Here is a 506735-nt window from a genome sequence, read left to right on the forward strand (position 1 = left end):
TCCGAGGCTGTCAGCTGGTTCTGTCTGGGTTTACATACAACACGGATCAGTTAGACTGCTTGTGAGATTCTGACTAAAGAAAAACAAATGTGCAACTCGCTCCTTTTTATGGTGTTACAACATTTCCCTACATCCCTCCTAATGAATCCTCCGGGACACACTTAATTCATAGGACTTCTAGCCAAAGCTATTTATTTTACAGGCGACCTCTGATCTTTAGGACTAAAACCTGTAGAAGCAAGGAAATGAGTTTTTGTGTGCATGTTCTTGTTCAATATATCTGCCATAGTACAGTAGAATTATAAAGTAGCTCAAAGGAGAACACTTGAGAAAAGTCCTAACATTTTCTCATGCATATTTGATTAAGAACCTTGTTGACATGGATTCCAGCAGCTCGCAGGCACAACAATCCATTAACACGGATGTTAAAGTCCAGTGTGAAAAGAAAAACATGTTGGCGAATCATCTGCGTCACTCAGCTGATGATAAACGATAACAGAGACAAGCCAGCGGCACTTTAACCTTCAGCATCAGACAAACAGTCCACATCTGTCGGGATATACAGGTGAGAGGTTGAGGGGGGGGGGGGGGGGGGGTGATACCACTCTGAGAGAAATCTCAGAGTGGTATCAGTGATGTGCTAGGAACACTGTTGTATTCCTCCTCAGAAGAAGCTACAGTTTCACAGTCAGATGATGTTGTTTTTATTGTTTGTTGCTAGGAAAAGTTAATAGGATGTCCCTTCTTGCCTTATTTAAACCTGAGCACAAAGAATGAGGAAGCATGTCGTCCTTTATAAACCATGCAGAAGCCTGCCAACCAATCAAGAAGCTTAAACACAAACAACACAAAGAACATATATTATAGATCACTTAATAAAAAAATGTGTTGTTACCTGGACGAAGTATTGGATTATAATACTATTGTTGCAAACACCATGATGTGTCCACACTAGTATCAACACAATAACAAACAACAACAATATGTATTTGATCAAACGTTTTATTCAGACAAAGTTTGAAAGTTTGCCAGAATACTGTTGATATTTTTAGGAAACATCATACCAGTACTAGTCTAAAAATCCATCCATAGTTGTGACAGCTGTGAAATCACAGAAAAATACAATATAATAATCATAAAAGCTTACCAAGAAATTAGCTAAATAAACTCATATGTGCACTTTTCCTTCCTTGTGTGTTGCTTATATTGTTCCAGGTAATACAATTCCTCTGTACTTTTTTACTTTTTATAAAGTTAAAATTGAAAATAAATAAGCAAATAAACGCAAATTAAATATATACAAATATATAAAATGTAGCCTAATACTACTACTACTACTACTATTACTGATATCATAAAAAGTGTATTAGTTGGTAACTGGACACTGATGTATGAACAATTGTGTATGTGATAAATAAATGTCTGAATCCTGTAACGCAACATACGGTATCCCACCTTTCCTTCAGTACTCTGCTTCCCTCTGCTGGCTTAAAAGGGTATTTTGGTCCTTAATTTCCTTTTAAAATGACAGAATTAGTAAATAAGTAAATAAGTAATATTGAACATAAAGTGCAAATAACAGACAGGACGTGTCTGAGATGCTTCAATTTAACTGTATTTAAAGGCAGCATTAACAACTGATGGCACATCGACTGATTGATCGAACAACTAATTGAAATCTAACCAGTTAAGTCAGCAACAATCAGCTCGATTGTTTCGTTATTTCTGGAATAAAAGAACAACCGTTGTAAATAATGATCAACATTACCACATGTGTATGAAAGTCTTAATTTTTAGATTTTAAATTTTATTGTAAAATAATAGCTGCAAAAAGAAGCTATATGTCTTTAAATATCTTTTTTTTTTTTTGTCCTGGGAAGTTAACTATGAGAAAGTCGCCACACGGTGGCGATGTTTCCCCACTGAGGCTGCAGTATGACTGGCAGTGAATGAGGGCTCCAAAGACCTGAGTCAAGTTAACGAGGGTGAGCAAGTGAACAATGACTGATATATGTAAGTCATGTATTTGACAAATTAAAGCCACGTATTAACACTATTTGTAACTATACTTGCTAGTGCTACATATGTTTATTGTTACTCCACACAGTTTAAATACATTAGTTCTTTTACTTTAAATTCCACAGTTTTAGTCGTTGTAATTCACAGAAAAGAAACAACATTTGCCAGTATTATTTCCAACTATGTTTACTGCTTGATTCGTTTATTTTTTTTAAAAATGTCTTTATTCTGAAAGATGCCAACCGGAAGTTAGGTGACGTGCTCTCACCTAGCTTGATGTTACTGGCGCAAAGTTCCTCCTCTCGTCTCCGAAAGAAGCAAATGAGAAACGTCTTTTTTCCGTCATTGTATGTTGTTGCACCGTCGCCGAAGTACCCGAAATGTCTCCCGGTAAGTCCTCTGTCACTTTTAAAGCACAAACGTTAACATTTACTCGATGGTAATACACGCTAATAACGGAAATACTCGGATTTGTTTTCAGATTTCTGCGCTGAATCACTCCTGAAGAAGCGGAGCTCGCATGACTAGAAACAGTAGTTAGCGGGGACATTTCATTTAGCTTTACCGTAATACCTTTGTCCGCTTTGGACGTGTTTTATGCGAGTGAAGACACCACAACAATGGCGTTCTTTGTGAAAAAGAAGAAGTTTAAGTTCCAGACCCATTTGACGCTGGAGGAGTTGACCGCTGTGCCTTTTGTCAACGGAGTTTTGTTCTGCAAGATGCGGCTGCTGGATGGAGATTTCGCTGCTACCTCTTCCAGGTAAAAGAGCACAAATCCACACGAAAACACCGTTAAACATCACCTCATTCATGCAAAACTTTGTTTGGTTACTTTAATACTCTCACGCGAGCTTTTCGTGCATTTATGGAGCTATATAGTGAATTAATTGATCATTTTATACTTAATTTTGTTCATCTAAATGCATGTTATTCATAATCGTGTTTGTTCTGTTATTATTCTGTCAGATATGGTGATTTTACTCCTAAAAGACTAGGAACAACCCCCCAATCAAATCATTGTTATGACTTTGTTGCACTAAAGGATTTCAGGTTAACATTACAACCAGTTCTTTTTGCAGCTCAGCTCAGGCTGGTTGATGAGAGACTGTTTTTTTTTACCGAGTCACATTTAAACGCAGGGTGTTGCCATGTTAAGTGGCCTCTCTGTGTATCTGCACTGCCACCTCCACTGGAGTAGAGACTAAACACGACTAGACCCCTCAAAACCAGTTCACACTGGTCAGATTATCTCGCCTACTCACTCCAAACGTTCCTCAAATATCATGTAGTGCCTTAAAGCCCGCAGCTTATTTATCCGGAGGTTTCTAGATAACAACTCTAGACCGTGAAGATGACTTTGATTTGGTTTTCTGGGCTTTTCATGTCTTGGCATTGCTCAATTCTTTGATAACACAACATCAACAACCCTTCCATGTCTTTGATTCACTAGATGAGATTACATGGCCTTGAATGTCTCCTCAGATGTCTCTTCCAGGTTTTTTTTCCTACGCTTGTTTAAGGGTAAAGATGGGACACAGTGAGTGTCTGGTGTCCGGAGACAGTTTGACCTTTCGTGACCCTGTTATGCCCAAAGAAAAAATCTGCTTAAAGCGTTGCCAGGTTGAGGCGCAACTTGAAAACCAGTGGAAGAATTTCCCAAATGTTTGTGCTACAAGTTAATGAGTCATGTTTAAAACATTTTTTTTTTTTTAGCAGAATTTTCTATTTGTGAGTCACAGAAAATGTATCATGGTTTCTTCTTAAATCCTGTTTATGCTCCTTCTTTACAAAGATGAAGTCTTTTGATGTTTTAAAGTACATCTGTGCAGCTATATAGTGAATTTATTGCTTTCTTTTGTACTTCACAGAGTTTATAATATTGCAGTTTGTGGTGTGCTTAAACTATACAGAATCTCTCATGTTTTAAGTGGGTGGTTTCTCAAAGACATGCTGCTATGTTTACAGAGTCTGATCGACTAAACTAACCTCAGCTCGTCAAAAATGGGGCATTATATGTTGACACCCAGCTAAGTGTTTTATTGGCAGACGATCTCTGAGCTGCTGCTCACCCATTTTTCTAGATGCATGGAGCTGATTTTCCAGGTCTGGCTTGTGATCTGTTGAGTAAAGGATGACCCACATTTAGGACTTAAAGTTGTCTCTGGGTGTAAAACACGGAAAACATGGTTTTTCTCTCCTTTTTATCAAGACTCTTCTTCTCTCTATTCGACACATTTCACCTGTGAAATACAAAGTGGCATCACATATTAGAAGACATCAGCGTGTGTGGTCATTTTGCTTTGTTGTTGTTGGTGAGAGAGATGTTACGACTGTTGCATGGATCGCTATGAAATGAGTTACAGATGTTCACAAGGGACGAATCCTCCCAACTTTAGCCGTCTAATCTTTGGTTCACGTTGACATTTCTTAACCATAAAGATGTTAACGTTATTCCACGCACGCACGGACACACACACGCACACACACACACACACACGCACACACACGCACACACACACACACACACACGCACACACACACACACACACACACACACACACACTCTAAGTAATGTTGGTATGAAACATGCAAAATCACATGTTTAGTCACAGTTCCGTTTAACTGCATGCTACTGACGTCTGATTAGCTTACTTTAAAATAATAATGCAGAATGTGTTCATTCTGGGGAATGAGTTGCTAACTGTAGTTTAGCATTGTTTCATTGCTTTTTAAAACTTTCCTCTTTGCACGCTTGTTGCGTGACGATACAAAAACATTGTGTTTTTTTGCCTCTGAGGTTCAGCTTGTGATCCTGTGGGATTATTATTTTTTTCCAGCTTCAGAAACGTGTTGGTTGGCCAAACTCAAACTGCAATTTGTTGAGAAACAACAATCTGAAAGCTCCCCTCCTCAGCCTGCGATGTTCGAGGCCTCTGAGGTCATGATTTACTCCGGAGGTTATATAACGGCGCAGATTCCCTCCCTCCCATCTCAGTTATCATCTCTGTGACTGAAAACAAGGCTCTCTCAGAGGACGAGGCGACGGTGCAGGGAGGCTCCCTCAGAGATTAGCGTTATGTCACAGATCTGACAAACCCGGTCTTTGTACGGGGGCCTGGCCTTGTCGTCGGTCAGGAACAGTGAGGGGAATTAATCTGGCAGACCGAGCTGCACCACATGAACACCGTAGAGTCCCTGTTGCCTCTCTGTCTGACTGGAAGCACACGTGCTGCAATATCTGACCGATATGTTGATTTTTGTTTGGCCCGTCATCCACCTGCGACATGACTGAGGCTCAGCAGCTGCACAAAAACACATTCATGTGGTTCCTCTTCAGTTTCTGATGGAGTCTTAAGCCTGTTACTTCAGAGCGGTTGTGGTGCGTAAGAGCTAACCACGATATGCAATCATGCCCAGTGCAGACATGATACAAGGATGTGAAGAAAGAGACCGCAACAAGACAGCAGAGATACTCCTATCAAATATTATTTATTTCATGGCTGCTTCTTTTTCTGGTGTGATATCAACATTTAACAAAGTAACATATTTGAGTGTTGCTGTAAGGTCCGCAATATTGGCAACTAATATCCCGTCTGAAAAAAAGACTGCTTCAGATGATGTAATGATGTAATAATGATGTCATGTAATCAACAGACAGAAGGCATTTTGTGTTTATCTTGTGGTTTTACACTTTTAGTGATATAACATAAACAGGGCAGTGCATTTATGACGATTGGACACAAAGAGGAGCCGAAGGAAAAACGACGAGTTATGTAAAACCCATGGTGTGTGTTTTCTTCTCAGAATTTTAAAGACTTTAAGGAACTCTGTGACACATAAACACATACATCACTGAATAAGATGACTGTGTTGTTTCTGAGAGCATTTGAGAGGAAACTTAACTTTCTGTAATAATAGTCACTTTATTTGATCTTATGGTGTTTTTTAAAGTACAAAATACTTTTCATAAAAAGAAACAAAAACAACTCTTCTACTTAAGACTTACCTCTGAATGAGAAATTATAAACATGAAAGTATTTTAAGTGCAAACCTTTCTTCCTGCCTTCCTGTTATGAAACATTTATATGGGAAGGTCCCAAACATTGATGTGCTCTCAGTCTTCAGAATCCAGTCCACTTCTAAAACGCTTTCAAATAAGTTCGTACTGAAAAACGTGCAAAATCTCACTTATTTGTATTGGTCATGACTTTTTGGAGGTACAACGGTGTGTTTGTTATAGTTCTATTAGCCATTTGCGTTCAGCTGTGTTATCCGTTCGGATTTTGTCAGAAAAAAGTATTTCAGTTGTTTTTTAATGGTCTCGCTATTGGTTTGACATTTCAAGTTAAAGTTGAGACACTCAGCCTGACATTACCAGAGCGCCACAACAACCTCATTCTTATGGCGTGGAGACATTTCTTTGCCAGCAGTGGAAATAAGATATGAAGGGAAGAAGACGGAGGGGTTTTTTGTACGGTTTTTGTAAGGTAAAGAATCAATGAGATGGAGGCTAGAGCCACCTGAGAGAAGGGTGTGATGGAGTCTGAATAGTGTTGAGGTGAAGGGAGAGAAGAAGGGTGAAACTTGGAGCTTCGGGAGGCTGCAGCGAGTGTTTCTGATGTGGCAACGTGGACAGATTGTGTTAATTTCCTGTTTGGATGCAGATTCAACCTCAGCAGCGAGGAACACACATGCCATGTTCAGTAAGAGGTCTGAACCAGGCGCTCTCACACACGGACAGATACAAAGCATCACAGGGTCAAATGAGGTGTGCATTTAAACGTACACAGCACAGTGAAGTGCAACGTTAGCATTCACTGCCAAAGTCTGTTTTGGTTTATGACATTTTTTAAAACCCTACGATGATTCTTAACGACAAACACATTTCTAACTGATCCAAACTTTAGCTCTAAGGGGCAGCGTTGGTGCTTTTCAACCTTTTTACGATGTTTTTGTGTCAAACGGGGACAGCATTTTTTTTAAATTGGTCCATTATTGAGGGATAACGTTGCAGACGGCCACTTAACGAGCTGCAGTGTCAATGTACGTAAAGGTGCTCATTTTCACCGCTGACGGGCTCAGATTGTTATTTTAAGTGGAGAGGATATTTCAAGTGGAGAGCCAGAAGACAACGTGAGTGAGAGTTGGAGAGCGTGTCGGTGTTGTCAGAGTTTGCTGTGTTGGAGGACTGGCTGAATATTTAGATGACGTGACTTCAGATCGAGACTTCTCTGAGCGAGACACACAATAACAAATAGACCGAAACGAGTGAATCATTTCAGCCTGTTTAGCAGCTGCCATCTGCATTGTTCTCCCTCAGTACTGGACCTTTTTTTTTTAAATGCAGTAACTTAGATATAAAAACATGAGAAAGTAGGGTCCAGGTTGAACGATACCACAGTTACCCTTTTAAGGTCGGGCTGAAAGGATAAATGCCCTTTTAAACCATTTTAGATCACACTCCTCTTCATATTGTTAACCTATTTAACAATATACGCTACTTTATACTGCCTGTCCTGTTTCACTCAGAAATACGTCACCAGGCAGAAGATAGATCCTTCGGAAATTAGGTTTCAGCCCGGCTTTAAGGTCTTTTTTTAGAGCGTTTGCTATTAATTTTAACTTTATCGTAGTCAACTGGACTTGCTTTCTTTAATCTGTTAAACTGGTCCAATCGCCCCGTCTGTCTTTGGTATCTAATGGACATTGATGTCTCTAGTGCATTGTCTACCTTTTACTTTGAGTTCCTAAAATGAAGTTGAGGATAAAAATGTAATGACTGACATGACTAAGAGTAAAAACTACAAGATTACTTATCTAACACTGTGCTTGCCCGGGATCACACCAGGTTTGTTAGGATGTTAGGACCCTCAAAAGCACCAGGAACATTTGGGTGGAGCTGGCAGAACTTCCTGTCTGTCTGTCATCAGGCGCCATCCAGCACTTGACTGGTTTGAGTAGTTGTAAATTATTTAATTGAGTTTTAAAATAATTCGTCCTCCTCTTGTTCTCATTGAATTGTTTGTTTTTTTGTGTGAAATATGTTTTTTTTTTATGAAGAGCTACACAATGTTTTAGGCTGAAAAGGATGTAATGTGAAGAAATACTACAAATGTGGTCGCGACTGATGCCACTGACTGCCATTTCTAAAATGGTTGCGAAAAAACAACAACAAGGATCTTCTAGCAACACAGTATTTGAAATATTTGAGCAACGTGTCCGGTGTAACGGCCACATGAGTGAAGCACCCTGGGAGTTCAGCGGAAACACAACCATCCCTGTTACCACCTTTGTTCAAAGTACCGTTTTTGAGTGTTACTGCGAGAGAAAGTGCCTTTGTCACCTGGTCGGACATTTGTCTTGTGAGCGGGGAAGAGATGAGTGCAAAGGAAGGAAGAAGTTTGCGTGGAGAGTTGGAAATCGACTGGGACGAGCAGCTTCTCGACAGCTGTTTCCTGTTTTCATCTCACTTTTCCAGCCGTTAGCGTTTTGGTGTGTGCGTGTGTGTGTGTGTGTGTGTTTTGCAGGGGCGTTTTCACATTATTCCTCTGGTTTCTGGCCAGGTAGTCAAAATGTCTCTTCCTCCATTCAGGGGAATTCCGGTGAAATTGATTGTCTCTCGCTGTCTCTCTCTCTCTCTCTGTCTCTGTCTGTCTCTCTCTGTCTGTCTCTCTCTCCCTCTCTCTCTCTCTCTCTCTCTCTCTCTGTCTCTCTCTCCCTCCCTCTCAAATCAACTTGTTTTAGTGATGGGGATTGTCAGGGAGAGAGGGGAGGACATGCAGGGCCGTGGGTCAGATTTAGACTTGGGCTGCCGTGGTCAGATTGCAGCCTTGGTAAAAGTGGCGCCCACTCTACCAGGTGAACTACCAGGTCACCCCAGATCAAGTTTTGCATTGAAAAGGGCCAATTAGAATCCATTTTACCTCATTTAAATATTCATAAATTCCACAGGAGTGACATTACTTTCTTGGCTTTTCATGTTTAGCAGCTGCAAAAGCTGCCTCTAATTAAGTGAATTTGCCCCTGAGGGAACTGATAGGGGGCAGGGTGGTTGAAATTTGATAAAAATTGTTTGTCGAATATTCGTTTAAAAAAAACACATTGGATCAGACTATTCGAAAGTCTATTTCTTTGTGTTGTGTCCATGACAATGTGCCTTAACTGGCTGCAGCTCTGAATCGGTTTCTTCTTACTCCTGTTGGTCGTTTAGAAAGCGCACAGTGGACGAGCAAACAGGAAGTTACCTACAGTGCTGGCCAAAAGTATTGGCACCCCTGCAATTCTGTGAGATAATGCTCAATTTCTCCCAGAAAATGATTGCAATTACAAATGCTTTGGTATTAATATCTTCATTTATTTTGCTTGCAATGAAAAAACACAAAAGAGAATGGAAAAAAAAGTCAAATCAATTATCATTTTACACAAAACTCCAAAAATGGGCCGGACAAAAGTATTGGCACCCTCAGCCTAATACTTGGTAGCACAACCTTGAGACAAAATAACTGCGAACAACCGCTTCCGGTAACCATCAGTGAGTTTCTTACAATGCTCTGCTGGAATTTTAGACCATTCTTCTTTGGCAAACTGCTCCAGGTCCCTGAGATTTGAAGGGTGCCTTCTCCAAACTGCCATTTTGAGATCTCTCCACAGGTGTTCTATGGGATTCAGGTCTGGACTCATTGCTGGCCACTTTAGAAGTCTCCAGTGCTTTCTCTCAAACCATTTTCTAGTGCTTTTTGAAGTGTGTTTTGGGTCATTGTCCTGCTGGAAGACCCATGACCTCTGAGGGAGACCCAGCTTTCTCACACTGGGCCCTACATTATGCTGCAAAATTTGTTGGTAGTCTTCAGACTTCATAATGCCATGCACACGGTCAAGCAGTCCAGTGCCAGAGGCAGCAAAGCAACCCCAAAACATCAGGGAACCTCCGCCATGTTTGACTGTGGGGACCGTGTTCTTTTCTTTGAAGGCCTCGTTTTTTTTCCTGTAAACTCTATGTTGATGCCTTTTCCCAAAAAGCTCTACTTTTGTCTCATCTGACCAGAGAGCATTCTTCCAAAACGTTTGTGGCTTTCTCAGGTAAGTTTTGGCAAACTCCAGCCTGGCTTTTTTATGTCTCTGGGTCAGAAGTGGGGTCTTCCTGGGTATCCTACCATAGAGTCCCTTTTCATTCAGACGCCGACGGATAGTACGGGTTGACACTGTTGTACCCTCGGACTGCAGGACAGCTTCAACTTGTTTGGATGTTAGTCGAGGTTCTTTACCCACCATCCTTACAATCTTTCGTTGAAATCTCTCGTCAATTTTTCTTTTCCGTCCACATCTAGGGAGGTTAGCCACAGTGCCATGGGCTTTAAACTTATTGATGACACTGCGCACGGTAGACACAGGAACATTCAGGTCTTTGGAGATGGACTTGTAGCCTTGAGATTGCCCATGCTTCCTCACAATTTTGCTTCTCAAGTCCTCAGACAGTTCTTTGGTCTTCTTTCTTTTCTCCATGCTCAATGTGGTACACACAAGGACACAGGACAGAGGGTGAGTCAACTTTAATCCATTTTAACTGGCTGCAAGTGTGATTTAGTTATTGCCACCACATGTTATGTGCCACAGGTAAGTAACAGGTGCTGTTAATTACACAAATTGGAGAAGCATCACATGATTTTTCAAAGGGTGCCAATACTTTTGTCCACCCCCTTTTTTATGTTTTGTGTGGAATTATATCCAATTTGGATTTTTGACAATTCTTTTTGTGGTTTTCCATTGAAGACAAAAGAAATGAACATTTTAATATCAAAGCATTTGTAATTGCAATCATTTTCTGGGAGAAATTGAGCATTATCTGACAGAATTGCAGGGGTGCCAATACTGTTGGCCAGCACTGTATAAGATGCCTCCTCATTTCACAACAAAAGTGAAATAATGTGGCAGCTGGCTGGATGGAGAGAGAGAAGTTTCCTACTTGTTAAAGTCCAATATGTAGTTGACGACGTCACGATAACATCACGTTGTTGTGCATGGTTCGGGAACATCCTCGCTGACTCCTCACCCCTCCGTCCTTACGTCAGCGTCCTCTCTGCAAGATCTGTCTGCTTCCTCAGCACTCTGCTGTCTGCGCTGTTTATCTGAGCCCTGGATGCGACCCCGGCCCGGCTGATGTTTGTGTTTTCTGCCAGGGCCCCCAGGAGCCACGCAGCCAGGATGGGAGATAAGGATCCCATACTGCTGCATTGCAGACATGTTGAGTCATCACATGCTGGGGTCCTGTGGGGGGCAGCTCAAATCAGGGACTTCATGTTTACATTTAAGGCTTTCTGATGTGCTGTGGGTAATCCAGGGAAACAGAGTATTTGAGCAGAGTACAGTTACAAGAGGGATTTAAATCATGTCCTTCACATCTGATTGGAGCACTAACGGGGTTGAGTTAGAAAGTTACACTTCTCACACATCGTACTTGTCGCTAAAAATTAAACACGTGGATGTCATGATATTATTGGTTGGAATTGGTTGGCACTAGCTGATAAAAGCACACTTCATATTTTGTTCTCCAGGAAGAAAACGTATTGGATCTTGATCTTTTACAAATGTACAAAGACATTAATTTCCTTTTTATTTTGAATATGTGCATACTATGACCGGGGATTTTTCATTGAATCTTGGCTTTAAGCAAAGCAAAGTCTTTACATTTGTAGTGTTTGCCTCATTTAGGTTGAATTATGCAAGATTGACGAGAATCGGCAGAAGTTTAAAAACAAATCCAAAAATTGAATACCTAAAACCAATTAAATTACAAACTCAAATATCTAGTTTTAGGCTGTGAATCAGATTTAAAAACATTTCACTTTGACAAAGAAACTGATCTTAAATGGAAAAAATAAACAATGATATACCATTAACCATAGGCAGCCAGAGGAGAAAGGAGAGGGTTCTTGATGCAGAAGCAGGTTTTTTTAATTTGTTCAGCTCCTGGGTGTCCTTGTGGCTCGCGGTTAAGTCTCATAAAACCTCTTTCTCATCCCATGTTTCCTGTAAATTATCTTTAAAAGTACTTCACATCTTCTCTTTTATACCCAATTAAAACTTTGTCTCCCATTGCTCCAGTGTTTGCAGTAATAAATCCTCTTATTTGCTTTCCTACCACTTCCCCAATCTACTCGTGGTGGTAAATGCTGTAGTCACAGTTCCATCTCTCACCTTGACTCTTTAGCTTGTGTGTAATTGTTGGCGATGTAGGAATTTGAGTCTGTTCTACATTAGATTACACTTCTCTTCAAGCTTAGGGGGGTCGTTTTACGACCTCTGTTTTTGGTTTGAGGTTCTGAGACAGAGCCCACTTTTTTGCACGCCGTCTCTCCTCGTTAACCCATGAGAATTAATTCAGTGTCGATGGTTGCATCAACATTGTTGAAGTCCTACTTTTCCTCCATCTTCAGGATGACGTGTGTGGGGGGAAAAATCAGGTTATGCTCTATTTTCAGCTGTCGGAAATCATGGAAATCAACGCACTATCGTGGTTCAACAGCGTCGCACAATGGCGGCCTCTGTGTCTGTTTTTCTTTGCAGGCGTTATCGCGATGGCCCTCTGTTTATGTGAGCTCCGTTCAGCTGCAGTGAGAGCAGCTCCAGTGTCTGTCTACTGTCACTGTGCTCTGCTTTTTACTGACAGTCAGCGCTACACATGCCCAGTCGCTCCAACGTCTTTGTCAGGCCTTTAAACATTGTTTAAATCCCCGAAAGATGTCCAAAACATCAAAACGAGAAAAGGGTTCCTCCCATGAAGGCTGCTTGTGGTTTTAGCAGCAGGTTTTTTGCACACCGTACATTCTTACTAACAGGTGCACAGGATCAAACACATCTGAAGGAACTGAAGTAATGAACTTGAATGCAATCATTCATCATTCTTATATATACAAGTTTTTTTCTCTGCAACATGCTGCTTTGATTAATGCTAAATGCATCATTAAATACATGTAGTCAGTGTGGACTCCTGAGCAGAATCTGACTTGGCTTAAGATCAAGTGAGTTTCTAGCTCACAAAACGAGTCCACCGCTTGTTAAATTTGTTCTTTTTACAGTGTAAAATAACACCCTTTCTTTTTTATTAAGGTCAGTGTTTTGTTTTATAAAAGTGCTCGTTATTTTTCTGCGGTGGTGGGTGTATGCAGACAAATTCTGATTTCAGTGCTTCATGCCTTTTGGATCTGGTTCAGATCAGAATTAAAACTCTATGAGTCCGTGCAGGTTTTTTGTTTTTAACACTGATTACAAAACAGCTTAGATGTGAGGCAAAAGTCAAAGAATTTGGATAACTAGCCAGGAACCGCTCTGTTAATACATGCACACATAATAAAACATCAGCATGAACCGGGGAGACACAAAGGTTGCAGGTGAGATCAGAAACAAACGTCGGAGGGTTTCTAAAAATGTCTTGAGAGCGAAAGAGAGAACGTCTCCTCCTCCTCTGAGCTGCTGGCAGAGCGTTGGTGGATTTGAGGAGTGTGAAGTTTCCATGGCGTCTGAACAAAGCCATCTGGACTGAGGAATGTGATTTGGGAACGCTCCCTGTTACACACTGGAGGACCAATAGCACGGGGGTCCCGATAAGAGCTGCAAGGGAGCGAGTGTCTGTGTGTGATTTTGTGTTTCTACTCTTAACCTCATTTGTTTCCACGGATAAATTCATGAAGGACAATCTGAATTTTCCATCTCTCTTCATTCCTTCAAAGATTTAGTTTAAGATTAGAACTTTTAATAAGATTTACAACATCTCTTTGTTGTGGATCCACACTTGCAGGTGCCATGATTTTGTGTTAAGCAGCCCCGGAGCTTTAATTCTGTATCCAAAATCATAACAGATGATTATATATTTACTTCACTGGGCCGAAAGTCCCTTTTTCAATGATAATTTGTTTAATCATCCCATTTAGTCTGTACTGACTGCACTGTAAACCCATCAGCATGAACACACTTCAGAGCTAGTGGCGCAGTATGACGATTACTTTCACCCAGGAGACCGACGTCCACGTGCTGTTTGACACCAAATGTCTTGTTGACCTATTTAAAGTTACATAAGTGGTGATCGGGATGGTTTCCGTGCTTGTGTTACATTAACGTACGTACTTTATGTAGTTTAGTCCTTGTTGTACTAGAACTGCAATTAAGGGATTTAATGAACACTATAATAAATATAAGATGAAGAACTTTTCAATAGAAGGTTACAAAGTGCTTTTCATGGATATAAAGCAAGCTATAATGTTGACTGAGTTTTCATTGTACCATCAAACCAAAGCAACTCTGCCTAATATTTCTCATTCGAGGTGTTTGATCAGTATACTGTGAAACATGATGAAAGAGGGAGAAAGAAAGATATTTGGTAGAAATCACACAGAACGTTGTGGAGAGATGGTGTATGGAGTGCGAGGAGCAGCTGCTGTGTGTGGGTGTGCGTGTGCGTGTGCGTGTGTGTGTGTGTGTGTGTGTGTGTGTGTGTGTGTGTGTGGTCATCAATGTGTCATTAGCACCTTCTGTCTCACAATAGCTCAAACTGCCTCATGGACACCAAAATTCATCAAACTAAGTGATATTAACTTAATAAAATAAAACTTAAAAAAAATACAACAGAGCAGTCTTTAATTATATAGTCCAACTGCTGCAGTATTTCATGTCTGAGAATCTCATCGTTACCCACATGGTGTTTTGCCTCTTTATACATATTTCATGAGCATTGTTGTCGGGAGCCTGAGATCTAAGATGTTCTGCTTCTCTGTAGTCGTGCATATCTAAATAAATAACTTGATTATAAAACACATGCAAAGCTCAGTGAAACCCAGAATGTTACGTTTTCTCCCCCTTGTGTTCAGATGATTATATGCTTATATAAAAAACACACTTAACAATATTCCATTGCTGCCAATAGATCCACCTAAACACTACACACCCGTGCTTTCAATGACTCCGAAATGTCGGTATGTAGCATTTTAGAGCACGACTTCAAACATTCTTGTTTTAGCACATTCAGAATTAGCTACAAATTACACGGTAGAATCTGCTCTGTGACGTGGCTCTGTGGATGGCATCGCCCACCACTTAGGACCAGACTGAAATATCTCAAGAGATATTCACTCAGGTTAACATTCAATTTGGTACAAACATCCATTAAAATAATTTCAAATGTCTCTGGCCCTCTCTTCTGACCTTTGACATTAGAGTGAATTACATTGACTAAAGACGTTCAAGTCAGCCTCAGACTAAGATGATCAACACACCACAGTAAACATTATAGCTGCTTAATGATATTGTAGGCACATTAACACTGATGTTAGCCTTAAGCTGAAAGCTGCTAGCATGGCCGTTGAATCTTCAGCTGGATTTCGAGTCGTCATTATTCAGTTAACTCATCTCATAAAACTTGAATTCATCAGTTATCAAAATAGTTTGCGGGTATTTTGAGCCAGCTTGTTTTTATTTTTACAGATGACATGTTGAGCTGCAGAAAATCAGGTTTAAATGGGAATCTTTGTCACAAGTGATGTATTAAACAACGTGTCTACATTCTTCCCCCTCTTGTTGCATACTTGGGTGTCTCTATGACATTTCTCTTCACCGGTCACATCAGCCTTTGTTTTCAGAAACAAACATGACCCGGTCGGTTTGAACACCTTCTGCCGTGTTCCCACCCGTCAGCCAGGATGTATGGACACTTAAAGGTTTTCCACCGGCATTTTCCGACCAGACAAACTGTGTTTTCACAGAAGTCTTTAGACTATTGTACGCCATTTCCTTGAGAGGTTTTCTTGTCAGTTAAGCAGGAGGGAAAACCCAGAGAAACAAACTAGATTAAGGTAATGTTGTTTAAACAGGAATGTTTTGTTGATTAAATGTCACCAGTTCACTATCCTCAAACATAATCTACTTCAGCCCCTTAAATACACAGGTTGTGTCTTTTGGGGCTGGACTTTTTTAAATTCCTGAGTGAAGCCTACAACATAGTAGTTGAAGCAGAGCCTTTTCAGTGTGAAACCAGGGGATGCTACCTTTTCTATCTTATTTCACTACAGTAACAGAATTTTTAAGTTTGTGAAATGTCCTTGATTATGATTGTTGTTGAAAGAGATGTTTAAAAAAAATGCTGCATCACCCTCCAAAATGAAGCTAAGCTGAAAGGGTAGTCGGTGCCAGAAGCCCTGGGAATCCGCTTGGAAAAACAAGCGAGTGCAACATGTTTTCTCAGTGTTGCTCTGATACATCTGATCCTCAGTGGGCACACACTGGTCACAAGGCTGTGATGCTGGGATGACATAACTGGAAAAAATGTACAAATTAATAGAAATGTTGCCAAGTGTGGAGAACATTTGGTTTTGACTAAAATTATAAGGAAATAGTCCCGGTCTCGGAATAAATACACACTTTATGTTGCTGCCATTTCACATAACGGGTCATTGTCTGTTTTATTGCCTCGGCAACAAGAAAAGAATATTTATACTGTCATTACACAAAGTCTGCAGCTCAAGTAAGGACTTAGCAGAAATATAAAGGCATTTGAAAATGAATAATTCATTGGAAGCACATGAATACCAAGCAGATCATCACTGAGATTTATGTGTTCCTGCTGTGTTTTTGTTCTCCTTACAGACAGGAGGTTCGAGAGAACTGTGTTCGCTGGAGGAAGAGGTTCACCTTTGTGTCCAAAATGAGCGCCAACCCCCACACTGGGGTTCTGGATCCTTCTGTCTGCAGGGTGTCAGTCAGGAAGGTAGGACTGTTTATCAAAGATGTCTGTGTCTTTGCTAAATTTGGCACAAAAGTGATACATTTCTGGACGTCTAGATTAAATATAACCATTGTTTAAGTGGTTATAATTATCCCTCTCAACCACAAGATGTTTGTTATTCTCCAGTCACATTTTCTTCACTGTGGCCTCGTTTTCACTGCAATATATATGCCTCTTGTCTCTATGGAAACAGCACAATTATAGCTATAAGTAGAGAACTTAAAAATAAATAATAAAAAAAGGTGAAAGCGCAAGTTCAATTTATTTGGCAAACAACGTGATCTATATATCCCCAAAATTTTAAGTGCCCACAACTGTTACCAATATTGTAAAACATAATAGAGGCTTCACATGCTATACATATTGAACTATTTACATTTTTACAACCTCTCTGCTCGGTGTAAACAGCCTGCAGAACAGTTGCCAAGTGTGCTGAAGATCGCAGAATTTACATGTTTTATACAGGATGTTTTTTTATTTTTATGAAATATCAGTTTTGTGGTTCAGAGAGTTAACCTTGTATGTAAGACGTGTTTTGCTTTGCTTTGTGTTATAGTCTCTGAAATTCCATTAAAACAAAAGTTGCATGCATTATATCCCAGACATCTTAAAAACCTTCATCCACACCTGGATGTTTTGATGTCTTTTCACCTGCAAATCACTAAGTCGGTGCTCATTTGGAAAGGATTTGGTAGAAACGACAAGATCTCCGTCCAAGTTAGGTGTTAAAACCAGTTTAATTTTGGTATTAAATGCATCGATACCCAGTCCCACAGAGCTGAGTACACAGACAAACATGTACTGACTGTTTAAAGAAGGTTCGAGACTTTCTCAAAAAATATCTCCAGGGTATTTCAGTGCCGACATGTCACTGAAATCCTCCATGTGAACACCACTTTGGTGAATGAGTGTGGTCTCGGCCTGTAATTTCGACTCTCTCTTTGAGGAGCCCTGTAATTGGAGGCCTCTGTAATATAACGTTGGATCATTTGGATCACCGGGTTCATTATTGTCTTCCTGTTTTCCCTGCAGGAACTCAAAGGAGGAAAAGCATATACGAAGGTAAGAACTTGTGTCTCCTTCCCAGTGGACCTCACCTCTCACGCTCACATACAAACAGCTACAGATGAGCTCTCTCTAAACCTTATGCCATATAGAGTAAATATTAACATTTCTCACAGCACTTTGGCAAGAATGCCACGAGCAGGGCCTGACGATAAATCGTCTGTCATCCTTACCTTCACGTTTGCTGGGGATCTGCAAAACATCCTGCCAACACTTCGCTAACTGTAACAAATGAGTCACACGTCTCATGAATGAAATTACAAGGTCAAACCCCTCACAAAGACACATTTATTGTTGATCCCTGGACGTTGTTGTATGACAGGAACTGTTTCCTCTGTTTTCGCCCATTCTCCATTTAGCTTTCCTATTTGCTAAATATACCCCCGTTTCCCTCCTTAGAAGTTGGCTTCCTTTAAATACACACCTATGAAAACAGGAGCTCCCAAAGAAAAGGGAAACCTGGAGAATGAAGAATGGGAACCTTTAGCTTGAGAGGAGCTGATTTTAAAATAACATCACGAATGCACTTCAGACAAAGGGCGGTTTCCACATGGCGAGAAGCTGTGAGGTTTGTTAGGTAAAGGTCAGGTAGACCGAGTCCTTGGCTGTGTCTGAACCCTATAGTGAGTATTAGACCCTATATGGTCGACTCAAAGTATCCCACAAGTCATCTGGAGAAGTAGTGCACACCTGATGGTCACTAACCGAGCATTTTAGACCATCATGCATTGCTGTGAAGGGAAAATGACGTGCAAGAATAGAGAGATCAGCGTGATTGAGTCAAATCCCTGAAGAAAAAAATGTTTTGCAGGGAGACGTGACATTGATTAATTGAGGTCACAGAGACTGAAACAAGTTAAATCACCACGTGCTCACTCAGCGTAGCTCTGGAGAATATTATCACCCAACCCGTTTGAAACGTCAAATGTTTTTGCTTTCATCCAATCCACTTTATAAAATATAGGCTTCGCTCTTTGATGTCCGTTGAGATTGACGTGTGGTTTTTGCAACCTGTCATGTATTAAAAACTATGTGAAATTGCCCGGTGTGCTAAATGTTGGGTGTTGCAGAGATCTCATCGTGTCCAAAAATAAAAGTGCCAGTGAACCCCTCATCAGTGAATCTAGAATTAACTTAACTTCTTCTTCTTCGTCTTCGTCTTCGTCCTCAGCTGGGCTTCACAGACCTCAACATGGCGGAGTTTGCGGGTTCTGGCTCCACGGTGCGCTGCTGTCTGCTGGAGGGATACGACACCAAGAACACACGGCAGGACAACTCCATACTGAAGGCAAGGACTAAAAATACACAGTCTTCATTCGTTTATCTAACAGAGTGATGTTTAAAACACACATGAGAATAAGGGGAGATCCATTTGGGACTGTTTTATTTGACAAGTGTGAGCTCTCGTGGTATTAACCAGTCGTACATTTTTCATGCCTGAAGCGAGCTTTATCATCACTGTGAGACTTTGACCTGTTCATTGACCGCTTCCACAAGGTAGAGGATCAGTGGACCCTTTGTCATGTAAAACTGGTCACTTGGTTTTTCTGTAAGTGGAAATATATTTTGGTGATTAAGTTCCATCTAGAGCTGAAAACAGTTATGATTAATCAGTTAGTTTGAATTATTATTTTTGTAACCATTCTTATCTACCAGTTTCTTAACTTTTTAGGATTTACTGCTTTCTTCGTCTTAATCGAAACGATTAATCAAAGTTGATAATGATCATCAGCTCCCAGCAGGGTTTGGGTTTCCTTTAATCTTTCTACCTTTTAATTTAAGATGTGTAGACTGTTGGCATGATGAGAAAATGCCATTTCATAGACCAAAGGAATAATCTCCAAATGAATTTAAAATTAAAATAATTGTTAGTTGACTTCATTAATGAGTGCCGAACACGAAGCTGTTGACTTCACATGGAGGTGGAGCTGTTCTAATGTCTCTGAGGGTGAAGGAGGTTCTGGTTTCTTGGCTCTGCAGCACCACCCGGAGTTCATCCACAAAAACGGCTCAGTAACGATCGAAGGGTCGAAGCAGTCACGAGTACTTGTGTCATCTCACTTCTCTGGAAGACTTCATGTTGAGTGCATAACTCATACGTCACCGAGTTTACTGGGAATCTACTCCAGACTCCTCCAGTTTGTTTGTATTATTGCTCAAGCAGCCTTCAGACTATCTGGAAGATGTTGATTGTTTTTTCTCAATAACAGAAAATGTGCGGCTAAGTCCCGTCCCTTCTGGCTTATTTCAGAAATAAATATTTGTCTCTCGTAGACAGCGGCAGGAGACAAATGTATTTTTGATCTTGAATTGTACAATGTTATACACATATGATTGTCAATTTACAAGATCATTTTTAAACGTTTGTTACAGGTGATCATCGGGATGACCCTCCTGTCTGGAGATCCGTGTTTTAAAACGTGAGTGTTTTAAATTTGTGACATTTAGGATGTTTTTTCTTCACGTCACACAGTGATTTCTCAGTGCATCAGTTTTATGTTTAACTACACATTATTCATCACAGAGCCTCCGTGATGAATAAACCAAACCAGACATATCCAACTCGATAACCTGCAGATATCTGTAAAAATCATATTGAATACAGAGCGAATAGAGAACAAATGACAAAAAGGCAAAGCATTTTATCCCTCTGTTATGGCTCTGAACTCATCAGGTTTCAAAATGATGTTGTTGGGGTTCGGCATAATGTGTCTGCTGATGTTTATTAGTCTCTTGGTATTAAATATGGATTTTTAACTGAGTCACTGCTCATGTAGCAGCAGTGACTCACTTTCCCTGCAGTCAATAAAGTGAATGTTATCTGGACATGTCAAGCTAAGCAGCTCTGTGCTCATTTATCTGTTCCACACTGAAATGTTTTTTCCCTTCAGGCCTCCCAGCACAGCAAAGTCCATCTCCATCTCAGGACGAGAACACACCCTGCAGCTGGACTGCAAGGGGGAGGGAACGGCCGAGCCTGGGTCAGCAGGAGGGGTTTCTCTGGGACGAGCCGCCAAGCCTCGACCCTCCATCATCAGCTCAGGTACAACTCACGTCTGGTCAGAACGATTTGGATGTGATTTGGATTTTTTTTTTTTTTTTTTTTGTCCTGGTTTTTCTCCAAGAGAAGGTTCCATGTTGGATCTCGGGCTGGTAGAAAATAATTAATATTAAAGTTGTAAGATTTGAGATACGTTGCTTCTAGCGGCCTCTTTGGTGGTAGATGTAACTGCAGGCGAGCCTCTGGGACCTCATGAGTTCCTTTGGAAACCGAACAGTGTCGACTGTATGACGTCAGGTGTGACCCTCATTTTCCCTCGTTTGCGGTCACTTTGCTTCTTGATGACTTTCCCTCTTCACTTCCATTATTTTTTTGTTTCTTTTTCTTGGGACTGGAAGTTGAATGGTCTTCTTTCTCTGCCTGTTGATCCTCCATTGTGAGTCAGCAGTAATGTACCTGGCTGCGCCAGTCAAACACTTTAGACTAGAGGGAGCCTGACTCAGAAGTTGGAAGTTACCGATTTCCAATTACAATGAAAGGCAACATACGCTTCCGTGAGTTGCTCCACCTGGGCAGACCAACCGCTGCTGACTGAAGGAAAAAGCATCACTAATTTTGAATTTTGCACGGGAATGTCGCCCTGAAATGGTAATATATGTAATGCAAAGATTAGGTAGTATCCATCCATCCATTGTCTACCGTTTATCCTGTATTCAGGGTCGCGGGGGGGCTGGAGCCGATCCCAGCTGTCATTGGTTGAAGGCAGGGTTCACCTGGACAGGACGCCAGTCTATCACAGGGCTGACATGTAGAGACAAACAACCATTCACGCTCACATTCACACCTACGGGCAATTTAGAGTCATCAATGAACCGATTAGGTAGTAAATTATTGTTATTATTATTATTATTATTATTATTATTATTATCCAGATTAATTGTTCCACACAGATAAAGAGCATCCAACAAACTAAAATATAAAACTTTACCTGTATTATAAGAAAAACATTGAGGTCATAAACCCATGTGATTAAAACGAGTATAAAACATCAAAGTAGTAATGAGTCTGGACTCCAGGCTAGATCTTGGCCCAACCTCTCAGCCAGATGTGTTTCACTCCAAGCCAAAACGTTAAACTAGCTGGAAATATTTAGGATTCTTTCACTTTGAATTAAAATTTGTTTAAAAAACACCTTTTTCAGCAAGAAAAACAACCTTTTGACTCAGAACAAATACACATGAGGTGGTAACAGATTTCTTCTTTTGATGCATTCAGGTCTGCTGGAAGAATCAGAAGTGAACCCGTCCACTCCAGCAGATATCTTCCAGTCTGGTCACTCTCGTAACTCCAGCTACGCCAGCCAGCACAGCAAAATCTCAGGTACAAAATGCACCAACCGTTGGGAGCAGACTTCCTCATGTCTTACATGTCTTTATATTCCACAAAAATGCCTTTCCAAAAAAAGGGGAATTAAACACTTTATTTTATGTGATTTCTTAATACTTTTGTATTTTTCAGCTGTTAATGTAATATGAAAATAACAAAATCACATAAACTCAAATATTGGGGACACCAGTACATTCAATATATGCATTTTTTAAAGTAATTTTACATCTATTATTCCATTACTTTTCCTGAAGTTTTGGATTCTTGCCGTGGTATAGTTTCAGTATCTGTATTGAGATATTTAGTCACAGTTTTGGTATTGTGACAACACTGTTTACCTCTGATGCCTTCTCGTGTTCCTGAAGGCTACAGCACTGAGCACTCCTGCTCCTCCAGCCTGTCAGACCTCACGCATCGCAGGAACACCTCATCAGGAAGCAGCGCCTCCGGGGGCTTGGGCTTCACTGCTGACACACCGACAGAGGGCGACAAGGACGCCGGACGTCCAGAAAGACCCCCTCGACCCCCACGACCCATCTTACCCCCTAACAGGCCCCTCAGGTACAGACAGGAGCCCTCTGGTCATTGTCATGTGAGGATGGGTGTTCTGTTCTAACTACACTTTTCTTTTTCTCTTCTTCTCATCCCTGCAGGAGGAAGCAGGACTCAGTGGAGAGTCATCCTTCTTGGGTAAACGACACTCGCATGGATGCCGACGACATTGTTGAGAAAATCGTCCAAAGCCAAAACTTTGCAGATATCAACAACACTGAAGGTATAGTAGAGAATGATAAGATTACGTGGTGATCGATAGTGCAGCTCAGTGTAGTTTCTATCAGCGGCTGCTAACTCGGTTTGTGTGTGTCTGGCTTTCAGACAGCAACCTTCGTCTGTTCGTCAGCAGAGATGGAACGACTGCGCTCAGCGGCATCAGGCTTGGAAACAGGTGAGAAAGCTCGGCTCTTCCTATTTCTCTGTCATTTCCTTCCCTCCTTTCTCCAGTAATTGCTAGTGTCTGTCTGTCTCTCTCTCTCTCTTTGCAAAGTTTTAGTCCTACAAACACTTTTGCTATGAATACAGAAATAATTCTGATTTGTGGCACTAAAACGGTTTTCTGCTTAAGGTTTTTTTAGGTCATATTTCTAGTTTGGTTTGCTCATTCGTTTGTCCCTGTGTGTTTGGCTCTTACAGAGTTTCTGCCGGCGGGTATGAACCCGTGGTGATAGAAAGCCATTGAATCGAGCAGCAGGAGAAGAAGACTCGTCGACCTGTGGATGGGGGAATTGTCTCGTCTTCTGGTTTTCCTGGAGCTTCAGCCGGTCTGGCGCTATGATGGGAAAAACCTTGTCAGTTTGCACTTTATGTGAAGTTTGTGGCGGCACTCCGTTCAGCTGTTTTATCTGTGATGAACTCAGAGTGAAATGCACAGAAGCGTTGCTCTGATTCTGCCCTGTGGTGTGTTCACCCAACTAGATTTAAAGGAGTTATGTTATTGGAATTTACTTTGACCTGTTAAAGGGATATTTGGATGTTTTGTAGTGTGGTTGTACGAGGTACTTCTTCATAGGCAGTCATAGTTACCTCCTCTGGAGAAACATATTTTAGCATCTCATATAACCACACTTCAAAATATCACAACTTTCTCTTTAAGTGTTAAAGACCCCTAAATCATCCAATTGTCCCCAGTTTATTTTTTACACTAACATCACTGGAGGTAAAATTATTGTTTTTGTCGATGTAGTCTTGTGGCATTGAAGAGAGTCTAGATATCAGCTTCAGTTCCTTTCAGAAAGCTGTTTGACAGCTAGGTAAAGTATTCCTAATATAGTGTTTACTTAAACCGATATTGATTTATATTTTAGGTAGGTCTTTTTTTAGGTGGCAAACTAGAGCTTAATCAGACACATTTTTGTTGCTGCAAACTGTCTGAAAAGTAGGGAAATAGATTCTTACTGGGAGTTCAGTCAAGTAGGGAAAAGCTTCAAAACTTCCAATGAGCCCCAAAAGCACAACAGGATAACATAAGCTACTGTTTCATGCATTGCATAACAAAAAGCCCTACGTGTACATTTGTACTGAGTTCCACTGGCAGGCAGCACATATACCACTGAATGCGATCGAGAGTTTAGAAAACCACTGAGTTGCCTTGAAGATGTTTGAAGTTGTTGCTGTTCCCTGTTGATCGGGGGGAAAGCAGACAAATTACTCTGTGCCTGTAAACGTTCTCTTAAATGACCCTAAAGCACCAAGGAAACTATTCTAACAGCACTGGTGATGGTGAGGAGAGAAGTATTGTTTTTTTTTGCTTTTTTTGTTACTTTAAAAAAAACTCTTTTTTATCATGTTGTTACCTGCAGTTGTAGGTTGCACTTCATGTTGCTCCATGAAAGAGGACGTATCAGATTTAGTTCTCCTCTCTCCTCAGCCATCAGAAGGTAAAACTAAATGTGAGGTCGGCTAAAACAAGGAAACACTACTTCTGTGGTACAAACTGGTTTTATTTTAGAGAAAGTGTTGATTCCATTTCTGCAGACGGTAAAGGTCTTTGTTGCCCCCTGGTGGAGCAACGGCCTGCTGTCAGGTTTGTTTACTTCCACTTTGTTTATGGCTGTCTTCACATGAACAAACGCCAAAGACGCTGGAAAAAAGGACGGAGGAAGGAGGTTTTTGAAGCAACACAGAGGAGAAGTGTTGATGTTGGCAACCAGCCGGCTGGTTGATGCTTTTTTTTGTGGTTAGTATTAGAAGCAAGTTTGTTTGGAGTTTAAACTCTACAAACCACCTCGAGATGGAGCAAGAAGGATTTATCTTGTACAGAGTCTTAAAATCTTATTTTTCTTTTTGTAAAAAAGGTGAAAAACTCCCTTTTCAAATGCAGCTCACACATCTCTTGTGTTTAGTTAAACGACATGGATATTATGTGCCAAGATTGGGCTGCAACTAAGGATTTTCCTCATCGATTTAATCTGGCAATCATTTCTTAAATAATCGGTCAGAAAATGAAAAATAGTCAAAGATTTCCCAGAGTTTAATCTGTGATCTTCAAATTGTATTATTTTTTCACAATCTTATATATGAAGAAAAGAAGCAAATTCTCACACTTGACAATCTGGAAGCAGAACATTTTTGACATTTAACAAATAACAATTAATTGAGGATTCATTTTCTAGCAACCAATCGACTCATCTCTTCAGCTTTAGTGCATCACAAACAAAATAATCCCTTTTGGCAAACATATTTTCACTTGTTGACAATTAAAAAAAAGAAAAAATCAGCTTTTAAGATTCTGTTCTTCACCAACTTGTTTGTATTCACGTTAAGTTGCCGTTTTTTCCGGCTTGTTGTCTCACAGCTTCTTCATACTACGCTGGTTGAATCCAGCTCATTATATACAAGTTGAATCACTTGTCTTTACACTACTCTGTATTTTTGCATCTGTATGTTTATTAATCACATGGATGAACCACTAACCGTATAGTCTGAATTTGGGTTTACATCACCACAGCCTTTAGTATTCTTTTAAAGCATTTATTTATACATTTTTGTTCCTTATTCCTTTGTGTCTGGAGGTTGGTTATAAGCTACGCACACATGTCACCTCCCTGAGCTTTTTCTTGTAGTAATTCTAACAAATTATTGTATTGTAACAAAGCTAGTATAACCTAAATTTATAGACAAAACGTTTTCTATTTGTTGGTTTTTCAGCAGAAATGACTTCTAAACAATAAAAAGCTAATTTGAGTTCAGCGTCGTGTCACTTGTGTGTACTGTTGCTACCATTGAAAACCACAAATGTAATATCCTCACTAATATGTCTGAGAATATAATATGTATGAGAATATATAATATAATAAGGGTTTAATGACATGAAGTGAAGTTTACATTCTGCAACTATACAGTTTAAAAGAGTAAATATGAAGATTTTTTAGACCAAGATTACTTTGATGGGGATTCTTGCTTTCTTGTTAGAAATAATGAACAGAACTGTATTTTAAATTCTGGTTAAGATTTCAGTCTCCAAAGACAACAAATCAGAGAAGGTGAACTTTCAGGATAATGTGAGTAAAATGCATCCTACATCATCAAACTTTACATATCTGTGATTCTTTTCCTCTAGCAGAAGAGGGCGCTGTGCACAACATTATTATCTCTGCAGAGATGCAGTAGATGGCAGCAAAGCTGATCTCGATGCAGTAGTTAAATCATGAAACCAGAGGTTTAGCTGCAGCCACACGTCATTCATTTATGCTTTTATTTTTGATAGAAACAGCAGAGATAAGAAGGATACCAGGCAAAAAAAGACCCCTTGACTTTTTGATAACATTTGCAGCACTTTCAACTATTTTCCCAGGTTGAGTGATGTTTGTTAACTGATATTGATGAGTAAAATGGATAAGTGATTTATTGATGTCATACTTTTATTATATAAATAAAAATATATTAAGTGTATGCACATAAACTAAAGATGGTGCTGTTCTTTTACTTCTGAATTTCCAAAACCATCTCAAGTGTTCTGCACTCAGAGGCAAATAAAGTACAAGTACCTCAAAATTGTACACAAGTATAGTACTTATAACGAGTAAAATGGAGGATATTTTTCAATGACCTATGCTCCCTAAAGGTGCAAAGGGCTTAAATAAGTCATAGTGCTTATAAGCCTATTTAGTTACTTGTCATTGCACCATCATATTTCAACTCTGTAATAATAATAATAAAGCATCTTTATAGTTACAAAAAATATATATCATTTATTTCAATGACACATTTCTTTATTTTTCTACTTTTTACATCTTCCGGATCAGAAAGTTGGGCCCATTTTTCAACGTATTCACTCCATTCAAACACAGAATATTTCTAATTGATATCATTCATAATTTCAGAGATATTTGACGTTTTTCGGCCATTTCAATTCAAGCAAATAACAGAATCTTCAAAAAATCCTCAATAATCACACTTTTTCAAGCATTTTCAAAGCTCATCTCATTCACACGTCCAGATAGAAACTCCTTTCAAACTGTGAAACTTTCACAAAGATTAGGACTTTCACACATGAGTTAAACTTTGTCACAGCATTCATACTTTTTGCACAGTTCAAATATTGGTCACTTTTCAGCCACTTTGAGAGTTTTGCATTGGTGTGTATGGAGTGGAGAGGAGTTCAGAAAACCTTGTCTTCAACTCACCTTCCCTTACACAATTTTCACTCCAGCAGAAAAATAATGACTCACCTTGTAGGTACACTCGTGCTCGTGTTACAGTGGTTCTCTGGAAGCAATTAGATAAAAAATGTTGGCTCGGTGGGCATTTAACTGACAGGAACACTGACCAACTGCCGCATTAAGTCCCATTTAACTGAGAGGGAAGAGGGGCAGGCAAACACATCCACTTTTCTAAACCACAAGACACATTTTTGACCACACACACATAATAAATTCACAAAGTCCTTACAAGACTCTCAGTCTACCATATCATTATTTGAGTGATAGCGGTTACTGTTTTGGAAGGAGAAGCATGATAATGTGAGGGGAGCCTCAGCTAAAATCACTATTAAATCCATTCTGACAGTCCGTTACCAGGACCAACCTGGTTACTGGTGCACTCACATGCATATGCACACAAACACCTGTCTGTGTGGTCTTGTCATTTACATTTATGATTTCTGGTATAGAGACGAAAGTGTCTGCATTGCAGTTTGGCTCAAAGCTTATACTCTATTTTTAATGCTTCATTATCACCCAACTATTACAAAGAGCAGATTAAAGATTAATTCTTCAGACGAGACTTCAAATAAATTAAAGCCACCAATTAATTTTGGCCTTGGCTTTTCAACAAACCTGGACATTTTTCAGCTTGTCAACAGGGAGCTCTCTTGCCTTCTCTAGTTGATCAATTGAGAGGCAGCTGGCAGAGCAGGAGTCAGTAAAAATTCAGTGAGTTTTTGTTTTTATTTATGGTTAATAGCATCTAGGTATTGTTTTGGACTTGTAATGTTGATAACTGGATGTTACTTCATGTTAATTATGCTAATGAAGGCTAACTCTGGTTAAACGCTGTGTTAGCATTAATCTAGCTCATGGGGGCTATGCTAATGTAGCTGCTAACATTAACATTTGGTAGTATTTTAGCCAGCTAGCTAGCTAGCCAGCTAGTAAAAATAGTAGTAGTAAAAAAACTATACTCAGTAGTGGAAAATATCAAAGTACATTTTAAATAGTCCACTTCATCAATTAACACCTACATTACTTTTTTTTTTACATAAAACAGCCATTTTAGTGTTGGCTGGCTTAACGGCAGTCTGTATGATATGATGCAGTAGTACTACTCTGCCCAGTAGTAAGTATTGTTCACAGTCATGAATTACAACATTGAAATGCTGCTACAGTTCAGAGAAATATTATACTTTTTACTCCACTACATTTATTTGATTGCTTTAGTTACTAGTTTCTTTCCCGGTTTAGCTTTGAATGCAAACATTTATATGGACATATTTATATACAGCTGCAACTTTGATGTACACATCAATGCAACAGTAATTAAAATCCAAAAATATATATATTTCTGAATTGGGCAATTCTGCTTAATGAATACTTTTACTTTTTGTAAAAATTAGATTTGTTTATGCTAATACTTTAGTACCTTTACCCAAGTAAAATGTTGAATGCATGACTTTTACTTGTGTACTTGAGTATTTTCTACACTGAAGTATTGTTCTGAAATCTCAGTACTTCTCCCACCACTGATTTTGAGGTACTGACATGTAAGTATTTAAATGTTATGCTACTTTATGTAGTTACTTTTAGTTCATGAACAGACCTCTGCACGCTGAACAACAGTTGAACAAGAATAGAAGAAAACTGGAAGCTTAGATTTAAAGTTTCTGTTTCAGCGTCAAGTGTTTCACAATAATGCAGCGGAGGTTTAGTCCACGTTTGCACTGTTGGAACAAAAGCTGAACATACTATCGCAGTTTAATCCTCTTCAATCAGAGGACTAACTCAAAATTTAGAGGCCAGTTGAACCATCGTGGTTCAATTATGATCGAGGATCACTGCTGCTTTCCAACAGTATTCTCCCCGTCATTCAACACTGTGGGGACGTCAACTAAACAGAAGTTTGAATCATGTAAACAATACATCTGATGTCTGAATTATACTGTTTTTATAAGATATAAGATGTTTTTAAGATAGTTATAATTGAATCACAGAAGAGACATTTTTTACCCACAGTGCATGTGATTATTTTGTCTGTCCATTAAAGAGGCCATCATATCGAGAACAGGACGCTGAGCGACACGCCGGGGTGAACGGAGATACTCAACGGTGCTATCTGGACCATGTAGAATGGATGAGCGACAGGCAGCAGGTAAGAGAGCCGCAGCCACGTCCTGAAGCATCCCCTGCTTTAAACCTCACGTTTATCATTCAGCAGATACCGACAACAGTAGTGTCCATTTTGAGGACGGTGAGGTTTAGACATTAAAACCTTTTTTTTTTTTTTTTTTTTTTTTAATATTTATTTATACCACTTTGGTTCAGAGAATACACTTTACAAATCAACAGTACATAAGTGGGGTTTTTTTTTTTTTTTCCCTCCCATCCCACCCGATGTCTCCTCCACAAACGAAACTACCAAACAAATTTACAAAACAAACAAAGACATAAAAAAAGAAAAGTAAATAAACAATAATAAATAAAATAATAATAATAGCAATCATAATAGTAACAATGTATATGTATAATAATAAAAAAAATAAAAATAAAAAAAAAATAAAAAAATGAAAAAAATAATATTAAATCTTTTATCCAAAATCACATTATCAGCATGAGCACATATATAAAGCAGTTAGAAAAATATATATCTTAGTCTAATGATGTACAATTCATATTCTCAAAATGCAATATAAGAGGTTGCCAGTGTTCATAGAATTTGTCGGTGGATCCCCGAAGTGTAAATTTGACTTTCTCTAGCTTCAAAAATGTCATCAGGTCTTTAAGCCAGGAATCTTTTGAAGGTGGTAAAGGGTCTTTCCACTGTAAAAGAATTCGACGGCGAGCTATCAAAGATGAAAAAGAGATTACATTTTTCTGTATTGAATTCAATTTAATCCTAATTCCTGGAGTGCCAAAAATGGCTATCTCTGGTGATGGTTCAATGTTCAACTCCAGTGCTTCTGTTAGAAATGTAAAAAAAAATCTCCAATATTCTTTTAACATAGGACAAGACCAAAACATATGGGTTGAGTGAGCAGGTGCCTGAAAACATCTGTCACAAGAATCCGATACACTTGGGTACATTTTTGATAATCTTTCTTTAGTATAATGAGTCCTGTGGAGCACCTTGAATTGAATAAGGGTAAGTGATGCACAGGATGAAGATGAATTTATAGTATTAAGAGCTTTATTCCACCATTCATCTGAAAATGAAGTGCCCCATTCCGATTCCCATTTTGTTTTAATCTTACAAAGGGCAGAGGGAGTCGCTGTTAATAATATATTGTAAATAGATGACAACTGTCCTTTTAGTAGCCGAGAAGTCATATTAAAAAAATCAATGCCAGAGGCTACTGGAATATGAGGGAAAGCTGGGGTGTTATGCTTAGCAAAGTTACGGATTTGGAAGTAACCATACATATCCGAACTCTGGAGGTTAAATAAGGAGGAAAGTTGAGTGAAACTAGCAAATATACCGTCCACATAAAGGTCACACAGGGAAGACAATCCTAACTTACACCATTTAGAGAATCTTGGATCCGTTCTGGCAGGTTGAAACAGATGATTATTACAGAGAGGTGTGGCCAAGGGAAGACCTCTCCAGCCAAACTGTTGTCTAATTTGCTGCCAGATGTTTAAAGTGGCAATGACTATTGGATTAGAAGTAAACTGTCTAGGTTTAGAAGGGAGGCTACTACACACAAGGGCTTTCAAAGAGGAAGCATGGCATGAGTTAGTTTCTAGATGGATCCAACTATTGTCTGCACCCATTAAAACCTTTTAAGGTTGATGTTAACATCACTGACTAATGAGTCACGATTGTCATTACTCACCCCTGACGTGACACAATGTCAATGTTTACTTTTAGTTTGACACGGGACACTAACAGCAGTCTGCTGGACTAAAGTCCTGTGTTTGACCCGTCCACCTCCTCTCCCTCCCTTCCTGTGTGGACAATCTTTCTCTTTATATAATACAACTCTGTTGCTCTACCCATAATGCAGCGGGTGGGTGCGTCACACTCACAGGCTAAATGTGTAAGTGTCAGAGGCCAAGGAGCACTGACCAAGCTGGATTACTGTGACATCAAGACAGTACTTAGAAAAGTACAATTTTGACATACTTGAGTGTTTCTGTTTTATGTTACATTACACCATACTTCACTACGTTTGATAGATAAATATTGTACTTTGTACTTCTCTAGAGTATAGTAGTACATAGTAGACTAATATAATGTACTGCCTACAGCCCTACTGCATTGTCCTTGTATTGCCAATATCTCTGTACTTTTACTCAAGTGGAATTTTTAAATTTTTAAATATATTACATTAAAATCAAAGTTTTTACAACATGTGTGCCTGGTATAGCAGTCAGCAGAAAATAAATAAAAGTTTTGCTTTAGTTTACTTTCACTCCAAACTAAATGAAAATCGAGGTTTCACACTTTTTTCATGCATTTGCAGATGCTGAGCAAAAGTGTGAAAAGGCATTCAGGATATCAAGTGCCTATCTTGACACTTCTGGTCTGTCTGGCATTAAAGTATAGGAGCTTTCCTGTCATGAGTCAAGAGTACCAGTTATTGGATAACACCAGTAGGCGAATGTACCTGACAGTTACAGTGAAATGAGAAGTGTGAATACTGTGATACAGTGGTTGAAACTTTCCCCAATGGCACTCTGTTAACCCAAATATACAGAAACGATGAAGTGCATTAAAAGAGCAATCAAAAGAGTGGTTAGTGGAATTAAGTGGGGACATGACATGACAAACAATTTCCAATCAGTGCATCTTTCGTTATACACCGGGAAAAATGTGTGCTGAGCAACTGAATGCTCTGCAATATATTTGTTATTCATATTCATATATCAAGTCAAGTCATTTAATGTAGAACTTTTAAAACAACAGGAGTATACCCAAAGAAATGTCCAGAAGATGTGGCTGGGTTATGATCTGTCTCACTACAGGTATACACAATTAAAGACATAAAAGGTTCACAAAGAGCATCCAATAATGTACTTGGACCCCCAGTTTACAAGGTCCATAATATATCAACTGCTAATGAATTATGTACTGCACTACAAGTAATACAATTTAACAGATTGAATATACACTCACCGGCCACTTTATTAGGTACACCTGTCCAACTGCTCGTTAACGCAAATTTCTAATCAGCCAATCACATGGCAACAACTCAATGCATTTAGGCATGTAGACATGGTCAAGACGATCTGCTGCAGTTCAAACCGAGCATCAGAATGGGGAAGAAATGTGATTTAAGTGACTTTGAACGTGGCATGGTTGTTGGTGCGGGCTGGTCTGATATAGCACTCTGATCGTAGCACTGTTGCTCTTGAACTACTAGTTTACTCAGATGAGGACCTAACACTTGTTCTATTTTTAGCTCTTACTTTATCGGCAATGATACGTTGTGGTTTCTTTGTTTCCTTCTTTTGACAAATGTACTTATTGTAAGTCGCTTTGGACAAAAGCGTCTGCTAAATGACCTAAATGTAAATGTAAATGTCTGAATATTTCAGAAACTGCTGATCTACTGGGATTTTCACGCACAACCATCTCTAGGGTTTACAGAGAATGGTCCGAAAAAGAGAAAATATCCAGTGAGCGGCAGTTCTGTGGGCGCAAATGCCTTGTTGATGCCAGAGGTCAGAGGAGAATGGCCAGACTGGTTCGAGCTGATAGAAAGGCAACAGTAACTCAAATAACCACTCGTTACAACCGAGGTATGCAGAAGAGCATCTCTGAACACACAACACGTGGAACCTTGAGGTGGATGGGCTACAGCAGCAGAAGACCACACCGGGTGTCACTCTTGTCAGCTAAGAACAGGAAACTGAGGCTACGATTCGCACAGGCTCACCAAAATTGGACAATAGAAGATTGGAAAAACGTTGCCTGGTCTGATGAGTCTGGATTTCTGCTGCGACATTCGGATGGTAGGGTCAGAATTTGGCGTCAACAACATGAAAGCATGGATCCATCCTGCCTTGTATCAACGGTTCAGGCTGATGGTGGTGGTGTAATGGTGTGGGGGATATTTTCTTGGCACACTTTGGGCCCATTAGTACCGATTGAGCATCGTGTCAACGCCACAGCCTACCTGAGTATTGATGCTGACCATGTCCATCCCTTTATGACCACAGTGTACCCATCTTCTGATGGCTACTTCCAGCAGGATAACGCGCCATGTCATAAAGCGCGAATCATCTCTGGTTTCTTGAACATGACAATGAGTTCACTGTACTCAAATGGCCTCCACAGTCACCAGATCTCAATCCAACAGAGCACCTTTGGGATGTGGTGGAACGGGAGATTCGCATCATGGATGTGCAGCCGACAAATCTGCAGCAACTGCGTGATGCTATCATGTCAATATGGACCAAACTCTCTGAGGAATGTTTCCAGTACCTTGTTGAATCTATGCCACGAAGGATTAAGGCAGTTCTTAAGGCAAAAGGGGGTCCCACCCGGTACTAGCAAGGTGTACCTAATAAAGTGGCCGGTGAGTGTAAGTAGCTTCAGATAAAATACAATAACAAGACTGATGAAATGTTGCTGAGCTAAGCAGATGGATTTTTCAGTTTGCTCTTTACTCAGCAGACTGCTCTTTCTATTCTGATGTAGAAAGCTGGGAAATTGAAATTCAGTGGTTTCTATTGTTGGCAGACAGAATGGTAGTGTCAGATGGGTGCAACGAGGAAGCAGTTGTGATTGATCTGTTTCATTTTGTCTGCTTTAGTTTTGCTTCTGCAGCAGCATAAAGTCCCTATAAATCCTTTAAGTTCCCTCTTATCTTGAAAATGAGGAGAAGTGAAGCAAAGTGAGTGTTTCTTGTTTTATTTTAAACTTTTTTACAAGATGTTGGTCAAAAGATAATAAATCCTGTGACCAGTTTTAAAGATATAAGATATTTTAGACTGATACAGTCTTGATTCAGCAGCCAGATCGGATGCAAAAATAAAGACATTTATTTAAAATAAAAATAAATAATAAAAAATAAATAATAAAAATAAAGAAAAGTTTGTGGCTAACTTGCAGCCATGTGTGTGTGGTAGCAATCAATGACACCAGCTGACCAGTAGCACCAAATAACAAAAAAAAAGACAGAAACATGGCTCATAATTTGTGGCTTTTTACTAATGTGGAAGTTTCTGTGTTGCAGAGATGGTGTTTGTTGTACTCATTGATGGTCTGAAGTCTGGATGATGCTTAAGTTGTATTTAATTTTTTTGTTTTGTTTTTTGTTTGTTCATGTTTTCACTGCACTCTGGTCCTGACTTGCCCATCTGAGCTGTGCATTGTTATATGCATAAAATAATAATAATAAAAAAATGTATTCAATCCAGTCAGACCTTTGATCTGAAACCTCTTCTCGACACTTCGTCTTCTGCATTAATTTCCTCTATCTTGCTCTGTTATCGTAAATGTGTTTTTAACAGTACATCTTTTTCACACTTTAATAGGATGTCAGTGTTGCTGATTCATGCAGTATCGATTCCAGTATCAACAGTATAAAAGCTTTATCAGATTTCTCACATTATACTTTGATCTCAACAGTTTCCTGTTTAGAATGGAGTGGGTGTGAAGTATCATATCTCTGCAGATGTATGTGTGTGATTGACTCAGCAAATAATTATTGTAGTGGCATTCCCCTCTTTCTTTCTTGTCTGTCCAGCTCCTGTGAGCTCACTCTGGTCTCTGACTTTGGCCACATTGGCCTGTTAATCGGTCATCTAGAAAAATGTTGAATCTTGATCTACTCTTGTGATGATAGTGTTTCAGTCAGAAGATAATTGCACAAAATCTAAAATCGAAACATAAAATCAGAAGAAAGTAGAAGTCAAGATTATGCATCCTCACGTTCTAATTTTAATCTTTAATTTAGCGTTTTCGCTGTCCCATCAGTCCTCTGAATAAGCTGTCAAAGCCAGAATTAGTCTAACACTGTTTACCAAACTAAATCAATGTAATGTAGGCAATGTTATGTAAGCAACGTGTCAAATGCTGAATTTGATGTCGGTATGTAATGTTCCTCTTCCGTTAATACACCCATTTAGCTGTTGCACATCCTTCTTCTCCGTTCCCATATTTCTTAATGGCATCTAACAACTGAAACTTGACGGGCACTCGGAGAGCACGGACTTCTGCCAAGTCCAATCAACTTCAAAAAATGTAATGGGTTCTTCGTTGGCCAATGCTACACTCTCCCACCAAGTCTCATGAAAATCGAGCCAGTCGTTTTTGAAGTAATCCTGCTGACAAACAGACCAAACCGAAAACCAAACCTAAAACCAAACCGGGCATCATAATGCATCCTTAAAATGTTTACATTTAGAACATGAACCTCCTGAACACCGTTTGAAGCCTGAGTAACTTTATTAACTCAAAATATAATTATTTAACAAAATATGCATTTACAATTCAACCTGAAACTTTTAGTGTCCTCTTTTGGCCCACCTTCCTCATGAGTTTTCAGTATTGACTGTACATCAGCTGATCTAAATTTATTCTCCAAATATACATCTTATTTTCATGAACGGGAACTTCATTCTAATTTGGGGGGGAGAGTGAGAGTCCCCTCAAGTCGAGTCCCCTGATTACTTACAAGAAAAGGATGTGGGTTTTCAGTTGGGGACCACCAAGGCAAATAGAGAAGTACAGCTAGAGTCTGGTTTAGTTCTTGATAAACTTCAGTGATCCTGACAGTCTCTGTTCCTGATTCTGGTTCAGCTCAAACTGGTGCACTTATATCCTGGACCAAACTTGCACCAATCTGCTTTGGACCTACTTCGAATATTAACAGGTTTTAGAGCTCTCATCATGTTCCGATGCTGACAAAATTAAAACTTTTTGTTTTAATGTAACCTGGCTGCTTGTAAGTGAACAGCTTCAGGTATAATACAGCAGCAGTTCAGTTCATTTCATGTCTTGAACCAATCCTCAGACTCAATAAGAGAGATTACGCTTGTAGAGTAGCATACTTGGAACATTCTTGAAGTCACTCAGACCCTTAAAACCTATTTCAGTAAATTAAATAAAATTCAAATATAAAGCCACCTGCAGATGCCATACATCCTCTTGTAGCTACAGTGCTTTGCATTGTGGCCTGTTTGTAGTCTTCTAGCCAAACAGGACAGGATCTGGCATCTTTGTGTGCAAATTCTTCTCTCTTACTCTACTTTCTTTTCCAGTTTTATACTGGAACCGCCTGTCAAGTGCCGATTGATCTGGGATGAGTCCAATCAATCATTTGTGATTGAAGTCTTCCTTTAATCACTTTTGTGGCAGTTGCTTGAATCTGAATCTCTGTAGCTGTTCCTGCAATCATTTCATATATAACAATAATTATTGCATCAACATCCAAGTTGTTTAATCTTATTTTGAAATGTTCAGACGTATGACATTTAATAATATAGAAAAGTCTGAAAAGCAAACAAACACGAATGTCTTTTAATCAAGTACTATCAATCAAGGCTAAAAAATACATATTTTTTCAGACCACACTTATTACCACCACTGTCTTTTCATATTATGATATGTCAATGCTAGACAATTATTCACTCAGTCATGTCGCTGGCATTAATCTTTGCAACTGTCTCCATCCCACACCAAAAATAGTGCAGAAAAAAAAAATGTCATCAGTTTTTTTCTCTCAAGAGAGGGAAAGTGCTTGGTGCTTCCTCCATACACTTCCGTCTTTGCCTCTTTATAAAGCCAGACTCTGTTCTATTCACTCTCAAACATCCTCACATCCTCACCGGGGCTGAAAGATCAAAACAATCAAGATGACGACTAAGCCTATGCTCCTCCTGGCTGCTCTGACTCTCTTCTGCTGCATCGCCTCTCTGCAAGGTAAGATAGTTTTCATTCATTCCTATTTATCTTCAGAACAGTTAATGACATGATTAGGTTTTTGTAGTTTGTGCAACCAAATTTCAAGAATTAATAATGCTTTGTGTGCATATAATGGTATTTTACTAATCTTCAATTTAGTGCCAACATATTATTTGTGTTGCTCTCATTTATGTTTACATTAACACCAGATAAACTTAAGCTAATAAAATGGTACCATCTGCCTATAATATTTTTCTTATTTTCAAGCTGGACACGGTTAAGTGCCTCAATATTTTCATGCACTTAATTATTTTCTTACACCATTTTTTATATATTCTTTTTGATATATAACAAAAATTTCTATTCAAATTTGATCCCAATTTGATACTTTTCATTATTTTGTAATAACATCACATCAAACTGCTTTACTTTTTATTAAAAACTGCTGCTTCATGTATATTAATAAGTCTGCATACTGCATGTATATTAATAAGTCAAGAATGTTGTTAGGAGGTTAACGACCACACACTGATATTGTAATTAACCTTAATATTTTAAATTTTCACAGCTTTTCAGGGGCAAGGGTGTAAATGCATCCAGACAATCTCTACTCCCATCCCTGTTCGGGTCATTAAGAAAATGGAGGTGATTCCCATTTCAGGACACTGCCGTCGGACTGAAATCATGTGAGTGTTCATGGTTGATTCAGAGACTGCAGGATAATGTTTTGTTACTTATTCATTATTTATGATGTACAGTAGCTCTGACTTACTGGTGTATCCTGATGTGAATATAGTAGAAAGAGGATCCTTCAAAAGTAACAATATGTTAAAAAAAAAAAAAAAAAAAAAAACTCCACTATTAGCTGAGCATGTTGAAAATACACTACAGTAAGCCACTGTACTGGCACCACGTCAGCAAATGGAATTTAAATTCCACTTCTGTTACACTGAAACGTCTCTGAATGACAGCAGCATCTGAACAGGTTATAATTATATCACTATAACATTATAATAAAACAATGTAACCCGTCTCATTCTCCACAGAGTCACCAGGAAAAACAACTCCAAAGTTTGTGTCGACCCAGATGCGGAGTGGATAAAGACTCTAATCAGCAACTTGCGGAAGTAATGACTTTATTTGACTTTTTTTTTCTATTAGTGCTTGTACTCAACATAATTGTGTACAATCATATAGAACCAAAACAATTTTAGTTTACATGATCTGTAAAAAAAAAAAAAAATCTCAAATGTGAGGATTTTATAAAATTGTAAACTGATTTTTTTTTTCTTTTTACATTTTAAAGACAAAATGATGAATAATTGAAAAATAATTGTTGCAGCCCTAAAACCAAAGAGATGGTGTACAGTGTGTGGTGGTCATGGAGATGGTTCATTTAGTGTTTTTGTGTTTCTGCCTTTGGTTTTCACACAAGCTACTGTCGTTTATTGTTGAATTACTGTAACTCACTCAGGTCTTTATTCCACTTGTCTCCTTTTAATTATAGTACAGATGAAAAAGGTGAAAACGTAACCTCTCCTTCCCAAACTAAATTCTGAACACATTTTGTGGCAATGTTTTGATGTAACAATGGCTTCATTTAAATGTATCAAGCTTTGAATGAACTGAAGGATGGCAAGGCTGCAGTTAAACACTTTGTAATTCAATATTTCTCCTATTCAACACCTTCAGTTTTCTTCAATCGATTGGCCTTTCTGGTGTTACCCTTTTTTGGAAAATTGCTTATTATACAACACTGTGTAAGTGCTTCCTCGTATGCCTGAAGTACTGACACAACTAGCAATACTAGAGAATATCCCTGCAGTAGGACTAATAAAGGATTATCTTACCTTACTCTTTAATGGTGATTTAAGTATTAAATGCGTTATTGGAGAATTCAATATTGCTGTATGGATTCTCAGACAGAATAAAGAGCATATTGTTAAAGCATGTTATTGTCAAAAGCCAAAAGTATGTACAACCTGAAAGTAAGTACTTACTAGTAAGTACTGTAAATTTTACGATATAATGTGACTCAACTGCATTGACATAGATTTATTTTTCAATGGTGCTGTAACCTCTTGACATGTTTGTGTTGTATCAAAGACTTGTCTCCTCATAACAAATAAAAATCACAGACAAAAAGACCAAAAAAAGTGACATGTTTATTGCCTACAGGAGGAGAGAGTCGGTCGGGGCTTTATGTGGAGAGATGATACAAGTGCTGTTGAGCATGTTTGTTTCAACTGAGGTGTAGCAGCTGACATAAACACATCTGGATCCTTTGTAGAAGCCCATTAATTCATGGAAATATCATTGGTTCAACATGGCACGAAACTCTTGCTATTTGTACGAGAGCGTTGAGATAAAATTAGCCAGCAATCACTGATGTTAACAAAATAATTGAACCAAATGTCAGCTTTTTGGGGAACTAATTAATTAATTATATTTTTTTAACAAACTTCAGAAAGCTGTATAACCTGTTTTGGATGAGGAGTAAACTGAAGAAAATTGTGACTAAAATAACGTTTATTATTATAAAAAAAAAAAAATTCCACAGCAATTTAACCCACAAAACTTTGTCTACAATGTGCAGCTGTGACTTAAAAAAGGACCTCTACAAAGGATATATCTGCTTTTTTTTGACAGAGGATAACCACAAAGTCAGCACTGCCAACCAGTAGACAAACTTCCACTCATCATTGCAGGAGAACTGCTGCAGTTTTGCACCTATTTGACATTTAATGATCAGACATGATGCAGCCTTTTCGCTTTCACAATACCAAACCTACTTCGTCTATGTTTAGCACCTCTCCACCACAAAGCTGCACGTTTTCATTCCACCCAACCGTTCAAGGACTGTTTCCTCTCGTCTGCGGCAGACGCTGCTTGGTTGGATTGAAAACCAATGTGGTGACGAGCTGCTTGTCTAGAATCTGATAAAAGAAACTTAAACCTGTTTTATGTATGTAACGGTGTTTAGTGCAGTTTCTTGAGCAATAATGTAGCACCATTGTTGGTGACTGCTGGTGGCTGAGGATTCTCAGTTTCACTTCACATGAATACATCTGCTGAAAGTTGCTTAAATGCAGCAGTTTACAGAAAAAAACAGCCTTGCTTTTCCTTCCTGGTCTCTCTTGAAATTGACAGGCGCCAATTGCAAAGACAGAAAGTGTTTCTTTTTTTTTTTTTAAACCACCAAATCAACTTACAGGTAAGGACTTCTGAAAGTGTTTTGACAATAAAGTTGCTGCTTTTTCCGCTTTGGAGTCCAAATATTTCATTTTATAAAGACCTCATTCCAGCAAATTAACCAGTGCATTAACCTGTGGTTGGTATTGTAAAATTAAATATAAATGAAGGTCCACAGACTGTGGCTTTATTCACCAGCATCCACCAGTGATGCTTTGAGCTAATGCTGTTCTTCAGACTAGGTATGACTTAGTTTATGACTAACTGATGACCTTAATGGAGCCACAGTGTGCGGACCTTTTAGATTTTCATTGCTGTTGTTTTTGGTCCAGCAAATGTCTACAACCTTTTGTGTGGTTGTGCGCGACCACTTTACATTGCTTGGTAGTATTTTAAACTGAAGATTTACTGAAATTATTCCTGATAGAACATGCATTTTTAAGGTTGCAGTGAGTGAATTCAAATGTTTTTTTGTTTTTTTTAAATCAAACTTATTTGCCATTTGTTGCATGATAATTCCTTTTCCGCATCATTGCTTACAGGTTAATACACTGGGGACAAAACTTTTACGCAGCATCTTTTCAGTTCAGCAATCTTGCCTAGTTGGAGGGCATCAAATTCAACACGAAAAAGCAGATTAAAGTCAACAAACTCATCAAATGCTAAATGCTTCATCAGGTAATCCTCATGCGTCATATTTGCCACCAAAGGCCCAGGCCCGATATTGAAGAACAGGATTTTTTACATTCAGAAATTGCATGTGATGGTTGTGATAATCCTGTGAGAGATCCAGCGACCTCTTTGCAGAGAAAAACTGCAACAAACAAAGGGATTTGTCCTTGACGTCATGGATACAAAAAAGCTGTTTGATAAAAAAATAATAATAAAAAAACAGTCATAGGTGAGCAATGAGGACCTCAGTTGTAATATCTCATGATCTCATCCCCAAGAGTCGTTTCAGGAAGGATTGGAGGGATGAAAGGAAGGATGGACGGATGGATGGATGGATGGATGGAAGGATGGATGATGTTGCTGGGTTAAACTTCGAGCATCTTGGTCTCATGGGCAGTGCTGCTGTTGGAGAAGTTGTACAAACTAGGCACGTTGTTTGTAGAAAAAGTATGTGAGGTGCGCTCTACAGAGACAAAATGAACAGGGAAAATTCTTATAGATATAATGATGTCTGGATGTTGTTGTGGGAAAGAAATATGTAAGAGAAGTGGCATAAGTGATATTGTTGTGTGCAGAGAGATGCGAAGGAGGTGACACATCAAGTATGAAGAGGAAGAAACCAAATTAATTTTGATTAAGTACATCTCAGAGCATGAAAAACTTTGAGTGGTCACTTGTGATGCAGACTGGAGAAAAAAATAAAAGCCATCAAGACAAACTGCTTTTTAAACCTAGAACATTTATCGTTTTTTTTTCTCAAAAACGTGGTAACATTGAATTGTACAAAGTACCAACTGAAAGACTGCATGTGTGTTAGTGACAGAAAATGCCCGTAGTTCAAAAACAATCTTGGACAGAGACCAGTTTTGTCACTACAAGAGTATCTAAGACAGGGAGTTGGTATTCACAAATGAGATCTTAGTGCCCCGGGCAAAGAACAACACCAGGTACATCTTTGATTTATGAGAAAAAAAACACACCCCTTAATGGTACATTCCCGTCACACGTGTGAAAGACGGCCCGTCATCAAAGGCGATTTAAATTATGTACAGCTGTTGTACAAAATCAGAAAACCCTGCAAGGTGAATTCAGGAGTGAAGTATAGGCCTCAAAATGCTCACAAAGGTAGACTTCATCAGCTCGCACAAAACTGGAGGTGTATCCATTTGCATTAGCGTCAAATCATGTGCAAAATGAAGCAAAGCAATACTGCTCGTAAAACTGATCTGACTGCGGTTTAAAGCTGAGTTTACAGGGTGTCGTGTTGTTTGCTGAGAGCACTTCAAAACTTCAGGGTTTATTGACACTACAGTGGGACTTGTGCCACATGTGATCTTCTTTTCTATCAATTGAAAAGCGTCAAAGCATCAAGACCAGAATCTTTTCATGTTATTTTTCTTAATCAAATAGTTTCCAATTTAAATCAAAAGACGGCGTTTTATTTTACGTAAAGTCGTGGTTTGGCCGGTTGTGTTTAGACCAGTGGTTCCCAACCATTTCTGCTTGTGACCCCTTAATAAAAGGCCATTTCTCTTTGCTGCCGCTTCCTGGGGGTCGTATGTCTCAATTAAATAGTGATATTCTCTTTTAAGAATTGATCTTGAATTGATTGAAATTAAAGATTGGAGAAAAGTCCAAATTATAAAAAAGGTAAACATTTTAAGATTTCCCTCGTTTGCTGCCCTGTTAATTAAGTATTGACACCAGCTTTGGAACCACTGGTTTAGACGACAAACATTTAAGATGTACGGCACTGCCTCAAAATAATGACGTAATGTTTGTATTGGTACTGAAACTCAGGTATCAGCATTGACACCAGTCCTACCCCTGCATCAGATCCCACATCGACACCTGAGCCTCTCTTAAAAGCCTTTCAACTAAACCAAATGACCACGTTTAAAAAAAATAATTTGTCTGAACGCTTTTTGCACTTTCTGACAAAAATGTACGTTTTCCCAAGTTCTTCTTGGAGCACAAGTGCAGCAGCAGTTTTATCAAAAATGCACCAAGATATAGGACTTCAACAATAACAACAACAACATACATGTATGTAAGAACATACATTACCTGTGCTTTGTAAAGGATTTTCAAACCATTAGCTACCTGGTTGGTTTTGCTAAAACGACGCAAGTCTGAGTCTTCAGTTTGAGAGGTACTGCTGGATGCATAGCATAGCCCTGAGTTACATAACTTACATAAAGGGCTATTAGTTCCAATCATCAGACACAAATATACAAAGTCTGCAGGAATCTGACATTATGAGGCTCCAACAGCCAATTTCATAGTGAGCCTTTGGTAAATACATTCAGCTCCTGGTCATGAATCATTGGCAGATTCTTCTCAGGATGTTGCTTTCCTCTGGCACCAATAAATAAATGTTATCTTATAGCGACAGATAATTCACTCATAGTGCGGAGATTCTTTGGCCAGTCGGGTGGGGGGAAAATGGGATGATAATCTTTTCAGAACCCAGGTGTTTGAAAGCACGACTTGAAAAGCTAAAAGTATGTCATTGATTGTGTTTCAAATATATGACAATTGATTTTCAAAGCTTGTAAAGGGTTACGGGGCTAATTTGGTTTCAATACTTATAAATAACATTTGGCCTGAACTGATTGTTTTATTACTTTGTTGTGCTGCATCATAGAGAGGTTCAAGACCCATATTATGGAAGGAAAAAAATCATAGTGAATGCAGCAGCTCAGTAACATTCATGCAGCACCTTGAGGAGGCTTTCGGGTTGAGATTTGCTCGAGTCAGGTGTCAACCGGGCAACATCATCCCACATTATGTGATCCACAAGGTTTGATTTACACTATCCGTTATTTTGCCCAAAGCAAAGGTCAATCTGAAAGCCAATAAGTCAAAACAATAAGTGATTTATATTAGCAATGCGGTAATGTGATTCAATTAAGTGTCACAATGTCGTTACATTACTTTTAAAACGCCCAAGCAGTACTTTTTAACCTTAAAAAATACACTTCTTTTCTTCACATGTAATAGAGTTAAGTATTTTGGTGTTTCAGAATTGAAAGTATGGACCCGTGTTTACAAAAATGAGCAACGTGAACAAACCTTTCACATCCTCGTAAACATTCCTAACTTTCAGTTGTTTGCAGTGTTTCTCCTTTAATTTAAAATCCCTGTCAGTTAATTTGGGAGTGAGAGCAGGTTCTATTTCTATAGACTCTGACTTTAACACAACATACATGATGTTGTGGAACGGCATTAATATTATGTTGTGTTTTTACTCTAAAATTTCACAGCTGTGTGAAATGTAAAAAAACAAAAATACCCCCAAATGAACTTCAGTTAGTCTGCTGATATTTGTGTAGTTTATCTTTAAAAAGTATAATTGATTAAGGTTTCTTGTTGTAGCAGCAGATTCTACAAGCGTTTATAATCTAAGGCAAAAAAACAAACAAACAATTGACATTGGGGGTTACCATAGCAGCTTCATCCCAAGCCCAACATTTGGTATCAAGCCTTTTCAAGGGGAGGAGGGAAACAAAGGAATAAAACAAACATTTACAGTGTGCCAAACCACAAAAAGGAGCACAAAAAACGGGCGAATACTTCACTCCTTTTAGTAGGTAGGTGTGTCTCGGGGGTTGGATGGTGTCTGAGATTTAACATGATTGGTAAACTGTACAGGGTCCTGTATAAAGCCGGAGTAGGGGGCAGTGTTTTGAAGGTGAGGCAGGAAGGGCTCTCTCAGGCTGCACTACCTGTGGACGGCCAGATGCAGCCCATTGAGGGGGGTGAGCGGGTGGGGCGGGGAAGGGTGCAGCTCCAGCTGGGCCAGCAGGGAGAAGTGGTCCGAGGGGATGTGGGGGTGGGGGCAGCCGGTGATATTGTTGTCGATGAGCCACTGGCTGTCCAGCGGCCCCATCAGGCCCAGGACACTCATGTGGTTCTTGGAGAAGAAGATGTAGTCGATGACGCCCTGCAGACACAAAGACGTCATGTGATATCAATTTTGTGGTGTATCATGAATTGTTTGCTTTTTTTGTAAGTGACAGTACCTATACATTTTGCCTTAAAGAAAAGGTTTAACATTTTTGGAAAAATTTGCATATTGCCTTCATGCTACAAATAAGATAAGATAAAACTTAATTCTGTAGGAAATAATTTGAGCTAAAAATCGACCAGATATTACAACAGAAGTAACAATACAAAGTATATAAAAAGTAAAACTAACACCAGCATCTAATAGAATAACTTTAAAAGTAAAATACATTCAGTAATATAAGCGAACTCAAATAGAAAGTAACATTTGCAATGAAAACCGAAAGTAAAAAAAAGAGAATTGCATCAGAAAAATCCACCATAGGACATAAAAGGACACTGAATGAGAACAAAATGTAAATAAAAAGACCAGAAAAAAGAATATATATATATATCTATATATATATATATAGATATATATCTATATATATATATATATATATACACATACATACAGTGGGGCAAAGAAGTATTTAGTCAGCCACCGATTGTGCAAGTTCTCCCACTTAAAATGATGACAGATGTCTGTAATTTTCATCATAGGTACTTCAACTGCGAGAGACAGAATATGGGGAAAAAATCCTGGAAATCACATTGTAGGATTTTTAAAGAATTTATTTGTAAATTATGGTGGAAAATAAGTATTTGGTCAATAACAAAAGTTCAACTCAACTCAACTCTGTTGGCAATGACAGAGGTCAAACGTTTAATGTAGGTCTTCACCAGGTTTGCACACACTGTAGCTGGTATTTTGGCCCATTCCTCCATGCAGATCTCCTCTAGAGCAGTGATGTTTTGAGGCTGTCGCCGACTTCAAACTCCCTCCACAGATTTTCTATGGGGTTGAGGTCTGGAGACTGGCTAGGCCACTCCAGGACTTTGAAATGCTTCTTACGCAGCCACTCCTTCGTTGCCCGGGCGGTTTGTTTGGGATCATTGTCATGCTGGAAGACCCAGCCACGTTTCATCTTCATGCTCTCACTGATGGAAGGAGGTTTTGGCTCAAAATCTCACGATACATGGCCCCATTAATTCTTTCCTTGACACGGATCAGTCATCCTGTCCCCTTTGCAGAAAAACAGCCCCAAAGCATGATGTTTCCACCCCCATGCTTCCCAGTAGGTATCGTGTTCTTGGGATGCAACTCAGCATTCTTCTTCCTCCAAACACGATGAGTTGAGTTTGTACCAAAAAGTTCTATTTTGGTTTCATCTGACCACATGACATTCTCCCAACTCTCTTCTGGATCATCCATATGCTCTCTGGCAAACTTCAGACGGGCCTGGACATGTACTGGCTTAAGCAGGGGGACACGTCTGGCACTGCAGGAGTTGATTTCCTGTCAGCGTAGTGTGTACTGACGGTAACCTTTGTTACTTTGGTCCCAGCTCTCTGCAGGTTGTTCACCAGGTCCCCCCGTGTAGTTCTGGGATTTTTGCTCACCGTTCTCATGATCATTTTGACCCCACGGGATGAGATCTTGCGTGGAGCCCCAGATCGAGGGAGATTATCAATGGTCTTGTATGTTTCTTTTATACAGATAACAAGTGGAGGACATAAGAGCTTCTTAAAGAAGAAGTTACAGGTCTGTGAGAGCCAGAGATCTTGCTTGTTTGTAGGTGACCAAATACTTATTTCCCACCATCATTTACAAATAAATTCTTTAAAAATCCTACAATGTGATTTCCAGGATTTTTTTCCACATTCTGTCTCTCACATTTGAAGTGTACCTATGATGAAAATTACAGACCTCTGTCATCATTTTAAGTGGGAGAACTTGCACAATCAGTGGCTGACCAAATACTTTTTTGCCCCACTGTATATATATAAATAAAATATGTCTGATCACACATTCTAGTTTGTAAGCCCCAGAAGGGATCAGTTATTTAAGATTCTGATCTGGAAAACTTTCACAGAGAAAACACTGAGCCTAGCAGAGGGACTTTTTTTCTGGTAAATAAAAAAATCTATGATGAATCATTCTCCAACTGCATATTTATCATGGAAATTGACTGTTTTGGAAAACATTTTGTTGTATGGGAAAAGGAAAATACTGCTCGACCCTAAAGGCACATCCATTTGCCTGCATGTAGCTTTAATCTTCCCCGACTCTTTCCAGACCAAAAACTTTCTAGTCTGTAAAAACAACTTTGGATGGCGGATGTTTGCACGCTGTGCTTGACTCATTTCATTCTGCCTCTCTTACCATTCATGAGTCATCTGATTTGTTTATATTATTGCAAACAGAAACTGAGTGATAAGTCATCTAATGGCTTCAGTATAAAGATACTGCAATGAAAAATGTATTTGTACAAAAAAACAGGGATTTTCTTAAAAGTCCTAAATGAGCCAACAACTACTTAGCAGTTAAAGATTACCAATAACTATGAAACAAATTATTTTGATTATTGTTGGCCACTGTGCTGTATTTTTTAATCCATTGGTTTCCATTAATTTTTTGTACAATCTGAAAATCAATGAGCAGTAAACACTAGCTCACTCATTTGCTACCTTGCAGAAATGAATGGAGATCAATGGCAACCTGTAACAGAAGGAAATACACCCAAAAGTCTAAACTTTTGACACATGGAGGAGGCTTCTACCTTAAAGTCATATGTGTAGTTGGTGTAAGGCATCAGATTGTTGTCGTAGGCGCTCTTCAGGTGGAAGCTGTGTGTGATGCTGCCGTCCGAGTTGCCGTTCTTGCCATTGCAGTTGAAGTTGGTCAGACATTCACTGTAGCGTAGCTCCTTGAAGTCCTTGTGGTTCTCGGCCACTCCTCCGTTGCTCAGGTATTCCACCACACCTGGATCACACACAAGGGGAAACTTTTATTGTAAAGGTGCAGAGAGGACTAAAACTCATTGATTACATTGAAGTGTCCAAAATCTAGTGGCTGAAATCAATGAGTGCACTGAAGAGGCTAATACGCTATATATATTTTAACAAGGGTAGACAATCCAACCAGAGTCGGGCAGCGAGTTGAGGTCAGCACACAGGACGATGGGGATGGAGGACGGGTCAGAGGCCGGCGAACCGGTCACCATGGAGCTCGAGGCCCTCTCAGCGATGCTCTTCAGCTCTGACAGGAACATCATGGTTTGGATCAACTTAACGTCCGAGTACTCGGGGTCCCAGTGCATGTGGGCGTTGGCCACCAGGATCAGCTGCCTCTCCTGTGGTGGCTTCATGCCTGGAGACGGACATAAAAAAATAAATAAAAAAATATTTTATAGTCGATGAAAAGGCCCAGATGTTGAAATTCAAAAAGCACCGACACAGTAAAATGAAACCACTAAAGGGAAGAGAAGGAATTAGGGAACACAAGTGAAAAAGAAATAACATGTTCGGTCACTCTGGAAAACATGGAGCAAAGCTGTCCTTCTGAGTGATTATTTTAGACGTTCAAACCACAACAGAGCAGATTTATTTAACCAACAGAAATATTATGAATACTTATAACTTACTAACCTCTTCAAAAAAATCAGTAGTGCCACCTTGTGGCCAAAAGACATTACTGCAGATAAACCTTTCCTGAGTTTCTTTTACACGCAATGTTGGATGGCTCGTTTCGAGCTCACATCAATATTATTCATTTATTTTTGGCTACAGTACCTTGCTGCAGTGCAACTATGGATTCATGTACATAATATCAAGGAATAATAACACTATGTGTGGTATTTTTAACCGTTGAGCTTTAAGCTACAAATGTGTGCGTATACAGTAAATAATGCCCAGATTGAGGATGTACATGTAATTAAAATGTGAGAATGTGCTGCTTTTTCTGTGTTATATTATTGTAAATTGAATATCTTTTGGTGGTGGACTGCTGATCAGACAAAAAAAACAATGAAGATGACACCTTTTCTGACATGTTACATACCATCGGAGAACATGTCCTTGTTGACCTCGAGCAGAACAGCCACCCCGATATTGTCTTTGGTCATCACCCTGTTCAGCATGACCTCTGAGCCCTCAGAGTTGGCCATGGCCACCTGGTTGAACTCCACAGTGTGTTTTTGGACCAAAGCAAACCTGCACGAACACCCGAAAAACAAGCTAAATATCCACAGTGGAATTTAAAATTTCAGATGTAAAAGAAAATTCCTGCTACCGTTCAAAACTTCAGAATCAGCAGTTATATTAACAATCCTCATCTTTTCTTCAATAATAACCAGTTTAACAGAAATAAAAACAGCCTAATTCAGACACCAAATGAATTGTTAACAATTGAAACAGTTTGGGCCCCAAAAGAAGCATTAAGGGGCTATTCGTTATTTATTTTAAGACCTCTGATCACTTTATGCATAACACCCGAACAGTCCCATAAATGATTAAAACTTCCATCCCCGCCTCCCCTCCCAAAAAAACATTGTTTTCCAGCATCAGTGAACCTTGATATTCCACAACAGTGTAACTAACAAAGTTTGAACAATACAAAAATCTCCAAAAACACAACAGTATAATACAAAGTGAAAAAAACCCTCACTTCTCAGTCTTGAAGAACACAGCACAGCCGTCCACATGTTTCCTCTCCTGTTCAGAAACCAGTTTGGCACGAGACTTTGGGCAGAAGTAGCCTTCGTAGCCGCGTTCTTTTAGCGTTTCCAGAAACATGGTATAGTACATCTCCGTCTCCACCTCCTGCAGACACACAGGGCAAGAAATGTCACCTAAAAAAGTCAAATGTCCTTGTTTGTTTTTACCATATTTAGTCCACCTGATCCAGTTTCTTTTAGTCAAGTTTTAGTTGACTTTATTCACCAGCCCCGATGACGAGGATGTGACACAAGCTCCTCAAATGGACCAGAGGATGTTGGTAATGTTACCTTGGTTGGAATATGAACGGCTGCATATAAAGGGGACCGCTAGAGGAATATTCATTTTCATCATAGTAAGAATATCGTCTTGTATGGAATGAGAAAAAAAAACTGAAATATTTGATGCAAGTAAATGTAGTCTATGAGTCTGTTGCGTTGAAGGGTAATGCTTGGTGAAGTCCAGTCTGATAATAACTGCACTGAACGGCTCAATAAATCAGCTAAAACGGTTCTTTAAAAGGTCACAGATGACTGTAAACTGCTACAATCATGTAAAATCACAGCCAGAGAAAAGCTGTGCAGAGTACGCTTACCCATTTCCTGTAATAGAAAGAAGTTAGTAAACAAGTTTGGATCCTGTGTTAAATGACACTTTAATCTGTAGCCATGCTAACGGTACATATGGTGGGTTGGTTCACTGGCCCAGACTGAAATATCTGAACCATTATTAGATAATTTGATGCAATTGTCATCACTGGAGGACTGAAGGCGTCGTCTGCTTCGTGTGAGAATCCCCTTATTTACCTGCAGGCTGATGATGTCAGCGTCACAGCCGGTGATTTCCTCCATGATGCCTTTCTTCCGGTACTCCCAGTTGAGGGCCCAGGATGGACAGTAGCCGTACAGCTGTCGCGTGGCGTACTTGTCGCACAGCACGTTGTAGCACATGACTGTGAACGCGGCTGCAGAAAAATACAAAATGATTAGTGAAGATCCATTTGCTGAAAGATCTTCGGTTGACCCCCACAACTAAAACGTATACAAGGACCATTTTGTTTATATTTTCGACCTGCAAACAGCTTCCTTGGACAACTAGTGTTGCATATACAGAGTTCAAACCACGTTTTAATGGTAAAAAAAAAAAAAAAAATTCAAGCACTTTTCAGGCACCCTAAAGCAAACGTTTCCAGACTCTCAAAGCTTTCGTCATCTAAATTGCTATACATTTGTACCCATTGTACACATTGGCACTTTATTTACTTTACCAGCTGTTCAACTGAAACATTCTCTCAGATTAAGTTATTTCAAATTACTTTTTGAGAGGCATGAATAGAGAAAGTTATTCAGTCCTAAAGAAGTAAAAGCAATATAACACATTTTGTGAAACAGAACTGTTTCATATTTAAGGAAGGTGTAACGTGCTTTGAGCCTGTTCATACCTGTGGGACTCATTTCGTCTCGCTCTTTCAGAGTGATCCAAGGTCTTTGGGGGAGCTGCTCTGGGTGCACTGTAGAGGGGAATTGTGGATAAAAACACAATGGTACACCTGCTATTATACTCATGCTAAGATACGTTTCATAAATTGCCTGTTAAATATGCATGAGTTCCAATAAGCGGTTGTGTGGTAAGGTCAAAACGGGCAAGCCGTTTACCTGCTAGATTGTCGAGCATGTAGTTCAAAAGCTTTCTGGTTCCGTCAGGCTCCTGGTACAGATTGAGGATGTCTTGAGACAAAGGGTTTCCTGCAAAGCAGTTATATAATATATGAAAGGGCAATATATATATATATATATATATATATATATATATATATATATATATATATATATATATATATATATATATATACACACAACACACACAACACACATTAAAGAAAAGCCTCACCTTTCAGCCCCAAGGTTTGTAACTGGAAAAGCCTCCCAAGTTCATAAGGCAGAACTCGTAAAAGATTGTTGTTTAAAAGCAGTTCCCTGCAAGAAAATAGGACATAATTATCAGTTGCGTCTCAGTCTTTCACAAACGTGATGATGTATCACGATGTGATGGATTTGGTGATGGATTTCAAAACATCTACCATGTTGTCCTTTGGTGTCACTTCAATTTAGTCTTCCAGTCATAATGTGGCTTTTCTTATCATCCTAATTTTGTTTGTCAGTTTCGAGCGGGGTTTTTCTTTTTTGGAGCGCCGCATGATAATTACTCCCACCTGCACATTACATAATCTTCCTCTTTCTTCTGAGTGTTTGATCGCTGTTAATCATCGTGTCTTTGATCACTTTTCGTCTACGCTTTGAAAATGTTTGGCACGTAATCCCTTGAATGAATCCAAATAATAATTTGTTTTGGAGACAAAATAGACTTTGTTAAGTGACGTGAAAGCTTTGTACAAATTAAGTCATTAGAAAGAATTAATCCTTTGTGTGAATCTCGAACCAGTAAACAAATGTGAGCGGATATGCTGAGGAACGGAGGAATTATCCAAACACGGCTGACTTCCCAAACACAGATGCACATTCATTAAGTTATTATTTATTTAATTTCATGACACAAACATTGCATCTGAAATGTTTATTGGGTCTGAAAATGTCAAAGCTGTAGTTAGTATTGCTGTCGAAGTTTCAAAAATTAACTGCAGACTAAGCTTTACATGAAGGGATTTCCTAGTTTAAATTATGACCATATCCATAAACATGTGAGGCCACTGTCATAGACCATCATCGAGCTCGTAACCAAATTGAAGATAGCATAACGATAAGTTCCTATTTCCTTGCCATTGAGTATCGAGGATATATTTTCTGTTGATGTCCCTGAAATCCCCAAAAGCATCTCTGCTGGACAGGACCAGCCTACCTGAGAGAGACCATGTTGCCGAGCTCGGCGGGCAGGCTGCGGAGCTTATTGGACGACAGGTTCAGGTAGACCAGGTTGGGCAGCTTGGCGATGTCCGGTGGGATGCGGCTCAGGTTGTTGTCATTGATGTGCAGCGCCGTCAGGTGCGTGAGCGTCCATAACGAGCTGCTCAGGCTCCTCACCCGTCCTGCGCAAGACAAACTTTATTTAAAAAAGGACATCACGTCCAGACACAGATTTTATATGGCTATTTTATAGGTTCAGAAAACAGATGATATTACTGGTTTTATTTTCTGGGAAATATTTGTTTCCTTTCAATCCTTTTAACTTTAGACCTTTACCATACCAAAACAAGAACTTCATTTAGTTTCTCAGCCCAAATCTAATTGTTTACAGGGTGGAAAACCACATGAAACAGTATCTAGGCCATCATGTGACACTTAGACCAGACTCCAGCAGAGCATTGTTGGAGAACTCTGGGGTCCATCATTCTGAGTATTAATTCACATGTTCATGTGGTACATGTGGAAGTGAGTTTGTAGCTTTTATACTATCAAGTCTGCGTCCTCGCTGGAGGTTCGATCGGCGGCCCCCTCTCTCTCCCCCTTTCACTCTTAAGATAGTTTTAAATAAATGTCTGTCAATTAATCTGCAACACCAGAAATTAATAACTACCTCTCAGCTTCAGTTTGCACAAACAACAACAAACTGAAAAGACCTTGAATACAGTGCAAGTGAGATAATAAAAATGTCAAGAAGCTTCTCACCCACTTTGATATGTTGCTTCATCTCTGTGATTAAAATTAACAGTAGTACATTTTCCAGTTTCTAAAAACTGGACTTACCATGTAGAAGAGTAGTATGATGCCACCTTATTGTTCATGTTCTAAAAGAAATGTATGGCGGTGATTTTCTCTCGTGGTCTGTTATGGTAGAGATTAATAGCTGAGCTTCAAGGCCTCAGTTTGGATGTTTTCAGTAAAAGCAGATCCAGAGGGAGGAGTTAGGGAGTTAGTTAGACTGACCAGAAATCTCGAGCTCGGCCCAGTAAGACTTCTTCCCACTGGCCACCTCGTCCGCTGGCATGATGGTGTAACATCTGCGGGGATCTGGAGGATCATATTTTTCCTTTGGCATACCTGTTAATCTGAAAAACAAAACAAGAACACTGATATTATAGTCTAAATTGAGAGACCAACAAACACTGGCATTGAGGTGGCAACTATTCTTCCTGCCATGAGCAAGTCCAAAAGTAATAACAGTACAACTTAAAAAAATAATAAATAAAAAGCACTCCTTGGGGCACCTTTTATGCAAAGTGAAAATCATAATATATAATAGCATTTTTAAATACCAAGTAAATAAATAAGATTAATTCATGTTAATTTAAAACAATTCAATAATGCATATAATCATTGTCCACATAATTGTATTAATCAAAATGAATGCATTTTGGCAATAAAACATATTTTCTAGTTCTGTATAAATATTTGTCCTTTATCAAAGTTTTTGTGTGTTTACTAAATTTAAAAGTGCCAGCCATGCTGAAACTAATTATATATGTTTTATTATTGATTGATGCGCCAATGTTTGTTGTGTGGAGACACACATTTCTTCTCAGGTGGATCAGAATAAACAAACAGCAACGATCAGTCGTGACAAAGACGTCACAGTCTCAGTGAATGGCAAGCCCCCAAAAATTCTCCAGCCACCTGCAAAATATTTCCCCAGCCATTTAAATATACAAAGAAAAAGGTAGCGTGCGGGGTCAGCAACCTCTGCCTGCGTTTACGGCACACGGCTGCATGGGAACCACAAATCCTCGATCAAACCGGAGCCAAGCCACAGAGGAAGCACCTGGAGGACAGGTGTGACCACTGCAATGAAACCTGTCCTCTATATGAAGAGATGACACACTGATGTCAGTTTGTTTCATTATCTGCAATCCAGACAGAGAGCCGCTACTCAGAAAAAGCAACTACGAGCCACAGCAAACTAAAAAGTTATGCTAACACATGCCAACATCAGCTCAGCGTTACGATCAACAGTCAACACATTTTTGTATTACTCTTCTTCGATCTCACCCCTAAACTGGCTCATACCAGAAATATTTTGAAATAATTCCATTAAATTCCTAAAGCAGTGATCATAGGACAAAAAAAGGAAAGCATGTCTAATCGCTGACATGGGTCGACTCTCGTCTGAATCCGGACTTAAGTCTCAAACTTCTTTCTTGATTTTATTAATGCATGTTTGATTTGTTGTGGTTTTACAAAATTCTGTTGTCTAAACTAATAATTTCCAGCAGATAGATTGTTTATTCATCCCAAAGGTAATCCAAGTGTTATTGCAGAATGATATAGCACTTATAAGTTTAGGAGTTTGGGCTCATGCAATGTGTTCACACTTCATTGCTTGAAACTTGATTATTTTACATTTGCTTAACTTGTGATGTATATCAACACTCGAGAAATGTTCTTATTGAAATTGCAACCAGACACAAAAACCATGCAAAGAATTCCAACCTGTAGGTCAGCCTTGTTTAACTTTTTGAATGGTGCAGTACAGAAATAAATCAGACCAGCTGAAGTGAACTTGCGTTGTTTTAATTTTGACCTCGATTTCAATGAAATTGGAGCTGGTCTTGAGTCTAATTTGGACTCTCTATGTACTGCCATGTGCTAGAAAAAAAATGGAAACTCCATATTTCACTACCATGTAGCATATTTAACAACATTATAATGAGACATGCATTGCTGTTAGTAACACACAAAAACGTTTCCAAAGCCAGGAAACATAATGGATGTGTTCAACACGAAAAAGGTTTAAAGTTACGCTGCAGTTTAAGTGACAAGGTGTTCTGAACTAAATGTTCTTGCTGATTAAAATGACCGTATTGTTTATCATAGCAACTCAACAAGCTTTTTCTCAGACACCACAAGTATGGTTTGAAAGTACTATTCTTAACAAGTAAAAAAAAAGTCTACGACACAGGAATCCATTACATCTGCTTTAGTAGCAGCCATGCATTCTGCAGGTCCAGCATGCAGCATGAGCTTGCACGTTATTTAAACTTCCCTGCGGTCAGTCTGCTGCCTGCATGGCTCGGGGTCACGTATAATATCGCATGACTTATTATCCACTGACTTCTGAGCACCTCGGAGCAGAAGAAGCGGTGTGATACGCGTAGAGCTTCCATGGGGTTGAACAAGTTGGGAGAAGACTTGCATAACTTGTTTACACACTAATGTGTCACAAGTGAGCGGCTGCCGGCAGCCAGGCATATATATGGCCTGCTGGCAACCGTTCATGTCTGCAGCCACACAGAGACGGTGGCAATGGCGACTTTCATCACGTCTGGGATCATGATCAACATTGTTTTTTGAGGGGGGGCTCGGAGGGGAAATCCCCCTGAGTCTGTTGCTTTAGGAGCTTATTTTCACAAGGCGGGAGTTTTTTTTGTAAATGGAAAATATGTACCGATGGCAATTACCCCCCAACAGCTGAGTATCCAAAGATAGCTGTAATGTCAAAAGTGACAACTGACAAGCACGTAACGTAACATGGACGGGGCCCCGTTCACAAGACGTCCGGCCCGTCGCTCACCAGCTGTCACACCTGTGAAACACGCCCTCCGCTCGTGTCTCGTTTTTAACATGTCCAAATAATTTAAATTGTTTGAATATTGTTTAAAACAGAGCACGAACAGGGTCGACCGACATGGAGAGCTAAAAAGCACGGCGCTGGATTTGTTTGGCTAGCGGCAGCTGGGCGCATGCCGCCCGGGCTCATCGAGGCGGACCGCGGGGGCAGACTCGTTGGTTTACAAACGGATGCGGATTTAATAGTGAAATCGGACCCGGGACAGTCTGGACACAATGTCCGCAGCCTGAGAACAAAGTCGGAATTAACCTTACCTTCATTCGGGAGCGGTAGCAGACGATATATAGGGGGAAATGGCAGAAACATGCAGACACGGCTGTTGAACCCGTTTAGACCCTGAACGTCTCGGAAACCGAAGGAAGAACAACAAACGCGACTTCCGCTCGTACTCGTCCGCACGCGGCTTGCACCCCTGGATCTTGCCGAGTTATGGAAAAGTGTGTCGAAACTATTTTTTTTTTTTTTTAATAAATAATAAAACAAGACGTTGCTAGAAAGACAGCGTTTACTGCCCCTGCTTTTCATATATATATATTTATTTATAAAAATATAATTCATATTATATAGAGATACATATATCGCAGATGATGTTTTAAAACATGTAGAAGCCACTGAAAATTCGGCAAGCATTTAATCCGGTAATAAAATGTTCTTGTTCAATAAAATGTAATTTTATGAATGCCTCTGTATAATGAAAATGGCTAAATTTATCAATCATTCATTAAAATAAGAAAATAGTGGTATATCAAATGCATGCCGAATGAAAGTGGACCCTAAATATTTAATGGATGTCGAGTTTGAGTACTTCTTAAAAAGGCTGGTAATCATAGATAGGCAGTTTTTAAATAGAATTGTCGTTTCACTTCCAAGGTGGAACTGTTCAGCGCATATCTCTGTTTCCACACGGAGCGGCGGAATTCCCAGACATGGCAGTCTGCACGCGCACTGTGTGGAAAGGTCAGTTGTTTTGTGTATTTTAGTTTAGTCCAAGTGACAGTAAAAATCCACGTCAAGTATTTACCAAGAGCAGTACAAGCTAATTATTTCACTCGTGTCTTTTGTTTCCGCGTTTCTGTTAAAGGGAAACGGTATTTGTAGCCTGCTAGCTTGCGTTTCGCTCACTAGCCATCCTTCATAACGAGTTTAAAAATCACATTCATACCTTGCGCAGTGAAGAATCCCACACATGGGGCAACATTACTTTATCATATCTTGATCATTGAAGTTATCCTTCCAATTCGGCATTAATGTTATATAATTACCGCTTTTAAGTAAAGTAGTTTAATCGTCTTGTTAAGAGTGTCCTTTAACCAAAACACGTCGTGGTGGACTGTGACGAGTCGTGCTAACGAGTAAATAAAAAGGCCAATAGTTGGTGAAGTTAAAGCGTTGCTATATCATCATGTCTTTGCCGACTTAAAGAGCTAACATAATTGGTTCACAGAAAACTGTAATATCATATTGGACTCAAACGTTACACATGTGGCATATATAATTTCCCTCTGCCTAATGTTCAACCATTTCCACTCATTCACTGCAAGCATTTCAGTGTCGCTTCAGCTTCTCAGCATCCCGCATTCACACAGCAATCTATGAAGAGATCGTCCTTCTCTTTGAATTTGCTTTCATCCTGTTTTTCCTTAGATTATCACTTTTAATCTACATAAATATATACATTTAGCAGCATTATTCCAATTTCATGCAAATAGCAAAACCATTACAATATGTATGCAGACTCTAATGCATAGGAGATAAACTTGTAAAATGTTACAAGATTTAAATTGTTTATAAATATTTCCTCTTTGTGGATTTAATTTTATGAAGCCTACATATCCTGCTTGCCATCAGCTTGTACAGCATCCTCTGATGGAATAAACAGATTCTTCCTGGCGTGCTTAGTTTATGCAGAATTATAGTGTTTTATGATATCATAGAAAACAGTGCTTGAATGCAGCATCATGTGTCCACGGAAAGCAAGCACCTGTTTGGGTTTAATGGAGGTCATCCTAACTACCACATGTGTGTTTAATTTCTTAGCATCTTTTTTCTCTTTTCCAGTTTTCACAAGATGTCAGAGGCAGCTGCTGGGTGCCGGAGGCGCCACCTACACGGGCGTTTCACAGACTGCACCGAGGCTTCTGCCTGTCAGGTCTTTAGCAGCTGTCAAGTGAGTTAACAAACCTTTAGTTTAGTAAAACCACCCAGAAAGGATTTTCACTTTGTTGTTGCACATATAAAATGTTGCAGTGTGAACGATGAAATGAAGAGCAGACAGATTTTGGCTTAGTGACTCAGACGTTTCCCATCTTCCTCATTGTTTGCCAGGGTGCAAAAGAAAGACAAGAAAGAGGGCACAGAGAAGGAGGTGAAGAAAGAAAAGAGGGTCATCGATGACAAAGACAGACATAAGCCCTACGGCAAGACGGCATGGGCGCCTGTGGACGATGTGTACGTTATGAGGTACTACCCTCGTACGGTCTACGCCGCAGCAGTCGCCATCGACATGCTGAAAACCTTCCAGATGCTGGACTTTACTCCCCACAAGCAGCCTGTTTACGTTGATCTGAGGCTGGACATGAAGTTGGAGAAAAAGGTAATGACAACACTGCGAATGTGGAATGAATGGAAGTCTTTTCTTGCAAGTGTTTTTTAGGGCAATTTTGTTCTCTTATTAGATAAGAAAAGAAATGGGGGATGACGCAACAAAAAGCAGACTCAAACAGGTGAAATTGTCGGAAGGAGCTCCCTCACTTTTGACTTTGGAAAGCTGTGGGAGTTTCTGAAGTTATTCAACCATCCGACAGGTAGCTCTGATGAAGCATACAGGTCACTTAAGGCCTGAATCCTGTAAATGAGTTAGCATTTGTACATGCACTCTGTTTCCTAAGTCATTGGTTCACACAAGCTTCAGAGATTTTAATGTTTAGGTCTTATAATATAAAGTATGCCAATGAATACAACTCCATTTTGAAGCTTCAAAAAAGGCAGGTGTCTCGTGCTCATGTGACTGTAGTGAAGTTTCCTTGGATATTTAGCGATTGAGTAAGTAACAATTTTGATGTTGCGACAACATCGCGACTACATTAATATAGTAGATAGTAAGTAGTAGTAAATAGTCTGCATCCAAAGTTGACACTCCGCATGAAGAAGCTTCATTTAATCGTGCATTTCAGCAGCCCTCAGCTCCTCTGACTTAAAGGGTATGGATGCATTAAATCCAAGAATCTGTCAGGAAGTTTGTTTTTAGTCACTATTCAGAAATAGCTGCTTCATTTTTAACCATCTATCTGGATCCTCAGAATAGAGCAGAACGGCAGCGATAACAGTTGATCACCTGCCAATGTATCTTCTAGGGACTAATTTTAGGAGTGGGACTTGGCGGGCATGTTTGGCTTCCACAATTCTTGAGTCATATTTACTGCATCAGTCTTAAGTAGTTCTGGTTAATCAGCAAAAACAGTGAGACACGGAGGAATAAAAACCGCATGAGTCTGTTTCCACATCACAGCACTGCAGAGCCGCTGTGTTGACCAGACAGTCCACATGAGAAAGATTTATTTACAGCCTCGCTCTCATCCGTCTGTTTCTGCAGAACCATGCAGAACCAATGTTCCTCTGCATAATAAATACAGAAAACTCCAGAGAAATGAAAAATTAAAGTGGTGTCGGAATAGTTTTAATACTTGATAAGCAGAGCTTGCTGTATGACTGGCATCCCTCCTTTTTTTAACTTTTAACGCTGTTACTGAAATCATTTTTCTTTTCTCTTCACAGAAAAAGGTCGACGCCTTCGTCAGCACGGTTCATTTACCACACCCCTTCAAGACGGAGATGAACAGAGTTTTAGTTTTCACCGAGGTAAAATACTTTCTTGTTCTTACTGAATCTTAACTTCATTGATTGCATGCTGTTGATCATTTTTTTTATATTGTCTGACCATGACTCAGATGTGTTGCAGCACCTTTTTATTTGTCGCCTGGATTTGATTAATATTCCTGTCGAGCAGCACAGGTTGTGGGTTGTAACTCAGATGCTGCATGTTAACGACCGTAATGAGCAACACTGGTGGGGTCTGCCAGACTTTGACACTCAAATCAGAGTTAAATTGGTAACGTGGCCCCCGTTTGTCTCTGCAGGATGCTAATCAAGCAAAGGTTGCACAGGAGAACGGAGCTGTGTTTGCTGGAGGAACAGAGCTCATAGAGCCGGTGGGTTGCTTCATATTTATATATATATATATATTGTCATTGTGAGCTGGCTGCAGTCTTTAATCTAATCAGATTTCATTAATTTCCAGATCTTAGATGACGAGGTTTCAGCAGACTTCTACCTAGCGGTGCCAGATATACTGGCGAAGCTCGTACCGCTTAAAAATAAACTTCGTAAGAAGTTTCCAAAGAGCAAGAGGGGTAAGTTGGTAGTCGGAACAATATGTCACCCAGATATAAAAGCTGCTTTCCAGTCATCTAAATGTTGTGAACATAAAAGTGTAAATGTATCCATTGTCCTTCTGTCGATGCTTAGGCTCAGTCGGCAAGGACATTCCCAAGATGTTGGAGCTGTTTAAAACGGGTCATGAGTACATGGTGGAGAGCGACTGCTACATCAGGACGCAGATAGCCACGGTACGTCTACGGAGATCTTTCAGTCAACAACACCAACACCAAGAGGAGGCTTTCAGTGTCCAGGCAGATTTACGCTCTACTATTTTAATTCATCAAAGCTTAGAAAAACATGATTGTATAAGCATAAGTTTATACTCAAGTGTGCTCCACGAGAAGACTGTGGGAAATGTTGTGTGTAAACCGGCTTCCTTTGTCCCTTTTGTATACATTTCTGTGCTTCTTCATTTGTGCTTCCAACATTTTGAATTGCCAAAACGTTAAATTGCAAAAATCAGCAAGGGGCGGTTGTCCTGTATGCCGTTTTAACGCAGGAAACACAAAATCATTCACCCTCCTTTAAAAAGAAACACGGCAAGATCCATTTCCCCCCCAGGACTAACACCAGTTGAACACTCTGCATGTATTATACTTAAAAAAAAAAATACAACCTCACAAATTCAATTTGAAGGCAGCACATTGTGACTGTAGTTGTATTTATTCAGTAGTTAAACCTTCAGAAAGACAAGAAAAGGCTAAATGTTGTTCTATAAAACCCTTGTTTAGCTGCAGCAGTGATTTTATTTCCTCTCCTCTGCACAGCTCGACATGCCCAAAGAACAAATCTATGCCAACCTGCAAACAGTCCTGGTGGATGTCTGCTCCCACCGACCAGCTCACATGGGTACGTTCAGCAAAACCAATGAACCACAAACAGACAACTGATTGATTTTGGTTGATTTTTATTTTTATTGTCAAGTCTGCGTTGTATTCTTGTTATTCAAATTAACATTATTGTCATGAGGTTTCAAATCAATCTGCGTTTAGACTGTAATACCACACAACACTAATGTTCACTGTGATGAATACTTGATTTCCATAATGTATAGAAATGTATGGAGACTCATTTCTGCTTGGCCAAAGAGGATTGTCAGCTAAAGTATAAATGATTTATAGTCGAGGGAAAATCTGAAGCTAAAAAACATTGTTCTGGTCCTTCAATGACCGGATGATGCAGCTCTTCTCTGCTGATACAAACTGACAGCATCTTCACGTTGTTGGAGTTAATCGATTGTGATCTTCTTGACATTTTCATCACTTTCCGTCCGATAATAAGATTCAGATTGTCATCATCGGCTAATGGGCCGTCATTAGAGGGAGACGCTCAAATGAACTGCAATATAATGGATTGTGAGCCTGCTAAATAAAATGTCATTAACAGGGAAGTGAACTGCAAAGCTTTCAGAAACACCGTGAGAGAAAGTGGTGACATGTTGTGACCTGATATCTGTCATAACAAGAACTCTTTACCTCCAGTTATCTTGGAGCTCTGTCTTGAGGACCGTATTGCCAACGTGGGTTTCTTGAATTTCCTTCCTGTAGTGGAACAGATTGTGTTCTGCAGTTTGCATGAATTAAACCGTCTGACGTCATGCTTTGTCAGGTCTGTCTGCAAGACAACAAGAAAAGGAGGTAGAGCGGGTTGGCTGGCAACCGCAAGATTGCCGGTTCAGTCCCCGGCTCCTCCTAGCTGAGTGCCTGGTGTCCCTGAGCAAGACACCTCAGCCTAATTGCTTCTGACGAGCTGGCTGTCGCCCTGTGTGGTTGACTCTGCCGTCGGTGTGTGAATGTGTGAGTGAATGGGTGAATGTCAGTCATTACTGTAAAGCGCTTTGGAGAAAAGCACTATATAAATGAGGCCATTTACCATTTTAAAACATCTTCTGAGCTTGTTTTCTGAATGTCTGGATTGATGGGTGCTAGGCTATGCTAACATTGTAGCTGCTCCATCAACTCAAAGTAACGTCATCTAGACATAAATACTGCAGCGAGTGTGTCGAGCCGGGCCACCTGGCCTTTTCTCAACCATCAGCTGAGAGTCCTCTTTGAGTTTTTGACAGCGAACATTATGCAGCAGTTGAAATGTCTGACAAGAGGTGCACAAGGACGTTGGGCAGGATTTAATTTCCTCTGCACCCAGTCGTCAAGGATCAGAAGATGTGAATACTTAGTGTTAACTTGAATAGCTGAGGTTCTTTCTTTATGCATTAATGTCTTTTAAAGAGTCATTTGGACAGAATTTAATAGCTGCAGCGGGGGCCGAAACAAGAGGACCCCAAGGGGCTTATGGGAGTTATACACGACAACAAGCACAACCATGTGCTGATGGTGCAAAAATAACTATTCATGTATTAAAGTAAATACGTGGGAGAAATGAAAGCCTGCAGGGGATTTGTGCCTGTTTTAAATAAGAGAGACAGAGGATGAGTGGGTGAGAGACACTCAAGGCAGCTGGTGAACATAATCTCATGCAAACTGATGCTCAGCTTGATATGGATCCAACATCTTCAAGATCCTCATTCTGTATTTTCAGTGTTGCTATCCAGGGACAAGACATGACATGTTCCCCTCTTTCCAAAATATGCAATTATTGTTTTGTAATGAATTAACTGCAGGACAAATAACATTTCTTCACAGTAAAACATCTGGAGGCTTCAAGTTTGACACGTCTTCCTCTCCTCCTCCTTTCTCCCTCAGGACCTTTCATCGAGCGGGCGATCATCGCCAGTCACACCAGTGAAGCTCTGTGGGTCGACAGCACAGACGTTTTACCGAAACCAGCAGAGGACAAGGACCAATGACCTGCCCTCACATTGTAAATATTCACTGTATTGAATAAAGTATTTGTTCTTGGAAGTTCTTGTATCTATTTTTTGTATTTAATATCCCAGGAGAGCAAAAGGAGGACAGAACGTACAAGGTGACTTTTATTAATAATCACCCACAGGAAACTACAGCTCCATAAATCAGCTGATATTGTTGTTTCACAGGACGTTGGAGGTCCATAGAAGCTCTAAACAGGTTTGAGTGTTATCTGATTTAATGCTTCTAAAGCATTTAAAATAAAGCTCTTTATTCTCACCCAGAGGAAGTTTGATATCACACTGTGTATTTGTATTAATTACACAGAGAATTGTTAACATTTATAATTAAATTATCCCGAGGTTCGTTTTACTGGTTTGTTTTTATCGTCTTTAAAATCAGTTTGAAATCTATTAAAAAGTGTTATGTGTTACATTTCACTTGCTAAATCCTGCAGAGAAAGACTTTTAGTAAAATATGAATATCTGTTCACTATGATTGAATATGATTCTCCATACAGTCCTTTAGTGATGGATGAGATCTAAAGAAAAAGAAGTGATTTCTTGGTGTGAAATTATTTAATTCATGCTCAAATAACGTAAGAGGAAAGAAGTATTTATTTGAGAACCTGAATCTCAAATATTAAAGCTACATCATACTTTACAATACTTTAGACTGAACCCCAAATCAAATCTACTAGTTCTGTCTAAAACAGATACACACAGCGTGGGACATTACTGTTGGTATTGTGGCTGAATGAGGGAGATCCCTGCAGCCAGTTTATCAAGTTGAACCATCTAGTGAGGTCCGATTTAATTAATTAACTGTAGTGCTGCCATCTAAACACCAGGGGGCAATATTGACAAGGCACTCCTGACCTATGTAGAAATTAATTGAGGGTCTTTCTGCAACCTGTTGGAATTGAAATCATCTGAAACATGAAACATGTTGCCAAAGGATGAGTTTGTTTTTCTCTTCTATGAATATTTTACTCAATTATTCACCAGCAAATTATTATTTCATCTGTACACTTATGTGAGAATAATCCGGATGCCTCATACATGTATACAAGTTAACAAATTAGTGTGAAAATACTGATTATGTGCTTTTGATTTTTCTTATTAATATTATAATTTATTCATTTTACTTTATTACCTGTAATACTAATTATTAGTGTTGGTAATATTGCTAACATTCATAATAATTAGTATTGATAATAACAATAATAATAGACACAATCATCATCATTGTTATTATTATTCAATGTAGACCCATTGATTTTTTTGGCGTGGGTGGAGGATGATGGGAAGCATTTGCAAAATGCAACTGTAGAAAAAATAAATCAATAAAACTATTGGAAAAGAAAAAAAAAAAACATCATACTGTAGTAATGTGGTTATTGATTTATGTTATCGAGGTGCAGTTTTTCATAATTTATAAACTATCTTGAGACCTTCATTACAATATACAGTGAGTGTGTGTTGGCGGGGGGTCTTAACTCCCAGAAATGCAAAGTGCGTGTGTCGTCTGATGCTGCAGGTTGATATTCAGATATTCAGATATTCAGTGTATGATGGAGATAAGTCGGGGCTGTTATTGTTCCCTGTGGGGAGATCAGGCTGTTGCAGCAGCTAATGTAAGAGGATTTGCCAGGAAAAATAGAGGCAAAGGAAACGGTGGGAATAGTAAAAATGATGACGCTGACAAGCAGCAGCTTTACATTTAGTTGTTAGTTGTTTGACTGTATTGTTTGCAATATATCTATCATGGGATTTTCTCTCGTGTAGTTTAATTATTGTTATTTCTGTCCGTCCTTCCAAAGTTTCCCTCCTTTAGTTTGAGAGTTTTCCTTGATCTGAATAGACGGTTGAAAGATGGAGGCTGGACGTATTGTGAAGCCGTCTGAGGCATATTTGTGACTTGACTTGTGTTTCCAAACTGGCAGCCTGGGACCTCTGAGGGGCCTCTGCATTTCAAGAATAAAGAATCCGTTAATTTTAGACACCTGCAACGTGACAATAGTATTTATAATATAATAAAACTAAACAGGGTTCATTAGGAGACAGGGCTCATTTTGTTGAAATGCTCCTGAGATGCTTGACCTTTGACCTCTTTGAAGAAGAAAATATCCATCCATCCATTGTCTACCGCTTATCCTGTATTCAGGGTCACGGGGGGGCTGGAGCCGATCCCAGCTGTCATTGGGCGAAGGCAGGGTACACCTAGTCTATCACAGGGCTGACATGTAGAGACAAACAACCATTCACGCTCACATTCACACCTACGGGCAATTTAGAGTCATCAATGAACCTATCCCCATCCTGCATGTCTTTGGACTGTGGGAGGAAGCCGGAGAACCCGGAGAGAACCCACGCTTACACGGGGAGAACATGCAAACTCCACACAGAAGGACCCCGGGCCAACCCGGGAATCAAACCAGGGACCCTCTTGCTGTGAGGCGACCGTGCTACCCACTACACCACCGTGCAGCCCCGAAGAAAATATCAATAAGTCTTATTATAATTATGAAAAAAGAATGTCCCTGTCCTGAATTTAGGGTGGCTGTGGCTCAGTGGGTCGAGCGGGTCGTCCTTTAATTAGAAGGTCGTTGGTTTGATCTCCAGAGGCTCACAGCAGCTCACTGCTCCTCGGTGATCAGTGTGGGTTAAATGCAGAGGTCAGTTTTCATGTCTGGGATGATTAAAATAAAGTAATAGACGTTCTGTGACTTGGTTTTACTGGATGGTTTCTGTATTGATGGGCAGTAGATAAAAACAGTGATTGCTTTCATCATTGATTCATCGTTAGAATCATTTTCCAGTGTGACTGTTTGCTGCTTTGGAAAATTGAAAGATGTCATCGTCTCTAGGAAAGCGTGATGGGCATTTTGACATTAGAGACAAAACTAAATTGATAATGAAGCTAATTATTAGTTGCAGCCGTAATTAAATTTGCCCCATAAATACATAATAATAATAATAATAATTTAATTCTCCACATAGATTAATGACAAATACTATTACTACTGATAATGAATAAATAATAATAATGATAAACACTTACAGGTGTTAGCATATGTGCAGATTTACAAAAGTCAACAAACTAAAGTGTTACTATAGGACTTTGGTGCTACGATCACTAGGTTATATTAAAGTAAACTTTTGTGTTTTCCCTTTTTACCTCCAAATCAACTCATTTGATGTCATTATTACTGTTGAAATGAGATAAATGAGGGTCGTTTTAACCCCCTGTTAAGTTTGAGCTCGGTGTGTGAGGTCTGTTATTAGCAGATGCCGACATGAGAGAAACGTTCATAATCCTGATTGACTTCTGGTCACGTCGACTCGCCAGGATCCCACACTGAAGGTCAAGGTGTACCCACATCTGGGTCCTGGACCTGAATGGTTTGAGGGCTGCAGACAGCAGCAGGAACATTGAAGCAGCAGGACGAAAGAAAACTTGTTCAAAGGCAAAACCAACTGTGATCCCTGTTTTTGGCACAGGACAAAAGGACTGAGTGGAGATCAGGTTACTGCCATGTGACACTGAGGAATGTCAGCCCTGCACTGCTCTGATTAAACATGAGACATCCCATAAACCTCTGTAGTAATTAAACACCCTGCAGCTACTATGCATGAAAGATAAGTCCATCAGAAAGCCTATTGTAATACTTTATGCTATTAATATTCACTGGAAATGTCACTATGAGATCTTAAATAAATGAATATAAATGCACACCAATGAGTTCTTACACTCACAGCTAAATGCAGAATTATGTTTCATTAAACACATGTTAATAATGTAAACCACTAAATCCGGGTAATTAATATAAAGGAACCATAAACTGCCACTACAAATTATGTGATCAGGTAGCAGCTTACGGTTGTGAAAAGTGAAGCCAAATCTGAAATGCCTTAAACTTGCATTCTCTTTATTGGCCATCAGGGGGCGACTCCTGGTTGTAAAAAAAGGGTCTGATTACTTGGAAGTCTGAGTAAATACTCACTTGTAAAGTGCTACTGAGCCATGCAACGTTAACTCCTTAATAAAAGTAATTTTATTTGAATATTAATTGTTAATATCTACGACAGGAATGTGAGGAAGGTTTCGCCAAATCCTGCCGAGGTTTTTCCCACAATGCAATGTGTACATAAAAATATGGGTTAAACACCTGGGAAAAAATCAATACAGGAAACTTCTCCCAAACTTCCTCACTTTCTACAGTTTTTAAACCATCACACGTCTACAGATACGATCTATAGAAGTAAGTTTTGTGGTGACCTAAAACTCCCATACATACCATACAATGTTTGTTAGTTGCCAATGCCTCAGAGCTGGGAGGAGATCATTATTACTTTAATTTGAATCACTTTTAGAGGCCTGGAGAAAGAAACCTGTCTAGTATTATATGAAGGGAAACAACTTTTTTTTTTTTTTAAAGTTTAAAACATGAGCAAAATTTAGTTTCCCAACTATTCATAGTTATCTTCAGGGTCACAACCTCTGATTGGAAGCCACTGCCTTATAGTTAGACTACTCTTAATAATATATGACGCTATATCATCTAAACTCACTCAGAATTTAAATATACATGTAGAAGGAGGATAAGAATACAATGAGGCTCATTATAGAGGATACAAGTCCATTCGATGAGATAAGTTTCTTCTAAAACTGAGTATTGGTAGCACCGGTTCACTAGAGGACTCTAAATCTAATAATAAAGACAATATGACGTGAGAGTAAAGTGAGTAAAAAAACTCCACGGAGACAAATTCCCCCATTTCATATTTTTTAAACCTCAGATTTGCGGCTGTAAATGGGATTAAAATGATGATTTTTTTTTTACATTCATTCCCTTAATTCTCTCCGTCGTGTTTTAATCCCCCTGTGAGGTATCTTGAGAGGAGGAGGAGGAGGTGGAGGTGGAGGGGAGGTGCAGCAGAGGAGAGGTGGGACCTCCTCCTGGAGAGAGGAGGGAGAAGACGAACAAGAAAAGAAGAAGAAGAAGAAGAAGAAGGAGTGGGAGTGGGGGGTTCTGGAAGGACAAGAAGACCGCTGGGCCGCAAGAAGTGACTTTCAAACGCCGCGCGAACCCCCTCGCTGCACGAGCGCTCCAAGTCCAAACGCCTCGCGCTCCAAGTCCGAACGCCTCGCGCCGTCATGACACTCGGCTTTTGAAAGCGTCCCGCCGCCGCTGCGGAGAAGCACCTTGCATCTGGAGAATATTTGGCAGAGTTTTGCGCCAGAGAGCGGCGAGCGGGCGGAGAGCGAAGACAGGAGGCGCGTACTTCTCCAGGGTTTCGGGACTGAGCCGCATTCCAGTCCGGAGCGCAGCGCTCAGGAGTCGGACCCGGTGCGCTCCGTCTCCCCGGTTCCTGGATCTTTCCTGCTTGTTTTTCTTGCACGTCAGTGATGCACGCCGGCAGCCGCTTTGATACGAGCTAGAGAGATAAACACAAACACATCGCCCCCCCCCGACTGGATTTGGATTTAAAGCCTTTTTTGGCAGCGACCATGGGTGCATGGTGGATGTTTGTTGGCGCCCTGGTCGGGATCCTCACCGGCTCCCCTGGGATCCATGGTGAGTATTTCTGCTCGTTTTCACTAAGCCAGTGGTTCGGGTTGTGATGTGGGTCAGGGGTTATCAGGGACCACCGTGCACGCTCAGAGACCACATTTGATCACGTTTACTTCCATATTGGCCACTTTATCCGCGTTGAGTCATACATCCGTCCAGATTGCTCAGAGGAGAGTTTTTGATCTTTTTCTATTTGGAAGTTTCCATTGATCCAGCCGCCAGTGAATGTACTAAATTCCTCAAGTTGCCCAGGACAGCCTGGGAAGTCCCTTCAAGGACCCTTGGAGGGGGCCGGGACCCTGCTTTGGGTCCCTCTGAAGCAGGTTTTTTGTTTCCCAGGGATTTACATTTGTGCCATCCTTGCCAAGGGAATTGCAGAAAGTAGTGCATTTAAAACTTTAATTTCACACAAACATGAATGTGAAGTGTTGATAATCTAGTGGAGATTTACCTGCTTAAGAAAGCTGCACTCAGATGTGATTTGCATGTTCAGACTGTGCTGGATGTGATCACAAAAGTAAATGTTTTTATGGTGACGTTCATTGAATTTTAGTGACTATATTTCAACATGTAATATAACTGTTGTTCCTGCATCAGAAACCTTATTAACCCCTAAATTTGACAAGATGTGTTCACATCTCTGTCATATCTTTGTCAGAAATCCCCAAACTTTAAATGCCACACAGTCGGGACTCTCACTTACCACAAAAACATCCATTTAACAGGATCATTAAGTGGAGGATTAACTGTTGTACTCAAAATTTCTCCCTGTTGAAAAGCGAAAGTGTTTTAAACAGTTTATCGGTGTGAACTTGTAGGTGAAATGTGCTTTACTTTGAAATGTGGTGCAGTTTTATGTTTCCCAGACCTTTTTTTAAAACTTCTTATTTAGCCAAGTCAATGCTTGATGGGGTAGAAGTTCAGTCACACCAGTTTAAAGAGGACCCAGGCTGGATTCAATCCAGTATGCAGGCTCATAACCCAAACCCTCTGATTGAGCCTCTAACCTGGTTTGATTTGTGGATAATAATAATCGTCTGCAGAAGCTGAGTCGACCTGTTGTGCATTTCCACCGTTTTCTTAAACATCCAAACACGTTCTTTGAAAGTGATCCGTGGCCTGTGTGCCATTTTAAATATTCATAACCGTGCATCGAGTCTAAAAGGTCTTCCTCCGGTTTTCCCATTAGAGTCAGACTGTCAGGAGCTGAATCTAAAGCACCGATCCAGAACCAAAGTTTCACCTCGGGTCTCACATCAGACTCCGGCTCGTTATATCACGTCCGGGCTCTGTTTAAATCTGGCAGGTGAATGTTTCTTTGCTCGCGTGCAACAACAGCAGTATAACTTCTGTTTAAAATCAAATTCTCTCATCCATCTCGGCATACATCCACTTTGCCTGGCAGCACTTGATTCGATAAAATTCAAACTTTTATGAAGATGCTCCTTCGCCTCGCCTTCGCATGTTGGCGTGGCAACCGGAGCGCAGTAGTTGAGTGCTGCTCGAAGGCTTGGATGATGGACGTTTACCTTACGTGTTGCTTTTCTCTTCACATTCCTACGGGCTGCTGGATGTGTCTCTCTGCAGATTATCATCCACGAAACAAACCAGATTAGAGACTCACTCAGAGGAGATGATGACTAATGAGTTGATAATGAGCCTGAATACTGAACTTATTCCAGGGTGGGTCCTCTTTAAACTGGTGCACTTCCACCCCACCAAGCATTGATTTGGTGATTTGCAGGAGCAGAGATGAAGCATTTTGGCTGAAAAAGATGCTTTAATGTCTGAGGAAACATTAAACTGTTGCATTTAATGACTATATTTCAAGATAAAGCATGTGAAGTTGAAATATAATCACCAATAAACTGTTTAAATGATCCTACACGCTTTGTTTTCTCCACAAAATGTAGTTTCAACACAGACTCTTGGATGTCTTTCCACCTGTAAATTTGATTTGTGAGTACAAGGTGGTGCCTCGCCGGCCTCATAAACGGTCAAATCTCCACCTGATGTAGTTTTACTCGACGGTAGCTGTAAGCTGCCATGAATGCTTCATTATCTTATTCCTCTAAATAAAATAAAAAAATGTGGTAAAATATGTGCAGGCGTCTATGTGATGTTCTTTGATGCCGAGTTCTTTCAAGGTCGGGAGGAACCACTCCATGATGAAACTCACTTAGATGCCTCATCGCAGCTGATGAAGCACTTAAGTACTCGATCACAAGCGGACGATCAAAAGAGCTTGATATCTCCAGATTGCGTTAACTAAAGAATCACCCTCTGCAAACGGGCTGCAAAAAAATAACGAGCAACCTGTTCTTATTATCTCAGGTTTCTTTAATCCTACGCCATCTTCTGCTGCGAACCCAACCTTCGTTTATAAGTCATGTATTTTTTTTTTTTTTTCCCCTCCCGTCAAATATGTCACAGCAAAAACACGAAGGCGTATTTGTCGTATTTGACGGTTTTAAAGTCAAACCAAAAGCTTTGCAGCAACTTCACACTGCTGTTTATTTAAAGTATGCATGTTGAGTCTTTTATAGACATAAAAACAACCTCTATTATTTGCCCAACATATTTTGGCAAACAAAATCATTTATTTATACTTTCTTTTCCTTTGCACCTTGGACGTAGACGATCATGCTCCAAATCTCGACTTCCAATAAAGTTTAAAATCTGCAAACTGGATTACACTGACTTCATGCTCACTCTGATAAAATGACACACTCGTAGAGTTACAAATTGATTCCAATCTGAGCTGCTAATTGGTTTTTGGGAAACAGTTTTCACAGCTTTCACTGCCGTATATCAGCCCACAGCCGATCAAACAGACAGATTATATTTTGCAGTGCACTTCAGCGATAAAGAGACTGCAGCGTGAAGCAGCAGCGTAAACACGCTCGCTCTCTGGTCGGACTGCACTCTGGGCTGGACCCGGACTGGTAAATGTTCACCTCTTGCTTGTACTTTTCCACCTGAGGCGTCACAGATTCCTCCAGTCTGTTTTTATGAGGCTCTCAGGCACGTGTCCGTCCATCCGTCTGTGTTTTCTTAACATTTAACCTTCAAACTGAGCAGATAATCATTTTCCATTACAGTCACATATTCAGTTTTTTCCCTCTAGATGCCACCATGATAGTTGTTCATGATCTATAGCTTTCATCTACAGGAACATGAATTCTTAGCACGAAGCATTTTCAATGGAAAGTTAATTAGGATCCTTTTTGGTGGTGGACACAGAAATTAAACATCCCCGTGACTATTTGCAACATTAGCAAAATGCTAGTTTTTGTTAGTTTCTACGTGAGCAGCAGTCGTGTCCTGGCTGCCTCGTTGCTTCATCCAGCTTCATGACATGAAACTGTTTATCAAGCAGCTGATCCAATGAGCACGCAGAGGGACGAACGATAAGCATCACCACACATTATCACACATAACACATTCTCACAGCGGTTTGTCACAAAATGTCATTTATTGGTTTCATGCAGAGTGAATTGTTCACTTTGTTTCCGTGCTGCTCGGCATGACTTCTTGTTCTGTCAGTCGGGACGACCGAGTCATCACTGTTGAGCTGAGAGTGACAATCGGAGTGAGAGAAGTCCCTAAAATTAGCCACATATATTACTGGGCTTATTATATCTCATGGGTGGGTTGGATATTTTAAAGGTGTGAAAATATTATTATTAGCGTCCATGCATGTGCCCCGTGTTAACTAGTTTGGTTCCCTACAGAGGGAAGAGTTGCCGTCCCGGCATTTCCCCTAAAATGTTCTGAGGTCTCGAGGAGAGAAACTCACTATCAATCTCTGCTCCTATAACAACTTATATAATATAACAACTTATAACGTGGCAATGAAATACGTTACTCAAACTGAATCCCACTTCAATAAATCATTGAACATTTATGATCACGTGTCACCTTTTGTCATGGCTTTCACTTCAAGTCGTGCAGATTTGTTCTTGGATTAATTCTCCTGAATCTGTTCAGCAGTTTTCTCTGTATTGACCGCTTTGACAGAAAACACACATGACACTAAGCGCTTACAGCAGCAGATTTACATAATCCCTGTTTCCTGCCATACCTGAGTTGTGATCATGACTGGACTCTAATGCCATCTCCCTCTCTTTCCTTCCTCCTAGGAGCTTGTATCTACAAGGGATCGCTGTATGCGGTAGGTGAACCCGCCCGTCTGTTCAGATTTTACCCCTCCGCCATCACTAGTTAAGATTTCTTTCCCGTCCGCTCACAGAATTAGGATCTTGGGTCCGTCTGTGAAGTCTAATGGGTATTTGCTCATGTATTATTCACAGGGGACATGGGCAGGTTAGCATGACTGACAGTTGAAGCCGTGTGTGTGTGTGTGTGTGTGTGTGTGTGTGTGCTATCAGCAGGGATTGCGGCGTATCCTCTGTTGTCTGAGATGTAGCAGAGAAGATGCGTCTCATCTATAATGCATGCCTCGTACTGACTTTGTGGATGATAATGGCGATGAGAGAGAGCATGATGCAGCGCGGTGGCGGTGGCGGGGCCTGGCTGCTAAAACGAGGAGCCGCCGCCGACTCCCGCTGCTGCGCCGACGGAAGGTTAGGCTCTTTTTCAAAGAAAGTTACAAAGAAGTTTGTGATGAGCTTTATTCGCGTGGTTCTGCCAGGGGATCGGCTTTTGTCTGAGATCTGCTTTTGTCTTATATTCTTTAAATCGGGATCATCACATCCTGGCTCCTGCGACTCATTTTAAGGTTTAAAGTTTGTCGTGTTTGGCTCGAGGCCTCGACAGACGGGAAGTTGCCTTGTTCCCGCTGCGCAGGCCACCGAGGCTTTGCCCCTGTCACACTTTGAAGCGTTTGCGTTTAATATAAGTTTGAACTGTGAAACGTGGCGTTTGAGACACGGATGACAGTCAATATATGCTAAAACACAGTTTTTTTTTTAAAACTGGGAACATGTGCAGAATCAAAGATGAACATTTACAACTACAGCGCTTCTCTTTTAATATTTTATTTATTTAGTTGTCCAGATCAATAAATAATTTCCCCACCAAAGAGGAGATTTGATGTTGGGTCACTTTGACTGACAGAACTAATCCTCAAAGAAATCTGTGAACCAGATTTGATGGTATTGATGTATCCGGTGATGTTCTGAAGATTGTTTCTGAAGATTTTCCACCTTCATAGACGTTCAGTGAACTTCTGAGGTGATCTGTTAGATCTCTCCATCTTCTTTTATCGGTCCATCCCGAGTTAAAAAGGAATAAAACTTGCCGCTGCGCACTTTGGGAAAACACCACTGGTGTCTTGCAACAACTGGTAATGTCTCTTAAAGCCTCAACGTTTTGGTTCCCATGCAGAATAATGATGAGCTCCTGCTTGGTTTCCTGCTGTGTTATCAGGATAATTACAGTAACGCTTAAACGGCTGTGCAGCAACATACCTGCGACTACCTCCAGTCCTGTAAGTGCAGGAGAACACATCCTGCCTGCTGTGTTGCTTTGAGGGGGAGGGGGGGGGGGGGGGGGGGGTGGTAAATACAGAAATCAGTCAGTGTTTAAGGAGGGAAGAGGAGGAGGAGGAGGAGGAGGTTTGTCGGAAGAAAAGGAGTGGGACGTCCCAGCATGTTTGAACAAAGTCGGGAAAAAGGCCCTTCTGGAGTTCAAAGTGAGGAACCCCCTCAACACCTGGAGTGGTGGGCAGATAGGAACAAATGGAAAATAAAGAAACACACAGATTTAAAGCCCCTCAGGCAGAAAATATTCAAAACAGCCCTCTGAGTGTCCTCTTTCTTCTTTTTTTATTTGATTAGCTTTGGTGTTCGGTTTGATTTATGCTCATTAATAACTGTCAATCTGTGGACAAAGGTCATTCTGATCATTCTCCACAGCCAAATTAAAAAAGGAGCAATTATATATGTGATTGACAGGCGTTTAAAAGTTCAGCATATTCACATAATATATCAGTTTTCACATACTTTCCTAAGGTTTCTACACGATTTTGAGATGTTTCCAGAGTAGACCCTTCTTTCATGCTTAAATCTGACATGATGTTTACTCTCAGAATAAGGTTTATTGCCAAGTCACTGACAAGGAATTTGCTTTTAATTAAAAACAGATACAGGCTGCAAAAGGTCAATAACTATGAAATGAAATATAGCATGCCAATATGACTGTTTATTAGAATGAGAGAGCTTCATGGTTTTGTGCAACATGTCAGCTGAGCTACATGGAGACGCTCATCGGGTTTTGGATTTTATTAAAACAAAACTGTTGGTTTGGTCTTTAAAACCTCGTATTGATCAAAGTGATGTTTTTTTTTGTTTTTTTTTACAATGTGTGAGATGGATTTAAAGGGCTCACATTTTCCAACAGAGAAGAGTCGAGTTCCCGCGGCTGCATTGATTTTCAGTTCAGTTTGGACTGACGAGGTGGAAGAGGCCAGAGGAGACGGTGTTGGGCTGATGTTTCACATCCAAATCATTCTATGGACAGAACCAGCGCCTCCTGTATGTCTGCCTGTCTCATAATCCACCAACGGCTGCCAGTGGATCAAGAACCTCTGCCTCTTTGGGAACTCGTCCCAAATGGTAACAAAAATGTAGAAAACACCACAAGCTCAAAAATGTGCTGATGTGCTGTCCTCGAGTGCAACTGTATTCTCCTCTCCCAGTCTGTGAGTGACGGATTGAAATGACGCCAGACGTACTGCTGCAGTGCAGCGTGCCACCGGGCCTGACACGCTGCTGAAATACGGCACGTAGCCCGCGGTGCTCGGCAACATGCAGCGCCATGTCCAAATATATCACCTGCCCCTCAAGGCTCGAATTCCTGGCATTGTAGGTCGCCGTTTCTGTAGGAATCAAAATGTAGGGCATCTCGAGAACAGCACCAACGGGACGGCGGTCCGGGCAGCAACGCCGGGGTTTCCATGGAGGGCGGAGCCTCGTGAATCTAAACACCTGATCACAGTTACGAGAGACCTGACTGGTCCCAGCTCACTTCTTCTTGTCTCGTCCCAATCCTGAACTTTTACTCCTGTTTCATTACCGAGTCGTTGTTGTCCCATGTTGACCTTTTGAGAATTTGAATTTGTGTTTATGTTGAACCATAAAATGTAGTGAGTTTTGCTGCTGCGCAATTAGAGAAGAACCTTATGTTTCTTCAAAGATTCATCCATTTGCTGAAATGGCCGAGCAGTTTAATATCCGGATCTTAAGAGTGATGGACGAGAGGTTGCTACATTGTGAACAACAAATCCATGTTAAAATCTACAGGAGGAGAGCTGGTTGGCGTTAGCTCTTAGCCGGCGTGCAAAGCATAATAAGGTGGAAGTACATGAGATTTATTTTTTGTTTTAGTTTTTTTTTTACCGTGGTATTTAACTTGGTATGGAGAATCATGGAATTTCAATGTTGTATTGTTATAAATGTCTATAAATACTTTGAATTCTTGACGTTGTTCTGACCTCTGCGCCTTGTAAACGTGTTTGCAGTCAGTTTAACGCATGATGAGTTTCATTAGTGAGAGTTAACTATTAATGTTGCTATGGCGACCAGCATTAAAACATGAGGAGCACTAACGTAGAACGGCGGTAAAATATTTAACCGTTAGAGATTTGAACAGAAACCTACCAGCCAGTCAGTCAAGTCTGTAAATGACCATATATACATAGTAAAAAAAACATAAAAGATGTTAATAAAATGAACTGACTTTTTAGATGATCTTTGATAATAATATTCTTCTCCATCTTTACGTTAACCTCCATATTTAATTTGCAGGAGCTGAACGGCTTCAGTGCACTGAGGTGAAAGTATTCATTTCCAGGCACCGTCAGAAAAACAATCTCAGCAGTACGTCTGATTGCTGTCACGCTTCACAACTGGAGTCCGACGACAGCGACCGACGGAAGAAAAAAAAAATAGAGTCTCCAACTCAATTTAAAAGTACAGTGAAGGCAATATACAGTAAGCTATTTTAAAAGAGCCTATCAGTGACTTCCTCTGTGCCGAGGGGTGAAATCCTCAGCAGGAGTATTCATATCATCCACACTCTGCCTGTTGGGGTTCGCCAGTGAAGTATGGCATTAAAAGCACTAATAGGATCTGACTGCTGTTGGACAGAATATGTATATTAGCAGAAACAGCCTTTTTTTTCATGCAGGGCCCCTCGGTGGATTAACGCTCAAGCTGTTGTGATAACTCCCCTGTGACGACCGGGTCGCCGCTAACTGGTGTTCACGCTGCCGTTTCTCCCCCCGGGGCTCCAAAACGAACCATGTGATCAGAGGAAACGCCAAATTGGGCCTCATGCCCCCCCCAACCGCCCCCTTGGAGGGATGAGACATCCACCGCAGGAACACTTGAAGGCTGCAGGAGGGAGCCGAGAGGACGGATGCTGGAGCTAGAACAAAGTGTGGAGGGTAAAAACAGCAGAGGAAGGATGACGGGCAATACGGTCACAAAGTTCAATCGCTTTCATGCTGAGCTACACAAATTGTTTTTCGGGTTGCTTGTCGAAACTTTGGGAATGACGTTACGCTACAAAACAAATGTCGGGTTTAGAAGATAAAACCAACTTTAGGTTTAAAGTATGCATCCCTTCACAGCCGGACACTTTGAGACCTGCGGTGTCCAACGCCGGTCTCCGAGTTGATCCTGTGTTGTTGAACCAAAGGATTTAAAGATCCTCCACGATGGCGGAGGGAGTCGGAAGTATCGCAACTTCAACAGCTGCCACTGTTCAAAGTCCAGTCAAGGACACGGGCTCATCTCTCCCTCCAAACCCAGAACATCCTGTTCCTCGCTGTCCATCTCCCTTTCAGATGCGCCCTCGCCGCTGTGAAGTTCCCGACATAACGGAGCAAGTGCTGCCCGGCCGCTGATGTCGGGAGAATAGCAATTTTTCAGAAGCACGGTGGCCCAGGAACAGAAATAGATCATTTGAAGACTTGCCATTCATGGCTCTACTACATCTGAATTATTAAGTGGCCAGCGGCTGTGAAGTGTCTCCACTGGCTGCTCTCTCTTCAAGACGCTTTTAAAGCTAAGCTTCTTCTTGCATCTCCGATCCCTTCGTACTTTGAGCCAGAGCAGCAGTTCTTATTTGTTTTGCTCTGGGGAGAAGCGGTATGAATTTGCCATGTAGAAACCATGTGGAAACCGTGTGGAAACCATGTAGAAACCATGTAGAAACCGTGTGGAAACCGCGTGGAAACCATGTAGAAACCGTGTGGGAAATTGTGTGGAAACCATGTAGAAACCGTGTGGAAACCATGTAGAAACCGTGTGGAAACCATGTAGAAACCGTGTGGAAACCATGTAGAAACCGTGTGGAAACCTTGTAGAAACCATGTAGAAACCGCGTGGAAACCGTGTGGAAACCATGTAGAAACCGTGTGGAAACCATGTAGAAACCATGTGGAAACCGTGTGGAAACCATGTAGAAACCATGTGGAAACCGTGTGGAAACCGTGTGGAAACCGTGTGGAAACCGCGTGGAAACCGTGTGGAAACCATGTAGAAACCGTGTGGAAACCATGTAGAAACCATGTGGAAACCGTGTGGAAACCATGTAGAAACCATGTAGAAACCGTGTGGAAACCATGTAGAAACCATGTGGAAACCGTGTGGAAACCATGTAGAAACCGCGTGGAAACCGTGTGGAAACCATGTAGAAACCGCGTGGAAACCATGTGGAAACTGTGTGAAATCCGTGTGGAAACCATGTGGAAAGTCCGTCACCTCGTTGGTTTAGGTTTCATGGAAGCATTAAAGTTTCAATCCACAAGCACACTAACTATCCTTTTATAAATTTATCGAGGAGGTTTTATTTCAAGCATGTTTGCTCCTGCATGGATTTTATTGCTGGATTATGTTGAATTGCATTTGTCTGCTGGACGACGCAGCGTTTTTTGCTCTCCGTGTCGGGACCCCCGCTGTGCCGGCCCACTAGTCCCACAGAAATAGTGTGGTGGCTCCTTTACGAGGGCGCTGCTGATGTTGGACTGTAGGCGATGGACGGCGGAGACAAACGCGTTTATGAGGCACAGCTTCTTTTTGATTAAAGGCTTTAATCAGAGTATTGGAAATAACGTTTTCCATCTTTAACATAACGGCCCATAAGAGGGGCCCTGCTGCTCCGGGTTCAGACCCTCCATTTGACACTGTCCCACGCCTCAGCAGTGCTGCCAGGGCTAAATGAGAGCTCGCCATGCTCCCTGGACTGGAACTAAGCCTCCTTTCTTCCCCCCCTCCCTCCACCAGCTCTCTGCAGACATGCAGCGCATGTGGAGGACCGGAGCGAAGTGGAGGAACCTTTTGGCAAACGCCCAGCTGCCGGGGCTAATGGGCAAACAAACAAGCTAGCTGCTCTCCCTTTCTCATCAACACCCCCTCCTCATCCGACCCCCCCGACCCCGCAGGCCATCCGGTGCTGGCTTTGACAGTTTCATCGCAGAAGATCTGGGAGGTCGTCGTCCCCTTTTGTCCCACACTTCATTCACGCCGTTTGATTCCCCCGGCTTCGCCATTCAAGCCCGTTTCCTCTTATCTGTAAATAGCAGCGAGCAGCCGCCGAGCACCGGCTCGTCTTCCTTGCTCTTCTTCCCCTCCTGTCTGTGCCTGCAGGCTCGCGGAGCTACAAGTGTTTAGACAGAGAGGCGTTAAACTGAGCCGTCTTCGTCGCCGTCGGCTCGCTCGGCTCGCTCGGCCATGTTCACGCACGCCGAGGATCACCAACCTCTCAACCGGAGGGCTCCTGTTTTCCAGCTTCACGCTGTCCTGAATGCACCACGAGGGAGGGGAGTATCTTCCGGGACGACGGCTCCAGAAACGAATTATTTTGTCTGTGAGAAAAAGGCTGGAGGAATTCAAATAGCTCTGAAGAATGAGAGCACACGAGGGAGCTTTTAGTGTTTTCACTGATTCTCTTGAGTTATGGAATCACTTCATTCTGCGAGGCCATAAAAATGATTTTCCCGAGTGTTAAGAAGCACCGTGAGAATTTAAAGTTTTTATTCCATGAATGAAAGTTTATAGCGGTTTTCTTTGTCATCTGCGAGACAAGACGTTCAAATCGGCTCTTCTGCAAAATGAGAGGTAAAATAAAACGTGAATGGAGCTTCATGCACGGCTGACACGCACCACCGGGACTTTGAAGTTCTCACAGTGTACTTAAAGTCTTTGTACTGTGTTATCTGGCTTCACATTCTGGGGTTTCACACATTTTCAGTAGAAAAGTGTGAATTTTGAAGTCCTTGTTTTTACATTTCTGGTGGGAATTTTTGGTCAGAAAAGTTCTATTGCAAGGATGTTCACTTGTTTCCCCTTTTTGCTTTTCACGATCAGAACCGTAAATGATATGGTTGCACACTTTCTGAGCGTTTGTAAAATGCAGGTGATAGAAAAAGTGAAGTGTGGTGTTTGCTTCTTCAACAGCTGTTGCTTGAGTCCAGATTCTTCAGTGAAGCAGCTCTGAACGACAGAGAGTCATCAGCTGACTTTCTCTCGGTTATTTAAGACCAAAAAATAAATCACTCGAATGCCTGAGGCCTCTTTTCCGAACTTCACAATCATCGTACAGCGTTGTTGTGAATATGGCACAAGGAGGCCGGCTATAATCATGTTCATCCCAAAAATAAGCAATGATAACCAAATGTTAGAGAGAAAGATATGAGCCGACTAATCAAATAGTCTGATTGTCTGGTTTTCGGCCTCTCAAACACGTCCAGTTTGTCTGTTTTATATCAGAATAAGTGGAATATATTTGGATTTTTGACAAAACCAAACGTTGGACTTGACTTGATCGATAATGAAAATAATCTTTATTAGATGTTCTTCCTGTTCCTCTGGTTATTGGCAGTGATTCCCTCTCGCTCCCGCTGGAGGATTGTTCTTCCCAACCAGGAAGTCAATCTCAGGTCGTCCATGTTTTCCTTTGTGTCCGCGTGGATTATTGATGAAGCAGGTGAAGCGAACACAAACAGACTGCAGAGTGAGCCGTGAAACAGCTTTCAGGGAGAATAACACCGGTTTCGGTTCAGGGCTGCAACTATTCTCACAAGTGGTGATTTAAGATCTCTGTCAATGATTAATTGTCTACAGAATGTCAGGTAAAAATTCTATATATTTTCTCATTCTTGTTGTTGGCTTCTTCATATTACTTATTCTATCAGAGCAGCGGTCCAGAACCCGAAGAATTGGATTATAAATAGATTGTTCAAAATGTTTCACTGTAGATGTAGAAAACGGCACTTCACCTCCCGTCCCCCGACATGAAAAGATAATCAGCCCCCCGATTCTGACACTCTTTTATTGTACGACTGTCATGAGTCTGCAAATGGCCGACAGGAAGCCGCTTCAGAAAGGAATGAAAGCTAAGCGGTATAGTTGTGCCTCGGTCTGTCAGAGAGCGTCTCATGATGGTCTTTGAGTCGGCGCTCATTACCGGCACTGTAAGAGGAGGAAGCTGGAACGGCGGTCTGTTAGATGATGATGACAGGTATAGAGATGGATGTTTGCCTCGGGGGGGGCGATGACTTCATTTCCCCTCCTTTACCTGAGCGCAGCAGAAAACAAAGCCGCCCCAAATGCATGCTGGGATTTCTCTCCACTTGACCTGACTGATAAGAACAGCTCTTTCACTTCCTGGCTCTTGTTTGAATCTGTAGATTTGTTAATGTAGCGTCTCTCCTGGCCCTCTGCTGGCGTTTAGTCTACATCCTCGGGCGGAGAGTGACACAGAGTATTTAGTTGAGTCACAGTGGCTGGATATTTGCATTTCCCACCTTGTCCTCCTGCTTGAGGCTCGGAAATCACTCATTCACTAGACGAGTGGCTTACTCTCCAATGGTGTAAGAAGTATTCACATCCTTTACTGAAGTAAAAGTACTAACACCACAGTGGAAATACTCCTCTACAAGTAAAGGTCAAACCTCCCTGCAGTACGATCTCTAAATGTAGACATTATATGTGATGTTTCTGGATTAATATTGCTGCTGCTGTGTTATGTATGTTGCATGTTTTTAACTAATCTGCAGCGATACATCATATTCTGTAAAATCATCATATGATGATGAGATTGTTTTTTTGTGTCTAAAACTTTGTTTAGTAGCATAACGTCGTCCTGACTGAATAAGCATTTTATCTGAGCAACACGTAAAAAAACATTTTTGCTCAGCACAAAACCAATAGTTTTTCGATTTCATGACTCACAAACTGCACTGAGACGGTGTTGGTGATATGATATGAAAATGTTATGCCCTGATTATCCTGGCCAAAATAAATGCCATTATATCAGAATATGCTTAAAACTTTTGGCACTGGTTGTGAGGGTTATCATCCATCCTGCAAATCCGTCAGTTTTTACGTTAAATCATCTCTCCATGAAGTTGCCCAACGATTCATATCGCCCTTTCAGAAATGCCATTTTGCAGGACTTTTTCTAACGAGACCTTTTTCTTCTCAAACCAGCGCTGTCAGATTGTCTAAAGTCTTCAAAATGGTCACCTTTCTCAGTAACGGCCTCTAATCAGTTGACCTTTTCTTACGGAGACACTCCATGCATCTGAAGCCAGTCCATCCGAATCTGTTTGAATGATCTTTGCCCTCTAGTTAGAGAGGGAACACGCCGCGACTCGTTTTTATTACAGGCCAGTTTGAGGTGAGGACTAAAAGCTTCTGTCCTTTTTGTTTTCGCCTGTGAAAGGAACAAAGTTGAGAGAATTTAACATAATGTGAGGCCTCAAGTCTTTTTGTACGTTTTTTTCCCCCTGAGAGCTACTTGTGAGTCCTGCAAACGCACCAGAATGTGTTCAATAATCCAGAGCTGCTTTTTTTCTGAGAGAAGAAGAGCCGACACTGTGTTTGACCTCCGGCCACCCGGGTTATTGTCCCGACCCGGTGTGAAAGAGGAGCTGAATGAGGACATTAAACGTTTATTTTAACAGTCGCCTCATTGTCCCGACGGTGTGTCTCGTTTGTCTCGCTCGTTACTTCGGGCTGTTTGTTTGATGGCGGGAAGAAAAAGGAGAGAAAAAGGACACTTTTAAACCCCCCCCCCCCACGAGGTGGCGTAAAGAGGAAGTGAGACGTTGTCTGGCGGCGTTCGGGGAGCTCGCTGTGTAAACATCTAGTTCAGCCACTCTACAATGTGTAAAACAACAGGAATGTCAGTCTCACAGGTGTCTACGTTTAAATATGACAGCCAGTTCCGACGCGGGGAGAACAGCGTAACGTGGGGGGGGGATTTGTTTGCTTTGATATCCAGACGCAACATCAAATCATTTCATTTCATTAAACCGTGGCATGAAGCTGCACCGCTCTTTTCACAGTGTTTATGTAATAGGGGGGAAATAACTTTTACACGTCCCCATTTCCTGCTTGGTGTCACTGTGGCCCCGTCGGCTGAGTCCTGCTGGGAGATGACCCTCGGGGGTCCGACGGCTCTGTCTCCGCTGGGCTGTCGGGGTGTTGTTGAGGGTGGACTCTGTGGGGTGTCTGGGGTGGTTTACTGCAGAGAGACAAAGAGTAGATACCATGAAACCGCAGGAAGACCGCAGAGCAGCCTGGTCTCCTAAAGATTACGTCCCCACACAACTACAGAGCAGGCATGAACGATACTTCCAGTTGAACTACATTATTTTTAAGCGACACAGGAAAATGGTCGATTGCATTTTCATCTCGTCTTTCTCAAACTCCCGGGTCAACAGTTAACTCTTCCACTCTAACTCGCCTGCACCGTAAAAATATTTCTTGTTTCTTGTAAACGTCCCTGCCTCTCCCTCCGTACCATCATAAAGTAAAGAGACCGTTTGACTCCCATCGGTTGATGCTCCGCTGATGAGCGCCGCTGCGTGGAAAAGCTGCAGCGAGCTGGAAGGTTGGATGCTGAAGGCTGAGGGAGGCACTACTCTCTCCTCTGGAAGGTTAAAATGCCACCAATAAGCCTGGAGGGGACAATAATAGCAGGCAATTACCGCTACCCAGCACCGCGTGCCTCCCACGTCCGAGCACAGCAGCTTGGGCATCTTTTATCTCGTACGCTGGAAATAGCAGCGAGCCCGCCGTGACTCCTGCAAGCCGCTGCGGCCTTCAGCAGACCCTGGAGCCTCCGCTGGCGACGCTTGTAGAAAGGTAAACACAGTCTGGCGGAGTCTCGCCGCCTCCTACCTCCTTCCCTCCTCGACTCAGAGGCCCAGCAATCATTAATCTAGAGTATAAACTGTGCCACAGTATCGACCGGCAGGTTTGGTGCCTCCTTCAACCTGCTCCTTTTTCCTCTCTCCTCCTCCACCCGTCATTCCCTTCTTCCCCCGAGGAAGATAAAACATTTAGGAGGTATTCTTAGGCCATTTATTAAAGCACTGTGGACAATTAAGGTTTAGCAGCATTAAACGCATGAGAAAGACTACTTATGGTGGATGGATGGATAACTAAGAGGTTTTGTTACCTAAACATAACTGTACGTAGTTATTTTAAGCCCAATCATGATGTTTATCCTAAACCTGACTGTTTATAGATTTGTTGCCTAAAGGTGGTCGTTAACATGTCCTAATGTATGTACACGGTTCACGGTTTTGTTTCATTTCCATCGATTCTTTGTAAGCTTTATTCCCTTGTCTTATAAGTTACATAATCCTTGTGCTAAAGAATGAATCCAAGCTCAGAATACATTTGGAATACCATGTTATTTGGGAAAGTAAGGTGATGTTTATATGAGCCCCATCAATTTGAGAATATTGTCATAACGTAATAATTATTGTGCATGTGAAGGCGCTGAGTGTCGTCCGTCTTTGTGTGTGTAAGTGGGTCTTAGTGGTCTGGTGAAGTACTCCCCTCACTCCGGCTAATTCCATGTTGTGCCAGTGTTTCTGAAAACGCAGCTTAAATACTTGGAGCAGGTGTAGCGCTGAATGAGATCCTGCAATAACAGAAACCCCTTGGGGCCCCTGAGCAGCGCAGCAGACACATACGAGTTAAAGACGCACCTACAGATCCCTCACAGCGGGAGGAGAGCTGCTCCAATAACGGCCACTTTAGCTCTCAATGCTGCAATTAGTGTTCGGAGTGCTGATGCGTTGTGCAACATCTGGACCTGTGCAGGGCTGAAGTCCACTCCACTGTAATTTGTCAGGGAACGGCAGTAAAAGCTGGAACTGCCTGGGAAAAAAACGACAAGAGGCCTTGTTACCTGTCATTAGTCGGCTGAGCCATTCATCTCTCTGGCATGTGTGGGTGAAAAACACAGGTCGGCACTTTCCGTGAGAGCCCAGTGATTGTCTGTCTGTCTGTCTGTCTGTCTGGTTGATGAGAGGAGGTGGGAGGAAGAGCAGAGCGGTAGTCCAAGGGCGAGTAGGCCACAGGGACTCGAGATGCCGGGTTTGCTGCTCGACATCCGCTGCTCAGATGTAGCGCAGAGGAACGGCTGCGATCAATGCCTGAGAGGTATCGATCCTGCCGACGATGGTCTGCATGAGAGGCTTTTACAGGCTGCTGCGGGTCTTCATGTAGAGACGGCCCAGTCCACTTTAGTTTCCAGCTAGGAATAAGAGAAACCTTGGACGGAGAGACACGGCTGAGTTTCTGAGACTCATTCTGAGCCTTACACATATATTTTTCACACCCTACAAAATATAATGCTGCCCTCAGACAGTGATCCAGACCTCCTCCCTACGTGGACTTCCTCTGGACTCGTTAGTAAATAATGTGTGATACGATGAGCAAGCGTAGTCCACGACACAAAACGGTTCCCTCAAAATTTAATTCACTTTGCAGTGTAGTTATGTGGGTAATATTTAAGAGAATGGGATGTCTTGAGAGAAGACAAGAGCAGCAATAAGGTCTCCACAAGATGAGGTGGGTTTGCTTCCTGCAACCCGGCCGTCTCCAAGGTTACGTTTCCATGCAACTAAACTGCACTCTCAATTATACATTTACAGGAAAACACATTTTTTCATCAGGGCGTGTTTGCTTTTAAATATACATAAAAAACGTACATTGTGAATTATGTTTCAGGGCAAACAATTAATTTTAAGCCAAAACCATGATGTGTTTTTGATTAAATTATGTTGTTTTGTTTTCTGTTTCAAACTGCGACTGTTTCGTCCGTTTCCCTGGAAACGTAATTGAGATTGCAGTTTGGTCGAGATTTCGACGGCGATAGGATCGTGGGAGATTTGCAAATTGGTAGCATATTCATAAAAGGTCCCACATCCTGTCTACCCTACAGAAGAATTGGTTGACAAGTGTCACAATGGTACTTTGAATATGTCTGTGCAGAACGTGGCAAAGTTTTAAATAGGCCCGTCTGGCTCCTCGGAAGAAGTTTTGTTCAATATCAGTGAGAGGTTTTTTTTTACACATTCTCTCAAACACTTCAAACCCTGACAAACAAGCCCTCGGATTGCTCGCTTCTCTCTCCTGACACGCACTCGCTCCTTTAAAAGTCTCAAATGGGTCGTTAGGAGGAACATCTCAACGGAAAGCTATCAGCCGTCGGGGAGTGTGTTCATTTACAGAGGAGACATCGGCACGCTGAACGCAGACAAATGCAGATGTGTAATCTCGCGTCTTTCATTCCTCCCGTGGGAGTCGAGGGGAGGAATTCAGATGCTGTGATCCTAAATTAAAGAAAAAGAGATAAAGAAAAGGTAACGTGAGGCAGCGGATCCTTCAATCTTTTAAATCACCACCTTCAAAACTCATCTGCACAGATTCAAAGTGTTTTAATCCGTCACTTTAACATCCCTGTAAGATAAACGATAACAACAACCCATTCCTGACTTTTATTTTATTGCTTATGCTCCTCGTTTTGACTCGTGTTTGTTTTATTGTCTGCACTTCTCTGGAAATTGAGGTGTTTTCCTTATTAGTATTAGGGAGCTCACACGTGGCATTAAGGAACACAGATACTCTGATTTGCTCAGGATTAGTTTGTAAGTGCAGCGTAAGCAGAAAAACGACAGGAGGCAAACACCATTCCTTTAATTTATATGTGAGATCTGCTCTGTTCGGATGCTTATCTCGACAGATTCCTCAGTCTGATGGAGTTTAACTCCGATCTGGGTTCTCGAGGCTTTACCGCGACCCCCTCACCAGTTAGAAGACTTGACCTCTTTGACCTCCGGGAAACAGTTCGCCTCACACGACAAGACCAGTTGAATGGAACAGGTGGAAAATGGGGGCGGCTTTGGGTTTTATTGAGTACAACCATTTACACAGAGAGACGGGGGAGGTGCGGGGGTAGCTTGGGGCCACTTGTTGTTTTCTTTTCACGGGGGGCCGGGGTCTTGTTAGAGGGCAGTAATGCTTTAAGTGTCAGATTAAGATACCCAACCTGTGGCCCAAAGCCTCTTAAGGGGGGAAAGCGTGGCAGTTTGTCATGTGCTGGGGCCATGCTGATGGTAATTTGGGACGATTAGTGAGACAGTTGGGGGGAGGAAGTCGATACATGATGGCGTCTTTATCTCAACAACGTAGTTTTGTTTTATTTTTCATCACGTGTTTCAAACTGTTTAAAGAAAAAGTCTTGCGTCCCCAAATCTGTTCCCTCTGCTGTGTGTGTTCACTTCCACCAGCCTGATACGTTATTGATGAGGTATTGATTGAGCATGCCAGGACGACATATCAAAGCCGTCATGAAGAATCACTGTTATTCCACCACATATTGATCGTTGAGCTCCTCCCGTGGTGATTGCAGATAATGCTATTAGTATGATTTATCAACAGAGATAAACCTGTTCAGTTTGTATTATTCAGTGTCTCAATTTATTTATTTATTTCAAGATCCTGTCCTAGATAAGAATATTTCTGTTTGGAAATTAATTCAAACTTGATCAATAGTTTGTTAAAGGATATCAGAAGTGGAACTTCTGTTTAAGGCTGTCTTTTATGACTTACAGGAGGAAACGAGCATGGCTTGTTTTTGCAGGAACAAAGGTTGCTGTGAGACGCCACTTCAGGGAGTTAGTGTGTATGATGGGAACGAAAGGTGATTTTCTTCCCCCTGCTGCACATAAAGGATGTTTCATGTGGGTTCTTGATCTCAAACTCGATTTCACGCCGTTTTCGATACGTCCGCTCTCGCATGTCTGTTTGCGTTAAGACCACATTAATCATTGATGCATGTGAGGAGCATTCTCATTTGATGTGTCAAGTCAGCTCTAAAAGCAGATTGTAGAAAAACATGTTTACGCTCAAGTCGAGCTCCTTTCTCACTCACTTCATTTCAGCCTGAACACGAGTTTCTATAAGAGAAACACGTCAAACCTAAACATGAACGATTCAACAAGCGAAGGCGTTGTCTTTGTAGCTCCGAGTGCGATGATGAATTTTTCATGTTTCTCTTCAAACTGAGAAGTGTATCAGGGATTTCGTTCCCCTTCTCTTTAGTCATATTATACGGCTTTGATTCTGATCCGACTGGTCTTTAATTTCAGCTGCATAAAGCTTTAAAACCTGCCGTCTCTTCATAATCTTCCTGTGAAGATCAATCGATCCTCTTGAAGATGAGCGAGTGACTGTTAGATGAGTTTTCACATGTTCGGCCGCGTACGTCACCACGACGACTGATCATCTCCGCCTTTTTTCTCCCCGACTCTTTAATTACACGGCACCCCGTTCCAAAGCATCCGCTCTGATGGGAATCAAAGCACCGGAGTGGAGGACGGTTTTTAAAGCAGAAAGTGTAGAGCTGGCTCTGATGAGTCAGTCGTGACCCCGAGGCTGTTGCTCCTCCGGTAAATGAGCCTGAAGAGACCCGAGCAGCCGGAGCCTCCCTGCCCTGCAGCACCTCACCGCGATGGGGTGTTGATGAGGGCCGGCGTGCCCGAGGGCTCGGGCTCCAACACAAGGCACCGCGGTAACAGAAACGTCTGCAGCACTGACCTGGAGTCAGCATTGGAGCAGCAGGTTGTTATCTTGGTTAACTCCAGCTGAAACATGGGACACCGAGAAGAAGAACATCCATCCATTCATCCATAATTTGAAATATTATTACCTCAACATTTTAGAATAATACATCTCAATGTCTTGTGCAATATTACTTTCAATATATCATGTGCAATATATCAATATATCTTTCTTTTTTTCAATATAGCCAATATTACTTTTCTATTTTTAGCTTATTTATCTTTATCTTTATATTTACTTACTTTTATTAAAAACAAAATGGCGATACCACTCACATCTATATGCTAAATATGAAGTTACAGCCACCAGGGGAGCCGTCCAGATTCTTTGGTTTCACTTTTTTGGGGGGGAGCCGTCATGCTGCTGCAGTCCAGAGGAGACAAGTAATACATAATGTATACTGTGTGTTACTCGTTTCAACAGAGCAGACGGAACGGAGATCAGGTGAAGAACAACCATACATAACATAACATTGTTATTGTGGCACAACGGGAGGAGAAGCTCTGATAACAACACACACAGAGGGACGATTACTTGCTCTGGGAGACATTACTACACTATAACTTTACATGGACAATATTTGTTGATGATATGTTAATGTCACTACGAGCTGAAAGTCACCGGTTAACACGGTCACTGGTTAAACTGGAACACCTGAGACGGTCGTGATCTTGTCTGAATTCGGTAAAACTCAACCGAACACGGAACAAGCGGACATTTAGACGCTGGTAAGAGTTTTAATTCAACGTTTAAACGTTGACAACACGAGGTCGAATATTTATGATGACTTCGACTGTAAAAGTGTCTGTAGTTTGACAGTCAGCCCCGTGAACACGGTGTTTTTGTTCATCGTCTTTGGAGTCCTCGTGGTGGAAAACGCAGCACTTTGGTCTCTTCGATGCCGCCTCCTCCCTCGCGTCCTGATGGTCGTCTGACAAGGACTCGCTGCTCAAACTGTCAGAGCTCTTGAATAACTCGACGCTGACCTTCGGCGAGCCGCGTCGGGCTGAAACAGTGGAGCTCCATTAGTGCTGTACATCAACAGGATGTCAGAGAGGAGCCGGATTGTGGAGCTGCTGACTGTGAAAGTCACCGGGTGGAAATATATGATGTGTGTGTGTTTTCTGTTTGGAGGTCCAGATGGATTCAGTGCATCGTGGAGGACGGAGGAGGCCGGCTGAAACACGCTCCAAGATAACTCTGAGTGACAACTTAAAACGAAGTTCATTCAAAGTTAAACTGGAGGCGGATATGAACTTAAAATATTATTAGGAGTCAAAGTCACTGAAGCTTTAAATCTCAATCTGTGGCGTTGGCACTTTGCAGAGTCAAATTTTATGTTCGGCATGCGATAAGATCCTCTTTTTATGACTTCCTGGGCTTCTCTATCCTTTTAACTTTTTGTGATTTCCTTTACTTTTCATTCTTCTTACATTCGGTTCTACTTGGCTTATTTATTTTCCTGTCTCTTCTTTTCCTTCATATTTTTATATACTGTGTATATGTGTGTATATATATATATATATATATATATATATATATATATATATATAATACGTTCTGCTCTCTCTTCCTTTTTGTTCATATCTTTTGATTTATTTCCTTCATTTTTTGTTTTTCTTTATTTTTCACTCTCACCTTCAGTTTCCTTTCTGTTTTTCTTCTTTTTTTTCCAATTGTTGTTTCGTTCTGTCTTTTCTTTCCTCTGTTGCTCAGTTTTTGGACACTTCATTGCTAATTTTTTCTCCAGGAAACATATTAAATATACATTTTAAGTGGTTTTACTTCCTCCCTCGCTGTGTTACTGTATTTAAAGATGGCTGGTTGACAGTTGCTCTCATCAGGGAAATAAACAACAATATCCAAGGCTTCATCAACACTCATCCTCCTCAAGATGACAGCAACTCGGATTCGGCTGGGATCCGGCCAAGAGGACGCGACCGAAGAAAACGCTCTCTTCGTCTCGGCTCATATGCGTCGCACACTTCGGGTGGACAAAAGGATGTCCTCAGATGAGCCCCAACCGAAAAAACCCAACCTTGTCTGTGGTGGAGCGGGAACCATGAATGAGGCCTTTGTGCTGCCGAGTCTTTCCCAAGCGACCGAGCGGCCTCCAGAAACACGTCTTTGTCCGGCTCATTTGTTCCCCTTGTTGGCTTCGGAGTGACTCTGCTCTCCCTGTCAGACGTTGACAGCGTGGAGCTGCTCCTGAGGAGTCACTACCTACACACACACACACACACACACACACACACACACACACACACACACAGCTGCATAATGAAATTCAAGGGTGGCTGATCCGCAGGACTCTGGCTTTGTGCGGAGGCTTTGAACTTGCACTGATCGACAGAAGGAATTCACTTTGTTGTTTACAAACACAACACCCCGCGTCTTTGGAGTCCGTTCACCCTCCGCTGCCGCCGCCGCCGCCTCCTCCTCCTCCTCCTCTGCCGCCATCCTTCTCTCATCCAGCGTGATGAGAGGGCAGGATTGAAGGCGAGCGAGGAAGCAGCGGGGGGATTTGTGCAAACACGGTCCTGTCTGAGCCCATATCAGCGACCCGGCTTCCACTTCTTTTATGTTCTTTAAAAAGAAACCCGGCGATGCAATTCCTGCTGACGCTCTACGCCGCGGAGCCCGCCGCAGATTGACTATGTCAGAATGTCTAATTGGACGTTGCACCCAGGCAGTAATCACATCATTGAGTAGTTATGTAATTATTGGCAGAATTGCAGTCGTTTCCGGTGGTGTTTGGGTGGAAAGTGTGAAGGGTTTTAATCTGATATTGGAAAGGTGCTGCTATACATGATGTATTCTTTACAGCTTCAAAAACACATTTCCATGCAATCTTTTACTAATCAATATTGTATTGAAACAGTGACTAATACTAATGTATCATCCATATTTACTGGAAAATACACACACACACATCTTGGACCAACAATCAAAAAGTCAAAAGTCAAAAGTAAAAAACGACAACTAAACTACTTAATGCTAAAAGGACACCAAAATCCATTTCTCTCTGAGTGTCATCGCTTTGGACACAAGGTTGTTCTGTACGAACCGTCTGGCTGGTCAGGTTAAGAATTTATTTGTTGTTGTGTTCAAATACATTACACAAGAGCTCCAGTCAGTGGCCTTCATTTTTCAGTTTGCCTTTTTGTTTCACCTTCTTCTTCCTGACACTAATCATGCGGAGCATCAGTCAGCCTCGCTGTGATCCAACCCACCATCTGTGGCACATCCTGCTTGTTTTTGTGCTCCACTGTGGGTCGATGTGTTTGGCCTTTTCACACAATCAAGGCCACGTGCAAATGCTGCTGCCTCTCTCACTCCACACCTTCAACTCCCGCTGAAGTTTTGCCCTTCCCTGATATGGATGAGATGACTGCGTCTGGCAACCTTTGTTTTTCTCAGCTATACAGACGATCGTACCTGGTTTCTCCCTCAAGGGAGGCCAGAGTGCAGCAATGTGGATAAGAATAGATTAAAGAAGCCCGGAGCTGTTAGGTTTGTTAGACCGGTGTGCTCCATGGTTCTGATTGGCTGGCAGACAATATATGATTTGACCACGACCATGGCAACAAGAGAAACGCTTAACGCTGCCTGGTCAGGTAACAAGGGGATCAGGTCAAAGCTAGAGTTAAACTTACATCATAATTCAAGGTCCAACACCTCTCTTGGTCTTCATCAGCCGATGGAGTTCCCTTAGTTTTCAGGCACGTGACACCAGATGGTTGTAAGTCAGTCGATAATCAATATATAGTCAATAATAATCATAATAATATACTTTATAATACGTTTTATAATCAATAACATTGACGGTCTTGTAGTCAACGATTAATGGAGCTTTTTTCCAGGTGTGAAATCTGACTCCATCTCGATGATTTGGGATCTTTCTTGAAGGATCTTTTATTTTGGTTCGGTAACTCAGATTCTCCCAGGTGGTACTTGAACTCGCCACCCTCCAGTCCTCCTGTCACGTTTACCCGCTGCACCGCCTCGCCACCCGTTTATCTCCCCAAGCAAACCGCCAGGGCTCAGGAATGTGCCGCAGTCACCTGTCACGTAGCCGGTGGCGTGAGGATGATTTGTGGCGCGACGCGCTCGACTGCCTTCGCTCTCTCCTCCCACGGAGAGGTCACCGTCGCTGCCAGTCCAGCCACCTTTCCTGTCGGCGTGGAAATATGCGAGGCGAACAACATGTGGATATCTGCCACATCAGCCCCTCTGTCCAACAACAGAAAGGTGTGCAGTTATTTCCACCTTCTTGTCCCTCTGTGTCTGATTGTGTCCTCAACTGTCACATATTTAACCGGTAGAGCTGTTAGAAGAAGAACTTCTTAGAGTTTCATGAATAAATCTTTTTATATTAAGAATGGATCAAATGACTGTGTGTAATGTTAAAGAACACACTTCCACAGGATGACTCAGCAGTTTCCCTCGGCTCTACAGAGTCTTTTGGCATCAACCAGCAAAAGCTGCAGAGATTTTAAGGAGGTGGTGGAGACGAACTGCATTTCTATATCGCTATTCTAGTTTTTTGACCACTCAAGGCGCTTTAAATTCACACACATTCACACACTGATGGCAGAGCAGCTGCCTGCCCATCAGGATCTAATCGATCAAATCTGATCAAACAGACTTCGGGGGCAATTTGGGCCCCCGAAGGCCCCCCCCCTCCCCTGACAATGCAAGTCTTCAAGTCTTCCTCTTCCTCCTGCTCCTCTTCCTCAGCCCTCCCCCCTGCTGTGGTGAGAGAATGTTGGGGTCAGGAGTTCCCTGCAGCTCCAGCTGAAACACTGAGATTGGGATTAATAATAGTATTATTTACATTGTTACATTTGGGATGTGAGTGTGATTACAGTAAACAGATGAGACACAAGTGAGCAGACTCATCTCTGTATGAACTAACTTTGTGTCGTATTGCTGACGTCTCTATATCTGGTCTCTCCTGAGAATAAGATCTTTCAATGAGCTCAGATCTAAATCGAAGTTAAATAATAATTGATAAAAACTGTGAATATAATGGTCTTCATATGGGCATAAACTGGAAAAACATTCATAGACTTCACATTATAGAGAATGCAGCAAAGAACTAACAAAACCCACAAGAGAGACCGCATCAGTCCTGTTAATGTCTTTTTTAAAGATGCATGGCCTCAGACTTTGCCTTTGAATAACCGCGTCCTTATCAACCTGCAGGCAGCAGGGGGTCCTCAGGCTGAGCTCTGCCGCCGTCAGTCTGCTCGCCTGAAATCACCTCTGAACACACACGCCACACAAAGGCTTTACACTGGTTCTGTATATTTATTTTTAGTGTAAGCGTTTTTTTCACAAGCTTATTCATTTAGTGTAAATGTGTCTTTTCATTTTGTCAGTCTAAAGAAGTTTGTAATGATCAAAGTGAAAATATGCAGGCACAATAATTTATTTTGTTATTACAGTACAGCGTCTCTGTGTACAGAGTCTGCGTGGGTTTTCTCCGGTGCTCCGGTTTCCTCCCAATACAAAAAAAACACACAAAAGCAAACATGGTGACAAATAAGAGAACATGGCCATTACACACACACATACACACACACACACATACATTTGGACAATTGGAAGGCATTGTAATATGAAAACAATATTCAATAAAGGACACGTACATCTATTGTATGTATAACTTTAAAAACTATTGAGGTTGTGTTCAAATATCGTACGATGACAGTCCTTCATAGTCTTTAAGATACGCCTTTATTTTGATAATCTCTATCACCGTTTCCTAGTGATACAACATTTAATTTCCACCTGTCGTTCCTACTTAACAACAGAGAGAATAAGGTACCTTCCTTCTTCCTCCCCAAGCTTCACCACATCCTGCCTGATGAGAACATTTCCACTCGCCTCTTTGATTCTTTTTTCTGTCTCATCTTCTGAATTGAAGTTTTCTCCGTTCACCCAAAAGCGCAATTTACTCCTCAGCATAAGTTGAAGGAATGCTTTCCCTCCTTAGAGCTTTTTTTCTCTCTCCTCCAATATGAGAGTGCATTTTCTCTGAGGAGGAGGTTTTCATGAAAGAAAGACAAATCTCCAGTCGTCAGCTCGATTATGCCGACGCCCGCCTGGAGCCGGATCTGGTTCACCTCTGACGCACCGAGCTGTGAGGCTGCAAGAATGAGAAAATGGTTCAGCAGAGGGTTTAGATGATGAATCTGGCTTTGTCAGAGATGTTTAAGTTCCGTTCATGTTGTCTGGTAGGATAAATGTGAGGTCAGAGGTCAACTTCTGTTCAGGAGTCGGTCCAGCCCCACTCTTGCTTTTTCTCCCACAAGGCACAGAACACATCGTCATGTACTCCAGGTCCCCAAGAAAAATGAGCGGTCATCAGACTGCTGCTGGCATGTGCCACAGAGTGAGTGATGACTTTTTTCTAAAACTCAGGTGTTGGACTCTAAAGATCAATTTCATTTTGAGCCACCAGGCCGGACAGGAACACTCACACAAAAAAAGAAAAACTGGTCAGGGAGTTGGAGAGCCGTGACTGGAATCCGTTCAGGTCTGAGGGATTGGAAAGAAACATTTTGAGTTCCGGGTGCAGCAGCTCTCATGCGTGTGAAAGGTTATGTTGTTGTTATTTCTGACAGTTTGATTGGACTGTGAGTGAACTGGTAACGTGTGACATGTCTGGATGCTGAAAAACATTTTAACAAGCTGTAAAAACAGCAGTGGAGGAGCCTCACGCTTTTGCTCTTAAACACTCGCGGTTTCATTGCACGCTTCATTGCATAATTTTATTATATGCATATTTAAAAAGAGCAGTTGGTTCATTAGGCTTATAGCCTGAGCAGCATAATGACCGCACTGAATAGAAATGTACACAAATGAAACTACATCACCAGAAAATAGTGACTCAATATTCCTGTTGACTGAAAAACTTCAGCTGAATACAATATTTGTATGCACCTCAACTCAATTTGTTCCCCCGAAAAAATATTATCATGTTCCCTTTCAACAAACCGCATTGTGAGTTACATTTTGAGAAAACACATTTTCCAAAGATTACATTTTGTCTGTTGGAGGCGGATGGTTGGGTCAAACACAGGACTCTCACCCAATATAAACTTTCTGAAAACATGATGTCTTTATATGAACAATCAGTTTTGTTGTCAAAACCTAAAAATGATTGAGAATATATGTTCAAATGTTGATTTGTATTTTAGGTTTGGAAAAGTTGAGATTCAACATATTGTATATTTTCTTGCAGAAACATACAATGTCAACATTTCACTCTAGCATCAGGGATGCTATTATATACTCCTTATATTGTATCATATATCATTATATAATATTTACTCTTTATTAAATTAAAATATCTTGAGCAATGTTATATGAAGGAAGATATCATTTTTAGAAACATTCTATGATATTAACAGTCATCATTATTTGAGGAAAGAGTAAAACATAAAATAAATATTATATATGTAATATAAATATATATAAAAAATATGTTATAGTATTTTTTTGAAGAATGAAGCCATAGTTTTCAGAAATATGAAACATATTTTTGGTTAAAAAACATCACAATTCAAAAATGTAGGAAACTGTTTTGCTGACCTGCATCGACTTGCTGCTAAGACGCTCTGCAGCAGTGCAGCATGAGTTCAAGCTGTCTTTGTAAGCCCTGAGGGGAAATCTGAGTGCAGCGCAAACCCACCAATCAATGGACAATATCATACAAACAACATCAACTATAAATAGTGCATCCCGTCATGTTAAGCTGCCATGTTAGCATCTTCATGTTAGTAGTTCATACAGTGTCGTGCTATTTTCACCTTCGTTTCAGACGGATTATTATCACAAGTAGAAGAAGAAGAAGCGGTCAGTCACTCAGACTTTCTCTTTGTTGGTGAGGAGAGTGAAGCAGTAACATGTTTGAGTATACAAAGTGAAGAATGGCTGCTAAAACCAAACCAAAACTTTTTCAAGCACTGAAATCACACTGATTATTTCTGAGTATCTGCAGCCGGGCTGACCTGAGATCAGCTGCTTGTTGTTCACTTAATGAGGAGTTTTTACTGATGAATGTATCCGGTCAGCTGCCTGGAAATTGTTTGTGGTAACAGCACTGAACTTTTGACCATCTCAATTCTTTTCTCTTTCACTCTCCCCTATTAGTTTTTAGTGTGTAGGAATTTAAATCCATGAAGCTCCATGTGGGAGTTTCTGCATACAGAGCGGTTCAGGGTATTTGCGGCGGAGATGACGGCCTCGTATTGATTTTCTCTCAGAGTGTGAAGGAGGGTTTTTTAGCCCCGGTTGTCGGCTGCAAAGAAGCAGAGACCGACACGACTGTGCGAACTCCGCCTGCCAATTGTTTACATATTTCACATATTTATCTGTTGTGCATCCAGGCACCTGCCACGCCACTCAAAACGCCTCGCCAGGGGCCAAACATCCAATAGCCGCGCTGTCGCACATCATCGCCTCCACTGCGCAGGAAACCTCGACTATCCGCCCGCCTGCCTCCCTGAGTGAGACCTCCGTGTGTCCACAGGCTGCGGCCGCCGCTGTGCTGCTGCTGCATGGCAGCTCGACCTCGCCTCACCTCATTCTGAAGCTCCTTTGAACTTCCACAGATTTGTTGATAAATGTGCAGTTCACATTCAACACTTTGAAAATACATTTTTACCAATCAATGACATTTAACATCTTACGCGCCTTTTAACCATCTTTATTTTCAACGTTTTTTGCGGTAATTTATATCCTGATATCTAAATGAATTTTAGCCACGGCTAAATAAACAAAAGATTTAACAGATTTTTGGTGGCCCTCAACAAGTTTTTGTTTATGGCCCCAAAACACTCCCTCCACAGCCACCAGATCACACATAGAGATTCAACTGTCTTACATTATTCAAAAACAAAGTTTATTGAGTTGTGGAAGTTTTGAAACAACTATTAATTGCAACATGCTCATGATAATAATGAATAAAGTCAACATATTTCTCTGGTGCTCTGGTTTCCTCCCAATACAAAAAAACACACAAAAGCAAACATTGTGACAAATAAGAGAACATGGCCATTTCATATATGTATATATGTATATATATATATATATATATATATATATATACATATATACATATATACATATATGAAATGTTATATATCATGTTCCAGCTAGTGTCTTGACATACTCTCTGCGTACAGCGAGTTTGACATGGTGTGTTTGATTAAATATTAAAATGAGAAGAGGAGGCTGAGAAAGCTGAGTTCTTCAATCAATCATGTCCAAAGAGAAAACTGACGGCTGTACGAGTGGAGATTCATCATCACACGGGGGGCTACTTCCTATAAACTATTAAAAAAAAACACATCATGTGGACGTCGCTGCGTTATTGTAATTTAAACCCGGGGCGAACCACTTGACTCGCTGCGGAGAGAAAATATTGCCCAGCTTGACGCTGGATTGCAAATTCAAGCCGACCTCCGATGCTCAAGTTGGTCTCTCGTATGTTGGCGTTACATGAAGTGGAATAAAACGCAGCTGCTGCTAAAAATATCTCAGAACTCATTGACATTTACATTCATAGTAAAAGATTCATGGAGCGGCTTGTTGCGAAGCCCGTCTGCTCTCTTGTTTAGGATTCTCTTTATTGCTGAGGAGTTGCATGTTTAGGTGGAACTTGCAGTGCGAGTGTTGCGTGTTTCACCTGACTGAAGCTGATGGAGGAACTGGTTCTTCAGATGCAGGGGCAGATCCAGGCCCTGCAGAAGAACTCCTGGAACAGTTGGTGGACCAGAAAGCCAAACCGGACTCAAGCAACCAGGAGCTGGTCGTTAAGCTGCAGGCTGCGCAGGAGGTCTGTCAGGGCCTCCGAACTGAACTCACCCAGCTCAGAGAACACCTCCAGGACGAGACCAGGGAGTAGGAGGAGAAGGAGGAGACTCTCCAGAAAGAAGTCGATGAAGGAAATAAAACCATCATCCCTAAAGGAGTGGGACAGCTCTCTGGGGGACCACATGAAAGACGTGGCCATCCAGACCACCAACTCGGATCTCAAAGACCTGGAGGACCTGGAAACAAAACAGGCCTCAATCAACCAGGAGCTCGTCACTGAGCTGCTGGCTGAGAAGGAGGTCTGTCAGGGCCTCCCATCTGACCTTGCCCAGGAAGACTCCCTCCAAGTCAGGCAAAAGAAAACCTCTGCACGGAAGAGGTTCAAACACCTCATCGGTTTCCATAAGAAGTAATGGAAACATTTGGGTGTCGCATCACATACATTATACAAAAGCAAACATTGTGACAAATATTATATATATATTATATATATGACTGAGACTGTTTCATAAACGGTTAAAACCTCCTTGTAGTGACAAGTCCCTTTGTGGAATACGTGTCTTCACTGGAGTCTTCACCAGTCAAGACTCGGTATGAGGAACATGTAAAGCCGGTGTTTTGGTTTTCACATTGAACGTCACCTTTAAAAATGAAAACACTTGTCTGTTAATGTTTTTATTTTTTAGATATGACCTCTGACCTTTTATCTCATTGAGAGGTGGAGAAAATGGCATTGGGGTATGCGGATGTCATCCAGTGGTTCGAGGGTTTTTACCATTCCTGAGTTGACTCTATAGCAGTGCATCGTATGTTTTATTTCAAATAAATGTAGTGGAGAAGAAAATGTACCTTCCATCTCTGCTGAGGAACTCCACATGGCAGATATTCAGTCTAGAACGGCTTTTAAACCATTTCCCTCCCTCCTGCCTTCATGGCTCAACATGCAAGCCAAGATGGATAAATACAGTACGGCACATTGGCTGTTTTCTTCATGAGGCCACAAATAGTTGATTTGCAGTGTCGTGTTCGCTGCTACGAGGTCGGCCATGCTGGAATGCCTCTCGTCTGATTCGTAGCGGCTGCCAGCCAGCCTGCCGCTGCCGCTGTCATCAGGAATGTGTTACTCAACTTACGTTTGTTGTCAATCCGGCTTTTTCTGTGACTGTTTCAACTACTCTGACCAAATAACTCCATCCTTGGTATCCTTATCCACCTCCCTCCCTCCCTCCTTGGATATTCGGTTACAAAGTTAAAATAGCTGCCACGTTTTCTTCATGGCGCCCGGCTGCAGCTGTTTTTTCTGCTGGTGCCTGGAAAGTCTCTGCCACCAAAATAATCTGTGTTGGAGGCAGAGGGACAGTCTATGGAGTCATCACAGAGCTTTACTAAATATGGATGTGGCCGTCATACACTCACAGCAGCAGCTGCTAACAGCATTAGCACAAAGTGTAGAGAAAAGATACACAAGAAAAGATCTGGGGGGGAAAAAAACAACAACCAGACAAACTCCCATTGTAAAGTTTTAAGAGAAAGCCCTCCGGGTCAGAAACTTCACAAAACTGCATTGAAGGATAAAGTCATTTCAGGACAGGGGAGGAGCTTCCTGCCTCTGCCTGCAACCAGAAATCTCATCTCTTGAACAATTACCTCACGTCGCTTCTGTCCCACCTGAGTCACGCACCCCGTCTCCCATGTTGTCCTCTGCTGCTTCTCATATCCATAATTTGTTCCTGCCTTTAGGTAAAAATATCCCTGCCACCTTTTTCTCCCCTCCAACTTTTCTGCTGTGCACAGTATTCTCCAAGGTCACAGGAGTGTTTTGTTTCACCTGATGTCAGGACACGACGGCGGTCAAACCCCTCCTTACTATCGATCGGATGTAAAGTGAGTGATATGCATATATCTTAGTGTAACAGTACACTTTTGTATCATGGATATCCATTCAAAATTGAGCTTCTGGGCAATTTTAGTTGCTTCAATGGAAATCAACTGTTTTGTCTTGGCTACTAGTGTGTAGAAGAACTTCACAACAGGCTGAAGGACACACCCCTCTGACATACTATCGCTTTTTAAAGCTGACTTTATCAGTCATTTGGATTCGTTGTTTGTCCAACTGAAATCCATTATTCACTGATATCTGGCTTTTAGGCTGCTAGATGTGCCACTTTATGTGCCAGCTAGTGTCTTGACGTCCTCTCTGCGTACAGCGGGTTTGACATGGTGTGTTTGATTAAATATTAAAATGAGAAGAGGAGGCTGAGAAAGCTGAGTTCTTCAATCAATCATGTCCAAAGAGAAAACTGACGGCTGTACGAGTGGAGATTCATCACACGGGGGGCTACTTCCTATAAACTATTTAAAAAAAAACCATCATGTGGACGTCGCTGCGTTATTGTAATTTAAACCCGGGGCGAACCACTTGACTCTCGCTGCGGAGAGAAAATATTGCCCAGCTTGACGCCGGATTGCTAATTCGAGCCGACCTCCGATGCTCAAGTTGGTCTCTCGTATGTTGGCGTTACATGAAGTGGAATAAAACGCAGCTGCTGCTAAAAATATCTCATAACTCATTGACATTTACATTCATAGTAAAAGATTCATGGAGCGGCTTGTTGCGAAGCCCGTCTGCTCTCTTGTTTAGGATTCTCTTTATTGCTGAGGAGTTGCATGTTTAGGTGGAACTTGCAGTGCGAGTGTTGCGTGTTTCACCTGACTGAAGCTGATGGAGGAACAGTTGTACTACTGACAATAACTATGACATACTGACATATAACTAATTCATTATATTTTCTAAGATGTCCTTCAATACATGAGAACAATGAGTTGGATTTTTAAATACACAGTTTACTTCTATTGTTTGAGCAGCCTCCTCCGAATGTGCAAATTGATAGAAATTTGCAGCATTTAATTCAAAGATTAGAGGAGCCGGAGTTTATATTACTATATATTTATACTACATAAAGTGTTTGTATATAATATATGATGGCTATGGCATGTTTAAAGTGTTTATGGCATAATGAAGTCTTTGTATTTAACTTAAAAACTATTATTTTAATCTATTCTACTAATTAATATAAAGATGTGAAGTCCTTCTCCTTCGGGTGTTCATCAGGACACCTTTATTAAGAAATAAATATAAACACATATGTACTGTACTGTAAAAGCAAGATATTTTTTATCCTGTTTGAATTGACTGACATGATGTTGTTCAATTTAAAAAGATAATCTCTTCAGAAATGCGTGCAGAAGGGTTCAGTTGCGAATCAAGATGGCAAACTTAATTATTACCCCTTTCAACCTTGATAAAAGGCCACCCAGACCAGATCTAAATCATTTTTGGCAATCTTTCACAATAAAAGCCTATGACATTCGTGCCGTTTATAGGTCACATCCATGAGGCCTTAAATCATAGAAATCATAAGAGCAAACTGACAGCTGTGGCTTGTTTGACGAACTGTGTGTTAGATTTGCTGAGCAGTTCTTTCAGGAACGTTGCTGTTTTTTCTGGAGGTCTTCAGCCTGAAGGAGCCTGAAAGGTTCCTGGAAGCTCAGCTGCTTTCCTATCTTAAAGTAATGTCATCTTCGCTGGCGGATTCACCCTGAGGTCTGGATGCTGTGTTCGCCTGACAGGTGATGACTGCAAATCGCGGTCTGAGGGGTATTGATTGGAGGCAATGACCTCCTAGAGTTAACTTCTCAGAGGTGATTGGACCGATGCAGACAGTTTCCTCTATGAGGCTTTTGGGGCCGGAACACAGGAAGTCTACATGTCAGTCAAACCTAACGGGGATGTAAAGACTTATCTGCTTTACCCAATTTTGTGACTATTTTGCAAACCGCTGTGAGACGAACTGCTGTGTTGCACACTCAGATAAGACATTTCCTTTTTTTTTTTTTATATTTCCTTCAGTTTGCATTCTTTCAATACTCACATCTCCTTTTAGCGTCTGTGAAGTTCCATCACCCCCCCTTGTGATCACACATCAGGACCAATCCACTGGCTTCAAACTCGCCCTCACCCCCCCCCCCCCCCCCACCACCCCCCGCCCCCCCCCCCCCCCCCCCCCCCACCACACCCCACCCGCCACACATCCATAGCGGCCTAACGGCCTGTAACGCCGGCTGGCGCAGCAGTCATAATTGCAGCTGTCAGATCTGCTTCATGATGTCTTCTGCCAAATAATTACCCGGACGCTGAGCTCGCCGTGGGTCGAGACAGTACATAGCAGACTCATTCAACACAACATCGTTTGTTGGCTGCCTTCCCTCCGTAAAGACTTTGCAGAGCCAGGTCTTGTGACTTAAAAGCCTGGCAGCACAATGTCTGGGGGCAAAGCTGCACAGGACCTACTTTTTGGTGTTTCATACAGAGCGGCTTTTCCTCAGCCTGCAGGGGGAGTAAAACAAGCGCTCCCTGTCTTTTATGTAATCAAATAAATCCATAGATCCCTCATACATTTATTCTGAGCTCGGATTTCAGCTTCATATCTGTGCAGATGACAATATATCAAATTAACTGCAAAATCAAGGGAGTGGACGTAGAATCATTAAAACGGTGTGTATTGGCGCCCTGTGTTTTATTGCCTGCATGCTTTTACTGTGATAAATTATTTTGAATATCAAGTGAAGACATGACAGAACGAGTTTCAGAATTAGACGTTGCTAAGTCATAAAAGTAATCAATCATACTACTCATAAAATTATACAATTTAGATAGATATCTGCAGCTCTAACTTGAGGTGCAGGAGACAACGTGGGCGATCTCTAGTGTCTTTTCTAAAAGAATCTACAGATTTAGGTCTTTGGTTAATCTGCACATGCAAATAGAAAAGATGTAGCCTATCAAAAATCAAAATATCACAGAAACAGACGGATAAAAAAGATTCAAAAAGAAAATGAGAAATAGGTTTTGGAGAAACTGATGCAGGAAAAGTTTGAACGTTTTGTCTCATCACCTAGCTTTTAAGAAAAGTTGTGACGTTGAGTTGAATGAATGTATTTTATATTTTAAGGAGCAGCCATCAAAACAGAAAAACAAGGAGGAAAAAAGGAGCTTTCTCTGGATTGCAAATGAAGGTGTCTTCCCCCGAGGAAACATCTTGACAGCGCATCTAAAAACATAAGGTGGTTTCTTACCTCCAATCAGAGGTATTACTTTTTTCTCCCCCAGAGAGGCGTCGGATGATTCTGTAGCTTTTGTTGTTTTCTCTCTGCAGATGAAATGAGACGAGATGAGATAAGACGAGAGGAGACGGGAAGATGAGATCAGATCAGATGAACTTTTATTGATCCCCGAGGGGAAACCGAGTCATTAAAACAGCAGCAGAAACGGAGAGCACATGTCAACACATGATTGGAAATTACAATAAAAAAAGACGTTAATGATGATATTAGTTTGGTTTTCAACATCAACAGCATTTTCAACAATTAAGACATCATATTGAGTCTGCACAATATAACTGTAACATTAAGAGTTTTATTCACCAATTTAACTTTCCTCAAGTTTTTCCATTTAGTACTTCACAACATCTCAGATGCAAATATTGTACTTTTTATTGTTTTCATTCATTTTAAAGCTATTTCTTTTATCATATCTACATCTCTATGACGACCTAGCGAACTCGATCTGATGGTGAAGAGCATGTAAGTAAGTGGACCATGAGCTGAAATTAAGGAAGTTTTAAAGAAAATCCCAAAACATATGCAGGTTCCCGTTTCTGTGACGGGAGGAAAAAAGTCACTCGGCAAAAAGAATCATCACGACCAACTGCTTTGTAACGTGCACTGCACTGTGATGTTGTTCCCCTCTTCTGCCGAATGTATTGCCTTAATCCCAAGGTGTAGGTGGGACTCCTAACCTCGGACAACAAGCTGGTGGCCACAAGTTTGATCATGAGATTTTAGGGTTGAGGTTCGAGCTGGTTCAACTCATCGTTTTGCAGTGAAATCCCTGCCATGTCATCAAGTAACGAAAAAATGTGCACACACATATACTAAAATTGACCCCAGGTAACATCACTACACAGTTTTGTGCTTAATGTCTTGTCAAAGTATCTTGTCAGTGGGGTGGAGGCTGTCTCTGGAGACCGTGTGTGTGTGTGTGTGTGTGGGTGTGTGTGTGTGTTACAACTACAACTTTGGAAATAAAAAATGAAGATCCAGCCTCGGTCTGAGCTGCTGAGCACAAAACCCAATTATGGAGCAGAGAGAAGGGAGATTGGATTATACATTAACACACACACAGACACACACACACACACACACACACACACACACACACACACACACACACACACACACACACACACACACACATCAAGACATGCACACTTTGGCCCATTTAGCTTCTTTAACAGTAGCCATGCTCCACTTATCCTAATCAAGACACTAATAACCAGAAAGAGGGAACACCAGGGTGCATGATGTGTGTTTTATTTGTTTGGTGAAATTGACTATAATCAGTTAAGCCCTCTCTCTCTCTCTCTCTCTCTCTCTCTCTCTCTCTCTCTCTCTCACACACCCACACACTAAAGAAGTTGTTCAATGGTTGGAATAGTGAAATGTATGGTAATATGCTATTGGAGCATGTGTAGTTAATCCTCTTAGTGGTTTCCTGAGGACTCTTGCCCTCTCTGTTGTATTTCTGCTCCCCATCTTGCCCTCTTTTAGTGAGGGGATTGGATTTATTTTAGAAGAGAATACAGCAGGTTGTGAAATAGTCATGAAAACGATGCCAATGGAAAGTTCATTAGGATCCATTTTGCTGGCAGGCACACAAATGAATTAACCTAGTGTTAGTGGGAGTAACGTTACATCCTGGTACTGAGGATGCTACTTTGGGTCTGTCGTGTTTATAATTCCGTCTTTTCTTATACTTTAAAAGTGACTCCACAAAATTAGACTTTGTTGACATGTAAAATGATCTTGTAAATTGACATCAAACATCAAATGTGTAATTCATGGCAACTCAAATGGGGTCAAATATTATTTAAATTTTTCCCCCTGAAATAAGGTCCCGTGGTGGTCCACCAGAAGGGGGCGGGACTTAAGTTTGGTTTGTTCAAATTCAAGCAAGTGTACTTTCATCTCTGTGCGAGTTCACTGACCTGCGAGGTATGTGTGTGTGTGTGTGTGTGTGTGTGTTGTTGCACAGCGTGTGCATTTGCAGAGTGTGTGCTTGCAGTTTGCCACCCTCAGCTTAACTGTGCTCTAATTGCCTTCTCCTTCTCCGCACGCTCGCACACACTAATACCAAACGGCATATGTTATTTCTGTTGTGTAGCTCCGAGGGGTAGAGGGCCTGGTGCTGCTAAACTGGATGATGGCACTGACACACACACGCACACACACACACACACACACACACACAGCTGCTGCTCTTCTCATTCAGACAGAAAGCACGCCTTGTTTCCTGTGTCGGATTCCCTTTGGCCACTGAAGCTGTCCCCTCTGGTAATGCATACATCCTCATCTCTGTCTGTGTGTGTGTGTGTGTGTGTGTGTGTGTGTGTGTGTGCATGTGTGTATGTGCGTGAGTGTGAGTGATGGGCGGCTGCTGCTGAAAAGAAAGTTTTGCTCTTTTTACAACCTGCCAGGAAGTCGAATGGAGCGTACACATCAGTATTTTGTCCAATCAGAGCATTTTGAAGGCGCAATTTATGCCACTACACCACATGGAGGGATGGGTCATACTGATGTTCATTTTCTGATGTCAAAGTATATCTAGGATATTGATGGCCAAAACTAAAAATATTTTTGACCGGCCACCGAGCCTCATTAACCGGTTGAAACCGGTTAACCGATCAGATTAAAATGCGCTATTAAATGCACTATTAAAATGCCCCCCCTTGATTTTGATCCGCGCCTGCTGCTTATCTCTCTTCTGCCTCCGACTCACTCACACACTCACGCACACACACACACACACACACACACACACTCACACACACACACACACACACACACTCTGCCCCGGCGACGCCCTTCCACTCACGTCACTTTTTTAAATCCCCTCCAGCGCGAAACATCGAGTCCCGCGGCTCATTTAGGAAAATGACAGCTCTGAGACGCTGCTTGTTTAGTTTGAGGAGATGGTAGTGCTAAAAATAATAATAAAGCAAGATGATTATTATCATGATAATAATCGCTGTGTCCGTCGCTGTGGGAGACGCTGTGTCCGTCCAACTTCCAATAAGTCACCTCATCCGATCATATTTTTTATTAACCGGCTACCGTCAAGTTTAATCTGTTAACGTTGATACGGTCAACCACCGGTCCAACGGTCACCGGTTAACATCCCTAAATCTAGGAGGGTCTCTGACATCATCAATTAGGGCGGGGCCAAAGTAGGAAGTGGATTGACACTTTTTGACATGTTTTGCTCAGTTTTTGGAGGCATATGATAGTGTTACAGCATTTCATATGTCACAGGATAATATACACCGGTATATTAATATCTAAAAGGTTTATGAGATCTGGAGTGTGCTCTTTTTTTTTTCATTTTATTTTTTATTTAAAGAGAGCTCCCATAGGGAGACAATATCTCTTCGTCAAAATGGGCACCTTTTAATGTGATATATGGTTGCAAATATGCTATCAAATAAATCACAATAACTAACTCAACAATATCAGATTGCTGCATACCATGTACATTTTTAAATGTTTAATTAATAGGAAGACACACTTTAAGTTCCATGTTCTGTCATTTATTATTCCATTACTTTTCCTGATAACATTTTTGTCTCTGTGTAGTTTCAGTATCGGTATTGAGGTATAAAAGCCTGGTATCGTATCATCGTGACAGCACGGGCCTCTGGTTGGCGGCCCGTATGCATGTCAGCTTGAGCGTCGGACAGTCATCCTGTCAACAGCACATCCTCTGACCTTTCCCCTTTCCTTCTGTCTGATGGGTCTGAAGTTACAGGAGCCGCTTCATGAAACATTATCCAGCCGGTATTTCTCGGCGTGGGGTTGCTGTCGTGTTGCACTGCGTCGCTCCGGCTCTGCTCACAGCTGCTCCAAATTAAAATGTTTTACAGATTCATGAGCTCCTCGCAAGAAGGCGTCAAAATGGGTCAGAAATGACTCGTTAATTTTTTAAACCGTAGTTGCATTTTCCTGCATTCCCACGAGGTGGAAAACAGTGATTTTAGCCTCGGCGTAGCTCGGCCTCAAATCCCTTGTCCCGCTGTAGCTGCGGAGGCGGAGGGCCGCCGTCTCCATCGCCTAACTTGACTTTCACCGCGGCTGAGTGGGGGAGCCGATGCATTATTGAAAACCACGCTTGTGTGCACGCGAATGCGAGTGCTGAGTCAGAGCTGCAGGTGAATCCCATCTTGGGCGCGTCTTTTTTCCCCCGCGTTCAGGAATAAACGGCGGATAAGACAATAGAGCGACTTCAAAGGCTCGCAAAGATATCTCCGTGTGAATTATTTAGCCTGAAAGCAGTCGTTCTTTCCTCAGAGCTGCAGACGGCTGGTTGCCAAGACGATTGGTGTTGTGAGGGGGAAGTCTGTGAGCTGGAGGGATGCGGAGATGCGTCTGCAGCTGGCCCGGACACTGTGGGCTGGCGGGAGCAACAAAACGGAAACAAAGCCTCCGTATGAAATCTTTTTGATTGAACGCAAATGAGTTTTGTCAGATGTGAGGAAACCTAGAAACTGGATAAAGAATGAGTCAGCTCCTCCAAAAAGCATAAAACCAAGGCAGAGAAGCTACTCTGTCATTATTTGTTACCGGTGAGGTGAAAAAACAGTGTGCGATTTACCTTCTGTTACCTTCTGATTTACCTGCTTTCTTTGGCCCCCAGAAGTTTCTTGAATTTTTTTTCTTTATCTTTCCAGTGTTGAAATTTCTGAATCGAAATCCAAAGTGTAGCACAAAGTGTCTAGAGCAGTGTGAAAGTGTTCAGCTGGGCTTGTGACATGGATTTTTCATTAGAACTAACGGCCGTTGAGACAGAGGAGGTGAGCTATCGAGCAAAATGCTTCTTTTTGTGTGCGTTGCCTCCTTGTTTCATCCCACCTGGCCTTGTCACAAACCCTCCTCTGTCAACCGTTACTCCGTCTATCTCTGATTTATCCTAAATTACGGTGGTCGACTTCTTTACATTCTTTCCTGGCTTTGGTGTCTTCAAAGTTCAGAAATATTAACTGGCGAGCAGTGAGTGAGCATTCCTATTCCTGACCCTCCTAAATGGGTCAGCGACTGTTGCTGCAGTCTGGAATTATCCGAGCAGAACGGCAGAAGTTATTTCCATTTGGTTCCATCTGCAGCGCCGTCATCCAAAAAAAAAACGGTTTGGTATGACGCAGCTCTCTCCTATCAGACAGGTGTTTCTATTTCATCTAAGAATCTCTGCAGATACGCCGCTGACGCATTCCTAAAATTAACTCATGTAACGAACCCACAACACAACATCTCCTTCGCCCTCGCAGTGCTAATCTCTGTTTGTGGAGGAACCGGACTCTTTAGGGCCATCTGCTTGATGAACCAGAGCCCATTACGTCCTCGGTGCCGATATTTGCCTGCAGGAGAGATTTATGGGCTCCGGGAGGCCAATGATCAGCCAGTCATTTGTCATGTCTTACCAGCAGGTCCTCTAATTGGGCCGGAGGCAAAGGAGAGGGAGGGGGAGGGGGGAGGAAGTTGAATCAATGAACTAAGTTGCAACTTTTAAACTGTCTTTCCCCCAGACGAATGCTGTGTGGCTATTAGCATAACAATGCTAACCCTGTGGCGGAGCACGCAGACTCCTGCTTTACATGCAGATTACTCAGCTGCCGAACAGCTTGTATTGGTGGTCAGATGATGGATAACACACAGGCGGCAACCTGAGTGGTTGTAATTCCTGATTACACTGTTGAAGAGTGAGACTTTTGGGCCGCTTCTGAAGACGTGCCAAAGCAATTAAATCAGGTTTTTCTTGGCAGAGACGGTTGTAGGTGTCCTTCAGCAGGACTCCGTAACTTTACAGTCTCACGGCAGTTTGTGAAACTGTCACTAAATGTTTCATCTTTTTAGTTTTATTAATAGTGAGACATAACACACTGCTGGCCTGACAGTGCAGTTCACTCTTCCACATTATCACCGACTGTTCTCTCTCCTCATCATTCTGCATCTTCAGCAACAGCTGCGTTGCTTCTGTTTTTCTGCCTTTTAATTGATTTACTCCACAACCTCCTTCAGTGCTGGGCCCGGTGATTACAGGCTAATTTCCTGCGAGGCAAACTGTGAAACAGTCCGGTCTCACGGCAGGTTTTCAGTTTTGTGGAAATGGACACAAATTCCCTATTTTTGTTTTCGTACTGCACATAAAAACAATGCCAGTTGCATTCTGGGTGATAGTGTTTCCCGCTAAGGGACCGTTAGGTTTTTATGGAATGGACCACAGGAGGAAAATTGTGAGGGGTGGGTCATCCAACAATTTTTAGTCTGATGTCATGAAAACATCAACATTTCAAATATACTGGTGGTATAAAAATACATCTCAGCAACAGATTAATTTTTTAAAGTTACAGTATGTTTTGGCCTTTTATTGGGGGAGGACAGCGTGAGAGTGAAAGGGGCGAGAGAGAGGGACGACATGCTTTAAAAGACGACCGCAGGGCGGATTGAAACCCGGGATCGCTGCAGGGAGCCTCGGTACATGGGGCAGTAACTCTACCACTGAGCTATCAGCACACTTATCACATTAATTTAATCAATCAGATGTGGTAGTGCTCTTATGATGGGGCAGTCATATTATACGACTATTAACTTGGGCATTCACACAGTCAGAGAGTTTTTGCGACTGGAGCAGATGTTCATTTAGAAAATTCATTTAGAAATTGATCTGTAAGATGACTCGTCTCTGTTAGGCTGTTCTTCATTTGAGTTGCAAACACTGAATGTGGTTTTCCAAAACAATACCCACTCAATGTCTACTTACTGTCTCTTTTTTTTTAGCTTTAAGCTACCAGTATTACCAGTATTTATCAGGCGATCGGTTGCTATGGGGACGGATGTTGTTAATCACAATAGTTGTTGAGATTTAATCTATAGGAATTTCAGGACATGCACATATGGTCGTGACAAAGTGCGACTAGACTGCAATAACTTCAGTTTTCTACGTTCGTCGTTCATGTGTTTCCGGCGGGAAGAAATTATGTCGTCAACGATTGGCTGTGTTGGCTGCTATTAGCATGTATTGCTCAGTTATAGGTTGTGCACACAGATTACGGGCCTCCGGTGTGATCAGGTGGATCAGCTGTAAATGTAAAGCTGTGTTGACAGAAGCAGGTTTCCCTCAGGGAGAAAGCTCAAGTGAATTGCCGTCGCAGAGCTCTTTGGCCGCTGTAAGCCACCGCGTCCCCATATTGAATTTGCCTCAGTAATAGCTTTAGCTTCTATCCAATTTTAGCCCAATTACATTTTGCTAGCCTGGCAGGCCGCCTTTCTTCGCCCTTCCCCGTTGCTGGAATGAGAGAGAGCGACTAGTGTACCTGACGGCGCCACAGAACTGAGCCCTGTTAATGTCTGACTCTGCCTTTTGTCCTTGATTGGATTTTAATTGAATCTGCTACTTAAACCAGTGTAGGGGGCAACCGAGTCCTCCCTCCCTTATTCGTCCAGGGAGAAACGACTCGAGGACGCGGGTTGTTTTTCCAGCTTCGCACTACTTGATTTGCATTCAGTAAGACACTTTTCACCGCTCCTTCTCGAGTTAGCACCCCGTTTGATGAGAGACACAAACAACATCCCACAACAGAAGTCGGTTGTTTTTGTCCTGTCTGTCAGCAAACTAAAAGATCTTTGGAACACAAAACTTCAACTTGAGCTTTGGAACAGAAGCAGCAGAATGGAATGGGCACAGTTTTCACAATTTTATAGACAAAATGATCGATAAATCTAGTGCATCTCATCTCTCACCCTATATAACAGCCTCCACTGGAATGTACTCTGTGTGAAAGTTATGGATCTATTTTTTTCTTTTACGAAATTGGAGACGTGCAGCCATGTTGGCTCAGCTGGCTCTGTCTTAAATCAAATCTGAGGCAGATATCTTTCCCCAGGGGGGAATGAAATAAGCCCTCAACTCCTTCGACGTTTAATCAACGAATCCCAGGTACGGCTCCCTGTAGAGGACAATTTCATCGGAAGGAGGAGGGAGGAATACCACTCACACTGCTGTCTGCTGGACCGCTCCCCTGGCTATTACTCACAGAAGCAGGATGCTGGGGGGGTCAGGTACTAGTGAGTACAGGTTTAGTCCCCGACCACTTTAGGAGGGTCCCTGTTTACAGTGAACCTGGGGTCAATCCCATTCCACTCCTGGTCTATTCAGGAGGCAAACAGGATGTGCATTTGGAATTGAGAGCCACCACCTCGATCCCCCCTGAGGCCTTGTTGGCTGAAATGGATCCAATCAGAGCTAAAGTCACCTACACTGTTAGCTTCTGTGCTAATTTTACACGGCTCTATTAAGACTTGGCGGCATGAATTGCAGCCACAGAGCCATAACAGGAAACGTATTTATGTCGGCATACCTGCATGCACACGGACTTATTATTAACCCCCAATGACCTCTTTATCCAATTCAAGTCAAAGCAATCCAAATCTCACACATGACGATACAAACACACACACACACACACACACACACACACACACACACACACACACACATTTATTAGTTATTAATATGATATTTTCGCAGCAGAAAGGTGAGCGAGGTGAAGCGGTTCTTTCTATCAGTCTTGGATTATGGAAATGTGCTGCTGCTTCTTCTGCTCTTAAACCCTTAAGCTGTGAGCACACTGTACGATTTTAAGAAATGTTTAATTCCAGCTGGTACTGTACGAGTAAATCATCCGTGTTGTGAAGCCAGATCTCACGACTGCACCGTCAGATCAGGCCCCAATCGGAGCGCTCACACTGTGTTAGAGCCAATATTCATTTATTGTTCTGTTTTGTTATGTATTATACATCATTGGTTTATATCATGTTATACAATGACAATTGGTACCGGTTGTGAAATTTCTGTTTTGAACACAATGGTTTCGCTGAGAGGAGGGAGATTATTTAGTCATCATTATCAATCGTGTAACCTACCTGGGTTTCTGAGCTTGCTGTTCGAAATAGTGCTGAGCCATGTCCACCAGCTGATGTGAAGCGGAGTCTGTCCAGTGTGGAGAGTGACCTGAATCCACCTGAAATTCAAAAGGTCATTATTGAGCACATTGTAAGGAGAGATGAATTAAACACACATTCACACTTTCCCATCAAGCTTCGGTCATTCTCAGGTAAGATCCCCAGACCCAACAGTGAGACAGATTACGACACATGGCGTTCACATGTTGAACTTCTCAGGAAAGACCCCACCATGTCTAATCTTCACAAGTCACGGAAAATCTTTGAAAGTCTGCTCTCCCCTGCAGCAGATATTGTCAAAAGACTGAGCCCTGAAGCTACTCCTGAAACCTACCTTCAACTGCTGGACGCAGCCTTTGGAACCGTGGAGGACGGCGAAGAGCTTTTCGCCCAGTTCATGAATACTCTTCAGGATCCTGGTGAAAAGGCCTCTACTTACCTCTGTCGTCTTCAAGCTGCCCTGAACCTTGCTGTTAGAAGAGGAGGAGCTGCTGCTGGAGAAGCAGACAGGCACATTCTCAAGCAGTTTTGTCGCGGGTGTTGGGACAACACTTTACTCTCTGACCTCAACCTGGAAGAAAAGAAAAGTCGCCCCCCAGCATTTTCAGAGCTCTTGTTGGTAATCCGGACTGAAGAGGATAGACAAGCAGCTAAAGCCACACGTATGAAGAAGCACCTTGGCTCACACCGGCAGTGGGCTATGGCAAGTTCTCAGAGTGCATGCGCCTGCAGTCATCATGCAGTGTTCCAGTCCAACCCATTGACAGAGCTTAAACAGCAGGTGGCGTCGCTGCAGAGCCAACTCACCACGCTGATGTCCAAGAAGTCCCTGAAACCCAAGGTGAGTTCTGAGCATCAGCCAAGCGGACTAGCAGCATCTAAACTTGACCCTAGAGCACCAAGCTGGAAACCTACCAACTCAAAGACCAGCACCCACCCAAGACCTTGGTATACACCCACATCTCCTCAGCTTGCAGTAACAGTCCAAACCCCACTCTCGTCAATGAAAAGAGGGATCAGTTGAGGGAAAAGCAGCGCCTCTGGGAAGCTAAAGAACACTCACCAGAACATAAGGATTTTGAGATGTAGTCTCGGTTGCAGGGCAAACTGAGGCTGGAGCAGTTCACCAACGCCCTGCTAAAAATAAAAGTGATGCCAAGCCCAGGTTCAGTGCTGCCTTGAACCAATCCAATGTCAGGAAACACCCCTTCAGAGTCCCACAAGAGCTGATTGGCATGAAAAGCACAGGTCAAGTCACCGTTCACGGCAAACAGTTCAACTGTCTCCTTGACACCGGTTCGCAAGTAACCACCGTCACCAAGTCCTTTTATGACCAATACTTACCTGACCAACAGATCGAACCACTCTACAACCTTCTGGAAGTTGAAGGGGCAAATGGTCAACCTGTGCCCTACATCGGTTATGTTGAAGTCGCAATCACTTTCCCAAAACAGTTCCTCGGAGCTGAATATGAAGTCCCAACGTTGGCCCTGGCAGTTCCAGACAGCGGCACCTCAGGGTACCAGGTGCTGATTGGTACAAACACACTCGATGTAGTGTATGGTATGTGCAGAGAGAAAAGCCCAGCAAGCTGCCATCCTGTCCTGAACGGCTACAAGACGGTGCTGAAAGTGTTTCAACTGCGACAGGAACAAAGCCATGACAGTAACATCGGACTGGTAAGGATGCAAGGCAGAGACAGAAAAGTAATTCCAGCTGGAGGAACGGTTGTCCTGGAAGGAATGGTGTCAGTCAAAGAGTTCCACACTGAGGTCTGTCATCATGGAGTACCCTTCATCATCTTCTCTCACATGTGCATTAAACATGTCGTCTCCCAGATCGAGCGTGGCGAGAAACCACCGCCCACTGTGAGGACTGAGCTCCCAGACCTACCTCTGCTGTTGAGAGAATTGAACAGGCTTGAACTGCGGAACGGCATCCTCTACAGAACACGCCAAGAAGAAGGCAACACACAGTACCAGCTAGCCTTACCTGAAGAACTTCGTGTGACGGTCTTAACGAGCCTGCATGACAACATGGGTCATATGGGAAGAGACCGCATGCTGGACTTGGTCAGAGCCAGATTCTACTTGCCGAGGATGGCCTCTGACATTGAGAAGAGAGTCAAGACATGTCACAGGTGTGTGCGCAGGAAAACCTTACCTGAGAGGGCCGCACCTTTAGTAAATATCATGACAACATGACCACTTGAACTGGTCTGCATGGACTTCTTGTGCATTGAACCAGACAGAAGTAACACAAAGGACATTCTCGTGATCACAGATCACTTCACAAAATACGCAGTGGCTATCCCAACACCAAACCAAAAGGCTTGAACGGTTTCAAAGTGCTTATGGGACAATTTCATCTTCCACTATGGTATTCCAGAGAAACTGCACAGCGACCAAGGTCCTGATTTTGAGACTCTGTTAGACATGCTCTGGAAAACCAGGATAAGTCACACTGGAAGGACTTTGTGAAGCCTTTGGTCCACGCGTACAATTGTACCAGAAGTGAAGTGACTGGGTTCACACCATATGAGCTAATGTTCGGACGCCAGCCACGCCTGCCGGTCGACCTTGCATTTGGCTTACCTGTCAAGGAAGAGCAACAGAAGTCACACTCCCAGTACGTCAAGCACCTCAAATCCCACCTCGATGAGAGCTACAAAATTGCTACAAAGAGTGCTGCCAAGGTAGCTGAAAAGAACAAGACAAGGTTCGACAAGCGTGTGACTCCTTCTGCTCTGGACATTGGAGACAGAGTACTTGTCAGGAACGTACGCATTCGTGGAAAGCACAAGCTCGCTGATAAATGGGAGTCCACTGTCCATGTGGTAGTGAGGAAAGCTGGAGACCTCCCCGTCTATACAGTCAAACCAGAGACCGGAGAAGGCCCCTGGCGCACACTGCATCGAGACCTCTTGCTCCCACGTGGGTTCCTCCCTGTAACAACAGAAGAGTGTGCACAACCCAAACCACTCGAGTGCCGCCAGACACGCCAGAACACTCGCAGTGACACAAAAGAAGTTGATCAGTCCTCAGATGAGGAGTATACCTTTCCTGTTACCTGGTCCCAAAAAGAATCAGTTCCAGAGGTAACCAGATATATTGTCTCGCGAGATGTTCCAAGACACCTTAGTCCAAGCCATTCTAAAGAGAATCTGACTACAAACCTCAACAAGGTGACTGATGATGTTCCAGCTAACGCAAATAGCCTACCTGATGTTACTCCAGTTAACCAAGTGACACTGAACCTGAACCTACCTGAGAATGAACCTGTGGAAGAGAAAGACCTACCTGAAGATGAACCTGTGGGAATAAAAGACCTACCTGAAGGTGAACCTGTGGGAATAAAAGACCTACCTGAAGGTGAACCTGTGGAAGAGAAAGACCTACCTGAAAACGAACCTGTGGAAAGAGAGACAAACTTACCTGACAACGACGGCTTTGTGAAAGACTTGTCGGATTAGGACTGCCCTGAACAACTTCCAGTCCTCTCCGACATACCAGAATGTGACGAGACAAATGTCCTTGAAAATGAAGGAGAAGAGGAGATTAAGGAGACGGAGAAACAAGCAGACACTGACAACGTGATGAGGAGGCCGGAGAGGAATCGTCAGCCACCTAGGCGGCTTGACTATGCCGAACTGGGAAACCCCTTAGTCACAGTGGTGAAGTCACTCTTCCAAGGGTTGACTACTGTCTGGAATGACTTCATAAGTGAGAGTGAAGCGCCAGCTCATCCCCCCGCTCTGTCCCCTCGCGCCCCCCAAGTGATAACCATCTGAACATTGCCATGCACAGGGACGTGCATGAGTTTGGAGGGGAGAGTGTAACCCACCTGGGTTTCTGAGCTTGCTGTTCGAAATAGTGCAGTTCCCTGGCCAACCAGAGGGTGACGCGTCCGCTATGAGTAAAAGTCTCAGCCGGTATTCACTCTCTTTTCGGCAGAAGATATTGCCTAAGAGCACCCAGCTCACCAACTGAGAACTCCCGGTAGGGAATATACAATCTTCAAACCAGAAATTCACCATAATTCCTCTGGTACAGACTGTTAACATGTTGTTCGTTCGTCAGGGTGAAACATTGTGTGAAGATTCAGGTGGAACGGAACGCCTCTGTTAGCGGGCTTTAGCTCCGGTAAGAAATGCTAATGCAGGCGCCATGTTGGCTGTGTTGACTGACTCCTTGAAGTGATCGTATTGCTCTTTATCCATGAATAAAAACCAATCGGAGCTGTAATACTGTCACCAAGAGTACGTGAGACTACACAGATACAGATACAGATCATTTTAAGTTTTGATGAATGAGTGTAAAAAGATCGCTAATTACGTTAGTATCGAGCTAATCGCGCTAGTCGCGAGCTAATAGCGCTAGCCGCGAGCTAATTTTGCATTGTCATGCTAATGTTTATTTACACTATGCAGCTACTTTGGTTAAGCTAGCTGCAGTTCTAGCACTGTAAGCAGAGCTGTAACAGTGTTTTACACCATTAAAGGTGCCTTGTACTTAGTTGTTTGAGGTAAAAGTTATTTTATTGAGTCTTTTGACTGATTATATGTAAGATGTGATTGATTTGTCATTTAATGGTTAAAATATGTTTGAAATTAATACATAGGGACTGTGTAGTTCATCTTAACAATTAAAAAAGGTGAATATATTAAAGGGCATATGTTTAATTAAAAATATGTTATATTTACAGTGCAGTTAAAAAAGCATAAATAGATTTAATATGTTAAAAATATAAATAGTGAGTTTTAAATACATTCTATGATTCCATTTATATGTTTAAGTGAATGTTGTGATTTAGAGTACATGATTTATAGCTCATTGGCACTAAAATATCATGTGATGTGATTCTATTCATTGTATAATGATTAGACTGTTGTATATCTTTCATAATTGATATACTTAAATAGAATGTTTGAATGATAGTAATGATTTAAGGAGATCGATAGAGAGAAAAAAGATTGTGACTTATGCATTCTTCGCTGTGTGCATAGATTGTTTTTTTTACCCAGACCGAGTCGATCGGGACCTGAACTAGGTGTTCAGTGGCGAGCCAGTTAAAGTGAAGGTTTGACTGTGGAGGAACTAGCAACGCGGTGTGGTCAGCCGCAGGATTCCTCTGCAGAACACAGCATCATCGATTCCCCCTTCATTCACAGACAGATAAGATTGACACTTAAAAAAAATCTACCCGGGTAGTTCGAACACAGATATTACAAGAACACACACTCATACACAAGAGACCTTTGCTTCTTTCCGTAAAGGAGCAGTGCACATTGAACTTTACTCCTTATTTTCTTTGAGGAAACCTCCAAAGAGGACACTTTATTTAAAGTTTATTTATTTTATTTCATTTATTTTGGGCCCATTTATTGTGCATATGTGCACACTAGGAAGCCGGCTTAGGTAGGCAGGGTCTGTAATTTCATGTTTATTATTTTGTGTACAATACATTTGAATTCAAACCATCCAGTTGCGTGTGTGTGTGGTATCTCTGCTGACACAGGCTTTCAGGCTCTGCAGTCGTTCCTGGATCTTACTGATACTGGTCTAATAGTAAAATATCATCAACATACTTACCTGTGGTAACCGTTACAATCAGTTTTTCTAGATCTCTAAAAATATAGGATTGTCTCTGTTGTTTTTATCAGAACGTGTACCTTTCCTGTTCTTTTGATAGTTTTTTCATTTGCTTGTGCTTTCAAACTTTCTGACCTCAATTTTCCTGCTTTCACTTCAATAGACTTATGATAAAGTTTCATACTCAACCACTTTTTCTAAGGAAAAAATAACTGAAGTTCTTCTCTTCAGGTGCAATCACAATGATTTTCTATTTATATGTGTGCTTTGATATTGTTCTGCCTCGTCAATCTGTTAGAAAGCCATCTGATAACTGGAAGATTGTCACTACTTTGGAGAGCATCGCCTACTTGTAGGGGGATTTGTTGGTTTGGTGGCTCCAAGCTGAAGTGTTTATAGTCAGGATGTCACGCTGGCTCTTTCAACCATAGATTTGTTTTTTCAGCAAAGGCCAGGGGCAAGTATCTCTGGTAATTTTTTAAATGGAAACCGAGACTGAGGGGACTTGATCTACTCGGAGTGACAAACTGATCTCACTCTTTCCTAGGAATTGCTCTTTGCAGTGAGAACACATTACCTGAGAGACAGATACCCTTCCTGTAATAGTGCACATGCACAGAGGGGGTTCAACTCTGAGTGCCTGTCACAGTGAATCTGTTTTTTTTTTGTTATCTGGATTGCTTTCCCTCATATCGGAGGATCTGTTTGTACCTTTTATCATCTGCCAAACAGAAAGGTGAAGTGAAGAACTCTAATGTGTTAAATGTTTGCAGACGATGCATGAATGTGTGGTCAGATACAGTGCAAAGTGAATATCACATGCACTGTACTGTTTTTCTGCAATCTGTCTTCATTGGTCGTCCCCACTATCATGAGTGAGACCAGCCTGGTCTCAAAAAAGTGTACGTTCCCATGTTACAAAACTGCACCGTCACTTTCGTTTCGGGGGAATGTGTTTTCCTCCAGGCTAGTTGAAAAACGTCAGAAAACTATATGATAAATATTTAAAGATAACTTTTAAGGGAATGTGAAAAACAATGTTCATTTTACCTGTTGAAGCATCAGCTAGTCTTTTTATTTGCTTGACAGAACCCATCCATGTCATTATTGTACATCTCAGATCGTGTGTGCCTGCTTTGAAGAGTTTCTGCCTCGGAGACGAAAAATTCAGTACTACTACTTCTCTAGGTTGCTCCTCCTCCTCCTCCTCCTCTTCCTCCTCCTCCCCTCTGAGCTGCAACATTAATGTTGTGAGCAGAGATTGCCCATGACACATTTGCCCTTACATAAAACTCATTACACATCTGGCCACAGCTGTGCAGAGATGCACTAACAAACAAACACACACACACATACACACAGACACACACACACACACACACATAAATAGCTCAAACCACGTTACAGGGAACGTATCAACTCACATGTCTTTCCCCCTCAGATGGCTGCTTCCCTAATTAAATGTTCATGCTGTGGCGTTTCTCCTCTCTGTCTGTGTCTTTCAACATGACCTATAGCTACTCCCACATTTAACCGCATGCTTATTTACGGCTGCTTTATCAAAAGCAGTTGTTTTAAGAATTGACTTTAGCTCTCATTCTTCCCCCCAGCAATTGAAATTGAAAAAGCATGAATCGGCTGATTGGTTGCGGGCTTTAAGTGCTGTCTGTTTTATAAAACATCTAAAAACCCATGTTGGCTTTTCTATCTTTTTATGCAATAAATGGGACTATTATATATACTGGTTTTTACCTGAAGTTTCTTGTCCATTAAGATGCCTGCTTGAGTTACTTAAGTAACCGTCTCACACGGAGCAAAGTCTCATCATCATCAAATCTCACCCGCCGCCCCAAAGTGTCCCACCACTAGCACAGCTGCCCATGGATATGCCCGTCACAAATGGGTTATTAATCATCTGGCAAAATTGGATTTATGGACTGTAAAATGAAATATCTGAGCATATTCAGGCGGGATTATTGATTTGGTTTTGGCTTTAAGCTAGCCATAAGATGTTGTCAGCTCCGCGTTATGAGCACTTGACAAATAGCCGGCATGCTAAAGGGTGCAGTCAGCCAACATGGCAGAAGTGATCTCCAGCCTTTCTGTCCTTTTTTTTGCCCAATCTCATTGTGCAGTTGGCCGTGGTGCTCAAGGCTTTTAATCATCACTGAAGCAATTTCACTCCACCTGCATCAGACACCCTTCAGTGTTTTACAGCCTCGGTTATAGAGGATGACAAGAGTTCAAAGTGCAAAATAATTTTCTTCTGCTGGAACTCGCACAAACTGGTGGATGCAAAAAAAACTACTCAGCTAACACAGACATCACATAGCCTGCAATATAAACTGCTGCAATGCAAGGAAGCAGTTCCGATTCCACTGATTAATATGAATCCATTGTTTTTGATGTGTCTGTTCTATAAATACCATCAATGGGAGAGAAAATGACTATAGGCAAGTTAGACAGCAGAGGATGTAAATCAACAATTCTCATGCTTTATAAAGGCCTCCTACAAGTGAGTGGAAAACATTATCAATCACATTAATATGCACAATGGGGTCGATATGTTTACTGCCATTTGCTCCTAGCTGTCAACATTAACATGAAATGTGTGTGTGCTAGGATATGATGAAGCAGGATGAGTTAGTGTTTTCTTCTTTTTTTCAGCGATAAATCAAGTCGGCCCTTTTGTAGTGTTTCATGTCTGTTTTTCTCATTTTGTCTCAAAAGAACAACACATCGTGGAGACCGCAGTCATGTCAGGAGTGTACCTGTTACAGCGACGTGGCCATCTGCAGGGCCACCCGATGCCCCAACCCGCAGTGTGACCTCCAGAAGGTAACGCACCTTTTCACATTTTTACACGTTTGAGTGCTTTTTCGCTCTGGATTGAAAACTAGGGGTGGGATTCACAGAGTAACTCATGATGATAATATCACAATATTTTACAAATACATGCTTCATGACTGTGTTTATACACTGCATTGTGGTTACGTGCATTTAGGACACGTAAAAGCTATGAAAGGGGTATGTACTGACATATTTTATATCTGATCCAATCATTACTAGCCAAAAACGAATTAAAACAAATAAAAAATATACATTTACTAATTATTTGTTATTATTAATAATTAATTGTTAATAATAATAATACTAATTACTAAATAATACTTTAACAAAGATAGATTAAGATAAGATTAACAGCATTTTCTATCACAAAAAGTGTGGAAATTCAGCTCAAATGAATGCGTTCACTTGACTCAACCCAACGTATGATGCTGTAGTGAAGCACATGGGAAACATAAGCTAAAGTCTAAAAAGAGTGGGATCATGGTTCATGCTACACAATGTACCATTCTCCACATTATTCACTTGACGGCAAGCAGAATTAGCAGGGCACCGGACTCAAACATTGAGCAAATTAAGTGAATAGCCTTAAACATGATTTTTTTGTGATTTTAATCTGACTCATTACATGTTTTCCCCCTTGAAGCACAGATCTGCTTTCAAGGGCTTGTTTATCACTCGTCTTTGTGAGTTGGCCTTACAACGAGAATCAAATGAAATGACAGACTATTGTACAGTGAAGTCTGCCGATTGCAACATTTAGTATGCCACAACGACAACATTTCAGACTGTAAGTTCCAGCCTTGTTTTTTTTTTTTGGCTCATTTGAATTCACAGGGACACATTTTTAAAGCTTCTTTTCAGTCTATCTATCAGGCTGTTCCTCCCTGTGCTTCTTCTTAAATGTGATTTAAACGTCAAAGCCTGCGGTGACGGCTTCAAATCCAATCCCTACCCTGTGCTAAGGCAACAATCAATGTCTAATGAATTCCACTCTGCTGGCTAGCAATCTAATGTTAATTAAAAATTAGTCATCATGCCCACCAAGCCGTGTGCTCCCCACATTTAAAAAGCTCTTAAAATGTCACTCTCTTACCTACACTGTGATAAAAAAAGGATTAAGTTTTTATCATCCATCTCTGATTACAGAGCTGTCCTTTGAAATCCAGGACCATAACCTAAAGGTCCTTTATCCTCACCGTATTGGCTTTTATGAAATCCATCTCTAAACGTTACTCGTTTTCATATTTCTGTAATGTTCTACAGGTTAAACATCTACCACAGGTGTTTGTGTCTTTGTTTATCATTTTTTAAGTGACACATGCTGAGTCCAGGGATTAATCTTAGGTTTCTCCACAAATATTTTAAATTCAGATGTTTACCGGTGATTATCTCAATTATGCGCAAAGTCTCCATCCATCCATTGTCTACCGCTTATCCTGTATTCAGGGTCGCGGGGGGGCTGGAGCCGATCCCAGCTATCATTGGGTGAAGGCAGGGTACACCTGGACAGGACGCCAGTCTATCACAGGGCCGACATGTAGAGACAAACAACCATTCACACTCACATTCACACCTATACGGGCAATTTAGAGTCACCAATGAACCTATCCCCATCCTGCATGTCTTTGGACTGTGGGAGGAAGCCGGAGAACCCGGAGAGAACCCACGCTTACACGGGGAGAACATGCACACTCAGAGGAAGGAACCCGGGCCGAACCGGGAATTGAACCCGGGACCCTCTTGCTGTGAGGCGACAGTACTACCACCTACACCACCATCAGCCCGTGTAAAGTCTATGAAATATTAAAAAAGTAGCCTAGTGAATAACTTCCATCACAACTCTCCAGAGCCCAACACTTTAGCAACAGTCACAAGTCATATCTGAAAAAAACAAGCAGCAAAACCTCATATTTGATTCTAATTTATTGATTCAGAATTTCTTTTTACCTTTCGCAAATAAATAATAATGCGAACGGAGGAAAAACTGCCTGTGCATGTTTTCTATTCATTGATGCACTCATCAATCAAGTACTTAATTATACTGCTGTTTGCTCTTTTTCTCTGTTTGAATTTCACAGTTTAATTTTTAATTGTATAACAAATAAGGGCACATGTATGGCTTGAGAACAACCTAAATAATATCATAGATGATAATTGTATTGGTTAATCAAAACTGGAAATGACACCAGCAATAATATAGTCAGAAAGTCAAATAGTGGTTTAGTGGTTTGCATTGTCACCACAGCCTGAGTCCGGAAAAAAACCAAACTAATCTTGCAAAGGTTATTAGTTTGATATGATGGATACCAATAACTTACACAGATATATCACCCCCACTAAGTTGTTGGGTACGTTTACATTATTTTATAATGAGACAGGAAAGTGGCCAGTGATGAATACAACAACAACAACAACAACAACAACAACAGTGCAAGAAGGATTGAATCGAGAATCCAGAGGGACCGAAAGATGAAGAGTTCAGGATAAGAGGAATGAGGGCTAATATACATTATATGAAGTGGTTCGTACTGTAGCTGGTTTAATTTATTAATATAAAATGGCTGGTGTGATGAATTTTCCAGAAGCTGTCAAAATTCAGCCAGTGGTCTTCTTTTTATCTTCAGATTTTGCTTGTAGGTGATCGATGGAGCTGAAAGTACAATATAAACCTTCGGTCTGAGGGACTGCTACCTGCTGCAAAGCTCGCTCTCCATCTGTTTTATTTCCTACACTTGTTATTTCTACATTTAGTTGCCATTTGTCAGTCTGTTCCCATGCAATTTATCTCCTGCTGCATATTCGCCAAACCTCTTTGTTTTTTTTCTCTTTTTCAATTGACACAATATGTTTTCTGAAGCTACTTGTTTTTTGTTCTCTCACTTTATAAAAGTTCTGCTCCTCTCCTCCTTTTTATTTCTATATCATTCATTCTCACAAATGAATGATGCCTAATCCATTCAGCGGCTCTGCATCTGACCTTCGCTACTTTCTCGTATACTTGTCTCCGCACAGTCAGCCTCAATCAGAATGTGTAGGAAGCGTGGATAAAGGACTGCGTGTTGAATATGTATTTTGATGTTTTGTAACACCTCCCCTGCAGTCTGCAGGCTGAGCACGTCTGATATGAGTTTTCATATTTTCATTATTGCCTGTCCTGTTGTACTAATTGTGTTGCATGTAGGTAATATCGATAGAACTGGATAAACCGTAGGCGACTTATTCATGCTGGTTAAACGGAGCCATATTCATTTTCTCTTTCCATCTCCGGGGATCAGTGTTTATTGTGCCCGTGCTTGGTGTATCTTTGTGTATTCACATGTCTGTCTTTTCTAAAGGGCGAGCGTTTGAGGATCCCTGCCAACAAGTGCTGTCCGGAGTGCATCTCCTCGTCCCAGGGCTCCTGCCAGTACGAAGGAGTGGTTTATGGAGTAAGTCGAAGTTATCATAAAATCATTGTAGATTGATTTCTAAGTACATCAGAACGGTCTGTGTTTTGGCCTGGTGACGATTTTTCATGGTTTCCAACCTGGAGGCAAAGTCTGTTCAGAGAACTGAAGCCAATGTGGAAGATTTGTAAACTTCAGCATTCTTCCCGAGTCTGATTGTATAGAAAATCTATGAGGAAAATGACCCTACTTCTCACCAAGATTAATGCCTTTGCATTTTGAGTTCAATCATCATGTTTTTGTGGTGTTTTTCCCTCGTTTTGGTGGGAACCGCTAAATTATAAATGTTATTATACCTATACATCACAAGGCATCCACTTGTTAAGTGTACTCACTGCTGACAGAATGGTTTTGGATTCCCACCCCCTTCCCGCCTCCCTTTCACTGAAGAAAACAATCACTGTCTTGTTCATCCTCCAATTTAGTTGCCTCCGGCTTAACGAGCTGGACTTTTTGGCAGCCATTTTGGACAGTTACACGTCCTCGAGGGGGAAAAAAAACAAAGGCGGGTTTAGAGATTCCACTGGCGTTTCTGGTGAAGTGGTACTTTACACGGGTCTGGATGACCATGGAGGAGGACTGGAGAGGTGTCACAGCCTTTTGAAGGCTTTATTGCATCTTCACAGTAACTGCTGCTGTTGGAAATTGTCCCTACTGCAGCTCCTTTTGCAGGAAAAATATCAAGCTTTTCTATTTTTGCAGACATCACCGGAGGACTTGATGATGTCTTGATTGATTTTAGTATTTGAAAGTTCAGAGATAACTGTTAATCAGGGTAGCTCCAGGGTAGGAATATGTTTCCTTTTTTATATTTCATATGGCTGTGAGCCAAAAGCGTTGTTTTCCTCAGACATCTCAAGTCAAGTTGTTTTAATGTCATTCCATCTATATATGTGTCACACACACACACACACACACACATATATATATATATATATATATATATATATATATATATATATATATATATACAGTATATGTATGACATTCCATGATGATGTCATTTTGGAACTACTTCCAGGTCGCCATGGAGACCTGGTTCCTCATAGTAACTCTCTTTGAATAGAATAGAATTGCTTTATTAATCCTAGACTGGGAAATGATTTAACTTCTTATATATATATATATATATATATATATATATATATATACAGTATATATATACTATTAGTCGTCTGGTTGTTACCTGAAGTTTCTTGTCCATTAAGATGCCTGCTTGAGTTACTTAAGTTACCGTCTCACACGGAGCAAAGTCTCATTATTAAAAAGTCGCCCGCTGCCCCAAAGGTTTCCCACCACGAGCACAGCTGCCCATGGATATGACCGTCACAAACCCATTAAATTAATAATTAAATTTATGGACTGTAAAATGAAATATCTGAGCATATGCAGGTGGGATTATTGATTTGGTTTTGCCTATCCTGTACAACAAGAGCTATTCTACCTAACACAAAGACATTGACACAACAAGCAGCAGACAACGATGTGCAAGAAGTGAGAGCGTTCTGCTAAATTCTTTGAAAACGCATACTCATGATTGATTTCACGCTGGCTAAAGAGGCTTTTATTACACAGCCTGACACCCCAGAAAATGAGTAAAGTCAGATCCTCACCTCTATCAGTTTGACTTCAGGCAAACATCGACGTGCTGATATCTCATTAAGAGTGAAAGAACAAAACCGACCTCTACTCTAAATAGTCCTCTAATTAATACCACAGAGATGGTTGTGCAAGTGTCGATTCAATCAATCCATACGTCAATCACAGAATAGAAACATCCTTCGTGTTTTTATACCCAAAACATGGCCCGAGGCTTTGTTTCTCAACACTAGTATACACGTGTGTGAATAAACCTCAAGCTGAACCACCAGTGGGGAACGAGTCTTTAAGTGGGCACACTGCGCTGCTGAGGCCACGTATCACACAGAACCAAATGACACATCTGCATGTCAGTTTTCAAATATAAAGGTAATGTCCTTTCACTGTCTGCCTCCTTATCCCCATTCACATATACCCTCTTGTTTGTTTTTTTTATTCCTTATCTCTTCCAATGGTGTTTGAGACCCCGCCTCCCCTCCTCTGTTCTCTCATCTGTCACTCAGGCTTAGGCTTACAAAGTCATCTTGTCCACAGAGAGCAAAACAGCTTTTCTCATCCCACTGTCTCTTCGCTTCTTCCTCTGCTTGTGTTTCTGTGTGTAACTGTCTGCTTCTCTGGTTTCTCACAGCATGACAGCCAGTGGAGTCCCTCGCCCTGTTCCATTTGTGTTTGCTCCAGAGGGAGTGTATCCTGCAGCGCTCAGCCCTGCCCCCCTCTCAGCTGTCCGGGGGACCAGAGCCCGTTCATCCCGGCTGGGGAGTGTTGCCCCAAGTGTGGCCGCAACGGAGGTGAGGCCCATTTGCACGTACAGATTTCAGATAAGATTTCCTTTTTGATTCAATTTTCTGTGTGTCCCAACAATTTGGACCAGTTAAGAATGAGTTGTGGATTTGCTAATGTACGTTTTACTTTGCCCAGTGGATTATCAGCGGAATCTTAACATTTGCAGTTTTCAGACAGACTGCCTCTGAGCTCAGCAATGGTCCTGAAAGATACACACATTTTCTCTCAGGTTATTTCTGTAATCTCTATTGAACATATATAAAAGCTTTTATAATTAATATATTTGCACTCAGCAGCTCAGGTTGCCACAGTGTTGAAGGGTGACATCCATGGTGGGACGAGGTCAATCCAGCCTTGCAAAGTGAAGCATTGTGGTTCCTTCAGAAAATGATTACTCTTTTTCTTGTTTTTCTCGGAAATGGGACTTTTATCTCAGAGAATATCCTTTTTGTGGACAAATATAATGTCATCGTTTGATGCAGAATTGCCATCTTATGGTAGTACCGAAATGGTTGAATACCCTTCTCTGGATAAAAGCATTTGCTAAATAAATGTTGTGGAATGTAAATGTTCCCTATTATTATAGTTTCAAGTCTCTGCCCAGAAGTGAGTAAACCAGATGGACTCTTAATTGATCAATCATTTTATTGAGAATGCTCGATACTGGGACGTTTTCTCCACTCATAGAAAGTGGCACATAATAGCCTAGTTTTTTGTTACGAAGCCATGTTTCACTATCGTATGAATATGATACACATTTTTCATGGGAGAGATGGGAGCATCGCTTCACTTATATTCCAATTCCTTTCTTAAGGCAAGCTCTGTTGTAGGTAGAATTCCCACATGTTACTTGGTAACTGATGGCTAAAAAAAGCCATGCAAGTGAAATAAAAGTGTTTTATTCTCTCCTTTTTATAGAAGGATTTTTCACATGGCATGGGACTTAATAATTGTTTTTGTTTGTGTTCTGATATATTATTTTCTAAAATAGAATACATAGTTCATCACTTTTCTTCCTACAATAGTTCCATTATACAACCATGTTCAGAATATAACCTCTGTGATTAAATTATTATATTATTAAGAATTTGAGGTAGGTGCATCCAACCACACAAAACTGCAATAAAAATGTAAATGCAAATGTTGCAAATACTTGAACCACAACATGGCCATTCAGTGACTCACCCCCCCTCAAAGAAGTCTGGATGAACTGAAGTAAATGGAGACCACATTGAATGACTCATGGAGTGAAATCCGAATAATTTAACTGTTGTAAACAGTAAAGTTTGAGTGAAGATGCATGTGTTTGGAAAGTAGTGAGCATATGAGAGGGTACATGAAAAACTTTATGCTACATGGGTTTTCTTCAAGAATGTATGATGTATAATGGTCATTTAGTGGGTGAAGTATTCCTTCCATAAAGGAGAAACATGCTTTTAGTATTTTAAGTAGTAAAATAGCTAGTAGTAGCTTTAAGGATCAATGCTTTCAGGGTTACAGTGATGAGTAATATGGTGCATTATTTCTTTGTGTACGGGTGTAATATTGCTAGAAATCATAGCTGGGAACTTCTCATCACACTAAATGTTAAACATATTTTAGCAGAAGATCCTGTGTTCAATTCAAAATGTTTTTTTCTTGAGACAAACCCAGTGAGGCATGTTGTTCTGTACCTTGAAACTCTAATGATCCTTTATTGTTTTTATTAACTTCTCTGCGCTACTATCATAAATAAGACTATTTAGTAGAATTACACTGGTTAGAGGCCAATCAGATGCTCGGATAGGCTTTCACAACCAAGCGTCACATGAATTCCTTACACAAGTCAACTGGCATTATTTAGCAAATTCATGACGCAAATTTTGCACTGGGTCATTCATGTCCATTGGCACCTTTGCACTGATTTTGTATGCAGTCGCGCCATTCGATACATTTGCTTGTTTGGTGTGAACACAGCATTCGTCTTCTATCAAACAGATAGTTGTTGTGTCAAACCCAGAGGTCTTGGAGTGCACAGATCAGTTGGAGGCGAGCGGTTTCTGACTCTAACGATGTCTTGGAGCTGCTATGATGCATCCCAACGGTTAGAAGCTAATTAGCGACTTCCCTCCCCCTCACTGTCAATCAGTGAGTTTGAGGGCGAACAACGCTCCAACAGTCAGCTCATTACCTCAGTCATTTTCACTGTTTACTCATTCTGTGTTTATCTATCTGTGTGTGTGTGTGTGTGTCAGGGTCTTGCTCCTGGCAGGCGACTGTGTACAGAGATGGTGAGGAGTGGGAGCCCAGCCTCTGTTCCAGATGTGTGTGCAGCAACGGGGGAGTAGGGTGTTCAGTTGCAGAGTGTCAGCAAGTGGCCTGCAAACCGGTGAGTTTGTGGAATTATGACACACGGGCACTTACAATGTCTTTGTGTTTTCCCTGTTCCCTCTTCAGAGTACAGTTCCACTATACAAAATCATGACAAACAGTAGTTAAAGTCCCAGTCGGCAAATTTTTTTTGATCATATTCACTGAAGCCGACACTATGCTCCGATAGAACAACATAAATCATCCGGTTTTAGAAAAAAAAGCCCGCCTCTACGTGCCTCTACGTGCACGTAGAGCCTGTTTGTTTTGCAAAAAATCAACAGACCCCGGATCATCCTGTCCAATCAGCACGAAGGGCTGTGTTCGTGCACACAGAGCCCCTCCCCCCTCGGGTCGTACCACTATCACAGGGGGGAGGCGGAGGGAAGTAGCAACAAGCTTCCAATTCCTCGGTTAAAAACCGAAACGAGGAGGTCCAAAACAACCAAGGAAAAGAAAACGCCGGTGGAAAAGAAGGAAAAAAAGAAAGATTGCGACGGTGCCCGTGATCAAACCAGAGTCAACATCGGACCCGCGTTTCAAAGGTGGCGTGATCTAAGGGATTTCAAAGGGCACGAAGTCGAGGGGAAGGAGCTCGGTGGTCGTGGGGGAGGAGCCCAAGAGTTGTAAACATTGAAAATCTGACCTCGATCCGCCAGACCTCGATCCGCCGGACTTGCCGACTGGGACTTTAATAAACAAAGAATAAACTATTCTCCGGGCAGATATCATCGCTGACATCATGGTTGTCTCCACTGAAGTGTATATTGTCATATGCTCCATTCAGTGCTCCAGTAATAAAGATGTTTGCTAGAATGGCAGGCTATCTAACGGTTGAGTCACTTATATTATACTTATATTTACAGTGCTTTATTGAAGCCCATTTGTCTGTCTGTCTGTCTGCCTGCCACACACACACACACACACACACACACCTGGTCTGATCTGGTCTTTTTTCCCTCTTCCTTCAGCATGAGAACTTGGTCATCCAGCGAGGACACTGCTGTCCTCAGTGTGTGTCCAACCCCTGTCTGTCTGCTGGTCAACAGTACCAGGTAGGTACCCTCACCTCACACACACACACACACACACACACACACACACACACACACACACACACACACACACACACTGATTGATTACGTCAATACTGCCAGAGAGAGATCAGTATTATCAGTTTACAGGAAACCTCCTGACCTGATGTTATTGTTCTTTTTTTTGACACTAACATCTATAGTTTTATTAGAAACCTTCCTTTGCGTCACTTTAAAAGTACTGGAAATACCTGGCAAGCCCCATTTACTGAGTAGTGAGGGAATACTAAAATATAAATATTAGGGCCGGGACTCGATTAAAAAAATGAATCTAATTAATTAGAGGCTTTGTAATGAATTAATCGAAATTAATCGCATTTTAATCGCATATAAATATTTGACCTGAGAACAGTGAGAAGTAATTTTTTCACATGGATTTTTAGTATACCATTGAATAATGACTGAATACATAAGCTTAAGCAACTAAATATTGTTTGTTTTTGTTCAACCAAGTCCAACAGACCAGTGCAATTTTTGCCATTAAGTGTAGCCAGTGGCGGTCCTAGGTTTCATGACGCCCTGGGCGAACCTCACCTCCAGCACATTGTCTTAATGTCTGGTGTGAACTATACTATCGCTTAACAAGGGCGCCGAAAGGAAGCGGGCTCCGCTACGCGCCTATTTGCGGCGCTTTCGCGGCCGGTGTGACCAGGCATTATCGGTCCGCCTGAAACTCATCCAGTGAGAAACGTTCCACGCTGCAAAAATAAGTGTGATTAAAATGGACTGGCGGGGAATTACGGGTTCAAAACACAATTAATTGCAATTAATTTATTTTAATCGAGTAATTTCTTATCGACAATTAATCGATAATTGATTAATTGTTTGCATCCCTAAGATGTTAATTGAAAGTCAACTACCCAAATGTCTATGGAACTACGCTGTCCAAACTGCAGCCGTGGTACAAACAGATGCTTTAATAAGCGAACAGGGAAGACCCCTTACCAAATGCTGACAGACAAAAAGCCAAATCTATCCAAAATGCAGAAGTATGGATTCTGTATGTTACGCATACAAACAGGACAAGGGAAAGCTCGATTCCAGGTGTGAGCAGGGACTGGTGTGTAAACTGGAACAATCTTTGTATCAAACAATCTGGCCGTAATTGGAATAGGATTTTGCATGACTGTCTAACTGAAATGACTTCACACAAAACCCAGCAGGTCACTGTGTCTACTCCAGAGAGATAAAACATGGAAAGGTGGTTATGATCATCTGGGTTGATGACTTGATAATTGCAGCCAGCAATGAACAACTAATGAAGGATGTAAAAGAGATGCTTTGAGCAAAATTTAAGATGAAAGATTTGGGCACACTGAAGCATTTTCTCGGTATTGATTTCACTCAGTCTGATGGATGTGTAAAGATGTCACAAGGAGCATATGTCAACAGGATTTTGGAGAGGTTTAATATGCAGAACTGTAAACCCAGGGAAACTGTGCTACACAGAAGATGCTGTTAAGATATCTGATGTTAAGTTGTACAGAGAGGTGGTAGGCAGCCTTATATATTTAACAACATGTACACGCCCAGACTTAAGCTTTGTGGTAAGCAATATTTCTGTGAACCAACAGAGGAGCAATGGTTAACTGTGAAGCATGTATTAAGGTACCTCAGAGGCACTACAAACAAGGAGTTGTGTTTCAGGAGAAACGACAGTGAGGAGTTAGGCTTAGTGACCTATAGTGACGCTGACTGGGCAGGTGATACTACTGACAGGCGTAGCACCACAGGCTGCTGTGTGAGCCCAAAGCCCAAGTTATGCTTCCGTGTTGACACAACAAGCAAGGGGGCTTACAGACCCATTACGTCCTTGAATGCTTCATACACGTTAGTGATGTCCAAAGAGCTCTTTGATAAATTGCTATAATACATGTTATATAAGTGAAAGATGTCTTCTTTCTGGGGAAATCATTCATTAATTTGCATCTTCCGTGGTTCAGTCAGTAGGTAATCGAGCAGTTTAAACTTGAGAGGAAGGAAGTTAGGATTTCATCTGACAGCTACAGGAAGTCAAAACAGATTATATATTTAAGGCATTAAACATAGCAGGCTTGGCGCTGCTGTGGGACGACTCCACTTAATCTCAGTGCCCTGGCTAGAGTGCACCGAGGAATACTTTTAGATGAAGACACTCTGCATGGCTATTTAAATACCATCACCAGTTAACAGTGATCTGGCGTGTAAAACTTTGTTGAAACATGAAGAGTTGTTGAGACCTCTAGACTACTGAAGTATAGCCATTTAAATATTTCAGCAGTTTATACGTTTAAAAAAAAACCCATTGTTTTCAGCCAAATTAAGGCCGTTTTAACCGAAACATTAAGGGCCACTGTGTGTGATGTGGCGTGCCAAGCTTGTGGGAAGAACTATGCTTTTCGTCAGAATTGGTTGCTGGCTCAAACACACATGCCTGAATGACTCCTTGTTGCCACTTGCCATTGACAAGCATACAGTAGCTATCAAACAGAAAACATTAGAGTGGCGTTAAAGGTGAGCTGATGTGTGGAGTATTGAATGTGGGCTAATATGCATAATTAATAGGCAAATATGTCAAATTAGTTCTCAGCCAGGGAATGGATTGGAAAAATGTCTAAATATGTAATTTGATGAACAGATATGAGTTTTTAGCAGTTAAATCAATTCCAATTCAAGGAGAGGAACTTCAACTGTCTTTCCACAGAGCTTATTAACTCACGGACTAATTGATCGGCACTTCAGCCATAAAATGTATAATGATATGAATATGAATACATCCATGCAGTTTGTCCGTTCACTGCTGCCCCTTTTTTATAGTTTTATGGTTTGGTTCTCTTCTGAAAAGTTTTGAACTCACAGAGAATGAGGTTGACTTGATCGCCGGCATTTGCTCCTGACAGCAAAGTGTGTGTTTGTATGCCGTTCACAGTGCCGAGCTGGCCTGTAGCTTCTCTGTATCCCCGCGCAGGAGAGAAGTTTCCCACAAACGGCCTGTTATTCACTGAGAGTTTGTGTGCTGCCTGTCCTCACTACCGAGGTGTCAAATAAAGCAGCTTGGTCGGCACTCCCTGCATGGCGTCTGCCACCGACGCTCATTTAGTGTGTGAGCTGCATTCTGGGTAAAGTAACAGACGTAGTACAAAGAGAGAGATGGTTCTCACAGGGAGGGAGGGGAGGTGGACGGGTCAAATATACAGAGGACTTTAGTCCAGCAGGCTGTTAGGGTCCCGTGTCAAACATTTTGTCACGTCAGTTAGTAACGTGAACCCAAACTAAACTTCCTGTGAAGCCAGAGGTTTATTTTGGCAAGACACTATACATGTAACGAGCCGACACAGTCTCACGGCATTTTGTGAAACAGTCACACAATTTAAATCTACTGATTCATTTACAAATGTTCCTTTCTTTCAAGTCACTCTTTCAGAATAATGTCTTTCAGTTACACGTGACACAGCTTTTTAGTTTGAAACTTTGGAACTTCGATCAAGCTGCATTATTTGACATATTGAAGTGAGAACGTGTGTGTGTGTGTGTGTGTGTGTGTGTGCGTGTGTGTGTGTGTGTGTGTGTGTGTGTGTGTGTGTGTTTGTTATGGTGTTAGACGTCTAAGTGTGATCATATCCTTGCGTATCTTTGCAGCATGGCGAGCAGTGGCAGAAGAACGCCTGCACCACTTGTGTGTGTGACCGGGGTCAGTCGAAATGCCACACACACACCTGTCGGCCCGTCACCTGTGACAAGGTGGGTTGTCTTACACGCACACACACACCTTAAACTCATTGACATTTGGTTTTGTATCAAATTCAGCTGTCAGTGTCCAAATTTGGTGCTCTGCTGAATATTTGTGGCAGCAGTGATGAGTCAAATTAAACTTCAAACAGACATTTCCCATGAATATTTATAGTTTCTATATATCTATATAGAGATTTTGTTTACCACAAGAGCAATTTTTTTTTAGGAAATGGCATGAAAACAGAGAAAAAAGCAGAATACAACAATAGAAGTCGCTAAAGTGATAAAACCCGAAATACAATAAAGAGTTACTGTGGTTAAAGAAGGTTATGGTCTATTTGAAAGAGTGCGTTTATTGTACTTTAAATAAAGACAGTGTTTACCCAACCTGTGTACAGGAAGAGGACATCAAGTTTTGTTTTGTCAAAAGCATCCTTTTGTTCTAAATAATCAAAAGTCAGACGTTTTAAAAGCTGGAAAGAGTGAACGCCTGCTTGGGAGAACCACTTATCTCCCTTCCTGCTGTTCCGGCCCTTTTGAAGCACTTTGCTCTTTCTCACACAAGTTATATTTATTATTAAAAAAAACTTTACCTCAAACTTAAAGCTATTCTCAGTTCTCAGTCCATTCCCTCCACTCATGATAAGAGTTAAAACTGAATCACGCTCTGCGAAGGGTCCCAGTGCCCTCAAAGCCTCAAACCCACCATTCTGAAATAAGCAGATACAAGGAGAGAAAAAAGAGCTGAGCTCATTACTAACCACTCTGTTAATGAATGGATAGACTTTGAACACGCTGCCTCAACTCAGAGAGCAACACGTACTGTCTTCATGGAATACAGAGGATTTAAAATCGTCAGTCTCATCTGCAGAGTCAGTAAATCTACACCTCTCAGCACTTTCAAGTAAAGTCGTAAAGGTGTCTCATCAGTCTTAACCGCTTGGTGTGTTTTCCCACAATCATGCATCACACACTCGCTGCTTAGACAACACAAACACAAACCAGCTCTTTTATAAGCTCCTTGGATTTTCTTTGTCCCACAGCTCAGTTTTTATTCCTTCATTCTTGACATCTGCACTGTACCTGAACCTAATCTTCCACCATGGACTACTACTGTTAATACTTCTACTGCTACTACCAACACAAGGAGCCCGCTCAAGATTTCTGTTACGCTGTTACGCTTGCTCCTGGGTGATGTTGGGAATTAATTGACTTTGAAAATCATGAGTGTGTTCTCGTCCTGCTCGATGTGTGAAATGTCCTGATATAACTTGTTGTGATGTGACACTCTGAATGAAATGAAATTGAATTGAAACTGCTTCCTCACAGGGTCAGACCAAAGTGAGGCGTGCCGGTCAGTGCTGTGATGAATGCGCCGCTGCCAAGGGAAGCTGCCCGTACCCGGATGGCGTGCGTTACCATGGAGACACGTGGAACGGCACAGGCTGCGAGTTTTGTACCTGCAGCCAAGGTCAGGTCCTCTGCCAGAGGGCTGAATGCGGTCGTGTTGAATGCCCGCAGGTGAGCCAGAGAGAAAGAAAGTCTTCATTGTCAACCAAGGAGCAAATCTGGCCTCGTCTTCAGAAAGCTGCACTCATCGGGTTTTATGTCAACAACTTTACCTTGTAGGTATAACTGCCCTCAAAGAGTGGAAAAGACCGTTTGATTAGTTTTTATTTAGCCGAACCAGAGAGCTCAAAAGGTGACACTCAACTAAGCTTTTGGCACGATGTCATTCAGCAACACGTTATTATCCAGTCAAACACATGCAAGCACATATTCCTGGTAACCTTAGAACATGAATGGCATCGGTCTGCTGTTAACTCTGCAATTACTAAGGAGGAGATCAAGATGATTTGTGTTGTAACAACTTGCCAGAGTTGTATAGTGTTGTGTTGTTGCGTATAAATTTGCTGCAGTTGTAATCTATAAACAGATATATGCATATGGCTGCAGAATCTGTAGGCAACGGGGCAAGATTTAGGTATGAAAAGCATTTCTTGTTTCCGTTTGTAGTCAATTGTGACCTTTGGTCTGTAACAAATACATTTCCCTGGAAACGTAGTTGAGAATGTAGCGTTTTTGTATGGGATCATCATTTTGTAGGAGACGAGAGTTGTAATGCCAGTCCAAGTAAAGTAAAAGACACAATAAACCAGAAGTAGAAGTAGTAATTAACCTTCAGTGTGATTCTGACTGGAGGCGATCAGCAGACTAAACATCTGAGGGCCCAACTGAGTTTATATTCCTTTAGCATATCAAAAATGTATTTTAGCCTGAAGCCACAAAGTAATTTATAAACTAGCTGCAGCACTTTAAAATCAGTCCTTTTAGCAAATTTGTAAGAAGTGAAAAATGCACTAAAATATGCAAAAATGTAGACCGGCTCAAGACCTTGGTGTAGTCATGCAGGTTGGGGGCTGAGATTTAACTTCCTGAGTCTCCTTTCAACTTACCGCACTGAATACAAATAGCAGTTACTATAGCTACATCAGAGACCAAACTATGAGTTTTGTTGCGTTTTCTGCTTTCTCTTTCTTTGTTAAACTGTTTAAACCTGCAAACAAATCTGTTACTCTGGAAACCTTAATTGAGAGTTTAGTTGTATGGGAAAGTGATTTTGGAAGAGAGAGGGCTGGTTTAAGCAGGCTTTTGTTGCTGTTACCCATGTGGGAGTACAGAGATCATGTGTGTAGCCTACAAGACTTCATACTTGCACCGTCTGTGGATCTTTCCCTGCAGACTCTACCTGCTCTAACCTTTTCCACTCAAGGTCTCTTACCCCCCAAAATGCAACACGTCAGCACCCAGAAATCCCATTTCCCAGCCTTCAAATGGGCCACTAAACTGTTAATGGAAGATGTCACATGCACTTTGTTCACAGTCTCCCACAGTCTGTTTAATTTGCTGCAGTGAAATGCACTAGTTCACAAGGTACTGGTGTAACTATCTTCCTTGGTCTTTAGGAGGTTGGGTGGAAAGGGACAAAGGCTGAACATTTCAGGTTGCCTGCTGCTTCCATCACAGATAATTCACTCTGTTAAGGTGAAGTCAATTGAAAGGCAAGTTGAGAGCGTAATGATCTGTGGGGAAGCTGATGGGTAGCAGATAAACATAATGGGGGTTAAGTAAACTTGTACTACATTTGCAGCACTAGAAACGTGGCCCAAACTTGGCACTTGGTTTTTAAGATTATTACCCAGTGTTCCCATAGTTACCTTCAAACTCTAAAATGACCCGCTATGGGTTTCGGCACGGCATCAACACATCTTCCAATTTTTTCTTACATCAAGCAGATTTAATAATATGACATTAATGTCCCCTGCCACGACTAAATAAGCCCCATTAATCACGCTGTATAGTCATAATTGAAGCTGGTGAGTGTCATTAGCAATAAGTAGACTTATTGGCTGTTGTCCAGCTCTGAATTGAGCAAGGTCACTCCGCTCAGGAGATCACTGTGTGTGTGTGTGTGTGTGTGTGTGTGTGTGTGTGTGTGTGTGTGTGTGTGTGTGTGTGTGTGTGTGTGTGTGGTAGGAGGTTAAGGGTTTTTATAGTAGAGTGGGGGTTTCTTCCTTATGGTCCTACCTCTGCTGAAAGTGAACTGGAACAATCCTATAAGATGATCTTAATTGCATTAGGTGACATATTGCCATTGTATTGTGCAGAGTTTAAAACCCCAGTTAAGTTTATGTTTACATTTTATTTAAGGATTATAAGGTCTGTGACCTGAGCAGGTTGTATAAAAAAGCTTTTGAAATCCACCAAAATCAATTACTACATTGTGGACATTTTGGAATGTGAAAGTCATTTTTCATTTAATGTAACCTGAAGGCCTCGGGGAAGGGACGAGCACCACTGCACTGCTTTTGAACCATTCTGCTCTTTCAAAACTGGACGGGGAAATATCTCAACTTCAAATGATGCCTCGGGAATCGAATCAGAGCAGATTTTCACAGTCGTCACGGAGATACAAGGTTGAGATTGCTTGTGATGCTATGCAAACACATGTAGCTGAATCAGGATGATCAATAATGATCTTTTTAGTCTGTACTGACTTTGACTCCCTCTGTCTGGCATCCTGTTGTGTTTTGTTATTTTAAAAACTATAAACACTTGTTTATCTTGAGGGCCCGAGCACGGTTGGGCTTATCGTTTTGTTGTTGCTTATTCTTCCAAAGGATTGCACGACTATGTCTCACTGAATCATTTGAAATGAACAATGAATGCACATTGTTTGCTCAGATTTTCAACCAAATGACCGGAAGTGAAACTGAGGAAGAAAACTGGAATAACTGTAGAAAACTGAAGAAAGAAGAAGAAAACCAAAGTCAAGTGTAATTAACAGAAGCAGAAAACCAGTATGACATGGTAACATGCTGACAAAAACACAGCATTCTTAGTTTCACAGGATTGATCACTAATGACACATCGTTATGGATGTTATATTTCTGCTCCTTTTAATATGCAAATAAAAATCCTTCAAATCCATAAAAACTACAACTTTTAGAGTAGTGCATGGTGTACTTCCATTATGTGGTCTCTTGTATGTTATTCCTGTCGGTTCAAATTTAAATATATATATTTCTTTATTTCCTTTTAGGGATCAGAGCTGATTCACCTACCGGGAAGGTGCTGCCCGGAGTGTTCCTCTGTGAAACCTTCCTGCTTGTACGACGGGAAATCCTACAAGGTACTCTCTTATTTTACTTTGAGTGTGTTTGCACAAAAACAAACATTTTTGAGCATTTCAAAATCAGGCAAGAAATCCACATTGTGTGGGCGAGACAAAAACACCCCATGACTCCTGTAAACTCAGAAGTGAATAGAAAGTGTCATGAAGTGCCACTGCAGAGGAGGCTGCTGCACAGAAAACCAAATACATTAATATTTAGCTGGTTATAAATACATAAACACAAAAACACTGAGAGTGAACGTTGGAGTGACGCACATGAAATGTGCGTTTTAGGACAGAGATATCAAATTACTTTGGGCTGTTTAGCCTGTAAAAAGAAATCCATAACAATTTTTCAGAACTATTTTGACATCAGCTTTATTATTCATAATATAGTCCTGGATACCCAGAATGCAATGGCATACTCTGCGTTTAAAGGAGTCATCACCTGGTTTTATACGTATCCAGCCCCCCTTGGATCGCTTTGGATCAATTCGTAAAACTTATTAGAAAAAAAAAAAAAAATTTTAATCAAACATTGAGCTTGTTCTGACCCTTTTTCGTACCGCGATTTTATCACGCGAGATTACGCGCGAGGTTTTGACTGGTCCGGATGTGCATTGTATAATATGTAATGAGGCGCGCGTTGATTCGCCGCAGGAAGGACAGAGCCGGGGGGGCTTGCCTGCATGCAGACTCCAAAACAATGGCGGCGCTTCGGCGATTTCAGGTAGCGGACGGGGCGGGGTTGGGTGGTGAAAGAGGGGTGGGCTTATGCAAGTAGCCGCCACGGTGACGTCACCGAAGGCGCAGAATCAAAATCTCGTGCTTTAGGAATGCACACCCTTGTGTGCTATTCCTGTTCGGAAAAAGAGCAGAAGCGAAAAAACGGCGCCACTTTCAAACTCCAGCCTTTCAGGCAAGTTTCAACTGAGGTCAAACACAGATATGCATGTTTTAACAAGAGAAATTGCGATTTCCAGGTGATGACTCCTTTAAGGAATGCTCATTAAATGCTGCAGGATGGTCAGCCAAGGCGGAGGCTTGGAGCGAGAGCTTTTCCTCCCTGAGGAATTCATCTTACCAGTAAACAAAGATGCTGCACCTACACACATCAATACATTCAGTTCTCCTCTCCAGTTTGTTTTAGAGGCCAGCCTGAAAGGTTAAATTAGCCTGCTCGTGAATAGATTACCTTCCCAAGTGACAAGAAAATCATAGGAGGAAAGTAAATGAGCAAGAATGATAATATATGGTCCTTGTGGATTTACAGTAGAAGCTCATAAAACTGCTGAAAAGTGAATTATACAGAATCGTACGTCTATTTCAAGACCCGAATGACCCGAATGGGAAATCTCTAGTTTTAGGTTTAAAATCATTCAAGTCGATTCATGAAGTTTGCAGAGCTGTTAAAACATACTATTATTTACAGTAAATAATTATTTTATTATTTTTAATATTCTGGTCATTGTGATACCTTCTTTAACAGTTTGCTAATGTTCAGATTAGCTGATTCATGTAATGGTCTAAGAACATGTCATGAAAGTGAGGGAGCAGTTAAGCTGTACAGGTGGACTCCCAGATGAGATACAGACATCGAAGGCTGCAGGTTGTGTGTTCTCCTCAGATAAAATCCTTGGATGTAAGTGGTTTGTGAATGAATGGGCGATTTAAAAAAGAATCTCCTGGCGCTTTTAGTTTTCGGTCATAAATGTTTTGAATTCTGTGATCTAAAAACGTTCATCCTTGTCCTCCGGATTGTTTGGATTAAAAGTCTTCATGATTTATATAACCATCTTAACCGAAATCTGACTGCCTGTCTGTCCTCGGGGTCCTCTGTTGGTCAAATTCTGCTTTGAAAATGTATATAAAAGTTGTGAATTTCAGGTTTGTTTGTTTTTTATAACTGACATGCAGATTGTTAGCTTTGCCTCTGGTCAGCATGGCTTCCTTTTTTCTGTTGTGATTCAGCTTCTTCATGGATATAATCTTCTGTTGTTTGGTGTTTTATACATTCAGTCCGTAACCTCTGAATATATTCGCCACAGTCGCACCTTTCACATATACGAGCCTCAACCTCCACCTCCTATTTCCTCTCCTCTGTCTTGTTTCAGGACCTGGCTCGATGGACTGATGGTGTTTGCCGGCAGTGTGAATGCCGTCATGCCCAGGTGATTTGTTATCAGCGCTCCTGCCCCTCCTGCCCGCCAGGCACCCTGGTCGTCACCCAGGAGGGCCAGTGCTGCCCCGACTGTCACCAAGGTAAGATGCAGCGAAGGATGCTGGGGTTTGTGTTCATAAAAATCACCTGGATGAACAGCTTTAAGATGATAAGGACTAAGAGGATGGAATTGTTGAAGCAAATTAGCGATTCTCATGTACCACAAATGAAAGGCTGAAAATCTCCTCCACAGTCAACGTTGTTACAACCATAAAAATACCCCCAACTAACAAAGAAAGTATGTGAACGTCACCGTGTGAATGTTTCTTCTTGCTGCCAACACCGTGCTCAGACGCATTTCAGTGTGTTTGCAACCATTGGGTGTTCAAGTCTCTGCTCTCTCTTTGAATTGATTTCTCCCTGTATGATTGTTTGTTGTTGGTACAAAACGGGGAAGAATGAAGTCCTCTGACTTTGGCTCTGGATTTGACACAAAAACATCACTGTTCTGATGGAAATCACTGGATACATTAACCCTCACAACCCCACCGATGTATTTACCATACAAAGACTACCTAGTGCAAATGAATTACAATAAGACTGAGCACATGAGGAAAACTGTCTCTCTCCTTCATACTGACTGACAGAAGGTGCTGCAGCCACTAAGGCGTCAGCTTGGCCAGTGCTCCGTGCTGTCTGACACTCACATAGTACACTGTGTACAGGAGGTACTTACTTGCAAAGTGTGTGTGAATTTTTACAGGGTAGTCTTGTCTCAAATGGAACAGGCTGTTGTCCACCTACAACCTACTCTCATAGCAGGTCCAGAAATAATGATGAAATTTAATCTAGTGATCCATGTACAGGGACATGAATGCTCCAATTATTCATGTCTCGCGTGTGAAAACAACGCAATGGAAAGTTAACGAGGATCCTTTTTTATGGTGGACACAGAAATGAAACACATCCACGTGACTATGCATGTTGTCCTGGGGGGAGGTGGGCAGTATGATGATGTACTTGGAATTCCTGGGTCCGTTTTGTGGCACATTTTCTTTGTATTCCAAAAACAACAGGCATCATTTGAAGTTGAGATCTTTCCTGTGCAGTTTTGAAAAGCAGAATGCTACAATAGTTAAAAAACTTTCTGAACACAGTGCTGCTCCTCGCCTCCCCAGGGGCCTTGAAATAACATGAAATAAAAAATAACTCGATTTGTCGGCCAATTTTCCATGGCAGAATATAAGCACATATTTAGCAATAGATGGCTGCCACTACCTGCAAGGGTGACCTCAGTCCCAGGTATTTGCACCTCCAAATACCTCTTTTTAAATCATCTTCATCCCGAAACAACACAAACGATGAAATGAAAACGCTCTAAAATACCTTAAATTATCATTGTAAGCTGTTTTTTTATGGTAAACCAGTTTCATCTCCTTACTTTAAAAAGGCCGATCATACCATCTTATTGACTGACAATTGCTACAAGGAATGTCAGCAATTAGAACAAGAAAAACATGTTAATTTCTCATATAGTTAAATACCCCAACAGGCGATTAAACCGTGGAACATTGTTGTTTTATTACAGTTTGGAACATTTGTTGTTGCGCAACACAAATGGACGACAATAGTTTTATTAGGTCGGATTGGATGCAGTTGTTCACATTGACTTCTGCGTCCCTCGACGGTCTACCCGCTTTCTCAAGTTTTACTGTTTAAAGGAATTCTCAGCAGCAGCACATTAAAATGTCTAAAAAGTAGGAACACTGTTTATTCTCAGGCAAATACACAGTCTAATTAGTTCAGGTAAACAACAGGGGAAACCAGTAAAATGTAATATCCTGAAGAAGCCTGTTGTTTTTGCCTCTGATGGCCTTTTGTGTGTTTGGTAGGAAACCCAAAGCCTTCTGAAAGTGATGTTTAATTCAAAAGATTAACAAAACACTACATTGGTTATTAATGACATCCAGCAGTGGCTGTGCTGCTGCATTAATTTCTTTTCCATCTCATTTAACGGCTTGGTCACTAATGAATTTAGGTCCATATGCAGGTATTTTGTACTGATGGTGGTTTTATGGCAGTGTTTCAGCTCCAAAGCAACATTTAGGAAGATGCAGCCAGAGTTAATGTCAGAAGAGAGATCAAAAACTACAAAACAGCCAAGTGTGGTCAGCTTAAGTGTTACTCAAGCGCTCGCCGATGTGGTTATGTCTTTAAATAGCAGTGAGAAAAGGACAGGGATTGTGGGAACGGATGAAGTGGTGAAACAAAATGTATGATTTGTTGACGCTTCAACACATTCAACACAGCTTGGTCAATGCTCTGGATCTCTGTCGTACAGTATATATCAGTCATATGTCGGTACGCTTGTTACATGCATAGTGTCTTTTCAAAATAAACTTCCTTCTCTGCAGGTTGAGCCAACAAAATGACTTTGTAAGATATAGGAGCAGACACGGTCCGTGTCATCATTTATCAGATGAACAAAGGGATCCATCCATAGTTTGGCTTTTGGCATTTAGTATTTCCAGATTTCGAACGACGTTCCCCCAAAATACCAAAACACCAGGACACTCAACATGCATAAAAGAGCCGGCGGTTCCCTGAGGGCAGAATGAACAATAAGATCCTGAGATACTGAGGATTTGGGTTTTTTGAGGCCTTAAAACATTACTCCAAGTTACATTCCAATTTAGTTCATCTCCTAATTAGCAAAAGTCAAGTTAAAACTTACTTTAAACTTTTACTCTCTCCCACTTAGAGGGAAATATTGCAACGCTGCACTTATTTAACAGCTAGAGTTGGTATTAATCTCTAACAATAGGTTTAATGTAAAGTCTTAAATCTTAAAAGTAATGAGCAAGCAAAACTTTAATTCCAAGAGGTGGCTTAATGTGCTGCACAATACATGAGCTGCCACGGAAGTCACAGCCACAAGCCTGAACATTATTAAACACAATTAATACAGACGCATAAATAATACATGTGTGAAAAACCATTAAGGAGTAGGAATTAAAAAACGTAAATAATTAAGATCAGCAAGCGACCAGTAGGATTTAATAACACATGTGAATTAAAGCCATTCTAGTTTGAATGAAATTAATTAAATCAAATACTAATTAAGAATGAATTTCAGCTGCTTTGCTGCTTTCCTCTGTAGAAGACTCGAGGAGGACGGACAGTCGATGGCTCCACAACTATAGAATATAAAAACAGCTTTAACAAAACAAAAAACAAGAATGTTTTTAATAATCATATTATTATTAAATGAGTAGCTACAGATGAACAAATATGAAGGTAGTTCATAGTTGTGTCCCCTTCTAAAGGGCCACAAGGTGAATCTAAGAGGAGGGCACAGTTATTTACATAAAGCCATCTATAGGTGTAAATGTTACCACCTCATCGACAGGTTTTTGGTCAAAGAAACGAGTTGGAAGTCAAAAACATCACAATTAAATATCAGAATCTCCGGTTTCCCCTGAGTTGGTGATGACAGCAGTGATGCTGTTGAACACACAGCCTCTTGTCAGACACACGATTGCATTGTGAGTGCTCCATTTCTTTTGCGAATGCATTTACGTGCTTGCCGCTTATAAAACTGAGTGAGGGATCTGATTAATAAGAAGAGAAGGAGGAAGATAACGGAGAAGACTTGTAGGAGAGAAGACTATGGGGGGGTGAAGAGACCATGAGCAGACAAAGACTGCCAGTAAGCCAGAACATACTGTTCACATATAAGTGCATGAGTGTGGGAAGAGGATGTGGAGTGATATAAGTGGCCAAGAGACATACTTATCTTACTTTTAAGATGGTAATACAAATGTGAGACGAATGTTTGTGTCTCCATCCAGCTGTGGCCGATGCTTCAGCTTGCAATAATGTACCGATCTCTGGTGTATATTCTGGGATCTGCTCTCATCTTCCCTGAGCTCTTTCTGCAAAAATTCAATAAATCATGATTATTCCCAGAATGATAAACAGTGGAACCAAATGAGTAAATCTGAAAACAAAACTCCATCTGAATAGCACCGAGATAATTTCTTGTGTGCTTTGACAGCTGAGGAGTGAATTGTTTTTTTCCCCTCATGAGGACGAAGTCACATCCACCACTTAAGTTCAGCAATCACATGCTTTGCTACAAGCTGTTGTTGTTTTTTTTTCAAAAGGCTGCCTTGACGTTCTCGCACACTGTACTTTAATTTCCTCTGAGCATAGCGAATCAGAATCCCCGAAGCACAAAATTGAAAATTACAGCTGTGATTAACAAAGTTGTGTGAAAACAACTCATCCGGAGGTGAGGATTCAAGCGCAGCTAACTGCGCGGCTCCACCTGATCATGACAAACTTTTCACCCTATGAAACTGCAGATTTGTTTGCCAGATATTACGTAATTTTGTCACCCGGTGTCATGAGAAAAACATCACCTGCCGTTTTGACTGTTAGCACAAGCTTGACCTCCAACTGCAACTGGCTAGCAGCCACGGGAGCTCGGAGAAAAACAGCTAACAATTTACCAAGCACTGCCAACATTTACCAACAGTCTGGCTGGCGATTTAAAGGTAATTTCACAGCCTGATTCCTGCTAAAAAGGCACTGCACCATTCAGTAATTCACCCATGTAGTCCACTGCCAAATGTTTTATCATCAGACTCTTAATTTGAAACAATAAAGTCTCAAAAAGGATTAAACCCGTTTCAATCCTCCAAACTTTGTTGATTCAAATTGATGAAATAATGGTGACAGGATTAAAGACTGTATTGTGTGTAGACTAAAAACAGTGTGTGTGTGTGTGTGTGTGTGTGTGTGCGTGTGCGCGTGTGTGTGTGTGTGTGTGTGTGTGTGTGTGTGTGTGTGTGTGTTGGTTACAGATCCACACATTTTAGGATCTGTGGGCTCGTATTCATTAACCATTCCCTCCTGGAAATCTCCCTGAAAGGGGAACTTTCAACCTCAGAGAAGGGAGGACTTGAGAGGTATTTATGAAGCTACTGGTAGGAGACAGTGACGTTGCTGAGTCATGGGAAGAAATGATAATGATGCTTCAGTAGTGGGAAAAGTTTTCAACTGAGTTTTTAAATACAGAGCATTAGCAGCAAACCATGAGCTATGTAAAGATATTGAATAGTCATGACTCCTTGAGCAGATAATGAGGTCACTTTCCCTCTGTGTGTGTTATGAGAGCTTCTCCTTCCATTGTGGACATAGCTGGTCTGGCTATGTCCTTTTAGTGCGTTTTAGTGCATGTGAGTCTCTCTGTCTTTTCCCCACTGGCTAGCTTATAACGTCTTACTCCTAATAATACTACAGTACCCTTATAATACTGCTAGCTTGTGAGCTTCAGTCAAGTCTTGTTGTTTTGAAGTACATTGTTTGAGTAAATGTATTTTCATTCCACCACCGTGTTATTTATTGGATAGTTTTGGTTTGAAGAAAGGGAAAACATTTGGCATGCAGAAAGTAGCACGACTTTCTTGAAGTGCAGCCAAGAAAGTAATGTGATTCCACGACTAATCAACAGCCTCAATCTCACAATTAGAACAATCGCCTAGAGGAGCAGACTGAAATCACTGGCTCCAAAATCAAGTTATATACAAATGAAAAGAGTGGGAAATATGAATATGTCTGCATGAAGTCAGCTATTCCAATCACATAATAATAATAATAATAATAATAACAATAATAATAGCAATAATAATAATAATAATAACAATAATAATAGCAATAATAATAATAGTTATAATAGAGCTCGGTCCAATTTGTATTGATCGTATTCACACATTATTGTAGTATTGGGTAAATAAATGTGTTTTCACATTATCTAAGGCACCGCGAGAGTCAAGTCGTGATTTATTGTTGTTGCCTGAACTGTTGAGTGAGACACAATATCACTGTCACAAAGCTGCATTTTCCCTGTTGCCACGAGACGTTAGATTGTGGCATCTCTGGGAAGGAATAACTGCATTCTTGTTGGAACACACACTGTCATCAAGAGTTCCTCTTAACATCTCTCCTTCACCATAATCTCAATTTAGGACACCTCTTTTCTCAGTTTAAGGACATTTATTCAACACTTTTAAATATTTGATTAGACAAATGCCGTGATCTACTGATGTATTACTTGGTGGTGGTACTGGTACTTGGTATACAGTATATGTGTGTGTGTGTGTGTGTCTGTGAAGGCGTGCGCGTGTACACAATGATAATACCTGTAAGTGAAAAGACTGATCTGGGTCAAACTCTGGCAGAGATGAAGAGATGAACCATGTGTGCAGCACAAGTCCTAGTTCGGGCCCGCGGGTGTGAATTCCCCAATGAGAGGAGAGACTGCTGACCTCTAGGCCCACAGATAGCAATAATTAATAGTCTTAAAGGGAGATTTACGGTTCGAGTTGGAAAAGAGAGGAATGGAAGGAAAGAATACCCCCCCCCCTCCCCCCCCCTTTTTTTCTATTTAAGTCAACAGTCGGAAATTCCAGTTCACAGCCCAGCCGACAAAGTAATGCTGGGTAAAACGAGTGAAAATACGTTAACTGCATCAGTGCATTAATATAAAAAGAACTGGGTAAATCATGTTTAAATCGCTTTGTTAAGGCATGCGTTTATGCATTATGGTGCATTACTGCACACACACACACACACACACACACACACACACGCACATTAATGCAAACAAGCTGCAAGGTGATGACAGGTGCAAGTGCAGTATAATATGAACGCAAACACATTTAAATTATTCAGTCAGGCAACCATGATAATCCCTTTGTATGCATGCACATCACGCATGACCCACTCAGACCGTTATATATATGTAGACATGAGTCACAATCTCCCCAGTACCTTTTGTATGGAAACGCACCTTTAACCCCTCTATAATGCTCACTTATTCACAACATCACATGTACAGAATGTACAGGATTTAAAGAGAGAGAGGGTAAATGGCACCTTCTATTTCCTTGTTTTCCTCTCTCATTTCTAGCTTTATTACTGTATATAGAGAGCATGTGGTTCATGAGGAAACAGAGGGAGAGAAGTGGCTAATAAAAATGATGAAGAGGCAGGAAAAAAGTAAAGAGAGAAAGAAAAGTGAGAAGGCATAGAGAAAGTTCTTAAATGTGTTTAAACTGACGGCAGAAAATAAAAAATAGATTACTTCCCCACTGATGTATGTCAACAGTATAGCTATTGTGTGTTAAGTGTGTTTAAGCGGTAGCCTTGCTGTAACAGTACGCTTTCATTAGCAAGTACATTTTTTCTCTCGTTACATTGTCAGGAGACTTTTCAAAACCCCAGGGTGTGATTTATTTGTGCTTAGTGACAATCACAGCGGCGTGGGCCGGATTAGAAGGGAGAAACGTCGTCGTCTTCCTTTGCCTGAACCAGAAAAAAATGAAGCAAAGACGGCATCCCACACGTCTGTTGTAAGTGGACTTATGGATAAATTATGGTTGAAATAACCATAAGTGAAATAATGGTTACAGTCAACCAGCTGGCGACCAGAGGCAGCATTAAATTGCTTTATTGAGGCATGAATCAAAGGTAATGAAAAAACTGTTTACACACTAGGTTTCTCACTGAATAATGACTTTTAAGCGCCGTTGGTCGACACATTAAAGAAGCAAGCTTGTGCTCATAAGCTGTTGGTAAAATGTTGGACCAACTGGGAACCAGTGTGGGCAGGGAAAGCACTTTAATACCTCATTGCTAAATGCACTGGTGCAGCTGTTGGCAGGCAGCAGAAGGCTGCTGATGGACTTAAAATCCTCCTGCTAGCACAGTCTGACTGTAGAACCACATGATCTGGATGGACTTGTTCAAAAATAAGTGTGTGTGTGTGTGTGTGTGTGTGTGTGTGTGTGTGTGTGGTTTTGCAAAGTAAAATCTGTCTGCCTCCGCTAACTGAGTTTCAGTACTGAGGCAAATCTGAAAGATGGAATTTGCATACATTTAAATGTCAAATTGTGTCATTGACACTGTCTGTCCAGATGTATAGAATGAAATTAGCATGAAATTGAATGTGTGTACATGCATATGTCTGTGTGTGTGTGTGTGTGTGTTTGTGTGCTTGTCTTTTTTATCCTCAATCCAATATCTATATATTTACTGTCGATGCAAAAATATTGGATTTAATTCTACAAATGACTAAATGAAATGTGTGATTTCAGTGCCGTGCCATGCAGACTGCCTGTCATGTTCCGGGACAGCAGACCGCTGTGAAAGCTGCAGGGACCCAAAGGCCTTCCTCCATCTTGGCCGCTGTCTGTCTGTCTGTCCAGCTGGCTTCTACGCTGAAGGACGAATATGTGCAGGTATGTCTGTCTTTGGTATCAATAAAATGTTTTTGAAGGAGCAAAATGAACCTTTTGAAGCTGCACGTTGCTTAAACCTTTTTCAAACCTTCTTCTTTGAACCAAACAGACAGTGAAAGCTTAAGAAAATGTTTAAAATCTCTGTAGGATCCTCTGCATAATGTTATCAGACACTTATAATGACATTTAGAGCCCGCCAGTGCCTTTTAGTGGCCGTACGTTGATGGTGTGGAGCGATTATAGCAGCTTTTTTAGTGGCTGCTATAACACACTCACACCAGGGCCATTCCATCCGTACCGTGCCTCGGCACGATTGCCCCCCACAGGGGGTCCCCGCCGGTTACTCACACCGCCCCAGCCCAAACGGCCTAGGCCAGATTCCCTCTTGCACATACGTCATCACGTCATAATACGACACACGTATGGCTTGATGTTGAATGCACCAAGTCATCACAATAGAGAACTACACAGAGAACATGACTGAAACTTCGCGTCTGCACATATTTTCCGGTAAACACTCGGCCTGCATCAGAGCATGTGAGCGCGAGCGGGCGGCGCGAGCGGGTGGCGTGAGCAGCGATGGAGACACACAGCGGCATTTTTATTCTAAAAGTACCGGTCCGGTTCTGCTCCAGTACCGCTCATACCACGAGTCTGAAGCCCCAAGCCTGACCCAGAACCCCCCTGTGTCCTTCACAGTCATCAACAGTGTTTTCAGTCAAAAATCGTCTTGATAGCGGGGGGAGATCCGAGTAGAACACTGAGAGATAATGAGAGGGCCTATCGATTAAAGCCTATGTCATACCAACACTGCGTACCTGTCTATGTGCACCTCTTCCAAGCGTGCCGGAGAAGAGGAAGCGTACCGTTCTTAAGTACGGTACCTAACACACAAATATGGTCCAGGTTGAAAAATACCAAAGTTACCACTTCAAGAGGAAATTTATGTCAAAGTGCAGCAGTTTGCATTAAAATTTCAGACTGCATCAATGACTGCATGTAGGTGTGTGAGTGCCTCTATCTGTTTTGTGTTCACGAGTATGCTCTCCTCCTCATCCTTAATTCATGTATGTGGGTTTAAGCTTGTTGAGGTCACGTCTACCCGACTCAAAAACCAGCCGCGGCACCTTGACCGAGCATTGACCCGTGACAGCTGTAATCCTCTTATCATTCGACTGCATTGAATTCCTACCGTTCCATTGACCCGTTCTCCTGTGTGAGCCAGGCGTTTACTGCCCACAGCTATTCAGCATGCTGGAAACACCAAACGCCCCATCGCCGTAAAGCTATCAGGCACAGATAAAGGTATTAACTTTGAAACCTAGCTGTTAATGCTAACGGCTGCATCGTTTAACAGCGTTTCCACTGTTGTGCTTCTGAGAGATAGAGACACACTTAGCTCCTGGATCGTGTATCTTTCTTATAATGGATTTATTCAACCACAAAAGTGCCTCACTGAGATTAGAACATGTCTTTGAACAGGCCAAGATGGCATCAGCACAACATAACACAGAAATCACCAAACACATCACGGATCAGATCAAAAATGACCTAACTAGAATTGACACCTCGCGACTGCAGTTTATATCCATGTCTGTCCAAGATGTCATCATTAGTCCTATAACGCAACTTTTTTGTAGATTTCAGTATTATTATTTTTTAATTATTATTGTTATTATAATTATTATTATAACAACTTTAATCAACACTTTGGACATTCCATTTCCTACCAATATGGCCTCCAGTTGCTCTGTCAGTCCCACGCAGCTTCATTTCATCCCTTCTCTTACTCTGTGCGTGCGGGTGACAGAAACAAAAGCTGCGAGCCTGAACTTGAATTGTTGATAAGATCGTCTCACTCGTTGTCTCCTTCCCTTCTCCTTTTACCCCAGACTTCTTTTCATCTCCCTTGACACGTCTCTATCCTTTCGCCTCAAGTCTATCGGTCCCACAATCTCTCTTTTTCTAATCTGTTCTTGTCCTTCTCTCCATCGTCGCCATCATATCCGTCCCGATCGCGATCTTTCTTTCCTCTGTCGTCGCCTCTCCTCTTCCTCTCCTCTCCTGCTGCTGTCTCTGTGTGAGCCGACGTTCGGGTGGTTTTAAGGAGATTTATTTGCTTATTTCTTCTTTAATCTGAGATTTCTCATTAAAGAACATTTGATCCTCTCCCCCGTTCTATATGCATGGGTTTCATTATAATATTTATGGAGATGTCTGTAGGTAGATTACATTGCAACATAGAGTGACTAACTGCCAAAGTGAAAGATCTTAAAGAGTTTCCAGGAGGGTGTGTTTAATCAGAATATTTGGATGTTACAATATTCCTCATGTCTCTGTGTAATATAGTTCATCTCATCTGGTTTATTACTTTTTCTTTTTAATCTGTACAACTTTCTTTACTGTTTTATTTAAATGTTCACTGCAGTCCACATTTATCTTCAGCCTTTTTCATAAATGTTACAGCTTTCAGGTTTAAATCAATAGAAATATGGTTAACTCTTATGTTTTGTTGCTGAGAGCACTTTGGGCCACCGGGTGCAGAAAAACCAGATGTAATCCAATTTGCAAAATAGCAAAACAGTTAAACGTGCAAAATTTAGAGCTCTAGTTTTATTCCAAGCAGTAAAGATGCTTTACATTTCGCTGCATCTGTATTTTGCTTCCATTAAACATAACCTGTCTTCACTAACTGTGGCATAGTTCCAAAGAAGTACGATTAAACCATCTTTATTGTTCCAGTAGGGAAATTTGTTCCTCTTTTCGTCTTTATCTAGTTTCAACACGTTTTCACTCTACTGCATCAGATAACCCAGCTCAGTAAGAGCGCCAAAGCTTCAAGCTATGATAGGTTCTAGGGGTGTAACGGTACATGTATTTGTATTGAACCGTTTCGGTACGGGGTGCTCGGTTCGGAACGGAGGCGTACCGAACGAGTTTCCATACGGACATATTAAGTAGAGGACCGCATGTGTGGAGGATGCTGCAGCCGCACATGCAGCTACTTTATGCTAATCAGACGCACCGGGCTCGACTCGCTGCCTCGGGAACGCTCGCAAAAATCTGTTGTTTGAAGGAGAGCGCCTGTCAATCATCATCTAGTGGCAGCCCACCAAGCGTGCAATACTGGGAAGCGGCGCGTCCACTCGCGTTTAAAATCGCCCCTGTGGACACGTACCTTAATGCCGCTAGCGTTGGCAACAAGCCAGAGTTGGAGGACCCTCCCGCGACATTAAGGTCTCCTGTGTGGGAACACTTCGGCTTCCCGGTGAGATACAAACAGGGACAAAGAGAGGTTGATAAAACCAAAGCGGTTTGCCGACATTGTTCATGTGAGGTCGGGTATATTTCTGGCAACACGTCAAACCTGTTGACGCATTTGAAACGGCACCACCCCCACGTGAACATCGCTACAACGAGGAGAAAGACGAGCTTTTAACGTTAGTGCAAACATAGCTCCCCACCGCGTTTAAACCGCCTCTCCCTCCCCTGTTCAATTTTGCACCATCAGATGGAGAAAATATTTGTTTTTAAAGAAACAGTCTGTTATTTTTATTTATTTTTAGTCTGAGCCTTATTCATGTTATTGAATCTGAGCAACAACTTGAAACTGTTTAGTGTTGCAACTGTTCAATTTTGCACATCAGATGGAGAAAATATATTTTTTAAAGAAACAGTCTGTTATTTTTATTTATTTTTATTTTTTAAATAAATATTTTAAATACTTGTATTTATATTTTTGAGCAGCATTCTAGCTCCAGTGCATGTTCCTACTGTTAAAAGCACAAAAGTAATAAACAACTAGCACATTTATATTTTGCATTTTGTTTTCTTACTGTACCGAAAATGAACCGAACCGTGACCTCAAAACCGAGGTACGTACCGAACCGAGATTTTTGTGTACCGTTACACCCCTAATAGGTTCATTGATGACTCTAAATGTCCCGTAGGTGTGAATGTGAGTGTGAATGGTTGTTTGTCTCTACATGTTGGCCCTGTGATAGACTGGCGTCCTGTCCAGGGTGTTCCCCCAATATCAGCTGGGATCGGCTCCAGCCCCCTGCAACTCTGAATACAGGATAAGCGGTAGACAATGGATGGATGGATTCTCCATCTCATCCGGCACAATTTGAGACTTAAAACCACCCTCAGGTTTGAAATGTTAAATTACGGGATTTACCTTTGATGACCTGAACATCCGGTTTCTTCCACCACCAGCAGGCTGAGCTACGACGGGTTGTCCTGCAACCATGAAAGAAGCTCCGATAGGAAAACCCATGTTTTGAAGCAGCTCACAGTCGAGCATCTTGTCTCTTCCTTCCTCTGCAGCCTGCCAGTCCTCCTGTGCCGCGTGCTCCAGCAGGTGGGACTGCCGGTCCTGTGGCTCCCAGCTGCCCCTGCTGAGCTTCGATAGCAGCAAGTGTCTCGCCTCCTGTCCACCGGGCTCCTACCAGCACGACAACACACACTGTCGCCGTGAGTACTGCCCAACGTCTGGTCACTCAATGTGTCGTCTGGATGATGTTTTGGCTCATATTCAACAACGAACAGGGTTTACAAACTCGGAAGGCAACGCTGGTGGAGATGACTCCAGCTGTAGTTTTAGTACCGAGGAAGATAAGCTAGGAGTTGGATGTTTTCATGTCGCTGTAAGATTTGCTACGTTTGTGTTGAGGTGAGTGAGATGAGGTCACTTCGATTTCATTCGTCACTTAAGTTGGAGACTAAATTTAATGCTATACTCTGGCACAAGGTTGACATATGTTCCATCAGTAGTCTTTCTCAATATTTTATACTACGTCTCTGGACGTTACACAGTCACATGGATACCGTACGTTTAATTTGTGTGTCCACAATGAAAACAGTCAAAATTAACTTGTGCACTGTTTTAGTGCTGAGAGACACAAAAGAAATTGGTAATTTATGTCCCTCTACCCTGTAATCTCTGAGTTTTCAATGATTGTCTGTTTTGCAAGCTATATATATATACAGTATATACATATATATATATATATATATATATATATATATATATATATATATAATATTTCCATTGAACCTACAATATTTTATATACACATCAATATATGCTTGATATCCCTCTTTCAAAATGAAATTGGCCAAATGAACTCTTCATGGCACTAAATCGAGTCCAACTGGCTGATGTACTCGAAGCCAGATGGATAAGTTTATTACTTTCCATCTTTTATCTTTTTCTTATCTGCTGTCCTTTCCTCATCAATTTGACTTTGTGTCTCCAACTGTTTTTATGCACTGTACTTCTGTTCTCTGATCCCATACTTTACAAAAATATTAAATTTGAGCCCTCAGATGTTTGGCAGCAGGGCAGTTGGTACATTGCAGGTTTTTGGGTTCCTCATAGAAACACTGTGTGACTTCTTGTTTACGGTGGATTGGTTCAGGTTGACTTTGAGTGGATGTTCTGACTGAATATTTGATGATGTGACGGAGGAGATGATCTTAGTGCGTTAGTTGTCTTGTGGTCCAGGAAGTGCTTTTTATTGCACGCTCGCTGAACTGTTGCAGCACTTTGGTTCCATCTCCCCAAAATACTTTTTCTTTTACAGCAGATACGGAAGTTGCTTCTGATTTGTGTCAAGAATATGTCTGTTTACATTCCTTACTACTGTTTTCACTTTTGGTGTTGGCAGTCTTTCAAAAGAATGAATGAATGAACTTTATATATGGAGCACATTTCATGCCCCAAAAAATTATAAACACACACAAGGACAAAGGAGAAAGAAAATGAGTTTTCATATTATCTGGAAATGAATAAAAATCATAAAAAAGACAGTCACTAGTTATATTCATCCATCCAGCCATTATCAATGACCGGACACATGAAGACATACAACCATTCACACTCACATTCACACCTACTGTGTACCTAATTTAGTCATCAATTAACCTATCCCCATCGCTAGTTATATGCTATATTAAAAAGATACGTTTTGAGTTGTCGATTAAAATGTCCACTGAGTGGGAAGGCCAATATTTGAAGGCTGAGCGGTCCATTGTTTTTGGGGCGTAGTGGCTAAAAGGAGCATCCCTAAAGATATTTGCAGTGATCTTGGGAAGAGTTAGAAGAGCAACTGCGGAGGATCTTCTGGTTCATGGAGGATCATAAAACAATAGGAAGACTGATAAATAAAAGGAAGGGAGGCCATCGGGTGCCTTCACAAGAAGAGAAAGACTTCAAAAAGATACAGAGAGCCCATGAAGGTTACATCAAACACAAGCTCCATGATCTCTCACGGTTTTTGTTCAAACCCTGGCCGCAGCATTCTGAATGGTCTGCAATGGTGGCTCCGGGCCGGCCGGTATGAAGAGCAGTACGTTAGTCAAGATGACTGGAAACCCCAGAACCAACAGGCTTTCCTGCTTTTTCTGGCTCTTGAGTTTTCACCTTCGCTATATTTATAAAAAGGTAGTTTTGGACAACAAATTAAAATGAATTGGAATTGCAAATGTTGTCGACTTGTAAATCCCAGAGTCTTCACATGGCTTTGAACTCAGGTTTTCTGTTGTTGGTTCAGTCAACTGAAGCCGTCTGTGTTTTATTACGTCACACTGCCTGTCTCCTGTCAATCACGTCTCTGCCTGGAAAATAAAATAAAAAATAGATAAAAAATAAGAACAGAGGCTGTATTGTCAAATCCACTTCTTATCTATTGAGGTTGCCTTGGAGCCTTGTCACAACTTGCATATTTTAAAAAACAAGTGATGGTTGTTTGAGAAACCCGGGTTCTGCTTTCAGGAGCAAAACCTCTGATGTAGAATCAGTGCATCCGTCTTCTGTGCACCGTGTTTTCCTGGTTGTTGTTCATCTCTGCCTACGCACATTAATGCAAAACTTCTTATTGAAAAATTATTTTGACTCGTCCACCTCCTCACTATGTATTTGTGTTGCGTCAAAAAACGTAATCTACGAGGAAATCCATTTCCCTTGAAATGTAACTCACACAGTTGTAGTTTAGTTGTGTGGGAATGTAATTTCAAAGGAAACAGGCTGCCTGAGGCGAGCGATCGACCGGCTCTGAGCAGGCACTGCACTAGTGAACTAAAAGTATACAACAAAAAAATAGAACTTTTTACACTCACATTTGTTGTTGTGTAACATATTCAAGACCAAACCGCAGGAGAAATAAACTAGTCTACACACAAGAGCTTAGAAAAGACATTCCTCTTGTTCTTTAACCGACCACGAGTTTCTGCATTCTTAATGCCGGACTAAAGCGAGTCCAACGTACACAGCGCTAATACAGGATAAATGCAAATCAGTGGTCGTCTACATTGACTGTTACCCAACCAATGTTCCTCAGAGGTCTCCCAGTGCTCTAAAGCCTGGACCAACAAATACAAGTTAAGCTCAGTGCGCTCCAGCCCCGTGGGCATGCTAATACACTCCGAACAGTTCAGCCAAGCGCCTCCATCGAGTGGGAAAGACCTGCTGTGATGATGGGAAGGGATAGGAAGAGAGAGACGGGCGGGTGGGTGAGACAGTGGAGCGTTACTACGATGTGATTACAGTCCAGTTGTGCGGCTCAATTTCACACCTTAAATGAGTATTGTCAGGAGGATTGGAATTCCAGACCTCCCAGTGCACAAGCTCCTTGGACGGCCTTAAATAGGATCCAGCAGCAGCCAAGCCAGCTTTGTTTTATCTCGCCTCCATCCATACAGCTCTACAGTGATAGCAATACAAACCTTGTTCCCGAGCAAATCCCACTTCATACATTTATGCTGCCTCTGCCATAAACGCTGGCGGCATCCATTGTAGGATTCCCCCCCTCATGCATTAATCCACCATCTACCCTGCATTAATACTGCAGATATTTCATTCTCAAATGTCACACAGTAAAAGCAAACTGAGGCAGCAAGCAGTTGTCCTGCATCTATCCAGGTTTACACATCCAGGCAATACTTCACAAGCATGAGTCACCTGAGCTTCTTTTAACCTCCAACTGGCTGAAAATCTGCATTCTTTTAAAAAATGTGTGAACGAAACCAATACATTGCATTTTGTTCCAATGCTTGTTTACGGGGGGAAAGAAGGAAGGACTAAGGGAAGCGGTAGAGGGGATGACAGCTGTTATTAGTGTGCTCGGTGTTTGGAAGGTGCTATTACGGCGGATGTAGCATTTCTTGGCAGGGGACCAGGACCACCCAGTTACCAGTGCGTCCCCGGAGGCCTCCGTAAAGGTTTTTTCTTAAAAGCCTCGGGCTTATCAGTGAAGGCTTTACTGCGCCTGCGTTTTGCATCATGATTTCAAAAGGCAGCCTGTTAATTACGGGAGGTGTAGTGCTTAAGCTCCCTTTTTCTGTCCTCTTTTACCCATTTCTCTTTCCTCTGTTCTCATCTCTAATGGCTCAGGGAGTTAGAAACAGTTAGCTTGGTGCAAAGCCTCCTTACTGAATGTGTCAGTTAAGAGACAGAAACTAGTGCCTGATTAGAGCATAGAATGATCCTGATAAACTTTCCATTGGCCTTGTTTTAATGCTGTGAGACACGAAGAAAGAAAATTGACAATTCATGCCCTCGTACATGAAACCGATAGCATTTTGTGACTATTTTACGACCTGCCACTGTGTTGCTCATTCACACCTCACCTGAGAAGAAGAAAGGCTTTTGAGCGAGCCATATTCTTTTTATTCTCTCAACTAGAAAAATTATTGGCATTGAACGCTGCTTTTGTGAGTTATGATTTCCACAGCTCTTTGCTTTGTGAAATCTCAAGAAAGCCGTGACAGATTAAATCGATACAAGCTTGATTGTATCGCCCCAATTTTCCTCTCCCCTGTTACCTGAATTTTGCATTTTAGTCTGGGGCAGGGAGCTGAGGCAGCCATGTGAAAAGTGCAATTTCACTGGCTGACTGCCCCCTTTTTTCCTGTCATGGTGGCATGATGTTTGTCCCTCAGAGTGGACCGACTCATAGAGATGGTGGACGTCTGGTTTACCAGCTGCATGGTCGCTGAGAAAAAGCTGCAGATCAGCTTCAAAACGAGAGGAACAGTTTGAGAAATCAAATGTGTGTAATATTGGTCGTATTGTAGTCACAGCCATGTTCTCTAATATATGTTGACATAGGTTGCGACCAGGTATCAGAATAAACCTGATTCCATTTCTCATTCCGTTCCAAAAATGGGTATTTTCCGTAAAAAGCTGCCGTTTTATTTTATTTCTTTACTTCACTCTTTTCTTTTCGCAAAGCTGCTTTCTCCCTGCTCACTTTAATTGCTGAATCTCTCATCCCATCTCGCTTTATCACTCAAGTTCGGGGGGCTGCGAACCGCGGCAGCACAGTAATCGGGTGACCGTCCCCCCCTCCCCCCGCCAGCGGTCCCAGAAGGGCAGACAGAGAGCGAAGATTATCCTCCGCACCGTGTGACTGTGCATTCATCTCAACCTCCCCTGGTTTATGCAGAGTGGGTGTTTAGAGGAGGTTTTTTGGCAACTGGCCTGCTGGGATTACATCCGCTGATAACTTTGCGCTTCTGGCTGCACAGAAAAATAAATTGCTTTCCTGCGAGGGGCAAGGTAAAGGACGTGTAATCCCCTTGTTGGACATAACCATTTTTGGAGGGGGAGTGTGTGGAGTAACCCACTCATGCAAATGTACTTACAGAACGCCTGTAGATGCATAAGGTGTCTTTTTTGCTTCATCTGCAATAAGAATAGTTAGAATTGTTTGGCTGCGTGCAATTAAATACAGACTTAATGCATGATAGACGCCGGATAAATTACTGTACCAACTTTAGTGAGTGTGTATTCAGCAGACCAGCGTATCTCATTTTAGAGAGAAGGTATCGTGGACCCCCTCTGGATCTTTAGCACACTGAGCAGAAGAAGAGGTCAGCTAGAGAGAGACGCATTAAAATGGAACAGATGAAAAAAAGGCTTGAGAGAACCGAGACACTCACACAGAGGGAAAGAGAGATGACAAGAATCTCGAGAAAGGCCAGAGGGCTGAGGCAAGGAAAAGTCTGGGATAGAGAAAAGAGGGCATCATGGGGAAAGAGAGGGAGGGAGGGAGAGAGAGAGAGGGGGAGAGAAGAGAGAGAGAGAGAGACAGAGAGAGAGAGAGAGGGACGGGGAAATGATGGCAATCGGAAGAAGCTGAGGAGCACAGAAATTGAAAAGTGGGCCAGGAAACTATTTCACCTGTCATCCTGGCTGTCGCACTGGAGGACAGCATCCAACCTTCACTGACGACGTTACTCTCTTTCACATAGAACCAAACAAGAAACTTCACTTAGCTGTAAGCGTTTGATATCATTCATTTAATAAATCCTAAAGTTAGTTTTGGCATGTTCTAACTACAAATCATGTATACTTGCATGCCCTCTGAGTCTCAGAGCATAATATTTAAATGTTCGATTGACTCCCTCCCTCCCGGGCAGACATTAGTTAGAAATGTCATCCGTTGGAAACATGGGACATGAAAACAATGCAAATGGAGAGTTACTTACCATGTGACTTCCAGAGCGAGGAGGGTAGAGAAAGACCACTTACAGTGGGGGGGTGGATGGGTCCGACAACACAGGACTTTAAAACACGAGACCGGTTTTGGTCTCAAAGTGTTGCTGTGATGGTTTTCCTAAACGTAGAAAAGAAATTTTGTTGCCTCAATCTAATTTTCATTTAGTAGCGTCATGTCGCTATGAGTTGTGTTGATCGATCATCTGCCATCAGAGATTTAAATCCCATGCTGATAGAAAAGAGTGATTCATCCAACCACAGGTGGAACTTTGAAAACTCCATTTGGCTGGTGGTTGGTGGTCATTTAAGAGAAGGGATGTTGAGAGAGAATGAAAGACCAACAAAGAAAAAAAACATTTGTTGAAAAGTCCAGCGTGAAAAGCACTCTTTCTATGGAGAGAGAGTTTGCATTTGCACGCACTAAATAATGTGACTCAAAACGGACAATGATGAATACTAAGCAAGCACAATGCACCGCATGCAGCACCGATACCAGGGTTACAATCCATTTTATAATACAAATCTCCATTTTTTTTCAGGTAGTCTTTTAGTCACGTTATGTGAAGCCATTTAGAGAAGCTGTGTACGTGCAGGGCTAAAAAATACAGAAGGACTAGAAGGAGAAAATGCTGCAAAATAAGAGAAAAGAAACACAGTCTGTGTGGGTGAGATAAATAAAACTTAAACTGTTTCACTAAGAATGTGACAGAGCACACATCTCTTCCTTGGCTGCACAATTCTCTAAATGTTGTCTAATAATAAATTTGTTTAAAGCATATCTCGATATGCATTAAAATACACGGTCTGATTATGCAGCACAGTCTCAGTGCAAATCCCGGAATTCGTTTTTGTGCTGAGGGACACGATTTGTCCAACAACTTATTTTTCTGTCCGTTGGGACGCCTTCACGCTACAAAAACAGATTCAGGCAACAAAACCTCTCGAACGCGACACTTTACCAAAATATTTTGTTGTTCCTGCACGTCAGAGTAAATTTTCATGAAGTTGAACCTCTCAGTTTCTCCAGGTTGCATCACTGGGACACTAGTGAGTCTTGAATTACAGGGGGGCGGCCTCACAGCGCTATTTTGAGAATCCTTTGAATGATCATCCTGGATCTACTGTTTGTGTCCCTATGTAGCAGTAAATAGTGTTCCTATTCAATATGATAGAACGATAATGAGCTACAACAATGGACGTGGCAATCAATCAGAGCCAAGTATGTAAATCGCCCCTACTGTAGTCTTGTTGGAGGTGCTATTTTGAGTCTGTATGTGTGAACATCCAGTCAGGCTAGTGAGTTCTGGCCCTTTAAGCTCATCATCCTGTCATAGCCGCACATGAAATAGCATTGTAGAGGTAGATGGGTGACAGGGGATTCACAAATTTACCTTTAATATCTGTACACCATACAACATCCTCTGTACCAGGACCCTCGCATAAGATAGTAGGAGGTAGTAGAAGAAAATGCTGCATAAAAAAAACCTTTAAGGGGGAAAAAATAAGAAACCTCTGGAAAGTGTAATAGATGTCATATAGACAGAGTAAATAACAAAATAATGTCGTCCCAACTGAAATAAATTATGTATTTCACAAGCAGCTGGGGGACTCTTTTGCGATGCGAGGTCGTGACAGAACAGCAAGAAAGTCATTGTCATCATCATCATCCAGGCCAACAGCAGTGCAGACTGTGCTGTCTGAAAAGGTTCCTTAATGTCATTTTTTGGAACCAAACAGCAGCAGCTTGTGAATGTGCATCAGGAACCGGGTGTGAGTGCTGAAGTAAACAGAGTTTCCGTTGCCAAAGTCGGCTGTATCAGAGCCAGCATTGTCACGGCACTCCTGTGTTTTCCTTCTAGTTTATTTTTGTGTCTTTTTCTGCGGCGTCGAGCTTCAATCTGTGGGCCGCTGAGAAATCATGTTGTTGTCATACCAGTTGGTGTTGAAATGGGATTTTGGAGCTTCTCTTTGCTCCCGTACACACACACACACACAGACACACAGACACAGACACACACAGGCGGATGAGTGTGCAGGCGTATGCAAAGATGCATTGAAATAATAAACTTCACCCACATTTAATCAAAAATTAATTCAGTGGAATTATGAGGTTGTGTGTGTGAGTTGTTCCTGGTTTATTTGATTCTCTCTTTGACTCTCTCTCACACACACACACACACACACACACCACATATGTACATAAACACACCGCAGACACACCGGTACATTTTGACATGGACTCCCCACATAGCTGATCTCACTGCAGCCTCCTGCTCACACAGTTGTCAGTGTTGTTCAGGCTGGTTTTACTGGGGCTCATAAAACACCACCGCTAGAGTTGTAATTGCAGATGAAAACCTTTCATGTATTGCACATCATGTACAGCATCATCATTTCTATACACGAGGGAAATTAAAGGGAAACGACTTCGAAGGTTGAAATCATTTTTTAAATCCCACACACATTGATAATCTTTGGCTTTAATATACAGTTTGTTTGATATTAAGCACAGTAAGTGAGCTCGGACATGAATGCTAGCGTGATTAGTTCAGGTGAATAGATGAAATAATGACTAAACTTGATTACTTAAGACAGTTTGTCTTAACGACAGTTTGTATTCTTGAAATGAGGTATTAACTTAAACATGTGTTTATTTGCATACATGTCCAGAACAGAAGTGTTTTTTTTTTTTTTTTCATTTTGTTGACATATTAGAGTCAAACGTTTTTACAGGGAGAATTTTGGATATTTCTTTGAAATTGCCCCATAAATCGGAAAATACTGTAAAAAAATGTCTCCAAGTACTAGTCTCCAAGCAGTCCATGTGCTCCATGTACCATGTGGTAAAATGTTATAAACCTGGCTATCAATGATATATGAATTTACCCCTCTGTGAAAACCTTCAGAATGTAGACAGGAATTACACTGTAAAGTTTGGTGTATGTTACTGATGCAGTGGAGAAAAAAGTCATGTAGAGAAAACTGCCTTTAAAGATATCAGTTATAAAATGGAAGAAGGTAAAACAATTAACTATAAAATATCACCATGAAAAAATTGGCTGACATTCTGACAATCATTGTTATTTTTACATTCAGTTTTCTGGGAGCAAATGAGGCATTATCTGCTCGTTACCTTGGTGAGTTCAGGAGAAATCTACAGATTTAACAAAGTAGCAAAGTAAATGTTTTCTTTCCACTCGTCGATAACTGATCAAAATTGCAAAGCTGCAGTGGGCCTCGTCAACGAGTCCTGTGACCCCCACCCGTCTCTCTGCATCACATTTCCTCTTGATGTGTTTTGCATAAAAAGCTACTTTGGCAATAACCCGGATTGATTCCAATCATCAGATCCTGACATGTTTCTGTTTTTTCCGCCAGGCTGTCATGAGTCCTGCTCAGAGTGCCGTGGGCCTTCCCCCCAGGAGTGCGTGTCGTGTTCGGACCCGGCTGCCTTGCTCAAAGACGGGGAATGTGTTCCAGATTGTGGTGCCGACTTCTACAGTCAGGAAAGCGTCTGCTACGGTAAAGTGGGACACATTTCCATATGGCCCCGTAGGAAAACAGCAGGTGTGACTTTATTGCTGTAATGGATGCAGCAGGTTTTTTCTTTTTGGTATTTGGAATTTAGGAATACGAGGACTCCTCCTGCAGTAAAACACTGACTCCATAACTTGAGATTAGTTGAACTGAGACCCAACGCACACTCACGTTAACCTTTTTTTATTGTTTTGGCTCTTTTGTTGAGCCCCTTTACCTGAAACCTGGATTACTAGTTTTCAGCGTTTCCAAGGACAGACCAGGAAACAGGCTCATTACATCCAACTCTACAGAAAACAAACTCTGTATTGTATCTGTACTGCATTGCAAACTATTTTCTGCTGCTATAATTGTAATTATCGGACTGCTTTTATAATAGACAGTAGGGCTGCACAAAAAATTTGTTACAAAATTGCGATCTCGATTCACACATACACGTGATCTCATTTCTACACACGGATTCTGAAGCATTTTATATCTCGAGCTGCATCACAAATGCTCCTATTTCCTCCCGGATTTTTTGAAGAGCCCCCAAACACAGCGCTGCCTCCTCCCTCAACCTATGGTAATGCATCTTTACAACACATGATTCAGTGGAGGAAGGCTGCCTGCAGTTGTGTGTTTGGAAGGAGTGAGTGAGAGTTAAAGTGGAAGAAAGTCAGCGCCGGTAAGGAAGGTTGGATGGATGGCGACAAAAACCCAGGTGGTAGATACGACAGTCATCCATCCACCCGAACATTGCATTCGTTCATTCATTTGTAAAGTGTGTTTTGCCCTCGTTGCAGCACGGCACGGCAACACCACAAATCTCTACAATCACCTTAAACGTCACCACAAGGTACAGCATGATGAAGCCGTACCAGGCAAGAAACAAACACAGACGTCAATAACCGGAACCTCGTACAATGCAAATGATGATAAGGGGAAGTTGTTATCAGCCGCGTGTCTCAAATTTTTTTTTATTTTCAAAAAATAATTTCTCTTCCAATGATGAATCGTGCAAGAGAATCGTGATCTCAATTCTAAGCAAAAAAATTGTGATTCACATTTTCTCCAGAATCGTGCAGCCCTACTCCCAAAACAAAAAAAACACACAAAAGCAAACATTGTGAGTTTGATTAAATATTAAAATAAGAAGAGGAGGCTGAGAAAGTTCTTCAATCAATCATGTCCAAAGAGAAAACTGACGGCTGTACGAGTTGAGAGTCATCATCACACAGGGGGCTTCTTCCTTTCAAACTATTAAAAAAAACAAAAAAACGTTATGTGGACATAGCTGCGTTATTGTAATTTAAACCCGGGGCGAACCACTTGACTCGCTACAGAGTAGCTACTACGGAATTGCTAATTCAAGCTGACCTTGGATGCTGAAGTTGGTCTCTCGTATGTTGGCGTTTCATGAAGTGGAATAAAACACAGCTGCTGCTAAAAATATCTCAGAACGCAGGTATGAGTGTTCAAAAAAACTGATTTGCTTTTGTTTACCTGAGCATCTTGAAAGGAATAGCTATGGAAAGTTAGTTTTCCCTGACAGAAAATATCTCAATTTGACTGCAACAAATAGGAACAACAGAGTTAGATTCTAAAACCTTAAAAAATATACACGTCAGACTAGATTTTTTGATAGAATGGAGAAAAGAAAGCACAAATAATGTTGCGTTAATAAGGTTTAAGCAGATACATCATGTGTGATACTAATTTTGAGAGGAAAAAGCAACACAGCTCCGCTACATGAGGACTGAAAGCTGATACTTAAACAGACAATTTAGGTATTACGGTATATGCTGGTTCAGTTTGAGACAGTAAGAGGTTTATTGTTCGCGGTCAACTGGAGGTGAAGGTTTTTTTGTGTGTTTTTTTTTTTAGAAGCCTCCCTGTGGAGCTTCTCACCAGCATTAACTCTATGTGGTGCCAAAGTGATGAAGTCAGCAGTAAAACAAACATTAGAAAAAAACACAATAATTAGCAGTTCTCATTGCACTAATGAGGACTCAGAAGCTCGTTGAATAAAGGAGATCCTGTATGAATATGGATGGTTTCTATTTTTGAGTGGTGAGATGAATAAGTGTAAGAATAGGTCTCCTTCGGGGCGATGGCGAAGCACAGAGCTAAGCTCTTTTCTTTGGTTCAAACCACCTGGAGGGATTAATATGAGGAACTCTTCGACTCTTCTGGCTTATGTGGGAGACTTGAAGCACTCAGCGAGGAGCCCATCTTTTAGAAAATGTCAAAAACCTGGGGAACTTTCTGGAAGAAGGTCAAATCCATTAAAACTTGCCTGTTTGTTCTTTGAGGTCTGATTTAAAATGTCAACATCCGGAGAGAGAGAGCTGAAGGGGTTTTAACCTCTGAGTTTTTCTCCTCAGGGCTTCCTGGTTTTGATTTAATAGCTTTCCTTTTTTGTCCCCTCCAGCATGCCGTAGAAAAACCTTTCACTGATGTCAGTCTCTGTTTAGATGGAGGCAACGATCTGTTTGAGCATGTGTGCATGTCAAAGGGTTATGTCAGTGTGGAATTGTACACACACAGACACACACACACACAAAACATCAATGCTCCTTAAATTGGGAATTCAGTTCCAGTTTTCTTCTTATATTGACTTGTATCTAACTGAGCCTTATCACTTTTAAAACTACAACAAATCTGATCTCCAACAAATAAAACTAAAACTTCCGTGATGATCCTCAATTATACCCCCTTTTCTACACACATGGAGCAGCTTCTGTTCTAGTTTATTTACTCAATTCTCAAGCGTTCAGAGCATTTGGACCAAAAATAAAGTCGACCAAACTTTGCAGGTTAAGTTAAATGATTAATGAGAGCTTAAACTTACAAGTTAGAGAATAGAAAAAGGCAGGCACAGTAGCCAGGTTGTAAGAACAAAGAAAGTCTACCATTAGGTAAAATACAGGACTATTAATACACCAGAAAACTGATGATTCAACTAGACACAGGTGGGCAGACATGAGGGCAGGCTGGAAACTGGTGGAAACAAAGGGAACAGATCTTGCTACTACTTACTTTGTGCATTGTGCAACAACGACACATCCTTGATTATAATGGTGTTGCTCAAAATGGTTGGAACGCGGACCGGTCCACAACAAATAGACAGAAGGACCGGAGCTACTCTCATCTTGGTGCATCTCACATTCTAGTTGAGGGACTTTGCTTGAGCATAAATCATTTCATCATTGCGACCAGAAGCCATTAACCTTAACACACTCCGCTCCACAGCCTGTGATTCGTCCTGCGCCTCCTGTTTCCCTGACAACCCCAAGTGCATGAGCTGCCTGCCGGGGACCGCCTTGCATCATGGCAGGTGTATCTCCGAGTGTCCGGCTCAGCATTACCTGGACAGCCACAGCAGATGCAGAGGTAGGGCCCCTCTTCAACACGGTGGCTGTAATTCTGGTGATACTCAAGTAAAAATGTGGTGAAAGTTGAGCGTTATAGTTCAGCTCTGCCCTTTTCCTTTCCCCCCCAGCATGCCACAGCTCCTGCGCTTCCTGTTGGGGTCCCTCTGTATCCCAGTGTACCTTGTGTCCAGATGGGCGCCTCCTCCACCAGGGCCAGTGTGTGGAGGCCTGCGGAGAGGGACTGTACTCCCAGGACAACACCTGCCACAGTAAACCGAAGCTTTCTTTAAGATGTTACAAAGAGATACCATTCCACCACTGTTGCACTGCAGCTTTGCCCTTTGGTCTCCCCTGCTTTTAGACTGTCATCCCTCCTGTCGCTCGTGTGTGGGACCCTTGGCCTCAGACTGCCTCCGCTGTCTGAAACCAGAGGAAGTCCTCCTGCCCCAGTCCACTCACCTCCAGCACGGCGTCTGCACAGCCGGCTGTCCTGCACACAGCTTCCTGGATTACATGCAGACATGCAGAGGTGAGGGTTTCATGGTTACCCTTTATTTGAGGAGAGGGTTGCTAGTGTGTCTCTATGCAGTTCTTGGTCATGGCTACCATAGTTACCAAGCTCATCAGCAAGCCAATCATCAGTCACTTCGCGCTGACGCAATTCCATCCATCAGTCGATTGTCAGCACAGCAAAAAAAGGGTTTGAGCTGTGCTGTATAATGCCAGAGAAAACCCTGCCGTGATATAGAGAGGCCAGAAAAGGGTATCAGCAGCTTGTGAGAAGAGTCATTGTGCAAGAAAAATTCACGGTGCACCAAAACTGAGACGTGTAAGTGCACTGACTCCAAGCCAATACTAGACATACAGTGTGCTACCGTACAAAGACTTGTTGTCTTGTGTTATAGCAACGTGCAGTTTGTACAAATATTTCCTCTGATGGTTATTTGGAGACACGACTAAGATTTGGACAGATGTTTGTTCTTGATTCAGTGCTTGGAAGGTGTGTAACATAGTCAGTGTGTGTGTGTGTTTCTGTTTGGAGAATAAATAGAGTTTGTGTGTGTGGAGACACCTGATTAGGCTGTTTGTGAGTGTGAAATTGTGCGTGTAATGGGCTAATTTTAAGGTGGGTTTTAGGTTTCAGGGGATAGTCTGTCAAGTGAGAATAATTATCACCTACCTACACACACACACACACCTCGCTGCCAGAATGCCACAGGCTGTTTTGTTTTTTTGAATAATGAAGTGGGACGACAATGAAGAGGAGAAGAAAATGAAAAGACTGAGATCGGTTGTCTTTACCTCTTTCCTCTGACTGTGTGCTGTGAGATTCTATCCATTTACCACAATAACTGCTCTGCGGTCTCCTTACCTCCCTGTCCATACTGCGCTCACTATCTGGCAGAGAGAAGGGTGTTTGTTCCACCTGCTGTCTCTTCCATGAGCGCCGCCAAGTCATTCGCTGGAGTTTTGTTCGGCTCTGCTTTTTGTGTGCCGAGGTGCTTTTAGCTGCAGTGAGATAAAGCTCACGCTGCCAAGCGGTTTGCATTCTGGTTGACGTGTTGGTGTTTGCTTGGAGGGGAGGGGAGGGGGGGGGGGGGGTTGCACTTATTTGTCTTGGTCTTCACATTTTAATATTTTCATTTATTTTAAAGTAACTGAAGGTCTATTTTCAGTGATGCTATTATGTTACGTCTGCCAAGGATGTTTGCTAGTTTGGTAACTTTCCCTTCTGCTCGCACAAACGAGCAGCTGCTGTTCGATTGATTTAAATTATATCAGTTGTCTGAAAAAACAAGGAAAGGTTTTGTTTTGCTTCTGGAGGAAAAAAATCAGAGTCATTGGTAGCGAGTCTTTCTTGGGTTTTTTTTAGGTCAAATGTCACTGGATTTGTGAAGTCTGACTCAGCATCAAGTGATTTGAGGTCACACCTCGAACTCCAATCATCTTCGGTGTTTGAAATAAGCCAACGTAGAAAGATGAAGAAGTAAGATCCAGGAAGTGTGGGTCTGAAGGTCCATGACACCCACTGAACTCTCTTCACTATTGAATTGAAGTATTCTTTTTCATCCTGAAAACTTTAAATTGGACCGGACGGGTTTGCTGCCCGTTTAACTTCTTTGACTTCAGTGTGACATGGGAGATATGAAGAGTGTGAAGACAAGGCAGGTTGCCTTCTGGGTGGGTTTATTGGGCATTCAGGGTCAGTCCGAGCTGTCTGTTTACAGCTTTGTTACAAGGTGTGAGTATTTGTCAGTTACAGGGTCCTCTGAGGAATGTCTTTATAGGTTCCTGTTAGCTGCTGGCTTCCTGAAACTTGGAGACATTGTAATTTGTGGCTTGTGTTGTTGGTACTTTTCCCTTCAGCTCTTGTGTTGTGAGGAAGGACTGAAAACCTTAGTCACATTAGTCAGTCACATAATTATTCTACTTGACACCAATTAGTAATCATGTGTAATTGCGTATTACCTTTTGAATAATGGATATTTACAACCTCTCAGCTCCTTTTTGTTGTTGTGAAAGAATACATCAAGTCAAACAGCCTGAGTACAGGAAGTAAAATCCTTCATTTTGTATCACACTTAAGCAGTCTTAAATGTATGTGTCATGTGTCTGCATCTCTTAGATTTAGGGATCTTGAGTCTGAAGTCATTTAAGTCGGAGCAGGATTTCTCTCCTGGCACAACAGTTAACTTTTTTAAGTTCAGAGCAGGCCAAGCACCGGGGAAAATTGTGTTTACTTTATCTGGATTGAATAGCCATTTGCCGTATTGGATTCCCTTAATCGTACTGCAGGAGACAATTACAAATCGATGCGTGATAGTTGGATTGGAGCGTCCTTGAGCGGCCATTCCTCTGTGTGAGCTCACCGGACCGACGCCAAGCCAATACACGGGGTTGAAGTTCAAATTAAAGGCAACACTAACAAGAGAAACTAAATCAAAGGAGAAAAATAAAAATAAGCACCTTTATTGGAAAGCTAACGTTGATTGAGTGCAAGTTGAAAGTTTTCAAAGTTTTTCGTCTGTCTGGTCCGTTCTTGTGAACACGATACAGGGTTTTTCCTGGCTCAAATTGAGGCAGAGGTGGTACCATCCTGACCATAGATCCAGTCGGCAACCTGGGAACGCCCCCGGGAACGCCCAATTCACGTGATACCCGAGGGGGAAAACAGCAAGAAAGCACACGATTTTGCCATTCACTCGTGAATTGGGCGTTCCCGGGGCGTTCCCAGGCTTGCCGACTGGATCTATGCGCGTGCATGTATTCTGTGCATTCAACTGACTCACTTTTTTACAGGCAACATTTTTTAGTTAAGAGTTCTAATAAGAATGACAATTGTAATTTTAAAGCATTCTTTTATTAAAACAATAAACATAGAAAAATAAGGTGCCAACTTTAAATTGAAAGTACATAAGTGGGGATTTATCCACAGATCTCGCAACCAGACAGAGAACATTTCAGCCTCCTGTTTTTCATTTGATAAAACCTCCTCATGCACTCCTTGTAGTCCAAGGCCTCCTGGTCTGGTCCATCGATGGCCACCTTGCAACAGACATCCAAGTGCCTCTCTTTCAATCTGTTGCGCAGAGGTGTTTTCACCTTAAACAAAATAATTCATGCATTAAGTATTTTTGTATTTATTCTGATACAGACATGAAGAGTGTGTTTTCAATCATATATTACAATTTTGAGTGCAGAGAAGAGCCTCTCCACATCCGCAGTCTGGACAGGGGCTGTGAGGGCGATAGCAGCTGCAAGGCTTAGGGTGGGATACAGCTCAGTAGATTCTGCAGATACAAGCCACAGAAGCACCTCCTCCAGGGATTTGGTCTGAATAAAAGCAGAGTGAAACAAAGATTAAATTATTCAGTAAAACCAGACTGTTGTGGTGGTGATACAGTTAATGTAAATTAATATATAGTACCTTCAGATCAGGACTCCCCACTCTCAGTCTGTAGGAGCTCCACTCAAACAACAGGTCAGACTCCCTTAGTCTTGGAAACTGCTCAGCCAGTGTCCTCATCTCAGCATCCCCATACTCTGTACTAGAGTTTGCCAAAATTTGTCTGGGAGAGAACACACTGAAGACAGACAAACTGCCGGTGTTTGGGAATCTGTTTTCGATGTTCTCAGTCAGTGCAGTCAGAAATGGCTCCATCACCTGTAGAAGATTAAAAAAAAAAAAAAAAAAAAAGGTAAAAACAGTCCTTCTGTCCACATTACTCAAATACATTCCTAATACATACAGTGTTCTTGAAGCTCACCCACACATCATCTTGGAAATATGCAGGGACCTCTTCCTGCAGAGGCTTCAGACCAGCATCAGACTGGAGCCATGCCTGCCAGCAGTCTTTGACCTTGTTGCTCTCTTTCAGCTGTGCCAGTGATGATTTCAGCACTGTGACCTGAGATAAAACACAACAGCTCAGCTAGTAACAGCATTTCAATTAACAGGAAACCCAAGGACTATGGTATTGATCTCGTACCTCCTGCTCCACCTGAGAAAAAAAAAGGTTTCTCTTTTGAAAAACCAAAAACTGCCGGTAGATCTTATGATGCACAAGTTGCATTAGGCACAGGGCAGGGGGGAAGAACTTGTCCTTTACAAAGGAATACAGTCCTTTTGCGGTTGGCTCATTCCGGGCTTGGAGTGAGAGGTCCGCGATGAGAGCAGGTAGAATTCGGCGCATCACATCTGTTGCTTCCTTATTAGATTCCCATCTGGTAGTGTTTCCTCCCTACAAAAAAAATAATTAGTAAATGACAAAAAAAGCAAAAATGGATCTGAATAATCTAGCACTGAGTATTGCTAACCTGCAGTTTGATTTGGGGGAGTTCAAAAAGCCTCTCCATGTCCTTGAGACTGCTGGTCCTATTACTGGAAGCCTGGTAGAACCAGAAGATAGTTCCAACAGTCCTGGCATATTTGGTGAGATATTGAACTGCCCTCTGCCCCTTAATGCAGTCTGACACTGCCAGATTGAGTCGATGTGCCACACAGTGTACGGTTATCAGGCCAGGGAATAAGTCTTGGAGTCTCTTCCCAACTCCAGTTTTTCTCCCTAAAATAATAAAAAACTCAATCTTATTAAATCTTATTAAATGTTAACGAAAAGGTAAATGCAAAAAAAAAAGAAAACTCACCTATCATGACTGCAGCTCCGTCACTTGCAAAGGAGGCTAGCTTGTTGGTTGGCAGCATTTTGTCATCTCTGATGACTCGCAGGATGGTGTCATACAGAGTTGCAGCATCCCCAGCAGACACTGCACCCAAATGCAGCACCCTGGTTTGGACTACAGTGCTTCCCACATGGTTGGGTCCTAAAATGCTAAACATAAAAAAAATATATATATATCTCTAGTTGAAGTAATTTTTAATACACAATTTGATTTAATTGTACAAAGTAATGTTACCTCACAACTAGACCCAGTTGCTTTGTGACAGAGATGTCAGTGGTCTCGTCAACCATTAATCCCCACACTGGGGATTTTGACAACTCTGCCACCAACTGGTCGTCCAAAATCTGGCCAATGACCTCCACCATCTCATCAATTATATGGCTGCTGGTGTATTTGGTATTGGCACTGACCTGGGGGGAAAACAAATAGTAATTAGGTTGGCCTACTTCATTTTAAAACAATTATGTGAAAAACATTCAATATACAATTATGTAATTAAATAACTTAAGAATTTACATTCAAACCATTGAAATAAGCACAGCCCAAGCGCTTGCATAAGAGAATGATGGGCTCATAGCTTGTGTGGTGGGGCCACTTTTGCTTGAGACACTCATAAATGATTTTGAAGCAGCCTTCAAGTGCTCTGTGGTCCATGTCCACCTGTGCTGCAATAGCACGCTGCAGTGTCCTCCCTAAAAAACACAACCAATTATTTCTTTAAAAAACTATATTATTTTAGTTTTTTGTAACTTTCATAGTTAAGTGTTTTTAGGTACTACCTTCTTTCATACACTTCTCCTTCTCTTCTGCTGCTTTATGATTAGCTGCCACCTCGTGTCTTTTTAATGTGTCCAGCCTGTAGTTGGTAGATGGCTGTCTCACAAGGGCGGCAGCAATTGCCTGCTGCGTTGGGGTACAGTGCTTTTGGCATAAATAACAATACATGCCTTCCTCAGTATGCCTGAGCCAGGTAAATTGATTAAGCCACTGCTTGTCAAACCCACTGGCTCTGTGTTTTTGAGAAGATCTGGAAAGATGAATAAAAAATTATGTTTAAATCACGTACACGTTGGCTTTGCGTTGTTATGCTCCTAATGACTTGGAAACGGACCAACGTACCCTTGCCTCGCCAACTCGTCCTGTCGTGCATTCTGACCCTCGCTATCGCCAGTCCCTGTCTGTGAACTACTTTCAGATATTTCCACATATTGTCACCACCATGAATTATTACCTTTTAACTGACTGTTACGTTCATTTGTCTTTCACCTGTACTCCTGACTCTCCTCCTCGCGAGGTCGCTTTTTAAAGAAAAAGCTGATTTTCCCTGCCATCTGCAACGCTAAAAACCAGTAACGTTACTCAGGAAACTTTTTTTTAAATAAACACGACATGCTTGGATGAAAAAAGCAATATTTACCTGTTTGAACGAAGCCCCCGGGAAGTGCGCCAAACTTTGAAGGAAAAATCCATAGACAGTAAAAGAAAAATCAGAATGCCGATACCGCCAAAACCGTGAAAAAACTGCTTCTTTTTTGGTAGTTGTTTCAAGCCTTCCGCTGCACTGCTGTTGATACAGCGCCCCCATAGTGGCGCAATGCAGCAACTGCAGTTAAAATGACATCCATAGCTGGGGGCAGAGCGATATGGCGGCACAAAATTAAGTAAAAAGCTGGGGGCGGCACGAAATTAGCTGGAGGCGGCCGCCTCGCAATTTTGAACGCAGGAAAAACCCTGCGATATCTCAGGACACCGTGACCTCACATTTGCTGCCACAGCTCAATTCATGTACTAACTGTGTCAATTTCACAGGATAAAATAATGTCCAAGTGATCACATTTTGAAATCGATAAAATGTCTTTTTACAGTTCACACTTGAAATGATGAAAGCACGTGTAAATGACAAAATATTACAAAATGTAAACCTTTGTTTGTTTTTTTATTGTTACCCCAATGTTTTCTTTTATCTAGATACCAAATACTTGAAATGAGAAAAGAAATGAACCATAAGACAGACAATGAGGAAGATATTGGGTAGATACAAATGAGCATAAATATAATTTAAACCAAGCCTCTAAACGAAGAAGAAATCTGTTTCCCCCAAAATACATCATTTACATTGAACGGATTAAATGTGTCATGCTCTGCATTTCTCTAGTTAGTTCATCTTCTACGCCCAACTTGTATTCAGGTATGACCTAAAACAACGCAGGTACAGCGAGGGCAATAAAAACACCTGAATAGCTACTGAACTGCATTTTTCAATTATGTGATTTAATTGTGTTTCAGCGACCTCTGAAGAATTAAATATTGGATTTCTACTTTTGTCCTGCTCACAGATTGGGAAGCAAATCTTTGTGTTTGTTATAGATAATTGGATTTGAACTGCTTGTCTCAGCTTAGAGTCACATTGTACATCAGCTTTTGTGTCTCCGGCTTTTCTTTCACTCTATGCTGCCTAAATTTGGCTTGACATCAGTGAGCTGAGGATCAAGTCGATAAATGACGCGTCATTAAAAGCTCTATAGTCACAGTAACTTGTAGAGCAGCTGTTCCATTCTGCCCCTATTCTTAGTAGCAAAGGAGAGTCAGTGGGTTCAGGTGTACAGCTGGGAACAATGAGACTATTATACAACCGTGTGTGTGTGTGTGTGTGTGTGTGTGTGTGTGTGTGTGTGTGTGTGTGTGTGTGTGTGTGTGTGTGTGTGTGTGTGTGTGTGTGTGTGCAGCTCAGTCTCATGGCAGATCGTGTGCTATATAGTCAAAAAAAGCATCTTTTGGTTTCATGAACAGGGACACAAATTGTCAATTAATTTAGTGTTTAATGCCAATGGAAAGTGAATTTGGATGCTTTTTGGTGGTAAACACACAAATGCAACACATCCATGTGACTATGCAACATCCAGAGCTAGAGACGTAGTAAATATTGAGGAAGGGATTTCACCAAGCTGTGTTCACTGAACATATCAAGACACATATGGGCTTGTTTACCACAGCTGGATGAACCCAAAATAAACATATTTTTCTGTGATTTAATTGCAATTAATTGATAAGAAGTATGGCTGCACGGTGGTGTAGTGGGTAGCCTCACAGCGAGAGGGTCGCGGGTTTGATTCCCGGGTCGGGTTCGGGTTCCTTCTGTGTGGAGTGTGCATGTTCTGTCTCTACATGTCAGCCCTGTGACAGACTGGCGTCCTGTCCAGGGTGTACCCTGCCTTCGCCCAATGACAGCTGGGATCGGCTCCAGCCCCCCCGTGACCCTGAATACAGGATAAGCGGTAGACGATGGATGGATGGATAAGAAGTATGGGGAAATAACTTAATAATGATGGTGATTTGTAAAATGTCTGAAGTCATGATATGTCAGCTCTGTCTGTAGGACGACAAGCTTTTAAAATGGTCAGCTCATGGACAATTCTCGTCTGTCAGCATGAAACCAGTTTTTTACATTTTGGGACTGTTTCATAAACTGCTGTGAGACTGTGTGCGTGCGTGTGTGTTTGTGTGTGTGTGTGTGTGTGTGTGTGTGTGTGTGTGTGTGTGTTCCTCTAACACATCTGACAGACCTCCTCAGGAGCTGGTCCTGAAGCGGGGGAGGACGGCATGTAAACATGCACTTGAGACTCTCAGACTCCAGGCACACACACACGCACACACACACACACACACACACACAGTGAGGTACACATTAAGTGTAGCTGAGCTGATGAGCTGTCAGGTGTCTGAGAGTGAATTCCAGGCTGAGAAGCTCCGTCCTCACCAGTCTGCAGCCCTCCTGCAGACACAGATAGTTGGTGTGTGGGAGGTTTAGTGTTGCTGCACAGAAAGGTCGCGCTGCAGCACAGCGTCACATTCAGTAACGGTTACCACATCTGAACTGTGATGGATAATATCAGAGACATTATGTGTCTCTAAGCCTTTTACTGTACAGCTATTGTTGGATTGTTTGATTGATAATTTAAGCATTCAAAATTTACATCTAAATCATGCAGGAAGTAGTGCAGAAGTTTTAAACTTGGGACTGGTTTATGCCGGGCCCAGATGATGTAATATCACCCTGGCAGCCATCACATTGGGAACAAGAACCGTCGGTTTAATACCATGTAGTGTGTCATCACAGACGACAACTAACACCGCATCTGGGACGCCTCATGACGTCCCGAGAGAAAGCCTTGCATGGTTTTTTTTTCGTTCCATCACAGCCGTCATCGGATTTGTAAACAACTGTAAACAATGGCGAAGCCAAAGAGGAACAATGTTGTTGGCATGAAATGGAGGAAACAGCCCTGCTTCTTTTAATGCTTCCTCAAGGGATGATCACGACAAAGTAAAGAAAGAAAAAAGCTGTACAGAAATAGCTTCATAACTCCAGCAACCCAGTGAGTAGTGATGACATCACACCCGTGGTGAAAGACGAACAGCCATGATTAGTCGGGGGCCAACGACAAGACTTTATGACTCTATAATCGACAGTAATATCCTGGAGTCTGAACCAGGCGTTCAGACTGTTATGAGATACCGATGGTGAGGTGATACAACAGTAAGAAGAATCCGCTCTCAAGATAATTAATTAATCCAACTCTTCTTGGGGATTTTATATCCAGAATTTAATTGTAATTCTGATGTTTTTTTATTCAATGTAGGGTTTATAAATAGTGGTCACATGGTGGGCGCACAAATTCAGCACATCCATGTGACTATGCAACGGCCAATGATGTAGATTGAAATATAGCAAAAGTCTACTTATGTTCATGACGGTTATCCTAAAGATAACTTAAGACGTTTTGTTACCAAAATCTAGGTAGTTTTGTAGTGTTTATATTAGGGCTGTTAAAAGATTTATTTTTTTAATCGCGATTAATCGCATTTTTGTCCATAGTTAACTCGCGATTAATCGCAAATTAATCGCATTTTTTTTAGCACATTTTTTTTTCTTCTAAATGTACTTTAATGAATTTTGTTCATATTCTTAATACTTTTAACAACATAAGGGCAAATATACTTGATTTATGAAAATGTTTATTTAACACTTCAAATATCCCCTTACCAAAACATGGGATCAAAACAGGGTTATAAGAATATATCACAAACAATTAAAGTGAACATGTCACAGGAGATAGTGTAACAGGACATAAGTACAGTTAGGATATAAGTGCATTGGCTTGCAAGTGATATCTCAGACTGGACGTACTTCTATGGTAGCTCATTTCATACCCACAGTACGCGCAGATGACTTTGGTCTTATCGACTGAACCATCTGGCAGTCTTTTGAAGGTGAATTTGCCGTTCACAAATCGATTTTAAACGCGTGTGGACGCGCCGCTTCCCAGTATTGCACGCTTGGTGGGCTGCCACTAGAGGATGATTGACAGGCGCTCTCCTTCAAACAACCTATTTTTGCGAGCGTTCGCGAGGCGGCGAGTCGAGCCCGGCGCCTCTGATTAGGATAAAGTAGATTCGACTTATACTTGAGGAGCGGCCAACTCGCGCGCCGTCTCTCGACATTCGCCGCAACGCTACCAGAATACAATGAATGGGACGCGGGGAAACACCGCTGCCTGTGGACGCGCACCTTCCCTCTGGATCAAGACTACAGGTGCCACCGACGGCCATAAATCATACAATGCGCGTTTTTTTTTTTTTTTTAATACCGAGCGTTAATCGCGCGTTAAAAAAATTAACGCCGTTAAGAGGATGTTGCGTTAACGCGTTATTAACGCGTTAACTTTGACAGCCCTAGTTTATATGTATATTTTTTCATTAACCACATGTTTCAAACCATTTCAAACTGTGACTGTTTCAGCCAACAAAGGTTGGTTGAATGGGAATGTGATTTAGGAGGAGACGGGCCTGGTTTAAGCAGGCTTTGGTTACATGCAGGTAAACAGCTGTGTGGGGAACAAAAGATTACAATTTATATTTTTATTAACTTTTTAATGTATCTTGCTTCATATGCAAATATCTCTTTGAGATCAGCCATAGACGTCTCTCAACTCCAAATCCAACTCAGAGAGACAGACATTCTCCTGTCTGGAGTTGCGAATCAGACTGTAATAAATGATTGGTACATGGAAGAGGAAGTCTTGGCCCAGATATCCGCTGGCTGCACTCAAACCGCTGAAATATTTCCCCCCCATGGCTAAATCTATGAATCGTTCCGATATTGCCAGCTGGTGTCTAATGATCCCTCAAACTTATGAATATATTCCTCAAACTGGTCTTCCAGGATAAAATGACTGATTTCATCTCCTCGACTGTAACAGTCGCAACAATCTTCCATGAGGGATTCTGGTTTTTTTCTCTGCGATTTGAAGGTAATTTTGTCGGAGACAGGTTTGGATGTCATAACCCGCTGACGAGAGTAGATGCTTGGGCTAATTTACTGGCATTTCAGCAGATTGAATAGAATGGATGTGAGCTCCCCATTTCCAATAGGGGATGAGTCACATTTATGTCTGATGTTTCTGTGACTCTGCTGCCACTGTCTCAGAAGCAGCAAGACTTCTAGCATACCATAATGAATGTGACGACACTTCAGAGGAAATAAATATTATCCTCCACTTGTGTTTCTGCTGTGTGGTTCCAGAATGCAGTGCTGCACCAATACAATGATTGGCCCTCTACTGTACCAGGAGGGCCGCCTCAAATTATGATCAGCACAAAACAAAGTAATGAGTCCCATTCTCTGAGTGCGTGCACCAGATAATATGATGATGTGATGACAATGCATGCACACAGGAATTCTGGTATCACGGTAATCAATACCCCCCCCCCCCCCCCCAACCTCCATTACAAATGAAATATCCAGGATGAGAGACTGAGTAGCAGTTGTATTCTTTCCTCTTATTAGTGTGTTTGTTTTCTGATATGAAGGTTTATGTGAGCCATGTTTATGTCACACACATGTGACCAGTCTTGTCATGTTCATGCCGTGTAAAGAGACATGTTGTCAGGTAACATATCATCTCAGCTAACCAATCAAGTTGCTGAAAGGGGATTATGGGAAGGCACAGCAGGGATGAAGGTGGGCGATGATGGCACACCAAAATGACGGCTCGGCTGGTGCTCCTGTGACTTTTAGAGGTTGTTGCTCTGACGCTGAGGTTTTCGAGGTTGAAACACACACACACACACACACTGCCTTTTGGCTCAGCTAGAGCACCAGTGTGTTCCTGCCAGTGGCTGTCATGCACAGTGTACACAGGACCTGGATACAGCTGACAGCCCTCTGAAAGAATCCGGAGAGGAGTAATTATAAACGTGCATACTTGAGTGCGTGTCTTTGTGGACTAAAAAAAAGTCATGCGGAGCACGCACACACACACACACACACACACACACACGTGGTGCTCCTGGCCGGTTGGTTGCAGGCCTTTTGTCTTCCCGGCCCGCCGCCGCCAGCAGCAGTCAGTCAGCCGGTTCATGGCTGATGGGGCTGCTCAGGTATTTGTGTTCACGCTGCCAAAGCAGACATCAAAGGCTGCACAAAGGGCCTGTTGCAGGGCAGCAGTGGTGTGAGGTGAAGTCTGGGAGGGAAGGGCAAGTAATCCAGGGACACAGAAAATAGGTCACACATCACAAATAATAAATAACTCAACGTCAAAGCCTTTGAGAGGTCACAATGTTCCCAATCTCGTGTTAAGCACCTTTAAAGCTGCATTTGGTGACAGCAGAGACCTGTAGATAAGCATATTCATCTAATTACAAGATAATATAGTTCTTCATGTTGTATTTCTTCCTGTGAGACAAAATATGGCGTGTGCTTGCTCAAACTAGAAATAAAGAAATTCAAACCATTAATCATAACCTCCATAAATCACTTTGAAACGTTTAATGATGAGGGAGGTGTGTGGGCCCACACATCCTCCTCTGTAGCTCCATATCACGCAACAGTTTTTGCAAAGGTTTTTCACAGAAGATGAAGATGCTCTTTTCACTGGGACTTCAATGTTCTCCTTCTGGTTCTTCTCGCTGTGATGCGTCATAGATACAATGAGTAGGTTAACGTTGGCATAATGCGTTTAGTTTGCTGATGACAAGTTTCGTGATTCAATGATGAAGTTTGGTGCCATTCATACTTGCTATTACTTGGAGCCAAGTTACCTGCTGCAGCTTTAACCCACCTATCTGCACGTTCCAGATATGAATGATGCTGAGTTTTATGTTTCATAATCCAAACTAAGCAGCAGAGCATATATCTGATAAAGTCTTGGCTGGCTTGTGGCCCTCTTGGATCGGGCTCCCTAAGTTGGCACCGACTCCGGTGTTAATGTGTAACTTAGAGTTCCAGAGTGTAACATTACTTCTAACTGGCAGAGCTGGCTTTAAGCCCTCGAGACTCCAGATTCCACAAATGGCAAGAGGGAAGGAAGACGATACAGCAGAATGGCCGCAGGAAAACAAAAATAGTGGCGGAAATTGGCTGTGATTCAGGTCCAGATACACTGGCTGCAACTATTTTAAAGTGGATACCTCTCAACACAATCTCACTGCGGTGATTGTGAAGTAGTCACAAAATAAAAATGTGCTGATTAATTTACTAGAAATTTCAATTTTTTCTACAAAACAACTCTAAAAACAAGGTTTAAACCATAAAATATCCTGGTTGGGCTTAAAATATCGACAGCTAGGTTTAGGAGACAAAATAATTTAGGATTAGAAAAGACTCAATGAAACAGTCACAAATGTGTCACTTCACAACAACATGTGGTTGAAAAGGAAAAAGGAGCCTAATTAACTTCCCATTATTTTCATGCTAAGTGACACAAAGAAAATGAGCGTTCCTGTAGACGAAACCAACAGATTGCATTTCATGAGTATCGCCCTCGGTTGACTTCTCACTGTACTGTAACATTGCTCTCCTGTTTGCTTCTGAGCTCTTGATAAAAATGACTGCGTCTCTTATTCTAGTAAAGTGGTGAGGAGGCACATTTGGGGAACGAGCGGCCATTGTCTTTGGCCACAGCTTTTTATGTGTTTTTTTGTGTCATGAATATAAAAACTGCTTTCTGTGTCCTTTACAGAATGTCATCCCTCCTGCGGGCTGTGCACCGGGCCATCTGCAGACAACTGTACATCCTGTCCCTCCCCGTCCAGCCTGTATGAGAGCCGCTGTGTCCCCACCAACCCACAAGGCTTCTTCATCCAGGACAGCCAGTCCCAAGGTGAGAGCGTGCACACACACACACACAGATGCCCGTACACAAACACACACACACACACACACACACAGACGCCCGTACACAAACACACACACACGCCTTTGTTCCCTTTACCCTCAAACCCCCCAAAAAACTGGATAAATTGACCCTAACTATAAGATGTGTCGCTGGTAAAGCATGCCCCTTATATGCTGTTGCTGTGTAGCTTAATCTCTAATAATATATCATGCTTTATTTGTTGATCATATTTTGTTTTGATTATCTATATTTTTAAAGATAAGTTTATAAAATAAATTTAGCGGAGCTGAGATGAAGTGGAGCTCTGCTTTAATCACGAAGAAGCGACAGAGGCTGTAAAACACTGAAATGACTGTCTCACCTCTCTGATCCATATAAAGTTGTGTAAGCAAGAAAACATGTCCAAGAACGTTCTCCTCCCTCTCAGACAAGAGCACAACACCACAAAGACACTTTTGCTGGATGGGTAGAAATACCTCCTGTGAATTTCTAGAACGTCAAATGCAACCAAAATAAATTATTGGCAAAAATTGTGATTAACAGGGAGCATATTCATATGAAGGCGGGATTAAGAGGACTACAGTATAATCAGCCACAACAAATTTAGCATTTTTCTTCCGTCTTATATGAAGGGAAATTTAAGGGAAATAAACCATGTTTAAATTTAGAATACGCGTTACTGTAAATTAGCCTAATTGTAAGAGAGGAGCGTCTTCAGAAGCTGTTTGAAGTAATGGTCCGTTAGGAGGCTGCTGTTTTTCTGCCTCCTGGTGTTCTCGGGTCCAGACTGTAGCTTTTAGTTTTGTCAGTGTAATGAAAAGCATGGGTGTTAAACAACATTAATTTGGCCCGGAGCCCCAGAGATGGTTGTTAAAAATTCAGTTTGTGTTGAACGATGTATTTTGTGAGAAGGTCAACAGTGAAGGCTTTTCACAGCTTGCTGCTAAAGTGGGATCAGAGAAGGTATACACTTCATTTAGCACCTTTTGACTATTACTCCAAGTAGAAGTAGTAGATCTTACCATCTCCATAGCACAACAGGTAGGTTGCCATGGTAGAGAGAGGTGCTCATCTTCTTCAACTTTTACTTAAAGGTATAGTACGTAGCATTAAGGAGGATTGTCTGGCACAAGTTAATTTCCTTTCATTTTCTCAATCTACTAATTTCCCAGCATCCCCAGATTCAGAGTCGGAACCAGTCTGACAAAATATGTTGCCATATGCAAAACATGCAGGATGAAAAATACAGACAGAGATGCAAATGGCATTACACTTGATGAAGAGTGCATTATGACTTGTTTAGGACTCAAAACTCAAAGTTTAGGACTTGGGAATTACTTGGGACTTGCCTTGTCTTGATTTGGGAATTCTAATTCACGACGTGGGCTTAGTTTACCGTGCCTGACCTCATATTGTGGTTTACATAACGGGATGAGAGTTTTATTTCTCCCTCCAAACGTTGGCGCTGCCACTGAGATGATGCGGGTACGGAGACAGTGAGGAAGACTGATGTGCTCAGGTGACGTTCTCCTCGGGGTTATCACAATAAATGGAGTCTGTTTGCCTAGTTGGCCTTGGCCCCCTCTACTGTTGATTGGCTCATTAGAAGCCACCACGATACCCTGAAGAGGTATTGTATTCCTGTCTTAAAGAGAATAAACTTTTACTGCAAAGTTTAGATGCTGCGGATTTATTACACTTTGCAATAAGACACGGCGTTTGGTAAAGCCCTATTAATCGATACTTTTATATAATGGCAATGGCTCAAATGACAATGAGTAATGTGAAAGGGGTTTGTTCGTAATGACAAAGCCACAAAGAATTATCATCAACTCAACTTTAGCCTCTTTTATTTCATTGTTCCTTTTTTTGTTTTGTTTTATGGTACATTTATGTCTGTGAGGTTCAGTCTCAGCAGCTGTTTTTTACAGGCTCTGATGAACCCACTATACAGAACCTCTTAAAGACTATAGGGTGAAGAAAGCACAGTATCTCCTATAAAATCATCATGACTCAATAATTCACATGGCAATTATAGCAAAATGTTGACATTTGATGACGTGTGAACTGCAACTTGACTGGTTGTCAAAGGCATAAATCTAGTTTTCAGATGTAAATGTGTTTAACCACTTCTTCCTCCCCTCCTCTCCTTCTTGGCCTCCTTACATGCATCCTTTCCTCTGTCCTCCTCCTCCCAGCTTGCCACCCGTCCTGCCAGACCTGCTCCGGTCCGTCTCAGGCCGACTGCACCTCCTGCCCCCCGCTGGCCTCCTTGCAGACCGGCTACTGCAGGACGGACTGCCAAGAGGGGCTTTTCCTCAACGCCGCCACTGGAGAATGCCTCAGTAAGTCAGCATGTGTTTCCGTTTGTGTTTCCGTGTGACATTTGTGCGAAGCATTCGTCAAACTCACCGTCATGGGTCCTGTAATTTTAACTTGAGTGGAAATGGAACCAGCAACTCTGGCAGAGCTGGTATCTTGCTTTACCCGCTGAGCTTTTCATTCTCACGCAAAACAAGCAATGACCTGCATTATTCATGAGAAATGAAGCCAACCATGTATGCAAAATAGATATTCTTAGATGTGTATGTTTTTAATGTGTGTTTGCTGAAATATGTTTAGATTAATTATTACAGCAAGATTTGTTAACATGTTTAATAAGATCCATCTTTATTTCTGATAGAGCAGCCTTTCATTATAAAATTATAAAAATAAAAAGGAATATTGTTTTTTTGAATTTGAATTATAGCAGTTGTCCAATCAGCCGTCAAGTGAAATAGAAGAATAGACAAATAAAAAATCCTATTTTTCTTTCCTCATAGACTGAGGTGACTGAGTTGGAGTCTGCAGCTCTACAGTTGAGATCAAACTTAAGTACTAACGTCACATAAAGCTACTGAAGTGTTAATTTCCCGGTGAATCGTGTGTTTTTCTTTTAATTGCATTAGAAGAGAAGTTCAAAATGTGAAAGTGTTGGAAAAAATACTTCTTTAACTACAACTCGTCTACAACAAACTGGAGGAGAAGAAAAAGTTTCTTTCCGTCTCCAGCTCTTGGTGTAATTAAAATAAAACAACTTTTAATGAGTTTCTCGCTAACAGTTATGCTTTTTAGAGAAACTCTACATGTAATATCCACCGGGATGAAGACAAGCTTTCTTTAGATCTTTGCCAGTAAACAGCAGCTGAACATACTTCACACCTCCCTGCCCCACTTCTCTTCTCATTGTGCACAATGAATGCTATTTGTCTTTGACAGGCTAAATAGGATAAACCACCACTACTAGTGTTTGTGTGCAGCAGCTCCTGCTGTCCTCCTCCCCTCGGCCGGCTAATGAAATGAGTTTCTACCTATCTGGCTGTAGATTAAAAACAGGCGTGTTTACAGGAGGCCAAGCCGGCGTGGAGGAGATAGCCGGGGAGTAAACAGAAACTGGAGGGGAAATAGACACATTGACTTTTAATTACAGATTTTGATGAAACACTGTTTGGAGATGTGAAGCAGCAACCAGATTTTAACTCCCAGACACACATGTACAGCATGTGGGCACACACACACACACACAAGCAGAAAAACTGGTTAAACACACATTTTTGTTTGCAAAATCACACGCAACTTAATCTCAGATGGGTCAAGCTCAGCTGAACTCTGGTTAATAAAATATGCCTTCAGGCACTGCAGGGCCACAGAAATACTGGGGTCATCATTTCTGCAGGGCTGGGACACACACACATACAGTGTGTGTGTATATATATATATACACACACACATACAGTGTGTGTGTATATATATATATACACACACTCTCTTACTCACAGATTTACCTCATGGCAGACTGTGAGACAAAATAAAAGTAAAAAAAATGTAATCTATTGCTTTCAGTGTGAAACAAATTGTCAATTATTTCCCTGTGTTGCTCGGCAACCCAAACTTAGGTTTAGGCAACAAAACTTCTTAGGTTTAGGACTCACAACTTCACAACAACACTATGGGGAATGCGGTGTCCAACACTGGTCTCATGGTCGAAGTCCTGTGTTGTGTTACAGACTTTCCCATTTGCATTTTTTTTTTCATGCTGAGTGACATGAAAAAAAATTGGCAATTTTGGTAGATTGCATTTCGTGACTATTTCAGGACTTGCCATGAGCCTGGACAGTGACACACACTGAATGTTATTCCTCCTATTTATTTTTTTGTCACACACTTTCTCTGCTACACACACACACACACACACACACACACACACACACACACGGCCATGGATTACCTCTGTCCACCCAGCGGTACCTTCACTGTTATATAACCTGTTAAGGCGATGAAGCTTTCGCTCTCAATCACAAGCTCACATACAAGAGCAGCCATCAGAGGCAGATGTCTCACTGTTGGCTGTCTCCTCCCCCATCTGTCTGTCTTTCTGTCTCTTCCTCACATCTGATTCGTATTTGGCAGCAACAGCGCTCTCGTCACTCAAACGTATTACAGTCAGCCAGCTGATCTGACAAATTCCACAAGCGCTTGTCCTTAAAATACTCTCATCCAAAACCTTAAACTGTTCACAGAAATCACAGTCTGTCCACAACTGCGGCTCATTTGTGAGTCATGCTTTTGAAGAAACATCCACATCTATTGGCGACTGAGCCCTGTAACATGTTATACCTATGAAAAGAGATAGCGATGATGAAAAAGACATTCATTGTTTGGCCAGAAACCATTTGTTTGCTTCTTTTCCATACAAACACCAGTTAGTTGGCTCTGCTTGCTTTCTTTCCATTTTCAGGTCTCGTTATTCTCGGTGTTGACGAAGCCAACAATGACTCAGCCAGGGTGCCAATATTATGCTGAGTGACTGTTGTTGTGTATTGATGTTTGTCCGAGACAGATGGCAAACTCCGGTTCTGAAAAGTGAAGCCAATTGCTGTAGTGCTTTAAACTTGCCATCAGGGGGCAAATTCTTCTTCAAAACAGCATGATATTCATGTAGTTTCATGCTTTAAGAGAGTTGTCATGGGTAACCATAAGCCTCAAAAGTACTCATACCCACCAATCATCGACAGTGGACCTGATTGGTTGATCCATGACCTGCTTTCTCAATTTTGTGCCGACATATATATATATATATATATATATATATGATTACTAAAATAGTTCCACCTTCCAAAGTGCCTGCTGGTGCCTTTTCCCTGATTGGTGGTTCCTAACCGCGAGATGGAGGTTTGCTGCAGAGAACTGCCCAGTGGATGCAGGTTCCTCCTTCCCTCCAGGCTGAATGCATGGCTCATTGCACACCTGTCCTGATGTTAAACTCCATACCTACAATGTAAACAAAGCCCAAATTAGAAAGCAAAAACAGTCATTTTTACCGCAAACTGAAAGCCTGAGATGTGAATAATATCAGCAGCAGCAAGAGACGGTTTATCTCTCTTGCCAGCCTGGTGCCTCTCACTCTCACCCTCCCTCCATCTCTCTTCCCTTTTCTGAAATCCTTCTTATCTGATGTAAAGAGAACCAGCTTCTGAGCCAGTCTCATGGAAACTTTGAGCTTAGAAAGTCCAAATTACAGAGAGATTTTTTGAAACACTTTTCTTCAAAGCAGCAACGCACATTTATTTCTGCGTCACAATAGTGTCAGAGTCATTATTTAACAAAATATGAAGCTTAAAATAGACCTGCTTGTTGGATAACTGGAATGGATCACCATGAAAACATCACACACATCAAAACCATGGGATCACTAGAGAATAAAAACACTCTTTTCATATATTTACAGTGTAGTTGTGCTGGAGACCAACATGAATGTGTGAACATGCTAACTGCATTTAGCTGAACACAGACTAATGTGAGTTATCTGCTTTATGAGCTCGGTTATAGATCAACAGAATGTATTTTTTCGATACACAGGCAGTAACAACTCAGTCTGACCGCAAGCCAAGGCATTTGAACTCACAGAGGCCTTCTTCAATATTTGAAGTGCTAATGCATTGATCTTTCATCTGCCCTGCAGAAACCCCTTAGAAGAATAAAACTAACACGATATAAAATAAAAAGATGGATATGGAACTTTACTTTTAACCTGGCTGTAAACAGAACAAAATGTCTAAATACATAATTATACTAATTCTTCTAAAACAAGAGCAGCACCTTTTCTGTTCTTTGGGGGGGAGGGAAGAGAAAGACTGAGGACTTGTTTAAAAGCTCCATGTGTAAATCCCTCCTTTGTTGGGGAAACATGTCTAGACAGGTTGAAGTCAGCGTCAGAGGACCACACAGCGCTCCATCTCTTCTTACGCCTGTGACTTCAAATAATGACGATGTCCCAGTTCTGTTCCCCTCTCCTTCTGAACTTCAGGCTCGACTCAGACAGGCTGATTTTTATTTTGACAAGGAAACAACTAATTGAGAGACATTACGCTCTTTATTTTCCTGTGAAACTCTCGTTAAAGAAGTTTCTGCTCTCTATATTTCAAGAGTTGCAAGGGGGGGAGGGAAGCGTGAAATGGGATAATGTCTGGTGTAAATCTGGCCCACGGGAGAACACCATCATCCAGACTGCGTGTCATGCATTTATAACTCCAGAATACCTTTTTATGTGCTTCGAAAAATGGTAACTATGCCATAAAGAGGGACTCCGAGGACCCAAATCAATACCATTTTAGTTTTATATTCAGTTTTAGTCTGCGCAGTCAATAATCCCCGATGCCTGAGTTATCTTATCTCCACCGCTGAGCCATTTGTTTCGCGCCAGGAGCCGGATTGCCTGCAGAGCGTTGGCAGGAGGAATGCTGATACGTGTTTTGTTGTAAAGTGATGTGATATGAAAGGTGCAGATGGAACACGACAAGAGAGGAAGCTCTTCTTCTTCTTCTTCTTCTTCGACTACTACTACTCTGTTGATATTGGAGAGCGTGACTCACCTGGGCAGACATTCATGAGAGCTTGGAGCTCCGAGGAACAGCTGCTCTGGAGGCAAACATCATCGCCATCTCAGTTAAATGTCAGACACTTGGAAATATACACGAGCCGACAAAAAAAAATAAAAGATGTCAGCTGGATGAAGACGGATCAAAACTTTTTCACCATTTAAATAAAGTGGTTTACAATTTAGGTATAATGTATATCAGTGACCCTGATCGAGGTCTTGAAAGAAATGTCTGCTTATTAGATTTACATGAAATGTGGACGACGTGGACTTTACCTCACCTTCAAGAACTACTTAAACAACAAAATCACCATCTGTATGTGAATGCCCCCCTGTTTATTTCCATGGAAACAGGCGGTTAAATATAACATTCCTGTGTTTGCAGGGCGAAGCCGTTGAAAACAACACATCCTTCTTAGTTGATGTCAGATAAGAAGAGATTAAGTGGCAGTTTCTCTGCTGTCTTTTGGTTTTTATTCTTCCCATGAACATTTGCTTTCAGATTCAGGTTGCTTTCATTGTTTTAATTTGTTTCTTTTATTTTTCATGACTTTTTGTCCAATTTATTTGACTTTAAAAAAGCACATCTGAATTCACTTCCTTGTCTTCCACTTATTTTCAAGGGTAAATCCACTAAAATAGTAGTTTTGCCTGCTTGCATCACTTATAGACCATTTTAAACTGAACAAAATCCTTGAGAGAACATCACCCGGCTCAGTTTTGATGATGTTGTCACTTGGTTTGATATTCTTCTGCTTTCACCTTGTAATCACTTTTTCATTTCCATCAATCCGTCACCAAGAAAGAGAAGTGTACGCTCCCCCGTACGTGACCAGCCTGTTTATCTCGTCCACCTGTCTGACACACCTGCAGAGCCCTGGCATTCTGCTGTTTTCACTCTAGATAGTTATCTCCGCATGGGCGGATAACTTTAAGGTCCCAGCACTCCGCCAGCCAGACACAATCCAGACAGCATCAGATAAAACACCACCATGTGGACGTGTTCGTCATTCTTCTCCTTATCATTGCTGCGCCCGGGTGGCTCCGGTGTCATCGTTCCGCAGGTTTATACGGGTCCGTGTGAGGTGAGGGGAGGCGTGTGAAAGCGTTTATCTGAAAGAAAGACAGACATCAAAGTTTATAGAGACCGAAGTGAGAAGACTCGGGCAGAATTTTACACCTCATTACTGCAAATTAACACCCAGTTCCAGCATTTCTGAACGAGACATCCTCATTAAAATCTAACTTTTATGACTATTTCTTTTGTGTGTGTTGGTCTTTAGTCATTGCTTGTGTCTTCCTTTGTTGCTTTTTTGTCGTACATCATTGAACAATGACCCCGGCATTTGAATCCCCTTTTAAAAGATTCAAGAAGAAGTAAATTTAGATCGAGTTTTTCTGGTGTCTTATTCAGCGCACGCATACAGATTCATCAGCTCTCTGGTCGTCTCATCAAATGTTGATGAAGCTTTTTCCTACTGAAGAAACATCCGTGTTTAGTTGAAAATGATTGGACTATAAGACTTCTGTCCTGGTTAACGCTGTTCACCTCTAACATTTTTGCAAATTGAGATTCACACACTGAAATGCATGCAGTGTTTTTCCTTTATTTTAGGCTTCAGTCTAACAGATCTGCATCAGAGGAGGACGGCAGCTGTAGATTATTTTAGTAATCAAGTATTATATGGATAAAACCAGAGTAATGGGATGAAAAACACACATTTGCTTTATAAAGGAGAAAATAAAAACAAACTACCTGGTTTCCTTTTAAGGAAATCTATACTTTTGTTTCTTCCATTGGACACAATAATATATCTGTCAAACTAGCAATGTTCCGCGCATTTAAGTGTGATATAACATTCAGCTCCGGTCTAACCTTTTTCACCACCTTCCCGAAACCATCCAACAAAATAATTTCACCTGGTTAGTGATTAGGAAAAGATATTGCAACCAATTCTTATCATAAATAATATATTTTATATATTCACTCTGCTCTGTCCTTTTTTCTATTTTATAATTTTCTATTTTGTGTGCCTTACTGTAAACCAACCAGTTCTAAAAACTGCAATTCCCAAGAGGTGGAGCTTCTAGCTTCTTGGGAAAGTATGACCGTTTCTGTGTGCAGTGTGCTGATTCTGTGTCCTTCCTGCAGAGTGCAGCTCGGACTGTCAGCGCTGCACGGCCGACCTCCAGACGGGCATCGGCAGTGTCTGTCTGTGGTGTAGAGCACCGAGGACCTGGCTGCTAGGCGACCACTGCGTCTCCCACTGTCCCCGGGGCCACTACGGCTGGCACGGAGCCTGCATCAGTAAGGACCTTCACTCCCCTGATCTATATACTGTACATTACAAGGTCAGAGGTCAGGCAGGAGCTGTTAAACCTGCTAGAAAAACACCAACGGCGATATGTTTTATTCATCGGTCAAAGATCTTTAAAATTGGGGTCATTTTGTTGACCTGGTAGGAGTTTTATTTTCCTGAAAAGACGAAATACTGAATTCAAAACCAGTGTTTAAAGAAACTGCTTTATAAGTCAGTGAGAGGTTTATTCTTTTTTTTATTTTTCAGTGGAATCAAATTCAGTGCACATCTCCTCAGGCTATAGGAGACCCAGCTATATCTCTCCCATACAAATAAACATCTCAATTATGTTTCAGTTTGAAACACGTGATCGTATGAAACTCATTTGTGACACATGAAGAGCAAACGTAACCCAGGAAACAATACAGGTATCCAGTTTCCCTTGAAATGTAGAAGTTTTGTTGTGTGGGAGTCATTTTTAGGGGACCGGACCCGTCCCCGCAGCTTAGATATGGATCCTTCATAGCTCACCTTATCCCAACAATCATTACACTTCAGGGACCATTGGGTTTAGGAGCGGATCGGCAGCGGGAGATGCAGCAGAATAGACTCTCAGCCTGAAATATATCATGAAGCATATCCTCCATCCTCTTCTATGCTCTTTCTTGCCAACCGCAGCCGGTTGAAAGCGAAGGGTGGGGACGGGAACAGCTGGTGACACAAAGTCGTCTGTAGACGTTTCCTCCAGAGGATGCAACCACTGAATTGGGACACCACTTACGTCATGGTGTTTCACGTTGTGTACGTCTGTTGCCGAACCGCGCCATCTACTAACTGTAAAAGTGTCTTGTAGTTATCTGACCGACAGTCATCATCACCGTCCTCTGTCGTGTCCTGCTCGTCTTCTGCATGGTCATCATATAATCACTTTTGATAACCTCATCCCCCTCTTCATCCTTCTCATCCTCATCTTCATCATCAGGCTGCGGTACAGCGGCTCGGTGCGGAGGCTAAATCTAGCGCACACATTTAAATGCAGCTTCAGGCTGTGGAAGTAAAACCTCTGGAGTCTCATTTAGCTGAGGCTGAGACACACACACACACACACACACACACACACACACACACAGATATATTAAGACATAAAGCAAGGGAGCTCAACGTAGCGCTTGTAGATAAAGGTAACGTCTCACACTGCTGATTTGGACCAGATGATGAATTTTGCCACATCAGAGTGAAATTAGAGTTTTCCATCTTTATGGTATGGATGATTATCATGCAAAGCTGGATATGAGGTGTGTGTGTTGGGGAGCGAACAGCAGAGCAATCTGAGAATGATGAGACCTTTGATAGTGATTATTATTATCTCAGCAGTAAGTCCAAGTGTTGGTATTGTTAGTTGCATTTGCTGCATTATTCTGTTTTATCTCACACTTTTCTTTGTTGTATTGCTTTAACTATATTCTGTTTCCTTGACCCAGTTTCTCCTCATGGATTCTTTCAAGCGGGACAATATCATGAAAAACCCACTTTCTCACAGCTCGTGCACAGATTAGTGACAGAATTGAAATCTAGTGATATGGACAAAAAGTTGGAAGCATTGTTCGTTCCGGCTCCGCATTTTTTTTTTCGGTTCGTTTTATGTTCTTTAACTTAATTATTTGTTTTAATCTAACAGGATGCCACCCATCGTGTGATGGCTGCAGTAAGGAGGGGCCTCTCTCCTGCACTTCCTGCCACGTTGGCAGCGTGCTGTTGCCCTCGGGTCTCTGCGCTCCTACATGTCCCCACGGTTACTATGACAAAGGCCACAGCACCTGTCACGGTAAGTGGCCGCTGCATCTCACCGACACGTAGGACATCTAAAGAACCAGAGTTACTATTATACATGCAGTAACCTACATCTGTAAACACCAGCTCATCTCTGTAGTCTTGCTTTATCTCCTTCTGCAGTTTGTTACTTTATTAATGTCCACTTGCTGCATTATATGCGTTTTGCCGTATTCGTGACTGACATACCCACAATGGAAGCAGAAACTGTTTGTATTCCTGTAAGTTGCCTTGAAAACATTGAATACAGTGTACTGAAGGGCATTCATTCAAGCTGACACATACTGCTATGCGGTATTCAGAATAATTTCACTCAACAGCTCGAGTAACTTAAAAGCACTCAGGCAGTGCATACCTCAGCCAAGGCTGCTTACGCATAAAGAAAAACATCATTAAAAAAAAATCATGGGATAAATGTGCCAGAGTTGTTTACATTCAAGTATTCAATACGTCCTTTGCACACAACATGAACCATTTTTAATATCTACTAAATTATTTTTTTATTTTTAGTATTTTAGTATTAGTATTTTTTTAGATATCCAGGATAATAATAATAATATTAATAATAATAATAATCGTCATCATCATTATATAACTGCAGCCTGAAAAAAAGGGTAGAATCATTTGCAAACTCCAAGTCAGAAATGAAAGGATAAAAGCTTGTTGGCAAAGGGTTCCTCAGGTTAATTAGACTTTGCCGAGTCCAACAAAGACACATTCAGCAGGTTATTTGATTGACAGCAGATGTGAATAGATCCTCTCACCTGACCGTGTTCTAACTAGACCTCCGTGTCCACCTTTCTGTCTCCGGCAGCATGTGACAGCCAGTGCCTAACGTGTGACATGACCGGGGTTTGTACGTCCTGCCGCGACCCGGCCAAGGTGCTGCTGTTCGGGGAATGCCAATACGACAACTGTGCCCATCAGTACTACCTCAACACGACGACGCGGGTCTGCAGAGGTACGCCGCCGCCACCAACACACACACACTGCCGCTGTACGGGGGGGATGCAGGATTAATAATGAGGATATGTAGTACGCCCTTTATGGTGTTCATAAATTACTCTCCATCCATATTGCATGTAGTGCCATGTGCTACATTGACTTTATGGGGTCCATTGATCAAGTAATAAACTGTGGGACCAGATATGCAAATCCTAAACAATGTGTGTGCGTTTGGACTCGGTATTCAATCTTCCAGTGTGCAGGGAAGGAGACGAATGAGCCTCTGAGGATCCACATGGGGACTGAATAACTCCTTCTTTCTTCACTCTGCACGCAATAGCTCTGTTTAATTACCCACGTACCAGTGCAGACCAAACCCTGTCAGCCTAAATGTCCCTCCGTTTTAGTGCCGACTCACAAATACGATGTGTGAGAATGTGTTCCGCTTCTGCTCTCCTTTGTGCTCATCTGGGAGAGTGATGACTGGATGGGTTCAGAATGAGAGCTGTGTTGTCCTGAGGGACGGGACAAGAGAGGGTTTTTTTTTATCACAGATCACAATAAAGAAGAAAATAAGTTGATCGTGGGGAATTTTCCATCATCTGGATAAGCGGAAATATCTTCACATGTTTACATTTGTAAAAGCTGTCTAGCCTGCTATGGTGGTAGATAAGGGGGGATTTTTTTTTTTATGCTCGGAAACTTTATATGATTTATGATCATCTTGTTTTAGATTATTTGATTGTTTCTCATTTTAATAAGGATGTTCAATTAAAAAAAAGTATGAGTGTCTTATTTGTGACGCATTTTAAGAGTTTTATGCATAATTTGTACCGGGATAATATCTTGAATAGCAATTATTTTGTCCAGAATAATAAAGACATTATAGTGTCACTGAGATAGAAATGGCCTTTTAACCGTTTTAAATCACCTGTTTTAACTATATATGCACATCCTCCCAACGTTGTGTATATGTCACCCTACAGAGGATAGATCCTCTGGAAATGCCGTTTCAGCTTGACGTTAACACAGACATGGGGGGACATTAGGCGCTTTCGGTTCAAAGCCACGGGGAAAGTTCCAACAACCTACATTTGTTTCTTTTATTACTGATCGTTTTCTTGGGAGGAACCCCTATATTACCCCTTGGCTCCCTTTGGATCCTCAGAAAAACTCAGTGGAAGCCTCCATTTAGGAGGACGTGGAAGAGATTAACTGTGAGATGCTATGATGCTACATGTGAGACAATATTAGTGAAAATATATTGAAAATACGTAATAAAAAAAAACTTTGAAATGATATAGCGTGCTTACCAGCAGGAGAGTGATCAAAAAGTAGCCCAAGAAAAGTTAAAACATACCCCTTAAGATCATATCCCCAGTCATGTTGGGCACCTATTTTACAATATATGCAAATAATAATAATATTTTATGTATGTATGTATGTATTATGTATTTTATTTATATAACATCACGACATCCAGCATTATTGTCCCACAAAGCCACCAGCCTGGCTGTAAACTCTTTGACGGCTCAGTGTTATAATTGCATGTTTTTCACTGCAGGTGTATATTCTGTTTAATATAATGCCCTCCCTGTTTTTCTCCATTACCGCACTGAATGGCATGATCTCTACTTAGTAAAAATCCACCATACTTTTACAAACACACACACAAACAGAGAGGGTTTAATTTGTCCTAATTGTGTTTAATTTCCCTGTCAATATTAATTGAATGCAGCACAAACACAACGATGATGTGCAGGTGATCAGACAGAACAAAAACAAAAACACAAATGGTTTTGAATAAATCCCCCGCTGAAATTAATTCTGCTTTTCTCTCTTTCTTCTGTTCTGCGCTCACCTTTTGCTCTTGCCTTCAAAATCCTCTCACTTGTAATCACAATGTCCCTACACACGCACACACACACACAAACACACACACACACACACACACACACACACACACCCTCCCACCCACACACACACCCTCCCACCCTGTTTCCAGAGTGCGACTGGAGCTGCAACGCCTGCAGAGGCCCTCTGCGGACGGACTGCCTGCTGTGCATGGAGGGATACGTGTTGCAGCATGGATTGTGCACCCAGGGGTGTTCCCCTAGCTCCTATCAGGATGGAGACAAATGCCTTGGTCAGTCCACCAACAAGCAGATAAGCTCCGCCACAAAACACAAAAAAAGAAGCATAAATAGGTGCAGACACAATCGCACCATCTGCACGTATTTATGCGTTTATTGCACAGTTTTTCTTTTATTTTTGTGCATCAGCGACCACTTTAAGTTCCTTTTTTTATGATGTACTTCTTATTAAAACAGTTAATCAACAGCGGGGGACTCCTGAACCCTGTGGTTCTCTTTTAGGGGCCACCTAGGTCATTGTGCAACACCGGGATGCACGACGGAATGCAGATGTAGCCCATTAATGCTACACAAGAAAAACATGACACGACAAAACAAAGAAAGAAAAATTCATCCCTGTAGTTTATTTTATTCATTTGCATCTGAAGGAATGCAAACAGCAGCAGTGAAAACATTTCTCTGGGCACGTAACATGGCATCATGACATGAAACATTCAGCATCGGGGAAACATTGTCAATTGTCATTGTGAAGAGAAGTGGACAAAAAATCTCTTAAAGTGGCAGTCCATAAGATTTGAGATGCATTGCTAGCGGCCTCTTTGGTGGTAGATGGAACTGCAGGCGAGCCTCTGGGACCTCATCTCCCATCGAATAGAGTCAACTGTCTCTCATCTTCATGATGCCTTCAAATGCTCCACACTGAAAGGAGGTCCGTCGTTTCCCTCGTTCTTGGATTCTTTTTTTGTTTCTTTTTCTTGGGACTGGAAGTTGAGTGGTCTTCTTTCAGCAGAAATGAAATGTACCTGGCTGCACCGGTCAAACACTTTAGGCTAGAGGGAGCCTGACTCAGAAGTTGGAAGTTACCTTCTGTGAGTAGCTCCACCTGGCCAGACCAACCACTGCTCACTGACAGAAAAAGCGTCACTAATTTTGAATTTTGCGCGGGAATGTCACCACAGATCCTATTTCTGGGCAAAGCAGCAAGTACAAACACTTTCGTTAGTGGGTCATGTGATCAATCACCATTGTTTTAACTCTTTGATAGATAGTAACTTAAAAGACAATTAAATGGATGCAAATGTTACGGACTGCCACTTTAAACGTCAAATCTTCATCACTTAATATTTCAAGATAACCAACAGAAAACTAGGAATGTATCATATGAGTGTATTGAGTTTGAAAATGTTTCAATGAGCTTATATCTGATGACTAAGTCATCGCCTTTGAAGCCACAACTGGGATGTCACTTTGGTTTGTGTTTAATGCTCTCTGTGTGTGCCAGGCTGTGATGATCACTGTGTGGAGTGTCAGGGTCCCGGACAGTGCCAGCAGTGCCAACCTCCCTACGCCACCCTGCAGGGTCAGTGTGTGCTCGAATGTGGCAGGAAGTACTTCCTGGATGCCTCCTCACAAATCTGCAAAGGTAAGACAACCTTTTTATTAAATGTCTCACATTTTTAACTGTTAAAGGACTCCAAGACGTGACTTCAAAGTAGGATTTCTGTATTGTCAGTATATCAGCTTTATATTGAGGAATAAAAGATGTTCTAGGAGCGTCGTGTCCAGCACCTTAAGAATTGTAGAAATGTGAGAATGCACTCTTGACAAGTCTACATCCTCTTCAGCATGCTCATCCGACTGCGTGCTGTGTGACGGCGTCGGACGCTGCACTGCTTGTCGTGACCAGACCTTCCTGATGGAAGGATACTGTACGCCCGACTGTGGACGTGGATTCTACGCAGACGGGAAGACCAGGACCTGCTATGGTAACAACACGACATCCGTTTAAAAACGCCGTAGCACAAAACGACCACAATCACCAACAGAGAGTCGACCGAGTTTAAAATCACGTTCCCTCTTTAGAGCCTTCGGTAATGTGTGAGAACAGACTGCCAGCGTTATCCGCCCGGCACTAGCTTCAGCTACTTCCTGTTAGTAACATACTAATTGGTTCTCCTGAAGAACACTGGAAAGAGCATTGTCTGCAGAGTCGGGTCATTAGAGGAATTTTGTAAGTTTTGTCTTTTATGTTCAAACAGGGCTTGTTAACCTGCAGGCGGAGACGCCAACGCCTTCAGGTTCACACTGTGCTCCTGAGATGATTTATGAGATTTGACAGCACATAATTGTAATAGAGAAGTATATTATCATGTGCCCTTTGTGATATGCTTTCTTCTAGTGAAATAATGAACACTGTTTAGCCTCTAGGCTTCACCTAATCCACTAGTTAATCAAGTGAAAAGCCAGGAGCCAAATTACTTTTTAGGGGGTTTTGTTGTGTTTGTTTGTTTTTTTCATTTTTGCCAGCCCGGGAAAAAAAGTTGGGAAACGATAGTGCTTGAAATGATAAACTTATTTTCTTGGTGAATTTAATTACATGGCCAAAAGTTTGAGGATTCAGAGTGCCTATTGGCATCATTAGAGGAGATATAATGAGTTTACAACGCGGCCTCTCAAAAGAGCTGATCTTTAAAAACTTCCCCAACAAAGTCAGTTCCAATTAAAGCCAACTTCTAAAATGCCATGCGTCAAGACCGAGATGCCTACCTCGTATTTCACCAGACGTTTCTACCACACACACACACACACACACACACTGTATTCATTTAATAACCCCGTCTCATCCCGACACCCACTCTCAGTCTGAATCAGCTGCAATTTTAATAAGGTAAATTTAAGGATTGAAAATGCATTAATGAGAGTAATTGGAGGATTTTTTTCACAGTTTTTCTTTTTGACTTTTCAATAAATTATTATTACAAATTCAATTAGTTATATCATCTTTAAAGTTTGTTTTTGTTCATTGTATGAGACAAATGTACAGCTTTTTTATTGTCTCAATCCATCTGAATGTTTTTGTTTGAACCACATCTGTTGTAATTATTTCACAAAACTATTATTTTTATTAGTGTTCCTCTGGAAATATGCTGCTTATGACCTTGAACCTGTTTTCTCGTACTTCCTAATTTCCTCAATAATTGATAAATTGCCCGTTGTGAAGAAACTCCATGAGCCACATTTGCTTTAATCTTGTTTATGTCTTTGAGTTACCACAGAGATTAAAAACGTTTTCACCACAGGTTTTCAAGTTTGGCTTTGATGATGTCACTGATAATTAATTTCTGTTTTTTCTTTCCCTTCCGGTCCTTCCTCCTCCTCCTCCTCCTCCTCCTCCCCAGTGAATAGCCACCCCCCTTCCCTCCAGGTCAACGGTTCTTTGTTGGTCCCCCTTGGCGGTTTTGCCCCGCTGACCCTCACCCTGCTGCAGGCGAAGGACCCTGACAGTCCATCCAAGCGGCTGGTCTTTCAGCTTGTCCAGGGCCCGAACAACGGGCGGCTGGTCCTGTTCGGAGGGGAGGACGAAGGAGAAGGGAGAGGGAGCCGAGGGAAAGCAGGCCGAGACCTCACCAGGGACGACACCTTCACCTGGGCCGAGCTGAGAGCTGGCCGGGTCCGGTTCATGCACCAAAAAGACAAACCCAGGTCAGTGGATCTGATGAGTCGGAGGATTTAGGGAGGTGGAGAATGTTTCATATAACTGGACAGCATCAGTTACAGGGAAGTTTAAACAGCTATCTAAGACATCAGTGGTAAATGTCAGTCATTGGTATCCGTTCCTCGGAATCAAAGGGGGGGATTCCTCCCAAGGTTGGCATTTTACACTGACATTCAACAGTAACATCCATAATGCAACAGTCCAGCACCGGCTGTTACACCCACAAGAGCAGGAAATAAACCAGAGAGCATCGTAGCTACAAATGAAAGATAAACCGTAGCGTCTCTTATACTCTAACAGGTGTAGCACAAAATGATGCCCCTGATTTAGAGGTTAGACCTCAACTTTATGCAAAGGATGAGCGGCCAACAACGGTCCCGAGAGGGGCATTTAGAAGACAAAAGCTTAAATTGATCCATGCTACTGTGTGAACTGTTTTCAATGCATCCATCATCAACATGTTGATTAACGCAGCAGCAGAAACTGGAATAATGAATCATGCCAGCTCCTTTGATGTGCATATAGGCACGGAGGGGTTTTTTCCAGTTATTTTGCAGTCTGATGTTTGTTGCGTAAAGGATAACCTTGGGATCTGCCTTGCGTAATTGTGGCTCACCAGGGCATAACATCACTCCAATTATAAACTGGAGATGAAATAGATACCTGGTGCCTTCAGGTGACTGGAAAGAGATTCACCAGAGTGAAAGGCTGTGAGTTTAACTGTTGTGTATTACCGAGCTGGCAAGAATCACACGTACATCTTTATTTTGCCTCCCTAACATGGATGCTTTAATTGGTATAAAACATATTTTCATTAATCGTGTCAGCTGGTTGTAAAGAGACATGAAGCAGAGACATTATGTGGCAATTTTGTATCATTCTTGTCTTTAACTGATTTAAATTATTTAAATAAATTATTACTACACTTACTCTGTTTCTTTACATATTTATTCATGTTTGTGTAAAGCAATACAAGGCTGGATTTTCTACCAATTTACACCTAAAATATGTCTGTTTGAGTATATAACTCTTTTAAAGTAGTCATACAGCACCTTGCCTCCCTCCTCTCCATCCACAAGTGTATCCTAACATTTTATTTTTGCTGCTCTTGTTATTGACGCTGCTGTCTGTTTGATTTATGCAGCTTCCCGGTTGGAAGGTTCATTTCTATTAGCCTACACACGGACCGGAGAGGCATTACATTTTCACCTCTCGGTGAATGTGGCCAAACGCGCATTTGTTCTGCATTTTTGTTGCAGTATCTGACAGCGAGATAAGCCAGTGTGAGTGCCAGGGATCAAAGAGGCTGCTTATATGTATAGAAGGAATTCATGCCGCCTCTTTAGAGCTCAGCCACAGAGCCAGTTTTCATCACTACAGATGTTCTCTTTCTGTATCAAGGCTGTGGTATTTTGCATTTGGGTGCAATCGGAATTCACATGTCTAACATAGTAATTAAATCCCGATTCAGCTGGTCTGGCCTAAAATGGAGGTTTGCCAGTGAATTAGCAAAATATGGTCTTCTGCCCAGTGTCCCAGCCATTAGAATAATGGAGACAATAAAACGTAACGCCACAAATAGGATTTAACCTGCATATTATAACCGTATTTGTCAAATAATGTGGAGTGGGGGATAATGGCCACAGACACAGAGCCACAAACAAATGCTCTTAGGTTTGATTCCCTTAAGAGTCCAACAGAGAAAAACATGCTGTGTCCAAATGTCCTATTCACACACTACAACAGTGTAATGGCCAGGCATGAGGGGGGAAATGACAAGAAGTCTAAATGACAAGAATACGGTCAATATGTCATGAATGCATAATCTAAAAATTGAAAGAGAAATGTTGAGGCTAAAGTGGAAATGCTGAGAATTAGTTTGAACATTTGATATTAGTTCCAGTGTAAAAAATACAAATAATTTTTGTGGGGGGTTTTTTTTGGGGGGGGGGGGGGGGGGGGGGGGGGATTTGAGAAGGAAGTCAAAATGTTGAGAATAAAGTTGAAAAGTCATGAATAAACATACTTTTGAGAGTAAATCAAACTACTCGCGTGACATCATGTGCTGACATTTCGGCTTTATTCTTAGAAAAATCTTCCTCCTCATATAATTTTCCTCTCTCTTTCTCGACTCCTCTGCAAGTCACTGTGGATAAAAGAGCCGGTAGAGAGACGTGGTGGTCTTAAAGATGTCCTAAATTTGTTTCACTTTTCAAAAAATGGTATTTTCATTCATTACTGCCTCATGTCAAGTGTCAAGACAAACCGTTGTACGTCTCAAGTGGCTTCGGATTGAGTATTTATATACAAGAACACAGATAAAAGCTGCTCCACTTTTGCCTCAAAGCTGCATGAAAAAACAATATCCATCTTTCATCTATAATGAATCCAACAAACAAACCAGTCGGATTTATAACCTGTGCATAAAACAAGTGGTGTATCAGAAATGTATTCCTTGTGTTACTTTAAAAAACTGTCCAGTATTATTGGACTATAATTATTTTCACCATAATAATTGCTCTAAAGCTCTGAACAATCTCACTTCTGTTGCAATAAATTTGAACTCAAAAAGAGTTGTTCATTGTTAAAAGGTGCCGTGAGAATGTGTTACGTTAAGGATGAGTTTCAAAGAGGATTGTTTCACAGTAAACAAACTGACCACAGCTGAAAACACATGGTGGAATTAAACTTATTACATCCACTCAAGTACTTTACTGTACTATTACTATACTGTAGTTACTTACTGCTCCATTTTAAAATACTTTGTACTCCACTCAATATTGTACTTTTTACTCCATCCATAAGATCTTTTCTTTGACACAGTGGCAAGAAAAGATGGTAAAATAAAGGGATTTACTTTATAAATGCTTGAAGCCAAAATTCCCTCTCAGTCGCCACTAAACTAACTAACTGCTCAGTCATTTGGTGGTTGGCGGCGCTTGGCTGTGTCCCAGCCTCAGCCCCAGGGATTTGTGGGTAATAAGCCTTGCCTGTGATGGTGCTGAGGCAGCGTGGTGAGAGGAGACATTGTTGATTGGGAGTGTGTGTGAGCAGGTGGGCTGCTGGGGGACGTTACTGTCCTCCACTCCACAGCACTCAGGTGATTAGGTCTAATGGCTTCACTCTGGGGCAGCCTCACTGGACCCATTTTCCCAGAAACCTCCAGGGCTAACTAAAGTCTATTTGTAGGTCATGTTCATTGAAATGAAAGGGAGAGAGAATGAACTTTGACTTCTTTAATTCACTTTAGATTATCTGCTTTCAAGTGATTTAATAATGTCCTCTTTTCTCCCTTCCTTCTATCTTTCTCTCCTCCTTTATTTCTTCCCTTTCTCTCATTCTTTCTTGCTTTCTTTCCTTCTATCTTGCCTCCCTTCGTTCTGTAGGACTGGTGAGTTCTCCTTGCGTGTCGGTGACCCCCAGCTGTTTTCTCAACCAGCAACCATTCGAGTTCAAGCCGTGTCCCTGCAGGTCGGTACCGTCTGATTACACAGATACTCTCCTCCTCTCTGTCTTTATTAGAAGAGAAAAAAACGGCCTTAAACATGCACTCATGGACTGTCAGTCATTGCATCATAAGTGTACTCTCCCTGCAGAACAAACAAATACAGATGTCCTTCTCTGCCACGCAGGTCAATTTAGTAACATTACTGATAATAGAGAAGAGTAGTCTGCCGAGGCACATTTGTTTCCACATTTAGTTTACTGTGAACCAACAGACCAGGTAGGAAGTAAATATCAGCTTTCCTCCAGTTAGAGATGCAGCACACGTCAACAGTTAAGACATGTAATGTTTAATATCCCGTTTCTAACCACCTTTAATTTACTAAAACAAAAAAAGGAGTTATTTTTTGTTTGTTTGTCAATCGCGTGTTTAAAACTATAAAACTGAAACTTAAAGTTAAAAGGAGAACAACACAGAAACACAGTGAGCTGAGAACCTCCTAAATACTGTAAATGTAGCCAGTAAACAACATAAAATACAGTAAATAAAGTAGCTTCACAGCCAACAGTTCATCTGGTAAATCTGATTGTTGCTGCATCATCCCAGCTGATCTGCATTCCTCTTTGTTTTTTTTGGTTCCATCCACACTGACCGACCCCAGGGCTGTAATTGGCCGATGTGGAGCATGACAAGGCAGGCTGTGATTGGTGCCAAGCTGACCTCTGATTTTGGCACAAATATGGGAAATAATGAGGAACAAGGGATGAAAGGCTCTCATAAGTGTTGATGGGTTTGTGTGTGTACGTGTGTGTGTGTGTGTGTGTGTGTGTGTGTGTGTGTGTGTGTGTGTGTGTGTGTGTGTGTGTGTGCCATAGAGTACATAGAGGACAAAGGACAGACGGTTGACAAAGAATAGCAGAACTGAAAACATGTGGAACAGATTGGGTAATGATGTAATAAACTGAGTAGAAAATGTTTATTCCGAAAAACAAAATCCATATTTGTCACGAAGCACAGACTTCCAGGCAAAATGGCGTATTTTAAAATGATAGCTTTGGTGCAGTTAAGTGTGTGAGTATTAGAAAATAAATATAAATGATAAAAACAAAACAAAAAAAAAGAATATGTGCAGGTGAGGAAACGTTTCTGGACTCTTCAGGGGTTTTTAAATCTCCATCAGTGTTGAGTCAACATTGCAAACAGTTGTACTTTCCGAGCTCTCTGAAGTGACAAACGGCCCCTTTACTGGCTACGTGACCGCCTTCTTAAATACGAGTCGGCCTCCAGTAAATTATTGTTGCAGGGCTCCGAGTGCTGCTCGCCTGCAGATGGTGATTGTGTGGAGCTCCAGCTTTCGGATTTGTTACAATAACAGCGTCACTTGATTAGCTCGACTTTCTCAGACAATATTAGCAGAAGCAGCTGAAGAGGAAGGAGCAGTCATTTAAGCTACGGTGCTTGTGTCTGCAAAAAAAACAGTCAGTAAAGAACTTTATTGATCCAGCAAGAACAGAACACCACCAAGTGCTACACAAAATTAAATTGTTTGGGTAGATTAAACACCACTAGATATAAATAAAATAAGAGTGCAAGTCAAGACTTGAGCTTGTTTTAAATACGGACCTGCACAATGTTTGCACGAGAGCAGCTGCAAAGCTTGGCATCGCATGGCCAGAAACCCCCGCCAAGGCCACCATGTCTCGTTATGAGGGAAGAAGGCTGCCCATGGTCAAATCCTCTACCAGACAGATCCTGCCGGTCTTCCCTGACTGCATGGAGGAGGCAACCCGGTCATGAAGCAATCCCCTAGCCTCCCGAGGGAGGCTCGGCGCTGGACTGGGCCCACATGGAAGAGAGAGGTTTCTTCCATCTCCCTCCAGTCGACCCTCTGCTCGCGTCCCTGAGTGCTTTCAGTCTTCCCTGACTGAAAAGGGCTACAAAGCGGAGGCCATGTCGGTGAGGGCCCTGAACGCATCATCGCTACTACAGGCCTAGCAGGCTGAACTGCAGGATGACTTCCAGGCCATGACATGACATGCCTGTCAGTCCATGGGTGTTTGTGAAATGCACCGAAGCTGCCATTTCCCCCTAAGGGATATGTCTCAGACCGCTAGGGCTAATGGCATCGGCCTTGAGGGTCATTACGCTCCAGGCTGTGTTGCTGGCGCTGACATTTTCTGCCCTTTTTGAGAGGGCAGCATGTTCTAGTCAGGACGGACAATACCTCGGTAGTGGCATATATCAACAGACAGGGAGGGCTGCCCGCTAGCAGGGGAAACACTGGCTAGCAGAGCTATTTCAGTTTCTGCGCAGACAGCCATGGCCTCTGCCTCTCTGCACGGATGGCATGGCTCTATGGGCCTGGCCCGTGAAAGGTTGAATCTGGCCACTACTGGGCTCCCACAGAGTGTCATTGCCACTAGTCAGAGTGCCAGAGCCTCCTCAACGCACTGTGCTTATGACAGCAAGCGGCGCGCATTTGAGGATTGGTGCGTCAAAACAGAGGTGATAGCTTTCTCCTCGCAGGAGCACGAATGCCTGAAAGCGCTTTGCCTGGTTCGCGCATTACGCGCAAATGTTGACAAGACGGCTGGATTCAGGAAATCAGAGCAGCTGTTTGTGTCGTGTGTTACGTCACACTTGGGGAAGCCCCTTACGAAACAGCGTTTGTCACACTGGATCGTGGAGACTCTTGCCTTGGCCTATTACAGCAAGGGGTTGCAACCCCCTGCAGGGCTGCATGCTCATTCCACTTGTGGTGGGCGCTGTTTCTGGGCGTTTCTATTGAAGAGATATGTGCGGCTGCCAGTTGGGCTACGCCTCATACTTTCTCTGGATTCTATAAATTGGACGTTACTGCGTCCACACTGTCTCACACAGTGTTGCGCGTGGGATCAGCAGTGAATATGCCTGTCTGATTGGCCGTGTATTTATGACTGGTCTTCGAGATTGTCGGGCAATAAGGGAGTCTCTACATCCCATAGGGAGATACCGAACAAATGTTGAAAGAGAACTTTAGGTTAAGAAATTAACCCCCGTTCTCTGAAACATGAGTGAGGTATCTCACCAGATCACCCTCTTTGCCTGGAGCGATGAAGAGGTGTGTTTGATCTGACTGAATAGATGATGTTACGCCTGGCTTTTATGAGGAGGAGGAAGTCCCTCCTCCAGGAAGCGAACGTCACGTCTGTCTGCCAGTCAAGGCGTAATGCGTAGGCGTAGTAAAAAATAGCTTCTGGGGACAAGTGCAGGGGGCGTGTCCCTTCGTGGGTTACCTCACTCATGTTTCCGAGAACGGGGGTTCATTTCTTAACCTAAAGTTCTTCAGTCTAGTTTAAAATCTCCCCTCCCCCAATCCCACACCTTTAGATATCACATCGGCAATTTACTTTTCTGACAACAAACGCAAACCATCTCTCTATGCTGCTTTTTCAGTCTTTGAACTCCTTCGCTCCGAGGAAATGCAGCCAGGAACGTGTCACAAAGAGAAACACGCTGCGTTTCACTCCACATCAAAGAGCATCACAAACACTGATGTAACTCACACTGTTGCTTTTGTCTTCGAAAATATAGATCCTGTCAGTATTTGTTTATTTGTATGACAGAAAATGTGACGGTTTGTCGACTTGCTTTGAAAGAAACTGCAACGTGGTCAAAGCTGATATGACACAAACAAACTACATCTGGGCGATGTGTCCTATCTGTTCAGTAAAATCAGTTCATAAATGGTTTAAAGTAACCATACTTCCTCATGTTTGACTAGTGTCTTCTTTTATTTGGAATTACCACACAAATAATAACAACTGCCTCACTTGAGACATTAGTAATTATAGAATTTACAAAAAGAAAAGACATTCTCTTTAACCACAGGATTAATTCATATTTAATTTTAAAAAGCTGACAAATTAATTAGCAGCATTTATTCCATCATCTTGTATTTTAACGGTTCTATCTGATCATTAGGGAGCCTGAATCCAATATGAAAGGCATTCATTCTGTTGGTTTAACTGATGGGAGAAAACAATCTGTAAACTCCACCTAAATGCATTTATAAAGTATTTAACTATATCACTATCTCTGGATGTTGCATAGTGATATGGATGCGTTTGACTTCAGTACTACATCAGTGTTGTTTTCATGCTGAGCGACACAGAAAAAATGTACAATTTGCGTTCCTGTACACGAAACCAACACATTGCATTTTGTGACACAAACTGCCGTGAGACTGGGTTGTTGAAAAGGAAGCAGCATGGCATCGGGGAAAAAGACCGTTTGTGCTTATACAGCCCAATAGCTGATTGAAATCCCCATTAGACCTCCAGCCGGTGTTCACCTCAGAATGTAATAGCTTCAGGAATGAGAGATCTGAGCTGCAGATAGCCTTTCCCCTTTTTTGACAGGAGTGGCTGCTTCTTTTGCAAAAAAGTCTCTGCTAATGGCATTTCCATATAGGTGGTCTCACACATCACTTTTTGGCGCATACATTTTCATCTAAAATTGGCGACTGTCAAGTTTCTGGGGCTGTTTGCTCGGCTCTGGTGACGTCGTTGTTGCCCCTCGCTGCCAATCAGTATTCTTGGAATTATTTTGCGTTGTGTGCCAAAAACGTGAGGAAAACTGCCGATAAAAAGGCAGTTTTACACACTCAGAGTCTCGCAGACAGACAAGTTGATGGCATCGGCTTGGGAAAAACTTCCCCTCTGCCCATCCAGCACTGTCGTAAATACAGTGTGAAAGACAAAAAGAAGCAGCACAAAAAAAGCTTCCCTCTCCATCTTCTGGAAGCACAGCAGAGCCCCATGGGTGATGACAGCTTTCTCCCAAACATGAACCTCACCCCTCGCTCACCTGTGAGGTGATGATAAAAGGTTAGCCCTCCTACCTGAGCGTGCTTGTGTTTGTTTTTGCCTGCCTCGGGGGAGAGATTTCGCTGGTTGCCTTCAGTGAGCGGGCATGTCTTCGCAAGATTTCAAACCGGCACACACTCCCACACCCCGACAGCACATCCAAAAACCTTTTGTTTTTCTCCTACGGATCGCAGAAGTGACGACACAGGATTTAGGTGGGCGCCCGAGGGCCCCGTCGCCTGTCTCATGGAGATAATTCCTCCGACGTCTAAAAATGTGTCACTTACCATAGCACAGAGGGCAATGGGCTGCAGATAACAACATGCTCCCCCTGTGTCTGCAAGCTGCGTCTCAGCTCTGTGTGTTTCAGCCAGAGGTCACTTCGGTTCGAGTGTGTGTCTGACTTCACACTAGAAATGTTTCTCTCTGGCGCCAGCTTGTTACATACGTCTCCCTTTGCTAAAGCTGCCACTGTATTGCCAAAGAGCTGGAGCTCAGCCAGCAAACGTCTAGTGAATTGGACTCGACGGCTGGTTTGATTTAACGGCAGAGGGGCTTCTATGCAGCCCACGCCTCTCTACCTGCACCGCCATCGCTGCCAAGCTGCCCTGCTAACAATTTCAGGCAGTCATGATAAAATGTATTTTTTATTTATTATAAAGATTTGGTCTAAACTCAAACAATCCAACACAATATCATCCAGAAACCTTAATAGTTCGTGTCCAAATTTTAAAAACATGTCGCTCAGCACGACTTTCAAATAAAAGTAATTCAGCTGGAAGTATTGTTCGTGCCTGCACCATGTTTTTGTTTCATGTCCTTACAAAAAATTACAAAAGAAACGTTAAATTTAGGGAACCATCCATCCCCCCCGTGTGTCGTTCATTAAAAAAAGGATCTTAATTAACTTTCCACTGATATTGTTTCAGTGCTTACAGACACTCAAAAAATGGTGAATTGTCCCCTCTACAGGAAACCAACAGATTGCATTTCATGACTGTTTCCCGGCCTGCTGTGAGGCTGATTTTTACACAAACAGTGGTACAAACCCAGACAGAGGCAGACACACAGTGAGGTCTGGATAAAGTCATACCCTTGCTCACAATAGGAGGCCTCCTTCTCTCAGCAGCGCCTCTGAAATGATTTTGTTAGCGAGTTTTCCTCCTGCCGTGCTGAGGCTTCAGGTATTGCAGCTTAATGAGGCCGCCCTGCTTAACCTCACCTTCTTCTTCTTCATCACATTCAGCAGCGGGACATCACGGACCCCCACGCCCTTACCCTCTAGGAAAAAGTTCATCATCTCAAAATTTTGGAGGAATTGCTGTGTTCTCAGGCAGCCAAGTTTTATAGTGACACCTAAACTTTGCCTTCTATCGTAAAAACAAGGTGTTGTCTGTCTGTCTGAATCAAATCTGTCTTCGTCTGTCATATCCATCAGATTATAATGTTCTTACTCCCTACCTCTCTCTTTTAATCATGTTCAGCCTCCGAGGGTCACGAGTCTCGCTCCTTTAACCGTGGAGGGCCGCGGCGCCCTGGCAACCATCACCAAGTCGGTCTTGCAGGTCGACGACCCCGACAACCCCGCCGATGTCCTGGTCATGGTCCTTGAACCGCCCGGTCACGGCCGGCTGACCCGTCTCCATGGCGACCGGACTCTTAGCCGATTCAAGCTGGAGGAGCTGTCACGAGAACAGATCCAGTACCTCCACGACGGCTCGGAGGCGACAGAGGACAGCATGGTGCTGCAGGTCAACGACGGCCACAGCTACAGGAACGTCCTCCTCCAAGTCCACATCAATCAGAGGGTAGGAAGGATGGCGGGGGAGCATGCGTGATATGGGGTCAGTTCAGTCTCATTAAGAATGAATGCACAGAGAAGGATTCACAAATGTATTTCGTGATTTATATATAAATGACTCTCTTCTCACAAATACATTTCAACACAAACACAAATGGATATTAAAAATGTAAAATAAATCCATAAACAAAAATAAGTTTCACAAACACATTTCTGATCCACACACGTGTCTCGTTTAAATAAATGTAATATAAATCCATCAATATATGAATTAAAAAATATTTGCAATTTTCATCCAGAATGTATTTGGATGTTGTTACTTTTATATACAAACTGTTAAACTCTTGTAAGAGAGGTTGAAAACGTTCCTCATTTTGCGTCATAAACTGCGGTCACTTTTCTGCATTTCTATTGTGACCAGTGCTCTCCATTTTTGTGTAATTTTCCAGATTTTCAAAACTAATGCCGTCAGTGAGTATGATTTCTATGCGTATCGGATACAAAAAAACAAAACACATACAGAAAATACAGACCGTGCTAGGGCCTTCACACTCAGCACACAAACAACAACAAATATGCATTACATTTTTTAAGGCTCTAAAATTTCGAGTCGTCCTCCCCCCCCCCTCCCCCAGCTCAGTTCAAACATCTCTGTAGAGACAAAAGGCCTGCATCGATCATATTTAAATTCTGGAAGAAGTTCTTTCCTGGATGTGACACAACTGAGCCAGATTAGTGTGTTGCAGCTCCAAACTTTCCGGACTGTATACTCAGACAGGAAAGAACACATCATCTTGGGGGATTCAGCCAAAGTGATAAACTATTTATTTTCTACTGTGAAAGAAACAAATGCTAAATCCCTTCTACAGGTTTTACCTTGAATGGCGAAAACAGTTTAGTGACAGAATAATCACTTCCACGAGCGGTCAAGGAAACTGCATTCATTTCTCAGGCGATTTAAAAGTGTTATTCATGTGTAGAAGTTGTAAGAAGTTAACAATATTAGATCTCAAAACTATTCCTGTTGGTTTTCCTTTGCTACACAGTTCACCTTCTTAATTTAACACATTTAATTGCCTCAACTTTGAGCATTCATCACACTGGTTGTTCTGCTGGAGGTATAGGGGCTGAACGCTGTATAGTTAAGAGCGGGTCAGGCTTTTTAAATGGCAGCATTTATAAAGAAGGGTGTTTTTGGCATGAGACAGATTTGGCAGTTCACTCAATATAGTTCAGAAATCAGAGACATGAATGTGTCTTTGTGGGGACTAGTTTTAGACCTTGACAGTAAGGACACTTTGGAAAGTGAAGATGTTTGTTTCAAATTCAAGTCATTTTAAGCCAAACCAAGATGATTATTACTAAAATGAACCAAGTAGTTTTCTTGCATTAACTTAACTGTTATGTCCTTTTGTAGCAGTTTGGTTCTGTTTTATTTAACCACGTGTTTCAAACTGTGACCCTTCGGTCTAGGAGCAAATTTGATCATTATCACTATCAACTGATAGTTCAATTTAGTTGAATGGGAAGGTGAGTTTGTAGGAGACAGGTTTGCAGAGAGGGAGAGGTACGATGAGATGCATTGTGTTCCCCGACGTCTTGACCAATGCAGAATTACCTCTGTGGGTGTGTGAGTAGGCATCAATCTTTGTTTGGGTTCTCTCACCGCTGCATCCCACTGTGGAAGAATTGTCAGAATGTCTACACACACACACACACACACACGGATATACTAAGAAAAACTTTTCCAAGTTTTGTTTTTTAAATGAATGCAGCAAGTATAGAGTGAATTTATTTCTGTGTTTTGTTTCTGAGTTTATGGTCTCAGTCGCTAGTTTCAAGTCTACGGATGGAAAGTAGCTAGTAAGCTAAATCCGGTACAAGGCATCTCGTCTCCTCTCGAGACTAATGTTATTTTGTACATTGTCCCTGATACAAAGTCTTCTTCAATACAGCATGATGTTCTAAATGATGGTCCATTTAGAGTCACATAGAGAGGGCGTGTGATTGGCAGGTCGCTGCTGCGGCTTCGCTATCGGCCCTACCACTATGACTATTACACAAACCGCCGTGTCAGTGTGTTGATACACACACGGACTTGGAGATATTACACCGAAGACGTAATAACCTGCTCTCCGTCTCAGCAGTCCAAGGTGGTAACTGCACTCAGCCTTGGTTCTGATTCATATCATTGAACTAGAAATCTTATCATGATAGGAAACAGCGCCCGGCCTCATCGTTAGCCTTTCTGTCCTGGTTGCAGAGACATTTTTCAGTGATGTATTTTTTGCTCACACAGTCGCTCCTGTTTGCTTCTGGAGGGCAACTCTGTTTGTCTGGCTGCATACAGATGGTGAGCTCCAGGCTCAACTCCTCTGCTTTTCCCTCTTCTGCAAATCAATAACATCCCACTCACACACACACACACACACACATTCCAGTATCCATTTACTGTAAAATGTCCTGATGCTGCATGCTGTCGTGCATCAGACAGAGGAGGATGGACAGCTTGATGGAAAGCTGAGTGAACACCATTGTTTTTTTTTTGTTTTTGGACGCGTCCCAGCAGTGTACTCACTGTCTCTTTGTTGGGTACATCACCGTAGAATAGAGATCAGTGAGGACAATTTGGGAGGAAAGTACCAGCCACTGCGGTGATATTGTCTTCTCACAGGACGAGGAAGAAGAAGCAGAAGAGATCATCCTTACACTGGTGTGATGCTGTGCAGATAAAAGAGCAACATTTAAATAACTTCCGTGTGAAAATACGCCAATATTCTCAGCATAAAATACAAAAAAAGTGGTTTCCATTTCAAGGAGAATACATTCTGCTATGATGACAAATTAAATCCAAGAAGTGCCATCCCAACAGCAGCATGAGAGCCCTCCGCCCGCTGCAGAGGAAGCTGTTTTACTCGCATCCCTGTTCTCCCGCGTTGTTGTTCCCGTTCTGCATCATGCAGCAGCTGCGCGTGGCGTTCGCTGACGTCACCTTGCAGGTTTTTCAAGTTCAAATTGGAAGTTTGAACCTCCCGCTGCTACGTGGAGCCGCCAGCGTGCCAAGTCGTCTAAAGTAGCTGTGACTCTGTAGGCAAGGAAGCAACTTCTGAATTACAGCAGGACGAGCTGCAAACTCACACATCACAACACTGAGAGAAGCTGTGTGGAGAATAGACAGAAGGAAAGTGAGATCAAGGCTGTAAAACCCTCCAAAAATCTACTTAAAGCTCAATGAAGACTCCATGAGAACTGGCTTCCACAAAGCTAAAAAAGAAAACTTCTGAGTGATTATTGGCTCCGCCCGGACTTTGACAAACCCGAGCCAATGAATCTTTAGTTTTCAGAGCGTGGCCCCCTCTTTGGCCCTCTTTGTACTGTCGGTGCCAGGCTGTGCCGGGGACAATAGGCTTCCTGAAAGTTGGATTACTGAGCTCTAAAGCAGCAGACTAATCATGCTCTTAATGACCCTCTGATGGATGGACTTTCTCTCGACCGAGCCTGAGCCCTGAGCTGAGCCGGAGCTCGGCTGAGTAGGAACCAGGACCCTTGGCTTTCAATTACTGTCTCGGGGAGAACACTTTGAGCCTCTGAAAAACCCCTCCGGCTCCTCTGTTCCTCTGCAGAAATGAAAAGGAATTAGATATGGGTTTTTTTTCTGATCAGCCATATAGCTTTGGAAGGCTAATAGCTCAGCTTTGTTGTCACACTGAGTGCTGTGGTCCCCCCACTGAGCCCTCGCCTTCATCAGCGTTGGAGATGACTGGTTTTGAGTCTGTGATTACACGTCTGATTGCTGTGATTTGTTTCTGTGTAAAGCTGGAGGCTTTACTTTTTACTCCGTGCTCTCATTTTAAACACAGCGGCGTCTCGTTGACATTAAATTAAAATTCACTGCAGATAAGGATTCAATCTCCATGTCGTGACTTTTGCTTCCTGTTTGACATGTCCATCAGCTCGTCCTGTCCGGCCCTTCCCCTGCTGGAATTATGGGAAAGTGAGAGATGACAATGTCATTGTCATTACAACAGCCTGGCTATCCCTGCCGGGAGCGAGCCGATGTTTTATGGATGATGCCGACTCCATCTCGGCAAAGTCATTTATTTCTTGTTTTTGTGGACTGCAGCCAAAAGCTGTCCGTCCAGCTCCGACTCTATTTACAGTCCATCTCAGACCTGCTGGCTCGGAGCCCTTAAAGGTCTCTGATTCTTCCCTTTCCATGCATCTGTTGGCAAAAGTACTGCAGCTAAGGAAAATACATTTGAAATTAGCATGTGGTCATTTTTATGCAGCATTGGCTAACAGTTGTCCATATTTATCCCAACACTGTAGGGGGGGTTAGCTCAGGAGGTAGAGTGGGTTGGCTGGCAACCGCAAGATCGCCAGACCGTTCGATCCCCGGCTCCTCCTAGCTGAGTGCCTGGTGTCCCTGAGCAAGACACCTCACCCCAGTTGCTCACCGTGCGTGGTTGACTCCACCGTCGGTGTGTGAATGTGTGTGTGAATGGGTGAATGTCAGTCATTCCTGTAAAAGCGCTTTGGATTTTTTTTTTACCACTGTAGTAGATACAGTGCTAAGTTAATGCTTAAGTTGACTAAAAAGAGGAATACAAATCATCTTTTGTGAATTGATCTTAATGCCTTAATTAAACAAATGAGGAAAAATCCTACCTTTTAGGACACCAATTTTCTTTGTGAATGAATAATGTATCGTAAAGAAATAAATGTTCTTCATTCAAATACAGGGTGCATAAGTATGGGCACCCCTATGTTAAACTCCCATAGAGGCAGGCAGATTTTTATTTTTAAAGGCCAGTTATTACATGGATCCAGGATACTATGCATTCTGATAAAGTCAGCTAGGCCTTTGGAGTTAAAATAAAATCCAAATCCTCACATACCCTTCACAAACCTAGAGGAAATCATGGTGCTTTTCAGTTAGCCTATTAGCTGGTTTGATTTGCATTGAGAAATCATTAGGCTAACTAGCATTCTATAGGCTATCCGAAAAGCACCATGCCAGTCTCTAGGTATGTTCTTTTCCTTTTCAAGTCTTTAAGGTATCAATTCTCAAATAAACAAAGCAGTCCAAGTCAGCCATCAATTTTATGTGTACTTGACCTTTAATTTAATATCCCAAAAAGAGAACTTTGTGTGCTTTTCTTTTCTTTTCTTTCTTTTTTTACCAAAGATAGCAAATGTTATTGTCACTATTCGAAGGAAAGGGCACTTTCTGTGAACCAGTCCCATTATTGTTGATGGAGTTCGGGACAAATATCCTGAGGGAAGTGACTTTGAATCAGCACTATATCAAAAGATTTTCACCAGCACTAAGAAAGAGGCCTTAAATCAACCGCTGACAGACCATCAGAAACTGTGACCATGAGTCATTGTGACCCCCTTTTCTGCTCTCTCATATTAGCGTAATTCACCTCAGGTTTCATCCACTCGACAATCTGTTTATCCATCTTCCCCCCACTTCTATCAGCTCGATTTTAAATGAAATCAAGCAAATTCAGTTCATTCCTCTCCCAGAGGTCAAAAAGCAGATACATTTACACAAGCATTTCATTTTGAAGGAGATGCGACTGCCTCATCTTTATAATGCAGCAGCGCACGTCTCTGGCGGGCGGAAAAAAGAAACTCATTAAATCTGTGAGTTATTCAAAAAAAGAAAATGAGAAAAATTACCAAGAGGGGGACAAAAAGTCAGAGTTCTGGGGAAATCAGGGCAAATCCTCTCTAATATCTTTTATTTTGTAGCCTGTGCTGTTTCTAGGTCCAAGTGTCCTTGACAGACCTTGGAGTTCGTCAGGAGAGGCTGATAATCTCCCGGATGACATGGTCCTCTTGAGTTAAAAGGCCGCAATACTGACTAATGTGTTTTCTCCCAGGCTCGTCTGCAATTCCCTGCCCGCTGCTGCGACACTGAAATAGTGTGATTTGGATCAGCCGAGCGGCGGGCAGCCGGTCGCCAGCTTGTTATCTGCAAACACAGACGGCCCCACATGCACACACACACTTGTTCTCACACACCTGTGCACACTCTTCTAATCTATTATCACCCACTGCCGTTGCACTGATCACCTGCAGGAACTGGCCAACTTTCTCTGTGTGTGTGTGTGTGTGTGTGTGTTTGTTTGTGTGTGTTTTGTAAGTACTTTTGAATGCAACACCCTTTATAAAGGCTTTGTAATGACTAAGAAGTCATGTTGCGTTATAACTCAGTTAGAGGTCATTAACTAGTTTGAGTTGCCTGTTTTTCTGCTTCATTATGAAACAGTTTATTGTTTGGTCGTCCATCAATAAACACTTTTGGGGTTCCTGATAAGCCATAAAATCTGCATTAATGAACGTTATTGTTGATAAACTGTATTTCCTCCGTGTACGTTTGAACAAATTACATTACAATGAAATGGAATCATCAATTACGTATTGAGGGAAACTGATTTTGTTCCGGATTACGGTCACGGCCACTGAGGAGGGATCAGAAGTGCAATAAATGTCATGTGTACAGAATAAACAACAATATAATTACAACATAGTCAATCCATGTGACAGAAGTCTGCATGTGGAGGAGGTTGATGTGGATGAGAGGCTGAAACTAACACAGGACCGGGAATGGGATGATGGAGGATTGATAAACACCAGCAAAGGGGGGCAGAAGATTTCATAGATGTGTGACTGATGTACAGATCTGTACTGTATCTTTGTAGAAAGTGGTATTAAAGTTTGGTGCGTATCAAGAATGTTGGTAAAATACAAATACCTCCAACATTTTGCTTCATTTCTTCATCATGAAGCTGCATTGGAACATGTGCTATTACTCATTCATACCTTCAATACTTTCAGAAAATAGTCAACATTTTCCAAGAAATTCTTCCCGTTCAAATAACTGGACAGATGTTCAAATAAAATCAACTATTTTCCCTCTTACTTCACCTTCTTCATACAGATTACAGATATTGATACAATGTAGATTTAAAAAATATACTTTAAAATCACTCCACATCTTTTATACATTACTGGTTTTCATCAACTTTTCAAGGACATCCAATTGAAACCTTCACCACCTATTCAAATATTCCCACAGCATCACCTTATTTCTACACATTACAGTGTAGCTCCATGCGTTTCAACAACAAAAATCCCCATTTTCATACACTATTAGAATTATTACATTTTTCAGTGACATACATATTAAATCTATTCCCACTTTTCAACTATTTATACTGTATCTTTTTCTAATGCATTTATACCAGCAATTCAGCATTGCAGCAGCATCCAGCAGTTTCTTTAGCTGGCTGGTTTTTCATTGATGTTCTGACTTTCAAGAGTTGCCCAGGCGATATCTGTTTTTATATAAACAATTTTTGGCAGCTAGATGACTTTTAGCTCCTTTAACTTCGTCCAGATATAAAAACTGGAGCTTCTGCTTACAGTATAAATAGAAGGCTGGTTTTATAGAAGTATGTCATATGTGTTTTTATTTGGGCTGCAGGGTGGCGTTGAGTTAAAGGTCTGGTTTCAAACCCTCCTAGACAGCAGGTGTCGTGTCTGCTCAAGTGTCCTCGAGCAACACTGAATCATCCTCTTTGCTTCAGAGACCGAAACTATGGGTTACTGTCTCTGATCAATACAGCATATAAATAATAAGTCTGATTCCAGACCGACACATCATTTCTGATTGTTGGAGCTGACTTGGGGCTCAGCGCTGAGGTGACACCGCTTTAACGACGGACTCCCGGGACTCACAATCCTGAGGTTACAACAGATGTTGTATAAAACAAGTCACGAAACTATGACAAAACAGAGAGATAATAAAGAGTGTGAATCTCTTTACACCACAGGAATCCCTCACAGGGGTTCTCAGTTCCAGTAAAACTCAACATATTGCTCAATTTACCACATTTGGGGGTGAACTGGGATTATGCTACTGCACCTGTGGCTAATTCAATCTTACATCCAGGTTACGAATACTTTTATGTTTGACTTTTAATACATTGCATCTGTTACGCTCTTGCTAGGAAAAAGACACTGTAAAACTGTAGATGACACACCAGACGTCCAGATAAAGTCTTTTTTATGAATGAAGTGTACGCCAACAAAAACCAACAACAACGTCATGATTTGTGTGTTTCAGGCCGCCGACTCTCCTCATGTGCTGTCCGTGCCGATGACCTGGGTGAAGGAAGGAGGCATGGTGCGACTGGATAGAAAATACCTGCAGGCCCAATACAAGGGAGCCAGCACCGATGACCTCATCTACACGATCCTCGCCTCGGAGGGACAACCTAAATATGGTACGGACTCACCATTCAAGAGATTCATTTACAAACCGGCACTTTTATGAAGTAGAAGGTTGTGTATGTCGTAACTCTTTTTTATTACATCTCATCTAAACAGTTTTATGAAGCTTTCTAAATGTCTCCTCCTCAGTTTATCCTGCCTGTGCCAAATCTGTTAAGCCAGTTCAGCAAGAGTACAAGTACATCAACTCCACATCATTTCTGTCTTTCTGACACATATTCTTACAGATTATTGGCACCATAACTTTTTACCCTAAACCCCAAATTCTGCGGGGATGTCATTCCCTTCATCTTTCTACTTATATCTTGTGTAACAACACAGTCTCATGGCAGTGAGAAATAGTCACGATATTTAAATCTACTGATTGGAGTTGCTTAGACTCGTACTGTTCTTGCCTGTGGTCCTCTCAGTCCGGACAACATTACGCCACGAAACCAAAACATGGGTTGGGCTTAAAATAACTACAGTTAGGTTTATACAATCTAGCTACTTTGTTTGGTCGGGGTTGGGTTTTAACACCATGAGTGTAATCTTCCGTGTCTCAGGTGAGGTGGTGCTGGTGTCCATGCCGGCCGACGGCCCCGTGGGAGGCTGGCGCCCCTCGCTAACCGACGACCAGGGCTTCACGTCCACAACCTCCTTCACGCAGCAGGATGTCAACGACGGCACCGTCTGGTACCGCCACTACGGCAGCGGCACCGACAGCGACTACTTCCAGTTCCAGGTCAGCACTGATATCACGACAGTTTGAGCACGTATGGAAAAAAACGTTTATTTTTATAAAAGTTACCAACCGCAGCTTTAATGAGTAATGTGATACAAAACATATTTTCATGTTTCACATTTTTGATGGCCTTTTCAGTGTCTAACTACAATAAGTGTGTATTTAATCAAATACAAATATGGAAAACTTGAGTACTACTTTCCTGTGACTTCGAAGTGCTTAGCAGTCATCTCACAGAGAAGAAACACTTCAGCCATGATCATGAAGAAGTTAATCATGATTTATAGACGGAGACCTGAGAGGGATTAAATCTACTCATTGAATCACATTATCCCAGTTGTTGAAATACCACTCGAGCTTTAGTAAGTCAAAAGTAGGCAAATTAATTACAAGATGACTCCATAGACAATTATATGAGATAGTTTTAAGAGGGACATGCTGTCAAGATAACAACCTATAAAATCAAGTTCCCGTACAGCTAAACTGTACTCTCAGTTACGTTACTAGGGAAAACAATCGGGACCGAACGGTCGACGTTTGAAACTGTTTGAAACATGCAAAACAAAAAGAACTCCTTGGTTAGGTTTGGTAAAAAAACAAAGAAAAACATCCTGGTTTGGCTTCAAAGGACTAAGAAATAAAAACAAACCAAAAAATGCATCAAAAGTACTTGTTTCAGACGGGACTCTAACATCAGTCTCCTGGTGAAAGCCCTGCGTTATTTGATCAGTCCACCACCCAGACCTCTTCCCATCGAGGACTCCCACTTTTGAAAATCACTTGTGAAACTTCAAGAGCAAACATAATCCACGACAAAATTCAAGTTGCAGTTTTGTCATTGTACATTTTGGAGACACGGCTGGGGATAAAGACATGACAAGGTTGTTCCTTTTCCTTCCTGCTGAGCATTCAGTAGTACTACTGTAGTTATAAATAATTTCAGACAGCTGATAAAAGAAATCTAAACGCGCTGTGAGCCGAGGAAGTCTCAGGGGGGCGATAAGAGCGTCTCACCCTGAAAGTAAAGGAGGAGGAGATGGTAACAGAGACGCATGTCATCGTCCTTGTTGTGTTTTCCCTCTCTGGAGAGTTCTTTGAAGTTCACACACTCGCACACGTCGTCATGTGTTTACCTCTTCCCTCCCTCTCCAACTTGTCTCCCTCCGGCTTGATTTATTTCTCCCCCCCCTCCTCCTTTCATCTCTATCTGTTTCTCCTGTGCTTTGTCTTACAACCATGAAATTGTATCAATAAAACTGTGTGATTTGTAGGAATGTTTAAAAGAAACATCCTTTCAGTTTTTTTTTTGTAATTACAGTTAACATTCATTTAATAGTTCATTTAAATACTGTGTTTTCATTTTTGTTCCCCCTCCCAACTCCCGAAGTGTTTGAGCTGTAGGTTTTCAGACCTCGGCACCAAACTTCCCGTGCGACCAAAGTGACTTATCCTGATTGCCGTTAATGACCCCAAATGACTCTGAAATTGACCCCAAATCTGAGACAATCGCAGTAAAACCGACATCGCATTCATCAGAGCGTTTTCCTGCCAGTCTCTGCTCCACCTCGACTACATTAGAGAAAATGAAAAAAGCAGCCGAGAGCTTGTAGCTACATCTAATCATCTCCCTCCCTCCCTACGTCCATTTTGGCTCCATCCATCAGGGCAAAATGTGTTTCGATTACACAGTGCTGGATCCAAATTAAATCCTCAAGTGTCTCATCATTTTGACGGGAAGTGGGAAAGCAGAGGAGGCGAGGCAAAAGCGAGAAACCCGTCACAAACTGAACTGCTGGAAGCGTTTGTGCTGTTGGGCAATTAAACTTGACGGTTTTGTCAGGGTGGTGTTATTGTCCTCCGATGCTTTTTCATCAGAGTTTCCGGCGCCTTGTTAGAACTGATTGATTTCAACTTCATTCTGCGTCTGCAACCTGGAGCTCTACATCTTAGCAGAAGTAGAGCAGCACATATATGGTCTTCTAGTGCACCCAGAAAATCACCGTCTCAGAGAGACGACTGAAAATATGTCCTTTTAATTGCTTTTCTCACATTCGCCTTGTTTCCATCTTGTGGCTCATCTCCCCCCTCCAAAGATACGTTGCCACACAGCGAAACAGCACTTTTCGGATGCAGTTTGAAACAAACATAAAAAACCCTACAAAACTACACACTAAGTTTTAGGCAACAGTGAATACAAAATTGAAACAAAAACAAAAAAAGCTTTTGGACCGCTCCACCACCCAGACCTCCGGCTGCCCAAGGAATGCCATCCTGAACACACTTGCAGAAGCAAATGAATTGCACCCGTTTCACCTGATGTCACTAAACTTCACACTAGACCGGTAGACCGGCTTCACGGTACCTTATAGACGTGAGGACGTGCCTCCTGTATATGGCATCCGAGCCTGATTTTAGATATTCTAATCTTTTTTCTGGACTTCTTGTGTTTTGCAGTTTGAATGAAAGATTCATTTCATTTCAAATGAACACGTGTCATTCATGTTGAATGGACTCAACTGAATGATCAATAATCTACTGCTGCTGCTGCAACACCACCTTCTATAAATCCAGCCGACTCAGCGCTGGCTCCCGTGGTAACACCATTACTTGTGATTGGCGGCGCTGACTCCAGGCTTCATACTGGTGTTACATTAATCCTGACTGACGGAGCCAACTACAACTTCTAGAACTTTCTCCCCCCTCAAATGCCACCAGAATGCCACCGAAGTGACAAACCTAATGGCTTTTATAAGGAACGACCGAGACGGCTGCTGTTGGGATACATGTTGTGGAGAGCAATATGGAAGCAGTGACACCAATACAGCAGTTCACGGCACATTCATTTTCAGTGACTCACAGTCAATTTAATCTGCTGGTTTCATACTGAGGGACACAAATGAGCATTTGGTTTGCGTTGCTCGGCTCAACGTCTTTTTCTGTCAGTCGGGACAACATTACGTTCTAGACAACAGAACCTCTTTGTAAGATTTAGGAAACCAACATGTCACAACAGCACCAGAAGTAGACTTTCTCAACATGCTGCATCACTGGCTCTGGATGTTGAATAGTCACATGGATGTGTCCACCATGAAAAAGCATCCAGATGAACTTTACACTGACATTGTTTTTGACACAATACGTGTCCCTGTACACAAAACCAATAGATTGCATTTCATGACTTTTTCACAGAGTGTCTTGAGACCGGGTTGTGAGGTCTGGGTTAATTTTTTATTTTTATCATAGCAGACTTCCAGAGGCAAGGTATTTAGGCAGAAGAGTGAGTGGAGAATTGCTGAGCATTCCAGAGCATAATAAGGCACCCCGAGGCTCCGGCTGTGCCCTTTTTACTCACTTTACATTTGGAAACACATTTATATGGATTTTATAAGTCATTTAAAAGTAATCAGGGGTGTAATCATTTCAGTAATAGAAATAACCGCCCTCACACTGGACGCAGATTAGCACTTAAACATGGTCAGCTGGGCAAAGGGATCATTACGCACTGCTTTTTCCTCATATTGGCATCTCTTTCATTATAATTCTTGTGGTTTAAGCAGTGATTTATGGGGGAAAAACAGATTTGGCTTCTGTGGTTTCATCCCTGCAGCGCCTCCTAATGTCACGTTCACTTTCTGTTGTGACAGTGAGACCCTCATCACATCTGTTGTATCTCACTTCTGGTGGTTCTCCAAAGCCCGTCATTCAGAAATAATAATAATAATAATTATTATTATTATTATTATTATTATTATTATTATTATACAGGAGCCAGTTTGAATGTGCTGCAAATAAAGACTTTAATATAAGTTTAGTGTGAGTACAGGGGGAAATGCGTTTTTCTTGAAAGTTTTTAATCGGTAAAATAAATGTGTTCAATATGTGTTTATGTGTGTGCAGGTTTCCACAGAAGCAGCCTCAGTCTTACAGAGTGATGCCCAGACCTTCACCATAGGAGTCCTGCCTCAGATCCCAGGATTCCCTCAGCTGGCCCCAGACTGCGACCTCCAGGTCACGGTGAGGGATCAAAAACATGGCAGACTGAATGTACTTCTGTAGTTATACTTTTACAGCCCACAGCATCAACATCAAGCATACTCATGTTTGCAACGTTAGTGGCATTTCCCCCAAACACCCAGAAAAGTTAGAAGCTTTTAAAAATGTATTAAAACTGTTGTCAGCATCTAGATGTCTGGTTGTTGTTGTTCAGATGATCCACATTCCTCTCTGGAAAAAGATGCTGCTTGTGTGGTTTGTTTTCTATTTGTATGGGCATGTGGATCCCTCTCTTTTAGCTTTTGTATGTGTGTGTGTTTGTGTGTGTGTTTGCGTGTGTGTGTTTGCGTGTGTGTGTGTGTGTGTCCAGGCTCTGGAGGATCGGGTGACGGAGATAACGCCTTCTGCTCTGTCCTTCGTCGACTCTGAGACTCCAAGCGAGAAGCTCATCTACAACATCACCAAACCTCTACCGCAGGGACAAGGTCAGACACGTACACACACACACACACACACACACACACACACTGAGCACATATTAATATCTCATATCTGTTCAGTTGTAAGTCATGTGAGACATCACAAGCATTATCAAAACAGATATCATATCATAAAACACGTTTGGGACGAGTAAATGAGAACCGCTTCCATTCAATCAATTCAACATTATAATCATGCTGTTTTCAACAATTTGTTGATTGAACAGCAAGTGTTATTGTGTGAATAATGTTTGTTATCCGAACAAGGCTAAGATTACGTCCCATGATGATTATGAAAAAGCCCACGGATTCAAGTGTTGGTCTTGGGGAGCTGCGATCTGAAAGTTTTGTGTACATTAACTTTACTGTTCATTTCGCCTCCGTTCTGATTGCCATCATCTGTCTGCGACACAGAAAAAATGGAAAATGCATCTCCATGTACATAAAAATCTGTAGATTACATTTTTTCACAAAGTGCTGTAAGACAGGACAATCAGGACATGGTCATTAAATATGAGACTACTTCACAAGAAGGCTGCTGTATTCCTGCCAAACGCCTTCTATTCTGAAAGTGGAGGAAACAAATCAATCAAACTACTATAAAGTACTGCTCAACTGTGAATCAGGTTATTTGGCTTGCAGATGAGATGGCACATTTCCAAACTCTCTTGCACTCTACAACTGTATCTACTCTACATACTTAAAGTGATGGTTCGGAGTAAAATGCACCCGAGGTAATTTCCACCATGACATCCAGCCAAACACCCCCTCGGAAGTATTTTTAGCGATGGTCAGCATCGGTCAAGATAGCCGCTGATAGCTTCTATCCTCGGCTGCTAACGCTACCGCAGCGTAGACGCCACAAGTGTTGACCTGATAATACAAGCATTTATAAACATTTAGTGAAACTTTTTCATACTCTCGCGTGAAACTCGCGTCACGGCATCAGCTGGGTAAACACGGAAGTGGCGTCTACGCTGCGGTAGCGTTAGTTAGCGTTAGCAGCCGAGGATAGAAGCTATCGGGCAAGTGTTCATTTAAATAAACTCCTGGTGTACTTACAAACTTTCAAATGCCTCGTTTTGTGAGTACAGACCCTATGTGTACAACTGCAGAAGTTTGGTTACATTCCATGCATTATTACTGGGGTAATTTACGAGATATACCCTCTGTACCATAGCGCTAGTACTAAGCCATTCGGCTGATAGCCCTATCTTGACCAATGCTGACCATCGCTAAAAATGCTTCCGAGGGGGTATTTGGCTGGATGTCATGGTGGAAATGACCTCGGGTGCATTTCACTCCGAACCATCACTTTAAGGGTACATCACACATCTCTTATTTGATATTTCTCGCTTGAACCGGAAGCAGTTCTGATCTCTGAGGAGGCATGAACGAGGACACGCCCCCTCGCTGGATATCATTACTGATTGGATAAGTCGCTACCAGAGTGAAGACAGATAAGAGATTAAACTCAATTGTATCCCTGCCAAGTATTATATTTCATTTGTTTTCTGATTCACCGTCTAGTTAAACATCTGTGTTAATTATAGATCTGAACCATAAAAAGGACCACAAATAAATGTAATGTCAACCTTGTTATAGATTTAATTAAAGTCGGAGAGAGTCTGTCTTGTCAGCGAGAAAAACATGTTTTACATAATTTAGCGTCATTAGCGTCAGTTACATAATTAATATTTCCCCCCCAAAACATTTAGCCTAATAAATAATTTCATGTGTAAAAAAACACTATAATCATATTCTGGATTAATAAATGATTAATTAAACAATTAGAATGTCAATAAACACAGACTCAAACCATGAATAAGTAATATAGAAATACAGGAAGCTGTTATTCATGTGCAGATATTTATCAACCAGGTAACAGGCTGCGGAGACAAACTGATAATGTGTGCCTTCATTAGTATTAGTACACACACACACACACACACACACACACACACACACGTACATGAAACTCCAAAAGGTCTCGCCTGAGGTCATTAAAGCCAACTGACAGCTGATCAGAACCAGACGGTGCTTCATGTGATGCTTCAGTGGAACAGACGTGTTGTTCCTCCAAAGACATATTTCCTCATTTCCTCTCTCCTCGCATGATTGGAAATGTGATGCAGCATCGGACCCAGCGGCCATGAGCAAGGCACTGGGAGCCATGGTTTCCTGTACTGGAGCTGCTCATGTATTTCTAAGCAGCCGCCTGCTATGAAAGTGTGAAACGTGTGAGAGAAAGAAGATTTCAAATTCTTTTATAACTAATGGAGAAGTCTGCCTTGCTTAAGGGTTTAGCTTTTCCCAGCTGACAATAAGAGCCAAGAGTTATATCATTACATCTGGACCTTTACAGGAATGAGCGTCTATATCCTTCATTCTGAATGTAACGGCGTTCAGAAACCGGAGCCGTTAACTTAACGGCGTCGGACTGTCTGACGGGCGTTTTCAGCGCTCCGTCTAATGAAAGTGAGAAAACGATTTGCAACACATTCATCATCTAATGGACTGATAAATCTGTGCAGAAATCCTCCTGAAGAGAGTCAATGAGGAGGAGGACAGAGTCAGATTAAACAGCATTTTGTCGTGAACGTTTCATTTACTGAAACAAGATTTGAGATATTTGCTCTTAAAGTTAAATGGTCTTTAGTGTTGCATCCAAAAAACCCTTTGATGAAGCGATTGAGAATCTTTGAGCCCCTCTGAACAACTTTTCCTCTGAGACAAAAGTGTGAATCTGACAATAATACTCTATTCCTCCCCCCTGCTGTTTGAATGTGTGGTGTTCAGGTGCCATCGAGCATCGGGACCAACCGCACGCACCCGTCAAACATTTCACTCAGGCCGACGTCAACAATGGAAAGCTTATCTACAGACCGCCACCGGCCCCGTCTCACCTCCAGGAGCTCTACCAGTACTCCTTCATTGGTGAGACACACACACACACACACACACACACACACACACACCGAAAAACACAAACCAAGTCCTAACTGAGTATAAATGTACACATGACTCAATATAACTCCATATATAGGTATGTAAATACATTGATAAATAAATATGGATGTGAAATAAATCCCGAGTAAATAAACGAGGCATTGCATTTCAGGATAGTCCGATTTTTTATTTATTATTTACAAGTAGGGATGCTCCGATCGATCGGCCGCCGATCGTTATCGGCCGATATGGCCTCAAACAGGTTGATCGGCGATCGGTCAAAGTGCCGATCAGAAAAGCCGATCGCATATTTATATATTTTTATTACCCGAGACTGTTTTTCTGCGCCTGACGCAGGGTGGGAATTTCGTGGCCGGTGGCCTGTCCAAGTTCCAGTGTAAACAACGCTAGTGACGTGTGGTGGGCTTTTATCAGCCACCCTCGTGCACACAGTCGGCTCGTCCCGTGTCTGTTGATCAGACCGCTGTTCGCTGGGATTGTTCCAAAATACAACGTGCGCAACTTCGCGAGCCGCGCAGGTGAAGTATCAACATCACATGCGAGAACGTCAGCCGTTCGTCAGCTTAATTACAGCCACCCGAGTGGAGCTGAGCGAGCTGGCAGTGGAAGCACAGCGGCATTTTTATTATTAAAGTACGCTCCGGTTCCCGTCCCGTTCCGCTCCGGTGTGCGCACATGTTTGTAGTCAAAACGAGCGTAGCTGAACGAGCAAGTGGCCACGAGCGGGCAGCGGATTTTGCAGAGAGCGGAGCGAAGTACCGGTCCGGTTCCGCTCCGGTCCGCTCACACCGCGAGTCTGAAGCCCAAGCCCGACCCAGAATCCTGCTGTGTCCTACACAGTCATCGACAGTATGTTCAGTCATAAAACGGCTCTATTATTATTATTATTCTCCCATCCATTCTGTGATTGGTGATCGGTATCGGCCCCCAAAAATGCAGATTTTTTTTCTTAATGCATTGCCAAAATGTATATGATCAGGAAAAATTATCGGGAATGATCGGAATTGTCGGATCGGGAAATATCGGGATCGGCAGATACTCAAACTCAAACGATCGGGATCGGATCGGAGCAAAAAAACGTGATCGGGACAACCCTATTTACAAGCATATTTAAAACAAGCATGCATACTCACATACATTGACCCAATATTCACCAATGGGTGAACTATCCAGCTCTCTAATTGATTGATTTTGACTGAAAGTTGGCAACTTCTGTGTAAGGATTGAAAATTAAAATGCTGCACCCAACAACAGTTTGTCAAAACTTAAGTATTAACTTAGAGGCAATATCAAAAGTTTAAAAGTAGTTTTATTAAATCGCCTCTGATAATGAATACTATTTAAGCAACGCCAGCTTCATATCACAGGATCAGTTTTCAACATCCACCACATTAAACTTACTTTCAGCTCATTTACTGAACCTGCCGCCTGCCGTCACTCAATTTGGGGATTTGTTTAAAAGGCCCATCCTTTTGAATTCACATGTCAGAGTCAATCTAGTCACAGAGAGCACTGCTCAGTCAGCGGAAATAGATGTGCAATGTCCTCTATATCAGGATACATCAAATCTGAGAAAATGACTCAAGTGATTACTCGAGTGCTGCTTGAATCTTGGCTCTATATCCGGAGAAGTATTCATCACTTGAAACCCTGCTGAAAGGTGTTTACCAGCTAGATGCTCTCTGCTGTGTGTTTCAGTTGTCGTTTGTTTCATTGCCTCTCAAGTCATACCATATATAAACTATATATAACTATATATCATACATGTATATGTCGGGCTGAATGGGTGAGCCATTTTGGTTTTTAAGCGACACACGTTCCAAAGATAACCCATAATCCGAGATCAAAGATGACTCTAGTTTCTCTTAATCTGGGTAGGTGGAAAGCTTTGCATCGCCTCCTGACTTTTATGCATTATAGCATCATCCGTTCAGTTTTTATGCTCACTGCAATGGCCTGTCAGCTCTGCCTGAAGCCACGGTCTTTCTCTTTTATTACCTCCCAGCTCTAAAAGTTCTTGTTTTTTTTTAATTCCCAACAGGTCTGCCGGAGTCTCTGAGCATCTATTTCACAGGTAAATACTTCAGCGTCGTCAGTTTAGGGAGGCGGAGGAGGCAAATAGCATCCTCTCTCCTCTTACCCACATCCTACACCTCCTCACACCTTTATCACGCTAAATCCTCGGCATCCTCCAGACTACTCCCCTCCACCTCAGATATCTCTGACTATAATCTTTGTCTCACCTCAATCTCCTCTCCCTTGTACTTTTATGTCTGTTGTTTTTTTCATCTCCCCTCCTCTCTACTCGCTCCTCTTCTCTCCTTTCCCATCTTCTACACTTCTGAAACTTTTGATTTCATCTTTGTCTCATTTGGTGTCCTCCCCTGATCTCTCCTTCCATCCTTTTCATTTTAATCCTGTTACAATAATGTCCTTTCTCTTTCCTCCCACTTGGGTTTCTTTTTTCACTCTCGCTTTTCTCCTCTCATTTCTTGGGAAATGAGTGTTTACGGGCTTTAGAAGACAACACCAAAGTGCTTTTCACTTTATAGTAGGCCTTGAGCTACACACACACACACACACACACCATCCTGATTCTCTACTTTTAAAGGGAAACTAAATAAAAGATCACTTTTATTGGCAGCTTTTGTTGAAATCTGTTGTTGTAGAAAGTGCAACAAAAGTTTCAAGAGTCAATTACATACAAATCAATTAAGATAACATTGAAGATAAACGTGTTTCACCCAAGTCCTTTTGAGCCACTGAGATCTTGTACTGAGATCTTTTGTCAATTGATTAGTTAATCAAGCAACATTTCAAGTCATTTCTCAAGCAGAAATTGCCAAACATTCTCCAATTCAGTTTCATTAATGCAATTCTTTGCTGCTTCCCTGTTTTCAAATTGAGATTGAATATGTTTTTGTTTTAGACTTTTTTTTTGTGTGATTGTGATTCAAAAGTTACTTATGTTTTGTGGAACGATTTAACTGATTCTTTGAAATGATAATTGACGGATCAAATCAAAAACTAATGTTGAAACTAAGGTTGCAAAATTCCTGAAATATTCAAGGTGGAAACCTTGAATGGGAAGACACTTCTTTGCTGTGTCATTCCTAATCAATCACATTGTGTTTTGTGATGATTGGCTTGTTGTACACTCTTGGTCTACCTTCAGCTGAAGAAGTGAAAAATGGAGCCAATACAGATGAAAACATTTATAAGAGTGTAATGAGTTTCCAACTACAACCCTGAGACATTGTTTCAGTGGTTTGCTTAATTGATTCTCTGAGATTTTAATTAACAGCTCCAGTGTTTTTGTTCCTTTTCTTTCTCTTATTAATAATCTTGAGTTTAGTGATTCGTCACGAGGAGGCTGACTAGTTATTTCCCCCTGATTTCATCCTCGCAAATTATTCCTCAATAAAGAAGAGATAATAATCATCAGAGGTGTGTGTGTGTGTGTGTGTCTTTGTTTGCCTTAGAAATGCTTTTGCTTTCTAATTATTTACCTCTTTTTTTATTGTGTGTGTGTGTATCTTTCTCATTGTGTGTGTTTTCTGTGCGTCACAGTGTCGGACGGTGAATACACCACTCCGGAGTTGGACTTTGCCGTCCTGCTGCTGTCGAACCATCAGCAGCCGCCGGTGTTTCAGGTTCTGGACCCGCTGCTGGAGGTCACCCTGGGAGGACAGGCCTCCATAGGTTAGAGAAGAACACACACACACACACACACACACACAAAGAAGAGGCCTGTGGTGAGGAGGTCCAGTAAGTGATGAAGTGGTCTGTTTGAGATAATGAGCTCCGAAGTACGACACGGTTGAGCAACACTAGCTGTGTGTGTGTGAGTGTGTGTGTGTGTGTTTGTTTACAGCTCTTTTACAGACAGTTAATTTTCTCCTTCCCCTGCTTCATCCCTCTTACCGCTGCTTCCTGTATGTTTGCGTACGTGTGCAGGCGGTCAGCAGCTGGCGGTCAGCGACGCCGACACAGCTCCAGATGAGCTGGAGTTTGAGCTGGTGGAGGCTCCCGTCCACGGAGAGCTGGTCAAAACCGACGGCAACGCACACACCAGCATGACCAGCGGTGAGATGACAGAAATATGTCACAACTGCTGACTAAGCACAGAACCCTGTGGTTGCATTGAAACACACAAAAAACAAACACACACCCCTCCGTTCACACTTTTTTCCGTCCCGTCAGGCGACGTCTTCACGTTCAGCGACATCACCCGCAACGTGCTGCTCTACCGACACACCGGCCTCTCCACCCAGGAAGACGCCATCACCTTCTCCGTGAGCGACGGCATCTCCATGGCGACCATAGTGGTGCAGGTGGTGGTGCTAGACGCCGAGGGCAATGGGCCCCAACGGGACCCGGCTGCCACGCTGTCGCTGGAAGTCGGCGAGAAAAGCAGCACCGTGATCGGGCGCTCGCATCTGGCTTACACTGTGAGTCAGACGGAGTTTCTTCTCATTATGATGATTTCATTCTTGAAATCAAGTGAAACTAAGATCACACATGTACTTTACATTGTGTAAATATCTAGATCTAAAATAAAATATGCCAAAAAATATATTTTTTACAGTTATTTTATTGCACATCTTCATCTCCTCAATGCAAGCTGAGCAAACATGTAAACATTGAAGGATATGATGACGTTAGTTGTGACCGTGTTTCGTCTCTCACAGGACGACGCGTCCCCAGACGACCAGATTCAGATGCAGCTGGTGTCGGTGCCGATGTACGGCATCCTGACCAAGAGCGAGTCCCAGCAGGAGCACCAGGAGCTGAGGGAGTACTCCTCCTTCACCATGGAGGACATCAGCAAGCACAGGATCAGGTAGGACGACAGGCTGTCAGCCGGTCTCACGGCAGGGTTGTGGTGAACACAGGAATTAGACACATCCACGTGACTTTCTGATCGTTTAAAATCAATAGATTTCAATCTCATGACCATTTCACAGCTGAGAGACTGTGCTGGTTGTAACATGTGGAGGTTTAAGACACTGTAGATAATTAAGAAAGTTCATGCAAACCGGGAAGTGCTTCAAATCAAAACCAAATATGAAGTCACACATTTTTGATGATTTCTTTTATGGTATATATTTATGATTTCCATCAGGGTTAGACGGATGTGTCAGACTTTTCTTTGTAGCTTACAATCACAACTGGGCGTGTATTTCTTCTCCTTTTCATCGCTGTTACCAGAGAGATCATATGATTCAGAAGTATTTCACTTATCGTCAAAGGCAAGAGGCTCTAAACCTTGTGACGAAGAAGCGCCTGGAAGAAAATCCTTGGTTTCAGCGCAGTGTTTTAGTTTCCCATGATGGTTTAAATTCTACTTCAGAGGCTTATAAAGACAGAATATCAGCATAAAACCTGCAGCTATTAACCACAAATAACTTTCAAAAACCCAGAAGCAGTCGTTGTATAAGCGATAATGGTTCGTGAGAGAGAAGAGAGTGAATTAGCACCTTTTTTAGTTCTTCAATTAAAAGCAACTGCTCAAAGAGTTTTGTTAACAGCTTCCTCACGATGGAAACCTTGTAGAGACTATGAATACGGATCAGAGGACTTTGTCTCCACCTTGACCTGCAGTCATGTACAGTTTATCCAGTGTGTTTTATGAGATTCAAAAATCCTTCAGAAAGAAGGAAAACACGAAACCCACTTAGATTCATGTTTGAATGATTTGCTTTTGGTTCACTTAGTACTGATGGGATTTTTAGCCTTTAATAAAGAGGCTGTTTTAAAAGAAATGTCTGCTGTTGATTCCACTCCGAAAAGGAACGTACTCTGAGGGTTCGTAGCCGTGATTTCTCCGGTTGCAGTCGAGTCGGTGCATCACAGCGGAGAAGGAAGCACTCATCGCTTCCTGAGACATTTTTGTTTTCCTCCAATCTAATGTTTCTCCTCATGAGACGAGCGCTGTGCAAACATTACCGCTAACAAACCACAGTAACAAAACAAATGAATTAGCAGCAAATAATTTAGTATCCTTTGCGCCATTACGCGCAGTGACTCAGCCCGTCGGCATAAGCAACGTCAATTAGCATCGCTCCGATATTACCTGCACGAGGTGCTGAGGCTCCACATGAGAGGCACTGAGATGAAATATAAATATTCACATTCTAACTGCTTCATTTCCATAATGCAGGCCCTGATTAGCTTTAGCGCCGGATGATCCTCCGGGGGCAATCTGCAAATCGCCAGTATTAGTTTTGTCTCTGCAGTGGCGGCTCATACAACCAGGAGCCGGGAATTGTTTTATGAGAATTAAATGGGATTAGAGAAGAGTACACCGGTATGGGTTTGAATTTTATTAGTGCTTCGCAGAGATTAACCGCAGCATCGTTGCGGGTGGGCGAATGTGAAGTCCTCTTATCAGTCCAGGATTACACACATAAACAGATGTTTATGTATTCATTAAAAGATAATTATTGCATCAAAGAAATTAGTTATTAAACAACACGCAATCAGTGAAGCAATTCAGATCCAACCAGCATCTCCATCGGCAGGTACATCACCTCCTTAGAGACGGGCAGCCAGCCGGTCACCGACATCTTCCACTTTGTTGTTTACGACGGAGACAACAATCGTCTTGACAACCAGATGTGCACCATCACCATCACCTCCACGCCCAGACAGCCGCCGGTGGTCACGGTCCGCAGCGGCATCAAGGTAGTCACACACACACACACACACATGTGCACACAAAACAGAGAGAAACCCTCACAATTAAATGATCATAATATGTAAAAGATTATAATTTGTCTGGTACAAACACACAAACACTGTTCCTTCCCCTCCGTTAGCCTGCCTTCTCATATCAAGTCATCAATGAGACAAACGAAGCAAACACTGTCACATGTTGTCTCTCAGCCTGGAACCAAATCTGTTGGTGGTAATGTAGCCACTTCCTGCTACTACACCACTACATTTATCTGCCTTTATTAGTTTACAAATAAAGATAATTGCCCACAAAACATATGAAGAGCTTAAAAGATAATTAAATCAATTAAACTGCCCAACAGTTTAAAGAACAGCTGAAACGATTAGCTGATTACAGAAAATGAATTGGCTACTATTGAGATACGTGGCTTCTTTTTAATATACAAACATTTCCTGGTTCCAGTTTTACAAATGTGAGGATTTTCCTTTTATTTACTTAATATTTAGAATATATTTGAAATAATGTTGAGGTTCTGACTGTGACATTGGGCTCTGGGTCGTTGTGATGGCATTTCCAACTATATTCACAAACCACACAATCATGGGAAGAAGTAGACGACAACAGCACAGGACTTGTAGCACCACATGTCCCAGGTGTTATTGTGAAATGATGCATTGGTGACAGTTGTCCTTAAACTAACCTTGGTTTTGTTGGCTTAACGTAAAACGTGAAAGTTATTTTAAGTGTGACACCATGTTTTTCCTAAACTTAACCAAGAAAACGTAATTTTCATTTCGTAATGTACACAAATCAATAGATTACAATTTTGTGACTATTTCACAAACTGTTGTGAGACTGTGTTGTTTGTTGTTCAGGTCCAGGAAGGCGGCCGAGTGCGGCTTTCCACCGAACACATCATCGTGTCGGACCTGGACACGCCCAGGAAGGACCTGCTGGTTTGGCTCGTCAGTCCTCCAAAGTTCGGCTTCATCGAAAACACCAACAGAGGTGAGACCTTCCCGGTGGATGTGTGTGTGTGTGTGTGTGTGTGTGTGTGTGTGTGTGTGTGTGTGTGTGTGTGTGTGTGTGTGTGTGTTTTAGTAGCACTGGGAGACGGACACGGCCTCGTCCTGTCTCTGTGAGGCTCAGGTGAAGTTACAAATCCAAACATGAATGGACAGATCGTATCTATATCGTATGAGCATGGATGACGGCGTGCTCCTCCTGGCTGCGTTTACACAGTCGCACCTGCATCACCTCCAATCATTGCTGTTGATGCACACTCATACGCACTGTATGAGGACCGGTTGGATTTCCCGTGGCGCTGCTGCCATCTGTCACAGTTTGATCACGGTGTGGATTAGCTCCGCCAGATAGCCGGCTACAGATGGAGCTGTTGTTCTAGTCCCCAGTTTGACTATGTAGATCCCCAACCTCCCCCGCTCTTTCTTCTTCCGTTCCTCAGAAGAACTGAGAAGGTGAGAGGAGTTGAGAAAGAAACTAAACCAACCTCCTGGGAAATTGTCTCATCGTGAGAGCAGAAAGGAAGACAAATAAATCACTTGGAGCACAGAAAAGACAAAAGAACCGACAATTCTTGTAGTAAAGTAATACAGTTGAGCATAATAACATTTGCATACGTAGCTCACTCACTACCGCTTTTGTCCACAGGGGCCAAGATCAATACATTTAAAGTCGAGCAGACGAGATGATGACCATAGTGAGTTGATATGTGGAGCAGCACTTTTTATTTTATTTTTTTAATAACAGATGTGAAGCAATAAGTTCTACAAATTAGGCCACGTGCAAGAAATGGGGTTTGTGCAGATGTAATGACGGATGAAGTCACAGAGTGGGATATTTATAAAGTCTGCTGCAGTAGACGAGCAGCTGGCTGCAGTCTTCCCTCTCCGTGTCCTTGACGGTTGCGGGAGCAGAGGGACGCTCGTTGGTATTCTGCAGAGACGGCCGGCGGTGTGAGGTGACTGGATCTCTGCTGTCATCGGGACACAGGGGAGCCCAGCTGGTGTCAAAGCATCGCCTGTTTGCCTCAACAACAAAAAATCGACCACACACAGGTTGTGTGTTGACTAGCAGATGCACAAAAACACAAAAAGCGTTCACCCACATGTTGATGTTCTGCATGTGCATGCGTGCATAATTTACACGACAAAGTGCAGAATGGAGCACACATCTCATTGTGTGTTCTGTATTTATATGCAGATTCTAGGAAAACATTAGCAATATTTGCATGGTTAGCACAGCAACATGCACACATACCGGTAAGCATTCTCTGATATTATGCATTTTCATTATAATGGATGGTGCGGAAGCATTTAAGCAGGCATCTACATAATGCATATTTACATAATATAATAATAGACTGAGATTGCTGATGTTAGTTTGTCCAGCATTATGCCACTTACATCCGTCCAGAGTTTCACATTTTCTGTTGACATTCAAGTGAAAGTAAATGTATTTATATTTATCTCAGGGTGCTTTACAAGCTGTACGACATACATCACCCTCCGTCCCTACAGACACTTTCCTGGATGAGGAAAAACGGCACACACATAAACTTTTTATGAGTAAAAAACCCCTGACCTTTCCTCTGGCTGCACTGCAAGAAATACGATTTAATGGTCGCCATGAGGTTTGGTGAGCATGTTAGCGCATATTACGCAGGATGAACCTTTTCCATTTTGAACACTTTGTTACACTTTCTCAGCCAAAAAATCGAATTTACCATGGCCATATTTACACCCATCTCATCATTGATTGGCAGATTGTCATGCAATTTGCCAATTTGAATTGATGCTTGCCAAAGGATTAATCTCTGTAATGAACCTCTGGCCTTTCCTCAGCAACATTTCTCAGTATATTGTTTGTTCCATATACAACTTCAGAATAGTGAAGTAAGAGAATAGCCTCAGGAGCAGCTGGTGGAGCTTGAAAGTTTTTAATAAATCACTAATTTATTTATTCATTTATCTAGTTCAGCATAATAATTAAATAAGTTTGCATAAGTAGTCACGTAGCTGGTACATTTATTCACAGAGACATGATCGTGTTTATGTTTTATTTACTTTTTCTAGTCTGCTGACAGCCAAAATTAAAAAATAGGATTTTTACAATATCCAGAGGTCTTCAATATATTCAATATAAAAGTTTTCAGTAAGTTATTCCTTTTAATCAGCCGTTAATTAAAGAGTAACTAAAGCACCAAACCTTTTTTTTTGTGCTGGAAACCAACATATCTGGGTGTTAAGTAGTGTTGTTGATTGATTTAGGTCCAAATCTTGACATTTGATTACAAAATATTTTAAATCTACATATCGTGTATAATGTATATATGTAATGTATATTTATATACTGGTTGAAACCCGGCTATTGCAATTTAGTTTTGCTGTTGGACTGATCTGGATCCAGCTAACTAGGCATCCCCTTAATGAATAAAACTGAAGAATTTAATGTTTCATCCACACACTCACGGCGTAGGAAAGCACAGATATCACCAGATAATAAGTCAATAACACTGATTCACCAGCTTTAGTGATGCTAACGGCTTTATTTCAAGTCCACAGAGAAAGAAAATCTCTGTACTGTGGTTGTAATGATACTCTGGAGCTAGCGATAGAAGCGGTCAGATAAGCGACTCCCTTCCCCCGACCTTATAACAGCAACAGATGATGGAGATGTGATTTACTGTTGCACCTGAAACACACACAAATATACACACATCAGCTGTTTCCCGCGGCGCCTGGACTCAGGAGTCATCCATCCTGTGTGAAGGAAGACGCCCGCACTTTGTCTGAAACTTCAGAGATCTCAAGGTTGATTTTCCACGTTCACTGCGACTCTCCTTCGGTGACACGAAGTGCCAGAACTGAAGGGAACTGTTAAAGTGTCCCAGTGCATCAATCCTGCATCCAAACTGCCTGACAATTTTGACTAAGGGGAAATAAAACGGCAGTTTAGGGAAAACGCGACACAGTTGGCCGTCATTCCAGCTGTCAGGTGATATAAGTGATGGCCCAGTAACCGGTGGGTTTGGTGGTACAGTACGGTAAATGCTGCTACTGTAATGTGAAGCCACAGCTGGAGATGCACATAAAAAAGACGCTGTGACACATAGTGAGTGGCTTTTCAAAGGGGAAAAAAGCCAGATATTTAATGGACTAAATAACTGTCTCTGTAATGTCTCGTCTACCAGGAGGCTCAGCTGGGGACTCGTTGGTCGTCACCCCCGACGTGCCGTTCTCCGTGGAGGACCTGACCTCCAACCACATCTTCTACGTCCAGAGCAGCCAGCAACAAGTCCAGGACAAACAGGACATCTTCAGTTTCTACATCAGCGACGGACAAAGCCAGACTGAGGCCTTCAATGTCGAAATTGACATCCAGGTAACTGAAGAAGAAAAAACTGATATAAATAATTTTCTTTCGCCTTGGTTTATGACTTAAGAACAGGAGAAAAAAGATTCTGGAAATGTTTTTTTGTTGTTTTTGTCTGTTTGTCTGATTTTGTACTCGCTATTGTAATACTCATTTCCACCTTGTGTTTGGAGTGCATGGAGAAAATAAGAAAAATGTTTTCACCTGCCAAAGATAAGTCATAAACAGAGGACAGAAAAAAATTGAGACTTGAGGAAGAAGATCCGTAGGTTTCTGTGCACCATAACTTTTTGAATATTGAAGCAAGTACGCTTTTATAGCCCCATTTTGTTATATAGTAAATATCCAAATAGTTGTTTTGTTATATTTAAAATTATCATCACAAGGCCAAACATTTAATTGTATGTCCGCCGCGCCTCTAAAGTCATTTTCTGTCCACCTTCATGCTTCTAACAAGAGGAATGACATTTCCTTCAGCACCTCCATCAGTCCCAATTATCACACTATTATTCTCCTGTATTCAATGAATCATTCCTTCACCGATACTCTGGAATCCTATTATCACGTTTTCACTGTTAAAGTATTAGATGGAGGTCTGCACTCTGGAGTAAAAAGGCAAGTTAGAAGAGAAATCTTTCTGCAAAAGAAAAATCTTTAGTTGTGACTTCACAGCTTCACGCATCAGTCATTTAAAAATGGACCAAACCTGCTGTCTATGAATCTGCACGTGATTTGATCTCAGAAAAAATATAAACAACTCTGTCCTCAGGCTGCACCTTACAAATCAATCACTTACACCTGTATTGAGTTGAATTGATGAGGCTGTCAGTGTGTGTGTGTGTGTGTGTGTGTGTGTGTGTGTGTGTGTGTGTGTGTGTGTGTGAGAAAACAAGTGCATTTTTGTGTGTTCAGTCAAAAATCAATAAGATTTTTTTTATACAGAAACTTAAAACCAGGTTAAGATATAGGGCTGCAACAAAAAGTTATAATTTTTACATTGTTTAGGGCTACACGGTGGTGTAGTGGGTAGCACTGTCGCCTCACAGCGAGAGGGTCCCTGGTTTGTTTCCCAGGTGGGGTTCGGGTTCCTTCTGTGTGGAGTGTGCATGTTCTCCCCGTGTAAGCGTGGGTTCTCTCCGGGTTCTCCGGCTTCCTCCCACAGTCCAAAGACATGCAAGATGGGGATAGGTTAATTGGTGACTCTAAATTGCCCGTAGGTGTGAATGTGAGAGTGAATGGTTGTTTGTCTCTACATGTCGGCCCTGTGATAGACTGGCGTCCTGTCCAGGGTGAACCCTGCCTTCGCCCAATGACAGCTGGGATCGGCTCCAGCCCCGACCCTGAATATAGGATAGGCAGTAGACCATGGATGGATGGATGGATAATAATGTTTAATTAATATGCAGATAATTTTCTAATTGTTTGGTCCATAATATGCCAGACAATAGTGAATATATTCAGTTAAATATGATAAAAACATGAGAAAATTGGTTACTGTGTTATCAAAATAGTTTTCAATAAGACAGCAATGCAGCGCTTTCAACTAATTGATTAGTGGACTAATCTTTGCAGCTCTACCGTCAACAGAAGAGTGGATCTCTTTTGCTGGATCTGCTGAAGTCTATATTATATGATTGTTATAATCTCATAAAGGGTTTTTTTTGTTTGTTTTTCTCTCCCAGCAGAGTGTCGAGGACAGACGCCCTGTGGTGGCGGTCAGCAGCATCCACGTGGAGGAAAACTCCGGAGTCGTCATCACCAACTCGTCTCTCAGCGTCCGCGACCACGACACGCCGGAGAACGAGATCCTCTTCACCATCGTTGTGAAGCCCTCCTACGGTGAGCGCCGGCCCGGGCTACGTTATTAGATCTGGCTAAAACTAATGCAGTCCAACAAAACAACCCTACAATAAATCCTACCTTCTTTAAGAGCGATTTATTCCAGGACACTGAACAGACAATGTCTCCAAGGGTTGAACTGTTTAAATCTGTGACTGTTTAGAAAAAAACATGTTTCCCTGAAAGCATAATTGAGAGTGCAGTATAGTTGTATGGGAAGACAGAGTTGAAAACAGATGGTTCTACCACCTAAGGTTGTACGTCTTTGACAGGTAGAAGAATTAACTTTGGAAATGATATGAATCTTTGTTGGAGTCAAATAGAATGAATGCATTAACTTCAAATTAGCTTCCTTGATATTGTTAAATGTGAAAGGAAAATGCTGTATTTGTATCTAAAACCATCCCCAAAGAGCACCTTTAGATAGAATATGATAATATCATCAGCATAATATCGTTCACTAATGTTAAAATGTACCGGTTTTGGTCTCTTTTAAGGCCAAAATAACAACATAAAACACTGTAGCTGTGGTGCAAGTCTCCGTTCACACCATATTCACACAAACACAAATGTTGTCTTTTATTTCATCTTTCATTTTCATCACTTTAAGATCAAGGTCTCAGCCCCTAAGAAAAACATTCACAAAACAACATTGTCAACAGCAGCACACAGATGAATGCATAAAAGATTTCCTTAAGTGTTTCAGTACAGTATTAACAGTGTGTGTGTTTTATTTTCAACCAAGAAGCAGTAATTATGATGCAGTAATTGCTGCTTTTAAAAGATAACGTAGATGTCACCTACTGAGGTGCTTCAGAAGCAGAAACGCATGTTTATTTACATACATACAGAAACAGCACAGTAAACATTATGCTAACAGATGTGCAGTCCATATATTAGCATATATATATATATATATATATACACACACACATTCACACAGCCCAGCAGAGACTAATCCTTAGGGATATCCAACATTTTGAAAGTACATTTTTCTGAACGTGATAGAGATGAAAGCACACACACACGCTTGTAAACACATTACTCCCACTTCCAACATCCAAACAGCTTAAAAGAAGACAAACACGTGCGGCACGCTGACTGCAGCCATTCCTCACACACAACGGCACAACGACACATACTCAAATCAGCATCGTTTCCCTGACATCTCCTCACGTTCCCAAACATTAAAGATATATTTCTTACAGCGCAATATATCACCTCGCCCAATTTTAGGAACAGAATCAGGGAAGTGGGTGAAAAATTCAATCAAAAAAGCGAAAACCAATAAAAAAGCGATCTGTCGGGTAGGAATAATGCTAGAGCAGGGCAAGAGATGCTGTTCTGCTCAATGTGCATGAAAGTTACTGGAGGAGGAACTTTTAGCTGCTTCTCAAACAGTGGTCGTTTAATACTGAAGCCTCTATAGGGAGGCGAAGTCTGCCTTCCCACTGTCAGTTTAGTTCTGAAATCTTTTTTTAATTGATAGTACAGTGTAGTTATTTTAATTTAACTTATCTGCATGTTGAGGAAGACAACCAGCTCATAAAACATATCCAAATGTCAACGTTATTACATTCTTAATAACAAAGATATTACATTAATTCATTAATATTAAAAGATTTAATTAGATTTATGGATTGTTCGACTCCAAAAATGTCCATGTGGTTTTACTGTTTTTTTCAAGCTTCAACACCCCCGCCCCACCTCCCCCCCCAGACACCTGCTTTGGCAACATCCCTCATAACAGCCATCCCCAGTAAAAGCACCATAAAGCAGCCGGTGAAACCGAGTGTACCGCCGCCATAAAACCAGGAGTGTGTACGGCTGATGGGACAGAGAGCAGGAGAGGAGTGATTTGGTACGGGGCGACGAGTCCCAGACAGCTCGTCTTTTTAACAGGCTGCCTCTGCACCGTCCTCACACACACACACACACACAATCCAAAGAGAGACCATTTCTAATAAAGACGTCAGGATGCTGCTGACACACAGATATAAAAGTTACCTACCGAACTTGTGTCGCGTCAGCGCAAACAAATGAATCACTGGTGCGATATTTAAGTCCAGGAGTTCACTTTGAATTTGTTATTGAACTGTTCAGTGGGAGGGAGCAGTCAGAGAAGATGCAGCGCTAAATACAAAGTAACTACCGCAAGAATGGCAAGTCGTGTCTCTGTAGACAGAAGTAATAGATTGTATTTTGTGCCTATTTCGCCACCTGAGACCGGTCTGAAATAATATATATGACAATATGAAAGCACTGGATACGCTTAAAAAAAAATGGTAAAAAGAAAGATGTTTTGCTCATATGACATCCAATCACAGAAAATAGAATAAATACTAAAGATATGTTTGACAGGTCCTGAAAGAAACATTTTCTTTCATATTCTGTCTGTATTCTCCTTTGAACATAAATAAATACTAACATAAGAAATATATTTTGCACTCAGGTTACCTCAATGTTCACGGTGGAAACTGAGGTGTGATGAGTTTGATCCAACCTTGCAAAATCAAGCCATGTGTTTCCTTCACTTTTTTTCTCGTAAATCTATGATCTTATAAAACAGAATATACAAGTTTTTTCTTGTAAATTTGTGAGGGTTTTTTCAGTAAATGTATCACTTTATTTTCAGGTAATAATGTTTTTCTGAATATGTGAATTCTTCTTGTAAATGTCCAACTTTAAATTCTATAACTTTTCACGTAATATAACCCCCCTTCCTCTGGCTCTGTTACTTATTTATGTTTACTTCCATGGCTCTAATACCCTGTTATATGATTCAATACCTCATAAATATAGAAGAAAAACCTACTTACTTAAAATAGTAAGAAATACATTTAGGAAATGTCTGTAAAAGGTGTGTGTGTGTGTGTGTGTGTGTGTGTGTGTGTGTGTGTGTGTGTGTGTGTGTGTGTGTGTGTGTGTGTGTGTGTGTGTGTGTGTGTGTGTGTGTGTGCGTGTCCTCTCATTATGCTCCAGGATTTAGGCTCAAATCCCATTTAAACCTGGGCTTTGATTTCAGAAGCGGTGTAATTTAGTGTAATCTAAAAGTCTCATTAGTTTCTACAGTCTTTCATGTCTTGCATGAAAAAGTCAACGTCCTCCATTTGACCGAGATAATCACAGTAACCAGATGCTGCTTTATTCTGCTCCTGCGCACCTAAACACCCTCTTCAAAATCTGAGCTTCATTAATCTCTTCTTCCCTCAGGCAAACTACGCAGACGGCAGTTTTACTCTCAGCCGCTGGAGAATGGCCGAGTCCTCACGCAGGGCTCCACCTTCACCTACCAGGACGTCCTGGACCAGTTGCTGGTCTACACACCCGAAACCGTCAGCGGGGGCACCGACGAAATGGGTTTCACCCTCACCGACGGCACCCACACGGAAAAGGGCCGCCTGGAGTTCACCATGGACGTCCGGAGGAGTGAAGGACCCCGAATGACCGTCAACAGAGGCCTGCAGCTCCCGGCAGGTGGGACAGCAGGGGAGGAAGTGGTTCTTTGTGTTGACACAAGGTCTCACAAGAGGGAGAAAAGTCCTCGGTACACATTCAGAGACATAAAGTCAGCGACTACGTTTACATGCAGAAAGTAGTCTGCAGTAGTTTAATTCCTCCACACATTTATTCAGGTTTAGTCTTTGATTTGTCTCTCGTTATTATCTAACCCACCGAGTGAAGGTGATGGCTCCCAAAAAGTTGCTCATGATCCCTCATTACATAGAAATTCTGTGTGCACGAGCAACGAGGATAACTACTAGTCTTTAATAATGCTAAAAAGCTTTGAAGCATGCATTTCTACTGCAGCTTTGCAAACTGTTCAACGCACAGAGCTGTAAACGGGAACGAGGCCGAGTTTCACAAAGTGACATAAAAACACCATTTGAGACCTGAATAATCAACATATCACGTCTTAATCTGAAAATGCTCCGTTCATAATGAGGCTCATTCAGAATAACAGAATGCGATGTTTACACGACACACACCACATCAGGAATATTGTCATGTATTTTGGAATATGAGTGTGCATGTAAGCGTGGTCACTGGTTTCACTGATTTTTTTTCAGGAGCTTCGTCTAAGATCACAGAGCAAAATCTGAAGGGTTCCGACGTGGACTCGGACAGTCTGAAGCTCAGGTACATCCTGACCAAAGACCCTCCGGTCGGGAAGGTCCAGCTCAGCGAGAGTGGACAGGTGGAGAAGATTTCTGTCAAGGGACCCGTTCACAGCTTCACTCAGGAGGATGTCAACAAAGGTCTTTCTCTTTTTCTTGATTTCTGTCTTTGTCATGCTTTTACTCAATGAAACTTATTTACTTATTGATGACTAAATGCTTTAATTTTCCCCAGCAGTTAATGACATTCAGACAATAAATGCTTGTCTCTGTCCTGCAGGCCTGCTGCAGTACAGCCACGAGAAAGGGGAGAAGGGAGGCAGCCTGTCTTTCAAGTTTAACCTGGTTGATCCAGAAGGCAACAAGCTGATCGATCAGTCCTTCTTCATCAGCGTGCTCGGTAGGTTTCCCTCCATCCTCTGTTACCTGCAGCGCTCAGACCGGCCGACGGGTTTCTTCACTCGTCGGAAGAGAAGGAGGCAATTTTCCTTGGTGTCCTGCACCGTGGACACATCCTGCATATTAATAGCGTGGAGACACTGTTGCCGCTGAAATTGTTTCATTTCAGTGATGATTTGCATAAATGAATAAATAAATACACACAGGAAAGAAAAGCTTCATACAATGGTAGTCCTCCGTCGCCTGTGATGCCTACAAACACACCAAAAACTTTTATTTTCCCTTCCTTCTGGGCACTCGGCCAAACTGTTGCAGCGGTCCAGCAGTCAAAAATCCAGGCTTTTAATGCAGCCGCTGGAGACTGAAGGATCGTCTGTCCCGCACGGTTGAACGGTGTCCTGATCATCTCATATCTTTCCCAGCTCACGTTTCATCTTGTTCGCCATTATTCCCTCGCCCTTTCCCTCTTGTGCTCTCTCGGATGCGACAAACAGTGGAGCTCTCTGTTCATATCTCTTCCCAACACGCCGCCTCCTCATCACTTCCCTGCCCTTCTCTCAATCTCTGCTAATCCGGTTGTCCACATCTCCCAAACCATTCTTTCACACTTCCTGATTTGCTGTCACCCGACTTTATCTTTTTTTACTTGTTGTTGTGTGATTCCTCCACTTCCTAATATGTTCCTCTTATCTTGTCTCCTCTCTAAATCAGTCTCAAACTTCTTTCTTCTCCACTGCTTCGGTCCATGGTTGTCAGTTTTTACCAAGATGAGAAATCAACTCTGTTTTTATTTGCTTTTGGGTGAATCGTTTTCATCGACTCGGGAAAAGGCCGACATGCTTCCACTAATAAATCATTGCTTCTTTCCCTTCGTGATTTTCCTCCTCTCCTCTTCTTCTCTCCTCCAGAAGACCGACTCCCTCCATCCGTGGTGGTGAACAAAGGTCTGGTGCTTGATGAGAACTCTGTGAAGAAGTTGACCACGCTGCAGCTGTCAGCCAGCGACCAGGACAGCGAACCGGGCGAGCTCATCTACCGCATCACCAAGCAGACGAGCCTGGGTCACCTGGAGCACGCCACCAGCCCAGGTACTACACCCGGTTTGGGTTTACAACACCTGGTCTGGGTTTACCAACACCCGGTCTGGGTTTACCAACACCCGGTCTGGGTTTACCAACACCTGGTCTGGGTTTACCATCACCCGGTCTGGGTTTACCAACACCTGGTCTGGGTTTACCAACGACCGGTCTGGGTTTACCATCACCCGGTCTGGGTTTACCAACACCTGTGCACAACAGTCAGGATGACATTATGATACATAATCAGAGTTGGGTTTATGTAACAAAATGTTTCAGAAAAGCATCACGAACATGTCTCTTAACAGCAACACTTTGGGAAACACGGTTTCCAACGCTGGTCTGGAGAAAAACCACCTCCCCACCATAAGTATTTTTTCCTCAATATTTTATACGACATCACTCACTCTGGACGTCGCGTTGTCACATGGATGTATTTCATTTGGGTGTCCACCATGAAAAATGATCCTAATTAACATATATTTGTTGGTTTATTTGGATCCATACAGTGAGGATTGGCTCAGGAAACTCACAAAATTGATAATTGTTAGCTTATTATTGTGTTCTGTTGGAAAAACAGTAAAATAATCAGAGAAGGCGTCCAGATGATCCATATTCCTTTGTGATTTTGGCACTCACATGTGACAGCGCTGCTACAGAACTGTCACTTTCTGACACCAGTTTGGCTCCGCCCACAAAATACATCATCAATGTTTTCAAACATATATACATATAGGGCCCTAGTTTCGTAGACCAGGCGCAGTCAGCTCTCAGCGCACCTGCGCCGCGCCGACGGGGTGTGTCCGCCTGGACTTTGCAAGTTTCGTGCACCGCGCAGGCTCGCGCAGGCACACCTCCCGTCTCGCCCACCAGCGCAAGTGGGAAAGAGGGAGGAGAAGAAGGCGTGAGTGGGAGACGAGGAGGAGACGAGGCGTGGACTGGGATTAATACAGCCGATTCAGATCTTCACCAATCAAATGAACTCCTCTCCTCACCTTTAATGCGTTAGGGGAGGTTCAGTGCAAGTTCCGTCACTTAACAACCCGATGACAGAAGCAGCGCCGCCGCTCCCGCCACGCGCATCACGCGCTCTGCGCGCGTATCATAATAATAACAATGCCCATATTATAAAAAACAGGAGAGAGAGAGGGAGATGTTTTGGTCCGAGAGGCTGAGTTTCCGTTACGCGTGCCATCCGCCTTTGATCTGACGTCAGATGTGACGGGACAATCTATATAGATATAAATTCACGTGTTGATTCAATTAGTTGCATTAAATAGTGTTTGTTGTGATTATTTATTGCATTTAAATGTGCCTGGAACTGTGGAAACCTGCCTGTGAGGTCTCGGTGACGTGTGCGCACTGCGCGCCGTCAGCCAAACTTCCGATCCGCCAGCTGTGATTCGCCTTGAATGAATGGACTTTATTTGTGCCTTGCGCCTTACGCCAAGAGTAGACTAGGTTGGAGCTGGCGAGCTTTCAGCGCAGTCTCGGCGAGGCTTTTTGCCACGAAACTTCCGCTACGCCAAGCTGAATCTGTGACGCCTCCCCCTGCTGCGCCGCCACACCCATCTTGGCGCAGGCGATCCACCAAACTGCCAAACTGACGGTGCGCAAGGCTGCGCGGGTCGAAACTTGCATTACGCCGGCTCCGCCACCCTGCGCCGCCCTGCGCTGCGCCACGAAACTAGGGCCCATAGGGTCATTCTATCTTTGATAATTAACCCTACACACACACACACACACACACACAGATCACTGTTTCTCATGTCACGTTAAATTGTTTTTATGCAAAAAAACAAAAGAATCCCACAAAGTGGTGAATATTGGCTTCCATGCCATTAAATCATCCTGCCCTGGTTGAATGCATTCCTCCACATGGCTGAACGCTCCTGCAGCATTGCTAATTATCTGCGTGTTAATGCCGCTCTACGATCATCGAGCATCAGTTCACCTCAGAGCCACTCAGCCAGCCTGTCACTCCGTGCTAACACGCACAGCTAGCTGCTTCCTGCTCCGTTGGGGGTTGATGAGAGATGAAGGCCCGAAGTCTTCAAGAGGCGTTTTAACTGCTGAGGCTGAAACCCCTCTCAGGTGGAGCACAAGTCAAAAAGGCACACAAGTCAAAGAAGACTGTAACTCACTGCCTCACCTCAAATTGGTTTTATGTCCACTGCAGCTTCACTAAAAATGTGTGGCTTCACCAAAGTACAAACTATTCCAGGGCTCAGAAGCACGTGCCAAGAGGAAGATGAGCTGCAGCCTTTCATGAATTTTCTGTCAAGACTTCAGTGGTCCTGGAGCTGTGCAGCGCTGGTGTTTTCCTGCCACGTCTCTCCTTAGAGCCAGTTGTCAGCTCCACAAATCAGATGTTAGGCGACGTCACTTCCACTGCTTTCAGAAGGAAGAAGTGTCGATATTAAGTCGGAGGCTGGATCCAAATTAGCGGTAACGAAATAACAAAAAAATATCTCATATTTTCTATTCTGCCTGGAGTTGTCTACATTTTTTTGTAGCAGTGAGGTCTGCCTCTGCTTCCTCTGTCTGGCCAGCAGTAAACCATCAGCATCATGGACAACAGGTTTCTGTGAGCACACACTACATACCACACTAAAACTTCCTTAGAGTTAAAGTGTATTGGGACACACAACTATTGGAAGCACATCAGAAGTGGCAAGGCTGCTGTGTGACTGTTGAAACATTATATCATTAAGAAAGCAATGATGCACAGCCGAGCAGTGAATGCAGCTACAAATGATAATGTCTGGTCAGATCCAGGTACGCTGAGGCTGTGGAGCGTTACAGGTCAAAAGTAGACTCTTGCACCTGAGACGCCACATCAAATTCAGACTGTGTTTAAATGTCTGGAGAGAGAAATCGTGATGCAGATGCAAATGGAAAAATTCATTTTTATTGAATACGATAGGGCAAATGAGCAGGTATTTCATCTCTGACTGAGAATATTGCCTCTGTCTCCCTGTGTGCCTGTCCTGATTATGATGATGTATGAACCTCCAGCCGGGGAATAGACGACACAAGCAGAGGGGAACCGCAGACCTCGGTGTGTTTCACTGCACTGAAAAGCCTCCATTTCCGTTTCCTCGATGGTCCTCAAAGACCGACTTCTCAGTCTGATGTGTCAAATACCGGAGTTTGGTCAGTTAGCAATTATGACGCTCTACGTTTCTCTCACATGAATCACTATATATTTTAATTTGACTGACCTTTAACAAACCTTAACTGGTGGATTTACATATAATATAACATCAGTTAAATGTAAAAGCTTTGAATTACAGGAATCACTTGCTCTCATTTCCAGGCATGAAAAACCTGCGCACACCCATCTGGTGTTAATATAGCAATTTATATGATAACATTTTTAATTTGCTGTCTGCTGTGAAAATAAAATGTTAGAAGCCATAAATATGTTTAATCCAAAGAGCTCCATTGTCTCTCTTCTGAAAGCTTTTAAAAGTGTCATAAAGGATCCGGTCCAACAAACCAGCAGAAATTAAACTCCCGCAATGCAGAATATTTTTGGGTTCTTTTTTTAGACGATTGTCTTTAGTTTCACGCAGAGTAATGTTTGATCGCTGCAATCAAACTTGATTACATTTCCCACTGAGTTTTAAAACAGAGAAAAAGGAGCTGGAGCCTCGTTAAAAAGAAGGTTTGAATTCAGCTTTGGTTCACCGCTCATTAAAATGACAAAAGACAACAAAGAAGAGAGGAAAGGAACACAGCGAGTCTGAGACGAAATGGCAAGGGAGGCTTATAAAAAACCGTCTGATGCAAAATAGAAAAGATACATGACAACAAAGAGGCACAGAAGAATCAGTCAGAAGACAATTGACAATTAAAGTCAGTCTGGAAAAGGAAACCATAAAATGCATCGATAACGAGTCGTTCCGAGGGGATCCGTGGAAGATTTCATGATGTTTGTCTTCTCATAAGTGTGTTAGGATGCATCACTGAGTGGGCGGGTGTTCAAAAAAACATGAAGTAAATCATTTTTACTGATTGTTCCAAATCGACTAACAACTCTTCTTCTTCTGTCTCTCTCTCTCTCTCTCTCCAGGCACCAGGATCAGCACATTCACGCAGGCCGATCTGGCTTCACGCAGCATCCAGTACGTCCACACCAGTGAAGAAGAGAAGCACGCCGACCAGTTCTCCTTCACCGTGTCTGACGGGACCAACGAGGTGAACGACAGCGGTCAAAACCCTAAAGAGACTTTGACCTTTGGGCACACACACACACACACATACACACACACAAACACACACACACACACACACACACACACACACACACACACCGATGAACACTGTTCCCGGCTCTGACATAACAAGAGTTTCTCAACCTGTTTCAGGGTGCACGTTAATGTCCATGTGGCATGTTAGAGTCCGAAATCTACCAAAGTCAACTTTTTACTTTGCCCTTTACAAATTGTTTTATTTTATTAGTGGTTATCAAATACACTGCGCAAATCCATAGTCTGAATTTCATCAATTTACTTGATTCCCTCAAATCCCACTGAGCTACATTCCCAGCCCCAGGAAGGATAATTGAACTATCACTATTTTGATATAAAAAATGTTCTGCATATATTGTGGTGAACTATGTGACCAGGCATGTAATCTAAAATGGTTAGAAATGCACTTTTCAGGAAGTTCTCAGATATATTTCTAGAGACCCAAAGAAACGTTCAGTAAGTCACAAGAAAGTATTATTTATTTGATTATTTCACCAATACTTTGTTAACAATAACAAACTCCTCTTGGCACGTCTGCGTCCCTCAGTCCTCATGATAATGAAATACAGACAGTCAGTGTTCGTCTTCCACACAAAAGGTGGATGGCTTTATGTTTGGACACTTAGCAGCTTAGCATGAAAAAATTACCTGGATGGGTAAAAGATTATGACCCCCGAGCACATTCATTACATTGCATGAATAAATATATAAATGTGTGTATATATATATATATATATATATATATCAAAATGGCTTTTAGAGTGGCGAGGAAGTGGCACGCCAGCCCTTCCAGACCCCCCCCCGTTTGGTTGGCCTCATGCATAAATCTGCCTTGCTAATCCAGAGTAATGAGAACCACAAGGACTTGAGTAAACATGTGAAAAAGGTCATTTGGCCTTCACGCTCGGCTGGCTGCAGTGTGTGGAGGCTTTTGTTGCCACTGTAGTGGTTTGTGTTTGTGAAGTGGTCTGGTTCTTTTACTTTGGTTCACGCTCCTCTTTCCTGCTGGGAGGTTGTTCAGTTTTCACTGCATATTAATAACCAAGTGCTCTGCATTAAAAGTTGAGTGTAACTAAGTGTAACTAAAGCAGCATAGTTTGACTTGTGTGTGTGGTGAGATGGAATTGCTCAAGGGCACACGTGGTTTCTGTCATCACTGCAGTCGCTGCTGTTATGTTACGTCATCAGGGGGTTTTTCTTTCCTTATTCTGAACATATTGTGCATGTTGTCTCCAGGTTGCCCAGACATTCTACATCACCATCAAGCCAGTGGACGACTCGCTGCCTCTGCTACAGGTTCCTGGCATGAGGGTCCAGGAAGGCGTGAGGAAGACCATCACAGAGTTTGAGCTGAAAGCCACCGATGCAGACACTGAGGTAGGACGCACAAATATCCAGCAATACATGTGTGTGTGTGTGTTTATAGAAAGCCGATCTTCTGCTTTATTTTCTCTGGCGATGACACAAAAAGGCAGATTCCTCCTCCGGCCTCAGATACTCTTCCACTGTTCATCTCATCAATCTGCCATCTTAAGATCATTCCGGGAGGATCTCTTTCTGAACAACCTTGCCTTCATCTCCCGCAATTAGAGGCTTCCTTTTTTTTACAGGCAGCCTTTCAAAAGCCACTCAGGAGCTGAAGTGTTCATCCGTGTTCATACGTTAAGATTTCCCACAGTAGTTATTGAAGAATTCATAAAGTCATAATACACCATATTTCCAGAGCAGTGAATGGTGGCTTTTGAAAGAAACCCTCACAGTTTTCTTCCTTTGTCCAGGCGGAGTCCATCGTCTTCACCGTCGTCCAGGCTCCTCGTCACGGCACCGTCGAGCGCACGAGCAACGGCCAGCACTACCGGCAGACCAGCAGCTTCACCATGGACGACATCTACCAGAACCGCATCAGCTACAACCACGACGGCTCCAACTCACTCAAGGACCGCTTCGCCTTCAGCGTGGCCGACGGCACCAACCTGCTCTTCATGGTGGAGGAGGGCGGCAAGGAGGTGCGTGTGTGTGCGTCTGTGTGTGTGTGTGTGTCTGTGTGTGTGTGGTTATTGCTCTGACCTTTTGATGACAGGAGGGGTGATTCAGCGCTTTGTTGTGCTCTTGTGTTTCTACATCTGCGAGGACCGAGGTGAAGTATCAACACAGAGAGTGACATCTCGCCGTCCTTGCAGCTGCATTCACACTAAATCATGCGCCGAGGCGATAAGCACAGGATTGTGGGAGTGTCACACACAAACAACCTTCTTATTTTGCGCCATAGACAGTGGAATACTACAATGATACACAGCAAACATGGTTCTTCTTGATGCGGACATCGCTACGTGATTGGCCACCGCTGCATGACGTTGGGTGACGTCAACCCAAAAAATGTATTCCATGGTGTATTCCGTAGTGGCCAGGCGACTATGTTTTTTTTGTGATGGGGGTTTCTTCATCTATTTCTTCACCATCACCGCAGCCAAAATGCACTTCCCACGTTCAAGTGAAAGGGAGGATCTGGTGTCAATCCAGCCTAATATTTATCTTGCCATCCCTCCAGTGGTTTGTTTTCTGGGCTGCACCAAATAACACTTAGTCTAGAATGCATTTAAACAAGGGTCCTCGCAAGTATAGAAGCATTAACATCTTAATGTGTGTGTGCTGTTAATGTCGGCTTTATGGCGATGGTTATGAGCAAGCCTGAGGGTGAATTGACTCCTACGTTTGTCAATTAAATCGTCACCTTCCACCATCTGTCACTACAAATAGTCTATATGATTAAACTGAATGACAGCAGGCAGGTATTGATATCCACAATCACACACACACACTTCTCAGGCTTGTGTTCATTATCTGTCAAACGCCTGGGGACATTTGGCTCAATGGTCACGCTGCGTTCTGCAGCTCAGAAGAGGGTTTGTGGCTTTAACTGCTGCTGTATGAGGTGAATTTGTCCCAGCTGATCAAAGAGACATAAAGCAATCACAGAGACATAAAACCACCTAAAAGAGACATAAAACCAACGTAACCTCAAACACCAGCCGTGTTAATGCCACAAACACTCTCCTGAGCTGCAGAACAGGAGCTGCCCTGTGATTAAATAATGTATGAGCTCTTGTAGCACCTTTTGGATAAACGTATCCCTCAAATGGCATTTGTCAAAGTTCACCGGAGCCATGGCTGTGTGATGGTGGCAGGCTGCTCTTTCTGTAACTAGTAACACTCATTTATCAAACAGAATCCATCAAATAATAACCTGCTGGGATTTTTTTGCCACTCTGACATTCAACCTGTATCTTTTTCCTTGTGAACTCTATACATTATCCGTGTATCTAGGACAACCACATGTTGCTGCTGGATTGTTTAAATGTCATCTCTGGAGCTCCTTTGTGTTGGGGTTGTGGCAGTAATCTGCTTGACAGAGATGTCAAAACCTGGGCCAGGAAAACCATTTGCATTTCATTTTGATGTTTGGATGAACAGGGAATGCTGGGGATCCATTTTTTGTCCCAGTCTATTTATTTGTTTTAAATAAAACATCCTTTTTGGGGTCTCTCCAGATCGTGACAGCAGCTCCACAGAAGTTTAAGATCGATATTCTGCCAGTCGACGATGGAACGCCACGTATCGTCACCAACCTGGGACTACAGTGGCTGGAGTACATGGACAACAAGGTACCAGTCTTCCCTCCTCACAAACGTCTGCAGACAGGCTCGAGGGTCTCTGCTCTGTTTTATGATGATTCATTTAATGAGCCTAGTGATGAAGAACAACTTTCTAATTAGTCTGTCAAATTGTCTTAAGTTGCATTGCTTTGCAAATTGAAATGTTCCATTTCCACTCGAAGACTCTGGTTTCACTGGACACTTTACACACAGAAAGATGTGAATGTAGAAGGCTAGATGATTGCTGAATGGGCCCAGTGGGCACAGGTCCAGGTGTCCAAGGGATCTGGGCGCCCTACAAACTAAACTACTGATGTAAATCCAACACAAAACAGCCACAAAGAAACATGTAAAGACTAAGAAAGGATGCAAAACAACCACAGGAGTCGTAAAGCCACCATAACAGGCCACAGATTGACTACGAAGAGACACGAAACAACCACAAAGGCACATAAAACCACAACAAAGTGACAGATTGACTACAAAGAGACAGAAAACAAGTACAAATGAATGAAGGGCACACAAAACAACCTCAAAGACAGAATAAAAAACAAGAGAGATGCAAAACGACTAGAACCAACGCCGTTGTCATTGTGTCTCTCTTCCATTCAGTCTTGCTCCTACATAGAAGGGTTAGGGGCCATTTAGATATCTCGTGATCCATCAATGAGCAGGAGGCATATTACCTTGCCTTTGTGACTGACAGAAGTGCTCCATCACTGTTGGCTCTCAATGTGTGATTGGCTTGCTCCCCCTGCTGGTTCAAACACAATGCAACCATTAGCATCTGCAGTGATTGTAAGTGTCCCTGTTTGCTTTCATCCCTGTGCTGTTTGCTCTGCTGGTAATTAACTCTGGGATATTTTATCACAGAGGTAAATTAACATGCAAACTTAAACTTTTGCATCTGCTGTGAACAGCTGGAAAGAACAAACAAATCCTCAGTGGGGAAAAAAGCAAAGAAAATAGATCCTGGCTTGTTCAGCTGCAGCTTGAAATTAATATCCTTCTGTTTTCTTACTACAGGTTTATATCCTTATAAATTATGCATTTTTTTATATAAATGCTGGTTAGTTTTGAAAATTGATATGAGATGCAAAACATGTAGAATTAATATAAATATTAAGTTAGTCAGCGGGGTTCCAAGTCTTTCTCTTTGGTTAAATAAAGTGCAAAATAAAATAAGATGCTTGTATCAAAGTGACAGCAATGTCAAACTGGACTAAACTGATTAGACTTCTACATGGTGTGGAAGAGTATTCTTGCCTTCATTCATGTGTAACGTAACGTCCATCAGGCCACCAACCTGATCACCAAGAAGGAGCTGCTGACCGTCGATCCAGACACCGATGACGGACAGCTGCTGTACGACATCACCACAGGGCCAACACACGGCTTCCTGGAGAGCAAGCTGAAACCTGGCAACCCCGTCAGCTCCTTCACACAAGGTACACGTGCTTCACGGTTTCACAGCAGATACATGTTAATAATATACAAAGGAAATATCACTTTAGATTGACTCGAGTCCTGTGGTGGCGAGAACCTGACCTTAAAGTTAGTTAAAAGTAACCCTTGAAATCATAGTTTTATTTAACAGGAAGTGACACAGACTGCTGACTGAGACATTTTTAATTGACATGAAATCACTGTGAGAGGATTAAAAAATAAGTAGCATGTTTCACACAGGAATCGGATACTGCTAAATAAATATTAAATAATTTTAACGGCTAAACAAGAAAATCTCATCCGAACAATGAACCAACCTTCTGTCTGGTTGTCACTCCTAATCACAAACTCTGGTATTGTAATCCTAACCCATTTCATTTGAAATGTACTTAATTTTTTCTTTTACTTTCTTCTCCCTTTAATCGTTTTCGGACCCCTTACCCAGGTTAATGTTGCATCACTGTCCTCTACTTGTAGTTTAAAGGTAGATGAGACGCGTTAGACAGTCACTTAACAAACATTTCTCTCCCCCATTTGAAGTTTTGTTTAAAGGCATCAGGGTTTTTCTTCTCCTTCCAGTTTCACCTCCCCACGTGTTCGCAGCCAATTTGAATGAGCAGCGTTCTCATCATGAGCCTGCTTATCTTCACCTCTAGGCTGCAGCCAGGGATCAATGTCAGCATGCTCTTTGTGAGATGTTGACCCTTTAGGCTGTTAACACTCGCTTTGATGTGTTGCATTCTCCATTCAGAACATGTAAACATCATTTCCTTAATAATAACAAATATTCAACAAGCCCTCTCCCCCGAGAGAGAAACAATATGAATATAATTGGTGGGATTTGCTCTCATATTCTGCCATATAATTGCACTCAGTATGAGAAGGTTTGGAGATATTCTTCCTCTGAATATTTAAGCGTAGATTTTTGAGTCTTGTGCGAACGTTTGGGACTATTTTCTGCATAAACTGTTTTTATCCTCAACTTCCTGAAGGTCATTTGAATATATTTCCAACATGGAAAATTGGCTGTCAGCCCTCAATTACAAAGCAATTTCGTTTCCTCCAACCTCCTCTGGAAGGTGTAAATGAGCTGACAATGACTTTCATCTTCATTTTTAACTTTTTATTTATATCTCTCAAGTGATGGATAAAAGACCAGAGGCTACAGATGATATGGAATCATTATTTTGCAGCCGTGTTATTATGAAGGTTAGATCCCTGCAGGGACAGTCGGGTCGGAGTGACACGCCGGGTGAAAGATCAGCGCTAATCTTAAAGGACATCATTTAAATGTGATTCTCCCTGCTAATACCTGCTGTAATGTTCTTTTAATGATATGTATCAGAATTATATCTTTTTCATTGTTGGACCTTCAGGCGTTATGTAATATTATTACTTTGCCCCCGTAACAAGCAGTGTAAGGGATGTCAATCTGAAAACAGTGATTATAACAGTTATTAATGCATCGTAACATCGTAGCTGAATGCAGACCGACTTACTGCTTTGACCACATTGAAGGTCGTTCTCTGTACCGATGTTGGTTGGAGAAGTAAAAAACTGTTTATTACACTTCCTGAGTTTCTTTTCACATTCTTACCAGGATGTTTCCACACCCTTTAGGACCTGCAAAGGAAAAACAAGAACTGATCCTTGTTAATCTGCCTCTGATCCTCTCTAGCTGATATCAACCTGGGTCTGATCCGCTACGTGCTGCACCAGGACAACGTGCAGGACACCATGGACAACTTCAAGTTCCTGGTCAAAGACAGCAAACCGAATGTAGTCAGCGACAACGTCTTCCACATCCAGTGGTCCCTCATCAGCTTCGAGCACAAAAGGTCTGTTTCATGCGTGAGGCCTTTACCAATAACCCATCACATTGTTGATGTTGATGATGATGATGATGATGATAACCTGTTACTTCCTGTGATGGTTCCACAGCTACAACGTGAGTGAGAAGGCCGGCACGGTGGCGGTGACGGTGAAGCGAACAGGAAACCTCAACCAGTACGCCATTGTGCTCTGCCGCACCGAGCAAGGCAGCGCCACGTCCACCAGCAGCGTCGGATCCCGTCCAGGCCAGCAGGACTATGTGGAATACGCTGGACAGGTAACCTTCCTCTGTCATTGACTTGATGTTGACCTCAGAAAACACTCATCCACCGTTGGGGTTGATGGATTCAAATAAAGAAACTTTTCATTAACTAACAGCAGGATTATTATTTATTAATCAAGAACTTTTAAGTGGATCCTTTGAAGGTTCACTTAGTCTTATCATTTGTCTTGAGAGTCTGAAATGCAGAGATCTTTTGAAGAAAATAACTTCCATCTATTCTGTGCTCTCGGTTTCATCACATATCATGTCCGATCATAAACTGAAACGCACGTTGACCCTCCCTCGTTACTCTCCCGTCACTTCACAGGTTCAGTTCGACGAGCGCGAGGACACCAAGGTGTGCACCATAGTCGTCAACGACGATGAGGTGTTCGAGGGGACGGAGCGCTTCCACGTGGAGCTGAGCATGCCCGTGTACGCGCTGCTGGGCGGAAACACGCGCGCCATCGTCAACATCAACGACACAGAGGACGAGCCGACGCTACAGTTTGATAAGAAGATCTATCACGTCAACGAGAGCACCGGCTTCATCCACACTCCCGTGGAGAGAAAAGGTTTCCCACATCCCTGTTAACCTCTCTACCTGTTTATGTAAAGACTTCCCCATATTTTCACTTATGAGCCCATATATTCTGCATCTGCATAGGCTTTGTAATGATGGTGTCTGTCTGACATATAAAGCTCAGACAGACAGACACGGATAAAACCAGCTCCATTTTCTACAGTGACATCCCCAATTATAGTTTGACATTGTGAGTGTAATGATTAAATCCCCAAAAGCTGTGCTACTTTTAACGGATGCAAAGTGCAGGAGAGATATGGAAGCCAACATGTGACCAACATGTGACCCCCGTATCTCGTCTCCTCTCAGGTGACACGTCCAGCACCGTGTCGGCTCTCTGTTACACCGTGGCCAAGACGGCTCAGGGCAGCAGCCTCCACGCTCTGGAGTCGGGCTCCGACTACAAGAGCCGCGGCATGTCCAGTGACAACCGCGTCATCTTCGGCCCCGGCGTCAGCATGTCCACCTGCGACGTCAAGCTCATCGATGACAGCGAGTACGAGCTGTCGGAAGAGTTCCAGCTGGTGCTGTCAGACGCCTCGGACAACGCCCGCATGGGGGACGTGACCACGGCCAAGGTCGTCATCGATGGACCCAATGACGCGTCAACCGTTACTCTCGGCAACGCCACCTTTACTTTCAGTGAAGATGCTGGTCTGTGCCCCTTCTGTTCTCTTTTTTTTATTAGTTTGTCTGAGAAAAATGCCCCTAGATTCATCAAAGACCTTAAACCTGCATTCCATTCTTATCCACATACTACAGGCACGATTGAAATACCAGTGCTGCGCCGTGGCAGCGACCTGTCCTCTCTGACCTCTGTGTGGTGTGCCACCCGACCTTCGGACCCCCCGTCAGCCACCCCCAGGGTCGACTACATCCCCAGCTCCAAGAAGGTGGAGTTCAAACCTGGAAGAACTGAGGAGGTGAGGGCAGAGTAAAGATATCCAAAAGGGCAGGGAATGAAAATGAAGACGCCTCTCCATTAATTCTTCAAGATTATTATCTTAACATGGATAAATGTTTAAGCACATCTCCGATAAGTCCATCAAAGGCAGCATGAGAAAAAAAGTCTCCTGAAGTCATAATTTACAAGAAAAAAAACAAAAATATTCTCAAACTCATAAATTGCCTGAAACGGTCCATTTCACAGGAATGTCCAGATGCTGATGATTAAACGTTTATTTAACGGGGCTAAAATCACAAGTATTTCCTTATTGATAGATCCGATTCCAAAGTAAGTAGTAAAATTTGATTAGATTAGAGAAACGGCAAGTGTTGGTGTGACGAGCTTGATCCAACTTTGCAGCGAAAAAAAGTTATTTTTGGACATTTTCCTCCTAAATTCATGACTTTATAATCTCAGGGAATGTGCTATTTTTATTAAAAATGTTAAATAATATCCCCCTCTGCAGACTTCCTATATTAATAATTTTTTTACCGACAATGTTCCAAACATGATGTTGATGTTGCTGTAGATATATATGCTTATCATTGTTGGAGTTCATTTTATAGCCTAGAAAATAACATATCAAACTACTCCTCCCTTCTTTCTGACAGACCTGCAGTTTGACCATCATGGACGACATCCAGAACCCGTCTATCGAGGGATCTGAGTCTTTTGTGGTCTTCCTCAGTTCTCCTCAGGGTGCTGTCCTCCAGGAGCCGTACGAAGCCAACGTAGTCATCACTGACACCTTCCAGGACAGTACGTGCACACGACCAGGCAGATGTTTAAAGGCTTCTCACATACCTCACATGCATGACTCGCTGTCTCACAGCCATCATCCCTTCTCTCAGTTCCCAGCATGCAGTTTGAGAAGAGCGCCTACACGGTGAAGGAGAGAGACAGCGTCCTGCACATCCCCATCATCCGTACAGGTGACCTGTCCTTCAAGTCATCTGTGCGTTGTTTCACCCGGACCATGTCAGCCATGGTGATGGACGACTTCGAGGAGAGGAGGAACGCTGACGAGTCTCGCATCACTTTCCTCAAAGGAGAGAAGGTAGAATTTACTGCAAAATGTTCAGCTAAGGTCGATTATGTAAGTTTTTTATTTGACCTGTTAATGTGTTTTTGTGTGTTTTGTTTTCCAGGTAAAAAACTGCACCGTTCACATCAACGATGACTCTGTTTTTGAGCCCGAAGAGGAGTTCCAGGTGCATCTTGGGACGCCGCTGGGCGACCACTGGAGTGGAGCCATGGTGGGTGCTAGCGACATCGTCACCGTCACCGTCACCAACGATGAAGATGGTAAGCAGTCGCCTCAGAAGTCACGAACAGCACAGATAGTTTACTGTTGTGTGTGTAGATGCACCGCAGGGATAAATCATCATTCAGTGTGTTTTTATTAAGAAGTTAGAATATGTTCTTTGAGTAAATGATCAGATATGCTATGCTATATAAGTAGAGATGGAGGCTCCTCCCTCACCGCATTTATTTAAAAACTCTATATAGTCAACTTTGAGATTCAGTTTGGCGTGATTTCTGTAAAATAATCATTTTAATTTTATGTTGTACACATTTATTTTTCTTCCTGGTTTTGGCTTTTTTTCTCAGAGCAAACTTGTCAATGTTAAAGGGAGAGTTCACCCCAAAAAACAAGATGCATATTGCCTTACCTGCAGGGCCATTTATCAGTCTAGATTGTTTTGGTGTTAGCTGCCTAGATATTAGCTGCGTACGAGACATACGATTATGAGAAAAACAAGATTCAAGTCAGTTATTAACTGACTCCTCCTGTTCCTCCAGCTCCCACCATTGAGTTTGAGCAGGCGTCCTACCAGGTCAGAGAGCCTCCTGGTCCCGATGGCATCGAGGTGCTCAACATCAAGGTGAACCGAGGGGGGGATCTGGACCGCACCTCCAAGATCCGCTGCAGCACCCGGGACGGATCGGCCCAGTCCGGAGTCGACTACAATCCCAAGAGCCGAGTGCTGAAATTCACTCCTGGTAAGTGTAAAAAAAAAGAAAACCTAATTCACAGATAAACAGGAATAAATGAATGATTGTAAATCTGCTGAGATTAAATATTTGAACCTCTCTCTGTAGGGATGGACCACATCCTGTTCAAAGTGGAGATTCTGTCCAATGAGGACAGGGAGTGGCACGAGTCCTTCTCATTGGTCCTTGGCCCTGATGACCCCGTGGAGGCAGTGCTCGGGGAGATCACTATGGCAACAGTGACCATTCTGGACCAGGAGGCTTCGGGCAGCCTCATCCTTCCTGCCACGCCTATTGTAAGACGTATTGAGCATCTAACTTTATTTATTTATTTATTTATTTATTTGCTCACACAGTAAACATGAATACACATGGCCGAAAGGGAAAGCGGGAGAAGCTTATCTAGTCCCGCCCCCATTACCCAGGGGGGAAAAGAAAGAAGAAGAAAAAAAAATAATAATAATAATAAGATTTAAAAAAATAAAGAATAAAAATTAAATTAAATTAAAAATAGAAAGTAAAAAAGAACAAAGAATAAAAATAGTCTTTTCTTGTCAATTGCATTTTAACATTTTCTTACACTTGTGACATTTGACATACTATGTTCCAGCAGTAGGTGACATACTATTTATCACTGGGCTTTGAATGAAACGGTGACACGAGTAATTAGTTCAGTCTAATTTGATGCAAGTAAAGAACATAAAGAGGCGGAGCTACTGGACAACCCAGTACAGGATGTGTTGTGAGCGGCTTCTTGATTGCTTTTCTTACAGTACCTCAGCGGGAACCTCATCCCAGTGTTTGCCCTCTACCGTCCTCATTTGTTAAAATAAAAACAAATACAGCAAATAAAAAAACAACATGGCTACCTATCCTGCTTCCTCCTCAGGTGGTCTCTCTAGCCGACTACGATCACGTCCAGGAGGTGACCAAGGAAGGCAGCAAGAAGACGCCCTCGCCGGGGTACCCTCTGGTGTGCGTCACCCCCTGTGACCCCCACTACCCCAAGTACTCCGTGACGAAGGAGCGCTGTGACGAGGCCGGCATCAACCAGACCCAGGTCCACTTCTCCTGGGAGGTGGCGGCGCCCACCGACACCAGCGGCGCCCGGTCCCCCTTTGAGACGGTCACAGACACGACCCCGTACACCACCGTCAACCACATGGTGAGTTGGGATGAAAATGATTCGATTAATGTAAAGTCTGGAGTACAACATCACCAGTTTTATCAATGGTATGTCTTTGAGTTTGAGTGTCTCATGTCTCATATCTTGTATCTTGTCTCGTCATCCCTGCTGTCTCTCAGGTCCTGGACAGTATTTATTTCAGCCGCCGCTTCCACGTCCGCTGCGTCGCTCAGGCCAGGGATAAGTCGGGTCACCTTGGGACGCCGCTGAGGAGCAACATCGCCACCATCGGCACAGAGGGCTCCATCTGCCACACCCCTGTTACCACGGGAACCGCCAGGGGCTTCCAGGCTCAGTCCTTCATCGCCACGCTAAAATACCTGGACGTCAAGCACAAGGAGCACCCTAACCGGTGAGAAACCAGTTTTCAAACTGGATCAAAGCCTTGACCAAAACTTTGTGCATTTGTTCATTAATGACTGTTTTCTGTCCTCGTTTAGTATCCACATCTCAGTGCAGATCCCCCATCAGGACGGCATGCTCCCCCTGGTGTCCACCATGCCGCTGCACAACCTGCACTTCCTGCTGTCAGAGTCCATCTATAGGCAGCAGCACGTCTGCTCCAACCTGGTGACCATCAAAGACCTGCAGGGTCTCTCCGGTCAGTCTCAGATAAACACCAGTCCTCTAAACAACAGAGCTGAAACAGGAGACGACACATAGACACCTGCAGGATATTAAGTTAATATCACTTGCATGATAATTTACAATTATCTGATGTTCACAGCCAAATTAATTTAGAATGAATACAGTGGAAAAGGTTTTCTGCAGTCCCTTCTCATGCTTTTCTCTGTTGTATGTCGAATTCCCATCTGGTTATTTCACATCAAACACAAATATTGTTGCAGTAAAAGATACCTTGTGTAATGGATATGATGTTTGTTTCAGTTAATACCAAATTTGAAATCTTCCTCCCACAGAGACAGGTTTCCTGGATGACGTGTCCTACGACAGCATCTCTCTGGGGCCGGGTTACGACCGTCCCTACCAGTTCAACCCCAACGTCCGCGAGGCCAAGAGCATCCAGCTCTACAAGCACCTCAACCTCAAGAGCTGCATTTGGACCTTTGACGCCTATTACGACATGACGGAGCTCATCGACGTCTGCGGGGGCTCCGTCACCGCCGACTTCCAGGTTCGTTAGGACAGTCAGGGGGACGGAGGAACTGTCTGTGATCCCCAGAGTCGAGTCATCGCACTTTAAATACGTCAGGATTACACATTAAGACCACCAACTACGTAACAGACACCTAGACTGAGTAGCTTTTAAACCTGATCCTCCTATGTGGCAACCTCCGGGTCTGAAACTCCCATGCTGAAGTGCCTTAAGACGGCATTCTTTTTAATGGCCATCAGGGGGCAGTTGCTCTCTGATTATATAGAAGTCTATGAGAAAATGACCCTACATCTCACTTGATTTAAGCCTGCTGTTGCTCTTCCAGGTCCGGGACTCGGCTCAGTCCTTCCTGACGGTGCAGGTCCCTCTCTACGTTTCCTACATCTACGTGACGGCACCGAGAGGCTGGGCCTCTCTGGAGCATCACACCGAGATGGAGTTCTCCTTCTTCTACGACACTGTGCTCTGGAGGACGGGTCAGGACCAAACACGGCACAAGCACCACACTCTGACTCTTTATCAGCTATTCATAATGCAAACTTTCATGCAAACCCCCCATTCACAGATTCCTGTAGTAAAATACATGTTTCATTTCCACTCTCTGAAAGAAGACATGTTATGAAAGATAAATAGACCAAAATCTCAAAACTGACCAGTGCATGAAAAACAATGTTTGACTTCTGACCTCCCTGGCCTGCAGGTATCCAGACTGACAGCGTCCTCTCAGCCAGACTGCAGATCATCAGGATCTACATCAGAGAAGATGGACGGCTGGTGATTGAGTTCAAAACCCACGCCAAATTCAGAGGTCAGATGATGAAATGAGCAGTAAAAAGTTGTATTTTAATAGGAAGTGTTGTGTGTCATAATAAAGAGGAAATGGTTACGACTGCGCACAATTTATTTACTGCTTCCTATGAGGCTGTACTGATCACCTAGCACCTTGGTGATGTGGGTGTAATTAATCTCTCTAACGTGTCACATAATACAAGCTGTAACGCTCCAAAGTAGTACGTTCTCACAAGACATTCAAGTCACTGAAATGTTCCTTGTGAGCTGATTGTACCTTGTATCGTTATGAGCTATTCTGACTAGAAATTAGTCAAATATACGTTTTTGTAGTGTACGTTGTTGTTGTTTATTGTTATGGAGTATGAACATAAAAAAAAAAAAAAAAATGTTATTTTCTCTTTTTCCCTCCAGGTCAGTTTGTCCTTGAACACCACACTCTGCCGGGCCACAAGTCCCATCTGATGGCCCCCGACCACCTGGGAGGTGTGGAGTTCGACATCCAGCTGCTGTGGAGCGCTCAGACGTTTGACTCCCCGTACCAGCTGTGGAGGGCCACCAGCTCCTACAGCAGGTCAGTCAGGCCGCCCAATGAAATGAGAAATGCCTTTTTAATTTACATATAAAAACAAACAGTAAATATTTATTGTGGCCGTTGCTGAACTGTTTAAATGACATCAAAACTTGGATGGATTAAAACTTTCTCAATCAGAGATCATTATGTTTGGATGGTGTCTTACTGCTTAATAATGTGGACACCCTGTGCAACCTTCTACAGGAAGGACTATTCTGGAGAGTACACCGTCTTCTTGGTCCCCTGCACCGTCCAGCCCACTCAACCCTGGATCGATCCCGGGGACAAACCTCTGTCCTGCACGGCTCACGCTCCAGAGAAGTAGGTCCCACGCTGGATTCCGACTCGAGTCCAAAACGTCTCAGCTTGACACGTTTTAAAGAGAAACTACTTGATTTGTGAACCGTCCTAATTTTTCCTCCGGCAGGTTTCTGGTGCCGATCGCCTTCCAGCAGACCAACCGGCCTGTTCCTGTGGTTTACTCCCTCAACACAGAGTTCCAAATGTGTAACAACGAGAAGGTGTTCATGATGGACCCTGCCACCGCTGACGTCTCTATGGCTGAGATGGACTACAAGGGAGCGTTCTCCATGGGTACGTGTGGAGAAACACGGGTTTACTTCCTACTGGCCTTTCTTATGCTGTGTTCTCCGGCTGTTTCAGCAACCGAGTCAATGCAAAGATGTAAATAGATCCAAACGTGTTTCATTTTTCTGAATAATGATTTATTTGCCTGAAGATCAATCGAATATTTTGCACATAAATCATATTTTTCCAACCATACTTATTATATGACCTGCAAAAGAATGGTTATTGTGTATATTTTACCCTCTTATTTTCTTTGCATGTCTGAGGCCTTCATTCATGTGTTATTCTGACTAAAATGTTCTAACCAATGCACCAAGATAATAAACTTAATTTCATTTAAGTCACATATCAAGAAGGTTTGAGATTTTCTACACATTGACAGATCAAATAAAACCCTGTCCCTCTGCTGCCCCCTGCAGGCCAGACTCTGTATGGCAGGGTGTTGTGGAACCCCGAGCAGAACCTGAACGCAGCCTACAAACTGCAGCTGGAGAAGGTTTACCTCTGCACCGGCAGGGACGGGTACGTTCCCTTCTTTGACCCCACGGGGACGCTGTACAACGAGGGGCCGCAGTACGGCTGCATCCAGCCCAACAAGCACCTCAAACATCGCTTCCTACTGCTGGTACGAACGCTTCCCTTGTTCTCTGTGCTGCATGTTTTAAAGAGCGTTATTCAAAATGCATGATATGTCAGCCCGGCTGGGGGTGAATGTCACTATTAAATATGAATTACTGACATAAAGACTGTGTTCAGATAAAGAGCAAGTTCAACAGAACAGCTGAAGGTCTTGTACAATAATGGTTGTTATGATAAAATCACATGTTTGTTGCTACCATTAACCCATATTACCATTGAATTAGTCGAACCCTCAAGTAGAAAGAGCTCTTCAGATGATCTATTGATTAATTTGAATCGGACGACTTTAGTTTCCCTTTAATGTTGCCCCCCCCCACACACACACACACAAACACACGCACACACACATCTTCCTCTTTTTTTACACGGCAACCAGTCTAACCAGTCCCACTTCACAGGATCATGGCACCAGATGTTTCTTTGCTGCAGACTGTCTTGAATGTCACTCAATGGAGTTACTGGTTGAATGTCTTACTTCCAGCGGACGTAGATGTAAAGTTCTCTGGTGATTTTCCCTCTGCAGGATCGTAAACAACCGGACGTATGTGACAACTTCTTCCACGACGTTCCCTTCGAGGCTCACTTTGCCTCCGACATCCCAGAGCTGCAGACCATGGCGGCCATGCCGGGCGTCGACGGCTTCACGATGAAGGTTGATGCTCTCTACAAGGTGTGTGCAGCCTCCTGAGCCACTGATCGCTTTAATGGACGTAGATTTAAACCTTTGCTTCCTGGATCATGGATCATTTTCTCAGACTGTATTTTTTTATTTTCTCAGATAGGTTCATACTGTATCTATTTGTGCAGCTTTTTGATTCAAATTAAATTGTTGTGCAGTGGGAAAGTTGGAAAATAAAAGAAAGCATAAAAACACACATGATAACATATATAAACAATAAACCTTATCAATAATGTGCTAACGCCCTCCTCCTCTCTGTTGATTGACAGGTGGAGGCGGGGCACCAGTGGTACCTGCAGGTGATTTATGTCATCAGCCCGGAGTCCCGGTCCAGCCCCAGGATCCAGCGCTCGGTGACCTCTCAGCTGAGCCGTCCTAAGCGTGACCTGGTGGATCGCAGCGGGCGCCTGACGCTGGACGAGTCGCTTATCTACGACAACGAGGGTGACCAGGTGAAGAACGGCACCAACATGAAGTCGCTCCGCCTGGAGACCGGGCCCTCCGCCTCTTTCAACGCCCACGTGGGCAGCTCAGTGGGCGGGGGCGTGGCCGCCATCACTCTGCTGGTCCTGGTCCTGCTGGCCGCCTGCTTCCTGTTCCGCCGCTGCCGACGGTCGGCCAAGAAGAAGAGCAAGAAGGCGGAGAAGGTGCACGAGGAGTATCCACTCAACACCAAGGTGGAGGTTTGTCTGGACAAGTGCATGGAGAAGAACTTCAGCTCCAAACACTGCACCGTGAGGAACATCAACATCCTCAACCGCAACCAGGAGGCCAATGGCAAGAACACCAAGGTCAAACAGGTCAACCTGGAGGTCAAACTCCAGAACAACCTCAACGACGGCACTGAGGTCTGACGAGGAAGAGGAGAGAGAGGAAGAGGAGGAGGAAGATTTTTTTTTTTTGTTAAAAAAAAGGTATTTTCTAAAAGAAAGTTTGTACTTAAGGAACGAGATGTTTGTTAATGTATTTTTATACCACTTTGAAAAAGGGAAGAGTGTGACATGCAGACAGATGAGCAGCGGTTTAATCATTTCGCGACTGGGCGACCTCAGGAATCCACAAACCACTCAGCTGCGTGAAACAGCCAAAACATCTGCACCCAGTCATCCGAACGCCGTCGCTTATCTCATCACTGTTTTACTTGACAGTTGCATCTTCGCCAAAATGGTAGCTCAGACACTGATTGTGATTGACACCCCTCTGCTGTATCGAGTCATTTCACTGCTACTACACGTCACCTGCTATAGAGAGGCTAAATCCCGCCCCCTCTGGTGAAAAACATGTGTTTTTTGTTAATTTAAAAGATCCTTTTTTCAAGTCAAGAAAGTTTCAGTTTGTCATAGTATCATTTAGTTTTGTGTGAAACCTTGAGATGAACCAGACTCTGTGGTCGTCTACTATGACACACTACGCGGTATAAAAGCACCGATTAACGCTCCCATCTGAGCCGAAGCCGTCGAGCTGGAATCAGGCAGATGGAGTCTGAAGCATTAAGAACACACAGTGTGCTGCTACCGCCCGAGGCCGAATGAGTGCAGTGTAAATAATGAACAAAAATGAATACCTATCAAGTGCAATTATGCCACAACCTTTGTTTATCCCTCCCTCATGAGCAACAATTGTTGCAACAATGTTTGCATTTTTAAAAAAACAAACAAACATGTATTTCAAGCCTTACCGAGAGACATTTGTACTGTCACGTTGAACCAACAGATAATTCTCCTGGTTTCAACACAAATCTTTATTATTTTTTTGTCGGTACTGTACTCTGATCGCTGCCAATATTAAGTGCCATGCAGTATTTTTCCTCATGAATTTCATAACGAATCATCCAAAGTATTTTTCATTTTCCAAGAGTGAGAAAGTGGACATTTCCATGTGATTGTAAGAAATGCTACGCCGCCGTTTGGATAACAAAGGTTTCGATCCCGTCCACATGACTGAGTGCTTTCGCCTTACTGCTGTTCTAATGAAAAAGAATCACTTTTTTAAAATGATGTGTTTTATAACTGATGTGTGTCCGCCTGCCTTCGTTCCGCCCCAAAGACACAAAGTCCCTCCCTTATTTTTTAAATGTTTTCTCAATTATGTACGATTATTTTACTCTCTTATGATGTATTATGTTACGCTCAGCTACTGATGTACCCATGATGTTAAAGTTACATTCATGTTTTTAAGTGTATGACTCTGGTCGGAGAGCACTGCAAAAGAAAATGTGAGATGTTCTTTCTGTCCATCCGTCTCTCTGATCCTGCCTCCTGTCTTCTTTCAACTGTGTGCCTATCAGAAGATCACAGGAACAGGAAATTATGGGAAATTACAATATATTTTTGATGCTATCATTGTGTGGAAAATAACTACGATGCTATCAACATGATGCCTGTATTTGGTGCCTTTTTTAGTAATTAAAAAAAAGTGAATACCCACGATTGTCCTGCATTAAATGTTTATTCCATTTCAGAATGATTATTGTTCATTTGGGGGGGGGCTGAGATCTGTGAAGATGAAAATAGAACACTAAAAATATATTGTACAAATAATTCAACGATGTGGTATTTGGAGGACAGAGAAATAATCAAGTTGTATTGATGACAGGGTGGAAGATTTCCCTGTAAAGCTTTGATAACTATCATAACGTTTAAGACAATTCAACAGTTAAATAGTAGGAAAGGGAATAAAAAATAAAAAATCCTTTAAAAAATAAAGTGAGCGGACAATTTTAACCCACAGTTTTTATTTCATATGAAGAATGATGTTAAACATACATTTTTTCAGAGGCAGGCCCTCTAATCGTACATAAATGAAATGTCCGAGCGTCCTTGAAGGCCGCACCTGACAGTGCGCAGTGGGCGCGGCCAGGTGACGACTCATCGACTCATCCAGATTGAAGGTGTGGCGGATCACTTTTCCGGTTCAAACAAAAAGCCAGGTGAGCTTCTCTTTGCTTTCTTTAACTCTCACTAATTTATTGACTTCCATGTGTTTTATTTTGCGTTTGATGTTGATGTAGAAACAGATTATTAAACGTTTAGACGTCTGTACGCAGGTGCCTTTACATTTCTCATTAACTCAACATCACCTGAGCAAACATTGAATGTATTCATTCAAAACATAGAACAAAGAGTCGTAGTGGAAGTCTGTGGCTGCAACTTGACAGCAGGTGTATAATGGCAAATCATATGTTTTATTTTATTGTAGCACTAAACTGAGTCAAGTGTGCCTTAATCTTTGTTTTGCTTATTTCCACTGGATATCAACTATACAGAATGTCGTCAGTGTGATCCAACTACTGGCAGACCGGAAATCACGAACCATTAGAAAGTAGCACTAAGGTCACAATTACAGTAATTTATAACTGACAAAGGAAGATTAGCTCTTATATTTAAATGAGCTCAGAGTTACATGAGTACCTTTTTTAAAAACCAGTAATGAACTGGGAGAACATTTAGAGATGACATATTAAAACAGAATTCTGACTTTATTAAGATGTAGATTTTTTTCCATGAGAGTCCTTAGTACTCAAATAATATTCAATAGTCAAATTATTATTTTATATTTTATTTTATTGCTGTTGAGTTTGACAGGAACACTTTCTTTTCTTCCAGAGGAACTTCCTGTTGTCATCATGGCATCTTTATGGGTAAGTCCGTTTATTTGACGTTACTTTGACTAGTTTTAAAACAAAACTTTTTTAAAAAATGTCAACGTTCTGCAGGATGATTTGGACAGTCTTGTGAACACACCTTCCTCGTTCACAGCAACGGTAGGTGCAACTAAATCTTTACGCCACTTCAGTTTAAGGCTTTGCATTAACATTTATTATTTGCACAAATGACAAAAAGAGAGGAAGATAAAAGAAAAATACCAATGGTCTCTCCTTCAGACTGGGGAGAGAGGAACCATTAAACCCAAAGCAGACTTCGATGCAGGAGATGATGTTGTGGCTCTGAGGGAGGCCATCGAAGGACTTGGTACAAAGACACACCCGCACATCACATAATGCTCCGCTTTTAACATTGGTTTTAGCTGGAGCTAACGCTAAAGCTAAAGCAGGAGGCATAGTAATCGCTAACTAAGGAGATAGCATGGCTACGGCTAACCTGAGCTAAAGCTGAAACCAACCTAGGTTTAAAAATAACACTAAGCGACTATAATTGAAAAAAAGAATGTTGAATCTTGATATAAGTTTGTTAGTAACTAACTTTTATTAAACAAAATCAGCTAAACTCTTGCTAAAGGTATTTGGCTTAACGTTAGCTTAGCAATAACTGCCATCTTAGCTGTTACTCAAGTGGGATTCATTCAGTCTGATGTGGTAAAGTTACCTCTGAATCACACTTATTAAATAGAAAATATGTGAATTTGATTGATGAATGTGAATTTTGATTGTAACGTTGAAACGTTTCAGGCACCAAAGAGAAGACTCTGATTGACATTTTGACCCACCGAAGCAGCGCTCAGAGGCAGCTCATCTGTCAAGCTTATGAGGAAGCTACTGGCAGAGTAAGATGACATCACTCCTGATGATTTATGAAGACCGCCATGTTGGTCAGGTCATCACATCTAGTGAGCCGCTACCCAGAGTGATTTACTATTGGTACTCAAGAGTTGTTCAAAACAGCTCAGGAGGACAGAGCTCCTTGCTGTTTTATTCACACCTTCTTGTGTCCAAAAGGTTAAATCCTATTTTTATTAATCCAACCATAAAAGGTAAAACTAAGACTGACCTTAATCAACAGAACAGTTATTTATTCATGAAGCAAACTTTCTGTTAACATAGAGGCTAAGTCTTCCAGTGGACCACCATGAGGCCTTATTTATCTACAGTAATCAATGGCGAGAAGCAAATAGTGTTTGAATGAATTACACAAATGATGTGTTTCACTTTAAAAGACAATTTTGCAATAAAGTTGCTGTTTGAAATATAACTGTTGAGGTCTGAAAGTCAAACACAAAAAACGCATTAGTACACCTTTTTCCTGAAATAAGGTGAATGCAGGAAGGGGCGGGACTTAGAGACACTAGGTTGCATTCTTAACAGTTGTTTCTTGTGTACCTGACACCTGGGAGGATTGTTTTTATGGAGTCTTTCAGCCAGAGCTACCATCTGGTGGCAGATTTCACGTTAAAGTTTCGTCTCGTGCAGTTTTAACACGACGAACACCAGTAATAAGTCTGTGTCTCTACGGAGGCCTGGCTGTATTTGCATGGGCGTGGTGGTGGGTGTGCCTCTGTTTGTACAGTGATGGGGTTGTGTTAACGTCACAGACATTGGTGGATGACCTGCGAGGAGACACCAGCGGTGACCTGGAGGAGCTGCTGGTGGCGCTTGCCACCCCTCCTGCAGCGTTCGACTGCCATGAAGTGATGCGGGCCATGAAAGTCAGTCTTGTCTCCCACTTTTCTCTTTATTCTGTGACTCTACAAATGCATCTTAGAATGAGGAAAGCAAATGAAAACATTCAGCTTGGCAGAATATGTCAGAATCAAGTTTATCAGTAGATTTTTCCATACAAGGAATTTGCACAGTAAATGAGGCATAACAATTAAATGTCAGTTTTTAGACTGAAAATGACTTTACATTAAGAAGGACCCCTTCATTTTCTACCTTAAAAAAACCTGAAGATCTAAGGTTGCTATTGTCTTCAATGTGTCTTTATGATTAAAGGGATTAACCAGTTATTTCAAGCAGGGTAAACAGTGAATTATGAGCACATCAAGTCACGATGAGTTAGTTTTATTTCTGTTTTATGAGGCATATTTGCCCCCTGGGAGAAAGACTTAGAAGTTATCATTATCATGCATGAATGTGTCCTATTAGTGGATTCTTGATGTAGGTATTCAGTTCCATGTGCGATGTTGCAGGGAGCCGGTACAGAAGACAGCACCTTGATCGAAATCTTCGCCTCCAGATCAAACCAACAAATCAAGGCTCTCACTGACGTCTATTTGGAAGGTAAACAACGCTAACAGCGGGACTGAGAGTCCACCCAAATATCAGAATCGGGAGTTTTGTCACAGATGTTTTTCTCCACAGAGACGGAGAAGAAGTTGACTCTTGACCTGAAGACAGAAGTTTCCGGAGACTTTGCCAACGCGCTGCTCCTCTTGGCCCAGGTTTGTCATCACAATACAAATGTGAACGGCGTCTCTAGTGTGACTTACATAAGACCTGTGCAGGACCATCATTTATTAAATGCATTAAGTGAAGTGAATATTTATATTTATGGTTATGACTATAATTATACAGTGCTATAACCAGATTATAATGTATTACAGACATCGGCATTGAAAGTGTTTTTGAAAAGATTATTCTTTTATAACGCATTTCTTTTTTTTAGGCCCATTTACAGATTAGTCATCACATTTTTGTCTCTCCTTTTAAATCTTTTCTTTAAATCTCTTCTTTGTTTTCAGGGCGAAAGGGACGAGAACACAACCGTAGATGCAGAGAAAGCAAAAGAAGATGCTCAGGTGCTTGTTTGAACTTGTTTCATAGGGAAAGCTTTTTTTAACGTATCATACACCACCGTTAGTCTAACGGCTTTTTTTTATGTTGACTATATCTTCATTTCCCTCTGCTCAGACCCTCTATGATGCCGGGGAGAAGAAATGGGGCACTGACGAATCTAAATTTGTTGACATCCTCTGCCAGAGAAGCATTCCTCAACTGAGACAAAGTGGGTCATGCTTAACTTGGGTTGCGTTAGATCGACACTACGATCAAACGCCGTAAATGTAAAAGTGAGACTTTCTTTTCTTTTGTGCAGCTCTTGTCGAGTACAAGAACATCAGTGGAAAGACTCTGCAGCAAAGCATCGAAGGAGAGTTGTCGGGAGAGCTGGAGGAGCTAATGGTGGCTATCGGTATGTGCTTTAAATCTAACATTTTATTCTCATTATTATACATAAATGAACAAAAAGTATGAGAAAAGAAGAACAGCAGATAAATGCCCATGTTTTTTTTGGGGGGGGGGGGTTGCACACAGTGAACGGTTTTAAGTTGTAAGATGAAAACACAGACAATATAGGTAAAACAGGTATCATATCATAAATATTTAGCAACAAAAATATCAATCAAATATTTTCTTTTTGCTTTTGCTTGAAGATGATCTTTTTTCAAATGCTGTTTCTAACCACAATGTGTGTTTTTCCTCCAGTGAAATGTGTGAAGAGCGTACCGGCTTACTTTGCAGAGCGCTTGTATGAGAGCATTCAGGTGAATATAACGTTATTCAGTATCAAGGTTACAGTATCTGGACTTTCTTTTGCAATCATTACATTATGCTTTTTATAATAAGAAGTCAAGAAAAGTGTGTGTGTGTGTTATCAGGGTGCTGGAACAGACGAGTCCACTCTGAACCGGATCATGGTGAGCCGGTCTGAGATCGATCTGCTGGACATCAGAGCCGAGTTCAAGAAACTCTATGAAGGCTCGCTGCACTCTGCCATCGAGGTGAGGAGCTATTAATGGAACGCAATAACCAGTTGTTGTGGCTACATCCCAGTACGTTTCCTTAATGGGATCCTTGACGAGAGCCCCAAACACAAAACCAATCTGCTGTGTGGGTGGGAAGACTCTTTTCTCCTGGCTTGTGTTGTTGTGTCTTCCAGTCAGATCTGTCGGGCGTCCTGGGGGACTGTGTGAAGGCCATCTGTGGAGGAGAGGACTAGCTAACCTGAGGTCTACCTGAGGTCTACCTGAGGTCTACCTGAGGTCTACATGAGGTCTACCTGAGGTCTACCTGAGGCCCAGAAGAAACCTGCTTCCTCTTTCATACTCTCTTCATCCTCTGATGCTTAACTTCCATCTTCAAACTACTAACAGATAACTTGTTTACAGCCGTACGGCCTCAGACAGCTTAGATAGACGGATGTCATGTGAAATTATGAAAGGACCGTCTAGAGTCTGAAGACGCAGATCATTAAAGATATCTATATGAAGACGTCCACTGATGTTTTAATATGAAATTCTGTTTTGTTTCAGTCTGATTGCCGAGGGAAATATGAAAAGACTCTGCTAAAAATTTGTGGAGGAGATGATGAGTAACATCGGCGTGTTGGGCTTTTAGAGGAAAAAGCTTCCTAGAGTTGAGCATGGAGTTTATTTATTGGGAAAGGAAGTATCCATTCCAAACCTATTATGAAGAAAAAACAGCTTTTCTATGGATTTATTGTTTCATTCATGTATTGTTTTTGCTACTTTTCTTCTGACTCATGACTCATAAAAAAGATGTTACAGCAAAAAAAAAAAAAAAAAAGCAGCAAGTACACAATTAGTAAGAATAAATCTCCATAATTTAAGATAAAAAATGTCCAACTCTTGGTATTTGCTCACTGTGTTAAATTAAATTGTATCAGAAGGCAAAAAATGACTCAACTTGATCGTTTCTAATTATTTGGCTTTGTACTCTTCTGTTTCCCTTTTGTATCTTTCAGGAATAATAATAATCCAAAATATTCTGAGTTTGTGGTTATTTTTTCACACACTGTCACAGTGACAGTCTAGTCCATCCAAGTCACCAGCAGGGGGCAGCACTGGCTTAGCAGCTGGGTTTTCAAGCTTTTTAAATGTGAGCAGGTTTTCAGACTCCAGGGGTCTTTAAGAGGCTTTACTGAGACCGTGTGTGGGCAAACAAACTATCAGGAAATTAAACTGTGATGTTCTTCATATGGAAACTCCTAAAACAGTGACTTCATCCTTGTTTTTTAGTCTGAATCAAGAGGCCTTTTTTCTGGTTAGGGTTACAAACATTAAATATTCAATGAAACTATTGAATTCTGTCTTTTGAAAACACTTGTATTTAGTCCTTATTGCACATCCATGTGCGTGTTGTTACTACTGTTTTTTCTGCCCTTTAGCCTTTTTTTTTTATTTCCCTACTATTTTGCAATTACATCATTATTTACAAATATGTTACAATCAAGTAAACTACTTTGAATGAACAGACCAGTGGATGTTATTACCCAAGGAGGTTATGTTTTTGGCTTGTCGCTCTGGACTACAGCCTACATATGTTGTCTGAAATAAGGTACCATGGGTGACTCTGGAAGGGGCGGGACTTAGCCTCTCTCTCATTAAACCTGCTGGAAATGAAGGCATAAATTAGTTTCTTGAAGTCCAGCCTGAACTTCATAAATTCCTGTATATTTCATTAAAGGATTTAAAACACACCCTCTGACCCCCTTCAAACGACATCTATTCATCTCTGTAGGGCCCTCATGTCCCAGCCGCCAGTTAAACTCGGGCCAGACACACTCACAGACTATTAAGGTGGATAAGAGCCCGGAGGCAAAGACGTTTTCCTCATTAAAGCCGAAGTAATCACCCAGGCTTCCTTCACTCTGCTCCCCCTCCCTCTTGATCTGAGCTGAAGGGAAAACAGGAAGAGAGAGGCTGCAGGCCGACTTAATACATCTTCATATTCTGACAGCTTCATGTCCCCTGTGTGTGAGTGTGTTCATCCCATATGTAATGCAAAGATATATAAAAACACTGTTATTAGGAGCATGTTGTGTGACCTATTTAAAGACAGCTAAACCCCACAGTTTGGGTTGAAGTGGCTTAACCATAGAAACAAAAATAGGAGGAAAAGGGGCATTCCCATTCGAATCAACGTAGCAAGAAGGTCGGACTGTTTTTATGTGCATTACCACTTCCAAAAGAAAACACTGTCAGTGGAGAAGTAATGTTACTGAGATAGTTTGTGCAAAAATCCAGTGGAAAAGTCCCGTTGCCCTTTTGTCGAGGGAAACAGGAATGTTATGAACTATGAAACTGTGTAAATATGAGTGTGATATATATACATTATGTATGTGAATAGTGTTTCTGAGCAGCTGTTCTTCATCATACCCTGCGTTTTTACTGACCTTGTACAATTTTCCCATGCCCTAATCACATTCCTACACAGATTGATAGCTTTGTTATCATACCAGCAAAGTCTTGTGTTTTGCATTTGTATCAGACTGCATGAAGCCTCTGATTAGCAACGGTATCTTCTGCTCCAGCGAGGAAAATGAAACTCACATTGGGGACAACTAAGAAATGTAGGCCAAGTTCATGCGTGCTCACTTGCACTCCAGACTCCAATTGGCGTGCGATGCCAAGAGTCAAGACCAACAGACCAGATTTCAAGAGCAGAGCTGACCCGAATCCAGGAAATGTTAAGCTCGTCCATGAAATTTCCACAGGCAGCATCATTATATTGGACCCATGTGAAGAGTCTCCATTCATAAACTGGACTGCCATTCAGAAGAACAGTATAGACCAGCAATGATGGTCTGCCTTCGCCAACACTGTGTGAGGGGATGAATGGAGCCTACAAGCCAGGCTGGTGATCGGGTGTATTCCAGGACACAGAGATTTCATTAACCATTTATACAGATGATTTCCCTCTTAAATTCCCTCTTTATGTTAACCCTAACCTCTGAAACTGCAAAAATCTCTTGTTTCTACCAAAAATAACTTTAAATTCTGATCTTATTTGTCATTGAATGACACTCACCTGTATTGTTCAAAGACTTCCATCTGGACTCCATGTTTTTATGATGATATTTCCGTGGGTTCTGTGGAATTCAAATCACAGGCTGATCCAACTTGCTTGATGGTATCGTGGGGGATCTCCTCCCAGACCTGGATCAGGGCATCAGTAAGCACCTGGACAGACAATGGGATCTGCTGAAGGTCAGGGGAACGGGAGGTCAGCAATGCCTTCGTCATCCAGGAACTGCCTCCTCTTCGCTGCACCCTAAACCTCCAGGAGGTCAGAGGTCAGTGCAAGAACTGGTTCAGTTTTCTGCCTACAGACGCTCCACCAAATGCTCCACCTTTACTGTTATAGTTTGGTGTGCATTGGTGGATTCCAACACCAACAGGTGGCAGCAGACACCTCACCCACAGCCAGACAACAAGAAGTGTGTCAGAGAGGAAAGATTCTCCCCCCTGCAGGAACAGGATGTGTCCAGACATGGGGGTTTGTACAATCATGTGATCCCGCTCCGCTCCTCCTCATCTCTTATGTAATCCCCATCTCAGCCATGTGCTTCTCCAACCGCCGACTGTGGTGATTGTGACCAGAAGACGACACTTTTTCACGTCTACCGACATATAGAAGACGACAGAGGGGACTTTTGGTCATGTTGCACTCAGGTTATAAACCACAAAAAAGAAATGAAAGTGTGAAGCATTATGAAGGGGATTCTCCAGCCTTCATACACACACACGCGGGGTGCACGTGTGTGTGTGTGAAGGCTGTTGTTCATAAAGCCTGTAGTTCACAGAGGCAGCTGTCTCACCACTTCCTCATTGGCTGTGTCTGGTGAAAAATGACATTGTTTTTTTGCCACTGCGGAAGATCATACAAATAGAATTGTGAGTGTTCAGAGATCAATTCATCCATCATGCTGAGGAAGTAAAAAAAAGGCCAGCAATGTTAAATAGGCAGAATGATTTAGATATTTAATAATGAATAAATGATAAACGAGGATAACACGTCACTTTAGCACGGCCTGAGGTTTGTTTATTTCCCCATGCACTGCATTCTTTCCGGCCTGTTTTGTGCTCTCCTACTTAAACCAGAATGTCCGGTCTGACTGTCTCACTCTGCCCCGTTGTAGATGAGCGTTGTCTGGATGCTTCTTATGGAAGCCCATTGTCACCAAGAAAAATAAATACATGCATACATAGCCATAAAAATTAATACTCATAGTTAGTCATCATTTTGACTTAGTAAGTCTCACAATAACATACATACATATGTAAAAACCCAACTTCAAAGGCATTCAAAGATAATAAGACAATGGTGCAGAATGCAAAGTTTTTTTTAGATATAAATAATATATTAAATAAGTGGCCATTCAAACAATACAAATATACAATATGTATGGGTACAGTGGATGTAAATGTTAAAGTGTCAGTGTGTTTTGACACTTACATATCTGATTCTTTTCACTTTGTAAATAATTCGTTTTTAAATGTATATTTTGCATAACTTCGTGTCTTATCGCGTTATCTTTCTTGGCATTAATGGGATTCCATACTTTCTCCACTTCTTACACCAATCATAACAATGAAAGGGGGCGGGGCAACGCCACGTTAGGTTGTCACTCCCATTGGGTAAATAACAAACACCGCCCATTTATTTGGTAGCCTACCGTTGGAGAGTCACGAGAAGTTTAACGGTAACGAAGCTCCGCCGAAAGCGATAGATAGATAGTGGAGATGACACAGGTGGACCTAATGAAAACGTCTTCGCCGGGAGGGTTTCTGACGAGTCGAGGGCGCGTTCTTGTCTGAGGTTCGGGTCCGGGCTGCCTACTTTTGTTAGCCCACCTGCACTCCGCTGGAACCGCTGTGGCTGCTAGCGAGGCTCGTTAGCGCGCTAACTACCGCCGCAGCTAGCGAGCTAACGTAGCCGCTTCGCCGAGGAGATGGACGAGTCGCGGTGTGTGTGAAGCTAACGGCTGCTTTTTTGGAGGGGCGGATATAAAATCCCGGGGAGGGATTCGTTGACCCCGGAGGTGGTCTGTTATCGACACCGGTGCCAGCTGAATGGTTTTTGCCTCTTCTTATTTTTTTGGCGGAGCGTCCTGATTTGCCCAAACCGTTGGTCCATGCTAGCAGACGACTACATCCAGCTACAGCGATGAGCCACATTAGCTAACGAACCTATTTTTCTGTTTGTTTTTGGGACATTTGTGAGTTCGATGTGCTCACTGCCTTGATCTATTGGAGACGGACGGGGTTTTATCATCCCACCGTGACCCCCCTGTATTAACTGTACTTTCATGTCGTGTCACCCGACAGCTACTAGTCCCTCCCGAAGAACCAGACGCGGAGCATGCAGGCGAAGAAAACACTTCAGATAAGGAGATAGTGGGGACGTCGGACACACAACTGAGTTAAAATTGGGACTGTGTTTTAATAAACGACCAGAAAAACAGAGTTTGCATTGGTGAAGTCACCCGAGGAAAAAGTAATACAAAAAAAGATGAAGAAGTTTTCCAGAATGCCAAAGTCCGAGAGCGGCGGGCTCGGAGGGGCGTCCGGGTCCAGCTCCGGAGTCAGCAGCTACTTCGGGAAAGTGTTTGCAGTCGGCCGGTTTCAAGTCACCGTGGACGAGCTTATTGCAGAGGGTATGTACGATGTTGGATTAGTGTTGTTCAGTCACATTTCTTCTCACATTAAGCACCGTGATGTTTTCTGGGACACACCCGTCCTCCTCACACTCACGCAGACGCAGCAGTGAAGCAACTCCTCCAGCTTTGTTCCCTTTTTTTATGGGTTAGTAATTGGTTTTCGCTCCACAGTAAAAACTCAGTTTCCCCCCCTAAACATCTGCTTCAACCCCCCCAAGAAAATGCACGTAGAGTGACTGAAATGGGTACAGGCTATTAATGCTTTGGCACCAGGGATTTGGTCCATAACTTGTGACTTTAACCCATACAGCTGTAGTTTACATCCTGTTTCGTCACGTTCACTCAAGTTCTCTCCCAGTTTGTTTTGCCCCAGGATTAGTCTTTTTGGGATGGAAATATCGAAAGTTTTACTCTCTTTGCAGCTGTTAAATGAACAAAATCTAGTTTCTCCATAGGCTGCATGAGAGACATTATAGTTTTGTCTCGACATAATTAGATTTGATTGCATACCATTTTAAACAAGTGACAACAGTGCTTGCTGGGTAAATGCATAAAGGATGTCTTATGCAATGGCTGCATCTACCCGGTGCGACTCTTGAAGCTGTCTCCTAAATGTTAAGCCATTTCCTACATGACTTAGCAATTCCCGCTGTTCAAATATGTTGAAATGAGATTCTCCTCCATGTGCATTCAAAACGGCGAGATAAAAAAGGAAGTAAAGGATGTGTTTTTGCTGTTCTTTCACTTATTGTTTAATGCTTATCACATTGTAGCCTATTAATTGGAAACACTCTTTGAGTTATTGGGTCAAACAAGCTTAGACAATTAGAAAACTATTTATTCATGAGGGTCTTTACCAGATATTCCATTTAGGATACTAATACACATTACTGGAAAAGCATAGTCAAATTTTACTCATCAAATTTATGTTTTCAAAAAAAGCTTTTCCCTGTTCTGAGCACGAGATCTTAAGAGATCCTTCTGCAGTACTCGGTTCTTATGTGGAGGGATGATACTACTAGACAGACACTTTGACCTATTTTACAGTAATGTATTTATAAAAAAGAGAACTTGTAAGAGAAACTTTGCTTACACAGGAAAAAAAATGCAAATCCATGTCTCCTGATTTAATTGGACAATCCAATACATCAAAATTAAGGGACATTATTCATTACCTTTAGCGTGTATGCTGTTAGAGTTACTGAAACCGTAATCTTCCTTTAGCAAGTCACATGACTAAAGATCGCAAACAAAACGTTTCAGGCGGTCTCCTCAAGCAACGCAACACCATAAACACGGTGTTGAGTCAAACGATAAACCTGATCTCACTTGCCCGAGAAAACACACAACCCTTCCTGCAAGCAGTCATGAGTCTGTGTCATCATATAATCATGTGAAGTGGCTGTGGCTGGTTTCGCTACCAGGCGCACAAGGTTACATTGTGACCTTTGCTCATCATTCTGTTCCAAGGTAACATCATGATGGCTGTCTGGGCTGCATTGTTAATCATATAATTGTCTATTTGGTTTCACTTACAGCGCTCGTTGCTTTTAGAAATGGGCAGAATCAAAAGTAGATTATTTCTGCTCAGTCGTTAACGTGGAGTAAAAACGTGTAAATAAAACAATACATAGACTTACAAACCCCCCCCCCCCCCCCTCAATCATCACTTATTACCCACGCATGTGTTTATTTAACGTGCATTAAATTAAACCAAATTAGTTTTCAGTGATGCAATACATAATTCAGTGTAAGTTACCCATTTAATTTATGGGCTGACAGCCTTCTTACTCAAGTCAACTCTATATGATTATATAAAAAAAACCTTCCTAAAGTAGAAATAAAATGACTGTAAATAAAAGTACTCCAGAAAAACGCAAACATCTGCTCTATTACAGTATCTGTTGTGAATGAATGAATTGCTTTACCACTTCACTTGCTTTCATGATGCAATGCACACTTTCATATAAATATAGCACTGGTCCCATATGCTGCCCATTCAACATCAACGACCTCTAAATAACCACCAACTAACTGCTGCTAATTCTTTACTGGGGTTTGGGGTTTTGTGGCCTGAACCACTTGGCAGGTAACCTGTTCTATTTCAAGACGTTCTAACATGCAGGCATTCTGAAATTTACCTGCTATCGTGGCCCAGAGACCACCAGGCCTGTTTGGAAGATACCTATATATTACACATTTAGGATTTTATTTTTGACAGGTGATAACGATGGGCTGCCATTAACCTCCCTGTCGCTGATTGTTAGAGGAGAAAAGATAAACTGAGTTGAGGTAATATTTAACTAGAATTTTTATGTGTAAATTGAAATCAAGGATGTCATGATTTAAAAAAAAAAAAAAAAATCAGATGATGCTCACATTGATCCGTTTCTTCCTGTGTTCTGAATTGTATACCAGAGAAAGCAAATCATGACATTTAGTTTCCTGCTTATCTTTCCATGAAAGCACATCCGGTTGAAGTTTAAGCCTGCTGCTGGACAGTGCACTGGGCCACTTGTGTGTGCACAACTATTGTTTTCTGGAAAAGAGAAACGGCAGAATCGTTTATTTTTTCCAGATGATCAGGTATCTGTATTCAAAACACCATCTTCTCCAAATATATTAAAAATGGGACTCAGATATCCTCTTGAAGCCATGTGGTTAGCTATTTTTTTCCAGTGACAGAAGGAACATAGTCATTTCCCTCTACTCCTCTTTAGCCTCTGTGGTTTCTCTTGAGCTCTATCCGCTGCTGTCTCCAAGAGGAACATAGAAATAACATGTAGCAACAGGATGCATCTGTGAGCATGTCATCCATTTCTCCTCTAACTCTTATCGTCTGGGGTTCCTCGTTGTTTAGGAAATGCGTGGAATTAAATTTGATAAATTATGGCTTTGGAAAATTTGCTAGTTGTTGCGTATAAAACTTAAAAGGTTGGGGCATTGAAATGGACACATGTGAACTCAGTTGTCAGTTTATTAACTACACCTTGCTACAACTATTTCAATACAACAGTCCTGCTATAAATCTTCATCTTCGATTTTGTTGTCGGTATAACACAATACAAACTGCACCCCAAACAGCAACCTCCCAAAATGACAAGTTCAATCAACTGTTGTCTAAAACAATTTCTGGAGAAACCGAACTAGCTATTTGGGAAGGCAGACAAACTGTTCCCACCTGATTGCTCTGCACCTGCAGTCTGAATATTTTATTAAGCTGTTTGCTGTCCAGCCACTAAGCATTAAACAGATAACTGTCTTCGGAACATGAGCTTAACTTGCATAATAGCTCTTATGTCACTGTTATTTATTCACCAGACCACGTTACATGACTGCTCTACCCATCTCTCACTCTAGGTGCAAGGCAAGCGGTTCATGTTTGCATGTGTTGATAAATTCTTGTTAAAATGGCCGTGCTTATTTTCAATTAACAGGAAGACCTTGACCTATTGGTATCACTTCCTGTGTGTGCAGTTATACAGTCATGTTAACGGCAGCATTAGAATTCATCACTGCCTCGTCAAATTAGGGTCACCTCCATCTTCTCAGCAGCAGCAGAGGTCTGCAGACTTGTTTCCTCATCATGGCTCCCCGTGTCTACCCATGCATTGTTTTAGCCATCTTCCCATAGAAAATTCTCAGTTGACTTGTTCTCTGGGTCACATCCTTGTCACAAAACAAAAAACATTTCTCCGAACATGCTGACTTAACACAAATTTGCCCTGCTTTGTTGGCTGTCAGCAGAATCTTGAAGCATTGACACCGGGTTTTACAATGGTGCTGTTCAAGTCACTGGCTGAGAGACGAGGGCAGCGTAAGACTTTTGGCCTTGGTCGCAGGGACTCCCTGATCACGATATGCCACCGATCATGTAAACAGGAAAAGCAAACACTGTTTCCATGCAAACAGCTGCTGTGTTCACAGTGAACAAGTGCGGTTACACTTGAAACAGGTACATTTGATAAGCTCTTTGTTGTGAGTCTCTTTAGCTGCATTTGCTTTGTTACAGAGATTATAGTTAATGAAAGCAAAAGCCAAATGTTAAGTAAATAAACTGTAGATATGTGCTGCCTTTTTGGGTCTGACCAATGAAAAGCAGTCAGGTTAGCACTGCGTGATGGTTGAAATCAGTATCATGGTAGTAATGACTATTAAGTCACAGGACACTAAATTTCCTCAGTTGGTGTTAATGATGATGTTGAGGAAACGCAGCTCCGTGATGCTACGTAGTGTTGTGTCAACGTCAAGACTTTTCTATTGTATGATTTTGCTGGCCTCTTCCAAATGTGACTAAACACAGACGAATACATTGGTCTGTCCACCACACAGAAATGGAATAGGCGTAGAACTAACATTGAACAGTTATTTGACCAATTCAAAATAAATGGCGTTTGTTGTTAATCATTTGTACTTTTGTGAAACAATCGTTTTATATACTGGTTGTATAGATATGAAAGCAAAAACTTCACACCCACAAAGCATAGTTACCTAGGGCCCTATGAAATCCGTTTTATTTTTTTCCAGATTCTGTTTTATTTTTTCCTAAAGTCTGTGTTTTCTCTTTTATTTTTCCTAAATTCTGTGTTTGAGAGCATTTATTTTCTCCATCAAATGGTGTCTAATCATGTGGTTGATGAATCAAAATTAAGACATTTACTGAAGAAACATTCTAGTAGTTCTAATTCCTTGTCATTCAGAGGCCATACAAATGTGCATAAATATGCAAGTGTCTGCCCCGGTTGACAGTCGCTCAAAAATCCCCGTTCCAGCCTGCAGGCAGAGAGGGTGAAGCGAGTACCAAGGTAACGGAGATGTCAAGGCAAGGGGTCCTATAAAGCTCACAGTTGGTTCCACCTTCAACCAGAGCCTTTACAAGCCAACCGGTGGAAATGATCTCCTCCCAGTGAAACAATGGCAGACCGACCTAGGCTGTAAGTCATTAATCAGAAATATGAGAATCATCGTCAGAGAAGACTTTTGCAAACACCGATGAGCACAGATGCATGAATAACACTGCACTTTGATTGAAACAAGTTCCTCGTCACTGCCATCAAGCGGTGCAGTGCAGCTCAGAGCGATCATTCTGATGTGTTTTTGGTCCTCCCTCACTGCCGGGGAGGGGGGGTGAGAATGCTTCTCATCTACATTATTAGCATACTGTACTGGTGATGAATAGGCACATTGGGCCCCTTTGTTGTCTTATTCTAGCACCCTAGAAAGAATGCTGGTACGATGCAGCACTTGGTCCCGTGATGGGTATCACTGCCTTTGTGCTTGCTCATTGAGGCCTTCTGTATCTGCCCCTCTGCGTTGCTGCTCCTCCCCTCTTTTGTGAATCTGCAAATGTATTATTTTCCTCCCAATTCATCATCACCCGATGCGAGGGTGGCGTTGAGCCAAATGTGGGAGTGAACTCGGGTCACACAGAGACCGCTAAACAGAAGGACATTGATTCGGAAGGCCACTACAACATTTCAATTCAGTGTGCTTTCAGTGACGGCTTTATGTCTTTGATCAGCGTATTGAGTAATGTGGATTTATCAACAAGCATGTATCATTCCGTTTCAATTTAGTGGATTAAAAACAGTTAATGCAGCATGATTCAAATTAACCACAGCAGTGCTGTGTGATTGGGATACCATGCTGCCTAGAGTTTTGTATGAAGGAAATAATTTGGTTGTACTGACCTTGAGTCAAGACAATTTTTATGGATTTTGTGTACTTGGCTCAGAGGTGTCTAAGGATAATGATGGGTGTTCTGAATTGTACACATTGTCTCTAAATACACTAATCCTCACATTGTCACTCCCTTACTGTGATAAACAAAGGACAGTAGTTTTCCACGCTTTGTAATGCCCAATGTGTTTTTTTTTTTCCCGTCTTGTGAACAGTCTCTTTCTCTGCCAGTTTCTTCAGCACTTAGCTGTCAATCATTAAGTTTGGCATCTAGTTGTCATTTTGATGTCAACATGGAAATGAGCATTCTGATATCCAGGAGATAGATATTATGCACTCAGGCCTGGTATCAATAAGCTGTCATGACTTGTGTATTAAAAATACCACAAAATGACCACTTCCCCTATACAGAGTCTGCTTTCTGGAATATACTAAGTACAGGTTACAAACTGATCATGGGCTTATGCGAGTTCACTTGACTCCAGCATGACTACACTTGATTCAATGGTTAGTCAGTAGTGACGAATGATTGCCTCACTCTTTATGATTGTGTGCACTGTAAACAAGACGGTGTCAATATGTCACTCCAGTCTGCAAGGAGGTTGTATGGAAGCTGAGAAACATTTAAGTTTATTATACATCTGATCTTTTTGTTGTTTGTTATGAAAAATTGTACAGGCATATCCCAATGAAATTAAATCATGTCTGGGAAAAACTTGTCCTATGGTTGTCTAGCATTGAGTTTTCAGTTTAGATGGCAGGGAGTCTTTTTTAAAAGGGATGTCACAGGAATGTTTGCTACCAAGTCGATGATGAACAAGAGGCAGTACATGTTATGTCTGTGTCTAGACTTTTGTTTAGGTATGATCTAAACTTAAAGTATCCCGCAAAATATGGACATAGTGATTATCAGGCAATGCTCTGCAAGATTTCCTTCGTCCTTGTCCGTTAACAAGCCACAGCAGGTATGCATCTAACAGATGAGGTATGACTTGTCAACATTTAAATATACTTGTATAAGACATAAAACTGCTGCTGCACTGTTACCCACAACCTGAAATTAGACTGTTTGAAGAGTTGCTCTACGTGCAGGTCATTGTAGGTGCCTCTGGTGAGTAACTTATGGTGCTATAAAAGGCTCTACCATTCCTACTTCCCTACCACCACAGCACCATTGAAGGGGCCGTTCTCTTTGTAGGCTTCACATATTCTCATGTTTACTTTAAATACCAAGTGGTATGGCTAAACAATTGTTCATTTTTACATCAAAATCATGATTGCTAGAAATATGTCCTGATTTTTAGTACCGTTTTTTACAGAATCCTAGTAAAACTGCTTTTTAGGGGGAGATAGCAGGTAAACGGTAGATGCAACATCTACATCATCTGAAAGGTGGCACTGAAGATTAATTTGAGATGCAGCTCAGCAGATTATGTCAAGTTCTTCTAGTCATAAATTGTTGAGTGTAAAAGGCTTAGAACATTATGATTGAACTGCACCGTGACTGTCGTCATGTCTCATAATTTGTTTCAGCAATGTTTGGGTCGACACCATATATTAGAAAGATTTAGTGCTAATTTCAACAATTTCTTTTGAGAATTGATCAAAATGATCAAAAACGTTGCCTAAATTTGAAGCGTTATTCAACCCCCTTCCCGACAAGCTATCTTAACATGCTTTTCCATCGGTTCCTTAGGTTTTCTACTTTCATATGATACCAGTAGCTCAAAGAGGGAGCCTGCTAGAGCCTCAAAGATTGTATGTTGGCCCGGATCCCAGTAATTTCACATCACATATCTGATTATCCGTGCTGTGTCAGGATGGTGTTGAACTTGGATTCACAACTTACCCCGTTGAAACGTTTTCACCCTCATGTATGCTTTTCATCCAGCAGCATCTCTGTCTCTTTCCAAATTTCATCCTGAAGCCTCCAAAGCACAGCCACTTGTGTCTGTCGGTTCAGTTGTAAACACTGTTGAGGTAAGATGCATGAGAGTTGTCTGCCAGAACCTTTCAGCTCACTAAGCCCAGGATGAAAAAACATGTACACTCAACGCTGCACCTCCTCAGATTACCTTTTATGGACTTGCTCTTCAGGAAGACTTCTTCCCACACTCGCATCTGTCTTTCTAAGTGCTTTGCATCATTCACCTGAGTCAGGGGTAGAAATGAGTTAGATTGCAGTCAAGGCCCCCTGTGCTTAACAAAAAAGGCCAAAGTGGAAGAATGAAGGCTGAATAAGCATGGCGAGCTGGAGTTCAGGTTGACAGTTTTGTTACGCGTACGACAAAGTGTCGACAGTGATGTTAGCAGTTCTCACTTGCTATACAGACGTTCCTCTGCCCAATAGAAAAGGCATGTGTTATGAGGAGATAGGAGAGTTTGATTTGTCTTGGTTAAAACGGAGCCTGCAGGGCATTTCTGAAAGTCCTTCTTGTGTCTTTAAAAACGATCAGTGACTGATGCTTTGCCGTTTGATTTCTTGCAGTTCTTCCCAATGTGCTTTATTCATCAGATAGGATTGTTTGTCGCTTTGACCCACATTTCTTCTTTGAGACCATTGAGATCATTGGTCACCAGTTAGGTTTGACTGGTATGTTAGACTTTAATTTGGCCTGACAGCAGCAAGAAATGAGACCGTTAAGTCAGTTTGTCTGCCCTCCTGTCGCTCCAGGCTTTTGGTCCAGTGCTAGATAGTTTTGATTACTAGCAAATAGGGATATCCGTTTCGGTAAATCGTAGTTTTGTTCAGTTGCCGACATGCGTAACCAGTCAACAAATGTTCTTGTTAGTTAAGTGATTAATGGTTACCATTGGCATCTCTACTAGCAACATTGTGGATGAAAAGGTTATTCTGAATGATTTTGGTAACAAAAATTCAACATTAACATTTCATCTTTAATCCAGTGTGCTTGTAGCATCCCACTATCTCCTCTTTGTTTTGGCATTATGCCACCTTCAGCTCTAAAAGTTTAAAAATATCTGACCTGCAACAACCTTGGTTATCTTCTAGCTATGGCCATGCATATTAGACTTGGCTGGAAGAGAAAACTTAAGCGGTAATATTCATCGTTTAACTGTGGTAAACTTTTAGTTTAATACAAAAGCAACTTGAAAGATAATTAACTTGCGATACATTTCCGATTCAGAATTTGTCCATTTTCAAAGATCTATGTCTATCCAAAAACAAAAGCAGGATTTATACCTTAAACGGTCGAGAAAGATGACACGGTGGTGTTGTGTACTGTCAGGAAAAGGCTCGCTGAGTGCAGAATCTCTCAACTGCTTGCTAAAAGCAAGTGCACGCCTTTTTTTAGGCAGACAACCTATGATATGAATGCTTTGTGAATGTTGCTTCAGTTGCTTTGTAACTTTTGAAGGACACGAGAAACAGATTAAGCAGTGTTTGTAATTGATAGTCATTAGCCTAGAGTGGGTTACAAGAGCCTGATGTTTGCAAATGGTTGTCTTAATGGAGGCCCACAATGTGCAAAAGTCTCATGCGATTGCTGAGGCTAGGCATTGACCTTGAAGGGTTCAGGATAAATGTTGACCTTGAAGGGTTAAGGCTTGGCATTGACCTCAAAGGGTTAAGGTTAGACAATAGGCAATGACTCTGAATGGTTAAAAAGTTAGACCGCTTGGCTTAGACCATCTAGATACGATCTTTGCAAACTGATGTCTGTCAGTCCCTAAAGAACATGTAAAATCTTGTTTTCTAGAATTAAACTGACAGACATGTTTTACTGTTTTATTGTGAAACGTATATTTCTCGCTGCCTTGTTGTAACTCCACTTACAGTTACCAAATGACCTGTTTGCCCAGCTACATTGCCCACTACATTGCCCAGCCAAAGTACAAAAGTCTTTCCCGCATTAGTCGGTATAATATCAAATCTAAAGGATTTACTAAAGCACTGAGGATGAAAAAGTAATTATTGGTAATTAGTGAGAGCAGCTGGCACTGCATGGCAAACTGGCCGGGCCATGAAGCCGGTTGATGAAAATCCTTCTCCCATATTTACTGTGGAAGAGTGGCACCTGTTAGGCCACATGAAGAATGCAGCAGTGTAGAAGGCTGGTGTTTATGTGCTTTTTGATATCTGTAATACAGTATATGTAACACTTGTTTTGTTGACAACACTCAAAGCGGTTTGTAATCTTATTTAGCAATGTCACTGTAGTATTTCACCCTATTCAAATTCAGTAGACTAATTGACAACTATTTAAGGCTTACATTCCCTTTTAGAGTTTACCCGAAAGTGGACCCCTTTCCAAGTTGAATTATTATGAATGAATAATGATAATTATTATCATTATAGAAATCTTAGAGAAGTCAGACTCTTACTTTTCACTTCATATCTCTCATAATTTATAATAGGACAGTTGCATCAGTCTCTCAAGGGAGAAGCCATACCAGTATTCAGCTAACCACTACCACATGACACATGGTTTAAAGTCAAGCTGGAATTTCAGCTTCCGTAATGTGACGTTTTCCTAGTGAAACAGGACAGACAGGCAGGAGGTATTTGATTTGACGGTTCACAAGATAAGATCATGAGCTTCACTAGCTCTTTGCAGAGCTAAAGTTGCAGATTGATTGATGGATGAATGTCATGATATTATTGGTTGATACTAACTGATATATATGTTTATATTTTGTTCATTAATTTTTTTCCCAAGAGGAAGAAAAAAATAGATTTTGTTAAATAGGTGCATGATGGGTGACGTGATCTAAGGGTCAAAAGGTATTTTTAATTTGAGCTCAACCTTACGCTTGTTGCTCTTATCATCAGGCTTTACAACTGTGAAGACTTGCAGGGGAAGTGTTGTGGGTTCATGTTAGGGGATGAGGGCCTCTAGGAGGAAATACCTTAGCCTCCTCTAAAATAAACGGCATTCTCCTTTCTTAAAAGCAGCTCTGCGGCTCAAGGAGGCACTTTGAATTGAACGACATTCTTAGTGTGTAGCCTTTTAACAAGCTAAGACGTCACGCTAACTTAAGTATAAAGCTGTGGGTTCATTTGAGTGAATTGACAAAGAGAGAGGGATGTGAATGGAGAGAGACTGGTCTCTTATCACGGATGATGTCATGCTTCAGAGGAAGAACATCTGTGCCTTGTGCTTGAGCAGAAACTATAAAAGTATATCGTCTCTGTTCGCTCCATGTTACTAAATCTTCTAATCCTCACTTGTTGAGGCGCTCCTCTGCCACTTTTAAAGTTTTTTTTTTTTTTTTTCCTTGCCTATGTCACAAGGCACGCCGAGGATCTGTTTTGCAAAGACTGTTAAGATCCTCTTTCAAGCCTCTTCCACAAGCTGTCATGTGGGCTGCCTATGACTGTCCTAGTTAGCCAGGCTTTGCAGTGATGTCAGGGTCCCCAGCGCTTGATGCAGAGCCGGGGAAAAATTCTCCAGTAATTGCAGCCCTTGCTCAGTACAAGGGTGTAATGTCTGTAACCATCACCTCTCTTCTTGGCCTGTTTTGGGTTTTCCTCCGAACTGTCAGTGACAATTCACCATGTCCTCACAGTGAAGTGCTCCCGTCTCCTCTCTACAGTAAAGCAGGAGGGGAAGTACAATAATGGTGAGAGTTAGTTAGACCATCAGCAGTGCTTTAACACACAGAAAGGATTCAGTTATACTTCCGTGCATTAGAAATGTTGCTGTGCTGTATTATCAGTCTGTAAAACTTACAACAAGTCATCTTATCATCAATTGTAAAATCATTGTACCTTAGTTAGTAAGATAATGTATGACGACGTGAGAAGGAAGATGAAAGAAATTGCAGATTAACTTTCTATAAAAGGAGATACAGCCTTTTTGCTCTTAGCCTTGAGGATCAATAGTATTTTATTAGCTTTACCTTATTGTATCTGACAATAATTTAATAAAAAATCATTAAAAGGAGAGCTAACTTTTTAAAAGTGGTTGTGTCAGCTTTTGGACTCGAAGTCACCTTAGTGACTTAGTGAATTTAACATAAAAGAAGAAAATCTTTCTTATGATTTTCCTTCCAGCTCAGAGATGCCAGAATACTTTGCCTCTTTGTTTTTATTCAGGTTGATCTGATTATTTGTCAGTTGAATTTCTTACACGTTACACACAAATATCTCAAAATGGTTGGCCAGTTGCCAATTTCTCAAAATGGTTGCCAATAGCAACCTGGTAACGATAGCTGTCAAGCCCTGCTCCAAAGAGAATATAAATGTCATAATCACAGTTCACCACTCTACTGTATTGTGTAAGTCCCACGTCATTCTGTAGTTTATGAGCAAAACAGGTTGAGAAACACCCCTCAATCAAGTCCATTGTTTGACGTAGCAGGTTGCTGTTTTTATCCGTGTAGTCACTGTCTGTTAGATAAGGACAGCTTTCTTTTTGTCATCGGTTGGTTGAAACCAGTCTTGACCCACAAACACTTTTTTGCTTTAATAAAAATTAGTGAAGTGAGATGACTAAATTGAAAACGGATAATAAATCATAATATATTGCAATATGTTATCGCAAAATGTTTAAAATTGCAATCGGATCATATTGTGACTTGTGTATTGTGATAATATTGTATCTTGGTCTGTCTGGTGATTCCCACCCCTAGTGTACACGTGTACTATGTGTGTCTTGAATATGTCTGTTCCACACACAAGGACAACATGACAAAACACTTAAAAAATATATATATTGACATTTGAATTTATCGCATGGAAAAACACCTGAACGTCTTCAGGAGGATTGTATCGTCTGTATGACTTTACTGTTGCAGCTCCAAAACAAACCTTTGACCTTGTATTTTATGGTCTTTAACAACAAGATTTGTGTACTTGGAGAACCTTGGAGATTAGTCTGAGACAAGATATGTGCAAGTTATTTGTTCCAGCCGCATGACAAAAAAAAAATGCAATTTCTAAGAAGAAACAGTGGGAGTGAATTTGGTTGTTAGGATGTTAAGTGTTTCTCTCCAGTTTGTTAGATTTTTATGCGAAGGTTAGCTGTTCTTTTGTATCTTTTCCACGCATGCTCAAACAGCTCGCTCTTTTCAGACTTTTGGCCCTTTGCCCAAGCTAATGGATTTCGCCTTGTAAAATTTGTCATCTGGCCCATGCAACCCCCACATCTTCTTGCCTCCATTGCGGCCCTAAGTTTGATCTTTACTACGTCTGCATCCTACATCTTTGTCTTCTTTCAGAGTGGAACATGAAGCTTAAGATTTGCACAAGATGACTCACAGGTTCCTTGTTCCCTGTTCATCATGGTCATGAAACCGACTCTGCATAACATGATTGCGGTTCAAAGAAAGTCTTCTAAAATGAGTACATCCTGCTGTTTTTTTTTTTTTTTTTCAAAGCAGCTCTTTCACAAGACTGTCATATGATTCAGTTTTCTGGTTTAAGTTAACTCCCACTCCCCCAAGTCTCTGGATGGCTCTGCACTCAACTGCCTTGTAGCAGAAAATCAATTTAAGCCAGGTCCAGCAGTTTTGGAGTGACCATTGAGCTAACCTTTCGCACACGGGACAGACCGAGGTGAATCGATGAACATCCTCCAGCAGACACAAACATCTTTTCTTTCTACTTCAATTTCTGTTTCAGTTTAATCTTCATTTTTCAGATGGCAGCAGGTCTGCACACTGGGTAATTCCATTAATACATGCAGCATAATCTCTTTATATTGTTACATTCAGGTTATTTTCTGCACTGCTTTAGTAATATTTCAAGGTATATTTTAATTCCCTGACACATTTCTTTTCCTGCGTTTTCTTTCCTTCGGTGGCTATTTGATATAATCATTCTGTGTATGTTTCCCATTTTGGCAGCATCAGCATAATGTTTTATAAGCTGCTTGTCTCATCAGCAGTTTGTATTTTTCATTGTCCAGGTTTTATCCTTTGTCTATAGATGGCTAAACCTGACTTTGTGACTAACGGCAAAAGAAATGCTAATCTTTGGATCAGTAGCATCAAACAAAATCACCAGGAATGTGGACGTTTTTGCAATGAGGCAAATACAAATATGTCAAACAGAATAGACTTAAGCAGGCCTAGTCAAAATATATCATGGTACTTTCTTGTTTACGCTATCAAATGCTCTGCCTCACTTTATTTGCAGCTGCAGTTCTGCTATAGTGGGTTGTCTTTTGTCTCAATTTAGCTGCCTGTTTATCCCTCTGTGCTGCAGATTGGCATCAGTCATCTCCTCTAATCTGATTATGCTGTTACAGTAACTCTCACTGTTGTCACTACATACAAACAAGCATTACGCTTCAGTTTCCTTGCTTTGCCTGACTTTTGGGTCTGCCATCTTCTGTTTACTGTCCTGATGTGGACCCGCAGGTTAAACCTGCCTGAATTATTTTTACTCATTTCACTGTCCTCATAACATCACAACCGCTGAGATTGTTGTAAACTGGGGATGGGACAATATAGGATTCCGTTGTATCGGATTGCGATTAAAAACACCCACAATAAGTTGATTGTGGTGAATTTCCATTATCGGGATAATCATAAATATCGTCACAAGCTGTCTGGATCGCTGTCAAGGTAGAGAAGTGAAAAATAGATCTTGATTAAAAAAAAAAAAAAAAAAATTGATACAAAAATACATTCTTAAAATGTATCTTTTATTTATGCAGGGAGACGGTATGATTTCACTTATTTGTCGAGTATGTTTTAGTGGCATTTTAAATGTTTTAAAATGTATTTTGGCAGGATAATTGTCACATAAAACTTTCATGTCATCCCATGACCAATGTTGATGGACTCTTGAATAAGGGCCTTTGTGCTCATGGTCACTTATGCTCATCCCCAATCCAAATCCATGCTGTTTTTCAGCGGACCTAAAAAAACTTGTTAGGCAACAAGCATGCCATTGTTGATCCTTTCTTTCTCCTCGTCAGTCGGCGGACTTTGATGCCTTCACTCAGTGACTCATTGATCCACTCCTAATGAGTCCGGGGACTGTCCCATCACAGCGCTAGAGTCCATTCACCCACAGAGGCAAACAGGGCAACAGCCACTGGCACTGCAGCTAAACACCTTGTCCCTGTCAACATGGTGTCCTCCTACAGAAACCCCACTTCTCACTAAAAATACAGTCACCCTTAGTGGTGGAACAGTACACAAAGTTCATGGTTTAGTACGTACCTCAGTTTTCGTTTGGTGTACCCAAATTCTGTTTAACTATGTCGGCATACAGTTTGACAGAAATCGTGTTCCATTGAGCTTGAATTACCCTGCTAACCGGGCTAAACCAGCTAGCACGCTGCAGCTGACAATAACTGGTGCTTTGAACAAATCTTCCGGGAAAAATTCAGGCTGGCTTCTTTGTGCACTGGTTTAGCTCGATGAACAAAAGTCTGTTGCAGAGTGCTGTAAAATTAATTTGTGATGGTTAACTTTAAAACTCAAGTCTGTTTTTTGCAGATTGAAGGCTCCTGTGAGCATTGCCTGATTAATCTTTAATGGTTGATGAGCAGTTTAATTTACCATGGAATATCCCCGATGGCCAGCACTGTGTATAAAGTATGTTTCATGTGTGAAAAGTACTCAAGTATGCTGAGGTAATTCTAACTGTCAAATTGTGTTTTTCCAGGAGGCTTCTCTGTGGTGTTTCTGGCTCGTACGCACAGTGGTGTCCGCTGCGCTCTCAAGAGGATGTACGTCAACAACGTCCCGGACCTTAATGTCTACAAGAGGGAGATCACTATCATGGTGAGAGCAGCACAAGTGTTTGCTTGTAGATGTTAGAGATGTTATCTTCAACTCTTCCTGCTTGTCTTTATTGCAAAAGCTTTATTTTAAATGCATTCATTGCGCGTTAGTTCTTCTGCATAAACACACATATTAATCATGGTACAGGAAACTAGAATATGCTTTATACATGTATATACAATTTTGCACCTATGGGTTGGCAGTGTGAAATGAATAGATCTTATTGGAGTTGAAAAGGAAAGTATGTCTCTGCTACTCAAACAGAGAGGGTGAACAGAAGCAGAGTGCAGCGGTCTACCCAGGAAGTCTTACTTGCAAGCAGATGTTACTAATGACCCATGGATGGTTACTAAGGCTAATAAATAAGCCTCATTAGCTCAGACCGCCTAGTGTACAACCGCTACGTGCCATATATGTATCGTATTTCAGACCCCGTATCAAGAAAGATGCACACACCTACATTTTATTTATCTGTTCTGATACAGTGTCAAACTAATTATTGGTGCTGAATTTCTCTCCAGTCCTTCCTGGGTTGGAAAATGGATTTCTCTCACTTTTTGTTAACAGAGAGCCTTAATTTGCCTCGACACAGTGCTTGTTATCTAAAAAAATTCTTGAGGGCATTTTCCATTTTCAGGTATTAACTTTACAGACATTATTCATGTTTGAAATGGGACACAAGTCCTCATAAAGACACCTGCTCTCATAAAGCAAGGTGCTTATAAAAGGCTTCCTAGCCCATCCTGTTTACCAGCATTTCCAGTCTTGCAAGAGCAAACACCTTTTGGCTGGGTGACATTGATAATGCACCTGGTCCATTCACTAATACTTATGTTCTGTTACACAGAGCTGGCACTCACATGATTACAGCAAATAACAAGGTATTTTATGTCACTGGAAGTTGGATCATTTCATTTATTCTGCATCCACCAGACTTGTACGTCTTGGACAACTGCAGATGTCTCGTATTGAACGTTTGACCCCGGAGTGTCAGTGAACAGCTCACTTCTGAGTTGTTTGGCCAGCTTTGTGTGTCTGTTCACTTGCCTCATCAGCTGTGTAATACTCACCCACACAGCTGACCTGAAACACACAGTTCTGGCCTGTTGGGACGTTGCCATAGGTGTGTCAGTTTCCACAACACAGGGCAAGTCCCTCTTCTCATGCCGGCATTTAAGGACCAACAAACAAACACTTTGATGCTTTAATCCAGTGAATGAATCAAGTTAACACAGATTACCGGATTAAGAGCGCAAGAACACAAAGGAAGACAAATATCTCTCTTACCACACAGTAGCTTGACTGCAAAGATGACACTCGACTGAATTCAGCTGCATGTTTAACTGCTTGGGATGAGTTCTCTGACTACTACGTAATAATTTTCCCAAATTCCATGTTTTCTGTGTTAAATTTGTCTGATTTCTGTCTGATTTTACAATTCAAGCACATTTTGCCATCAGTGAAATCATGTGGTGGATGAATAAAATGTCTACATTTGAAATATAATATAACGCATTAAGAAGTAACACATAAGTGTGCTATTTTTTGTCAGTTGTAAAACAACATTCAATCCTATAGTAAAATAATGTGCTCTGAATTTAGCTGTAACTGTTGAAATCCTCAGTATTTTGGGCTGAAGAAAGAGCAACACTTTATTCTGCACTTTTCACACTTCATTTGAAACTGTACATTGAGTAGCAGCGTCCTTCTGCTGAACAAATATAGTAGCAACAGCACACAAGTCCAAACATGAATACTCACCATCACCTACTGAAAGAGGCAACAGTGTGTTAACACGCTCCACCCACATCCTTTATAATTACTTCAATAGTAACCTTGTTTTGATTTTTGAGACTTGTGTAGTTGGAGCTACGTCTGTAAAAATGCAGCTCTTCTTCCTCTTGAATGTTTCTGTCCTGATCAGTTCCATCTTTTCCTCCCATGTGTAGAAGGAGTTGTCAGGCCATAAGAACATTGTTGGGTACCTGGACTCCACAATCAATGCAGTGTCGGACAGCGTGTGGGAGGTCCTGATCCTCATGGAGTACTGTAAAGGTACAGCCCCTCTGTTTGCTATTACACGCATATTCTGAAACCACGATATATTGGCCACCATGTTTTACACTCATTCAATTCAGCTGCATTGAAGCTTTGAAACTGAATTCTGATTTTATTCGGTTCAGAGTTGTTGAGGATTATTTTGGGACAAATAAACGAAGTGAAACCAAACTTTTGATTAAATCAAAACTAAAGGACTGGTTTTCAACTCTGTTTTTCTTGCAAATTTGAGTTTTATATGTTTTTGCTATTTGTAATAATGATGTTTGGTCTTCATATGTCATCACCACCTTTTTGGAAGTTACAGCTATGCCTTCCAAAAAAACCACATTGGGTAATAAATAGATGCCAGATTCGCCAACTACTATACTTGGCCAACTACTATACTGGAGAGGCCAAGTCCTGCCCTTTCTGGTGGACCACCATGAGACTTTATTTTGGAAAAAAATTGTACAGTAATCAAAGGCCAGCGATTTTACCATGAATGACATATTTCTGCTTATCACGAAAGTCCCATTTTATAGTGTAGTTTGTCCATTTCTCATGTCTTATTGTTGTGGTGACCTGAGGCGATTTATATTTATAATTGAGGTTGTGAATTTAAACATAGTGAAATGGAATGAATGAAAACTATCCCAGTTGGAAAATGTAGTTTGTAATCATCAAAACACCAAACATACTGGCTGGTTGTTAGTTTCCCAGCCTGAACTGATGACCTAAGTCTTAAAGCTAAACCTTCCACCTCTCTCCTGCAGCGGGTCAAGTGGTGAAGCAGATGAACCAGCGATTGAACGTGGGCTTCAGTGAGGCTGAGGTCCTCCATGTGTTCTGTGACACCTGCGAGGCCGTGGCCCGCTTGCATCAATGCAAGACGCCCGTCATTCACAGGGACCTCAAGGTGAGGAGGACGTGACTCCATACATAATTTGATAATTGAGCCGTATTCCTGGAAGCAGGAACAGAATCTGTAAAAGAATATATATGGCCAGGACTAACCATGAGAGGTTTGAGCAAAGTGTGCCACGTAAAAACTTCCTTAACAGAAACCTCTGCTGTCTAAATACTCTCCACAATGTTTGTTGAAGTTGCTCTGCACAAAATCATGGGTTTCCCTAGCATGTCAACAAAATCAAAAGGAAGAACTTGTGGTTTGGCACTTGTTATGTTACGTAACAGTTATTGTGTAAATGTTATGCCAGCTGATGTTTATAAACTTAAGTGATGTAAATCTGCTTGGTCAGCAGAAGAAAGCACTCCTTCTGCTTTCACAGCTCCTTCTGACTCGTCTGCTTCCTCTTACACTCTCCTGCTTCGTTTGCCAGCTTGCTGTCTCATGTCCTCTCCTCGTCGTCTGATTCCTCCCTGTTCATTGTACATCCACCTAGTTTTCCTCTTTATCCCTCTGCACCAAACTTACTCTCGTAAAGGCAGGAATAGCGGGGACATCTTGAAATTCTTCACCAAAGGCCTTCAGACACCAGGGATGCGAGGAATAAAAAAAACAAAAAATGGGACTTTATTTTGTAAAAACATCTGTATGGTATTCAATGGCAAAGGACAAACCATTTTTTGATCCCGTATAAATTGTGAGATGAATTGCACATATGATGATTGTCAATTGAAAAGGTAATTTTACACGTCAAGAAAGTGTCTTTTTGTGGTATAATCTATGAGACTGAAAATACGTCATTAGAAAGACGCACCCAAAAGAGTTGTACTTGTCTCTCTCGATGCCTGTGTGTTTGGTACCAGGATGTAACGTTACTCACACCAACAGGTCTTTCTCGTTCTTCCTCTTCCTGACTGATAAATAGACAAAGGTTTTCTCTTTTGGTTCGGACTACAGAGCTTCTGTGTTGTATGTTTTGAATATGTAAGCGACTCAGCAAAATCAACATCCTTCAAAAAAAAAAAGCATTGCCTTACACTTTTGTAATATAGGCCATAACATTCAGCTTACTTGTATTTTAGAATTGATTTTCACATCAAGGGTGGCTATGTGCCAAATTCACCCTCATTTTGCTGATGCTTGGAGGCCCGTGGTAATTTCCCACACTAGTTGAATTCTCTTCAGTGGGCCGCTGTACTCTGTCCAGTTGGACAAGCCTCTAAACAGTGCAGTGCCTTCAGCTTCATAGGCCTGTCCTCTGTTCGCCGTCTGTATCTATCTGTTCAGCCTACATGGCTTACATAACATCGCAGGGACACAAAAGACCATGGAGGCCCAGTTACGCATCGCCAGGGGAAGTGAGAGTGCAAAAAACGCCCCTCACAACCCTGAGCTGTCAACAGCATTGAGACACTGTTGCTTTCATGGGCTCAGCGTTTCCTTGGACATTTTGAAGTCTTGATAACTTCTTTGTCACAGCTCCTACAAATGCCTTAGTGGCTTTCTATTTTCAGATGTTCACTTCCTACATTTGACATCTCATGCCTTTTGTTGCACTTTCAGTCAGTCTCATCTTCGTCTTTTTCTCTTTCTTTTATTCTAGTTCCTCCACCTGACTTTCATTTCTCATTTATTTTATAAATTAGCTTTTTTCTGTTACTCAGGCTTGGAATCTCTCTGCTGTGACCTCTTAAAATAGTATCTTTAAATCTGAGGCCTGACTAGGGCTGGGTATCCTTAAACAGCTGCATCAATTACTGATGGAATTATGTTGTGTTACCCAGTATCGGAAAAATATTTATTGATTTGAAATGTATCTGGACCAGAGAACATTCAGTTGAAACAGATTATCATTGCTCCCTTTGAAGTTTCCTGGAAGTGATGTAATGTAGCATTTCATGTGAAGTGAGCACTGCGTTGGACTTGGATGTTTAAAATCTTCATCTTTTAATATGTTGGATTGCTTATCAGCAAGCGGTCAGCAACCAGCTTTAATTTAAGTATTTTTGTTTTTATATAAGTGCTGTGTGGAGGATCTAATTTATCGTTATACTACATTTTAACATGTGAGTTTTACATATAGTAGAGAATGAGCTGTAGTCACTTATAGAAACATAATTAGTCTATTTATTAGGTTTTGACAAACACAAGATCTGATAACACAAAAATAAGATGTTGAAATTTGCCTTCCGTCTACTGCCACAGAGCACTTATGATGACACCATCCAGTTCATTAGAAAGTGTAAAACCTCCTGTCTGTTCCATTACCAGGTTGAAAACATCCTGCTGAACGACCAGGGAAACTATGTTCTGTGCGACTTCGGCAGCTCCACTCACAAGATTCTGCTGCCACATAAAGATGGAGTGACGGCCGTGGAGGACGAGATTAAGAAGTAAGTTTCTTTGTCAGCGATAGACATGTCACATGCATGTATGTCACTCACTACAGTAGTTTGTAAAACCCCTAAAAATACCTGCAGCTTCTCTCCTCTGGCTACTTGCGACTGTATTGTTTTGGGCCTTTTTGCTCCACAGGAACTTTGGGGGAAACCCAGCACAGTTTTTAAAAGCTGAGGAAGTCAACCTGCATTTCCACTGCAGCAATAAGTGTAGTTTCCCTTTTAGTCCTGTATAGGCCATGGCAACTGCTGTCTCAAACAAAGCGGTTGCCTTTTGTAATAAGTCTAATTTGCCTCACCATGGTGCTTCAGATGCAGTGGAAATGCAAAACGTGAAGGCACAAGAGGGACTTGTAGTTTCAAATTTACGCCTCAGTTCCAGGGTAGTCTTATGTTGTTGGGCGTCCGAGGCCAGAAAATCAGCCCACACACTTTCCTTATTCCACTGCGAGTGGCCAGACACTCACACAATTCAAGTCAACCAAACTTATAAACACAAGTGCAAACAATCAAACTATTGTTAATCTGTTGCAGATGACGATGTGTTTGGAGGTGGTAAATGTGGCGCTCCTGTGTGGTCACAGCCCCTGCACTTTGGCTTTGTGGTGTACCGTGCAGACGTATCATATGTTCTGTTTGCGTTTATAATCACAACAGCTCGTTCAAATCTGGCCTGTTAACTTTCCCACATTTATAGCTGCAAATAAAATGCGATGTGCGGTGCTTATCGGCAGTATATGGCCGTGTGTAAACTCTTCTGACACTTCTTCGGGTCGTTCCTCTGAACTACGGTGACTCAGCCTTTGCATTTTCATAACTCAGTGGGGTTTTTTCCAAACATAACCAGCTGCTTTGATTATTATCAGAATGACTCTGAATAGAAAGAAAAACAATATGTTACACTGAAAGAACTAAGCAACCTTTGCTGCTAGTTTCTGGTCTCCCCCCCCCCCCCACTAAACAGAAGCACGTGTCCTCTAAGAAAAGTGACGGCGGTGAAAGAAATATTCTTTACTTGAGTATTTTTACATTTTTGTGTTGCTGCTTTTACTTGATTACACGAAAATAGAAGTAGTAGCAAAAGAGACTGAAAAGATTCTGTAGATTCATCACATGAATCTGCAGCTTTCAAGTTTCTACTCATTCTCTCATCTGTCTGGTTGCAAGTTTACTGTTTCGGTTCAGTCTCACTGCTCTCATGGTGCAGTTTTGGGTCTGAGCAGGCAGCTGTTTTCAGAGAGAGAGAGCTTTATAACAACCCGCTATATACCACCAGAGACTCCTACACTGCTAAACACTAGCTTGCAATCTGCCATATACAGTATATCGTCCTATCTCAAGTTGTGACTGACACCAACCAGAGCTGGGACAGCTGCAGCATGTTGAAGCTACATCCATGTACGTGCAAATTATTTGCCTGCTGCTTAGTCATTTGAACTTGTACTAACTACTTCCTGTTACTGTACCTCACAGGTACACGACCCTTTCATATCGGGCGCCGGAGATGATTAACTTGTACGCAGGGAAACCCATCACCACTAAGGCTGATATATGGGTAAGTGTGTGTGTGTGTGTGTGTGGCGGCACCCTGCAGGGCTGGTTTGTCCTGGCAGCGTCCTGGGCTTCACTCTGCCCGGCAGCTCTCTCTCTCTTTCATCCCCCCCCCCCCCCCCCCCCCCCCCCCCCCTCTCGCCCCGGGCTGTTTGCCTCCACCAGCTCGCCAACAGTGTTTTTCCCTCATTAAACATTGAGCAACATCATTCACAACACTCATCCTGTTCCTCACTCCCTGCTGCCTGTCCTCTTTTATATCTTTTATTTGAAGGTGCGAGGTAGAGAGGCAGGAACAAGGGGCTTGGACAGCCGCCATTTTGAGGAGTGGTGTAAATTGATGCACCCAGGGAGTTTAACAGCCAGCATATAAAGATGTGGCTGTTAATAGGAAGCTTTGAGCATGGAAACGTGTGCACTTTCTTTTCTTTCTTAAGCATACTTAATAACACATAAGCAGTAGTGCAAATTAAAGTAGTAATGAAACAAACCAAAAACCTGGATTTCTCCTACTTTCTATGTGATTTTGTCATTTTGATACAAACTAATGTAATACACATACATATCAGCACTGATAAATTGTTGCTTTGTACAAAATATCCAAAACACCCACTTCCTGTGGACTACCCCCTGCATTCTTCGTTTCCTTTTCTATGTTTAGCACAAGTTTGAAACGCTTTTTTTATACGTTAAATCTGGGGTATTCATCCATGCATTTTGGGATTGTTAAAGGATATGTTGTTGACTCAGATTAGGAGTTTAGTATCAGACTGGATTAGCTTGCTTGAATGGAGAAGAGTATCTGTCCTCAGCGCTTATTGGGGGAAAAAAATTCCCTAATAAACACTGTGGGTTATTCCAAAGTCTCTTTCATCTACAACTGCATCATCAACAGAAACATGCCACAGCCAAATATAGCAAACTGAACATATTATTTAAGAGCAGATCACTTATGCATGTGGATTTGTTTGGAGCGCTATATGGCCAGGAGGGCAGACTCTGGACTTCTATATTTAAAAGCACGTGTGAACATTCAATGCAGACTCTATGACACTGGTGAATCTGAACTAACCCTTTTAAAGCACTAAAAAACTAACTATTATTCAAAGTAGATTGGGGTTAGGCTTTTTTTTTTCCAAAATAAAAAGTGTTAAAAATTCTGACAGAAAGGTATCGTGTATGATGCAATAACCCGTGCTGCCAAACCTCAGGTGTCATGTTGGCACTGGCATTGAAAATGTTCAAGCAATACTCAGCCCCTAAAACTTGGTGGTTCTTACAGACTGTTTCTGTTTTCTCTGCAGGCACTTGGATGCTTGTTGTACAAGCTGTGTTTCTTCACACTTCCATTTGGGGAGAGTCAAGTCGCCATATGTGACGGAACCTTTATCGTTCCAGATAACTCCAAATTCTCCTTCAAGTTGCACTGTTTAATCAGTAAGTTTGAGACTTAACCTGTATTAAGGATGTTGGGATATGTGTTGTCATTACTACCTCTCCATGTAGTGACACTTCTGTTGCTAACCTTTTCATCAGTATGTGTAACTTGGAGTTATTTGTCATTACTCTCTTTTGTGCCATAGTTTCACTTCATTCCGTTATGAAAGGCAACTGTGTCAAAGTATAGTTTCTGACACAATTTAGATTCAGATGGATTTATTATTTCAAACATGTAACCAATGAGAGGAAAACAAAAAAAGAATAACTGATCAAAAAAAAATACATGAAACACTTACAGAATAAACAACAAATACACATATGTCTGAAAAGGAGTAGGAATTAGTAAACACATATACGGACCTATACCTTTCTATAGTGTAAACAAAGAACTTAGTATTTATCACATACAGATAAATAATCACCTTTGTAAATGTTCTTCGTCTGTGTAACTTTGACAGTGTTCTGCTGTTTTCCTCCACATATGGTTTGTTATGTATTTACACAACTTCAGCCTGTTTGAACCAGTCATTCACTCAGCCATGACTGCCTTGTTTACTTTGCAGTTATTCCTCTTCCCTAAATGCATCCTGCAGGCGAGCTTCCTCCCCTTTTGATAATTTGACAAACAGCTCCGCTGAGTGGCCAAAGAGAGAAGATGCACATGAACCATAATAAACCAGCCAGTGACGCTGTACTAAACGACCTCTCTGTCTTTTTCCAGGATACATGCTCGACCCAGAGCAGGAGATGAGACCAGACATCTACCAAGTGTCCTACTTTGCCTTCAAATTAGCTGGAAAAGACTGTCCAGTGCCAAATCTCTTCGTAAGTCACCAGAATTAAACCGTCGCTGTGGCTTTAGCCTTTTGCCTCTTGCGGTCATTTGCGTATTAACATAATTCTCCTGGCCTGTTTTTTTTCCAGAACTCTCCCATCCCAACATCTCTTCCAGAGCCTCTAACTGCTAGTGAGGTCGCTGCTAGGAGAAGCATGTCGAAAGCCAGGTACTGGTGGTTTTATTTAAAAAATGTTTAAATATCTGAAGTAATAAAACAACATACCGTAGATGACCAAATAATCGCCCGCGTGCAAATACGCGCCTGTGCTCTAATAGCCGCCGGGGTCCGACCTCATTTTGCATAATAAACGCCGGTTCAATTAAACGCCCGGGCGATTAAGTGTTTACCATAGTCTTGCACAGAAAACAAAAGTTTTTTTTTAACAGCACTTCACCGGCTCTCACCTCTTCTGTCAGTCAGCCCCTCCTCTCGCGCTCTCTCTCTCTCTCTCTCGCATGCAGGCGCGCGCACACACACACACACAGACACACAAACACAGGCGCGCTAGACTGAGGGATATAGGGATATAGATAAATGCGCTAATGTACAGTGTTGAAATTACCGTGATCGACCCCCCCTTCCGTTATCATTCATAACACTGCTCTGATCAGCTCCCTGTGTCGCGGTAACACAGACAAACTGTCTTTGTATTTATTGTCTGATGTCAATAAAGATGCGTCGGGGGGGAAAAAGTCGTTTTGTTCCAGTGGTGCTATGGTGCTATGGTGAGCTCCTTGTTCTTTGCATGATGGTCTGGTGCTGCTCATTGCAAAAATAAATTGTAGCCTGTTGCAAATACGCGCCTGGTTCTTATAAACGCCTGGGCTCCAAGTCGATTTAGCATATTAAACGCCCGGGCTACTAAATGGTCATCTACGGTACCCAAATCTGCATACAGGCACATTTATTTATTCACTTATGCATCTATTTTGTCCATGTAGGTACTATATGACTTTCTTGATTTTAGTAGGCTTTTGCCATTGCTTGTCCATTTGTTAATGCTTTTTTCTACTTCTGCTTGCCCATCTACTTTTATTTCATATCACATATCCACACACATAATTACACCATTGTTACTATTATTTTATTATTTTTGGCATTATTCTTATATATAGTTATCATTACGTCTGCTGACATGTCTTTTTATGTGTCTTTTATGACCACTACTATTATTATTATTATTATTATTATTATTATTATTATTATTAATAATAATAATAATAATAATGGTATCATCGATACAACTTTTATTTTAGTTATATTTATTGATCTGAATATAATTTTGATTATTATTATATTAGTGGTACACTACCTTTCTTTGTATTCTAATGTTTGTATGCCTTGACACCAGCCGAACGTCCTACGTCTTTTTGTATTTTGCACCAAAAAATGTATATACTTTAACGAAAATCTTATAGTATTTTTGGTTTAAAGACATTTTTTTTATCTATTTGTTATATTTGACTCTAGAATGACACACAGTGGAACTGCTGTACATGCACCACATGTTGAGGCATATTAAAGGTATAAAAGCAACGCTTGCCTCCTTCTTTCTAGGATAACAGACGATGTAGGCCCGACAGAAACATCAATAGCTCCCAGACAGAGGCCAAAAGCGGCAAATAGCAACGTCCTGCCCCTCTCCAACACCGTCACCCCGGTCAAGATGACCGTGCCTTCAGCACCCATCAGCAATGGCCAGAAAGGTGTGTTGTACATGAACATCCCTCTTTTTATTAAGTATTTCTCAGTTATCCCTATTACACTTAACCTGTGCTGGCTTCTGTCCTCAATGTGGTGCTGTAATAAGTGGAATGAATCCATCGTCTATACCTGTCCACTCAGCTCCCACCCCTAGCTCTGGGCAGCCATCCATGCAGCCCCAGCCCAGCAGTCAGCAACACCGAGTCCTGCAGCAGCTACAGCCTGGCGACCTGCGTCTTCAGCAGCTACAACAACAACAACAACAACAACATCAACATCAACATCATCATCATCACCAACAACAACAACAACAACAAGCAGTGCAGCAACATGCAAATGTACAGCAACTCCAATACCTCCAGGTACATCGAGCACACTGACGTCTAGAACCGTTATTCAGAAGAAATGTTAATATTTAATATAATATAAAAATATTTCATCCCTTCACTCCCCTCCTCAGTACCAACAGGCTGTGCAGCAGTCCCTCCAGCTTCAGCAGCAGCAGCAGCATGCCCTCCTCCAGCAGCAGCAGCAGCATGCCCTCCTCCTGCAGCAGCAGCAGCAGCAGCAGCAGCAGATGATGATGCAGCCGATGTACCAGCAGCAGGTTGCTCAGGCCCAGGCTCAGTACGCAGCCATGGTGAGTTTTTTGCGTCTGAATCAAAGCTGCAAGGCTTGAATTTGATTTGCTGTCTGCCCTAAAATTCTTCTGTTCACCGTCGAACACATTCAAGCTTTCAACGATGCTTCAAACTCAAAATCATGACAGAATTCCACCACAGAATATTGATTCATCCAAAACTGCAATAAATAGTTTGAGCAAATGACAGCGAAACACATGGAGACACAGCGTGAAATAACACTGAGCTGAATGTTTCATTTAATGTCAGAATGGCCTAAAATTGCTCTCTCTGTTCCAAACACTGGCAGCCAGTCCTCTTTAGTCGAGTTGCTTCTCCTCTGTGCCAAGCAGCATTGGAAGCAGACGCTCAAACTTCCTACTGACTCTGTCCAAATATTCAGAAAAGTAGTATTTATGCAGCTACTGAATCAAACACACAAACACAGGTCCTCCAAATGCACTCTGTTGGGGCGATGCAATTTTTAGTCTGTTTCCTGCCGAACACGCACCATCTGTTTTTATTTCTGAGGCAATCTGGTCGGAGCAAAGCCACGAGGGGATCGAACATAGGGTGAAATCGAGTTTCCTCCGTGTTGCATCCTGACATATGAAGCCGCTCAGTCAGGGGAAGAGAGCACCTCTGAAATGTACTGTTCTTATTCCCCAGATACATACTTAATGTTCAAAAACAGTGATTCCTCTGGGATCTTAGACCTCTCCTCCGGTACAGCTTTACTAAGTGACTGCAAATTTAATATAAAAAACAGATCAACTTTATTAGTACAGTACTTTAAAAAGCAAAACATGCTTAATCCATGTGGTTTTGTAAGAAAACAGAGGAGCTAGAAAGTTATAGAAACATGAACCATATGAAAATATTGAGTGCTTTTTGCGTTTTTACAACTTTGTCTCTCCTTCAGTGAGTTCACATAAAAAGCATTCTTCCATTCAAAGACCTGCACTGTCCTGCTCTGTTGTGTATCTGAGCTTAACTTCCTGAAGAGCACCTCAGCCTCTTTTGAAGAAGTCTAATCTATAAACGGATAGTGAATTCATATGCAGATTTTGGTTTGTCTTGTGTTTGTAGCCTGTAGTGTGGCAGAGTGCTGTAAACCGACACTAGAAAAGTGTGGTATGATACCCGTTTTATTAGTATGCTGATGATTAGGAAATAAAAGATTGTTTCTATTTGTTTTTATTCATGCTTAAAAATCATGTATTATAAGCTGCTTAGAGTTAGTGTTGGGAAGATAGACGGCTCATAATTCCCTCTAATACTTCACTAGTTCACTACATCTAGTAGCTTAAAGAATCTTAGGAGCTGTTGGAGACCAGACCAGAGCTAACAGAGAATATAAGAGACGATAGAGAGAATTTGACTGAATGCTCCGAATGATTCATAGTTTAGCTCTGCTCCTGCTGGATGTATAAATAGAAAGGCTTGACTTAATGCAGTTTTTTTTAATGTTCAGCCAGAGTTTGAGGCGATCCTGATTGCATTTGTTCAGTTTGTTGTCCGACGTGCTGTTTGACTTTCACTCCTTCATTCCTCCCCTCCACTGTGTCCCCAGCTTTCCAAATCCAGAACTAGTTTCTAACAACATTTCATCTTGTTGCCGTCATTGTGCGCCATGAAATCAAAGGTCCGTCCCTCATTCCCTTCCCCCTCTTCTCCCTCTCTTCCCTTCCTAACAGCTGCACCAGTACCAACAGGCTTTTGTGCAGCAACAACAACAACAGCAGCAGCATCATCATCATCAGCAGCAGCATCATCATCAACAGCAGCAGCAGCATCATCCCCCTCAGCAGCCTGTCCCCTATATGTCCTCCCCTCTTGAGTTCCAGATCCCGCTGGGTTCCTACGCCGCTACCACTCCCACTGCAAGAACGGGAGCTGGAGCCAGGCCGATGGGGGGACCATCACCTGTGGATCCCTCATACACGAACCCCAGGTAATGTCCACTGAACAGATCATATCGCTGGACATCCATGTCTCATTCTATGTGGAAGAAAACTATGTAGGAGAAGTGCTGGAGGTGAATCCTACCATAAAGGTTATGCCTGGTGTTCTGTCTCCACAGTAGAAACCCTCTGCTTGCCTCGGATGGAATCACGCCACCTTCTCAGAGTTGCAACAGTGCTGCCAGTAACCCCCCCGACATGTCACGCTGGAACCCCTTCGGAGAGGACAACTTCGCCAAGTTGACAGAGGAGGAACTGATCGATCGGGAGTTTGATATGCTCAGAGCAAGCAAGTGGCCCCTTCAATGATTTTATCCTTTTTATATCACAAGCATTTAACAGATTTCATTGACATTTTGTTCATTTCTTGACTCCATCCTTCTAGCTAGCAGGACTAGCTAAATCCTGGGCCTATAGTTTTATGTTTTGACTGCTGCAAATTTAAACACCGTCCTGTCATACTTAAAGTACCACTACTGATAATACAGGGTATTATACCGTTTTTAACTGTGACACTTGTAGTATTGGTATGCATTGCAACACTAGCTGTAATGGACTAAACAAGTGACTTTGTTTTAAAACCTTTGCCTTGGTGCCACAGCTGTAGATGATCTAAGTGTCTCCCCCTCTGTGACCTCCTACATCCAGATAAGCCAGCCAGCGTGGAATCAGATCGACCGCAGCCTGCTGCCTCCACCGCCAAGCCCCTGCAGCCAGAGGACCTTTTCGGCTCAGTCCCCTTCGTGGCCAGCGCAGGCAAGTCTTAAAGGAGTCTCTACATAGAGGACCCAACACTGTGGAGACATCTGACTCCTCCCCCCTGCCCTCTCCTGACCCCTTGTCCAGATCTTCTCTTTCCACCTGACCTCCAGTCAGGAGCTTCTTTGCCACACAGACCCCACAGTGGGGCATCAAAACCAATGATCAGTCAGTTCTGTTTTGTTTCCCGATGTCGGTTAGCAGATTCGTTCTTCTGTTTTCAGTGTATAATATAAAGATGAGTTGAGGCTCTTCTCAGACTAAATTAGGAAGAACAGCAGATGCCTCAGCGAAGTGGTACAAGCACTTTCTTAAGTTACTACAGTCAGTTCTTGCCTTTAACACTGGGCTTGGTGGTGGCCATTTCTACCTGCCACGATGTCCAAACCTTTATGCAAGTCAGCTGGAAGAAGTGTTTGAGTCTTCTCAATAAAGAGGCTAAGTTCCACCCATTATTTGGAGAAATATGACTATTAACAGCTCCAATTACAACCTTATTTTTGGGGGAAAGTGTGTACAGTAGTCGGTGGTGAGAGACAAATATTTATAGCATCCTGTATGAACATGAATCACACTTTGTCTGACTGGATCAGGATTTAAAAGTCTTTGTCCCTCATTGTTGACTACCGTACATATTTTATATGAATAAGACCCAAAGAGGGACACTAGAAAGGTGGGACTTAGCCTCTCTATAGCTCACTGGGTGAAGCAAGGCACTATCTCTGCCAGGGTTTGAGCTTATATTCCCTCTCTAGATCAAATAGCTGGAGCAAGGTACTAACACATAGGGGTCACACTATAAAGTATACACTCATTGTGAAGTGCTGTGTACATTATACTTCTTGTTTTCGGTGCATAAAAACTTCCAACTCAATGTTTCCAACAAGGAACACGGCTGCATAACATTTCGGTAGTTCCATCGGCACTAAAAGCAATACGAACAACTGTCTTTACAGCTGACAACCTGTCAGTGTAAAGACACATGGCTGGTACTAATACGGGCTGAGTGATGTCAGTATTACACAATTATATGAATTACAATATAAGTCTATTGAAATAGTTGTTACTGCGGAAGCACGGAGAGGAGACGGAGGTAAAAGAACGTAGTGATCGCTTGAGATCAGGTGAACGTGTGTTTTGCCAGGACAATGTTTTTAAGTTCCTTTTAAAAAGATCATCTGTTAAACAAGTGGAGGGAATATAAACTTCTGTTTGTTGTTATTTACATTTCATCCACAAAAGGCTGATGTTGTACACCATGTTTCAAATGGGATTCAATTAATTCAGGGTTTTAACTGCAGATAAGCGGCGCTTAAAATGCATTCTAAAGAAAGATATGACTGTAATATACATAACTTGATAACACAATATATGTATGTTGCATTCAAAGCGCATTGAGAAAAGAAAACACTAAAAAGAAAAGAAAACAAATGTTTTTCGTCAGTTAGTGGCCAATTCAGCCTCTTGTGGACAAAATTAGTATTACAACAACACATTTTATGATTTTTTTTCAACACAGGAGAGAAATCAATTTGTATCAGACATAGAAAATAAATCACAAGATTTTTTTTTTCTCACTTACCTCTTAGTGCTTCCGCATCATACAGGTTAAAAATAGTTAATACATACGTCTTCTAATTAAGAACCACTACTTTGAACAAATGTTATGAATCGCAAGAATAACTCCCTGTTAGCATAACCAGATAACAGGAGTTGTACTGCTGAAGAATAGTGATAAAAAAGCATTTTAGCCACTTAATCTTGAACTCTTCTTCTTGTTCTTTAAGATTAAATTTCAGGAGCAGAGTGTCTGTGACTCTACTCCAGATGTTAAATGCACAAAAAACTATAAAACACTACAGGAAAAGGAAAAAGCAGAAGAGCATAATAGATGATTCATTCATAAAAATGTGACTCTCACATGTTGAATACAATTGAACCTAAACATCACTCAGCCCTGGTACTCATAAACTAAAAATGAGGGAGAAAAGACAACACTTGAACTGCCAAAGTTGTGGCTCTTTGCCGTCTGTTTACATTGAAACACCATCGACCCTCTTCGGCCATTGAAACTGCAAAGAAAAAAAATCTGATATTTTTCTTCTTGTTGGGACGAAGCCTCAGATGTTTTGGTGTGGACTGTGCACTTTACTGTGGAGGCCAATGTTACGACTCTAATTCAACCTGGAACGAGTTCTCAGTTGGCTCAACTAACCAGTGAGACTGCACGAGGTTTAACCACGACACAGATCCTACTCTCGGTGTAACGATACGCAGTATTCCTACATATATTACGTCGGTGGCAGCAATAAGCTTCTGTGCCTCTGTGCTCTTCCTGTTCCTTAAATGTGAATTGGTATTGATAGGCAGGTTAGTAACGCTGTTTTTAACTCAGAATATATTTAACGATAAGCAGCATCAAGGCTAAAAACGCGTAGATATTTTCTAGAGAGTGCAAGTCGAATTTTTTTTATTTTTTTTTATTATTATTTCTACAGTAAATTCATCTCGTGTCCTTACACATGCAGGCTTAATGCAAGGCTACACTTAAGAGTAGAGTAAGACAAGATAATGATGCAATATTACCCTCTAAGCACTTGAATGTAGGTGTGGAAATATTTGATCATCTCCACTTGTTACTTAATGAATATATAATTCTATTTGAGTTCAAATTGGAAAACCAAAAAAAAAAAAAAAGAGAGAGAAAAGAATCCAAACACAATGAAGGGACTTTTGTACTGACTTTAAACCCACAAAGGTCAAATAAACCCACGTTGTTGGGATGGTGTTTGTTTCCAGGCTGGCATGATAAAAATACTGTTTTTGATCAGCCTTTAGTCTGCTGTGTTCGTGCCATCAGTGTGTCAGTTGGTGACTTTGGCTGCAGGTGATTCTTTAAATATCGCTGGCAACTCGGATAAATACTGCTATTTAGTTTGATCAGCTGTTGACGTTTGTGTTTCCCTTCTTGTTTCTGTTCTTTTAAAGACGTTCAAACTTTTCAACTCTGCTTCGGTCTATAAAAAAGTAAATTAGGATTCTTCACAATGTACGAGTTTAGACTGTGTTTATGAGAGACACAGGATGAAATCTCTGGATCTAGAATTCCGGTCTTAAACCAAGAATATAGTTTGACGGTGTGGAAGTCGTTTGGCTTCCATTTTATGGATACAAAGTGCCTTCTTGTGGCATTTTCATTGACCTGACCGACAACGTGGACTCAGTGAATACAAATGATTTGCTCTTTTTGTCTCTGATTACATTTATGTGAAGCATTACATTTTTATTGGAACTGAAGCAGTTATTTTTTCCTTCATTCCCCAGGTTTAGTTTAAAGGAAATACTTTTATGAATATACACTTATGATGAGTTGGTGTAATTTCAGTTAACGGAGAGAGGCTTGTATAGAAATATGTGTTTGTTGTCCTGACTTTAGGAGGATCATTCCCACATAATGTCACTCAGACACAAAGACGGGTCCAGGTTGAAAAGCACCCACTGACACAGCGTCCTGCTGATGGCACATCTGGTAGTGTAAACGTAAAGGAATGTTTGAACATCTAGATTTAGTGGTTAAACCCATACAATCCCAAAGGGCTGTATGTTTGTCAATGTGCTGCCGTTTCTGCGCCTTCGAGCAGCGAGTGACCCATCTTAGTCATCAGACATAAATCATACACATTTTTGTACAAATCTAATAAAATGTAATTTGTGTGTTTAGCTGAAGGTAAGTCCGGAGAAGCGTTCATGTTTCCGCTCATATCACTGCCTGCTTTTATTGGGAAAACGCTTCATTTTTGTTCAGTATTTTTTATTTTTTATTCTCATTTGCTTCGTGTCTTCTCATTTGTCATGCAGTAAGACAGCCATACTCAGAAACATCTTGTTCATGTGTATTGGTGGATGGATTTATAGTGTCAACAGGCGAACCATCAAAGCCAAAAAAATGAAAAGTGAAAGGGACCAGAGCCATTAACTGCACTTTATTGTCCGTTTTGTTTTAAGTGCAAGGAAAGATGAACATCATCCCAGGATTTAACGGGGTGAAAAATCAAAAGCTAGACGTCGACTATGTTCTTATATATTGTTTACATTTGCAAGTTTTCTGTGCTTTTATCTCCTGTCTCGGGGTGAGGTCCCCCCTCCCCCTTCTTAGCTTTCTTTATCAGCTTTTTATTTGAATACAGTGTTGGAAAAACAAGCCACAAGTCTTCAGTTTTTAGTTGTACTCTATCAGCGGCTCCTGGTTCCTGAAAGGTCACCGCCTGGAGATCAATAAGTTGTCTTATACATACCTTTTTTTGCATCAGACTATGTAAAAGGTCTTGTGTCATACTGTGAGTGTGAATGTATTTCTTTATAGAATGTTACTGATAAATAAAAAAAAACATTCAAAATCAATACTCACTTTGGTTCTTTGTTTTGTTTGTTAAAGTAACGTTTCCAGTCTCTCCACCACTACACCATGTGCAAGATGTTCCTGTTGGCTGTCTCTGTTTGAACTCTCTGTCGTCCAGTCGCACTCCGGCAAAATCTCCCCAGATGTGATGAAAACAAACGTGTGGGAAACATTAAAATATTAGCAGCTCACTGCGTCGTCCTGGAGGTCGGTGCCTTTTCATTGAAGTGTTTTAAAAAGGGTCATGTTGCAGGTTTGATGAGCAGAGTCCGGTACGAGGAAGCAGGATTCGGGGTCAGCGAGGGAACTTCAGGTTTAACTGTGTTCGGTCCTACGGCGGTGGCTCACTGCTTACCGGGCTAGGTCACCATGGTGACGGATGCTCCGGAGCAGGTTGTGTTAAAGATAAGAGATCAACTGGTAATAAAAGCACTGATCAGCTGATTGATGGATAATATTACACAAATATGAGATTTAATCAATCAGCCAAATTGACAAACAATTGTGGTAAATAATTGCTGAATGTTTAAATGAATAGATTTGTAATATCAGTGACCCACACCGGTACTATTGTTTGCTGTGAGTGATTATTATAAGATAAACCTTGCCATCTTGAATTATGTTTTAATATTCAAGCTATTTTTTTTAATTTGCTACAGCTGAGGGACTGAGTCTAAAATTGTCCTACAGGCAATATTTTCCCCAGAGGGCCTCGATGAAGTCTGATCTATACACGACATGGAAGCAACACACAAATCTAATATAATACACACATGTAACTAAAGTCAGATATGTCCCGTTGTAGATCAGTCTTTTAATTTACACGTTCACACAGTCGGTGAGACATTTGTCTCATATTATAGTTGGTTATATAAAATAAGTTGCTCCACTGACGGTAGACGGTCCATGTTTGTGATTGGTCGGATGCCTCATTTCAGATAATTATAGAATAAGCTGTTATTTAGACGGAGCAGCTCGTTATAATTAGAAACCTGCAGTAAACCTTCATGAAGTGCTACGATTAAAATACATTTCTCTCCTTTCGTAGAGGTATGAATCCACGGCACTGATGTGGCTCCAAATAGACTGATCATTTATCAGCTTTCATTATTGATTGTTTCATCAACAACAAACCGTTTCACCCACTTTACACAGAAACTTTATAGGAATGTTTTCACACCGGCGGACCTTCCATCAGTTCCTCTTAAAAACACAAATCCTCCAAGTGAAAACAAACTTCCATGATTTTTACCCCTCCTAGTGTGTCGTCAGAATAAAATCCTGTAATCCTGTTCGATCCTTTTCTCGGTTGCTTTAATAGAAATTGAAACGGAAGCGTTTTTTTTTTTTTAAGCAAATGTATGAAATATGTTCATTTCATGCAGCTGAATTCCAGCCTGCTGGCATCTAATTAGACGCCACTAATTATGAGTTCCCTTAATGATTCAGCATCAAATCTGTAAAATATTTATTAAAATTAAACAGAAAATTATTGATTATGTTCCTCAAAGTGTCATCGTCAAATCAAATTCCGATAAAACAAACCCATGTTAATATTTATCAAGAGGCCGACTCTTGATAAATATTAAATATCTTTCTGTTATAATTTGGGTGCCAACAGATGCAGAGTACCTCACATTAATATGTTTTATTACTTCTTAAAAAAGTATTTTCCTGCTGCCTTGTTTCAGTCGTTACCAACAAAGCTTTTGGCTGATCGGTCACGACGTCCTGCCAGTTTCAGACGTTTCCATTCTCGTGTTCACAGCGGGGGGTTCCTTCCTTCCCCGCTCTCTAACAGAGCTCCCACGAACAGGGAACAATAAATTGGCTCATTGTGTACGGCACAATTTATTTTCAATGTAATTGGAGGCTATCCACTCGCTAATTAGGCTGATTTCTAAGTTGTCATTATGCAAATCTCTTGGAAATAAATTTACAGCAAACGCCAACCATGCGTAACAATTTATAGAAATGCAGAAGTAAGTCGTAAAACAGAACAAAGCTTTATTTATTTGTAATTCTAAGACGTGACTGGCAGCCTGAATCTTTTCTCCAGGAGATTTAAGTTTAAAAGCAATCTTCTACATGTTGAAAAGCCGGGCGTCTCATTTCTTCTGCCCTGTAAGCCGATCTTCTTATTTCAGGGTCAGGCGAAGAGTCGGAGCAGCTTTCACACCATATTGACTTTTCCTTCTGCTTCCATATTGAACAAACTGTTGGGATTTTGGATTTGTGGACTTTCTCCAAACATAAACATTCTTGATGCAGCATTTTACAAAAGGTCACAGGGGTCAAAAGTCATTCTAAGGAAAGTACAACTTACACTTATCATCGAGGCATCAAAATTCTCCTCCTGTCACTCATCTCATTATTTAAACTGTCAAACTTCACAAATACCTGAAAGACTTAAAAGCAGAATGTTAAAAATACAGGATGACATCTTTAGATCACATCCCCACCTGTTTAACAATATATGCCTAAATAATAATTTTCTTCATATTGTTATATTAAAATGTTTCTTCCTGGAAAACAAAATGTTAATTTCAGCTAATATCATGACATCCATCAATCAATCTAATTGAGAAGGTTATGAGTTCATCTTTTTAACCCTCAAGTCAAATTCCTCCCGACGTTACGTCCCGCCTCCCCATCCTGGTTCACTCAGACGTCGGTCTCCATACATAAATACTCTGGAGACGATGCTTCTGCTCCACTTTAACTCCTGTGTTTGTGTCTCGTTGCTGCAGGTACCGATGACATCACAACGGAGCCGACCGGTGAGGAAGTCGGCGTTCCTGCTCGCGTCTCAGCCCCGGCAGAGAGTCCACAGCCGGCGGTGGCCAAAGAGCACAAAGCGGGTAAAAAGAGCAGCTGCAGGCCAGGCGACGAGTCCGACAGCGATTTCGAGTCGGATCCTCCTTCGCCGAAAAGCAGCGAGGACGAAGAGGCCGAGGAGGAGGAAGGCCTGAACAGTGAGCACGGCGACGACACCGAGCCGGAGAATCTCGGCCAGAGGCCTCTGCTGATGGACTCGGAGGAAGAGGGAGACGAGCACAGCTCCGACTCGGACTACGACCCCAGCAGGGTCAAGAATCGCTCGAGGAAAGCTCTGGCTGGGAAAGGGTCCTCGGACCCCCCCAGGAGGAGCCCCCAGCAGGATTCTGCCATGACCCTGATCACCCCTCCAGAGTCGCCCAGCAGAGCGGGAGCTGCTCTATCTGTGGACTCTGTGGACTCTGTGGACGTGTTTGGTGCTGTTCCCTTCCTGGGAGCAACCTCGCCCACTGGGCCCTCAGGAAGCTCCGACATCTTCGCCAAAGCGCCTTTCAGGCAAGTCAGCCATGAGCAGCGAGCCGCGGACGACTTCGATGTTTTTACCAAAGCGCCATTCAACCGGAACCTCTCCAAGTCGGGCAAGAGTGGCGGCGATGTTCCCATGGGCCAAACACCGCCCGTGTCCCCCGAGGGCACCGACGTTTTCGGCTTCTCCCCCTTCGAGCCGGGCCCCACGGCGCCGCCTCCCGCCACCTCCCGGAGCGCAGAAGAGCTCTTCCAGCCGTGTTTGGAGGAGTCGACCAGCCCTCAGCAGCAGAGGCTGAAGCAGCGCAGCCTCCAGAAGCTGTCGTCACGCCAGAGGAAGACCAAGCAGGAGGCCGGGGCGGGCGGCAGCAAACGCCACCACGGCACGCCGACTGGAGGCCGCAAGGGCAACAAGCCAACCTACCGCACACCTGAGCGAGTCCGCAGACACAAGAAGGTCGGCCGGAGAGACTCGCAGAGCAGCAACGAGTTCCTCAGCACCTCCGACTCTAAAGAGAACATCAGTGTTGATATAACCATGGCCGAGGGGAAGGACAAAGCTCCTCTGCCGGGAGACGAGGCCCTCTTGGACCCGTTTGGAGCCAAACCGTTCCATCCGCCGGACGGCGGCCGGCACGGCTCGTTTCAGGGACTCACTGACGGCAGAAACGACTTGGCCACAGCCAATGGCAAGTCCTGGACCGGCTCCCTGCACAGTCCTTTTGGAGACAGCAGCATGGATGATTTCGGGGCGGTGCCCTTCACAGAAACGGCCGACCACAGTGGACCTCAGCAGCAGCAGCAGCAGCAGCAGCCGGCGGCGGTGCCCTCGCAGCCGCTGGACCTCGATCCGTTCGGAGCTGCACCTTTTCCCACAAAGCAGTGACTCTTCTTCCCTCATTCAGTTGCTGTTCAGTAACCATTTAGCTTGGACAAGCCAACCCTAACTTTTTTAATACGTCTGAGTTTGAGTAACACCTAAACCCTGTGGAGTGAGTGAGGTTTCCACATATCTTTCAGCTGTACCCGTTTGCTGAGAAGCCTTTTATGCTGCATCGTAACGCTTGAAAAGACGTTTGAACCGGATCAGAAAAACCCACTCAAACATTGTACTGTGATTTCTAAGCTTAACGTCTGACCGCTTGACTCGGCTTGCCTTCTGATCTAGATACCGATATGTTGTTGTTTTTAGCACCACGAAGCCTTACCTGAGCTGGGCTCCGCCTCGCTGCACAGTACCTCTGAGGCCACGACGCGGTCGGCGCAATCGTTTGGGAGTTGACCTTAACCACTTTGTTTTATCCTCATTAGATATTCCTCTATGCATAACTTCACCGTAGTCGTGACACGGCCGCGATGTCAGTCGCGTTACACTTTGAATACTGGAAAGGAGCACATTTAATTGTACTTCCTTTGAAGAGTTGTTAATTGGGTTTAAAGTAACTGTTTTCTTCTTTCCTTAGCAGTAAACTTCTAGGTGAGTAATGTTTTCTATCATATTAAGTTATAACTCAAAACATAAAGCAACATGAGATCACTCGTCTTTGACCCCTTAAAAGACTGAAAAGCTGTACGGCCATTTTTCTCAGCAATGTGAGTGCTCCTAACACGTCATCACATTTTCAGAATAATTCATGCTGAAGAACGAATGGGAATTGTACGATGAGTTAAATGCCGTATTCTAGGTTATTCTTAAGCAATGTGTCTATCACCTAAAATCCCATTGGTTCCCGCTGAAAACGTTTTGTGAATTTCTTGCTGATAGTTAGTAAGATGGAGACCATGCTCATGTGTTTTTACAGGGGTTTGGTAGAGACTACTTCTTGGCCTGGAGCAGTGACGTCCTTGACTTCCTCTGGTTTCCAGACGACCTCGCGGTGACCTCAGGACGTTACTGCGCCTGGCCAAGAAAGGTGCTCATGCTGAAGATGTGAGTGTGACATCCATCTTTTTATTTGCCTCTCAGAAAGGAAGCAAATCAGGAATGCAAATTTTAACATCTGAAACACTATTTTCAGTGGCGTATTAATCCACACGTACGAGAAATACGATAACGGGCCTCGATCAGTCGCTAGTTGGTCTTTTCCTGTTATTTGTTGACAATAGCGACAGAATTTGACGAGTCTTTCCGCTGCAGAATGTGAATTGGCGTATTCATAAAGGGAAACAGAATGCATTTGTATTCATGAATGCACTTTTCGGCACTGAATTCTTCTCTGACCTAGTTTCTCTGTGAGCTCCACATCGACGGCCTTAAACACGGCATTTACCTTCACAACCACTGTTTAAATTCTACCTGCAGGTTGCTGTGTTTTCACTGTTTGATACGACTGCGTTCCATCCTTTCTTTATTTTTCACAAGGGTAAATCTGATATTGTATTTATCATGCTATACTGCTGTTGGATGCAATAAAAAAGGTCATCTCAATCCAGCTTGAGGTGGATGCTGTAAAGGAGTTTAAAACACAGTAGCTTTTAAGCAGTACATGGTTTATTTAATTAAAGGTCAAGTTCAGCAGTTTAATTGTATGAAAAGTCGAGATACAAAATTCCTGCTGCTATAAAACGAGTCAGTGTTTCAGAGAAACCAATAGAGAGCAGGTTCATAACGAATCATTTAAATACAGAACGACAAAGCAACACCTGAGAACATCGATCTCGGTCTAAAACTTAAAACATTAGATATCACAACAACATCATTTTGATTAAGACTACTTTTATCCAACATGGATGTGCTGAACTCCAGAATGAAGCCTTTCAAATACAAAATACTAACAGTTTAACATTGCACATCACCCCTAAATAAAAAAAATAAAGTACTGTATGTGTCAAGAGAATCTTCCCCTTTAGGTGAATTCAGTTCAGGCAGAAAAAACAAAGGAGAGTCATCTGGATGTACAGCAGATAACAGAGTAGACAACAGTGCTGCACCGTGGAGAGGAGAAAGGTGCAGATTGCAATTTTAAATCAGTGCTTTAATCTTTAAAACTGTGTCCCAACTACAGTGATGTTGCCCACACGAAGAAGAAATGCATTAAATATGCAGATGCTGCATTTCCAGACCACAAAAACTAAATAGGTTGTAGTAAATCCTCGTACTAAAATGTAAAATGTTTTCGTCGGGACACAGTTTTAACGGCTAGAAGTCCCATCAGCACCCCCCTGAGGCCATGCTGCGCCATACCACCCAAAAACTCAACTTCCACCAGTTACGGCTGGAAAAACAAGTTTTATCTGGTAGGTATGTGCCGTTTATACTGCACGCATTTTTGGATACTTTAAAATCTGCAGCATCAGGTATTTTACACATCTGCAGTCATGCCTCGCTGCAGTACCTGTATTTCTAGTACGTACATGTCACCGTTCTGGAGCTGAAACAATCTGATCGTCTCTCAGCGACGACACCCTAAATAACACCGAGCAGAGCGGCAACTGTTCATTGGCTTTTTAAATTTTAAATTAAAAGCAGCTTAAATATTGGGCCTTCTAGGAGCAAAACTTTCCATAATTTAACAAGAGCTACAATATGTTTCAGTAGCGGGCACTTCTCATAACATTTAAAAGCCTACTTGACTAAACGCTTTTAATTACCGGTATATCAATTTGAACACTCTGGAGAATTTGTTTGAGTTGGTGGTGATTAGTAGAGTTGTTCCGATACGGATTCCTTAACCTGAATTTGCTTATCGGTCGATACTGATCACCAATCGGAAACTAGCACGTTAAAAACGGCAAATGGGTCATAATCTCTATAATATATTGCTGTGAAAACATCATCTTTAAACAAACATATTCATTTAAGTTTCGTGCCAAAACCTACATTTGAACACATAACGCTGTGATTTACTTTCACTCAATGCTGACTTTTACTGAATCGAGCATGAACGCATCATATGACTCACAGCTAACTAGCTCTCATCCTGTTGATTCCAACACTGAATTGTTATGGACAGCGTAGCATTATCAATAGTACTACGACTATTAAAGTAAAGCATATTTGAGAACTTCTATAAGATTAGTGATCGGGAGGATGATCAGGATGTTCTTCCTGTGTGGTAAAAGAGCTGAGACATGACACTGATATCGGAACAACTCCAGTGATTAGATGGTACAACATGGTTTCATCCACTGTGACTGTTTACCTTATAAAACATACTCCCCACACCAGTCACTTCACATCCTGGAGGTCACAGGTCTGATTCCCCGTTTGCCACCCCTCTGATGGTTTCCTCCACTGGTCGGGTGGACTGAAGACACTTGCAGGTAAGAACATGTCCATCTGTGGAGACACTGAGATGGACTGAAGGCCTGTCCACAGTGTCTCCCTCTTCCTCCATGCTGGAATATGCAGCCACTCACCAACCTAAGGAAAGCAATTGTTGAAACATTATTGGAAAACAATATACAACTAAAATGTGTCCGTAATAACTACTGGAGAGGAAACTGTCGAGGAGGATCTGAAAGCTGCATCAGATGTCTGATCAGATTAGTTCTCATGGTTTGAGTCTAACTTTCGTTCATTTTATATCAAATCAAATAATCTCACGATTATCTCAAGATTATTTAATACGTGGTCAGCACCAAAACGACAATTGTTTTAAGATTTTTTGAAACATGACGTGCATGCATTAGATTTAGCCTTTTCGGACATACTATCCCGTGACTTTTTTATGATTCTTTTCCGACTTGCTATACTACGACTTTTTAAGATTTTTTTGACATGACATAACTTTTGGATTGTTTTTGACGTACTATAATGACATTTTGTGACTTTTTGACATACTGTACTATGACCTTTTTATGATTTCTTTTTCTAAATGCTATACTATGACTTTTTTATGAGTTTATGTCTCACAGATGTCTGCCTGGTAACTTTGCTGTGGTCTCTCTGTCCAGCGCTACAGAGCTGATTGGAGAGTTAGCAGTCACATGGGACCCAAAAAAATAATAGTATAGCATGTCGGAAAAAAGTCATAGTATACTATGTCAAAATAAATCCTAAAAAAGTCTTAGTTTAGCATATCGAAAAAAGTCATAGTGTAGTTTGTCATTAAAAATGTCAAAATGCGCCTCCGGTTCGAATCCGCCCGGCACCCCTTTGTGCATGTATTTCCCCCTCTCTCTCCCCCTTCACTCTCACACTGTCCTCTCTTAAAAAAGAGCCAAAAACGTACTTAAAAAAAAAAAAAAAAGTCACAGTATAGTATATTGAAAAATGTCATTAAATGGTGACAGAATAGTATGTTGGAAGAAAAAAGTAATTCTATAGTATGTCACAAAAAATCTGACTATAGTATGTTGAAAACATAGTATTGTATGTTGAATTTTTTTTTGAAAAAAGTCATACTATAGTATGTTCATCGATGTATGTAAAGTTATACAAAATCATCATATAGTAGGTCAAAAATGTTTTTATAGTATAGTTCAATACAATATACTTTATTGTTCTGAGGGAAGTTTGTCCCGAGGACTGCTCACTTAAATGCTTTAACAATTACAATAAATCAACCAACATCCAAACAATACAGCATCAGCTGTAACAGTCACGACAATAAACGGCGCACACATCCCGTGGTAAAACACGTCACACGCAACACACACCCCAAAGTAAAAACACCATGAAACCACTGCACAATCTCCGGAGCATCGTTCAAAAGTCTGATTGAGGTACGAACAAATGGGTTTTTAAAACGGTTGAGTTTGCATTGAGGGACTCAGATGACGTGTTTACCATGTCATACCATGCTGACAGCCCACATCTTACTAAGTACTCTAGTACAGCCCGATTATTTTGTTGTCCACACCATACACTGTGTAGGTAAAAAAAAAGTCACAGTACAGTTGAAAATAGTCATAATACTCATAGTATAGTATAGTATGTAGTCAAGTAGTCACATAAATATAACATATCTTATCGTAAGTAAAAAAAATTCCAAAGTATGCCATTAAAATAAGTATATTGTATAGCTTGTCATAAAATGTCAAAGTATAGCATGTCATAAAAAAGACATGAAAAAACCCATAAAAGTTCAGTATACAGTATAAACATTTTATAAAACATGTCATAAAAAAATAATTGTATCGTATGCCATAAATAAATCTCGGGGATGCAACGGATCACAAAGACACAGTTTGGATCTCATCGAGTTTTTAAATGACTTTTAGAGATGCCCTGATGCTAACAGTACAGAGTACGGCCAACATGCTGACAGAGCTAACACTGTTAATCTGACGGGGAACCGAAGGGCAGGTGCTACGCTTCCACGACGATGCTTTCAGTTAGGACGCCGTTAACAGTCACCTCCATACGAGAGCAGTGCAGAGCGGCGGTTTGGGCTAGCCAGTGGCGCTCGCTCACATGCACTAAAACCACGTGCACAACAACACACACAGAGGGAGACATTACTCCACTATACCGTTACATAGCCTTAGTTGTTCACTGCAACATTCATGCTCTGAATGTTGCATATTGCTCCTTTAAGACCTCCCAGACAACCTGTATAACATATGTACTAACACAGTAAGCTTTGAAGTATTTGTGCTGCTTACAATTCAACAGTCAGGGATCCCAGCTTGCAGTGCAGCTTCCTAGGCGTGGTGGGGGGTGTCAGGGCAGGGCTGGCTGTGTCTGTACGCCATGATGAAGCACGTCGACTGATGCCACCAGTAAAACATCAGCACCAGCAGCAGGTGCCACACCTGGTGACTGGAGCCCAGGTAGTTCAGCTGACCTGCAGCAATATCACAGAGGTGGAAAAGAGAGGCTTATTTAAAAAAAAAAAAACATCATCCTAGACCTGGGAAACAGTGAGTGAGTGACAGACAGACAGACAGACACACGGACACACAGACACACAAACACACAGACAACAGAGGATATCAAGTAGTCTCACCTGGGAAGTAGCGTTCAGGAACTTTTGAAGTGTAGAAAATGAGAGCTAATGATGCGATGAAGTACATCCCTAGGACTCGAGGAACAAAAGCCTGAAGAGACAAAATACTTATTTGACCAATGTGGGGACGAAACAGAAATGCCTCCTAATCCTGTTAAACTGTATAAATAACATCCTTTAGATATAACTAGAGTCTAAATATTCATCAATCTAATCATCCTTTAGAGACTGAACACTAATGAATTAGGGAAGTATTAATATTTTTCACAGGCAGCAGTCAATAAAGATAGATCCTGAATTTTAAATCTCCACAAAGAATCTATTCCTCAATTCCAAATAATTCCAGCCTAAAAATACTGAAGGTTGCTGAACATCACGCTCACCTGGACGAGCTCCGAGGAGAAGCCTCCGGTGATGCAGATCCAGTGGACTGTGGGGATGAGGCCGTATCCGGCCACCAGGCAGAAGATGAGTGAGCGCAGCTGCTTCCACTGCTTGCTGAGGTAATGAGGATGGATCTGAGCGAAGAAGACGGCCAGGATCATAGCCAGGACCGTCACCAGGTACACCTGCCGCCAGTACTGCAGGGACAGGAAGGTCAAATCACACCGTGCAAACAGTTCTCAGTGAACATTGCTCAGAGGAGAGTGACACAGAGTAAACATTTATCCAGCAAACTGAAGCGATCAACTGCTTTCTGTGAACATTTCTAAGTGTGGGTTTATTTTATTTGCAAAAGGCATATGATGACATAACAAACTTCCTTGATAAAACAGTATGGATCTCTGCATACGCGCTAAAGAAAGTGTTCCAACTGTTTCTTAATCGTACGTATGATTCTAGTCCAAACCGACGGCGAGTCCTCACTGCTTCTTAAACTTCTATTAGTAACTGTGCACAGTCTGGACAGCCTCGCCTCAGTCCCTTCTGTCCATTTGTGTGGATGTAGGCCTCCGTCCAGTCACACATCCTCAAGTGACGAGTCCTGCTAAATTTCACAGTGAATAAATTTGCACCAGGAACAAGGGCCTGCTCGGCTCCAGCCAAATTTCTTAAGCTCTTCTCCAAACAGCCACCGTGTACTCGTCTCCAAATCTGCATTTCTAAAACTCTGACGGGAGTTTGACTGGCTAAATATAAAAGAAAATCAGTTTTTCTGTAGGGACTTGGCTTGTCGCAGGAGTGGAGCCACCCAGAAGCGGAGCCCCAGTCTTGGCAAGGACTGGGGGGCCCCCTTCGCTGAGACAGCTCCCAGACTTGCGAACGTCATATGGTGGGGAACAGGAGTGACGGACCGCTCCGTGAACGCAGCCATCTGGTTTGAGCTGGAGCAGATTTCAGCTGCGTTCTGGGGGCAAAATAACCCAGCGCTTCCAATATGCAGGGGAAAGCGAACAGTAAGGAGCGCGGCCAAATACTTCAGGAGTAAAAAAAAATGAAATCAAATAGATGCAACTAGGAAAGGAAAAAATAAAATAACATGTTGGTGGGCGGCTGTCATCAGAGGTTGTTTTCCAAACGGCGAGTGCGGCAAAGGTGTTGTGTTGCTTATTCACCAGGAACAATGAGTCAATCAGCAGAGCCAGACTGTGGGCTGCACTTCAGCTTTATTCAATTACAGCATCTCATGCCGAGGACTTAAATTAGCTTAGCTGAAAAGTCACTGGGGAGAATGGTGGCTAGGCGATGAAGCGGTGATCCGTGCTGTGATGCTCACACATGAACATATTTACAGTATCTAATGTGCACCAAGCTGCAGTGACCGTAACAGTAAATCAAAACTTAGGGCCGAGTATTAAAACACAATACTTTTGCTTTTGGTGCCCGTCAAAATGTGTTTGTACTAGAGAATCAAGTACCAAACACCCGGGTACCCAACCTCTATTTTTCACTTGTCTTCCATGGCAGCAAGCTAGACAGCTTCCAGTCCCTCGTGATGATATTTACCACGATCAACTTGTGAGGTTTTGTTAAAGTAATGATCCGTAATAAAATCCCATCCTTGGCTGTGGGACCTCAATTTCCAAGTCTATATCATCTTATCTGGTCTCATGTGCATGATCAGCCTGAAACACCATTAACATAAAAGCCAAATAGAATGAGATACAACAACAAGTGAACTGCAGCCTGAAGGTGAACTTACATTATTGCAGTAGAAGGTGTAGAAGACTCCGGGCACGTAGCAGCCCAGGATGCCGATGGAAACCCCCGCGTAGTCCAGCGCCATCCAGCGGCGGCTGGTCTTCTCCGAGCGGTGGCAACAGAACAGGTGATAACCGACCGAGCACAGCATGCTCAGCTGGGGAGGGGAGAGCGTGAGGTAATATTATGATTTTACAAGACGTTTTCATAAAATAAATAAATAAAAAAAATCTGCCTTTTTTTCCCCTCTTTCCTTAAATGGACTCATTTTTTTGTTGGACTTGAAGACCCATCGTCAAGCCTGGTCCAGCCAACTGCTGGACTGATTATTTTTCATTCATTGAGACGGACTGCCAATATTTTGTAGAAGGTCTGATGTTGTTCTGTAACCACTCAGATTAAGGTAACACCATGAAATTTTCACATATTCAGTTCCCAGGCTATTTGGCTAATTTGAAATCACCACATTGCTCAACATAAGGAGAAACCTTGTTGTAAGAAAACGTAAACTAGACCTGCCTAGGTAGACTTGGCTGAAGGTAAACAGGCCTGAAACATATTTTGCAATGAATTCTAATCTATTTTTTTATTAATTGAGCAAAAACAAATGCTTGAATTCGGGTCAAACGAGTTCATGCTTTGTCATCAGATGGATATTTATACATAAATATAAATAAATTAAAACTACTTGTAAGGCTAGGGGTATTCAATGTAACTACCATTTTCTCATCTCTATATTGAGGAGACTTTATTTATATTTAAGTGCACAGATCTGACGTGACAATATAATATACATTTGAGAAAAGAACACAGGCTTACTGAAATAAAATCCAAATACTCTACTTGTGATGTGATATCCTAACAAGTCTACCGTCATGAATGAAGTAAACTGGAACCCTTGGTCTGTTACCTGGAAGCAGAAGAGTCCGATGGAGTAGATGACATAGTCCTCTTTGGAGGCGCCGATGGCCGGCAGAACTGAGGACATGTTGTACACGCCGACAAAGAAGAAGAGCAGGAAGCCCAACAGATGGCTCCAGATATTCACCGTCTCATTGGACAGAATGAAGAGGCTGCACAAAAGTAAAAACAGATTAAATATTACTGTTACATGTGTCTCCCGTTTCAATGAAAGGAATTCATTTCTAAAGATTCTGTTATCTCACAGTATTGTCGTTTGTATTTTTGTGTTATTGAATAAGAAGAATTTTCCAAAAAGTTTGGTGTTTATGCACATTTATTATCCAGAAGGGTAAAAAATAACATAAAACAAATATCTAAAATCTAAGATTTTTTCACAGCATCAGCAGCAGAATTAAGTTACCCACTGAAGTCCTGTTAATGCTGTGTCACCTGAGGGTAGTACTGTCACTGACATAAAGGTGTAGACAAATAAATGGTTGGACAATCACAGCAAGTCGATGTCATTAATTGTATTCAAACTTAGAGAAAATTCCAAATATGAGGAAAATTGGTGAAAGCAAATAGTTCTCCTAAGTCACGTGTGGAAGTCACTTCAGAAACAACATGTTTTATGTTGATAATTACATTAGGCCCAATGTTTTTCCTGCACTGTTGTAAGGTCATCCTCCTCCTCTTCTGTTGTGGAAGTAGGATCATATAACACCGTTTACAAAAATACTAATTTAAATCAACAGAAAACAACTTCTCCTTTGAGGATTATAAGAAAGCACCTGACTTCTAACCTTTTTATGCACAGCCTGGAGGGCAGGTAGGCTCTGTATCCATCAGTGATGTAGGGGTTTTCCCTCAGAAACACCGGGATCTGTTCATAGGTGTACAGTCTGATACCCCGGGGCACCAGCACGGGCCAGTACTGATAACCTCCCACCTCAATGTAGTGTGCCGTCTGGGCACTCTTCTGGGGTTTCTGAGGCATGGCTGGGCCGTGGGAGTCTGCCTTAGTCTGACCTGAAGCTGAGAAAACAAAAATTCAGATCAGATCCAATTAAGGCTGCATCTTCCATCAACATAGTAATAAGTCGTATTAAACATTACAGAATGGCTGAGAAATTAAATGCTGCTACATTTTGGCTGTTAGTCAGATGTAGGAGTTTTTTTAACTGTACAGTTGAGTAAGAATATAAGTGACACTTATTGACTGGCAAAGCTCATGAGCTAATATGAGCAAGCAAACGCTAATTACCCGGTTTAAAGGGCGCAGCCACCGATTTGCGTGTGATCTCATGTTACCTACGTAAACCTGCCCCAGCTTGTCCGTTCAGCTCTAATTGTCAGAGGAACTAATGCCAAAGTCCGTTCAGTAGCATGGCAGAAAGCGGTGGCTAGCACAGTACCACAGATTATACAAGTTGCTATTTTAGTGGCGTAACGTGCTGGCTTCATAAATGATTATAAGACGACTGTGCTCAAAGACATCAATAGAACTAGAAACCAGTTCAAGTAAGTATTCGGTGGTAAATAATCCTGTCAATGAGCGAGTAATTATTAAAATGCCAGAATTTTCAAAGCGGTTTGGCAGCTAGTGGCTAATAACAGCTTGAGTGTCGTTAGCGGTTAGCTAACATTCCGCTTTGATTAGTGCCAAGAAACGAACCACTAACTCACCTTTCAACTTGGTATATGTACAGTTTGTTCCATTTTGAGTTTTATAGTACGCACTACGCATTTGTATGAATATGTTGACATAAATTTAAAAATGAAACGCAACGTATATCAACTTTCGGCTACAACATCTTCCAAATCACCAGAGACGTCATCAGTAACGGAACGGACCTCTCGACAGTTTGTCCACGGACTGCCTGAGTAAAAAAGACCCAAGACCCAAGACCCAAACCCCAGACGGCTCAAAACAGGATCTTTACCCAAATAATAACCATGGAAACAACTGATGATGAAGTTCATGAGATGCGGTTGAAAGCGCTAGAAAAAAGCTAGTGTGTGGACTAAAAATATTTTTTTCTTTTATCGAACAACATTTTTAAAAATGTATAATTTTACTATTTTCTATTGATTTACAGCAAAAAAAAAAAAAAAAAAAAATCATCAATATCTGCCAAGAAGACATTCACATCATTCTCAAAATAGTTTATTTGAGTAATGACTTCATTTTGTTTTCCATATTATCACACTTGTAAATAAATAAGTATAAAGAAACACATTTAGCAAGAAAAAAAATGATATTACATGATTATACTGAAAACAACAATGTAGAATATATAGATTGTCCTCGGGTGGTGGTCTCCTCTTAATTATAGCCTTTATTAATAGCCAGTTAATGATCATTTAATATAATTTTACATAACCGTACAAGATTTACCTGCATAATAATAGTATGTCAGTAGGTCTGCTTCTTTTCCTAGACCTTTCTCCTTCCCTTGAAATAATAATTACTCCTAATGATTTCTGCCTGGATTTCCAGGGTAGAGGCACTTCAGCCAAAACTCTGGGGTTTTGTAACTCTTTAAGTATAGATATAAAGGCTGACGCCGAGTGCAGATCTCCTGGCTGTCTTCCCGACTGTGTTACATCCTCCTGTCGCTAACTGTCACCCACAATCTTCATCAGAGCGAGCGTTGTCCACAGACTTCTCAGGTGTGAGGGATGTTGGAGGATTCCCTCAGGAGGGAAGTCACACTCAGCCCTCCCTCTGCTATTTACACCCCTCTTTAATTGCCTAGTTCTCAACTGGAAGTGTGCTCTTCATTATCACTTCTAATACACCTCTCAGCACATGCACTCAAAGTGTCAGTTGCCAAGTTAAGACTGTAACTCGTGCATGCAAGGGCAAACAACAAGAATCTCCTGCTGCTGCAGTCGCTGTTGTTATTAATTGATTTTGTAGGCAAACAGTTGGTAGTGTCGGATATCAGTGAGGCAACACAAAAGGAAATGTACAATACGTTTTCGTATGGACAGGGCCTAAACACCCCGTAGGAGCGCCGTTGTACCAGTGGGGGGGCTGCAGAGACCATGCAGGAGTCGCTTGTTTTCCTCATTCTGGGAGTTGACAGGCTCAGGGAGGACCAGTTTATAGGTGTAGAGACCAGAGAAAACCTGTTTTTCATAATATGGGACCTTTAAAATGAATTAGGCATTTGCGAGCTCTAGTTGCCAGATCTTGTGTAACAGTACAGGTACATTCATGATAGAGGACACGCCTCCCACATGAGGTTTTTCATAAGGACTCCTCCCCCGTCTCCCGCCTCCACCACTTTGCTTCAGACTCCTCACTGATTCACTGAGACACTCTGTCATTTCCCCCCTCAATCTTTGTCTTTGATTTTTGTCCTCCATTTTTCTGTGCCTCTGTGTAATTGTGCGCTTAGACGGCGTGTAATGGAACATGAAATTAAAGTGCTCCCAATTCTTCTCTGAACGTTTCTTATAAAAAAAGCAGGTGATTTGTGTATCCGCCATTTATATCTGTGTCCAAATACCATTTGTGCTGCAAGTGTTCCATGTCATAGCCGATACTTTTCCTTCATAAAGCGACCGACTGCATGTGCGTCCTACAGTGAAATGTGCAATAAAACGGCACTGTGTTTCGTCTTAATTGAGGCCGACCCGCTGCCGTCTTGGCAAGTGAACGTCTCTCCTTTCCTAACAAGGCGCTGTTGGAGTAGTTTAAATAGAGACGGACAGGCCCCGGGGCCGCCGATGTCCTATGGGATTGTCAGGGTCATCAATGAAACACAAGGCTACGCTCCTCGCTAACTGTTGCACCACGTCACGTTGCGGTAAATGCATTCACGCTTCCTCTCACTGATGTTAAACACTTGCTAAATCGACTGCGTGTTACTGCACGGAGGGGAAATTAACTAAGCATGACATGTTTTTGCACTCCGTCCGTTTTCCCCGGGCGCCTCTCCACCGAGCTTCTTTTGTGCACCTCGGCCCTCCACCGTCTCCTCGCCGACCCGCCCCCTTCCATGGGAAGCAACTTTGATCAAACCTCACATCTAGAGGCGTGAATCTGAATTCCCCTAAACGCAAAGCTCACAGGCTTCGACGCGGGGGCCCCGCCAAATGTTAGCCCGCCTGCCGTGCCAAGACTAGACAGGCCCTTTGCAAAGCTAACGCGGGCCTCGCGGCGGCTTGTGCTCGTCAGTGGCCGGCTGGTCTCATTGGCTTTATTTATAGTCGGCGCCACGAGACATCTGCTGGAGACGAGACTCTGTCCTCTGTGTCCACACAGCACCACACAGAGGGAGCTTGTCAACGTTGTTTTCGAAGGCAAAGTGTTTGCGAGGGCCCCGGTCAGAGGAGGGGAGAGACGGCTGCAGCCTTCCTCTAATAGGACGGGTGTCCCCTCCGATCGCTTTCTCCGCGGCTCTGATTAGCGAGACCGGAAGACAGAGGGAGGCTTCACAGTTTGTCGCGTCTTGTGTGTTAGCCGATGTTTACTTGATCTGAGAGCTGTTGTTTGTTTGGTGTCTTCAGTCTGGTCGTCGCTCGCCACTATTTTGGGAGCCTGACACTTGGATGCAGCTCGGCAGTCGTCTGATGCGGCCTCGCCTTTTTTCTCCCCCCTCCTCCTCCTCCAGTTCCTCGTCCTCTCCCATCCTCTTCTCTTCACATCGAGGACGTCTGGACGTCTCTGGCTGACTGGGCTTGGGGCCTTGACGCAGAGTGTCGGGGACAGCTCTCTGCTCTTCCCACAGAGGGGGGAGGGGGGGGGGGTGAAGTCAGACTGCCACAGAGGGAGAGAGTGTGAAATACTCTGCTCACATGTTCCTGAAAAGAACCAAACCTGAGAACGCTTCTATTACAAAAAGAAGCTCATCATGAGAAAACAGATGATTTTACCGTCTGAACCGGGTTAAAACTGAGCTGTATTTAGTTGAAAAGTGATATATTGTTATATAAGTTATATATAACATGTGGTTGGGGTCTCCTAGCCGGATGCCTACAGGCAAAAACGGTGTAGGTGAATGCTAGGGGCTCCATCCATCCACAGGGGCGGCCCAAATGTGGGATTTTATACAACTTTTTGCCGATACAATTTTAAAACTATAATTTAAAAAATATTGGCTACTGATGTAGTATTAAAAACAGATAAAGAATACCTGGGGGGGAGCTGGACGGGTCCATCAACACAGGACTTTCAATCACTGTCGTGAGATTGTCTGTGTTGTAATATTATATTCCATTTCTGCAAATAGAGCCTCGCATAGACGACACATTGTTTACGTGAGAATCCACCAAGACGGGGATCGGTTTAGAGAACCAGATGATACCGAGATAGAAGAAAGCATGATTGTTTCTACTGCTTCATTTTAGTGGATGAGAATGTGACTCACTGCCTCCCTAAACATCTAACCTGGTTCTAAAACCCCGAGGCCTCTTTCTCAAACACAACTCGTCTCTATTTAGAAACACATTTTGGTGGAGAGTTTTTCCACTTCTACACATCATCTACACCAATCACAGGTCAGCTAGTCTCTGTCCAATCATGTCAGTGTCTGAGTGACGTCTATTTGCATATTTTTGCAAATGGTACCTTAACCCAAAGAAAAGGCTTGTCTAAGAAAGAAAGACAGAATATATGGAACTTGGATATTACATTTAAATTCACTTTACATCCACATCTAAAAAGGAATGTAATCGTGTCTCAAATGAAAGATTCTGCTTTGCTTAAAGGTCCCATATTAAGACAGGTTTTCTCTGGTCTCTACACCTATAACCTGGTCCTCCCTGAGCCTGTCAACTCCCAGGATGAGGAAAACAAGCGACTCCTGCATGGTCTCTGCAGCCCCCCCCCCCACTGGTAAAACGGCGCTCCTACAGGCTGTTCAGATTCAGCTCCCGTCGTTACGTAATGAAGGGAGTCATTTGCATAGGCCGAACTCCTCTGCACGATGATAGGAGATATCCGAGAGGGGGCGTTTCGCAACACAGCGGGGAGAGCGCAGCCCGACAGTGACGAGGGTCAGTACAAAGCTGGCTTCGACACTGACCCTCGTAAATGTTCTGTCCCAACCATACGAGACCAGCAACTTCACCTGAGCCACATAGGCGAGCCATAGCGATACATCCACCGTAAACATTGGTGCATGCTGCCGCTAGCGTAAGCATCTTCTCAGTGTCTCTCCAAGTAGGCGATGACAGACAGAGCTCATTAGCATTTAAAGGTGCAGACACAGAAACAGCCTGTTCTCAGTTACCATGGATGGGTTTGGGGCAATGCATATCGGAAACAATGATGTTGGACCTCTGACAGCTGTGTGGAATTGATGAAAAACAGTATAATATGGGATCTTTAAAAGAGTCTTATTCCTATTTATTTTGCTCTTTCCAGTTATCTACGGGTGCAAATTAGCTGTTGAGCTAATATTGAAATGTTTCCAAAATGTCCACGTTGATTAATGTGCATTGTCCAGATAAATAATCAAATAATAAATAGCCCCAAAAAAACCAAGCTGCTATTAGGCGAGACATCTCATATAAAACCAAACTGCTTGGAGGCCACATGTAGAGCAGTAAATCACAAACGGAAAGACTGAAAATGTTGCATCAACAAATGTTCCAGCACTAATGTCTGAATCTATCCTCGGAGCATCTGGGCCACTGAGCTCTTTCTGGGAATGAAATGTTGCTTAGTCTCTTTTTTTCTGGAAAGTTTCATCTGTATAACAATATTGAAAGGCATTATTCTTAATCTCTGGGCTTCCTTTTACTTTTTTTTTTAAGTCTTAGGAGTTACATCTGGTTTCCTATCTTGTAATTCCTGCCAGGATTCCAAAGAAAAGCGAAAACAATTTTTACAACAGTGGAGGGATTAAGGAGGGTGGTTGTTTTAGGACATTTAGCTGCTGCCGGGAATGAGATTAATGTCTCCGAACAGCAACAACTGCTACAATGTGTTGCACTTTTCTTTTTTTCTTTTTTTTTGCAGCTGAACAAAACTTGTAATCCTTAATGGATCAGAAATGATAAGCCCTCATCACACAGACAAAAGCTTTTTGACACAAAGAGTATGTATGCAGGGTACTTTATTGTTATTTTTTTATTTTATTTGCAGAACAACACCGAAAGTAAACCCTTTAATATACAACTGACTGTAGATTAGACCTGCATATGCGCTGTCGCAGTTATCCTCTTTCTGCAGGGTAACATGGGAGTCAGATTGGTTTTCTTTAGTTTTCCAAAGAAGATTTAGATTTTTTAAAAATGATGTAATTGCGTACACAAAAAATAAATAAAATAAAAAGCTTATTTTTTGGGTGTGTGATTGTTTCTTGTACTCGAACTCTCCTGAAACACCTTGTTTCAAATTTGATCCTGCAGTGCAAATACACTTAATGTTTCTCATGCGATGCAGAAAATGGTTTGAATATTTTGTGAAAAGGTTTTGTAGATGTTTCCTTTAGATCACAAAGCATCTCTTCCTGATGCTCGGACTGAGTTGGCATTGGAACGTTTTCATTATTTCTGCTCCAGTTGTTACGACTTTGAATGATGTTAACTCCAAGACTAATATAAAATGATGTCTTTGTCTCTGTTGTTAGTTGTCGGTTTAAATTAAGTCAAATTAAAACAAATGTACAGCTTTCTTCCTCTGTGGATATCATGTAAATAAAACCAGTAGTATCACAAAGCACAAACTATTTCAGCTCAATTCATAGCATTCTGATATTTTTTCCGACTTGATATATTTAGCCTACATGTAACAATATTGAAACTTTCTGACAGTTGTGTAGAATTAAAAAACACTTCCACCACTGAATGTGTTTTAAAGGTTTTTAATTTATGTAAGAATTTGGACTCTAAAATAGTTCTAAAATAATGATGGCTACGACTTTGAGATAAACGTAAAAGACTGGCAGCATTAATTCATAATGAATACCAATTTTAGAAGCTTCAATATTCATTTCATTGTTGTGAGAGACATAGTGTGTGCCAAGCATGCAGCAGATCAGTCTCACAGAAATGTAATATATCCTGTACTATTTAGACACATAGATGTTAGATGAGAATCACAGTGTCTGAGCGTGCAGCCTCTGAAATGGATCAAACTTGTGGACATTAATTGCTGCGTTATTCTAACTCTGAAATCAAACTCCACTGACAGATCTCTGACAGAAGTAACAACAGGCTCATTCAGCTCTGTCGTGGTTGATGTTGTCTATATCGTTGTCTATGTCTATATAATATAAACGTTGTGATATTATTGTTGCAATAACAAAAAGAAAAGAAAAAAGTTCAAACAAGCGAACTAGAGCTGCTGCTGGAAAGCATGGATGATGATTCAGGCAGTGTTTGAGTGGCAGTCAGGCTGCGGTTCACGCTGCGTCCTGCGGAGGTCGCTCTGTACCTGCTGCTGTGGACGTCAACACGAGGGCCACGCGCCCGCCACGAGATGAAACCCCGGTAAACTGAAGAATCTAATCTGTCTGTCGGCGAGGAGGCCGACGCCTGTACAGTAGGAAACAACGATATGTAGTTTCATCGCTAGAATTAATATTTCTGTGTAATTCTGCTAATTTGATTCAGTTCCCCCCTCAGCTGATATACAACCTAATAAATCATTACAATTTTGTAAAATATTATAAATAAAAAAATGTTAAAAAAGAAAATGTGTCATGAGCAGGTGTTTGTAATGTTCAAAAATTGATTTAATATTTTTAACTTCCCCTATTATTTCCCCCTTTGTTTGTATAGATTGTGTGTGTGTGTGTGTGTGTATAATGTTATTATGTGTATTCTTAAATAGTGAGGTGAAAACAGGGAATGACATGTAACGAAGGTGCTCATTCTAATATGGTCAGCATCTTAAACCTCGAGGCCACATGTCTCTATTTAGTTTTAATAATTTGAATTATTCTTTGCCATTTTGCATTTAAACGCATGTTAAAAACACCCGAAAGCAAGAATAAATGTGTGACTGAGCGGCGAGGTGACTTACAGTGCGTATAGTAAATCACAGACAGTTGTTGTTACTTGCTGTTTCACTGCGTGGCTGCAACTAGACTCACAGCTGCAGAGCAATGAATCACAGACCAGACTGGAGGGGGGGGGGGTAAAGCCTCTACTTCCCTCTAAAGGCAGCAGGTGGCGCTATGGTATCTCCGTCTGGGTCCTCCATAGAGACATCAACCCCTCTGCAGGAGCTTCAGTGTACGAGACCCCCAAAAGTGGTTCCTGCATCAGGCCAATAATAAATAACACACCAATTGGGGGCTGTTTCAACGGGTATGATTTATTAAAAGTTATTGCATTAGATCGTTGCAATAATTGAAGTTATGATTAAGGAAATGACAGGATTGGGAGCCGTGGACGATGAAAAATGGATGGACAGACTCGCAGACAGATCTCGTTTAATAAATAATTCACAGTTGGATTAAACCAGATTGAGATACGAGCAGAGGCTTTTTTTGTAAAGTGTTTTTTTTTAATGATTTTTCTCATGGGAGTCTCTCCAAACCTGCCGCCAGGAAGTTCTCTAGCTGGTGGCATGTTGCTCTGAGGATGATCATTGTCATCATATGCGATCCAGTATTAAGATGGATGCTGCCTGATCCCATCAAGATAATGGCTTTCATGTCTCCTGGCGTTAGAGAGGGGGGTTGTTGGGACAGAGGAGATCTCTGCAGATGATTTCTTTTGTTTCCTCTCTCATCTCTGCAGGCATGTCGACCCTGCCAGTCCACAGCACTCGCTGCCACGCAGGGAGGATTCAGAGCTCCGCTTCATTCAGAGCAAAAACATCAGAACTTAGGATGCGTCCTCGGGTCGGAGAGGCAGGTTGGGTTTCCAGCCAGCGAGGACAAAAGAGAGACACTTTTGTTCACAGCAGAAGGGTTTGGGTCTGTCTCCCTAATGGAGAGGAAGAGAGGAAGGGGGGAGAGAGACAGTGGGGGAGGCGAGCCCTCAACCTGTCACCGCAGGAGAGGTCATGTTGGATCTGTTTCAGCCACTCGGACTGAAATACAGCCGCCATCATTTTCACATTTGTGCAGATATCCGATTCTGTTCTTCGTTCCAGGATGTAAATGATCACTTAACGATATAAAACGACACCTGAATTAATTCTCTAATTACCGACACTTCTTTGTTTGATTTCATCTCAACCCTGTTATAGTATTTGAATGAATGGAATATGTTAAAATACTCAATTACAAGTAACGTTGTAGTTTTTAGGATGACAGAAGTATACCGTAAGTCAGAAAAGTACTCATTCTACAGACTGACCTCTATCATACTGTTACAGATTACTGTTGCCTTGACCTGTAAGCGACATTTAAATTGTTACAGCTAACAGCTCGTACACAGTAGGTGCAAAATAGTCCCTCAGCATCTACAGTATACTACTACTGTTCATTTTAGGTGGTGAAAAGCTGAGTAAGGCTTCATATGTGAATTTACTTCATTCTTACAGCAGCATAAGAGAAAAACTCAGCAGAATTTAACATTTTCTTGCCAGTACTTGAGTAAATTTACTTAAAGGGATACTTCACCAGGAGATTTGTATATCAATCAGTCCCTTTGAGTTCTTGAAAAATGTTGTTTTCCTTGGAAGACTCAATAAACGACTGAATGAAAAAGCAGAGAGAAGTCTTGAATTGAAGTAGATGCTCGTTACTTCACAAGATTTTTTGGGGGGGTTTAAAACACTTTGGACTCACAAGCGTGAGACTGTTTATGCTGAATTGTTTTAAATAGTTAGACAAAGTAAAAGCATGTAACTGGATATGTGAGACTTTTCTCCATGTTTAAGATCGTTTGATCACCGTGGAGAGAAAAGTTTTCTTCAGGAATTTGAGGGAACACGACGAGTGACTGATACACGTTATTTGTTAGGTTCCTGCGTGGCAGTCAAATGTCTGTCAGCTGAGTTTATTTGACATCCTCAAATAATGTATTAAAAATTCAAGCGTATATGACATTTTAAGGGCTAACATGACAAAATCCAGGACTTATTTTCATCGTGGTCCCTGAGGTTCCACCAGTCCATCATCCTCACCACAACAAGGAGACAAGCCTTCAACGTCCAAATCAGGAGAGAGAGATATCCACATCCCAACACAACAATCCACTTAAAGATAAATCATATACATACATATATATATATACACACACACACACATACATACATATATATACAGCCTCTGTTTGACCTTTTAAATTAAATGCTTTTGTGTAAACCCATTCTTACCCATCTGACACAACGCTGTGTGATGCAGCCACCTGCTGCATTATGGGTAGAGTAACAGACGTATGAACTACAGAAAAGTAGTTTCCCTGGATACGTTATTGACAGAGAGGTTTAGCTGTATGGGAACCTGATTTTGTAGACAGTGTTGTGGACTTCCACTATGATGAGAAAGGTATTTGTGATACGTCAAAAACAAACAACAACGTAATTGACCAAGCTGAAGCATGAGAACCGACATTTTACAAAACCAGGCTTTACGATGAAGATACATTCTAGAAAATTCACCAAATTCAGCTCCCGTTATCCGGCAGACCCCCGCCCTCAATATGACTCCCTACAGTGTGATTCACCTAAAACAGGAGACGGGGGGGGGGGGGGGGGGGGGGGGGGGTTAGTGGGCAGGGCATGGAGGGGAGGGGTTGTCTCAAGGTCAAATGCAGAGCGGTGAATTGGGGTGGAAGCAAACTAATGAGTTTTTCCGTTGTCTCCCTGCCCTGGACCGCTGGCATCACTGTCCTGTCAATCCACCTCACCCCCACCACCTCCAAACACCCACCCACCCTTCATCCTCCCACCTTCACCACACACACACACACACACACACACAGAGAGAGAGAGAGAGAGAGAGAGAGAGAGAGAGAGAGAGAGAGAGAGAGGAAAAGGAAAAAACTGTTTATTTCTGAACAGGCCTCTTAATCTATTTGGACTGGCCATAATAGGACATTTGCATGGTGAGCACAGCGAGGTGTCAGCGATAACCACGGGGTTGTGACATCCCCTCCGAAATATGCTGAGCTTTCGCTAACCTCTCATCAAACACGCTGATCTTTATGGACTGTATCATATTGTGCCGTAATGTGCTTTATTGTCCACAGAATAAGCTTTTCTTTAAGGTAATTGGAAAGCGGGAAATGGCCGCTATCGGCAGACTTTTTAAATACATTATTCCTGAAATGTGGCTTGTGTAATGACCCTGTCGGTGTAAAACGTGAGATTTATCTTGGCAGAAGAAATTGATCCATTTCACCTTTGTCTAATGGAAATTTTTATCAAGGATTATCTGTTTATGTAAATGAGTGTGGCCCCTGGAACGGAGGGGATAAAAAAAAAAGTCTGGAGGGGGGAGCAGTTAATCTAGGGCCTCTTTACGTGTCAGTCTGGACATAATGCATACAGGATTCATCTCTGTGGGGGTGGTGTGTGTGTTCCTGTACCTCTATCTCTGTTAGAACCAGGTTGACTTGTAGATCTTCTGCATCGTCCTCAGGTCTTTACACAACTGTGGGTCAGGTCCTTGGGTTTAAGGTTTTGGATTAGTGAATATATTGCTGATGTTTAAAGACCCCATAACATCCTGGAAAAATGTCACCCCCCAAGCAAGCACATTTTCGTGTTCTTATCTGAACTTTCTCTTACCTTTTTCCAATGGTGGGCTAGCATGAGAGCGCCACGTCACATAATAGCAAACGCTTCAAACTTTCTCTTTTCGAGAAATGACCAGATCTGGTCTGCAAGATGCTGTGTGGCAAAGAAAACGGAATAGTTACAATCCAGATTTTCTTCACATGAATCTGTGACAGGTGGATAGAAATAATTTACATGTGTATAGCATGTTATTATAGTAAATGTATTACAAGAAATAATGCCTAACTAAGTCTTGCTACAGACCTTCAATGTTTAAATGTCATTCAAATGTTTGGCACGGCTATTAGGGATGTATTTAATATTTAACAATATGACAGCATGTCACTCAAACACGTCAGAAAGGCTTTGAATGTCCACAACAAAAGCCTGCACTCAGCTTGTGTTAGCGTTATTTCTGGCCCCATAATGTCTATTCATCACAGAGGCTCTTAGCATATTTCCATATCATAAAACTTTTTGCCGACAGCACAGTTATGTGCAGCATTATACAGTAACTCAGACGTTTGGACATGTCAGCTGCAGAATGGATGGCACATTTTGGATCAGCGGCCGTGGCGCAGCATGAAAAATGAATGAATGGCGCGGCGGCGGCTGTGTGTGGTGGCGGGCGACGGGCTGCAGTCACTTTAGGAGTGGGGGCTGTAAAGATTGACAAGGCCCCCCCTCACTTGTGTTTTCATTGCAGCGGACGCTTTTGATGTTTTATGGGAGAGTCCTCGCCTTGTTGCCGGAGTCTTTGACGTGACAGCAGCGTGACGGTCTTGAAATACAGCTGCTGGTGGTGGTTCTTCATGGAGGACAGCAAATGGTGCTTCACCGGGAGGCGGCGATCCCCCGGTGTCCCCCGCTGTCATCTAACATCCTGACAGTGAGACAGATAGAGAGGGGAGAGAGTCAGCCGGGCTAAGTGACAGACACGCCAACGCACCCCACCAGAGGCAAGGCTTCATCACTGAAAACCTAAACGCCCCGATGTTCTCAGAGGCCAGAGACGGAGAAGGCCGGGTCCGAGCCCGGGCCAACCTCGGCTGGCGGCGCCCCGCTGATCAAACAGAGGCTGTGATGCATCGCAGCGGCCAGAGTTCACCTGCAGCCGGCTGAGAGGAGCAAGCAGACAAACACTGTGACACGAGGATGATGTATGGCATCAAGCATAATGCTGCTGAACAGGCTCAAAGGTCCTCTGGCTTCAGCAAAGAAATGAACAATCACACAGTGAAAAATTATCTGGCTCTGCAAACTATAAATATATGTTTACAAGAAATTACTAGTAATAAGTAAACATGTACCTTTTAAATGTTCAGAGCAGTAATATAGCAACTCTTTATGTAACGATATAGTGGAGTAACCTGAGAGGAGAATGTAGTCGCTCTCCCTCTGTGTGTGTTGTAATCACAGCTTCTCTGTGCTTTGTTGACATAGTTGGGCCGGTAATGTTGCTGCACCGTTAGCTGCCGGCACACTCTTCGCCATGTTGAGAGCCATGTGGAGGCAAGACTCTGATTTCTGAATTCAGCACCTTTTGTAAAAGTTTTTATTTTATTTTTTATAATCAGTGTCATTTTCTCCTTAAACTTCTATAAAATCAGACTTCTTTTTGCAACCAGAGGAGTCACCGCAGTAGGGAGAATGTAAGTTTATGGCACTTCAGCGTTGGCTTCACTTTTCAGAACCGGAGGCTGCCCCCTGGTTCCAAGTTGACGATCCATTCAGCCCAATAAGTTACTCAACAGGCAAATAAGGAGGGAAGAGTGTTTCTCTGGTTCTTCTAAGTTTTAAGTCATTGTTGAGTTTGCAACTTTCAGTAGGTAAGTGTTTCTATATGAGACTTCACTGCACCCTGATCCACCTGAGAGGTAAACATCCACCTGTGTCTCTTAGTGTCCACAGCTCTGATCCATCACAGTGATCCACCGGTGGGACGTATGTGAGATGTTCTGCAGGAAAGTGCTTTTCCAGCCAGTTCAGTCGGCATATCCGTCCCAGAGAGACACAAGCGGAGACCATTTCATCCTCCCTTCGGGCACTTCTGGGACTTTTTAACTTCACAAAGAGCTCACAGTGCCGAGGTCAGCCGTCAATTTCAGTATCTCACCGAGGTCCCCAGACCAGAGCCAGTGAGACCTCAAACACTTCCAATCCCCTCCATCCATGACTCCCGGTATACTGGGACCAATGTGTAATTAAAAGGGGGCTTTAAATTGCCCCCAAGCATTAAAAATGGATCCTGTTGGCAGCAAATGGAGCGTCTTCCTACTCATCTGCCGCCATCTTGTCTGGTCCTCAAGGGCTGGAGGCCCAGACAGATGCTCCTCCAGGAGGCGAGGGATGTTTGTTTGTGCCTCGGGAGGAAGTGATGTCTGAGACCGGCTGGCTGGAGCCTTTTTGGATGATCCTTGAAGGCATCAAGTCAGAACATTGTTCCTGAAAGATGAAACAGCAGTCCAAGAATGTGAGTACAGCTCAAACTTTATTTAGGCAGTCCAATTAAAGGCAATACCTTTCGTCATTAGCTAGAGTAAAAATAAAGATGTAATAATAACTTCATGAAAAGTTGAATTTCTAAGTCTGTTCACTCAGGTTTTTGCTGCTATAGACGTACTTGTTCTGGTATAACTGGCTGCTAATGAATGTCAGCTGTTCCTACATTGATATTGTTGTATAACTTACATTACTGAAGTTTGGAGACTTTTCTGATTGAATAAATCATTATGACTATGACTAATTATGACTAAAGCTACTTAATGACCAAAGCAACCGACTCAAGAACATATTGAGAAATGCAACATAACATATATCTTATGATCGCCACAAAAATTAAATTAAATATTCTTGCTTTAAAGTACAGGAACATAAAAGATAAGAGAACTGCTAATAATAAATGTATTACATATTTTTATTTATCTATAAACTGAAGGCAGTTGTAGGGGGGTGGGGTGGGGGATTTCCACTCATGGAACCTGTAAGAGCCCCGGTGGTGAACCTTCACCTCCTCCAGTGACTCTTCATGGATCGACCACATCAGACCCAAACAGGAAGCCCCAGAATTGAAGTGGGGCTCCCTCTCCACCAATGAGGAGCAGCTGCTCGTGCACTCGTCGCGGGAAGGCTGACCATATGAGCCGCGGCGTTTTCCCTCCACGCTTATTACATTACCATGAGCTTAGCGGCGAGGGCACTGCTGCATCATAGACACGGCTATTACTTTGAGTGTATGCGGTGGTGTCTGCCTCTGTGTGTGAGGTGGAGGAGGAGGAGCACCCCCCACCCCCTCCTCCACCTATTTCTGCAGACACACATTCACACACACACAACCTCTTGCACCCGGTGTCAGAGCCTTCTCCTGTCAGTAATTTGTTGCTAATCAGCTGTCAGCTTGGAAGCGATGATGAGGTGATCATCGTGGGCGGTGGAAGGTAATGGCCTTAAAAGTCACAGAGTCAATGTCAATGGGATCACTCGGATTCAATCAGGGGCGGCCCGATGAAGGATGGCGCCCGCTGACATTACCACTCATTTTGAGCCCAAGCATCTGGGCCCTAGTAAATAACCATCAGTGGGTGGGTCCGGGGGACAGGTCATTAGCCCTGAGAAAAATAAATATCTCCTCTCTCGCGAAGGCTGCAAGTCATTTAGCACAGACTAGGAAATTTCACCCTAGATTAAGTATGATGAGCCAATATCAGTCAGAGGAGAGGCCATACTGAGCGGGGCCCTGATGAGACGCAGGGAAAATTTATACACAGGCTTCGGCAAATGTAATATGATTTTAAAGGCGAGGAAGCGTGTTGGCACAGGGCTGGAAGGAGGGACAGGAACACTTGAAACTATATGTTTGACTGATGGGGGTTTTTAAGGCCTCGTGTCTTCGGATTGAAGCTGCTGATTGCTGGTACTTTCTGCCAATATTCTACATCCTCAAATTTGCCCAATTTAGTGGCTGGTATTGAAAAAGATTGAGAGTTTCCTGTAGATTTATATTCTTGTCAGGGTAGGAAAACATCCTAAACACCAACCCTGGGATACCAACCCTGGGCCAATATCAACCAAATGTAATCAGCAATCTAATATACCCATATTACCTTTTATGATTTCTCACAACAGCACAAAACTCAGTTTATAACCCTCTGAGTGCAGTAAGAAATAATGAACAAAAGGGAAGGTTTTGAAACAACAAAAAATGAAAATGTTAAATTTACAAAAACGTAAGTATAAAAATCCAGGACGAAATAGGAATAGAACAAATATGTAATAAATACAAATCTGATCAAAATAAACGGGACGTTGTGATTTTCTGATTCGTGTCTTTAGATCCCACAGACACCGGGACTTCTACTAACCTCATGAGCTAACATTGCCAACATTAGCTAGCTAGGCTAGAGTTAAATATTAAGGTTGTAATGTTCACACGGCATTCACAATTTCAGACATCACTTCCTTCTCCAAGCTCAGGACTGGAAAGGGTCCAACTGAGGAGGTGGGTCCCGTTAGACACATTAGTTATAGTGAGTTGTCAAGAGTGATGGGGCTGCCTCATTTGATCCGGTGCCTTGCTCAAGGGCAGTGCCCAGGAGAAGGAACCCAAGCCGAGCTAGGGCTCAGGCAGAATGCAAGATTACAAATCCAGTAAGGAAAGATCAGCTTTACTTGTAACAACAACAGTCTTCTTCCTATTAGCTTGCTGATTTACTGCTGCCCTTCAATAGTGGCTGCTCATCTTTATGGATCCTGAACCACCAAGAATCTGTCAAAGTTCAGTTATACTTGGTTACATACTTGACATTAGAACTCACTTTGTTGGTTTTGGGCCTCCATAGATTTGAACTGTCAAAAGCTGAAAGTAATTATACAGTTTGTTGAGATACTTAAAAGTAGAAAAAAAAAACTAAATCAGTTTTACTGTGTAATGAAATGGTATTAACCTAATCTATGGTATCAGAAGGACAAATGAAGGGGAGTTTGCACTCTGCCTGACACTGTATGCTTTTGAATCTCTATTGCGTGTCAAGTTTTGGACTGCTGTTGAAGGAGAGGATCTTCCTCTTCTAAAAGTCATGCACACACTTCATCCGGCTTGACTAATGTAAAGCCACGATGATGAACAAATGACCCTGGTGGCTTTGAACTGTCATCAATCCAATTAATAGGAGATGGCTCTGAATCCATTACAGCAAAGATAATACAAACATTATTATATTAACCTCCAAATGTAGTCTAATTCTATCAACATAATTAATTTAATCCATTTGCAAAGTGCCGGTTTTATGAATAATTAATATCAACACTTAAATATTAAATATTCATATTTGTTCATGTATCTCAATTGTGTTGGAACACTGCTGTCAGCTGTGTGTGTGCGTGTGTGTATGTGTGTGTGTGCACAAGATTGACCTCCCTAAAAACTGACAGCATCAGTCATTCCAGCAGGTTCCTAAAAAAAAAAGTCACATGGTTAAATAGAAGAAGAATGGCTGAGAGAATGCTGTGTGATGTATGTTGGGAGCAAAGAAGAATATAGCGTGACAAAATGTGCATGAGAAGGAGCAAACAGCAGCAACTACAACAAACCTCTGGGCAGACAACATGGCCGACATCAGAGCTTTCAAACATCGGGAAAATTGTCCATCAACTCTGTCTCCGTTTAAGCACCAAGCATCCTGTCACCATGGTTTTGTATGAGATTTAGGCTAATAAACGCAACAAACAACAAATTACTACAAAAATGCAGCAAAATTAATGGGAACTCGTGGCTGCAGCACATACGTGGGTGACATGTTTGTGACATCACAAGAGTGCCATCCATCCGTCCATCGTCTACCGCTTATCCTGTATTAAGGGTGGGGGCTGGAGCCGATCCCAGCTTTCATTGGGCGAAGGCAGGGTACACCTGGACAGGTCGCCAGTTCATCGCAGGGCCAACATATAGAGACAGACAATCATTCACTCTCACATTCACACCTACGAGCAATTTAGAGTCATCAATGAACCTATCCCCATCCTGCATGTCTTTGGACTGTGGGAGGAAGCCGGAGAGAAACATCACATCACAAAAGTGAAATATGGAAAATGCAAAAACAGAATTTCCGGCCCAACTCTGGTGGGTTTGCATGTACAGACAGCAGTCAGACTGACTTTCATGCATTCACAGTCGGGTTCACCGACTCTCTCTCTCACTCTCTCTCACTCTCACCTCCTGGGCCCTGGCCATTTATATCTCCCCCTGTTCTCTCGCCTGATGCCCAACACTCAGCAACTCTTGGCGAGGCATCATTAGGTCTAATGTACTCCCTCCCCCCATCTCTCTCTCTCTCCCAGGGATATTTTGGAGTGGGGCGAGCGAGCTGACCTTAGTGAAGGGCTCGGACGGCGTTGCCAACTCTGTCCGTCTCCCTCTCCCCTCATCTCCACCACTGATTGGTGGGCACACATGGCAACACAGTGATTTACTATGGAAAGCAATGTTACAGCTTCCATCAGTGTTATAACTCGTTATTGCCGTCATTAAAGACCAGCTTGAATTTGAACTACCCAAAGACGCTACTGAGATCAGCTGCTCAATTTGTTTTTGATATACAGTAAACTTACAAACTCACACGCAGAACACTTTGTGAATAAGTGGGGATAATTTCAGGGTTCAATTATTTCAGGTAAAATAGTTTGGTTATGTGTTTGTTCCAAAAACACAGGACTTTCAACCAGCAGACCCATGTTTGAGTCGGCGAGTCCCAAAGTGATTTTTGTGACATTTTTCTAAAACCTAAGAGGTTTCACTTCTTAAATCTTAGCTACATATGTATTTTTGGCCCAACCAGCATGTTTTTCCTAAACTTAACTTAGTGGCTTTGTTTCCTAAATCTAACGGTCGTTTCGTAGCAAGAAAAAAATGGAGAATTTGTGAAATAGATTTCGCAACTGCTACACGAACTGCCGTGAGACTGTTGTTTGTTCTCAATTTCTCACACAAAGAATCGTCCCTGTGCAGCTTGAGTTGATTTATTCTGAAGGCACTTGGAAATAAACAAATACCCTCCCCCCCAACACTCGTCACCCTGCCACATCTAGTGACAGAAGCAGGTGCTGGGTCCAGGTGGGCCTGCCAACACACGAGGCTGGCACAAACCAGCAGGGCGTCTGACCAGGCCAGGAGTTCACACTGATTTTATACCTCCAACCCCGAAAAGAAAACCTGTTGCCATGCTTCCTCCACAAAACACACATATATATACACATATATACACTGACTGAGCTTTAAAAGGCAAAAAGGGTGAGGCATTCGTGGATGATTGTTATGGTGAAATGACAAACTGGAGGGACAAATTAGCCCCGAGTTTGAATCTGAGTGTGTGAGTGTGTGTGTCTGATGAACCCTGCCTGGAAGACGATCATTAGTGAGTCAAATACCAGCACAAATGGCCGCCCGCGATAATGGCTGACATTCATCTATGTCTGAGTCTTGTCCAACTCGCCGCTTAGCGCTCACACAAGCAGGGAGCTGAAGTCTGACGAGTACAAAAAAAAAAACTTAGTGAAGGAAACGGAAGTCCGAACTCTTCTCCGAGTATGAACCCGTGTCGGTTTATATACGATGACATTTACATTTCGAGCCAGGCTTAAAAGGAGTGGACCTCGGATTAACCCTAAATGACTTAGTCACACAAAAGGACAAGAGAATAACGTTAGAAAGTGTACAGATCTGAGCGGTAACATCCTGAAAATAGATTCAACATGATGAATTAGTGCAAAGGAAGGAAATAAAAGCCTGTTGCGTAACATTTTAACACTCACCCACTTTGGTGTGATCAATCAGGCACCCGTGCACAGTCCATCCCTCTGCCCCCCCATCTGTTATTGCAAGTGCTGTCCATATAACAGGCGCCTGTCAATTTCGCCTGCTTTTTATTGACTCATCCTCTGAGCCACGGAGGGGATTTTGATCACAATTATCATTTTTTATGAATACATTTTCATGAATATATTAGCGTCCTCCCCACCACCGCCACCCACCACACACATACACATACACATTTGGTGGAGTGTTGTTTTCTCACAGTTAATCAGTGGCCAGATAAATCAGAGGCCATATTTGCGGTCCATCTGCTGGGAAGGTGCAGTGGGCTCCAGACGCCATTCAAACATGCTGGACAATAACAGGAAGTGGAAAGACAGCGTGCAGACGTCGCGGGCATCACACTTGACTGTTCACTATGTTCTGTCGATACAGATGCCCGGCCAAGAGGATTTCTTTGCCTTTTCCGGAACAGAACACAAAGAACTTGTTCTCCATGTTGCAACAGATTTCCTTAACAGTTGATACTTTCAAGAGTAACTATACTGGCAAACCACTTTCCAGCCTAAAACCAACGCATTGGGATATTGAGTAGTAATGTTTGATTGATTCAGGTCCAAATCTTGACATTCTGCAAAGTATCTGAATTCTACATATTGTGTTATAAATATACGACTGCCCTCTCTTTTTTATGTTAAGTAGCATAGAATTAGCAATCGAGCTAGCTAATTAGCCCGTCCCTATTAGTAAAAGTGAACAACATAATGCTTCATGGACACACTCTGTGTAGGAAAGCACATTGCTATCACTGGATAATTAGTCAATAACACTGACTCACCAGATTTCGTAATGTGATGATGGCTTGATTTCAAGTCCACAGAAAAGAGGAAAAAAGTTATTTTAAATTATTCAATTTTGAAGAGAAAAAAGTAAATCCTCCATAAAGCCCATGTGGTATCTACATCTTAAAGTGGTCCTTTAGTCCTTAAAGGTGTTTTTTTTTTTCATTTCATTTAACCATTTTGACTATTTTGTGTAGATCCTTTGCAAAAAATACAAACAAACATGTAAGGTATGAAAATAAGAAAAACCCCATGACGGTGAATAATTCTGCAACGGACAGAGTTTGTAACTGACTCAGACATATTAAAAGACGCCTGAGAGAGAAACAGTGGAAATAGAAGAAAAATTAAACTACCAGGGCGTCAGCAAGAGGGCTTCATCGCTTTAAAGAGCAACTCCACCTGTGAGTCTCTGAAAGTCTGAATAAAGACCCAAACGGTGGCCGGGTGCTTTGTTATTCCAGATGGGTTTATGGGTCATGAAAGAGTGATTCACGCGTCACTTTAAAAGCGCTCGTCGCTGGCCTGCCGTCTAACCGCTCCTCTCCTTAAAAACCGGGAAGCACCCCATCAATTATTTGCTAAGCAGCCATACTGAAGATCTCACTTTGAACAGTGTGTGGGGACGGCAGCCCTGTCAGCGTGATGATAGATGCACTGGAGGCTCACGCTGCCCCAGCACGCCTCTCTGAGGGTCGGCAGCTGCACAACGCCTGAGCTGTCGGTGTGTGTGTGTGTGTGTGTGTGTGTGTGTGTGTGTCCAGAGACGCAACACACACAACACATACTGAGCATGCACTCTTTCAACTCCCAGGGATGCATGCAACAACACACCAGCATATATGCAAACCTGCATTGGCATAAACACACGTCTTATACACACACACAGTGACACAAATGTAATACACAGGTAGGAACACTAACCAAAGTACATTTACTCAAGTACAGTATCGAGAGAAATTTTAAGGTACTTTTACTGTAATAGAGAGTTTCCACCCCCTTACATTTTCAGATGCACAGAAAACATTGTGCTATTTTGATATCTATTAATTAAAATGTACTTTAATTAATAAAATATTATAAATTGTGCAGCATGGTGGTGTAGTTGTAGCTGTGTGTAGTCTGTGTGGAGTTTGCAACCTGTCCAGGTGAACCCTGCCTTTAGCCAATGTCAGCTGGGATCAGCTCCAGTCCCCCACGATTAATGAATAATGATCAAATTATAAAAGATAATGCAGTGCATTCGACATAGTGAGCACATAATTAGTTTTGACACTTAAAAATACATTTTGTAGGTAATACTAATACTGATATCCTATTTTTATTGTGACTTAAGTAGATGAATTGAACATTTCTGCATCAACTTCTTCCATGAATGCATGAAGACAAAGTTTTACGCAGCACGATAAGTTCATTAAACGAACGGCAAACTACGGAAGAAATACAAGCGGAACTTCACAACAAGAAGCTTTGATTTGTAAATCATCTTAACTCCGCACAGCTGCAAAGCCACCGGAGCCTGGGCGACTAATTACACCGTTTGCCACTTTAATGTCCAATGCAGCCATTGAGGATTCAATTTGGTCCGTGGAGAATTAATAGCGCATTAATCAACATGCGCTAATTAGCTAATAAGGTGTTAATTAAATCAGGTATTTAAAGTTCTGAGACGTGTAATGCTTATTCTACCGTACATGCAGAGAGACAGTGTGTGTGTGCACATGCATGTTGCAGCAGGGACGACAGCGAGTCGATACCAATGTCACGGCGTTAGTTAAACCCTCATCGCTCCATTGGGGATTCCCTCTTTGTGCCATTGTTTTCCCCGCTCCACCTGACCCCTGACCCCACCCACCTCGACCCTTAACAAGTCTAATTTCTTCTCCCGTCTGTGTGATCAGCTGTGACAAATTTACAAACACTCAATGACGGCGTTTAGGCCACCATACGCCACACGCTCAGCTGACATTCATAGATTCCACTGAGCAGATGGAAAATGGCAGCCAATAGCGGAGCTTGTCATTGAGGTCCAGATCAGTGAATTACTCCGACGGTGGAGCCCATCCCGGTGCTCTTAATGTGAAATCAATACACCCTCTTCCAGTTACTAGTATAAAACGCTTGACCTGAGGTTTGACTTTTTTTGTTTTTTCCCCCTCTCTTTGTCTTCTAAGGAACGGGTCTGTAACTTTATCTTTATCATATATATATATATATATATATATATATATGGCTCCAGCTCTCAGGCTAAGGTTTTGTTGCTGCTCAACCGCACAACAACCTTACAACCCATACATCACATCCCCGATCATATTGTGTGCCAATTTAACAATACATGCAGGAAAATGTACATTAAAACAATTTCTTTTAATATTTATATCGGATTTCTTCCTGAGAAAATCTAAACAAAATGTGATGCTTGCTTACATCAGCTAGTACTGACCACATAAACACAATGAACTGGGAAATACATTTCTTTATGGAACTGGCTTTGTGCACGTGAACAATGTCATGTTGAAAGGGACAATTACAAGTTTCCATAAAGTTGGAAGCACATTATTGTCTTAAATAACATTGCACATGTAGCAGTGAAATTAAGAACTATAGACCATAACCATAAGCACTATATGGCCAAAAGTATATGGACATGTGTCCATATACTTTCGGCCATATAGTGCAAAGTTTTGGTGCAAAACACTTTCCCAATCACTGCACAAAGTAGTGGACCTTTACGTAGTGTTAGTACCTGAGGTTTAACAAAATAGAAAATAAAATATAAATAAAAAACATTTTTCATGTGAAAATCAATGGAATCTCTCTATGAAATCATCTGTTTAGTGGCAAGTAAAATCTCATACAAGGTGAATTGTGAGGATCTAATGAAACCATGGAGACATAACACCATGTGATATGAAAAAGCTGCTTAAAATCAATTTTTTTCCCTGTTCTCATTGACATCTGTCCCGGTGAATCCTGTTTTAATAAACCCTCCGTTCATCCTCTTAACCCCACCGTGTCACAGCCTCCTCCTCCTGTCTGTCCCAGTGCTGCAAGTCGCCTCACCTTAAAAGGAGGAGGCCACAGATCAATACGTTTGATGGGGAGGCAATAAGCAGCCCTATTAAGTGACAAAGGTTTACTCTGTAACAGCTGGGCTGGCGCGAGAGCCGAGCTTGTCTGACTAATGAATCGTGAAACAATCAGGCAGTAGCCATTTGTGTTTAGATCTGTAAATATGGCGCGGTACAAGTGCCAGACCATCGCTGGCACTCCAGCTGGGGCCACAGATGGTCTGGATTGGAGGCGAGGCGCAGGCAAACCGTTAGCTCCTCCGGCCCACACTGCACCGCACCTCCTCTGTCTCTGAGTGACAACTTCACTTTCGCGCTAACTTAGCCCTCCTGCCCCACATTGGGAGCCAGGATTTGGTAAAAAAAAAAAAAAAAACAGAGAAAAAAAACCCTGACAGCTCCTGAATGGGAGCCCAGCCGATGAGCAGTCTTGCTGCGATCCGGCAGAGGGAACCAGGGGGAGTAGAGAGAGAAGAGCAATGATGATCCTGCTATTTAAAGACATGATCAACCTAATTAACCTTGGGACGCCAACGGCTAATTCTGAGGTGGCCGGTCCACCACGAGAGTGTCGATGCGGAGGCCTCATAAATCTCACTAATAAGAAGCACTTTCTCAAACAGGAGGAACATGGACGGGTCATTATTTGGAAGAGGATTGAGAATACTGTATGTGGTGTTCTTATCGGTTCGGCTGTGGAAGGAGGTGGCTGGTAATGTGGCGGAGATGGGCTGTATTTCACTCGCCGACAGCTGAGTAAATACAGAAACATTCAAATAGACAAATAAGTATTCATTTCAAAGACCTTTTGTCATTCGCTGGCGCAAAACAATTGAAATAGAGACAGAATATATTCTGCTGTTGCGGTGAGGAGGGTCCTTAGAGATAGAGCTATGAAAGAGATGCTTTATTTAATCTATTCTCAAGGTAAAATGATCTTCCGGTGCTTTGCTCTACACATTTGGTGCAGTGAATGTGAAAGCAGTACAAAGCCATTACAATGCCCCCAAGTCTATTAAACTGAATGACAGACGTTGTTTACAACCCCAACTGCTTCTGCAACCGCACCATTATCGCTGCATACTGATGCACGCATCAACAGCAGGACTGGCTGTCATCACAGGAGGACGGCGGAGCGCCTTAAAGCAACATTCATCCGTGTTTCTAAAGGATTTGTAAGCTGCTCATCACTCGCTGACAGGTTGCTTTCATGACTTCCACCAGCACATCGGCCTGCGCTCGACACTTTTCAACAATATACTGACTGATGAAAATCACACACGGGTGTCAGAATCAAACCTGTGACATTTTAGTTACACCCTGCACAACCCAACGTTACTTCCGAAGACGACGTTTCGCTCGATTCAAGTTTTTTGTCTCGTCATTGTTACATATGTAGGAGGGATAAAACACATCAGATAACGTTACATTAGTGATGGGACCAAATTAGCTAGCTAGTTAGCAAGCCAAGCCAACGGTGTTGTTGACGTACGTTGTGTGAGACGAGAGATGTGTTCACTGAGCGGTTTTACCCAAAACTAGATGATTCTACAACAAACCTACGACAAAATGGTACGTTCTTGACTTGAAAAATTATCTTTAAAATTCAAAACATCATATGTGTAATTCATGGTTCAATTCACATTGGATCAAATATATAATTGGCTTTTGCTGTTGAAATTTTTTCCAAAATAAGGTCCCATGGGGAACGTCTGAATATGATTGACTTAGCCTCTATATAAAAATACATTTTCCAGTTTTTAATCATGTGTCTGTATGTACATGCATATACCGGTATACTGATACGCCTCCCCCCCCAAGAAAAATCATTAAATAAGAGGAAAAAGAGATTTAAAAGAAAACCAAATAATGGGAAGAGAAATACTACTACTCATAATAATAATAATAAAAACAAATAAACGAGGGTGCGAAAAGGAGAATTAATGGGCTTCCCATTATTGTCGATAATTTCTAGTTGTCTAAATAACATTTCTAAATATTTTCTTCCTTAAATATATTGCGCTTAAAGGACTTTTGTCTGCAGCGGTCAATTGCAGCTTTTCAAAGAATATGAGAAACATGTGGAGGCGTCGTTCCAATCGCATCCATCCTAAATCACTTTTACGGCCCTTTGTCATGAGGTGTTTACATTATTTTGTCAAACCTCTTATATAAGTGCAGCTTTTATAATAATGACACCCAATCGACATTCACAGCAGCAGCACCCAGTCAGCTCCTGCGTCTGGATGTGCTGCCCTGCCATGCGCTGCACTGATATTTATGGGCATCTAAATGTGCATGAGCAGGTCTGTAGAGCCTTTGTTTCACAGTGGTAATAATGCTGGGCCCAGACCCACTGTCCTTGCCCCCTTCAGTCCCGTGAATACGAACCCAGGCAATGGAACTTTTTGTGCAACGTTAACTGTCACGACCCGCGGCGGCAGGAAATGGCTTAACTAAACTGTCAGATCTAATAAAGCCAATAAAGGGATCAGATAAATGTTTATTACATAGTGGGAAAAGATCATTTCTGGACAGAAATTGAGGATGACCTTTCCGGATAATTCCTCGCTGCCCCCCCCCTCCTTTCTGCTGGATAAATCACTGGGTCCCTTTTGTTTCACGGCTGATGGAGCCCTGCTGACGTGGGATTGTTAAAATCTCGCTAGCTCTTCTCTCTTTGTCTCCCCAATTAGAGGAGCCCTCTGAGTCTGAATGCCACCTTTACATCCAGACAGAGAGGCTACTGTGCTATATATATATATTATATATATATATATATATTATATATATATATATAAAAACATATATATATATATACACAAACACACACATATATATATAAAATATATATATATATAATATACATTGACATATACGTATGTACATATGTATTTGCACTGTCTTAAGTGCATGATGTCTAATGCATTAGCAACTAATTGTCTGTGTAGACATTAGCATTGAGATTAGTGTCAGGTAGGGCTGTTGGAATGAACTTTGGGAATCAAAAATAATTTGAATAGTTAACAAATCAGTACTATTCGAATGCTGAAATTAATATTAGATTTTTTATTTTTTTTAAGATCCCTGTTTTCTAATGTTAGCAAATGTCGCCCTCCTCGTTTTGGCCTACTTGCATAAACGGATGCTTTTGACACATGAAGTCTGGTGAACAATAACGTTTTCTGAATCACAATGTCACTATCAGAAATAGCAAACAGCGGCGTAGATAACATGGGGCGCACTCTGTGAAATGAAAACAAAGATATCAGCGGACCTCTAGAAGCTATGACGTCATGACAAAGATGCATTCATCTTGCACTTTGATCATAGCACTGTTGCTCTTAAGGTATGTTTTGGTGAACAGCTACTACTTTACTCAGATGAGGATCTAACACTTGTTCTATTTTTAGCTCTTACTTTATCGGCATGATATGTTGTGGTTTCTTTGTTTCCTTCTTTTGACAAATGTATTTATTGTAAGTCGCTTTGGACAAAAGCGTCTGCTAAATGACCTAAATGTGAAATGTAATGTAAATGTCAGGCAACCCAACCATGGAGTTTTGTTGCCTAAACCTAACTGGAGTTGTGTAGCCTAAACTGAACTATGTTAGTTTTTCTTTTGTTTTGTTTCAAACCTTTTAAAACAGCATCGTGCAGTCTGGAAACATAACCGTGAGTCCAGTTTAGGTATAAAAAAACAGGAGGATGTAGGAGACAGAGTTGCTTCGACAACACACTGTAACTCTGTCCAAAGTATTACCAAATCTGCCAAGTAAAGTTAACAAAGTCAAAAAGCATCGGCTCTGTGTTCATTATTAATGCGTCTGGGTGGAGGGAGTCTTATAGTTCAAACCGATGTAATATTTAAGCCTTACAAAGAAAACCTGTAAGACTCATCAAATATGGATGAGGACGCCCAGCCGCCTCACGGGTTCACATCAACAGATGTGGCGTGATGAGATCAGGTTAGGGGGTGTTGCTTCCTTACTGCCCCATTCCCTTTATTTCCCTCTCAGAAACCCCCCCGCCCCTCCTTGGCCTGTCCTCTGAGCTACATGTGGCATGGCTGCCTACTGCTTCCTGTGACAAGCCAAGCTGTCCGCTGACCACTTCATTTTTGATGTTGGCAGGCGAAACTCGAGCGGTGGTTGCCAATGTGTGTGTGTGTGCGTGCACGAAATGGACGAACACACACACACACACACACACACACACACACACACACACACACACACACACACACACACACACACACACACACACTGGGTTCAAGGGAACATCATCCAAGAAGAAGTGGAGTTTCCAAATGACCAAACACAGGCTGCTTGATGACTGTTTGCTTCGCCTCTTCTTTGTTTTCTCCTTCTCAGTCTCACAAGTTCATCATTGTATCTCTGTTTGACTTTCATTGCCTTTCTTTCTTCTCCCTCTTTGTATTAATATTTATATTTCTGTCAGCCTTGGCTGTTGTTTTTCTCTTTGTTTAGGAACATTTCTATGTATTTTCTGATGATGATATTGTCTGTCTTGTTTTACTTTCTTATTGCGTTGCCCGTCTTTTTCTTCCTTTGTTGTCTCCATCCGTACAGTGTTTGCTCTCTTGCTCTGCCCATAGAGTGTTCCCTTTTATCTTTCGCTATTTTCTTTGGTCCGTTTACCGTTTTGTTGTTTATATCTATTTTTTGCAGGTCTTCCATTCCTCTGAGTACGGTATATTAATGCTGGCTGTCAATACCCAAAGTGAGTATAACACTGTGATTATGTCCTTTCTTTCTATAGTGTTTGTCATCTTTTGCTAACATTATACATACTGTTATTTTTTATTCATTTTCTGTCCTCCAAAAGGTATTTTTAGGTGTCTTAAGTCTCCTTTTCCCCCAATGAGTATAACACACATGATCCTGGCTGTCCATATCCACATCCACGAGTAAAATACTATGCAATCCTTTTTGTCATTCTGCCATTAACCTGAGTTGAAGTTTTACATGCTCTACATAGAGGACTACTGTATATAGAGGACTATGTCGATGACTATGTAGAAAATTATACAGAGGACTATGTAAATGACTTTATAGAGGATTTATTGAGGACTATGTAGATAACCTTATAGGGGACTATGTATTTCTCCTTCAGCGCAATGCATGATGGTACAAAATGGTCGGTTATTGCCCATCAGTCGAACACTACTTGAAATCCATTATACAAGATGTGTCCTAATTCGGCTGCATCTTTCAGAGGACGAGTCCTTCGCTGTCTCCCTCGTCTCCTTTGAAGACGGCTAACCAACCGGACTTCAAACGCAGCCTCCAAAAGATGCGGCCACTGAACTTGAGCTTTAGGTTATAATAATTCTCACTACACACTGGCACAATACTACAACATGGCGAGCTCCCTATATATTGATAAGTGAGTGATTCTGGGCATCATGTGACCCTCAGAGCCACTGGACCCCTACATGTGCCTCCATCATCTGTATGAGTGTAATAGACTGATGTGAACCTAAAGACATGACAAGGCCCCCGTTTAAGGTCAGATACACATTAGACGTTGGGGTCAGGATGATAGGCTTTGATCGGTGCTACCATGCTGGTTCATGTTCTGTGGAGGCGGTTGGTTGGTGTGTGTGGTCATGTCTCTAGAGTGAGAATATATGAGGCAGGAGGGCCTCACCCAGCCCATTAGATGTGCGCACTGGCCTGTGAGATGTTGTATCACTTTAATTAGCGGGGGCTATGGGCCACGGCAGTGTGAGGAGATGGGGAGAAGGTTGATTGTGTTGAAGTCATTGCCTAAAGCCACGCCCCCCCCCCCCGCCCCCCAATCCACCCCCTCGCCTTCACCCTCCTCACCCCGACCCCTCCTCCTCACACACGTGTAAAAAGTTTTGTCAAGCATGGCTTCCTCTGAAGGGACTTTTGCCAAGATGGATATTGCTTTATTTTGATAGCCACATATCTTATTTTTCAGGTAGTTTCAGTCTTATGGTTGGGATTATGATTATGCCAACATGACGGGTCCTCTCTCCCTTCGTTCTTCAGCCTAATTTCATCCAGAGCAGGTACTCCACCTCTACCGTCAATTTTACTTTTGCAGCTATTCGGCATCGTAACAACTAGACACAACCAAATCTGTCAGCTGAAAAAACGCGGCAGGTTGCGGGGAAAAAAATATAGTTCATCCTGATTACAAACCACTAATATCCACGTTGTCCATTCCATTGGTTAAGTAGTAAAGCCCATCCCTCAGGGAGCTGTCTCCAAAGGTTGGGGACCACTGATGTATGATAATATTTAAATTTAAACCGCCATGAAAACATCCCTTTGTCCTTTTGACCTGACAACATCTTCTTTAATTGTTGCCATACTGAAAGATCTGTGAGATCATACATGTGGCCAATCTTCCTCCGGCCTCGTCTGAATGTGAGCAAACTGGGCAAAACTTTAACGCTGTCACACCGTCTGAATAATTGCAGAATAATGAAGATTTTAGATTACTACGCTGAATCAGAGCACGCTGAACACACCCTGGCAACCAGCCAGCTCCTGCCGACACTCAGAGACGGAGCCAGAGAGAGCAGGAATGGGGATTCTGGGTAATTGGTCTCATTGTCCTATTGTAGAAGCTAATGAAGTGATGCAACTGAAAGGATGATTATTCACAATCGTCTTAAAAGTAAGTCAGCAGCTTGTAGCATTAGACAGTTTGTATGAATAACAATAATTATGTGAAAACAACACGATATTTGTTGCAAAAAATATACTGGTTAAAAAAATGAAATCAAGCAGAAAATGAAACAAATTCTCCAAATTTTGATGGATAACACCGAAGGTACTCAGTATGCACCAAGCTCATACATATTGCAGAAATAACTACAGATTGCATTTTTTCTCCCTAAATTCTGTTGATAAAAATAAACAGGTTAATTACCTTCTCTAATATTTTATTAAAGAAAAGGCTTTTCTTTGTCACAAATATATGCCTTTCTCTTATCACAAAATCCTCCTGTTATGGGTAATAAGCAGCATATCCCAATGCTATGCTACTTTATGCCACTTGCATTTCAACACATTGTGGAAAAAGTATGGCTTAGCTCATCAGTGAATCGGTAATGGAGGCAAACACAGCGTGGCCGTCTGTGGTCTCCCGGCGCCGTGAGATAGTATTTTACGTTTCATACAGAGATCGAACAAACGTTGAGTACAAACCAGAGACTGTCTGTGGAACAAACGAGGTCGCTGCTGTATTTATGCTTAGCTCTGACCGAGCCGAACGGCATTGCCATTAACTTATCTGCATCGAGGCAATCATTCTAGAGAGAATCGCAATGCATCAAAGAATCAAATATTTTTCCACCCCTAGCAGAATCCCCATCAAAAACATGCGCTGGTCAGTTTTTAGATTTTGCTTACGTAACTTCTTTCAGACTTGTGAAAAGAAAACATCCAAAACAAACAAATAAAGCAATTGTATAAATGAAAATAATGAAATAGGTTAGTTCCAAGGTGATATAGTTATTTTTCTTTATGTGTCTCGATGTAATGAAAGGTTTTCTTTTCATCTTATTTTTTACATGCATTTTATCACCAAGCTCAAATAGGAAACAGCTTCCTCCAAATAACAAATGCAGCTTCCATTATAAAGCAACGAGTCGTCGCCATGTCAGTAACACGCTGTAATACACGTTGAGATGATTTCCTTTCAGAGGTCACATTTAAAAGAACACAAGTACTCACCAGGAAATAGTGAAGATTGATGCCAGAGGTGAAAATGATTGGACAATAGTCTCCTAATGGCCAGTGTCAGATCCCATGTTTCTCCCCCCGTTAAGGGTGCAGGGACATGGGATTGGATGGGGAATGGGTTGGGTGATGGTGGGCGGTGCAGCGGCTCTTTATTGCCACCATAAAAGTTTACACGACTGCCATCTCTTACAATCCATATTGACAGGAGTTTTCAGAGAAAAGCTTCTCAAAGCACAGGAAAAAAAGGGAAAGAGATCATCTTCAAGCCTTAGGTGCAACATACCCTTGTAATAGGCCAAGGAAAATATAGACTTATGGAAAATGAAATGAGGCGTGAATGACCATAAGCGTGAAGACAATTACACCCTTCGGAAATCGTATATTTGTGAAGATAATTTCTGGATGAGTCTGCGTGCTCGGACCTGCCGGGGTTACAGTATCTTCCCTCCATGCTTGAACTCTCCTTGAACTTGGGATAGCCGTCGCTGGAGTGGGACGTGGCTATCGGCCCCTGCATCTGGTTATTTTAGCTCCAATTTGCTGCCTAATGCCACAATTACCCTGATCTATGGCTCGAGTCACCCTTTTAATGGCTCAGTGTCAAAATCAGCACATTTGCAGACGCAAGGGCCCGAGAGGAAGTCCTGACTTTGCTCCATTGACGGCTTGATTGATTTGGGAACTGCTTCTCCAGTACGTGACCGGCTGGAGGAACCAGAAGTCGAGGGCAAACCAAATAACTTAACTGAAATAAAATGTCTACAGCTTCTTTTGCAAGCGTCATAATATTTGTAATAATAGCCCAATGTATTTGACTAATTGTGGTTAATACAACTATAGAAGTGGAGAATGAGATAAAAAGCTGAATCACTTCTTCACTTTCTCCCTCTGTTTGCTCTGTTACCGCTTCTCTTGTTTTAGTTATATATAGAGCTGCATTGTGAATTGTAATTTTAAGCTCATAGGAATGTTTTTCTATATTTGTGGTGCACTGCTCTCAATTGGGGATTCAGAATATAAGGCGACAAGAAAATCACTGAAGCTGTGATGCTCACTACACACAGACAACAACATGGGATGGAGATAGAAAATGGAGACAACACTAAATGTCAAATCTGTATCGCATGTTAGCATGCTAACAAGCTGTTGTTCCTATGCTAATTTACAGTGAGATTTGTTACATTTTCTCCTGTGAAAAGCAAGTGTCAGTTTGAGGGAAAGAGCATGGTGGATGTTAACGTGACCTACTCACGAGTCATGTGACGATCGACACTGGCAATTAACTTTACTAAACAGCTGACGTGACAAAATGTCAACGTTTACTTTTATTGTGACACGGGACAGTAACAGCAGGCGTGTCCGGTCCGAAGACAAGCTTGAGTAAAATAAACACGGCGACACAGTTTTAGCTGGATGCTGCAGTTATCATTTCTATGGATCTGAAATTAGAGCTGGTTTTCCAAATCACATACTGTTTTTTTGTTTTTTTTACCTTTTTGCACTAAGTACAGCTGGTGCAGCTGTACATACTGCATGCAACAGTATGTACCTTGTGAGGTGCACAAGGTACATACTGTTGCATGAAGTGTACATTCTATGGAGCTAGAACAGTCTCATAATTCATAAATGCACACAGAAATTCATAAATGCACAAAAAAGATTTACAAATGTATTTGGGGATTTGTATATACATGTGACTCAAAACACAAATACATGTTCAATGCACACACAAATATGTTTCATTTCATATGTAAGTAAAAAATATTCACATATAAAAAACAAGATTCATAAACATATTTCCAATGCACACACAAATCTAAAAAAAAATCACAAATACATGAATGTTAAAGTATTTGCAATCTTCATCAAATACGCATTTGGGGCTTGTTACATTCATATATGAACTGTTGGACCTGTATTTACAAAGTGCTTTTAATTTGTAAACCTCCCTGCATTTGTGTGTGAAACTTTTGAGACTCCCCTGACGTGACTCCGATCCACAAATGCGTTTTTTCTAAGAGGAGGTTGTCTGTAGCCAATCAGATGTCTCCCTCCTTTACAGCCAATCACGTGAGTGTCTCCCCCAAAAGTCTAAAACACAACTCCGCCCGCATCATCTTCCCCAGAATGAGGGAATAAATTACTTCCATAAAATGCTTCTTTATAAAAGAAAAATAGATATTTATTAACTGTACACCTAATCTATACAGCATAAAGACAGGGAGCACAGGAAGAAGGGAAATTATCTCCAGAAATAAGGTCGATTCTGGCTCTAGCACCCATATCCCTCCAACGCAACGCACTCACGTGATTGGCTGTAAAGGAGGGAGACATCTGATTGGCTACAGACAACCTCCTCTTAGAAAAAACGCATTTGTGGATCAGACTCACGTCAGGGGAGTCTCAAAAGTTTCACACACAAATGCAGGGAGGTTTACAAATTAAAAGCACTTTGTAAATACAGGTCCAACAGTTCATATATGAATGTAACAAGCCCCAAATGCGTATTTGATGAAGATTGCAAATACTTTAACATTCATGTATTTGTGATTTTTTTTTAGATTTGTGTGTGCATTGGAAATATGTTTATGAATCTTGTTTTTTATATGTGAATATTTTTTACTTACATATGAAATGAAACATATTTGTGTGTGCATTGAAAATGTATTTGTGTTTTGAGTCACATGTATATACAAATCCCCAAATACATTTGTAAATCTTTTTTGTGCATTTATGAATTTCTGTGTGCATTTATGAATTATGAGAGTGTTCTAGCTCCATAACATTCAATTTGGGTACTACTTCCTCACAATGCTGCACCTTGAATTTGATCCTCTTGCTTATATCTAACCAGATGCAAAACAGTGTTAATGTTGCAAAAACTAACAGACTCTGCTATGAAGATCTATGTCCCTTTAGAGGAGAGTGTAGTGATTCAAGCCTAAAATGTTAGGTAAGACGCGGCTGGGAGAAGCTGTAGTGTGGAGAGAGCGACTCCACTTTGACTGTGCAGAATTCCCCTCTCAGCGATGAAAAGCTGCCCCCCAAAGTCCACTCCATCATGGCATGGCTCCCTGCCCTCGCCGTGGCGTGACTGGGACAAGGATGAGTGGCGGTAAAGGACAAACTCATGGACACCAGTTGGGCTCCCAGAACCGGCACACATTATTACCCCCGACAGAAACTGAGTGGAGGCGGGAGCCAGGAGCCCCGTCCCCGGCACGGCGTCGGTGGGAGATGCAAAAACAGATGGCCACCCCCAGCAAGACATTAGCAGCGGAGATTTGAAAAACATCTTGAAGCCCCTGTCGCCACGCAGAGACCGTGGTCAGGAGGCTAATGTGAAGAGAGTAAAACGAGTAAACGGCAAAACGAGCTGCGATAAGAACAGCAGCTGTCCGAAATTACGAGGAACCGGATGCACACAGTATTTATTTGGGTCCACGGTGTAACATTCAGACAGCCAATGTCTGCCTGTGCACGAGGAAACTGCTGAGGCTTTACTTGGACTAACCTAGATTAAATGGAAGAACAAGCCAAGCAAAATAGAGACCGACCCCTGCCAACCGTGTATTAGTCGGTAATGTTGTGCTAATGATGTGCGAAAAATGTACTCAATATCCAAATTTAATGCGTACATTTTTTAAGAAAGAGATATTTTTATTACAGTTATTATGGTATTTATTATTTTAATTATGGTGGAGGAGAGTTGTTAACTTGAGATAGCCTCGCCCTGTGTTTTCACCCAACAAAACAAAATGCGTCACTTCACAACACTTTAGGATATAAAGTCAAAAACAAGAACTCTTCAGTGCTTTTAACTGGTTTCACCATCATGCTATATTTATTGAGAATGTAAAGAGAGAATAAAAATGTGTACTTTTCAACACAGACAGCAGGCTGCTCTGTAATCATATCGGGAAACTTCTCAAACATCAATGCACTTAAAGGACCGTTTTCTTTGACTGACAGGCTCAGATTGTATTATATTTCTTTACCTTTCTGTTTGTTATTGTGTCATGTGACTTGTTGCTGGAAGAGTTTGTTGTGTTAAAGATTTTCACTATTTAGATGATGGAGACAAAGTGGATGTGATGAGAGTTCAGAATGAGACTTCCTCTGGGTGACCAGACCGAGTCGTGTCTGATTACTTGGACTTTATAATTACAAGCACCAACAAGCCTCTCTCCTTTACCTTTTAGATGAGGACTTTCTTTTACTCGTGATGATTAATAGTGATTAAATCATTACAGGCCTGATGCAAACATCCAAACAAATACTGCTGCAGGAAGCAGAGGGAGAATAAAACGGCAGATCCAAGGTGACACGTATCATTGTCTCCAGTCCGGTGGTTGTGCGGCGGGGGCGATATTTGTCGCGGCGGTGTCAGGAGACTTGTGAACAGAGGGTTTTGCTATTCCTGGACATATTCTCCACACCTGCCCCCGGAGCGCACTGGCTTGGCATTTCAAACTTTATCACCTGTCACTAGAGAGACACCGGCTGCTCTGGAGAGCACTGCTCCCTGCCGCCACTGCCCCCCCCCCCCCCCCCCCCCCCTCCACTTGCGAGACATCACACCCGTCCTTGGAAGTCGTGCTTGGAAAGAGAAGACGAAGATCTCCCCAGTGGGGGGCTGCGGCCGCTGGCCAGCCCACGTCCGTATTGTCTTCTGGCTCCTAATTGATTTGAGGGCCGTGAAATCATCTTGATCATGGAAAGCTAGAAGCTGCCTCTTCATATATTCATTTATATGTGGAAACCCCACAGCTGGACACAACGCACAGTGAGTGACATGTACAGCTGGACTATCCCTGCTTACAAAACACACCTGTTTGGGCTGTTTATCGTACAAATGTTTTGTTCTTAAATGTATTTTATTGCTTTGCCTCTTGATTCCTTTTACATTCGTACTGCCGCAGTGACAAAACCTCCTCACAGGGATCAAATCTAATATCTAATCTGTGTAAATATTTACAGTTTACAGGATTAGGGTTTATGATACCATTATTATTATTATAGGTATTAATGCTCGTATTTTTAGTAGTAATATTAATATGTCAATGCCAAGATTGGGGGATGGATGTAGTTGGTGGAAGTCACCACAACCATACTGATTTAAATGTGTGTGTGTGTGTGTGTGTGTGGCAGTCTCCTGGGGACACAGTGATCAAGGTGACACGTCTCTCTGGTCTCCACAGGGGGTGTCTGGGCCCCAGAAGGCCATGGGTGTCACAGTAACAAAGCCCCACACTGGATGATGATGTCATACCAAACACACACACACAGACACACACACACGCACACACACACACACACACACACACACACACACACACACACACACACACACACACCACTGGAGGTAATGAAAGGTTTAAAGTTAACTATAGCGTTTTAAATGTCATCCTTTGATTCCAACATGATGTGCAGGTGCTCATGTTAATGTGTTTAAAGTTACACTTTCATTACGTTGGCCACATACTGTACCTTTAAGTCCGAAGTAAACAGATATGTATCTTGTCCTTCTGAGGGAGTCAGGAGGAGGGACCTGCTGCCCGGCTCAATGAGACTAGTCTATCTGGTTATGCATTACCTTCGCTCCCATCGCCTAGCAACCAGCTAAAGAGCATAAAATAGGTAGCTAACGTTATATGATTGAAATGGAGCCAGAGATCATATTTTATCCTTCTAATTTCATATTACGATGGAGGATATGCTGCATGATATATTTCAGGCTGGGAGAGTTTATTCTGCTGCATCTCCCGCTGCTGATCCACTCGTAGACGCCACGTTGATTAAAATCCAATAGTCGTCGGCGCGCAATGATTGTTGGGATAAGTTTGGTCATGAAGGATCCATCAGTTGGATGGCTTACTCGGCTGAATTGGGACAGAGCTATAGAACTGTCTGTCTTGTTTATGGTGAGTTCAAGGTGAAACCAAACACTTTTTTGAGATGGGCTTTTAAGACTTTTATGCTCCTTTAATTAAGTATAAAGTGATGAGACTCAGTGTGACAAACAGGCACCGCAGGGAAAATATCACTTTTTTGGGAGAGAGCAGACATTGTAAAGTATTTTAATAAAACTACATTCCAGACAGCGAGGTCCTTTCAGATGAGAAGCTGAAGTGGGAGGGTCAAAGCCCCCCCTGTTCAGGCGTTAGTGGCCATTATGCTACAAGTACTGGTCATTATGTGTCCTACTCCACTACGCCCACTCCCTGCCTGTGTGTGCGTGCGCTGTATGAGCATCAAAAGTGCACGCCGGGGGGGAATTAGGGAATGAAACATAATGTCAGCAATAACACAAAGGACCTTGGTTTAACATTTCAGCCTGTGCTTTGTCGCCACTGCAGCCCAGAGCCGAGCCAACGCTGGCCCGCCGCTACGCTCTGACCCGCCCATCCACACGCTCCGCTTCACCGTCTCAAGGGTGACAAATGTGGCTGCACCAAAAATAGTGTGGCAAATCCTTCACAAACAAATACTTTGAATGTGTGGTTTGGAGATCGGATGTTTGAACTAAGAAGCACATAAGAGGACAAAATATGGATGATATGTGCTGGATTACAGTCAAACAATTACATTTTACGTTCTTTAAATTCTAATATGGGGGTACAAAAGTAGGGAGACTTCATCATGCTTAATTTCTTTACTCCGTTCAGATGAAATAAGAGGCATTTAAGGATGGAAAATTTAGATTATTTGGATTTATCACTTCTGTTATAACGGAGCAATAATTATTAAGCTTCTCCAAATAAATCACACACACACACACACACACACACACACACACACTCAGAGAGAGAGAGAGAGGGAGAGAGAGAGAGAGAGAGAGAGAGAGAGAGAGTGTAATGGTGAGCATCTCTTGCATGTGAAGTCCTGCAGGTGTCATTTTACTGTGCTGTGTGTATTGTGTTCCACTTTAGGAGGAAGTAAGTCAAACCAACCCTTCTTTTTCATGTTCCTCAGCAAAAAAATCAATGGAAAGTTGATGAGGAACCTTTTTCATGGTGGGGAGGTGGACGGGTCCAACAACACAGGACTTTCAACCACGAGACGGGTGTTGGACACCGCGCATCCCAAAGTTTTGTTGTGATAGTTTTCCTAAAGCTAACTAAGAGGTTTTGTTGCCTAATGTCCATTTTGTAGCATAAACTGTGATCTTTGAGAAAGGCATCAGGACATCGCGGGACTTTAAATTAAACCAACTAGAAATAATAGAATGAATCTCCATTACTATGAGAAGTAAAGATATTTTGTCCTTTTTTCTCTCCTGTGCGGGCACGCACCAACACACACACACACACATATATATATATATATATATATATATATATACTGTATATATATATATATATATATACACACGCACGCACACACATACATACATACACATATACCGTGTATATATATATATACAGTATATAAACACACATATACATATATATACATATATTTACATATATACATATATACAGTACATATATATATATATATATATATGCAGTCAAACACACATATGTTATAATGCACACATGCAAACAAGCCCATACACAAACTGAAAAGCCATCCCTTCCTCATCTTCACAGTTCACAGTCATACAACCCTCCCAACACTCCAACACCCACACATTTTCACCCTCTGCTTTTCCAAGTTCTTATCCCCCAATCACCCCTTCACACACACGCACACGCGCACACACACACACACACACACCTCCTCAACCAAAATGCTTGAGCCACTTGCCTGCCAGGGAGGCAAGATGGCCCTCCAGCCCTCCAGCCAATCAGACAGCTTGGCTCACACAGGAGATCACAGGCCAGCTGATCCAGCCTCCCGACTTCTTTCTTCGTCTGCTCTTCTGGAAACTCTTGGACAAGAGCACCACATCGCCGGCCGAGAGAGAGAGAGAGGGAGAGATAGTGAGAGAGAGAGAGACGGAGAGAGAGAGAGAGAGAGAGAGAGAGGGAGTGAGAGAGAGAGAGATGTTTGGATGTGTGGTTTGATTATGTGGGACTGATGACACACGAGAGAAGGATTTGGATGGAAAATAGGTATTTTGTCTTTATGCACTATTTAATCTCTGATTTCAGTACAGTGGTAGATCTGAGTCGTGTTTAGTTAGCTTAGCATGGGGGAACTAGCTTGTATAGCGCTGGTAAATTTGAGCATGTACACAAAATCACAAAAAAATTGTGACTATTTCACAAACTGCCGCGCACATTCTGCATCACAGGATGCAGAATGTGCGCCACCCTTTCCTCCTATTTATCATGAATAAATTGCAGCGTGCACAGTGAGCATACTTCACGGTTATTTCTCCTCTCAGCTGAACAGAAGCATTGTGGCTCTGCAGGCATTCAGCTGCTGCTTCCATCCACGGCGATTTACGACGCCTGAAACAGTACAACGAGCTTCATCTTGCTCATCTTGCTCACGCTCGCCTTGGTCTGCATTCGGCGTGACACACTCGCCCCGTTTGTCTTACAGCCTGCAGCTGGCGGTGGAAGTGCTGATCATGCTAAGTGGCATGTGGCCGAGATGCAGAAAAAACACGCTTGAGTTGTTCTACCTTGAAATCTGATTTTTGCTCTTTGAAAGAGAAAAATTACAGAAGGGAGGAGAGTGAGATTTTCCAAATGACAGGAGGTATAGAAGCCCTATTTTAACGTTTAAATCATCTCTATTTGCATACATCAGACACTCTTGAAGTGACGTTTCAGCTCAACTTTAATTTTCTGACTGGCTAATTGTCAGAACTCTTTAGTTAATAAATGATGCCCTTTGTGGGACCTAAGGACGGATGTAAACATGTTTTCCTGAGTCACAGATATGAATTAGATTCAATTCAGTGTTAGCCTTGTAAAACACACACATACACCCTTCTGTAGATGTCTGGAAAGAGCCATCTGTACACGCACACACACTTGGTGGCACACAATCTGAAGTGAAAATCGCATGCCCATTCTACCGGGAGGGGAAACTGTTGTGTGATTATGATGAACTGGTTAAACTGCAATTACGCCGGCGAGCGATGGGAGAGGAGACGACAGCAGTTTAGACGACAATTTGGGAGGCGGCTGCCGTGGCTGCTGCAGCTGGGGCCTGTTTTAATGCAGTAATTGATAGACTCTGCCAGTCACTAGTGGGTTCAGAATTAAAACTCAAATTATCATCATTATGGACCCCCCCACCCCTTCCTAATTGCCGCATCAAATGCACATCAGCGTTTTTGTTTTTATCATTGTAAAAATTACACTTGTGTTATCTAATTTCATCAGCTGCATTGACGGCCACTATACCGTCAGTGATTTGAGTAGGATGTGTTTTTTGTTTGTTTTTTCTCTTGTCTACCACCTCACACGCTACCAGGTCACCGTGCAGCCGGTTAATGAATGTGTGATAGATGTCTGTCAGACGGAGGCCTGAAAATCCCTCTCTGGTGTTGATGCACACCATAAACACAACGCAATCCTCGTCTGGATGACTTATGAATCCCCGGGAGTGGTAGCCGTCTCCATTTAATGCCTAATAAAGACCACTCAGTGGTAGCATCTGAATTCATTGTGGTGATGCACCTTTTCAGAAGACGCTGAAAAAAAACAAAACAAAAGGACTTGATACACATGCAGCCAAACAAAGGGGGTGGGAAAGGACCTTATGTTGCAAGGGCCATATAATCATCAGTTATATGTTTGTACGCAGGGATGGGTATCAAATTCCAAATCATGTCAGGTTGACATTACATAGGGAGGAATTTGATTTGATCATTTAACAGATTAGCTCACAACATTGTTTGGCTCTGTGCACAGCAGAAGTTGCAGATTGATTGATGGATGGATGTCATGATATGAGTTGACATTGTTTCGTACTAGCTGATGTAAGAACGCTTCATATTTTTGTTTTCTAGGGAGATTCAAACTACTATAAATGTATGGAAAGAAATGTTATGCCACTATTTGTAATAGATGCACAACACAACCAAGGATGAGGTCAAATCGGCAAAAACAGAGAAAATTAATTAAGTAAGTAACATGTAAAAGAGCACGCGGAGTGAAGATGGGACCTAGTGGCACCGACCAAAACAACTGTTAAATAATCTGCTGTCCACACAGGAACAAGGTTAGACGTCACTCTGGAAATACAAAAGATAAACAGTTGTGAAAGCCTGCTTTATCCCACAATTGACAGAGTCTCCTTGCCCCCAGCTTATTCTGTATCTGTGTGTGTGTGTGTGGTTCATACAGTGAGCATCCACATAGAACATACATACTGAAAGTATTTGCTGAGCAAGCTGATCTTCTACAGACAGACAAGTACTGGATGAGTGTGTGTGGGTTTTTTTTTGTGGGTGTGTCTGTCTGTGTGCCCTTGACAGCAGTCCTGACCTGCTGTTATCCAGCTGTAACACAGTCAAACACCGAACAATCAGCTTTTGCAGCGCTGCCAAGCCGTTAGCGAGATATGAATTAGCATAGAGCTAAAGTGGTGTCTCCCAGCAACCTACATGTCAGGCATAAACGGGCGGAGCTCTCTATGCAAAACTAAACCACCTTAGAGAGAGTATAACATTGGAAACCTGAACTGTACCCACGAACAGAGAGTCCTTCTACTTCAAGAGTATTTGCGTCACTTAAATCTGGCCCAATTAGAGAATATTAATGATTGTTAAACGTGCATATGCTGGAGCTGGAAAATGGGAAGGTTAATAGACAGGCAGCGTCACACGATCACATTTATCAGTTTCTATTTATCTCTCCTTGGGAGGTGGCAGGTTTACAGTAAATACCTTCTGTCCCCCTAATTTCCTAATGATGGTGATAATGATGGAGAATGGCGCAGTCATTAGCAAGGACAGGCTCTGTGCATCACTCTGTCAGCTATGTCTCTCCCAGGCCCGCAATGAGAAGTGATGGGGCCCAGCTGTTCCCCTCATCCTCTCCCCAAACTCAACCTCTCTAGGAGACCGAGAGGGAGGGAGGAGGTAAGAAAAGGACAGAGAGACCGCGCAAACATCCAGAGACAAAGAAGAGAAAGGAAACCTGAATGACTGCCAACCAACATCAATGATCACATGACTTAGCCAAATTAGCTCTTTGGATAAAGACGACAAAAGCATCCATGTGTCCCTACTAAACTCTTCACACGAGTCCAATGCAAACATGGATGGATTACTCAATGGACCTACTGGGGTCCAAAGTGTAAGGGGCCCCCGGGGCCTTCACTTACAAAATGTCACTCAAACAGACACCACACCAACCAGGAAGAGACTCAAAATTAGCACAAAGGAATCTAAAATGTCTACAAAAGCTGTGTTCGATTCAGTGGCCACATCCTTCAAAGGACACGGCCTTCATGGTCTACATCGGCCTGGTCCTTTGAAGACCCGAACAGTCTCCGAAATGAGATGGCCTAGTCATTTTTGCTACTCCCGTTGCCTGGCAACCAGCTGCAGTTGACGCAAAAGACCCAGAAGAGGTGACTTACATTATATGATTAAAAAGATCATATTTGATTCTTTTCATGTTATATTTTTATGGAAATGGCACATTATATATTTCAGGCGAGAGTACATTTCTACTGCACCTGATCAGAAAATATCATCGTTTGTTTGCCACAGAGATTATTTTTTTGCAATGTTTCAAAATCCAATGGAAAAATCCCATTTTGTCGAGGGAACCAGAGCTACGCTAACTTGCTGTTGGACTACAAAACAACAACATCCCAGCAGCTGTCTTGCTACTTGAGTAACAACAGTGTGCATGCTACTGCTGTAATATTCTGAGTGATAGTAGCCTCATATATGATTGTGTACATTAGCATATTAGCTCATTCTCTGATTAAAATGTCCTATTGCTCTGTGCGCATGAATCACCAACATTTTATTTTGAACATCTCCTTCCCTTCCACTCCAGCTCTCCTTTCTTCATTTTATTGTCCACGCTGCCTTTGTCTGCGTCGTCTCAATTAGTAGTCCACACCACATTCACGGCTATCAGCCTTGTGGAACATGTTACAATTAGAGCTGATAGCTAAATATTCCTCATATTCCTCTTTTCCAGTAGATTAATTTGAGAGTGAGGCTTATCAGGCAGGCCTTCCTTGTCCTGTGCAGCGATAGCTTTCAGTAAAAAGAACGCTGGTGTGAAGTAATCTGAAAGGAAGGCGACCGTTATCTCAATGGAAGTGAAACACTCAGGATCCACTCTATAAATTCAGACGAGACTAAAAATGAACATTTTCATTTGTCTTTCTTCTCCTATTAAGCGACATTTTTCTATTGTTAATCTTTGTGTCTGTTCCTTCAGAGGAACATTTTGACAATTGGATGCCAAGGCACGGCTGATAAAGCACTATGTAAAGCTAAGGTTGAATAAATTATGCCGGCAAAAAAAGAAAAAGAAAAAAAATCAGTCTGGCTGTTCTAAAACTGGTTACGTTAAAAATTTCAAAGTCACCTCTGATGAATAGCGCGGGGTGATTAATTCATGATGGGATACGCCACCTTGTCAGGCCGAGCTCTTCACTGGGTAATGGCAACACATGCATAATAGAACAGTGGATCTCTGCCTCCCCTCATTGTCTCAGTCACTTGAAAGGAATTAAAAACGGAGCCATCAAATTACATCTGTTGTGCTACTTTGTTCAAACAAGAAAGTGGATCATATCACTTGAATTGTCTCGCTAACGTGGTGAAAGGCTGAGATGAATCAACAAGTTTGTGATAAAGGCCTTAAAAATTGGAAGGATTTGAATGCATAACAAGTAGATCCCACTGTTAATATATTGCATACCTACATCTTTCCTGCAAATAAATTCACAGGTGATATTTGTAATAATTGCCACAAAATAGATTTTTTTTTTGCCTCTAACCCAATTACTGTATAATGTCTGAAGTTAATTTTGGAAATTGAGTGCAAACTGCAGCAGCAGCAGAGCAGCAGCAGCAGCGGCAATGCGCCGTAACGACTGCACTCGGCTGTACATCTCTCCTTCACTAACAGAGTGAACAGTCAGTTCAGCACTGGAGTGACCTTTTCTCTAAACCCTCCAATAACTCTCCGGCTGACAGGCCGAATGAGCAGATGATCCCGGACTCCTTCATGGTGTGTTGCGACTGCACTCATTGCAAAATGACAAGTGAATCAAGCTTCTATTTTTACCTCCGGGGTAGGGAACTTGTGTCACTCTCGACCACCGTGCCCAAGAAAATCAGTCATGAAGTTTGGTTTTGGGCAATCTGACCGCTGACACCGCGGAGCTGTCACTGCGATGCCCTTCCCCTCCATCACCCAATCCCCCGCCTCGATCTTGCACCGCTCCTCACACCTGACCGGCACCAGGGGTGGCGTGCCAGGCCAAGAGCGTGATTGACACCCTGCCCGATCTTCTGTAAACACCTTGAGATCTCGGCACCTCCAGCAGGGCAGATCAGTGACTTGTGTGAAAGAGGCCTCTCCTCCTGGCCTCGGCTCAAGTCTGCTGGCGCTCGCTATGATGCGGCCTGACTTGTCAGAGGGAGTAACAAGATGCTGAGTGACTTAGCACCTCTGGAAATGTCAGCCCCCGAGCCGGCGGACGCCAGGCCTAGTGGAGTGGCGAGTGCACAGAGCCCACTGCGACTGGCTCAGCTGCTGCCTGTAAGAAGCAGGGAGGGCGACACATACGCTCGACGAGACAAGACAAGCAGCAGAGATGAACCGGGCGCCGACGCCACGCTCTCGCCCCATTCCCCCGGATTTCTGCCACATGTCTTCCTCTTGCTTCTCTTTTCGGAGAAGTGCATCTGCTATCGTCCAGCTGCTGCCATGGCTGAAACGGACCTTTGCTGCCCGAGTGCCCGATGTGCAGGGGGGGGATACGACGACGCCTGGGCACGACGATGATGCAAAGGCAGAAACCGGAGCATGCCTAAGTGACCCATTATTGCTCTGGTGAATCATGTTGAGGGAGACGAGGCGCCAAAGAGACACAAAACACAGAGGGGGACTCTTGGCACGGTTATTTACCATGCCGACAAACACATTTTTTCTCTCCCTAAGGAAACTAGAGGATGTATAATGCAACATATTTAGTGCTACACATTTATAGAAGTCAAGCAGAAAGTCGGTGTGGTGAAGCATTAAGGAATCAGGAGATGCAGAAAAGAAAGCTTTTCTAAAAAGAGAGACACTTTGGAGCGTGATGACACTCGGTAAAATCTAATGGGCTGTTTACTCACCGCCTGCCGAGATCCACGCCGCTACATTGACTCTTGATTTATATTTTCTGATTCACAGAGGCGCATGCATCTTACTTTAATCAAGGTTCTCCCTATCACCCCCCACTCATCCCCTCCATCTCGCTGCCTGACATCCTTTTTTTCCCCTACAATGCACATTAACAGCAAAAAATATAATCAGTTTTATGACAGACTATGTTTTTAGCCCGTGATGGGTGAATATAGCATTTTGAAAATGGCCCGTCCCTATCCTCAATCTCCAAATAGATCCGCTGGGATGGGAAGGCAATATCAGCTGAGAGGACACAGTCTCAAGGGTGTGTGTGTGTTTGTGTGTGTGTGTGTGTGTGTGTGTGTGTGTGAATGAATGGCTGCAATCTGATGCCTGCTATTTTTCATGTTTGTTAACAAAATACAATTTGAAGGAGGAACGGAGCGTGCAGATAAGGACATAAGCACATTATTTGGCTGAGCTGATGAATAAAGTTACAAGTATGCCTGGGAGAACGAGAGTTTCCATGAATAAGTGCAAATAATTACTTCGACCAAGGATGTGTCTCATGCCATCAAGTGTGTCTTTTTAATTTCAGTAATTGTGTCGTACGTTTGTCTTGGAAGGGCAAGTGTGCCACACACTTGATTTGAGGGTTACAAACGCGGCTGACAACAGCGCTCCAAAATAAATCACAGTGCATTTGTCACAGACACAAACCTTTTTCTTAAAGCAAAGTTTACCTCGCCTCATTCCGGGGGTTAAGTTTCAGTTTCCAGTTCTGTTCACGGCTGCTATTAGCCGGTACCGGAGAGGGCTAGGAGGCACAGGTTCAGCAGATTAAGGCTGGGGAATTTCTCTTGACCTTTCAGCCAAATGCCATGCTGTTTGAGGTGTACAAGGATAATTAGATCCGATCGTCCCGTTGCTTTCTAATCTTTACCCTACCATTTTTTTTCTTGCAGCAAAAAAAAAATTGCTGTTGTTCATTAGCAGTGTTTAAGATGTGGAGGGCACAGGCTAATGACAAGAGCTAGTGAGGTTGAAATAATCCTGTTGTTTCTGATGATTCCACATGATGCGCTAAACTGTTGCGTAGCTCGCTTTCAAGGGTAGTCCCCACCGTTAATGAGGAGGATGGTCCTCCGAGGGACTGTTTACATGGTATACGTACATCGTCTGGGAAGAAGAGGAAGAAAAAAACACAGCTCTCCCAGCTAATGTAGCCGCCAATTCACAGTGACATTTGCCATTAGCTCCATGCTGAATCCGACCGGCGACAAAAGCAGAAGTAAAAGCTCAAATCATTCCCAATTAACGGAGGCATCAAACAGTGAAAATCCTAGCAGGAGATTTTACGGGCAGTGCACGGAGAAAGGTCAGGCTCCAGTGGAACAAGGCAAAGTCACAGCATTTATTACAACTAATGAGCGCTTTCGTTAGACCGAATTAACGCGGTACACAAGCTAAAATAATAAATATATAAAGCGTTGCATTTGTTTTGTGATAAACACACACACTGGACTGGCTGACAGGCCGACCCAGACACAGACTCAAATTAATAATGTCCCCTTAAATGAACAGTGATACCTGTTTTAAACAGGCTATTTGAGCACAACAAGAGAGCCAGAAAACTTAGATGATAGCACTAAAACAAGATTTAAAATATACAGATTTATTGTTATTTCATTAACAAAATTTTAGATTGTATTTTATTCTCATTCAGTAGCCAGGACATTCTACCAGGACTTCAATAATGTTGCTTCTACCAACATACCATCAGTGAGCAACAGTGAGCAACAGCTCACTTACAAACAGTAGATATTACCCACATCAAAATTTTCATGTTTACAGATACTGCAAATACATCACATCTATAACTGTTGGTTTTCGTCTCATTTTTCTGGTGCATAAAAATCTCCTCATCCTCAAAACCACCTATGCCCCCTTTTACAATTTCCTCATTTGACTAACGAGCCCTTGAACAGAGGAGAGAGTATTTATTGAGATATTCAGATGGAGTCTCCCTTTGTCTTTCTCCCTCTTTGAAACAACGGAGGTTGGGAGATTTAACGGAGATTGGCTGTGACAGCAACAAAATGAGGCTAACGAATATCCTAATGAAGAAAACGCCAGCCGTGTTCTGTCGTTTCCGACCGCACCAGATATCTGGCCTTGAGAGAGAAGAACCCGAGCTGCAGCAACCGACCTCTGACTGAAAAGCCGGCGTGTTGGTACAAATTTTTAAACACGTTTAGTGTAAACCGGTCGAGATGGTTTACATCCATGTCTGTCCAAATGTCCCCACGTCATCATTTTATCCCATTAGAAATTTGGCATATGAATTCCTGAGTTATGGGGGAAATGCTCATGAGGTCCCAGTGACCTTTCACTGCCATATTCTAATCAGGACCTCTGATCCCTCATAAGGGATGCAAATATACATTCATTCATGTTTTCAAACTACAAGTTTTGGTTTGGTTGCAACAGCCGACAACGAGAACCTAAAAAGAATCCAAATGAATCAAGTCCACAAAGGTCTTCGATCATTCATCTCCTTTGAATAATTTCTCCTCCTCTGTTTCCCGGAGACCCTCAGGAGTCACATCTGGGACCACTGGAAGTGCCCTAGCTCCAGACAAATCAAACTCTCCTTATATCAATGTGACAAGGCTTTTTGGATTCAAGATAAGGCCCAAAAGTGATGAGCGATAACACTTCATACAGATGCTGGATTCCATTAGAGAACAACAGGGACGGGGCCCCCCGGTCCCCCAGGTCCTAAAGCAGCATATGACACAGAGCCCAAGGGCAGAGGAAGTTACTCAGCCTTACTTAATCCACTGGACGAGCTCTACCGGAGACAGACTCTCTTAATGTGCGGGAGTTATTAACGACAGTCCACTGCAGGAGTGATAGCATTACATTAAAGCACATTATTTGATTGGAGGATTAACAGAACATCAATCCTGGCCAAAATAATGGTGATTCACAATACTATCCCAATAATCACCAATAATATTATTAACATGAGGCAAATTTGTGATTTTTAAATAAAATGTAATTGAAAAAAAAAAAAAAAACAGCTTGTGATGTGACAAGTCCCGAACGTCCATGTTAAGAGTATTTCTTCTTTGTCCAGGTATCAGTCAACTAACACAGTCAAGTTGCAGTGTTTAAATGTGTATATGTAGAATATACAGTTTTTTCTTCTATTCACCTTCATCATTTTATGGATTGTGATGTTAGATCTTCTTGTAATTTCTTTTTTTTATTGAACACACATTAAGCAAAACTGTCGACTGATCAGAGACGAACATGTTGAGGGAAGATGAGGTTGGTTAGGGCATAGTAGTAGTGGTAGTGGTAGTGGTAGTGGAAGGAGGGGGAGAGGAGGTGGAGGGGTTGGCATATGGTCACATGAGAGGCACTATCACGAGTTGAAGAGCCAAAGCCCTGCCTTGTATATGATACGCATCGTGGCAAGAAACATGGATCGCGTGTTTGTGAGGCGTCTAGGATGTGGTGGATGGGTGGAGGGTATGGGGGGAGGGGGTTACGGATCGGAGACGTGTGACGATGGCCTGAATTGAAAAGAGCCACCTTTTGATTTTGGACGGGGCCTGTTCTTGGCAGGCTGGCCGGCCATAAGGCGGGGTGGGGCCTGAGGATAATGGCAGCAGAAGGGAGAGGAGGCCGACAGCTGGCAAATTCTGCCCCAATATGTTTCCATGAAAGAGGCGAGGAAATTTCAGAAGACGCGATGCCCGAACGACACGCTCGGCGGCAAAAGGGAAGATTAAAAATAAAATTAGTTAACATCTTGCACGTTTCACCCCACGATGCACATTTCGGCGCAGGAGGGGGGAGGGGATGGTTACGACGGCCTGTCACAGTGCACCAACAACCAACAAAAAAAACAACCTTACAGTTAATTAGAAGAAGTCATGTGTCACCTCCTGAAGCTCGTTCAGCACACACAGATGTGGCCTGGAGTGTTTTAAGCCACTTTCCATCATCTCTCTTTCTCTCTCCTCCCGTCTTCCCATCCTAAGCATATTGTGAATCTAAAATGCAAATGACTCCATCTTTTTTTCCACCCTTTCCTTCTTTTCCCCCCTCCTACCTCCAATCACCGTGCCTCTAATGAGGTGTAAAATATGTGCATTAATGACAGAAAAGTTGTTTAGATCTGGGGGAGAGTTAATTGGTTTTAATCACAGCCTACATCCATCTGGTTACGCGAGACAACAAACTACTTCATCCTGATGCCTCATTAGACATATTGTGAGTCGCTCGTCTTCCTTTATACACGAGCATTCAGCTGCAGAGCGTTTAGGAGCCGAACGTGCAGATCAAACATGCGCTCTTTGACCAAAAGATGACAAACTGGTAGCGTGTTTGTTTTTTAGATTGTCGGACTGCTATTTATTGCACGACCCTTTTCTCTCTTCCTTAAGGTGAATACAACTCAGTTCATCCTTTTACTTAAGTGTGTTTTCATAAAATTTAAGTCTATTGGTTTCGTCTACATGGATGAATTTTCCCATTTTTTCAATGTCAGTCAGCATGAAATCAATGTCAATGGAAAGTTAATTAGGATCCTTTTTAGTGGTGGATAAAGTTTGCGACGTTTATCGTTAGACCTATAGCAAACGTTCAATTCTATTTAGGATCAAAAACCAATATGCTACGAGTTGCTTAATAAAACAATAACTAATATAATCATGCTAATTTGCCAGAAGTGGAAAATGTAAGTAAACAAATCAAATATCTGCAATGATCATTTTGCAGATATGTCTGACATAAACATTTTGCAACTCACAGAAACAATGTTTCTTCAAAACATTTTCGCCGATGCAAATTACAATATATGTGCATTATGAATTTGATATATTTGGCCATTATGATGCATTATAGATACAAAATATAATCATATTCATTAAACCAAAAGTAATTTAGTAGAAGCAGCTTATCCAGTAGCAAAAGCACTTCTTATTTTAGAACTAAGGTCATGAAGCCAGCCTTCATATGTCCCAGCTTTCCTTTAGTTACTTCATCTCCACGAGTGGTCACATAGGTTTAAAAACAGACATTAATTACGCCTCAGGGGAACATACATTTCGTGTCACCGCCATGAAGAGTTTCTGTAGGTGGGGAGGGGTCTCCTTAACCAAAGCACCCGGCTATGTGCTGTCTGTCTCCATCCGCTAAGCCTAAAGATGCTCTCACCATCTGTTGGCGCTGTGGCCATGTCCAAAGGACCATGTTTCTGTGGATCCTAACAGGCCAAGAACTAAAATGTGTGAACTGCAGGCCTGCTAATCTGAAGTGTTGATAAGAGGCTTGAAAACATACCACGTGTGACTCGCGGCATCAAAACTAGGAGTTCACTGGGGACTCAGCCAAGATCCAAAGGGACTTAACATGCACCTTTGGGTTCTTTGAACACACAAAGCCCTGAGGAAGTTGTTGCAGAATTTACATTTCACGTTGGCTGACCACTGCCGGTTATCTGAACGACTAAAACTTGACCTCAAATGGAAGGAACCATCTTAATAATTTCATTGTTTCTAAAGTTTTCGAACTGAAGGAGCAAACTTTATTGCAGATGACAAGTGCAATTGGGAGAAGAAGGAATCCGCAGCTCGGTTTACCCATGTGCCTCATTAATCATTAGCATTTGGCTGAGAGGCTGCGTTCCATGCCCCTGTGATTCACATTGTCACTTCCTGTAGTCCATCTTCATTTAATGCTACGGGCTTCTAATGAGTCAAATGAAATGGTTGCGTACAGGTGCAATCTCTCCTACACTTCTACTTTATTTTTAGATGTGCTTTTTCTACCCAAACCACCATGAAAGTATTTGTTTTTTGTATTTGCTTGATAACGCTGCCTAACTAAAACTTAACTACACTTGCATGAATGAAAAGGCAGTTTATTTATTAAACAGTTTAAGTTATCTGTTATTGCACCAGGTTGACAGCACAGAATCAAAACTAATCTGACTCAAGGTTCTCTAACTTTTTCAACTGCACTTTAATGTAAGTTACTTCTTGTCCTATTTAAAGATACTGTGAGGAACTTTTAACTGGTTATGAATTTGTCTCAATGTAATACTGATCCATTGATATTACCTACAAACGCAAAAGGAGACCATCAGCGAGAAGATCGGCTATGTATTCAAATCTCTCCATGGTCTGGACCCCACCTACTTGTCTGATCTTCTCCACCACCACTCCCCTTCCAGAGCACTACGGTCAGCAGACCAACTGAGGCTGGAAGAACCCAGGTCAAGGCTAAAAGGGGGGCAGAGCCTTTGCAGTAGCAGCCCCTAGACTCTGGAACTGCTTCCCCCTCCACATCCGTGCAGCTAGTCTCTGAATATTTGAAAGTCCCTTTTAAAGACCCACCTCTATTCACTTGCCTTTGGCTAGTGTTTCCTTTTACGTACCAGTGTATAGTGCCTCTGGACACTTTTTAAATGTTCTCTTTTATTGCATCTTTTAAACTTATTTTATCTGTAGCCCTTTTCTTTTTTGTGCCTTAGTTTATTCTTTGATTATTGCACTCTATTGTGAAGCCCTTTGGTGCAGCTAAGCCGTCTGTAAATGCGCTATATAAATAAATTGACATTGGCTATATCTATTCGTCATTAACAATGCTTAGGTCCGATTCCCCGTAAAATCAGACGAAATGATTTACGACATGCAGGTTCAGCAGAAACTCCTATAGTACATTATATTGCATGTATTAATCAATACAAATGATAGGACAAATTAAATGGCCACAATAAAAGATACTGAAAGAGAAGATGAGGAGAAGGATTTTGATATATTTGTAAGGCAGCTAGGCATTCTAAGAAACTCTGTCTGATTAGAAAAACATACATGTTAATTACAGAAATCAGCGTAGTTGTAGGCTTCTGCTGAATAAGGAAAGTTGTGCAATTTACTGATTTGCAGGACGCGCCGGCTAAACCGGCAACAGCAGTGATGGAAATTGCTGTGGTGATAATGAAGAAGACCTTAGCATATTTAGATAAATTAAGCAGCTGGATAGGCTCTATATTTACAGCGTCTCTTCCTGGCGAGTTCACCTCGCATCCTTATGCGAGGCGACAGAATTACTCTCTCCGTGTTTACATTTAGTTTCCCCGCTCGATCATTCTGATGGACGTTTCTCAATCTAAAGGGCCGATAATGATCCACCAACTAAACCACAAACTTTAAAGCCAAGAAATGATGTGTGGGGACGGTCATTATCGAATACTGAACTGTGACACCTAATCATGAAAACAGCATGTAAGTGGTGCTGATAATTATCTGTGGGAGTGTCACTGTGTGTGTGTGTGTGTGTGTGTGTGTGTGTGTGTGTGTGTGTGTGTGTGTGTGTGTGTGTGTGGTATTTCTCTCTCTTTAATGCTTGCTGGTGCAGAATGCTAATCATCATGACTGTAAAAGGCCACTGTAGTTTTAGAAAGCATTAATAATGATCACATCTACAACTGTCAAGTTTCCAACAGCTATATGTGTATTTAAAAAGTCACTATACGAAGAAAACTTCATATGACCACAGATTTAAACACAAAAAATATTAAAAAAAATATATATATTTTCTTATTTTTGTCTTATTTGTTCTGGCACAAAGCAATACGAGGAAAAATCATGTGTGAGATTCATTAATAGTAGTATGTTGATGAATTGTGTCTGATCTTACATTCAATGTATGTGCTAAGCAATTTGCCTCAGTATTGGAGAAAGGATTACAGGCCCCTCGTCACTCTCAGCAAACAAATCTGAAATTAAAATAAGAATTCATGAAGTAGTAAAATAGTGAAAACTAGACACAAACAAACCAAGATGTTATTCAGACGTACTTTTTCCACAAATGTAAACCAGTCATGCAAGGGAATAAAATAATTATCTGGATCATGGTGAAAGCCTCCTCTCAAACAGCCTAAATTTGCCCTTGCAACAGTGGTGCATCATGGGAAGGGATGTGTTCAAAAAGGTTGATGGGGAGGATCCAGGCAAACACCCAGAGAGAGCACTGAGGCTGTGAAACCACAGTGGATTTTTACATCTGTCTGGCCTCATTGCTATGCACGAAGCCCCGAGCCACATTTCTCTGCCTCCACCTCGGGGTAGAGCACATTGGCTACGCCACCGCCCTGACAGATTACCGCCCTAAACTGTGGTGCCTCCGCCAGTGGAAAAGAGGCCTGCCAGCAACAGCTGTCCTTTAGCATTGGAAATGCTAAGTTCTCCTTTGACGAAGACTGAACGGGAATGAGTGTCAACAGTGTTTCGCCCCAGAGTGGTTGCTAACATCTTGTAACTTTCTGTGCTCCGAACCACTTCTGTTGGATACTTTTACACCAACGAAGCAGCTGAGTTGTAATATGTATGGTAATTCTATTTTTACCCCATTTACCCCTCTGCTGCCTGTTAAATAGGATAGAGAAAACAGTGTCAACAGTGCTCTTGAACCTGAGCGGTGCGTTAGCTGGCTGCTATGCTAATGAGGTCGGAGGAGAGGAAAGCAAACAAATCTGTTAATTGATACATCCCGTCGGTGAGGGGCCTCGAGGATTACCTGGTAGAGCTGGAGTGTCATCATCCGATGGCTGTGACACATTGCAGGAGTTTAAAGTGCATCTAATGGGGATGTTAGCTCGTCCTCCACGGGGCTAATGGCGACCATTTCTTCGGCTGTGGAGAGGTGCCCGAGCAGTCGAGGGCCAGGCATTCGGAGTGACCGCCGTGACCCGCGGTGACCCCCGGCATACAAGTGTGCCGGTAAGTTCAACAGCCTCTCCAGGAAAAAAGCCGTCCATTGCAAGAAGACACTAATTAAGGTAACACAGGCGGCTAAGTCCCACAAGTGTAGGACACCGTCGGAGTGTATACTGAACCTTGTCATGTAGGTCACTTTGGAGCTTTTAGCAAAGCTATGCATATTAATGGACCTCTGCCACAGCAGTCGCTGCCTCTGCGCTCATGGGGGGTTTTGTGTACTAACTGTGGGGCTCTTTTCTGAAACATATGCATTGCAAATTGAGATTACGGCTGGTTACAGTTAGCGCGCGTCCCTGTGGCATTATTCAGCCATAACAAAAATAAAAGCACATGATGCTGAAAGAATTATGAGTTAGCTATGGACGGCATTATTACAGTAGAAGAGGTGGAGACTGTAATGCTGAGTAATATGGAACTACATCAGCCATATGATTGAAACCCAGATGAATTCAGGGTCGTTGCACATTTTGTGTTTTAAGCAGTTATGTTCCTGAACATCAGGTGGCTTGTTGACTGCGTGTTAAAGGAGTTGTACACGGTTCCATATGGTTTCACACTCTCCAAGGTTACAACGCTTATGACGTCTAGTTTCAGAGTGCATGCCGTAACACAGAAGGCTGTGAGTGAGTAACTAAGAAATAAACAAGTTTATTGTAATATGTGAGACAATCATGTGCTCCCAACTTTGTGGCAACAGTTCATTCCTGCTTCAACAAAACAATGTCTCCGTCCACAAAGACAAATCATGACATTTCAGCCCGTTCCCACGGCAACGCTATAAATTAACAAGGTAAAACCCAACCAAATAATAATTATACTAGAAAAACAGATGAGTCATACAAACACACTTTCAATCAGGGGACCAGTGTTCGGGTACTAAAGTGTTTTTTGAAGAGATGTCTGTGACGTGTTTACTGTACTTATGTTACGTTGTTTATGTTTTAATATTTTACATGCTTATTTTAAGCCCAACCATAATGGTTTCCTTGTGTTGAACTCTCTCTAGATTTAGTGTTTTTTTAAGTTTGTGATGTCCAGCCGAGTACTGCCAATCATTTTCCAACGAAAGTATCGCTACTTTTGTTGGAAAATGATTGGCAGTACTCGGCTGGATTTTTCAGTTGCAAAAAAATTTAAAATGTGGCAAACTCTTGATCGTTTCTCCGATTTTGCTTTGAAATGGCATTTAGGACTTTTACTTTATAATGCACTTATCAATACAAGGGTTGAGTCAAAAGTCAGGAATGTGCTATAAAGATGTATATGAAGCTGTTCTCAGCATCTTATCGTGTGCCTGCCTTTACTCTGATATCCCTCAGTTCAGTGGCATGCATGTGGCACGGATCTTCAGCTGAGCCTCACAAATCGTCTGCCGCCATGTCAGTCAAGCCTTGTTTACGGATATCCAACATCCTCCCCTTCTCGCGTTGCTGTCTCGCTGCAAAGTCAGCCGGAGATGTGTGATGTACATCATCGGTAATCAGATAAGTTGGGTACCATCCTCCTGCTTTCTCTCCAAAACAACATGTCCACTGAACTGAAAGCCAGAGTGCAACTGTCACATTTGCAGCCAGAGAGTACTCACTCCGCTACATGCCCGGTAAACAAACCCAGAAAGATGTTTTGCATGACAGACAGACTGACGGCTCTTTCAGGCGAGACCAGAGCGAGTCGCCTGAAAGAGCCGCCGTCCGCTCCTCTCTATTGTCAGTTGAAACTCTTTAACCGAATAAAATGGCAGAGCAGGGCGCACATTTGAATATGCATGACAGAATGTTGCATTCAAGAAAACATTTTTAATAAGGGTTGAAATAATTATGTGGTCAACAGTTAACTATTGAGCTGTTTTACTTTGAATTTAATTTGCACATGACATCTCATGACTGCAACCTGCATTTTGATCTTGTGTTGAAGTGTGCTGCTTTAATGAGGCATTTCATATTCACTGAAAGGGATTCTGTCAGAAGAATATTGATAAAACCCTCCAATGCCAACTAACTAACACTAACAGCTGATGTGAAAAAGCAGTTTGTGATGTTTTTGGAAATGTCATTAGGCCAAACAGAAGATGCTGTGTTTGAGTCAAAAATATAGTTTGTGATTACTTCACATTACATTGATATAAATATTTAATGTATTTCACCAAATTCAGAAAGTAAAGATGTATCTGACTAGTCAACACTGATGACAACAATCCACAACGTACTTACACAATGTCAATTTAACAACCACAGCACATCCCAGCTGGGACACCCAAAGCCTTCGTCTCAGTTTCTGAGGTTTACGGATAAAAAAAGAAAAAACTCCAGTCAGACCCTGTGCCGCTCGCCAAACACACTGCTCATCCAAAGTCATTTGCAGCAAAGTCCATTATCATCATCACTTGTGGTGATGAATTCCCTATGATGGTGGCAGGCCCGCAGCAGCCTCCACTCATAATGACATTCTGCTCTTGTTGGCAGTCACTCCCCGTCAGATGGCTCATTCCCAACAGCCAGCGTGTCAGACAGAGCACATACACAATGCTGGGCCCGGGCCTCACCGCCAGAAACAGGAAATGGCGCTTGAAAGGCAGGCTTCAATTTGTAGGGGAAAGCTGTGGTGTTCAGTGTAGTCAGCGTGTTGAGTTTTAATGTAATCATCCATGACATTCTGACATAACTATGTTTCGTTGAGCTGTTTTCTCTAAATGTGGTGCTGGGCAGGTATTTCCAGGGAAAAGTCCTACGGTACAGGAAGTGATGCAAATCATGTGATACATTTACTTCCTGTTGAATAGAGATATAAACAGGCATCACGTTCAGCAAAGCTTCAAACTGTTGACGCTCTACATTCACCTCAAGCCTCACTTTTGCATGTGTCAATGACGGCATGTCAATACATACGCTTTTTATGATGATAAATTAGAAGAAAATAAACAAAAGACAATACAAACAAACACACACAAACCAACACATTCACACTCAAAACTTTTCAAATACCAACGCTCGGTCAAACTATGACACTCTAGGAAAACTGAATAAAAACACTAGAAGATAAACATCAGACGTAATACTTTGAATTGTTCCCGAGGACGACTGTGGCACATAAACGGTTAAACTCGCAGGTGGATGCCTCATAGATCGGTATTTGACAATCTGATCGAGGCATGAAGAGAGACGTCGTAGATCTGAAGTTCTCCCAGTTAAGTGAAAGGGAGGGACAATGATGAGCTTCCCTGATTTCACTGCTCGACCAAATTAAGGTTGATGCCCCATGAAAAGGAATGTAAGAGGAGCTGCAAGGCCAATAATATTTAAAGCACCATGCGACTAAGTCATCACTTTGGAAATAAAACAGCTCTGTGGACACACGGTGAGTCTGCTCGCTCCAACGGCGGTACGACTCGACAACGCCGTATGACAAACGGCGTTCCCCTTCAGAAAGACCTCTAAAGGCACATTTGTTTGCATGTTTGAGGCAACGCACAAAACTGAAGCCAAGGTACGTCTGCATATTATACTGCTCGTTCGATACGAAGAAGAGTTTAAACTTGAACATTTTAATATAGTCATTTTGAGATTATAAACACGATAAACCCTAAAAACCTGCTTGTATCCTAAAATTATAAATCAATGCCGAGAGCAAGAATAAGTTAAGCCTAACTTCTTCTGTCCTATTTATCATCCAATACACTGTTTTTATTTTATTTTTTCTCTATACAATATTCCTTTTTTCACATCTGTACCTTAATTGCTTATACTCTGAAATAAAGCTTGTGGATGCGCTGATAAAAAACCTGCCATAAAACCCAAACAACAAAATAAAAAAGCGAAACTACGAATACTCCTAGCAGAGCTTTAACCTTAATCTTACCTACTGAGGTCCTGCAGACCCCAGAGGTTTATGTTTACTCTGCATAATAACATCACAGGACATCATGACAAGAACAAATATGGCATTTTCGGTCTTTCTTGGGGATGACGATAAAAGATTGACTCGTAAGATAAAACGGGAAATCCTGGGAGGTGCAAAGCAAGATGGCTGAAGGTGACACTAAGCCCCAGCTTATCAGGGGATTCAGTAAACAAGAGGCCTGGCAAGTGCAGCGCTCGGCTGTTGACAACTGGTGATGGTGACCAGGTGGGATATGTTATCCTAACAGTCTGGAACTCTTGTGAATTATTTGCTGATAGATATAAACAGCTGTTATTCTTGGTAATGGAAAGCAATTAGAAACATCTGCATACTTGGCTGTGAGCGATGCCTCCGAATGGCGGCCGTGGCTCCCAGGTGCCACTGGGAAATAATTACATCATCAGGACGGGGGCCGGGGCTGGAGGACTGCTAGTGATCTGTGAAGAGCAAGGAGGAGAGCCCAAAGAGGGACGCACACACACCATTGTATGAGTCTGACTTGCAACCTATGCAACATTCGTTTATGATGTCGCAGAAAAGTCCCATTGCAAGATCCCAAGTCCATCCAATGCAGTCGGCCTTCGCATTATGCCTACAATTGTTTATATTCTGGAGACAATGTAAAAAACTATGCTCTCGTCTGCCTTCCTTTGGAGGAAACTGTGGAGTTGAGATATTTACTTGCAAATCTACTCGCCAACTGCTACTCTTATTAAATAGCTGTCAAGAACTGTACTCGAGACCACCTTTTCATGTGGATCCACAAAGGGGTACGGTACCCGGTGCTCCTACTAGTCAAACGAACTGAACTTTGGAGTCAAGTGTACTCTGATCCGGGTCCGGGTACCTGATGTGAAAGCCTCTTTGACCTAAATCAATTTTGCTCCAACACATTCCAATATAAGATCAAGATTCTAATCCATGTTCAAAACTCGAATGCTAAATCACAGCAGCGCTTTAAGGAAGAACACATTAACACACATATAAGACTGCAACGAAGATGATGGAGAATCTTATATCTTTTAATATCCTAATCTCACTCAAACGTATTGAGGGAAGAGATGAAGTCAGACACAGTAAATCTACACTTTTTACTGTTTCAGCACATTAAACCATAAAGATAACTATGACATTCATTTTTGGTAAAAAGTTATCAAATTCAGCCCTAAAGAAGTGAGGAGGATTCAAAAAATATACTCAGTTTGTAAAAACTGTCCTTTCACCAAAAGTCTGGAAGACAAACTGCTTCTGACAGGCGGACAAGTACAAGAACACACTTATAAACACATACACCCACAGACGAAGACAGCAGACATTTGTTATGGTGATAATTAATTCTGTCTTCCGAGCCGTATAAACGGTCTGTGTATCTCGCTCTGTTATTTTCTGAAGAATGAATTCACTCTGAATATTGTTATGTGAAACCCTTGTAAAAGTAACATGGAAAAGCTGAGACAGCATCCGTATACGTAGTGTTTTAATCCCCAGTAGTGTTGTTCATAATTATTATTTTTTTGTTAATCAATTCATCTTCTTTACTACATGTTAATATAAAAAAAAAAAAAAAAAAAAAAAAAAAAAAACTTTGTATTTACTTTTAAGACTAGTAAGTGTTCCTACAGTGTAATCTATTAGAAATATTGTCAAAGCATATTCTAGTCTCCATATAGGCCATTAAAAAGAGGCAATGAAAACACGGGGCTTTCATCCATTCATTTTTTTACATCATTTTTTTGTTGTCTAAGCTTAACTATGAATTTTTGTGGCGTGTGTTGTTTGTTTCCTTTGTTTACCATGTGTTTCTTCCACTGAGCCCTTTACTGAAAATGTCCTCCGTGATATTTGATTTGCAGTCAGTCACGCCACAGTGTGTCTTCCTCTAATTGTGTTGTGTATGGAGTCGCTGACCTTCTGCCCCAGCCTCCTCTCTCCAAACAATACTGCGGCTGTGAGAGCCCCAACTGTGCGATGCCTCTGAATTTACCCCCGCTAAAGCATGACTGTGACTCTCCACATACATCACCGTGCGGGCCCCTACTGAGCGTGCTCATCAGCTGTAAATACCAGCAGTCTGCGCTGCCGCGGTGAAATGAGCAGCTGGGGGGGGATTTGACTGTGTGGTGAGGTGGCAGGTTGGGCCTGATGGTTGAAGTGCACTTCCTGGAAGCAGAAGGTCACGGGCCTGATCGGCTCTGCGGGTAAAGAGTCCTGACGAGGTGTCCTTGACCAACACACTGACACTGACATTGACAAACTTGTTGCACTTTTTACGATGGCGATATCAGGCACAGCAAATCAAATACTTAGATGTACAGTTAGCTGAGCAGTTAAAAAAAATATTTTGAGCATTTGTTGTTTTTTTTGCAGGAGTTACTACAAATGCAGCAGGTGTTGTTTCGCAAATATCCAGATGTGCTCTGTTGAGAAAAAAAGTCACAGGATAAATGTGCTTAGCTTTGAAATGTTGACATGCATTATGGACTAAAAGCCTTCATACAAATTTTCGATTTCAGCTCAGTGCCAACAACACTAAATAAGTAAAATAGTTGCTAAAAATGACAATAAAAACTAAACAAATGCAACCAAAGTGCTTAGTTGACCAATCTCCTGGTGAAAGCCTTCTTTGACTAGTCCACCACCCAGACCTCCTCCCTACGTGGACTTCCATAGACTCATCTGAAACTAGTTTGTGATTCATCAACAACAAACACAATCCACGAGAAAAAAACTATTCCCTTAAAATGTCATTCACAATGCAGTTTATTTGTGTGGGAATGTAATTTTTGTAAGAGGCCAGGCTGTACTTTGGTATGGTGATGGTTTGGTGTCAGATACTGCATATCGTCATATAGTTCATTACAACCAGACTACAGATGTCCAACTTGGTAATCATCCACAAGCTTGGAAATGTTTTACAAATTCAGTGTGTGCATGAATACAATACAAAATGTCCAGTCTGTTGGAGACATATCACTTTGATTCGATCGACACAAGAACCACACAGCTAAAAAAAACAGGGGTCTTTTCTTACTGCATCGCCTCTGCAGCAGACAAGAGAGAGAAGCAGCTCCAACACAAAACATTATGTTTGTGCCTTTGTTTCATCGGCGGCCTGTAATCCCTCGGGCAACAAACAGAAAATATCCGTCAGAACGGATGAACCTCCGGGCCGTGAGTCGCGGCTGTTGTGGCTGGATATGTTGATGCCGACTGGCGTACCTGTCACAGAAAGCTGCAAGCGCAGTTCAAAAACGAGGTGGCTGGTGTCACGAGTCTGCGAAGGGAGTCGTTGACGAATATGAGCACAGCAGCGTAGCAAACAGCAAGTATCCGTCAGCATTTCCTTATCCAGACTTTTTTTTTTTTACCCCCCTTCTTTGTAGTGTGTTACGGTTTGTTTCACATGAGAGCTAAATGTGTCCTACTCTGTCTGAGGGCTACATAAGTAGCTATATTGCTAACAGCTTTTTTTGAAACAATGCGAGCATACATCATGCACAATACCCAATATCTTTGATTTTATGTTAGACTGATTTCCCCTAAAAAAAATTACTCATGGAGAAACTAATAGCTGCTCAAATGTCTAGTCATTACTGTGTTTCATCAGCAAGACTATGCAATAGCAAATAGTGAAATAGATCCATCCTTTTGAAAAGCAGCTCCAGTTTTACGGCATTCTATAAAATGCAGCTGAGACTTATTTTAAATGACCACTGTGACCAACAAGTTGAGTCTCCATGCACAGCCTAAACTTCTTATAGTGAACCCACGAACAGCTACTTTTATGGATCAATTGTAGCAATTATGCTTGACGCAATATCTCGGTTCTTTTGTAGAAAAGAAAGAAAAAATCTACGTTTATAAGTTTTGAACTGAGCCTGAGAAGATAAGAATCTTGAATCGTCCAATATGAGCGTTTGGTCTAGTCTGGCGACCCTACAGTTGCGCTGCTTAAGCACATAAGGGAAGCATCCACTCATCCGTTTTTATTTGCCATCAGTGACATTTGAGGTCAGATGCACTGGTTAACATACAGCAAATTGCACCGCTACAGGCAGTGACGGGACATATTAAAATCCAGGTTAAACCGATACGGGTGGTACAGCACAATCCGTATCCTGGTGTTTGTTCCGCTGTGCCCTTTTGCACAGGTTAAGCAGCCCACTCCTACTGTAAGTCCATTGTACATGGTGAATAATGTGATTCTGATATAACTCAGACTAGTACGGTCTGTTAATCTATTCATAGTATGAGGACACCGCCATGGTGTCCTCATACTACAAGTCAAGTACATGATCAGATATGCTTTTCATTTAAACTGACCTGGTGGTCTGAGTTGATGAAAAACAATAATAATAATTGGTATATAGAGGTACAGTACTGCACAATGCACTGGATGTAACCAAAGTACTTTCCTGCTCCCAGATGGTCCGTTCAGCCTTTTAATAATGAAATCTGCTTTTGTGTTATTTAAAAAATTACAATAACCTTTTCCGCTAATCCCCCGATTTACGACCCCGTACACCTGGATTTCTGAGCTGCACGTACGTCGGTAATCCCCCCGGCTCTTGATAACATATTAGGATTATATCTCGGATATGGTTCTTTAATAAATAGTTTAGATAAGCATATCTGTTTAATTTTATCCACCCGCCCTCCCTGCAAGCAGGATTACAGTGAGAGGGTTGGGTTTTGTTGAGCGCGTGTGCTGCTGTCTGCAGACAGAACATGCAAACATCTGTACAACAATTCATCAGGAAGAATTATGTATGGCAGACCGGAGGGCTTTAAGCTGTGTGTATTTCAACATCTCAGTGTCCTCAATGATTGAGTCTGACCATAAATAATGGAAGCAGAATTAATTGGTTTATGCTATGAGCATGTGTTATATATATTGACGGCATACCGTTGGTGTGCTGTTGCTCTGTGCTCGACTGGACATGTATGCTGCAGCTTCCCATATAAGGGTTCACTTGCTCAAAACAATTACTAGAAGACTTAAGTCACACATCAGTGTTGGTTAACAAATTATTATAACAATAATTATATATTATTAGGCACATTGTACAATTTGTTGAGAAAAAATTGGTCAATGGAAACCAAAAATCATCAACCCATGGAGAGCTGTATACAAAATAATGGGTCAGAGGATGGTGTCCTAAAGGATCTCCTCTCAGACCTAGATCAGGGCATCAGTTAGCTCCTGGACAGTCTGTGGTGGTATTCGTCGTCGGATGCACAGATACATAACGCCCCCTAGGTGCTCAATTGGATTTAGGTCAGGGGAACATGAGGTCCAGTCAATGGCATCAATGTTTTCGTCATCCAGGAAATGCCTACACACTCACACACACTAGTCCTGCACCAGGAGGAACCTAGAGCCCACTGCACCAGCCTCAGGTTTGCCAGAGGACTGAGGATTTCATCCCGCTACCTAACAGCAGTCAGGGTACTGTCTGTGTGACCCTCCAATGATATGCCTCCCCAGACCATCACTGACCCACCACCAAACTGGTCATGCTGGATGATGTTAAAGGCAGCTTAACATTCACCAGGGCGTCTCCAGACTCTTTCACGCCCATCACGTGTTCAGTGTGAACCTGCTGTCGTCTGAAGAGAACGGGGTGGACCTGCCAATTCTGGCTGTTCTCTGGTGAATGCCAATCAGGTCATCATGCCACCCTCATGGAGTCTCCTGGTGTAACGGTTGGTCTCCTGGTATCTCCTCCATGCTCTTCAGACTGGCTGGGTGACAAAGCAAACCTTATTGCTACTTAACATATGGATGTCCCAACCTGGAGGAGCTGGACTACCTGTGAATCTGATTTGTCCGCAGGTACCGCCTCATGCTACAAGTAGTGATAATAACACTAGCAGAATCCAAAACTTTAGAAGCCAGGAAGGAGGAGGAGAGAGCAACTGTCTGTGGCCACCAAATAAAAACTTTTCCTTTTTGGGGGTTGTCTTGTTTTTGTCTCTCCATTGAAGCTGTTGTTACTTTGATTTGCACCAAAGCAAGCTGTCCATCACAAAAACGTTCAGTAGTTCAATGAAATTAAACCTTGATTTTTCACGCAACATTTTTCCAACATTTTTCGAGGAAAGCCCATTTCCTGTTTGAATATGACGATTCCTCTGTGCAGAAAGCCGGCTCCATAAAGAAATTGCTTTCCTGTTTTGGTGTGGAAGAACTTGACTGGTCTGCACAAAACCCTGACCGTAGCCACATCCGACACCACTGACTGTCAACCAGGCCTCAATCTTGAGAAAGAGTGGAAGCTGTTAAAGAGCATAACATAACATAAACATAATGTAGATTATGCCCATGGATCCCATTTTAATCACTAAAAATGAGTACATGTTGGCCTTTTCAGGTTCCTTTTAATAGGGGACTGTGAAAACTCGACACAAATACATTAGTGGTGTCTATAAGGTACCACAAAAAACAAGCACATCTTTAGGATTCTTCAAATTATTAAACACCATAATGTTTTCCATATATTTTGCAAATTATCATTACATTTGAAGTTATGATTCCGTATTATGAAGTCATATCTTTGACATTTTTCTGATACTCTGTTGGAACACATTGCTTTTAGTGGGACAGAGATTGTTTTCCCAGGAAAGATGTACTTGGTTTAGAACCTGAAAAATGTGTTCCCGTTTATTGATGAAAATGTTTTTTTTTAGCAAAGTACTACTCGCTTTAAATACAATACACCATAATCTTTCATGGTCAAATTAAAAAAAAAGAAAAAGAAAGTGTGACAGACCTCTAAATTATGCATGCACTTGACCATGAGGCCAGGATTTTCTAGGCCAAACACCCTGCTCTCTGTGGGTCATGACCCCCCCTGCTTTGTTTTTTTACCTTCCGTGCTGGGGTAAATACCTCAGCACCTGCATGTCGCACTGATTTCACCCAGCCCTGGCAGATGGTCCTCACCCTTCACTGAACACACACTCCGCCACCCGGGACGCTGGGGAAATCCTTCCGTGCTCTTGCCCCTCTGTCATGTGTGCAGGCATGTGCGCCCGCAAGCATCACATCAACGCCACGGCGAGTGGCCGCAAAGACGCTAAACACGCAAGCGCTTCCACGTATGAACACAAATGAATTTAACAGGCAACTAACATAAACGTACGGAGAAATTGATTGTTCAAGTAAATTACAAAAGAAACGTTTTATATGGGCTTTTCAATACAATATTTAGCCAAAAGTATGTGGACACCCAAACATTACACCCGTGTGCGATTACAACATCTCATTTCCAATCTATAAATCTACTGCTATTCTGGCTCTCCACATAATGTTGGAACATAGCTGCAGGGATTCTTTATGTACCTGCTGATGCTGTTAAACCATGTTGATCTGCACTACCAGGCAGGTAGGTCTCTTATTTTGAAGGTGTGGCCAAACTAGTTAAGTTTTACTACTCCACTTTATCTTCACATAGCTAAAAGCTGTTTGCTGCTATATTAATGCTCTAAATTTAGATTTTAGCCTTACGTCGTATCCTGTGGTGCTTTAAATATTTTTACTTAAATTGTAGCATTCGGTCGGGGCCCACATTAAATATGAACCTTAAAAGCTTATTTCTTCTTTTCTCAAAAAATCCTTTCCCTCACCGTTTAAAACCAACTCCTTTACATTTATGTCTTTTTACTTTAAAGTGTTATTATTTTATTGTCTTGGACATATTTTTCGCTTTGTCTTACCACATCTTGCTTTCTAAATAAAATCATTGCTATTATTAACTAAAGAATTTGCATTGTAAAATAAAATATTACACATCAAACACTTTTGAGCACGCACACAAACACGCACGCACACACACACACACACACGCACACACACACACACACACACACACACACACCAGCAGCTCAGTTCCAGAGAGGCGGGCTGTGTAAGAAATGCCGTTGTTGTCCCCTCACAAAGAATTAGACAGTTAACAAGCAGCTGTACTCCGATTCGTTGTGATGACGAGGAGCTAATCCTTCCCTGAGCGTAATGTGGAAATATGCCCCACAACAGCATGACTGCGTGCCTGGACGGACGCAACCGCAGGCACAACGTATAGTCAAATAAACGCCTTATGGCGACTGTTGATTTAATTAAAAAGCCTTCTGTACCGTCAGTGCAGCACAAAGGAATGTTAATGATGGAATTAATGGCTGCTGTTTACCACACTGAGAGCCACACCAGCCGCATGTCGTCCGAGAAGTATCCCTAAGCTGAATTACAGATGAGGGTGAGCTACTTCACATGGACACAGACTTCACTTTTCATATCTGCACTGTCAAAGTAACCAGCAGCAGCAAACGCCATTTGTTTGTCGCGTTAATTAAAATCCCCACCACGCTAATGTGATGTATCGCTTCAACCAAAGTCAAGACTGTTGAGGTGGATTTAACAGGCTGAATATTAACAGCTTTTGTCAAGTAGGAGGCCAGTTTCTTCTAGGTTTGGGGCGTAATTCAGCTGATGCTTCTCTCTGGAGGAACAGAGCGACCCCGCTATAAGGAGGGAGAGAGTAGCACATCATCAGTCACAGATATAGAAACCGACGAGCAACATGCAAGGGCAGGAAAAGTTTAGTGTCTTTCAGGGGATCTGTGCCAAACAAAGATAAGAGAGATGAGAGTAGGTCAAATTTGGGACAGGGGAGTTGGAAGTGGGCATGGTCATGTGGTGACAGTGGGCGTGGCCTCCAGTACATTGCATTCAGTGTCAACAAACAGAAGACTGCAGGCTTTTTAAAATGCTTTGGATCTTAGGTATGTAGGTATTTCCCTTCCCACTCTGTGTTTACATGCATCTATAAGGGCTGGCCCCGATTACATATATTTATATTCCACAACTCGGATATTCATTTGTTAGGTAGGTATTCAGTTTTCAACTTCAGAAGTTGGATATTCATTTTTATTTGATTTATTTAACCCCTCTGGATTACATACATACATAAATCACACCTGCGTTTAAACTGTTTGGAAAAATATGTATAAAGATATTGTAGAATAACAGAATACTTAAAAAAAAAAAAATGTCTTTAATTAAATCAAAAGACGTGTAGAAGCTCAGGAGTCAAAAAATTACATTCAGCACAGCATTGCTGAAGTCGGCTACAGTTTCAGTATTGGTCCGAACTAGATGATTCTTTACACTCAATAGAAGAAATCCTGAATTTAAAAATTAAGTTTAAATCATGCTAGATTAAGATTATCCCAACAAGTCCACTAACAACAAATTGGTCATTAGGTATTGCCTTCCAAAACCTGACATGAATTGGCCAATTTCACCAATATTCAATGGGTAAAAAGTGGTGACTGAAGTCTGAAAATTCCCTCCAAAATGACATGACTGTTTCCCTCTAATATCGCAAGCACATTTGCCCTTGGCCTGTCTCATATATTTACACACAAAGTGATGCAGAACTTCACTTCAGCACAGGTATCATTTTTGTTCAACCTTTCAGGATATTAATGAAACTTCCCACAATGTTTATTCAAGAACTTAAATGAATCAGAAGCAATAAATCACGCCCACGTGTCTGAAGCCCCCGGACACAGTCAAGGGAACGGAGTGATAAATCACTGGAAGAAAAGGTAATGTGGCCTTATACTTCAAAATTTAATCGCCACGCAAAAAATCACTCTCTCCTCACAGACGACAGAGTCAAAGATACTTTGAGGTCTAGACCTTCACTCCTGTCCCACATCAATCACACTGGGGCGTTTTTAATTTTCTGACTGTAGATCTCTCTGCTGCTCAAGATATTATGGGACCAGTTATTTCATTTGATTTTTTTTTACATTAACTTGACACTTACCAAAGCAGCTGTTGCATGTGCAGCTTTTTGTACCACTCCAGTGCTAAAAAAGTGCTGGTCAAGTGTTCGATGCCACAAAGGGCACAGACGACTGGACATGTCCCAGTGTAAAAATACATGGAGCCTCTGGATCTTCTCTCACCAACCATCCTACAATTTAAAGGGGCCCTATTATGCTCTTTTTCAACAAGTTAATATAAGTTATTGATGTCTCCGAACCTGGTCTTTGAATTACTCAACTGGAAAAAACAATCAGAACATGTATTTCGGAGTGGATCACACTCCTCATTTTCAGCCCTTTGACCCCACTCCTTCAAACGGGGGATTCTGTCGGGGTGTAGCCTTATGCTAATGAGATGACCCCTGACCCCGCTCCTCCTGAGGAAGTGGTTGTGTCTCTCCGCCCCGTGCTGTGCGCGTCCAGCTTGTTGCCATGGTTATGGTCCTACGCTACAAACAAACAGCGGTCCAGAACCATGAGCAGCTCCTGCAGAAGTTCCGATGCCACGGATGCAGCAGGACGTTTCTGAGTGGTTAGTTTACATGATTGTGTTATGGATGGTAACTCGATGTGTGTAAGCTAGCCACAATGACTATGTTGCTAATGCTGCTTTCTTCACTCTATAAGTAACGTATCTGTGAGCTATTTGGGCAACAAGCAATATCGTAAGTAGTGCCGTGTAGTTGATAGTTTCATTTTTCAAATGGAGACGTAACAGTATATTTAAAAGGATGAAAACAGCGTCCTGTATGCGGGCCGTTTGTTTACATCACATTAACGGGATTAAAAACCCGATCCTCTACAATACAAGGAACAGGATTTGGTCAGTATCATGTCATCCTCCAGAATTATGTGCTGACTTATGATTTATAGACTGTGTGCTGTGTTTTATAACGTGATTGTGCTCCATCTTGACATTACGTGCCAAACTTACTGTAAAAAATTCAAACATGAAGTTTACTGCTCATCCACCTCAGCTTGTCAGCAAAGTCCGTCAGGTTACCATATTAATAAGATTTATGTTGTTGAAATGCTCAAATGATGCACTTTATTCGTCTAGGTGATCATGTGGGAATTGTGCAACAATGCCTTCAGACACCGAACATGTCTGCTGCATGGAGACACCACAGGTAATGTTACTGTTTGTTACAGAAAGTTGTCTGTTGAGATTATTATTCACATAACATGACGATTATCATGATTCACACTAGGTAACAAGACGGATGCAGCAGCTGGAGGAGGAAGAGGCATGTATGGTGGAACATCCTGGTTGGAACCGTCTGCCTGAATGTTCTCTCTCCAAAACGCATTAAATATATATAAAGCTATAGATTATGGCGCTTTACACGCAAGAGGAATACAGCAGTAAATTGTTTGTTTATCAATTGTGTTTTATAAAAATAAATCCCTCTATGCAACATATTATGCAGTCTTCCTGACCGTTACTTCAGTAATATTAACCATATTAACCAACACATTTTACAATTACTGTTAAGAATTTATTGTCAAATTAATCAGCAGTTGAAGTTCATAGTTATTTCAGGACACTTTACACATTGAGCAGGACGAGAACACACATGATTTTCAGAGGCAATACATTTTCAAAATCCCAACATCACCCAGGAGTTAGCATTGCGGAGCGGGAAAAAAAAGGGATTTTTAGGCAGAAATCTTAGTAAATTCTGTCTTTGTTTGTAGTGTTTCTGAACTATATTACAGAGACAGGCCTTTATTTTTGCATCCCCTCAGTAGATTGGACCAAATAACAGAAACATCTGTCATAGTAATGCCATAAATCTGTAGCAGTTTATTAAAGCATTCCTAAAATGTATTTCCTCCAGGTTGATCATACACTACAAAACCTCATTAAAAACAGGTGGTGTGGCTATAAAGATATATTCACATTCAATGTAGTGATATTTTCACAACTCGCCAAATGTCTGTTGAAGCTGTCACATTTGTGGCCGACTCTGCAGGGTCATATGTGGCATCAAGCTCTTCTGAAGTCAAGGAAGAGCTGCCCTACAAAGTATCCTCCTCCTCTACCGGGTCCAGGCGAGCTCTCTTCGATGGTCTCCTTATTGGAGTGGATGTCAAACAGGGCAGGTCTGCAGGAAACCATGGCTGTGCCAACACGAAAGTCCTTGCAGGACACAGTAGCCTGGGTAGCTGTAACACAGTTGTATGGAGGAATGAAACCGATGATATAACATCATAGAAATACACATCTGCACGACTACTAACTGCTGTAAACCTGATCTAAAGTAGGCTACATATCAGGCTACACACCTTTACTTGGGCAAGGAGCCTGTAGAGTCCTCCCAGACAGGTGAGTGCCAACAGTAGCTGCTGTGGTGGGTCGCTGTGGCTGGCAGAGTCCCTCGTTGTGGGACGCTGATGTGAGCTGCTGCTCTGTAAGCAGACAGACAGTCAGACAGTCGGTCAGAGTTTACAACTGCATCTGAAATGTGGAACATTTACTTTAAGTTACTATTTCACTATAACTGATGTTGTGACGCACCAATAGTTCCTAAAATCCCTTTGTTTACGGTGCAAAAAGAAATGTTAGTTCTTTTGATGTTGTCTTCGCATTGGATATGCGGATATTTGTAAAAACAAACACTGATGAGCTGATCTTGCTGCCACTAGCGCTAGCCATTTGCGCTAGCCGCTAGCTCATTCAAGCTACAAAACGTTCCCAAGCAAACTGATCTCTAGGCATTATTTTACAGGTTTGAGGTGTTTCACGTTGAAAGAGCCCCCCGCAGTACTACGTAACAATAATGGTCCTCAATATCAATACAATGTAAGCTTTTAGCGCAACACGTCAACGCTAAATTTACAAAGCAATTCGGCAGGTAAACTGTAACATAACATAGTACATAATATTAAGAAACTTACCGCTTCAGTGTCTGTGGTTGGCTCTCGGACTGTCGGTATTGATCCAAACTTTAGCCTCAGGTTAGAGGCATATCCTGACCTGTACCGAAGTTGTCAGAGCTCCTGTCGGTGAAGTGCGTAGCACACACCAAAACATTTACGGACGCGCACTCGTAGATGCTGCAAGTAAATATTGGCAATTGTGTGGATTGCTGCAGCCAAGGACTACCAACTTGCTTTCGTTGATTATGGCATTTTTGGTTTACTGGTTTGTATGTAAATCACACTGACAGCCAACAGTTATATGGGGATTATGTGGGCGGGACCACACAGCTGGAGTGGGTTCTAATGAGCCAAGATAACCCATATAAGGCACAGGAAAATTCGCTACTGATGTCATTTAGTGCACATTAAGGGCATTTCTTTCAAATGCAGGAAGAGAAAAAGGGAGATGGTGGTCTTTTCTGATACTGTGGGGACCTATTGACACCCCAGGGACCAATTTTAGGTTTGAAAACCATGAGAAGGTCGATTTTTCATAATAGGGCCCCTTTAAAATCAATCAATCGTGTATGGACCTCAGAGTCTTTACAGACTTCTTCCACTATCACCACTGTATCGATCTCTGTTCTGAAACCATGATGATAACAGTCATTTAAGTCCAAAACAATCTCAAAATGAACAATGGCCCCTTACCCACTCCCCCCCTGCCTTTACTCGGACCACAAACATCCTCCAGCTCGACCTTCATTTTGATGTAAGCTACACAGCCGTAACGTTTCGTGACTGCAATTCACACAGTTGTGATGATGCTGTGGTGGTTTTACCTAACGCTGGCAATGTTTTCATTTTAACTTGTATAAGCGATGGTCTGCCCATGCTGAAAATGCAAAGCTGCTCCTTGTATTCTTACTGTTCTCTCCTAATAACAATTATATATTATATATATTATGTGTGTTATGTGTGTCTATGTATTTTTTCTCATGGAGGGGTTTAAGATAGATTATATATCAGTAAATTGTCAACCTGCTCTCATTATGTCAGGGACATTTTCAAATTATTTATTGTAATCATACTGGATTTGGTTGTACCGTGTCCCTCTGAGTTCACAGTTCGATGTTTTGTGGTTAACATATTAGTTTTTTTCTCACCAGCACAGCTTGTGTTTTCTTCTCCTTTTAAATTCAATATGACCACAAGAACTTCCCTGACTTTCTGACCTTCTGGGAGCTTGTCATTTAAAAAGTCTTAAATCTGTTCTGTGTAATATCTGTCCAATGTGGTACTTAGATTGGATTAGCTGGTTCATTGCCATGCATCCAGTCACGATGATGCTTCTTTGTTTTGAAGGTACAGATACTGCAGTGATAGAAGTGGATTTCTATGTGGTGAGGGAACCGACAGATTTCTGGAAAACGTTACACCTCCAAATTGACACATTGCATAATTAAAATCATATGTCAACAGAAAAGTAGGTGTTTGATTTCAACGGATGAAGACATGTCAAAATATCCAAAGGCAAGAGACCATTAACCCCTAAATGTAAAGCATGTTTGGGTCAGAGGGCGTACCATAATGATGTCACATACCTGAAGACAAATCAGGTTCACAGGTAGTCCAGCTCCTCCAGGATGGCACATCCATTTGGAGGCCGCAAAATAGGTTTGCTGTGTCTCGCATGGCGCATAGCACATGGAAGAGATACCAGGAGACTGGCCGTTACATGAGGAGAGCTGGACAGGACCATAGAAAGGCATCCACCCAGCACCAGGACCGGTATCTGATCCTTTGTGGAGGAGGAACAGGAGGAGCAATGCCAGAGCCCTAAAATATGAGCTCCAGCAGTCTGCCGGTGAGCATGTTTCTGACCAAACTGTCAGAAACAGACTCCACGAGGGTGGCATGAGGGCCCGACGTCCTCTATTAGGACCTGGTCTCACAGCCTAGCACCATGCAGCTCTATTGGCATTCGCCAGAGAACACCAGAATTGGCAGGTCTGCCGTTGGCAGCCTGTTCTCTTCACAGATGAGAGGAGGTTCACACTGAGCACATGTGACAGGCGTGAAAGAGTCTGGAGACGCCGCGGTGAACGCTATCCTCCGCGATTGCCAGACCATACGCTGGTGCAGTGGGTCCTGGGTTCCTCCTGATGCAGTGGGTCCTGGGTTCCTCCTGGTGCAGTGGGCTCTGGGTTCCTCCTGGTGCAGTGGGGCCTGGGTTCCTCCTGGTGTAGTGGGCCCTGGAATCCTCCGGGTGCAGTGGGTCCTGGGTTCGTCCTGGTGCAGTGGGTCCTGAGTTCCTCCTGGTGCAGTGGGGCCTGGGTTCCTCCTGGTGTAGTGGGCCCTGGAATCCTCCGGGTGCAGTGGGTGCTGGATTCCTCCTGGTGCAGTGGGTCCTGGGTTCGTCCTGGTGCAGTGGGTCCTGAGTTCCTCCTGGTGCAGTGGGTCCTGGGGTCCTCCATGATGCAGTGGGTCCTGGGTTCCTCCTGGTGTAGTGGGTCCTGGGTTCCTGGTGCAGTGGGTCCTGGGTTCCTCCTGGTGCAGTGGGCGCTGGATTCCTCCTGGTACAGTGGGTCCTGGATTCGTCCTGGTGCAGTGGGTCCTGGGTTCCTCCTGGTGTAGTGGGCGCTGGATTCCTCCTGGTACAGTGGGTCCTGGGTTCCTCCTGGTGTAGTGGGTCCTGGGTTCCTCCTGGTGCAGTGGGTCCTGGGTTCCTCCTGGTGCAGTGGGCGCTGGATTCCATGATGCAGTGGGCGCTGGATTCCATGATGCAGTGGGTCCTTAGGTTTCCATTGATCATTGTTACATTTATTTATTCCGCACAAATTATACGATGTACATCATTTGCATCATTGTTGTATCTATCAATTATCTATCAAAACTATTGTTTTTCTGATGCCATGTATTTTGGGTGTTTTGCTTCCCCAGTCAAATTATATGCATCACACATTTATTCAAAAATAAGACATGATCAATTTTTTTTTAGCATTTGCACTTATGTTATGTTGAATGAAAGACATTTAAGCCTAGATAATATAGACAACTACATCTGCTGCAACATATTTAAAACCAGCTCTTAAAACTTGCATATTAATGTAATTAAGAGATTTGTTTTGTTGACTTCTCTTTTTATGACTCTGCCCGGTTTATACATTTCCCTTGTTGATTTTATGGTTTTGTAATCAGCATTCCAGCAATCTTTCTTCTTATTATCATTATTATTACTGTTAAAAATGGTTTCCTGCAGAAATGGCTACAGATGGGGAGCCGGGACATCGAGTGAAAACAAACGACAGCACGACAAGCGTTAGATTAGCGGATAATATCTCAAATGTTCATCTCACAACATTTTGTGTTTACACATGACTCAGTGACAGTTTAGGATACTACCCAGTGAAAGTAAACTGCATATATCTCTGCACCCTAAAGATTAATCAAAGACAGCTGTGCCAAAGCCCTAACCCTCTTGATGATGATGGTGCAGTTTGGGGAGGGGGGGGGGGGGTCAATAGATTTAAATCCTAAGCTATTGACCCATAACTAAAGTGATGTTTGAGCTCATAATCTTTTCATCTCGTGGTAAGTGAAACCCGCTTTGTTGGATTTTGACTGTCAGCAGACAATAGGGGGGATGATTTTAACATGCTCCACGCTGAGCAGGTGGGAGGGGGGAGGGATACGAGCAGAGGATTGGTGATGTTGGGGTGGAGGGAGCAGAAGTGACCAAAATTGTATCCAAGTCTTTTTTTCTGTGCTTGTGAAAGTTGCATCTCATTTCAGATCTTCTAAAAAAAAAAAAAAACGTGAGCAGTGGCAAGAAGCATCTTCAGCATCCTCTCGGGCTTTTCCCCCATTGTGTCTGGCAACGCGTTTGTTCAGCTACAGCGATGCAGAAAGGAGGATGCACTGGGGATCCAGGCAATTTCATTACACCGAGTCAAGCTGTTTCAGTTCAGGATCCAGGCCTTTGTGCCGGTTGCCCAGCACTGAGAAGTGGAAACATGGCACAAACAACATTATGTGTTATAGCAACTTCGCGCCGGGCCTTGTGATATGTCCATCTGCCGTGACTAGTGTTGCAGATCGTGCTGATGTCCCTGCCTGTGTTCCCTCGCCTCCTCTCACTAAAGCTCTGCAGGTTGCACGACCGCTCAGCCATAGTCGCCCTCAGTACAAATACTTTTGTTATTTAAAAAAAAAATATTTTGTCAGTTATGCTTGTGTGGATGTGGAAGTCTTCACTGGCAAGGTTTAGCCTCCGGTGTGCTTTACTACTGCATTCTAGCATGATTATATCAGTGATTACAACTTATTCTGCAGTACACATTGTGTCCATCTGCATGGAGCTCATGCTAATGTATGTGTGCATGAAAGGACGTGTAGGTAAGTTTTGGTTATATTGGTTCTGTTCTGCCTCTTGTTGCACTATGCTCTTACTGTAAATTTCTGTGGGACTAATAAAGGCTCATCTTAAATTTGAAATAAGTTATACTAGTTATACTATTGAATACATTTTGTTTTCAAGTGGCTGTGACAATTACAAATTTTAATAATTTTGTAGTTCAAGTTATCACTCAGTCAATTAGCCTCATATTCATAAACTGATTTATTCAAACAAAAATACACACACACACACACACACACACACACACACACACACACACACACACACACACACACACACACACATACCTGGAGGAACTTCCAAGGGAAATCATTCAATATAAAAAAAGATTCAACATCAGATATCAAAGGATGATCCAAAATCTAACCACCAGAATGCACCGACTGCCCAAAACCAAGCGAATGACAATCTGTCCCGCCTCTCAAGCTGTCATCAAAAAAGACAAGAGCAGATCTGCAGCTCGTTACCTTCCAGCTACACTTTGATCTGATTTCATGTTGTTCCCCAAGATTACAACACCAAAAACTACGCCGGGCATATTGACGCACTTTAAAAAGAGGTGGTCACCAGATGTCTCATCCTTAAATCCGAAAATGCTTAATTCATATCATGCGTTTATTACAGAATATGTGCTGTTTTTTGGGGGTGGGAGGATGGGCAGGCCGGTGTGACTGAGTCTTCAGGGTCGAGCTGCAGCGTCTTACAGGCTAAGCTTATACTGAGACATATTGAGACACAATTTCATCTTGTGGATTATTCTTTGTCGGGGAGGGACGGACAGACGTTTGCAGGCAGATGATATTTTGACATATAAATAAACACATGGCATCGGGGTTAATGTGGGTGAGGAGTGGGGGAGGAGGGAGTTCAGCTATCTGCAGAAAGCTGATTATGCAAAAGTAGGGGACTTTATATCTGTATTAATGAAGGAAGAATCACATGAAAGCCTATGATCACTCTGTACATAATCAGATATCTTAGAAGGAGAAAGTTATCTACAGTGTGTTGGCACATTTGTGGTCCGTACAGCCATGCATTAATACTACACACAATCCACATTTAAAAATTAAAAAAAAAAAAGCGAATTAGCAGAACAAGAAATCCTCAATATTAACGGATCCTTTCTCATACCCTCTGATAATTGAAATGAGAGCTGCAAATAATTCCTTTCGGAGATGGAGACAAAGAGCAGTAACTTTGATGTAAGTCATGCAAAAGACAGACTTGAATAGTGGCTATATCTCTATCATTTCACCACTAATTAGTCCCTACATGAAAGACATGAAAGTTGATGAAATTCACCATTTTTTAGAGGATTGCTTTGTACATCAGTCCAACAGTTAAGTGCAAAGCCACTGGTCAATTGTAAGCTGCAGTGCTCTGTTCCATACTTTACATCTATTTTAGTGAGAAAGCTGACAATTTGTGTATAATAGGTTTAGTTTTGAACAAAAAAAGTAACAATTAATGAACAATTAATGTCACAATTAGCCTGGCCAAAATAATTGTGATTCACAATATTATCCCAATGATCCTCAAAATATCAAACAAAAAAGAGTAGTGATGCTCGTTCTTAATGCTTAAAAGCACAAATATGGTGTGAAATGCATCACTGCTGGCAGAAAACACCACGATTATGCACCTACATGAATGGATTTATTGGCATTGTCAACCCGGACAGGTGCAACCCCATAAGCCATAACAAGCTAATCTACATTTCACAGTATGAAAGAGAGTGTCAGCCATGGCTAATGTGTCTGCTTGTATTCCACAGCAAAAACCAGGGTGGGGGGGGGGACATTATACCTGTAACATTATATGCCACGTACATTTCACGATAAACATAACTGTTATGCCCAACACAGTGTGTATCAGAGAAGCCCTCGTCCCTCAGTTTACAGCTCAAGTGTTCTTGGAGCACCACAGAAAGCATTGATCATCTGGATGGATTACTGTCAGAAAATGATTGAACGGGCATACAGATAATAAATTCCTGAATATCACTTTAATACACCAGAAGAAAAAAAGGTTGCAATGGTTTCTGTTACCATGATGGAAAAAGGGGCTCTCAACATCACCAGTCAAAGTGACTGAAGGAGGAACTTCTTTATCATGTTATAACAGCAGGAGGTATCACCCCCCAAGGTAATAAGCACGTCTTCCTCTCCCCAACTTTGACTCTAACGTATCTCCAATGTCATCAATGAATGAAGCTCATTTCTGCTTTATGTTGGAGTGAGAGAGGAGAGAGGCACATTTCATTCGCTGCCGTAATGACATAAACATCAATCTGTCTGAACTGCTGCTTAAATGACTGTGTAACCTTTACAGCACTGTTAAAGGAAGATGTATAATTTCTGCATAAAAAATGAAGAGAAGCCGAGGTAATAAAAAAAAGAAGAGTCCAGCCGATGCACTTTCACTTTACTGGACTTGCGGCCTTTTTTATGTCCAGTCGAAAAGTCGCGCCCCGAGAGTCACTTTGTAAAAGACTCACTGATATTTCCTGCTTTTAACACACACATTAAGATATTCACTGAATTTTAACAGATTTAAAAATGGCTGGGAACAACAACAGATTGAGAGCCATAAAAAGTAGAATAAAGCCTTTATTACCCACTGACATTCCCCACATAATGGAAATATTTTACAATGCCTCCCATTTATGGACCTCTATCCACTATAAATTATATTATGCAAGAAACATCATCATGACCGGTGGCATTAACTACTTTACATGAAATAGGTTTCCAGGGGGAAGGATTGACTTGCTATATGTAGCCTGGAACAAAATTCAATCTGCCGCCATGTTTAATGCCACATTTTTTATTATCTTGCAAGCATATGTTGGAATGGCTACAGATGATGAAGCTAGCTGCTGGGCAAAGTGATCATCAGCGCTGTTCTTTTTTTGTGTGTTAAAGCTCTCTTAATAGCTGGATCCAACCAACTGTTTGTGACCTTTGTCAAGGTTTTGCTGGAAACACAGAGGCTAGCAGCAGCCACTGTTATATGCCTGTGGCATCTGTGAATATGCAAAGCTCCACTGTTTTTTTTTTTTTTTTCATACAAGGTTTCAACATGAAATTGTTTGGAATTATTATGCCTTGCAGGGCCTTCATGGGGAGAAGCCACATAGAGCTGAGCTCTGCAAGAATGTCTGATGCCGCTTCCTTAGTTGAGCATATGCCACATTCTGTTTTAGCGAAGCCGTGTTTGTGTGGTGGCCCTTTTTTTCACAAAGCTGCAACTCACAGGGAGAAAGGTCTGGTCAGGGACAGCAGCTGTCCAGCCCTCTGTGAGCATTATGACATTTATGACCTGACCAAAAACACAAGGTAAGCAGAAACAGACCAACAATGCTACTCTCTCAGGTTTTATCTCATGCTACTGTACGTGGAGGGTCAAAGTGAAAATGTATGAATGGAGAGATCAAAAGAAAAGGCAGCCACTCATGGAGGAAGGAGCGTGGAGGGGGGGTGGGAAGAAGAGATGGGCGGGGCAGGTGGTAGGCAGGGGCAAGAGTCCGCTGGCACATCTGCCTGCGGCGATGGTATTGACGGACATATTTCCCACAGCTCTGTGTCACGGCAGGATCATCGCACATGATTACGACGGGGGGAGGATCAGCATGATCGGCTGTCGCTGATTTCGCTGACATCTGTCGGTGAGGTGATACAAGCTGTGACAAGGATTGCCCCAGACATGAAATCTTGAGGCTTCTTGTAATCCGAGCCGCGACCACAAAGAGTCTCCCTGCAATGTTTTACCTCCGGAATTAAATGAGAAAAAGGGCTCCTCCAATCTTCTAGTTTCCACACTTAAAAATAACTTATATGCAACAAATATGCATGAAAGAAAGAAATTGTAGTGCAGCAGTTGCAGCCCAGAGGGCCAATAAGGTGCAAATCAACAATATACACAACGCCAAAAATATAAAAAGTTTTGGCGCAAGGATCATTTTTGGGGAGTTCACATTTTATTATATTGTTTTGTGCGGGAAATAAATTTACAATTTCATCAGTGACACAAAGGCATTAAAATATATTTCTTGTTCATGAAACTTGAAATATGAAAAAGATTGAAGTTAGTTTAATGGAAGTAGAGGCAACAAAAAAGATGAATCGTCAAATTCATGTCAGAATGTATCTTCCAAGCACAAGTAGTAAAAAAACAAGGGTCCTCTCATTAGCATTTTAAATGGCATTTTACTCAGACATGTTATTCAGAAACTAAAATATATTAACTGAAAAATTACCTTCCATGGTCTCCACCATTTGTGAAAACGTCAACAAACGTGTCAACTTGTGATCTTTCCGATGAAGATTTCCACATTAAGGGCGTGAGTACCGCAAGATGGGCGGGTTCATACGTGACTCTTCTTGCGAACATGGAAAATACGACCCCATTTGAAGGCAGCACGAAAAAAACACTTGACCAGTGAGAGTGAAACATCACGGTGAAAGCAATTCACACTATAATCCACTGATTGCGCGCCCTTTGCTTAAACCAATACAGTATTTGTCCAGCTTCAAAAGATGGATTATAAATCCCAGGGTAAGTAATTGCATGGTTCATAACAATAAGATTCGGATTAAGGCCTTCATTACGGGTTTGAAGCGGAGCACAGCTTGTATACAATTAACTTTAAGTCCAGCCAAAGAGATAAAAATCATTTCCTCAATATGGAGTGCTGGGGACGCTTTGATGTGACCCTCAACACAGAAAATCATCTCCCAGCTAAATCCTTTCTTCATTTCATCTTGGAGATTCAAGGGAAATTGTTAAACATATGGCTTAAATTGTAAGTAATGGCTCAGTGGCGAGTCATCTGGGCCAGAAGCCTGAGCCCTTTCTCATTTTTTGATGCAAGCTCTATCTTTGATTAAATGTCAGACTTTCACTGTCACATATGCTGGAAGAAAATCCTTTCTCTCTTTTTTCCCTCAGAGGTTCCTTATTGGGCCGTTCCAAGAAAAAGAGATCCAAACTGTGACCCAACCATGATGAAGACATCAGACACAATGCTGCCATTCCTCTAATGAATCAGACAAAGGTAGCGTTCAACAAATCAATTGACAGAAAAGCTTTGATTTCTGATTTACTTGAAAATGATGCTGTAGTACATTTAGAGATATTGAAACAATTAATTCAGAGTACAGAGGGGTATTTACTGCGATGGCCTCCATTTCAAAGCTTGGAGAAGAAAACAGTCGAAGGTACTGAATCTCCAACTTCAATCTACTGGCTTTCAAACATCAATTAATTGCCTTATTTAGGTAAATGGTTGAAAAGTTATAAGGACTGTAAGATCTGCAGGCACTAACCAAATTGTGTGATGTCTAATGCAGCCATCCAGAAGGTGTGTGATTACAATTTACGAATTAATCTCTCCATTTAACGGCTCGTTTGAACAAATAATGAATAAAGATTTAATCAGCATACATGGTTTAACAACAAACAAAGAGCTCAACTGCAAGTAAAAATGTTACCGCTGGCAATAATACTCCTTGAGAAGAGAAATATATTCAAAGGAATAAAAAAGAAAAACCCACGTATTTATAAAAACATCAAAAGTAATTAATAGTTGTTAATTAAAAGATGTTGATTTCTGCTCGGCAGGAAGTGTAAAGCTAGTAGTAACTGAAGGCTTGTTTGGGTTTGTTTATTGCATATATGACCATGTCATTTAAATGAATAATGCCACCCCGTTTTACCACCCTAAGTGTTTATGACTGATTTGAGGCCAGCATCCAACTGCATTTTCATTCCAGTTATTTTTGTTTTAATGCATGTGTGAATCAATTAATTCTGTCATAAAAGGCCGCCATAAACTGTGTGCAGGAGTTAATGAGTCCGGCATTACCACATCATTACACCAGCTGGCATAATGGAGCATGTGTTGTTTGTCATAATATATGCTGCCACGCTTAACAGTCATAAATTGTTTGAATTGGTAAGTTTTGTTATTTTGTTTGATGACAAAGACAAACAGCTTGTGCGCTTAGGTGACTAACAGCATGCGTACATACAGGTGACTTTACAGCTTCATCAGGGCGATCCACGGATCCAAAAATAGCTAAAAACTGGATGCTTGTATGGTATGCTGTTCTGTGTCTGCTGGAAATATTTGCCACAACAAGTTGATAAGGTTACACCTGTGTTTCTGTGAGTGTTTTTGCTTGCATTGTGCATCCTCACCATGTCAACTGTTAAAAGGTGTGATCCTTACGGTGTGTTGCTGATAAATAGCATTTCCCGGGCACTAACAATTTGCTCAGTGGACCCTAACACCATAAAGGCAGGTTAAAAATGCATCACAGTGAGTGCCACTCATGCAGCACATGTTTCGTTCAGTCACAAGCCGCACAAAATGTGCCTCCATCCATCGTCTCACAAACAGTCTGCAGCACAGCGAGGGGGGGTGGGAGGGTGGGCAGCCTGTTTCAAGGTCACCGGGCTCTTCACCACTGTGGCATGATGGGTAGCTCCTGCCAGTGCCAGCCAGTCAGCCAGGAACTGCTCAGGATGGCCTGGCCAGCCTTACCTTGACTGAAAGAAGGGAGGGAGGCACCGGCGCCCCCCTGCCGTTCGGTAACTGGTACCAAATGGTGCCTACCCTCTGGGGTCCTGACCTGCGAGCAGGCAGAGTCCCAGGACACCTCAGAGCCGGGCTGGAGGATGGGCAGACAGCTGTCTTCTGTCAGTGAGCCTGTGGACCTCAAAGATCATCTTTTTCTGCGCACACGGTCATTTAACAGGAGACTTGGTCTAAAAACAGGACTCTACTCTCTTTTGCTCAGCTGTCTGCAATCTAAGTGACTGCCAGGAAACTGCATGGAGGCTATTTTAAGGCGGAACTGATGAACTTGATTGGTATTTGAGATACATATGTTAGAGAATTGAGCAGGAAGGCTTAGTGTACATCATGAACAAGGTTATGATATGTAAATTAAGAACCACAACATAAAAATTATACATACACACAAAAACCCCAAGGTCATGCATACGCTGGAGGAACAGGGATTCCCCTCTTCTTTACCGTTTCTTTCTTTTGTAAATTAGTGAGGCAGAGTAGGAATCTGATCATTTGTATGGGGGTCTCCTCACCCGCAGGCACATTTTAAAAGTAGCACAATAAGTCTCAGTAAGTATGCTGGAATCGTGCTGTCAAAAGTATGTTTTCCTGAGGCCAATGTATTTCTTTTTTAATTCTTTACAATGAGAGTGAAAAATATTGACAATTCATGTCACTCACTCATGAAATCAATAGATCAAATGTCAAATAACTATTTCTGTTGTGACACTGTCGTGTCAAGACATTTCACTCTGGACAAACGTAAATGTAGCCTATTATGCTATGCAAAACATACATTGCTTAAGGTAAACTGATTCGGGAAGATAATATAACAACAAAATTCCTACAGATTATTCTCTACCCTTCAGGTGTGACCCCTGATCTAATGAAAGTGTGAACGCCTTGACGAAACAACAATAAATTCTCTTGAGACAAGTCTCAGATAAAAAGAGATAACACAGCAGATAGAAACAGTCAAACTTCCTGTTCTGCTATACCTCTGAAGCCAGTGACGTTCCGAGGAACAATGTTATATGGATCTTGATGGGGAGAAGCTGCATAATTAATTTGTATATTCTAGCATGACAGATGTTTGATTTTGGCCGTAAAAGTAATTAATAAGAGAGTGGAGGGAGAGGCAGATTGCTGGAAGATTATTTATGAAGACTCCTCACAGAGCATGTTGAAGGTGGGGGCTGTGTGTGTGTGTGTGTGTGTGTGTGTGTGTGTGTGTGTCTGTCGGGAGTATCATGCCCCAACATCACCTGCTCCCCTGGCAGTCCCAGCTGTTAGCCTAGCTGCTACCACTGTCATCTTCAAACATTTGTTTTAATGTCCCTCTACCGAAGGTAACAACCAAAATGATTAACATACTGAGAGAGAGAGAGAGAGAGAGAGAGAGAGAGAGAGAGAGAGAGAGAGAGACAGAGAGAGAGAGAGAGAGAGAGAGAGAGAGAGAGAGAGAGAAGCGAATACAAATTTTGCACCTGTGTATGAAATTTCATAACAACGTAGAGCTGGAGAATTTAATCATGTGACGGGTGGAGGGGTCAACAACAACATCACTCAGCACGACTTTCAAACCATGTGTTTAAATTGAAAGAATGGTTCATACCTGCACCATGGTCAGTTGGGACGACGTTTTGCAATAAAGAGGTTAGGTTAAGGGAACAAAATCTGAAGACCAATCTGAAGTCTGTCTCCGCAACTTTAGTCAACAAGTTTGCCTGGACTTGCAGAAAGACAGCCCGAAGAGGGGAAACAAAATAATTAGATACGGCCAAGTGTTTTGCAACAGCAGGGACAGGGCAATTTATGCCTCAATCTAGGCACAAACTTCCGTTTTTCTTTTTTTCCCTTTTTATTACAGAGCTGTACGGCTTCAGAAGATAATAATGAACTGTAATGGATGCCAAACAGTGAGGACAGGGAGTGAATGTAATTTTCTCAATGAGGGCATAAATCTCACACGGAGGCTGCTACTGGAAAGTCTTGTGGATATTCAAATCTGCTGCCATGATTGAAGCAGTCACAGTACATCACAGGCATTGTAACTCGACAGAAGGTTAGCGCAGGTGATCTACCACAATGTGATCTTGTTCATTGCGGGTCTTGATGCTCTGTGGGTTCTTATTCGTCAGCATTGACTAAAAAAAAAAAAACTGCTTTCATAGCAGTGCACAGGAAGGGGGTGATTTAATCAAGCCCCTGCCTCTTTGCTGTAATATATATACATTGTTGTGACAACAATAGGGTCTTGTTTCATTTAGCTGTGAAGTCTATGGGCTTACATTAATTCAGACCATAGCCAAGGCCATGGATTATGGGAATTAAACATTATCTGAATAAGAATAGAGGTGGAGAGGAAGGCATGCATGGACAGCTATGGAGAGATTATGGCCTCACTGATCTCTCTGTTAAGCCTTGTAGCTGCAACGTGATGAAACCCTCTGGTGAACAGCTTTCTCTACTGGCTCCTGCAGATGTCACCAGCGCTGGTTAACTGGAAAGTACACCGGCAGTTCTTCATCTTAGAGATATTAAAAATGTTCAAAACCAAACAGGTTATCTAATGACTCCCTCATGCAGATATCAATGAGGTAAACAGGTTAATTTGGGCATGAAGTAATATAATCTTTTTCCCCGACTGCTTTCCAGGATTTAATCTTATAGCGAAAAATGTTTTTTCACATAAAAAAAAGAAGCATATGTGCCACAATTCTCCAAAATCTATATCCTGGCGAGGTTTAAGGCAAAGGTGTAAATCTATAATCAGCTAAAACACAGTATTTTTTTAATTCATATTTTTCCTGTCTTTTAATTGTCACACCTCCGGTGTCTAAAGGTGGGTCCACACCGCACCGACTGCCCGACTCGCGTCGGTAAATGAAGTCGGGCTACTTAATATGGCCGACTCGAATGGCGGATTACACATTTGAATCGGCTGAAATGAACGCCGACGTGGGCCGATTGGAGCGACCACACCAAGGAGACTCATGTCACGGACGCCGACTCTCTCAAAGACGCCGATTTTCGGTCCGGTGTGGACCCGCCTTAAAAGGCCTTAACAGATGGGTTAAAGAGAGTTATAAGACCTCTATGGGAGAGAATGAGCTGGTGGAAAGGTGTGACTTCAGAGCAGCAGCTCATTAACATCGAGAATGTTTTCAATTCAACATCCTTGTTTCCTTTACATTAAACTACAGTAAGGTCATTTTTATTTTCCCCTTGAAAGATTTTTCAATTAATTAATTAGTAGTTTTGTTTAAGTTCATCAGCCATCATGTGACTCACCGAGGTAAATGATCCCGTGTGACCTCTGACGGGGCCGATGAATCCCAGTTTGCAAACGACCGGTTAAGTCTGCTGTGTCAGCTTTTTTAATTCCTAAATTTCAAAAGATGAGCAAGTGAATGATGATAATTGAGTTGAAGAACTCTGGGGAGTACTCTATGTGCACTAAAAAAAAGTGATAACGCTTTAGCTGAGTAAAATATCACTTCAAATACTTGTTTGACCTCCTCCGAGTTGTCAAATTTAATGTCCTTGATAGTAAATGTGCGAGATTGCAGAATGGACAGGTACATTGAGCCATTGCAAAAGAAATTCTGCACCTTTTAATTGTACAGATGTGTCTGATTAATGGGTAATGTATTTGAAATTAATTACAGAGCGATAAATTAGTGCTCTAACACAAGACAAAGTGAATTGAATCTTTCGCTTTCTTGAAGGATAAATAGAGAGATGAAATATAATGAAGAAAGAAAGAAAGTGATCATAAAGAAATGAATTTGCATACTAATTAAACCGGCGTAATAATCTTACCAATATTCTTCAAAAGGAGTGTACTCAATAGAAGTAATTTCCATAACTTACTGAGTTATTGTCCTACTGCCTGACAGTACTGTGGGGAACTTCTCTCTTCTCTTCGCTTTTCTCATTGTTTTTAACTTTCCTGCTACTAAACTTTGGCGTCATTGATTGTAATTCCTGGCACACCCTGAACACAGGGTTAAATGTCCATTCAATCTGTTAATTACAAGACTTTATAATTCAAAGGAAGAGGATCCAAGAAATGCTATAAATCAAACAACCACTCACAGGGTTTTAATGAATTCCTCCCAGTGACATTGTCGGTACTATCGTCTAACCTGAAGACTCACAGTAATCACTAAGCGACCTCATCACTGAAAAAAACCCCCACTTGTTTAAACAAATCATCTCCAATCTCAGGTGTCTGCTCCGCAACACAATGGGGGTTTAAAATGAAGCAGGTGCTAACCTACATTCAGCAGAGCACTGTCCCTTCAGAGCAGAGGGACCATATGTCCTTCCGCAACACTTTCCCAAACACAGCTTATCGCCTCCAAACGGCTCAGCAGCAGACAGGAAGTGTTCACCTGCAGACTCGGCGACTCTCACCCGATCAAAGAATGCACAAGAAGAACGAACAATCTGACACTTATAGGGAATCATAGGGTGTCTCTCGATTAGATTCAGATTCAGATTCTTAAGGTCACAATCTGATTCAGAATCGATTTCCGATTCTAAACAATTAAAAAAATGAATGTATATTCAAAGCGATTCATGGTTCAAAAATGTTTTTTTAATAAGAACATGCTTAATAGATTTTTGGAAGTTATGAATCAATTTAGAATCTTGGAAAATAAGTCAAAATTTTTAAATGAATCAAATAATCCTTTGTTTTGTTTACACCGTACATGGCAATTTTTCATCTTGTACTGCATGTTGGTAACAAAACGCTCATATAAAGCGCACCAGTTCCTGTGCACCAGAGCAGACAATGTCATGCTACACACTGATACTGTGTGTCGGGCATGTTGTAAAGGAGCACTCTTTCATTTTGTAATGCTGTAAGGCAGGACAATAAACCAGAATTATCAAATTACCAACATGAGTTCTTCTCATCCGAGTTTCTAATAAATAAATTGTCTGAATCTCATTAAACTGAGATTATAAAAAAAGAGTAGTTCCGTTGCTTGATTATGATTGGCTGAGCCGCGTTTGAACCTATAAAATACTCTACAAAACACACAGCTGTGACCTCATTGCGGTAGTATCACTGCGCCAAACAAATTGCTTAAAAATGTAAGTGTACGATGGAGGGGGAATAGAAAATAAGAGAAAGGAGACACATTGAAATTAATGAGAGAAATTTCAGAGCTGGAAAAAGAAATGAAGCAGTTATGTTGATGTCTGTTTCCTCTAGAATATTGTTACCCGGCCCCTCTCGCTGGTTAGGTTAAAGGAAAAGTTCGGAATTTTGGACATAGGACCTCATTTCCAACTTACCCGAGGTGATATAGGTCGGTGGAGACCGTTTTCAGCACAATTGGTCCAGTCCTTATAGTTGCACAAGTCACTGTTGCTAAACTGGTGTTGAGCTAGCGCACGTCAACGGTAACATCCAGCCTGTCACTAAAAACAGCTTTAACTGCTCCGCAGAACACCCGAGACAAATGTATTATAACGTCGGACTATCGATGTACATGTCAGTGTTGGTAGAATCATTTTAGAAATTAAACCAACCTTGCATTTTCAATGATAAAACATTTTGAGGGACTAGTTTCTCAGCAGCAGCGGAATTTTACTTTGCGTGTTAGTAGTAGTGCGTAAAAACGAAACCTAAGCGCCCTACAGTCGTGACAGCTAGTACTCGTAGCAGCGTTATAAAAATGGTGCTTCAGTGTGCGTTCAGAAATTGCAACAATAAAAGTTACAGATGGGCTCCACAGAGTTTCCACCGATTTCCATTACAAGAACCAGAAAGGAACCAACTATGACTACTGGCAGCTGGCTTGGACTCCAGGACAACGGCGGAGACGGTGCTGAAGTTGCGAATATGCAGTGATCATTTTAGAAAAGATGACTTTGAAAAACCCCGCAGTCTGAAGGACCACAAATTTCTAAAAACAAATGCCGTCCCAGCTGTCTTTCCAGATGCACAGATGACGGATACAGCTACGGATGAACAGGTAGGCAAATAACTTTTGGTAACCTACTCTTGCTAATAAAGCGCACCTCTCATAACAATAGCCTAGCTTCTTCTGATATCTTCTGAGACTTGAGACTGAGATCGAGACTGTGCTTACATGTACCGGTGACGTTATGTGTGTTATAATCTGGCAGATTGTAATTAGTTGGAGCTCGCATGCACGTGGAATGAATCCCTGGCATAGAGCATGCGTTTTCTAACGTTATACTGCAACTTGCATTGGCATCAGAGGAGGCTACAGTGCTTGGCGTACAGATATCCATCCTGGATGCTGCTGTTGATCAATATTGACATTTACACTAAGGAAGATAACTTTGAAGTGTGGTGGTTTATCACTTGGTCCAACAGTCTCTCAAACAACGTAGACCTATTGTCTTTACAATCCATGACAGTTATTTATTTGTCTCTATGTTGTGTTTTGCAATACATTATACTTATATGTTATTGTTGTTGTTATCTGAAAAGGAACTTGAGGAGATGGGCCATTTACCACAATCCACCCCTAAAAAGGACACCTCTGGGCCATTATCATCCTCAGCTGAGTGTTCTGGTGCACTGAAATTGTTCATCACCACTCCAGAACAGGCAGAGCCACGCCCACCAAAACGGCGTTCTGCATCTGGGTTCTATTTTGCCCTCCGTCCTCTTCGACATTGGAGGCAAATTGAGGTAATTGTCTGATTTATAGGAGTGTTTCATTCATATTGTACTCTTTGACAACTGCATTGTCATCAACTTGTGTATTTTGTATAGGATATCCACAGTGCAGCATCAGGCCAGCCGAAGGAAATCCAACTGCCATCATCACAAGTAAGAGATTGAGCTCAAATAAATATTAGTATTTGTATGACATGTATGACTTCATTGCATTGCTTTACATACTTTTATTACACTGATGACATGGATTACGCTCTTACAAAAGGACAATGCAATATTTTGGCTGGATTCTGTTAGACAGATTCCTGTTCACGCTCTCTCTGCCCTTCGACTCACTGGCAATAGACATCTGTTGTCCACTAGACTATAGAAACCCTAGATATGCTTGCATATTTATTTGTATTGTGTTGTTTATAAAGGAGGATAAAATAGTGGCTGAAGATGACAACCCACTGAACCAGAGTATGAGCTCAGTTGAGGCCTCATCAAGTCACCCGGTTGCGGGCAGCTTTGTTCCATTGAGCAACACCTCAAGCTCCTCCAGCTCAGACATACCCTCTGCTGCAGGAGCCAGGAACTGGTCAGAAAAGAAATGGATTGTAAATGAGTCCAGGCTAATGCAGCTCTTCACAACATGCCACCAGTGTGGAGTTTTCATTGAAGAAGAAGACAAGAAAGTGACCACTGCTGGGACCCGCATACACATCAAGTGGAGTTGTGTGAATGGACACTCAGGAGAATGGGACTCGTGTCCTCAACTACGTGGAATGCCAGAAAACAACCTGCTGGTTGCCTCATCCATCATGTTCACAGGTTCAACTTATACAGAAATCTCAGATTGGGCTGAACTACTGAATCTCCAAATTCCCCGGAAGACTACATTTTACTCCCTGCAATCCACCTACCTCATTCCAGTAATTGAGTATGCATACCATGACCATCACAATGAAATAATGAGAAATCTACAACAACAGACTGTTGGAATTTCAATCTGCGGTGATGGTCGTTCAGATTCACCTGGATTTAGTGCCAAGTACACAACCTACAGTTTCATGAGTGATGAAACAAAAGAAATAATCATGGTTGACTTAGTTCAGGTAAATACCCACAAATGTCCATTCTGTTTTTACTCTCATTAGAGTTGTGTGCGTGTTGGTGGGGGTATCTGATCATACCTTCTACTGATGTCATTACTAAGGTTACAGAGGCGACCAGTTCACCAGCCATGGAGACACTGGGGTTTCGGAGGGGTCTGCAGCGTTTGCTTGAGGCAGGAGTTAGAGTGGATGCCATCACCACAGACCGCTCTCCTTCCATCAGGAAGCTCATGAGGGAGACCTACTCTGACATCCAGCATCAATTTGATCCCTGGCATGTTGCGAAAGGTAAGCTTTTTACTAAATGCAATCAGACTCTGTTGAAGCCTCCCCCACCCCCTCCTCTCTCTTATCCCTTCCCTCATTGTTCTTTTATTTCTTAGGACTGAAGAAGAAGTTGACCGCGGCTGCAAACATTAAAAAAAACAACGATCTGCTGCCTTGGCTCAAGGCAATTACAAATCACCTGTGGTGGTGTTGCCAGTCATGTGGAGGTGATGCAGAGGTATAGACGTTTGTCTTGTTTTCTGTAGTAAACTAAAGGCAGGGTTTTTATAATGTCTGTGTGTGTCCCTGAAACATATCAACTTTGGCAGGAGTTGAAACGCCGCTGGACGTCCATTCTCCATCATGTTTGTGGAATTCATCGGTGGGAGGAAAACGGACAGGAGAGGACTTGCTATCACCTGGACCTCACTGACGAGCAGCAGAGAAGGAAGAGGTGGCTGCAAAAAGACTCTGCTGCATTCAAGGCACTCTCAGACCACGTTCTGAACAAGAACCTGTTGAAAGACCTCAACCACATGACTCTCTTCAAGCACACAGGTATGTCTGCTGCTACCATTTAGTTGAGTATTTCCACAACTTGAATACGGCACAAACTCCCCTAATTCTTTGTAATGCCTTACTCAAAATAACATGCTGGCACGACTGCTATTACTATTTCAACTGTGTAACTGTTTGTGATCGAATGAATGATGGAATAGATTGTCCAATATTGTTTTATAAACTATTTCTACAAGGTGTAATAACCAACTAATATAAACTGCAGGAGACCTGGAAGTGTACCATAGCGCAATGCTGAAGTACACACAGAAGAGGCTCCACTTCAGCTACAACGGCATGAAGGCACGCACCCTACTCTCAGTGATGGACCACAATGAGAATGTAGGCCGTCAACAAGCAACGACTTCTGATGGTAAGCCTACACATAATAGATAACTACGAAATTATAAGCCATCAATACTGTTCTGCATCAAGTACACTGTAGATTTACACGTCAATTCTTGGTTTGTTTATATTGCTGTGCGTTTTGACATTTACTCCCTCAGGGAGTCTGAGATACGACTTGGTCTTTCCCAAACAAACAAAAAGATGGGTTGCCAGGAAGAAGTATGAAACAACCAGCCAGACGTTCAGGAAGGATCTGGTGGAGCGGGTCCTGGAAAGGCGCCAGGATCCTACTGTAAAGTTAGCAGATTCAAAGTCATATATCCAGTCATCACCTACTTTACCTGCCAACATCGCCAACATTCCAAGACCAGACAAAAGTCAATGTATCTCAGAACATGTCTCCCGATTTAAAATATAAGTAAATGGGGAAATGAAAGCCTAACTGTCTGCAAGCAGAAGTAAAGAGACAAAAGGTCAACTTTTTTATTTTATTTTTATCGAACCATTTATAATGTTATTGAAAAGGCATTACTGTAACATTAGAGCACGTTGTTGAAATCTCCTCTGTTGTGTAATTGTTATAACATAAAAATAATTATAAATACAATTGTTATATAATAATAATGGTAAAAAAAAACATCAAAGTTGTATTATGTCATCGGAAACCAAATGTATGTGTTATTTCTCTGTTTTATATAAAGAATATGGTTTACAGGATGTGGTGCAGTAGCTGTAGTGTGTTCAGAACAGTCTCAAAGCATCTTGTGCTTCCTTGAACCCCACATATTGCCCAGTGGCTGAAGGGTATTTGTTGCGGATGCTATTCACCACACATGATGGAAGAACGCGTCGGTTGCCTCTTCCAAGCTGTGTTCCTTTCAATCCCCACTCCAGAACAATTCTGTAGGCCACCAATCGGTACTGCCTAAAACAAGAAGGAAAACAAATTAGCTTTTGGTAGCAGGCAACTTTCTTACCAAAGACAAACACTTGGGTAATAGCACACTGACAATGACCATGGTGGTAGACAGCTGAATAGTTTAGGCTAAGAAGTCGGCCTAAGCCTACATGGTTATAACTGGCTAGCATTATTCTAAGCTTTCTCTGTTATCAGCCACACTAGACTGAGGCTGTGATTGTACATCAAGGGTAGGCTAAATCAATGGTAAAACTCGCCTAGCTAAAGCAGACTTGTAGTCCATGTGTGAAAATACATTATAAGAGCTAGGTAAAAAAAACAAAAACATTTTGTTTACATTGTACACTTACAAGATTGACAACTGGCCGTTGGGTCCAGCAGGTCTGGGTCGTCTTCTCCAATTGATTTTGTCGAAGAAGAAAAACGTTTCTAGCACACCTTGACTCAGAAGAGGTGGAAAGTCCTGGTGCTCGGTTATACAGATTTTTTTGTCTCGGGAGACGCTATGCCCGGACACATCTAGGTCTTGGAAACTAGTGTCCAGCTCCAGTTCTTGCATCTGTGGGATTACTAAGTCCCACTCCCTGCAGCAAAAACATTCTTGATCTGTCGGCATTGGTATGCATTTACTGCATTGGCACCACCAGTCTCCAGATGTTCTGTCCTGGCGAGTGTCTGCTGCAGCTCCACCGGTAGCGGTCTCAACTCTTTCACGTTCTGCCCTTTGAGCATCCATCTGTATCAGTTCTTGGTCCGTATACTCTGGCTCAAACTGGTATGGCTGATTTGATAAAACAACCTCATCTTCGTCGTCCTCAAACTCCGAAATCTCAGCATAGCTGGCAGTGGCCATAGTCTCCTGTTATCCTGATTCCTTCCCGCTAGCATAGGACTGACAGCAGCTGAATAAACTTGCGTGATTGTCAGCGAAACCGAAACCGTCTTCCTCTGTAGCCTCACTAGCCCGGAGATAATATCAATCCGCCGCTGACGTAGCCTTAGCAACAACAGGGAACAAAGTATAAGCTATTCCAATTCCATGCAAGGTTGGTTTAATTTTTTTAATAATTCTACCAACACTGACATGTACATCGATAGTCCGACGTCATAATACATTTGTCTCGGGTGTTCTGCGGAGCAGTTAAAGCTGTTTTTAGAGACAGGCTGGATGTTACCGTTGACGTGCGCTAGCTCAACACCAGTTTAGCAACAGTGACTTGTGCAACTATAAGGACTGGACCAATTGTGCTGAAAACGGTCTCCACCGACCTATATCACCTCGGGTAAGTTGGAAATGAGGTCCTATGTCCAAAATTCCGAACTTTTCCTTTAAGGGGAAAGGGCTGGTTCAGGTTTAGTTAGGGGCAAACACATAGACGGGGAACAGTATTCACCACAACACAGAAACATTTAAGAATCTGTTTGCCATTTCCAGACTTGATAATCCAAGTATGCTACTCTGTCATTCAATGAATGCACAAAGAAACACAAAGATGCTGGCGAAAGAAACAAAGACTGGGATTCATGTTTATCTGCTTTTAAGTTATACATGATGCCCATGGCTAGGGCTGCAACGATTCGTCGATGTTGTCGACAAAAATCGATAATAGAAAGTGTCGACAATGAATTCCATTGTCGACAATTGTCGCCAGACGTGTTTTTCCAACGGAGTGAGGCATCTCACTTCATTACAATCTCTGCCGAGAGTCGCACATGCGCAATAGCGTCTCTGCCGAGCGGTAAAGCATACAGAAATGGCGGCGTCCTGCACAGCAGCTACGCGTACCAAAACGTCTAAAGTTTGGGAGCATTTTAGCCTGGATACGGCAAAAAAAAAGATTACTTGCCTTGCGTATCACGGCAGCACCTCGGTTATGCACGAACATTTAAAGAGAAAGCACGTCGGACAGTTGATCGAAACGGAGTCTGACTCGATTCAAGTAACATTCAAGCCAATACGTTTTGTTTTTGATGTACATTGTACATTTTATAAGCGTGTTTTCGCTTTAAAAGAGAGCTTTAATGTTATGCCTGACTGTGCCTGACAAAAGTATTTTAAATTAAATGCATGCAGTCCGAAGAAGAGAGCCACCATGGACCCCTTTCTGCAAAAGAAGCAGACGTGCAGGGGGAAAGTCAGCACTGGATAACCTGACACTGACAGTCTGAGTGAGGAAGAGGAGGAAACCCAGGAGGACAAAAAAATCCAAATGGTGAGGAGGGAAGTTCAGATGTTCTTCACAGAGCCACCAATAGCCAAAAAGGATGACCCTCTCAGCTGGTGGAGAGAAAATGAGGGGCGTTTGCCCACACTGTCACCTAGCAAGATCTCTTCTGTGCATTCCTGCAACATCCACCCCGGCAGAGTGAATCTTCTCAGCAGCAGGAAATATCTGCTCCCAGAAGAGAGCAAGCCTCACACGAGACCATGTGGATATGCTGACTTTCCTTAGTATGAATAAACTGAACGACATAGCCTGAGCCTGATTTTAAACCTGGTCTGTCCACCATGACAGGTTTGTGTCCAGGTTGTATCACAAAGTCCATGTTTACAACTTGAATTTGGACAACTCTAAATGCTTTATTTTCAGCTGTGTATCTACAAACGTCAGTCGTTAAAACCGTTAAATTTCAGAATTGTAAAGTTCTTTTGCAACAGACTGTGCAGTTGACCACTGAATGTACTTCACAAAATGCACTTAATATTTGTTTTGTTTACTGTTTTACTGCTGCTAATGTGCCTGACCTTGGTTTACAGGAAAAAATGTTTACTTGATTTTAATTTATTATTTAATTTTTATAAAAGACATTTGCCTGTCCTTAAAAAATGGACAGAGGTTTATTTATTTATGGATTTATGTCTATACTGACCGAGCACTGTGCCTAATTGGTTTATAGGACATTTTTATTTACTTTTTGTATGAACTGAACATCAGCAGCAAAGTTGAATAAAAGATGCATTTTTCATTGAAGTACCCATCTTTCTTGTGTTTATTATCATTTGCCACATAATTAAAGCAACCTCATGCTAAATTTAAGAAAAATTTAATAATTATCCGATTAGTCGACTAATCGTTTCAATAGTCGGTGACTAGTCGACTATTAAAATAGTCGTTAGTTGCAGCCCTACCCATGGCGATGAGCTTCCTTGGCTCCATGTTGCTAGAGATTTATATAGCAGCCAGTTGTCATTGGCGGATTATTTGGCAACAGCAATGTGCTTTCCTATGCTATGACAAGAGCATAGAGTGTATAAAGTTAGACAAGACTCTTTAAGCGTAGATAAATTGTTAAATTTCACTTATTTAGCAGGTGCCTATTTAGCTAGCCAGCAAAAAAAAAATGTATATATGCATTTAATTTAGATGAATTAATCACAGAGCATGTAATTAACTACATTAACTAGATTTCATTAATCACTTGACAGCCCTAGTTTATATATATTAATGATTACTCTCATCAATTATCTGATTTGTCAAATTTCTGTACAAAGTTGTGCTGAAAACAGCAGACGCTCTTCTGAAAACGTCCACCTCGGAGTGTTTGAGAGGTGCAGGGTTTTTTCCGCTGAGAGCTGGTTGCTATGATACGGATCATCCGCAAAATAGTATTTGCTCTGGATGAAGAGGAGGCTGAATAACGAAGGGACCCATCGGTCTATGTGGGTTCATGAGGGTTTACGTGCAAGGAAACTTCTTGACAAGTACAATTGTTCGGGTCGAGAGCAGAAAACATGCAATGCTCAGCACCTCGTCACTTTGCTGGCACGCCAATTGTAAAAATGAATATGTGTAATGTATAAAATATAGGAAGTGCCTGCGGGATATTCATTGTTTTGCTGCGGGTGACCACGCGCTTGCGGGTACTGTGTTGGGTACCCGTTGGAATAGATCATGGTTTGCGTTAAAATAACAGCTTTCTGGTAGACCCTGAGGGCAAACTTCTCTCGAGGCAATGAGAATCGGCTAGTCTTAATTGCCTCGAGCCACACAATCAACGAGGACTAGCCAATCAATCAACGAAGACTAGATGACATCATCATCGACTCCTAAATGGGGCTCAAATGGGGCAAATTGCAAGGGGTCCAGAAACGTCCTCACCTGTGGCCTCAGCTGGGCCAGTCTCTCCAGGACCTTCATCCCATGCGATGTTAGTGCGACTGGTCTATAGTCTGACGGGTCGGACGGCTTCGTTTTCTTGGGGACTGGGACCAAGCAGGAGGTCTTTCACAGCAACGGGACTTTCTCCTGACTCAGGCTCAGGTTGTACAGATGTCCCAGTACAGGGGACAGCTGGCTGGCACAGGTCTTCAGGATCCTTGGTGAGATGCCATCAAGGCATCTGCGTGTTGCTCGGCAGCCATTTGCTTAATGTCGCTGAAGAATTACATTGCTTTTTGGAAGAATGATTATTTGATATCAATAAATGATTGCTGTGTGTGTATTTTCTGAAACCCTGCCTTGCATGGTATATGTAGTGGCTTTCTTATAAAGGCAATAAACTACTCCAGGGCTTAATTTACAGTGATTTTACAACTGTTAGGGTGCCTTGGTAGGTATCTCTGCAACTTGCTATAGCTGTTGTGAAATCACTGAAAAATCACAACTTCAGCAGCTTTTTATTCTGATTCATTATGAGACATAAGTACCAAACAAATGTTGCACAACACAAAAAGTCTACAGCTTGTTTAAAACAACAAATATGAAAAGCTTTTATGAACTAAAAGTAGGTTTAATCGCTATTATTCTGTTGCAAGTGGACGATTATTGGTATGACAATTCCAATAATAACAGGAACAGGAAATGAACGGGTGACTCGTGCCAGTGTGACATCATGTGTTTGTGTGTGTGTGCCGTATGTCTGGCTTACACTGATATACTGCAAGTTGGCCTGTTCTTACTCTCACTCTACCCACAAGGCAGCGGACGTGGATGCATTAACGCACAAAAAAACTTTCACTAGTTGAGATTAAATAAATCCTTCTGTTAATTTTCTGGCCGTCTGTCCCTCATCTGCAGTCGCCAGGAGCGGGAGTGTGCCTCTCCATCCCAGCGGGGTAAACCTCTCAGAAGCAATATGTAATTAAACTCAGAGAGCATATTCTTTAATCCTAAAGGCTATTATAGATTTATGGTCAGTGCATTGTCTGAGCTCCACAATGGCTTTTCCTCACTGCACTCTTGTGGATACCGTGAGCCCATATATGTTCTTAACTGGGTAGATAAAGGTTTTGTAACCCTTTTAAATCTGGCTTCATAATGGGAGTGCTACAATGGCTTACTGCTCTCGTGGGGTAATACGATGGCTTTTGTATTTGGCCTGGGATGGATAAAAAAAAAAGCTTAGAAAGGATAGAGGAATCTGTAATTATAATGCATCAGCCGTCATCAATGACATATTTCTGAACCCATTTCCAGTCACATTAGAAACAAGCAGAGCTGTACATGAGAAATTGTAATTATGCTGTATTCATTTTTAACTCCCAGGGATTAAAGTATTGAGTATGTTTAATTGTAAGTGTTCTACATTTTAGAACAGTGGGGCCCTGATTAAGAGTGACCTATCCCCACGACAGGATGCTTTGAAATGCCATTAATACTTAACTTAATTGCTACTTTTATTTGCAATATTTTGACTCAATCTCCATTCTCTAGCTGTGAGAGGAATCGCTGATGTAATGTTCCCCTCATGTCTTAATAAGCACTGATGGAACAGGGTTTTTTCCCCTCCACTTTTTTTGCTCTGCAGTTTCCAAAAGTGCTGTTTTCATCAGCGTTAGCATGATCTAATAACTTTATATTTTGATATGTATACACAGTGTTGTTTCTCTTTTTTAATTTTACTGTATTCCTGTAAACACTTCAACAATTGAGAAGTTCTACATCAATAAAAGTGCCATACAAATAGTCTGTTCTATTTACGGGGAACTTGATTTGGACTTTTTTTGCCATCTATCTATAAAGTCTTGTCGATGTTTTGGAAATTTACCAGAAATCAATAAACGTGCCACTTGTGAGGTCTTGTGACTTTTGTTTACAAGCTCCAGTTCTCTCACAAACAGGTATTTATGAGCTGTATCAGATCAACTTAAAGAAACTACAAGTGAACTTTCACTACAGAACCAGGTGTGATCACACCCTTTATGTGCCCCAAACAAGACGGGACCTTTTGTGTTTCACCAGCAATTAGACCCCTCGTCCTTCTCTGTCACACACAAGTGAGAATCATCAGGTCCTGGCGTTTCATTGATAATACATTCTGTCTTATTTGACTTTTTAATGGGCTTTCAACTAATTTCATCACATGGTTCCTCAGATGTGTGCTGGAGAGGGAGCTCAGGAGTTGGGAAACAAAAAGAGGTCAGATTTGGAGGTGCTGGCACATGGCCTGATCCGCTCCGTTACCCCCCTCTGCCTGCTTTAGCCTGATGATACATTTTCCCCTTGAACATCATGTCAATATGTTGATGTGCCTTCCTTTATTAAGATACCATCCAACTGATAACAAGTCCTGCTGTGTGTTACCAACATAAATAATTAGAACAGAGACCAAGGAACGGCAGGTGGCTTTTGGCACAAAGAAATAATCATACTTGATGTGGAAAATAAAGTAAAAGGACCCATCTGCTCACGGCGGGGGGAGGTGAAAAAACACGTTAACATATTGTCAGTAACATTATGAAATACACAGATAATAATTTAGTCATGGCACATGGCTCTGGACACTTGTTTGAGATAATCTAACAGAAGTGAGCCAGGGCCTGCTTCAAGGCTTCAAATTAACCGCACATTTGCACACTCATGACTTGTCCACCGGCCATTTTGTCACACGCTCTGCCAATTATTTACCCAAAGGGTTGATGAAGAAAGAGGCAGCAAAAACATGAAGTGCTGAAATAATCACCTCCGATATCAAAATTGGCCAAGAAGCAGCAGCAGGAGGGAACTGTTGAATCCTCTGTCTGTCCAATACTCTGATTCAACAACATCTTAAGTGCATGATTGGCAATTTACTGATTTAGCAAATTTTACATTGAATTATCATGATGTCACCTTGTTTAAAAGCTACAGATGAAACTGCTCTGGTATGAAGAAAAAGTGAAAAAGAGTGGCAACACTTCTATAAGGCAAAGGTTTTGATCTACCAGTGCACCCTCCCACCCACTTTAGTACTTTTTTCATGCAGGGAATAAATAAAGGGTATTCATGCCATACCAGATCAATACTGACACTCCTCTATGTATATTTAAACAAAACATAAATTCCCTACTCGCCCCATAGCCCTAATCTATTCCCATTTATTCTGTCCAAGGTCGAAGGAGTTAGAGGCTGCACCAGCACTCACTGGGCAATAAAATACTTAATAAATACATACAAATTAAATAATAAAATATCAGATTGTAACTGGTATTGGTAGACGTTCAGTATAAACGCATACAACGCAAACATGTAACCAGGATATCTTCACTTTTGACTGAGCCCTATGGCGGTACTAATAATAACAGACGCACTAACTTTGGGGCCCCTGGAAGCCCCGAGAGTAGTTCACTGTGAAACATTCAATAAGATAATCTATCCATGAGTATGAATTTCTGTTGTAAGTATCCAGGTTCAGAGGACATTTTAGATTAACTGGAAGACTCAAGTTACCAAAACGAAGAGCAAATCAAAGTTCAAGAGGCTTCTTAACCGTTGTGAGGAAGCACCAGCACATTAAGGCCTCCGCAGGCACCTGCATTGATATAGTTTCCTCATATTCTGTTGCGTACCAAAAGGTTCATCTGTGGAGGGCTGATCTGCAAATTAGATTTATTTACTTGCTTGTTTGAAATGATCAGTTTAATATGTACTGGTGTGTGGTATCGTCCTTGGTATATAAATGAGATGATTAAGACCGCAGGGCTTCCCCGCTCAGGGAGTTGAACAGCCGCCTCCAGACACAGCAGTGCCTCCACTACCAGACTAAATTTCATCTCACGACGTGTGTTTATCAGCTGGCTTCTACTCACAGATTTTTCTCTGTGAGTCTGCATAAAGACGCAGTCATTTCAGATTGACAACACTGCAGCCAAACCACTGATTAACCTCTGCAGATGACAACAACGTCGTTGACTGAGAGGTTATAATCCACTCCTCAGGATTCATGTTTGCCTCTCTGCTCCACTGGATGCATTTTGCCTGTCTAAGATCAAAATTAGCGGTTCACCTGGATGTTTAGTTGATGTAACATGGACTGGTGTCCATTGTAGTTAGCTTATTTTCCAATTATTACTCTATATAAATACTCTTATCGCTATTTATTATGCAATGGTGTCAGTATTACATCTTACGCACTTTTTTATCACTATAATGTTTGTATATGCTTATATTGTTACTCTGTTGTGTTTGTTATTCTTCTGCTGTAATTTCTGATCTATGGAATTTCCTTTGGGATTAATTAAATTCCATCTTATCTCACGTTACGGTATGCATGGAAACGTTTACAATTACTGAACGCAGGCTTTCTTATCATTAAAGTAGATTGTTAAAGAAAACACTGCATCAATACAATTCATAATTTAAAAAGCAACACAGCCTACAGGGACTAGAAGGGGGGGGGATGTCCATGCAGGTGTGGGTCTCTAAATCTTAGAAAATAATTAAATCCAGTGGGTGGCGTATCAGGTCACTCCTATGAGGTCTGAAGGGCAACGCCACTAGTTATTTTCTGTATAAGCCTTTCCACACCATTGTCCAAATTCCCATTGTTGACAAGTAGAAATTTAATCACTTCAGGCTAATACACCTTGATTACTTCTTTTGTCTGGATGACACATCCATTGTGTTCAACGGGATGTGTGTTGTAAAACTGTGAGCTGCTGAAACCCTTTTCAAATGCTCAAACACAACTTAGTGTTAAGAAGATACTGTTAAAGATATAATATATAAACAGATACTTTGAGAGAAGAACCACTGACGAACCTCTAATCTGTCTCTCTAATTCATTAAGCATTGTAACTCATGGCTGAAAGAAGCAAAATATTTTTTTTAAACCTCTCACAAAACAGACAAGAGAAGTTCAACAAGCCTGCCATGAAGTGCTGCAGGACTTATATAATAGCTACATCTCTAACATGAAAGTTGTTATTCTCATCAAACTTAATTCATTATTTTAAAATTTCCTTTAAAAACACATTCAACTCAAGGCTCTTTCCAATCTTGTTTCAATTAAGGGTGACATGTTCAGACAAGATGCTGAGGTGCAACAGAAGCAGCAGCAGCAAAAAAAAAAAAAACCTGCATATCTTCCCCTAAAATGCTTACTCCTGTATCCCTCGCAGGGAAACATTATTCCTAATAAAACTCTTTAATAAATACCTCGGGTCCTTGGAGAGTTCCTTGAACCTGAAAGGAAACACTGTCTATACCCAGGAGCAAAGAAGGCCATTACAGCTTGTACTGGAAGATTTAATAGGTGTCATAATTTATCATGTAAACCGAAAAGTGTTTCTTAATTAAGTGCGAGCGTTAATGAATTTTTTAATTTGATCCCTGTAAGTACTTTGCCATGCTAATTGCAATATTCCACACATTAGTTATCGGCTATTGCCCTTGGCTATTTGCTGTCGTGAGGAGGGGAGCTCCTTCTCCCCTCAGCTTAAGTTCATTAACAGAGTCTGAGACTGCAGCCCCAACTACAGAGGTTGTGTTCACAGAGTTTGGTTTACTGTTTTTATAGATATTGTTTATTATCCATCTATATATCTATCTATGTAGATTGTAGATAGACAGACAGACAGACAAACAGAAAGAAATGATTTTGTATGTTGCCAGGCAGTTAATTATTTATTGCTTCATATATTATTTGTGCAGTCTTAAACTCGACCAGATCAATGAACGTCAGAACATATGACTTTAAAAACAGATTATGTCATACAAGTCTTTTCACACTGACTGAACTGACAGCGATTGGATTCCACTGATGTAACTGTATTTCATATTGATAACGTACAATTAGCCATACTTCGTTAAGTAGTTTGGGCATCTGTGAGCTCATAATAAGAGCACTCCCCTGTACCTCAGCCTGAAATGGTACATGAGAGCACAATGAGCTATTTAAAATGACTAATGTGATCCGGGCTCGGCCTTGATGACTGTCTTTGTATCCAAAGTCTCCCTATCACTGGTGGCAGGCTCATATTGTTCGCTGCAATTAATCTGTTTGAGAAACACAATAATGGAGTTGCCAACTGCTGCCTGCGCTAGTATTTTATTAATCAACTGCAATTATGCAGTGCCGCTATGTCCTTAGGATGACTTTTCATTCGCTTGCGAGGGAAAACTGAGCGCCAACACAAGTGAGCTCCAGTGAGAAATACAGTCCGCTGCCACGGAGATCACAGATGGGCTCAGACAGACATAAAGTAGCAACAATGTGGGGGAATTATTGTCAGCCACAAACCAATTGCTACTGCATTTTGGCTGCGGCTCTAAAGTTTATCTACTTTATCAGTGACTTCAGCAAATAACAGACGCCATTTTAAGGCTGAGTTACAGTCTGAAACTCCAGCTGGCTGCTGAAAATTTAGAAGGTAGCAGCACTACATGCCTGCTGAGAAAACGGCTTCACGTCCCACACTGCAGTTTAGCAATTCAACAGTTTATGAATATGGACGGGCTCTAAAATGATACCCATGCCACATCACTGGCCTTACGTGTCAAACAACGACAACTCTACATGGCTGCATTTATGTTGGGAGTATGGGAGGAAGTCAGGTGATGTAGTTTATAGAGTGATAAAGTCTGCATAGGGAGGAATACAACATCGACTTATTTGTACGCTACATAATATAGATTGCGTAGGTAGGTTGTTGTAACGTAGTTCATTTAGGCCATGTGCATAACGTAGCTTACTTAACTACGTAACAAAGTAACTTCTTTTTCCTTATCTGTGACGTAATATATGTAGGTCTACAGCAACAGTGACTCCCTCAGGATGACTTCCTCTCCGTCCTCACCCTCTGCTACCTTAGCTTCAACACATACATGTATGGTGTATCATGTATCACTTACTAATCCTTAGACCTTCTGAGTGACCACACTATAGTTATAATATTCTGCCAATGCTAAGTGGGTTTCTCCTCCCTTCACCTCTTGCAGTACAGTCACGGCCATTATGGATTCACTAAGCCTTTTAATTTCGCCAAAGCCAAAGGAACACAAGGCCATTTACACAAATTGTATCCTCAAACCCCACCCCCTTTTGTGTCATGACATTCAAACGTAATGGAGAACTCGGCAAAGGCAAACGCTTCCCCATAAATGTTTCACAAAGTAATTCCACCCATATGAAGAAACTCAGAAAAAAATCTGTTGACATTATCCCACCGGTTGTTGTCGGAGCATCTGCAGAGGAAATGTATTTAATATTCACAGGCAGTCTTACACTGTGACATTAGCCGAGGAAGATAATCCCTCAAAGATTAAATTAAATGTAGGCTGGAGTGTTTAGTGCTGCTATTGTTTTCATTAGTGCAAAATGGAATTGTACTCGCTGCGTACGATATTAAATCGTGCTGCTGGGCGAGCACTTGACATCCTTTCTCCCCCACCCCTCCGATAAAACATAATGTCATTCAGGGTCTATAATCTCCAAGCAGCAGGTTAGCATTATAGTTTTTAACTACACTTAGCATTTACAAAATATGCATTTGTGGTATTAAAATAAATCTCCTGTTGAGATAAAAGCAGAAGGTACACTACACTCCCTGGCTGCTTCCAGCCATTTGTTCATCTTCACTTTGCAAGGTGGGGGGGAGGGGGAGTGAGGTTGGATTGTGAGGATGATAATGCTACATTTTACTATTTATACAAGCAATCAGATGTTCTCTGTTGCAAGGGCTTTTGGGGAAATGTCAACAGGTTGCATGAGAGCAACATCTGTGAATGTTGATTAATTATGGTTTGACAGATGTTACTAAATGTCTGCAGGATGTGGGATTTAAGAATCTCATCCAATCCGGTTACTAACACTGAATAAGTCAGGTTAACAATGGCCATCAAGCACAACGTTCGGTTTTTCTGCCATTAAGTAACATGGAAACTGACTGATTTTGCGCAGTCATGGTATACCATTATTTCATTAAATATGCAATTATGCACCATTGTTCCCTAAAAATAGAATTACTGCCATGGGGTTGTATGCCTCCGCCAACATGTCAAGTTGCAGTTTACATCCAGTTCACAATATCATTTCATCCTACGAGACGTTTGTATGAAATTGATTGATTGAGATTGATATGAATTCTTGAGTTATGGTCAAAAACTTGATTTGTGAGGGTAGTGACCTTTGTCCTTTGACCACCAAAATTTGCTCAGTTCATCCTTGAATCCAAGGGGACAGCTGTGCAGAATTTTAGTAAATTCACTCAAGGCCCAAGATATCCCCAGAACGGGACGTACATGAGGTCACAGTGAATTTCACCTTTGACCTCCAAAATTCCCACCAGGCGTTCCAGAGATGTCAAATGCACTGGACGGACAACCCCGAAAACATAAGATAAATCCAGCAGCAAGAGCCCGAAGTAGGACAATCCAGAAATAGAGGAGAAGAGAGATGTGTTATATAAATTTATACATAAAGAATTGTTTGTATTCTAATGTAAGTGAATGTGTGAAATTTAAAAAAAGTTGCCAGAAGAGGATACAACCAAATAAAAAAACAAACAATGGATGTGTAATAGTAGTGTCAGTGGACAGTATATAGGCATATTTTGACAATGTAAGGGACCATTCGGTATTTATGGAATGGACCACCGGAGGAAAATGGGGGGGGGGGGGGGTCATTGAAACCAGCAACATTTCAAAGCGCTTTAACCTTATCAAGAACATAACCTGTTCCGGAGCAGCTTATGTTCTTGATCAACGTGGAGAAAAGCACTGCCTACTGAACAATCAACTCTCTTGGAAAATGGCATCAGCATTTGTAAAACATCCCGTGGAGCTCTGTGTGGGGATTAAAAAAAAAAAGCTTGGTGCGCGGATCTTGAGCTCTTAGGAGAGCTAGTGTTCAGAGACCGATGTTTTATATGAGAGATCCAGATTCTCAGCGGAGGGAATGACTTATCCGTGTCAGCGTACAGCCCACTTACCACTTTGAATTGTGCTTTTATATTTATTTTATTTGCTCCCAAGTCCGTTTTACACCGCTGGGATTGCAGCTAAAGAAATTACTGTAAATCCTCTAATATAGGCCTGTATTCTCTAACATTGGCCGGTCTCGCTGTTGGACGGAGGTAAATAAAGGCCGGTCTCTAATGGAGGCTGGGGCTATTATTAGAACCAATGTTTTTCTGGGCAGGCCTCAACATTATGCTTGTGATAGTAACATGCATTTACATTTACATTTAGGTCATTTAGCAGACGCTTTTGTCCAAAGCGACTTACAATAAGTACATTTGTCAAAAGAAGGAAACAAAGAAACCACAACGTATCATTGCCGAAAAAGTAAGAGCTAAAATTAGAACAAGTGTTAGGTCCTCATCTGAGTAACGTAGTACGTTAAGAGCGACAGTGCTATGATCAGAGTGCTATAGGTAAGGGGGGGGGGGGAGGTCACGGAGGAGGGGGGTCACATGGGAGATTTTGGGTAGATTGAAGATAAGGCGTGCTGCAGCGTTCTGGATACGCTGCAATGGTTTAATCGCAGAGGCCGGGAGTCCGGCCAGGAGAGAGTTGCAGTAGTCAAGGCGGGAGATGACCAGTGCTTGGACCAGGAGTTGCGTTGCATCCTTTGTGAGGAAGGTCCGAATCCTGCGGATATTGTAGAGGGCAAATCTGCAGGATCGGGCCACAGCAGTGATGTTGGGGGTGCAGGATAGTTGGTCATCGAGGATTACACCCAGGTTCCTCGCAGTTGACGACGGCAATACTGTGATGCCCTCGACAGTGACCGACAGGTCCATGCGAGGGCAGTCTTTCCCTGGGATGAAGAGGAGTTTGGTTTTATTCAGGTTAAGCTTGAGGTGATGTGCAGTTGTCCAGACAGAGATGTCAGCCAGACAGTCCGAGATGCGAGTTGCAATGTGAGTGTCAGAGGTTGGGGGAAAAGAGAGGAACAGCTGGGTGTCATCTGCGTAGCAATGGTAGGAGAATCCATGCGATGTGATAACAGAACCTAGTGATCTGGTGTATAGTGAGAACAGAAGCAGTCCTAAAACTGAGCCTTGAGGGACACCTGTGTCCAGAGAACAGGGTTTGGACATAGAGCCATTCCATGTGACCTGAAAGGTGCGATTTGTCAGGTATGATGTACTTCCCATTCATTGTCTATGTAAAGGTACGTGTCCACAGGCAGCGTTATTTCGACACTTCCCATTCATTGTCTATGATATGTAAGAAGTCGTGCAATGCCTTCGCATTGCAGCGTGTTTCGAGACAGGGCGCCGCCTCCAGCAAGCTCTCGAAAAATTTTTAAACTGACCGTTGTCGATCTAAAATAAAGACAGATTCAGCAACTACATAGCTTATTTCTCCCATGTTTGTTCAAATGTTTTCAGAAACACATTTCGGTGAACTATTTTCGTAAAATAAGAGAAAGTTTCCAAACGAGCCGTGTTGGTCGGTTTGAAATCGGGGAGCAGACAGGCCACCAGTGAAACCGTTTGTCCAATCAGGTGCAGCCATGAAGTGTGCGAGTGATTGTATGAAGGAGAGCGCCTGTCAATCATCCTCCTAGTGGCAGCCCACCAAGCGTGCAATACTGGCGAAACGTCTATAGTTGTTTACGGTAATATGGCAGCTGCGGAGCCAAAGAGGAGACTTTTTCAATAAATGAACCTAGTATTTTACAGGTTCAAATAGACACAAAATCTCGTTTGTATTCATTCTACTGGTAGTCAGTTTTGCTCGAATAGAAATAGAGGCCTGTCTCTAATTCTGGCCTCCTTCCAATAAAGGCCGTGATGCGCTTGAGTGAATAAAGGCCCGGGCCTATATTACAGGATTTACGGTAGGCTGATATTGTCATACACCACTAAACATCTAAGCAACACATTAATTTGTAAGTTTTGGCCTTTTATTGCGGGAGGACAGTGTGAGAGTGAAAGGGGCGAGAGAGAGGGACGGCATGCTTTAAAAGAGGACCGCAGGGCGGATTTGAATCCAGGACCGCTGCAGGGAGCCTCGGTACATGGGGCAGTAACTCTACCACTGAGCTATCAGCACACTTATCCCATTAATTTAATCAATCAGATGTAGTAGTGCTCTTATGATGGGGCAGTCATATTATACAACTATTAACTTAGGCATTCACACAGTCCGCAAGTTTTTGCGATCTTGATGTGAAATATTAATAACCCACCATTCGTCACTCAAAATTTGTAATGCTACTTATTGAGTTGATCAATTGTCCGCAAAGGGGGGGGGGGGGGGTCTTAAAATAAATAACATACAGGGCGTACCCACCAAACGCGATGAAACTTCATCGCGCGACAAGATTACATGTAAAGTCAATGCAAAGACGCGATTAGACGCTTCATCGCGCCGGGCGACGCGATGGACGCGATAGCGCGGCGCGATGGACGCGATGGACGCGAAAAATCGCTTCATCGCGCCATCGCGCCATCGCTTCATCGCGCCATCGCGCCATCGCTCGAGTTGAAATAATTGAACTTTTGCGGCGAATTCGCGTGAAGACGCGCCGCGACAGCCTATCAGCGTTGAGATCGTCACCGACGTGCTGACGTACGGACGTCCTGGTGTTCCCTCCCTCCCGTCGTCCAGGCGCAGCTCCTGCAGGAGACGGTGGAACTCGCCGAGCTCAAGCCGCCTCCGTAGGGTAGCATACACCCAGAACCGACGTCGGCGCCTAGCCCGCAGACGAAGCTGGGAACTTCTCCAGAGTAGATACAGTGCAGCGATGGTGGTTATCTCAGCCATGATCGACGAGAGAATGAAATGGCGGAAGAAATGTTGTTGTTTGGGCGGGCTCGTCGCGCGACGCGATGACGCGATGCCGCGATGAGGCGTTTTTTGGCATATTGGACCGGCGTCAAAACTGGAGCGTCTAGCGCGAAGCGATTTCATTTGTCGCGCGATTGAATCGCGTTCATCGCGTTTGGTGGGTACGCCCCGTAAGAAAGGTAAATGTACAGTACGTGCTGATCTGAAGCTGCCGGTTATTTGAGCGCTGTGACACTTTCTGAACAATTCAGCATCCCTGGTTTTCATGCTACCTTTAGAAATCATGAAGGACAAAATTAGTTATTGAGTTCTAACCAAAAGACTCCCCAAGCTATTAAAAAAATTACTCAAGCAAATTTGCACTATAAAAACAGCACAAAAGCCATATCCCTCCCTTCCACCTGAAGATGCTCACTAAAAGGGTATCTTCTGGGGACACAGAGTGTCTTGATTGACATCTGTGAGAATGCTCAAGGTGCTGCACTGCAGGCCGGTTTCAAGGTGAATGCAGAGCTTTGATAGTTTGTCTCCAACTTGTCACGATGAATTTAGAACAGAGGTGTATAGTAACGAAGTAGATGTACTTCGTTACACTACTTAAGTATTTTTTTTGAGGATTTGTACTTTACTTGAGTTTTTTTTTTCATCAGGACTTTTACTTTTACTTCACTACATTTAAAAGTTAAAAAATATACTTTTACTTCGTTACTTTGACATTTGCTACCTCGTTACTCGTTCCAAATTAAAATAATCAAAGAATTATCCGGAATGCGCGGGTCCGAGAGGACGAGAAGAACCACGTACGGTACTCTCGCGAAGTTTAAGGTAAATGCGGGATGCGCGCAGGGCGGCAGAGACGAGCAGCACTACAAACATGAAACATGGCAGCCGCAGACCATTTCGACGACGAAGGAGACACAGAAGACGCACAGCGTACAGCTTCGGCAGAAGACGACGGTCACCCGTGGGCATACCTGGGAACTATGTTCAGCTACCTCGGGATGGGGGCAAATTCCAAATAATTTTGGGTTGTTTTGCTTCTTTTCATGCATACTATAAAATACTTGTACTTGTACTTTTGATACTTGAGTATATTTCTTCACAAGAGACTTTTGATACTTAAGTACATTTAATGTGAGCTACTTTAAGACTTTTACTCAAGTAATTTTCCTTTAGGTGACTTTAACTTTTACCAAAGTCATTTTCAGTTATGGTACTTATACTTTTACTTAGTTATTTTTTTCAAGTACTTTATACACCTCTGATTTAGAAGGAGGCGAAGTGATCCCAGCAGGTCAGGTAGGTGATTGACTACCATCAAATTTGATAAATGCACATTTCATTAACTGTTTGATTGTTTACTTTGTTTATTTATTTGCATTTTCTTTAAGTGTTAACAATACAGGAAGTACTAAGTAAGCCATACATTTCCCCCCCCCCACAAGCACTGTCGCTATTAAAGTCTGATAACTTCCTCCTGCATTTCCTTTTCATCAGAGCTGCTGATGAGTGAGCATGCAAAGAAGTGGTTGGGACAAAGGTATATGTACCATTTCCCAATGCAAGAATGATGGCAGTACTAGCTAATTTTTTTGACATTTTTCTATTGATATTCATATCTTGATTAATTTCATTGCTGTTATTTAATGGCCCTTGTTCTTGATAAAGTTCTGATCTTTTATTTTGTACTTTACAGTGTTATTTTAAAAAATCTTGGTGACTCTGGACCTGATTACAAAAGCAATTGCAATCTCGTCAAAAACAATTCTAACAAAAGGTTCTTGATTATGTGTGTCTGGATGATGTTAACAGAATCTTTTTTCCTCCTGACACATTGTAGAGAGGCATCTCTGTAATTTAACCTGTCCTCACTGATATAAATCGGTGGACAAAATCATTGAAACAGCACCACACCTACAAATGACCATAATTATACCAATGACTTACCTTTGAAGATGATTTTTAACTTGACCTTGAAAATTGTGGCCAAACTCAGGGCCCTGAATGTTTCGGACCAACACAGTTGTCATTCTGACATGAAAAACCTTGTAGGGGACACTCACCTTAGGTTGGACCACTGTTGGTAGCCCAGACGAGGTACTGGACAATCCCTGCACCCGGGTTGGCCTCTGCCACCTCAGGATCACTGGCACGGTGGGCAGCCCCCTCTGTGAGCCTTGGCGTGGCTGATCAAGCTGTTCCAACAACTGGAAGACATCACAAGTTAAACACTCATTATTTTAATTTGATGCTAATCATGTGTTAATGAGACTAATCCTAGCAATGAGTCAGGTAATTTGCTTAATGGCTCCAGTCCAGATTACAGCAATCAGTCACGTTTGATAAGACGTCTGTTGTGGGGCAGGGGGGGAAACTCGGTGGAGGAGCGGAGGACAGGGAACAGGTGAAGGCCAGCAGGCCTGTGGGAGAGATGGAGACATGCTAGTTCACCAACCCTCTCACCTCTGAGCCGTTAATGCCTCGAATTTGCATGAAGGGGAGAGTTTTTTTGATGTTTCCACTTGTTACATCCCAGAAAGCTGTAGGATTACGGGAAGCAATTTAACACAGGTGTAATAAGGCGTTTAGAGGCATTTATTGTTTACAACACAATAACTCAGTTCACAAACTTAGCTACCATATAAAATTACACAATTTAGATATCTGAGGTGAGCAAACAGAAAAAAGGTCTGAGTGGAGCCAGATAAATGAAATAAATATATCACCCCATACTGTCCTAGTATATCAATTTAATAAAATCAATTTACTATTAATGTCCATCCGTTGCCCCTACTGCTCATTAAGACAATTCTGTACAATCAATTCCTATAGAAAATAGGATCAATGTGTTTCATCGTCATTAACACTATGGATACTGTAGTCACACTGTGTGCAATTCAAACTTGCTTAATATTACGCATACACACATTTCCCCATCATTCAGTCACAGTTAGACTTGTAATATTCTAAAGATATATCTTTATTGGTTTAAATGTTATTTATTTCCATGTTGCCATGTAAATCATATTTTATAGTAGACCTATGCCTCTTTCTACACTTTTGTGAAAAGCCCATTATTTTTGTCATATTACACCAAAACATTTCTCTGGCAGAGATCAGCACTTATATCACAATTGGGGTAATAAACGTAATGGGCAAAGTAACACCAGTCAATATTTATATTTTATACAAGCTAACTCGATATTTAAAAAACTATTAACTGCGTAGACCTTTACGTTCATACTGCGCATAGCCATGGCATTCATTACGTGATGCTGGCTAGCTGTCACTGAGATGCTAGCTAGCTGTCACTGATGACGTTAGCTACAGGCTAGCTTGAAACTGACCTAGCCAAAAAAATATTAGGGTTAGCTAGCTAGTATAACGAACCCAGCAAAGGCTGCCTAGCTGTATATTTCTTCTGTCTGGCTGTGGTAGTAGAATCATAATATACGTTTCTTCCTATCTTACCTCTTCACTTTTTCCATCTTTCGGCTGGATGGAGCTTCTAGAAGGTTTCAGCAACACACGGTTTGGCTATTAGAGGGGGCGGGGCTTAATTATTTAAGTGACTGGTGCGACACCACTTCCTCAAAATACACTCAATATAAAGATAATTAAGAATAAAAAACATGTTATGATTGTACATGTGCTTAACGGCTAAATACATGTATAAACTGGGCTCAGTGGCAATTTATTTAAAGTTAGTTTAGGATGATTGTTTGATTGACAGGTCGTATGACAGCTGCATCATCTTTCCTCACATTTTCACAATAGTCTTCATTTGGAAAAGTGGTTCCTGTTCCCTTTCATACAAACAATTCTAAAACTAAATGTTAATATAATTCACAATATCAATGGAGAAGCAAAAGGCAGAATACGTCAAGCATAAATATCAGAAAATGTTTCGATATATCGAAAGCTAGATAATTAGAAAACTTCCACTTTAAAAAACAACTGTCAAAATGAAAATAATAATAACAATTATTAAGAAATTATTTTTCAATTTCAAAAACCAATGCTGAGACGGAAGAGAGGTGAAAATCATGAGAGAGTGTATAAGAAACAAACAAACAAATAAACCCTCTCAGAATTACAGATGGACCCCTGGTGGGAAGACATATTTTTGGGCAGATCAGTTCATCCAGAGAGGAGGAGTGAAAGAGGGAGCTCTCTTCCCAACTCAGATAAAGCAGAGGATGCTACGCCCCTGACAAATGGCTACAGCATAATGACCTGTGAGTGCTAACAAATATAAATCGTTTTCTCTTGCATTTTTACTGTCATCAAAACAAATGCTCATTAGCCTTTCATGAGGGATTATGTGAATAATAAATAGATCCTAATTACCCCCTATCACAAATGCAAATGTGTGAATTAAAAGCAACGGGTAGTAAAACAATAGAGCTTCCATTCTGGCCTAACATTATATGTACAGTTGCTGAGTTATCGAGCAAGTAATGGCTTTAAATTAATTTTTATGTCCAGTTTCTACTTTACGTTATTGTATCCACTGATTGATCTTAAATCCGCCCTCTTCCCACTGAGTTACAAACATTTTCCTCTTTGATTTTATTCTTCTAAAATGTGGTTTCTTTTGGCTCTGACCTTTGATCTCCTGACACATGTTTTCAGTTTTATTATACTGACTAACTATCTTCACATGTAATTTTGCCTAAACATGTATGTATTTTTGTGGTTTATGATATTTGGACTAACCATATCATATGTGCATATTGTTCACCAAACAAACAAACAAACGGCATTAGACAGCATTATTGTGGAGGCAGCTTTAAAACAATGGCACTTAGTCAAATGGCCAATCGCCATTCACTTTTCCAAGAAGCACATTTGCCACCTAAATCAGAGGATAACCTATATTTTACACACTAATCTGAGCTAAAGCGTGTCAGATGCCTATACAGGGGGCCCCAATCCATTGTTCAGGCTGAGGGTTTATCCATGTTTCACATGCTGAGTGACAATGGACTTATGAGTCAGCCCAGTTGGCCTCTGCAGCTTGGGACCACACAGTCGCCAGGTTTCTCTTCAATGGCAGTTAAAGCTTGCCACACCTTCTGTTGAAGCCTCGTGAGTCTAACCTCACTAAGTGAGACGGCTTGGGCCTGAATGTGACGGGTTCAGGATGTGTTGAGTTTTAATCTCTGTTAACCCCGGTGGCTTAATCAGGTCACATTTGCTTTTAATATTCATCTCGTCGGCTTGCTAAACATCATCTTACTCACACATAAAGACGGATGCTGCGGAATTGAAAAAGATATTGGCATTAGTAGAATTTACTTTGTGCTCACTGAAAGGGAAAGTGTAGTGAGTTAAGTAGCTTAGTAGCTTTCAAACATGATCTTATTTCACATTGTCTGATAGTATCAAATATATTCTGCATCATCTTCTTCCAACTCTTCTTTGTAGCTATATGATGACTCTTGGCCCTCATCTAGAATAATAAAAAAAAGTTCTACAGGAATAAATACAGACAATTTTGTAAAGCATGAAAAATATTTAAAATGCTTGGAAATTTTTAACCATAAAATCCATCCATCAATCCAGCTTCTAGTCTAATAAAGATAAATAGTTCATGCTCACGCATGGTGTTTGTCTGTGACAGGAGAACTAATTTCATAATATGAAATAAAAAGCTCATTCATTTAAAAGTGGGTGAAGGTAAAACCTCTTTGATTAAGATGATAAATACTGACGCTAAAAGGTGCTTCAGACAAAAGCCGATCCATATCTGACACTGACTTGTAGCGACCCCCACTGTCATGCAGATTACGCTTTGTTCTACAACAGAAAGCTCTTTCTCTTACACTTTAACACATCATGGGGATTATTATTATTATTAAAAAAAGGTAGCCCACCACTACCGCGACGTCCATTTCTGCTATTGTTCGTCGGGCAGCTGCATGTGGGTTTAGCAGCTCAACTCTAACTATGTGTGGATTAGATCTGCCTGATCCATTAGATGGATTATGATTATTACAGCGTCCCAATATCATTCAGTTGTCACACCCCAATACGCTGGGTTACATATGTGTGCTTGATTCATGCAATGGGCAGACAGAATTCCACTGATTTAATGTGCAGGACAGAAACAGTTTCTGATTGTCATCACCAAAACGAAGGTCACTTAAATAAAGGGGTCCTTTAGTTTAAGTTCCTCAGGCTGTGAAATAAGTTGTACTTTGTGGCTGTGGAGGAGGATTCCTGTTTTTCAAGGTTTTAAATAATAATAATAATACCTCTAATGATGTCATCAGGGTTATCTTGGCTTGGAGTTTGTGAGCAGGCAACAACCTCTTCTGAAAAGTAAAAACCATTTAATACTGAAATGCATTAAACCAGCATTCACTCTGCTGGCCATCAGGGGTTGACTCCTCTCTGAGAAAATGACCCTACTTCTCACTTGATTTATTAACTCAGTAAACATTGACAACATAAGTTTATGGTCTCAATCTCGAATTTAAAGTTTTCCTCAATCCAGCATTATGTTCATTTAGTAAATGATGGTCCATTTAGATTCAAATAGTCAAAGCAGGGAATGTCTTCAGGCGGGGCTACCTGGTGATCGATAAGTTGCTACAACAATGTTGTCCGATCTGGGAGTTGTCTTTGTTTTTGTCTTTAAGCCTTTCACAGTGTGGTTTCACTTCATGGAAGTTATACATTTTGGAAAATTAGGACATGGAAGTTAAACATCTTGGAAAATTAGGACAAAGTGCCATTTTGTTAAGTGCTTGTTTTTTCTGTTCTGGGCTACTGTAGAAACATAGACTTCATATAGAGGACCTTCTCCCTATATCAAGGACTTGTTTTAAGCTCACAAAAAAACAACAATTCTTAGTTTTGGGTGATGATGCACGAATGAAAACATAAATCGTTAGCCTCATAACATAATTGCCTCAGTCATTTTTTGGCCAAATTGTGATATCTGCCTAACTTTGTTCTCCTACCACCGCTGCACTATCCTGCCTGTCTGCCTACGTCCTTGGCCAATCACAACACTTATTAGAATCCAGAAACACTACCTGCCTAAGTCATCTCTTTGACTTAGGCAGTTTTGATACAAACAAAATGGCAGAAAGCATGAGAAAGAGGGCTCGGCTGTCCACAAGTGAAGTATTAGCTTTTGTCTTTGATTCATTTTCATCTGGTAAGAGTTCACATTTCTTCAATTTTCTAGACACTAAATGTAATTTCAGTCAATCAAAGGGATTATGAACTGTGTATTTAAACTTGAAAACACATGTTTTGCTACAAGATAATGAAGTATATATTTACATTTACATTTAGGTCATTTAGCAGATGCTTTTGTCCAAAGCGACTTACAATAAGTACATTTGTCAAAAGAAAGAAAGAAAGAAACCACAACATATCATTGCCGATAAAGTAAGAGCTAAATATTATTTATAAATAATAAATATTACGTCATTTTCTGGTCAGAACAAATCTTTACACTTAGGAAACATCACCGTAAAAAGACATTTACGCAATTTTAGACATTTTTAAGCAAAATTTCAAGTGAAGTCATTTTTCAAGCGTTTGCTTTTTATTTTAAGTGCAAATAGATTTGTTTTAGAAATTAGACATTTTGACTAGACATAAGAAGTACAGTATTTGGTAAGATTTAGATTTTTTGCAGTGAACCTTTTGAATTTAATGGTTTACTGTCTTAAAATACTCAACATCACTTAATTTTCTGCTTTACACGAAACAACTTGGTTAAGGTTGACAAGTTACACATCTTGGTTATATTTAGGAGTAAAACAACTTTGGTTACGTTATGTTTGCATTTATATGGAAGAGAAAAATGCCTAAGTCATGGCATATTCTGCCTAAGTCATTTTTATTTGTTAGGCAATTGATGATCTTTTTCTTTTTGCATACTTGTTCACACATCTGGTTGAATGTACTGTTACAATATCAATAAGAAATACCAATGTGATTTCTAAAAAACATGTTTTTTCTTGTTTTCCAAAAACATTGAAATATGACTTAGGCAATTATGCTATGAGGCTAACGAAATATGAATCTTATTATATATTATATTATATATTATATTATATTCCATTTCTGCTGATAAATCCACCTAAATCCTATCCACTGCACCTTTGATTAAAACAGAAAAAAGGGAGAAGATAATCTTTCTTCAACTATCAGTGCCAAAAACAGGAAGTTGTAAAGCAGAATATAGCCCTCAAATGACGGTTGGTTACCTTTTGTGGCACAGAGCTAACATCCCCCCCACAGTTAAACCCAGAATGCTGAGGCACAAAAACATTATCATCAGTAAAAAAAAAAAAAAAATCCTCTTGTAGTGAGTGTGACACAGCTCCCTGCTCAGGTCTCTGCAGGAAATGCTCTGTAGCTTCTGCCTCTCTGATCACTGGTCTGATTAATAGGGGGCTGAATTGGAAATTTAATTGGATGTGGTTACAATTACAAAGCCATGCTCTCGCCGGAGCGAAAAACTCTGACTGTTGGACGCCGCCGACGGGGGAACAAGACACCAGCAGGGGAAACATGTTCTGTCACACACAACCCCCACATTATTCCAATAGAGGGGATGTGAGGTGTGTCGGCCACGGCGGGGCTGTTAAAACAGCACTGCTCTCATGGTGGCAGCCATTGACCTCTGTGATGGTCTCCCCCGAATGCCCAATTGATCACAAACAGCAGAGTGGAAGTTGGATTTCAACCTCTTCTGCATGTTTTGGTGGCAGGTTTTCCTGCAGGTGACTTTGTGGTCACTGAGGTGGAAATTCCTCCAATGTGGCGGCATGCAACGATACTTTTCTTCATATCCAGAGAAGGCAAAAATGCTGTTAAACACATCGCACCTGGGAGCTGCATACACAACATAAGAGATTCACAGTGAGCCGCTGAGCAGCTCCATTAGAGTTACGTGTTGTGTCACCAGCTGACCAATATGCTAAGCAGGGCTTGTGCAGACATGCATGTTCTCTCCCTCTCTGCATCATTTTCTCTCCCTCAACATTTCTTCAGCATCCACTCAAATTTTCCAACCGATAAACCCTCTCACTTCCTCACATGACCCCCCCCTCTCTGCGCCTACAAACCCCCCATTAAGGCCTCCGGAGGTTGAGAGAGCCCTCTCTTGGCTGGAGTCAGTACTACACCACCACGCTCCAATCTCATCAGTGAAATGGAAAGGGGCTCCGTCACAACCACAACACAATGCGTGCTGTTAGTCCAGCGTACATTATAATCCCTGACATATGTAAGAGCTGTGTCGTGCTTCTTTTTTCTTTGCAAGCTAAAGAAAATTTAGGGATGAATTTGAAGCTTCCCTCGCCTGTAATCTGCTTTTAACAGCAGCAGCAGCCACTGACAAATGAAAATGGTGCAATTATTAGATTGAGGTCAAGAAGCAGTGATTGTGTACCATTGTCCTCGTTGGTCTAGATCTCAATAGGGGACGGACTTCAAGGAAATAATAAACTTACTTATTTTCAACAACATTTTTTTTAATTTTCTTAAAGGGTTGACATTGACTTGGAATAAAGTAAGGCTTTGAGTTGCAGTTGTTCAGTTCTTAATTACATGTTCTTGCTGATGGCATTGTTTACTTCTATAGATCTTATAGAGGCGGTATTAAATCAAGACAGTTTAATATCCAGTTAGAAGATTTTCACTGGAATCTTTAGCAATAATTTTCATAAGGAATTCCAGTGTTTTTATCAAATGATTCGATCCTTCTTCTGTTCTGACGCCATTAATAATATTATGATTATATGGCGGTGGCTCTTTGCTTGAATGTTAGTGAGCACATGAGGCTGAAGCAACAGTGTGTGTGCTGCAGTGTTTACATTCACGCATGTGTGCACGGACAGTACGTGTGCATGTGCATTAAGTGACCAGGCTCATGTGTGTGGATCTCTCTCTCTCTCTCTCTCTCTTTAGATGCCCCTCTGTATTCTCTCTCCTGTCCTCAATAGATGTCTCTGTCCCCCCCCCCCCCCCCCCTCTGTTGACATGCCAAGCTGATAAAGAGAACGTTTCATTTCCTGCCCGGCGTCGACACAAAGGCTGCTCGCTCTGCATGTCCAATGGAGCGTACGACAGGCGAAGAAGATCCTCAAGCAGCCAGAGCTGCAACGCATAAAGTGAGATACAAAACAAATGGGCTGAATGCAAGAGAGAGAGAGAGAGAGAGAGAGAGAGAGAGAGAGAGAGAGAGAGAGAGAGAGAGAGAGAGGGAGAGAGCAGGAAGCAAACATATGTGTGCATCGGAAAGTCATGTCCTATATAAGTGACTATTATTAGAGCAGGTCACCATCTGCAAGTCTGGATAAAGCAAAGGGGGTCGGGGACTGTGGTGACTTTGGAGGACTATGCTTCAAAACAAACAAACATATTAGCACATGCTAATGCTAGCTTGTTAGCAGACTAGCTGAATCGAAAATATGTCCCATGATGACTTCTCAGAGACGGCCACAACCTCTGCAGAGAGCCACGATGTGCATTTATACGATATTTAATCACATTTATAGATACTTTTTGGGGATTATTAGACAACTTTCCTTGATCTGTTTGGTGTTCCTGAAATCTTTTTAATAGTAAGCTCTTATTGTACCTTTGATAAACTTCCACATCTCTTAAACCCCACCTCATTTTGAGGTGTCACTATGAGATAACCCTGATGACATCACATGTTAAAGCTCCTAGTTATGTGTACCTGGTTTCCTCATGTTGTTTTGTTTAAATGACATTTAATGTGTGCCCAACTGCGTCGACTTAAAGATGACTTGTACTCCAAATTGGACTTTTAGTCACTTAGACACAAAAAATGATGATGGGATCCAGGTCGAAAAATACTAAAGTTACCATTTAAGATGTCAAAAGAGCCGTGTACAAAAAGTTTGTTCACATAACAAACTTTAGTATTCTTTCTTATTGCCCTTTAGATCAGAAATAATTTAATAAAAACCCAAATGTAAGCTAGTCTTCATGTTTCATCTGCTGATATGACAATTAATTTATTCTTGAATATTATGCAAAATGCATCCACAAAAGCTCAAACGTGTATAGCCCCCACCCCCCCCCCCCCCCCCCCCCCCCCCGCCTCCCAGCAAATACCTGCAGCCGTGGAGTCAGAGTGCAGCAGCGAATGAGCAACGCTGCATTAAAAAGTCAGACCTTTGCAGTCGCTCCAGTGTTCAGCTAATCGGAGTGGGTCTGCTGCTCTCAGAGCTAATGTCACCTTGCTATGAAGGCACATATTGCGCAGTGTGAGAGCAACTGCTTTCCTGCCCACACAAACAAAACAGATGTTGGGGGTGTCAGGGGTCGGTGTGCAAGCTGCACGGGCCTTAATCAACTATTTAAACAGCTGAGAGCTAATGACGTCATTACAAACACAGATTTACAGGCACTTTCGGCTCCCTCTGGTGCGACTGGACACATTTTCACTTGAATTCATCTCATTATTTTTCTATTATATATCCCACAGTGTGTTTACTTATCCGCGTAGCGAGTTTATGTTCATGCCGGTTTTCTTATCTGCATGTGTGAGTTTGTGTGGTAATCATAACGTGATGTGTCAGCATCCATTAACCAGGTCAACTCCTTGTCATTGTTTATCTGATAAATATGTTTGTTAATATCTTTGTTACAGATTTAGAATTACTAACCAGAAAGTAGAATAGCAAGGGGAAAAATGATCTCCGTGTTTGGTTCGGCATAAAACTCCCAGGATGCTCGTAACCTCCCTCTCCTTGTCCTGCCTCAACTTTTATTGTAATTGCATCCTTGAAACCGCTCCGATCCAGACTGATACACAGCATCCTCGTACACGAAGCAGGTTGCGTTTCCCCCGAGAATTGCACCGCAAACCTCGGACAATTAAAGAACAGATCGAGCAGACAGACCAACAGCTAGGCCTCCATTGGCTGCTGCTACAACGGTGATGGCGACGGTGGCGTCCCGTCTCATGAAGTGACAGAACAGCGTGGCGGGAGGAGATATCCGAGACGGACAGATAGAGAGGAAGGGTGAGGGGAAAAAAGAGCCTGAGGGTGTTGCAGTCAGTTTGTCAGAGAAACTTAACAGCCACCAGAGCTCCAACCTGCGTCACTTTGAATTCCTGGTCTCACCACATGATATACCACCCCCACCCCCCCCTCCATCCTAAATCGCCCCTCCACCCCATCCTGTCTGCCTGGAGATTGGAGATAGATGCCCTGGCTGCGAAGCAAGGCCGGCTGTAACAACATGTAGGCAGCGACAAATGATTGATTCCATCCTAATTCTCTCAAATAGGATGTATGAGGAGGAGGAGGAGGAACGGGGGCGGGGAGGTTAGGGGAGACTGAGCTGTGGTGATGGTGGTGGGTTTGATGGGTGGGGTTGTAAAAGGGGCGAGAGACTTTAAGTAGGCCACCCTGTGTCAGGTAAACTTTGGGCTTGTAGCTAACTGGACGTGTCAGGGCAGCTAAATGTTGAGCTGTCGTCGTGGAACAATGGGGTTAAAGATACGGCCCATAAATCTGAGGGCCGTGCAGAGTCATGCAGAGAATTGCTTTTTGGATTTCAGAAGCACTGTTTTTAGTTTCATAACCTACTTTCAAAAAACCTCAACATCCACCAGAGAAACATCCTGAAAATCAAAGCAAATCGCTGTTATGTTTTTTTTTACATTGTGTTCATGTTAGCCTTTTCCTGCTGGGAGGCATTGCTAACAAATGAGCGAGCTTTTGCTAATGTTAGCTGTGTTAGCAGTCGTTGGGAGCAGTTAACACAAAGTCTATCTTGTTGATCGAAGAAATATGTCGATATAACAGTTGTCATTCCTGTAAGGCACCCTGTAGCGTCTGTTTGACTTTAAACTGACTCCAATGTAACTCCATCCTCATCATTATCAGACGATCTGCAGCTGACGTCATTTAAACGGTGAGAAAATCAGTGTAGGGTGGATGAGAAGGGAGGTTAAACGGGTCAAACAAACACAGGACTTTCACCCAGAAGACCACTATCCCCGTCCCATGTGAAACCAAGACCAATTTACTTATTTTAATGTAGTTTTGTGACATAACGTCCTTAACTAACACAAGTAATCTAAGAAGTTGTTTTGTTGCACATGGGGGGGAAAAAACGTAACTACTTTGGAAGTTTATTTTGAAAAGGGACTGTATGCATATAACGAGTGGAAACCATCAACATGGTAGTTTATTTTTAAAACTGACAAGCTGTTTTGTAGCGTGAATGATACTTCCAATTGAAATATGTTAGTTTTAAAGTTGAAAACCCCCCCCGTAAAATCCACGTAGACGAATATGCAGATTTCAGTTTTGCCACGATCTCTCAAACTGCCGTGAGACTGCGTTAAATATTTTTCCGTTTCCTCTTCCTTCCAGTCAGCAGTCTCTGGCTCCTCTAATAAGTCATGCAAACGTATGGGAGAAACCAGAGTGATCCAGGGCTCTTCTACAGAGACTGGGCATCTGCCTTCGTTAATCAACAGCCCCTTCCCCCTCCCTGAGTACGAATCAGAATAATGAGTCAATTAATGTGCTAAAACGCCAATGAGAGATAGCAGAGAGAGAGAGAGAGAGAGAGAGAGAGAGAGAGAGGGGAAGTGGGAAAAAAGACTGACAAGAGAGACGCCGTGTGAAAAGGACGGTACTGAAAGAGAAACAGCATAGAGAAGAAATAGTGTGTTGTGCCATTTCATTGTTAATTGACTGTCTGTATATGTGTTTGTGTGTGTGTGTGTGTGTGTGTGTGTGTGTGTGTGTGTGTGTGTGTGTGTGTGGCAGCCAGCAGTTGTTTGCAGTGCTTTGTTTTCTTTCTTTCTTTTTTTTTTTTATCACATCCACGGAGCCACACCGCGTTCATGCATGACTGATGGTCTCGGTTGACACCCGCCTCCCCTGGCCTGTCTGTCTTAAGTGAGGAACCCCTGGGTTTAATTGCAAAGGGCACATTGGAAATGAATCATCAGAGAAATGAGAGAGAGAGCTAGAGATAGATAGATAGAGAGAGAGAGAGAGAGAGAGAGAGAGAGAGAGAGAGAGAGAGAGAGAGAGAGAGAGAGAGAGAACGAGTGTGTGTGTGTTAGACGGTGACAGTAAAGTGGTTTCATTTTAAGATAACCAGCTCTGTAGTGCTTATTTTGGCACATCTTGCATTTTTTCCCAGATAACTCTCTTTTTAATTTGATTGGGATGTCTCGAAAGACTTCAATATTTTATGTTTAATTGATTTATCTATTGTAAAAAGTAGATGATTTATTTAGTAATCCATTTATTCTGTAGCCACACTGCAAATGGTTCATTTGTCTCAAACAAAACCAAACTAAGCACAAGGTTTCACACAGGACACAAACAATGGTTTCCTGGGTGAAAGTCCTGTGTTTGTTTGACCCATCTGTCCACTCCGACCTCCTCCCTACATGAGTTCAATGGACTGTGATTAGAAACTTATTTGTAATACATAAAATAAAAATGTAATCATGGAGAAAATGTTTTCCTGTTGAACCATAGAAAGGTCAATGGCCCCTTCAAGGACACCATGGAAACCCACAATGCCACCAAAATATAGATTTTGTCTTGAATATAAAGAAGTACTTAAAATATACAATAAAAGATATGACTTGTAGAAATGCTATATTTGAGTCTTTTCTGGCTGTAGTTATTTCCTGCACATCTCTTGCAATTTCCATTAATCACCTTCTCTGCAGTGAGATTTGATGTCGCCACTGTGGAAATGAGGTACTAATTGGTAATTTCTGACAAATTTAAACAAGGTGACCAGTCAATATGGAAATATAACTGGTAGGTCAAAGCAGGCAGTAGAGAGAAATGATCAAGTTTGCATTAACAGTCCAACAGCTCTAGTTTGAACAAGACACAAGGTGCGCAGACTAACGTTTTAGCATTAGCTAATGCTTTGATGTTCCCCTTCCTACATTAATATTTAAAAGAAGGCAATTAAGCAGTATCTAATTAATAATATGCACTATGTTCCTAAAACACATTACATTAATAAATAATTAACAAATTGCTCCAATAAAATAAATTAAAATTAAATAAACAAGACAAAAATGTGCAAAAATATAACCGAAATCAAGAAATACAAAATAGAAATCAATGTCCCAGCGCCTTGATCTATGAGTCAAACTGTTGCATATATACTACTATAAACTCTTATATAATATTATGCATATCAAATCAATATCAATCCATATCCAATCAGACCTCACAGTGACATCATATCTCGGACTCTCCGGCAAACTGATTGCTTACATCAAACCAACCGACGTTACTGACATCATCTTAAAAAGTTGAGTCACACGTTGTGTTATTTACAGTATTTAAACACAGTAAAACTACATTCTCCCGCTGTCAACCACTGGATGACAAAGGCAGAGCAATCACTGCAGCTCTCCTTAACCTGGAAATAAAAATAAATCTGTGGGGTTGAGGCGTGATCCCGCATGCCGACACCAGAGTTGTACACATGTAAGAGACGCTGGTATTACAAATGAGCTGTAAGCGTAATTACCCCTGTTGCTAATTGTCCCCTGTGAACGTGGCACTGCCCAGGCCATTACAATCCGTAGCCACTTCAACCTCACTGATCAATTATTTCCACTCTTGAATAATTAATAACTGCTTAATTGTCAGGCGAAGAGTCGGGACCTCATTTACATCGGCGGCGGCTCTGCAGCAGGATTCTGTATTCATATTCTTGTTGAGCATGATGTTTCCTGTGAGAGTCGCTTGTTTATCTTTACAGCTAAACACACAGACGTAAATCGGAGCGTGCACACGGTTGTAATCCCCAGCAACTGTGAACCCACTGATCAATTATTCAAATCCATTTGCCTTTGAATCCGTCACTGACACGCCGCACCGGCGACGGGGGCTTGTACGGCGACTAGGAGATCACCAGGGGGTCCGGGCCCCGGCGGGTCTGCAGGCTCACTCGCCTCCACACTTGCTCTCAGCCTGTCACTCGGAGTCACCGACAACCTTTAATGCTCCCATCACTCCCCAGCTGAAGTGAATTAGCATGCGTCCCGGAGGAGACCCTCTACTCGGCAGGGGCGTTTTAAGATACAGCTTGTCTGATTGTAGAATGGGAGTCGAGTCGCTGTAGCGTTCAGAGGGATTCAGGAAGAGCAGGCAGGCGGTAGGTGATAGCCACAACGCAGTGCAGGGGGGTGGGGAAAATGACGGGTATGTACCTGAATGCAACATCAGTGGGGATCAGTGTTTACGGCACAACGCGGTGAATATCGAGCTGGTCTCACGACGCAATGTCAACAAGTCATTAATGCAAAATATAGGTTTTGTGGACACAAAGACACCGTTTTGTTTCCTAAACCTAAATGTACGTAGTTATTTTAAGGCCAACCATGATTTTTTTCCTGAATCTAACTTGAAATTTAAATTTAGAGCATTTAGCAGTTGCTTTTATCCGAGTTGACTAAGTACATTTGTAAAGTACAAAGTACATTTGTTGGAAGAAAGTGCAACAGCATATCGCTATCAGTATAGGAGGTAACTAAGAGGTTTGTTTCCTCAACCTAACTATATTTTGGTAACGTAACTTGTAGTTTCGGCGCATTTTATGTTTTGTTTTGTTCGTTGACCACGTTTTCAAACTGTTTTAAACTGCGAAGGAGACACGGTTTGCTGCTGAGCCTTGCACGTTAAATGTACTAATAATACTCTGTTGCATTGCTGTTGACATCCATTAACACTAAATACAGCCGTACTCTCATTTCTGGAAACCTGAATGTCCTGAAATTTGATGTCCTGGAGAGCTTCATGTCAGGTAAATGTCACCGAGCATGCTCAGAGAATATGTGGCTTTTTAAAATTGCGTATGAAACATAAATATAATGACTACACAGACAATAAACAACGGCACTCTTACCCTTCGACAGTCTGGAAAGAAAACCTGAACAGCTAGCAGCATCATTTTGACCTTTCTTTACCAGTTTGCTGTTTACATTTCCAGCACAACCCGTCTCTGTCTGAGCCCTTTATTCATGCCTTCAATGGCACTTTCTGTGTCACGTCCTTGATTGCTTTCAAACACACACAAACTAGCAAAAAGCGAGACAGAGAGGCCTTGAAAGCACTTTTCCTCGTCCAGATGTTGGTGACATCTCCCCGGCCGTCCGGGCCTCACACAGACAGGCAAAGTCGCCTGGAGACCGCAGTCAGAAGGGAAATTACACGAGGAATAAGAGCCAGTTTGTGTGCTTTTTTTTTCTCCTCCTCTGTGCAGGCTTAAGGGAACAGTGGGGCGGGCGCTTTAATAGACAGTGCGAGAGGTGGTGCGATGGCACTGGATCCATGGCAGCTGTTTCCTTCAATGTTTCATGCTCATAGCCACAGCTGCTCTCCAAATGAGAGTTAATATTGCAGGGGGGCCGTCCACCCTGGGTCGAGCCTTGTCGCATGGTCTGAATGTCAAACTCCACCCAGTAGGGTGACACCGGCTCAAAGGACACACTGTGTTTTTCCCCCCTCTCTCCTCTCGTGCCCTCTCCTCCCCGTTGATGTGTCTTTCTGCCTCATTGGATCTTTTTCCCACAAACAGACAAGGGTGAAATCTCTGTTTTTCACGGACACACCAGTGTGGTCTCGACTTTGAATGAAAAATAAATGAGTAAATCAAAGATGGTTGAAGGCAGGTGTTGGCATTGGGTTTTGACTGGTATGTGTTTTTGAAGGCCAAAGAAAAGCCAACATTTTTAAATTGCTCAAGTTTGATTGATCTTATGGAAAGATTCTGTGTTTTCCTACGTGCCTTTGAGGAACTGGGAAAACATCTGGAATAAACGGACGAGTTTTGGGTTCACTGCTTCACACTAACACAGCAAATGTTGACTCGTTACGTAACATTGCGTGAGAAAGTCCGCCAAGGACAGTTAGCATTTGTTTTTGCTAGTGAAATTGTTATGTTATTATTTTTATCATTCTAACTGTAACCACATTGTTTTGTTGCCTAAACCTCACAAACCGTTTCGTAAAGTTAACCACATTGTTCCTAGCGTTCGGTAGCGTAACGGTCTCAGAAATGTTATTGCATTATTAAATTATTCATTAAATGATTATTATTAGTTAGAATGACCTGCAAAGGTATGAGGACGTCATTATAATAATAAACAGAATTACAAACCTGATTAAAAACTATAGTAACTATAAAATACTCAAGCATGCCAGTCTACCTGTTATTTCCTATTATTATTAATAATTACCATATACTGTAGGTGCTGTAGACTGATCCTGTCTGAACCTTTAACTCACACACACTCACACATTTGAGTTTATTTCAATACCATATCAACTTCTATAAATTCTGTGATAGATGACTGGTACACGGTTATCACCCTAGCAAGCATGATACGAGATTGACATGAAACAGATTTTTGGTCCAGTTGCAGAAATGTACGATGCCATGGCAACTGGGTTGGCGCCATTTTTATACCTTGTCTGTCAAACAACAGGTCGGCCGGGTTCTTCCCACGGAGGCAGTTTCATAAAAACGATGGATATATGTGGAATAAAAGCTTTTATACCATCACGGCTTCGTGCCTTGCTCTCCACATGCACCCAACAGACCTGCGTTGGCTCCGTACGATCTACATGATAGTATCCATAGTGATGGATGTAGGGTGCCCCTCCGCACGCCGTTGGGTCTCCCTACCTCATGCACCAGATCCCTTCGGACTGCCACGCACACAGTGGTGGCAGCGATGAGCATGATTTGAAGTGTCCTGTCTGCGGCGGTGCAGCTGCATAAAGGAAACAGCTGCTGAAATATCACAGCCCCCCCCCCCCCTCCGTGTCTCCGAGTATCTATCACACGCACACAGTGGCCAGCTCGGCCCGGAGAGAGAGAGAGGACGCCACAAAGACATCTGCAAGATGGCCTCGGACACACAACGGCGCTGATGTGTGCGCGCCGCTGTGATGTCGTCGTCGCTCGGCTGATGACAAGCGCGCTGCTGTGATGTGCTCTTCTTCTGGGCTTTGTTCCACTTCCTGCTGTTTTCTCCCTGCGTCTGCATGGTGAGAGAGGCTGACATGCAAACAGGAAGTCTTTGTTCGTAGCATGAAGAGGCATTTTATGATGCTGTATCTTTGTCTGGTTTTGCAACGGTCCAGGCCTTCGAGGTTTGACACCGTGTGTTTGTGTGATTGTTACCTCTGATCGCCCTGGAGACGTAAAAACACTGTCAACCGGATGGTGTGCAGGAAAAAGCAGGCAGTCAAAGTTCTGACACAAATGGCCTCAATTTTAAGAGGATGTAAAATGGATGAATTAGAATAATTGACAGTCGGAAACTGTGCGCCGCATCCACCCTTCTACTTTGTTTGTACACATCTACTGTATGTCTCTTTAAGCCTCTTCAACACTTCTAACTGACATTTCTATGGTATCAATAGTATCAATATCAATAGTTTCAGCAGGTCAACAATCAAGGATCTTCAGTTCACACTTTTTAAATTTGGTACATCATTGCCTGAATATTTCAGTTAATTTAAAAGTAAAAAGGTACATCATTCCTTAGTTGACTTCACAATTAACTTCACACATGATTAAACTGGAACAGAAGCTGTTTGATATCCAAACCTACTGAAGATAATTACACCGATATTTGATCTTTTCCACAAGTCTTTTGAGTTTGGACATCTTGTTATACTGTTTCTGACCACCAGGGGCATTATAGAGCCATGTTTGGAAGAGCAATACTTTTCTGTGTTGTTTGTGCCTCATCTTCTATCAGTACACGGTTGAATTACGCCTCCCGGATCACAATGAAAAACAACAATATATCACCGAACGTGGTAACCACCAGTTAATGATTCATGTCCCGTCACTATTTCACGGACCAGATATGTAATAAAACATAATATTTTGTGGGAAAACACTTGAGGTTTTTCGTTTCACCTCGTCAGCTGTTCAACTCTCAGTGGGAGTTTTAGCTTCCTGGAGTCTTTCAGCTTTCACTAAACCATCTCATCACACTTTGAAGGGGAAACGGAAACCTCTCTCAGACGTCCCGTTGGCCTCCACACCTGTTGCCTTACAGCTCCTTGGGGAGATGTTGCCACACCGCTGACAATCACAAGAAGAAAAGTCAAGTAAACGGCACACGGATCGTATTTTGAGTGGCGTTGAGCTCGACCAGATGTTATCGCAATCCGACATGCTGAAAGGTGGAGTGTGTTGTTTGACACATGACCCCCGCGGCCCGTTCAAGTCCACAACTTCAATCATCTCTGAGTAATGTTCCTCTCGCTTTGAGAATACTTGTCTGTTCACACCATCATATTCATGTGTTCACATCGACGAGTCATTCATCTCTTTTCATCTTTAACAGACTTATTTCAAATTAAAAGGGATCGACCTCAGACATGAAACAGGACTAGAAGGAATCCAGGTAGCAGGATGGTCAGAGTGCTGGACTTTTTTATGTGTCCCGTTGCCATAGTGACTGACCGTTGTAATAGTTCTCTTCATTACAAAGTAAACTGACTAAATGAGTCAAATGTAACAACGTGAACAATGATCTCGGCAGACAACAAGGGCAAGCCTCTATAAAAAACACGCCCAACACCGCGAAAGACGAGCACACGGCAGGTTAAACTGGTTTTGAGGGGTGGGGGGGATGCCTCCCTGTGTGACCATCTCTCTCTTTATACTGCATCTGTCGCTTTACCTATAATGCATCTAGTGGCTGCGTTACATACAAAAGCTCACATGCTCAATGCCAAGGAGCACCGACCAAGCTGCAACTTTGGACTGCATGCTATCAATCCGTACTTCACCGTATGCATGTTGTGCACGTCCAGTGAGCATCTGTCAGAGACGCATCAGTGAGACTAGTAGTCCACGTCCGTGTCCTGGAGGACCATTTGTCTCCCGTCTGGTAATCTCGCCCCGCTGCCTCTCACATACGGTCTTCTTCAAAAGGACCAGATCTCCGTCCGACTCAGTTTCTCATCTGGTAAAACCATAAAGAGCGTCTCAGCAGAGCTCGCAAGGGTGAAGCTGAGCTATATCAACAGTGACAAAAGTATATTGAATAATTATCTTTGGAATTAATACATTAGCCCAAACCTAAGTAAATGTCAGCGGATCAGGATATCTGCGGATGAGGGGGAGAGCGGAGTGGGATTGTGTGGGACGCTGCGCTTCATTAATCCCGTCTCCCGACTAATGTAGGCAGATGAAATGATTCTTACAGAGAGCTGTCATTACGATCACACTGGTCATTTTAGATATCTAATTCACCGCTGCAATCTTCCTAACTAGATGGGGAGGCAGACGATTAACTCATTCAGCCCGGATGACCTCGGAGGAAGATGTCTATCCTCCTGACACGCAGGCGAACGTGGATCAGAATCAGATCTGTGTGAACGCGGAAATTCACTTCGATCTCTCTACATGAACTTACAAGGAAATAGACATAACAGCTCAGAACAAGGACAGTAAAGTAGCAAGAAAATTATTCATAGAATAGACAGGACTGTTATGTACAAAAGCATATGAAAAAATATATAAATATTATTTAAACCTAAAAGCACAAATAAAATAATATATGAAATGGGGCTGGGTAAGTTGCACACAATGAAAACTGCAAAAAAGAATACTGATTGGATAAACATGGGCTGCACGTACATTTAAAGATAACTATACTGAAGGAAAATTCAGATTAATATTAACAGTGACAGATGACAGCAACAAAAAAATTGGTATATTCAAACTGTAAAAATTGCAGCAACTGATGTTCTGTTGTCAACCAAGCAATTTTAAGCACGTCCTACTTTAGTTACATTAGCAGTAATGTTTACAACACTTAGCTGTGAAGTTGACCTTGAATTAAAGGTAACTTTGTTAACAGCTTCACACTAAAAACCAGATGGATCCAGATCCAGTAACAGTGCCTCTCTGCTGTTTGAGTTCCTCAGATTCACCCGTCGCTCCTCCACAGTCCAAATATGGTCACTTCCTTTCACTGGTTGCAAAAATTCCAAGATGACGATGGCCAAAATGCCGGCAAATCCTTAGTCCACAAACCAAGGGTGATGTCACCATGACTACGCCCACTTCCTACTGCTGCCGCTAGAATCGATCATCAGAATTAGATAGTTTTGGATGGAACACGACGACGACGACAGCGTCATCTCAAAGGTTAAAAGCAAGCATTGAAAAGTCGAATGTCTAAAAAGACACTGGTGTTGTCACACGATCACGCAGATTCAACCCCGCTGAGGAACGTGATTGATATTTCCTGTGACACAAACATCAGTTTGTCGTGAGCTGAACTGAGTCGCACACATCCGAACCCAGAGCCCGCTCGCCATGGAAGTGTGTTTCCATTATTCACCGGGATGAATAAATCACTCCCAACTCTGGATTGTGCAGCATATGCGAGGCCTAAGCTGCGTTCATCTGCCATTCCAGACATCTGCTTCGCCAACGCTGCCGCAGTGACCGAGCCGGGGCCGCCGGGATGCCACGATGAAATATACATGATGAGGATGGAAAAGAAAACACAGGAGTGAGTTCAGGGCGGTGGGTTATTGATGATCCTCCATCCGGTCTCTGGAGCTGCTCTCCGTCTTACTTTCCCAGAACTTTTCTTCGGGGTCAGAGGGTCCTTCTTAGATTTCTGATGACATCATTATTTGCTGCACACAATGCTGCTAATCTATAATACACATTATAATCGTTGCATGCAGCGTTCATGTATGTTTGAGTAAACAACTTAAATTCTATGTTAAACAAAGGTTAACATGCTGAATGTCACTAAAAACTACAGAAACCATGGGTCCATGTGGCACAAATTTAGCATTTCTATACTATTTGTTGCTCGGCACGACTTTCAAACTAAAGTTTTTAACTTGGAAGGGTTATTTTGTATTTTTTATACCTATACTGTATTTTATTTTTCTTATTATAATACAGTGTGTATATGGCTGCATTTGTATATATAGTGTCTTTTGCCATTATTTTTATCTATAGTAATTTGTTTATTAATTCTAATTTAATTAATTTATGTTTGTTATTGACTGCAGTACTTGTTTATTCTTTGTAATTATTATTACTGAACACTGAGGCAAATTCCTTGCATATGAAAACGTACTAAACTCCTTTCTGATTTGGATTCTCAATATTTAATATTACGTCACTAGCTCTGGATGTTGCTGAGTCATGTTTGTGTGTCCACCATGAAAAAAATATCCTAATCAACTGCCAATGAGTGACACACAAAAACAGTGTGCCCTTTTACAAGAATCACTAGATTTCTATTACATCACTACTTCAGGTAGTGATGTTAAATGGTTTGGTGTAAAATGGTTAAAATGGTTTGTGAAATGGTTTATATACTTCCTGTCTCCTCAGTCTGGGCTGTACAATGCATTTACATCTTTTGCCTATGATTAGATTTGCACAGCTAACAGCCGTATTTAGCATTATGAAAAATGACGACTCAGTTTGGCTAACGTCAACACTTGGCTCATGATAAAAGTTTGGCAATGCCAGTATATGACAGCGTGCTTGTCAAGCTATGGAAGGGCATTAACAACCAAATGTAATGTGACTTTCCAGATGCGTGTACGATTAGCGAGTAGAATACATTAGCGAGTCGCCCAAATATTTAGGGAGAGAAAACACGAGTCCTTCCTTCCTGCTGCTCCGACACCAAAAGCTGAATAATGATTCACTCATTCCTCCATTCCCTCACTCGATATGTGCAATATCAACATTTTATATACAATATTTGCAATAATGAGCTCAACCGATTCTATCCTCTGCTGCTGTGATATTGTAAATGTCCTCACCGCAGCAGAAACCTAGTGTGTGCTTTGACTTCAGTCACAGATACCGCCTGTGTTTGGGTTTAACCAGTGACCGTGTTAACTGGTGACTCCCCGCCGGTTACTTCCGTGGTTGCTTGTTGTGAAGTTGCAAAAAAAACAACAGAACATGTAGATAGCTTTGTAAAATCTATTTTAAATACACCTGTTTTTATTATCTACGGCAACCACGCGGGGGAGTTACTACGATCAACCAGGGACGCATTCGGCTGTGAACCAGTTAACACCGGTTAGACTGAAACACCTACGTGACACAGATACAGGAAGTGACTTTCCAAAAGTAGCTGAAATAATGTTGTTATGTAGAATTCCACTCGACTAAAACGAGGGAGTGCATTTAAAGACATCCTTCTAAGTTATTCAGAAACGACATGGACCTGATCCCGGGAGATAAAACTCCGGATGAGAGTGCAGGATGAGATCAGGGACACGCTGGACGTCCTGCTGGCACCGACCGCAGCCTTAATTTATCTAGATTAAGTCGTCTCGATCCTGCTCGAAGTGTGACCTCCTCCATACAGCAGCAGGTGCTGAGGCAAGTAAAATGGCCCCCGATGATTGATGCCGTTTCAATTAGTCACAATGAGAGACCTTCACATGTCACTCTCCCTCCCTTATTAATGACATGCTGCGTTAATACTGGGCGTGTTATAGAGCCTCCCAGTGAGGGCTGTAATTAATGTGCTCGCCCTTAAAGACATAAGATGATCAGAGCTGGAGGTGTTTCCTTTTATATTTATGTACTTCATTATCTACACGTACCGGGTCATATATGCACAATCCAAGATTTACGTTTCCACAGAAGTAGGTGTTGACGTGTACGACACATCATTCCTGTATGTATTAATTGTTTTATGTTTAAATGAAATGAACCTGCAGCTGTGACATTTGATTGATGAAGAAAAAGTTCAATTTCATCTCCTCCCCGAGGCGTCCTGTAATTATGTGTACAGGAGAGATGTCTCTGATGCATCAACATTAAGACTCGCTTTTAACGCCCGCCACTTTATTATAGGTACGAGCCAACAGCATCAATATATATCGGAGGTAATTTGATTTTGTGTCACAATTAAAAGGACACATTTTTCTTTTTGTCAAATCTAATGAACAACAATGAATCTGCTACTAACAACTATTGTGTGACTCAGATTTATAATTAGATATATCATTCATAAGGATTTATAATCTTCTTCCTCCGTGCCACAGAGCTTGTTGTCCAAAAACTATTAAAACACATCAATAACAGTCATCGTAGTCAAAGGAGTCGTGAGGCGTTGCCTAAACCGACCTTCCTATGAAGATGGAAGTTTATTTTGAAAGTAATATTGTATATTGACACGCCATCATAGAAGAGGTGAGGCTAAGAATCGTTTGTTGGTGCTCCTACAATAAAATACACTAATTGTGTATCAATCCACAACCGAAAGTAGTCCCTTATAAATGCGCTTTTAATTCTAGTTGACAGAGTTCGACAAAAACCACCCGGATGTTTCAGAAATCTACTGAGACTTGTTTTAAAATCAAACTACATGTTTGTGAGCCATGTTTTTTTCTTTTAAATATCTACATTTTCAGTTGGAACCAATTGGCATCATAACCTTTTTGTGCAACTATCTATACTTTCAAAAGGTTGATTCAACTTCACCGTCAAGTTACACCAGAAGGTGTTTCTACCAATTAATATAAAGTATGATATATATAATTATCATATTAATGAAGAATTAAAGAACAAATAAATTGATATGTGACTGACAGGTTACTCTACTCCAGTTTCCCACAGAAAAGACAATTTCTGCGTATTTGAGTCCCGTCAGATTTCCAACCCAGGAAGACGCTTCGTGTACGTTTTCCAGGCATTGACATTAAGAACACACTAGAAACAGGATAAGCTGCCGGGCTGCGTGACTTCCCATCGCCGCTCCTTAACAATAAGCTGTGGAATATGTCGGAAACAGATTTTCATTTGGCCCCCATGACAACATCAGTGACCTGATAGCCATTGACCCTCCAGTGTAAGTTTGGAGGTCACATAAGTTTGGTCACGCTATCGGAGATTACAATGTCAAGACAAATAAAATACACAGGATTATTAACTCTGTATCTACATGCCTATGTGTGTCTGCTATACTGCGTGTTGTTGTTAGATAATCCCCAGGAGACACCGCTGACCTGATGTGAACAATGGCAGGATACGATCATTGATCTCATTGGCTTAAATCCCCTTCGGTGGAATATATGCGTTAGCCAAACATTTACTAAATGGACAACACTGCGTTACGATGCACATGGAACCAAACATGTTAAATATTAAGGGTGTAACAGATATTCATACTGGAAATGTTCGGGACAAGACGTTCAGTTCGGTATGTGACATCTTCTCGGTACTATGACCCTGTGACCTAAACAGCTGTATGTTTTTCTCGGGTTAGTTTTGGCAGAGCTTCAGTTGTTGTCGAATTCTAGTTGGTTTAGCCCGGGTTCATCAAGCTCAGTGGAACGAGCTCGCCATCGACATCCGGACAGCAGAAAGTCTCCACGTCTTCGTCCGCCGGCTAAAAACGCATCTCTTTCAACTGCACCTCGACGAAGAAGATGATGGTTTATTTGAATTAATTAAAAAAAAAACGTCGGCATCATCACCTGAACGTGTCGAGTAGAAGAGCGAAACAAAAACAGACCGAGGGCTGAGAAACAAAATTCATGAGCTATGAGGTGCTTAAACCTGGGGGTGTGACATCACTTACAAAGGATTTCATTGGTCAAACATATATTTCAACCCGCTCTCATGGCAGGTTTTGAAGTAGTCAGTATTAAAGGTTTGATCAAGACGCTTCAAAGACACTTTGGTGATGGTTTCCCTAAACCTAACTAAAAGGTTTTGTTGCATGAACTGAACTGTACGCAGTTATTTTAAGCCCAACAATGATATTTTCCCAAATCCTTATTAAGTGGTTTTGCTGCCTCAACCTAGCTTTGGGTGGTGGAGGGTTGGTGGTGGAGGGTTGGGTGGATGAGGTCACCTGTGCCCGGGGGCTTTCTCAGGTGAGAAGACATCAAGGGAATTGAGAGCCGCTGATGGATTTTTTTCTTCTCCACGGAGCCTTTCGGACCCCGGGGGCCACGCTCACTTTGTCTTAATGTCATTCTCTTGCATCCGTGCAGGCAGGTGAGATGATTGAGGCTGTCCCGGTCAATCTTACATAAAGGATTTGACGGAGGAGCGAGTCAATGAGGAGGAGGAAGGTACTGTAATGTACGTGCAGAAGGGAAAAACTCACTGGGACTGTTGGATGGTACGGTTGTATGGTTGTAAGGTGTATTTGTTACATATTTCGCACAGAAAAATGAAGGGATATCTATTGATTATTACAAGAAATGGGTGTTCATTCACAGCAAACAGAAATAAATCTTGTTGTGAAGTTATTTTTATTATTTGTATGTCAGTGAGTTGATAAATATATGCTTGTTTTGCAAAAAACAACCAAAAAAAACACATGGATTTTTATTTTGTGACCGAATTATAAATTCTCTGATAACCCCATTCAAAAAAAAAATCTATATGTTTACGTTTACGTTGATTCCTCTGTCCTCTGTAACTATTCCTCGATATAATCTGGTGGTCTGGGGAGCTTGTGTGCAAAACAGGATAATCATGAGGATAATCTCAATTATTAATAGGACGGTACAATATGATTCACCCACCGATTGTTTGAACACACGACGGAGCTGCAGCCAAACAAAGGCCGGCCGGCCGGCGGGGTGAGAGGGAATTACCACGTATGTGTTGAACACGATCAATCTGGGATCAGCAGAGCGATTTGTTTGGACGTTTTTTTTGGCTCCGTGCTCGCGCCCCATTGGCCGACTGCTTGTTGTTCTGGGAAGTTGACCTTGTCGGACTTAAGGAACTTTCCTGGGATTTTGCAGATCAGCGAGATGTTGATTTAAATGTGAAAATGAAATTGATTCTCCTGAACATTCCCAAAGAAACGACGCAGGGAGATGCAGCAGTCAGCACTCCTCCGTTCAGACGGTGGCACCCGACATCCTGCCAGCCTCATGAATAAATTATTTCCCTCCTCGCTGCCAAACTGTGCCACAATGAGCTAGACTGTATTTTTGCCATTTAAATTTCTGAGCCCATTTTCATGCAAATGGGAAATTTATTGTCACAAACCATGTAACGCCGGCACTAACGCCTTATCTTAATGAATATCAAGTGCGGCTGTATTTCCCTGCTGCAATAGCTCACTAATCAACTTTTAGTTGGAATGTGATTCATAAAGGGACGATTCATGGCCTCTCGACTTACACTCAGACTCCGGCCGGCCTATAAGACTGCGTCGGAAGGATTGATGAAGTCATCCATCAGATTGATCGCCAGCATTCTACCAAATGAAAATGATTATCGAATTACTGCGGCCGAGCCGTTAAAAGACCCCAGACTCGTAAAACTGGGAAGTTAGAGCTCCTCTGAACCCACTCAATTAAAAAGTACGAGGTAATCGCTTATACATGCTGTTAGTTTGAGTTATGGCGGTTAGCACAGCCTCTCCTCACTGCGGCTCCCGACTCTATTGTGCAATTACTTAAGAAAGGATACATTAAACCTTTAAAAAGTAGCAAAGGTTTAAGTTCAGGTGACCTTTAGAAAGTGTAGTAAAGTTAAATAGAAAGTTGGACGTTGCGGTTTTTTTTGTTCTCTATTAAAACGGCTGAGCTGCTGATACGTAACATAATCCTCCAGCCTTCCTCCGCCGCCGGTCGCGTGACATGAATTCTTAGTCCATAAGCTCAATATTGATATTAATCAAAAACTGGAAATGAATTAAGCCTCTTTACTTGTTTATTATGTGTTTGACCTTTCACACCAGGATGAGTATCCACAGTAAACACTGGTCCTTTTGTTTCCCACTGGCCTCCTGGGGACCTGAACGTTACATTTAACACATGAATATTCAGGTTTAACATAATTAAGCTTCGTTTAAAAGAAAATCTTTCATCCGAGTGTGAACAAAACAACTGTGGCCATTATTCTCTCCAAAATCAAACCTTTCAACCTCCCATTAAAATGAACCACATTGGTGATTTGTTTCAGTTTTGGTGGTTATTTTAGTTTGTTGGTTAAAATGATTTTCCAAATTGAAACAGTACATTTTGTTGACGATTACTTCATCTTCTTTTCCTTTAGGTGAATACATAAAGCAGGTTACACTAATATATTACCATATGCATATCGTCCCTGGAATAGTCTGTATTTAAGACGCAGACATAGTCACTGTAACGTCACCCATTGGTTTGTGGACTGCCGGTTTGAAGCCTTGAGACCCTTGAGCCATGCTTTATGTCTATTTGACTCTAAATGGACCATAATTGACTAAATGAACATCAAGCTGGGTTGACTTGAAACTAGAGATAGAGACCATAAACTCATGTTTACTGAGGTCATAAATCAAGTGAGAATTTAGAGGATATGCTTCTATACAATCAGAGGGGAGTCGCCCCCTGATGGCCACGAGAAATAATGCAGGTTTAAGGCATTTGAAGTTTGGCTTCACTTTACAGACCTGCATGTTGCTGCCTGCTTCCCTGGTCAACTATTTATTTTGACTCATTTGTGAAATCAGTCATCATCATTATTTACCCCACAGACTACGACTAATGAGACCAACACACAAAGTAATACAAACATGACGGAATGAATAAGTGATGAGGTTTAAAAAAAATGTACTTTGATGATTTAAACACAGCCTCATTAATTTATTGACTTCCCTGCAGCCTCGATGGACACCTGCTGCATATCTGTTAACCAGAAACACATCAGAGTTCAGCAACACGACATGTTACTCTGCATCGTGAGCAGCCTGCTCTCCGAAAACCTCGTTCCCATGAGAGGAAACTGCATTGAAAATTACGTTTCAAACGACGTATCGCACATCAGTTTCAACAAAGAGACGTGACTGTAGTGAATGGGGATGTCATTTTGTAGGTTGTCATAGGAACCTTCACAACAACGCTAAAACAGAATATATGAGAGCCACATGAGGTTGAACGTGGATACTTTTGAGGAAGATTTCAGGTGAAAACAAAAACATCACAAACATCACTCTCACTAACGCAATCTAAGCTCTTAATTCCTCTTTTTTTGTTCACAATCAAAACGATCTCCGTGAATGGAGGCCCTCTTTTACCTTCCGTCGCTAAGAGCTTTGGCGCAAACGCAAAAAGATGATTGGGAGTAATACTCTCGCTTTCAGGGAGGAGGGCGACAACAACAGCCATTCCCCGAGGGCTTTAGTCCCTTTGTTTTTGACAGCTACTTCAATTACCAGCATACGACGCCGGGGACAAGGTGACAAACATGTTGTTGTCTTTGTTGTCTCACACCAGACCGTTTGTTTACTTCCACAAACCAGCAGGTTGAGCCGCTACCTCACATGTGGGAGGTGTCGGCGGGCGGCCACGCCTTCTATCTTTCCAGTCACCGACTTGTGGACCAATAGGAAAGCAGACGGAGGGAGCGGCGCCCTCCACCTCTCCCCCCTTCACTCTCTCCATCTCCCTGTCCTCCTCTCCCTTCATTCACTGAGGATCAAGCCTCCGTAATCCCAGGATTTTATATCCACCAAAACAGCTTGGGCCCATCAGCAAATTGCAACGGCATATGGTATAGGTTTATGATTCATCTGGCACATGCATAGCAATGAGAGCCTCATTATCCGCGGGCAAACACCGGGAAAATATTGTAATGTTAAACGATGCCAGCCACGGGGAGAAGTGGCATCGGCCGTGTGGGAGGCCCGTGTTTGTTCGGCCCAGCGAGATCAGCAGCTGAAGGTTTTAAACAGCTCTCTGGATCCACCGCGCCTCCCGCGGTCCGGGGCCAGATCATGGATCGGCTGGGCCCGGGTGCCCCGCGAAGATGGGAAGATGGAGGAACGGGCAGCACAACAGGCCTGAATACGCCTCAGAACCAAAGTCCCCCAAAACACCAACATGTTGACCAGAGAGTCATGATGAGCAGCGAGATCTATAAGATCACATCAGTAGACTACAATACGCCGCCTGGAGAAATAAAAGCATTCAGTGTCTTTTTTTCTGAGCATCTTTGTGTGCTGAAAGTTTAAAAACTCAATGTCAAACAAATAGATCATAAAGAGCAAAGTGGCGTCGCTAGTGTCTCATACACCAGTGGTTAGAGTGGTTAAATATTGTCAAGATACAGTTGTCCTAGAAACATAAAACCTAAAAGAAAGTGCTCAGAGTGTTTTCTTGATGTCAGCCGCCGCCACGTTGAATGTGTGCTCGCATGTAGGTTCTGTATCTGATTGGCTAATGCAGCATTTTTCAAGATGACGGCGCGCTGCAATAAAAGTTGGATCAAATTTGTTATTTTAGAAAATAAACCAGTTGAGGCAGCGGTAGACCATAAAACCCTGTGGTCTGGGTTGAAAAATCACAGTGTTTTTCAATGGAGTCTGGGAACTTTAAAGAGAGTATAATAACGGTAACAACACAGGACTTTCACCCAGGAGACCATGTTCGACACGGCGAGTTTTCCTCAACCTAACATTTGTTTTATTGCTTAAACAAAACTGTACAAAGTTATCAAACCTAATGAAGCTAACCGAACGCCGTCCCAAAGGTAAAGCCGTGATGCTACTAGAATTAATCTTTGCCTCTAGTTGATTTCAAACGGCAGGTAGACGTGATACCTTTCTTTCTGCACACATTCGGACCCCCACAGGACCAATGAGCCAAATAGTTGGATATGCTGCAGTATAATTCATTTGAAAAATGAATAATAATGTTATTCAGCCAGCAAGTGTCATTTAACTCAAATACAACGTGTCACCGGAACACCTAATATGATGCAACGCCTCCATAAGACATATTTCATGCGTATATTTCTGTTAAAGGCACATTTCCCCTGACTCGGACGTTCTGGCTCCCTTTTCACCCAGAGACATGATGCACCACGTTAGCACCGTTTCCAAACATCTGCTGGAGAAGTCAGAAGCGATCCTCTCGCCTCTTTGGAAATGTGACATGATTACATACAAACACCTCCAGCCAAACTTTCCCCTCCGCCTTCATTAAAGCGGCGCAGAGCGCTGCTGGCAAGGTGACTGGACCGGGGCTCTGCCAGGGCCCCACCCCCCCACAGGGGCGGCACCGCCTCACCAGGGCCCCACGCGATTGGCTCAGAGGGCCTCGGGTCCAGCGCCGCGGCGGGTCGATGTGGGTTCAGACGTGGAGCAGAAGCGACCGCGGCTGCCTGCGTGGATCCTCTGCTCGGAGACGAGCCGCCATGAGCTGACAGTCAGTATGTTGGAGGTTTATCATTAGCAGGCTCCAGACGGCCCGCCGGGCCCCCCGGGCCAGACAGGTGATTTGCTCGGCCCTCTGACTCAACACGGACCCCCGCGGAGCTTCAACACACATATTGTGCCATCATTATTTCATACCTAGCAGGTTTAGGTGCAAAGCCAGGTAACTGGAGGAAGAGTTGTTCCTTATTATCTGTGAGGAGCGAGAGCTGGGAGAGGGAGGAAGCATCGGCCATTTGCTGATCGTCTGTCTGATAACATGCTCACATAATATTTAAAATGAATTTAAAGAAATGATTAAAAAAACAAATAGACGACAACTGGATACGAGTGGAATCCTACACCAGATAAAATACATGTTCTCTTTCACATTTGGGTTCTTCTGTTATTTCTTTCTGTTCGATGTTGTTACGTATGAACATATCCAGAATGCGTTATACATTAAGGGCGCATGACATGTTTTATATGTAAAAAATAATGACAGTTTTTCATTTTTATAGTTGGTTTTTCATCCCTTAAAGGGACAGTGTGTAGACAGTTGTCTAGTAGGATATTCAGTTCAACAAGTGAGAGATACGGCTGCATCGGTAGCAGCCTCCTCAATCGATACAAACTATCAATGAATTCCTAGATGAATCGGTTAGAGTCATGGATTGGGTATCGCAAGACTTTGAAGCGGTCGGCCGCCCATCATATCTATGGGCGGCATTACACCAGCATTTCTAAAACAACGCGAGAGCTGAAAGCTGCCGGCGAAACGCCGTAGCTGGCTAGCTGGTATGAGTGATAAACAAGGGACAACACGGAACATGGAGGAGGTGGAGGTGGAGAGGCGGGCGCAGCACAGGTAGGCGGCTGCGACGCTGCCGTGTGACCGCAGGCACTCCACGACCGCACATGAGAGACGGACGGCTTTGAATGTCAATCGCTTGTGTCTCAACTTGCGCCACAAGAGGCGGCCGCAGCACGGGTAGCGTCCACAACGCTGTCCTGTGACCGCCATCCAACCATTCAGCCAGACTTTTTTTTTGCCAGTGCCATACAGCCACAATGCTTGGGGATATGTGGTATTTTACATATTTGAAAAGAAACTATTGTAGGCCTACTGTCACTTTCATAGAATCGGCTTCTTTATTTTATAAAATATCTACAACAAATATTAACCGTAGAATCGAATCGTATCGTTCTTACACTGTATGGAATCGATTTGAATCGAATCGGTCTGTAATTAAAGGATATCGTTTTTGAATCGAATCGTAACCTGTGTATCTAGATGCATATCGAACCGTTTATCATAAAGAGATGTGCAACCCTATTGTCTAGTCATGTGCTAAACGCTCACTAAAACACCTATTTCAGCTCAGTATTTCAGCTGGAAGTATCGATCGTGTCTGCACCACATTTTTTTTCTGTCAGTCTGGACGACATCATGGTACAAAAGGAACGTTTGGACAACAACACCTCTGAGTTAGATTTAGGAAAACCATCACGAATGCGTCACACAGCAAAGCATTGGACCCCTCCAGCCCCGCCCTTCTCAATATTTAATGCTACGTCACCAGCTCCTTAATTCTTGCGTCGACAACGAAAAAGGATCCTGATCAACTTTCCATTGGCACTATTTTCTGGCCAAGACTTCCTGTCCCCGTACAGGAAGAGGACAGAATGCGTTTCCTGACTGATGACAGCGGTCTGATGTTCTGATTAGGTTTTACTGTTTTACTGCACACAATTGCCCAAATCTGGCGTGTAACATGATTGGACTTACATTACACGTACGTACGTGGGTCTCCGCTGCCTCGCCGCTCTCTCGTTAAAATGCCATCGCTGACATACAGTCTAATCATCTTACAGGAGTCCTAAGTCTTTATCAGCATATATACTATATTGGGCTTTAAATTCACAGGGAGCTCACAGGAAAAAGAGCATGAAAGATAAAGCTTGGAAATCCTGAACCGTCAAGCGCTCCTAATCCCCCCCCCCAACCTCCATTCTCCACAGCCTGAACAGCAGCCCTGCGTCTCGCCTGAGAAGGGGATTTACTTGTAATGCTCTCAGAAACACAATGCAGAAAATCAAGTGTCAACTCTAACAAGCTGTTCTTAGGACGGATGGGCCGCCCTCGGGATCCGACGGGGTCCCGGCTCAGGCTTTGAAAGGTTAGAGAGAGTACTTGATCCCACAGTTACCCAAATTTCAGAGGCAACTGTGCAAATGGGGATAACCTGGGAAAAGCCAGACGGGCTTTCTGGGGGCAACAGCTGCTCGAGTCCGTCCGCTGGCTGCCAGAGAAACTTTATCAGGGGAAGTGGAGGTGGAAACTTTTATGGCGGCTAAGCCCCCCTCCATCAAATTGCGAAAACAGAACCTTGTGGCACAGCTCAGGGCGGATTTAGGAGTTTACTTGGTGTTTTCTTAGCTGTGAGCGTCGTTAATATAAAAATAGAAGAATGCAAAGACCTTCGGATGCCGCCGTCCTCGTGTGCCTCTCTTATTCCAATCAGAGTGTTAGCCGATCAAACAGACACACTGGTGAATTATTTTACTGTCTTAGTCTTCTATAAACCCTCAACGCATCACGGGATGTGAATTTATTTCATCTTAAAATGAATTCAGTTTCCTACAGACATCATGTACATCATTTGTATCATTTTCCTGCTGAAATAAGGAATATCTGCAGCATCTAAGCTTCTTTAAACATCTTCATTCTCCTTTCAGATGTCTTTTCGTCTCCAAACTATTTTGTTTGTTCGCGTATGGCACAGAGGACGTTTACATTACACATGATGTATGAGCTTCGATGGCAGCGTGGAATACAAACGGCTCTTCAGGAACAAAATTAAAAAGTTTGAACAAGAGTGTTCAGACTTTCTGCACGATGAATGCCAGTCAGATTATTATCAAGTGTTTCCTGCAGCCAGCTGTGTTTAAAGCAACACGGTCCGAAGCTGCTAATCATAAGCACGACAGCAAAATAAGCAGATATTTGAATAAAACTCTGCCGTTAAAGTGTTAATGTCTCCGATAGCTGGTCAGCAGTAATCAGCTTATGGAGATGAGTTAGTGAGCGTGGAGCCGGACTGACCCTGGATCAGAATGACACGATGCCTTTAGTCCAACATCAGCTCATGAAGCTTTTTCACGTTTTCTGCTTCCATGCAGCTGTTTTTCAGCGAAGTCTTTGTAATCAAGACTTCAGGAAACTAACAGACAGGAAACAAAGAGTCTGATGACTAATAATCCTCATCAGTACAGCTGCTGCAAAGTCAGTGCATTTGTGTCTCTAACTAACAAGGCATTGATTATCTTTTAATGTCAGTTTTGTTTCATTGTTTAGTCTAAAAAATGACTGAAAATAAGGACTGATGTCCATCCGAAGTTTCCAGAAGCAACCTGAAACATTACGTTACGCAACGAAACTGCAAAAAACATATCTGTGTTCTTATTTTCAGCATAACTATGTTGTTTTTACTAAAACAAACCAAGTGGCTTTGTCGCAGTTTTTTGTTTTAAACCGTTAAAAACTGACCAGAAAAAAAGGAATTCCCTGGAAGTATAATTGAGAGAGCGGTGTCGTTGTATGGGAATGTCATTTTGGAGGAAAAAGATGTAAGTTATTCATTTTACATTTAATTACATTTAACCACTGTATTCTTTTTTTTAAAGTCTACTCTTGCCATTTTTTTCATAATCAGGAGCTCCTCAAGGTCGCAAAGAAGGTCCATTACTGCTCAGACAGTTTATTCCTCACATTAACAGCTTTACATGACTTCATTCTAAAACATGAATGTGTGTGTCGACAACACGACCTGCTGTCCTGAGACTTTGGTGCCTGAAATTAAAAACCTCAGTGAGAGGAGAGTTTAGGCTGCAAAATGTCTTTCTGACAGCTAAACCTCAAACGCTCCTCCTCTCTCACTTCTGATGTGGAGGAAGGGTTACACACACACACACACACACACACACACACACACACACACACACACACACACACACACACACACACACACGCCTCAGCTGGCATCTTGTCACAGCGTGCAAACGTGGATAAAGCAGAAGGTGTAGGAGCGCATATTTTTACTAAATGCAAGACCTCGTTTTTGGGGCGATGAAGACCTCGGAGGGGTTTTGACTGTGTGTGTGTGTGTGTGTGTGTGTTGCCTCCGGTGACTGACTTCACAGGGGGAAGAGGCTGCACACTGTCCACTCCTCTGTGTGTACACACACACACACACACACACACACACACACACACACACACACACACACACACACACACACACACACACACACACACACACACACACACACACACACACACACACACACAGTATAATCACGTTCCCTGTCGGGCCCTATAAATCTATGAGGGCCCAATTAAAGATGGCCTTTAGCATGTCCACCCCTACCGGCTCACACGTGTTAAAAAGAGAGAAAGCAAAGAAAACACAGTTTGCTTTTCATTCAATGTATATTTGACACAACAGACTGCAGTGTAAAACAAGAACTATATCATAAAAACAGTGTAAAACTCATAACAACAATACAAATAAAGCAAATAAGACGCTCTTTGGTCTTTGTGGTTGCAACTCACACGTGTGTGCAGCTTGTGTGACCTGAACCAGGACTTAAAGGTGCTACGTGGATATAAAAAGGCAGCATGAAAAACACAAACTGTACAATTCCAAAGATAATTAAATGATAAATTACAATAATTTGCTCCAATAATAATATATGAAGGAGAAAGAAGTGCATGCAAATCAAATTCAATCCAATATTTGAGAAATTTAATGTATCAACAATTGTAATAACCTAATATTTTTAAGTTAATGTGAGAAAAGTTGAAAAATGTGGCTCAAGTGAACAAATCGTGATTTTTTTGGGGTGTCTTTAAATTACATTAAAACAACTTAATTTAAGTGCGGAAATACAAAAATACTATTTTTCACCAAAGGCACCATTTTTTTCATTTTTTCTATGTACAACAAAAGGTGCTAAAAATGAATACTATGATGTGTTGAGAGGACATGTGACGTGTTGTGACTGCTATGTAAATATCTCATTAGTTTGGGTTAATAACATTCCTGCGCTTGTGGTTGTAACATAAAAAAAAATCGAAGCACTAAAATGTCCTCATCTAGCGAGCGTCCAGAAAGAGGCTGATGAGCCTATTAAATGTCAGCCTGCAAAAATTATGCAAGAGGCTAAAAGCGTTTAAGTGGGACGTAAATACCAGCGGACCCCGAGGATTTGATTTGGGATTATTTGCGTCCCTGCGATCGGGACGGCGAGCAAACAAAGGAATAATTAGCCCGGCGTGTTGCGCGGCGCCCGTCCCGCCCACCGAATGCGAGGCGCTCACCCATTCCCCCTCAAACTTGATGGTTGTTGAACTTATTTTTAGTGTCATTTGATAAGCTTCCCTGCTTGCATGGAGACATCCCACTGACCCAGCCACTGGTCATTGTCTATACCGCTTCCCGTCAAAGCCGCCGCGCTTTGTCAGGTTTCGACTCGAATATCCATTTTGCATCTGAAGTACGGTATCCGAAGTGACTGGATCATTCGAGCCTTTTTCTTCAGCTGCTGCCCCTTCTCCTCCCCCACAGTGTTTCCGCTCACACTACCATCATCTGGGATTGGCGTCATGACAGCGCGCTTGAGAAATCCACAATATATATAAATATATATTCCCTGCTTTTTTTGGGGTGAGCGCGTTGGGGGTGGAGTGGAAGGGAAGGGGGGGGGACGACATAATTTCTGGAAAATGAACAATACTTATCCGTCCATCGCATCCGTTGCTTTGGGTTTGCGTTTTGGACGTGGTGCACCGTCACCGTGGCGCCGTGTCCCCCTTTTTTCCCCTGTGAGGAACGCAGTAATAGGTCATTCAATGTCAAAAGGCATAAAAAAGAGACAGCCAAGTCTTCACAGGCTGCTGCTTGCTGTTGCCTTTAATTATTTTAATTAAACTTTGATATTCTGTCGCTAGAACTAGTGAGTTGTGACGCGGCCGGGAAGCCCCTCGGAGGTTTGAGGCGGGCGGCGGGTCGCGGGGGGCCGCCGCGTCTATATCTTAAAAGTCTGAAGTGATCGGCCTGTTTGTGGGCGGTGATGTGCTACGCCTTGCTGAGCAGAGAGCAGACTGCGATAGAAACACCAAGCACCATGTCAAGGTCTTCAAGGCATCAATCCCTCAAAGCGGGCTGGACACCCTCGTGGTCGGGAGGCTGTCCTGCGGTCCGATAACGCTCTATTAATTTTCTTGTCCCGAGTGCATAATGAAAGGAAGGTGTCTTGGAAAAAAAACAACAAAAAAAAACACGACAAAACTACAGGGCAAAGTCTTCCAATACCTCGGGGCGTCCTGTCTACAATTTGTCATGCGTGTGCACTTCTCAGTGTTAAAATGACAAGAGAAGCCGGTCAGAGGGCGGCCGCCGGGCGTCCAGCGCCGCTGAAGTTGGAGAGGATCCGTGATGAGACATCGCCAAGAGGCAACGCACTTCTGCACTCGTGAGGCCCACTGGGATTATTCAGACTTCCACGCCAAAGGCAAACGCCCCCTTTTTCTTTTTTCCCCCCTCTTTCTTTAGATAGCTTCCGTCTGTGTCCATGAAATTAGGTTTTGCACAGAAGGCACAATATGGTCAGAATATGTTAAGCCTTTGGTGCGCATGAAAAGCTAACAGAGGTCTGTGGTGCCCTGTGCTTCTTTACCTCCTTAATTTAAAAAATATATATATTTGATGATAAAAAAAGGTAGTAAATAACTTAATGAATAAGAGTGAATGTGGACATTTCACCCGGCGTGCTTCAGAGGTCAAAGAGCAGGAAACCAGAAGGGGAACTATGTGCACATGTTAGAGCGGAGGGAGCCGATAGTGGTTTTAACTGCAGGACTAAAGATCTTGGGGGGAAAAACACAACGTGAAATTCTTTAACTGTCCACGACGATCAGCACATGTTGGTTTTCACACAGTAGTCCGTCTGTCCTCGTCTACTGATGCTGCACACGGTTGAAATTCATACACCGACCCTGAAAAACACAGACAGAAAGAAAGTATTAAAACTTTCATCATTAAGAAACACTTTTTTACATCATTTCTAATTAGGATCTCAAATTCTGTCATCTGATAACAGATTATTCCATTTAAATAATCCAAATAAAAATATTTACACAAAAATAAAGACAAAATAAATAAATTAAACTATTTATGTATTAAATGTATTTTGATACACAAGGAGAAAATATTTAATAAATACGTAGTAATAATAATAATAATAATAATAATAATAATAATAATAATAATAATATTAATAATAAAAGGTTGTACATAATTAAAATAAAGAGAGCACACTTTAAATACATAACTATAATATCAGGACAAACAAAGTAAAACAATCAGCAGAATGTATTATATTATTATTATGATGTATTATTAAGTCAAATCTAATCAACTGGCGATCCTTCACTACCTTTCTGAGAATTAAGGAAAAAAAACTGTCTCACTTGCTTCTCCCAGTGCATGCTCTCACCCAACATGTGTGTGTGTGTGTGTGTGTGTGTGTGTGTGTGTGTGTGCAGCTGTTTGAGCCTCTCGGTGCAGCAGCAGCCAACAGTAGGCCAACTGGCACCAAGAGGGAGCTCTCGCACAGCGAATCCCCAGCAGCCTTCAGGCCTCCACACACACACACACACACACACACACACACACACACACACACACACACACACACACACACACACACACACACACACACACACACACACACACACACACACACACACACACACACACACACACACACACACACACACACACACACACACACACACGCACACAACCACACATACACACAAAACCACATACACACAACCACACACAACCACACACAACCACAACACACACACACACAATCATAAAGGCAGTGAGTTCTTTCATCCATTAATCCTCGCTGTCGTACATATGATATCTGTAAATATTTAGAGGCATCGTCCCCCTCAGTATTCCTGACGGACAAGTTCGCCTGAATCTCAACAGAAAAACACACGTTTTCTCTCCACATCAGTCCGTGCAGGTGACCGGTGCAGGTGACCGGTGCAGGTGACCAGTGCGGTGGCGGTTAATGGCAACGACAGCAACACGTTTCCTTCAGCTCCAAAGTTCCTCATACGTTCATCGTCACAAGCGACAAGCGATAGTGTTTCCTTGCAAATTTGATTTAAGTTAAATTAGCAACACGAATGTCCCTTCGTGGAAAGAAGACAGCCACGCCATCACGGGCTGGATCGCCAAAATAAAAGGGTGCAATTGGCTTTGAACTCTGGACGTTCTACCAAACTGCATCCATCGTCAAACTCTACGTCATCATGACATTTAAACTGTTAGATGACGTCAAACTGGTTGTCATGACGGTCTGATGTCATGACGCCTGTGTCTCATGTCAAACCAGCAAAACGTTGGAACAACAAGTGCCTCAGCTTGAAATCAGCGCCATGTAAGGAGACTTCACACATTTCTTTGGATCAGGAGAATCGATAATAGCAATGGCATCAATACAATCTTATCAATTGCCATGACATCTTATGTCTACTTGGCATTTTGCAAGTTATCATGTACAGGATGAGAGAAAGAGATCATGACTCGTAGAGACGATGTTTTCAAAATGTTCGACTGAGACTGAAGGAAATCTGACTAAATACGATGGTTTCCACGACTCCAAACTAAAGAAATCGTCTGCCCAAATGCTCGGACCCCAAACAACGTAAAAGATCAATCTGCAGCGTCACATCACAGCACGCAGGACACCTGTTATCGACTAATATTTATTTATTAACGTGTTTCAGAAAGAGGAAAATGTGCCGGTAAGATAAGATGTCTCCTGGTTGTGGACAGGAAGCAGCGAGGCGTTTGCTGCCGGGCGGCAGGGTGACGCCTGAGTCGGCAGCCGGCTCCTCTTACAGTATTCTGCACTACAGTCTGGCTCGGGAGCACAAGTGTGCACGGACAGACTGTGACGAGGGCTTTAGACAAGCTGGAGAATCTTCCATTCCTCATTATTTGGCAGCGCTTCTGGGTGTTTGATGGAGGGGTGGGGGCTTCGCATCCATCTCTGCATGGTAAGCCCCTCGACGTGTACCCTCTGCAACTAATCTCACACAGTCAACAAATAAGGCACATCAGATGCTGTTTTGGCCACGGCCATCAGAGCGGCTAAGTTCAGTGGATTTTAGGGGTTTTGCGGCGTGGTGGGGGAGGGGGGAGGATCTGGTGCGAGGGTGAAGCAGGTGCATCACAATACGGTCAAGCCCGTTCCAGCTCCCCTGTTCCCGGCTTGGCAGGGAGCGCCGCCTTGTAACGGGGCCATGTTGGAGGGACGGAGGCCCACCTGTGCCACCCGGAGCGGCGGAACAATAGTCTGAATGTGTCAGCGCGGGATGTCAGCGAGATCTCATCAGACGGACGGGAGCGTGACTGCAGATGGACGGGTGGACGACTCGCTGGTGAGACGGAGAGGTGAAGAGACAGGGGGGGGTCAGAGAGACGCATCGACTCCCAAATGAAGACGGTGATTAATAAGGTTCATTACACTCGGCTGGATTTCTACCTGCATGTCAAACTGAACTGGTTTTAACAAACATGTTGATATTTGAGAGGTCCGACACACAGATGTAGACTTTACAGCAAAGGTGTGAAAAGCTGGTATCTATTCACCAATATTATATCATTTTTTTATATAATGGTTAGTAGTAGGAGTGGTATCATATATCATAATTTTACATACATTTAAAATGTCAAGTGATGATATGAGAAGCTGGAACATTGAGTACAAATGTTTGGCGTTTTAATGGATGAGCTACTTCAAATCAGTCATTAAAGCTGATTATCTCATGATTCCATTGAACATCCATCACAACACCAATCATGTTCTTAGTAAGAAACATTTTGAAAAGTATTCAGAGCTAAGGGCTCGATTCCCCAAAGTGTATCAGAAGGAGCTGCTTGTGACTTTTTTTTATGTCAAAATCTGTGTTTTCCCCAAACTTGGAGCGTGTGAACACAACTTCCCTCTTTCAGTCCTTCAGAATAATAATATAATAATAATAATTCTCCAAACAGAATATGAATTTATGAATTTACATGTAAACATGGTCAATGCCACTTATCGCCATGGATACAGTTAACGATGACGTTTGAAATGTTTCTAGTGAGTGAAAACAGAGACGTCGTCCAGCTCCCTGAAGAACTGGAAAGTGAACATTAACTTTTTCCCAACTTTCCTTCCAGAATTTAGAAAATAATCTTGAAATCTTCTTTAATCTATTAGTTCAACAGAACTACAACTGTAGAGTGAAGCTGCCGCGTGTTCGTCTGTTTTCAGAACCAGTTTGAAAAAAAGCCTCAGAGATAAAAATCAAAAGGAAATAAACACAGCTGCCCTCCTAAATCTCTGTATTGGCTTGTGGTATTAATTGATTGTATAGTTTGTCACATTTACACTATCAGAAACAAAAACAACAACAAAAAGATGCAGGAGAGACGGCATCCATTTAGGTTACAGAACGAATCTCCCATCTGGACTGTAGTGTGAAAACACTTGCAAGCATCAGAGTTGTAATCCAGTTGCAAGATGCTTATTTTGCAGTGATAAGCTTCTAGCTTTGAAAGATTTTATTACCAGAACAGAGACTTTTTTCTCTCCCCACATTAGAGCTTTGCAGCCTATACAGTATCTTAGTTAATCTGGGGTTTACTTAATCCAACAGCGACAGGACGACGGCGACGCTCGTCACATTAGTCCAACACGTGTCTGTTGTTCTGACTAAATTTTAATGAGCTGAACAGCAAATCCACACGGCATCGTAGAGCTGCTGTGCACTTTTATCTCCACAGCGACTTCCTGCAGTGTGTGCTGCTGCTACACTTCGCCCGTTAGTGACCGTTGCTTTGTGTGTCAGGTAACATCGGGACCGTCACTCCTGAACTAAGAGGTTTTTAGCCGTTCTGAAGCCTGGATTCGTTCATTTGTTTGTTACAACCAGAAGCGACACCAGAAGGCGGAGCCAAGTACAACCGGACGCCGAATAAGAAATTGTTTGGAGACCAAAAACTTTCATGAAGTGAAAACACAGTGTGAAAGGGTTAAAAAAAAAGGGACAACTCCCAAACCGGAAACACAGATGTCTTGTCTTTTATAGCATCAAACAAATGTTATGCATGGCTTCATTTCACCTGGGTGATGGTGACACATAATGTAATCATTGCTTCTGGTCAAAAGTGATTACTGATGCATTAAATAGGAATAAACAGAGGCTTGTGTCTGAAAACAAAATATTCTAACTTTATGGGCAACAGTGTGTATAGAGTATTTATTAAAGGCAAGACGTGCCCAAAAAACATTACTTTTTTAAGTACAGCTATAAAGTTTTTTATGTATTTGGAAGATGTATCAGTAGTTGTGGCATTAATTGGTTTTTGTCAGAGATTATTTCAAACTGGTGCTCATTTATTCTAGACTATATGATAACAAGGTTCATTAAATTAAGTTTAAATCCTGAGTTTTATAATGCCAGGGTTTAAATTAAACTCTCAAATCCAAATCCGATTGTTAGTTCAAACTGATATTTGCCGTCTGCAATCCACGCTAAGTACAAGGAATAGAAGGTGTGAACTGTCCCTTTATCACATCCACTGTGGCAGCAGACTAAAAACTCAGCAAACACCTTTTCCCTCTCCGTGCCGCCGACCGTCCAGCCTCGCCACCGGACATGTGTTGTGTTCGAGTCCGTGTCCTCGGACACATTGAACAAATTAAAAGTTCAAGTTAGACGGAGAAGCACAGCTGCAGAGGGAGAGGGGAGAGAACCAGAGTGAGCAATCCTCCCTCCACGAGGCTGCTGGCCCTCCAAACACACATATACACACACATATATACTCACACACACACACACACACACACACACACACACACACACACACACACACACACACACACATATACACACATATATATACACACACACACACACACACACACACACACACACACACATATATACACACATATACACACACACACACATATATACACACACACACATATATATACACACACACACACACACATATACACACACACACACATATACACACATACACACACACACACACATATATACACACACACACACATATATATACACACACATATACACACACACACACACATATATACACACACACACACACATATATATACACACACACACACACACGCACACACACACACACACACATATATACACACATATACACACACACACACACATTAACACACATATATATACACACACACACACACACACACACACACACACACACTGCCCACACAGCGCTGCCATCTGGCCTGCTGGGAAATCAGAGCCACCTGAGACTCGGCCAAATACATGATGCTCGCTGACAACTCGGGCAGTTCCTCTCATTGTAAAGAAATGAATAAAGATTATACGAGCACATAAGGCACATGGGAGGCCAACATTAAAAAACAAAGAGGACTGGGAAGTTTCACAGACACGTTGGACCATGCTGGAGAAGAAGTGACGAGATCTATGAGTTCATGCTTAGTATCCATAGTTATAAAAACAATAGTAGTTATAAATACCTCTGTATTTATATTTACCCACTAGTGCTGAAGGCCTTTAATACAGATGATGAAGAGCCATCATTAAGACCTGTGTGGGGGATTCACATACTCGAATATTATTGGTCTTGTAGGCTTGGGACAACATGAAGATTTCACGTCGGCATCATCCTGCCAAAATAACTGCTATTCACAATTCTATTTCGATGATAATGTTTCGGATTGGATCTCAGAGAGATGGTTTCTGATCCTGCTTGCTTCTTGTGGTTGTAAATAGACATTTCAGTGCAACTTCCTTTTTTACCCTCCACTGCACTGCATCGTCACACAGAAAGGAAACAGCTGTTTCCACGCTTCTCAACCATCTGAATTTAGCGTTTAAAACATTCACACGGCAGTGAATCAGTCACATGATGTAATCATGATGTAATCATGATGTAATCTATTGGTTTCGTGCTGAGCGACACACATTGTCCTTTTTTGTGTCTCTCGCCACAACATGCCAGTCCATTTGGATCCTTTTTGGTGGTGGACACATGAATTAAAGGCATCCATGTGGCAGCCAGAGTGAGTGATGTCGTATTATATATTGATAAATACCACTACGGTGGGCGGGGAGGGGGGATTTGCTCCCTTTTAGCCATAACATCATTAGTGAGGTCCAACATTGATCAGGTCTGGCTCTCAATCGGTGGTCTAGTTCAGGTGTTGGATGGGTCAAACTCTATGATGATGCTACGCTAGTTTAGTGCAACGTCATCAGAACAGTAACTAACACAATCCAAATCCTCAGCAATAACACCAAAATGTATGGAGATATGAAAAATCCACCCTCCTCCTGCCTTTCAACAGCAACACTGCCTTTCAGTGTGACTAAAGTGGTGCATGATGGGACATCAGGCTCTGATGGCTACTTCACTGACCCGGGGAGCAGAGAGGGAGTGAGTGACAGCTTGCAAGTAAAAAAGTTATGCTAGCGAGCGGCAGCATATGGTCTGCAGACTGTCGGAGCTTCGCTGGCTCCCGTTTCCTGCAGACGGGAGAACATTTCACTGAGTGGAGAAAAGAGAAACCGATGGTGAAGAACAAGGTCGGGTTCTTTGGTCCGTCATGCAAATGTTTGCATTTTTGCTTGTTTTTCCGCCGTCGTTTGGAGACGATATTGATCAGTGAATTCAGCTTCGTAGTGCAGCAGGCTTTGATGTGATTTCTCTTCCTGTTGGGTCGTAGCATTGACTTCTGACTATTAGAGCATTACAGTGAAGCGCTTTTTGACTCATCCCTTCTTTCAACATATTTATGTCATTAACCAGATATGACTGTGACTAACCCTCTTTCCATTCAATTGTCAAGTGAACTTTAAGTGAAAGAAATGCAAATTTCCTCGCGGCCGAGTCACGATGACGTCATATTATTGGAGATATCCAGTCCTCACACCTCCGGATGCGTGCTGACCTGCGGATATTATTCTCTTTCCTGCTGCAGCATCTGTCAACCTGTCCACTCGTGTATTCTCTGTACACAATACTGCCAGCTGAATGTCTAAAATGACAAAGCTCTGGACTCCGTATCAGCGGTCTGTTGTTGCAGGGATAAGTGGAATCTCCTGAAGCTTGAACATGAACGCCTCGGTACTGTAGGTGCAGCTGTTTCCTGCCTGGGCCTCCTGCTTGCTTCTACCCCCCAACCCCAACCCCTCTCTCTCTCTCTTTTTTTTTCAGAGTAAGTGCACATCATTGGCAGCTAAAAGCTCTGGGCACCGTCCCTCTGGTTGTTCCAGAGAAATGCCAATCGTTTTGGCGTCGGAGGGCCCCTCACAGACGGCGCAGGAAGGCACAGATGGCACTAATGGACGAGCAGAATCCAACCGAGGGACCGGGACAGAGCCACACCGGAGCGCCGTCCAAATAACTGTAGTGTGAATGTACTGTATGGCCAACGCGCCGCTCTGCTCTAGCGGGGACGATGCCATGGTAATGCGGCATAAAGAATTTAAAATGATAAAATAATCATAAGAGAGGGGAGATGGTGGGAGGATCGGCGTGGAGCGGTGCCAGCAGGATCAGACAGAGGAGAGATGGCTCTCCGGCTGAGACGCGCTGGAGCGAGTCGGACAGACGTCGGCCCCACAACTGGGTTTACAGTTAATGGCCCCGGTCAGTCAAGGAAGAACCAGTTTATAGACCGCACCTTCTCCTCTTACAATGCTGCTTTTGTACAACGTGCGAGCCAACCTGTTTTACGACCTGCGAGGCGATTAGACTTTTTTTTCCGCCTAAATCTTTCCCTCCGTTTCCCACGTGATGCCCACATGCCGCACATTTTGAACATTTGTCGTGCAAAGCATTCAGAAAAACATCCCCGCGTCTCCTTTTTTAAGCTAGTAGTGCGAAGCAGATGCTTGTAGGAAGAACTAGTCACAGCTTTAAATGGTGCGAAGAGGCCACTGGAAAACAGTTTGGAGCGCCACGTTCTTCTTGAGAAAAGTTGAAATACTTCTGGAGGGTCACGATACCTTAAGTTTGAGCCATTTTCAGCCTTCTGTGTGCTTTCTAAAATTGCAAGCGGCTTTCGGAGCTGAGAGGGGAAGCAGATAGGTGGGCAGATTGGAAAATATGAGCGTGACATTTTAAAAATTCTGCAAAAAAAGCACAATATACATAAAAGTTTCTTGGGTGCTAGTTGGCCATAGAAAATACAGTAAAAAAAAGCAGAAAACATGCAGAATAAGGTTGCACCCGAATTCTTAAAAAAAAAAAAAAAAAAAAGGAAAAAGCTGTGCAGTGGACACAGCTGTTCAGCATCCCAAAAGCTCAGAGAACATGTGTGAGCCTTCGAAACAAGGACACCAAACCCAAACCAAAAGTAAAGAGGGTGCCATTTGTTAATTTCTCCTCCGGGTGCCACAGTGTATCAGCGTCCGCAGGAAGCCGGTGGGCTCATCTGTGCTTTTACATTAGGCATCATCGCCACGGCCGTCCTCCCAGAGAGGCCGGGAGAGACGCCACGAACACTCACAACTGCACTTAAAACATACGCTCACATCGTGTCTGCAGGCCGCCGCCCCGTCGGCCCGACGGCTCTCCTCATCTGCTCTGAATAAAAAACACGTGTAATATTCGCCTGTTAATACTTGTAAAAAATGTGTCCCATTTTACGCCGAATGCAATCAGCCTCGCTCGCCGTTGTTTGAACCTCCGGGTTTTCAAATGCAAACCGCACACACTGACGATGAAACGTGTTATTAACGGCATCCACGGTCACACGGACAGACAACAAAGTGATTCTCCTCCAGAAAAGTGAAGATGAGGAAGATCATATCTACTGATCAGCTGCACGTTGATAACAAACTGCCATGAAGAGCTGGTGACGGAGTATCAAATAGTCTTAAAGAGTATTAAACAGTGAGACTGAACCACAAGACCAACGAGCTCTGGACGATGCGTTTAATGATCATTATTACGGGACGTCCCAGTGGCTCACTTTTATCATTGCTGCAGAAGATAGGTCTAAATAAACAACAACAAAGGACTTGTTAGGTTGGAGTAAAATTCCTCAGTCAATAAACTCCAATTTGAAGAATTGAAAATAAAATTTAGCTATTATTATTGGTGGATATATGGGTTTTATTTATCATAAATATGGGGTTAATTTTCATGGAAAAGAGGGTCGGGTCATATAAGTGCTCAGTTTCAGACATGTAATATTTATTTATGTTGTTTGCTAATATTGTTTATGCTAATGTGTACATTATGAGTACTATTACTGATCCTTTTTTTAAATGCGTTGGATGTTTGAAATAAATAAATAGAACAAAACATAAATTATCACTTTAGAATTGAGCTGCTGCTCTGGCTTCCACTGATGACAGCAGCATTGTTTCAGTGTTTTATTATCTGTCTGGCTTGTTACTAATGAACGTGGTTTTAATACAGAACCGTCAATGCGTCTTCAATTAGACAGCCGTTAAAAAAAAAAAAAAAACGGTTTCTTTCCAATAATAAATATGCTGAATATCCATTTGGTTTAAACTTTGTTGCCTTAAATTCATCTGTCAATATCTAAAAAAAAAAAAAGGATTCAATCTTGAGAAACCTATGAGTAAACAAAGATTTTTAACATGACTCATTAGCAGCTTTACTTTGATGCCAGTTGTGTGTTTTTCCTTTTTTTTTTGTCAAAGCGAGCAAATATATTTTCAAGTGCTGAAGATCTCGTTTTTGGAATGGAGCGCTTTGATTGGCCTCATTTTTTTCTTTTGGAGAGCGTCCCTGCAGTGTGTGTAAATGTGTGTGTGTGTCAGTACTCTGGTTCCCTGCATGGTTCCCCCTCTTCCCCCTCCACCAGCGGCATGCTGGACGGGGTCACATGTGATCTGCTCTTAGCAGAGATGCAGGCCATGCGACAGGGAGGGCCAGTAATTGGAGTGAGCTGTCAAGATGGGGCGGTGTGTTTGTGTGTGTGTGTGTGTGTTGTGCACGTGCCAGGGAGGCTCCCCTCCTACAGGGTGGCACACATTAAAGTCCCTGATGAGACTAATGCAGGAGGAAAAGGGTTTGGCGTTGCGCCCGGTCGGGAGGTGAAAGGGAAGGCTGGTCTGCGTCGACCCCGACCCCGAAATGAATCCGGAGCAATACGGAAAAAAATAAAGGTTGATTTGTACGTTTCTCTTTCATGCGTGTAAATTGTCTTTTAATCGTCCCACTGGGTTTAATTTGCAATGAATATTCATATTTTTTTTCCAAGTGATTCTTTTCTTTTATAAGGATTTTCCATTTCCTAAATCTTAAAAAGCAACATCTCATATTTATATCATTACAGAATCATTGATCCTTCAGACGCAATTAGCGAGCGAGAGAGAGATCACAGCCCTCGTTTCTCTTACGAGAGTTAATCAACAAATTAAAGATGCAGATTCGCAGCTAATGACGACGCAAACTGCCAAAAACACGCTGCGCTTTTCCTGCAGTTGACATGATTAACTACAATTACTGAAAAAAGGTAAAACAAAAGAATGAATGGAAAATTATGTCTAATCAAAGACACAAAAGGGGATAATTGCGTTGCGGTTGATGAATTAATTATTATTAGTTTGTCTGACAGTTTGGGTTTATTTCATCTTTGCCAGGACGCGAACATCTGTAGCTGCCTTGTGTTTGTCTCTGACAGACAAGAAAAAGTTACTTCTTTTTAAACTGTTTAATCAATTAGTCTGGGTATTTAAGGTCTTATTTATTTTTATCATTTTGTCTTTTGATAATTATGATAACTTCTATTTTTTCTTATTTTATAATAAACGGATGTTTCTTTTTAGTTTTGAACCCAAATTAAAGATTTCGTGTGAAAGTATGGTGTTAACATCTACTCAGTTTAATTCTTTGATACCAGTGAGAAAAATACTGCAAATTATATTATACTATATATATATATAATACTATATAATATATATTATATTTAAAAAAGTAATTAAATTAACTGTTTTGACACACAAGCGAGATTTCTGTTATCTGCAAAGACCGTGTAAAAAAAAAAGTCATATACTTAAGTCATATACAGTTGACAGACACCTGATGATTTTATTGTTGCATGTTGAATATTAACTCTGCGTTGTTGTGCTGTATATTACAGAGCCGTTCTGCTTATTTGGCACGGCTCGTCATTGATTTACACTAAAGCTTGTGGCTTCATAACTCACAAGCAAAAATCTGTCTTCATGTTCAAAGTTAAATCTGATTTTACAGCAAAACAACTCTCAGCTTTAAATCTCAACAGGAGAAAAGTTGTTATTTACGAGGCTGTAAACTAAAAGGGTGGGAATGTGAGCGAGTGGTGTGCAGCGGCGGCGGCGGCCTGCTACGCCGGCTGGAAACGGCTCGGTGATAAAGCATCTTGTTAGCTCTACTGAGGAAAATATGCTTATCAAGCCGCATGTTAATACAAGCAGTAAATAATGTGATCATCGGCCAGCGATGCTGGAAATATAACAGCGTGAGGGAGCCTGAAGCAACGCTGACAACAGGGAGGTGTTGTGTGTGTGTGTGTGTGTGTGTGTGTGTGTGTGTGTGTGTGTGTGTTTTAAAACACAGGCTACAAACTGTGAGAACTGGGTTAATGTGACCTGAGCGGTGAAGACATGAGCAGCAACACACACTGGGTGGACCGACAACACTTTACCGATCACGCACATGCACAGAGCTCACTAACCGCCGTGTAACCATGGAAACGCATCGTTACAAAGCACTTCAACATGATAAACCAACGCACAACACTAACGAGGTTGTTTTTACTGGATGCTGCCATTACCGAACGTGCACAAAGTGAATGAACTAATATGCAATGTTTTTATTACATTTTAAACTGCCATTTGTGAACGTGATTCAAGCAAAAACACAGCAGCTTGTGAAATAGTACGATTTTAATCTATTGATTCATGTACAGGGACGAATTTCCAATTTTTTTTCCACTATCAATCTTGCACTGTTTTCTTTCCTGTCAGTCGGGACGACAATACGCTGCCAACCGTATGTTAGGTTTATGCAACAAGACCAATACGTTAGGTTCAGTAAAAAACAACACGATTGGGCTAAAACGACCCAAAAAGCAACGCAAAAAAGAGATTGTAAAATGTGTGTTGGTGTACATGAATCACAAGTGTGTGTTGTTCAAGTAAATATTTGACTGAACTGAGTGTGTTCAGTGTTTTGTCTCTGCAAACATTTCCCTGATTAATTGAGGTTATTTATGCCTCCAGACTGCATCCCAGCGTAACTACACATCCGCGTTTGCATAATGCACGAGACATAATAAGCCTGGAGGACAACATACGCACAATATTTTTAACACTGACGACTACTAGCGTTCCATTTAACTTAAAGTATCAGTGGATTTGAGGAGCCATGAAGCTGCGTTCACAGTTTCATATTCGCGCATTAGGAGTCAGGAAGACGGATGCACCACTTACTTATTATGTTGTTATAGTGAACATTTTATTGCTCAGTTTCCTTGTTGTTTCCTGAGAACAACATCCAGCTCTTTAGCTGCTACACTATTCTTCATCGGCTAGTTGCTAACTTAGGAAATTCACCTGCATTTTCACTGTAGGAACACACGGACACGTTGAATGTGGACTATTTGTTTGCCTTCAGTGAAAACAAGTAACGTCATACAAGGAGTGATGTGCAAAACAACACATGTGGTACACAAAGGGGAACTTCTTAAAATGAACGTGGCAGTTGGGTTAAACAAACACAGGACTTTCACCCAGGAGACCGCTGTTCGTGTCCGGTGTAAAAACAAAGCTCAATGTTTTTTTTCTAACCAAGAGTTTTGATGCCTAATGAAACATTGTTTCGCAACCAACATATTTATCTAACTGGTGCATACAAAGTTTATATCTCAAATGAAGCGATCCCATTGTATTCTTGCCTTTATTTGGCTCATCTTTATGGTTATTATTCGGTGGCAAAAACAATGAGCAAAAAGGGACTCTAAGTTTGGGTTTGAGTTTCTGAGTCTGAGGTCTTTGTTTGGTGAAATCGACCCACCACACTCCCAAATGTTTTATTTGATTTAGAATACCCAATAACTTCTCCAAATGAATGTCCTCCCAGCTCACTGTAGAGTGAGTAACTTCAGATACAAATAAAACATCTGCTGTTATTACAAAAAAAAAGAAAAAAAAAGAAAGAAAGGGAGGGCCGCAGTTCTCATGACTGTCCTTCATCAACGCTCCTGGCTGCGATGGTGGAAATGACGACTGTGAACTTGAGTCAACTCCAGTTGACCTGGGAGTTCTACAAGAATGGGGGGGGGGGGGGGGGGGGTTTGATTTGCACGATGATGAACTGCCGCACAGCATGCTCAAACCTTCCCCGAGGCCCGGCAGCTAACAAGTTTGGCAGGCCGATGCTGCCCTCCATCGCACCGCTCCGCGAGAGGAGGGCGGGAGCTCCTCTTCGTCTCAATGGAGACGAATGTTGGGCGGACTGTTTGTTTGGGGAAGGGGTGTGAACGGAGCACACAAGTCCATCAAATCAATTAGACTCTGGTGCAGAGAAGGCCTGGCTTGGCCTGGGCTGAAGGAGCTGGGCCAGATCTCTTGTGAGGGGTTATGTGAGTCAGTGTTGCCACGGCCAACAGTCGTGACTCGTCACAACACCAGTATCGGTGGGGAGGGGGGGGGGGGGTGAAAGGCTTGCATATGGCTGGAGCCAGCGTGTCACATTAGGGCGAGGGGGTTCACATTGGGCTCCGACGCTCACACCAAGGAACTTGTGAGAATTGTCGGGCCGCGGCAGCGCGGGCGTGTTTGAGGGTGAGATTTACCAGCTTCGAAGCGACTGCGTTTACGCCCACATCAGCTGTGGGAGTCCGACCGCATGCATTCATCCACCACCTTCTCCTGAAGTCACACTGCAGACGGAGTTCACATAAAGCCTGCACTCTTTAGTGCTCCTCACTATGGGACCAGTTGAGCTTCTATTCTGTTAAACAAACACTTAAGTGTTTATGAAGGGTGAATGTGAGTAAATGCATGTCTAAAAGGGAGAAGAGGAAGGAATGTAGGAACTGCAAAATTTGCAAAATGATCCAAAACATCCAAAAATACACAATTTGGTGTTTATTTTACTTCTTTGTCTATTTGCTTCTTTAGATTTCTCCTAAATTCACCACATGGATAATACCTAATTTGCATATTTAAAGACAATATCTCTTTCTATAAAACAAAAATTCACCTGCAAGCAACATCACTGTGCGTGTGCGTGTGACACATTATTTGCCAACACTGAAACATCTCCACAGAGCCGATGTCGTCCGATAAATCGTCCGATGTCGTTCCACACTTTTCCCATCGCTGCTCTTTTCAGGATCCGAAGCCCGGCAGTAACACTGATTACACTGTTTAATTACGCCGGTCTTCGTGCTCTGCAGTGGGTCAACAACTCGTTTCAACTTCGGCTGCTGCCACGAGCACAAATCTGAGTGCGATCGGCATTATGTTAATTTATTTGCATATGTTGGGAACTACAGACATTGGGAGTCGGCCTGGAGCCTCGTCTCAAACGCTCAGCATTCAGTGTAATTATTCAACGGTGGAGGAGCGGCTCTGCTTCTCCACAGCGCGGCATTAAAAAGGCTAATGACTGCTGTTGCAACTCATGACTATGTGGACGACGCAGGTCTGGGTTTGGCCAGGAGGAGCCACATATGATGTTACATCAAATGGCCTGAGAGCTTTTCGTCGCGCGCGTCCAAGTTTTTTGGGGAGTGGAGCTGAACTGTGAGGGCGACATGCATGCTAATTAGCAACTCCTCCAGTCCTGTATTACTATTCGCCGTGTCAAGATTATTTTGTTTTTGAAGGGAAATGCCAGCTGCCATGTTTTATGCATTCACTTTTCAGTTCAATGTCTTGTCTTTTCTTTTCAGCTTGAGTTGTGCTTTGGCTTTTATGGATGACAGCTTAGTTTTCATACATTTGCTGCAGATGCTCGGGCCTCGTCGTGTGAAAGCAGACTGTACGAGTGTGTCGGGATGCAGATTTATTTCTTTATCGAGTTAAAACTATTGTGACTTAACAGTTTCTTCCTGACTCTGTAGAGCACAAATGCTTTGCTGGGTCACTGAATGAAGATAGTTTTCCATAACTTCCATATATTTATATACCACAATGCAGAAAATGAAAATGAATCATGAAGGATGCAAACTGAAACTATCTGAATGTATCTGAAGGTTAGAAAGGAGTTAAGGGCAAGTTTCAGAGAACATGAATACCTTTTCTTTTATATTATGGTGGCCAATAACAAATAGCAAGCCGCAAAAGCTCCAAGACCGTCACTGTCGGACACTTGAATTAATTTTTAGTCCTTTAATTTCTTTTAAACTGATGTTGTAAGGTAATCAGCCTGTAAAATCCCAATAAACTGATTTTTAAAGCAACAAAAAGAAAAAGTACACATTTACTCTTCATGAACGTGCACTTTGATGACCGTGAATAACAGCTCGATCCCACTGGAGGTCCATAAATGATAATAAGAATGATGTTACATCACAAGAGCAGTAGACAGCAGGATGTACTGATGAGAAAATGGACCTATCAGTCGAAGTGCAGGGCAGCAACTATCACGTACTCGATCTGTCTAATTGACTCAAATATTCTGCCCTGAAATCCCAAAGGCCTCTGGAGCAGAACTCACACACACACACCACACACACACACACCACACACACCACACACCACACACCACACACCACACACACACACACACACACACACACACACACACACACACACACACACACACACACACACACACACACACACACACACAGGCCCCCTGTCCCCTTCCCTTTCTCCTCCATAGCCCCGGCTTCATTAGCAGCGGTTTGCATCATCCCCGGTGAAAACGTCACATGTCATCAGTGACTCCATTCTTTATCACTTCCTGCGGTATAGACAGTGTAACCTTCAGAAACCTGCTGCCCACAGTTTTACGTCTTAATTAGGAGCACTGTCAGAGGCGCCCAGCGTCCCTCGTCCCGATGTGAGAGGACAGAGAGGGATGGAGACGAGAGTGTTTAAAGACGCAGGAGGAGGAGGAGGAGGACAAAGTCAGACGCCGAGGCGGCAGACAAAGGCAGCGACAAGAGAGAGAAGGAAGGAGAAGACGTACAGTGGAGGAGGAGGACGAGGACGAGAGGAGGGGGAGGAGGGGGGGAGACGAGGCTGGAAGTTGAGACGAAAGTAGGGAAAGAATCTTGTAGTGAAAGTTTCATCACGCAAAGCAAATGAAAACGATCACATATAAAAATAAAACTGATATTTGTCGAGCTAAATATGATTTAGGATGGTGTGTCAATATGAACACTGAATTCTGGCACAAAACAGCACTTATTAAATATGGTATGGTATAAATTAGGTTGCAAGAACTTTGCAAAACAGATTACAGATTAGGGCTCTGTGTCGGCACCTGACAGTTTTCACTTTCACAGGTTTAATACCTACATATGTGAGCAGCAAATTATGCAAAGACACATGAATCCTAAACATTGAAAAAAAAAAAAAAGGCACAAAAAGAGTCCTCCAGGAACCTTAAGGTGCCATTTAAGATTAAATTAACTGGTGATGACCATGTTGTAAACCATAATGCCAGAATAAACAAAGACTTCTAATATCATGTTGCTATTAAATCATATTCTTTTAATTTTTTCTGTTTCTTAAGTCAGAATACAGAAGGGAAAATACACCTGGAGTTCCTGTTAGGAGGGGGGAGGGAGAGAGAGAGAGAGAGAGAGAGAGAGAGAGAGAGAGAGAGAGAGAGAGAGAGAGAGAGAGAGAGAGAGGAGGAGGAGGAGGAGGAGGAGGAGGAAAGACGAGCAGCAGCGAGTGGAACTTGTGTTGGCGTCTTTGCTCGGCGAGAAAGAGTGAAAATCCGGCTTAGCGGCGGAAACACTGGAGACGCTGGTGTCCTGCTTTGGGGACAGCTGACGGGTTAACACTGTTAAGACGGCAGAGAACGAGGACTGAACGTGCATCTGTGCTCCTCGACGGTGGGATTGAACGCAGATAAACAGACAGGCGGACCGCGGGGAAGCAGCGGACGACTCAGCAACACAGATCACTTTGTGTCGCCACACTTCCACTTCATCAGCGTAACGCAGATCATTTTACTCCATCAAAGTACAAAACTCAACTCATAAATATCACCATGAAACCTCCCCAGTTGATTTCTGACATAACGGTTTATTTTATTTAATTTTTTTATGCAAATGAGGCATTTTTGTTGTGGAAATATTTGTCCATTTCTTGAAACAGAAATCTGAATTTTGGATAAAGCCACGTTGATAATTCTACGTTTCATTTTGTTGACGTATCAAAGTCAGAGGTTTTTACAGAGGGGCTTTTTATTAATGAAGTGTTATATAAATCAGATTGTGAATGATGTATTAAGGAACCTCTCTGTACAAACCTTCAGAATAAATATAGGAATAAAACTGTAGGTGTGCTGCTGAAGTGGAGATGATGTGAATTGTTAAATCCCATGCAATTTATGAATATTGTAAAGAGAAATAAAGTGATTTATGACATTAAGACAATCATTTTTAGTTTTCCAAATTGTTGAGTATGCAAATTAGGTAACTTTTGGTGTATTTAGGATAAATCTACGGATGCAAATAGACAAAGTAGTAAAATAAACACCTGAATGTGTAGTTTGGTTATTTGTCTCCCACTCATCTGAGAGAAGATATGGAAGCAAAATAGAAAAAAAGTGGAAAATTAGGTTTTTGGCTGTTGCACAGTATTACAAATGGAGTCCATCTTATACGTGAAGTGTGGATCCCTATTCTAAGCTGAATAAACAATAACAATCCTCCTGGTGAAACTGAGCCGCTGTACAGCCATGAAAAAAGCCGTTAGAGCACTTAAGCATCAATTAAACCTGTATCATCATTACTCAGTTTAATTGAAGGTGAGGCAACCTATCAATTGTAAAAGATCACACTGTCATTAAGGTTAATAAGCTGTTATATAAAATATCGTCATTAACACCAGATACATCTATTATAATGATAAATGACATATTGATAAAATAGCTGGTAAAAATTGGCGTCGACTTCAAAGAAGGTGAACGGCGGCGTGGACGACGTGAGAGCGATGAGACCTCGAGAAGAGAGAATCAAAGTCTTGTCTCGATGAATACTAAATGAAAAGCCTTACAAAAAAAAGAAAAAAAGAGATATTTCATGAGGTAGGACAGAAAAAAGACGTGACAACTACATCTGGAACTCCTTCAAGAATGTTTTCAATTAGCCGCCGGGCCGTTTTGCCAGCTATTGTCAAATCTGCCTCTTTTCTCTCAATCAATTATGAAACGCTGTAATTTATTCATGGGATAGTCAGGCTCCAGTTGTGAGAATGTATTAAAGAATTCATTCGGCAGCATCCTTAAAGAAGACATCTGTTAAAATCACGAGACGGAGAGGGAAGAGTGGTGGAAGAGCGGATTGTTTGCCGTGAATAAAAAACTCTTTCAGCTGCGTGACCGCTGAGCTGAAGGCAAGACGCAACACTTTGTTTTTCTTTTTCCCTTCTTTCTGTCATAATATCTCAGAAAACTTCTAATACAAAAAATAAGCTGCAGGAGATTGCAAGGAAATCTTTTGATAGGTTTTATTGCTTCTCTATAAACTAATGCATATCACTGGAAATCTCTCTGTTCTTCTCAGCTGAGGTCACTTGAGACACAATTAATCAGTGTCAAATAGGAATTAAAAAGGTAGCTGTTGAGCCCACAGTTTAGGATGAAAAAGCTGGGGCCATTTGCATGTTGAAGCTTATTAGCATAATTAAGCTCATGTAAGAAAAAAAAAGAAAGAAAAATGACAAAGACTTGGCGTTGAAGGAGTTAACGAGGTGGAGCCGGTAATTGGACGAGGAGTGACCCTTTCACGTCCGCTGACGGGGGCGCGGCTAATTCACTTAAATGGTCACTGGAGGCCGATCGCAACCCGATTGAGGGGGGGGGGGGGGGGGGGGGGACCTACATAAAGAACAAATAACCATCTACTCAACATTATCGAGAGAGAGATGATAAGTTTTCATTTTCTCTTCTCTTCACCAACAAGTCGTCTCCTGCTGTCAAATCAATATTTATCCATTTCTGTGCTGATTGTGTGTTCTTGTTACCAAACTGAACCATGAAGGCCTTAAAGGATAAAAAAAAAATTGTGTTTCTCAGCACTTAAAAACCAGTTCTGAAATGAAGCTTTTGTCAAATTCCAGATTTTCAGAAACGATGGTTTGGTAAACGTCATCCTGTCTGTTCACACTGTGACCCCAAACAACTGAGTTTCACCTGGAAAGTTTTGGCTGTGCACCGGGGGTTGTCAGCTGTAGCATGCTAGTTGGCCGGTTAATCGAGCTCAGTGGACAACGATTTAACGCAGTTAAACGACAGTCAGCCCAACGAAACAAACAGACAGGAGGGCGAGTTCTTCAGGCTCCTCCCACCGCTGATCCACACAGCCAAAGTCATAACAGGTTATATTGTTGATTTTCTTACAGAATTAAAGCAAATGACCAAAGTACCGATCCATGAATTATGTGTACCATTATACCCCTGGTGTTGACCATACAGAGACATATTAACATGGCTAAAATATGAATTATTATTATATACGTATAGACTTCTTGTAATGTGAAGCTTTACATTTTTACAGATAGATTTCCGAAAGTGAGTTTTATCAGCCAACAGCTTTAGAGGAGCAACAGGACGACAGCAGAGATGGACAGAGGAGGAGAAAGGGAGGAGGAGGAGGAGGAGGAGGAGGGTGACGGGGCTCCAGCCTACAAACCAATGAATAGAGCCACATTAGTGACACTTGACTGCTCTATTAACAATGGAGGGGAGAGGCTCGGCAGGGAGACGTTCAGGGTGTTTTCTTCCTATTACAATTTTAAAATAACTCAATAAAAAAAATCAGAAGAAGCCTCTATGGCAGCCAAATCAGATTTCTTTTTTTTTTTATAAGAAAAGATAAGAAGAAAAAGCAAATTACGGAGCCTTGGCTGAAGTTAATAGATGATCAATGAGAGTAGAGCTGAAGGATTTAAGTACAAAAACAAGACCTGTCATGTACATTCAGTCTGAGAATAACAATCTTGTTTATTCATAGCACACGTCTGTTATCAAACATTCGAGAGCGGATCTCTTTCCATGTAGCTTTATGCGAGGGCCCGCCACTACATATTAGCCGCCGCCGCGCCGCCGCTACATTCATGTAAACCAAATAGGAGCGAGCTAATTGAATATTCACTGTGAACATATTCCCTGCATAACATAACTCCCTGCTTCCATCATTTTAAAAATTCAAATCGATGGGAGGAGAGGAAGTGGGGGGGTATTAGAATACATTACTGCATGCATGTGTGATCCCCCCCACCCCTTACTCCCCTCCTCCTCCTCCTCCTCCTCCTCCCTCCTCTATATGTCTGTCAGGAGGTGAGCCGAGAAAGGAGGAGGGCAAAGTGCACGCGACAGAGCCGGCCTCGGCCAAGCTGACGTTAACAATAATGTAATTTAATTAAAGCCAAGATCCCGGGCGCTCCTCGCCAAACGACGGGGCTTTGATTTTAATAGGTGATGAAGAAAAGGCTCGGCACGCGGCGACTCGGCCGCCGCTCCAACCAGTCTGAGGGGTTCTGGGAAAAAAGGCACCGGCAGGACATCAGTTTAGATCGTATCAGGCAGGGAGGGTGGGAGGGAGGGATCATAGGGGGCGGGGGGTGCAGGTACCAGCCTCGGCCACCCAAATACAACAACAGCGATCAGCTAATGGAGAGGAAAAGGGGAGACTCAGACCGCGGCGGGTCGGAAACCCCCAAAAACAACAACACGGCAAAATACTTTTCAGGCGAGTGTAATTCTCTGTGTTCAAAGTGGATTTCACTCAGACGGAGATTTAGAGGGAAGAGAAAAACAGGAGCTAATCCCAAACTGATCAGTCTTCACATGCAGATAAATTACATTAAATCTGGAAGGACATTTCATTTCAAACAAAAGGCTGTTTTTTTTTCTTTTATTGGGTGACGTGCTGCTTGAAAAACAGAATTGCTTTGTTGTTGCAAATCCAATTCTATGATAATAACACTTATAATAATTATAAAAAAACATAAAATCTTTAAGGGGAAATTATTTGTTTAATCAGATTTTCTTGACAGAAAGAAAGAATGAAATTTGACAGTGTGGGATGTAAAATTGTGTGTGTGTGTGTGTGTGTGTGTGTGTGTGTGTGTGTGTGTGTGTGTGTGTGTGTGTGTGTGTGTGTGTGTGTGTGTGTGTTCAATGTAAACATATATAGACATTGGAAGATCAGTGAAACATGAACACGTGTTTGAAATGTTTCAATGACATTTTTTTGTAAAATGGCTGCTTTTCACAATAACTTTAACCACAATTAAGCGTTAACAATTAAAGTTACATGAATTTGAATGCATCATGAATTGATGCATTTTCAAAAAACTAGAAGGGATTCAGTCCTGATGTCTCACGGATAATTTTTCTCACTATTGTTCTCTCTTTTTCCCACATTAGGTTACTTTTCACTTTACTGCTCCAACCAGCCGCTACCGACAACAATTAGCTTCCTTTATACACACACACACACACACACACACACACACACACACACACACACACACACACACACACACACACACACACACACACACACACACACACACACACACACACACACACACACACACACACACACACACACACACACACACACACACACACACACACACACACGGAGGGGTCCCCTCTTTGGTAATCCTGTTACCAGCCAGGTTCCAGCCCGGACTGGGCATGGATGAGGAGGGGAGGGGGGATTAACATGGCGGTCATTATCAAATTTACAACCAGTCATACAGACATCTGCCCTACTTTTCCTCCGTTAATGTAAAAAGAACTAATCTGGTTAAGAGAGCGCGGCCGCGCCTCATAAATCGCCGGCGCTCTCCGCCACAGTTAAAGCTGTCACTTCTCTTGTGGGGGAGCGGCGGCTGAATGGACCTGTCAGCTGGCTACTTGTTAGGACTAACAAGGCCGTCCACTGATAGGACTAATGAGGCCCAGGGCTCGCCACTATACCCGCACAGCCCACCGCCACCGCCGCCACAGAACGACCACCAGTCCTGATTATTAGTGGGAAACAGAAAAAAAACCTAAATGCCCTTTTATTCTGAAAATAAAAAACAAAATGAAGGAGATCACTGCACATTTTATTTTCTAAAGAGTTTCTATACCATTAGAAGAAAGAGGAGATAATCTGGAAGAAAGTTTGTCTTGCTTTAAGAATGATAAAGACGGATTGTCAGATCAAAAACGCTGTTCTTGATTTTACAATCACACTGTGGAGAAATCTGCAACACGTGACTTTAAACGGCTTTTTGTGCACTTAAAAGCCCCGATCTGCATTGAAAAAACAAAACTACAAATGCACACAAACTGATCTATTTCATGTTATCAGCAGGTTGGGATTTCTTTGGAAAGATATCAGAGCCAGGAAGAAACCAAGAAAATCCACTATTCAACTTCAATATATTCAGCTATTAACCCACACAACACACACAAAAGAGAGACACATGTGACGTCGGTGTTTTGGGGGTTAAATGTCAAGCTTGTAATCGTTATTTTGAGCTCCGTTTTTTTTTCCAGAGTCGACTCCGGCCTTTCCACATCTCTTCTCCCCGACGCTTCATTATTTGCGACGCTCTGGTTTAATTCCAATTAGCCCCGTTAATTAGGAAATCTCATGCTCTCTGATCCAGGGGTTCGTTTCAACTTAATGTCATTTGCCAGGTTGTTTACTTTCCATTAAAGCCTTTTATTGTGTTACATTTGTTTCAGCGAGGCATTTATCTGTGTGACGGTAAACATCCTCCCGCATGCATCGGCCTGAGTTTATTCTGCATTAGTGCTGCTGTCAACTCTTTCTTTGGGCGTATATTAGCACCACATTAGCATATTGTCTTATCAGACGTGAACCTAAATTATTCCTCTCAACGGCTGCAGAGAGAGCCAAACGTGGGCCTTCTGCAGCGCCGGAAAGCTTTGAGGATGTGTCATCTTTTTTTTTTTTTTTTATAACACCGAACAACACAGTTTGACGGCCTTCATTAGTTTCAAGAAAGATGTTCTCACCATATTCAGTGTGGCATTGTAACGCGATGAGATAAAAGCAACAAGCGGGAAGCGTGAGAGGATGAGTATGCGTGCATCTGTTTAGGTTTCTTTTAAAACAATACTGAGCAAATGTTTGCTCCGCTTTACATACTCGACTCGAGTGATAAAAGATGCAGAGAAAGAAGCTACTAAATACATCCTGAATAAACAGTCTGTTGAACGACTTTCAACAGACTTTCAATGTTCATCCATCCTACGAACATTGAGGACGACTAGATGACGCTGGAGAGCGGCGCCGTCGTCTTCCCACACGACTTGACTGTGAATTACACTTAAAGGCAAACATGTGCTGATATATCACATATTAGGACTTAAACCAGGAGACTGATGTTAAGTGTCCCGTCAGAATTAAGTCATTATTATGTTGCGTTTCTGTTTTGTTTCAAATTTGTGGTCATTTAAAGCCAAACCACGTTTTTAACAAATTTAAAACCAATTCTATAAGAGACACAGTTCATCCGAAAGCTTCAAAATGCCCTCTAACATCACTTTGCCCGTCTACCATTACTAAGAACAGAGACGCTCTGGTACCAACACACACAGAGGGAGAGCAACTTCATTAGACATTACTCCTCTGTATCTTTACATAGCTAATAATTGTTTGCTGCTAAATTAATATGTCCTTTATAGCTGGTTTAAGATTCTGCTGTCACCACTGCTACGTCACCTCTTGTATTATCTAAATGGGTCACCGTGTATCTCTGAGGCCGTAATCAGCCGGCCTGGTTTCCTGCGAAGCTGCCATTTCCTCTCTTGGATCCCCTCCATGTGACCAGCCTGCTCAATTCACTACATACTGATACACCAGAGCACCCAGTATGGGAGCCAGTTTACTGCTGATCCTATGGCGTGGCTGCAGTCCAACATTTAAATCTGTATTTAAATCTGATTCAGTGCAGTGAGTCGGTTTAGCTCAACTTGGTGATATCACTCATCCCATATGTTTGTACAGTATGTTATCAGAACAGTGACACTTTACTATTCAAATGGAAGCTTTTGCCCTCCATAAAACCCTACATCTAGAAATTAAATCATGTTTTTGGTATTTTGTTTTTTAAACAATACAATTGAAATATAATTAGGATCTTTTTTCCTGGTGGAAATGCAACAGCCAGAGCTAGCTAACTAGCTCCAACAACACAGGACTGTTAATGTAGTAATGTAGGAAACTATTATAAAAGATGCCTTGCTTTGGTAACATGGTAGACTAAAGGTACAAACTCAGTAGAATTACTGTAAATACAGCATTTCCCATAATTCTCCTCAGTTCATGTTACAAAGATGTTCTGATCAAAGCTTCCTGAAGACGTTAAAAATCTGAATTTCACCCTCTACCATCTGCCTTTCAGAGAATCTATAAGAAAAAAGAGCTCCATTGGCACCGGAAGAACATTTCCCTCAACAACACAGTGTACAGTAACAGACAGTAACTCCTGAAATGAAAAAGCTACATGTAGCACCTTTCATGCCCGTCAAATCCTGTAAAGTAAAAATCCTCCCCCCCTCAATCACCTCACAGCACCGCGCCGCCTCCTAATTGAGCCCTGAGAAACCGGCCAGCGCTACACCGGGCTGCTGAGAAAATAAACCCAAGCATATATCACTGTGACCTCCAAGGACACCTCCACCAGGCAAGCATCCTGTCACCTCTACCCTCGGTGGCCCTCGTCCTTTTTTCCCTTTCACCTCCCTTTCATATCCACCCCTTTCCCCCGCCCCTCTCCTCCCTCCTGACAGGACTCTGGTGTGTGGAGTCCCTCTGCTCACAGTCACTTAATTAAACGCTCCCACAGCAGCGTCTACGACATGCCGACGACTGTTAAATTAAGACGCTGTCACAGCGTGGCGCTGAGCGCTGGCAGGGTGAAGGAAAGATAAACCAGCTGACGGAGAGGAAGAGGAAGACGTGGGAAGCTGCCACTACGACTGTCTGTTTACTGCTTCATGTGTTCTTCATCGGAGGAAAATCTATTCCATAACTTTCCAACTGGAAAGAGGATTTTGGCTTCGCCTGCTATGGTGTGTGTATCTCCTGTAAGGTGACACTGAGGGTTTAATGTATGGTGATGCATCATTCATTGCACACCTTGTTTGGACATTTTGTGGACAGCTGCTTGTAGAAAACAATATAAATATAAGAGTGTGAAGGTGTGGGGGAGTGAATGCACTCCAACGCCTCTTCTAAAAGAGCCTGATTGAGCACCAGAATAAGGCCAACCTCCCCCCCCTCCCTCCCTCCCTCCGCCACCTTCCTCTACCTGCTGTCCCCAGTCGATCCCCGGCAAAACTTGGCGGCAGATGTTGCCGTGCTAAGTTGGCTCTGAAGTGCCTCCCCGGCTCCCCGGTCTCACCGACAACACAGTCAAACCACATTAGATCTCTTCATTTGTGCCTGGGGCGAGTTCGGCGCTGCAGCTGTGTCCACCCCCGCTCTACCTTTGGTGTTGAAGGCCCTCGGGCGCTAAATGTGAGACCACAAAAAAAAAAATACCATTTCACTCTCATTTTTTTTTTGTCTCTCTTCTGCATCTGCTGACAATCCAGTAGTCTGGCTCTGGGCGGTGGCGCTGAGGAAGGGAGGGAGAGGAGCTCGTTGAGGAGAGGAGGGGGGGAGGCGTGGACACCCAGGTCCCCGTACTGAACAGATGTCTGCGACAACCTGCTTCCTTACACCTGTACGAGTCCTTGTAACCCTGCGGATGCAGCCTGCTGAAACATTCATGACCCTGGGGGTTTCCTGTCTGCCATCAAAGACCGCTGCTCTCCCTTCTCCCTCGCCTCCCTTCCCTCTCTCTCCCTTCTCCACATCACCCCTGTCCGCTACGCCATCCACGCCAAAACCGCCGGACCGCTCAGACGCCGCTCACTTTGATCCAGTCGAGTTCATCTGTTTGGTCCAATATCAGACGCAGGTCTCACCCAGGACTGAAGGTGGAAGCCAACAATTCCACATCAAACCTGGAAGAAGACGAGGGAACCAACACGGGGCTCAAGACCGGGAGACGTTTGAATCCCGCGTGAGAATAAATGCAAACGTTGACATTTTGTCACGTCAGCTTCTGGTAACGTCAGTCGTTGGTGTCAAAGACGCGTTGTGTGTGGAATTTTAATGAAGGTGAAATGAGTGTTTCTGTTAATGGAGTCTGGTAACTTTGAGGAGTGCATATCAAGTTGATGTTTTGTACTTGAATAAATAATAACAATTGTCCAAATCCAATATTGAATTCAAACTGCATTAAATCAAATCAGTTTACAGTTTAATTTTGCAGTAAGAGTCAAAGCTGAAAGTTGCATTAAATCATAATTTAGATGTTTGCCCTTTAATAAAAAAGTATTTGTGTTGCTCATTGTGACTCTGGGATTTAACAACATCATGACTCACTTAAAAATAGATGATTTCTGTTCGCACCAATAATCCTGTTTCCTTTCACCGTTAAGACGTCTCCATCAAAGGCTGGAAGCGGCGTCCGGTTCAGTGCTCGACATGTGAATGAGGTTGTTCGGCATTTCCTTCAGGTCCCCTTCTATCCAAAATGCAAGGAGTGACTGTGGTCCGGGGACCGTTGTCATTTCAACATGAAGACAGAAACCTTTCCAACGAGCGTGTGCAGCAGGAAAATATTCATGTTTGGTCATCTAGTGAAAACGCCGGCCTCATCAATAAGCCTCAAACAGCACCAACTCCATTTAACAAATATTAAACAATTAAAGGTTGAGTAGGTAATTCTATTCTAAACACTTTATATACTGTCATATTACCTGAAATCCTCGTAACATGCCGATAGCAATGAATACATTAAATGCTCAGACATAAAAAATAAAAAAACAATTAAAAAATGTTTTCTGTGGCCGTGACAGGACTGTAAAAAATCTGTCCAATCAAAACAATCGGGACGGAGAAAATCATTGGACGGCCTGCCGGTCTGTCACTACTTCCTGTTTGCAGGCACGAGCACTTGTTTGGTGTTCTGGGGGAGCGACTTTGAGCAGAGGTCTGAACTGAGGGGGCGGGACTTTTTCACTTTACCTACTCAACCTTTAATCGTGCAGCGAAGCTAACTCACACCACCTTCGAGTGCTTGTTGTTCTTACAGAGAGAAGTTTCACCAGCACACGTTAATGCGTCTTCTCAATGATTCTCGAGAGCACTGCGACACCCTGAGTAGCGACTGGCAGGCTCACAGCTGGCCCACAGGTTCATTATTTTCCATGCTCTGCAGAGCAGCAAACGTTATTTCACTTGAGACGTTTGCAGTCTGACATCATTCTGTGAACCATGAAAACGTTCTTATGGTTCGTGCTCAGAGATCTGCTGAGAGGATGCTGATCAAAAGACACCAGGGACTAATATATGTATACTGTATATGTATGCATGTATGTTTTCCTGTGTAGCTTCTGCAATGCTTTGCTTCCTTTATAAACAACTGGACAAAAAGAGGCCTATAAAAATCTGTTTTGGGGCTTCACAGCAGACGGTGTGGTCTGTTAGAGAAAACCGCTGCCTTAGAAAAGCTAAGAACATATGAACACATCTGATTGAGTCTGACTGAGTGGTGGTTTTCGAGCAGCGTGCTCCCCGAACCTCCTGCTGGGCTCGTCTGGTTTCAGAGAGCTGCTTCGTGGAGCCAATACGCTCCCTTGTCTTCCTCTGACGGAGGGAGAGAAAAGTCCAACAGTTTGACCATATTAGGTCGTCCCCCCATCGTGCTTCCCCTCAGTGAGCCGATGCAGCCGCGGCTCACTTCGACCCAGAACGACAACAACACAATGCTGAACTGGTGCCAGCAGCTTCCCCTGCCGAACGCCACACTATTGTGCCTCCGCAGCTGTAATTCAATACCGCAATAAAATAATGAGTTCTTAGCTGGGATTGTGATGAATCAAAGGAAAATACTGTCGCACTGGGAATCTTTAATAGAAGAGTTCAAATCAAATAAACAGTCAAAAGGAAGATGAAGACCATGTCTCTATACCTGTATTTACATCCCCAAATACAACTGCACAGAGACTCTGACTCCCTTCAGGCTGCAGGTTCTGATTTACTGTATCCCACATAATCCGACACCCACGTACGCCTCACTGTTTATTCAATCGTGCGTGTCTATGCATATTTTATATGGCCTGTATTTGAGGCCTCTCTGCAAACATACACTCCCCACTGGGAACGAGAAAGTGACAAACGCTGGAAAAGGCTGAGGTTGTTTTCACCGACTTACCTTGTCTGCGTTTGTGGGTCGCATGAGGGAAACTCGGTCGTACTGCCGCCCCAGCAGAGCCCACAGAGCGTCCAGACGGCCCTGACGGAAGACACGGATGTTTTTACCATAAATGCACACTCAACTCTAAACACTGGAGATGAATAGGACCACGTAGAAATGTTAAAATGTGGTCGCATGTCAAGAATGAAGTCCACTAGAGGTTTTTAGAAGCTTTAAAGGACTAGTCAGTGAACCTCTGACCTCAGATGGTTTTGTTACACGAACACTTAAAATGACAAACAGCATTAGTTGGAAAGAAGAGAAGAGATTTATGCTGGAAGGCACCAGTTGCCGGTTAACAGTTGCAGCGCTCACCTTGATGGGAGTGTACCATTTGTTCTGGTTTGGATTGTGGGAGGGGGAGGCGGCCTTCGGGGTGGGGCGTTTGATCATGGGCTCCTCTGAATCCTCGGGTATGGACACGACGGCATTCTTGGCTTTCTCCAGCCGGGCCCCCTCCTCGGTAGAGCCCTTCTCTCCCCATCGCACCTGGACAGGTAAAAACCACAAACAGCGCCAGTTTAGGAGAGAGAAGTCTGTTCATTCTCTTCTTTTTACGTTCATTATCCACAAAATGTCAAAATGTGGAGAAATGTATTAGTCTATCGTAGAGAGGGTAATCGTCTGCATGTGACTAACAGCATGCATGAGAGGGACTTAAAAGGGGCAGCGTGTAGGATTTGGTGGCATCAAGCACCTACAGTCTCCCAGTCTCAGTCTCATCAGTTTATACACTAATGAAAACTTCCATTTCTGCTAATAGAGCCCCTGAAATGCTGCACACTGGCCCATTAAGTAGGGCGCTGAACTGCTGTTATCACTATATTATCTATAAGAATATGAAGCCGTGTGGAAACCTGTGTTTGCTTGTATTAATAAGCACATGTGCATGTGGTATGATGTGTTATTGTGTGAGCGTGTGAACGCAGGCCTGTGTGTTAGTTAAGCTGTCCTGCGTTTTAATTGAATTCATCACATCTGTTGCAAGGAGGAGATGAAAAAATCCACGGTCACATGAACGGTGATTAATTAGCAACACCGTTTTCAAGCTGTAGGTTAAGCCGTGACAATATAGAACAGCTTTTCAGAATCATCAGTGGGATACGTCGCTGGCCTGCCGCATCCGGCAAAGAGGCGGCGGCGGCGATGAATAAAAGATACGATGTCACCTCAGCCGGCTCAATACACGTTTGAAATATTGGCAGTGGCAGCGCGGTGGAGGTGGTTCACTCGTCGGCGTCTTAAAAGTGGATGCGGAGGGAGAGGGCAGGTTGTTCTTAACAAGCACCTCATTCTCCATCTGCGGGGGGGGAGGGGCTTCAGAAGTGTAGACCGGCCTGTCGCTGGTAATCAACCTGCAACAGGGAGAAGAGAGCGGCGGGATAGCCGGGCCCGCGGCTCACCAACACTCGGGGGGGACAAAGTCAAGAGATAGGCGCTCCCCGAGGATGCTGGGAAATCCCTGCAACGCCACAGACTTCCTCGGGGCTGAGAAGCAGTAGGGGGTAGAACAGCAAGGGGGGGGGGGGGGTTCGCTTTTCAACCTGGATTCCCATCGGAGGAGGCGGATAACAAAGAGGCTGCCAAGGTTTGGGAGTTGAGGAGGGGGAGGTGGGGAGGAGAGGTGGATATGTCAAGTTGACAGCGGCACTCAATCCTTCATCCTGGCAATGACTTGATCCAATCAGGCTCGGACGGCCAAGGACGAGATGGCAGGGCCTGTCAAGTGGGAGACATCAGCGGGCTGACGAGGACAGCGGCCCGGCCGGTCAGTCAGCCGGTCCCTCCTCCTGCTGCTGCACGCGTAACTCCACAAACTTGTAGCGCCGCAGAAAACACCGTCAGCAATTCTCATCACTACTTGCTGTCTTTGTAGGATTTCACTTCTTCTTTTTTTTTCCGGCTGGTGATTTTTTTTTTTTTAAATACACTAATTATCATAGCCAGACACGGCAGAAACAGGATTAAATGCCTGATTGTGGCATTTCTAACGGCCCTTAAATGCATCTGTGATGAATGCCTCATTCAGAATACATAAATAAATCTAAGCTTGAAATGAATTTCATTCCACATGTGACATTTAAAATGTTGCCACTAATACCTTTGAGGAGGACTGACTCAGTGAGAACAACTATTCTCTATCAGAGACTGTGACACATATCTCTGATTTCAATTTAAAATACTGGTTTAAACACAATCTAGTGTGTGACTATACGTAAACATGAAGCAGGCTGTTTATGTTTTATGTATAGCTGTAAATATAACCAAGATGGCTGAACAGGCACACTTACAACACACTTACTGTCCCTGTAACTTTAAACTGTAACAATGAAATAAAAATAAAATTCTACGTCATTAAATGCAACTGGGAAGCCATGATTGACTCGGCTGAAGCCGACGGTCACTTGACCACAAAGCTGTGAAAAAGGGACTGAACTTTAGGCTGTTTACACAGAGAGGAAAGGACAGGACAGGTTGTATAAATGTTAAATACATACACATATAGCATGTGAAGCATTTTTCAAGTTCACCCTCTTTCTGACATGATGGCTGTTTCCATACAGGTGCAGGTCTTTTATATAAATATATGACAAGTGCAAAAACAAAATACCCTGAAACTTCTTGGGGCTCAGAGGGTTAAAATCCCTTCCCATCTTCAAATAGACTCATGCGTCAAACCTAATAATATCTGAAGAGACGTGACTTTGTGACAGCGATGGAAGCGGTCTGATGCTCCTGAGAGCAATATGTTGAGGAATGATATTTGACTCTGACCTCCATGCGTCTAATCCCTCCTGCTCCTCTTCCTCCATAGTAGGAGGCGTCCACAGTCGGCCACTTCTTCTTGGGCAGCTGCTCCGGCTCCTTCAAAATAAAAGAGGGACATCAGGAGACTCACGGTCCCAAGTTGGAGCCACATGCAAACTTTGTTCATCTAAATGACTGAATGATCGACTCGACTGCCTGGACTAAAGGAAGGGAGTGCAGAACTGTTTGCTATCGTTTCATTTTCCTTCAATTCCATTCATCAATATTTGCATGCCCTTCCTCTCCACAGAAAAAGGACTGAAAAAAGAACATAAAGACTGAAAGCACTAAGAACATTTCACCAAGTTAAAAAACATCAACCTCACTAATTAACACATTATCGTCATCTGTAGACCAACAGAAATGTAGAAGCAACACATTGTGGTTTTGGTGCATCTTAAGCCTTCTTCATGCTAAGCTAGGCTAATCTCTCCCTGGCTCTGTTCCCACTCTCGTGATTTTGTGATTATGAGTATGAAGTCAATCTCCTCAACAAACTCTGGGAAAGAAAGTCAATAAACCCAATTCTCCAAAAATAAAGAAAAAATCGGAATTTCAAAGCTTAGTTTTTGTTGATGATGATCTTGTTAAAAGTGACTTTCAATGTGGTTTAATGAAGTGCAGTGTATGTGCTTGATGATTTTTTATTTATTAACAGCACAGTACACACATTTTATGAGATGTCAGTGGCATCAATAGACACGGTGATGTACTCACAGGTGGTGGAGGACGGGAAGGTGGAGGAGGCGGCGGCGGGTCTTTGATGACCTGGATAAACACAAAAAGCAAAGGAGCGTCAGCACAAAGTCCATCAGGGGACACGCACACGCACACACACACACACACACACACACACGCACACACGCACACACACACACACACACACACACACACACACACACACACACACACACGCACACACGCTCGGAGCTTGTCAAGGCGGGCGGAGACGAGGCTGACTGAGGTGATTCGTGACAGGTGACTGAGTCAGAGAGCTTGTCGCGCTGCGGAGACGCCGCGGCTGCCAGGGCGCTTTGTTACTGCGAAACCATCGCCCCGTCGCCCCGCTGACTACTGATTACAAGGATTCTGCTTGTAAACCAACATCAGGGGCCTCCCTCGTGCAAAATAAAGAAGAAGCTGAAAACCAACTTGTTGACAGGGGAGTCTTTGGGGCGAGCGCTGCTGCCCGTTTAGCTCTTAATTAATTGGATGGGGTTCAGCGCTTCCAAGCGATCCTCCCAATCATAAAGTCCTGAGGAGTTAATTAGCTCCAATGAGATGCAGAGGAGGAGGCTCGGGCTCGGCTCCAAGCTCCGTCTGCACGGAGGATGAGTGGCGGCACACATACACACACACACACACACACACACACACACACACGTAACCGCGGCAACACACCTCTCCCACAGCAGAGTGACCAGCCCAGCGGCATTGTTCATGACAACATTGCATGTCATGGCACCTGAGGAGCAGGTTGTCCACAATGTGATTCCACTCAAGGACAAGATGCCTCGACCGGGTTTTTCAGATGTGCATCGCGAAGCAAAGAGCAGCCCGACAGTGACATTCGTCAGGCGTCAGTCAGACGCTTCACATACTGATGTCCAACTTTCTTTTTTTAACTGCAGGACTGCTGAAGACACCACTGCCACTCAGCTCCATCTGTGAGACGGATCACGCTGGAGAAAAACGGATGAGTGTGTGTTCTTGTGTGTGTTCAGGTTCCAGTAGCTGGAAGTCACAACAGAGAGCAGCGCTGCAACTCCCCAAACACAGAGGTGCCCTTCGTGGTTTCGGATTAAACGTGTGGGATTTAAGCGTGCACGCATAGAGCGCTATGCTATGGGAGCGCCACATGCTGACTTTATTTTTCAATGAATTAGTCACACACAGCTGACAAAACACTATTCTGATCATCAATACTTTGAGTTATTTATCAAGGAAAGAAATATTGTCTGGGTCCAATAAGCTGCAGTGTTTACTGATGTATATACACATGCTACAAATATGGGTTATAATATTATTATTCTGTGGGTTTTCCTTACCATTCAGTCTTTTTCCCCCTTATTGTAAAACACTTTTATGGCATTTCATCACTAAAAAGATAAATAAAGTTAAATATCATTATAAGTATTCTATTCCATTGTTCCTGATCATATTTTAATTATTCTATCCCTATTTTGTTATTCTTTGTCTATTTAACCTTATTGTACAGCTGCATTTCTTTAGTGAAAGAGGCTTTACAAATAAAGTTTATTATTATTATTAAATGTGACGATTTGTCCCTCTTTACAGATCTTTGGGTTCTGGACTGGAGGGTAGCAACTAAAGACGTCACAGTGAGTGATTAAAGATGATAAGGAGGTTGAGTACTTTGCTCGCCAGCGGACGTTGATAAGAAAGGAAGGAGTGCTTCCTGTGTCTCTGGGCTGGTCTGAGATAAGCCTTGTTTCGCCGCTCCCCCTCTTACACAACGGCGGACGCTGCACACAGAGCAGGATAGCCCGGCCTATAAATATGCTGCACATATAATTACAGCAAGGACATTTCTCAACTTGAGTTGTGTGGCGGAGCGGAAGGCAGACCTTTGTCCATTAGTCATCAAAGACGGATACTTCACCATCATCACTGCTTGTGCATTTGCTAAATTGCTTTTGGAGGAGAAAAAAAAAATGTGCAATGTAATAATGGCATATCATAGATCCTAACAG

The 506735-nt window shown here is 42.1% G+C and overlaps 10 protein-coding genes and 2 long non-coding RNA genes across 14 annotated transcripts in view; 7 read left to right on the plus strand and 5 right to left on the minus strand.

Annotated features, from left to right (window-relative positions):
* The first annotated feature begins 2292 nt into the window (after positions 1–2292).
* On the plus strand, positions 2293–26119 carry eeig1a (estrogen-induced osteoclastogenesis regulator 1a). Its single transcript, XM_084025291.1, has 12 exons — positions 2293–2409; positions 2501–2782; positions 16654–16774; positions 17825–17854; positions 19029–19145; positions 20231–20277; positions 20749–20900; positions 22134–22238; positions 22610–22805; positions 22898–23019; positions 23121–23190; positions 23436–26119. Exons 2-12 carry the CDS (start codon positions 2640–2642, stop codon positions 23479–23481), a joined length of 1149 nt encoding a protein of 382 aa, XP_083881417.1. The 5' UTR covers positions 2293–2409; positions 2501–2639; the 3' UTR covers positions 23482–26119.
* Positions 26120–37217: 11098 nt separating this feature from the next.
* cxcl13 (chemokine (C-X-C motif) ligand 13) lies at positions 37218–40447 on the plus strand. The gene is made up of 3 exons (XM_084025874.1): positions 37218–37325; positions 37876–37993; positions 38354–40447. Exons 1-3 carry the CDS (start codon positions 37259–37261, stop codon positions 38436–38438), a joined length of 270 nt encoding a protein of 89 aa, XP_083882000.1. The 5' UTR covers positions 37218–37258; the 3' UTR covers positions 38439–40447.
* A 1443-nt stretch (positions 40448–41890) lies between these two features.
* On the minus strand, positions 41891–56614 carry cnot6l (CCR4-NOT transcription complex, subunit 6-like). The gene is made up of 12 exons (XM_084025871.1): positions 56492–56614; positions 53600–53721; positions 52575–52761; positions 51609–51694; positions 51374–51463; positions 51160–51228; positions 50525–50682; positions 49669–49823; positions 49063–49214; positions 48145–48372; positions 47783–47985; positions 41891–45117 (listed from the first exon to the last, which is right to left on the minus strand). The coding sequence occupies exons 2-12, from the start codon at positions 53709–53711 to the stop codon at positions 44896–44898; spliced, it is 1662 nt and encodes a 553-aa protein (XP_083881997.1). The 5' UTR covers positions 53712–53721; positions 56492–56614; the 3' UTR covers positions 41891–44895.
* A 520-nt stretch (positions 56615–57134) lies between these two features.
* mrpl1 (mitochondrial ribosomal protein L1) lies at positions 57135–63535 on the plus strand. Its single transcript, XM_084025872.1, has 9 exons — positions 57135–57194; positions 58296–58404; positions 58563–58830; positions 60012–60095; positions 60374–60445; positions 60535–60646; positions 60762–60862; positions 61442–61523; positions 63377–63535. Exons 1-9 carry the CDS (start codon positions 57164–57166, stop codon positions 63478–63480), a joined length of 963 nt encoding a protein of 320 aa, XP_083881998.1. The 5' UTR covers positions 57135–57163; the 3' UTR covers positions 63481–63535.
* A 5023-nt stretch (positions 63536–68558) lies between these two features.
* fras1 (Fraser extracellular matrix complex subunit 1) lies at positions 68559–266855 on the plus strand. Of its 2 annotated transcripts, none has more exons than XM_084025869.1 (73): positions 68559–69062; positions 73202–73233; positions 121237–121344; positions 124692–124784; positions 127030–127189; positions 129419–129552; positions 130505–130588; positions 134246–134347; positions 135668–135859; positions 138942–139031; positions 141128–141275; positions 149337–149480; positions 153810–153956; positions 163363–163506; positions 166756–166896; positions 167006–167146; positions 167239–167406; positions 181082–181222; positions 183436–183582; positions 190306–190461; positions 192132–192278; positions 193098–193244; positions 195234–195374; positions 196604–196744; positions 196947–197087; positions 198501–198804; positions 202204–202288; positions 208594–208917; positions 217051–217210; positions 217763–217941; positions 221839–221955; positions 222305–222419; positions 225213–225350; positions 227425–227457; positions 228954–229085; positions 229341–229469; positions 229587–229834; positions 230075–230226; positions 231908–232070; positions 232938–233070; positions 236276–236466; positions 238140–238296; positions 241510–241773; positions 242367–242555; positions 242695–242814; positions 243722–243901; positions 247968–248092; positions 249382–249522; positions 249924–250151; positions 251694–251807; positions 253096–253246; positions 254923–255082; positions 255186–255354; positions 255668–255914; positions 256232–256576; positions 256685–256845; positions 257480–257627; positions 257720–257925; positions 258017–258173; positions 258672–258872; positions 258972–259159; positions 259753–260028; positions 260169–260401; positions 260490–260650; positions 260970–261184; positions 261492–261642; positions 261867–261974; positions 262370–262529; positions 262734–262850; positions 262957–263123; positions 263537–263742; positions 264280–264426; positions 264705–266855. In XM_084025869.1, the coding sequence occupies exons 1-73, from the start codon at positions 68996–68998 to the stop codon at positions 265287–265289; spliced, it is 12036 nt and encodes a 4011-aa protein (XP_083881995.1). In that variant the 5' UTR covers positions 68559–68995; the 3' UTR covers positions 265290–266855. The 2 variants fall into 2 exon arrangements, with proteins under 2 accessions (XP_083881995.1, XP_083881996.1); XM_084025870.1 differs by having other exon boundaries at positions 238143–238296.
* Positions 170569–171417, minus strand: LOC311023817. The gene is made up of 3 exons (XR_014598239.1): positions 171368–171417; positions 170806–171286; positions 170569–170711 (listed from the first exon to the last, which is right to left on the minus strand). It is a non-coding gene; the product is annotated as an uncharacterized lncRNA (long non-coding RNA).
* Positions 171434–172202, minus strand: LOC311023816. The gene is made up of 3 exons (XR_014598238.1): positions 172026–172202; positions 171696–171943; positions 171434–171619 (listed from the first exon to the last, which is right to left on the minus strand). It is a non-coding gene; the product is annotated as an uncharacterized lncRNA (long non-coding RNA).
* A 442-nt stretch (positions 266856–267297) lies between the features above and the next one.
* On the plus strand, positions 267298–272806 carry anxa3a (annexin A3a). Its single transcript, XM_084024752.1, has 14 exons — positions 267298–267364; positions 268041–268075; positions 268151–268198; positions 268319–268406; positions 268844–268938; positions 269704–269817; positions 270301–270391; positions 270473–270552; positions 270853–270909; positions 271022–271115; positions 271206–271301; positions 271595–271653; positions 271768–271890; positions 272049–272806. Exons 2-14 carry the CDS (start codon positions 268061–268063, stop codon positions 272106–272108), a joined length of 1020 nt encoding a protein of 339 aa, XP_083880878.1. The 5' UTR covers positions 267298–267364; positions 268041–268060; the 3' UTR covers positions 272109–272806.
* Positions 272807–276592: 3786 nt separating this feature from the next.
* On the plus strand, positions 276593–317312 carry bmp2k (BMP2 inducible kinase). 2 transcript variants are annotated; one of them, XM_084024663.1, is made up of 16 exons: positions 276593–277568; positions 292837–292955; positions 294905–295010; positions 295769–295911; positions 298174–298295; positions 299775–299856; positions 301157–301289; positions 302014–302117; positions 302217–302296; positions 303689–303837; positions 303977–304197; positions 304296–304475; positions 306153–306409; positions 306539–306708; positions 307068–307175; positions 314328–317312. In XM_084024663.1, exons 1-16 carry the CDS (start codon positions 277424–277426, stop codon positions 315764–315766), a joined length of 3558 nt encoding a protein of 1185 aa, XP_083880789.1. In that variant the 5' UTR covers positions 276593–277423; the 3' UTR covers positions 315767–317312. The 2 variants fall into 2 exon arrangements, with proteins under 2 accessions (XP_083880789.1, XP_083880790.1); XM_084024664.1 differs by having other exon boundaries at positions 306542–306708.
* Positions 316620–326663, minus strand: paqr3a (progestin and adipoQ receptor family member IIIa). Its single transcript, XM_084024665.1, has 8 exons — positions 326505–326663; positions 325622–325853; positions 324826–324988; positions 323917–324072; positions 322157–322354; positions 321774–321864; positions 321430–321611; positions 316620–319243 (listed from the first exon to the last, which is right to left on the minus strand). Exons 1-7 carry the CDS (start codon positions 326563–326565, stop codon positions 321469–321471), a joined length of 1044 nt encoding a protein of 347 aa, XP_083880791.1. The 5' UTR covers positions 326566–326663; the 3' UTR covers positions 316620–319243; positions 321430–321468.
* Positions 326664–413278: 86615 nt separating this feature from the next.
* LOC311023680 (uncharacterized protein) lies at positions 413279–416646 on the plus strand (the record flags this gene model as incomplete). The annotated part of the gene is made up of 7 exons (XM_084025672.1): positions 413279–413532; positions 414018–414221; positions 414306–414362; positions 414629–414997; positions 415963–416131; positions 416358–416473; positions 416638–416646. The coding sequence occupies exons 1-7, from the start codon at positions 413506–413508 to the stop codon at positions 416644–416646; spliced, it is 951 nt and encodes a 316-aa protein (XP_083881798.1). The 5' UTR covers positions 413279–413505.
* Positions 416647–471194: 54548 nt separating this feature from the next.
* The window catches only part of antxr2a (ANTXR cell adhesion molecule 2a), a 62654-nt gene continuing 27113 nt past the window's right edge, over positions 471195–506735 (minus strand). Inside the window, exons 13-17 of the mRNA XM_084025828.1 lie at positions 504739–504789; positions 503989–504078; positions 501529–501702; positions 501172–501252; positions 471195–472599 (exon numbers count right to left, since the gene is read on the minus strand). Coding sequence (XP_083881954.1) covers positions 472561–472599; positions 501172–501252; positions 501529–501702; positions 503989–504078; positions 504739–504789 — 435 coding nt within the window. The 3' untranslated portion in view covers positions 471195–472560. The remainder of the gene's footprint in view (positions 472600–501171; positions 501253–501528; positions 501703–503988; positions 504079–504738; positions 504790–506735) is intronic.

The sequence above is a fragment of the Eutrigla gurnardus genome (genome assembly GCF_963514095.1).
Source record: "Eutrigla gurnardus genome assembly, chromosome: 13".
Lineage (NCBI taxonomy): Eukaryota > Metazoa > Chordata > Actinopteri > Perciformes > Triglidae > Eutrigla > Eutrigla gurnardus.

What these genes read in the sequence shown, in the direction of transcription:
- eeig1a (XM_084025291.1), top strand. Translation starts at nt 2,640, where the DNA reads ATGGCGTTCTTTGTGAAAAAGAAGAAGTTTAAGTTCCAGACCCATTTG. An exon ending in CCAGCACAGCAAAATCTCAG is followed by an intron (nt 22,239 to 22,609) that starts GTACAAAATGCA and finishes GTGTTCCTGAAG; the next exon opens with GCTACAGCACTGAGCACTCC. An exon ending in AGATATCAACAACACTGAAG is followed by an intron (nt 23,020 to 23,120) that starts GTATAGTAGAGA and finishes TCTGGCTTTCAG; the next exon opens with ACAGCAACCTTCGTCTGTTC.
- cxcl13 (XM_084025874.1), top strand. Translation starts at nt 37,259, where the DNA reads ATGACGACTAAGCCTATGCTCCTCCTGGCTGCTCTGACTCTCTTCTGC. An exon ending in CTGCATCGCCTCTCTGCAAG is followed by an intron (nt 37,326 to 37,875) that starts GTAAGATAGTTT and finishes AAATTTTCACAG; the next exon opens with CTTTTCAGGGGCAAGGGTGT. An exon ending in TGCCGTCGGACTGAAATCAT is followed by an intron (nt 37,994 to 38,353) that starts GTGAGTGTTCAT and finishes CATTCTCCACAG; the next exon opens with AGTCACCAGGAAAAACAACT.
- cnot6l (XM_084025871.1), bottom strand. Translation starts at nt 53,711, where the DNA reads ATGCCAAAGGAAAAATATGATCCTCCAGATCCCCGCAGATGTTACACC. An exon ending in ACAAACCTTGGGGCTGAAAG is followed by an intron (nt 51,464 to 51,608) that starts GTGAGGCTTTTC and finishes ACTGCTTTGCAG; the next exon opens with GAAACCCTTTGTCTCAAGAC. An exon ending in AGACGAAATGAGTCCCACAG is followed by an intron (nt 50,683 to 51,159) that starts GTATGAACAGGC and finishes ATTTTTCTGCAG; the next exon opens with CCGCGTTCACAGTCATGTGC.
- mrpl1 (XM_084025872.1), top strand. Translation starts at nt 57,164, where the DNA reads ATGGCAGTCTGCACGCGCACTGTGTGGAAAG. An exon ending in CACGCGCACTGTGTGGAAAG is followed by an intron (nt 57,195 to 58,295) that starts GTCAGTTGTTTT and finishes TCTCTTTTCCAG; the next exon opens with TTTTCACAAGATGTCAGAGG. An exon ending in AGGTCTTTAGCAGCTGTCAA is followed by an intron (nt 58,405 to 58,562) that starts GTGAGTTAACAA and finishes ATTGTTTGCCAG; the next exon opens with GGTGCAAAAGAAAGACAAGA.
- fras1 (XM_084025869.1), top strand. Translation starts at nt 68,996, where the DNA reads ATGGGTGCATGGTGGATGTTTGTTGGCGCCCTGGTCGGGATCCTCACC. An exon ending in ACACACCAGCATGACCAGCG is followed by an intron (nt 229,470 to 229,586) that starts GTGAGATGACAG and finishes CCGTCCCGTCAG; the next exon opens with GCGACGTCTTCACGTTCAGC. An exon ending in ACACCACCGTCAACCACATG is followed by an intron (nt 260,029 to 260,168) that starts GTGAGTTGGGAT and finishes GCTGTCTCTCAG; the next exon opens with GTCCTGGACAGTATTTATTT.
- anxa3a (XM_084024752.1), top strand. An exon ending in CACTGACGTCTATTTGGAAG is followed by an intron (nt 270,392 to 270,472) that starts GTAAACAACGCT and finishes TTTTCTCCACAG; the next exon opens with AGACGGAGAAGAAGTTGACT. An exon ending in CGCTGCTCCTCTTGGCCCAG is followed by an intron (nt 270,553 to 270,852) that starts GTTTGTCATCAC and finishes CTTTGTTTTCAG; the next exon opens with GGCGAAAGGGACGAGAACAC.
- bmp2k (XM_084024663.1), top strand. Translation starts at nt 277,424, where the DNA reads ATGAAGAAGTTTTCCAGAATGCCAAAGTCCGAGAGCGGCGGGCTCGGA. An exon ending in GTCCAGTGCCAAATCTCTTC is followed by an intron (nt 302,118 to 302,216) that starts GTAAGTCACCAG and finishes TTTTTTTTCCAG; the next exon opens with AACTCTCCCATCCCAACATC. An exon ending in CCCTCATACACGAACCCCAG is followed by an intron (nt 306,410 to 306,538) that starts GTAATGTCCACT and finishes CTGTCTCCACAG; the next exon opens with TAGAAACCCTCTGCTTGCCT.
- paqr3a (XM_084024665.1), bottom strand. Translation starts at nt 326,565, where the DNA reads ATGCGTAGTGCGTACTATAAAACTCAAAATGGAACAAACTGTACATAT. An exon ending in TACATATACCAAGTTGAAAG is followed by an intron (nt 325,854 to 326,504) that starts GTGAGTTAGTGG and finishes TTGTTTTCTCAG; the next exon opens with CTTCAGGTCAGACTAAGGCA. An exon ending in TCTCCTCGGAGCTCGTCCAG is followed by an intron (nt 321,865 to 322,156) that starts GTGAGCGTGATG and finishes TTGTCTCTTCAG; the next exon opens with GCTTTTGTTCCTCGAGTCCT.